At 38.2% G+C, this 490917-nt stretch overlaps 3 protein-coding genes, 1 long non-coding RNA gene and 1 pseudogene across 10 annotated transcripts; 3 read left to right on the forward strand and 2 right to left on the reverse strand.

Annotated features, from left to right (window-relative positions):
* Positions 1-32926: 32926 nt before the first annotated feature.
* On the forward strand, positions 32927-82944 carry TOM1L1 (target of myb1 like 1 membrane trafficking protein). 2 transcript variants are annotated; one of them, XM_072646743.1, is made up of 16 exons: positions 32927-33045; positions 36340-36424; positions 38420-38498; positions 49366-49515; positions 50520-50645; positions 52775-52882; positions 59233-59349; positions 67037-67170; positions 70040-70100; positions 70602-70725; positions 72706-72802; positions 78592-78643; positions 79311-79416; positions 79789-79864; positions 81315-81381; positions 82330-82944. In XM_072646743.1, the coding sequence occupies exons 1-15, from the start codon at positions 32988-32990 to the stop codon at positions 81376-81378; spliced, it is 1437 nt and encodes a 478-aa protein (XP_072502844.1). In that variant the 5' UTR covers positions 32927-32987; the 3' UTR covers positions 81379-81381; positions 82330-82944. The 2 variants fall into 2 exon arrangements, with proteins under 2 accessions (XP_072502844.1, XP_072502845.1); XM_072646744.1 differs by having other exon boundaries at positions 82614-82944.
* Positions 82945-83053: 109 nt separating this feature from the next.
* On the reverse strand, positions 83054-92826 carry COX11 (cytochrome c oxidase copper chaperone COX11). Its single transcript, XM_072646745.1, has 4 exons — positions 92475-92826; positions 89282-89437; positions 84857-84982; positions 83054-84445 (listed from the first exon to the last, which is right to left on the reverse strand). The coding sequence occupies exons 1-4, from the start codon at positions 92721-92723 to the stop codon at positions 84263-84265; spliced, it is 714 nt and encodes a 237-aa protein (XP_072502846.1). The 5' UTR covers positions 92724-92826; the 3' UTR covers positions 83054-84262.
* STXBP4 (syntaxin binding protein 4) lies at positions 92779-335048 on the forward strand. 4 transcript variants are annotated; one of them, XM_072646740.1, is made up of 18 exons: positions 92825-92958; positions 115972-116039; positions 128642-128771; positions 131643-131775; positions 145861-145967; positions 146352-146571; positions 147910-147988; positions 160258-160352; positions 173851-173947; positions 175364-175476; positions 184042-184131; positions 187664-187729; positions 228520-228696; positions 231820-231936; positions 232981-233030; positions 237110-237243; positions 309002-309059; positions 334479-335048. In XM_072646740.1, exons 3-18 carry the CDS (start codon positions 128713-128715, stop codon positions 334591-334593), a joined length of 1710 nt encoding a protein of 569 aa, XP_072502841.1. In that variant the 5' UTR covers positions 92825-92958; positions 115972-116039; positions 128642-128712; the 3' UTR covers positions 334594-335048. The 4 variants fall into 4 exon arrangements, with proteins under 4 accessions (XP_072502840.1, XP_072502842.1, XP_072502843.1 ...); XM_072646739.1 differs by lacking the exon at positions 115972-116039 and having other exon boundaries at positions 92779-92958; XM_072646741.1 differs by lacking the exons at positions 115972-116039; positions 173851-173947; positions 175364-175476 and having other exon boundaries at positions 92779-92958.
* On the forward strand, positions 327696-328757 carry LOC140528682 (splicing factor U2AF 65 kDa subunit pseudogene; annotated as a pseudogene).
* Positions 335049-429780: 94732 nt separating the features above from the next.
* LOC140528684 (uncharacterized) lies at positions 429781-451219 on the reverse strand. 3 transcript variants are annotated; one of them, XR_011975262.1, is made up of 3 exons: positions 450979-451219; positions 442818-442932; positions 429781-432270 (listed from the first exon to the last, which is right to left on the reverse strand). It is a non-coding gene; the product is annotated as an uncharacterized lncRNA (long non-coding RNA). The 3 variants fall into 3 exon arrangements; XR_011975261.1 differs by having other exon boundaries at positions 450970-451219; XR_011975263.1 differs by lacking the exon at positions 450979-451219 and adding an exon at positions 450615-450963.
* Between the last annotated feature and the right edge of the window lie 39698 nt (positions 451220-490917).

Below are 490917 nucleotides of genomic sequence, written 5' to 3' on the forward strand. Positions count from 1 at the left end.
TTCTCAACAGCTACTCCCAAGCCATACGCATGAGCACTAGAGCCTTCAGCTGATTGTGCCTCCTTCAGGCAATCTGAAGCATAATAAATGCTTCCAACAGAAGTTGAGGGAATCATGTGAATCAAATGAATTCCTTCTGGTTATTTTCTTTTTCTGGGATTTCAGAAGCTAGAGACCCAGTCTAGCCCAGAGCAGAAATAATTAACTCTTAGACTGTTTTCATCTCTTTATGTGGACTATTCCCCCAACAAGGGCTCCTGGGCTAGAAAAATGGGAGGCTGTTAAAAGTCTCACTGCATGGCCTGACCACCTAGTTCCCTTCAGAGAATTTAGGAAGAAGCTCATAAGCTAGAAAGGCCTGCAGTTCTCCAGCTCCGGGGCAGCTGACACAGCTCAGCACATGAATCTCCATCAGGCTACATAGATTAATCTATTAACAGAGATACAGAGAGAATGCCTAGCGGTTGGAGCAGAGTTTGCTTTGGTGATAAGAAAAAAAGGAGAAAAGTACTGAAAAAGGTAAATGATCTTCTGTCTTCTTTCATACTACCATCACCACCTTCCCCCAAACAATTCTCTGACCTTGGACATAGATGAATGCATTATACTGATCCTAGAAAAGCAAAATCTGCTGGCAGAAGAACTGGTTGAGTTTGGCAAAAGAAAAGAAGTATGAAAAAAACTGGAATAAGCCTGTCACAGTGAGGTATCCATCCCTCATTGCTACTCCTGTGGTCACCAACATCCCTTGGGTGTCCAGCAGCCCCAAGGAGTGATGGAGCATGGAAGTCTACAGGGAGTCACTGCCAAGGAAAGAAGGGGAAATCAGTCTGATGTTCTAGAGAAAAGAGGAGAGGGAAGGGAGAAGAAGGAAGTTACAGTCAATCAGCTGTGTTTCCAAAGAGCAGCACTGTTGAAGTAATGGAGTTTGATGGAAACAACAGAAGTGAAGTCACCCTGTGGATTTCAGGAACCCTCTTCATCCCACAAGAAAGAATCTTACTGCCTACTTCAAGGTGTGAATTTTACTAGTATGGACACTGCCCTGAACAATACAGACTGCAACTCTCAACAATATAGTCGATGATGTCTGAGAATTGCCATAGAAGAAAACCTTACACCATAGGCCAATGTGGTGATGAGCCTCTCCAAACTTAGCAAGGTTAAACTTTTCCTAACAGATATGTCATTTATAATGGGGTTCAGGACAGAAATAAATAACTCTTAGCTTGTTTTTATCTCCTTTCATGAACTATTCCCCCCACAAGGGCTCTCAAGTTAGAAAATTACTGAAAACTTTTCAATATGATCTCCAGGGGGCTACATTCCATTGGCATAGCCTTGGAGAATCAGCCTTGACCAGTCCTGAGTCATGATGAGGTAGCAGAGAAGAACTTTCGTGGAAGATGTCAGAAAACCTACATACGATTGCCTGAAATCCCTTTGACAGAATATGAAAAGTTGGACAAGACCTTACGCTATACATTCATTTTATAGATGAGAAACAAATGTTTTTGAGAGTAAAAAAACTTAAATACCAAATGCTGGTAGCCTCAATCCACAGAAATTCAGTCACATTAATGTATAAAAATAAAACAAATAAAATAATCAAGAATTAATTAGTTAATAAAAATAAAAAATGACCCTCTGTAAGGGAAGAGACCTGAAGAGGTTCTAGGCAGTGATGCTGGAGTGGAAAGATCATGGACTCTAAAGTCAGAGCATCTGGGTTGGACTGAATCCAAACTATGTTCCTCACTGCCTATTTGTCCCAAATCACTTAGGCTCTTTGAGTCTCAGCTTTTTTATCTATAAAAAGGGTGCTTGGACTGAAATTGTAGCCAGTTTATAATCTTCTGTTCCCAGGTAACTGAGAGAAGAATCATAGCATAATAAATAAATTTAGATTAATAAATTTTATAATATTTAATAAATATTTAATAAAATTAATATATAATATATTTAAAATCATAAAATATATAATAAAATGTAAAAATAAAGTAATAAATATTTATTAAATAAATTTAGAGTTATAGTATAATAAATAAATTTCGTATTGCAAGAGACTTTAAAAATCCTCCAGTCCAAATGAGGAAGCAAAGACAATAGAGACTTGCCTAAAATAACATAGCAGTAATATCAAAGTGAGTGTTGAATTCAGGTCTTCTCATTCTTTTATAGTGCCTGTCCATGCTTGGGATATAATCCCTCCTCACCTCTACTTCAAAGAATCCTTAACTTATGTAAAAGCACAGCTTGGATGGTTCTTCCTAAGGGAGACCTCTTTGATCTCTCGAACCATTAGTGTTCTACACATGCATGTGTGCGCGCACACACACACACACACACAGAAAGATTTTAGAACTACATGGGACTGAGCAGAAAGAAATAATAAGGGGGACACAGAAAATCAGGACAGTGTTGGTACCACCATGTTCAATTTAATAAATACTTTAAAACACAAACCTGAGCTATATATAATATTCATAGTTTAATATACAAGCCTCTTTCTCAGTTACTTATGTAGAGAAATGTTCATATTTGTTGATGTTTTTCAAATTCATTTAATATATGTGTATGTGTGTATATGTAACGTGTGTGTGTGTGTGCGTGTGTGTGTGTGAAAAGAAAGAAGCCAAGAGGTATGGTATATGAAGAGATGGCGTTGGAGTCAGGAAGAACATAGGACCTGGCCACCTCGCTCCTCAAACACCTGCTCCCCAAAGCCTTGGGACTGTTGATATCAATGCCATCTGTTCCTGTCCATGACTGGCCATCTTCCAGTGACCCAAATGCCATCTTGCCGTTGGACCCTGACCATTAGTTTGCCATTTGGAGAACATTTATTTTCTGAATTGGAGATTTTGCCAAGTGAATAAGACCTGGGTGGCAAGCGAAAATCTGCTTCTTCAGAGAATTTCTCTGAATTGGGTTGATTTTTATCCCCAAATGAATCAAGGTAATATTGGAAACATCCCAAATCCCCAAAAAGTCAACAAGTCTATCTTGCAACAGCTGGTTACTGGAGACAGGAAAGGTTAACTTCAATCATTTCAAATAGTAATCTATTCTTCATTAATTTTTTTTTTGGCTTCAAGGGGAATAAGGTACTCCAGACTCCTTGGTTGTTTTAATGTCTCGCAACCATGTTAATCTGAAAATTCTTCTATTCATTTGCTGTAAGTTGTTTTCTGATGTAATATAGATGCACTACTACCAGCATACTATAGGAATCCAACATTTCATCTTACAAAACAGAGTAAGTCAATGGATTAGGGAGACAGTGTGGTTCAGTGGAAAGAACTGATGGCCTTGAAGTCACAAAGCTTTAGTTCAAATTCCAGTTCTGCTCCTTACAATTTGTGTGGACTTTTGCAAGTCACCTAATCTTCTCTGGGCCTCAGTTTCCTGCTCTGTAAATTGAGGACCTTGGACTGGGTAATTTTAAAAATTACTTTTCTAATTCAAACTAAATGATTTATTTTCTACTGCACCATTACAGAGTTGTCACTGTTTTAATTCATTTAGATTCCAGCAATTTTAGAGACATGGCTATCCACAATCTGGGGTTCAATTTCAAAGAGTGACAGGTTCCTCTTGGTTCATTTTAAACACTCAAGTTAAATATCTCTATAGACTAGACTCTAGGTTGTCATGTTACTGGTTATGTGTCTTTCTTCCAAGGAAAATCTCTTCCATGATTCATTTGTTTAAATGTCTTTAGGGCTTGAGGCACAGCACCTGCCTATTAATTTACTACAATGAACATAAAAAACATCTGTCAACTTTTTTTCATGAATTAATAGCTCTGTAATTAAAATCCAGCAGAGAGCTCAGCTAAGACCTTCTTTCCCTCCCCCACTTTAATTAGGACAGGAAAAACAAGCCAGGCAAGTCTACCTTTCTTTGCAGGAAAAACAGGCTTTGAACAAATCAAGAATGACCCAAAGGTGCCTATCCATCACCACGTACAGGCAAGTACTCTCCCTTTCCAAACTCTTACCTCATTGTGATAGACATTGACTGACACTGTATAAATCCAATTCTAGGAGGTCCCTCCCCTTTCTCTCTCTGAGACAGAGAGACAAGGCATTCAAAGGGACTAAACATTCTGCCATTTAGGCCTGATTTTTCTGGTTTGAATCTTCCCCTCTGAGGATGGCAATGTCTCTAAAGCTTTGGCATCTCAACCAATAGAAAGAGTAAATACTTGGTCACTAATGGTATGGTATACTGATGGGCTTACACCAAACTTGGATTCAGGAGCCTTGGGTTCAAATTCTAGCATGGCCCCACAATTAGTGCTGGACTTACAGTCAAGATGACCTGAGTTCTGATCCTTCCTCAGACCACAGACAACAATTTCCTGAGCTTCAGTTTCCTCATCTATAAATGAGAACAATACTCCCTACGCTATCTATAACTCATAGGATCACAGTGAGAAAAGTATTTGATATATCATAAAACCCTATATAAACGTGAGATATTATGTAGAAGAAAAGGTCTACCTATGCCACAGTTGATGAGCCAAGGGCCCAGTGTTTCAAGAGAGTGTCACCTATAAATCTTCTAAAGGTGGATATGCCCACCAACGTCCATGCCTAAGAAAAGGAAGGATCAAAGGACACAGAAATTATATAAGGATTCCAACACAAAAATGTTGTGAGGGGAAGCAAAGGGAAGATGGGAGGTTACTGGCATGGAGTGCTTCTGACTATGCACCTGATTTTCTGTAATGAGACTATGCTAGATTCTTGTACCCCTGGGCAGAAACAGGCTCATGAAGCAAACAGAGGGTTATGAGAGGCTGAGAGTGTAGCCAGAGGTAAGTAGCTGCCATTGAGGAAATAGAAGAGAAATGACTAAAAATCCAGTGTGCTAGTAGCTGCCCTTAAGATGGAGTTGGAGAGCCACTAAGTCGCCCCAATCATGAGTTCACTCAGTTGACCAGATGTTGATCCTTCTGGAGGCAGTGAACAGAACAGCATTAGGGGATATTCATCTTCTAGGAGACTGACCGAATAGGAAGGCAGAGTCTAGTCCTGGACATGTGGCCTGTGTGAGATTTTTGTTGTTGTTCAGCCATGTCCAATTCTTTGTGACCCCACAGATCATAGCAAGCCAATACTGTCCATGGGGTTTACCATTTCCTTTTCCAGTGAATTAAGAAAAATAGAGGTTAAGTGACTTGTCCAGGGTCACCCAGTTAGTGTCTGAGGCCAGATCTGAACTTAGGTCTTCCTGACTCGAAGCTCAGTTCTCTATCCAGTGAGCCACCTAGATGCCTCCTTACATGAAATTGTTCTGGTGTATTTTGATTTTATCCATTTTGATTTATGAACCAGAAAGACTAGTACTCAAATCAAAGTCACCTGCAAGTCATGTCATCATCTCCTTGATGTCATGATCCTCTTCGAGAATGAAAGACAAACACATCAACAACATGGATTCAACTCCATTTTGCCAAATCAAGTCAACAAACATTTCATTAAGAATTTACTATGATCCAGAAATGGTGGTAAGTGCTGAAAGTACAAATATACAAAATATACAAAAAATACAGATAATATACAATAAAGCCAATATACAATAAAATGCGAAATACACAAAAAAGTACAAATATAGAAAAGAAAGACAGGCCTTTCCTATTAGAATGTACGGAGCTTACATTCTATTAGGGGAAAACAATATCTAAATAAAGCTAAAAAGATGGGACCAGGAGGAAGTTACCAGCTGAGGGACATGGTGGTGAAGTCTGAAGAATGAAAGATGGCTGGTCTGGGCCCTTCCTCAAAATAAAGGTTCCAGGAGGAATCTACCAATGGGTGAAGGGGGCTAGAGGAGTGGATCAGGATCATGAGATTGATGTTAATTAAACAGAAAGACTGCATGAAAGGAGGAGGGCATAGTTTTCCCAGGAGGCAGTGACTCAAACCTAGTGTTTAATCTGGTGAATCCACAAATGACAAATCCCTAGACTAAGATATAAGATATAACTAAGATCTAACTATACAGGGGTACAGTTTTCCGAGAAGCAAAGAAAGTTTAACATTTCCCTCAAGCCTCCCCAGTATTGAATGGAACTCACAATTGCCTTGGTAAGCATGGGACTTCTGCCATTTAACTGGTTTTTATTGTTGAACAGAATCAGGCTAGTGACCAACCACTCCTGGTGAACTGGGTATGTAATCCTCCACAGCTGCAAATATTTGTTCAGGGGAAACACCACAAAGAAATGTGTCCACAGAAGAGTGGGTGACCAAGAGATAAAAGGAGGCCCCAAACCCTGCCAAAGTCAATTCAGTTTAAATGAAGAACTCAGGATATTCAACCTAGATAATTGAATTGGAAAAACATAACTGTATTCAAATATTTGAAAGCTTAGGGCAGTACTCAATGGATGAAACTTGCAGATAAGCAGAATTTGGTTCAACAAAAGGAAAGAAAAGGGAAATTTGGGGAGGAGCCATACAATTAGAGGAAGATACTACAAGGAGCATAGGCAGAGCTGTGCAACAGCCAGCTCTAACCAGCTTGGTTTGGACAGTTAAATTTGCAATGTGAGCATTTACAACCTCAGAAACTGGCAAAGAGATTTATCATTGGGTTGATTGTCTAGACATAAGAAAGTAGAGAAAATGTTGATAATGCAAATTAAACCTTACAATGTGTCCTATAATACATTTTCAGAGAGCCAGTTACTAAACATTTACCAACAAAAGTACTTTCAGAATTGGAAGGTTGTTCTAGGATGAAGAAATTTCTGGGGCATGAGAGAGACAGTTCAGAGGGCAGCCCCCAATGTGAGACAGTACTTTGCCTGGGAACCTTCCATAAAAGGAGGTTCTGGGAGGAGTCATTTAATCCAGAGGAGATATGTCCAACATGTGAATTCCAGGACTGGAATTTCAGGATGAAGAAATTTCTGAGGTTTGGTGGAGAAAATCCAGAGTTCAGAATGTAAAGGACTGAAAATATGATATGCAAATAAATAAATAAAGAATGGCCCCTTTAAAGATGTCTTTCCCTCTTAGTTTTTCCAATAATGCTGAGCCTCTTTTTAGCAAACATGACAACAGAAAGAAATCCCTACCCAAATGCAAGGTATCTTAAGATTGGCAGCCAGAGAAGAGATCTGTGTAACACTCAGATATGACTGAAGCTGCATTAAATTCTGGTGGACATCAAGTTCTATCTGAAGAGCTCATCTCAGGCTAGGGATAAGGGGAAATAAAAAGAATATTGATTAATAATGCAACCTCTCTTTCAACCTGTTCTTAGGCAGCCCAGAGACTTGTGCTACACTTGGGTGAGAGATATGAAAGGTTTTCATCACAAGAAAGAACAAGGCAGGGCTAGCAATGAGTTTTGCCATATGGAATCCTAATGCATCACTGGACAGTTCTGCAGGGCTTCTGGAAGCTGCATATTCAAACTGTGTTCAACAGCAGCAAGGAAAAATACCTGTGTATTTTCAAGGAGGAAAGCAAAGAAATCTCTCAAAACATCTTGAAGATGCTATTTAAAAATAAAGACAATGGGGTCCATCTCCAGTCACTATGATCTATATCTGGCCACTGGACCCAGATGGCTCTGGAGGAAAAAGTGAGGCTGGTGACTTTGCACAGCCCTGCCTCACTTAAATCCAATCCCTTTGCAAGTCATGGCATCACCTTCCTCATGTCATGGTCCTCTTAGAGAACAAAGGACAAACATAAAGGCAATAAACAGGAAAGAAATGTCTAATTAAGCCTACTTTGGATGATCTATGCTAATACAAGGTATCCTGACCTAACCCTCTTGGGCTTGCCTTTGCTGACTCAGGAGAAGGATGAAATGTTTGGAATCAAAGTCAATCTGTGGTCTTGTAGCCTGTCTTCTGGATTCTAGTATTACTCCTCTCCAGACATCTATACTAGTGGTATCAAAACCAAACTGAAAAGGGTCTACTAAACTGGACATATTAATGGTCTCGGTGTTTTATTGTATCTTTCCTTATATTGTTAAATATTTCCAAACTACATTTTAATCTGGTTCAGTTTGACCCTCAGCAGTGTTGTGGATGGCATAGCAGTGCTGTGCATGTGTGTGCGTGTGTGTGTGCGAGTATTTCTGCTCTGCACAACTGCCAAAACAATCTTCCTAAGTCACAAGTCTGATCTTGTCACTCCTCAGCAAAAAAAAAAAAAAAACCACCAAAAACAATCTTCAGTGGCTCCCTCCTGCCTTCAGTATTTTTTTAGATACTCAGATTGCCGTTTAAATCCTTTTATAATCTGACTCCAACCTACCTTGCCAGATTTATTTCATATTATTCCTTTTTTCAGAACAACTGGCTTACTGGCTATTCCCCAAACGCAGCAATACATCTCATATATCTGTGTTTTCACATAACTTCCTCACCCCCACCCCCATGGCAAATCATATTCCCTCTTTGTCTTTCCCTTTCTATGCCTACATTTATCTATACCTTATAGAATATTTAGCATCCTTTGAGGCATATCATAATAAAATAATAACTAGCATTTATATAGAACTTTAAAGTTTGCAAAGCACATTAAATATGTTATTTGAGTGGATATGAAGAAAGTAAAAGTCAGTGGAGCTAGGTGGTACAGTGGATAGAGTATTGAGTCTGGAATCAGGAAGACTCATCTTCCTCAGTTCAAATCCAATCTCAGACACTTACTAGCTGTATGACCTTGTACAAGTCACTTGACCCTGTTTGCTTCAGTTTCTTCATCTGTAAAATGATCTGGAGAAGGAAATGGCAAACCACTCCAGTATCTTTACAAGAAAACTTCAAATGGGGTCACAAAGAATCAGAAGACGGAAACGACTCAAAAACAACAAATAAAACATAATATGAAACTTACAGAATCAACAACTGGGAATATTACAAAAAACTTTATGTAGGAGGTGATACCTAAGACAAGCATTGAAGAAAGCAAAAGAATTTTAAGAGGAAGAAGGGAGTGAGAAGTGAGAGAGGAGCACAATGGAGGCATGGAGGAGAGGTTGTGCAAAGACATCAGGGTTTGAGGGGATGGATGAATAGTGTGGATAGATAATTGGTATCCAACTGTGAGGTCCTGGACAAGTCTTTTAACCTCTCCGTACCTCCAGGCACTCTGTAAAACTATAAATTGTGGAGCAGGAATTCATATCATTGGTAGAAAGAGTTTCATTATCTGAAATTCCTTATACCAATGAATCACAGGTCTTTTTAAAAAATACATGGGGGCTAGAGATAGAATGTTGAGTTTGGGGAACAGCAAATAGGCCAGTTTTGCTGAAACTTCCAGTACATGGAAGGGAGAAATAGGAAATAAGTCTGAAAAGTAGGTTGAAGCCAGTTCATCCAGGACTTTAAATGCCAGATAAAGGAGTCTGTATTTTATCCTCATGTCAATAGGGAGCCAATTTCTCTCTTATTTATTGGTTTTTTATTTATATTTCAATAGCCCTGTCTTCAGGATTGTCCTGGGGGAGAGAGCTCAACTCAGACAGAAGGCTTGATAAAGAGATAGGTATCACCATTCCCTACTTAAGTTGCCTGGGCAGATCACTCAGACGCACATACACTCATCACATCCCAAGACATTTAGCACAGCTAGATGGAGACAAAGCCTTGCATCTGGGTCCCAAAGAACAATGGCCTTGTCCTTGGGGGAACTCCCCCAGTCTGTTTGGGTACTTACAGGCAACATCCCTCATTCCAGCTGATGAATGATACATGCAGCCTTTGATGATAGAATTCTTATTATAGAAAGTGACCTTGAAATGAATGCTTTTGGTTAAAAAGCTTTCAAAGGTGCTTGGTAAAATTGTCAGAAATGAGGGGTTTCAATACCATAGAATCTAGACACTGGGGGGATTTAGACACCAATGTGCTAAGACAGCTGTTAGCTGATATAAGCTGTTAGCTTGAAGTTCTGTATCTTGCAAGATTACAGCAGTTACTCTTACCCAGAGATCTTTGAGAGAGGAATCACTTAGAATTTATTGACCCAGTTAGGACCTACCACAAAGCTAATTTGGAAAATGTCCTTATATTTCTCCTCGAATATGCACAAAGTTTCACCTGGAAGTTTTACTAACATAGGCTTAAGCTGATGCTAAAATAAAAGATTCCTGCCTCCCCACAATCTAAGAACTGGGGGTGGGGGTTGAAGCTGGAGAGAGGTTGGCCAAATTATGCTGAATGACAGGGAAAGTCTATCTAAGATAAGCCACAAAGATTCCATTGGGAGTTAACAGTGAGGTCCCTATACTACCTTCTTATTCTCATTATATAATCCCTCTGTGCCTCAATTCCTAAAGTAAGCCTTTTCTTCCCCTTATGCACACAGCAAGAAAGGGTGGGGAAGATTGATTCAAAAGTGAACTGTATGTTAGCGGAAATCCATTTACAGTAGAATTATTTACAGTAGAATTACACATGAATTGTGAAACAAGGCTAATTTATCCATGGCTGATCAAGAATTAAAGATAAAACTGAGAAGGACCCCAAAGGAAAACAACTCTAAGTCTTTGGGACTCCTAAAGCATCATTAGCGTTCATGACTGGTCTTGGGCAGCCCGCTGCTTTCATGACTCCCAAGTGAATGAATTCAGAAACACAGGCATGATGAGCTATCCAGAATGGAGTGCTGGAACTCTCAAGGAACCCTCAATGAGAAGCCTGGGACAGGAAATCAAGGAAAGGGACACGTAGGGGCCATGAAAGCATCTTAATGGTCAGTGAAAGGATTTTGGATATTTACATCTGAAAGGGAACTGAGAGGTCATGTAGTCTCATTCCCTTATTTTACTGATGAGAAAGCTGAGGCCCAAAAAAGGAGGATGTGATTTACCCAAGGCTGTAGCAGGCAAGATTATATTAAACAATTCATAAACATAGATAGATTGAACAAAAAAGTTCTATTTTAGACATGTGAAGATCTCTAACTTAACTGAGGCTTCAGAATCCCCATATTTGTCATTTTCTATGACACCCAACTTCTAAAATGCTGGGAGATATCTATTGCACAAAATCCAAATGTTGAACTGGTACCCAGGTAAAGAACTCAATCTCATATAAAAAATTATTGGCTATCTTAGTTCAGTAGGGTCTATCCACAGAAAGCCCTGCAAGTTTCCCTTTGTTGTTGCTCAGTTATTTCACTCCTGTCCAAATCAGTCAGGGCCCCTTTTGGGTTTTCTTTAGCATTTCCTTCTCTAACTCATTTCACAGATGAGGAAACTGAGGCAAACAAGATTAAGTAACTTGTCCACGGTCACACAGTTAGGAGGTCTTATTTGAACTCAGGTCTTCCTGACTCCAGGTGCAGCATTCTAATCCATTGCATGACCTAGCTGTTCGCTTATTCAAACCATCTTTTCCAAAACCAATAACATCCAGCATTTTCTCCACAGAAACAGGAAGAGAAGAGGAATCAGGAGTGGAACTAGAAAGGATCTGTAAAATAAGAGACCATTACCAATAAGACTGTTAGTATAAGAATGGGCTCAGGAAACAAACCAGACAACCTGAACAAATCCTGAAAGACCAGGCCAAGAAACAGATTGTAAGAGATCTAAATCTCATTAGTTAATAACAGTACATTGAGTTCTGGACTTGAAATCAGGAAGGGTTGAGTTCAAATCCTGTCATGGCCACTTACAAGCTGCGTGACCCTGAACCATTTAACCCTGTATTCCTCAAGTTTCCTCACCTGTAAAATAATTTTAAAAATCTATAAAATAAAACAAAGATAAAAAATAACCTATAAGGGTTGTTGTGAAGATTAAAGGAGGTGATATTTATAAAGTGCTTTATAAATCCTGTTACATGAATGCTAGCTATTATTATTAGCTGTATTATATATATATTTATATTATTATTATTAAAGTTTGGAAAGTCCTTTTTAATATACAGAATCTCATCAACACCTCTCAACAACCCTTTAAAGTAGGTTTTCCTTAACAATATATCCCACTGGACTCTGATAACAACTCTTTAAGGTGGGTGGTAAAGGTATTTTAGTCTTGGAGAGGTTATGTGACCTGTCTTGCCTATCAATGATGATAAATACATCTAGGTAGTATCAGAAACAGGATTTGAACCCAGGTTTTCTGACCCCAAGTCCACTACTGCTATATCCATTATGCCACACTGCTTCCCATTAAATAAAAAACAGATCTTCTAGATTAGGGGTGTAAGAGCAAATATTTTAATCATGGCTAGGTTTTTTAGTGGAGAGAGGGTCTTAATTGATTTTCTTCCTCCATCCAAGGATTCCACTAACTAGGGGAGAACTAGGGGAGAATTATCCCGTAATCCCAGAGGATAATGACTCATATTTATATCCCATGATAAAGCACTTTACATACATTATCTCATTTGATCCCCACAAAAGCCCAGTGATGTCAGAGCTATTGTTTATTTTCATTTTACACATGAGGAAACTGAGGCTCACAGAGGATGATTTGCACTTGTCACTGTCAATTATTCTAGAGATTCCTAGTATAAAGGAAAGCCTGCAAGAAGCAGCCATGTATTTCCTTATATAGGCACCTGGATAGCAAGGGTAAAATATACTCTGTGAATAGAAGGGCTTGGGATGTTGGGGCTCTTTTTAGTAAATCACTCTACCAAAACATAGCTACTGTGCTCAGCCCGTGAATGATTCCATTAGTTAAACAAGGCTGCCCCCTCGTGGTAATATAATGCAATTCTACATCTATAGAGATGACATTCATAAGTACAGGAAGAGAGCTTCTTACTGCTCCCCACTAATAGAAAATCCTAAATTGAGGATTTGGCTATTTTTTACCTAAAGCAATTTTATTGCCTTAAAAAATAACGTGTTACATATAAAAAATATGAATGAATGCTAAGTAAAAAATTTAAAAATCAAAGACGAACTACTATACTATGTAGTAGGTGTGGACTAATGAATGTTTAACAACAAACTCTGAAGATGGGGAAGAGAACTTTTAAGTTTAATCTGAATTACTAACATGCTCTCTTTAAGTCTAGTCAATCAACAATAAGATCAATCAATCCCTGATTTTTATTTTGCTGATTTCCAAGGTGTAAATGCCCACACTTATAATTTGACAGTTGTTCTCCTAAGCTTGTTTGAGTAAGCTCCAGGACACTTTTGGTCTGCATAAAACCACATGTAGTGAGTTGGAATGTTTTTCCTTTCGCTTCTCCCACTGAGCAGTATAGGAGAATAGTTTCTGCCAAAATGCATGCACAGCTGAAGACTGAACCCCTACTTTAAAAAGGCTGCTAATGAACAAAGATCATTGACAATCTTAGATAATTTGAATAACCATGAAATCAGAGGACTTGGAGCTTGAATGGAGCTTAGTCCATTTTGCAAATGAGGAAACTGAGGTATAAAGAGAGGTGAGATAACTTGTCTGAAGTCACACAGCTAGAAAGGAGTGGAGTGGAGATTCCATCCAAGTACTTAAGAAAACTGATTGTGGAATAAATAGAGTACATTATTGGCTTCTGAAGGAGATGTGAGTTTTTCCTTGAACAGAAGATATTCCTGTGTCAGGTGGGGTGGTGGAAGGGGAAGGACATTAATATTTGTACTCATTATATTTGAACCTGGAATCTTTGATAAAAATTCTTCTGCATCTGGAGATTAACAGGAGACTGCCCTGGACCATCTGTTGAACAGTCAGAGCCTAATGAAGCAGTGATCTTAAGAAGAGGAAGGACTGCCATGTGGCACAGTATATCATCACCATCAATAATAATAGTGTTTATATATCAGTTTACTTATTTCGTCTCAACAACCCTGTGAGATAGGTGGTAGAGTGGACAGAGTTAGATAGATGTGAGTACAAATCCTGCCTAAGACACATACTAGCTGTGTGACCTTGAGCAAGTGACTTAACCTCTCTTTGCCTCAGTTTCCCTCTGTAAAATAGGGATAAAGATAACATCTATCTCCCAGAGTTGTTGTGAGGATCAAATGGAATAATAACTATAAAGTGCTTAGCCCAGTGCTCTGCACATGGTAGGCATTATATAAATCTTAGCTATCAAAATTATTACTATTTTATAGATGAGGAAATGAGACTGAAGAAGGTAAGTGACCTCTTCCCCACTTCATGCAACTTGTGTCTGAGTGTCTGAGGCAGGATTTGAACTCGTCTTACTAACTCCAAGTTTATCTCTCTATCCAAGATGCCAAGCTGCCTCAGTTCATTAGGAAGACTGTGCACTCCACAGAGAACCATATTTACTGCCAGACAAGGATCAATCACCTTTTAAACTTTTCCACAATGTGGTGAAAACTACACCAAATAATAGGAGAAACCATTGTCCAGAAGGAAAGTAGTCTGGGACTTACTAGTCAAAGTTAAAAAAGCAAGAGAGTTATAGGAATCCTTGCCTGGAGTTAGGACATAGCAACTGAAGGAGCTACCTTAGAGAACGATGACTGGTGACACCTGCTGGTAATCATGAAGAAGTGCAGAAAGAGCCTAAACTACAGAACTTTCTAAGTAGCTGCAGAGAGATGAAATTGTGTATTTGTTATGGTAAATTATTCTGGGGATGTACTTAGATCCTGGAAGAGAGTTACTCACTGAAGGATTTTTGCTCTTTTTCCAAAGGTTCTTATTTGTTATTTCAGCAAAACCCACCTCCATTAACACTGTGAACTCCATGCCAAGCATACTCTGTGATGTCAGAGATTTATCCATATTTTCACCCAGCGATATCAGAAAAGTTCACCCAGGCCCTCCAGTTACCTAAAATGTACCCAGGTCCTTTTTGGCATGGGAATATTTGGCAGCAAATATTTAAAGAGTAAATATTTAAAAGTATATTTTTGAGTCCTGAAATAAATAAAAGTTTAAGAATTTCTAAATCTTAAATTTCAAAAAAGCTACTGATTTCAGATGAGGTCCTCCCTTCATCATCAGCAACAGAAGTCTTGGATAGTAATAACATGGTAAATAAAGTTTGTCTCTTTCCATGCTGCTTCCCCTTCCCAGTCTTCACCCCATTGTGAAGCCTCTAACCTAAATTTATTCTCTGTTCCCCACTCTAGGGTAGCCTCTCAATCTGTCAGGCAGGAAATAAGCCCACAAACTCTCCATAAGCTTGGCATGAGATACAGCTAAGTCAGATAATTTTGAGGGCATTTATAGATGAAATCAACATTTCCATAGAGATCTATTTAGAGAAATTACACATTCAGTTTTAAAAGGGATCTCAGCAGCCATCTGATCCAAACTATACCCAAAAGGAATCCCCATCATATTGGAACTATTGCATTTGGATAAAGTGGAACTGTTGCTTGAACTTTCCCCATGTACTATGCTAGAAAGTGAAATGACATTTAAGAAGATAAAGATGGGAAAAAATATCTCGACCTCAGATGGAAGAAACAATCCATGCTAGAGGCAACACAATCTTAAAGGTACTCAGATTCATTTTCAGATTACAACAAAGAGAGAAAGATTCCAAAAGAATTCAATATATTGGGGAAGAGGGGACAGTGTTGGGGAGGGGAGCCAGGGAGAGTTGCTGAGAAGGTTGCAATTACTGACCCATGAATCTGCTTTCTCCTCTCTATAAAATCTTTTTCAGGATGCAATCAACAAAAATATAAGATGGGAATGGGTAGATTTTCAATACATTTTTATAGTCATACTACTGACTGAATGAGAAGGAAAATATTAGATCCTACTTTGTCTCTTGTTTGATTTTTTGTAAAGCATTTTACCTAATAGAATAAAATGTAACCTGAAGTCACTCTTCAATCTAAATGTCTTTCATGTATATTACAATTATACAAGATTCTATAAGATACAACTATGGCAAAACTATAAACATTACTCAGTGATCTGCTTGAGTATTGACCTCAAGCAAAGTATAAAACAGGGAGACATATGCTCCCCTACAAACAATAAACAAATGTTCACCTGTGGCACAGAAACTGTCCTATGCTGGTTCCAAATAGAAATGGAAGAAAATTCTTCCAAGAGACTGAAGGAGGAGAGGACATGGGCAGAAACAGCTATAGTGACTGGTCATGTGTATAGCCATTGAGCATGAAAGGAGTATTAACAAATCCTTCTTCCATGGTTTACTTCTGATTGGCATAATCCAAGATATCTGGGTTATTCTTGGGCTGGTGGATTTGTAAAGTATCTAAGCTTACGCTGTTTACTCCTAAATATAAAAGAGTATAAGCTACAATATGTAGAGATTCATCAAATCTGTCTGTACTCTTGGGAGATCTAAGAAGCTTCCTGTTAGAAACCATCTCTTCTACAATATGCCCTTAATCATAACAAAAGAGACACAAGTGGTTAAGTCATAGGGTAAGAATGAGATGTGTTTCTTTTAAATACAGAACAAAACTGTTACAAGGATTATCTATCAATCATGAGGTCTTTCAACTATCCCTATTTGAAGATATCATTGTACAACAGAGGCATGGTGAAGTGGGAAGAATATTGGATTAGGAGAGTTTGCAAAGGTACTCAATTATGCTAAGAAATCTATATATTCAGGAGATGACATTCTAAATTCTAAAACAGTTTTTTCTGTTCTTTGTTTACCTTTTCTGAATAGCTACTTGATTTGTATAACTCTGACAAGAGAACATTATAGTTTCCTGTAATTATTGTGTTACCATGTCTTTTTGCAATTCATTTCATTTTGCTTTATGAATTTAGATGCTGCGTGTAATGCTAATGAGATTAAAGATTTTCCCCACCCATCAATGGGCCTGCCCATTAAGGAAAGTTTGACTAGGGGAGGCTCACACCTTTTGTTAATTTCAAATGCACTGTTTCTCCGGGATTGTGATGCCCTCTGGCTCTGAAAAATGTATAAGTACTCTGAGGTAAGGTTTTACTTTGGGCCTCACTCATTGGAAGTATTTTTTTGGCCAGATGAGACTCTGGGCAGTCACTAAGGAGCCCCCCAGGGTTTGAAAACCCAGATGTGGGTGCTTCTCTCTCTGGTAACTATGAATGTATGTAATTATTGATCAGACTGTCTGTTGGTTGACCTTTGTTTCTCTATATTTTCTCTGAAGTTTAGGGTGCTGACTTTTCCCCCTGAACTAAGTGAATGATACATATGCTTGATTAAAGTAATTGTTGACCCCTTCAAAGGTTGCTTTCCTTTTAGAAAAGTAGATCAGAGAACTTGTACAGCAGACCCTCCTGTGTATGTCAGGGTCCTTGATGATACACTATGCCATTTATTTGTTGCACAATTAGAAAAAAAACAAGAAAAAAATGTATATGGCATGCAATTGAAACAACTTAATCATCAATTATTTAAACAAGAAATTGAAAAATCAAAAATTAAACATGGACAACAAATGGCATTAACACCAACTATAATAATTTTATCCAGAACCTAATTATTACAACAAGGAAACCAAAAAAAAGCCCAGAAAGTTAGTTAGCAAACATCTGATTTACTTGCGACTTGGAAAGAGATTGCTGCCAAAGGAAATATCAAGTTAGAAAATAAACTCATTTATAAATCTTGCAAAGAAAGATGATGGATGATTTCACCCATCAGCAATCTCTCAAAGTAAAGAAAAGCAGTGGAGGGTAAAAACCAGTTTAAAGAAAGTTTGGCAAGATATCCACTAAACAAAGCAAGGATGAAATAAGGATCAAAATTATATGAGTATTTTAAGTAGAAAAAACATGGAAAAGTTTCTTTAGATGCATTATAACAGACTTTTGTTCATAAAGGAGACTGGAAACATCCCACCTGGACCCTAAAACCATAGTCCTAGATGTGCTTTAAAAGGAAGTAAAAAATAGCCCTAAAACAAAGACAAGAAAAGCGACCCAATCAGACCAAACGTATGTTAAAAAGAGCCAAGCTGGAGGTAACATAATTGTGAGAGTATTCAAAGATCAAGGTATCTGAAGGAAGGAAAGACACCAAGATGTGGAATGAAATGTTGAATTCTGGTGGGGTTTTCTCACCCAACCTTTTACTGGATTATTTAATCTATTCACACTTAAAACTATGACTGGGTTATTCTTCATTGAGGCTAGTCTACTCTCACAGATTCGTCTTTTTTCTCTCCCATTTGTCAAGTTCTTTACATTTATTTAAATTGTTAATTCCGTCTCTTGTATTTAGTTCCAACATGTCATATTTAGTAAATTTCTTTTAACATGTCTTTTTCCAAGAACTTTTCCTTTACTTTGTCCTAGTTATTTCTTTTCCCTTCTAGCCTATTCTGAATGTTTTCTGATTCATGTTTATTTGTTACTTCTGTATGTGCTTATTGTGTCCCTCATGAGCTCAAAATTTTTGAAATATTATATTCAAGCTTCCTCTTATATCCAATTTCTATGTTATCTTTGTAGGTTTTTTCTCCATCCTTTTTTTCCTACTATGCCTCATTTTTAGAAATAATAATTTCTGAGGGGAATAATGTTGGATGAAAACACTGCCATCTGGTAAAAGTTATGCTATGTCCCAAATTGTGAGGTTTGCCCTAACCCCTGCCCTTACTACGATGGGTCTCCATTTCCCCTACCCCTCTCCCCCACCAAAAACAAAGTGTCTTCTCATCTCTGGCTCTATGTCCCTTAGCCTGTCATTCTGGTACTAGTTGTCCCCAAAAAGTCATACAGCCCTTCTCCAGAGTGAGATAATGCCCATGGAGGCACAACACTGTCAGATAAGGCAGCTTTCAAATACATAAACTCCCTCTCAGACTAAACTCTCCATGAGGTCTCTCTCTTCCACCAGACACATATATCTTCCCCAGAGGAATGATCTTCAATGGTACCCCTACTAAGACAACATCTCTCCAATCCCCCAGCATTATTCCTTCCCCTCTGCAACCTCCATTTCATTTTCCTACCACCCCTACCTCTCATCAAGAGAATATCCCTTTATTCTTAACCCATAGCCCATGATGTATTTTCCCCGCTCTGTAATCTCCTCATTTATGCAACTTCTCACTCAGCTATTCCTTCCCATGAAATACATTAATTAATTCACCTGTAGAGGGTGAATACTTAAATCCTCCTAAGTAATATTAGTTCAACTCATACCTTCAATTCCCTCATTTTTTTAAAGTTTTTCATATGTTTAGCCCCATGGCTATTTTTTAACCTTAATGGTTGCTTATTCTTTAACTCAATATCTTCAACCCCAATTTTTCTCTTCAAAAATGACACTCAGTAACCTAGAAACATGAAGACAAACAAAGGTGTCATATTTGTTTTGATTGCTTTTTAATTGTTATCTTTAGTCTTGTATCACTTTCATGTATACAAATATCCTTTCCTACCCAGCAAATCATCCCTTATAACAAAGAATAAAAAAAGGCGGAAGAAGTAATTCAGAAATTCTAAGAAATAATCAATTGAGCCTGACAATATATGAAATATTCCATAGCCATAATCTCCTGCTTCTGCAAAGAAGGTGCATTGACTCATCCATCTCTTCTCTGCATTTCCTGGGACCATAAATCCTCATCTTTACCCTCAACATTCTCCATCCTGCTTTAATGTATGCACCATCCTTTTCACCTCTTGCTCTGAGAAGTAAAATCAAACCAATACTAATAATGTCTCTACAAAAAGCAATTTTGTAGAACTGTCCTGTTTTTCTGGAGGAAAATTTCTTTTCCTAGTTCTGACTCCCTTATATGTGCTATCTCATCCATTACAGTATATGCTCTTTGTGACTAGAAACTGTTTTGATTTTGTGTTTATATCCTCATCATTTAGTTAGAATACTTGGGACATCAAAAACTCTTAACAAATGCTTTTTATTGATTTATTTTTCTCTTGGCCAAGCTCTATCACTATCATGCACAGTTTTCACTTTTTGCTGTTGTACTTCCATTCGCATTATAGTCATTGCACATATCGTTTTTCTGATTCTCCTTACTTCACTCTATGAATTCAATCAATCAGTTCATCGGTCAACAAGCATTTATTAAGTATATATACTAACCAGTATATACTATACTATGCTATGCTATACTATACTATACTATACTATACTATACTATACTATACTATACTATACTATACTATACTATACTATACTATGCTATACTATACTATACTACACTATACTACACTATACTACATACTACCCAGTACCAGACACTGGGTAGGTGCTGAGGATAAAATGACAGAAAGAAAACAGTCTGTTCCCTCAAGGAGCTTACCAGAGGAGACAAGTACTTGACTGCTCATCAGAAATTACAGATATTGTTATTATATCTTTAGGAGCCAAAAGGAATGTTGAGAAAAGCAGTTTGTGCCTACAGCTAGCAATCAGTTGAAAAGTCTAACTGTGAAATACTCTGACTGGAAAGCTGCAGATAAGAGCAACAAACTGCTCCCATAGCATCCCTTTATAGTGAGTTTTAAATGCCAGTATTCTTTTCATATGTCATCAGCTCCTGTGCTCAGTTTCCAACTCCACTATCATCACCACACCCCAGTCAGGATAAATACATCACCAGATGAAGACATCACCAGGAAATTCTTCATCATGGAGATTGCTTCTGTTTTGCTTCTCTATTCTATACCTCATCAGTACTCTCAGGTGCTTCCATCTTTGATTGAAGAGCTGGGAGAAAGAGCAAAAAGCTCCTCCTAACCTCCCTTGATGGAACATTTGGAACCCCTTTATAGTGGGTTCAAAATGCTAATCATTTCTTCATTTGCCACCAATTATTTTGCTTGGCTTCAGACTCCACTATTATCCACTGTACCACACTCCCTCAACCACCTTCTGATACTCCCTCACCCCAATCCTCCTGACTACCACTTATTTGCTTCCTTTTGTATATTAGATTGTAAACTCCTTGAGAGCAGAGACTCTCCTGCACAGTACTTAATAAATGTTTATCATTTTGTTCTTCTCGCTATGGGATATGGGAAAGTTTGGGTATTTTATCTTTATTCTATGAGAATCTATAAGGAATACATAGAGAAGACAAAGAGGAAGAAGGTGATGAGAAATTTCTTTCTTATTAGAACTAATAAGGAAACATTATAAAGAAAAATCTACAAAGGGGTTATAAGGAGCTGACAAGTACAGGGCATTCTGGAAAGACTGCTTCCAGTGAGGAAACAGAAAGAAAGGGAGGAGGATGAATCTAGGGAATTACTTGAAAAACCAAACTTAACTCTTATCTTGAAGGGAAATATAAGATTCTTAATCAAAATAAAGAGTGAACAAAATAGTATGATTTAGTTTTTTGTGCCATTTTTTTTTAAATTAAATAGCATTTTATTTTTTCCCCCAATTACATATCAGAAAATTTTTAGCATTCATTTTTACAAAACTTTGTTTCAAATTTTCCTCCCTCCCCTCTCCTCTTCTGAAAATAGTAGACAGTCTGATATAGTTTATTTATATGCTATCATGTAAAACGTATTTCCATCATTGTCACAGTTATGGAAGAAGAAACAGATTAAAAGGCAGTGAAACCATGAAAAAAATAAAGTAAGTGAAAAAATATACTTTGATATGCATTCTGCGTCCATCAGTTCTTTATCTGGCTACAAACAGCATTTTCCTTCATGAGTCCTTTGTATTTGTCTTGGATCTTTGTGTTTCTGAGGAGAGCTGAGTCATTTATAGTTGATCATCACACAATGTTACCAGTACTGTCTGCAGTGTTTTCCTGGTTCTGCTCATTTCACTTTACATCAGTTTGTACGTGTCTTTCCAGGTTCTTCTGAAATCTACGTGATTATCACTTCTTATTGCACATAATATTTCATTACATTTGTATGCCACAGTTTGTTCAGCCTTTCCCCAATTGATAGGCACAAAGGGATGTTATAGATATTTTTGCATATCTCGATCCTTTCCCTGTTTTTAATGATCTTTTCAGGATACAGACCTAGTTGTGGTATTGTTGGATCACAGTTTGCTTGTCCTTTGGGCATAGTTCCAAATTGCTCTCCAGAATGGTTGAATCAGTTCACACCTCCACCTACATTATTAGGGTCCACTACATGCATTAGTGTTCCAGTTTTCTCAAATCCTCTCCAACACTTATCATTTTCCCTTTTTGTCATATTAGTCAATCTGATTGGTGTGAGGTGGTGTTTCAGAGTTGTTTTAATTTGCATTTCTCTAATCAAAAGTAATTTAGAGCACTTCTTCATATGCCTATAGATATCTTTGATCTCTTCATCTGAAAAATGTCTGTTCATATCCTTTGACTATTTATCAGTTGGGGAATGGCTTGTTTTCTTATAAACTTGACTCAGTTCTCTCTATAATTGAGAAATGAGGCCTTTATTAGAGACACTTGCTATAAAGGTTGTTTCCCAGCTTTCAGCTTTCCTTCTAATCTTTTCTGCATTGGTTTTGTTTATACAAAAGCTTTTCAATTTCATATGATCAAAATTATTTATTCTACATTTTGTGATGTTCCATATCCCTTGTTTGGTCATGAATTCTTCCCCTCCCCATATATCTGACAGGTAGGCTATTCCTTGCCCTTCTAATTTGACTGCTTTATTGTCTATAGTACCTTTTGGCATATTGTTTCCTTCCTTATTTCTTTAATTAGGTCTATTTTTGCTTTTACTCTATCTAAGATCAAGATTGCTACCCCTGATTTTTTTTACTTGAGCTGAAGCATAACAGATTCTGCTCCAGTCTCCTACTTTGCTCCGTCTGTCTGCTTCAAGTGTGTTTCTTGCAAGCAACATATCGTAGGATTTGGGTTTTTTTATCTACTCTTATATCCACTTCTGTTTTCTGGGAGAGTTCATCCCATTCACATTCACAGTTAGGATTACTTGTGTATTTTCCTCCATTCTATTCTTCCTTCTGTTTGTGCTCTCTCTCCTTTCACCCCTTCGCACCTCATCAGTGTTTTGCTTCTGTCTACCACTTTCCCTGATCTGCCCTCCCTTTGTAATGCTAAGGGAATTTGAAGATCTTTCTTGCCTTTCAATAGGTCCATGTGAACTGCTTTGAGCTTTGGCCCAGTCCACAGCCTGACTCACATGGAGCTGATGGTAGGAGGAGATTGCCACATGGGTGGGGCAGGAAGAGAGAGTGAGGCAGAGCTGGGAGAGAGTGAGGTAGAGCTGAGGCACAGCAGCTAGCATGAGTGAGAGAGGGTGGAATTTTGCCTAAGGGAGCTTGTTTGTGGGGAGGCCTAATGGAGCAAAGGCTTGGGAATGGGAGTGCTCCCTTTATTGGTAATGTGTACAAACTTTGTTATTACCATGGTGGAAATGACTTTCCGGTATCTGAATAAATATTTTGGTTTTGTTTTTGAGGAAGAGAGTTTATGTTTTGTAAATTTACCCTGGAAATATACCTGTATATCCATTGTGGCTACTGTGGGTATCACATTGGCATTACATCTTTATATCAGACCCCCCTTTACTTAATCTCCTGCCCCCATTCTTCCCTGTGGGGTAAGATAGTTTTCTATATTCAACTGACTGTATGTGTTATTCCCTCTTTAAGCCAATATTGATGAGAGTAAGGTTCCCATCTTCCCCTTCATTGTAAAAGGTCTTTTTCATCTTATCTTGTAAGATAATTTGCCCCATTCTACCTCTCCCTTCCTTCTGCACCGTTTATACTCCTCTTTCTCATCTCTTAATTCATCCCTTCATACATTATGCTGAGTAAGTGATTCTTGGTTGTAGTTCTAACTCCTTGCCCTCTGGAATGCCTCTCATGTTCCAAGAACTCAGATCCTTTAATGCTGCAGCTGCCAGGTCCTGTGTGATCCTAGTTGTGACTCCCTGATATTTGAATTGTTTCTTTCTGGACATGTGAACTATTTTTTTCCTTGATATGATAGGTCTAAAATTTGGCTATAATGGTTTTTTGGGGATTTTTATTTGGGGATCCCTTCCCAAGATGATTGATGGATCCTTTCAATGCTTATTTTACCCTCTAACTCCAGGGCATAAGGGCAGTTTTCCTTGATAATTTTTTGTAAGATGCTGTCCAGGTCCTTCTTTGGATTATGGCTTTCAGGTAGTTCAATGATTCTGACATTGTCTTTTCTGGATCTGTTTTCCAGGTGAGTTGTTTTTCTCATGAGATATTTTATGTTTTCCTCCATTTTTTCATTCTTTTGAATTTGTTTGATTCATGAAGTCTTACAGAATCATTAGCTATCACTTGCCCAATTCTAATTTTTATGATATTGTTTACTTCAATTAGCTTTTGCACTTTCTTTTTCATTTGGACAGTTGTACTCTTTAAGGAGCTGTGGATTTTTTCATCTCCTTTTCCATTTGGTCAATTCTACTTTTTAAGTAGTTTTCCAGACTATTGACTCTTTTTTCATGACCACTCTCATTTCTTTTCCCAATTTTTATTTTGTCTCTCTTATATGATTTTTAAACTCCTTTTTGAGTTCTTCCATGAGATCTTTCTGGGCTTGAGACTACCTCCCATTTTTCTTTGGGGTTTTGCCCATAGGTGTTTTGACGTTGTTGTTCTCTTTTGAGTTTGTGTCTTGGTCTTCCCTGTCACCACAATAACTTTCTATGTTCAGATTCTTTTTTTGTGTTTTTCTGCTCATCCTTTTATTGTTGGTTTTTTTGGGGGGAGAGGGACTTTTTCCTTTCTTTTAAATTTGAACTCTGCTCCCAGTTTGACAGGGGCACTAAATTCAACTTCTTGTGCTAAGAGCTGCAGGGCCTGGCTGTTTTGCTGCACTGATGTTACCCTGAGGCCCATGGGGAACCCTTGTGTCTGATGCTGAGCTGAGGGCAAGGAGTGGGGATTGGTTGGGGTTACTGGAAGCTGTAGAGGTCTGACAGCTCACCTTGTGCTGAGCTTGGGTCCTAGTGGTGGTATCCGGTATATGCTGAGGTCCAGTGGGGTGTTTCTGCATTTCCCTGTGGTTACACTGAAGCATGCATTGGTCTGAACACTGGAAGCTACCTGTTTGCCTAGGCTACACTAAAGCACATGGTAGTTCTCAGAGCTGGAGTCTGCCAGTTTCTCTGGCTATTCTAAGGTACATGTGGAGATTGGGGGGTATCTTGGTAATGGCATTTGCCTTTTCCACCACACTAGGGCTCAGGATGTCCTACTGGTTTGCTAAGGTGGGGCTTGCTGCTGGCTTGCTGGGATGCTTCCAGTCCTGGACTTTGCTCCCATTCCCAAGTTTCTTGGGCAAACAAGATTGTTTCACCCCATCCTTTTGCTGGTTCTGCTGTTCCAGGATTTGTTTTGGGACTCTATTTTATTGTTGTTTGGAGGTGAGTATGGGAGAGTTGCAGCATGGATTATTCCACCATCTTGGCTCAGTGACTTAGTTTTGAGGGAAGTGAGTGAATGACAATGACTCCAACTTATGACTCAATTTTGGATCTAGCTTAGTTCCCTTTTTCTTCAATTGCGGGAACCATGAGAAAACTTTATTGCATTGTTTGAACCTAACTCTGTGTGACTGGGAAGGTGGGCCACCTCTATCTGTTGTTAAGAAACCCTTAACTCAGGATCTAGGTTATGCTGACCAAAACCCAGTCAAATCCAAAGATTGATGGAAGGAGTTTTTTTCACAATATTACATCTCAAATCCAAAGATTGATGGAAGGAGTTTTTTCACAATGTTACATCTCAAGCAATTTATATGTCTTATCTGAAAACTGGTCCCATACTGGTCAATCAGTTATTGTTTCCTTGTTTCTTTGTTTCCTCAGTCATTTCAATCAATCTACCCCTCACAATTCCACATACTGTGGAAAGGAGTTAAATGAATCCAAATGAAAAGAAGTTAACTACTTTTAATGAGAGTTTAAGATGGCTCTGTGAACTTTCGCATAGCCAAAATATTGTAAAGAGTTTTATCACTGATTTCACTTGCTAACAAAAATTACATACATACACATGCACATTTATCAATTTTAATATTGATTTACTATGTAGAAAAACAATTTCAATTATTATTGGGAAAAGAGATTTCTCAAGATCATTAAATACATATTTAATGAACTAAATGAGGGTTCAATTAACTAATTAATTTGGAACATTACAATTTTATTAATGTGGAAGAAACTATTCAATCATATCTTGGATTGCTTTAGCAATTGGAATGATAAAACTAAATGTAGCAACAAGTGAAGTAGAAAGCTGAGGAATGACCTGCCGGTGGGTATAGTCAGACCCCAATGATATTTATTAATAAGTATATACAGCTGTAATAGAAGTCAAAAATCTTCCCCACCCATTGATAGACCTCCAGTGGGGCTTTTGAGAGAGGCTTGATTAGAGGAAGCTTGTTTAGTATGAAACCCCACACCTTTTGCTGACTGCTAATAAGGCACTGGAGGTGAGACTTTGCTTTGGAGCTTAGTTTTTGGAAGAAGGTTCGAATGCTGGATTAGAGTCTGGGCACCCATTTTAAGAAGCCCCCTGGCTTTGAAAACCCAGATGTTGGTGCTTCTCTCTCTAGTAATGATGGATGTATTGCCTATGATCAGGCAGTTGGAAGCCCTTTCTGTTGGTCCTGCTTGTATTTTATCTGTAGTATATGTGTTTGATTAAAGTGATTGTTGACCCCTCAAAAGTTGCTTTCCTTTTAGAAAAATAGATCTAAGAACCTATGCAACAAGTCCTCCTGTGTATGCCAGGGTACTTAATGCTACAACAACATAGATACCAAAATAGTAAAGAGGGGGAATGATAATAGCAGCTAAGGGAAGAATCAGGAAAGACCACATGTGGAACGTGATGCTTGATCTGTTCTTGAAAAAAACCTAGAAATTCTAAAAATTAGTGGTGAGGTACAAATATTCCAGGCTTGGGGAATAACCAGTATAAAAGCACAGAGATGAGAAATAGAGGACTGTGTAAGAGGAACAGTAAGAAAGACTGACTATATGGTATAGCATGTGAAGTTAAGTAGTATGTAATAATGATGGAAAGGCAGGTTGGGTAGCTAGCAAACCTGAAGAATAGATAAATTAATATTAGAAGCATACTAAACTAGTAAATTAGAAGCGTACTAAACCAGGATTAGTGAAAGAATGCTAGTATCCTCAACATTAATAAGGAAGTTCAGAAGAAAATGTGCTTGAAGAGAAAAATAATGATTTCTGTTTTGGACACATTTAATTTCAGGTTCCTATGGACATGCAGTTGGTAGGCATTTGGCAAAGTGAAACAAGATCACAGGAGAAAGAAGTTATTGAGGAAGTTATTGGCATAGTGAAAATAACAAAACCCATGAAAACTCACAAACTCATCAAGTGAGAATGTGAAAGAAAGTGAGAGAAAGGGGTCCAAGACAGAACTTTGGGGTACACTCAGTTAGGTGGCATGATATGAATGATGATCAAGTAAAGGAGACTGAAAAGTCAGATACACAGTAAAAGAGCTAGAAAATAACAATGTCATAAAAAAAGGATAAGACAAGAGCTACAATGGGTGGTGAGAGGGGTAGTAAGGGAGAATTTAAGAAAAAAGAATGTTTGGAACAGTTGTGGGGAATGGAATAGAGAATCAGTTTGGGAGAAGGCCCATGTTGCTATAGGAAAGATGCAGTTGAGATCTGAAAACAAAAATTTATGGTGGACCCATGCTGCATAGTACCGTGACTTCCTCCAGTTTTGTTCAGTATCATGGGAGAAGGAGCAGGGAAGACAGATATTGGGAATATTATGAGGTTGGAGTTTGGCAAGGTATAAGGAGAAACAAGATGAGGAAGTGAAGGATTGGAGAGTAGAGGTATGGCACTCAGGAGGTAACCAAAAATTCATCTAATCAGTTCATATGCCTTCCCTTGAATCTTTGAATTCTACATATTTATTGATTTTTTAAAATGGTACAGCAATGCCATTACACCCATATCTAGCTACATTTTGTTTAGCTATTACCCAGTCAATGAATATACACTTTGGAAAACCCACCTTTTAAATACCAATATTCTCTCAGTAATAGCATGGGGAAGTGGAAAGTACTGGACTTGGAATCAGGAAGACCTGGGTTCAAAGCTTGCCAGATATTACTAGATATGTGACCCTGGGAAAGTCAGTTAACCTTTTAAACCTCAACTTCCTCACCTGTAAAATGAAGGTGATTGGACTCAATGACCTCTAATATTTCTTTTGGCTCTAAATCTATAAGCCCTGGGTTCAAATGACAGCTTTAACATTTACTAATTGTATAAGTGTGGAAAAGTCATTTTACCTTTACGTGCCTCAGGAGCTTGCCTCCCCTGATGAAATGCAGATGAAATGACCAAAATCAGAGCTTTTTTAATATTATCAAAGTGATGCTATATGACTGTAAACTCTGAAATACCACAGATTTGGATGAATAAAATATTCCATGGAACAGTGGAAAGATGAATGGACAGTGCATTTAGGTTTAGAATATTACTAATGATTATTTGCACTAAAGAATTCAACAAAATTCAATTATATTCATTAAAACTTTATTAAGGAATTTAATTAAGCAACTTTATTAAGCCAGGCACTGTGATATGTACTGGGGGAAAAGACAAAAAAGAAAATAGTCTCTATCCTCCAGTTTATATTCAGTTTAATTTAATTTAATGTTGTTCAAGAAACATTAAGTACCTCCAGTTTATCTCCACTGTGCTTAGTGGGGATATAAAGACGAAATATAAATCATTCCCTGCCCTCAAGGAGCTTACAGTGGGGGGGGGAACGGGAAAGGAAAGAGGAAGGGAAGGAATCAATAAGTAGAAGAAAATTAAATATAAAATAATTTCTATGGAGAGTTTATTAGCAATCAGAGGAAATCAGGACAGGTTTTGTATAGACAATGGTGCTTGAACTGAGCTTTGAAGGAAGCCAGGGAATCTACTGCCGCAGAGGGGAGACAAGAGTGCATTTCAGGCATGGGGGACAAAGAAGGGAACTGGGATGGAATGTGGTCTGCAAAAAACAGGAAACAGGCCATTTGATTGGAATGTAGAAGGTAGAGGTAATTTGCCAGAAGCCTCCAAAGGTAAACTAGAATCAGATAACAGCTAGCATTTAAACAGCACTTTAAGGCCTGCAAAGCATTTTATAAACATTATCTCATTTCTATCTTCACAACCACCCCTGGGAAGTGGATGCTGTAATTATGCCCAGCATACAGATGAGGAAACTGAAGCAGAGAGAGGTAAAGTGACTGGCCCAGAGTCACACAGCTAATGAGGCAAGATTTGACCTCAGGTCTCCCTGATTCCTTAGGAAGAGCTTAAAAAACAGACAAACAAGCAAACAAACCAAAAAGCTAAAACCAAGTTTTCACTTATTATGCTAAACGCAAGAGGGAATCCCTAGAACAGGCCTGTCCAACTTTCTGCCTATAGGCCCTGGCAGCCTTCAGGCCCTTATGGCCTTATGGATTTAGGGAAGTCCATGAAAAATGTAGAGGAAAACATCCATTGTAGGTAGAGGAAATCCTTTGGTGTGCTGCAAGTGGCCTGAGGGTCATAAGCAAGTTGTGCAGACCAGCCCTAGAACTTCTGGAGTCACAGAAGCAATGTGGTAAAACATGGCCTTTAGGAATATCAGTTTGGCAGTGGAGGCAAGAAGATTAGGAGGCTATTGCATTAGTTCAGATAAGAGGTTTGATGGTCTGTATTAGGGTGGTAGGGTATGTGAATAGTGAGAAGGGGTTACATATGAAATATATTGTGGAGGTAGAACTGACAAGACTTGGCAATTTATTGGAGATGAGGAGTGAGAGAGTGAAAGGTGGAAGATCATTCAGGTTGGAAACCTTGGTAACTATAAGGATGGTGGGACCCCCAACAGAAATAGGGAAGTTAGGAAGACGAGAGGGTTTTTAATTTACTAATTCATACCTGTTGTTGTTGGTCTCAGTCTTGTCTGATTCTTTAGGACCCTGTTTGAGATTTTCTTGGCAAAGGTACTGGAGTGGTTTGCCATATCCTTCTCCAGCTCATTTTACAAGTGAGGAAAGTGAGGCAAACAGGGTTAAGTGACTTGCCCAGGGTCATATAGCTGGTCAGTGTCTGAGGCAAGATTTGACCCCAGGAAGATAAGTCTTCCCGACTCAAGGCCCAGCACTCTATCCACTGAGCCAATCTAGCTGCCCTGAGAGGGGAGGGAAAGGGAGTGAAATATAATGAGTTCTTAGATATGTTGAGTTTGAGGTATCCTTAGGCCATTCAGTTGGAAATGTCCAGGAGAGCAGGAGAGAGGCTAGTGCTGGATATGGAGATCAGGGAGTTGAATCCATGGAAGCTGATGAAATCACCAGGAAAGTCGATGGTGAAGTAGCAGGAGTACTGATATCATGAAGGGGGAGTTCAGTTCCTCATCTGTCAAATGAGCTGGAGGAGGAAATGGCAAACCACTCAGTATCTTTGCCAAGAAAATCCCAAACAGGGTCATGAAAAGTCGGATATGACTGAAACAACTGAACAACAACACTGATTATCATTGAGAAATAGATGACCATAAGAGTAAGTGGACTGGCCGCAAAGCAAGAAAAAGACAGCAGTAGCTCATCGGTTCTCTGTTACACTGGTACTCTCAAGATGTTAAAAGATTAAAAGGAGGTCCTCCAGTCCATTAAGACAAGAACTACATAGAATGAGAAGACATGGAGGGGTTGTTATCCTAATGCAGTGAAGGGAGTACTACACTAATGACATCAAAGTGACTGAGTGGAAATATCATTGGATTTGGTGTCAGAGGTCCTGAGTTTGAATCTTGACACTGCCTTCTGCTGTATGACATTGACAAAAATCATTTAAGTCCCCTGGTTCACAGTTCCCTTATCTTTAGAAATTAGTGTATCAAAATAAATGACCTCTGAGGTACCTTCCAGTCCTGGATCCATGATCTTAAATCTACGACCTGTGACAGTTTCACTCAAGTAAATGCTCCCAATCTCTTTTTCTAAGTATGTTCGCATTATGGCAAAAAAAAAAAAAAAAATACAGGTAATGAAACCATCAAGTGAAGAAGACCTGCAAATAAGCAGTTGGGAAACTATTTGGTTGCTCTTCTCTCTCCAAATCAAATGGGATTTACTCTATGCTGAGAATCGACAGATGCATCACCATTCAGACTAATGGAAAGCACAAGTTGGACCAAACTTCACTTTATCTCCAATTTTATTTTCTTTCTGTAGGCAAAAAGGAAAATAAGTACATTAAGAGCTTTGGTTTATGGGAAAGTAGTTTCTCCTGTGTTACCACAGGCTACAGACTGAAATGGTGCCAGGAGAAGAGAGAAACAGTGACATCACAAAGCATAGGTCAACAATGGAGCTATGGAAGCAGGAGAAGCAAAGCTGCAAGGAATTTAAAAGTAAGAATGTATCTTGGGTCATTCAATTCAGGTTATATAGGTGGCAACAGAGATGGTATCACATGGGAAAGTGTTCCTTATCTTTTGAGTCTGTCTGTTTTGTTTTTTCATCATAGAATTTTAAGCTCTTGGAGGGCAATGCCTCTTTTGTTTCTATCATTGTGTCTTCCCAGTGCCTAACACATAGTAGGCACTTATAAATGCTTTTTGAATGAATAAATAAAAGATGAGAAGACTATAATAAATTGACAGGTCCATCCCATTTCATAGAGTGATTTCATATCATAATAATAAGTGCAATAAAATATTACAATCATAGTAAAAATATCTAATCCATTCAGTTCAAGAAAGATGTATAATAAAATCAAAATAGTAAGGTAGTATATTATTAAGAGGTTTGAAATATGTGTATATAGAAATAATCTGATTTAATCACTCAATCTATCAACACCCACTTATTAAACATTATCTGTTCTTATTTCTTTCATCATCACCTCCAGAACTGAAAAGGGGTTTGTGGTGCTGGGCCTAAATTCATAGAAAGAAAAATGGGAAAAAGGCAGGGAAATCTTGAAGACCAAAGAGCCAAACACAAAGAAGCTCAGTACTAATCCAAGCTACTCACTCTTACCAGTATTTCCCAATCTGTGGTTAACTGGGGCAGGAGGAAATGGAAATGAATTCTTAACTTCTTGGGGAAGGGAACAGTTGGAGGGTGTATAGAGATCGCCTACCTAGTCAGCAAGTTTAGGGTTCCCATAAATCCCATTCCCTCCCAGCCCCAGGGCCAAAAGCCGGGACAGGAACCCATCCAGAACATCCTTTTTCTTGGTTTTTTTAGGCAGGTGGTGGGAGGGAGGAGAGAAGGACTAACATTTTCCTTCTCAAGGACCATTTCTACCCACTCTCTACAGTTTCTGGTTCTCGCAGTTTCCTAATGGCTTAGGCTAATTGTTTCTTGCCCTGGCTATTATTTAAAAGGCAATTTCCGGTCACAGATCACAGCTACGCAGTAAGCAAGTTGTCCAGGTTAGGGGAGTGCCTCCCCAGGTACAGCTGCTAACCTCACACCCCTCCCTCCCTCCCGGGAAACGCTTTCCCCTGTTAACACAGATTACCCCCGTCAGGCAGGCGCTGCCCCTATGCCCAGGAGTTGGGCACAAGAGCCGGACTGGGAAAACAGAGCAGGCCCCTCATCCCGGGAACCTGACGGACCCCAAGACACCGGCCATGGTCACGTCACACCCGCTGGGCTCAAAGCTTCGCGGCGCCCCGCTACTTTCGCTTGTCCAGACCTGCGGGCTGGGCAGCGAGCCGCTCCGCCCCTTGGCCACCCGGGGCTAGGCGGCTCCAAGGTGGCTCCCGGCCGCTGGAGGCGGTGGGCTAGCCGAACCAGCCCAGGGCTAGGGAGCCTGAGTGCGCCACAGGTGGGCAGGGCGCCTCGGAACGCCCCGCCCCGCCCCGCTTGCAGAGGAGGAGGAGGAGGCGAAGCGAGGAGCCAGGGATCCCCGAGAGTGCCGGAGAACACTGTTGGATAGGAGGAGCCAGGGGAGCCGAGCAGGGGAGGAGCCGGCCACTGGAGGAGGACTAGGAGACGGAGGAGGAGGAGGAGGAGGAAGAGGAGGAGGAGGAGGAGGAGGAGGAGGAGGAGGAGGGGGCGTAGGCGGATTTCCTGGGCTCGGCTTGGAGGGCTCACCATGGCGTTTGGGAAGAGCCACAAAGATCCCTTCGGGACTTCACTGGGCCACCTGATAGGTAAGGCGGCAGAGGCGAGGTGAGCACCTCTGCGGAGTTACCTGAGCTGCGTCCCTGCGCACTTCCCCTGCCAGTTTAGGACGGAGTTCATGCCACCTGCACCCTTCAGACCCCTGCCCGGACTTCTGGACCTTAGACTCTAGTCGGGTTCTTCTCCCAGATCCCTCCACTCCCTCGTAGGCAAGGAGCCCTGCATCTGGGTTAGTGCGGTTTCCAAGACTGACTTCTCTTTTACCTGGTCCCCTGGGAGAGAAGTGAGCCAAGTGAACCTGGGATTGTGGGGGAAGAGCCCATCCGGCGGTGCCCTGCCTTTCAGTTTTGGAACCTGGGGTGCGGGGAGGAGACTGCTCTAGGACACCCCAGAAACCGACTCCTAACCATTGTCACAATAAGACCTTTCTCATTAAAAAAGGAAATTGGCACGGTAGAGACCCGACCTGTGGCTTTCCTGGATAAAAGAAGAATGACGATTAGACAAATTGTAGCGCTTGGGAGGGAGGGGTCTGAAAGCCACTGGAGGTTTAGGGATCCAGACTAAAGAGTTTATTCCTTTTCTTCCCCCGGGACAGTCTAACCTTGAAGTATAATAGAATAGAAACCAGGACTTAAGCACTTAAATGGAACTAGCTCAGCCCTGAAAGTGTTTTGTTCCAGAGACATTTCCTGATTTCCCCAGTTGTCAAGGGTACTTCCTCCATCGTGTCATTAATCTTGTTGATACCCAGTATTTAGATATCTGTGAACATTGTTTGATCTCCCAGTAGAGCGTAATAATAAGGCAGTGACTTTCTCACTTTTGTATCCCCAGTGCGTGGTAGGAATAGGAATTGGAACTGCAAATTCATTGATATGGGGAACTTCTGGATGAGAAAATTCCCTCTAACCTGGCAGTTCGGTTATCTTTTTCGAAATTTAAAGAATTAGTTGCCTAGGGCACTGAGAGTTTTAAGTGACTTGCCTAGGCAATATGACCGGTATTTATCAGTGTGAAGGCCAGCTGTCTATCCTATCCTCTACTTTGTAGTAGGTGTGTAATAAAAGCCTGTTGACTGATTCATTGGCTCTAGGGAACTGGGAAGACAGTATAATGTCTTAAGAACCCAATGTCTGTGGTCTGACTGTCTTGGTCTGAGAGGTGATCTTCAGTATTTGACTGTGGGCTGGGTGGAAACTGAGGCAAACAGGGCAAGTCACCTGACCAGGATCACCCAGCTAGTGTCTAAGGCTATATTTGAATTCAGGTCTTCAGTACTCAAGGCTGGTGCTCTCTCCATTGTGCTGCTTAGCTACCCTTGGCTGAATGACCTCTCTCTGAAATCAGACCTTTCCTACCACCCCTCACCAGTGCCACTGAGGGTGGCCCTAATTAAGGCTATGATGGAGACAAATTGACATCATGAATGCCTGGTACTCCTTTGTCATCACCCATTCTGCTCTCTTATGTCTCCCCCTACCCTCCAACTTCCTAGTCCTCTGTGTAGGAAGGCAGGATCTGACTAATTTATTCACACAGTTATGACTGACTTTTTAACTGATTTACACAAAGTTGAAAGGGGCTTTTTATACTCTTCTCTATATATATCTGCATTTTTTAAAGACTGTCTTTGAATATCAAAGCAAAAAAACTTCATTAATGGAATTATTGGACAATTTCAGTTTCTGCAGAACCTGAGTATGGGAGGATTTTATTTACAAGATGGCCCTGCTGAGGCCCCTCAAACTTTCTCCCTCTGACTCTACTTCCCCACTGTGTAGACTCTGGCATGCCTGTGCAAAAATGCTATCCCCTGCCTTGCTCTCCTCTTCTTTACCCCACCATGAATGTATGAAAAGTTCTTATCATCCACCTGACCAAATGCTCACCTGAACTTAGGGGAAAATTATAGCTCTGGATTGGCCTTTATTATTAAAGTTTTTCAACTGCTGCGGGGGAAAGTTATGCCTTGTCGATTTAGTTACCTAAAAAATCTTCTTGTCTGAAGTTTCCCATGAGATAATGTGAAAGAGACTCAGCCTTGCCATTCCAGTCACTCCGTTTCTAAGCACATTAGGATTTCTCAGCCAGCTACTCTGGCCCTTGATGCCAGTCACTGGGACCTGAACTGCTTTACTAATAGGCCAGCTGGTGAAGATTGCCAGAGCAAGGAACAGCAGCACTTGTACTTTGGTTCTAAGTGCTGATAGATTTTAAATCATGCTCTCCATCCTCAACTCTGCCTCTTGGAATCCCCAGCTCCCTTTATAGCCCTGCTGTGCTATCTCCCACTGACTTATGGAGTATTTCCAAATCATGACCTCCTCCCTCCATGTCCCTCCAAGTGTTCATCCCTGTCCCCCAAATCACTGCAAAAATAGAGGTGAATAGGTAGATTGTATGTACGTTTGTACTTGAGGGGAAACTCAATGTGTGGGATTGCAGGAATTGCTAGTATTCTCTCTGTAATCTCTGAGAACTAAATCACTTAAGCTCCCAAGGTCCTACACAGTTCTCTAAGACCCTAAGTTACAAATAATTTGCCTATTTGCATTGTTGAGGAGAGAATTTCCTACAATAATGAAAGCTCTGGTTCAGATAATTTTCTATTTATCCCTAACTACAAAGTTCTTTTAGGTTTGCAAAGCTCTTTTGACTCATTTGATCCTCATAACAACCCTGTGAGGTAGTTGCTGTTATTATATGCTTTTTATTGACTAAGAAATTGAGACTGAGAAAAGTGAAGGGATTTGCCCAAGGGCATGAAGCTCATTAGTTACTGAAGCTGAATTTGAATTCAGGTGTTTCTGACTCCCAAGTCTCCTATGGCCACCTAGTTATATTCCTCAGTAGAATGCAATCACTTTGAAGGCTAGGATGTTGTCAAATATATATAAAATTATCCATATTTGCATTTTTAAAAAGAATGCCATTAAACAGTAAAGCAATAAACCATTCAATGGCCAAATTACAGAACCAATCAAATTTAAGTAGAATGTCAGTTCCATGTATTAAACAAAAGCCCCTACCTTCAAGGCACTTACATTGTACTGGGAGATACAGCATATATAGGAAAAAATAAGTGCAAAATGATTCTCAACTATGATATGTATTTATATCCTTAGTGGTTAGTAAGCATTTAATAAATGTTTGTTGAATGAATGAGTACTATTGCTCAGTTTTGTTGGTTTCAATTTAATGTGACTTTCCTGTCAAAATTTCAGACTGTGCTTCAGAAAAATGAAAAATTATCTTCAAATTGTTCTTGCCAACAGTAAAACAAACAAACAAACAAAAAAACAGTTGCCTTTTCTTTGCAGAAAAGGCTACATTTGCAGGCGTTCAGACTGAGGATTGGGGCCAGTTCATGCACATCTGTGACATGATTATCACCAGCAAAGATGGGTGAGTATGTATAGGGGATCAATGTTGCTTGCTAGAAGAGGGGCATCTTTGAAGGACCCAGCTCATTCTTCTGGATACAGCCTGCCTGTTTCACTTGGTCAGAAGCTTCATGCGTAGCACCATCTCTGTGCTTTCTAGAATTAGTCCTAAAGAGATTATCATAGAGATGTATGACCTGAAAAAGAGATAGGCAGGCTGGTCACATATTGAGAGTGACGGTTAATGGACAGTATGCCTAGCTCATATATTGCACTGGTACCTGAATCATTAAGAGACCTAGAGGAAGCCCCTATCACATTGAGTGGACCAGTTATAGATGATTTTAGACTATGTGGACAAGCATTGCATGGGATAGGAAAATATGAATAGATTTATAATCTATGCCTGTTGTGTCAAACTTCAATAGCGACAAGATTCCCATGGGCTCATATTGACTTAGAAAACTATATATTAACATTATCTGTGTTTTCTTGTAGTTTTATTTATTTTATTAAGTATTTCCCCAAGTCCATTTTAATCTGATTCTGTAGAACTTGGGAGTGTTGTGGGCCTTGCTGCCCATGGGTCACATATGGTACTTCTGATCTCATCTGATACAGAGAGAGATCTCCGAGATCACCAATCCATTGAAGTTACCCTATGGAGTTTTGCTAATCAAAAACTAAGAGGGAAAAAACTGGTCTGGATTATACATTATATTGAGGAATAGAGTTTGATTACTTTCTGGTCCATGGTTCAGGTTAGTAGCTGTCAAGTGGAATTCCCGACATTGAATTACTTTCATCTAAAAAATTTTGTAGCTGACATCTACTTATTATACACAAACGGAGAGTGCTAAGGTACTTGAAAATGGTTTGCTCTTCAGTAGTTTAAATGTTTGCTCTGTAATTAATTAATTTCTTTACTTTAACCATTCTTCCATGGATGAAACAAACCTCAGAGAAATGTTAACAGGTAATATAAACTTCAGCCTCTGAATTCTAATTAGTTCTTTTTTTTTTTTTGCTACAAAATAGTGGTTCCCCACCTTTTCAAATGTGAGGAGTTCTTATCCACATCAAAAAATTTTGTCAACACTTACATGATAGTAATTGTTCTGTGAGAACCTTTTGATTGAGAAAATACCTGATGACAAAAATCCATTCGGGTTCTGTTATACTTTTTGCTTGGATTTTATTCATTCTAATAGCATCTATATTTGAAAACCAGTAGTAATTGATTATGTGGGGAATTAAGTATACAACTTACAGAGGGCATATTTATTATACTGTTATTACTGAATATTTTATTGATACTAAATATTAGAGGCAGCTATGGTATAGTGGATAGAGAGCTGATATTGGATCCAGGAAGACCTGGGTTCAAGTTTCACCTCTGACACATACTGCTGTGTCCCCCATAGGTAGCTCACTTAACTTCTCAGTGAACCCACGCAATTCTCTCATATAATAGTCATGGTTGCTGATCTGCATTGGTAGAGGAAGTTTCCTTAGAGGAAATTTTCTATATCCATGAAATTCCCAGGTAGGTTTAAAAAAAGAGTAAAATGTGAATGTTTGGTGCATATAAAATTTGCAGACCCCCTTGCAATAACTTCTTGGAAATTGGGAACCATTGCTTAAAACGGTAATCATGTCAGCTGATGAAAGTCATTCCTGTGGCATGTTGCTTGTTACAGTAATAAGTAGGCAGTCAAGAAATATTCATTAGTGAGGGAGGTGGTGAATGAGCCTCGGTATTTTTTGAAGGGCATTTCACTATAAATAACATAGCATGGTGAATAGAAAACTCTTTGGACTTTGTAGTCCAGAGATTTGGACTTTTGTCAGCTTTGAATTTAGTAATATGATTTCGCTTCTGGTATTCTCATAGTTCTGTAGTTTGGCATGGGAAATTGACCCATGATTCCACTTGGGGTTCTCTATCTCCGAACACTTTTAGAAATCAGGTAAATAAAACAATTGATTTGATCACTGTGCTTCTCGGTTGTCACAGGCCAAAAGAAGCAGTAAGAGCTTTGAAGAAAAGGATTTCTAAAAACTGTAATCACAAGGAGATCCAACTTACCTTATCGGTGAGTACTTTCACACAATCACAATTAAGATTTAAAATTCCTAGTTTTTTGCCCTCTGAAGGATTTTTAGAAATTCAGCAGGAATATATACATATGAAATACACATTTATGTATATATGTGTATTTGGTATATAGAGAGATCTGTCTCTTATCTACGTATCTATCTACCTATCCATCTATCTATCCATCTGTCTGTCTACCTGTCTGTCTGTCTGTCTGCCTGCCCGTTTGCCTGTGTCTGTTTGTTTGCCTGTCTATCTCTCCACTTGTCCAACTTTACCTATCTATCTACCTCTCTTAAATCTTATCTGTCTGTCTACCTACGTCTGCCTATCTCACTTACCTGTTTGTCTGTCTGCCTACCTATCTAATTTTATTTGTCTCTCTATCCATCCGTCCTGTAATTTCATGGTGTAGATAACTCCTGATGATAAGATTAGCATCTACTCTGCATTTTATAGTCATAAAGAATTGCCTGAGGCACAGAGAGGGTAAGTGACCTTCCCAGGATCACACAGCTGGTATGTGCCAGGGGCAGGATTGAGCCACCATGCTGCCTCTCTCCCACATGAGAGGCACACATTTATAATGATGCATGATATAGTGCCTAGGTAGCTGTTTTCAGAGACAGGAAGCACTTGGGCTCAAGTTTTGCCTTTGACACCTACTGGCAGTGTGGCTCTGGCAAGTCACTTAACCTTTCACTGCACCAGGTAATGTTCCTGTGACTATAGATTTCAGAGCAATTGTCAGTCTGCAGTGGTAGTTGCTGGGAGTTTTATATATAATGCATGCATGTGTAAACATGTGTTGGATACTTATGTATATACGTATGTACTTTTGTATGGTTTGTATGTGTACATGCAAACAGATATGTGTGCACATAGTACACATATATGTGTATGTGAGTATGTGTGTATACCTGGATACACACATATATTTATTGTATATACATATACATATATATGTGCATATATATGAATATATTATTACTTAGTAGGAGGTAATGCTTTAATCAGGAAAGAACTCTGTGTTTAAGGGGAGCTAAACAGTGGAGCAGATTAGCAGTTGAGGAAGTTGTACTTGCTTAATTTCATGAAACAGTAACTTACATTTGGTATGAATTTTGGTTGCAACAGGATTCTGGGAATGTCCTAATTTGTAATAAGGAGTAAGTGATTTCAGACCTGCATCATGAGCCTTAATCCACTCAAGCTATTTGTGTATATGTTGCTGAAAATAACCACACATACATGCACGCACACACACACACACCCTAGCCTTTAAAAGATACTTTCTATTATTTTTGTCCAGTGACATATTCATGAGCTTCAACTTTTATTTTCATTACATTTCAGAGTCCTGTAATATTAATACTTTGTTGTGTTTGCATCAAGATGGCTCTGCTGTTTGGGTTGTTTATAGGAACATTCGGCTTTGAATTAAGGGGTATTTTTTTTATATTAATTTCATTTTCTGTACTGTTTTGGATTATCCGTGATTTGGGTGTGAAAGCTTATTTGACTTGTCCCCTTTTTTCCCCTCCCATCTTTTTTTTCCATATGACCTTCAGTAACCTTGGTGAGTTGTCTTTTTACTTGACTGCTTGCAAATTTTGCCTTCCTTTCACCTGAACACAAACTGTATTGCTTTCCCTTTTCCCTGCACGCTTCCCTCTATTTATTCTAGCATCACATCAGTTATGCATGGTTACAGTACTAATCAGGCAGAATCATGGCTCACCTGTGAGCTTTGGGAGTGTTTATTAAGAGAGCTGTTCGGTAGATACTGGAATGTCTCAGGTTTCCAATTTCAGTCATTAAGAACCATTTACCGTAAGTCTGTTACATGGACAACAACCTGATAGCAATACAAGGACAGCACTAAATAGCCCTACTGAATCAATGAAATGACTCTCCAAGTTGAATTCCAGAGGTGTTTTATATCTATTCTACTCCATCATCCTCCTTTCCAGAGCTTTCTTTTTTTATATATATTGTCTTTCTGTTGGGGTTATAACTAGTGGTCGTCCCAAGAGATTTAGTCTCTCTTGTTCCTTCTTGTCTCTCCAAGCCTTGGTGACAGCTCAGTTGTTCCACCTTAGAAAGAACTACATATTCTTAGCCCCATGATGTCCAAATCAATACTTGGCAATGGTAAATTCTGGTAAAAGAGTGAAGCAGAAAATCACAAAATCATAGAGGTAGAGGAGAAAATTAGAGGTTATCTAGTTTGCCCCTCTCATCAAAGAAACTGCAGCCCAGAGTTGTAAATTAGCTTCCCCAAGTTCACCCAGCTAGTTAGTCTCATCCAGCCAAGACTAGGACTTTCAGCCCAGTGTTTCATCCAGTGCAGTATTTCCCTGTGTAGTCAATGGAGCAATAGCTGTAACTCCAGACTAATTATTGTCACAAAAGGGTATGCTCAGTTATTTTATAATCTCAGTATTTGCTTAAGCCAAACATAATTTTGAAGGAAATTGTACTCGTAAAAAGATCACATAAAATTTTTCAAGACAAGTTTAAAGACTCCTGTATTGTCTGTTAATTTGGATCACTGATTTTTCTGTTTGAATAGATGAGTGGGAGTTGGCTTACCTTGGAATCTCCCTGCTGTTAATTGCAGTACAGTAGTGTTCTGTTTAGATAGTGCTTTGCCAGGAAGCATCCTCACTAGGTTTTAAGAAGCTGAGCTGGGGATTTTAGTATTCCTTAAAGTAGTTAATAATGTTGGAAATATGTCAGGTCATTGAACATTGTTAAAACCAATTCCATGGAGAAAGAAGGGGAGGGGATTCTTGAAAAGTTGAAAAGACGAGTAATACAGAAGAAATACAGAAGAAAAGACAGAAGAAATACAGAAGAAAAGATGCAAAGTAGTGATCACAGTGATTCAGAAGTTCCCTCCCACCAACAGAAATCATAGCCCAGTGGTGCCTTCCCATCATGTGCAACTCTTGTTCAAGTTCTTCTCAAAGCAAAAAAGTATTTCAAGTGTTAAATTGTGAAATGTGCACTTAGTGCTTGTGGAATTCAGAAAAAAAATCAGTGAGACCTAGGGTAGAGGGGAGATGTTTTCCTATACATCATCACCAGTATCTAAATGTGTAAAAATGAACAGACGTATTTTTCATTTTCTTTTTGTGAAAATGGGTTAAATTGCAAGATACTTTGTTTTTGTCTTAAATCTGAGCCATCAGTTTGAAAAGCTCCAGGTATGGAAAGTCTCCCTACCATACCACTCAACACATAGACAACCTATCTACAATTTAAGAGTTTTTAGAATTAACTGTAATCTCACTTCCTGGAGCAATGAAAAGTGAAATGACATGCCTATAGTCATGTAGCTAATAGATGTTAGAGGCAGGGCTTGAAGACTGGTGTGACTTCAAGGCTATTCCCCTGGTCACTATACTGGGCTACCTCTCAAGCTGAAGTTAGAGAAATGGATGGGAGAGAAGAAAAGATACAGAAAGAAAAGAAAAGGAGAAACACCATTTGCTCCTGCTGTGATATCAGTGTCTGTCACTTTAGATGAGGTACTAGGTGCTACAAAGAATACATGGAAAGTACATCCGTTTTTCTCAGATATTAACTGATTGGAATTTCATATAAAGATTCTGTTGGCTATTTGACATCATACAAAGGTTATTACAAATTATTTCAGAATTTCAGTGCTCTAAGAAATAAATCAGGACCAATTTATGAGTTTCTTAATGTAAACAACCCTTTTCATTTTTGAAAGATCTAAGGAAAAGTGCTTATTTTTCAGAATATAATTTCATAGAAGCCACTTCTTAGAAGAAATGTGAAGAACCTAGCTAATCCCCTAAGCTGTTAGTGCTCTCTCTAGCCTTAAATTATCACCTATGTATTGTTTACATCTTATTTTTTCAAAGTAGATTTTTTATCTTTGTATTCCTCAACCCTCCTACGGTACTTTGCACATGGTAGATGACAAAGAAACACTTGTTGGACTGGATTCAATCTAGGTTGGAATCCCATCACATGCTCCCTAAGTAATTCTAATTTACTCTACCTTCAGTTGAGCATCTACCTGTTTGGACCTCTTAAGTTAGTCAGTCGAAAAACATTTAGTGAGTTTCTACTAAGGGCCAGCCAATGTGCTAATTGGAGATACAAAGAAAGGCAAAAGATAGTTCCTGTCCTTGAGAAACTAATGATTTAATGGGGGAAGTCAACATACAATATATATATATATATATATATATATATATATATATATATATATATATATATATATATATATATATATATATATATATATATATATATATATATATATATATATATATATATATATAGGATAAATATAAAATCATCAACAGAGGAAAAGTACTCAAATTCAGTACAGCATTTTCCTACAGCCGGCCCAATTTTTGGCATAAATTTCTGAAATTAAATTTTAGATTATGATGATGATACCAATAAAAGTAGAGCTGGCATTTATGTAGCACTTTTAGGTTTGCAAAATTGTTTTACAAATATTGTTTCAGTTTTCCCTCATATAGTATTATCTCCATTTTACGGATGAGGAAAATGAGGCAGACAGAGGTTAAGGACTTGCCCAGGGTCCCATGGCTGTTAAGTTTCTGAGGCTGGATTGGATCGCAGGTCCTTCAGATTCCAGGTGCGGCACTCTACCCACTTGTCTACCCAGCTGCCAGTAGAATTGTTGGCTCTTCTGGCTTAGTCTGGTGAGGAGAGAAATACTTGGACTAATGGGCCCTGTTGGGTCTTATGTTTTGTTTTTTAGTTTTGATCTTTGTTTTAGAAGAGGAGGCCTGGGTTTAAATTCAGTCTTTCTCTGCCTTTTCATGTTTCTCAGTTATGTAACCCCAATCAAGTCATTAAACCTCTGAGTACTACCAGTCAACTCCCTAGGACCTCAAGGAAGTTGTAAGTTCTCTGCTCTTACGTCAATGAATCGGTTCCTACCCACTATTCACAGTTCTCTATGTCCTAGGCACTGTATGTCTTTGAAACAGGCAGTAAAGCCAAAACCAGGAAGCAGCATTCTCATTTAGGATTATGACATCTGGGGAAACGTGAGCAGATAACAGACTGTCTGTTATCTTGATGCACAGACACAATTTCTGCTGGCTTGGTTACTAAGCATCTTCTCTTTTGGATGGAAGCAATTTGAGACTAAAAGGATTTTAAGCTAGTCACTCATGCCTTTTCATTGCCTCATGGCAATGTCCCTAGTGAGCTTTAGTTAATGGATAGCTACAGTTTAAACTGAACTAAGAAAAAGGAATCCTTAATTCCACTCATAACAATGATTATTAAATTACGTTCCATCAGCACTTTCCTAATTGTTTCAGGAAATGAAGTAACTAGGAACTAGAATTCGGGCAACTTATTCTATCCCAAATGGGTTATTCTGTCCCAAATGATAAGAAGAAATGATTTAAGCTCTTTCTAGTGGTATCTTACATTATATCTCTTTCATTAAAATACTACATTCAAGCCAAAAGTCACCTGTTTATCTAACCATGTTTTTGCTATCCATTCTAACATACAGTGGACTCATCCTATTTTTTTTTTTTTAATTCTAAATGGTTTCCCCTTTTTCCTTCTGGCTACATATTTTTAACTGTTATTGCATCCTTGACGTGTCTGACCAGAGTGGCCAAACCCAAATCAGTAATTAAATTACATCCTGACTACAAAACATCTGTTCTCATGGCCCTTCAGCACTACTGACTACCATCTCTTGCAGACTTCCTCCTCCCTTGTTTTACGTTTTCCTACTCTTATCTCCTCGACTGTTACTCCATCTCTTTTGGTGGCTTCTTCTCTTCTCCCGCCTTTTATATGTTGGAATGACCCTAGATTTCTTGATCCTTTCATGTTTCACTCTCTCCCAGAGAGATCTCTTTGGTTTCCATGATTCCAACTAAATCTTCTACATCTTTCTCAAGTCTATCTCAACCATCTTGTGTCTTCTCCTTTGAGATGAATTCCTGTTTCTCAGGTTGCCTGCTGAATTATAACATATCTAAGACAAAATTCCATTTTTTTCTCAAACTATTTCCCCTTTCTGTTTTTTTTTCAAGGGGTACCTACCATTGTTCTTCTAGTTACCAGATCTCAAGCTTTCCTCATCCTTCTATATCCAGTCATTCACCAAGTCCTTTAATTTTTTCTTCAAGGGTCTCACATTTGTCTCTTCTCTCTATTTCTGTTGTCGCTATCATAGTCTTCTTATCATATCACATCACCTTTAGTCTATTGAAAGAGCCTCCTAACTGGTAACATGCTTTTAGAATCTCAGTCCTCGTCAATCCTCCAATGTGTCCTATATTCTGCTGACATATATCTGATGGGGAGGGAGTGCTTTAACCTTTAGTAACTTAAAACTGCACTAAGATTTTTGGAACACCCTATAGATAAAAGGGAATTACATCTGTGAAAATTCCCTCAACTAATGGAAGTCAGCTACTTGAAACTTATCAGTAACCTATATTCCACTTCTTCTAAGATTTCCCATGCTGTCCTTCTTGCTGTAGCTGAAAAGATATCTAAAGGGGTATAATAGATAGAGTGCTGGACTTGAAGTCAGGAAGATCCAAGTTCAAATCCTGCCTCAGACACTAATATTACCTTTGTGATTGTAGGCTAATCATTTAACCTTTCTGGGCCTGAGCTTCCCCCTTGATTATAGTGAAGGGGTTGGACTCGAGGTTCTCTAAAGGCCTTTCTAGTTCGAAATCTCTGATCCTATAATCTCACAGCCTTCAAAACCTCTACCCTGTAGTAAACTAAACCATTTCAGTTTTATTCCTTCCTTTACCTTTTGAAGCTCTTGTCCCCTTGTCTCTTGCAACACCAATTATCCCTTTCTAACTGCCCAATTCTGGATAATTCTGCATATGACTCAACACTGATGGAGGAAACAATTCAGTTTTGCTGATTGGGTCTACTACAAATGTATATTTGCATGTCAATCCCTTTCCTCTTTTCTGATTGACTTTATCCCACTTTCCTTTAGCATCTGTTCCAAATCCGCTCTTTTTTCTTCAGGCCCCCTATACTCTTACCCTCTCATTTTAACAGAGAACCTCTCTGCAGTTATCCTTGAAGTTACCTCTATTTCATCTCTCCCCTCCCCCAACACTCATTCCTCTTTTGTTCCAGTCTTGGATAAAGGGATAATCCTTTTCATAAATACCACTCCCTCTCCTGTCCTTAAACTCATCCTTCCTGTCTCTGTGAGTTTGCCCCATCAGTCATCTTTCTACTGATAATTTTCAGTCTCCTTATCAATTGACACTTACTACTTTCAGAGGTGCCCAGAACTTGTCCATTCTGAAAAAAAAAAACCACTCAATTCCCCAAAGAAGTTGTCTTACATATCTCTTCCTTTTCAGAGCCACTCCTAGAAAAAGTTGTGAAGACTAATTGCCTCTACTTTCTTTCCTCCACTTACTTTTCAGCCCCTTATTATCTGACTTCTAACCTCATCATTTGGCTGAAATCGCTTGCTCCTAGGTTACCAATGATCTCTTAACTGCTTAATCTAATAGGGTTTTCTCAGTCCTCATCCTTCTTGATCTTTCTGTAGCACTTGACAATATTGACTGATCTCTCTTAGGAATTATAATGACTTCCCTGAGTTTTCATGACATTATTCTTTCTTGAGTCTTGTGTCGTCTGACCCTTCTTAGTCTCCTTTGCTAGATTATTACCCATATGCTGTCCCTTTGCATGTTTTTACATGTAATTGGAAAAAAATAAAATATATTAATTGAAAAGGAAACAAAAAACTCTGACTTTTAAAAATCTCTGTGATCTGGCTCTAGCCTCCTTTTCAAGGCTTATTGAACCTTACTCTCCAACTTTGCATTCCAGCCAAATTGGTCAAGTTACTCTTCTCTGTACACAGCATTCCATTTTCAGTGCCTGTGTCCAGGCTGCCCTTTGCCTGGAATGTACTCCCTCCTCAGCACTGTCTTTTACAATTCCTAGCTTCCTTCAAAATTGATCTCAAATGTCATAGGCAATAGGAAACCTGTCCTGGTCACCCCAGTTGTTTGCACCCTTCCCCTGAAAGTAATACTGTGATCCACTTTGAATTTTCTGTGTATATGTCCCTCCCCAACAAAGATAAGTTCCATGTGGGCAAGGGACTCTTTTTTTTTTTGTCTTAATATTCTCATCTTGTAGTATAATACTTAGTACATAATGAATGCTTAACAAAGGCAATGAAAGAATGAATGTGTACATTGCTGTCTGCTATTTTAATATATGAACAATGTGGTTGCTAAAAGAGGCAGGAAGAAAATTTGTATAAGGAGGACTGATAAAAAAATCAACTTGTGAAGAAACACAGTCTCTCAGATAAAATGTTGAACACAGATTAGTCAGAGAACCAAACAGAGTAGAGCCCTACCTCAAATGAATATAAGGAGAGGACCTGTTTGAAGACAGCAGTGACTGAGGTAATGACAGCTATAGGTCCATCAGCTCATTTGCTTGTGACTGTTTTTAGAGTTTGGGAGTTTATAATTGGTAAAGTTGTAATTCAAATAACTGTGTGGGAACTATGGAAAGGTTAGTATAGATTCAGACCTGATAGATCTCTTTCTTGAGTTTTACTCCAGAAAGTGAAGATGAGCCACTAACCACCAGGAGACTCCCATTTGAGGAGCTTATCAAGAAGGTATCAGGAAAAGATGCTCTAAGAAGAGATAGAAAGGGGGAGGACAAGGATGAGGAAAGTAAGAGAATAAGCTTAGCACAGGAGAAATCACAAGGACCTAGCTACAGAAAAGATGAAGGGCTCCCAGCTAGTACAAATGATCCTTCATCTGCTGTGCTGGGGACTTGCTGATTGGAAGAGAGGCATGGTTTTACTGAGAGATGAGAGCAGCTTTTGGATGTTCATCAGGGGAGAGCTGAATCCTGCTAATGTGTACAAAGCTATTGAGTGTATTGTTTTCTGGTGTCATCTAAAGCCTGAAAAAGAGGAAACCTTTTATTTCCATCTACTATGCTCTCTATTTGAAAAGAAAAGCAGAGGGCAAAGTCAGAATTTGCATCTGCCTTGCTGGAGAAAAGGGACTTGGAGCTGACTTGACAAAGCAGAATCCCCTAAAATTTGTGGATTTAAGGAGCTTGACCATTATCTGATTTAAGGTTACTGCTTGTCAGTATAGTAGTCTTATTTTTAGCAACCCATTAAGTTGTCATGAAGTAAAAAAGCATATCACTGTTTTATCAGGAGCAGAGTAGAAGGGCAACTTTTTTTTTTTCCAGGAGAATAATTGTAAGGAGCAGGAAGGAAGCAGCTAATAGAAAAGTGACTTTGTGCAATGTGAATTATTCCTCAGGGGACGGAGGACATTGGTGCCCTTTGTCCAGCATTGTGAGCTGCTCTGGGCGCATGGGTTTCCTCATTTATCTGCCCTTTCCTCTCTGCTAATTTCCTAAATGTATGCTCACTCCTCCCATTGGTAGGAGAGTGTGACCTGGGTTTATTTACAGAATATGAGACTTTAATTATTCTTACTTTCTGCCTTCCAGTGAGTAAATGTTATGATTTTGCATGCTTCTTCTGCTCTTATAGCTTAGTAAATATTTAAATGTAAGAAGTAATCGTGCCATAGTAATTGATTTTTTGGAAATGGGACACACACCAGTGGAGATTCAGAAACAATAGTAGCAGAATATCTTCCCTCCGCCAGTCCCGAGGATCTTAAAGAGTGGTGATTTGTAGACTTGTGACATGGAAACCCCTGACCTGACAACATGAGTACAAGTTATATGAGCAATCCAGCTCAAAAGGGGATCCAGTGCCATACCTGGGCTGTAAATGACTAATGTTAGAGAGTTGCCTTGGACGCTTAGAGGTTAATTGACTTGGCCATGTGCCAAGGGAAGGACTTGAGCACAGGTCTTTCTGACTCCAGTGTCATCACTCTATTATGCCATGCTACTTCATTTTGAGTCATATTAACCCTCTTCCCCAGTGCCATTTTGTACACATCATTCTCCTACTCAAAAATCTTAAGTTGTTTCCCTTTGTATATGGAATAAATTCATTGAACCATAAAACATTATGGCTGGAAGGGGCCTTAGAGACTATTTTGTTCAACATTTTCATTGTATAAATTGAGGAAGCAAGCCCAGAAAAGGTAAGGGGCTTGTCCAGAAGTCACACAGCAAGTCAGCATCATGTTCAGGATTAGAATACAGAACCCTGACTCCTCTTCTAGTGCTCTTTCTAATATACTATACTATCTCCCCTTAGCTTGACATTCAAATCCCTCCAGGATCTGTCAGATCCCTCTTCAGCCCTCTAACCTCATCTCTTAGTAGTATCCTATATAAACCTTCCATGACAGTCAGATGTTCCATATGAACCCTGAAAATTTCATACTTATTTTGATCTCCTTAACTTTGCTGATGCCAAAGAATGTGCTCATTGCTCTCTGCTTATTTAATTTTAACTTTCCATCAAGGGCTGCCTTAAGTGTACCCTCTTCTATGAAGCCTTCCTGGACTACCCACACCGGGTCACCACTCCCTCCTCTCAATTCCTATAGTTCATGTTGTTTGTGATGCTAACTTGGCACTGTGCATATACTACCCTGTATCATTGTTTATCTTTTTTATGTCTATGCCCCCTTTATTTAAGTAGATTATAAGGCATTTAAGGATAGGTGCTGTACTGTGGCTTAGATTTGTGGGCTTTCTCAGCACCTATCACAGTGCCTTTTTACATAATAAGACACCCAGACATCTATTGGCTGTGCTGATGATGTATGCTGTAACTCAAACTTGCATGAAGGGAGTGTTGGCAGATGGATGCAATTTTTCATGTTTTCTCTTTAATATAGCTTATTGACATGTGTATGCAGAACTGTGGCCCAAGTTTCCAGGCCCTGATTGTGAAGAGGGACTTCACTAAGGATCATCTAGTTAAGCTGCTGAGTCCCAGATACAACTTGCCTTTAGACATACAGAATAAGATTTTGAGTTTCATCATGGTAAGTCTGTCCTGTATCTCTGGGGATGGTAACCCATGAGCTGTTTACAAACCTTCAAAGAACTGGAAACTCCTGTACAGCTATAGGTTGGTTTAGAGATCCTTTTACAGAACTGAGGTTTGGGTTAAAACCTTGTTAAAACTTTTATTTCTTATGTTAAAAAACAAAAACAAAAAGCAGTGCATATATACAGTCAACAATTACCCAGAAATGTCATCGTAACTTCCTTAAGAGCTTGAAATAGTTTCCTTTTAAGTTTTATCTTACTTCACATAACATCCATGTGAGGTTAGGAGAGCTTGTATGTCTATACCCTTTTTTTTAATGGGGAAACTGAGACCCAGAGGTTTTAAGTGATTTCTTCAAGGGCACTGGCTCCAAGGTCATGATTGATTTCTCCTCCATGCTGCCTCTTTCTTTCTTTAATCTCCTGCAAACACCAGTTTGTACACATTGTTCTCCTACTAGGAAATCTTTAGTGGTTCCCCTTCACTTAGCAAGGAAGTGGCAAAAACAAGACTAGAATAAAATTGACAATAATAATAGCTAATGTTTAACTAGCACTTGCTTTAAGATTCACATTAGCTTCTTTGATCCTGATGACAAACTAGCAAGGTAGGTCTGATGTGTATGATCCCATTTAACAGAGGAGGAAACTAAAGTACAGAGAGATCTCACTCCAAGTCTACTGCCTTATCTAATTACGTTACTTCTCTTGCCTCTCATTGATTAATTGTATGTATCCTTCAGGCTATCTTATGCCAGGTTGTTTAGGATGGAGGATGTATGTTACCAGCTAACATCTATTAGAACAATATTTGGGCTTTCTTAAATGTACGGACTACTCATTATACATTGTGTGCCTTTTTGCATAGAAAGTTCAAACTAAGTGTTGGAGTGGAATTGGAGAGATCTCAAATAGCTGTTGTTATCTGATTAAACTCCATGTTTTCTTTCATTAAAGATTTTTCTTAAATTTTTGTGACTCTCTTTTTTTAACACAGATATGGTCACGGGGTTTCCCTGGAGGTGTAGATGTGAGTGAAGTCAAGGAAGTATACCTAGAACTGCTTAAGAAAGGAGTCCAGTTTCCCTCTTCAGAGATAGAGATTGGAACAGAGAGAGAAGTGGTAGGTAGTCTCGCTACCAGCCAGACATCCACCTTTACCACTTTGTACTAAGAGCTAGTACTAATGAATGACAAGAGGGCTCTTCTTTTTATGATAATCATAAATGTTGGGTAGAAACCAATGTGCTTTACTCTGCATGTGTGTTCCAGGTAAGAATGTTCTCAGATTTAAATTCTGATCTACTGTGGAGGAAATAATGGGCAAAGAATTCTTGTTTTATAGGAATTGTGGAATGATAAGAATTGCTGTTTGATGTAGGCACTACCTCAACACTCCCAGTGCTTGGGAGCAGAGGATTAAATTTTTGACTGAGGGTAAAAAGTAGAAGTAGAGAGATCTAAGAAAACTATTTATATACATTGGAGCAAGAAAGGGATACCACTCTAACTTAATAAAAAAAAAAAAAGCTGAATCAAAATATTTTAAAGGCAATGCCGTTTAATTAGTTTTAGAGGCTATTAAGAAATAACAGAAGTCAAAATGACCTCAGACAACATCTGATTCAGCCTTTTTCATTTTCTCAGTGAAGGAATGGATGAGAGGGTGAGTGTTTGTCCCAAAACACAAACAGCAAAAATTTCATAATAGAAATACAGAACATAAAATTTCTTTAATATATGAATTTATTGTTGGATCCATACATATTGAAGAAATTATTGATTTGGAATGAATAATAGCTCTTTTTTCAGCACTTTAAGGTATGCAAAATGCTTGATATGGATTATTTGATCCTCAGGGAGATAGTAAATACCACTATTTTCCACTTTACAAATGAAAACACTGAGGCTAAGAGTTAAGTGACTTGTCCAGGGTCAAATGGATCACGGTAAGTGTCTGGAATAGCATTTGAACTTGGCTCTTCCTGACTTCAAGTCTAATGCACTGTTATACCACCCCAGCTCCTGTTAATGATTATTTATTAGTGAGGTAGTTTTTGTTTGTTTTGCTAAATAATAATGATGATGATAACAATGACCATTTTATGGTATTTACTGTATACCAGTTTGAAACAGAGGTAAGGGGTAGGTACCCTCACCACCAGCCATCAATCCACCTTTGCCACTTTGTGGTAAGAGCTTACATTGATTAAAAACAGGAAGAGCTTTCTTTTTAAAATGTGCACCAATGTTGGGTTGGAAGCCAACATGAGCTCTATGTGCTGAGAAAGTGCTTTAGTTATTTCATTTGATCCACACAACAACCCGGTGAGCTAAGTGTCATTATTATCCCCATTTTACAGATGGGGAAATCGAAGCAAACAGAGGTTAAGTGACTTGCCCTGTGTTGTATGAGGCCAAATTTGAACTCAGATCTTCCTAATTCTAGGCTCAGTGTGCCACTACTGTGCCACCTGGCTGCTCTGGCATACAATTGAAAGGATGCTTTATTCTCTAAAATGACTAGTCTCGGGAGATTAGAGGACCCAGAATCCTTCAGGTCTGCTTGGTTTCTGTGTCTAAAAGCTAATAGAGTTAGGTTATGTCATTTTGCTTCCATGATAAAAATATGTGTGTGCGTGTATAGTATATTATAAAAGATGCTTCTTTTTTGCTGAATTTAATTTTAATAGCTAATATTTACATGGCAATGGGAGGTTTGCATAGATCTTTAAATATAAATAAATAATATTTGCATCGTGCTTTAAGGTTTGTTACACACTTTACCTAAGTTATCTCATTTGGAACTTATAACAACTCTGTGGGGTATATGCAATGCTGTTATTATCCCCATTTTATGGATGAGGAAACTGAGGGACAGAGAAGTTAAGGGACTCGTCCAGGATCACCCAGGTAAGTAAGTGTTTGAAGTAGGAACTGAACTCAGGCTTCCAGACCATCTAACACTCTGTCCACTATGCCAAGCTGCAGGACAGTTACATCTTACCTTCTGTCAGAGTTAGCCTTGATGTTCCTTTTACCTTAACTATTCCTAGAGGAAAATAGAGAATTGGGAATGGGGACATTAGAGGTCGGGAAAGAGATCAGAGGATGATTTCCTCTGGGGCAAGTCCTCTAAGAGTAACCTGAGTGAGGAAATCCAAGGGTTATAGCTGTAGTTGGGTGAGAAGCTGGGATGCAGTGGTTTGGCTTGCTCCAAATAAGCAAAATCTATTGGTTGTGTTTTCATAGGCTTTGTCTCCGAGCATAACTAAGCCACCTCCGTTTGTTCCATCCACATCAGTACATTCATCTGAAGCTGCTTCCAAGGCCCCAACTATTTTACTGGTTGCCGAACAGGTAAAATCTCTTTCCTCCTTTCTTTCTTTCTTTCTTTCTTTCTTTCTTTCTTTCTTTCTTTCTTTCTTTCTTTCTTTCTTCCTTCCTTTCTTTCTTTCTTTCTTTCTTTCTTTCTTTCTTTCTTTCTTTCTTTCTTTCTTTCTTTCTTTCTTTCTTTCTTTCTTTCTTTCTTTCTTTCTTTCTTTTCTCTCTTTCTCTCTTTCTCTCTTTCTCTCTCTCTCTCTCTCTCTCTCTCTCTTTTTGCTTACTTATACACACACACACACACACACATACACACATACATACACACATACATACTTTGAACTTAAATTTTAAATTAGGGCACAGGTATAGGGAAGGACTGAAACTGTGATTTCACTGGTATGGGGCATTCCCTAGTAAAGAATCTCTACCAGTGCAGGTCAGCACCTTCTCTCCAATTTATGATCTAAGAGAAATGCCTAGATCACTGAAAGGTTAAGGGCCTTACCCAAGATCACACATCTAGCTTGTGTTAGAGGTTAGATTAGAATCCAGGTCTTTCTGACTTCAAAGGCAGTTTACTGTGCCATGTTGCCTTTCATTTAAGAAAAATAAACGTTTTAAATTAATTTAAGTAAACATTTAAAATTTTTTGATGGCTTTTGTTTTTATTTCATAGTCTTTTCTGTTTTTTTAATTCAATAAATATGTATTAAATACCTACTATGTGACAAGCACTGCCAAGTACCAAACTGCCAAGCATTTTCTGCATGCGACTCTTGTACCCGCCAACATTGACCCTCTTCCCCACCCCCAACCCCCCCACACCCTTCCAAAAGAACTTTCCACTGTAACAATAACAACATCTAATTAAGTGACAGCCCAATGGCCACAACTTATAGTATATGAAACATTTTTGAACATTGTTCCCCACCTTTCCAGTAAAAGGAGACCAGGGTATTTCTTCATCTTATCTCTGAGACCAAGATCAGTCATTTTAATTGCAAAGCTTTTGACTTTATTTGGTTGTTCTTTGCATTTGTCTTATTGTAAAAGTCATACTATTCTAGAATTCTGGATCAAGAGGTGGATATTGAGTCATCTGGACCATCCCTTGCCTTCAAACAATTTTAGAGCATTCTCTTTCTTTCCTTAAAAAAATATTAAAGTACCAAGAAAAGAAAGCCAAAAAATTTTTCTCTTTCAGTCATTTTCAGTAGTGTCTGATTCTTTGTGACCCCATCTGGGATTTTCTTGATAAAAACACTGTAGTGGTTTGTCATTTCCTTCTCCAACTCATTTTGCAGATGAAGAAACTGAGGCAAATGGATAAAGTGACTTGCCCAGGGTCACACAGACAGGAACTATCTGAGGCCAGATTTGAATTCAGAAAGATGAGTCTTCCTGACTGCAGGCCCAGCACTGTACCCACTAGCCACCCTTTTATCTTTAATAATGGCCTCAAAAATCTGGAAAAGAAATGAAATCCTTGGAGAAAAAGTCTTGTTTTTGGGTTGTTTGTTTTTTTCTCTAGAAAGACCTGTAGATTGTTATGAGTAGGGAAAGACAAAGGGAGACAGCAAGTGAGTGTTGAAAAGATTCCTTTTATTGCAGTGAATAGTCTTTAAATGGGGCAGGTCCTAAAGCACCAGGTCTGTGAATAGCAAGGGAGCCTGGGATAACCACAGGCTGTGACTGGAATAACTTTCTGACTTATTCTAGGGCCACATTCCTTCTGGGCCCCTGGTGGGGAAATGGGCAAGCTATACACAAATCATGAATGCTGCTTGCTTAATTAACCCAATTAATTATTAACTAGTGTTAAGCCAAGGAAAATGACTGCCTTTTCTGTTGTAAAACTTGGCTTTTAGAAATCTCTGCTTTTCTTTTCTGTATGAATAGCTTTCTTCCTCTGACATCTGCACTTGTTTGTGTAATAAGTTCAGTACGTCCTAAACCTCCTCCTTCCTCCTCCCTTCTTTTTAGAAAAGTTCATTATGTTAGACTGGGAAGAAGGCAAGAGCTGCAACAATTGTTTCTAGAATTGTCATCCCAAAGGCCAAGTTTTACATTTTCTAAAGCTAAAATTTCAGAGCTCTTGTTAGATGAGCCTCTCTCATATTTTCATGGAATGTTAGAGCTACAGAGGACCTTAGAGAGTATTTTTGACTGGTATATTATTTCAGGTGAATCTCTGTGTTTTCTGCATTTCTAGAAATTACCTTTTAGGGAACATTTTTCCGCCATAGATCCAGAACAGGAATGGACCTTAGAGCTCATCTAATCCAGGGGTTGTTAACCTTTTTGATGTCATGGACCCCTTGAGCACTCCGGTGAAGCCTGTGAACCCCTTCTCAGAATAGTGTTTTTCAGCGCATAAAACAAAATACCTAGGTTGTGAAGGAAACCAATTATGTTGAAAAGCAGTTATAAAAATATTACCAAAAGAAATAAATTCACAGATCCCAGATTAAGAACCTTTTAGGGGATTCTAAATCAACAACCCCCACCTAGAATCCTTCCTAATTTCACAGAGGAAACAGTTATAGCTTAACTTAAATAGAAAGCTTAACTGACTTGAATATAGTCAAATTGGTATCAGCTGGGATTTGAATCCAGCTCCTCCGTTTATAAATCCAGTGGTCTTTCTATTTCTATACATGCTCTGTGGTGAATGAATGAATGAAAAAATCAACAAGCATTTATTAAGCATTTACTATGTGTCAGTTATTGTGCTAATCTCTGAGGATTCAAAGAATGGTAAAAACAGTCCTTGCCCTCAAAAAGTTCACAATCTAATAGGAAAGACAACATGCAGACACCTATATGCAAACCAGCTATGTATAGGAGAGCTTGGAAGCTCTGAGAGCTTCCTCAGAGGAAAAGCATTAGGATTAGGGAGTGAGTGGAAAAGTTTTCTTGGCAAAAGGTGGGATTTTAGCTGATACTCCAAAGAAGCCAGAAAGTAGAGATAAGCAAGGGAGAACATTCCAGACATGAGGGATAGCCAACAAAAAGATGTCGGTTTGGGAGATAGAAGGTCTTGTTCTAGGAATAGCCACAGTGTCACTGCCTTGGCAGAGTATGTGATTGGGAAGAAAGGATGTAATAAAGACTAGAAAGATAAGAAAGGGGCAGGTTATGAAAGGCATGACCAAACATAGAATTTTATATGCATTTCTGGAGGTAGTAAAGAGCTGCTGTAATTTATAAAATAGTATTAGACCTATGCTTTAATAAAATTGATTCGAATGGACAGGAGTGGGGAAAGACTTGAATCAGGGAGATCACCAGCAAATTATTGCAGTAATCTAGATATAAGGTAATGGGAGATTGCCTTAGGGTGGTGGCAATGTCAGGAGAGAAGGGGGCATATATGAGAGGTGTTGCAAATGTACAATGGACAGAACTTGGCAACACGTTGACTATTGGGGGTCAGAAAGTGAGAATGATGCACCTAGGTTGCCAGCCTGGGTGGGTGGGACAATGGTTGTACCCCTTGATAGTAATATTCAAGTTAGGAAGAGGGGAAAGTTTTGGAGGAAAGATAATAAATTCACTTTTAGACATTTTAGACATTAGGTAGTATGATTTTAAGATGTCTATGGGACATAGACATGGTTAAAGATTTCCAAGAGGTAGTTGGAAAATGTAAGACTAGATGTTAAAAGAAAGATTAGAGGAAGATAAATAGATTTGAAAATCATCTAGCTAGAGATAATATTTGAATCCATAGGAACTGATGACATCATCAGGTGAAACAGCATAGAAGGGAAAGAGAAGGTGATCTAGGACAGAGTCATGGGGGACACCCATCACTAGCAGGAAAGACCAGGATGAATATCTGGGAAAGTAGATTGAAAAGGTGTGGTCAGACAAATAGGAGAACCAGGAGAGAACAAAATCATGAAAACCAAGAGAGTATCAGGGTTATCAAGTGTCAGAGGCTGAAGAAAGATCAAGAAGGATGAGGATCAAGAAAAAACCATTAGATTTGGCAATTAAGACATCACCGGTGGCTGTAGAGAAGGTTACGTATGGTGAGATCAGAAGTCAGATTGCAGAGAATTAATAAGAGAGTGAGAGGAAGGGAAGCAAAGGTACCTGTTGAAAAGTTTTCCCAAGGAGTTTAGCTATAAAAAGAAAGTGAGATATGTGAGGATAATGAAGGGATGGAGAGATCAAGTGATAGGTTTTTGAGAATGGAGGAGACATAGGTTATTTGTAGATAGCAGGGAACCAGCCAGTAGAACAAAGAGAGATGGAAAATTAGTGAGAGCCTGGGAATGATAGAGAGAGGATTATGTTAGGAAAGATAAGTGAAATGGAATCACTTTCGCATGTAGACGGGTTTTGCCTTGGCAAGGAAAGGGGCCAAGTCAGCATGTGAGACAGGAATAAAGAAGATAATGAGGGAAAGCATCTGAGTGATGTGAGATGAGGAGCAGGGGAGAAGGAGCTCTCAGGTGAATGACATCATTTTTTTAAGCTAAATTTAAGGCTTGGTTCTCAGTTGAGAGGGTAAGGGAAGGAGAATTATGAAAGGTTTGAGGAAAGCTGAAGAAGTTTAGAAAAGCTGCAGTGGTTGTGTGATAGTGAATCAAGAAAATTCAAAAAGATTGCCTTGCTGCAGTGAGGGCCCAGTTGAGATTATGCAACAAATTTGTAGTGTCCCAGTTAGCATAGTTTTATGATTTTTTCCAGTTTGTTTAAGCTGCATAAGAACAGGAGTGATGGCAATATGTGGTAGACACAATCCAAGATGGTGCTTGGCAGGTCAAGATCAGCAGTGGGATAAATGTGCAGGGTAGAGAACTAGAGTTAAACTGGTTTACAAGGGGTCAGGATGGAGAGGGGACAAAAATATAGCCTGTACAGAGTGATAGCCTGGGAAAGAACTGAAGGGATAGAAAGATTAGCGATTACCATGAAGAACTGGGTTAGGGGTAGTAAGGCAGATAGAAGAATTTCAGAGTTTCTGAACGTGGAAGTGGAACATGGAAGTGGCTTATGGTAGGATCAAGGATAATATCACCCCTGTGTCTAGATGAGATGGAGTAGAAGAGTTATGGAAAATAAGTAAACTGAGGAACTGGGAGTTTGTGTTGTTTCAGGGCTAGAGTTGAGAAGGAGAGAAAGATAGTGAACCAGGGACTGATTCATGGAGGACAGAAGGAGAGTGTCCTGGATGTCAATAGATCCAAGCTACCAGAATCTTGATTGGGTGGCGAAATGGATTGAATGAATTTCAAAAGGAGAAGAGGTTACTAAATGATAGTGGCCAAGGGAACATCTGGCACTGGCTCTGGGTAGCAAAGGAAATAGCATTTGTTAAGCACTTGTCATTTTCCAGAAACTGTGCTAAGCATTGGAGAGGTCAAGATAAGTCTTCTAAATAGTCCTTGTCCTCAAGGGGCTTACATTCCAACAAGGGCAGGCAGATACACATAACTAAAGTTGGAAAAGGGGGTGGGAGAGAGTAGGGACAGATGAGGAGAGTATATGCATAGCAACATGATATGGTTACAAACAGAAAATGGAGTGATAGGCTCAAAACTAGAGAAAAATGAGGTGAAAGCTCACAGCTGAGTGTCACAGTGATAGGAAGTTAGGATCTGGGTTACATCAGAGAAGACGACTAGATGTGGCATGAATATGGCCAAAAATTAGATATGCATATTATATATATCTTGCATATGTATATATGCATATATGTGTGTGTGTTTATGTATGTACAAATGTAGGTATGTTCAAGAGTATCCCAAAAGTTTTGATGTGGTTTTAAGATTTAAAATCTTAAAATTGTACCAAGATTTTGGGAAGGTGGAAAGAAGGGGAGAGAAAGAAAGATAGGAACGAAGGAAGGAAGGAAGGGAGAGATACTTTATATGTGTGTGTAATGTGTTCTTTATGGAACATGTGACCTCTCTGGCCATCTTTTTGTCTTTTAAATTTTATTGATCTTTTGTTCTTACCTTTATTTCTACCTTTCCTCTCCCCTTCCCCAGTGAACTGTCCTTTGTAGCAAAGAATAGAAAAGGAATAGAAGGAAACAGTAGTTCTGAATTTTACAGTATAGGCAACATTCCATACCCAAAGCCCCCCACCTCTGCAAAGAAGGGAGCTGCATTTTCTCCCATTTCCTGGGGCCAGCTTGGCTTTTATAATCACCTAGAATTCAAGTTTCAGTTTTTTGCACTCTTCATTTACATTGTCATAATCACTGTGTTTATTGTTTTCCTAGTACTTCACTTTGCATCAATTCATCTAAGTCTATTTGAAGTTGTACTAAAGCAGTTCATATGAGAGCACAAATCTCTAAAAGGCAGAAAATGATGTGTCTGTTCTCTAGGCATTACCCTTACTAACTTTATTTTTCTCAACAGATTGGAAAATTGCACAGTGAAGTGGATATGGTAAAAATGAATGTGAAAGTGATGTCATCCATATTGATGGAGAATACACCTGGATCTGAAAATCAGGAAGATATGGAACTCTTAGAGGTATAATGTGGTGTTGGCAGTGATTTTCTGTTGAATTTGGGTACTAAAATTCTTCCCTAAAGTCAGTCTTGGACATGGGAGAGACACTGCAGGCATCTAATATGGTGCTTTCTCTTCATTTCAGTCATAGCCAGGAGTGGAGAATGGGTCAACAGTGTTAAAGGCTGCAGAGCAGTCAGAAATGATAAGGATTGAGAAAAGACCATAAGATTTGTGAAGTAGGAGCTCATCAGTTCCAATGCTGTTTGAGTTTGAGTGATGAGGTCTGAAGCCAGATTGTAAAGTGTTGAAAAGTGAGTTTGAAGTGAGAGGAAGTAGGGGAATTGAGAGTCAGCAACTTTTTTTCTAAGAGTTTGGCTGAGAAAAAGGGGTCTTAGCTATAGGATGGTAGTTGCGGGGAGGGGGACTGATGGTTGGTCAAATAAGGTTTTCTTTGAGTACAGGAGAGACCTAAGCATTCTTGTAATCAGCAGGGAAAGAATCACTAGATAGAAAATGAAGATTTCAGGGAGGGGGCAGTGATTTCCGAGGTGATTTGCTAGAAAGGATGTGATGATTAAGAGTACATGTGGAGATATTACAGACAATGTAAGAAGGAGAGAATTGGAGATGATGTCAAGTGATTTAGATAAGTAGTTGTTGTTCAGTTGTTTCAGTTATGTCTGACTCTTTGTTACCCCATTTGGGATTTTCTTGGCAACTGGTTTGCCATTTCCTTCTCCGGCTCATTTTACAGATGAGGAAACTGAAGCAAGCAGGTTTAAGTGACTTGCTCAGGGTCACACAGCTAGTAAGTGTCTGAGGCTGGATTGGAACTCAGGTCTTCCTGACTCTACGCCCAGTACTCTTATCTACTGCACCACCTAGCTACCCAAAATTTTAATAAGTAGAGAAGGTGAAATGGGGGATTCATGATGAATACACTATTTTCTTAGTAGAAATAGAGGCAGTATCTTCAGAGAAGAGTAGTAGAAGGATGATACAGAAGGCTTGAGAAAAGAGGTTTGAAACAGTTGCTATAGGGTGGGCAATAGAGAATCAGAGAGGAGTAAAAGCTTTCATTTGCTGCATTGAGGACTCAAAGTGAGATTAGATAAAAATATATGGCAGATCCAGGCAGCAAAATTGTGTGGGGTTCTTTTTTTCTCCAGTTCTGCATAGCAACACATAAATAGGAGCAAAGGAGGCTGATGGTGGCAGTAATCCAGGGTTGGGATTGGGTAAAACTTGTGTGGAGATTACACAAGGGAGCAAGGAGAGGTTGTTCCGTATTGTTTTGTTTTTTAATTGTGTCTGACTCTCTGTGACCCCATTTTGAGTTTTCTTGGTAAAGATACTGGAGTGGTTTGCCAATTGCTTCTCTAGCTCATTTTACAGATGAGGAAATTGAGGTAAACTGGGTTAAGTGACTTGCCCAGGGTCCTACAGCTAGTAAAGTGTCTGAGACCAGAGTTGAACTCAGGAAGATGGCTCATCCTGACTCCAGACCCAGTGCTCTATCCACTGCACCACCTAGCTGCCCCTCAAGTAGAGGACAACATGCTATACCATAATACTATAATGTCAAGATAGTGAAAGGAAGAAAGTAAGGGCAGAGCAGGAGTGATGAGCTGGAAGAGTGCAGAGAAACAGAGAATTGAGGTCATGCTGCAGATGAGGAGTAGGTTTAGGAAGAGAGGCATGGGGAGAGGTAGAATTGATAGGAGGTTATTATGATCAGTGAAAGAAATTTAATAATTCCTAATCATGAAGGTAGAGCATTTTTAGGTGATGCATGATCAAGGTTTCAGCCATCCCTGTTTGTCGTTGTATGAGGTTGAATAAAGGATGAGGTCATATATATTGAAATCCTCTGGTATAAGGGCAGGAGTTGGGAAGGAGAGGAATAATGTGAACCAGGTATTGAATTTGAGAAAGGACATAGAATGACTCAGAGGCTGGTGGATAATTCCTACCAGGAGCCAGATTTGATGATATATTTAGACTGAATGAACTTCAAAGAATAGACTCACAAGGATGGGAAATCTGTGACCTTGAAGCCACATGGCTGCTGGTTCTCCACCCCTGAAGAGGGTCATTGAGGGGATCAGATGAGATAAAATGCTCTGTAAACTTTGAGGTAATATATAAAGTTATTCTCACTATTATTACTGAGAGGCAGTGTCGCATAAGTCTTGGAGTTGAGAAGACCTGTGTTCAAATCCTCTTTCTAAGGTATGCTAGCTGTATGAGCATAAGCAATATAGACTATGCTGTATGCCACTGGTGTCAAACTGTTACAAAAACAGATCTATGCTAGCAACTTAGAAAACTTCAAATTAACATTATCTTTGTTGCATTGTATTTTTTATTTTATTAAACACTTTCCAATTACATTTTAATCTGGTTCAGGCCTTGAGTTTAAGAACTTTGCCCTAGGCAACTTTCTGATTTTCCTTATCCGGAAGTTCACTTCACCAGTTGAAGTACTGTTCCAGTCCCTATCTGCATTATTATTAGTAACATTATCATTTTTATTATTTTTATTGCCCTGATAACCCTTTTCTAAAAGTGCTCCAGCTTGTCAAATATAGTCAGAAGAAAGTCTAAATTATATTAGAAATTCTGGCCAATTCAGATCCATGACCAAAGAGGGTTGTGAAATGACGTTTCCTTCCTTTTACCTTCAGTACCATTTATTATTCTATACCACACATGCATGGGACAGCATGGTCTAGTGCACAAGATGCTTGAGTTGGCCTCAAGACCTAGATTGAAATCTTACCTTATATGCCTAGTGTCTTTGTAACCGAGGGCGGGTGAGTTACTCATTCCTTTTTGATCCCAGGAAACTCATTAAGACTTATTTGGTAAATTATTGACAGGTTGTGGCTATGCTTTATTGGAGGGAGTTCCTTCACTATGAGGAAAACAGGTTATTAAGATATTGAGGATTTATTGTCTAATGTTATTAGTTACCATTTCATGAAACTTTAGTGTCCAAGGTTGTGGTTGCAGATCCTAATACTGCTACTTATGAGGTGCTTAACCTTCCCTTCTTTTGCCCTGTTTCCTTCTGTGTAAAATGAGAAGGCTGAATTAGACACTTTAAAGTATCTTCCAGCCCTAAATCTGTGATCTTGTGATCTCAGCTCTCAAAATAGATTGTAAGCTTCTTAAGAGCAGCAACTGTTATATTTCTTTGTATGTATCACAGCACCTACCCTGGTCCTTAAATATAGTAGGTACTCAGTAGGTATAAATGAAGGTAAGAATGAAGAAAGAGAACAAGGGTTTGGGAGATATTGAGGATAAAAAGAGTTTGAAAGTAAGGTATCAATTATTCAAAAGAGGATTGTTAGGGAAACTGAAATGTAAAGAATGTTAATATAATGACTTATCTTCTGAGGGTTGAACAAAAATCCCAACATAAAAACAAGGTGGTTGGCAGCTACCTTTTGATTGTGGATATTGTCACAATTACATACAGGTCTTAATAGTAATAGTTCCCATTTCTGTAGTGGTTTTTGGTTTATAAAGGGCTTTCTTCACTACCCTGTGAAGTAGGGCAGAGTAAGAATTATCATCCCCATTTTTCAGATGAGGAAACTGAGGTGCTGAATATTTAGGTGATTTATTCACAGTCACACAGCTAGGAGCTAAGATTCAAAACCAAATCTTCTGAATCCAAGTCTAGTGTTCTTGGTGGAATGAATTAACTTTTGCAACCAGGCACAGAAGGGTTGGTTAGAGATTCACTCCAGGTCTCTCCCATCTCCAAGACTCTGTTCTTCCAAATTGTAGTGTAGGAATTCAGTAGTGGGGATGAGAGAGGAAAGACACATATATGTTTACCCAGGTTCTTTGTATGACCAAATTAGGTTGCAGTAAGATGTCAGACTGTCATTTTTTCTTCAGTTTTTTCAGCTTTTCTTCCTGTTTAAACTTTTCTAGGAAGCCAGGCTGGCACCTTTTTTTCTTATGCCTCTTAATTGTGCCCATGAGGTTGAATGTGAGGGAGTGATGATTAAAATTAGGCCTCTCTCCTAAGCTTTAGTGACCTTTGAAGAGGTAAGGGCCTTCTGATCATCAGAATATAATCCTCTTAATGAGCTACTTTTCTCTTTCTGTGCAAACTTTTGAGCTGGTTGTTAAATTCACTGTAACCTCAAAAGCTGTCTTTGTTTCAACACAGTACAAAGTGAGGGCCTTTCAGGGGCACACTGATTGACGTGTGCACAAGCAGCTGTTAGCCTGGGTCTTTGAGAGCTTGGATCAATCTCCCCTCATTCCCCTTGAACTACCAAGACTGATAGAGTGCCAAGCTGTGGGAAACTTTTGACCTGCCTTTTTCCGCCCACATTACTTGATCTAGTCTAGGTTCCTAGTGGCTTGCCCCTCCTTTGAAACAGACATCAATTGTGAAGATCAAAATGAGCTGCTTTTTGAAAGGGTTTTCAAAATTCTCCTTCCCAGTCTTGCTGAGTGTTATAGAGACCTTTCATATTCTACATTTGGGTTGTCTTTTGGAAGGACAGGGAAATTGAGCAACATATGGGCAGAAGTCATTGATAATGGTTCCAAATTCATTTCACCTTCATGTCTACTGTTTTGTCCTAGACTTCTTACAGTAATTGTATCTCCTTGATCTTGACACTACTGAACGGGGCTGTCATTTTGCACCAGTTAGGATTGATTTCTAGGGTTTTCTCTGAACAGGAACAAAGAGGAAAGTTCTTTTACACTGAAGAATTTCTTTTGGATTTCTTCTCTAGCTCAACCTTGGTATAAAAAACTTGATTCTGCAGAGAATCAGAAGCAGATTTAGTGCTGAGACCCAGAAGTTTCACTGAACCAATAGGAAAGTCTCTGTAGGCAAAGTGGTGGTTGAATCATGTGACCCTAAATTTCCCCTGGAAAGGACCTTCCAAGTCCTCTCATCCAGTCTCTTCATTTTTCAGACGAGCAGAGTGAGCTTCAGCAAAGTGACTTCCTTAAGATCACAGAAGTAGCAAGTAGCAGAATCAAAATTTGAACCCAGGTCCTCAGGATCTAGATCCAGTATTTTTCCTACCACCCCTTTGTATACAGGTTTTTCCAAAGTTCTCTGAATTCTGTAGTACATTAAAACATTTATATGCTCAATTTGTTAGCCATTTCCCAAGTGGTTGATTCTTGTCTTATTTCCAGCTCTTTGCAACTACAAAAACTTTTGCTGTAAATAGTTTTGTATATTTGGGAACTTCTTTCCCTTGCCTTTTACCTTGTTGGGGAGCATACCTAGTATTAGTATCCTGGGTTAACAGGTCAATACATTTTAGTGACTTTGGGAGGATATAATTGTTTTCCATAATGTTTGGACCAATTCACAGCTCCACCATCAATGCTCCAGTGTACCAATCAATCTTCTCCCAGATTCTGCAACATTTATCAATTTCATTTTTATCTTTGCAAATCTTATAGGTATGAGATGAAATCGGAGAGTTGCTTTAATTTATATTTCTCTTATTATTGATTTGGAGCATTCTTTCATTTGGTTGTTGATAGCATTCGTTTCTTATAACATTTGTTATAGATGTTATCTGCAAGTACTTTTTCTAGTTAATTGATCTCCTGATATTGGCTGCATTGGTTTTGTTCATGCAGAAGCTTTTCAGTTTTATTTAATTGAAATTTTGAAGTTGTCCATTTTATTTTCTATCCTCATCCCCTCTCCTTTGTTTAGTTAAGAGTTCTCCATCTGGCCATAGTTGTGCAATGTACCTCCTTTCAATTATAGATAGATAGATATGTGTACTCCTTCTCTACTTGACCTCTAGTGTTTCTAGCCATCCCTACTCTCCCATTTGATAACCCCTACTCTGCCTATGCTACCTTCCTTTTTACTTACCACCTTTTAGGAAACCAATTCTGGATTGTCCTTAACTAGCAAATTCCTTGCTACCTCTGCTGGACCCTAATTATAGTTTCTGTCATTTGCTTTCTCTGCTTGTTCACATGCTACCAAATGCATTGGAAAGAGTTAATATAACTAGCTGATCGGGTCCACTATGGATTTGTTAGCTAATCTCACCCGTTCCCTTAGTTCAGCAAGGCAGTCTTTATGTTGCTTTCTGAGTCTCCATTAATCTGTCCCTGCAGTGACTGTGCCACACCTCTTTTCTCCTCAAAACTCATACAACTTCCTTTCCTGCTACCCATTGATGTGAGGACCTCATTTCATGCTTTACCAGGAAAACAATCTATCCTTTGTGAGCATCCAGCCCATCTCATTTCCATATACAGCTTGCCTCTACAGTCATCCCCTTCTCTCATGTTCTATCTCTCCCTGTCTACCAATTCTTTCTCTGCTTCCTACAAACACTACCAAGGCTCCACCATCTTTAAAAAAATCCTCAGTAGAACCTGTCATCTACTCAAATTATCATCTTGTATATCCCATCTTTCAGCCAGACTCCTTGAAAAAGTTGTTTACACTGATATTTTAAAGTTTTTCCACATAATATCTCTTATACTACTCCTTATTCTTTATCATTAACTTAGGACAATTGGAAAAGTCATTGAACCCATTTTTTATTAGCTGAAGAGAAAGCAGGATAAAGTTTCTTGTAATTTAAACCATGTATATTAAAATACTATTCTTTATTTTCTGATTCTTCCTTATTTTCTTTCTTCTTCCTTAGCATCTGTCTATGAGGATATATTTCTATAGTGAGGATCTCATGTTTTATCTTAAATATGACAATCAGAGAGATGAAATTGAGCATTTAATCTAAAATTTTGTAATTAAAACATAAAGTGAGTGGACCAGGTTCCAGGGAGAAGGCTAAGTTATATTGCAATATAGATGATGCAACAGATATGCAACATCTATATTGCAATATATGTATTACATACATATTGATAAATTAAATGCCTACTCTAAGGGAAAAAAAGCTGTTCACACTTATTGCTTCCACTTTCCACCAGATTTGCAATCTGGCTTCTGAACTCATCATTCAACACAAACAGTTCTTTTCAATGTTATCACTGAGCTCTTCAATTAAAAAAAAAATCTATTGGCCTCCTGGACTTCTCTGTAGCAGCCAACTAATAAGCACTTACTAAGTCCTTATTATGTTCCAGGCACAGTGCTAAGCACCAGAGACAAAAGCAAAGACTGAAACCATCCTTGCTCACAAGTTTATATTCTCATGGAGAAACAAGTCTACCTAGAAATACATAGGAATAAATAGTAATTACTCAACACTGTTGACTACCATGTTGACTTCCCATATCCCCTCTCCTCTTTTTGGTAAGCAGGGGTTTTTTGATCATGGTTTCCCTGGGGTCCAGTGGCTCTTAAGCACAAATCTGACCAGTGTTTATGAAGCTACATACAGTGACTTTTATTGTCTCTGTGATAAAATTCAGGACTCATTTCAGGAAATTTTTCATTACTGCCTCAGCACTAGGACCCTTTCCCTTCTCAAATTACCTTGCCTTTATTTATTTGTATCTATGTTGTTTCCTCTCCTAGAATTCTCTGGGGATATGGAATGTTTTCCATTTTTGTCTTTTTTCAACCTTTGCCTAGCACAATTCCTTGCATAGAGTTCGCACTTAATATATCGTTTCCTTAGTTCTCATGAATTGTATCTAGTTATCCTTCATTAACTTACTATGTGTAGTGCTCTTCTGACTTTGATTTTTTTCATTTTCTGGATAGAAATTGTACAAGACTGGTCGAGACATGCAGGAAAGAATCATGGATCTATTGGCAGTGGTAGAGAATGAAGATGTAACAATGGAGCTCATTCAAGTGAATGAGGATTTGAATCAGGCCCTCCTTGGATATGAGAGGTGTGTATGAGTCGGATTGTCTTCCTCCATTCTATTTTACTTTAGTCACCCAGCCCCACTGGGCAAAGGATTCTGTGTGGGGCCTTCCAAGGAAGAAAAGAAGGAAATGGGTATCCCTAAGAAGCTTCCAACTTAATGGAGACAGGCATCCCCCTTGCCTTGTAGGACCTTTCCCAGCTGGCCAGAGATATACAACATACCCACTAAAAGTCAAGGATGTTAGGGAAGGCAGTTTTGCGTTTATATATCAGTCCATGACAAGAGGATCTGAGTTCAAATCTCACCTCTGACACTTGACACTCACTCACTGTGTGACCTTGGGCAAGTCACTTAACCCCAATTGCCTCATCCTGGGTCATCTCCAGTCATCCTGATGAATATCTGGTCACTGGATTCAGATGGCTCTGGAGGAGAAGTGAGGCTGGTGATCTACACAGCCCTCCCTCACTCAAAACAAAGTCAAGTGCAAGTCATGTCATCATTTCTCTGATGGCATGGTCTTCTTCGGCAACAAAAGATGAACATACATTGGTCCATGAATAGGCCATTCGTTAAGTGACTCCTGTTTGCCATATATTGTGCTAGACAATGGAGGTACAGAGACCCCTTCCAAACAACAAAATCCTATTCTCAAGGAAACTAGGTGCTATCAAGGGAGTATGTTTGGGAGAGGGGGGGAGACAGAGACACAGAGAGACACAGAGAGAGAGAGGCACACAGAGAAAGAAAGAGACAGAGAAAATTTTGGCAACTTTTCCACAGTTATATAGGTAGGAGCCAAGATTCAAAACCAGATCTTCTGACTCCAAGTCTAGTGTTCTTAACGAGTTGAATTCTGTTTTGCAGTCCGTCATGGTAGGCTAGGCTAGAGATTCTCTCCAAGTCTCTTCCAGTTCCAAGATTCCATTCTTCCAAATTACCATTTGCTACCAGAGAAACTAGGACCAAGTCAATTTCTCTGGTTCAGATCTAGGATTATAGTAGCACCTACATTCCAGGGTTGTTATGAGGATCAGATGAGGTAATGTGTGCCAGGGATCCCATGCACTTTATCAAAATACTTGGTACCTATCTTCCTTATCAACCAGAAATGCTCAGATTCACTCTGGCATGAACTTCATAGGTTGTTAAGGTGGGAAGGGAAGGGAATAAGCATTTTTTAAGTGCCTGCTATATGCCAGGTACTGTGCTGAGTGCTTTACAAATATTATCTACTTTGATCCTCACAACAGTCCTGGGAGGTAAATGATAGTATTATCCCCATTTTACAAATAAGGAAACCAAGGCAGACAGGATCAGTGACATGTCCAGGTTCACACAAATAGGAAGTGTCTGAGGCTGGATTTACACTGAAATCTTCCTGACTCCAGGCCTAGCACTCTTTCCACTATGCCAAGGTCACACAAATGGCAAATCTTGGATCAAGCTCACGTTGGTTGTGACAACTGGCATTTGAACCTAATTTGAACCTCTGACTCCAAATGCAGCATACTTCTCATTGCACCTCAATATGATGGGTAAAATAGTAGGAATCCCTTCACTACCTCTTGGTTTTGTCAAGATACTTAATCTGAATGGCATGCATTCTTGGCATAGAGCACATGTAGAATCATATCCCTTTGTGTCTCAAGATGCAAATTTTTGTTGATAGAGAGGTAATCAAGAAAAACTAGGTCTTTAACTGAGGGCTGCTTCTAAGTTTTGTCTTGGAGAATTCCAGTGTATTTTGTAATAACTAATTGGAACTTTCATTTTAGATTGTGTGTGTGTGTATGGTGACAGGGTGTTCGTTTTGACTTAGCTTTTAACTTTAGAGGTGGAAAGCTAGCCTGAGTTAAGAAGAAATGGCTTAAGGTCCTTCCTCTTACATATAAGTGGCTATAAGAGGGAAAGTTCTCTAGGCAACTCTAAAACTATAAATTGCCAACCTGCATTGATAGAGAGAGTTCCTTATCCTAATGAAGTCATAAGCCTAGTCCTTATCTTTGTCCCTTAAATCTGTGCCAAATGGAACTAGAAGAAACTAGACTGACACTGGCATTTTACATGACAGTCTGAGAAAAATTCTTATTTCCCAAGATAAAGGGCCTTAGGCTGGTGAATTCCATTGTGATTCTTATCAAAGGCACACAAGCAGAATTCTAAACATGTAGTAGGCACTTAATCAGTGTATGAAATGGATTACATTGGTAGAGGAGGTTTCCCTAGTAGGAGTTCTATGCACCCAAGAAATCAATGGTCTAGATCTAAATCTAAGATCATTTCAGATCTTTAATGAGAACTAAAGAGCCAGTGTGGAATAGGGCCAGCTGCTGAATCCAGAAGACTTGAGTTTAACTCTTAACCTACTAACTCTGGGCAAGTCCCAGTTGCTTCAGGCAACTCTCTAAGGAGATAAAATAAAGATGTCCAATTTCAATAGAGGAAAGTTCCATACTGGGAATTCCCTACAGAGATGAAATCACAGATTTAGGCCCTTGTGCCATACCCCTGCCCAAAAGAAAAACAATTTAAATTCCAACAGTTATTGTGACCTTATCTTATAGAGCAGTGATACTCTCAAATCAAAATGGGAGCCACTAATTTGTACGTAAGAATTTCTGTGGGGCCTATTTAAAATGCAATTTCTGTATTTTATTGTATTTTTACTTATTTTGTTTAATATTTCCCAATTACATTGTAATCTGGTTCATGCTACACTCGGGAATGTTGTGGGCCTCCTGTGGCCCATGGACCATGTGTTTTATACCTGTGCTGTAGAGGGCGTATAACAATAACACTTTGCCTTTTTATAGCTCCTTAGTTTTAGACTACAAGTACATAAATTCTCTTGTTTTCTTTTTAGAATAATTGTTATTTTTTTAATCAGATTTTCTCGAAATCAGAAACGATTCCAGGAACAAAAACAGAGCCAAGAGGAAGCCCAGAGGGTAAGTACTTAAAAATCTTATACACAAATGACTTTTTTTTTTTTAACATTTTCAGAATGCAGGAAATGCAGTAGATTTGGGGCTTCAGGGACTTGGGTTCAAATCCTAACTTTGCCTCATACTATCTGTGTGGTCTTTGGTAAGTCATTTAAGTTTTTTTCCTTAAGCCTCAAGATATAAAGAATTGGAGTAGACATTCTCCAAGATCCCTTCCATTACAAAATAAATCCTTTAATCCTATGACATCCAATATTCTCCCTCAGAAATTTATTAGTACCTTAGGGTTACCTTTCTGTGCTACAAGAAATCTTTTGCTATAACCATCTCGGCAGGTCAAGTAAGTATTCATCTTTGAAAGTAATAAAATGTGATTAACATCATAATCTGCAGGGAACTCCTCCAAAAGGATCCTTTCCCAACACCCCTAGGGTAACATTTGTTACCTGTTTTTGAAGTTGTTGGTTTGTAACTAAATTTAAATTTTTATTTGTTTGTTTACAGAATAATTGTGAGCCTTCTGCTCCATCCTGTGATTTGCTTGACTTAAGTCCAGGTCCAAGCTCTTTGACTTCTGGCTTGCCATTGGAAGGAGTCCATGCCATGAGTTCTCAATTTTCTGGCTTAAGTAAATGAATGTTCCATTTTGTTCAGACAAGTCAAAGAAAAGATTCTGGTTGAGTAGATAATTAAGTGCCACCTGAGAAGGAATAAAGCCAAGTGGGAATTCCAGTCCTTTCTCAGGAGACCTCTGTTTTTTCCATCTTCTACAAGGGTTCTTAACCTGGGGTCTGTGAACTTGGATTTTTTGTTTATTTATTTGTTTTTATGTTTTGATGACTGTCTTTCAATATAATTGATATCCTTTCTTCTATGTATCTAATGCATTTAAAAGCATTATTCTGAAAAGGGGCCTGTAACACAAGAGGTTAGAAACCCCTGATTTAATGGGTAAACCTCTGTTGGATGACAATGGGACATGCCTTTGGATGGAAAAGATAGCCAACAGTATTGGGAATGTTTTGGAAGTTGGGCTGGAATGCATTGGGGTTGGTGAGCTGTATAACTTGAATTTCTGCTCAATAGTATTGGCACCCCCCATAGTATCTGACAAAATTTGCCGGGTTTTTTTCAGACTGTCCAATGTCTTTTCAATTCCTATAGTTCTTCTAAACAATACCCTTTAGCTTTCATTCTTAAAGTTTATCTAGGGTTTCTAGTCAGGCATCAAAAAAATATTTGTCTGTCTTGGCCAGTATTTTATCACAGAAGTGAGTTGCTTCTTGTGATTTTTAACAGTGCCCGAGTCCTTAACATATACCTTGCATATAGTAGACATTCAGTAAATGCTGGTTGACAGATTTCAGCTGTACTATAGTGTAAGATTAGGGAATAATTGGTACAGTAAAAGGCAAGAAAAAATGCAAACAGTCCAAGTTGATTAAAGAACAAGGTAGGATGGACAGTCACAATTTAGGGAAAAGAAGTGAACATTAATAATAGTAATAACAGAGATTAAGTAACGTGGTCAGGGTCACAAAGCTAGGAAGTATCAGAGGCTAGTTTTCAACTCTGGTCTTCCTGACTCCAGGCTCAGCACTCTATCCACCTCACTACCAGCTGCCTCTAGATCATATGCATAGTTCCTACTCCACTTTTTTTGGTGTTGTTAAGGTATTTAAAGAAAACTGCCAAAATACAGGCCCAAAAATGGCTATCTGAAATCATTGTGTCTTTTTTTTGTTTTTGTTTTTGTTTTATGCCCCAAGATCTTTCCAGAGCCAAAATGCTCCATTTAATTGATTTGGAATTAGCATTTTTTTCCCAGGAGTTAACTTTTCTTCTAAGGATCTTTGTTCAAACTGGGTTGCACTTGTATTAAGCAAACACTATTTCTTTTCATTCATGATGTTGCCTTTTTGCTTCTATTGCAATGGGGCATTAAATGGATCATGAAGGAAAGAAGAAAAGTCTTTTTTTTGATGTGTGAAGTTTTTAGATGAAAAAAGAAATTTCTCCCATGAGGAGGTCAGCTCAGCCATGTCTCAAGAATGTTTAATAGCTTGTCAGTCAGACATGTTAGAACACCATGTGCTACCAGTAAGACTTTTGTAATATTTTGTTGATGCACAGAGCAAGGAATGTAAGCTCCTTATCCTTACCTGCACATACTTAGGAATTTTTTTTCCTATTTCTAATATCTTTTAGCATTGACATGACCCTAGTTTTGTTCAGAGCCAGTAAGAAAAATTGAAGTAGATTTGTCCAATGGAAAGAATACTGGTTCTGGAGTCAGAAGAACTGGGTTCAAATCTCACCTCTGATCTTTATTCTTTGTGACCTTGGGGAAGTCACTGAGCTTCTCTGTAAAATGAGGGGGTTGGGCTACATGACCTTTGAGGTGTCTTCTGTCTGTAGATATGTAAGCCTTTGATCCTATATATGATATTTCAGGGAGTTTTCCATGGTTTTACACCGGGGTTAATCTCCAGATATCCACCTTTAAAGTAGGTATTTTATATTGTGGAAAGGCCATCCAAATGATTGACTAAAGAAGGGCATTTTTAACCAAGCAGTAATTGTGAAATAAGTCCCTTTTACCTTTCAGAGGTCAGCTCTTCACGTTCCACTGATGCCATCCCCTCAAACCCCATGGTTCACTCACAGCTGGATTTACTGGCCTCAGAGAATCCAGAAATATCCCTGTAAGTATTATATGAGAATCTTGGAACTGTCAGAAAGTACCCAATGCCTTTGCTATGGTAGGCCAGAAATTGGGACCCTCATGTATATCCTGGATGATTTCTTTCAATTACTATTCTGGCAAGAGGGCAGTGTTGTGGCCCACTTATACCCCATCATGTATCTTTCCGTTGACTTTCGGCTCATTTAATGTTTTTGATTCAGGAGTGTAAAATTCCATGATTTGTATAGCCAAAGTGGGTGACAACCAATGAAAAGCATTACTGAAAAAGGCAGACTTTAGCAGGGAGCAATTTGGGACCATGGAGAGCACTGTGTAATTTTTTTGGACACTGAATCAACTGATCTGTCCTATGTTCTTTCTATTAAATTCAAAGAGGCCCAGCTCCATAGCATTCATTCTTTTCTAGGCCCAGAACAGCTTAGGGGCTACCCATCTACCACAAACTGGGCAATATTCATTCTTTGTTTATTTGCTTTTACCTGCTTGGTTTTGAATGCCCTTGGATCTCATTAACAAAGATCCTCTAGTGTGCAGTGAACATATATGTGTGTGGTGTGTGTGTGTGTGTGTGTGTGTGTGTGTGTGTGTGTGTGTGTGTGTGTGTAAATAAGTATGGGGAAGTTATCCATTGAGCCTTAGTACACTAGAGGGTTTGTTAATGAAATCTAAGGGCATTCAAATTAGACTGAGAAAATTGGCCTATGCATGTATATATTTATATGTATGTGTATATATGTATGTATATATGTATAGGTATATGTGGGCAGCCCAATGGCCCAGTGGACAAAGTGCTGGCCCTGGATTCAGGAGGATCTGGGTTTAAATCCAGCCTCAGGCACTTATTTGCTTTGTGACCCTGGGCAAGTCACTTAACCCAGTTTGCTTCAGTTCCTCATCTATAAAGTGAGCTGGAGAAGAAAATGGCAAACCACTCCAGTGACTTTGCCAAGAAAACCCCAAATGGAGTCATGAAGAGTCAGATGTGACTAATCGACAAAACAATAAACATGGTATATATACCCATACATAAATACCCACACATCCCTTCGCTTGGTATATTTGTCATGATGAAAGCAATTTGGCACACATACGTTTTTCCTATTTTATGCCTCATTTAACATTGTTCAGCAAGCCTCAGATTACCAGTACTCTCCTCTGGTTATGTTTATCAAGAAATCTTGTATGATATTAATATATTCATTGTAAATTAATAGGAAAAATCTTATTAGAGGAGTGATTTTATAAAGGATGTATTTTTGCACTGTCAAATCAAATGTTGGAGGTTTGGTCTGGGGTTTTTTTTGTAATTATCAAAAATATTTTTTATATTTTTTTATTGGTTATATGATTGTATATTACAGGAATTTAGATTTCAAGCTATAAGGGACTTTACAGGTCTGTTGATCCAATTCTTCCATTTTATATTTAAAAACTGAAGCCATGAGAGGTTAAATGGCTTGCCCAAAGTCACACACAAGTAGTAAGTGGCAGGATTGGGATTTGAACTCAAGTCCTCTCACTCCAAATCCAACATGCTTTCTACTCTCCCACACTTCCTCTAATAATCATCCGCAAAATCTTGCCTGTTTCTTTCAGAGACTTTCACCAAAGAAATGCTGCTGCATATTTGTACAGACCATTCTCACAAAGATTTGAGGAAAATGAGAAAGCCAGCATCTGGACTAGTAGTTAATCTATATTTTGATAGCCTTTTTTGGGGGGGAGGAGGGGGCAGTGATACAATTTGTGATCTTTTTCGTAGTTTTGGAAACTTCTTGTCCTTGAGAAATTATAAAAAATAAAATTCCTTAGTAGCTTCAGAACAGTACAGATTTCTTCTTGTATGTCTTTGGTCATATCAAGATATTCTTCTCAAGCTCCTTTTCCTAAGTTTGTTTCTACTTCCTGATATAGCACAGTAGGTAAGAAGGCATTAGGGTTCAAATGTAATGCTGGCTTTGCGGTCACAAACAATGATACGAGATTACTGTAGAAATACTGGAAGAACTGCTTTCTTTCACATCTATTTTTGTCCTTTCAGCTACATCTATAAGTTCTCTTGAAATGTTATGGTCTGGTTGGATTTTCTGTCAGACTTTCTAGAGACTTCTATTGCCTTCTTTTCACATTTTGTGAAGTGATCTTATTATTTTCCTTAAGTTTTTTATTGATACTGTTTTTTTTTATATCAGTCATTTCTGGATATACCTCTCCCCCTTCTTACTCAAGAAGCATTCCTTTTTAAAAAAAGAAAAAAAGTTAAGCGAAACCAACAAATATGTTTGACATCATATGAAATATTCCAAAACCCTAAGTCCTTTAAAGGAGGAGGTACATTTTTTTCCTTGCTCTTCTTTGGAGCCAAAATTGGTCATTATAATACAAGCATTCAGCTTTGTTTTATTGTTTTTGTTGCATTTTTTTACTTTTTATTGTTCTTTTTTATTTACCTTGTAGTCATTGTGTATGCAAGTTTTCAGATTCTGCATACTTCACTTTGCATCTGTAAGACAGATAAACACAGCACATATTAGGGCTGCTAGCACAGGTTCACTCTTGATCTGCCAAGGCAGGAAAGACACTAAAGAGGGGTTAATAATCTTTCTTACTTTATTCTAGTCTAGTTTTCTCAGAAGAGAATTGCTGATAATGGGAACACAACTCCTACAGCATTTCCTAATCACCGTTTTCATAGGAGCCGGCGAGAAGGGGAGGCAACTACCCCTACGTCTCAGTGGGGTCAATCGAGGCAGAACAGTTTGTGCATTCCCCTAAATCCTCTCAAGCCTCAATGGGGGCCGGTTGAGGCAAACACAGATTCCCCCCCCAAGCCTTAATGGGGGCTGATCAAGTCACACACAGCATTCCTGCTTGTGCATTCAACCATAAGGTTCCCCACCCACTGGCCAGTGCCCACCTACTTTACAAGGCAACAGACAAAGAAGGCTATTGCCAGCAATAGCCTCGCAAATTTACATCCCCTCATCCTTATATCTCACTGCACAGTCGCAGGGGATGTTTATATTATTCATCATTATATAATGCTGCACAAGCATGATGGACTTGTTTTGAACCATAACTGTGGGAACTCATTTCTAATATCTGGGAATAAGAGATTGTTATGGCTATGGATCCTGGGAAACTGAACTCTAAGAAATAATAACAAAAATCTACTTTACACACTAAAATCCACTTTACTTACACTAAAATTCACCTTACTTACAGAATCAGTTCATACAAGTTTTCCAATGTTTCTTTGTATTCCTCTTTTTCCTTGTTTCTTAACAATACAATAATAAATCAATCATGTACCATAATTTACTTAGCCATTCCTCAATGAATGGACATATATTTTATTTCTGGTTGTTTGCTAGTACAAATAGTACTTCTATAAATATTTTCTTATGTTCAGAACTTCCTTGCTTTGACTTCCATGGGGTACATATTCAGTAATAAGATTTTTGGATCAATTGCTCATAATCTTCTGTCACTTCGTATTTTTGCAAATAAGATTTTTTTTTAAACTATTGCTGTCTTTGGCTACTATATTTCTCCACTTCAAATATTCTCTGGTAAAAACATTTTCTGGACTTTTCTGGCATCCTTGTTGTAGGAACTTGTTTTATATCGGTTAAATTTTCCTAAGAATGAATGATAAACAATTAACGATTTTTACTTATATCCATTTCCCCTTTTTCAAAATCTACACAGCTTTTTAAGATAAGTCAGGTTGGAGCCATTTTATTTCAGTGTCTACTCATCTTGTGCTTGTGTGTGATGGAAAGAGCACTGGTCTTGGAGTTGGGAGAGACATAAGACTAAAATCTCATGGACATATCATTTAGCTTCTCCAAATCTCAGTTTTCTTATTTGGAAATTAATAACTTTCTAAACAGGGGCTCAAAGATGTTCATGTATATAAAATAGTTGGTATGTCTTAAATCACTCACTAATATTAACGATTTTTATCTTCTAACTTAATGTAAGTTTTGATCTTTGTCCTTACTAGTCACTGATTCTAGTACCCACAAACAGGTGATTACAGAATTGTTCCTCTGACCCCAATCATTTGTTTCCTCTCATTTTTGTAAATGGAGTTTAGCAGCTTCCTCTTCTTGAAAAATATATTCATGATATATAGGTTAGCGCAAGGCCTTTTGAGTAATTTACAAGCCTTTGGCTTCTTTTATTTTTTTTAATCCTGAAACAGCTTTTGCCATCCTTCCTCTGTGCCAGCGTCAGCATTAAGGCACCAGGAATTAAAGGGTATGTTCTATGTTGGTATATGAGTTCTAGTTTTTTGTGCTTGGTTCCTTAATGAACATTGAGAGGTGGTGAGATGACCAAGTGTCTGAGGAAATGATTTTTCCTGTTGCCCTTGAAATCAAATAGCTTAAAGAGCCAAGACTGAGAATGAAAGTCACCTGGTCCTGTTTCAACAAGATGTACTATTTGCTGACTTTAGTTATTGTTAAGGGCTGTTAAGGGTCCTCTGAACTTGTCTTTTTGAGTTAACATATTTTCCAGAAATGCTGGTGTGTCAAGGACAAAGCTCCCCCTGAGCTGACATAATTTGTTGTTTACACTCCAAGCTGGATCCTCTGTCCCTTGGGAGGCAAGACAGGCTTCAGCCAGTCTCTGCCAGGCTGGGAAAATGGTTGTGCAGCTGCGGTCCTTTGCAGATAAAGTGGACCCTCCTATTTTCATAGTCTAGCAGTTTCCAAGGGAAAAGAATGCAAATTCGGCTTTTACCATCACCTTGCTCTTCCCCTTCTGGAGGGCTTTTGTCCTTTTCCCAACTCTTACTGTATCTTTCTCCTCCCATGCTATGCCCCTTCTTGTTTTTTCCTCCTCCTTTTGTTATACTGTTACAAATATGCAAACTTCTATAAGGACTGTGAATTCTTTGGGTTCCACATGCATGTTCATTTCTCTTGTAATTAACCTAGTTGCAATTGCTTGTTGACATTATCCCTACTAGGGCCATCAAGCATTATAGGGGAAAGCTGAAATATATTTTAAGACATCATGGGTGCATTAGAAAGAATGTTAATCTTTTAGTCAAGAGTCCTGAATTGGAATCCCTTGCTCTAATACAAGGTGTATGATGTTCGGCAAATTGCTTCACCTTTCTTCATCTACATTTCCATTGCTCAGGTACCACCTACAGCTGAGAATGGTGGTTAGGAAAGTTCTTCATGAGCCTGACAAATCTATGCAAATGTAAGCTGTTTGGGCGTTCATAAACTACTCTGCTAAAAGTGATTCTGTCACTGGTGCCCCAAGGCAAGGCTTTGCCAGTGTTTTTCTCTTCTTGGAAGTTGGCAGCATTCTTATTCAGGCATTTATAATCAAATGGGTAGTGGAATTCAGAGGCAGCTCTGGTGCATATGGAAAACATGAATACATTCACTCTGTCAATATGGTAGACTGTCTTTTTGATAATTGGGAAGGTGGTCTTATTTTCTCCATCACTTCTTAAAGCATTACATTGATATATTCAGCACTTAATGCTTGATGAATTAAATAGCATCTTTAATAACTTGGCATTTCTCTTATGGACTAGTCAATATTCTCTTTTGTATTAGTTATTTATAGGTGTCAACCTTCTCAAGCAAGATTATAAACTACCTGAGGACCAAGACTATCATATTTTTAGCATATGGTTTTGTATACCATAGAAACTATAGGACAAAGGCTTTGCAGATTGCTTGATAAAGGGTTTTATTGGAGAAATAACTGTAGAGTTGACAGTGGAAGTCATACAATGTTATTCCACTATTTTAGGTCTTCTCAAAGAGCAGATCAAAGCATTTCCGTGGGTCATGTGTATGACAATGTAAGTATTTCATAGTCTTTGCACATATTAAATGCTTAATAAACATTTTTTCATTCAATCATTCATTCATTCATTCATAATCCTGGTCAAAGTGTTCAAATTCAGTGCCTCCTGGTTAAAAAGGGGAGGGGGGAAGACCACACACACACACGTGTCAACATGTGAACCTTCTTTGGCTCTGTCCATTTCATTCTCTTTTTTTGTTTTTTGCAACTATAATTTTTTTCTGAGAGGCAAGACTAGGAGGTTGGAAGAAATGACCTTTCACTATAGCCCATATTGTTATAGATTTATGTCTCAAATGAAGAGCAATTGTTTCTATCAGTACATCTCTATATGGGCTTAATAATTCTGAAAAAAAAATTTCCTCGTACCATACAATCTGTTTTCTCCTTCCTTTTTCCCCTCAGACAACTGGTCTGGTCCAACTTGAGTATACCATGATACCAGAGGATAGTCATAAGTACTGGAGGTGGTTATAATTTGCAAAGAAGAATTAATTATAAATTACTTAACTGGTTACAGTATGTTAGAATCCTATTAATAAAAATAATAAAAATACCTTACTTTTAATAACTTGAAAATTACATCAGAGAATCTTGATCCATTACACTCTGTTCTGTACTGATACTTTGGTTTCTTTGTCTTCTTGTTCTATCTCCTTTAGTTTTTAACCCATTTAAATCCAATCCTGATGCAGCCAGTGAACCTTCAGGCTGGCCATGCTGGACCATCAAGCCACAGGCCCCCAGCATCATCTAGCAATCAACCAGGTAACTGAGACTTTAAAATTTGAATCTAAAATGGATCATTCTGGACTGTTATCAACTGAGTTCTGATTACAGGAAACCTAAAATATTAGAAAAATACATGACTAATAACTATTTGCTTCAAGTGGTAATTTTAAAATTCCATTCTTCCTAATTTGAGCTATATGAGATTTACTTTGTAATACATGTCATATCCCATTGTGAAAAATTCCAAGGGACTACCCATGTTATTTTGTTGTATGGAATTTGGTTGACTGTTTTGATTGCATTACATAGGGTGATTGTAATTATCAGTGGTGGTTTTAAGTATAAATCAAATGCTCATCCAAAACACAGTTTGTGTTTCTTTCTCTCCTTGTTTCCTAACCTCTATAGCAGGGAATGATCTTCAGCCACCCCATTACTATGAGGTAATGGAGTTTGACCCTTTGGCTCCAGGTGCCACTACAGAGTAAGTTATTCTAAAAATCCTTCATTCGTTTTTTGTGTGTCTCTTTCCTTTAACAAGATAGTCAAAAGGAGTTAAATGATAGGTTTAATTTTGCATAGGTCTTGGTGAAAGTTGATGGCATAATTAAAAATGACTTATCATCTCATCTAGAGGCTATTTGAGATTTAATATTTTTGTGGTCCTCAAATTAATTGCAACCCCTATATTTTTTTAAAGTAATGAAATGAAGTATGCATTAATGGACTCACAGATATATGCCTTTAAAGAAAATTGAGGCCCTTTTTTTTTTTTTTTTGCCTGAAAAGGGCACTTCTAAGCGAGTTAACAGTGGCAGTATAATAGCCCTACATAAAGTTTAAGTACGATGTTTACAAAATGGAAAAAGCACTTTGGTTTTTTTTAAGGGTCTTTTTTTTTTTCTTATTCCTAAGAGGACATGAATACTTTAAAACTTGTTTTAGTCTACTGATATACAGCAATACTGTTAAACAAGTAATTCATTAGCCACAGTGCAAGAGCTTTAACTGATATGACTGGAGTATTTATTTAATTTTCTGATTAGATGAGAGTTAACTCAAAGATTCTAAACTAGAATGACTGAAACAATGTTTTAGGATTTAAACTTTGATTTAGTTACAAACCTTCATGAAATATATTTCCTGGTGACCCATTACCCCAAACATAGACCTTTCATTTGGAAGTATGCAGTTAATTTGATGTTTTACTATAATTTGACATAACCATGTAATGGGGTAAAAGACAAATACAAAATTAAAAGGATAGATGAAATCATTGCTAGCAGAATATGATTTGATTTTTAAATGTACATATATATATGTGTGTATACATTATATGATCAATGTCAGAAAAACTGCTGTCTAGAACAGGGGTTCTTAAAATGGGGTCTGTGAACTTTAAAAAAAATTTGATAATTTCAGAATAATTGGTTTTTTCTTTGTAATCCTCTATATTTTATTTTATTCATCTAAAAACATTATTCTTAAAAGGGATCCATAGATTTCATCAGTCTGACAAAGGGGGAAGTCCATGACAAAAAAAGTTAAGAACCCTTGATTAAAACATTAAAATATCAAATAATATGAATAAACAAGGGAAAATGACTAAATGGAAATTCCATGAGTTGAAGAACTCAAGTTGATAAAAAAAAGAAATGGTTTTAAAGATAGTTATAGTCTACTTAGCCTAAAACAGAAAACAAGTAGATAATTTAATTTTAATACCCTTCCTGCCCTATTTTAAAATCACAACAAATAATGTATAGTCAATTTAGCAACTAATTTTAGCCTCCGAATTTATAATTTCAAAGATTAACTCCTACACACATTTCATTGTGAAGATTAAAATAAATTTCTGTTGAATATACCAATAGTTTTCCTTTTTGAGTTAGTAAAAATGAAACTGAAAAAAATCTTGGCTTTTCTTATTGCAGACCTCTTTATGAAGACATTGATGCTAAATTTCATAAACCAATTCAGAATCATACAAATGGTTGAAAGGTAAATATTTCAATTTGGGATAATTTGTTACATTCCTTTGAAAGTGTCAGTAGCTTGGGCATCTAGGTGGAGCAGTGTAAAGTGTGCTGGGCCTGGAGTCAGGAAGACCCTAATTCAAATCCAGCCTGATTATATAACCCTGGGCAAGTCACTTAACTGCTACTTACCTCAGTTTCCTCATCTATAAAATGGGGATAATTTAAGAATAAATAAAAGTATCAGTAGCACACAAAATAGAAATGTTACTCTGCTTAATCTCTCAAATTTATTAGGAATTTAAGACACTATCATTTCAGTAACTGAGATGAGACCTTAGCTACATTTGCTACAAATCACTGATCAGAAATGCACTAATTTATATGTATTATGTTAATATATTTTAACAACAATATATGAATGTCAACATTCACATACTGATGTTAATATGTGTTAATACTGATGATTATTAATACTGATGTTAATGCATATTAACATCAATATTAACAAAAACTATATAGACCAATGACAGTGTCAGAATCGGGTTAGAGGCAATGTACGAGAGGCACAGGAATGCTTTCTGGGATGACAGAAAAAAGGATAGTTAAATTCTTAAACAGATGACTCTCTAGAAAGGGAGATACAGGAGCAAATTTAGGTGATAATAACAACAAAAGATAGCAATAAATCTTTTTTGAAAGGGAAGGTTATGTCTTAGAAGAGCATACCAATGTAAAAGACTTAGTAATCTTTTACTGACTGGCTTTTGTTGCTTAGTAACACCACAGGCTGGGCTCCATTCCTTCTTGTTCAGTCATATCCAACTCTCTGTGACCCCATTTGGGGTCTTCTTGACATCCATTCCTTCTGTCTCTTACTTAATATCACAGAGTAAAATTCTTAATTATACTTTGAGGATCAATTGTAAAAAAAACAAAAGAAAACTTGGGGTTTATTTTTTTCTCTTTCTAGAGACTTCTTGCCCAGACACCTTGGGACAGTGACCATTTACCTAGTAAAGAGCGCCACAAGTAGTAAACTTCCTTCACAAAGTAACAAGTTTTTCAAAAATAAGTCTAAAACGTTGCCTAAATTTACTCAAAGGGTAACATGCACAATTCCTGAAAGAGGTTTACTGTTCATCTAAAAGTTTTAAAGGTTTGGGGATATATTATATTCCCTAACCACCTTTACTATATAGGTAAAAAATAGTGATATAGTCATTCAGCATTGTAACTTTTTTTTTTTTATTACAGATCTTTTTAGATAAATCCATCATCATATCCCTGTGATACAGTAGCTGAAAACTATTTTATTACTTCTTGAATAAATCATAAAATATTTGATAAACTGGAATTATAATTCGGGAAAAATATTGTTTAAGTGCCTTCACTTAATTAAAATTGAATGTAAAAATAATTTTGCACTTCTGAAAATATTTTTGGCCTTTATATATTTTGAGCTGTGGCATAAAGCCTTTAATTATTGTAGTTTATATTTCATGTTTGCAACAGTCACTGGGAAATATATAAAACTGATTTTTAAATGATTTTTAACCTTAAAATAAAATATATTCTTTTCTTTTTACTGTAAAATGTATTCTTTTTAGAACAAAGATTTTGTTCATAGTAAACACAGTGAAATTATACATTTGTGTTATAAAGGTAAGTAGTATGAAAGGAATAGACAAAGGAAATAATATTAAAAATAATTTAATACATACATAGTCTCTTCACAAAAGAGTTTTTGATGCCAAGAAAAAGCACATAGTACCATACATAATACAGTGAGATATTAGTATCCAAGTGTTTGGAGCCCTCACTATAAATGTAATCTGGTAGAAATATTAAATACTTCATTTCTAATTTATAAGGCCATTCTTTCTACACCAATTACCTCAAATTAAGATATATAAGTATTGCAAATATAAAAAAGCAATTGAAGCTTAATGGGAAAAAACAATTTAAAGAGCTTAAAATTCAAATCCTACATTTGCTCTTTGCCCTAGATTAGACAGTAATCCTTCTTCTTCTGTATACTGACTGTGCAGTGACTATTTTTAACACACTTTATAAGTTTCCATAGGCCACTGGACCTGAAGCCTGAAGTAAGAATCCAAATAAAAGTAGAAAAGTATTTCTCAATTCTCAGATATAGCACTACTCTGGGGAAAAATATCATGTAACAACAGTTCTGGAACTGACAGCCTTCTTTTTTATTTCTTTCAATTTGAATAATAATGCACCTGCAATTTTAAAGGTCACTGACTTCAGAAACAGATAAAAAACAAAACAAAAAATCGCAGCAAAGTGCATCCCAAGATGGCCATGATGGCATAATGAAAAGACTTGGCTAGTGAGAGACCTTGGTTCTAGCCACAAACTAGCTGTATAGTATGTCAGGCAAATCATTTAATCTCTCAGAGCTTCAACATTTTCATTTTTAATGGAAGAGATGAGCAAGATACTCTATTAGCACAACATTTTAGAGCTTAAAAGCCACTTTGGTACCTATGTGATCTTAGCAGATCATCAGTTCCATACCTGCATGCTTATGAAATTAAGCAGATCTTTTTTTTCTAATACCCCATCCCCAAAAGAGATTAATTTGAATGCTGTTTTACAAATATGCAAATATGGTTTTAAGTTGAATTTTGCACATAGATTTTTCTTCCGGAGTATCTTCATTCTTATGATCTCATAATATAAAAGATTAAAAACAGTAATTTATGAGGAAAATATTACAAGTACATGTGATTCTGGTTTAAAATAAAAAATAAATTTAAAAAAAAATTGCCTCATTAATATTCCTCTTTCAAAAAGACCGCTGAGAACATGATTTCTCAAGAACTTATAAAACTGAGGCAAAAGAATTAAGAAAGGGCAAAGGAAAGCTATTTCTCATTTCAATTATAACCTGGGACTGGCAATTTATATCCTTCTTTTGCTTCAAAAAACGTGTAAGAGAGAGTGATCACATTAACTTTTGCCATTTTGGGATCTTCAGCAAATTCAGGATCAATGAAGAAAAATACTGGCATGTCTACTTCTTCTTGAGGATTAAGCCTTTGTTCTTCAAAACAGAAGCACTAGAAAAAAGAAAGAATTAACTTTTCTACCTTTACAGCTATATAATTCTATGATTCACACTGAAAATAGTATTCCAATTAATTTTTATAACTTTATCACTTTAGAATTCAATACAGAACTAGTAAATTTTAACGTTTGATAGAACTTGGGTTTAGACAACTGCAGCCTATTAAATGGTCTAGTCTTAAGTTGCTCTAGACTTCAGTCATTTCAAATCTTGAACAAGTAACTAGGGGAAAAAACCTTCAAAGCTTTGAATCAATTTATGCTTCTATTTTTGGAGTAGTATGACTTTCAAGATTATGTTAATTTTTTCTTAAATCATCCAAAAGCAAATAACAAATTTAGTGAGATAGTAGTTATGCTATCTATACCTTAAATTTTTTATGATGAGTTTTTACTTAGCATACCTGTATTTTATTAAAATACTGTCCAGCTTCAAATGGTACAACATTATACGTAGAAATTCCAATTACTGGTTTGTCAGTAGGATTCTTAGCTCTGTAAAATGCCAGTGCAGTCTCTCCTGGTACCACCTGTTTTGCAGAAAAAATATACGTACTTAGTCTACAATTTAACTTTTTGGCTGTCAACTGCCTATCAATTTAATCATTTATCAAACCAACAAATACCTAAATGAAATCACAGAATAAGATTTAGAACTGAGAAAGGCAAAAGAGATCAGCTAATCCAAGGCCTCATCTTATAGCTGTATAAATGCAGGCCAAGGGCAGCTAAATAACATGTTAAAGTCATTGTGAGAACAGAACAGGAAGAAATGTTTCAGTAACTAATACCTGATAAAACCTGTAAGACCTAAGCCTTGTATAAACAAACAGGAAGCACTATCCATAAAAATTCAAATTTAAAACAAATGAACCCCAAACCAAGAATGTCATTTTTATGTGACGTGCCTCATAGAAACCCTCTCCAATTGAAAAAAAAAAAAGCCTATTATTATTAAGATTTTACAGATGAGACACCTGAGATGCCACAACCATTATGGCAGGGGGAAGGATTTAAACCACAGGTTCCCAAAGTGGATGATACTGCCCCCTGGGGGCACTGGAACAATCCAGGGGGCAGTAGTAGTCTCGAGTGCAATTGGGGGACATTGAATAAAAATAAGGTGGTGGTGAAAGCAGAAGAAGAGAAAATTTCGAAAAAACGATTGTATATCCACGTTTCATCTGTTGCATAACAGTTAAAGTTGTAGTAATTACATTATTTTCCAAATAAACACACAAAATGCAAGCTATAACCAATCAGTGGATCAGTGGTCAAGTCCACCAACAGGTCTCAACAAGCAAATACTGCCAGGTGAGCATGCCTTGCATTGTCACGAAGTCCAGCATGCATGAGCAGGAATATGTGTGTGTAATGACTTGTTTACAATACAAAACTATATGGTTATATGATACAATATTGCAGCATCAAAATTTCAATTCAGGAACAATCCCACAAATTTACAATAAATTATGAAATTTAAGATGCATCATTCTTAAAAAAAATTTTTTTTCAACTGATGAAAATCTTAAAAAAAAACATTAAAATGTTAAAGAAAGTAGATTGGGGGGAGGGGGTGCTGAGTAATTTTTTTTTTTTTTAAGTGAGCAGTAGAACCAAATAAGTTTAGGAACCTCTGATTCTAAACCCTGGTCTCTACCATGCAGACATTCAGGCTGTATCCTCTAATACACTTAAATTCTTTGAATATGGATGCAAATTAGGCCATTTAATATGTATTCTTTGTTAGGTGATTAAGATCAGTGACTTTAAACAAAAGAGATTACAAGGGATAGGGACTGGTTCCCAGATGAGGACACTCCCTTTACCTGAGCAGGTCACCACTTTACCTGCAACTTGGAGAATTTGTCTAGGATCACACAGCCAGTATGGGTCACAGGCAGAATTTGAACCCAGATCTCTGAGGCCAGCTCTTATGTACACTGCCTCTTAAATAAACCATATAAGATTTGTTTTTAAAAGGAATTTCAAAGTATGTGCTGGAATGAACGCAGATTTCTTCTTATGTCTTCTCTATCTACCTTCTAATAAGAAGGATCAACAACAATCTGGAAAGGCCTTAAGTATCCAAGAACAATCTGATTACAAACTTACTAGAGCAGGGCAGGGAGAAAGAATATATTTTTAAGATTCCCTACAACAGTTCAATACTATTCATAAGACTCATTAAGTGTCTTAGGTGTAAAGCACTGTTGTGAAGTAGATATATGGTGCCTACTCTAATGAGACAGAAACATAACTAGTACAAAATGGTATAAAATAAGTATATTTGAGAGGTTTAAAAAAAAATGACTTCTCTGTGATGGATGTACATGTGGAAAGGAGATTATTACTACTTAGAGAGGATCCAGGAAAGTTTCCAAGCCTTGATGCTCAGAGCTAGAAGGGATACCAGCTTCATCTAGTTTAAATCATATCTGATTTGAGCAAGAACTTCCTCTACGATGATCCTGACAACTGGCCATTCAGCCTCTCCTGCATTGGTGAATTTTCTACCTTCTGAAGCAGACAATCTTAATTTTGGCCAGCTCTATCATCCAGAAGATTTTCCTCCTACTGGACCAAAATCTGCTTCTTGACAGCTTTTCCCCATTGATTCTAGTTCATTCATTCATTTGTATATTCATTCAACAAATATGATTAAGTGCCTATGTGTGCAGGGCACTGAGCTATGTACTAGGGAAGATAAAAGTTTGGATTAGACAAGGTTCACAAAGTTTACAGTAGAGTGGCCAGATAGGGAACAAATGCAAGTAACTATGATAGATAGGGCATAAATAAGGCTGAGTTGCAAAACAAAAAACACACTATGTAAGGTCAGGTTTTGTTCCCAACCAGGAGAACTTGGGGCAATACTCTTTGAGTTGGGTAAGAATTCAAAAAGTAAAGGGGAGAAAGGGCAAAGGTATTTAGGGTGACCAGGCACAGAAGACCAGGTAGGTCTACTTGAATGAGATTGCCAAAGGAGAGAGTGTAGAGAGATGAAAGTCAAAGACAGGTCCATAGGAAACACCAGCAATGAGAAATCTGGAAGGAGAAAGGGACTAGTGAAGGAGTGGTTAGATAGGCAAGAAGAGTCTCAAATCAAGGAAAGAGAAAAAATATCCAGTAAACAGGAATAATCAATTGTGTTAGAAGCAGCAGAGAGGTCAAGGAGGAAGAGGACTGAAAAACAAAAGGCCATTATAGCTTCAAGGATTCTGAGGACATTGGTGAAGGACAGAAGCTAGATTTCAAAGTGCTGAGAAGACTGGACAATGACAAAATGAAGGAATCTCCAGATAAAGATGAGTCAGTGCCTAGATGAGCTAGAAGGATTAGAAAAAAAAAAAGACTGAGGATATTAGGTATCTGGAAAACTGAAAGAAGGAATGATGAAAGATGCCCTGAGAAAGAGGAGCCAACTTCAGAATCAGGAAAAGGACAGATCAGGGACCTATGTATAAGGCTTAGTGAAGAAGAGTGATACCTGTATTTTTCTAGCCTAAAAAAAAAAATATTACAGTAGAAATTGAGAAATGGAGGAGGAGGGGAACTGAAGAAGCTAAGGCAGGATGCCCTCAATCTCCTTAGAGAAGGTTAAATTCTGTTCAACATAAGTAGGGTATGGGAGAGAAAAGAAAAGGTCTGAAGCACACAAAGGAAAGAATGAATGGAGAGTGTGAACAGAGTGACAGACTTTTTAGTCATGACACCAAGTTCACCGCCTTCCTTAAATCTTTTCTCCATACTAAATAATCCTAGTATGGCATGCTCTCTGGTCCACTCCCAAACCCAGTCACATGGCTCAGATATCAGGATGTTGGGGACAGAACTTTAAGAAGGGGTAGGGAAATGGACAAGGAGTCAGTGAATCAAATGAGTGGGGGAAGGAGTAAGAGGAGTACCAATTGACTGCACTGATTCTGAAGCCAAGGGTAATGAAAGTATCCCAAAGGAGGAGGTGGTCAATAGTGTCTAAAGCTGCAAAAAAAGGTCACTGGGAGGGAATTTTAAAAGGGTTGTTGGTGACCTTTTTGAGAGCAGTTTCATAAAGTGGTAAGGGAGAGGTATTGAGGAGAAAGTAGATGATGAGGAAGTAGAGGCATCATAAACTGTAAAAACTTTCAAGAAGTTTGGCAGTAATGAGAGAGAGAGAGAGAGAGAGAGAGAGGAGTAACTGGCTGGAATAGAAGTGTCAAAGAAAGGTTGTTTAAGGTCCTAGGATTGTAGACCATGTTTGCAGAGCAGGGAGGGAGAAACAAGAGGAATGAAAGACAGGTAATGGTTTTTGGAGGGAAGGTCAAGTGAGGAGGATTGAAAATAAAGGGGAAAAAATGTTCTGGCTCTCAAGTTAAAGAGATTACATAGTTTAGCAAGTATTTTAATCAGGGTTTTATAGCAGTGATGCTAACGCTCACCATGATCATTTCATGAGAATCCAGGAGTTCCTGAAACCTTGTGACACTCAGTTCTTGGAAGCAAGGGTGGAAAAAATGTATGGGAGTGGGAGAGGAGAGAAAGAGGAAGAGACTAGGCAGAGGGAAGGAGAGAAACACATTAACATGATTAATATTAGTCATAATTTATAAATTTTTAGATGTGATTTTCTAAAGATCTGAAATTACTTAAGAGTAACAAGAATTCATTTTTGAATTAAAGTTATTATCTAGTCCCATCCTACCTCTAAAGCTGACCCCTCCTGATGGCCTATGGAGGGTCATACCTCTCTGGGCTTTAGTTTACTCATTTGCAATATGAGGGGTTTGAATAAGATAAAGGTTCTTTCTACCATTCAGCATGGACTACTAAATGTGGCAATCACTTACATATATTTCGGTTTGTTGAGGCCTAAAATTCCAGTGAAGACTTGCATGCACATCTGCATTGAAGGTGACTTTAATGATTCGATCCTTAACAGGTACCATAGTCTCAATCTGGTCTGAAGCATGACCAGCTACAGGTGACCCACCAAGTCCTGTGGTCTGGGAAAAAATTATTACAAAGTATATTAAAAACAAGATTTATAGATTTTTAATGAAGGTGCATCATAATCATGAAACGTTCCTTTAAAACACTACCACAGGATTAAAGGACACCTGATCTACAGTGGGCAGCTAGGATAGTGTGCCAGGCCTGGGGTCAAGAAGATTCATTTTCCTGAGTTCAAGTCTGGCCTCAGACACTTACCAGATGTGTGACCCTGGGAAAGGCACTTAACCCTGTTTGCCTCAGTTTCCTCATCTGAAATGAGTTAGAGAAGGAAATGTCAAACCACTCCAGTATCTTTGCCAAGAAAACCCCAACTGAGGTTACAAAAAGTCAGACACAGCTGAAACAACTGAACAAAGACAAAGATCTACAACTAGAAGGCACCTTAGAGGCTAAAGATTTTTTGGGGGGGAGTTGGGGTTAAGTGACTTGCCCAGGGTCACAAAGTTAAGTATCTGGGTTGGATTTGAACCCAGGTTCTCCTGACTCCACCTAGCTGCTTCCCCCACTACTCCCCCAAAAAAGATTTCAACCAAGTCCTGAAGTCCCAAAAATATGCTTTCCCAATGGAGCAGAGAACTACTATTTTAAATATGTCTTCAAATAACTGTGACAGTGCTCCTAATTGCTTCAAAATATATAAACATGCTATGCTACCATTTAAATTTTGTTATTATTAGTGCACCTTTTAAGATAAGTATGGAATACCTACATTTGTACAATCATTTTACTTTTAAATGTTGAACATCTTAACTAATTTCCAAATCAGTTCACTAAACAAAGCAGAAGCTAGCACTAAATAACAAAAGGCATCTGAGGCTTTATTCTAGTGGCCACATCCCTAAGAACCTGATAGTCCAGTCATTTAGTCAGTTCTAGATCAATCTAATTATATTCAATTGAAAGCATTTATTATGTTCCAGACATTGTGCTAGGCATGTATAAAGAAAATATCAAAGCAAGAGTACTTGTTTCAAAGGGCATACATTTTAAAGAGGAAACAACAGGCATATACATACACATATGTATATACATGTGTATATACATATCTACAAAACACACAAAGCAGATATAAGATAAGCAGGGATTGGGGGATAGACGTACTACCAGGAAGGGCCTTATATTAAAAGTGGCACCTGAGTTGAATCTTGAAGGAAATTCCCAGGAATTTCCAAAGTTGGAGATGACAGAGAGTTCATTCTAGGAAAAGGCGAGTCAGTGCAAAGACATTGCCTGTCATTTGCAAAGAATAGAAAAACTGTAAAATGCATGGGAGGAGTAATGTGTGATCAGGTTGGAAAGGCAGGATGGAACCATGGTTTAAAGAATTTTAAATCATAAAGAGGAGTTTATATTTAATCTGAGAGAGGGAGACACAGCTTCATCAAGTAGAGTTCAGACCTGAACTTTAGGAAAATTACTTGGCAGCAGTGAGCAAGAAGGTAAAGATAGAAGGCAGCAGGCAGGTCTGTTTAGAGGCTATCTCAATTGTCCAGAGAAGTGAGGAGGGCCTGAGTGGAAAGTGATTGCCAGGGGAGAGATGTAAAGAGATGCTGCAGAGGTAGAACTGACAAGATCTGGCCATTAGCTGGGAATGTCAGGTCTCCAAGTCTAGCTGTGCCTCCTAATTGCCTAACAAGCAGGAGCCTGGTCTTCTCTAAATGTCATTTCCTCCAGGGCTCCATACAATGTTCTGTACCCAAACACCACATACTTTGTAACCTAACCCCTCCCCCCCCTGCCTTTCCAGTTTTCTCACACCTTACTCCTCAACTACTACTTTGTAACCTAACCCCTCCCCCCCCTGCCTTTCCAGTTTTCTCACACCTTACTCCTCAACTACTACTTTGTAACCTAACCCCCTCATGCCTTTCCAGTTTTCTTATACCTTACTCCTCAACTACTACTTTGTAACCTAACCCCTCCCCCCCCTGCCTTTCCAGTTTTCTCACACCTTACTCCTCAACTACTACTTTGTAACCTAACCCCCTCATGCCTTTCCAGTTTTCTTATACTTTACTCCTCAACTACTACTTTGTAACCTAACCCCCTCATGCCTTTGCAGTTTTCTCACACCTTACTCCTCAACTACTACTTTGTAACCTAACCCCCTCCTGGCTTTCCAGTTTTCTCACACCTTACTCCCCCCAAACTACCCTGATCCAGTGAAACTGGCTTCATGGCTGTTTCAAGAACAAGACACTGCATCTTTTGGCTCTGAGCATTTTCTCTGGCTGTACACCCTACGCATGGAATGCTCTCTCTCCTGTCTTTGCTCCAACTAAAGACCTCCCTGACTTCCTGTAAGTCTCAATTAAAATCCCACCGACAGGAAGCCTTCCGTACCCCTCTCAGTTTTAGTGCTTTCTCTCTTTCCATTATTTCCTATTATTTGGTTGCATTTTTATCTCCATGCCAGGTTGTAAGCTCCTGGAGAGCAGGGGCTGTCTTTGGTCTCTTTTTGTATCCCACCACTTGGCACCAAGTTTGGCACACAGTACGTGCTAATTAAGTGTTTCTGGAACTGAACTTAATAAATATTTGATGAATGAATGATTGAATGAATGATAATACGGGCAGTGTCACAAAGGACAAAGTGCGGGAATCTCCAGAGCAGGGAGCTGGTTAACAGCATTAAAAGATGCCCAGAGGTCAAAGAGAATAAACACTGAGAAGTCACTGCATGGAGCAAGCCTGCATTCACACAGCGCCTTTGTAAAAGCTTGCAAAGCACTTCACGTAAATTATCTCACTGGATCCAGATCACCAAAGACAAGGAGGGGTGGGCGCTATTTTTTACGCCCCTTTCACAGATGAGGAGGCTGAGGCCTGGAGAACCCAAAGTCACAAAGGGCTGTAGGGGGCCGGGCTGGGATTCAAACCTCAGTCCTCTACAACAGACCCAGACTCCTTCCCGGTAAGGTCCCGTCCAGTCGGCGCGACCTTGGGCCCGTCCCTCCCTGCTCCGGGCCTCGGTTTCCCGGCGGGTAGGAGGAGCCTCCGGGTCCGGGTTGCCGGCGGCTGCCCTACCTGGCAGTAGAGGCGGTAGAGGGGCACGGCGGCGTACGAGGCCCCGATCATGCCCACGGCGGCCGCGGCCACGTACGTGAGCACGGTGCGGTTCCGCCGCCGCCACTCCTGCTCCTGCTCCCGGGCGAACGGGTTCGTGCTCTTCGGCCTCCACGGCGGCTGCCGCTGTTGAGGGGCCGCGGCCCGGCCGCCCCACCAACCCCAGCAAGCCTGGAGAGGCTTCCAGTGGGGCCGCCCAAACACCGCCATGGCAACCCGGGCGAAGCGCCCGAGCCCCACTTCCGGCCCCGGAGAGCGCGAGATCGGGCCCTCGCGAGCGTGGCTGCTGGGGCCCCGTGACGTCAGAGCGCGCCGTCGGCTGGCGCGGCTTCTCCAGCCCGCTGCGGCGGCAGCGGCAGCGGCAGCGGCGGAGATAGCAACGGCCCCTCTTCCAGCAGCCTCGGCTTCGGGGACGCGCTACGGCGGCCGAGCGGCCGGATTGTGGGTGAGTTCGCGTTTCGCTCCCGGGCTCGAGCCCCTCCCTATCCGGCCCCCAAACTCCTAAGCTTCTGGTTCCGCGCGTGGAATCTTCCTCGGTGCCAACCCACTCCCGCTCGAGTCTGGGGCGAGAGTTCCGCTCAACCGGAGACCCCGCCGGCGGCCTGAGCCCCTCCACCCACCCCCAGTTACCTCTCCCGATACTGATAATGAAAGGAGGCAGGCTGAGAGGGAGAGCCCGAGTGTGACTCGCGCCTCTGCCCTTCTTGCTGTGTGACCTGGGCAGCGTCGCTCAGCCTCTCTGGTCCTCGGAGCCCAGCTGCACCAGGAACGACCTGGGCTAGACCAGAGGTTCCTTACATTTTGGGGAGGATTGTCACAGACCCCCTGTAGCATCCCATCGAGCGCGCTTTATTAAGTCCCTACCAGGTGCCGAGCACAGTGCTAAAAGGCTGGAGACAAAGAGAAAAACAAACCCCAGCCCCCGTTCTCCAAGAGCTCGTAGTCAAGTGGCAGCCTCGTAGACCCGATGAACTCCCCGACCCCACCTCACTCCCCAAGGTTTTAAAATTCATAAAATACATGGGATTTTAAGTCAAGTCGGCAAGCATTTTTTAAGAGCCTATTGTGTTCGGGGTGCTTTGCTAAAGGCTTAACAAGTATCCCACGGAGGTAGGGGATACCTTTATTCCCCTTTTGCACATAAGGAAGCTGAGGCTGAGAGAGATTGAGAGACATGTCCAGGGTCACAAAGCCAACACTTGTGTGAGGTGAGAATTTGAACTCAAGACTTTTCCAAGTCTCTGCCCTCAAGGAGCAGGGGACAACAGCGCATGAAAAGGAAACCAATTACCTTGAAATACAGTGATATCAAAATACTTAAAATGGATTCTCCCTGTTGATAATCCCTGGACCAGATAATTTTTTAAAAATTAAATTCTGTCAAATTTTTTTTCCCCATCCTACGGGCGTTTGTTTTTGTCCCTTTCTGTCATCTTCCCCACTCCCAAACAAACAAACAACAGCAAACCCCTTGTAACAAGTAAGACATAATCAAGTAAAACACATTTCCACATTGGCCAAAATAGATGTCTCATTCTTTATAATGCAGAATATTTAAAAACCTTTCTGCTTCCGTGGTCTGGATCTAGTGATTTAAGGACCTACATTTTCTTTCTTTTTTTTTTTTTAATTAATACATTTAATTTTAGTTTTCAACATTCATTTCCATAAGCTTTTGACTTCCAAATTTTCTCTACATCTCTCACCTTCCCCACTCCGAGACATTGTGCATTCTGATTACCCTTTCCCCCAATCTGCCCTCCCTTCTATCACACCCCTCCTTTCCCTTATCCACATCTTCTCTTCTTGTAGGGCAAGATAGTTTTCTATACCCCATTACCTATATTTATTTCCCAGTTGCATGCAAAAACAATTCTCAACATTTGTTTCTAAAACTTTGAGTTCCAACTTCTCTCCCTTCGTCCCTCCCCACGCATCCCCACTGAGAAGGCAGACAATTCAATATAGACTATACATGTGTACTTATGCAAAAGACTTCCATAATAGTCATGTTGTGAAAGACTAACTATATTTCCCTCCATCCTATCCTGCCCCCCATTAATTCTGTTCTCTCTTTTGACCTTGTCCCTCTCCAAGTGTTTACTTCTAATTACTCTCTCCTCCCATTTGCCCTCCCTTCTATCATCCCCCACCCCACTTATCCCCTTCTCCCCTACTTCCCTGTAGCGTAAGATAGATTTTCATACCAAATTGAGTATGCATATCATTCCTTCCTTAAGCCAAATGTGATTGAGGGTAAGCTTTTTCCCTCTCACCTCCCTCCTTTGCCCCTCTATTGAAAAAGCTTTTTCGTGCTTATTTTATGAGACATCATTTGTCCCATTCCATTTTTCCCTTTCTCCTCCTAGTATATTCCTCTCTCACTCCTTTATTTTTTTAGATATCATCCCTTCCTATTCAACTTACCCTGTGCTCTCTCTCTATATGCATATAATCCCTCCAACTACCCAAATACTGAGAAAAGTCTCAAGAGTTACAGATACTGTCTTTCCATGTAGGAATGTAAACAGTTCAATTTTAGTAAGTCCCTTATGATTTCTCTTTCCTGTTTACCTTTTCATACTTCTCTTGATTCTTGCATTTGAAAGTCACATTTTATATTCAGCTCTAGTCTTTCCATCAAAAATGCTTGAAAGTCCTCTGTTTCATTGAATGATCGTGTTTTCCCCTAAAGTATTATACTGTTTTGCAGGGTAGGTGATTCTTGGTTTTAATCCTAGTTCCTTTGACATCTGGAATATCATATTCCAAGCCCTTCAGTCCCTTAATGTAGAAGCTGCTTCATCTTGTGTTATTCTGATTGTATTTCCACAATACTAGAATTGTTTCTTTCTGTCTGCTTACAATATTTTTCTTTGACCTGGGAACTCTGTAATCTGGCTACAATATTCTTAGGAGTTTTTCTTTTTGGATCTCTTTCATTAGGTGATCAGTGGATTCTTTCAATATTTATTTTACACTCTGTTTCTAGAGTATCAGGGCAGTTTTCCTTGATAATTTCAAGAAAAATGATGTCTAGGCTCTTTTTTGATCGTGGTTTTCAGGTAGTTTCATAATTTTTAAATTGTCTCTCCTGAATTTATTTCCAGGTCAGTTGTTTTTCCAATGATATGTTTCACATTGTCTTCTTCTTTTTCATTCTTTTGCTTTTGTTTTGTAATTTCTTGATTTCTCATAAAGTCATTAGCTTCTATCTACTCCATTCTAATTTTTAAGGAACTATTTTTTTCAGTGAGCTTTTGAACCTCCTTTTCCATTTGACTAATTCTGCTTTTTAAAGCATCTTCTCATTGGCTTTTTGGAACTCTTTTGCCATTTGAGTTAGTCTATTTTTAAAGGTGTTATTTTCTTCAGCATATTTTGGGGTCTCCTTTAACAAGCTGTTTACTAGTTTTTCATGATTTTCTTGCATCTCATTTCTCTTCTTAATTTTTCTTCCACCTCTCTTACTTGATTTTCAAAATCCTTTTTGAGCTGTTCCATAGCCTGAGACCACTGCATATTTAATTTGGAGGTTTTGGTTGTAGAAGCCTTGACTTTTATGTCTTCCTCTGATGGTATGCTTTGTTCTTCCTCATCCGAAAGAATGGAGGAATATCTTTTTGCCAAGAAAGTAACCTTCTATAGTTTTATTTTTTTCCATTTTTTCGGCATTTTCCCAGCCAATTACTAGACTTTTGAGTCCTTTGTTAAGTGGAGGGTATACTCTAGGGATCTGTAAATTCTCAATTCCTCCAAGGTGATACAGTCAAGGGAGAGGAGTCCTGTGCTGTGGTCTGGGAGCAATCACAAGCTTTTCTGCCCAGAATCTGGGAGTAGGATTCCCTCTCCGGATCCTCCACCAGGTCCACAATGCCAGCACTCCTCCTCACTGTATGACTGCAGCTCATTTCCCCCAAGGTCTCTAGGCAGAGGGCTCCAAAAATGGATGCTGCTGCCTCAGTGGCTGCTGCCACCCTGGAGCCAGGGCTAGGGCCAGACCTTGCTCCCTTCTCACCCAGGTGAAAGAGCTTTCTCACTGACCTTTGAAGCTGTATTTGACATTTGTGGGTTGAGAAATCTGGGAACTACAGCTGCTGCCAGTAATTTTGTGCCCTGAAGATTGCTCTAGTCCTGTCCATGCAGAGCTGTGCAGCACTCAGCTCTGAGCCTAGTACCATAGACCTTTCTTGTCACCCTTCCAGACTGTCTTGGGCTGGAACTCTCTTTCACTGTGTCATTTTGTGGCTTCTGCTGCTCTAGAATTTGTTTAGAGTCATTTTTTACAGGTATTTTATGAGCTATGGGGTTAGAGCTAGAGCAGGTCCGTCTTTCTACTCTGCCATCTTGGCTTCACCCCCCCCCCCCCCTTTCCCCCAAGGACCTACTTTTTCAACAGAAAAGTGTGGTAAAATTTTTGGAACACCCTACACACACACACACACACACACACACACACACGCACGCACGCACGCACGCACATGCACAGGCACATATACATACATTATTCATAGGATCATAGATTTAGATCTGGAAGGGACTTTGGAGTCCATGAAATCCAACCTTATCATTTTACAGATGAAGAAACTGAGTCATAGGTGAAGAAGCTTGACCAGGACCATATACTAATCTAAGGGAGGTTTTGAACTGGTGTCTTTCAGACTCCTACTCTAGCACTCTATCTGTACCACCCTCAATTACATGTCATGAGTTCCTCCTTCAGGGAGCCCATTCTTTTTGTCATTCTTTGTTTCTTTAGCATTTAACAGTCTGTCTGATTTGTAAATATATAATAAGGGCTTAGTAAATGCTTTTTGACTGACTGGTTTGGCCTTCAAGCCAAGAAGACCCTTGTTCAAATTCTTTCTCTTACCAACTCTCTGAAACTTAGAATCTTGAAGAAATACCAGCCTACATTGGTAGAGGATGTTTCGTCTCTGGGACTTTCCTTGATCAAAAAAAATCACAAGTCCAGGCTCTGTCTCCTATTCCTGATTAACAGCAGAATTCAAGCTCTGGTGAGGGAAGAGAAGGTTTCATTTTTGTCTTTGCATCTCCAAGGCCTAGTGCTTATCTTGGCATGTAAATAGATACACAATAAATGCTGGTTAATTGCTTGATATTTACTGTACTGTCCTCCCTTTACACCTTCCACATAAGTAATCTACCAGTTAGAATTCCTTACTTTCTCTGCAGAGAATCTAGGATGTTGTGTCCAGTTCTAGGCAGCACATTTTAAGAGAGGGCTGGAGGCATTCTGGGAGGTCAACCAGTAGAGATCTGTTCCAATACTAATAGGACCAGAGATTTAGGGTATGAGAAACCCTACTGGAGATCATCTAGTCTACCCCTTCATTTCACAGATGAGAAAAGTCATCCCTAGTGTGATTTTGTGAGGAACCTTGGCAACAATTCAGTTCAGCAAACATGTTGAATACCTACTGTGAGCTGTGCTTTTGTTGTGTTTGTCCTTTGTTGCCAAAGAAGACCATGCCATCAGAGAAATGATGACATGACTTGCCCTTGACTTTGTTTTGAGTGAGGGAGGGCTGTACAAGGTCACCAGCCTCACTTCTCCTCCAGAGCCATCTGAATCTAGTGACCTGATATTCCTCACGATGACTGGAAATGACCCAGGACATACTGGGAGGAGGCCAAGGTCTATGCAGGTACTCACTTAGGGTGAGGTAATGCCCATTATTGAATAGGCTAGTTTAAAAAGTAGCCACGGCAGGGCCCCTTTAATAAGGCCAAGAAAAGAAAGACATCAGGCTGGGAGGGAAACAGCAACAAGTACTATGGATAATCACTGTGAAGCCAGGAGGGTCCAGAAGAGAGCCTTTAGGGAGGGGGCAGGAGCCCCATGGTGTCTGAGCTTCACAGTGCATCAGGCTCAAGGTTAAGGAAAGAGAAGGAAAGGGAGACTAGCCAGTAAAACTCAAGTCAACTGGATATCTTTTGGCCATTCAAATTTACCTTCCTTTGTAGAGGAGAAGGAAGGGGAGGGAGAGACAGACAGGAGAGGAGGAACTGAGTCTACTCACCTTGGCCTAAAGGGGCCAAGGTCTCCCAGTGCATCCTGGGCCATCTTCAGTCATCCTGATGAATATCTGGTCACTGGATTCCGATGGCTCTGGAGAAGAAGTGGCTCTTTCTCTATGCTAGGCACACAACTTTACAGATATCATCTTATTTAATCCTCACAACAATCTGCAATATGGATGCTGTTGTTATCCCTGAGTGAGATGAGGAGATTGTGAAGACTTTTCATAATAAAAATATGGGGAATATTGGATTTTCTAAATAAACTTTCTCTTCCATAAGGCCTCTCTCCCTGGATACCTGAGTTTCAGGTATCCAGGGCTTGTGGACAGTCAGTTGGTTTCCCCCCTTACCAGCTACCAGCTTTCTTTGTGAAAGTGCTGTGGGCTGTAACTGAAACTTGGAAGTTACTCAAATCTCCTCTTTGTTTGTTGTACTGTTGCCACATTAGCACTACCAGTTCCCACTTCTCCCCCTCCCCTCTTTTCTAAAGCCACATCAACAGTTAAGTTAGATATTAGATGAGGTAATTGTGTTGGGATAGGTGAAGATTTCCCAGGGTTTGTCTAGTATTTCGCGCTTAGATTGTGAGCCCGCCTCCCAGCCAATGGAGAGGTGGGATAGTGGGGAGGTGGGATTCTCTGCGTTAGGGTATAAAAATGGTACTTCAATTTCTGTAAGTTCTCTCCCTCCACCAGATTCCCCAACCTGGTGGAAGGACGTCCCTTTCTCGAGAATTGTAATAAATCTTTTTCTTTCTGTTCTTATTGAGAAGCCTCTTCATTTATTTAAGATTATGAGTAAGGGTCTTTTTATCCCACACATCCCCATTCTGCTGTTGTTGTTAAGTCGTGTCTGACTCTTCATGACCCTAGTTGAGGTTTTCTTGGGAAAGACAATGGAGTAGTTTGCCATTTCCTTCCCTAGCTCATTTTACAGATGAGGATACTGAGGCAAACAAGGTTCAGTGACTTGCCCAGGTTCCCACAGTTAGGAAATATCTGAGGCTGGACTCTTTCTGACTCCAGGCCTAGTGCTTAGTCCTCCTAGCTTCCATGCCTAGCTGACTATTATATAGATACTGACTCTTTACAGTGAGGTGTGCTGTTATAGGCTCTGGGGCTGCAGAGGAAAAAATGAACACAGCCTCTGCTGTCAAGGTGGTTTCATTCTCATATGAGGAACAATTGTGGAAACTAGTAATGTTTAAACTGGAGGAGCCAAGCATGTAGTGTGTTTATGATAGAGAATGAGAGAGAGATTGCTGGAACAGCTGGGGCAGAGAGCAGTAGCAGTTGTGTGTGACAGTCTTTAATAAAGCTCAAGATAAGATATTATTTGAAGAGTTGCTCTTTGTAAGGATTAGAGGTATTTTGCCAGACACAAAGATTAAGAGATCTAGGACTTTTGGATAGATGTTACAAGGACAAAGCTTTTAACTCCTGGTTAAGAAGAATGTTTTTTTCCAATTAGAGTTGGCCTGTCATTGGTCTTGATTTGTCCCACAGCCATATACCATGGTATAATGGGAAGACACCCAGGCTTTGGAGCTGACAAACCTGGGTTCAAGTCCTGCCTTCTTTGATCGCTCAGACTCAATTTTCTCATTCATCCAATGGAGCTGATAATATTTATATTATTTACCTTGCAGTTGCAAGGAAAGTGTTTTCTGAATTTTTAAAGCACCTTGTAAATGTGAGCTGTAATTGTTATTCATTTAGAGCAGGGGTGAGGAGCTTGGGGCCCTTTGACTAAATCCAAACCTCACAGAACAAATCCTTTTATTTAGAGGATTTAGTCAAAGGGCCTCACTTGAGGACCTAGAGGATCACATGTGGCCTCGAGGGAGGTTTCCCAGCCCTAATTTAAATTGATCGGGGATATTAGGAAAGAAATTCCAGTCTCAGGTACCTCCCACCCTGAACTAGACAGCTGAGGTCCCTTCAGATGCTATGAATTCTTTTATGTTTGCATGCCCACTTCATACATAGGTAATTCGTGCCCCCCTCCCCACCCCAAGCATCTTAGAGTCATTATCACAGATAGAACTGGAATGCATGGCAGTGATCATTTAATTGAACTCCTTAGTGAGGAAACTGATTCTCAGAGAGGTAAAGTAACTTGTTTAAGGCCACAAAGGTAGTAAGTTGAGAACAGTTTTTATTTCTTATCTCTCCATAGCACCTAGAAGATAGTTTCCTCCTCTGCCCTTCCCCCAACCTTTTTCTCTCTTCCTTTCTCCTTTCCTCCTCTTCTTCCTTCTCTCTCATTTCTTTCCTCCCTCCCCCTCTTCTCTTTCCCTCCTCTTTCTCTCCTATCTCCCTTCTTTCCTCCCTCTTCCCTTTCTCTATCCTTCCATTCTCTCTTATTCACCTTCCCTTCCCCCTTGTTTCCTCCCTCCTCCCCTTCTCTCTTCACTCTGTCTTTCTTCCTCTCACACATACACACATATACACATAAATGTGTGCACACCTATAGTCAATCTAAGTTATTATCTAATAACCCTGAAGCCATTAATACCTATATTTTCCTTTCCTCTACCTTTCTGCCAAGGGGACCTCACTATTGGCAAAGTAACAATCGTCTTCTCTTCCTTAGAGTTATGTGCTGCAGTCGATGAAGATGTGAGTAGTGATGCTTTGGCCTTTACTTACCTTTTTTGCTCTATCCTTTTCTGAGACACTGTTCTCTGGTTTTGCAGTGTAGTTAAAGAACTTTAACAGACTGAAAGGCCTGGGGCACCATCTCATCCTTAAAAGCTCACTGAAAGCCTTCTCAGGACAACTCCAAGAACAGATAGCCTACAGGGGTGCTGTGTAACCTTATCCTATTCCCACATGGTTTCAGCTTCTGCTAGGTGTCTATTCAGAAAGCTTTATGTTTTCTGGAAGTTTCTGGTATAGCAACAAATTGAATTTTTCATTTTTATTTTTAGTACTGAATTCTCTCCCTCTATTCCTCCCCTACCCATTGAGGGGTATAATAAATATGATACCCATTATACATACAAAGTCATGCAAAACATGTTTCCACATTAGCCATGTTGCAAAAAGAAGAAGAAGAAAAAGAAGCTGATTAGGTGCCTGCACTAAGTTCAGCATCAATGATAAGGGGAGGGAAGTCCTGGCCCAATTTGGAAATGAAACATCATGGAAGTACTTATGTCTTTACTCCATTCCCCATTCCATGTGTACTCCTGGTTTACCTCGTATGGTGTCAGCACCATCTGTACCAAAATATTTGCAACAGGTGAGACACTGATATTGCTGATTTGTTCCAGTATGTCATCTTCTTATAGCACTTATATCCCTTGTTTTTCTGTCCTTGGGGTAAGCTGCTCATCAGAGCATTTTTGAGTGAATCAGCCTGTAATTCTATGCCAATCTATTACTTGGATTTCTAGAGACTGTTTTATCACACAGGTTTAGGTGCTGACCCAAACAGTAGAGTCACCACATCTCCACTGGCCAGGATTTCAGGGTTCCAGGCCTTCCCAGTTAATAGTATGGCATCAGGATCTACATCAACTGGCTAATACTCTCCTATTTTGCCGCTTCCCATCCTTCTCATGACATGGACCATAGGTTGGGATTAAAGGGAATTGTTATTATTATTTCTGTTGTATCTGTATTATTAGTATAGGGCTTGGTAACATTTAAAAACAAAACACAAAGCTTTTTAAAAAATTATTTACATTCAAACTTTTATTTAAAAACAGAGAACCACAGTGGCAGTAATAAACATGAAAAATCCATTTGGAAATATTTATAATCTGGTTATGGAAAAAAGAGAGGAAGGGGGAGAAAAACTGTTATTCTTCCCTATGGTCCAGTCCCTACACCCTTGGGATCTGGGGTGAAACTATTGAACTAGAAAGCAGAAATAGTTTCTGCTCTCCAGCAATTTACCACCTCACCCGACCCGCAAGAAGAAAAGGTGAGAAGTGTGAATTAAGTAACATCTTTCCCAAGTTACAGTACAAGTTGCCATTAGCAGCCTGTGAGTTAACCCATCTAATTGTGACTGAATGATTGTGGTGTATCATTATTGCTACTAATAATAATAAATATAAAATGATGTGTTCATCTGTGATTAGAATGACAGTGCCTCAGGGAACTATGTGAGACATCCCCTGTGTAGGTGGAAAATGTTTGCTTACTCAACACATATTAGACTTGCTGTTTACTGAGAGATAAAAGATACCATTGTTTCAGTCTTATGGTCTTAAATTGTTAAGCCTTTAATTAAGCCTTTAAAGTTGACTGTGGATCCTCATCTGATATACAGATTACACCCATTTTACAGATTACATGAAGGAGCTGATTAGAGAGGTAGTTAGCCACACAATGTCTTCCCAACTAGTTCTTGGATTTCTAACTACAAAAGGTTCAAAAGTGTTATAGAACTGACCACATTTATGTTGTTTGTGCATGTGTGTGTGCGCGCGCATGCGATTTTCTGTTAAAAGTTTTGTGTTTAATCTTTAAAATTAGTTAAGATTTTGTAAATATTAAGCTATTTAAACACAGAATCCTGTTTCTTATTTGCCTATTTGCATTTTAGGTATGAAACTTTAATCCCCCATGAAAATACAATAGTTGGTTCATTCTTAAGAAGTGATGTTTCTAATACATTAATGTCATAGGATGCTGTTTCAGTTCATTCACTAGCTATATATGGGAGTTCTCTTTCTCCATCCCTTGCATCTTGGGAGGAGTGGTGATGCCCCTGAATCTAAGTAGGAAATCATAATTTGTTTTGAGAATAAGGTGGGATGAACTTTTTTACAACCAGTACTCTACTGTTAGGCCGCTAGGTGGAGCCATTGTGCACAGAGTGTTGGGCCTAAAGTCAACAAGACTCAGTTCAAATCTTGCCTCAGATACTTAACAGCTGTGTGACTCTGCACAAATCGACTCCTTTACCATGTTTGCCTCTGTTTCCTCATCTGTAAAATGATCTGGAGAAGGAAATGGCAAACCCCAAATGGGCTTGTGAAGAATTGGACAGTACCGAATCAACTGAAGAAAATAAATTCTACTGTTGGCTTATGTAGCTAGGACTTATGGAACACTACAGTTTCTGAAGGGTTAAGTTTTCATACCACTCAAGGGCAATAATGGATAGGCATGTGCTAGGTGTAAATAGATTACTATATATATATGTATGTATCAAATAAGGAAATAATAAGAAATACACCCAAGAAAGAGAGCATATTAAAGAAATACATGGTGAGAAAAGAAAAAATGGGCTGGCCATTTGACAAATGAAAAGGATAGCTGTTGGGCATCTTGTATGCTCCATTGGTATCCTTACAATGTGACATACTGATAGACAGGAGAGAATATGGACCAGAATCACACAAGATGGGCAGAAATAGATGAGTTCTAGAAGAACATCCACGTCCCTGAGTTTATGAATCCCTTTGAGTATAAAGTATAGCATGAGCCATTTATCTCAAATTGTGAATGGTAATACTATTAAGATTCTTCAGAAACCCAGCAGTATTTTGTAACTGGAACTGCAGAACCGTGGAAAAAACCCTGGAAATGATGTTCTTAGGGCTTGAATTCAAATCTCAATTCTGTCACATAATATATGCGTGAGATCTTGAATGAATCCCTTGAACTTAGCAAAAGAGAAGAGAAAGCAAATTCACATACAGGTCTTTAATAGCATTCAATGACAGTCTGTGTTTGTTAACTGCTTGAGATCCTGACAACTCTCTTCAAATGAATTGAAGCCATCAGCTCAAAGTATGATATATTATAACTTTTAGTTCATTAAATGTTATTTTGAGAAATGAATTGTAAAAAAGCTTTTGAAATCAGTGAACAAATGAATGCATTATGCCAAGATAAATGAATAATTTCAATTTCATTGTCATATCATCTGTCAAATTTATTCAGGATACTTATTTTACATGCTGATGGACTTATGCCACAAAAATTAGGCAGGTCAGCAGCTGCTTTGAGAGAGACAGATGAAAGGAAGAGAATATCAGGAATAGGTATCTCTAGCAGGAGAGCTAATAGTGCAGACCCTGACATACACAAGTATACTGTAGGTGGTCTGAAACTTACAAAAGGGTGGAAATTTAAAAGTTTGGAACTTGGAAAATATTTTCCCATAGAAATAGTGCTGTGATGATCTCATTTGATCCTCCCAACAACCCTTTCAGGAAGGAAGGACAAGAATCAATGTATGTTGATAAAATCTGTGCCAATTTGTGCCCACATGATGATATTCCTGTCTCTTGGGGAAGGATTTGTGCTATATACATGAGCTAGTTTCCTAGGATTCATGTGGAATCCATGCTGTGAAATACAGGCAGTCAGTGGCCTTTGAAATGCGGCTTAGAATGCTTCTCCAGCAACAAGGAATTCAGCTGCACACCTACTAACAGTGTTAGGCTGGACTGGGTTGGAGCCAGCCTTTAAGTGATTTATTCATGTTGGCAAACCGTTACATGACTATTATGTGAAGATGAGAGTAAGTGCAACATAGTTTCTAGAGAATCCCAGCATAGTTTCTAGAGAACTCCAGTCACAGAATCCAGAAGTCCTGCCTATGACACATAGGAGCTGTGTGACCACTACTTAGCCCATTAATTTTTCAGTGCTGCCAAGTTACAACTCTGGATGACCCTGAAAGACTAAGTGACAGGAGCTGCTGATCTGTGCCTATGGAGGGGGTTGGGGCTTGAGGTGAGGTTTGCATACTGGGGAAAATGATGAAATGGAAGATCTGGAATATCCTCCCACCCATCCCTGCAAAGACATTTCAAATTAAAAATACTTGTCTGCTTTATTATATTGGGGATTCATTTCAAGTATGGATCAGACTAGATGGTCTCTGCCATCCCTTTCTAACTCTAAAATTCTGTGATTCTGTTACCATGGGACTGCTTTGTTCTCCCTCTCAACAAGAAACCATCCTTCAGTGCAATCAAAAGAGGATTAAAATTCAGCCGCTGTTCCCTGTATGACCAGGGACAGGTCATTTAACCTTAGAGGGCCTCAGTTTCTTTACCTGCAAAATGAAACAACTTAACTAAATTATCTCTAAAGTTCCTTCTCATTTTAAATCTAATATTCTGTGACTATGGATCTCTGCTCTAGAACTTTGTAAACCTCTGCTCCAGAACTGTGAGACTGTGCTCCAGAAGACTGTGTCTCCCTCCTGTCAACATTGTTTGACCACTTAGGAAGTGATGGAAGAGTTAAATATTCTCTTCCCCAGCACACCAGGAGAGAAGTGTCTCACTCATCCCATTTTCCCCATGAACCTCTCTTTCCCTGAATGAGGGACAAAAGGGGACTGGCTGAGGTCTCCCCACCAAGTGATAGAACCAGGTCAAAGCAGAGAAGGAGGGATCCCATAACTATTTTCAACCAATAACATTCCTTGGTAATTGAGAAATGGGAGGGAGCCAAGGGCTAGGGTAGCTCTCCAACTAGTACTCATCTGGGAAGGGATTAAAGGATTAAGCATCTAGTGAGCCAACTCCCTCTTTCAAGGGAGGGAACTGGCTCCCTGAACTCTTCCTGTGGTCAGAGAGGCAGGAAGTAATTACACAGGATAATGAAGGAAGAAAACTGAAAGCCTGACATATCTTGAAACAGCATGTTTGAGAGCATCTAACCTTTGGGTTAAGGGAAGCTAGGTGGCACAGTGAATAGAGTGTGGGCCTGAAGTCAGGAAGATCTGAGTTCAAATCTTGCCTCAGACACTTACTAGCTGTTTGACCCTGGGCAAGTCATTTAACCCTGTTTGCCTCAGTTTCCTCATCTATAAAATGAGTTGGGGAAGGATATGGAAAACTGGTATTTTTACCAAGAAAATCTCAAATAGGGTCATGAAGAGTTGGACATGACTGAAAAACAACTGAACACGTAACTCAAGATGACCTTTAGATAGGATGGTACATGGCTTCAGAGGAGAAAGTGATGCTGGTGACTTTGCACAACCCCACCTCACTTAAATCCAATTCACTTGCAAGTCATGATGTCCCTTTGCTGAGGTCACGGTCCTCTTCAAGAACAAAGGACAAACAACATTCAACAATCTGTGAGTATTAGTAGATGCCCCAGTGGGACCCAACTGGCCAGTTCCACTTGGGCAGTGCAGCTCCTTCATTCCTTCCCTTCCTCCCTCTTTGCTTCCTGCCTTCCTTTCTCCCTCCCTTCCTTGCTCCATCCCTCCCTTCTTTCCTTCCCTTCTTCCTTTTTCTCTGCCTTCCTCCCTTCCTCTCCCTCTGTCCACATAGGGAATCATATGTTTACCTGCAGATGCTCTGCCCAAAGAAATATAAATTTTGATCGCTGAAATCTCACAAGATATCCTGGGGTTTGCAGGCTAGATTTCTTTTTTTAAGGGCCATTACTCAAACCCAAATCATTCTGGCTTTTTCTGATTGGCCAACATGTAGGTCCCAGCCTAAGCCTCATTTGGCCGGTTTGGGCTCTGATGTTTCAGAGTGAGTGTAAATAGCAATTGTTTCTGTTTTGTCCAGAAACTCTGAAGGTTTTCCCCTCCTGGAATGATTTTTTTTTTCAGCTAAGTAAAAGAAACCTCATTTCTTACCTAGACTTAATCCCTGAATAGGCAATGCTCAGACAAACTGAGATCTGGAAAAGACCTTAGCTTAAAAAGGACAGTTTCTCCCACTGCATCCAGAACCATCTTCAGTCATCCTGATCTATATCTTGCCATTGTACCCAGATGGCTTTGGAGGAGAAAGTCAGTCTGATGACTTTGCACAGCCCTGTCTCACTTAAATCCAATTTACTTGCAAGTCATGACATCACCTTCCTGATGTCATGGTCCTCTTCAAGAATGAAGGAGAAACAACATGGTTGTAGCAGAGAGGAAAGGGAATCTTCATAAAGGAAAGCAACCAGATACTGGAAAGGGAAAGTGGGCTACCACACAGCCTGCCTTCCATGTCCCCTTGCCCAGTATAAGGCAGGAGGACAACAGTGCTTGGGATTCTCTACCCAGGTGGATTCATAAGAAGATATGGCTAAAATTATAGATGTAGAGTTGCTTAGAGTCCATATTGTTTAACCCCCTTATTTAACAGATGAGGAGACTAAAGTCCAGAAAATTAAGCGACTTATTGAAGGTCATATAGATTAGGAAATGGTAGAGTTAGGATTTGAATCTAGGTCCTCTGACTCCAAAATCAATGTTCTTTTCATTGTGTTGTACTGTCTTGCCAGAGCCAGTGGGAGCTCAGAGGCTTGGTGTCCTTCCTTAAAGTCTTCCCAAGGTCGGGTCAACACCAAGTTAAACTTTTTGCAACTAATTTAAGTTATACTTTCACAAACTAACATGGGTGCCAGATAAGATGTAGTTTACACACATGTTGCCTGACAGTTTTCAAATACTTTTCTTGCAGCCACTCAGTGAATTAGGTATAGATGTGTGTGTACATACATACATACATATATATGTATATATCAGATGAAGAAAACAAGACAACTCTCAAAATATAAGTTGCAGAGCTCTTGCTGATATGTAGAGTTCCTCAAGGTGGACGTTGTTTGAATTTGATCTTTGTGTTACAGCACTTAGCTCGGTGCCTGTCACATAGTAGGTGCTTAGTAAATGTTAATTGACTGATTGAGTGACTGTGGCCAGCATCTGACACGTGGCAGCCTTCATAAATGCTTGTTGAATTGAGAAGAGAAAAAAGAATTGTTCTTTCTCGTCTCTGTCCCACTATGCCTTCCCTCAGAGATCCCCTTACATTCATTCACACTGTATATATCTTGTATGTGCCTAGTTATTTTTATGTCACTTTTTCTCATTAGAAGTAAGCTCTTTGAGGGCAGAAGCTAAGTTTTTGTCCCTAAGCTTCCTGGGAACTGTGCTGCCCCTCTACTGGGGGCCACCCTAATGGGGAGGAGCAGCATTTATCTATCAGATGCTGTTGGTCCTTGCTCATCTTGCCAGGAGCGCCACTGTAGGGGAGAAAGAATACGCTTCATTAGCTCGAACCCTAATAGCTCTTGGAAGTTGTGAGTCTATTTTGAACTCTGAATAATTTTAGAAGCCTAAATGATTCAGACTCCTTTTTATTAACAGTTGTTTCTGTTTCCCTACTAATTTTAAATTAGCTGAATCCAATTTCTGTAAAAGCATTTTCAAAATCTGGGATGGGGCACAAAGAGTGTTAATATGCCACTATCCAAATTGGGGAAAATAATTGATTTATATATACATTTATTTCCATATTCTAATGAGATTCATTTCTCTACACTGCTAATGTTCACAGGCAGCTCTCTTGTGGTCTTTGGCCTGTTTTTTAACGTTTTTCACCCTTCACAAAATCAAAAACTATCTTCAAATTTGGACTCATTCATCTTATTCCAAGCCCTGTGGAAGTACTGGGACTAAGGTTGCTGGGAAATTTTCTCTTGTTATTTCTGACAAATTTTACAAGACCCACTTTTGATTTTATTTTCCCATTAAGAATACATTAAATGAGTACCCTGTTAGATAAGAGAGCAAGCCATCCAAACCATCTATAGAGAAATACCCAACACACCAGTCATCCAACTAATGTCATCTTGCCACTTCTTTGTCTTTAACCCTTTATAACCCAAACCCAGTGCAGAACTATGAAACAGTATCATTTGCTGGACCTATCTTTACTCTTAATTCCTATGTTACTGATACCTACATAATATCATTTTGCTTAATGCCATGTTTTGTTTTTTTTTTTTTTTTTTGCAAAATAATGGTGTTAGGCAGATATAACTGTATTTTGTTCCTTTTACTTCTCTTTTGTTCTTAAACTGCAATAAAGCAGGAAGTCCACAAGTTTCTGAGTCTAAATAGATTAAGAGCAGTTTGGACCACTTTTTGTTTCATACCATCCCACGTCATACATATCAGTGTTGGGGGAGAATTTGAGCTGCCTGTTGTTAAATGTGGTTGCCTATCCCCCTGCCAATGATAAGGGACAAAGTGGTGCTATAGAAAGAATGTTTGGGTTTGGAATCTGAGGACCTGGATTGGAATTCCTGCCTTGCTGCTTACTGTCTGTACAAGCATAGGCGTCAGTTAAACTCTCTCAAGTTCAGTTTGACATCAGCAGACTGAGAAAATTGGACCAGATGACCCCTAGGGTCCTCCCAGCTCTAGATCTCTGATCCTCTGATTATTGAATACTGTGGAACGGTATTGTATTATGTAACTGTATAGTATGTGTTAGGATGAGGACTGAAAGATTTTTGTAGGTATTAATCAACAGTGAAATTTAAGGTTGACTCATAATTAGGTCCAAGGGAAAGCGATACGGAAAAATATTGAAAATGAAAATAGGATTAAGTGCTCTAAGTTTATGCATTGAATTTTTGATGTACCCAAGTTTACCTTTTACCTTTTGTTCCTTTACCCGAGGAAACCATCGCTCTGACAATACGTAGAAGAGGCTTTTATTGAAAGTTTGTATAGATTTTTCCAACAAAGTACGTGACCTTCATGATCCTACTAAGACCATATGTGTGTGTGTGTATAGACATACATATGTGTGTGTGTATATATAATATTAGATATATATGTAATACTACATTTTGTCTGGATTCCTCACACAAAGAATGGGGGACTGTCCCCTTGAAGTAATTATCTGCCTCTCAAAGGAATAGGCAGTTAACAGTTGGTAGAACTGTAAAATCAACAGTGCTTCAAACATTGATGATTTTTAAATGCACAGGATTATTTTCCTCATTCAAAGAAGGACACAGGCTGCTGTCTTCCTATGCAATTACCCTTCACGGGGGAAAGCATTCATTATGTTGTTTGCACTGTGATTCACTTTATTGTGAGAGATACCTTGTAAAATTATATCAGAGAGAAGATTTTCAAAGTGGGTTAACCTGCTTTCAATGAATAATCATCGGGGAAAATTAGAATAATGTGGGTAGCCAGTTTTCTTTTATGAGCATGGGTTTTGTTTTTGTTTTACCTGCCAAATTTTTGTTTATTATTTGTCAAGTGGAGATAAAAAGAGTAGGCAGATAGGAGTGGAAATAATCACTGCCATGCAAATTATTAGTTGGAACTGGTTTTAAGCACTGGATGCTAAGAATCTGAGCAAACCCGCAGAACTTCTAGCAAATAAGATTGTAATATTTGGGGGAATAGGTCCTTCTAGGATTTAGATATGTTGTTACATTGGACAAATCCCCTTGAAAATGGCCGCCATCCACATCCTTAAACTTTCGCTTTATCCTTTTGCTCATTTTCTAGTCTTTCTCTAGCTCTGTTGATCTTAATATATTTATTTGGCCAAATAACAGCTGTAAAATAAGTTTTCCCTTGGGAGGGTTTCTGCTCACCTCACTTTCTATTACTTTACGTGTTTTCTCATGCTAACCTGAGTCTTTCATATAATTTTTTAAAATAAAAGTTTTAATGGGGACTTTTTATATCGTAGTCATTTTTGGATTTGATTCCACTCCATGCAAGCCTTACTTTATAACAAAGAAAAAAGTTAAGCAAACTCAACCTGTACAGTGACCCTTCCAACAGTATATGCATGATCTAGCACCCATAATCTTACCACTCTAATTTAGAAAAGTTTATTTCTTCTTATTCCTCAACAATCAAGATAGGTAATTATAATTAAACATTTGGACTTTGTTTGCAAGTCTTTTCCTTTACGCTGTCATCATCATTGCTTATAATGTTTTTCTGCTTTTGAAATATTCTGCCTCATTTTCACAAAAGTTTCCATGTTTCTTTGAAGTCCTCATATATATCATTTCTTGCAGCACAATACTATTCCAAGTCTTATACTTTTTTGTGTGTGTGTGTGTATCATCACTTTATTTAACTTAACATGCAGAGTACATCAAGCAAAACACCAGAATGGACAAATCAAAATCCAGAATTAAGATCACAGGGAGATCAGTCATGTCAGATATGCAGACAATACTGCTGACAGCAGAAAGTTAAGAATTAAGAAGCCTCTTGATGAGGGTGAAAGAGGAGAGTGTAAAAGTTGTTTTGAATTTTAACATTAAAGGCAAAAGGAGATGGTGATGGCAGAAGATGAGATGGATAGTATCATGAAAGCAACAACCATGACCTTGGACAGACTTCAGGAGATGGTGGATAGAAGGGCCTAGCACATGATGGTCCATGGAGCCATGAAGAATTGGATGTGAATGAAGAACAAGAAAGGTGTAGATGATTGAAGATAATGAGGTGGCAAATCTATATCGTCATTCCAGTGGAAACTAGTTTCTTGGTCTATTTCCCACTGCATCACATCTTCATCAAAAGCTTAATAGGTTTAATAGTATTGAGCATTTTGGGTTCAAATCCTGGGCAAGACTTCTTAATTTCCTGAGTAGGGGTTTAATAGTAAAGCCAGCATTTTGGATTCAAATCCTGGGCAAGATCTCTTCACTTCCTGAACAGGTTTAATAGTATGCAGCATTTTGGGTTCAGAATCCGGGCAAGATTTCTTAATTTCTTTAGGACTGTGGTTTCCAAGGGGCATAGGTGGGCCCGGGGCCCCCAAGACTTCCCGGGAGCCTGCACTACACGCCGCAATCCGCAGAAATGCCCGCCCATGGCGCTTTAAGGAGCTCAGCAGCCAGAAAGCCAAGTCTTACGCTTTTAATGTATATTCACCCCACAGAAGTGAGAGGTAGTCTGAAAAGCACTTCAGGGCTTCAGCCTGCATGCAGGTGCTGGTCACAGCGTACAGTGCTTTCTGTCTCTTCAGTGTAAGAAGCATGGGTTCTATGATCTCATCAGTGTAGGTAATACCCCTCTGGGACATGTAGCAGAAGGCTATTTAGGTTGTTCTCTACCAAAAAGGCATCTTTCTTCTGCACCAGCCTGGCGATGAGCCTTTCTGACCTCAGGGAGGTTGTTCCTTGGAGATCTGATAGCCAGTCTATCCCCGGACCTGTGCACTAAAATTTACATCTCAGACAGCTTATGTTCTACATGCGTAGCCTTTGAGAGTCTAAAGTTACCACGGCTCCATAATGTAACATCATATTGGTGACGTTGAATAGAATTTACACTTTCCATGTTGTTCGTAGGATCATAGATTAGAGCTCAGAAAGTTGTTAGAAATCATTTAGTTTGATCCCCTCATTTTAGGTAAGGAAATAGAGGCCTGGAAAGATCAAATGACTTATCTCCAGATAATTCTTAATTATCTTAATTAAGATAATTAATCCTTAATTAAGGATTATTGAGAATCCTTAATTCTATCTTGTGCCTTCCCTCTGTTAATTATTTCTATTTTATCCTGTATATAATCTGTTTGTATATGGTTAGCTTGTTGTCTCCCCCATTACACTGAAATCCTTCAAACCAGAGACTGTTTTTTGCCTGTCTTTGTATCCTTGGTGTCTAGAATTGTGCTCTGCACATAGTAGGTGCTTTTAGAATGTTTATTAACTGATGTTGCCCAAGATCACATTTGTGGTAAGTTAGCAGAACCAGGATTCAAATCAAGATCTCTGACTCCAGATTCATCAGTCTTTCCATTTCATTACCTCTTGGTTCTTAATAAAGATTTGTTGAATTGAATTAGGTAGCTTTGTCTAGAGACCTGGGTTTTACTTTCACATCTAATACTAGCTGTGTAATCATGGGCCATTCACTTAGCCTCAGTTTCCTCATTTGCAAAATGAGAGTAATTGGTGAGTTTCTTATGACTTATCTTAATTTTTTTTCTACAACACACCCAAGAGATTTTTAATTAATATCTAAAACTAAAGGAGATGCAAGCATTGGCTTTCATAGCAACAGATATCCTGATCATGGCTCATCATATTGCCATCTTTCAGCATTTCTAACTGAAAAAGTGACATTATTTTTATACTTTGTAGTATTTTTATTTCCTTTTGTTCATTTATCCCTCCTGGAGAAGTGATCTTTCCATCTTATAAACTATCTTAGCACCATTTTTTGTACTTATTAGGGCTTGAGCTTGGCAGGTGGGACCAAGTCAATGGTAGGTGGCAGGCCTCAAGGTAGGGCACATAAACCTAAGGGATAAAAAGGCCTAAACTTTTGGAAAGCTTCTTGGGTTTCACAAGAGTTCCTGCAGTTCATATCCCTACATTTCAGGGACAAGATCAAGAGACAAGCATTTAAAGTACCTATTATGTACTCATTGTTAGGTGCTGGTTATACAAAAGCTTTTTTATTAAACATCCTTGACTATTAAGGAACTTTGTTGGAGGAGATAACATGTGCATATTTAACTATATGCAAAGTGTATGCAAAATAAATATAAGGTAATTTGGTGAAGAGGAGCACTAGCATCTGGGAGAATCAAGAGGGGCCTCATGTAGAAGGTAGCATTTAAGCTGAGCTTTGAAGGAAAGCAGAGAGTAATAAACAGAGATGAGGAGAGAGGGCATTTCAGGAATAGAATACAAAGGTGTGGCAGTGAGAGATGGAATACTGGGTTTGAGGAATAGCAAAGTCTAATTTGACCAGATTGGGTAGACCTTGAGTGCTGTAAAGATAGGGTGGTTATTTAAATAAGGCTAAAAGATAGGTTGGAACCAGATCATGGAGGGACCTAAATGTTGAAGTGAGTGATTTGTGTTTTGTCCTATAGAGAATATAAAGATTTTTGGGCACAGGGAACAAAGAATGTTTTGATAGCCATGTGAAGGGCAGATTACAGCTTGGTAAATAAGTGAAGAGGAATAATACATAGTGAAGCTGGAAAGGCATTTTGGAGCCAGGTTGTAAAGAACTTTAAATGCCAAACAGAAGAGTTTATATATGGTAATAGGGAACCACTAGAATTTATAGAGCAGAGGGTTGAAATTATTAAATGTTCTTGGTCACAACAGAGGACACTGGATAAGTATAAATTAGCATTCTAGAGAAATCAGCTCCAGATAACTAAAGCTTATGGATTATACAGCTCTTCTTTAAAAACAAAAAAATTTTATATGGCAATTTTTCTAAAATGTATCACTACATGGTTTATATGAACATTCTTCTTATAGTCTGCTAGATTCCTGCCTAGCCATCCACTAGATGGCATGCTTGATCATTTTTATAGAGCTGAATGTAGCGTTCATCTCTCCAATCCAATTCAGTAAACCCCTAACAAGCATGTGCTGCGTGTAAGGCATTGACATACAAAGATGGACAACAAACAATGCCTTCCCTTAAGGACTTTATATAGTCTAACAGAAGGGATTTGATCTATACAGAAATAAGTATGATACAAGATAGAATGTGATAGGAGCAAAGTTCTCCAGGAAAGTTGTCAAGGACATTTGCCTCACTGTCAATGGAGGAGATATCAGGGAAAGATAGCTTTTTGGAGGAGCTGGCAACTGAGTTAAAGCTTGGAGGAAAAGGATTTAAATAGGAGAAAGAGGAAAGATGGACCCTTTTTGGGGACCTTATGTGAAGGCATGGTCTAGAGTTACAGAGGATAGGTAAACACTGGACAGGTTGGCATCTGTGTCTTTTGGAGGGCACTTCCAAATAAATGAGATCACAGATCCCCTGGAGTGATCCCAATTTTATAGATAAGGACAATGAAGAGAATTGAAGTGACTTGCCTGTGGTAGCACAGCTCATTTGGTGTCAGAGTTGGGCTTGAACCTGGGTGTTCTGATGCCAGCTCCAGTGCTAAGTTGGACCTCTAAGCTGAGCTGAATCTCAGAGAACTTGACTTTATTCTCTGACTTCTCTCCTTTATTTGAGTAGGGGTATTTAAATATCTCAGGAGCCATTACCAAACCATGGGAATTTGCTTAGCCCTATAACTAGGAAACCAGCAGCTGTCAGTCATTTAGCTCATTACTTTTCCAAACCTGGATCCTATGCTTAAGACGGGACTAAAAAGCAGTGGGACTTGATTTTTAAAGAAACAGACCAGAAAGCATGTATCTAAGTCTGATGGGGAACTTGCAGCCTGAGGGCCACACATGGCCTTAAAGCTGCAGGTTCCCTATCCCTGATCTAAGTGAATATTTCCTTCCAAAGTAAATGTGGGCAACTTTATTTCTTCCAAGGAAGTTGTCTGCCTGTACAATGTGACAGTAGAAAGAACATTGGATTTGGAGTTAGACCTGAATTCAAATTCTGGTTCAGTTTCTGAATAACTGAATGACCTTGGGCTAGTCACTTAATTTCCCTTGACCTCAGTCTCCTCATCTATAAAATAAGCCTCTTAAAACTAGTTCTTTTTGTGTCCTCTAATTTCTAAATCTATGATCTCGTTTGTAGAATTCCTGTTTAGGAATTGCCTTTTAGGTCTTTTTATGAGCCACATAAAATCAGTCTCATTACTTTGTGATGATGGCTTGTATGTAATTTTGTTGTGCAGTAAAATGCCTCTACCCATATGCCTTGTAAAAGCTCTAGACTTCTCAAAGACTTTTTTTTTCATTTTCAGGCTCATTTTTCTGTTCTGGATGATTGAGGCTGCTAGAAATTTGACTTCTGGATACATGAAATGCTGCTGTAATTATTAAATATTTTTGTTAAAACTCATAAATATGAACTCAGTTGGATAAGTATTAACATTATCAGGTGTTGAGATCAGAACTTTCTGATGATGATAGCTATCTAAGTAGTCCTTTTTCCATTCTTAAAAAAAAATTGCAAGCATTTATTCCCTCTCCCCAGCTCCCACTCCCCCATTAAATACACAAATCAAAATATTTTAGTATATATACACACAGTCAGGTAGAGAAAATTCACTCCCTGGCCCTCTCCAAAAATGTATGTCTCATTCTGCTTTTTGAGTCTATTCCCTATCAGGAGGTAGGCAACATGCTCCATCTTTGGGCCTCTGGAATCATGCTTTGCCAGTGCATGGATCAGAGTTCTCAAGTCTTTCAAAGTTGTTTTCTTTGTAGTGTTGTTCTAATTGTAATAAAATGTCCTCTTGTTGCTGCTTACTTTACTCTTCAAGGCTTTCTCAAAGAGTTGTCATAAATACAGGGATAATATCCCTTTTTGTTACCATTATTTGATAGAATTCTAGAAATGTTCATGCTCATATGTCAAGAGGAAAACGTTAAAAGCAAACATTGGTAGTTATGAGATGATTTATGTCTTTTTGCAGATAACCTGATGATTTGGAAGGAAGGAGCACCTAGGTCTTATTATTATCACCATTTTTTAGCTGAGGAAAGAGAAGCAGACAGAGGTTAAATGACTTGCCCAGGGTCACAGAGCTTGTAAGTGTCTTAGGTTATGTTTAAGCATAGATCTTCCTGACTCTGGCCCTGTACCCTCTCCACTGTATCACCTAGCTGCCTCTAAAAACATCAGATAATCAGCAAAGAAACAGCTTGCTATAATAGCTTCAGTTAAGTAGCGGAATGCAAAATAATTCTCCCTAAACCATTAGCATTTTTGTCTGTTACATTATATACATTGCCTAATTATAAAAGGTCATGTCATTGAAATAAAAGTGGAGGAAAATGGAAAGAATAACTTTCACAACTATAACTGGGAGAGAATTTTTAACCAACCAAGGGATAAAGATGACATAAAAGATAGAAAGGACAATTTGGGTTGGATAAAATTGATAAACTTTTGCACAAACAAAATGGACATCTAGGATAAAAGGAGGTACTGTTGATTAGTAAGAAAATCTTTCATCAAATATCTGATAATGGTCTGATATCCAAGACAGAGAATTAACACACACATATAGGCCAAGAACTATTCTTCAATAGATAAGAGGTTACAGGAGATGAAGAGAATATTAAAAAAGAATTGTACTGTTAACAAACATATGAAAGATTACTCCAGATAATACGACAAATGCAAATTAACACAACTCCGAGCTTTTACTTCATTACCAGAAAATTGGCAAAGATGACCAAAAAAATGGAAATAATCAGTATCAGAGTAGCTTCAAGAATATGAGCATGTTCAGCATTTTAGCCAAACTGACCTTCTTGCTATACCACAATCAGGATACTTCATCTCTCATCTCAGTGCCATTGTACTGCTATGTCATGCTCACCTGTCAGAGCCCCTGATTTCCTTCAAAGCTAAACTCAGTGACCACCTTTTGCATGATGACCCTTCCAGGTTTTCCTAGGACTAGTATCTCTCCTCACTCCAATTCCCTTCTACATAAAGAAAATCAGACTGTCTTAATTTTGTATGTGTGTCATGTGTACATGTTGTTTCAAGCAATAAAATGTAAGCCACATGAGGGGAAGGCATGTGTCATTTTTGTTTTTGTATGCCAGCACCTCGCCCAATGCCTGATACACAATAGAGAGATTGGACCTGGACATAAGGGTCTGAAAGTAATCTCCTAGTATGAGCCCTGTTGAGAGCTGATGAAATCACTGAGAAGGTATAGGGCTAGAAGAGAAGAGTCCCAGGATGGAGCCTTAGAGTACAAGCACAGAGGCTGGGGTGTGGATGATGATGATCCAACAAAGGATCATGGGATCATAGATCTAGAGCTGAAAGAGACCTCAAAAGTCCTCTACTCCAACCCTCTTGTTTTACACATAAGGTAACTGAGATCCAGGAGTTTTTCAGTCACATGTTACAAGCATCATGGGTAAGTATGGTCCTGTGATTCTGGAATCAGTGTACTTTTCCATTACAGTGCCTCTGAGAAGTAGTCAGATAGTATAACAACTCACTTTGAGTGGAAGTATGGTGGAACTTCAGAGTTGTTTTCATTTGCATCTCACTTATGATTCATGACTTAGAACAATCTTTTCCTGTAATTGTTGGTGGTTTTCTACTTTAGCAGAGAGATTTCTAGGTCCCAGTACTAATTATCACCATTACATAGAGTAATACATACATATGTAATACACAGAGTAATACATACATGCCTTTTAGTGTTTGGCTCTCCTTACTTCACTGTCTATCAGTTAACATAGATGGCTTTTCTCAAGTTCTCCTATGTCATCTTTTATAACATAATACTATTCCAGTGCACGAACACAGCATAATCTGTTCAGCCATTTCCCTAATTAATGGAAAACCATTTTGTTTCTAGTCTCTTGCTACCATAAAGATTACTGCTGTGAATATATATGGGGGGAGAGGGAGCTTTACTTTCGGTCTTTAACTTTCTTGGAATATCCACCCGCTTGGGGTATTGGAGTGTAAGTGGCCGTAACAATTTTCTTATAATTATAATTTAATTAATATAATATATAATAAATTATATATAATCATATAATAAATATAATTTTCTTATAATTATAGATTGTGTTCCAGAATGGTTGGACCAATTCAGAGCCCTACCACCCATTATTTACTGTTCCTGTCTTTGGGCAGTTCCTTCAACATTGACTGTTTTCTTTTATCGTCTTTGCCACTCTGAGGAGAAAGTGTGTTGTGGAACCTTGGAGCTGTTTTAGTTTGCATTTCACTTATGATTAGTGACTTAGAATGATCACATGGTTGTTGGTGGTTTTCCGTTTTTCCTTAGAAAAATGTGCTCTCATTTCCTTTGACCACTTGTCCACTGGGGAAATCAATATATCTTTTTTTCCCCAACTTGAATCCAAATAAGATTCATAGGTAGACTGTAGGAGACCTTGTATTCTGATGATAGTCTTACTTTTTGTCAGTAACATAAAGGATCTGTAATTTTCACAATTTAAGTATTCCCTTCACTGATGTAGTTCACTACCCCCTGCCATGCAACAGCTTAGTAGATAATCTAAAGAATTTATCTGTCCAGAGTCTGATGAGAAGTCTATCCAGTTCCTCTAGGTGGTCCTCAGTTGATGTTAGGGAAGTCACTGGGCCCTTAATAAATAATCTTTCTACCTCTGAAGGACACACTTTTTACTCTGCTAGCATAGACTTTGAAAATTCAGAAAACTGGATACCATGATGAGGCTTTCTGCAAGGACCTTAAGAACAGTGCCAATCAGTGACTTATTTGAAATGAGTGTTATCAGATTCAGAAAGGGGGAAGTTGAGGTCCCCCACTAGTATAGTTTTGCTGTCTATTTTTTTCTATAACTCCCTTAACTTCTCTAAGAATTTGGATGCTATACCACTTGGAGCATATATGTTTAATAATGTTATTGCTTTGTTATCTGTGGTGCCTTTTAGCAGGATATAATTTCCTTCCTTATCTTTTTTGATTAGATCTATTTCTGTTTTTGCTTTATCTGAGATTAGGATTGCTACCCCTCCTTTTTTTACATCAGCTGAAGCACAATATATTCTGCTGCAGCCTTTTACCTTTACTCTGTATCTCTCTGTTTCAAATGTGTTTCTTGTAAATAACATATTGTTAGATTATAGTTTTCAATCCATTCTGCTATCTGCTTCCGTTTTATGAGAGAGTTCGTCCCATTCACATTTACAGTTACGATTACTCTCTGTGTCTTTCTCTCCATCCTATTTCCCCCCATTTATGCTTTTAGTTCTCCCTTTTCCCTTCCCCTCCACAATAGTTTTAATTTTTTTTTTTATTAATTTTTAACATTTATTTTCACACAATTTTGGGTTACAAATTTTCTCCCCTTTTCTCCCCTCCCCCCCCCCAAATCCGAGCTTTCTAATTGCCCCTGTGACCTATCTGCTCTCTCCTCTATCCTCCCTCCCTGCCCTTGTCTCCGTCTTCTCTTTTGTCCTGTAGGACCAGATAGCTTTCTTGACCCCTTAACCTGTATTTCTTGTTACCCAGTGGTAAGAACATTACATTTGGTCCTAACACTTTGAGTTCTAACCTCCTTAGCTCCTTCCCTCTCCACCCCTTCCCCTTGAAAGACAGGCAATTCAATATAGGCCATATCTGTTTAGTTTTGCAAATGATTTCCATACTAGTTGTGTTGTATAGGACTAATTATATTTCCCTCCATCCTATCCTGTCCCCCTTTACTTCTATTTTCTTATGATCCTTTCCCTCCCCATGAGTGTCGACCTCGTATTGCATTCTCCTCCCCATGCCCTCCCCTCCATCCTCCCCCCCACCCTGCTTGTGCCCCTGTCCCCCACTCTCCTGTATTATGAGATAGGTTTTCCTATCAAAATGAGTGTGCATTATATTCTTTCCTTTAGTGGAATGTGATGAGAGTAGACCTCATGTTTTTGTCTTGCCTCCCCTCTTTATCCCACCACTAATAAGTCTTTTGCTTGCCTCTTTTATGAGAGATAATTTGCCCCATATAACTTCTCCCTTTCTCCTCCCAATATTTCTCTCTCACTGCTTGATTTCATTTTTTTTAATATATGATCCCATCCTCTTCAATTCACTCTGTGCACTCTGTCTCTATGTATGTGTGCGTGTGTGCATGTGTGTGTGTGTGTACTCCCACCGACTGCCCAGATACTGAAATGTTTCAAGAGTTATAAATATTGTCTTTCCATGTAGGAATGTAAACAGTTCAACTTTAGTAAGTCCCTTATGATTTCTCTTTGCTGTTCGCCTTTTCATGGTTTTCTTCATTCTTGTGTTAGAAAGTCAAATTTTCTTTCCAGCTCTGGTCTTTTCATCAGGAAAATTTGAAAGTCTTCTATTTCATTGAAAGACCGTTTTTTCTCCTGAAGTATTATACTCAGTTTTGCTGGGTAGGTGATTCTTGGCTTCAGTCCTAGTTCCTTTGACTTCTGGAATATCCTATTCCATTCCCTTCTATCCCTCAATGTAGAGGGTGCCAGATCTTGTGTTATCCTGATTGTATTTCCACAATACTTGAATTGTTTCTTTCTAGCTGCTTGCAATATTTTCTCTTTCACCTGGGAATTCTGGAATTTGGCCACAATGCTCCTAGGAGTTTCTCTTTTTGGATCTCTTTCATGCGGTGTTCTGCGGATTCCTTGAATATTTATTTTGCCTTCTGGTTCTAGAATCTCAGGGCAGTTTTCCTTGATAATTTCATGGAAGATGATGTCTAGGCTCTTCTTTTGATCATGGTTTTCAGGTAGTCCCAGAATTTTTACATTGTCTCTCCTGATTCTATTTTCCAGGTCAGTTGTTTTTCCAATAAGATATTTCACATTATCTTCCATTTTTCGAATCTGCGCGGTATGTTCTGAGATATCTGTCTTTCTCGAAAAGTCCTTAGCGTCCATCCGTACCATTCCAGTTTTGAAAGATCTATTTTCTTCAGTGAGCTTTTGAATCTCCTTTTCCATTTGGTTAATTCTGCTTTTGAAAGCGTTCTTCTCCTCGTTGGCCCCTTGCACCTCCCTTGCCAGCTGAGTTAGGCTAGTTCTCAAGGTGCCAATTTCTTCAAGATTTTTTTGGTTCTCCTTTAGCAGGGAGCTGATCTGCTTTTCATGCTTCTCCCTCATCCCTCTCATTTCCCTTCCCAGTCTTTCCTCCACCTCTCTAACTTGATTTTCAAAATTCCTCTTGAGCTCTTCCATGGCCCGAGCCCATTGGGTGGGCTGGGACACAGAATCCTCGATTTCTGTGTCTGCCTGATGGCAAGCATTGTTCCTCCCCATCAGAAAGGAAGGGAGGAAGTGTCTTTTCTCCGATAAAGTACCCTTCAATAGTTTTATTTCTTTTCCCTTTTCTTGGCATTTTCTCCAACCAGTGGCCTGACCTCTGAATGTTCTCCTCACACCCACCTCGCCTCCTGGTCCTCCCAGCCAGCGTTTGGGGACTGAGATTCAAATGCTGCTTCCCACCTTAGGATTTTTGGTGGGGGCAGGGCTGCTATTCAGTGTGAGAATTAAGTTCAGGTGGTCAGGGGCAGGGCCGCCTCTCAGGCATAGTTCCCTCTGGGGGTTTATGCACAGACCTTCCACAATGGATCCAGGCTCCTGCCCGTTTGGGGAGCCCCTGTCCGCAGCCGCCTCTCAGCCGCCACCTCCCGGGGGGGCCCGAGCCTTGGGGGCACCCCACTCCCCTCTCAACCCGCCAAAGAGACTCTCTCACCCACCCCCGTCAGTCACCTGTTGGTGGGGGGGCCTGTGCTGCTGCTGAAGATCCCGCCTCCGGAGCCCTCTCAGATCTGTGCCTCTCGGTGCCGCCGCCGCAGGTCCAGGCTGGGCTCCGCGTCTGCAGCGCGACGGACCTTTTGCGAGAGGTTTGGAGGTCCCTCTGTGGGTGGGGGGACCCGCGTGGCCGCTGGAGATCCCATCCCCGTAGCCCTCTCGGATCTTCTCCCCTCAATGTCGCGGCTGCGGCAGGGCCGTACTCCGCTCCCCGTCCCGGTGCCCAGTCCGCGGCGCGTAGGACCCCCCGCGAGAGGTCCGCAGGTCTCTCCAAAGCAGGAATCTCCCTCGCTCCAGTACTCCATGGTCTCTGGGTGCAGAATTTGCCCTGGCTTGGTCCCCTCTAGCCGTTCTGTGGTTTGTGTGTTCGGAGCTATGTGTATGTGCGTCTTTCTACTTCGCCATCTTGGCTCCGCCCCCCAATAGTTTTAATTTTTGACCACCGCCTCCCTCAGTCTTCCCTCCCTTCTTTCAACCCTCCTCCCTTTTACTCCCCTTTTCCCTTACTACTTCTTCCCTCCCTTTTAGCATCCCCTTTTCTTTCCCCATTCCCCTCCTACTACCTATAGAGTTATTTAGATTTCTATACTTAACTGAGTTTTGTTGTTCCCTCCTTGAACCAAATCAAATGAGAGTAAATCTGAAACAATGCTCATCTCCCTCCCCTCTTTTACTCTACTGTGATACGTTTTTGTGCCTCTTCCTGTGATGTAATTTACCTTTTTCTGCCTCCTTCTTTTCACATCTCCCATTACGATCCATTCGCACCCTTAAATCACATTTTTACCATCACATCATTTACTTTATGCCCATTCCCTCTAGCTGTGTATATCTCTTTTGTATTTCATAGTAAATATACAATTCTCAAAATTAACAAGTATCATCTGCCTTTATAGGGATGTAAACAGTTTGCCCATATTGAATATCAAGGTTTTTTTTCCCCCATTTACCTTTTTATGCCTCTCTTGACACTTGTGTTTGAAGATTGAATTTTCTATTGAGCTCTGGTCTTTTCATCACAAAGGTCTGGAAATCCCTTATTTCACTGAATGTCCATCTTGTTGCCCGAAATATTATGCTCAGTTTTGCTGGGTGATTGATCCTTGGTTGTAGTCCCAGGTCCTTTGCCTTATGAAATATATCCCTATCCCTCCAATCTTCAAAAAGAGAAATGAGCATGATTTTAGACAGAATTCCCAAGTGACAACCTCATGTTTTATTGTGTTTTACTTGGGAGTCTCATTACAGAAGCTGCCAGAGAGGGCTCATCTATTTTTAGTAGTTATCACTGGTTTGTGAATGTTTGCATCCAAAGTGAAGATACTTGGAATTGATGTTATCTCTTCTTCCAGGTGTGTGATCGCATAGGGAAAGGACAGTAAGAATACAGTAGAAATTTATATGTATATTGGTAATATACAAATGCTCCCTTAATAAATCATACGTAGAGAATTTTTGTTTTTCCCTAGCCATCCCTCTCATTTTTACTGATAAGGCAACCGAGAGGCATAGTGATAAAGTACCTTGCATATGGCACACAGCTAGTAGGAACAGAACCTAGCCACTATGTGTTGGTTCATGTTAAATAACTACATAGGCTATAGATATTTTAAAATATATAAACATAATGTAAGCTAGCCAAATAATGCAACATATTTATTCCAAGTAAGTTTTTCAGGGTAAGATTTTATAATATAAGGGAAGTTTGACTTGGTTTGGCCCAAAAAGTAGACTTACAGATAGAGGTGATGGCCTATTTTTAAAATCTGGATGAAAATAAATATTGGCTTTTTGTTGTTATTGTAGTTATTGTTGTTTACATATCCCTAGATACTCTATTTAGAAATATCCAGATATTTATTTTGCATATTTCATCTGGATTCTCTCTCTCTCTGCCTCTCTTTCTCTCTCATAATCTGTTTTAGAGGTTTATTGTTATTCCACAATTCCAAATATGTGACCGTGGGAAACCAGCACATATTTTTCTACATTAGCTGACCTTTTAAAAAAAAAAAGCTTTTGATCTATAATTTTTTTCTCTGAATGTGTATGTTTTAATTAAAGCTAATATACAAACATTTTTCCTACGTTGCACATGATAGTTATTACTTTGAGAATCTTTCTTGCCTGCTGCTTCATTATACAGGTGGATATTCTGTTCTCAGAGCATTAAGAGGAAAGATTGAAATTGCTGTGGAACTGTAGCATTATGCCAGTCACTTGTCTATACATAGCCGAGCATTCTTATTTGCAAATCACATCGTTAAGACTTCATTTTACATGCTTTTCCTTCCTCCCCCTTAACATATCTTATTAGATATTTTTCAAGAGAAATCAAATTTCTGCCTGAAAATGGTTGTTGTTTTTTTTTGGAATGCAGAAAGTACTTGATAAAGCAAAATCTGGTATTTGCAGTATTAGACTTTTGTTTTGTCTCAAGACAAAAGTGAGGAGCAACACTTAATTAATCTTCCTTATTTTTTCAAGGAGCTTTGTTTTTCCTTTCAGATAGAACGTGTCCCATTTATCTTAAGATTTGGTCTGCATCCTAAAATGTTTACAAATGAATTCTACGAAAATGGCATCAAATTAAAGTTTCTGCCATATCTTTTAAGCCAATGAATTCATACTAACTTTCCCACTTCTTTGCTAGTCATAGTCACTGATGTAGTGTGATATAGTGATACTGAACCCAGTACCAAGAGATAGCCCTGAGCTCTAGTCCTGATTCTGTCACTAACCTATTTGATGACCTAGAGCAAATCATTTACTTCTCTTGACCTCAGTTTCTTCAATTAAAAAAAAGTAGACTTTTATTGATGCCTTTTATTTTTGTATGATCTATATTTCCCCTCAGTATACCCCCTAATACCCTTTTCCAGACATCCATTATTATAAAGAATTTTTTCAAGGGAAAAAAATTAAAAATCAACAAAACCAATTGGTGCATTGAAACAGTTTGACATTAGAGTAATGTTCCATGCTCACAGACCCCCACTATTGCCAAGAAGCCCAGGCTGACATCTTCTTATGGCTCTTCTTTGGTGCCAAGCTTGGTCTTTATCATTTGTGAAGATGTGGTTTCATTTGCTTTTTAATGCTTGTTCTTTCCATGTACATTGTGGTGGTCATTCTATCTATTGTTTTTCTGGCTCTATTTCACTTTGTGCTGGTTTGTAAAAGTCTTTCCATGTGATTCCCTGTGTTTGTTGGGTTCATTATTTCTTACTGAGTAGCAAGGTTCCATTACAGTCAGAATTATGCTTGTGTAGATCCTACCAGGAATCACTTTCCAAACAACGAAGCCAAGGCCTCCTGGGTCTTACCATCAGCCCTGCAGTTGGAATTCTTACTTATGTGTTGTGTCCCCCACTTATGACATGTCTCCCTTGAGGGATAGATTATCTTCCATTTCTATTTGTATTCCTATCATTTAAGAAAGTGGTTGGCACATAGTAAGCACTTCCATCCCATGCAAATGTAGAGACAACTAGGACTTAATCTTAGTTACCATTTCCCTTTCCTGACTAAAACTCCTTTATTCCCTCTTGCCCACCGTCCTATATCCAAGTCAGCACCCCAGGTGCTGGATCAAGCCCCAGCTCTTGTTGCTTGGTTTAGAAAAGGCTACTAGGTATGTATCACAGCCCTTTCTAGAACTTCATGGCCCAAACTTTGCTTCTGGAAACTCCAACGTTGTGAAAAGCAATTCTTTCTGTCTTCCCCTCAATGTCCTATCAGTCCTTCAAAGGCCTCAGGCCTGCTAGGCTCAAGTGCTCACCTTCTTTGCCTTCCATGTACAGGTTTGTCTGCTTTAATGGAAAGACTGTGTGATGAGAGGTCAGGAGAACTAGGTTCTCATCCTTACTCTGTCCCTGACTAACCAGATTGCCTTCATCTCTGGGTCTCAGTGCTTTCCCTAAAATGAGATGATTTTTAAAAATCTTTCTATGGTCTAGATTCAAAGGATTCTTTTCATTGCAGAATTTTTCATAGTTAATTAGGTTTTTCATAATGTTGTTGTGGTCATTCTGCTTATCACTTGGAGTTTATTTAGTACCTGGATCTTTGAATAGCATCAATGGCAGATCCATCAGTGGCTATATTGAGATGTTTCAGATATACAAATGGAAGGCATTGGGGTTATCTAATAAATCTCAGTTGGGTTCATGCACTTCAGGCAGATTTAGTTGAGACTCAAAAGAGGTGGCATCCTAGCAAACAGAAGGGTTGTTCTTGCAATAATACAACCACAGGCAACATATCTCTAAACTCTGATGCATCCCTTTACCTCCTTCCTCATCCTTTTCCATCAGCCATTTTCTCTACAAACCCCTTGTGGGAATAAGGGCTTTCAGATAATCTTTGGAGTATGAGCTGCTCCAGGGAAGAAAATCCCCATATTCTCCACAAAGAAAGGGTGTCCATGTTGGTGCCTGGAACAAAGCCAACCTTCTCTAATCTTAGGTCTGAAGATTATTGATTGCTTTTTTTACTTAAAAAAAAATGAAGGAAAAAAGGATGCACTGAAATAGCAGCTTGTACCTCAGCAGGTGTCCAAAGATATTGCCTAGATATCCAGCTAGATACACACACACACACACACACACACACACACACACACACACACAATATTACTGAGTAATGATGTGTTAAAGTCTTAGGGGTTCTGCTGAGCTGAAGTGGGTTGCGTCTCAACCTTATCTGGGAGAAAGTTGAAAATGGGGGTGTTGGAGATGACAGTTTTGAGCCGGCCTTGGATTTCTTAAGCCTGTCCTTTTGTAGAGCTATTCCTGACCTTAAACATCGCTATTTAACTTCCAGTGTGAAAATGAACATTTAAGTTTTAAACAGACCATGCTTTCTTAGTTGGAAAATTGCCAAGGATATCTGACAGCCTAGCAGATCCTGATGCATACTGAAGATGTGTTGGACATTCAAGTTCAACATCCCTGTACTTTGTAGTAGGACCAGTTTTTGCAAATAATAGAGAATTTTAGAGACATTAAATTACATTGGGAAGACAAAGAATGGGAATGATAAATTGAAACAGAGTAGGTCTGTGGATTTGTAGTAGTCATTCTTTTCTTTCTGTGGAAGGCAGTCCTACCTCATGGGACACTGGTTGTCAGTTAACTAACAAATGATCCACATACTTTAGGGAAACAACTAAAGGAATCCTTCTGTAAAAGAAAACATCATACTGTTTTTGATTAAAACTAGATGACACCCAAGGGCTACAACCAATTCTAAGAATCTCTCTAGAGAAACATTTCATAATATTAGAATAAAATTAACCTATGTGACATTTCATATTGTCTTATATTTAAGAAGAAAAGTTGATGTTTGTATGGGTAATTACTCATTCCTCACAGCATTGTGTTGTAATAAAATAAAAACATTAAATATATAAACAAATACAATTTTAATTCTTTCATTATCCAGGGGAAAAAATTACAAAGCAGGTGGAGATAAATGAGTGATCAGTACAGAGTATGAAAGAAGTTTTTCTACAGTCTTTACCAGTAATATCAAATTCAAATAAAGTGGGTCCTGTAGCCACATACTGATTTAGAGAACCCCAATTAACATCTTTATTGTATTGTATTTCCATTTATTTTGTCCAGTGTTTCTCAATTATATTTTAATCTGATTGGGCTGTACTTAGGATTGTGTGGCCAGTAGGCAACGAGTTTCATACCTCTGGTCTATACCATCTCTAGCCAATGAGTGAGGATTGAGCATTTATCTGTTTTCTAGCACTGAAATGTACAAAAGTTCTGTGAGTATCCTGACAGCTAACTTGTATGAGGACCAACTCTTTCCCTAAGATTGACTTTAAAGAATTGTACGTGTGATACCAGTGAAAACTGGAATAGCTAGCTCAGGGTGATTTGCATCCTTCCGTCCTAGGGATTTGTACAGAAAGAGATTTCGTTCACACTTCCCAAATGTTAAAGGCACTCACTGAAATGCCAGAGCCCAAAATATATCAAGCATATATGCCATCCAGCCGTCCACAAGCATATACACATGTACATATGTGTGTGTGTGTTTGTACCAAATGTACCCAGTGACTTTATGCAAAGGCAAAGTCTAATTTAGGGCAATGATTTGAATCATTTTGGTGGCTGATGATTTGTTTTCCAATTTTTCTCTTTTAGGAAAAACTGTTGAGATAATTTCTTCAGGATCATCAGCGAGGTCCTCATAGACATTAAATCCAAAGGATACCATGATGACAGGCATGAATGGAAATAGCTCCGAAACAACAGCATTCAGTCAAGTTGCAACGTAATTTTTGCATTAAAATTTGTTGTCTTTCTTAAACGAATATAGCCTGAAATAATGACATCTGAATTAAAGGGGTGTTTTCTTTTTTCCATCTAGTCACTCTAGTCATAATCTCATAAATTAGTGTGTGTGGGTCACTGCCAAATTTTGCATCATTTTCAAGTCATTTGTTTGAATACATTTGACATACTGGGTGTGTGACCCTGGGCAAGTCACTTAACATCTCAGTGTTGTAGGCATTTCTCTAATACTGTAAGTTGCTGAGAAGGTATTGACCTGCATTGATAGAGGAAATTTGTTCATCTGAGAGTTCCTTATACCACTGAAATCGCAGGTTCAAACCCTGTCCCTGTTCCTTTCAGTATTTTAATAAGAATTATAATTCAGTAAATATTGCAGTTTCCATTTTGACAAACAGGTATTTGGTAAAAGAGAGGTGGTATGTGGTAATATGAGAACAGCAAAGCCCTCTACCACTATTATTGATAATAATTATTATTAACAGTTAATTAGCACTTAAATGATTAAATTATTAGTTGCTATTATTAGCTACTATAATGTGTTAATAACAACAGTAAAATAGTGAAGTACTCTATCACTATTATTGATTACAATTATTCTTAAGTTACTGACAATTAAACAGCTTATTATTATTAATTATGTTAATTAATTATTAGCTACTATAATTTGTTAACAGTAAAATAGCAAAGCATTCTACTGCTATTATAACAATTTTTAAGTTGTTAATTAGCAATTGACTAACAGCTATCATTAGTTACTATTATTAGTTACTCTAATTTGTTAATAATAGTAATTAGTCAGTGATAGCACTAGCTACTTAAATTTTTATAGCACTTTACAGTTAACATTTTTCCATATATTATCTCATTGTCACTAGATCATTATCTATCATAAACAATGGGTTGTTTCATAATAATATCCCACTATACTATTATGTAGTAATAATGACCATAGTAAAAATAATAAAAATTCTTTACTAAAGCTATAATGTATATAAAGGGCATTCTAATGTACATCCTTCATTCCACCACTAGGATGTAGAGTCACATTTTAATAAGAAGCTCCCGTGTTTTTTATACTGAGTGTAGTATCATAGGATTTGGAATCAGGAAACCTGGATTTGAATACCATCTTTGCTGTTTACCACCTCTGTGACCTTATGCAAGTCACTAAAGCCCCCAAGGCCTCAGTTTCCTCTTCTGTAAAATTAGAGGATTCACACTTGTGGCCCCTAAGATCCCTTTCAGCATTATAAACTCTTGCTCTAACAAAGCAGAATCTGAGATACAACCCAATTCTGCACAAACTCCCTTCATCCTTCATTTCCTTATTCTCCACATTCCCTGCTGCCTGTTCCAACTGTTCATAGCCTATACCTTGGCATCCAAAGTGCCTGGTGACAGTACAGATTCCTGGCCCATCCTCTCCACTTCAAGAACCTTCTAGCAGCATAGATACATCCAGCACAATATCAGTGACTCACAGAATAAGAAATTCCTCTCCCCCCAAAAAAACCCCAAACATAGGCAGTAACTTTTTAAAAGACCATTCCCTTTCTTGCGATTTTAGTATGTAGTTTAAAAAGATACAGGCTTTATGTATTTATTTTGTTTTGTTTTCAAGTAGTGAAAATATGTCTACCCAGTGGTCTTAGAGTCAGAACTGTGGCCTTATGCATGTCACTTAACCTCCAAAGTCCCAACTTCCTCATCAATAAAATAAGAACCATACTTGTACTTCTGACAAGTTAGCTTCTGACTTTTAAGCTTTATATCAGTGACATTATCTGACATCAGAAATTAGGTTTAAAAAAAACAGAAAGAAAGAAAACTCTTTTTCATTGTACATAATGAGCTCTGTGATTCAGAGTAGATTTAATTTTCCAAAGCAAATCTTCTGATTTATTTGAAGATAATTATGGAAATCCAGTTGATAGGAGCTTTGCACTTTTATATCAACTGAAACATTTCTTATTAAATGTCCTTATTCCACCCAGTTCTACTCCATTTTTGCACTTCTGTGGGGGCAGGTAGCCTTGAGTCTTTCATCTGGCTTTATTCAAATTCTTTTTTGTAGCTTTGAGACTCTTGTGAAGTATTTTGGGAGTGAGCATATGTCCAGCTTCATAATTTTATAAAACATAGTTAGTTCTTTGAAGGCTCACTTTTTTCCTCCTTTTTGAGACTGAGTCTTCCCTATCTCATCCAGGCTAGAGATGCAGTAGCCACTTATGGGCCTCACCTCACTACTGCTCAGAATAGGAGTTTTTGACCTGCTCTGTTTCTGATGTGTGCCATTTTCCCTTCTTACTAGACACTACCTCAATCTTGGGGGCTTGCCATATTGGTACCTGAATTATTGTGGACACCCAATTTTCTTCAGCCTATTTAAAATGAATACTTAGTACCTTAACATCCCCTATGCATGGGCATATTTGCATTATGCCAACTTTAAGTGGAGACGATCATATTTATATTATGCTTTAACTAGCCATCAGTCTACTTTTTAATTACATTTGATGACATTGAAATATTTCTTTTTAATTCCTAAACTCAATTAAAATCAGTTCTTCTAATTAGTTCTTCAGTAAACCTATATAAATCATAACTTGTTAAAATTTGATTTAATCCTAAGGTTCTGACATTTTAATTATTTTAATGAGATATTTAAAATGTAGCCATGGAAATCTATGGATTCTGAAGTATGACCGCATTATGGAAACTAGTTGCAAGTGTGGCCTGATGATTTAAGTACTGACTGAATCTAAGAATGTGAATTAACAGTTAACTTAAAAGTATGTCTGTATTGGTCTCTAGGCTGATCTACAAGTGTTAATTTATTTTTTCCTAGGGACCCTGCATTTCAGATGATAACGGTTACCAAGGAAATCGGCTTAGGCCTGAATATTGTGGGAGGAATTAACCGGAATGAAGGGCCCTTGGTATATATTCAGGAAATAATTGCTGGAGGAGACTGCCATAAGGTAAAAATATAACAGAAAAAAATAATAATCTATGTTCATTTTCTTTTCATCAATTAGTAGTATTAACTGAGTATCTTCTGTGTTTAGAGGACTGTATTAGGTACTGTTAGAGGTACAAGGTAATTAGAAGTTACAGTCCTGCCCTGATGCTGTTTTTTGTCAAATGTATAGAGCAGGGTTGCTTCATAAAGTTCATAAATTCTATGTTCTTGTGGTGTTTTGATAAAGTGACTCCTTAACAATGCACCAGCATTTTCTCCATAATTATTTCTAGGTAATCACCGTATCATAAGTTAGGCCTGACACAGTCTGGTTTGGCATTCCAGGTTAAAGATTGCATTTGTAGAACATTTAGCAGTTGACAATAGAAATTTTATTTAGCCATGGCATGAAAAGATACTTAAAAGGGCCATAGCTCTTGGCTCAAATAATCTTTCCTCTCCCCCAACCTCATACCCTCACCCCCAAAACACATCTGGTCACCTGGGCAGGGTGTGTTAAGTTACTGGCCATGGGATAGCCATCAAGTCTGAAAGAATTAGCCTTGACTCTTTTCATGATGGGAGTTCCTGGTAGATATTTGTTCCTCCTATAACCAGGATTTTGGGGAAAAAAAAATAATGTTTGCATTGGTTGATTTTGACATGCTTTTGGGATATAACATTTGTTTAACTGTCAATTTTAATTGTTTTATCAACTCAGTCTTTTTCCATGGGAGAAAGGAAAATCTAGCAATGGTTGCTATCATTCTGTGGCTACTCAGTTTCTCAATCATGTTTGAAGTGATCCCACCCATCATGTCTAAAACAAAGAGTACCATCTGTAGTGATGAGCCCTACATTGGGAGTCGGGGAGGCTTAAATTCGCCACTGACTGGCTGTATAAATTTTATCAAATTGCACAACCTCCCTGTACTTTTGTTTCCTCCTCTATAAAAGTAGAGGATTACACTAGAGTGTTCCTAAAGCCTATTCCAGGTCTTAGATTCATGATGCAATTTTTGTCTTTTGGAGGTGGAAATTCATGCGTGTGTGCGTGCTTGTGTGTATGTGTGTGTGTTCTGTTGCTCCTTTAGATTGTTAGTCTAGTGATATTTTACTTTAGACACACATATACACACACACAGAGTTCATAGGTGAATAGAATACCAGAAATAAACTACTGTTATTAACAGATGGCATCCTCATAATGAATTCTGTCATTTGGGGACTAGAGTATGTATGCCCTATTTAATTTCAAGCTGGGATAATTTTTTTTAAGTTTGCACACTAGATAAAAATCAATCTTTGAATATATTTGATACAATTATAATTACCAAATCAAAAGAATGGGTAAGTGATGACATTTTACCACTAAAAAGCATGTCAGGTTGCATGTTCCTTTAGATATCACTAAAATAATCTTTCAGATGAAATAGTAAATTTGTGATTGTGACACGTGCCTTTTTTGCTTCTGCTGATTGCAAGATATCTTTAGTATGAATAACTTGGTGAGTTTTTAGTACATTTTCAAATCTGTCAGCAAAACAATTTTGACCCTAAACAATTAATGGAGACCAGACAACTCGTTAAAAAAAATGTACATCTGTAGCTGCTCTGTGTAGTATGTTTGACTATGGGGACAAATAACAAGTATGAAGCTAGGAGGAATGTATTTCCCAGCAAGTGAACTTGCATTCTTTTTCCATTGACCTTATTTTACAATGTCTCCCAACCTTTTTACTACCGGTTCATTATAGCAGAGAGTAGATTAAAATTAGTAGTTAGTTCAAAAACAGTATTGGGATAATTCATTGGCCTGTATAGTTGAAGCACTGCAAATTTTAAAAAAGGTTTTTTTTTTCTATTACTTCTTCATTTCTTCAGACTATCTGAAAGATACCTAAAAACGTCCTAAGAATTTATTCAAAGTAAACTATCAAATTTCCTTAAATCCTGCTGGGCTTTGTTTTTCTCTTTTAATTATTTTTTCATTAGAGTAATGATATCCCCCTGGGTGTAGGGGAGGCTACTATTACTATATAACATAGGCTATTATTATTACACATTTTCTATGGTTTCTTTCTTCAGACTTCACAATTTGGTGAGGGGGAGGGGAGGAATTACAGCATTTACCACTAGAGAGCAGCAAAAAGTTATTAATGTTGTTTGTTGTAGGCCTAGCCAGACAGAAGAAAATTGCCAGAACAAAACTAGATTGGGGAGAGATGGGAGATAAATGAAGGGTGAAGAAACCTAGAGTACATTGTTAAGGAGAGTAAATCATTGTTCCGTATCACTGATTTTCACCCTTGTCAAAAATGAGGATGCTTTCTTAACATCAAAAATTTCTCAAGTTCCACTAGGTAATAATTGTAGTTAGTACCCTTTGACTGAAAAAAAAAAACCAAACCAACAAAACATCGAAGAATTTCAGAGCTGGTAGGGACCTCAGAGGCCATCTAGTCCAATTCATACTTGAACAAGAATCATCTCTATGACATACATGACCAACGGTTATCCAGCCTTTGAATAAAGATGACAGAAAGCTATCAAGCATTTAGTAGCAACTCTCAATAAATTTTATGTATTTATAATTTAGAAACACGTATAATATATAAATACAATGGAAATAAGTATATAAATATCTAATATATAAAAACACATATAATATGTTTTATGCATTACTAATATTTTATTCACAAAAGTAGAAGGAAAGCTCATCTTTCATTCTCAGAGACTAAAAAAACAAATTATTCATCTTATACACAAATGAAGCATCAATAATATAAAGCCACAGGCACAAAATCCATTGTTGATTCATGCTATATTTTTGTTGAAGCTAAATAAAGAGCAAAAAGACAATGCTTGATTTCCATATGGGTTCTTGGATCCTTTGCAGTAGCTCTTCAAGGTACCCCAAGAGGATCTTTGGCCCACGGGTTGGGAACCACTATTCATTACATTGGCAGCAGTGCAAAGTGGTTTGCTGTCATTGAGTGAGCACCTTCTTTTCTTGTTTAGGTAGAATTTCAGAATTAATGTAGGCACTCAGTAAACACTTGATGAATCTAATTGAATGGTCTTGACATCAAAAATCTTCTCTTAGGGAGCTGCTGAAATCATTAAAAGAAAAGTGTATGGGAGAAGAGAACCCAGACAGAGCCTTGTATTATGATATGGATAATGAGTTAGCAAAGGAAAGTGAGCAATTTTTAGCCAAGTTGGAGGAGAACCAGGACAGTAGTGTCATGAAGATCCAGAAAAGAGAGTATCCAGGAGGAGAGAGTTGTCATCAGTGCCAGATACTGTGGAAATATCAAGATGGATGATGACTATGAAAAGATGATGAAATTTGACCAGAAAAAGTTTTGTTTTCTTTTTTTCAGTATGATCAGGGGAAAACAAGGATGTCCATTATCACCCCTGTTTCATATAGTGCTCTAAATGTATCACAGTAAGAAAAAAAAGAAATCTAGGAAATATGAATAGGCAAAGAGGAAATAAAATGCTTACTTTTTGCAAATGTTGTGGTTTACTGAGAGAACTCTAGAAAATCAACTAAAAACTTAATTAAAACAATAACTTCAGCATAGTTGCTAGTTATAAAGTAATTGCATTTAAGTTACCAGCATTTGTGTATATTGCCAACACAATGCACCGGGAAGAGGTAGAAAAAGTCATAAAATACTTGGGAGTCTGCCTGCCAAGACACACACATTATCTCTATGAATATAATTAAAAGGTATTCTATAGAAATAAAGACAAATCTAAAATAATTGGAAAGATATTAATTGCTTATGGGTAGGCTGGCCAACTTAATAAAAACTAATAACTCTACCTAGATTAATTTATTTATTCAGTGCCATATGAACCAAAAGGATTATTTTATAAAGCTAGAAAAAATAATAATGAAAAAAAGAAAAGAAAAAATAATAATGAAATTCATCTGGAGGAACAAATGGTCTCAAGGAAACCAGTGAAAAACCCTGAAAAGAAAGGAGACTCAGCAATACTAGATCTCAGTCTATAGTACAAAGCAGTAATCATCAAAAATATCTTTGCTGACTCAGAAATAGAGTTTGATTAGTGGAAAAGATGAGTTACAAAATATATAGAAGCAAAAAAGCATAGTATACTACGGTTAGTAAAAGACTCTAGCACCTGGGGTAAACTGGCATTAAAGCAACTCACTACTCAACAAAAACTACTGAGAAAATTAGAAAGTACTTTGGTAGAAACTAGGTACAGATCAATATTTCATACCTCATACCAAGATACAGTGTGCACTTGACTTAAATTTAAAGGGTGACATCATAAACCGATTAGAGAAGCAAGGAAGAAATTATCATTCAGATTTATAGATAGAACATTATGGACCAAGCAGGATTTAGAGATGCTCACAGAAGATAAAATGGACAATTTTGATTATGTAAAATTTTAAAAAGTTTCTTATATAAACAAAACCAATGTTGCTAAAATTAGACAAAACGGTGATTTGGGGGGAGCGGGAATCTTTGCAGCAAATTTCTGTAGTAAAGTTCTCATTACTAAGATGTAAGGAACTGGTTCAGATTCATAAGAATAAGTGCTATTTCTCAATTGATAAATGGTCAAAAGATATAATAGGCAGTTTTCAGAGGAAGAAATCCAAACTATCCACAGCCATATGAAACAGTTAACCATATGACAAATTAATTGACAGGTCACTTAATCTCCTTGGACCTTTTCTATTTCACTTTTTTCTTCACCTGTCACTTGAGAAGTTACCGCTAGTTTACCCCTAAAATCCTTTTCAATTCTAAGATTCTTTGAGGAAATTAATGTTTAACCTTTCTTAAACTGATTCAGGAGTCACTTTTAAGCTATTATGTACTTCAGGGGCATTACTTTGAAGTCAGTTGTCAAGGACAGTTGTTATGTAGGAGGGCTAGTTCACAGGGAACGTTGCTTGATGCAATTCCTTGCATTTAAAAAAAACTATCTTTGTGTGTCTTCATGCACAAATCACAGACATGCAGAGGTTCATGTGCAGGAATTCATTATGTAAATGGGTCCATGTAGTTGATCTGAACTGAGAAAATTCTAACTAGAACCAAGCCCATTCCAAAGTACAGGATTTAAAGAAGAACCTTAATTTGGGGCTTTATAACATTGTAATTGATGTTTTAATTATCTTAAAAATTAATTACATTTTAATTAAATTAATAAATTAAATACCACCATATTATTAAATTTGGCTAATTTAATAATTAGTTTTAAAATAGGTTCATTTAATTTAAAGTTCTAAAGCATTGTTATTGGGTTAAAAAATTTAGAAAGTATTAAGTTATTTTCATAAAGACACTTATTAAATTAGCACATAGTGAATTTTAAAAGTGCAAAAGATTTTTGAAAACTGGTTGAATGACTGTGTGGTGATTACATGTTATGCAATAATTTTGATCAGAAAGATCATTCCTTAATCCCTCCCTCATAAAGTGGTCTCTTTAACCTCTAATTTTGATTGAACGCTTTGTCCATATCCTCTGTTTTCAATTATATTTACTTGGGCATATATTATGCATGCTCTTCTGTATGTTGTAAGGCATGGATTGTTTGCTTTTTTGTCTTAATACCCTTATGCATCCAACTTAAAGACTTGTTCTTGGTAGGCATTTAATAAAGAAATGTTTGCTGAATGAATAGATGGATATTGAAATATGCTTCATTAGAGTACTTTGCCTCTTTTTAATGAATCATAACATAAAATGTATTTGTTTTTTTAAAAATTTATTTATTTTTAGTTTTCAGCATTCATTTCCACGAAATTTTGAGTTTCAAATTTCTTCCCCATCTCTCCTCACCCTGCACCCCAAGGCACCATGCATTCTGATTACCCCTTCCCCTAGTCTGCCCTCCCTTCTATCACATCCCTCCCTTCCCTTATCCCCATCTCCTCTGTTTTCTTATAGGGCAAGATAGATTTCTGTACCCTATTACCTGTATTTCTTATTTCCCAGCTGCATATAAAAACAATTTTTAACATTCGTTTTTTAAAACTTTGGGTTCCAACTTTTCTCCCTTCCTCACTCCCCACCCATCCCCGCTGAGAAGGCAAGCAATTCAATATAGGTTATACATGTGTAGCTATGCAAAAGATTTCCATACAAGTCATGTTGTGAAAGACTATATTTCTCTCTATCCTATCCTGCCCCCCATTTATTCTATTCTCTCTTTTGACCTTGTCCATCCCCAAAAGTGTTTACTTCTAATTACCCCCTCCTCGCTTTTGCCCTCCCTTCTATCATCCCCCAACACCCCATTTATCTCCTTCTCCCCTATTTTCCTATAGTGTAAGATAGATTTTCATATCAAATTGAGTGTGCATGTTATTCCTTCCTTAAGCCAAATGCGATGAAAGTAAGCTTCACTTTTTCCCTCTCACCTCCTCCCTTTTCTCCTCCACGGAAAAGGCTTTTTCTCACCTCTTTTATGAGAGCATTTGCCCCATTCCATTTCTCCCTTTCTCCTCCCAATATATTCCTCTCACTCCTTAATTTTATTTTGTAGATATCTTGCCTTCCTATTCAACTCACCCTGTGCCCTCTGTCTATATGTATATGTTCCCTCCAACTACCCAAATACTGAGAAAAGTCTCAAGAATTACAAATATTATCTTTCCATGTGGGAATGTAAACAGTTCAACTTTTGTAAGTCCCTTATGATTTCTCTTTCCTGTTTACCATTTCATGCTTCTCTTGATTCTTGTGCTTGAAAGTCAAATTTTCTATTCAACTCTGGTCTTTTTATCAAGAATGATTGAAAGTCCTCTATTTCATTGAATGATTATTTTTTCCCCTTAAGTATTATACTCACTTTTGCTGGATTGGTGATTCTTGGTTTTAATCCTAGTTCCCTTGACTTCTGGAATATCATATTCCAAACCCTTCAGTCCCTTAATGTAGAAGCTGCTTCATCTTGTGTTATCTGGATTGTATTTCCACAGTACTTGAATTGTTTCTTTCTGGCAGTTTGCAATATTTTCTCCTTGACCTGGGAACTCTGGAATTTGGCTATAGTATTCCTACGAGTTTCTCTTTTTGGATCTCTTTCAGGAGGTAATTGGTGGATTCTTTCAATATTTATTTTGCCTTTTGGTTGTAAAATATCATGGCAGTTTTCCTTGGAAATTTTTTGAAAGATAATATCTAGGCTCTTTTTTTCATCATGGTTTTCAGGTACTCCAATAATTTTTAAATTGTCTCTCCTGGATTTATTTTCCAGGTCAGTTGTTTTTCCAATGAGATATTTCACAGTCTTCTATTTTTTCATTCCTTTGATTTTGCTTTATAATTTCTTGATTGTTTGTAAAGTCATTAGCTGCTATCTACTCCATTCTAATCTTTAAGGAATTATTTTTTTCAGTGAGCTTTTGGGTCTCCCTTTTCATCTGACCAGTTCTGCTTTTTAGGGCATTCTTCTCCTCACTGACGTTTTGGATCTCTTTTGCCACTTGGGTTAGTCTGTTTTTTAAAGTGTTACTTTCTTCAGCATTTTTTTTGGGTCTCCTTTAGCAAGCAATTGACTTGATTTTCATGATTTTCTTGCATCACTATCATTTTTCTTTCCTGTTTTTGCTCTACTTCTGTCATTTGATTTTCAAAATCCTTTTTGAGCTCTTCCATGGCCTGAGACCAATTCATATTTAACTTGAAGTCTTTGGATAGAGGAGCTTTGATTTTGTTTTTTTCTATTTGCATGTTTCGTTTTTCCTTGTCACCAAAGTAAGATTCTATAGTCTGATTCTTTTTTTGGTTTTTGCTTATTTCCCCAGCCATTTACTTGACTTTTCAGCTCTTTGTCAAGATAGTTCTCTGCTTCCAGTGGGGATGGGATATACTGTCAGCTGCTGGATTCCCCCACATCTGTGGGCCTAGAGTTCCAGAAACAGTGGCTGTAGCTGCCCCTGCTGCCCCCTTGCCTCTCAGCCAGCCTGGGGCTGGTGCTGGACCATTCTGCTCTCCTGCACTGGTCTCACAGACTTTTCGCACTGACCTTCTAATTTATCCCTCAGTGTTTTGGGGTCATGAAGTCTGGAAACCACTACAGGTATGAGAGATTCAGTCTCCCCAAGGCCTGCTCAGGTCCCCTCTGTGCACTTGCCACCTGCACTGGATTGCTCTCTGCTCCCAGTGTGGCATGATAGACACTTCCCAGCGACTTTCCAGGTTGTCATAGGCTGGAAATTTGCTTCACTCTGTCATTCTTTGGGTTCTGCAGCTCTAGAATTTGTTTAGAGCTATTTTTTACAGGTATTTGGCTGGGCTTGGCGGGAACACTCTAGAAAGTCTGTGCTGTTATTCCATCATCTTGACTCTTCTGGATAAAATGTATTTGTTACATCCTGTATTAAGAAACCTTTCATTGTAGGTGCATACAAATCTAAATGGCCAGTGATTGCTGATGAACACCAGTCTCTCTTGGTTTTTTCCCTACTGTTCCTTCTCTGTCTCCTTTGCTGGATCCTCATCCAAATTGTCCCTAAATGTTCTTTCCTGGGTCCTTTCCTTTTCTCCTATACTACTTCAATTGGTAATCTTTGGAGTGTATGGGGTATTCAGGTAGGACTGCCACCACTTGTATGAGGGCTTGCTGAGAGCCAATTTCACGGCTACTTATCCACCTTTGGTGTCCACCAACTCACTGTGGCTCCAAGAAGTTGTAGCATGGGCAGCAGCCACACCCTAGCAAATCATTTTGGCAGATGAACCAACAACCAGGTTGAGATTTACAGAGAGGCCTTAAACCTTCAGTGAGTGAGGGGGATGTCTTCTCCAAGCATGTAAAGACTTCCCCCAGGAGAATGTGTGGATGGGAACTGTTTGTTCCAGAAGCCACAAAGGCACTTTTTTGAAGTACTAAGAGCTTGGTCAGACATGGAAGACACCCGGGTCATCCACTGTACCCCAGGCCATCCCTTTTTGACTTTTGTCTTGTCACTGACCTTCACTGACTCGGAAAGACAGTGAGTCTTTCCCCACTCTAGTCAATGAGGGCAGTTAGGTGGCATAGTGGAGAGAGCACTGAGCTTGGAGTTAGGATGAACCTGATTTCAAATCCAACCTCAGACGCTAGCTCTGTGACCCTGAGCATGTCACTTAACCTCCGTTTGCTTCAGTTTCTTCAACTGTAAAATGAGGATGGTAATAGCACCTCCCTCTCAGGGTTGTTGTAAGGCCCAAATGAGATAATATATTTGTACAGCACTTATCACAATACCTGGCACACAGTAGGTGCTACATGAATACTAGCTGTTGTTGTTGTTGTTATCCGTCCTCCATTCAGCCAACAAAGTAATTTTCCTAGAGCATATGTCTGACTGTGTCTGCCCCCTCTCAGTAAACTCTAGTGGCTCCCTATAACCTCCAGGAACAAATACAAAATACTTTATTTGACATTTAAAGCCCTTTATAGCTTAGCCCCCTCCTCCCTTCCCAATCTACTTACATCTTACTTGCTGATGCATGGTCTTTGATCCATGAACACCAGCCTCCTTGCTCTTCCCCAAACAAGACTCTCCACTTCTTGGCTCTAGGCATTTTCTTTGGCTATCCTCCATGCCTTGAAACTTTTTCCCTTTTCTACTTTTTCCTTTAAGTCCCAACTAAAATCCTATCTTCTCTAAGAAACTTTTCCTAACCTCTCTTGATTCCAGTGCCTTCTCTCTTAATTATTTGCTATTTATCCTGTATATTGCTTGCTTGATATGTACATATTTGCATGTTGCCTCCCCTATTAGACTAAGCTCCTTGAGGGCAGGGGCTTTTGCTTCTTTTTGTATTACTAATATTTAGCACAAGTTCCTCATACATAGTTGGAACTTAGTAAATGTTGATTGATAGATTGCTATCAAGACAAGCAAGTCATTTATAGGCATATTCTCAGATGAGTTCAATTTATGTTATTTCCCTTTTGTTGTTTGTCTCCTTTAATCTGGACCTGTGATTTCCTTGGTTTGAGGACCTCCTTGTGAAGATATACTCTCTCCTATTCTCTCCTAATGCAGATCAGTGGTTACTCTTCCTCCAGTGGTCTTAATGTGTTGCCTGGACCACCGAGGGATGAAGTGACTTGGCAAGGTTACATAGCCCAGATGTAAAAGGGAGGCAGGACACAGAGGTCTTCCTAACTCTGAGAATGGCTTTCTATCCACTATGCCCTATTGCTGATTTACTTATATATCCTTTAGGTACTCATGAATATACCAGTGTGTATACAATCACATAACCCCCTCTACCAGTATAGATACAGAAATTTTGCTGTAATTCATAGTTTTAGAGAGTACCTAGAACACAGCAGTTAAATGATTTCTCCAGGGTCACATAGCCATTATGTGTCATAATCAAGACTTGAGCCAGGGTCTTCCTTGGCTCTTCGGCCAAATATCTATCCACTGTAACACTCTAGAACAGCTAGATAGAGCACCATGGCCTGGGGTCAGAAAGACCTGACCTGCTCTCATACTTACTAGCTGTGTGCCACTAATAGTGGCAAATTATTAAGCCCTGTTCACCCCAGTTTCCTCATCTGTCAAATGAGCTAGACAAGGAAATGGCAAACTACTCCACTATCTCTGCCGAGAAAATCCCAAAGTGTCAAACATGCCTGAAACAACAACAAAAACATATCACTGCTCCTCTTGTGTGTCTAATTTTGTATTAATCATTTAAAAATGAATGTTTTAATAGAAACAATATAAAATATCACTACAAGCACTTCTGAATAATAGTTCTTTACATTGAAATTAATAATGCATAAAATGCTTTTTAGTCACTTCCTTTTAGGTCCCCATCAGGATTCTCTGTCTAGTCTTAACTTTGATATTTGTCTATTCTCCTCACTCATTTGATTGTTGTTAATATTTACTCTATCTTTCTAGTTTGCTTTTTTTTGCTTTTAATTAAACACAATGTGTATTTTATACTATTCTTGTGGAAAAGAGAGTTCTGTGGACTAAAACAACACAGTTAAATGGATGAGGAACTAGTTTAGACTTGACCGTAATTATGGTTCAGTGTCAGTGGGGCAGGAAGTATCTCATAGAATCCTCTAGGATCTGTGCTCAGCCTTATGCTTTTTAATGTGTTTTTTTTTCAATGGCTCAAATAAAGTAATGGATTGTGAGCTTATCTTATTTGTCAGTGACACTAAGCAGAGAGGAATAGTTGACATGCTGGTCAGCAGAGTCAAGAGCTAAAAAGATCTTGACAGGTTAGTACACTGGGTTGAATCTAATTGAATTCCAGGGAATAAATATAAAGTCTTAAATTTGGATCCCAAAAATCAATTTCACAAGCTCCATATGAGAAGTTAGAAAGCTATTTGTCCTAAAAAGAACTGGGGATTTTTTGTAGACTACAAACTCAGTATGAGTTAGCAGTGTGCTGCAATAGCCCACAAAAGCTAAGGTTATTTTGGACTAAGGAAGGCAACTAGGTGGCACAGTGGATAGAGTGCTAGGCCTGGAGTCAGGAAGACCTGAGTCCCAATCCAGCCTCAGACACTAGCTATGTGACCCTGGGCACATCACTGAAGCCTGTTTGCCTCAGTTTTCTCATCTGTAAAATGAGCCAGAAAAGAAAATGGCAAACCACTCCAGTATCTTTGCCAAGACAATCCCAAATGGGGTCATGAAGACTCAGACACAACTGAAATGACTGAACAACAACAAAAATAACCAAGGCATAGCCTTTAGGAATTAGAAAGTGGTAGTCCTTTGGCCCTGTGAGAACTCATTTGGTAAATTATGTTCAGTTCATCGTATCAAAGCTTAAGAAAGAAATTGGTATTTGAAGATTGACCACAGGATGACAGCCAAGTTGATGAAGAGCACTGAGTCCCACATATGGGAATGGGCTAAATTAGGAGGTTTTATTCTTATTTGTGTGTTATGGAGCCCTTTGGTTGTATGGTAAAGTGTGTGAACCCCTTCTCAGAATAATATTTTTAAATATATAAAATACATAGTATTACAAGGATAACTGATTATTTTGAATTATATTATATTGAAATACAATTCCCAAAATGATAAGAAAAACCAAGTTTATAGACTTCATATTAAAAGCCCCTGGGTGGCAGAAACTATGAAAGTTTAGCCTGGAGAAGAAAACATTCAGGAGAGAGATGATACCTGTGTTCAAGTATTTGGAGGACCAACGTGGATGAAGGTTTAGATTTATCCTTTTGGACCTCAGAGTATAGGAGGAGCATCTTCTAACAATTAGAGATATCCAAAATTAGAAAGAACCACCTCATGGGAGGTAGCTTCTCCCTTATTCATGATACTTATGCAGCATTTGGATTACTCCTTCATGGGCATGGTAGAACAGTGATTCGTTTCTGACTATTAGATTAAGCTACATGGCCAATGGGATTCCATGACCCCTTTATCAGCCTCCAGCCCTCTTCTGGCCCTCTTTTTTATGCAGTTCTGGAATGAATGATACTGCTTCTGAGTCTTTCCTGGCTTCTTTATTATTAATCTTTCTGGAGCCATTTTCTCAGTTTTTTCTGGAGTATCTTTTGGAGAGCTTGGCTTCTATATGATCTTTTATGTTTTCATCTTTCCTGGAATTCTCCAAAGCCTCTTAAAGATGCAATAACATTATCTTTAGTCTTTGTGGTAGAAGCTATTGGTGTTACAACTCAGCAATGAGATCACAAATCCAGCAAAGTACCTAGTGATTTGTGCTTTTTTGACAGTAGTTATGTAGTATTTGTTTTGATGAACAGCAAAATAGCCATGGATTTGCCAGCATGTGCTTAATACTTTAAAGGTCCATGAATTTATCAATGTGGTCACTCTTTCCATTAACCACATTGAAACCTATAAAGTGTCTTGCATGGGGGGAAAAATGTATCCTACTCTGGTCAGTCTAGAAATGCACCTTTAACTGGTCCTTCAACAACTGACATTATATCACCAAGCTCAAACTTAAAACCTTGTCCACTTTGTAGGAACTGCTAGGGCTTACTTTCCACTCCCACAACCTTTTAGAGCCCAGCATCAACTCCATACCATAATGAGATATCAAAAGTGAGCTTAGTCGATGTTACCAGCTTTTCTTCATACATAATTCCATTTTCACCATCTTTAAATGTACAGTGTTCCCAAAGTCTCAGTGCAGTTTTAAGCTATTAAAGTTAGCATCATCATCACTGTCATCATTATTTAATATCTACTAAACTCTTAAAGCTTAAAACAAGACTAAGACTTTTGGGTCACCCCATATTATACAACTCAATTTAATTGTCATTCATAGTTTTTAAAAAAGGGTAGGGGAGAAGGCAGTGTAACATAGGTGATAGAGTTCAAATTTCATTTCCTGCTCTAGCTATGACCATGGACAAATCACTGATCCTCTCTGAATCTCAGGCGATGCTCAGAGTATGAGGGGTACAATCTGCATGATTGGAGGGAACTTCTATACTGAAAATTTCCATATTTTAGAAATCATTAGGTCATTAATATACTGACTTTGTAAAATACTGTGGGATAATTTTGACCCTGCAGAAATGGCAGGGTTCTTTTTAGGTAGGGTTTGCTTTTGTTTTTTTTTAATTACATTTTAAAGACTCCAAAAGTTACAGTCACTGCCCTACAGAGAATCACTATCCCAAGTAGAAAAGTGAATTTTCCTTGCTTAGACACGTTGAAGTGCAATGGAAAATCTCAAAAGAATTGTTCCTGAGTGAGAACTGAACCTGAAACATTATTTTGGAGGGGAAAGAATTATAGAATGTGAATAAGAACTTAAGATGAATTTTTTTAATGGAAAAACCATTTGAAAAACATATGTAGAGACATATTCCTACAAAACATATTGCTGTTTGTCTAAGAAGAATAATTTAAAACTTAAAGTAAAAGTGAAACAATTTCACTTATATCTAAAACCAAACTCCAACTTGATAGAAATCATAAAGATCAAATCCTTTATCTAGACTTTATAAATTTGCTGTTTGTACACCATATTGTTATTACTACCACTACTATTGTTATTTGCATTTAGTTATGTTGGTTCTGTTAATTTTTTTTAAATGAACTTTTTTTTTAATTATTTGGTAGGATGGAAGATTAAAGCCAGGGGATCAGCTTGTGTCTATAAATAAGGAGTCATTGATTGGTGTTTCATTTGAAGAAGCTAAAAGTATAATTACTAGAGCAAAATTAAGGTAACTATCTTTAAGTCTAAAAGAAAATACAGATTACTTAGTACATCTGTTAAAAACAGTAATTGTAAATGTTTTAGTGAAATACTTTGCACTTTAAGAATCTCTAATATAGTAGAACAGTGGTTTTAAAATTAGAAATGATGTCATTAAACTGTACATTGGGGTCCCTGCAGGCCACATATTTACTTCAAAAACTACATATTAACATTTTCAATGTTTTGTTTTATTTTTATTTCTGTTGTTAAATATTTTCCAATCACATTTAAATCTGGTTCAGCCTATAGGCCACATGTTTGACATCTCTGCAGTAGAATGAATTGCTTTATTTTTCTAATAGCGAAAAAGTCTTCTTACATTCATAAAATATTTTCTCTCTAATTCTAGATCAGAATCTGCTTGGGAGATAGGGTTCATAAGACAAAAACTTAGCTCAAGTCAGCAAGAAATCACACAGTGCTCATCCCTCTTGCCATCTTCGGCAGGATGTGAGGCCCAGGTTTCAGTGTCTTTTAATATCCTTTCTCATCATGAGAACTCTGATCAAAAGATGTCATCCACTCCCAATGCTGTGAATACCACCTTAATGTCATTAAAAAAAAATCAGGTAAGAGTTTCCATTTATAAATTTACAAATACAGTTCACAAAATTCTTTGTGTTTTATCTATATTTCCCTCCCAAAAGTCAGCTTTCTCAAGTTAAGTCAACCAACATTTATGAGGAGCTTATCATGTAACCAGGTACTATGCTAAATGCTGGGAATACACACAAAAGCATGGAGCTTATATTCTAATGAGTGACAATATACAAACAGCTATATACGGAAGGTGTATACAGCATAAATAGGAGATAATCTCAAAGGGAAGGCATTGAGGACTTGGGGATGGAGGGAATGGTAGGAGTGGTATTCTAGGGAAGACCTCTTGTAAATTCTGCACTGGTATTCTCAAAATATAAAAAGACCTTGAGGAACCCCTTCAATATTTTGGATGAGTCATCTTTGGAAGATTAAAGGAAACACATGAATAAAAATGAATCAAAGGGTACAGAAGGATTGGCATTTGTATTGCTGCAGAATAACCATATTGGTGGGGTCATCAGTCCATTGCATTGTCAACATACCATGAGCCGAGCCCCTGTGATTCTTGAGGCAGCATTGATGTGACCCAATGGCAACACATATCAACACATAGCCAAGAGATCCAATTGAGTTTCTGGCAACCCCCATTGTGATTCCATTTATCATCATCTCTTTTGATTCCTTGGATGACTTCAGACAATTCTCCCTTTTAATTCTTTAGCTTCTTTGCTATGTACCAAGGCTACTCTTTAGTATCTGTCTGGTTGCTCTCTCTTGTATAGACCATATTTCCTTGAATATGGTTCTGCAAAATTAGGTTCAGGCAGAATGATAGAATTTCAGATCAAACCCACATATCAAGTGTTCCCTACCACAGAGCTCTGACAGCTGAAAGGAACAAAGAGAAGTATTTGTACTTGAAACCTATGTTCACTACAAAGATTAAAAAAAAAAAAAAAAAGAAATACAGGCAGGCTTTTAGATAACCGGATGAGAATTTTCAAAGATAAAGCCAGCCATAGGTCCATGCTGTTCAAACATCGCACATGAAATTTTCTAGCTTCTGTAGCTCCTGGCATTTTTTTATATTGGGTTCTGTTACCCTTTGAAAACTGCAGCATAAAGCCTTATATTTTGTTGGCCTTGGACACAGTAAGATTCAAAGTAACTGTTACCTTTAATTTCTTCGATTATATAGCTATTTATCTGAAGGTGAACATACCCAAATGTTAGGGGTTTGACTCATTTTTCAGCATTGCTTCAATCTCTTTAACCATATTTTTTTTATGTTCACATGTCCTCCTAGCTTGGTCTTTGACCTACTTTAGAAAATGCCATTTCATGTTTCTCATTTTCTTTCATAGATAAAAACCGGATTCAAGAAAAGAGAGCCGTCTCCAATTACTTCTCCAAACAACAGCCCCACGGATGTGTCTAATACAAGTAAATGCCCCCTTAATTCCTTTTTCCTGTTGTTGTTTTTCAATTCTGCTTCCATGGGGAGGGCTATATAATGCAGCTTAATAGACTTTCCAGAAAGGTGCAGCATACTTTTTTATTTACTTTCATTGAACAAATGACCACAATGAATGGACTCTTTGGTAGTCCCTGTCAAATTATGACTTGAATTGGTAATGTCCCTGGAGAGGTAGTTAAAATTTTTAAATATATATAACTATGATCTTCTCTGTATTACTGTAATAATTGATGAACTATATTGAAGCCAGATAATGAAAATTCTCCTATAAATAAAGATCTCGTTGCTGTGGAAACCATACTTGTCACTTTAGTGAGATGTGTTAGATTTACCTTTTAAAAACTATTTTTACAATTTCACTTGGCTTGGGAAAAGACATACCTTTATGAAATAGGCACATAGAATTTCTTATCTGCTAGAAAATTATTTACCTGTATCTGAATAATACCTATGTTTTGCATAATATTGGATTATTACAGTTTATAAAGTATTCATGGCTAAAAGGTCAAGAACAAAAATAATAGAGTATAATTATCATTGAAATGTCTACTACCGTGTCTTGAGAGAAAATTTTATTGATGCATTTTGATCAAGTTTTGGGGGTAGGTAGGTGTTTCTGTGCATAAAGCTCTTAGCCTGGAGTCAGGAAGACCTGCGTTCAAATCTAGTTTCAGGTACTAGCTGTGTGATCCTGGGCAAGTAATTTAATCATTGTTTGTCTCAGTTACCTTAACTCTAAAATAGGGATAATAACAATACTTATCTCCCAGCGTTGCTTGGAGGATCAGATGGGATAATAATCATGAAGTGTCTAGCACAGTGCCTGGCACATAGTAAGCACTATGTATATGTTTATCATTAGTATTATGTTGGTTTCTACAGGTCATCACTTTCACCAACGGCCACTTGCCTTTTCACACTTGTTAGGTGGGCTTGAATTCCAAAATGTTGAAAAATAAATTGAAATTTTAAAACCGTCCAGCTTATGAAGGAATTTTTTTATTTATGTTAAGGCTGTAGTGGTGTCCATTAATTGGGAGAAAAACTCACCATTTGGTTAGAAATCTTGCATTCTTTGTATTCATCTAAAAATTGCAGTGATAGACATTGCCATTTGGGAATCTCCTCATTCAGTGATTATTTCTGGTCTTAAGATATATCATTTTTATTTCATATTGAGAACCCAAGAAAGAAAAGAAACAGAAGTCAAAGTTCCATTCAGCAGTGGTGAAATGAAATGGAGGATGAATGAGGTACTTTTCTAAACATTCTAAGAACCAACCCACTGTTTTTGTACTTCAGTTTTATAATAAGATGATAGTGATAGCACTACCATGTATTTTGCATTTTAATTTTTTTCTTTTCAAAATCATTTAACACTTCCATGACTCTACATTATTCATCTCCTTATTCAACATGCCTTTATCCAGTGCTTGCTTTATGTACTATACTGGGGACTGAGAGAAAATAAGAGAAGGAGGGAGGAAAAAAGAGAGAGAAAGAGAAGGAAGAAAGAAAAATAGTTTTTCCTGAGGACACTTAAAAGTATAATGCAGAATTCTTTATGCATTTAAAAATTACTACTTTATTCATTCTGGTTAGACTTGGAGTTTTTTTTTTTTTTGGATAATGCAAGATAATATTTCAAGGGAGATATTTAAAAATAGGAGTATATACCTGGGAATTCTGACTTAATTTCATCTGCCCAACATGGCACATCCTTACATCACATACAGTAATTTAGAAAAAGAAGCATGGCTTTAAAGGTCTTTTGTGGTGAAATTCTCATTGTTCTCCAAGGCCAAAAGGATATGGATGACTACTCCAGAAAAATCTGCCTCTTTCTTTCTGGGCACAAAATGGATTGTCCACCTATGTGTGTGTTTCTCTCTCTCTCCTTCCCCCTACCCCCTTTCCACCAGTCTTTCCATTTTCACTGCCTGTGTGCTCTCTCATCTTCTCATGTTCTTGCTATTGCAACAGCCTCCTAACAGGTCTTCCTGACTCCACACGGATATCCCTATGCTTCTCTGTATTCTTCATATCTATTATTTCTCATGATATGATAGTGCATTACACTCTTGTACCATAATTTATTCATCCATTCCCCAGTTGGTAGAAACCTCATCTTTTTAACACTAATATTCTTCTGAAGGTACCATATCATGGAATATTGCAATATTCAAAGAACTAAAGTTTTGAATAATTCAGTATGCAGTGGACAGGCACATGGTAGACATAAGTACACTGCAGTATATAAACCATGAATGGTAGAGCCCAAGAAGACACAGAAAGTACAACATTTAAGACAAGGTGTCAAACGTAAATAGAAATGGGACCACTAAATCATATACAAGGGTCTTTCATATATTGACTTAGGAAACCATTTATTAACATTATCTATGTTCTGTTGTATTTTTATTTATTTTGTTAAATAATTCCTAGTTACATATTAATCTGGTTCATCTGCACTCTGGAGTGTTGCGTGTTTGATTTTGCATGTCTGATTTAAGAGATACATGAATAGAAAAGAAGGTGGACCAGTCATTTAAGGAGTGCAACTTAGGTGTTTTACTGGTATCCATGTACTTTGTTTTAATCCTGTTTTTATAGATATCTCTGGTTTTCTATCCCCTTCATTTTCAAATATGTCTTTCCAACTTCCCTACTCATTGAACTGTTCCTTAACTTTTTTTTAAAATTCTGAACTTAAACAGCAAGGAGCATTTCCATGCAAACACAAAAGGAGGTTCTATATGAGACTGAATCTCCATTTCACGTTCCTTCCTTTTTAAGAAAACTAGATAATAAATTCTACATGTCATTTTCAAAACTATCTTACTTGTCTATGTTTCCTTCTGAATTTCCCTCTCTTCTGTGCACTTTTAACAATGTTACAGTGGCTCTCCTCTTTTTTGGCATCACTAATGCCCACCTTCCAACTCAATTAAAAACCAAGAGCAAAAAAATGTAGCAAACAAATAAAGTCAAACAAAAGAAATCCAGACAGCAGACCTGTTCAGAAATGTGTCTTCTGCACCTTGTTTCCATCACCTCCCTGCAGGAGCTAAGTAACATGCTTCATTATAGGTCCTCTGAAGACACAATTGATAATTGTATTGATTAGCATTCAGTTATTGCTGTCCTTGTTTAAATTCCTTTCAACTCTCGACCTCAGTTTCCTTATCTGTGTGATAAAAGCCTGGACTTGATCAGTGCTGAGAGCTCTGTCATGTACTATACTGTAATTTAAATGAGATAATATATGTAAAACATCTTATAAACTTTATAAATGTCCATTATTGTTGTTATTATTCTGTTCCTACCTGCCCCTAAAATTGAATTCGTGCGTTCTCTGAGAATAAAAATATTTCAATATTAACCTAAGCAAAAACCAATTAGCAAGATTTCAGGAGGTCTATGAAATTGGATGGGTTAAATAATTATTTTCACTGACCTTTAACTGAAATGTATCATTTCCTCAATTTTAAATAAAAAACAAACATTCAAACAAAAAACATGATTCTGAGGAGTCTGCTTGCTTTTCCAGACTATGCCAGAGGGATTCATAAGACCAAAAATCAGGAACTCCTGCTCTATATATATCATGACCAGTTTACTCAAGAAAAGACTTGATAGATACTGGACATGGTGAACACCAAACTAATCCACAACAAATTAGTCAGTAAACATTTATTAAGCATCTACTATGTGCCAGACCTAGTGCTAAGCATTGAGAATGCAAAGAAAGGTAGAAAACAGGCCCTACTTCCAAGGAGCTCACAGTTCAGTGGAGGAGATGACATATAAACAATGAGGTACAAACAGGTGATAGACGGCATAAAATATAGGAAACAGTCAACATTTGGAAGGCACTAGAATTAAGGGGGAATTAGGAAAGACTTTCTTTATAATATCAGATTTTGTTAATAGATTGGAAAAAACTTGTTATTAACGTTAGTATTATCCCTGAGTCACTTTCTGTATACATTCAAATTATCATTCATCAGAATTAGGAAAAACAAGAGAGAGAGAAAATTACATAGCTTACAGTTGAAATATAATTCAATCCTGAACTATTTAAACAAGTAATTGAAAATCAAAAAATGGAAAATGGACAAGAGAAATGATACTGACACTGACTAATGATTTTATCCACAAGTGTAACTAATGCCAGTTATTTGCTACATCAAGATCAAAAGAGTCTAGATCAGGGGTGCAAAACCTGTGACCTTGAGGTCACATATGACCTTCTAGGTCCTTGTGTGCAGCCTTTTTGACTGAGTCCACATTTTACAGAACAAGTCCTTTTATTAAGGGGATTTGTTCTGTGAAGTTTGGATTCAGTCAAAGATAATTGTTGTTGTTTAGTCATTTCAGTTGTGTCTGACTCTTTGTGACCCCATTTTGGGTTTTTTTGTCAAAGATATGGGAATGGTTTGTCCTTTCCTTCTCCATCTCATTTTCCAAATTAGCAAACTGAGGCAAACAGAGTTAAGTGACTTACCTAGGGTCACATGGCTAGTAAGTATCAGAGGCTGGATTTGAACTCAGGTCCTCCTGACTCTAGGCCTGGTATTTTGTCCACTGTACCACCTAGCTGCCCAGAATGAAACTTGAGAGTGAGTAAAAGATTTTGACAATTTCTCGAAGACATCGTAGCTTTCTGTGTTTCTCCTTTTCAGCATACATACAGCCCACTGGCCATTTGCAGTATTTGTCTAAGATGTATGTTGATGAGTGAGCTCTTTGAGTTGTCTGTCAAAATGCACGTTGTATTTTGGACAATAGACGTTCTTCATCCACTTAGTTTTTCCTATGTGGACAGTTGGTTTAAACTTTTTAGTCATGGCAACCTCAAATTTCTATTATTATGTGAAAAAAAAATTCGCTTCATTGAATGGAGTTTGATTACACACAAATCTTTGACAATAACCATGTATTGTTGTGATCTCAAAACCTATATCTGACCTTCAGAATTCTACATAGATGTGTCAGAGGTTTCCAAGAAGACCAGTTGTTTTCATTACTGTTCTTTATGTACTTGAGAAATAAAGGGAATGCAAATCAGATTGTACTTGAAGACAGATGCTCTGTGAAAAAGAAACTCAAAGAAAAACTGCATAAAGATGTGACAGTTTCAGAAAAGGATTTCTGCTGTTCTCTTGTTTCTGTGAAGCAGTAGCAAAATTGCACTCAAAATTTTATTTAGCAGTGATAACTTAGAGAGTAACGATTGAACTGAGTTACAGAAACAGATTATTCTAATTTGGCAGTTTAAAAGAATTAATTCTCCGAGTCTTCAGTCCCTTTTTGCACCACATTTGTTCATTTAGGAGGGATGAGGTGTCCAAGTTAGTATTTGAGGAGTCAAGAATAGTTAGGATCTGTGGCTCTACTTTCTTTCTAGGGCACTTTTACCAAATGTATCCAGCAAGCATTCATTAATTGCCAACTATATTCAAGGCACTAAAAGTAAAAGTTAGGCAGTTCCAGTCTTCATGAAACTTCCATTCTACTTGGTTTGGGGAGAGGAGGAGGGGATTGGGAGCAAGATGAGGGTATATTAAGTCCACAAAGAAGGATATACATAGTCATTTCAAGGGTGGAGGGAGAAAAAAGTCTATCAACTGGCAGGATTAAGAAAGGCCTTGTGTATGAGATGACCCCTGAATGGAGCCTTAAAGGAAGGTGAAAAGTTTTGAGTCAGGAGAGCATTCTAGGGATGGAGGATAGCCTATACAAAGGTAAGGAGGTAGGAAATATAATATTTTGTATGGGGAATATCAAATAGACCAGGTTGTCTGGTATAAGGCACACAGAGTGGGAGAGTGAAATAAGTCTAGAAAGATAGCTTAACTGGAGCCAAACTGGAACTCAACATTTATTAAGTACCTACTATGTGCCAGGTACTATTCTAAGTAATATAAATACAAAGAAAGATGAAAGATAGTCCTTGTTCTCATGGAGTTTATAGTCTTATGGAAGAGACTACATGCAAGCAACTATGTAGAAACAAGATATTTACAGGGTAACTAGGAAATAATCATCAGAGGGAAGTCACTAGAATTAAGAGGGATTGGGAAAGCCTTCCTGTAGATGGTGGGATTTTAGCAGGGACTTAAAGGAAACCAGAGAAGGCAGGAAAGGTGGAGATGAGGAGGGAATGTGTGTCTCACACTCCTTCCTATTCAAAAGTGCATCACCTTCTTGGGAAAGAGGAAGAGCAAGGAGAAGTATTTTCACCGGCTACTTCTATGTTCCCCAGTTCTTCAAAGAACTAAGAATGATCCCTTCCATGGTCGTCCTTTTAAAAAAAAAAAATCATGGATGAACCATGTTAGTGAGCCAGAATGAGTTGTCTCTGTTGTCTCTGGAACGTTTCCTATGTGAATGATTCCAGGCTCTTGATTTTTAGTTTGACCAGGTAGCATGATTTTTCTGCTACTCCTTCTTCTTTTTTCTATTTTGTTTACCCAAATTCTCCAAATAGAATTCCATTTGAGATGGACCAAAGGGTCTTCTACCAGCTGGTAACAGTTTTTTTATTTCTACTGAGCCATAACATACAGTAATAGAACCCAAGTCACCCTAATTTTAAACTTAATACTCCAAGGGGCCTAGCTTTCACATCATCCGTTTTAAAAGCTATAAGTCTGACATTCTCTTTTTTTTTTCACTTTTGAAAATATTTATTTTTATTCTGAACTCAAATACCTGATAAAATGAGCATTTCCATACATAGCATAATAGAAAAGAATGATATTTTCTTTACATTAAATTTGCAGATGACACAAACTCATTTATCCAGATTGTTGAATGAATGAATGGAAGGAGCTAAGCAGAATCCAGTTATATGAAAATCCCTCCAGATAATCCAGAGACATTCCTTAGGACCTTTTCTACTCTTTGCAGGAGAGGATAGTAACATTTATATTCTATATAATGTGCCACATAGACATTTCTTCAGCATGCATACAATGTGGAATTAATAAGCACTCTCCCTGATAAAAGAATGGTGATGTCTTGTGCAGTCTATGCTGTGTGGTGAAATAATCTTGAACGAACCAAGATCAAGATAGGTAAAGATGAGAGAAACAAGGTCACATTCTGCCTAAATGACAAAAATCTCAGCCTCTGATTTCCTCTGGATGTGGACAAAGTTTTGTCTAACATCTGAGCACCCTGGATCTTGCATGTAGATGTATCTACAGCAGGTGAAGTGGGAGGGAACAAGCATTTATTAAGCACCTTCTGTGTTCAAGGCACTGTTCTAAGCATGTTACAAATATTTCATTTGATCCTTACAATAATCCTTTGAGGTAGACTATTACCCTTATTTTATAGTTTATAGGAAACTCAGAGACAAATAGAAGTTTAGATGCTTACCCAGATTTATACACCTCCTAAGTATCTGTAGCCAGATTTGAACTTGAATCTTCCTGACTCCATGCCCAGTCCTATATCCTTCTGTGAAAAACAGGTACACTTTATTAAGTCATAAATTTAAAGCAATAGTCACTGTGTATTCATCAGCTTTATGTTATTTTCTTTGGAGATATAACTGTATAACTAACATGGGCAAAGTTATTTGCCATAACACTAATAATGAAGAGATTGAAGATACATCTTGAGAAATCTTCTTATTTAAAGACTTAAGTGTTTCATGACTCATAACTTTGCCTTGCCTTCCTATCTAACACTTCATATGAAAATGGGGTAACAATTTTGCTTTTCTACAGAAAGCACTTAATATTATCTAACAATGATGCATTATTCTGTATATAGTTTCCTTTCTGGGTCTGTGGTGCAAGATGGTTTAAAGATTAGATCTATGCATTCCATGACTCTTCTGTTTTCTCTGAGTACCTAGATGATACTTCCTAAAGGAAATGGGGGTGACGTAATTTATTTGTTGTTTAGTCTTTTTCAGTTGTGTCCAACCCTTTGTGACCCTTTCTGGGGTTGTCTTGGCAGAGATACCGGAGTGGTTTGTAATTTCCTTCTCCAGCTCATTGTATAGATGAGGAAACTGAGGCAGATATGATTAAGTGACTTCCCCAGGGTTGCACAACTAGTAAGTGTCCTAGGCTGGATTTGAACACAGGAAGATGAGTCTTCTGGACTCCAGGCCCTGTACTCTGTGCACTATGGTGCCACCTAGCTGCCCATAGTTTACCTTTGAACATAAAGCATTATCACATAATGATGTGAGCTGTCATCACTTGACAAATGAGCCTTTATAGACTCACTACTCAAGATGGTATTCGTTTTCATTGGAGTAATTTGCCTGCCATTAATACCTGCAATCAAGGAAGCAATTGTATCCTGATCGTGACTTTATGTTCCAAGCAGCCAAGTTTTCAGTTGGGCATGATTAACTAAATTTGCTTTCTTTTTTCAATGTTATCCTTTAAAAAAAATGAAACTTTATTAGAACAATTGTACATAAACTTTAAAAAAAAATAGTCTGAAAAAGTAAATTTTGAAAGATAACAACCTCATAAGCATAATTAGATATCTTTCATTAATCTTTAACTTTTACGTTTTCCTCCAATCTTTAATCCTATTCACGGACTGTGATTGGACCATTTTCTTTCCAACTCATTCACCTTTTGGCAACACATGCTCAGACTGAGGGCTTCTTTCTGCAGCTTGATTGGGCTTCAAAGCCTCAATAGTATTTATTCTTCTGCTGCCAGTGGCTTCAATTCTAGGTCTTTAGTGAGAGACGATTCTTTCTATGTCTCTTCCCAACTAATCAGGGGAAAGGCCTTTCCAACTTCCCTACTCTCACCTTTTATTTCCTCGCATGTAGCTGTTAAAAAAAAGAATAATAAGTTAGATATGATGTTACTGGTCTACTTGAAATCCTGTGATCTGTTTCTTTCCAATCAAAACATTTCTCAGTAAATTTACTAATTCTACTAATTCACTCCCAGCTTCCCACCTTTCTTACAGATCTATATTGGTCACAGTCAAGTGTGAACTGAAATTGTAACATAATTGTGCTGTTAGCAATTAAACCTTTACAACTTAAAGAATCTTGAATTAGAAAAAAATCTCACTTTTTGTCACCAACTTTTCTAAAAGGTTTGGTTCATTTTCTAGGACATGCCATTTTTAAGTTACATATAAACAGAAATTTTAACAAGGTTTTTTAATTCAATGTAAACATTGATTGAAGGTTCATAATATGCAGGAACACAAAATAGGGAATGTATTGGCTGATTAATTTTATATCCTTTATATGGAGTCATGGGGAACATAGTAGAAGACACTGTGTTTTTGGTGGGTTTTTATTTAAAATGACCTTCTGACTAAAATTGTTTCCAAAATCCCTCTTTTTGATATAACTCATGTCAGCCTGTCCCCCTCCACTTTCCCTACCAAGGGCCCTTTCATTTTAGAGAGGCATCTGACTTGTTACTAAAATTGGAGTAATACTAACAACCTCTCTGTCCTTCCTATTGTCCCATCAAGCTTTCATATGTCTATCTATATCTATCTATCATCTTTCACAGACATTATTTATTAATTGCAGCATAACAAAAGTAAGTGCACTTAGTCCAATTTGTTGTTACTGTTGAGTCATTTTCAGTCATATCTGACTCTTTGTGACCCCATTTTGAGTTTTCTTGGAAGAGATACTTGAGCAATTTGCCATTTTATTCTCTAGCTCATTTTATAGATGAGGAAACTGAAGTAAACTGAAGTAAAGGGTTAAGTGACTTACCCAGGGTCACACAGCTAATAGGTGTCTGAAGCCAGACTGGAACTCAGGTCTTCCTGACTCCAGACCCAGTACTGTATCCACTGTACCACCTAACTGTCCCATATTAGGCCAATTATATAATACTTAAACAACTTGTTTTTTGTTTTGTTTTGTTTTACCTGTTCAGACAGTGGGAAACCGATATCAGAAGGAATTTTTAACAGATCCTCCCAACTAGTTTCAGATATTGGGCTTTCCTAAGTGGGATCAGTGTCTATAGTACAAAGAAAACTCTGGTCTACATGATATTAATTGACTTATTTCCTGGGAAATGTTGAGTTTTAATGTCTTTTCTGTACTCATAGAAGCCCAGGAAACAGGACCTTTGCCATATCTCACACATCAGTTTCTTCCTGATTTTAGGAGCCTGTCTTTTTTCTCTGTAAAATAAATTTGCATTATCACCTGTAAGTCCTTGGGGTTTTACTGTCAGGGCCCTTTCCTTGTGGGATGACTGGGGTTCAGTTGGCATGCAGGTTCTTATACATTGTAGAGTGTGTATCTAAAGACTAATGCTGTCGAATTTGACTGCCTTTTGAGTTGTGAGCTGTATCTGATATGGACCTTTATACTTCAACAGAAGGGTCAATTTTTTTTGGTGAACTGTTGCACATTCCAAATCCCCTGTATTCAACCGATGGCAAGAATTTTGTTTGGGTTCTGTTGGAAGGCTCTCTGGACCTGTGAAAGAAAAACCCTTATATTTTGTATTACTTTGGCGCAACATTTTGTCATGTTGCTGTGAGCAGCATTCAAATCATGAATTGCCAGCAGGGTGAACAAAAATCTCATTCGCTGGCCTATTTTGATTTTATAAGAGCTAAATCTGTTTTCTGATCAAAATTGGCCCTTGGTGATATAAAGCTTGTAGTTAAGGCAGTTCTCCAGAATCTGGCCTTGTATTTTCACATAGTTTAGCAAGTTTGTAAGTATCACTTTCCACTTTCCCTGACTTTTTGAGGATGATAAAGGCAATGGAGGTATTGTTTCTCATTATAAAATTTTAGGAAGTGGTTGTATTATCTTTCCTATGAGATATGTTTCTTGATCACTCGAGGGATTCTGAAATATCCCCATGGGGATCAGGTGATTGAAGATTCTTTGGTATCATCATGGAACCAACTTTTTTTACTTATGTGGAAAGATTTATAGCCATCTAGAAATCAAGATATATTTACCCTGCACATTTTGTCATCTGAATGAAATCTATTTGTAGGCTAAAGAATGGGCCTATTATCAGGGTCCTCTATCCTGCTTCTACCTTCACAACTTTGCCTATATTGTGAGATTAAAGTATAGAACAGACTATGCAATAGGACTCTGCAACTGATGTACATTTCAGAGCATACCATTCAACTTTCAAGTTTCCTGCATCTGCTCCTTGGAAATATCTGCAAGATCATGGAACATGAAGGCTAATTAATGATACAAACACTAAAAGTCAACCAAGGAGCCATCTGGATAGCAACACAGTGTATCTAAGTACAAGATGCTTCCTGCAAAATACTACTGGTTTTTGTTGTTGGTTGTTTGTTTAGGCTTCTGATTGAGTCTGGTATTATGACCAACTCTTTTGAGTGTTGGCCTTGGTGTCTGCATAAAGTGTATATAAGTGAGCAACTACATGAAGTGATGATGCATGTGCTGCCATATTTGATTAATCAGCCAAGTGCTTCTTTTGTCAGTTTCATAAATATGGGGACCACTGTTTTTATATTTAATAATAGCAACAGATACAGGAAGTTAAGTCAACATGCGTTTATTAAGTGTCTACTATATGCCAGTGTGTTTAGCAGTGGGGATAGATAGGTAACAATTATCCTTACTCTCAAGGAGCCAACATTCTAACAGGCAAGATAACATGTAAACAGCTATGTATAAGATAAGATATATTTCCATTTCTTCACTACCACAAAAAATGCTACTACTGATATTTTTGTGCACATAAGAACTTTCTTGTTATCAATGACCTTCTTGGAATATAGGCCTATTAGTGAAGACTCTGGGTCAAAGGGTATGGATGCGTTAGTTACTTTATTTGAATAATTCAGACTTGCTTTTCTAAGCTTTTGGCAGGATTTTATGTAAAATAGCTTTTCGCCCAAGATGACTTCCACAAAATAAAACCAGTTTTTTTTTTTCTCATCCACATTAGTAGGTTTTGTGTTGTTGGGTTTATTTTTCCTTTCTTAATAGTTCTTGAATGTGTTTTGAGACAATATAAACTCCAAATGCTGTTTGATTATTTTTTCAAACTCTGTCATTTAGGAATTAAAGTGAAGATGTTTTATGTTATTTTTTTTTTTTAGATTTCTAAGAAAATATTTACTATTTAAACAGAAGTTAATTCTGCCAACTGATTATCCTAAATTGTTTTTGAGCAGCTGGACCCCAGAGCATATTTTCTCAAAAGATGTTTGGTTAAATTTCCAATTAACATGCACCCTGTTGTCTCCTTAGATATTAACCCCAACTGGCCTGATGATTCTGGACCACAGGGAGAGAATATTTCCTTAGATCCTTCCGTTCGCCTTAAGGTTGAGAAGCTGGAGATGGTAAACACTTCTGACTTTTTTTTCCTTCAAAATGTTACTTTGTTAAAAGTTTGTAAAAACTGAGTGCTAGTTTATTTATTGTTATGATGATGATGATGTCATGCATTTCTCTAATGGTTTACAATTTACTAAGTACTTTCATATTCATTTTTTTATTTGATACTCAGCTCAGTGACAGAGGTAGGCACTTTATTAAACCCATGTTAATGTGTGGTTAGGAAGCTGAGACTCAGAGACTGTTGCCAGCAGACTTCAACCCTGAGGGCTTTGAAATCACTGCTACGTTCAAATTTGAATATACTAGTTTACAGGAGGTCATTGTGCAAAGCAATATTGTATCAATGACCAACTGTGATAGACTTAGCTGTTCTGATCAATACAATGATCCAAGACAGTACTCATAATGAAAAATGCTGGTCACTTCCAGAGGGAGCACTGATGAACTCTGAAGGCAGATTGACATATAATTTTAAAACTTCCTTTATTTTTCTCTCTCTATTATTTTTGGCAAAATGGCAAATATGGAAATATGTTTTGCATGATTTCATGTGTATAATTGATATTATATTGCTTACCTTTTCAGTGAGTGGGGAAGAGGAGAGAATTTGGAACTCATTTTTTAAAAGAAGAATATTAAAGACAGGTGCAAGTCTAAGGGCCCTGGGGATGGGGGAGAGTAGGATGGGGAGGTGGGGTACAACCAGAAACACAGGCCCCAAGGATTTTTTTTTAAGGAAAAAAGAAAAAAATGAATATTAAAAATGACAAAATTTTTAAAAAAGAAAATGTCATTTTGATGAGTCTGGGGAGAAATAGAAGAATATACCACTTCAATGAGAAAATGGGTTGTGTTGTGGAATAGAGAGCCAGTCTAGGAGTCAGGAAGACCTGGATTCACTAACACACACTTACTGACCCCAGGTCATTAAACCTCTCTTTTCCTTAAGTGACTATGACTAAATGCTGTTGTATAGTTTCTATACCATGAGATAGCAATAAAGTCAGGATTCTTGATTCCTCAACTTTTTTTCCCATTGTTATTTAGTCAAAATCAAATATTCTTTGAGAGTTAAGTCAGTCAGTGACATTAATAATGGGATGGGAAGGTGGGCAAGCTGTCTCTGTCTATTACAGAATAATAGCCCATTTCTGGGCATATAGATATTATCCAGTAAATCTTTTATAATTGATTGATGTGCAGGAGCTATAAATATTTTTGCATTTATTCAGTGGTTTGGTTGAATTCAGTCTCTTTAAACTGCAGACCAAAGTAAGCTGAAAATCAAGATGACAAAGAGAAACAAATCCTGGTGTGGAAAATTAATATACAGAGAGAAGTAATATTAAAAGAAACTTTTTTAAAAAGGGAAGCTAAATTTTAAAGAGGGAAAATAGTCATATGATCACAGAGTCTGAGGGAATTGTGAAGCATGGAATAAGATAAAAAGGCACAAAGTCATCCTGAGAAGGAGAAACCTACTGAGACAATTTATAAGAGTAGGAATCTGAGATCACAGAGAAAATGAAAGACAGAAAAAAAACCCTTAGAACTGTTAAGTAGGGAAGTAAGTTTGTGACAGAGAACAGGCAAGGAAAATGGCCCATTCATTGTTGTTTTTTGACAGAATGGACAGTGTCAAAAGCATTCACTTGCTAACTTCCTCAGCTCTTATGGGCAGGTGTTTTCCTTTGTATTTAGTCCAAGAGAGAAGACAAGTGCATAATTGGGATAGAGTATCCATAGTGCTAATTCCTGTCTCCATTCCCTTGCTCATTCCTAAAATGCCTTCCTTTCCTTCTATCCCCATCCATATCCTTCCTGTCTTGGACTTTGGGGTCTCTTTTTTCTGAACCCTTATTGTCCTTAACCCTACTCAACTTAGTACTGGACTATATACTGTTTTGTATTGTTTTCTATTGTATAATTAAGTTTGTCTTGCTCATTAGATTATAAACTCCTAAAGTTAGGCTTAACGATTAAGCCTGGACCTAAGATTTCAGGGATATATGAAAACTCCTTTTTTCCAATGCAGGTCAGCACATTCTCTGCAGTTTATAGTCTTCCATATTTGCCTTAAGCACTGAGAAATAGCTTGCCTAGGGTCACATAGTAAGTGTCAGAAGCAAGTCTTGAACCCGGACCTTCCTGGCTCTAAAATTTAGTTTCCTATTTGCTATGCCAAGCTGCTTCTGTCTACTGTAGATATACTAGCACAGTTCTGGGCACATAAGTAATTCTCCCCAAATCTTTGAAAAATGGCAGATATGAGTGAGCCTTAAATAAACATTTCTTGGGTTTGTTCAATGGATTGGTTGATTTGATCATTTAATACATCTGCTTTCCATTTTTGCAACCTACTACATCCTGTACCAACCATTCTCCCCTTTTTAATATGTCATTATGATATAAAATCCAAGTTCTGGCTAATTATGAATATTATTAATCAACAAAACCTAGCTGTGGGTTTAGAAAAGTATCGCTGATATTTCTAAAAACTAAGGATCCTAAAATTTAGTAGTGGTAATTTAATGCATTGTTTCTTTCAAGATGAAAAATTAACCCCAACTCTCTGGTTACTAGAAAGATTATCCAGCTAATATTATCACAGTACAAAATTTCTCTATTGGTTCTAACATCTTTCTCCCCTGGAAATTTCTGAGGGTATGATTCAGTTTTAAAATAAAGGCTCTTTCCCTTCTCTTTTATCTGATTAATTTTCATTAAAATATTACTTTTTAATCTAAATTAGGTTAAACTTTAAATAATACATATATCTACACACACATATATATATGATATGTATAATTTCAGGATAGGAATTCAATGTTTGTTCGACCATTTGTTTGACTTCTGGAATATTCTATTCCAAACCCTTTGATCCCTTAATGTTGAATCTGCCAGATCCTGTGTTATCCTGGTTGTAATTCCACAGTACTCAAATTGTTTCTTTCCAGCTACTTGCAGTATTTTCTCCTTGATCTGGGAACTCTGAAATTTGGCCACAAAATTCCTAGGAGTTTCTCTTTTCGAGTTCTTTCAGGAAGTGATCAGTGGATTCTTTCAGTATTTATTTTTCCCTCTAGTTCTAGTATATCAGGGCAGTTTTCCTTGATAATTTCATGGAAGATAATTTCTAGGCTCCTTTTTTGATCATGGCTTTCAGGTAGTCCCATAATTTTTAAATTGTCTCTTCTGGAATTATTTTCCAGGTCAGTTGTGTTTCCAGTGAGATATTTCACATTATCTTCTATTTTTTCAAACTTTGGGTTTTGTTTTTTAACTGCTTGGTTTATCTCATAGTCATTCATTTCCCTGAACTCAATTCTCTCTTTCAAAGAACTATTTTGTTCAGTGAGCTTTTGAACCTTCTCCTCCATTTGGCTAATTCTGCTTTTTAATGCCTCCTTCTCCTCATTGACTTTTTTGGATCTCTGTTCCCAATTGAATTAGCCTCTTTTTAAAGGTGTTATTTTCCTCAGTATTTTTCTGGTTCTCCTTTGGCAAGTTGCTAACTCACTTTTCAAGCTCTTCCATTGCCTGAGCCCTTGCAGGGTAAGTTCATTTTGGAGACCCTGGAGGTAGGGGTCTCAACTTCCTGTGACAGTAAGCCTTGTTCTTCCTCATCTGAAAGGATGGGAGGAGACACCTGTTCACCAAGTACCCTTCTATGGTCTTATTTTTTTTCTCTTTTTTAGGCATTTTCCCAGCCAGTTACATGACTTCTGAATCCTTTGTCAAGAGATTTGACTCAGCTGCTTGGTTCCCCTGGGCTTTGGGTGGGGGCAGGGCTGTCACTCAGGGCTGAGGATTAAATCAGCTGCTCCCTACTGCCAGAGGATTTAAGCTGAGCTGCCTGGACAATGGACCCAGGTTGCCTCCAGGCCACTGTAGCTGCCTACAGTCTGCTGCTGCCCCCTCTGCCATTGCCTGGGGCTATTGCTGGAGGAACCCCTTCCCCTCTTGCCCAGCTGGGAAAGCCCTCCCACACCAACCTTTGGAACTTTCTTTGTTACTTGTGGGTTGAGGTATCTGGGACCCTCCCTGCTGAGGATTCTGTCCTGGAGGCCTGTTCTGGTCCTGTTTCTCCCTGTGCCACATGGCCAGGGCTGGGCTCCACTGTGCTCAGCATCCTGTGAGATATACCTTTCATGTAGGCCTTCCAGGTTACCTTTGGCTGGAAACCCCTTGTTCTATGGCTTCTGCTGCTCTAGACTTTATTGAGAGTCATATTTTATAGGTATTTTGTGGGCTGTGGGGGAAGCACTAGAGTATATATGTCTTTCTATTCTGCTATCTTGGCTCTGCCCCCCTCGACCATTTGTTTTAAACAAAAATTTAAATCTTTTTTTTTTTAGTGAGGAGATAAAGTGGAGCATATTTCTTTTTAAAAACAAAAGTTTTTGGTGTAAAATAAAGTAGAATTTCTGCCACAATAGAAAGGAACCTGAGATACAGTGTTACCTGTTCTGTTTTTCTGTACCATGTATGTCATGATTTTTCTTCACTAGGATATCTTTGCTTTATGAATACTGAAAGGGTGTGTCATCCTACACAGTGCTTCCCTAAAATTTAGTCTTTCTTTCCCTCAGATATTCCTAGAGCAGCCAATATCAGTCAATAAACATTTATTAAGCACTTAATGCATTCCAGCTACTGTGTTGTATACTGCTTTCAATGCCTTTGACATTTGATGAGGGTTTTTCTACTTCAGTTGTTACCTGGTAGATAGATCAGATTTTATTATCCATTATACAGACACTGCAGTTAAGATCAGCTTCATAAATTATTTGCTCTTCATTTTTTTGTACAGGCAACATAAAAACTCTAAATTCTCAAGATGTGTAACAGAGATAAAAATATATCTTATTTGATTTCCTGTCAGATGTACAACTTATGTTTATTTTTAATTAAATAAATAAATTTTAATCTATATAAGCTGATGTGGCAACAAAGTCTTGCAAAGAAAAAAGCTATTGGCTAGCTATGTAGCTGTTAAATAATTAGGCCAGTCAGTAGAAGGGATTTTTAAGGAGAGTAGAGAGGTGAGAATCTGAGGAAAGTACATTAAATTACCTGTCAAGGCAACATTTTATATATTTCTATTAATGGTTGAGTGTATAAAGAGAATCCAGATGTACTGAAAAGTGATTTCTAACAGTTGTTCTGATATAAAGCAAGTCATTTGTTATTATTTCTTGATCTGTAAAATGATGGTACCACCACTGAATGAATGTCAAATGAACATTCTGAGAATTATTTCATACCTGTGGAAAAGTGACATCACTGTCACTATCTTTTTATGTACATACGTACTTTTCAGATGATTTAAAATATGACCTATAGCCCTATTTGATCCTTACAAAAAGCCTGTGATATAAATAGGTTAATGCATATCTAATAAAGGGTAGTTGGTGATTGGTTCCTGCAGAGAGGAAAGGAATGTCATACTCCTGATCCATCCCCATTATTGCACCTGAGAAGTATCCCATGGGACCCAGATGCCATTTCCCTGATATTTACTCTGCCTCTGCTGTTGCTTTCACATTTGAAAAAAAGCTACACTGAGAAATAGTTTACCCAATTTCTGATGGCAGCTGCTATTGCTGATAGCCTCCTTTATGTTTTAGGTTGGATTGTTTTCAGTAGTATTTTAAGAAAGGAATATTTTCTTAGTCATTCGTTTGTGATTATAAAAACATTAAAGGCCCTCATCCCATATAAAATTGCATTTTTACTCTTAAATATTGAATAATAATTCATCATTCCAGGCCTTATTTTAGTCTTTCAATTTTGTCAAAACTAAGATTGATTCATCTGATTTATTTTTTAGCTTTATTGAATTACTGTTTTCTACCTTGAATGTAATATAATCAATTCACCTATTACAAAATGTATTCCTTTACAGCACGTGACTTTCTGTATTATTACGTTAAGTTTAGGCCCAGTGTAATTTGTACTATAGTTGATTAAATCATGGAGTTTCATTCTCATTACACACACAAACATCAAGCAGATATGTCGTTACAATTACAACACTTGGCATAAAGTTTGTAAGCAAGAACACGTATTAGAAAATTAAATAATTCTGATTATTTTAAGATTTCTGTTGTCAGCTTAACACTTTTGTTTTTAAATAGCCAAAACCTGTGTATTTTAAGTATTCTTAATTTCATGAGCAGTGTGCTGGAATTATTTGTGTGTGGGTGAATTACAAGCATATTTCCCATTAAGGATTCAGTCCTAGTCAATATTTTCTTAGAATGATATGTCAGCAAAATTCATAGTTTTATATTTGAACAAATGACTCTGTGTGTGTATGTATGTGTGTATAACACACTTCACTAGCAGGATCTTTAATTAATGAATTTTCTAAGTTTCTTTTTTTCTTCCTAGTTCAGATAGTAGTCCAAGTTCAGTAAAACATACATTATGGATTATCACTAAAGTTCTACTTGAGGTTCAATCTCTTCCTTTTCTTTTTTTGAAATTTCTCTATTATTGATTTTAACCAATTATTCTGTCATAGCTTACACTATTCCATAAACTATAAGTGATCAAAATTAAAATAGTAATAGTAATAATAAAAGCTGACAACTATATAATACTTTAAGATTTACAGAGCACTTTACATACATTATCTCAGTCAATCCTCACAATTGCCCTGTGCATTAAAGGTTTCTATTCTCTCCATTTCAGAGATGAGGAAATTGAGGCTTGGAAAGGTTTGAGAATCTTGCTGTTAACAGGAAGGTTTTGGACTCAGGTCTCTCCTGATTCTTGGTCCAGCAGTCTTTCTATTTTATCATACTGCCTTTCATCACATGATCACTGAATATATTGGGGTATTAAATTAACTTACAGGTAAGGTTCATATGCTTTCATTATCAGGCACCCACTATGTGCCAGACATCATGTTAGTTGTTCCATAGGCAAAGACAAAAATAAAAGCCACTGCCTTTCTATTGGAGGGTAGATACAATCATGGGATCATATTATTGTTTTTATTTTTTAAAAGAGAAAAAAAGAAATTTGCATGATAACTTCATTATGTATTTAAATGAAATACCAAATTGTACATAATTTGTAGTTTAATGTATAATTATTTCTTTAATTATACTTTATTATGAAAATACTTGTTTTATCCCGTAAATTAAAAATTAAAATTAAAAGAAAAATTTAAATGCTTCGTTTTAGTAATTCTAATGTTTATTCTTTTTAATTGATATTAAAGGCCTGGTTAGAGAAATAGCCTTCTCCCTTAGGGTACAGCTACACATTATAGAGCTATGTAAATGAGTTTATCTGATTAACTAGCTGTTTATTCCTACTAATGATAAGGATTCAGGAAACATTTATTAAGAGCTTTGTGTGTAAGCACTAGGTACTGAGTATACAAAGACCAAAAAAAATACACAAATCTAGTATTGTACTGGGCAAGGTAGGAATGGGGGCTGGAGGGAGGATACAAAGTACGTATAGATAAGTAAATGTAAGTTAAGTTAAAGGAAAGGGAAAGGGAGAGCATTAATGTCAGAGGGAGGAAGGGGAAGGAAAGATCTGGGAAGTCTTTGTAGAAAGTGGTACCTGATTTGAGACTTGAAAGAAGACTAGGCTTCTGAGAGGGATCAGTTAGAGAATGGTGTGTATTTTTTTTTTTTTTTTTTTACAAATACACAAAGATAGCAAATGGAATGTTTAATTTAGGGACAGCTAATGATCTAGTTTGTCTGGAACATAAAATGTAAATGAAGGACTTCTGAGATACTTAACTAGAAGGGTAAGTTGGAGCCAAATTCAATTCCAGATTGAGTTTTTATTTTATTCTAAATGCAAAAGGTTGCCTGCCTTTCTTCCCCCCCCCCAAAAAATTTATTAATTTATTTGTTTTCACTTTTCAACAGTCACTTTCATAATTTCCAAATTTTCTCTCCCTTTTTCTCTGAGACAGCATGCCCTATATGGACTCTGCACATACCCTCCTATTAAACAGATTTTTACATTTGTCATGTGACATAGAAGAATTAAAATGAATGGGAGAAATGATGAGAAAAACAAACCAAAAAATAACAAAAAAGAAAATAGTCTGCTTCTTTCTTCATTCTTACACCATAGTTCATTCTCTGGATGTGGATGGCATTTTGCATCATGAGTGGTTGTTACTGTGTATAATGTTTTCCTGGTTCTGTGCACTTCACTCAGCATCAGGTCATATAAGTCTTTCCAGGTTTTTCTGAAGTCTGCCTATCATTTCTTTTTAAATTTAATTAATTTATTTGTTTTCAGTTTCCAACAATCACTTCCATAAGTCTTAAATTTTCTCTCCCTCCCCAAGATGGCTTGCAGTCTTATATGGGTTCTACACACATGTGTTTAAAAATATTTTCACATTTGTCATGTTTCATAGAAGTAAAACAAATGGGAGAAACTTGTAGAAAAACGAAAACACAGCACAAGAGAAAATAGTCTACTTCATTCTACATTGCAATTCCATAGTTCTTTCTCTGGATGTGGATGGCATTTTGTCTCAAGAATCCTTTGGGAGTGTTTTAGGTCCTTGTATTGCTCTGAAAGGGCTAAGTCTATCAGAAACAATCCTCGTACACTATGGCTGTTACTGTGTGTAATGTTCTCCTCATTCTGCTCATTTCATTAAGTTCATCAGTTCATATAAATCTTTCCAGGCTTTTCAGAAGTTGTTCTGTTCATCATTTCTTATAGCATAATAATATTCCATTGCATTCATATACCACAACTTGTTCAGCCATTCACCAATTAATGGGCATCCCTCAATTTCCAGTTCTTGGCCACCACCAAAAGAGTTTCTATAAATATTTTTGTACATGTGGGTCCTTTTCTCCATTTTTATGATGTCTTTAGGATACAGCCCTAGAAGCAGTATTGCTGGGTCAGAGGGCATGCACATTTTTATAGCCCTTTGGGCATAGTTCAAAACTGCTCTCCAGAATAGTTGGATCAGCTCATAACTCCTTCAGCAATGAATTGGTGTTCCAACTGTCCCATGAATTCTCCAACATTTCTCATTTTCCTGTTTTGTCATGTTAGCCAATCTGATAGGTATGATGTGGTGCAAAAACTTTTCAGTTTAACGTAATCAAAATTATCCATTTTGCATTTCATAATGTTATCTCTTATTTGATCATAAATTCCTCCATGCTGGGGGTAGAGCTAAGATGGCAGAGTAGAAGCATAGACTTGAAGAGCTCTATCCCTAAGTCTACCCAAATATCCATAATAAATGACTCTCAACAAATTCTGGAGCTGCAGAATCCATGGAATGACAGAGTGAAGCAAATTCCAGACCAAGACAGTCTGGAAGGTTGACAGTAAGCATATATCATGTAGTGCTGGGAGCAGAGTGCAGTACATTGTGGGCCGTGTGGGAGGAGCCCAAGGCAGCCACAGTAGCAGAAGGGTTAGTGGCAACAGCTGCTTCTGGAGCTCTAGTCCCATGGATTGTGGGAGGATCTAGCAGCTGACAGTGCACCCTCCTAATCCCACTGTAAGCAGAGAGCTAACTGATAAAGAGCTCAAAAGTCAAGTAAATGACTGGGGAAATGAGCAAAAACTGAAAAAAGAATCTGACTATAAAATCTTACTTTGGTGACAAGGAAAACCAGAACATACAAACAGAAAAAGACAACAAAGTCAAACCTTTCGCATCCAAAGCACCAAGAAAAATATGAATTGGTCTCAGGCCATGGAAGAGTTCAAAAAGAATTTGGAAAAATCAAGTGAGAGAAGTAGAGCAAAAACTGAGAAGAGAAATGAGAGTGATGCAAGAAAATCATGAAAACTGAGTCCGCTGCTTGCTGAAGGGGACCCAAAAAATACTGAGGAAATAACACCTAAAAAAATAGACTAACCTAAATAGTAAAAGAGATTCAAAAAGCCAATGAGGAGAAGAATTCCTTAAAAAGCAGAACTGGCCAGATTAAAAAGGAGGTCCAAAAGCTCACTGAAAAAAATAATTCCTTAAAGATTAGAATGGAGCAGATGGAAGCTAATAACTTGAAAAATCAAGAAATTATAAAACAAAATCAAAAGAAGTAAAAAATAGCAGACTATGTGAAATATCTCATTGGAAAAATAATTGACCTGGAAAATAGATCCAGGAGAGACTGTTTTAAAATTATTGAACTGCCTGAAAGCCCGGATCAAAAAAAGAGCCTAGACATCATCTTTAAAGAAATTATCAAGGAAAACTGCCCTGATATTCTAGAACCAGAGGGTAAAATAGAGATTGAAAGAATCCACCAATCACCTCCTGAAAGAGATCCCAAAAGGAAAACTCCTAAGAATATTGTAGCCAAATTCTATCGCTTCCAGGTCAAGGAGAAAAATTGTAAGCAGCCAGAAGGAAACAATACAAGTATTGTGGAGACACCATCAGGATAACACCAAATCTAGTAGCTTCTATATTAAGGGATCAGAGGGCCTGGAATATGAGAGGTCAAATGAGCTAGAATTAAAACCAAGAATCACCTACCCAGAAAAACTAAATATAACATTCATGAGCATTCAATGAAATGGAGGACATTCAAACATTCTTGATGAAAAGACCAGAGCTAAAAAGAGAATTTGACTTTCAAACACAAGAGAAGCATAAAAAGGTAAACAGGAAAGAAAAATCATAAGGGATTTACCTAAAGTTGAACTGTTTACTTTTCTACATGGAAAGATAATATTTATAACTCTTGAGACTTTTGTCAGTATTAGGGTAGTTGGAGGGATTATGTACATTTAGACAGAGGGCACAAGGTGAGTTGAATAGCAAGGGATGATATCTAAAAAATAAAATTAAGGGAGAAATAGAATGGCATAAATTATTTTTCACATAAAAGAGGCAAGAAAAAGCTTTTTCAATGGAAGGGAGGATGGGGGAGGTGAGAGAAAGAGTGAACCTTACTTTCATCAGATTTGGCTTAAGTAGGAAATAATGTGCATGCTCATTTTGGTATGAATATCTGTCTATCTTCCACTACAGGAAAGAGAGGAAGGGGATAAGCACAGGGTTCGGGGGTATGATAGAAGGCAAATGGGAGGAGGGAGCAATTAGAAGTAAACATTTTTGAGTAGAAACAGGGTGAAAAGAGAGAATAAATGGGGGGCAGGATAGGATGGAGGGAAATACACTTAGTTTTTGATATCATGACTGTTATGGAAGTGTTTTGCGTAACTACACATGTATAACCTATATTGAATTACTTGCCTTCACAGTGGGGATGGGTGAGGAGGAAGGAAGGGAGAGAAGCTGGAACTTAAAGTTTTAAAAATGAATGTTAAAAATTGTTTTTACATGCAACTGGGAAATAAGATATAAGGCAATGGGGTATCTTGCCCTACAAGAAAACAGAGGGGAAGGGGATGAGAGCAGGGAGAAGTGTGATAGAAGGGAGGGCAGATTGGGGGAAGGGGTAATCAGAATGTATGATATCTTGGGTGGGTGGAGGTGAGAAACAGGGAGAAAATTTGGAACTCAAAATCTTCTGAAAGTGAATGTTGAAAACTAAAAATTAATTCATTTTTAGAAAAAGAAAAAAGTTCCTCCATTCTTCATAAGTTTGACAAATAAACAATTCCTTGCTCCCCTAATTTGTTCGTAGTATCAGCCTTTATACCTATATTGTGTACCCATTTGGATTTTATTCTGGTATATGGTGTCAGGTGTTATTCTATGCCAAGTTTCCACCATACTGTTTTCCAGTTTTTCCAGTAGTTTTTGTCAAACAATGGGTTCTTATTCCAGAAGCTGGGGTCCTTGGGTTTATCAAACATATAATATAGTCATTGACTACAGTGTCTTGTGTACCTAACCTAATCCACTGATCTACCCCCTCTATTTCTTAGCTAGTACCAAGTAGTTTTGATGATTGCTGCTTTATAATACAAGTTAAGATCTTTTGACTTAGGTAGATTATTTCTACCTCTGTATGGAAGTTAGAGAGACTAGAAGTTGTAATATAAATAAAGAGGCTATCACAGTCATACAGATGAAGGAGAGGAGTTGGTCAATGACAATTCCAAGATTATTAGAAAATATAATGGATAGTACTAGGGAAATTTGGAGGAAGGCAGATTTAGGGAATAAAATGCTGAACTTTGTTTTGAACATATTGAGTATAAGCTGATATACCATCTAGTGTTCTTTAGGGATTAATATGGTATTGAGAAGTACAACTAGGCTATATATTGTCACCTTATTTTTTAAAGATATATTCAGAGTACATCATGCAAAATGCCAGGCTGGATAAATAAAAAGCCAAAATTAAGGTTGCCAGGAGAAACTTCAACAATCTCAGATGTGCAGATGATACCACTCTGATGGCAGAAAGTGAGGAGAAATAAAGAAACCTCTTGAGAGGGTGACAGAGGAGAGTGTAAAAGCTGGTTTGAAGTTTAATCTCCCCCCGCCAAAAAAATAACATCTGAGATCATGGCAAATGGTCCCATCACTTCCTGGCAAATAGAGGGAGAAGAAATGGAGGCAGTGTCAAATTTTATGTTTTTGGGTTCAAAGATCACTGCAGACAGTGACTGTAGCCATGAAATTAAATGACACTTGGTCCTTGGAAGGAAGGCTGTGGCAAATCTGACCAGAAAACTAAAAAGCAAAGATATTACCTTGCTGACAGCTCCATATTGTCAAAGCTATGGTTTTTCTAATGGCATTGTGAACTGTGAAAGTTGGGTTATAAGGAAAGCTGAGTGCCATAGAAGCTATACTTTTGAATTGTGGTGCTAGAAAAGGCTTTTGAGAGTCCCTTGAACAGCAGGGAGATCATATCAGTCAATACTTACAGAAATTAACTCAGCAATTCACTGGAAAGTCAAATACTGAAGCTTAAATACTTTGGCCACATGATGAGAAGACTGACTTATTGGAGAAGACCTTGATGTTGGGAAAGAATGGAGGCAAAAGGGAAAGGGGACGTCTGAGGATCAGATGAATAGGTAGTGTCACAGAAGGAATAAATATGAGCTTGGACAGACTTCTGGAAATAAGGGACGATAGAAAGGACTGATATGCTTTGGGTCCATGAGGTCATGAAGAGTTGGAGATGACTCTACAACTGAATAACAACAACAGCCACCTTGTATTTCGTACAATACAATGAACCTTGTGTTGAGTAATGTAGTAGTTTTATTCACCTTTTCTCGCTCCCCTTCTGTTACCTGCATATATAATTTTGTAAAATGACAGAGTCACTGTCCTTGGGGCAGTTACTGTGCCTATGAATTTTGCTTTGGCCAGAAAGTACCCATTTAGAAAAAAGAAATTGTTAGGAAACTCAGAAAGCAAATATTTGATGGACAATTAATCCACGCGGGGCAAGCTGAGTTGACTGATCCATCTGTCTTATCACTCTGGTCACTGCTCCTTATATTGATTTCTGTATTGGCTGATAAAATGAAACTATAATGGATAGGGTTTTATTCCATGGTGGTCAAGATGTGAAAATTCTCATTTTCTTCCAGGCCCTAAATTATCTTGGTATTCAGCCCACTGAGGAAGAGCACAAAGCCCTGAGGCAACAAGTGCAAATAGACTCCAGGGGAACTGTGTCTTTTGGAGGTAATGTCTGACCTGTAGCTCTAGATTACAGTATGGAAACTGGTTAAGAGTTTACAAACAGCATCTCATGCTCTTCAATCAATAACATAACAACACACACAGCCTTAACTCATTTGTAAGACAGGCATCATTTTAGAACCAAGAAGCAGATGTAATTGGTTATGCTTTTCTCGTGCAGCCCACAAAATGAAATGTTTTCATATGTTACTAGAGTCACCATGGCATATTGGTTGGAGCACTAAAGTTGGAGTTGAAAAGTTCTGGGTTCAGTTCTCACCTCAAGCACTTACTTACTGTGTATTCCAGTGAAAATTGCTTAATCTTTATGTGCCTTAAGCATCCTGAATCTAGTAAAAAACAGATGGGTTATGAACTGTGAAAGAAGTTGCCACATCAGGAGCTACTTTCCCCTTTCCCTCTCATGCTGATGAAATGATTCTGATACACACACACACACACACACACACACACACACACACACACACACACACACACCTATTTGCTATAAACTTATAAGGGGATGGGGAAAACGTGTGTGCATGCATGTATGTGTGTATGTATGTATACACACATGCATATGTATATTATGTATTTCTCCCCACCCCTTGTATACATGTATAGACACATGTATGTATGTGAAGATATATACACACATGTACATGTGTATGCAGATATATATGTATAGACACCCACACATTTGTAAGGAAAAAAGTACCCAAGAGACCTTCATTTTTGCTCAGAAATCTGATACTCATTAATTCATTAACAAATATTTTATTAAGCACCTACAATGTGCAAGACGCAGTACTAAGTGATGATAAGGAAGTAGAAATTAAAAAGACACAATCCCTATTTTTAGGGAGCTCAGCAATTGAAAGCCCCATCTAGCAGCCCCATAAATTGTATCATCTCACTAGATTTTAGAAAGAGCTCTCTGTATAATAGAGTTTAGAGAGTTAAGTATGTTGATTTAGGTTTTATTTCTTTGTTTGAATTCATATGAAAGCAGTGTTACATATCAGATTGTTCATTGTTTCTGATTTCTTTATAATTTTTTAACACATTCAAAATACATTTTATTTCACACTTGTGTTGGGAGCTCTGTTGTTTGCAGGTTGTGTGTCAAAGAAATAGTGGAATTTGAGACCATTTATACTAAATAACCTTTGAGTTTGACCAAAACAAATAGAGAGAGGCTAAATCCACATTTTGAGGTTGTTGATTTGGTTTGATCTGTTTGCCAATTTTTAAATCAAGATTATATTTTTAGTTCATCTTTTCCGTCCCATTCTCAAGTTCTAATTTTGTTGAACCTATTACAAGATTTAATTAAAACATAATACTATGTAGTTCTAAAACATTAGGGAAAAGTATATTAAATTTGGCTTTGTTAACCGTAGCTCTGTACCATTCTAGATTTTGTCCAGGTTTCCAGAGAACTATTCCGCTTGCAGCTGAATGAAGTAGGCGTTGGGCAGAAATCCACAATGCTTGGTGCCCATGAAATTTCCCATTTATTAGACACACAGGTAGAGTACATACTCTATATAATTTTCTAATTTGTGGTTAATTAATAGTAGATCTTTACCATTATGAGTTTTATAATTCTACATTTTTATATTCATATTTTTAATTCAAGTAAATGCAAAATTTTGTCTAGTTTCCTTCTAGTTCTTTAAATTTACACATTTAAAATATCATTTTATTCCATGGTTGTGTTGAAAGCTCTGTTTTCAGGGAGGGTGTCAAAGAAGTGGAAGAACTTGAGAACATTAGCATTATACTATTGAAATTATGGATATTAATAATATCATCATCATAGCTAGTAATTGTATAGAGTTTAATTATCAGAGTACTTTACAAATACTTCATTTGATCTTCAGAATAACCCTGGATAGTAGGAGGTACTACTTTCATTATTATCATTATTTTACAGATGAGGAAACTGAGGCAGGCAGAGGTTAAGTGACTTGCCCAGGGTTGCACAGTGTCTAGTAAGTGTCTGAGGCCAGATTTGAATTCAGGTTTTCCTAACTTAAAGGCTCAGCGCTCTATGCACTGTGCCACCAAGGTGCCTCCTTTATAGCTGTCTCTTTATGTGAGGGGAGAGTGGGGCAGAAGGTGCTAATTTGAAGCTAAGAAAATCCTTGATGGCCAGCCACTGTGAACCAAAATGGTCTTTGTCTTGTGAGAAAAAGAACATCAATGACCTACTTTCAAAATGCATTAACTCTTTCAAATCAGGTTGTAATCCTTGACAAATTGCCTATTTCAATGCAGTGAATTATACCAAGTGCAACTACGACCAGAGAATTGCTTTAATGCATACAGTAGGTGGCTCTTAAAAGGATGTCCAGTTCTTCCTACATTAGGACACTCCATCAGCACTTAAACTCTCCTTCCATTAAATGGAGAGGAGTCAAGCTGCAGGAGCCCAGTTTTTCTCCTGCTAGGAATCTTTTCATGCTTTCAATTCAGATATTCAGCAACAATAACTAAAAAAATTACGTGTTGAAGTGCTCTTTTTCACATTCCTGATACTTATGGCTGCCATGGTACCCAGTGTCTGTGAGGAAAGGCAAAGGTGCTTGAGGGACTGGCCAAATGCCAAGTGAGCAGGACACTTGCTGTAGTTTGGTCTGTAAACACAGCGCTTTCTTGGTGGTTTCAGAGTACCACTGATGTTCCAAAGAGTGAGCATAGCACTTCCTTCCTACCCCTAGGATTTTAGATCATTCAAGGGTGTGTTCAGTCTCCTACACTTTGATAGCAAAAATGAAGTGCGAATGATAATTATTCAGGATTTTTCTGTATGCCAATGATTTTGTGCTTTTGATAAAGTTGATACACTAGAGTTATTAGATTGTTTTATCGAGACCTTGCTTCATCTTAGTCTCACAACCATCACCAAAAAATGAATGACATTCTCCAGTTGTTCTTTCAGAATAATATTTGTAGCACCTCTTTCTGTTAATGAATCACCCCATGAAAGGGCAAATATCCTTCCTAGCCTTTTTATTCTCAGGTGCTATTCTGTTTCTTACCTGCAGACTAACAGTCCAGGAAGGTTGACAGTCTTTTGGAAAGAACACTGGAAAAGAAAGATGCTAAATCACTGCCTGTTGTCCGCCTTACTAATAGTTCAATAAGCAATAAAGGAATATAATTCAAGGGTTTATTAATTCATAAACCAAATATTGACTGAATATACAATATATGTCGATCACTGTGCTGAGAGGGATGTAAAGATGGATTAGCTCTGGTCCTGCCCTCATGTAGCTGACAGCTGGGATAGGCCTTAAGGGATGTAAGATGGGCCTTAAGGGATTTAAGATAGGCCAGTTGGACTTAAACAGAGAGAATTAGGAAGGAAAGGTAGTAGAGGAGAACTAGCAAGAAGGAAGAAGTAGAATAATCTGAAGACTGTACAAGAGATGATGAGAGTTCCAAATTTTCTCCCCGTCTTTCCCCTCCCCCCACCCCAAGATGGCATGCGTTTGGATTATCCCTTCCCCCAGTCTGCCCTACATTTTATTACCCCCCTCTCTTATTTCCTTCCCCTTTGCTTTCTTGAAGGGCAAGATAGATTTCTATACCCCATTGCCTTCATATCTTATTTCCCAGTTGCATGTAAAAATAAATTTTTAACATTTGCTTTTAAAGCTTTGAGTTCCAAATTCTCTCCTTACGCACTCCCATTGAGAAGGCAAGCAGTTCAATATAGGTTATACGTGTATAGTTATGCAAAGCACCTCTGCTCTCTGCCCTGTGTGATAGACCTTTTCCTGTGGACTTCACTCTGTCTTTTTGTGGTTTCTATGACTGGAATGTGTTTAGAGTCATTTTTTTACAGGAAGGTTTTGGGGAGGGCTCAGGAAGTTCATGCTTTTACTCCACCATCTTGGCTCTGCAACCCCCAAAATAATTTAAGCACTTACTATATATCCTAGTAGTAAACAGTAGGGATAAAAGAAAGGCAAAAAAAAAAAAAACCAACTGCCCCTGAATTCAGAAAGCTTACAGTCTGATTTGGGAGACAACTTGTAAACAACTGTACAAGTGATTGCAGGCTGCACTGAGACAGATCCACTAATAGGACTCCTCCTGTATTCTGCTCTCCTCAGTCCACAGCTGGAGTATTCTGTTCAGTTCCAGGTGCCATCTTCTAGGAAGGACATTGATGAAATGAAGAGCATACAGGGAAGAGTACCCAGAAGAGTAAAGGGCCACATCAATTTTTCCATTTGGTTGAAGGAATTGGGGCTGTTTTGACTGAAAAAGAGAAGGCTTAGAGTGATAGCAATCTCCACGAATTTGAAAGCTAGGCATGTGGAAGAAAGATTCAATCTATTCTACTTGGTCCCTTAAAATCAGGATTCAGAACAATGGTTTGGGAATGGAAAGAACACAGATTTATTCTGGAAAAGAGGAAAAACTTTCTGAGAATTAGAAGTAGATTAGACATCCCAAGGTAGAGTGGGCATCCTTAGAAGTTGGTGATTTTCCCTTCAGTATATATCTTCCAAACAAAGTCTGGATGATCAGTTACTAAGTCAGTAAACACTTATTAAGCACCTACTTTGACCAGGAACTGGTTCATTTTTCAGGTTTGTTTTAGAATAGGTTCTTATTCAACTTTAGGTTGGGCCAAGTGGCCACTGATGTTCCTTGAAATGTTGACATCCTGTCAAATGAAGTGATTTATTTGCTCATGGTTACACAACATGTAAAGATTAGAACTGAGATTTGAACCAGGTCTCCAGCAGCTCTGAATTGAAAGCCTTATAGTTGTATTTAAGAAGGTAATCTGGGACAGAGCCAAGATGGCAAAATAGGAGTAGAGGAGAGGAGAGCTCTCACCCCAAAGCCCTCAAAAATCTAGAAAAAATGATTAAACAAATTCTAGAGCAGCAGAAGCCACAAAAGGACTGACTAAAGCAAATTTCCAGCCCATGACAATCTGGAAGATCAACAGGAAGGGTTTATCTCACTGGACTGGGAGCAGAGCCCAGTTCAGTGTGGGCTGCACCAGCGTAGGCTATGCCAGCATAGACAGAGCTACAGCAAGACTTAGGGGACTGAATCACTGGCAGCTGATGTTGTTTCAATACTTCTCAAACCACAAATGCCAAAGACAGCTCCGAAAGTCATTGAGAAAGGTTTCTCACTTGGCTGAGAAGGGAGCATGGTCTGGCCCCAGCCTTAACCCCAGCTCCAGGGCAGCAGCAGTCACTGCTGAAGCAGAGCCTTCTTCTGGAGGCCTACACTTAACAAAGAGTTCAAAAGTTAAGTAATTGGCTGGGAAAATGAACAAACAGTGGGAAAATAAATAGAGTATAGATTCTTGCTTTCTTGGTGAAGAGGTATTTTCTTACATCATTGGTGACGAGGAAGATCAAAACATACAACCAAAGGAAGACAACAAAGCCAAAGCTCCTGCATCCAAAGCCTCCAAGAAAAATATGAATTGATCTCAGGCCATGGAAGAGCTCAAAAAGGATTTTGAAAATCAAGTAGGAGAAGTAAAGGGAAAAATTGGGAATAGAAATGAGAGTGATGCAAGCAAGTCATGAAAAATGGGTCAACAGCTTGCTAAAGGAGACTTCAAACAATGCTGAAGAAATTAACACCTTTAAAATTAGACTAAACCAAATGTCAAAAAAGGTCCAAAAAGCCAGTGAGGAGAAGAATGCCTTAAAAAGCAGAATGGGCCAAATGGAAAAAAAGATCCAAAAGTTCTCTGAAGAAAATAATTCCTTAAAAATTAAAATGGAGCAAAAGGATGCTAATGACTTTATAAGAATTCAAGAAATTATAAAACAATAACCAAAAAATAAAAAAAAAGAAGGCAATATGAAATATCTCATTGGAAAAACCACTGACCTAGAAAATAGATCCAGGAGAGATAGTTTAAAAAATGAAAGCCATGATCAAAAAAAAAAAAAAAAAGAACCTAGACATCATCTTTCAAGAAATTATCAAGGAAAACTTCCCAGACATTCTAGAGCCAGAGGGTAAAATAGAAATGGGAAAAACCCACCAATCACCTCCTGCAAGAGATCCCCAAAGCAAAACTCGTAGAAATATTGTAGCCAAATTCCAGAGTTCCTAGGTCAAGGAGAAAATATTACAAGCAGCCAGAAAGAAACAATTCAAATATTGTGAAAACACAATCAGAATAACACAAGATTTAGCAGCTTCTACACTAATGGATCAGAGGGCTTGGAATATGATATTCCAGAGGTCAAAGGAGAGAGGATTAAAACCAAGAATCATCTACTCAGCAAAGCTGAGTATAATACTTCAGGGGAAAAAGAACAGAACTTCAATGAAATAGAGGACTTCCAAGCATTCTTTGTTGAAAAGACCAGAACTGAATAGAAATTTGACTTTCAAATACAAGAATCAAGAGAAGCATGGAAAGGTAAATAGGAAGGAGAAACCATAATGGACTTATGAAATTTGAACTGCTTATATTCCTACATGGAAAGATGATATTTGTAACTCTTGAGACCTTTCTCAGTACTAGGATGGTTGGAGGGAATGTGTGTGTGTGTGTGTGTGTGTGTGTGTGTGTGTGTGTGTGTGTGTGTGTGTGTGTGTGTGAAAGAGAGAGAGAGAGATAGAGTGAGAGAGCACAGGGTAAGTTGAATATGAAGGGATGATATCTATAAAAGAAAAATGTTGAGAGAAATGTATTAGGAGAAAGAGAAAGGGAGAGATAGAATGTAGAAAATCATCACATAAAAGAGGCAAGAAAGAGCTTTTACAATGGAAGGGAAGAAGGGGAAGATGAGAAAGAATAAGTGAGCCTTCCTTTCATGGGATTTTAAAACCAAAAAACAAAATTTAAAAAATAAAAAGGAAGATAATCTGATAATATTACAGATTTTATAGTACAAGGGACTTTAGAGGCCATCTAGTCCAGTCTTTTAATTTTAAAGAAGAGAAATCTAAGGTTAAAGGAGATTAGTGTTTATTATATTGAATTGCCCAGGGTCAAACCTAACTTTGGTCTTAGGATCATAAATTTAGAACTAAAAGGAAACTTTAACATTTTTTAATCCAACTCCCTCATTTTACAGATTAGAAAAGCAAGGCCTCAGCAGGGCAAGTGACTTACCCAAGATAACATGTAATGGCAGAGTCAATATTTGGGAGTTGGTAGCAAAAATGCATTTTGCATGGCATATGACAGCATGATATAATGAATAGAGTACTGGGTTTGTGCTCTGGAAAATCTGGGTTGAAATCTGGTTCCAGACACTTACTAGTTTTGTGATCCAGTGCAAGTCCTCCCCCCTCCTCTGCTTCTTGGAATCCTCAGGGTGTACCTATCTCATGTGCTACCCTCCTGGAATGCCTTCATGGATCATGTTTATCCTTCGTTGCCAAAGAAGACCATGCCACCAGAGAAACGATGACATGACTTGTACTTGACTTTGTTTTGAGTGAAGGAGAGCTGTGCAGATCACCAGCCTCACTCCACCTCCAGAGCCATCTGAATCCAGTGACCTGATATTCCTCAGGATGACTGGAGATGGCCCAGGATGCACTGGGAGACCTTGGGGCCTTTAGGCCAAGGTCTTTGCAGGTACTCACTTAGGGTGAGGCAAAGCCCATTCATTGAATAGCCCTGTTTAAGAAGTGGCCAGGGCAGGGCCCCTTTAATGAGGCCAAGAAAATAAAGACATCAGGCTAGGTGGGAAACAGCAACAATCACTATTGATAATCACTCTAAAGCTGGAGGAGTCCAGGAGGCCTTGGCAGGGGCCCCTTGTGCTCTCATGAAGACATAATAGAATTGAAAAAATCCAGAGAAGTTTAGAAACATACTAGCTGTGTGACTCTGAGACTAAGATGAGTCATATTCAATATCGTATTCATTCATTTATTTGTCTTCCCCACTAGAATGTAATCTCCTTGATAACAAGGACTAGTTTTCTTTTGTCTTTGTATCCCTTACTGCCTTAGCACTTAGTAGATGGTCAGTAGATGCTCATTGGATTGAATTGGGTTGGAATTTAATTAAACTCTGGGTGCCTCAGGCAACCTCCAATATTTTTGTATACTAACTCATAGAAAGCTTATTCTTTAAACAGATGGATGGAGTTTCCACACTGGATATTCTCTATAATTGAAAGATCACAAATGTTTTTATATTTACATGGGCCATACAGCAACATAGTTCAACTTCTTTGATAACATTACTTAAGAGAATTAGCAGCCAAAAGAATCTCACAAAATGGGCCTTTTGGTAGAATTTCCATGCAATATCTGAGGCTTGCTTTTAGGGTACAGAATTGGAATATATTGTACACAAAAACTAATGTGAGGTGAGAACATAAGAAACATGATAATGGGTCAAACAAATAGACCTTGCAGCCCAGTATTATCCATCTTACAGTGACCCAAAGAGGTTTGTGTGAGGATATGATTACCTTCCAGATTTCAATGTCAAGAAATTAGTGGCATGGCCCCCATATATTCCAAGGTTCCTTAATAACCCAACATGAATGTTTTACGCACTTATTTATTTAAGCTGTTCTTGAACTGGGGAAGAAGAAGGGGAGGAAATTTGGACCTGTGGGAATCCCCAGTGTAGAAACCCCCTCTCCCCAAGCAGATTGCCAGTTCCTTTCCAATCTGGAACAATGAGAGATTAAGTGATTTGTTCATCATTACAGCCCTGGTATGTGTCAAAATTAATTTGCTCCTTTTCCCATCTCTATTATCTCTTCAAAATACATTCCATTTATGTATATATTCTATTCTTCATATACATGACAAGAATAGCCCTCACCCATGTATGGTAGGGTTGTATTATTTTAGCTATAAATGGATAACTTTCAATATCCTTAAGGAAAGGTAAGAGGCATCAGTGTTCTAGTGAAGAAACTACTGTACAAAGAAGTCAGGATACTCAAATTTGAGTCCTAGCCCTGTCACCAGCTAGCCATGTGACCTTGACAAATGAATTTGTGTCTCAGAGTCCAAGTTTCCTTAACTAATTTATGAGATTTCAACTAGATAATTTCTAATAATAGATTTATAGATGTATATATTATTTAATAATATATATTTTATTTTTTTAGATATCTATTATTTATTGATAGATGTCTTATATTATAGATTGTCCCAGTTCTGAAGTTCTGTGATCCTATAATTTATAGACAAAGGCACCCTCCTTCTTAGGGCAATAAATTCCCCAATTTCACCACCATTGGGCAGAATGGTACTTTACACTTTCCATACCCTAAAACTATCTTCTTTCAATATTCAAGTGGTTTCCCCTTTCCCCTGCTTGCTCCTAACAGATCTGGAAATGAACAAGTCTGTGTTTACCATTTTTTTGTGTGTGTGGAGAGGATCCAGACCTGCTTTAATTTGGTATCAGGGATCCCATTGTAGAAATTCCTTCCACTTATGTAGATTGGCCACAAATCTATAATTCCAAGAGTTAGGAAATTGCCCAGAGCATTGAAAGGTTAAGTAACTTGCCTGTTATCAGAGCACCCTTGGTTCATCTCCAAATCTGTTAAGGGCTAAACTACATGTAGCACGCCAAGGTGTGCAGTAATCAGGTCATGTTCTGGTTTTGTTTTCAGTATCTTTCCTTATGATGGCCAACATTTTACCAGTCTTGGGAACAGCAGTAGGTCATGCTCAAGTTTTCAGGGGACAGTTTGGACCGCAAGCTGTATAGTCTTCATTCCGTTGCTGGGTTGTGAGCCCTGTCTTGGAATATGGTTGAACCTTTCAGGAAAATTGTGCTACTACTTGCCAAATTAAAATGTTAGCATTAACTTAATGCAGTGTAGTGTGGGTGTTTCATAGTGAAATAAAAGCAGTTGGGAGCACTAAAAAATTGAAATTAAATTTAAGTTAATGATATTGCCCTATATTACTTTTGCATCCTGTTTTAATTAACCAAGTGAATAGTTTAAAAATAAACGTGTGGATTTTTATATGAAATATAATACTAATATGCAAAAGCAAAACCACTATGACAACAGGCAGGCAAATATTTCACATTAACCTGTAATCATGAACACCCAACGTGTTGTTTTCCCTTTCCAATTCAATGTGGATAGCTTCTTGCCTGTGATTCTTCAGAAGTGGATGAAGTAGAAAGGCTTAAACGTGAAAGAAATGATGCTTTGCAAGAAGTCAGCAAACTCAAGGTAATCTTCAATTTAGGTATTTTTTTCTTAATTAAAATCTTTTTTTCTAACATATTTGACTTCTAATGGTGGGATTCTTTTTTTATCCTTACTAAAACAATATGAATTAACTAAAACATTACCAGTGTTATAGTTAGTATTTTATCCTATGGGGTTACATTCTATTTTGTCTATTATTTAAGCTTCACAACACCCATGCAAGTTAGGGTGGTATTGTTTTAGTTGTATGTGGATGGAGAATATCTAACAGCCTTAGGAAGAGGAGAGGTAGTGATGCTATGGTAGAGAAGCCACTATACCGAGAATCTGCCTGGGGATCTCCGTTCTTACTTCAGCTCTTCCACTGACTGGCTTACTCAAATAACACTGGCAAGTTATTTTGACTTTCTGGGTTCCAGGTTCCTTATCTATAAGATGAGAGAACTGGGCTCAAGGAATTCTCCCAGATCTGCAATTCCATGTTTCCGTTATTTGAACTGAGACTCTTGTTTACTCCCTCTTCTCTAGTTGATTCCCCTTCACTTGTTTTATTCCTTCCTTCTGACTCCAAGTGATTAGGAGTGGGCAGCATAAGCCTCCCTCCTTCTTACAGGATGATAGCTAACATTCATATAGCACTTTAAAGTTGGCAAAGCACTTTACTTGTCCTGTCTTGACCATCTTCACAATAATCATATGAGGTAGGTGCTATCATTAGCCCCATTTTAGAGATGAGGAACCTCAGTTTGAGAGAATTTAAGTGACTTGCCCAGAGTCACTCAGCTAAGTAAGTATCTGAGGTGGGATTTGAACTCAGGTCTGCCTGACTACAAGGGCAGCACTCTACCCGCTATACTACCAAGCTGCCTCCTTATTGCTTTATATGAGGCATTTTGGTGTAATAAAAAGTAGTCAGTTATATAGTCAACTAGTATTTATTAAACACCTAACTGTGTGCTGAGCACTTTGTTAAGTTCTGGGGATACAGAGAAAGACCAAAACAAAACAGAACAAAAAAACAAAGAACCATCCCTTCTTCTCAAATCTAATGGATACCTTGTTGGACTTAGAGTCAGGAAGACCTAAGTTCAGTTTCCACCCAAGAAACTTACTAGCTGTATTACCTTGGGCAAATCACTTGACCTCTCAACTACATTTCCTTATCAGTAAAATGAGGATAAGTTCACCTACCTACTTCATAGGGTTACTGTGAGGATCAAATGAGATAATATGTGTAAAGTATTTTGTAAATCTTATATAAATGGTTTATAATATATATTATTATATATTATATCACAGTATTACATGTTGTATGTAATATACAGTAATATATACACAATAAATATATATTATTGCACAGAGGAATCTTACATCCTTGGGGAAAGGACCTGTGTCTTATAGCAGGACCATCACTCTTTTCTAGAGAAGCATCGGAAATTAAGGTAATTTGTTTTTTAAAATCCCCATAAACATGGAAAAGGTGCTATTCTATTTTATAACACCTTTCTTATCTTCATTCTGCACCAACCATACTTGGAGCAATACCCAAATTCGTCTAAAAGCCCACCTTAATTACATGTAACACCATTACAGTATTTTGTGAATCTATTTTTAATAGAAGTCAGCGTGGCTACTATTTCTGCCATTCCTTTCTCACCTAACGATGTTCTTGGTGTGATATATCTTTCAACACTGTAATGCCTTTGTTTCCTTATCTTTTGGAATAACAATTAAAAGCCCAGGAAAGAGGGCAAAGGGAGAGTATGAAAAGGTTTTAGAAATAAATTACTAATACTTGATTTCTAATCTCCCTTAAAAAATTTCTTGCAAAATTGGTCACCTTAGTTACACAGCACTTCTTTTTCTAAATTACTATCCAAGGTATTTTCCCCCATAAATAATTTAATTCTTATGATTACTAGGAATCCTGGGGTAGCTCTCTAATCCCTCTCATTCATTTGTTCCATGAATAGTACATCTGTGCTAATCCAGTTATTTGGTTGAGGTTTTTGACTTAGTACTCCTCAACTTCTAGTTTAAAAGCTGTTCATGTTGTATCCATGTAAGACTGGCATGTAACACACTTATAAAATTAAAGCCCAGCTGAGAACCCATTAAGTAAATTCTGAAGGGCTGTACTCGCTTGTAAAATGTAGCTCGGCTTTCAGTTATTATGATAAAAGCTGGTGGGACGTGTTCTAATGTCTAGTTAATCATCTTTTTTTATTTTTTAGAAAAATGTATGTTGATTAAAACAATGAAGAATCCTTTATCATTATAGTACTCTAAGCACTGTAACTTTTCCTATTGATTTTTCCCAGTAATTTGCAGTTCACATAATATAAAGGCTTACAATTAATTGAGTTCTATGGCATATATCCATTTACAGGCCCACCAATAGTCTTTAATCCTTTCCCACTCTCTTCCCTTCCTTGTCTCCATGTTCTTCATCCATGAAACTCCCATTGCTTTATGGTAGGGATGAAAATTAAGCCAGTGAGATTCAGAAAAACATATTAAATGTTCTTTCACTACTGAGTAGTTATTAATTAAGAGGATGATTCTTTTTTAAAGCACTGGTGTATCCCAGTAATTTTTTTTTCAAAGGGCTTAGCTGAGCCTAATGCCTGCTTGGCAAAGGTGAGTGAAAATAGACAAATTTCCCTGGTACTGATGTGAGAACTTGGACACAAAGAGTAACTTGCTTGAGAATAGATGGTAACAGTGACCCGTCATGATTTTTGTTCTGGATGGCTTTCTGACAATCATTTCATGCTCCCTTATTTTATCTGTTATACTGGGAAAAATTAAAATCTGAAATCAAATCAATTATTCTTGGCATTTCAATATTGATATAAATTGTTTCCCACTCTGCTTAACATCCTAGTCATCTCTGTCCAGGCTACTGGCAGAATTTGGTCTTCTGTGAGTGGTAGTAATTCTGTTTAATTTGCTGAATAAAAAGGGACATATTGATAATGGTTTTCTTAAAACCATGCTTCCAGGACTCTGGGAGTAAATACTTGATTTTATTTTAAGTGCTGGAGTAATATTTCATTTGCATGTGTAATTTGCTTGAACATTAATGACTTTTGAAGCTCCAGCAGCTGTTCCTTTGTGTTGAATAATGATGACTTGTTCTCCTTGGTTATTCTTCCAAGAACATGCTTAGATGATGTTAAGAAACATATAGCCAGCCTTGCCCTGTGACCTGCTCCCTTCATCAAACATTTAGAATTCCTGATTCTGTTTCTAAAAATAATGCTTTTAAACTTTGTATCTCTTGTCTTAGGTAATATTTAAGTGTATCCTCTCCTTCCTCTGAGTCTTCTAGTAACCTTGAGAAAATAATGCAATTTGAGATTTTTTTTTCAAGCTACCTGATTGTGGTTAATAGACTTGTTATATAGGAAAGGGGAAAATCTATTCTCATTTGGTATTAGATCTTAGAATTTAGCATTGGATGGTCTAGAAACTTAATTTAGAAAGAGAGAACTAAATTTAACCTTTACAAAAACTATCAAAAACTTCTAATTGTGTGTTCTCATTATAGGGTGAGCTGCTAGAATCAGAAAATCAAAGGAAACAGTTAACTGATGAGCTCCAGAATGTGAAACAAGTAAGTCGAACTTTGTGTACCCAAGATATAGACACGTCCAACAAATTTAATACAGCGAGAATTAGAGAGGAAATAGTCTTTTGGGAAAATCTCTTTGTGGCAAATTTCTCTGATTAAAGTCTGAAACCCAAGGTATATGGTGAATGGATGCTAAATATACAAGAACAAGAGTAATTCCATAATAGATAAATGGCCAAAGGATAAGGACAGACAGTTCACAAAGATAAAAGGTAAGCTATCAATAGCCATATGTGAAAAAAGAAAGGTCTTATCACCAATAATAGGAGAAGTGTAAATTAAATAACTCTGAGGTGCCATCTCACACTCATCAGATTGACAAAGACAAGATGCAGTTAAAGAGGCTACGGAAAGGCAGGCACACTGGTACTGTTGATGGAGCTGTGAAGGAATCTGACCATTCTGGAAAGCATTTCGGAACTCAGATGCTAAGGATATGCAGTACTACTGTGCATATACACAGGCTTGAAACAGCTACCAAGAGCCACTTATTAAATTTTCAGTGTGAGCATTGACAGCTTTAAAATTGGCAAAAACTATAAATCAGGGTTGGATTTATTATTTCACTGATTGTTTGGATTTAAGAAAGTGGTGGAGAAAATGTTAATAATGCTGATTAAACTTGTAAGTTTGTTGTTTTGTTCTTTTTTGGAGAGCCAGTTGTTAAACATTTACCAGGACAAGACTACATATATTCTTAAAGAAGGAGGGCAGACACTAGTATGCATAAAATATTTATAGTACCTTTTTTTGTTATAGCAAAGAAATGGAAATAAATAGGTGTCCATCAACTGGGGAATAGCTGAACAAAGTCCTGGATATGAATAAATGGAATATCATTGTACCATAAGATGATGAAAGGGTCTAATTTAGAGAAATCTGGGAGGACATATATGAATGAATGCAGAGCAACATGAGCAGGACCAGGAGAACAATTTATATGACAATTATAAAGTGTTGTGAAAGATCAGTGAACACGTAAGGACTTTGGTCAGTGCTGTGACTGATGTTACTCCAGAAAACTTATGATAATTCATGCTTTCCCCGTGGCAGAACGATGAAGATGAGATGCAGAATGAGAGAGAAATTTTCAGACTTAACCAAAATGTGGATTTTTTTTTTTGTTTGACTGTATTTGTTACGTGGGAGGGGGATTTGAGCTGGGGACATGAGGAATGTAGTGATATTTATAGCAAAAAAGAAAAAGAAAAAAGAAGAAAGAAAAAGTCAATGAAACTAAATATAGACTGAAGAGAGTAAGAAGAAATCCAGAAAAGAGTACAGACAAGCAGAGTAGTATTGGAAATGCCATGTTAATTTTAATATGTATTTTTAAAACTGTATGTAATATTCACAGTTCCATGTACAGTTACCTTTTTCTCTTTAAAGGTGGTTAGTTTTGTTTGTTGATATTTGTCAAGTTTATAATAATAAAGATTTTTTTTTTGAAAGATGCAAGGCAGGATCATAAAATAACAAGGCTGATTGGTTACCAGTATTTTAAGACTTAAGCACTGTTGTATAGTGAGAAGCATGCTGGGTTTGGACTCAAAGGACCTGGATTCATATCCTAATTCTGCCACTCTGTATGACCTTGGGTATTTACCAAATTTGTCTGGATCTTGATTTCTTCATTTGTAAAAAGTGGGAGTTGCCCTGACATTCCTTGCAGCTCCAAATCAATGGGCACCTAAGTAAGAGCTTCCTTTTAAGTATATTTTAGGAATGTGTATAGAAGTCTTCTTTGAAACTTAGTGTGCTCTCTCTCTCTCTCTCTCTCTCTCTCTCTCTCTCTCTCTCTCTCTCTCTCTCTCTCTCTCTCTCTCTCTCTCTCTCTCCTCTCCCTCTCCCTCTCCCTCTCCCTCTCCCTCTCCCTCTCTGTCTGTCTCTCTGTCTCTCTCCCCTCAATTTCTAGCAGCTCTATCTCTACTCAGCTAGAAAGCTGGGCCTGGAGTCAGGAAGTTGTTGCTATTCACTTGTGTCCAACCCTTTGTGACTCCATTTGGGGCTTTCTTGGCAAAGATACTGGAGTGGTTTTTTTGCCATTTGCTTCTCTACCTAATTTTACAGGTGAGGAAACTGAGGAAAGTAGTGTCAAGTGACTGCACCAGGGTCACATTACTAATATGTGTCTGAGGCTGGATTTGAACTCAGGAAGATAGAAATTCAAATACCACTTTAAATGCTTATTAGCTATGTGGTCCTGGGAAAGTCACTTAACCTCTGTTTACTTCAGTTTACTTAACTGTAAAATGGAGGTAAGAATAGCACCTACCTCTGAGGGTTGTTATGAAGTTCAAAAGAGATAACATGTAAAGCATTTAGCATAGTGACACATAAAAGGTATTTAATAAATCAGTCCTTCCTTCCTTCCTTCCACTTAGTATGTGTACCCTTCTGTATTTTCTGCTCCCTACTATTACTCTTCCCTAAAACATTAGCTCCTTGTTGGTTTCTCTAGCACCTCATACTACCATGAACATTGTTGGTGCTTAATAATGATTAGTTGAATTGAATTGCTTTCAGGACCTATCTATTTGCAAGCTGCACAGTCTTGTTATTTTATAGCCACACCTCATTTTCTAATTTTTTTTTTAACTAAAACTTGTACTACCCTATTTGGTCATGCATTTTATTTACCACAACACTAGGCTCTGAATAGCTCTGGGGCTTTTTCCAAAAGTTAGATCCATCTGTTCAGAATGAAACTTTGCCACAACCAAAGATATTCAAGCGTTGGTTTTTCCAGTAACACTGACCCAGCACCCACAGTATAGTGGAAAGAGAATTGTTCTTAAAACACCTGAGTTTTAGTCCTGTATCTGATACTTGCTGTATGACCCTGGGCAAGTCCATTTAACTGATCTGTGGTTATTGGGTCTGTTTCCTTATGTGTAAAATAGGCATGATAGTTACCAGTTGCCTCATGGATTTGGTTATAAGGAAACTATAAAAACTGCAAAACATTGCATCAAAGTGGTGCTATCCTCTTCCAGAGAGTGTGCCAGGGGGCTTTGAAGGCATTTGCATTAGAGGAGTTTCCAACATGCTTATTTTTTTAACAATGGGATGGTCCACTACCATGTAGTCTCAGCTGTTTCTAATACAGGAAGCACTAGGAAGGGGCTGACAACAGCTAAAGTCACTTACCTTTGAGTGCAGTTTCTCCTCTGTAAAATCAGAAAGTTGGATTGCAGGAGCTATGAAGGCCTTCCATGATCTTCTTTAGAGTCATACCATGCATATGGTGATCAGTATTATGGTTGTTGGGTTTTAACAGCTCAGCTTTATGTCTCCCTTCAAACAGTTGTAAAGTAGAAAGCTATCAACACCTGCTGCATCTGTAGCACTACCAAAAAATTATATTCTCTGTTCCTTGTTATAGCTTAAAGCTACATTGTAGTCTTCAGGGAACATACATAGTTGATTGTGTTGTATGGTACAGACACATAGAATTCTAGCCAGGAAATCAGCACTGATGGAGAAAGTAAGAAGAGGTAGTAGTACGATTAGATTTCTTGTACATGTGAAGTGGTATATGTGAAGTATTTAAAGTGAAAAAAAAAAACAAAAACAACCCTTTATTTAAAGGAGAAAAACCTGGGAAAACGTATATGAACTGATGTAAAGTGAAGCGAATGGAACAAAGAGAACAATGTATACGGTAACAGCAATATTGTAACAATAATCAATTGTGAAAGACTTGGCAGCTCTGGTCATTGATCAGAGAACCGTAACAATTCCAGAAGACTAAGATGAAAAATGTTATCCACTCTAAATAGAGAACTAACTGATGGATTCTCAGTGCAAATTGAAGCATATTTTTTCTCTTTATTTTTCTTGCTTCCTTTTCTCTGCAAAATATCACTGTGGAAATATGTTCTGCATGACTTCATATATATATACATATATATATATAATGGGTATTGTATTTCTTGCCTTCTCAGTGGGTAGAGGAAAGGGCAAAGGGAGGAAGAGAATTTGGAACTGAAAATTAAGATGTGAAAAAAAAAGTTTAACAACCTGGATTCTTGTTTGGTCTCCCTATAGCCTCAGTTTCCTCATCTGTAAACTTGGAGTAATAATCTATTACATGCCTATCAGGGTGGTTTTAAGGAAATTACTTTTTAAACAATTAAGACATATAAGTCTGAAATAGCATTTCTTCTTCTAGAATGATATCTACTATTTATGTGTTATACATACTTATAGTAGTGATATATAAATGTGTATGTTTATAAGCTTATTTGCTTTATCTTTGTATATATATATATATATATATACATTGCATGTATGTATATATAGGTATGCATATGTACATACATATGTGTTTGCATATAAATATATCTATTTTGAGCATTTAAAAAAATCATCCAAGAGGCAGCATATTAGTGGAAACAGCACTGTATTTGGACTCAGGAGACTTATGTTGTTATCTTAAGTCTACTTACTGCCTTTATGACCTTGGGTAAGTCACTTAACCTTCAGTGTTTTCATTTTCCCTTGTGTAAAGTGAAAGAGTTGTACTATATCTCAAGGTCTCAACCTGTGGCCATATACCCTCTCATAAAGTCAGTAGATAGATTTCAGATTTGTGGAGTTGGAAGGGAAAAAAAATACATCTTTATTGACTTCTTTTGACATAATTGATTTCTTTTGCAATCCTATATATTTTATTTTTTGCTTTAAAAACTGTATTGTGAAAAGGGGTCATTGGGAAGCAAAGTGACTCAGTAGTTTGAGCACTGGTTCAACTAAGTTCAAATCCAGCCTTAGACACTAACTGTGCAACTCTGGGCAAATCATTTAATCTCTGCCTCAGTTTACTCAACTTTAACATGAGAATAATACTGGCACTTACTTTCCAGAGTTGTGCAGATCAAATGAAATTATATTTGTAAAGCACTTACTATAGTGTTTGGAATATAATAGGCACTTAATTCCTTCTCTTCTTCTTTCCTTCCTTCCCTTTCTTTTCTTCCTTCTTTCCTCCCTTCCTTTTCTTCTTTCCTCCCTTTTCTTCTTTCCTTTCTTCTCTTCTCTCATTTCTTCTTTCCTTCTTCTCCTTTCCTTTCTTCTTTCCTTCCTTCCTATCTCTCTCCCCTCCCTTTCAACCACCCAAAGAATCCATGTAACAAGAAGGCAAAGAATCCACTCTGGATAATCTCTGGTTTCTTCTAACTTTGAGTCCTGCAACTTCAAGCTCACAATCATTTACCCTTCTCTCATTTCTCTTTGCTTATCCTTTCCCTCACCCCCTTTTTTTGTGAGCACCACCTACTCATGTGCTGATGTGCTTTGTTTTTCTTTTGGTTTGTTTTGATTTTCGGTCTCTTTCAGCTCTCTATCTTCTGAAACTAGAGCTACCAATGTACTTATTCAAGCCTTGTCTATTTGAGTGACTTTTTTTTTTATTGAAAAAGAAGAATGAGAATCTATAACAGAACCTTTGTAAATTTGTATTTAGGTTCCAATTAAAATGAGGATTCTTGCTGGTTTCTTTTAACTTATTTCACAGGCTGGAGATTAAAATGTTGTCCTTCTCTCTGGAATAACGACAGCCTAACATTTCAGAATGTAAATAGTGTCTTAGATTTGACAAAATGATTAAATTATTATTGATATAGAAAAATCAAGCAAAGCAATGTTCAATATTTTTTTCTTAGCAATATCCCTTTCTACCATGGGAGGGCCTCCTGTGTTTGTTTCTCTCCCTGGGTCAGCACTGTTGCTATGGAAGCTCAGCTCTGCACTGAAGAGTTAAGTCTAGGACCTCAAAAAGTGACATATTATTGATTCCCAGAAGAACATTAGCAATGGCTCCTAGAAAACCATAAAGCAAAATGTTAACCACCAAATCCTGGACCATTTTCCATAACTTTCTCCTTGAAAATTTGATTTCTAAAATTTGTATCAGAGTTTGATTCATAGGACAGAATCATTTATCCTTTTCATCATTAGCCAGAATAATCCAAAATATAGGGTTCTGGAATATATGTCAGCACACATCACTGACACCTACATTTCACAAACACAGTCATACTTGAAAATCAGCAGCCTACCCAAAGTCTGCACATGGACCAGCATAATGTAGTGGAAGTGACCTGGGGATTCTAGAGACGTGTTTAAAACTTGGCTTTGTAGCTGGCAAGGTATGTGACTTTGAGTAAGTCTTTTAATCTATTTTCTCTTCTGTAAAATGAAAAGTTTCTTCCATTCCTGACATATTCATGTTCTTTGACTAATTCTGTCAACATTTTTTGTATAGGATGTGCATCCCCTGTCTCAAGGCAAAAATCATTTATGAAATTTGAGCAATTCATAGGCTTTCTGATCTTTTTACATGTTATAGTAAAAGTACTCTACATTTTTCTTCTATAGCTTTCCTTTCCTTTATCCATAAGTTCAGCTTTTAAAACTACTAATGACCTAACCAGAAGTTGAAAGTGATGCCATACAGCTAGGTGAACATATAAGTATGAATTATGTTGGCAAAATTTTCTTTACCTACTTTTTCTAATAAATTTCTTAAGTTCAGATCTCCCTAAACTGTACCCCCCCAAAAAAAGTCCAAGACCTTTAAATTAATACCAGGAACAATAATTAAACCACATTTTCCCACAAAATACATAAACTAGGTTATTGAATCCTTGATAGGTTGATTTTCATGTCTTCTAGTAAAGATACATTGACTCATTCACTGGTCATTTGACCAGGATCTCAAAATTAGATTACCAACAGTTAAAAGTATGCTTATAGGAAGTCTAAAAACTGAATTTCATCGATCTGTCACCATTACTATAGAATCAGCAAAGACATTCTATAAGTAGAATGGCCAAAAAATATATCATGGAACGATCAATGTATGGATAATGAACCTTTATATTTAGCTAGGCTGGTCCTCAGACAGTGAAAACAACTTGTTGCCCGTGCTGTACTCAAGTTTTCCATCTTGTTAAATCTTTCAAGCATGTATACTCTGTTGATATAAACTTTTGAGAATCAGTCACTTTTATGTGATTTTGAAAAATATTTTATTGATTCATTATTTTACATTATTATCATGACAGATAGATAGATAGATAAATAGATAGAGTGACCTTTTATCAAGTATTTATGTGCCAGATGCTGTGCTAAACACTATGGATAGAAATACAAGCAAGCAAGGTAATCCCTGCCCTGCAGGAACTTATATTCTGTTTTGTCAAAAGCTTTTTCTGCATCTATTGAGATAATCACGTGGTTTCTGTTAGTTTTGTTGTTGATGTGATCAATAATGGTAATAGTTTTCCTAATATTGAATCAGCCTTGCATTCCTGGTATAAATCCTATCTGATCATAATGTATTATTCTTGTGATAAGTTGCTGTATTCTTTTTACTAATATCTTACTTAAAATTTTTGCATCTATATTCATTAGAGAATTTGGTCTATAATTTTCCTTCTCTATTTTGGCTCCTCTTGGTTTAGGTATCAGAACCATATGTGTATCATAAAAAGAATTTAGTAGGACCCCTTCTTCCCCGATTTTCCCAAATAGTCTATATAGTATTGAAATTAACTATTCTTTAAATGTTTGATAGAATTCACTTGTAAATCCATCTGGCCCTGGAGATTTTTTCCTAGAAATTTCACTGATGGATTGTTCAATTTCTTTTTCTGAGATGGGGTTATTTAAGTATTCAAATTCCTCTTCTGTTAATCTGGGAAGTTTATATTTTTTAAAATTATCATCCATCTCATTTAGATTATTGAATTTATGGGCATACAGTTGGGCAAAGTAATTTCTAATTATTGTTTTAATTTCCTCCTCATTGGAGGTTAGTTCACCCTTTTATTGGTAATTTGGTTTTCTTTCTTTTTTTTTAATCAAATTGACCAAATGTTTATCAATTTTATTGGTTTTTTCATAAAACCGACTCTTAGTTTTATTTATTAGTTCAATAGTTTTCTTAATTTCAATTTTACTAATTTCTTCTTTGGTTTTCAGTATTTCTAATTTGGTATTTACTTGGGGATTTTCAATTTGTTCCTTTTCTACTTTTTCAACTGCATGCCCAATTCATTGATCTCCTCTTTCTCTATTTTATTCATGTAGACATTCAAAGATATAAAACTTCCCCTAAGAACTGCTTTTGCAGTATCCCATAAAATTTGATAGGTTGCCTCATTATTGTCATTCTCTTGAATGAAGTTATTGTTTCTATGATTTGTTGTTTAACCCACTCATTCTTTAGGATTAGACTATTTAGTTTCCAATTAATTTTTGGTTTATTCATGGCCTTTGATTACATATAATTTTTTATTGCATTATGATCTGGGAAGGATTCATTTGCTATCTCTGCCATTCTGCACTGTATTGTGAGGTTTTTATGCCCATAGTAGAATCATCTACTGTGTCTATAACTTTCTACTACCACAAAAAAAAAAAAGTATCGACTTGCATATTTCATATGTAAAGGATCTTTTCCTTTGCTTATGACCTCCATGGGTTCCATGTTGTACAGTGATATTTCTCTGGGTCAAAGGGTATGGACAGTTTAGCTATTTCTCTAGCATAGTTCCAGAATGAGATCTAGAATAGCTGGATCAGTATATAACTCTGCAATTACTGTTGTTATTATTATATTAATTTTGTGCTTACACTTTACTTTTATGTGATGAAAATTATCTCTTTTAGCTTCTGTGATCTCCTAGATCTCTTCTTTTGTTATTCATTTTTTCTCAATCCCAAATCTAAAAGCTACTTTTCTCCATAGTTTTTTTCTTCTTAATTTGACTTTTAACAGGTAGATTATCCATTTAGAGTTCCTTTTAATAGAAAGTATAATATAAGTCTTAATCAATTTTTTTTTACCAATCTGTCCTCCAGTTTTCCACATGAAATCCTGTCCCAGTAATTGGTGGTTTTGCATTTGTCCTATGCTGGAGTACTGCATTTGATTACTTCTGGACCTTGCTTATATAATTTTTTACAGGACCAAAAACTTTTGATGATTGTTGGTTTATAATATTTGACATCTGGTAATTCTGGGCCCCTTTCATTTGTACTTTTTTTCCCTGTTTATTTCCCTTGAGATTTTCCAAATGAATTTTATTATTATTTCTAGTCTATTTTATAATAAAAAATTTATAAACTATTATATTATAGAAAATCTATCATGATGTTATGAATTATATAAAATAATGAAACCTCATTTTATTGCTTTTTAGTATCTAGTTCTATTAAAATTCCTTTATAATTTGATATGTCTCTAAATTAGTAATTTAACTTAGGAAGTATTATGAGCATAACAGTGGTCATTGCATCAGTGAACAGTATTCCTCTCTCTCTTTCTTGCAGGTGTATTTCTAAGTCTTAAAGGGCACTGATAAAGTAAATGACCTCTTTGCTCTATGTACTCTTTTTCAGTCTATTTAACAGTAGTAAAATGGGAAAAACAAAAACTCAGAATCCCTCTAAAAGGACATTTGCTAATTTTTTCTTGCATTTAGGTTCAGGCTCATGGCATATTTCATCAGGAACGATTACCAAAATACCTATCTATTGGATAGCAAATAATTGTTTGTACTCACCTACTTCTAAAAGCTAAATAATTTTGTTATGATGTGTGTTGAGGCCCTACCTGCCCTATTCAATTTTTGGAGAACGGTTTCCCATGGCACTCGTTTTGTTGTATTTTTTTTCCTTCAAGTTACAACAGTTCTTAACAGGTATGGGCTGCTGTTGCAGCCACTGCCTTTTGTTCATCAGTATTCAGGCCCTCCTCTTGTACTTTATTGTTTGTAAACCTTCTTTCAGCACAGGGTGATGACCCAAGACTGTGGTGAAGTAGTGAACAGTCCCAAACCAAAATATGTTAACTTGTCTGAACCAGTCTTTGTCCTGAAAAAGCTAGGGGGAATTGTTCATCTGGCAAATTTGAGGCTCAGATAATCCCCAGTGGAGTTGGCCTCACCCACACAGAGGTTGGGCAGAAAGCAAAGAAAAGGGTGTGAAGGCCTGAGGCAAAGCTATGTAAAATCAACTGAGCATGGAGTCTTTGAGTGGACAGAGGCTGAGTATAGATTTAATTGTAGCAGCTGGCGTCAGTGCTATCTTAGCCTTTGGGAGAGGGTAAGGAGAAAAAACTTAAAAGAAGCAATTACAATTATATCTCTAAAAGAGAACAGTGGTCATGAAATATTGCATGGCACATACATCCTTGTCAAAGTTCTTTGGAGCATTTTTTAAACCAAAATTTATCTAATTTTAAAAGTAATGAGTATTAAGTTTCTCTTGCTCCCACCAACCCCCACTTTCCTTGAAAAACAAGAAAAAAGAAAGAAAACGAAACCCTTCTAATGTAAGCATCATCAACCCATTACCACATTGGCCATGTACAAAAATGTGTGTCTCGTTCTGCATATTAGTCGGACTACCTCACCTTGTATGAAGAGATGGGTAGCATTCTTCACTATCATTCCTCCAGAATTGTGGTTCATCATTGTATAGAACAGAGTTCTTAAGTCATTCAGAATTGTACATTCTTATAATATTGATGTTATAGTATACATTATTCTCCTGGTTCTTCTTACTTCACTCTGCATTAGTTCAAATAAATCCTCCCAATTTCCTCTGAAACTATATCTTTCTTCATCTCTTATAGAACAGTAGTATTCCACCATATTTATAAGCTATAATTTGTTCCAGTCATTTTTAAGAAAATGAAGCATTTCACCTTAAGAATGAAATGGCTGATGACTTTTTGTCCTTTGCTAATAAGATAATTTTAAAATTCTATAGCTGGATGCAGGAGGATGCCTCAGAATATCACTGAGGGGGAAGAGAAGAGAGAGATGTTTCACTTTGCTGGAATTTCCGTCTCATAAAGTGCCATAAAAGAATAACAATAACAATAATCCAAGAGTAGAATCAGAAGGTCCTCTGTGGGTATCATCTGCATTAACTCAGCCAACAAGTGTCAAGCACATGACTGTCATGTTTTTGGACTATGGAAGGGATGACTTTTGAAGACAAGGTCATTTCCAACAGAAATGGCTAAAGGATTGTTATCCTTAAGTAGTTTTGATTTCATAATCAATGTGGATTATGCAAGGAAACAGAAATCATGCATCATGTCACAACTGGTTACAAAATTTTAGCACCCTGAAAGATAGGACTTGGTGGCTAGAATTATACTTCATAAACTTTCATGGATTGACAGATGACAAATCCCATAACATAGATAAAGACCTCAAAATATCATGGAGGGTTCAACTAATAAACCTTACTAGAACCAAGTTATTATTACAGATCATTACCCACATTTGCCTGGACATAACAATGATTCATAAAAACTTAAGAACATTCTTAATATGTGTTACCATTCCAAGTCCTCAAATTCTTCAAGATATATAGAACAAAAAGATTTCAAGATACAGATCAAAATTATGTAGGAAGAGAATGAGGTACCTATCATTACTGCTGTCGTGTCTGCAAGCAGGGAGGTACCAAGGATGTGTTCAGTGAGCCTACATCCTACTATTCTGTTCAACTATAAAAAGCAGCTACTTTTTTCTTCCTGCTCAATAATAGCCTATAGAACTTTACATATAAAAGAATCATCATAGAATGACAACTTTTCCTTTGACGGTTTCGATCTGGTCTATCAAAAACTGAAATCTAGATAATAATAACTGATATCTCTGTAAAACTTTTAAGCTTTGCAAGGTGCTTTATATCATTGTCCCAATTAATCCAAACAACAACTCTTTAAGCTGAGTGCTATACTTATCCTTATTTTACATGTGAGGAAACTGAGGCTGAGATAGGTTAATAGATTTGTATATTACCATATGGCTATTTGTCTCCTGCAGAATTTGAACTCAGGTGATCCTGACTCCAGGTTCAGCAATGCATTGACCATAATTCTTAGAATGAGGATTAGAAAAACGTGGATTCTAGAAAAATCAACGAGGAAGCCTTAACAGGACTTGGGGGATTGACTGAATATGGATCGTAGCAATGAGGAAGCACCTCTGACTCAATGCTTCATTTTCCTTTCTTTTGGAAAATGATTCCTTGAGAGAGAAGGGATTTTAAAAGGCTCAAGACATTCACCATGCTAAAATATTTCCAGGGAGCTCTCCTGGAATTGTTTTTCTCTTTGGGTTTCTTTTATTTATTTATCTTTGTTATATTTTAAGTTCTGAGCTGTCTCCCTCCCTTCCTCCCCACCATTTGATACTGATAAGTATAGATATATATTTATATAATATGTATTTATAATATATATTTGTATATATACATAATGTACATGTATGCATATGTATATACATACATACACATATGTAAAACCATACTCTACATCAGTTCTTTCTCTGGAGGTGGATAGCATCTTCTTTCATAGGTCCTTTGCAGTTGATTTGAATATTTATAATACTCAAAATAGCTTAGTTGTTCAGTTATATTTTGAAGAGTATTGCTGTTGCCATATACAGCATTCTGTTGGTTCTTCTCCTTTCACTCTTCATTATTTCATGCAAGTCTTTCCATGTTTTTCTAAAATCAACCTGCTCATCATTTCTTACAGTACAGTAGTATTCCATTACAATCATATACCACCACTTGTTTAGCCATTCCTCGATTGATGGAAATCCCCTCAATTTCTAATTCTTTGCCACCACAAAGAGACCTTCTACAAATATTTTAGAACATATAGATTCTTTTCCTTTTTCCCTGATCACCTTGGGAAACAGACTGAATAGTGGTATTTCTGGGTCAAAGGGAATTGGCAGTTTTATAACTCTTTGTATGCATTTCCAGATTGCTCTCCAAAGTGGTTGAATCAGTTCACAGTTCTACCAATAGTATGTTAGTGTCCCAGTTATTCCATATCCCCTCCAACATTTGTCATTTCCCCCTTCATCTCTCTTTACTGTTCTAAAATTAATTTATTGAGTATATTCCATCCTCATACTATACATAAGAAACAGCCTAAGGTAAAGATTGATAGTTCAACAAAGCATGCAAGGGGTGACTTGGAACAGCACATACTATTAGCCTACCTGTCTGCATAGACACTAGCCATACTTTGAAGTGCTAAAGTCTAACAGAGCGCACTGCATTAGCCTTGGAAACCTGTTTTCCTTTTAGAATTTCCATTTTTTTTTCACTGCAAAAAGAGATCCCTTTAAAAGAGGAGTTGTTTAACATTTTTGTATGTGTATCATGGACCTCTTTGGAAGTCAGATGAAGCCTATGGACACCTTCTCAGAAGAATATATATTACCTTAAGGTCATAATTGAAGGAAAAACCAAATTTCAGTTAGAGGTTAGTGAAAATAAAGATGTATTTCCCCCACTAGAAATGACAGACTCCCTGAAATCTAATCATATACCCCTTGGGGGGGTTTGTGAACCCCAAGTTAAAAACTCCTGCTTTATAAGTTATTTCAGAATTTGCCATTTAGTCAATAGGAGGATACTGGTCTTTGGTATACATGATCCCTTTTTCAAAGGTTATATTCCTATTAAATTAATTAGACTATAGGATTTTAAACTAGAATGATCTTTATTTTCTTTAGAAAACATCCATTATATCTTAAAAAATCAAAACTATATACATGTGTGTGTTGTGTATGTATGTTTGTGTGTGTATGTGGTGGTAGATTGGTTGGTTCTTATGATTAGTGTCCATTGCTAATCATGGTAGGGTCATGGTTCAATCCTCTGTGGGCCGTTTAACTTCATACTGTTGCAAGGATAGACAAAGTGCCTTTTTCCCTAAACTAGTTACTTCATAAATACCTTGAGTTACATGAGAGAGCTGGAAGAATCGATAACTACTAGAATAACAAATCCAAGTACATATTCTACTGATGATGAATCAGTATATATATCCTTAGAGGTAATAGATGGCTTTAATAGTACTTTTTCCTTTCCTTCCTATTTAAAAAATCCCTTTAAAAATTATAGAGTTGTAGGATTTAGAGCAGGAAGGGACCCTTGAGATCATTTAATCCAACCCCTCATTTTGTAGATGAGAAAAGAGTCCAAGAGAAAAGAAACCTGCCTAAGGGTTATATTAGTAACAAATTAGCAGGGCCACAATTTGAAGCCAAGCCATCTAACCGTTTATCCAAGTCTCCTTCCATTACATCATACAGCTCCTTGTGTGTCCCATTTTAATCAATGTCTGTGTCATATGCAACAGACTTTTGTTTCCCAGTTCACCCAATAAGATCAAATATCAAGCTACATTTTAGTGAAGATCTTTGTTTTTATGAAACCCAAGTATTGAATCAGTTTTTCGCCCAGCAAGTTAGAATGGTGTATAAGTTAATTTTGTTGTCAGACTGGGTGATTTTCACTGAAAGAAGAATTGGAGATAACATAGGGCACTCTGATATAAAACTCCTTCATCTTGGCAACCCACCGCACTAGAAATTCCATATTTTCCCTTATTTCAATATGGAACTCATTCCCTTGTGTTAAATGGCTTACACACAAGCTCATTAGTTTCAGAGCTAAAAACAAGACTTCTATGGCAATGCTTTCTCTTCTCAAATGAATCACTGACTTTGGAAAATATTGCACTTTGTTCTACTGGCATCCATGTGGCCAGTTTGTAAACTGTCATTTGGCCCCAATTTTTATTTTAAAGCATGAATTCCACCATGATTATATTTATTGAGTACAGCTGACTTCCTAGGCTCCTTCATAGGCCCTTAGGGATTAGATCTAAGAAGGACATGAGGTGTCATGCATTCCAGTCCTTTTATATTATAAAAGAAGAAACTGAGGCCCTGAGAGGTATGGTGACTTTCCTAAAGTAACACCAGTAGTAACCAGCAAAGATAAAACTTGCCTTAGTTCCTCTGACTCCAGATCCAGTGCATTTTCTACTACTCTACACTACAACATACAGTTACTACTCCCCACCTTTTTGTATGTTGTTGTTACTCAATTGTTTCAGTCATTTCTGACTCCTAGTGACTCCATGTCTTGATAATGCGTTGCTATATTTTAGTATAATCAAGTGCCTCTGATTGAATAATATGATTAAAGATCTTCCCCACCCCTTAAAGGACCTGGGAAGATTTGTAGGAAGGTACACATATTTTGTTAATGAGACACTGGTTCTCAAGGGTTGTGATGCCCTCTGGCTCTAAAAAAGTGTATCTGAGGTGAGGTTTTACTTTGAGGCTTAGTTTTTGGAAGAAGCTTTGTGTGCCAGCAGTCCCCCAGCTTTGCAAACCCAGATGTTAGTGCTTCCCTCCCTGGTAACTATGTATGTATATAATGGTTAGAATTTGTCTGTGGATCTTTGATGTATGTATTGCTTATGTCAGACAATTGGAAGCCTGTCTGTTGATTTGATTTCTCTGTATTTTCTCTGAACTTAAGGGTGCTTTTTCTTCTGAACTAAGTGAATGGTATATGTGCATGATTAAAGATTGTTGACCCCTCAAAAGTTGTCTTTCCTTTTAGAAAAGCAGATCTAAGAATAGCAGGCCCCTCTATGTATGGCAGGGTGCTTGCTTTTACACTCCATTTGGGGTTTTCTTGGCAAAGATACTGAAGTGATTTACCATTTCTTTATCCAGCTCATTTTCCTGATGAGGAAAATAGATAGGGTCACGTAACTTGCCCAGGGTCATGCAGCTAGTAAGTGTCTGAGTGTGAATTTGAACTCAAGTCTTCCTGACTCCTGGCCTAGTGCTCTATTCATTGTGCCACTATTTGTATAATTCTAATTTTTCTATTTCAAGTCAAGTCAACACGCATTTATTAAGCACTTGTTACATAACAGGCACTGTGCTAATTTCTTGGAAATACAAATGGAAACCGAAAGAAAAAACAGGCTCTGCCCTACCAAGGAGCTTCCATTCTAATGGGAAAAGTCACCACATTAAAGGAAGCTGAAAAGGAGGTGGGGAAATGAAGTGGGCATGTGGGGAAAGGCTGGAGTCGGGAGTGTATCCTGGAAAGAGAACGCATGGCTAACTTGGGTATTCTCTTTAAAATGGAGGATCTAAGGGGAACCAGATGGAGCAGACACAGAAAGTACTTCCAATATAAGACATGTCCAGGGGTGGAGTGAACTTTTAGGCTGAAGAGAATTCTATAACACATTAGATGAAGACCGGAAATCAAGAAGTGTAGCTTTTCTCTTTTCCTCTGTTCTGTTTCTTCCTGTCCTTGCCTCCTACTCTCCTAATTATCATCTTGTCATCCCTTTCCCTTTGCTTTAAGAGTATATCGCTGTGTTGTATGCATTTCTTCAATCTCCTTACTGTGTACACCCATTTTAGTTGACTGCCTTACAGAATCACTGGCCTTCCTGCCACATTTTTTTTTCTGGGCAGATACCCACATAACCCAGACATGGCTATGCCAAGACAGCAGCATCATTGCCTAAATCAACATTTCCCACTCTGTGCTCTGCCAAAGCCTAATGTTCCCTCTGATGAGAATCAGAATTCCATGAAAAAAATGACAGTAACATTCATGTTTTCTACATGAACATATTAAATATATGTATTTATATCAGGCATTACATGTGGAAATTGCTTGTTTGTTTGTTTGTTTTTTTAATGATTTATTTTACTGCTAAATTCATCCAATCTACTCTGGGGACATCCTATGCCCATAGATTCTCCAGACCAGAATTTGGGAGTTCCTTTAATTCGTTGACAAGCCAAAAAGCATTCCATGTTTGAAGTGGCTTAGGAATTGAAGGCCTGGATAGACACAGATCTGAACTTGTCACTTCCCCATTCAAACATTTGAATTCTAGATGAAATATAAAATACTCATCTTGATAATGGTCTTCACAATACAGCTCTCATCTCAAACCTTTAACAGAATGCTCCAACTTAACAAACACCAAATAAAATGGGCATTTCCTTTTGTATAAAGAAAAGAAAAAGAAGATTGTAATAAAAATTGTGACTCCAAATTATACTGTGTTGCTTGCTTTTTTTTTAAAGTATGTCATCAATTCAACATATATCTTTCAAATCTGTTCTGCATGTTTGGAATTCTTTCTGGTCTTCCTTATATTTTCTTCTCTGTGGGTTATGTGTGTTTGTGTGTCCATGCATGTTTATGTGTATGTGTATGTGAGAAAGAACTAGAGAGATGTGTGTCAGAAACACCCTTTCCTTTTTGTTTTCTTCCTTTCTTTCTCCTCTCCTTTCCCTTCTTCCTTCCTTCCTTTTCTCCCTCCTTCCTTTCTTTCTCTTTCTTTTTCTTCCTTTCTTTTTCCTTCCTTCCTCTCTTTTTCTTTCTTTCTTTCTCTCTTTCCTTCTTTCTTACAACTGACCAACCAACCTACCTATCCAGAGTCTTCTTTTACCTCCTAATCCTCTTACCCCAAATTGGAAAAAGAAAGCCCTCCATTTCATTTTATTCCCTTTTCTGCATGCTATGTTCCACTCAAAATAACCTGGTCACTTTTCCCTTTATGTAGCATACTGTTACCTACCTGTGTGCCTTTGCATATATATCTAGAGTACACTCCCTCCTCATTGCTGCTTCCTAGAATTCGAACTTACTTCACAATTCAGCTTATTTGCTATCCCCTGCTTGAGGTATGTGTTCTCTCCCTCTTGAAATGCCTGTGTATATGCCATGTAAAGATGTAGTCCCATCATTTTTGTTACAGTAGCAGGAGTCAGCCATGGAAACCAAATATCCTTGCAGTTCTTTACATCATTTCTTCATTTCCTTTAGGTACATTTTATAATCATGTCTGTACAGGTCTTGATTTTGCTTGATAGACTCACTTCCAAATACTTTATGCATTCTTTATTTATTTTACACAGGACTTCCCTTTCTATTTTTTCCTCCTAAATTTTGTTTTTGCTCTTTAGAAATGATGTTGATTTTTATGTTTATTTTGTATTCTGTTACTTTACTGAAGCTGTTAGAAATTTCTTTGCTAAGTCTTTAGGATTTTCTAATCATCATAATATCAGCATATGATGTTTTTTTTTTTCCTGAAGTAACACCATTAATAAGTAACAAATATAAGACTTGACCCAGCTCCTCTGACTTCAGATCCAGTGCTTTTTCTACTGCTCTACACTACAACATACAGTTACTACTCCCCATCATTTGTATGTTGTTGTTATTCAGTTGTTACAGTCAGGTCTGACTCTTTGTGACACTATTTGGGCATTTCTTGGTAAATATACTGGAACAATCTACCATTTCTTTCTCCAGCTCATTTTACAGTTCATGGTAATATCAGCAAATTGGGATAGTTTTGCCACCTTTTTGCCCATCTCTAAGTCCAAGTCTTCAACTTCATCTAATTATTGATATGGCTAGCTTGTCTAGAACTATGTCATAGTGACAGAGGAATGGGACACCTTTGCTTTCCTTCTTTATTTTTTGAAAAAGTTTCTAGTATTTTCCCCATTACATTGCTAGCTTTTGATTTAGATATATACTTTTTATTATACTAAAAAAGGCCCTTCTCTGCATGTTTTGCATGGTTTTTAAGTGAGTGTGTAGAACTTTTTCTGTATCTGTCGATATAATTATATATTTTCTTTTCTATGTACAATGTATCCCAATTCCTTAAGGGAAATGACTATTTTCATTTTTGTCTTTGTATGCCCAGAACCTAGCACAGAGTATGGCGTACATTAGGCTCTAACTATGTATTTATTGAATTGAATGTTACATCAGAGATATGGAAATAGCTTAAAACTCCACCCCCTTGAGTTCTGGCTAAGCCCTAGCCCACCTTGTTTCCTGACACCGCAGTCATTAGAAACTGGGGAAATGATCACAGGAACAACCATAAATTCATCCCAGTCTAGAAGGTTGTTAGCAGTTTGGTTCTTCTTCATCTTTTCCAGAGCCTTGTATAGGGAGGGTTTTTCCCTACTTCTCACTTCATCCTCCTTTTAACCAGAGAAAAGCAGGATAGAAGAGGAATGCTACATTATGCTGGTACCAGTGGAACAATAGCTAAAAACAGATTGCTGGTCTTTCTTCTAAGTTCTCAGCCAAATTGAACTGATTTTGTTTTCCGTTCTTTCCCAGGCCTCTGTGGTAATAGGAAGTTGTGATATTATGGAGACTGAAGATAAGAGGCAGCTAGGTGGTACAGTGGATAGAGCACGGGCTATAGAGTTAGGAGGACTTGAATTCAAATTTGGCCTCAGATACTTACTAGCTGTGTGACCCTGGGCAAGTCACTTAATCCTGAATGCTCCCCTTCCTCCCCCCAAAAACCCCCCACAAATTAAAGATAGCTTCTTGGCATTTTAATGCATTTGATCTCTAGAGACTTCCATCTGCTACAAGATATGTCATTTATAAACATATTTGGGGGCTAGCTTTCTAACTAAATGGGGAATTTTAGGACCTGAGTTTAAATCCTGGCTCTGCCCTTGTGTGACCTTGAGTAAGTCCTTTAACTTCTTTGAGCCAAAATACCTTATCTGTAAAATGAAAGGTACCAGAATAATCAGACCTAGAGCTTACATCCAACAGACATTTGTTAAACCTCTCCTGTGGGTAAAGCACTACACTAAACTGTCTGCACACCAAGACATAGACCAAGCAGGCAGTGCCCTAGAGAACCTTACATACTAGTGGACTGATATGTACTACTAATGAAAAATAAAACATATGCAAAGTAATTTAAATAGGGAAAGGGTACTAACAATTGAGGGCATCTGGAACAACTTTTGGGCCTTCCCTCCACCCGTCACTATACTAATTATACTGATGGCTGATGTTTATGAAACATTTCAAGGCTTGTAGAGAGGCAGCCTAGAGAGCTGTTCTCAAAGTCAGAGAGACCTGGGTTCAAGTCTTGCCACTGATACATACTACCTTAGTGACCTTGGGTAAGGTACTTAGCCTCTCAGTGGCAATTTTCTAAGATGATAAAGTGTTGGTTTGCATTAATGGAGGGAATTTCCTTATCTTGCAGTTCCTTATACCAGTGAAATCACAGATCCAGGTTCTGTCCTTCTCACTTTCAGGCATACAGTACACATACATTGTATCATTTGAGACTCACAAAAGCCCCATAAAATAAGTACTGTTATTATCCCCATCTTACAGATGAAGAAGCTGAGGCAAGTACAGGTTAAATGACTTGCTCCAGGTTACATTTATGTCTTTGGTTTTCTGCTATTGCCCAATGTCATGCCTTAGCCCCTAGCTCATAGTACTATCGTGAACCTATAATAAAGGATAAGTATTAAATGTCTGTGTGTATGTGTACACATGCGCACACACATACCTCTACTGGGCAGGCAGATGGTGTTATGGATAGAATACTAGGTGTACAGTCAGGAAAATCTGAGTTCAAATCCAAGCTTTGGAAACTTAATAGCTTTGTAACTACATAAAGTCACTCAGCCTCTGTTTGCCTCAGTTTCCTTATTTGTAAAAAAATATTTGTAAAAAATAATAGCACCTGCCTCCAGGGGTATTGCAAGGATCAAATAAGATAATATTTGTAAATCACTTACAACAGTGCCTGATACATAGTAGGCAATATATAAATGTTAGCTATCATTATTATTTGCATATATATTATATGTAATGTATACATATATACACACATAGATGTACATAGAGATCATTCATATACACATACATACAGATAGATAGTTGTGTGTGTATCTGTTCGTGTTTGTAGTTTCTGAGAAAACAATGAATTGGGCATAAAGAGCATAAAGTATGCATGCCTATCCATTGCAGTGCTTAGCATCATTTATATGCCCAAACCCAAGAAATGTGAATTATTCCAAGTGACTGTTTCATTTCACTTCTGAAATACTTGTGATCAATTCCACTTCATGATATGCATCTCATTTTATTCAGCTACATGGACTATTTTCAATCCTAATTGAAAAATAAAAAGGTTGTCCTGCAGGAAATATATTTAAAAGTTCTGCAAATCTCCCATGAAGCTAAGTGATAGTCACCTTATTCTCATGTCCAAATTTTGAGTGTTTATATTTTGATGAGAGGTTTTTTGTTTTTTATTTTTTACCTTGGTTATCTTTTTATGTTACTAAAATTCCTGGTATATGTCCTTTGAGAAAATAACTGAAAATATTTGGGTGTTTTTTCCTTCTTTTCTTCCTCCTCAGAAACAATAGTGCCAATGATACACTTTTACTTATTTTACTTTAAGAAGTCTAGCTTGGTAGATAGACTGGAGTCAGGGGGAGTAGGTAGATTCAAATCCTGCCTCTGACATTTCCTAGATCGAGATTTCCTAGAAGTTCATCCTGGACAAGTCACTCTCTTCTTTTCTATCAAGTCCCTGCAACTTATTTGCTGTAATATACGATTTAAGTTTACCCCTAATATTTGTATTGTCTCCTAATCTTGAAGCACTTTTCAAATATGATCTAGGCTCTGTAAGTTTCTATGAGCTATGCAAGTATGATCCCCTGTAGGGAAAATGAAATGCAATATGACATTAAAATAGAATATAGTGTAAATAATTGACCAGGCCTATCTAGTCTGGTTCCTGCTACACATGTCTTCCTCTGAGTATTTTTCAGTCTAAGTATTAAGCAAATAATTCACAGTTGCAGACTGGTTAAAAAAAATAGAAATATAGTTATACTCTTTTTTCAAAAATGTTTTACATCTGATAGAGTGTTGAACTTAGATTTACATAAATTTGGGTTTGAATCCCCCTTCTGACACTTAATAGCTGTGTGACTATAGGCAAAGTCACATACCCTATCTGAGCCTGTTTTTTTCATCTGTAAAATGGAGATTATAATACCCAAAATAACATCCTCTTAGTGTTGTTATTAGGCTCAGATGAGGTAATCTACGTTAAGTCATTTTCAGACTTTGAAGCACAAATATCAACTGTTACTGTTGTTATTTTGAAGTCAGAATTTTTACATATTAATCCCAAATTGAAAGCTGAATTAATTTGGATGGGTCCTACCTAACTAATGTCCGAGACTACACCAGTATTCACTGAAAGGTGTTTAGTTAAGCCAAAGGAAGGAAAGGAAATGGGTAATGCTTAATGACATCAAAATTCTAATCCCTGAGGGACACTTCTTAAAATAATCAACTTTTACCAAACTCATGAGCATATTTTCAGGGATGGGCATGTACCAGAATTTGGCCTCATTGATCAGTATTTATGGCAGAAACCCCCATTTGCCCTGGAAAAGGCTCATGTTTATAAAAATCCATGAGATGGATGCACTTCATGTTATGATTGTCCTTGATTGATGTCTTCTGGTTGTCACAGTGTGATCAAGAATGGTTTTTCTGATTTTCTTTGATGTTCAAAGGCAAAAATACATTTTGCACCTTTTGGAGCTTCATGCAGCTGCGGGTGAAGAAGCTGACAGCTCGTGGGAGAGCTAATTAGAGCCAATTATAATTTGATTGACCTGCTTTGGCTCTAGAATACCTATCCAAGACTTCTTCTGCAAGATGGGGATTTCATATCTCCATAGAAATCAAAGTAAAACTTTTGCTTCCTTGAATTTACGTATGCTTATTGCTGTATAATATGATAAAGAAAATTTGCCTCCGAGGAAATCCTACACAATGCATTTAAGTCTGTGATGTGTTTTCAAGCAAATATTAATAGTTCACATCACATTACTTTGCAGCTTATAGAATTCTTTTCTCCCTGTAACTCTGTGAGATAGGTTTAAAAAAAATCAGAGTGTGGGTTTGTTGGTCTAAGTCTATAACTTCATTGTTATAGGTTATTTTCAGTAAGCAAATTTTTATCACTATAGATGGGCAATTGTTCTGCAGGTTAGCCCTCAAGAGTGACCTTGAGTAGAGAGAGTTAGAGGTTAAGTGACTTGCCCAAAGTCACACAACTATTACATTCAAATCGTAGAACATAAATCATAGATCATAGATGCAGAGTTGAAAGGGGCCACAGTTCTCATATTGTCTGACTCTTCATTTTACAAATGGTGAAACTGAGGCTGTCAGCTGTGATGGGAGTAATCCTAGCTACCAGGGAGGCTGAGGCTGGTGGATCTCTTGAGTTGTAAATTTACAATTAACATAGTAAGCCCCTGGAGGTTTTGGGGTGGGGGGAATGGTTACCTGATTGCCAAGAGAGGAAGAAAGGTAGGTAGGAAGAGAAGGAGAAAGAAAGACAAAGAAAGAAAAAGAAACTGAGGCCCAGGGATGTCAATTAATTGGCCCAAAGGTTACACTGAGGCAAGGGGCAATAGCAGATTTGGGACTCAAACTCAGATCTTACTTATTGGGAAACTGGCTCTATATCCTTTATACCACACTATCGTACTGTTGTGGAGGTAAACACTCCCATTTAGAAAGAAAGAGTCTCTGAAAATTCATATCCACCAGTATCCACCCAGCTGATACGCGTTAGAGGCTGGAGTAAAAGTCAGGTCTTTTCTGACATCAACTTCAGTGCTCTTTCCACTCAATCATGCTTTCTCTCAATCTAGCGTGCAGATTTTGAAAACATACACATTCATGCATACACTTGTTACTTTTTTTTTCCTGTAAATAAACAAGAGAATTTATGAAGATCTCAGTCAACATTTATGTAGCTCTTCAAAGTTTGCAACATATTTGATGTTGACTCTTATCATTTTAGTCTCTTACAACAACCTTGTGAGGCTAGGTACTCTATTATGTCCATTTTACAGTTGAGGAAACTGAGTGCCAGAGGCTTTTGCATCAAAAAACAGCACTTCTTATTTGAATTGTCTCTTTTAATTTTTTTCATGACTAAATATCGGCTAAATTCTATTAATTATCCTAGGGTGATAGCTCATATTTATATGGTCAAGTCAAGAAGTTGACAAGCATTTATTAAGCACTTACTATATGTTACACAGTATGCTGAGATGGTCCTTTATAGTTACAGCAAATGCCATGGATAGGACTTTTTACGTCTGAAGTACTGACTCTTTGTCAAGATGAGACTTTTAATTATGTGATTTTTCCCTTCTGGCCATGTATAAAAACTTAAGGTTCTTGAGGACAAAAGCTGATTCACTTCTGTCTTTGAATCGCCAGTGTTTTGCAAATATAGTAAGTGTTTAATAAATGTTTGACTATTGGTTTTTTTTAACAGTTTCTGATACATAGTAAATGCTTAAGAAATGTTGTCAATTGATTATTTTCTAATATTACTTAACACAGTAAATACTTAAGAAATATTTGTTGATCAGTTATTTTATAAGCTTTATGACATCATTTGGGATGGTCTGAAAAGGAATATTCATTTGCCAATCATGTAGATAAAATAAAGGTCTACTTCAATTCAGATAATGTTAGATCCTACTAAAGGTATTTTTCCCAAATTTATTGCTGAATGAATAACTTCCAGTCAGATCACATATTTGAAATATATATGTGTGTAATAATTAGCCACTTCCATTTAATTTTCAAAAAAAGGTTATCCACTCATTTAAAAGAATCAATAATAGTAACATTTCTTATTGAAGTTTGACAGAGACCTTTCCTCTCAACAATTTGTGAAGTAGGTAGTTTGTGTTATTGTCCTATGCTCCTTTTTCATATAAAAGTCATAGAAACCCCAAAATCATAATTCTAGAATTACAGAATATTAGAGCTTGAAGAGATGTTGGAGATGATCACTTCTAACCTCCTTTTTTAACAAAAGTAGAAACTGAGGGCCAACAGGGTGGAGTAGATGTGCTGCCTAAGGTCACTTAATAGGATGTTAGTGATGCAACTGTACAGATAATAGATATAAAAATACAAATAATAATTCAAGGTAGCATATTCTGGCTGTTACATCCCCCCTAGAGATAGCCTGCCATCTCAAACTCAGTATATGGTATAGTGAATACAAATGTAGTTTTGAAAGGGCTATCCTCTTGCTTGTTTGTTTGTTTTTTTAAACCTTATTGTCAGCCAGTACATCGCTGGCCAGCCTCCTGCTCAGGTAGCAGAGGATAGTGGCAGCTTTTCAGAAAAGAGTGTTGATACAAGTTCAGCAGTCTCAGCTATTGAAGACCCAGAAGAGAAAGGTCTTGTCATCAAAGTTAATGTCAGAAACAAATAGTTTTATCAGCAGAAATGACACAGAACACAACATGACTAACATGGAAATGTTATACATGATTGCACATATATAACCTATATCAGATTGTAGGGAGAGAAGGAGGAATAAAATTTGGAATTCAAAATTCTTTCTAAGTGATTGTTAAAAATTATCTTTACACATAATTGGAAAAAAAAATGCTATTTAAAAGAAAGAAATGACACCAAAAAATGACATCTGCATTGCCACTTCCCCGTAATGAACACTGAGCCTTCCCTCTGACTTAGAACTAGAACCTCCTATTTGGAAGGTCTCCCCTATTAGCTTGTGAGCCCCTAAAGCACAGGGACTATCTTGTTTTTATATCAGTTTTCACAGCACTTAGCAGTGTTTTTGTACATAGTTAAGTTTTATCCATAGTTAAGTGCTAAGTAAATGCTTTTTCATTCATTCATTAATAGAAAGACACTGTAGTCATGACACCTAGGTTCAAGGCCTAATTCTGCTACTGAGTGACCTAGAAAAATCACTCCCTTCCATGAGAAGTTTGATCATCTCTAAAATAAAGGGCTTATTCCTGAGATTTTATCCAGTTCTGACATTCAGAAAGGCTACAAAGTGGCTCAAGGCCAAATTTCACCTTGAGAGCAGGCAAATGAGTACTTAACACAGAATTTTAGTACACCTAATTTGATGGTTTGTTGCAAGATGCCTTTTAAAATGTGGGAGGAAAATGCTGGAAGCATGAAGAACAGCTGAGAGATTATTTTTTTGTCTAATCATAAAGGGGGTTATCATAGAAATGGAAAGGGAGGAATTAATTTGTAAAGGATGAATGCTCTGGCCTTGGTGCTTGATTGGATATCAGAGGGAAGGGAGAGGGAACATATTTTGAAATTTATGATGGTGGGTTTTCCCCCCAAATCCTACCAGATTCATGAGACTTGTTTTGAGGGTTTGTGAGTTAATACCAACAAAATCCTTTGAGATCCTCCCTTGAATAGTACGTTATGCTTAGAGGCAACATCAATAAATCAAACCCCCGAGTTAAGGAAATTGGTTAGAACTTGCTTTCAAACCTCTTCCCGTACACTTCATTCCCCACTGGTTTTTACTCCTAATCCCACTGCATATACCCTGATGTGGCCAAGACTTTTAAGAGTTGTTCATTGAATGGATGTAGGAAACTGATAAGAAAACTGTTTTGGAGGTTGGTAGCATATGCTGCTCTGTACTGAGACATGGGTATCTTCTTTTTAATCAGCCTCCTTCTCTGGTCTAAAATTAATATTTTGAAGGATTTACTGATGAGTGTCTGAACTAGAAAACCACTAAGATTTGTGGTGCAAATGTGCAGGACTAATTACAAGTGTATAACTGCAGAATTCACGCCTTTTCCTTCTCCCTCAGGCAACTGTTATGCCTCAAAAGTTGAGAACAATGGTCACTGTACACATTTGGTTCCTACTGTAGATGAGGCTGGCATGTCCATTAGGCTGACAAGCAGCTTCCCTCGAGTTGTTTTGTTTTTTGTTTGTTTTAATATTTACAGAATTTACTGCATTTTGGTAGCAAAAGAGAACTTTAAAGATATTCTTGTCTAATGCTGTCATTTTACCAATAAGGATTCCTTTTTACTTGTGTGTGAAGTACCCTTTTCTCTGACCTCAGGCATTTCTCTGAGCCCCATTTATTCATTTGTAAAATGACGAGATCTCTGTTCCTTTCCAGCTCTAAATCTATGACCCTACAATAAGTCTCACATTTCATAATGCTATGTTACTTAGATTAAACTAAGGTAGGTGCATCAGTTCTCTCAGTTCTGTTTATCCATCCATAGCCTCCCTCTTTGGCTTTGGTCTCAAATAACCAACTACCTGTTGGCCATCACAGATTGGATGTCCTTAGACATTTTGAACTGTACATGTTCAAGACTGAACTCTTTATCTTTTCCCCTAAACCCTCCCCTCTCCTGAATCTCCCTATCTCTGTCAAGGGCACCATCATCATCCTCCCAGTGACACAGGCTTGCAATCTAGATATCATTCTCATCTCTTCACTCATTCTCACTCCTACATATCCATTCTCTAACTAAGTCCTGTCATTTCTACCTTTGCAATGTCTTTTGCATATATCCCTTTCTCTGTCCTCACACAGCTGCCACCCTGATGCAGGCCCTATCTTATCATGCTTAAACTGTTGCAATAGTCTGGAGGTTTGCCCCAACTATCTCTCTACTCCAGCCCATCTATCACTCAGTTGCTTGAAGTTATCTTCCTAATGACCATGTCAGTAAATGACCTAATGCTACTCATTTAAACTCTATTCACTCCCTGATATCTCCAGGATTATGTAAAAAAATAAATAAATAAAGATTTCTCCTTTTGGCTTTTAAAGCTCTTTACAGCCTGGCCCCATTCCACTTCTCCAGACCCCTGACTCTAAATCTCCCCTTAACCAATGATCCAGAGACATTGATATTCTTTCCACACAACGCTCCATCTCCCATACCTAAAATGTTCTCCTTTTTTTCTGCCTTCCTGACTTCCCTATTATGATTCAAGACTCAATTTATATCCCACCATCTACGGGAAGCCTCTCCAGCCTTTCTCTCTGTGCTAATGCCTTCCCTCTGAGATTACTCCCTTCCTCCTCCCAGCCCCTCCACCATGACCAGGTTTATGCCTTGTTTGTACGTAGTTAACTACACATTGTCCCTCCATTAGAATGTGAGGTCTGTGAGGGCAGGGACCATATTTTTGCCTTTTTCTGTATCCCTAGTACTTTGCACAATGTCTTGCATATAGTAAGAACCTCATAAATGCTTATGGACTGACTGACATATTTTTTCTTTTAAATAGTGTTTTATTTTTTCTAATTACATGTAAAGGCAACTTTTAACATTCTTTTTTTCCATAAAATTTTGAGTTCCACATTCTCTCCCTCCCTTCCTCCCTCCCCTGCTCCTCTGTAAGACAGTAAGCAATTCAGTATAGATGATATGTGTGCATTCATGTACAACATATTTCCATGTTTGACTGAGTGAATTATGAAGAAGTTGCTAAATTGCATTGGTAGAGGAAGTTGCTCACCAGAAGCTCCTTACACTAAAGAAATACCAGATTCAGTTTTTTTAAAAAAGAAGCATTATCACCTCTCTGGAACAATTCTTTGTTTTATCCTAAGGGAAATGGGGAGCCTCTGATAGTTTCTGAGCAACGTAATATACTGAGAACTGTACCTTAGGAAGATTGTTTTGGCTGCTTTATGCAAGGCTGCTATTTTAGAGAAAATAAGACAGAAAGAGGTTTAAATGATTTGCCTAAAAGCATGGAACTAGTAAGTGGTGGTATTGTTCAGCTGTTTCAGTTGTATCTGACCCTGTGACCCCATTTGGAGTTTTCTTGGCAAAGATGCTGGAGCAGTTGGCCATTGCCTTCTCCAGCTCATTTCATTTGTGTCTGACTCATGAGTCCATTTGAGGTTTTTTGGCAGATGCCAGAGTGGTTTGCCATTTCCTTCTCCAGCTCATTGTACGTATGAGGAAACTAAGGTATATGAGGTTAAATGACTTGCCCAGGGTCATAACAGCTAGTAAGTGTCTGAGGCTGGATTTGAATTCAGATCTTCCTGACTCCTGGCCCAACACCTTGTCCACTGGGGCCACCTACCTGCCCAGTAAGTTTAGGAAGAAGAATTTAAATCTAGTTCTTCTTGCTCCCAGGTCACAGCCACTTTTAACTATACCATTTTAGCATATAAAAAATGTATAGCCAGTGTACACTGCTTTACATACTAACACCATATTACAGAGACATCAGTCTGAAAGCATTTTTGTTGGGCTGAATCATTTTTTTCTCAAACAGCATTTGACACAGCTTTCCCATAATCTTGTCTCTGAAATGGGCAAGTAGCAATCTTCCGTTTTACAAAAAGAGAAAACTGAGTCACAGAATGATTGACTTATTGTGATTTCATGGAAAATGAGTGAAATCATAATAAATTCAAGGATGGTAGTATTAACTACTTTTTAATTAGTAGACTTTTCTACTTAGTGCTTTTTTAAAGTAGTATTGTATATAGATTTTTTTCTTGCTTTATATTAGCTCTTTTTGTATAGAATAGATTGGTGGTGCAGTAGGTTAAATATTGGCCCAGGAGTCAGAAAGACGTGAGTTCAAATTTGGCCTCAGACACTCACTAGCTATGTGATCCTGGACTAGTCATTTAACTCCTGCTTGCCTCATTTTCCTCAATTTTAAACTGAGGACCATAATAGCCCCTACCTTGCAGGGGTATTGTGAGAGTCAACTGAGACAGTTTGTAAAGCACTTTGCAAAACCTTAAATGCCATATAAATGATAGTTATTATTATTAATTATTTTTACTCTCTTTCAAATGAATTAAATTCTACCTTAATTGGAGCGGAGGTAGAATTAGTGAACTGACAATATGTGTTCCTGGGTGGGAATTCAGGACCATAGTAAATACTGGTAAGCTTCTGAATAAGTCATTATATATTTAGGAGATTTTGCAATTATTTATTAGGAGCAAGCTAGGTAACATAGTGAATAGAGTGCTGGTCCTGAGATCAGGAAGATTATTCTTCCCGATTTCAAATCTGGCCTCAGATACTTCCTAGCTATGTGACCCTGGGCAAGTCACTTAGCCCTCTTTGCCTCAGTTTCCTCATCTGTAAAATGAGCTGGAGAAGGAAATGGCAAACCATACCAGTATATCTGCCAAGAAAACCTCAAATAGGGTCATAAAAAGTCGGACATGACTGAACAACAAAACCTGAAGAAAAGGGGAGAGGGGGTGCACAGTGAATTTATGTTATACTGCTTTTCTAAATCAAACACATACTGTCATCTTTTATTCATGGTCTCGTCCCAGAGTCATTGTTTTCATGTAGCAATCTTTTAATTAGGCATTTGGTGGGAATTGGACTAGAACTTTGCTAAGGGGTTACATTTGCCAAGTTGACATTTATGCATCTACCAAATAGTATCAATTTATTCTGCTTGGAAAACTCTGGGTTTTTTTTCTCTCCAACTACATTTTACAGGGTATTAAACTTCTAGCTACATTTAGTCTATAACCAATATCCTTTGAGCAAGCATAAACATTTCTTTTTAAAAGAAAATGAGAGTTGTATGGCATTATTTTGTTTTTGTTGTTTTGAATTTTGTCATTGCCTCTTTTTTATACTTCAGTCATTTGCAACCCATCCTTATAATAGAGAAACACAGTTAAACAAAAGTGGCTAACACAATTGTGTCATGTGAACATTATGCTCATGTACACCCAACTATATGCTAAAAGAAGACGATATTTTTCATCACCTGTTATCTTCCCAAACAACATTGGCCATGCTCAGCTGCACTGTGGTGTCATTCATGTTTACATTATTTTAATTATTGTAGTCATTGGGTATTTTTTTCTTCTGCTTGTACTTCAGTGTGTATCAGTTCACCAAATCTTGCCATTTCTTTCTTTCCTTTTATTTTTCAAAAAAAACTTTGTTTATTTATTTATTTTTAGTTTTCAACATTCATTTCCACAAAATTTTGAATTCCAAATTTTCTCTCCATCTCTCCCCTCCCCCACCCCCAAAATACCATGCATTCTTATTACTCTTTCCCTCAATCTGCCCTCCCTTCTGTCACACCTCTCCCTTCCCTTATCCCCATCTTCTCTCTTTTCTTGTAGGGCAAGATAGATTTCCATACCCCATTACCTGTATTTTCTTATTACCTAGTTGCATGCAAAAACAATACTCAACATTTGTTCCTAAAACTTTGAGTTCCAACTTCTCTCCCTTCCTCCCTCCCCACCCATCCCCATTGAGAAGGCAGGCAGTTCAATATAGGCTATACATGTGTGGTTTTGCAAAAGACTTCCATAATAGTCATATTGTGTAAGACTATATTTCCCTCCATCCTACCCTGCCTTCCATTTATTCTATTCTCTTTTGACCTTGTTCCTCCCCAAAAGTGTTTACTTCAAATTAGTCCCTCCTCCTGTTTGTCCTCCTTTCCATTATCCCCCCACCCCACTTATCCCCTTCTCCCCTACTTTCCTGTAGTGTAAGATCGATTTTCACACCAAATTGAGTGTGCATGTTATTCCCTCCTCAAGCCAAATGTGATGAGAGTAAGCTTCACTTTTTCCCTTTCACCTCCCCCTCTTTTCCCCTCCATTGAAAAAGCTTTTTCTTGGCTCTTATATAAGAGATAATTTGTTCCATTTCATTTCTCCCTTTCTCCTCCCAATATATTCCTCTCTCACCCCTTAATTTTATTGTTTTTAGATATCCCTTCCTAGTCAACTCACCCTGTGCCCTCTGTCTATATGTATATAATCCCTCCAACTATCCAAATACTGAGAAAAGTCTCAAGAGTTACAAATATTCTCTTTCCATGTGGGAATGTAAAACAGTTTAACTTTGGTAAGTCCCTTATGATTTCTCTTTCCTGTTTACCTTTTCATGCTTCTCTCGATTCTTGTGTTTGAAAGTCAAATTTTCTATTCAGCTTTTCATCAAGAATGCTTGAAAGTCCTCTATTTCATTGAATGACCATTTTTTCCCCTGAAGTATTATATTCAGTTTTGCTGGGTAGGTGATTCTTGGTTTTAATCCTGGTTCCTTTGACTTTTGGAATATCACATTACAAGCCCTGCCATCCCTTAATGTAGAAGCTGCTACATCTTGTGTTATCCTGATTGTATTTACACAATACTTGAATTGTTTCTTTCTAGCTGCTTGCAATATTTTCTCCTTGACCTGGGAAATCTGGAATTTGACCACAATATTCCTAGGAATTTTTCTTTTTGGCTCTCTTTTAGGAGGTGATCTGTGGATTCTTTCAATATTTATTTTACCCTCTGGTTCTACAATATCAGGGCAGTTTTCCTTGATAATTTCATGAAAGATGATGTCTAGGCCCTTTTTTTTGATCATGGCTTTCAGGTAGTCCCATAATTTTTAAATTGTCTCTCCTGGATCTATTTTCCAGGTCAGTTGTTTTTCCAATGAGATATTTCACATTGTCTTCTATTTTTTCATTCTTTTGGTTTTGTTTTGTGATTTCTTGGTTTCTCATAAAGTCATCAGCCTCCATCTGCTCCATTCTAATTTTTGAAGAACGATTTCCATCAGCGAGCTTTTGAACCTCCTTTTCCATATGCCCAATTCTGCTTTTTAACGCATTCTTCTCCTCATTGGCTTTTTGGACCTCTTTTGCCATTTTGAGTTAGTCTAATTTTAAAGGTGTTATTTTCTTCAGCATTTTTCTGAGTCTCCTTTAGCAAACTGTTGACTTGCTTTTCATGATTGTTTTGCATTGTTCTCATTTCTCTTCCTAATTTTTCCTCCATCTCTCTTACTTGATTTTCAAAATCCTTTTTGAACTCTTCCATGGCCAGAGACCATTGCATATTTTTTTGGAGGTTTTGGTTGCAGAAACCTTGACTTTTAGGTCTTCCTCTGATGGTATGCATTGTTCTTCCTCATTTGAAAGGTTGGAAGAAAATGCCCGTTCCTAAGAAAGTAACCATCTATAGTTAGTCTTATTTTTTTTCCCATTTTTTGGTCATTTTCCCAGCCAGTTACTTGACTTTTGAGTCCTCTGTCGAGAGGAGGGTATACTCTGGGGACGTGTAAGTTCTCAGTTCCTCCACAGCAGCACAATCAAGGGAGAGGAGTTTACTTCTCTCCTGGTCTGCACTCTTGTCTGTGAGCAACCACAAGCACTCTGATCTGCCCAGGATCTGCCAGTAGGGTTCCCTCTCCAGAGCCTCCACCAGCTCAACCAGGTCAACCAGCGCTACTCCTGACCCCAGGACTGCCACTCAGGGCTGAGACCCCAATTAGGGCTCAATTCTGCCAGGGTCTTTAGGCTGAGGGCTCCAGAAATGGACACTGCTGCTGCTGCAGTTGCTGCTGCTGGTGGGGCCAGACTTGGTTCCCTTTTCACCCAGGTGAAAGAGATTTCTTACTGACCTTTGAAGCTGTCTTTAGTGTTTGTGGGTTGAGCAATCTTGGAACTGCAGCTGCTGCTGGGGATTCTGCCCACCCTGAGGCAGTCCTCCAGTCCTCTTTCTGCTAGTGCTGTGGCCAAGGCTCAGCTGCGCTCCACCCTGAGCCCAGTGCTTTCCTGTTGGCCTTCTAGTCTGTCTTGGGCTGGAAATTTCTTTCACTCTGTCATTTTGTGGCTTCTGCTGCTCTAGAATTTTTTTAGAGTCATTTTTTTTACAGGTATTTTATGGGCTATTGGGGAGAGCTTCCACAGATCTGTCCTTCTACTTCACCATCTTGGCTCTGCCCCCCTTCCCATGTCTTTCTTAGTGTCTCCTGTTTACCATCTTATATTTATATACCTACTTAATGGATACTCACTTTGTTTCTCATGTTTTGGAATACAAAAAGTGTTACCAGTAATATATAAGACTTTTATATCTGCCTTTGATGATATTTTGCAATATCATCAAATGGGATAGTATTTGTAAAGCAGTTAGCATGGTGCCTGGCACATGGGAGACTCTAAATAAATGGATGTTCCTTGCCCCTTTGAAATCTGTTGTGTGTGTATATCCAAGTGAAATTGCTGGATATGAAAAGTTTAGTGACTTTTCTTACATAATTCCAAATTATTTTCTACAATGGTTGGATTAGTTTACACCTTTTCCAACAGTGTAACACTGTGCACAGATCTTCCAACATTAGCTTACTATGTGTTATCATATATCATCAACTTTGTGACTGTGTTATTAGTCTGAGGTAAAACTTCTTAATTATTTTCATTTGCATTTCTCTTACTATTAGTGATTGATAACTTATTTTTCATGTAGTTATTGACAATTTACCTTTCTTCTTTTGAAAACTTCATTTTTTACATGAAATTAGTTTGAAGGAAACAGATTATCAAATTGGTGACCATTTTAATCATAGAATATTCCATAGTGTTCTTTCCTCCCCTCTTGGAATTCCATAAATATTTGCAGTCCATTTGCATAGAAACTAGAAGGCAGCATTCCATAAGATTAGAACACCATGAAAAAATGTCGAATATATTCCATTATCTAGTCAAAAACCCTAATAAACATAAATGTAGCATAAAAAGACATGATATAGAAACATTTGTTGAATATTTAGTGCATTAAGAGTTAATACACTATTGCTTCTTGCCATCACCGCTCATCCTCCTGCTGACCACTGGCAGATGAACCTTCTCCAAACACCATTTTGCTGTAGTCATTACTCCCCTGCCTGAAATCCTGCAATGTCTATACAATAAAGTTAACACTCCTCCCTCTGGCATTCAAAGTTCTTCACAGTCTGACCTCTCTCACCTCTCCGGCCTTATTTCCCAACATGCATATACATGAACTGCCTGATCTGGTCACATTGTTGTATTCAACATTTCCATATAAATCGTGTAGACTTCTGCCTCCCTAACTTTATCATACCATTTCTCCTGCCTGGAGTGCCCTCTTCTTCCTTTGTCTAAACCGTCTCTTTCTTTTAAGATCTTTTTAAGTTTTTCCTCTTTTATGAAACCTTTCATAATTCCCTAGTCTTCAGTGAGCCCTTTCTATCGTTGATCCTAGAGCACTTATTGTATATATTACGTGCTTTGGCACTTAACATTTGCTGCCTTGTTTTATGATTTATATTTTTATCTGTCTTATTTCCTCAACTAAATTATAACCCCCTTAAAAACAGAGAAAATGTCATACCTCCTAGTATCTAGCATAGTTCCCTAGCTATAGTCAGAACTCAATAAATATTCGTGGATAATAATACAATACTATTAGAAACTGACTCTGGAGAATTTGTTTACCAGTACTTCTTAAGTTCCTTGTTGCTTTTGGCTTACACTGGAGAAAGTGTGGTATCCTGTTATAAACACCAGGTTTGGAGTTACAAGTTGTAGTTATTTGGTCATTTCAGTTGTATATAACTTTTTGATTCTTTTTGTGATTTTCTTGTCAAAGATACTGGAGCTATTTGCCATTTCCTTCTCCAACTCATTTTACAAATGAGGAAACTGAGGCAATTAGGGTTAAGTGACTTACCCAGAGTCACACAGCTGGTAAGTGAGGCTGAATTTGAACTCAAGAAGATGAGTCTTCCTGGCTCCAGGCCAGCTATGCCACCTAGCTGCCCTTTGGGGTTACAAGACTTGGGTTCAGACTCTAGCTCCTCTATGTAATACCTGTGTGAGCGAAGGCAAATAACTTTATTTCTCTTGACTTCACTATCCTCATGTATAAAATGAAGGTTTGAAAGAAACGAACCCAAAGGTCCCATCTAGCACTGGATCTTATGATATGATGATAACTCTCAAGAAAAGGAAAGTAGGTGGGAAAGACTTCTACTTAAAATACAAATCCAGATATACAGCCTTCACATGTACCTAACCCCATCTTCTCCAGCTGAATTCCCAGTTGCCACTCCTCTTTCTAATCTTTACTCTTTCCGTGTGATTTTTCCCCTGTTGCCTTCAGATATGACCAAATATCTTCCATCCTTTAAAAAAAAGATTTCATTAAACTCTACCATTCCTTTAAGCTATTTTCCTAGCCTTCTCCTTCCTTTCTCAGCCAAATTGTTAGGGGAAAAATATTGTCTACAGCCAATAAGTCTATAAAAATTTATTAAGCACCTACTGTGTACTAGGCACTGTGCTATGCACTAGGGATACTTTTTCTTTTTCTTTTTTTCTTTTTTTTTTTTTTTGGAGGGGTAGGTGAGACAATCAGGGTTAAGTGTGTTGCCCAGGGTAACGCAGCAAGTAAGTGTCAAGTATTTGAGGCCTGACTTCGGGGCTGGTGCTCTATTTACTGCACCACCTAGCTGTCTTGGGATATTTTTTTTTTAAAGCAAAAAAAACGACCTCTACTCTGTAGGAACTCATAGTCTGATGGAAGAGATAACATGCAAACATCTATGTACAAACAAGATTTAAACAGAAGAAGTTGAAAATAATAAACAGAACTATCAACTTTAAGGGGGATCTGAAAAGTCCTCTTGTAGAAGGTAGAATTTTAGCTAGGACCTGAAGGAAGTCAGGAAAGCCTCGAGGTGGAGAAAATTCTAGGTTTGGAGAATAGCCCATGAGGATTCCCAGAGTCAGATGGTGGAATGTCTTGTGTGAGGAAGAGCATTCATTGCCTCTGCTTCAGATCAACCATTTATAATCTGACTTCTGAACTCATTACTCTATTGTAATTACTTTCTCCAAAGGTATTAGTAGTCTCTTACTCTCCAAATTTGATGAGTTTTTCTCAAACCTCATCCTTCACCTTTCTACTATCTTTGACACTGGGGGCAGCTAGGTGGTACAGTGGATAGAGCACCAGTTCTGACCTGAGTTCAAATCTCATCTCAGACACTTGACACTCACTAGCTGTGTGACCTTGGGCAAATCACTTAACCCCAGTTACCTCATCCTGGGTCATCTCCAGTCACCCTTTTTTTTTTAAAATTAATTTTATTTATTTTAAGTGTTCTACAATCACTACCATATAATTTAGATTTTTTCCCCTCCTTGCTCCCTCCCTCTCTTCTCGCTCCCCAAGATGGCATATAATTTTATATAGATTCTACACATACATTCCTATTAAATACATTTTCACTATAGTCATGCTGTGTAGAAAAATTAAAATGAATGGGAGAAATCATATAACAAACCAAAACATAATACACACCAAAAAAAGATCTACTACATTCTGCAATTGAATTTCATAGTTCTTTCTCTGGATGTGAAAGGCATTTGCCTTAAAAGACCATTGGGAATTTTTTTAAGTCCTTGCATTGCAATGAAGTTCCAAGTCTACCAGAAAAAACTCTCACACATTGTGATCATTGCTGTGCACAAAAGTCTCCTGGTTCTGTTCCTTTCACTCAGCATCAGATGATATAAATCTTTTCAGGCCTCTCTGAAGTCTTTCTGTTCATCATCTCTTATAACACAATAGTATTCCATTACATTCATGTACCGTAATTTATTCAGCCATTTCCCAAATGATGGGCATCCCCTTGATTTCCAGTTTTTGGCTACCACAAAGAGTGCTGCTATAAATATTTTTGTACATGTGGGACACTTTCCCATTTTTATGATCTCTTGGGGATACAGTCCTAGAAGCAATATTGCTGGGCAAAGGGTATGCATATTTTTGTAGCCCTTTGGGCATAGTTCTAAATTGCTCTCCAGAATGGTTGGATCAGCTCACAGATCTACCAACAGTGAATTAGTGTTCGAACTCTCCCACATCTGGGCTGCCACTCCACAGTCCTGCCATGCTGCTTGCTGGCTCAGGCCATTGCTTGGCCATGCTGCTGTAGCAGGACGTGCTGCACTGTGTGCTGTGGGCTCACCCCTGTGGAACAGATCCTTTCCATCGACCTTCCAGTCTGTCCTGGTCTGTGAATCTGCCACAGTCTGTTCCCTATTGGATTCTGCACCTCCAAAATTTGCTTAGATTCTCTTTTTTGGTTAGAGGTATCTGAAGGAGTTTGTCTAAGAGCTTAAGTGAGTAGTTGCTCTCACTCTACCATCTTGGCTCCACCACCATCTCCAGTCATCCTGATGAATATCTGGGCACTGGATTCAGGTGGCTCTGGAGGAGAAGTGAGGCTGGTGACCTGCACAGCCCTCCCTCACTCAAAGCAAAGTCAAGTGCAAGTCATGTCATCATTTCTCTGATGGCATGATCTTCTTTGGCAATCAAGGACGAACACGTACACACATCTTTGACGCTATTGGCTACCATCTCCTCTATACTCTCTTCTCTGTGTTCTATATGACCTCTTCTGTATGACCATTCCTTCTTAGTTTTTTTTCTGCATTATCATGATCATCATGCATATCATATCTAACCAAGGATATGTTCTCTTAGGCTCTGTTTAAGGCCTCCTTCTGTCTCTATATTTTATCTTGATGACTTCATCAGGTTTTATGGGCTTAATTATCATGTCTATGCAAATGACTTCCAGATCTATATCTTCAGTCAGAATGTCTTTCTTGAGCTTTAGTCCTACATCATTTCAAACTGCATGTCCCAGAGACTTTTCATATTCAAGTTGTTACAGAACTTGTAACCCTTTCTCCAAAACCCTCCCCTCAACTCAATTTCCCTATTTCTGTTGAGGGTCCCACCTTTCTTACAGTCTCCAAGTTTGTAACCTTGGCATTGTCCTCTACTTCTCAGTCTTCGTCATCCCCGACAACTCATTATTTGCCAAATTTTACTATATGTTAGTTAATAACATCTCTCATATGTGTCTTCTTCTCACTAGTCACATAGTCATGGTCTCAGTTCAGGTCTTTATCACCTCTCTCCTCAGCTCCTGCTTGTAGCCTCCTAATTGGTCTCCCTTCTTCAAGTCTTCAACCCATCCTCCAGACAACTACCAAAATGTATAAGTGCAAATCTGATCCTTTTACCACCCTATTCGATAAATTCCAATGGTTCTCTTATTGCCTCCAGAATGAAATATAAATTCTTTTGTTTGGCTTATAAACTCACCATAGCTTGGGCCCATACTATCCTTCAAGCCACCTTATGCATCATTCCACATCCCGCAATCTGCATGGCTCACATATAGCACTCCAGTCACCAGTCTATCCCTCATATCTAGGCTGTACTCTTTCCTAATCTCTGCTTCATAGAATGCCTATCTTCCTGTAAGCCACAGCTCAAGCACTACCTTCTACATGAAGTCTTTCCTGATTCTCCCTTGCCCCCATCCTATCATGCTTTCCTCTAATTACCTTTCATTTAAATACCTTGTATTTATTTTGTATTTATTCTGCATGTGTTTATTCTGTAAATGTCATTGTTGTCTCCTCCAATAGAATGTAAGCTGTTCTAGAGCAGGGATTATTTTGATTTATTGTAGTTGTAGTTACATATCTAACACAGTGCCTGATATGCAGCGGGAGCTTAATAAATATTTTTGATTGATTAGTTGATTGATTTTATCTTTATAACTCCAGTACCTATGATAATACCTTAATTGGTGTTTGATAAATGTTTGTGGATGGAGTTAGAGGCAGATAATCCAGTTTCATAGAGAAGAGTATGTTTTTGCATCAGATAGGAAGAATTTGAAATTAGCTCTGAAAAGTGATCCATTCAGCCCAGGATACTCTTTTGGAGAGAGGTACTAAGAGGTGATTTGTGGAAGAGTATAATTTGTCTTCCCTAACATTTCCCAAAAAGGGTTAAACATTCTTGAATCCCCTAAATTATCTTTGGTATACTCTATGCTTTAATACAGTTTTAAATGTTGAAATCTTTTATGCTCATGGCTTTGCATTATGTAGAAGATCTAGATTTTACTGTTTGAGTCCACTCTTTTATTATAACCCCCTCCCCTCCAAAAAACAGAAGACAGTCAGGTCTTTGGGAAAGCACTGACCCAAAATAGTGAATCAACAAGCATTTATTAAGCCCTTGCTATATGCCAGATACTGTGCTAAATATTGGAGATACAAAGAAAAGAAAACAACAATCCCAGCTCCCAAGGTACTCATATTCTAATGGAGAAGACAATGTACAAACTGTGTACAAAGCAGACATAGACAAGATAAATTGGAGATGATCTCAGAAGGAATGCACCAAAGTTAAGGAAGAATGGAAAAGGTTCTTGGCAAAGTTGGGATTTTAGCTGGGCTTGAGAGAAGCCAGGGAGACCTGTAGAAAATAAGAAGGGAAAGAATTTTGGGTGTGGAGGTCAGCCATTGAAAATGCCCAGAGTTGGGAGATGGTTTAACAGGTATGAGGAATAGCAATGAAGTCAGTCTCACTAGATTGTGGAGAATGTTGGGGTGAATAAGTTGTAAGAAGCCTGGAAAAGTAGGAGGGGGCCAGATTAGAAAGGTCTTTGAATGCCAAAGTTGGTTGTTGTTTTTTTTTTTTCTTGGAAGTGATAGGGTACTATTAGAAGTTACTGTGTTGGGGTAGGATATGGTCAGATTTGTGTTTTAGGAAGATTGGTTTGATGGACTACAGTTGGAAAAAAAAAAAACAGCTTGATAGGGGGAGACCATCAAGAAGATTATTGCTCCATGAAATGATAAGGCCTCGGGATCCACTAGGGGCTAAGATCTAACCCCTCTACCTTAAATTTCTTTTTACTCTTACCTGTTTTTATCCCTGTCAAATCATGTCACCCATATGTTTTCTTTTTCTGTTCTCTCCTTTTCTTTGTATTTTCAAAATATTAATATAAGGCTGCATAAGGCAGCATGCTGCAGATCTATATTGTGATTTGAAGAGTAGGGGATTCCTGGTATGGGAACTCCCTCTACCATTACAGATTAGCACCTTATCTATAATTAATAATCTTAGAAGATTCTTGAGGGCACTGACAAGTAAGTTCAGTAACTTGCCCAAGGTCCTTCTGTGTCAAAGGCTGGACTTGACTCTAGTTTTTCCTGATTCCACACCCAGTTCTCCAGCCATTAAAATATGCTTCATCTCATAAGACTATATGTGATCCAAGTTTATAATATTCTCCCTAAGGAAGAAAAATGTCATGTGTCATCCAGCATCATTCATCAAGGTGACTATCGATATGCTAGTGAGTTGTCTTGTGTTATAATCATCCTGTTTGTTCACATTGGAAGCTAAAGAGTAAAATTTTGGTTAACCTCATTTTCCCCCCAATAACAGGGAGGAAAATATTTTGTTTGAGCCACTGAACCATTATTCTGAGTGGAATCTATTTTGTCATCTGCAGGAAGCTAAAGCCATCGTAGAAGAGACGAGAGCCCTGCGAAGCAGACTTCATCTTGCCGAAGCAGCTCAGAGGCAGGCCCATGGAATGGAAATGGACTATGAGGAAGTAATTCGCCTGTTAGAGGTTGAAATGATGGAGCTGAAGGCTCAGCTTGCTGATCACTCTGGCCAGAGCCAAGTAAGCAAAACTGTGCTCTTTCTTGTTCTCTCTCCTTCCTCCCTTCCTTGCTCTCTTCCTCTCTCTTTCTCTTTCCTTCTCTTCCTCTCCATCTTCCTCTTGCTTTCTCTCTTTCTCTCCCTCCCTCTCTCATCACCTCTCTCTCTTCCTCTTTTTGCTTCTCTCTCTCTCCTTCTCTGTCTCTTTCTACCTCCTCCTCTCTCCCCCCCACTCTCTTTCTGTCCCTTTCTCTCTCCCTCTCCATCTCTCTCTCTGTCTCTTGCTCTTCCCCTCCCTTCCTCCCTCCATTCATCTCATAGTTACCGTGGTTTCCTTTCTGTTATCATATATCCTGTTTTCGTTTTATTTTCATCTTCTCTTCTAAAGTAGGTCAGTGTTTGTCTTTTTTTTTTCAATAACTGTAATGATCTGTCATGAAAGGAGTAATAAGAAGGTCATGATTCTTCCTTTCTCCAGAGATCTTTGGGTTGAGAAGAGCAGGAACCCCAAATTTATTTGGGTCATCAGTCAGTGTGGCAAAGGTCATACCCTCACTTCTAGAAGGGACTGCATTAACACTGAATTGCAGGCAGGGATGGCTTTTTCTGTTTCTAAGAATACTAGTTTGTTTTTCTTGAATTTAAAAAGAAAGAATGTGATATTTGAAAGTAATAGATTCAAGCAATGAAAGACCAAGGTCCTCTCAAATTAATCCTCCCCATCACCTCACTCCAAATTTAAAGGGTACCATATGTTTTTACCAAGTTTTTTTTTTTAATAACAACAAAATAATATGATATATGTATCTCAGGGAACAGAATTTAAACCAATTAAATTTATGTAATAGGTAGGCAGTGTGGTGCAGTAGAAAGTATGATGAATTTGGAGACAGAAGACCTGAGTTCAAATCCAAGCCCTGCTACTTACTAGATGTGTGACCTTGGACAAATCACTTTACGCTCTCTGTGCCTCAGTTTCTTCATCTATAAAATGAGGGTTTATGACTAATAGTTTTTTAAGATCCCTGTCAGATATGAATCTGTGATCCTGTCATTTTATGAACCAGGTCCAAGTCACAGATCTACTACTTACTCCCTGCATGACCTTGAGCAAGACACAGCCTCTCTGGGGTTCTGTTTTCTCATCTATAAAAATAAGGGCATTGGACTAAATGACCTCCAATGTTCCTTCCAGCTCTGTATCTGTGATCAAGATTGACTCCATTCATTATAATTTGAAGATGGGATGCTCATACATGTTTTGTTATAGAGAGTTGCAAGGCTATTTTGCCAAAATAGATTTTTTTAAACTTTATTAAGGCACTACTTACTTACAGAATGGGTGCTTTTTACTCCAGGTTTACTACCACATCAATTCTGATCATTTATTAAATACTTGCTTTAAATTTTATAAATTTAAAATATACCTGAAGTGTGAACCTGAATTCTCCAAAACTCAAACCAATATTTACATAACTAATTTTCTTAACAGATACTAAAGAGTTGTCCATTTAATACCCTGTAAAGATAACCCTATATGGGATCACAAAGGGTCAGACATGACTGAAATGACTAAACAACAACAAAAGTGACTGATAAATAGTTAAATATCCATAGCATTGTTGTTCAGTCGTTTCAGTCTTATCTGACCCTTTGTGAACTTTTGTGGGGTATTCTTGGCGAAGATCCTGGAGTGGTTTGACATTTCCTTCTGTAGCTCATTTTACAGATGAGGAAACTGAGGCAAAAAGGGTTAAGTGACTTGCCCAGAGTCACACAGCTAGTAAGTGCCTGGAAGATGAGTCTTCCTGATTCCAGACCTGGTATTCTATCTATTGAGTGACCTAACGGCTCCCGCCGGTATGTAATAGGCACTTAATGAATGTTTATTGCCTGACTGACTTGTAACTGGAAACTGAAATACATGTGAGGGAGAGCAAAGACTGTCTTTTCCATTTGTATCATCAGCACTTGGCACAGTGCTTTGCACACAGGAAGCACTCCGTAAATGCTTCATTCATTCACTCCCCATGGTGTAGTAGTTTGAAAGCCAGCTCAAAGTCAGAAAGTCCAAGTGCTGCCTCTGATGTGTGCTGGCTCTGTGACCCTGGGTAAATCACTTAAACCTCTTGGTGCTCGAGGCAGCTAAGACTCTCTAAGTGGCAGGGAAAAAATGGTAACCTTCTTTGGTAGAGGGAATTTTCCTCCTCTGGGACTCCATATACCTGTTAAATCACAAGTCCTGCCCTTTCTCCACTCCCTTTGTATTTATTTTGGATACACTTCTATATTTCCTTCTTTTCTTTCACAATGAAATGTAAGCTTCTTGAGAGTATGGGTTTTTTTTCCCAATATTTGTGTGCCCAGAGCTGAGAACAATGTTTGGCACAGAGTAGATGCTTAATAAAAATGCCTGTTGATTAACTGAAAAGGCCTTAGATTTAGGGCTAGAAGGGACCTTAAAATTCATTTAGTTCAAACCCCATTCTTGTAGGTGAGAAAACTGAGGCCCATAGAAGAATAATGACTAGCCCATGGTCACATATGCAGTAAGCACAGAAGGTAGAATTTTAAGCCAGGTCTTCTTTATAAGATAGAGGCAGCTATATATATATATATATATATATATATATATATATATATATATATAGAGAGAGAGAGAGAGAGAGAGAGAGAGAGAGAGAGAGAGAGAGAGAAAGAGAGAGAGGTGTAGTGGATAGAGTGCTGGATCTGAAGTCAGGAAGGACCCATCTTCATGAGTTCAAATCTAGTCTCAGGTACTTACTAGCAGTGTGACCCTGGGTAAGTCACTTAACCTTGTTTACCTCAGTTTCCTCATCTGGTTCTCTGAGAAGGAGATGACAAACCATGCCAGCATCTTTGCCAAGAAAACCCCAACTGGATTCAGAGAGAGTCATACATGACTTAAAAATGACTGAATATCAACAACTTCCTCCCAGTCCAATGTTCATTCTTCTATACAGCCCCACCCCTCATTGGGTGAGTGCCCCTACTAAGAGAAAAGGAAATTCTATGGAGATTTTTTGCTGTTAGTTCATAACTGAAAATATGAGAAATGAGGAGCTGCTGATAGTACAACCTTGAAGAAATGCTTAAGCCCCTTCTTTCTGTGTCTCTTCACCAGGAAAGTTTTCAAGACTTAAGAAAGAGAATCACGGTGTTGGATTGCCAATTGCGGAAGTCAGAAACTGCTCGGAAAACCTTTGAACTTACAACTGAGAAGCTGTTGAACTTTGTTGAGGTGAATTTGACTATGTATCATAGGTGTGGCTAGAGCGTAGGCTATCCATCAATCCATACTCAATGAATGATTGCAATTTATTATGTATACATATGCATTCCATAGAGAAGAGAATGCTCTTTCATCAAGTGAGGGGGAAAGAAGGAATGTGAGCTTAAACATTATTATATCAGAAAAAGACCAATGTACATAATATGCACAAGTGCACACACATCTGTGCATGTATTGTGTATGATACATGTATGCATGTATGTATGTGCGCACATGTTGGCACTTTGTAGATTTACATTCACATATGTAAATTTATTATTAATGATGCCAGGTCTTTTGAAGGAAAGTTTCACATTTGATGGCTAAGTGAAATGTTATCACTGCTCTTAACTATAGTGCTGACTTTAGGAAGAAGGACTGAAAACTTTAAAAATGCCCCGGTGAGGAACAGACAAGCTATTATGACCCAGACACTTAAAGAGAAATAACTGGAAAAGCGTGACCAGAAAACATATTAGTTTTTAGGGTATATTTTTGTCAGACCTTCAGAGACAGTGATATCCAAGTACCCTATGCTTGGGGAAGAGACAGAGAGAAAGAAAAGAGGGGTGCTGTTAGCATTTCTGAGAAATACATGCAGGTAGAAGTGATTTTTCCTCCTACAAAGGAGAAACTTGTCTTCAACCCAGAGTTTCTAGCTCAGATGGCTAATAAGTCATGGAGAAGACATGAGTCTTTATCTTCCTTCAAAGCTTGTCTGAGGTGTTCTCGTCTTTTTAAAGCCTTACTCAATTCCCCCGGCCTCCTCTCTACTACCCCATCCCATCCCCAGTTAGGGGTGCTCACTTTTTCACCAAATGACCTTCAAGTGCCTTGTTCAGATTCATATGACATCTCCAGGAAAAGGGAATCTCCTTTAGAGCAGGGATGGATCTGGTTTCTTCTGTGGATTCCCCATACCCACTGTAGGCAATTAATGTTGTTTGAATTGAAAACATTTTAAAACAAGGCATCAGACTCATGTGTGTCCTTCTTTATTTTGTTTATCTGTAGACAATCCAAGAAGTGCTTTCTGATCATTCTTCTTCCATGTCAAATTTAAGGTAATGTTAAATCTAGATAATATGAAATTACATGTTGTCTTCCCCATTAGACTGGGAGCTCCTTGAGAGCAGGGACTGTCGTTTTCCTTTCTTTGTATCCCCAGCACTTAGGACAGTGCCTGGCACATAGTCGGTGCTTAATAAATGCTTATTGACTACATTACCAATTTTATTTTTCTTTGTATCCCCATCACTTAGCACAGTTCCTGGCACATAGTTGCCATTTAATAAATGTTTGTTGACTGACTATTTTTAAATACCTTCTTTTCTAATTCCGTAGCCAGTTCCCTTTGTTTTTACAGGTAGGGCTGGATCTGTTTTTTTCATTATGTGAAAAACTTCTGGTTTGGAAAAATCCCTTCACGTGGGCAGATCAGCATTTCATCCACAGTGCGTCTTAGAAAGTTGGTTAGGCCACTTTGAGATAGTAACTTACCCAAGGTCACGTACCCAGTATAGCACCAGCAGCAACAATAACAAGAAGATATATGTAGCTCTTTCTTACATATATTATGGCATTGATCCTCACAACAGGCCTGTGAGGTAGGTGCTGTTATTCACCCCTTTTACAGAGGAGTAAACTGAGGCTGAGAGCTTTGCTCAGGATCACATGTTAGTAACTGTCTGAGACAGTATTTGAACTCACTTCTCCCAGATCGCAAGTCCAGCATTCTATCTGCCATACCAACGGTTCCCATTGAGTAGCTTACAGACCCTTTGCAATAATATTCCTAGGAATTCATGCTAAAATATCTTTAATGGCACCTTAAATATTAGATTATTATCAGTAATGTGTTAAATTACCCTGGAGGTTCACAACACATTTTTATTGTTATTGTAAAGGATTCACAGAGCAGATCCCACTAGGAACCACTACCCTACAACGATTTCATTATCTGTCAGAAGTGGGAATGGAAGTTCAACCTATGTCTTCCTGATTCCTAGACTATCTCTCTCTATCCACCATGCCATATTTCTTCTTGTTGAGTTGTTTCACTTGTGACCCCATTTTGGGATTTTCTTCACACAATACTGGAGTGGTTTGCCATTTCCTTCTCCTGCTCATTTTACAGATGAGGAAACAGAGGTTAAGTGACTTAGCCCAGGTCACACAGCTGGTAAGCGTCTGAGGCTGAATTTGAACTCTGTGCTCTAATCCACTGCACCACCTAGTTGCCCTACCTGTAATGCTAATGAAATTAAAGATCTTCCCTACCCATTAATGGGCTTGTGCATTAAGGGGAGTTTGATTAGGGAAGATTTGTAGAAGGCTCACAACTTTTGTTAATGAGGCACTGGTTCTCAAGGGTTGTGATGCCCTCTGGTTCTGAAAAAGGCATGAATACTCTGAGGTGAGGTTTTACTTTGGGACTTACTCACTGGAAGCGTTTGTTTGGCCAGACAAGACTCTGGGCAGCCACTAAGGAGTCCCCTGGCTTTGAAAACCCAGATGTTGGTACTTCCCTCTCTGGTAACTATGTTTGTATTATCAGACAGTTGTCTGTCCGTTGATCTGTCAGACAGTTGGAAGCCATGACTGTTGGTTGATCTTTGTTTCTCTATTGTATTTTCTCTGAAATTCAGGGTGCTGACTTTTTCCCCTGAACTAAGTGGATGATAACATGTGCTTGATTAAAGTGATTGTTGACCCCTCAAAGTTGCTTTCCTTTTAGAAAAGCAAATCTAAAAACCTGTGATAGCAGTCCCTCCTGTGTATGCCAGGGTGCTTGCTTTTATACTACCCTGCCATGTTAGCTCCTTTTAAATTGTTATTTTGTTCTCTGTTTGTTTTTTGGTGAGGCAGTCCTGGTTAAGTGTCTTGCCCAGGGTCACATAGCTCATACGTGTCAAGTGTCTGAGGCTATATTTGAATTCAGGTCTTCCTGACTCAAGGGCCAGTGCTCTATCTACTAGGCCACCTAGCTATCCCTAAATTGTTTAAATAAATAAAAAGCACTAATCAAAATCTTGGTCCCATTAGCCAATTTCAATTTAGTTACTCAGTTTTTATAACCAGCCAGATTTTTTAAAGCTATGCATTGTTTTTGTCATTTTCATCAACTAATAGATAGAAGAAGAAAAATCTTGGTGGTCCTCCTTGGCCATCCTTTGTCCACAGGATGTTTCAGACTTGATACAAAAGTGGCCTCCTTTAAATTCCCTGATAAGAGCAACGAGAGCACCAACAATATTTGTTTATTCTTCATCCATTGTCTGAGGTCACTTTGATACGCCTGTCAGATCTCTTTTTCTTTTGCCTTGTGCAGAGAAGGGATTCCTCTTCATGCATTTTCCAGGTGATGTGACATGGGTTTACAGCATTTATCACTCTTCACAGGGACATCATCTCCTTCCAGCTGGGCCCCTTTTGCTAAATGCACAAAATAATCCCTGGTGCCCTTTGTCATCCAGCAGTAGCCATTCAGTGAATGAGGATGACTCATTCTGATTCAAGGTGCTTTGTGTGTGTCCTCATCCCACTCTCACACTGAATGTCAAAAAATACCTGCAATCGTCAACTTTTGTCCATGTTCTAACATAATGCCCTGTCCTTTGGGATGAATGAATCTGGCACACTGCCAGGGCCATTCATGGAAGCTTTTATGTGATTCTTAGAGTCAGTGAGGGATTATAGCTTATTGCCCTTGGAGAGTCCCATTTCACCAGCAAATGAAGCCCTATTTCTCTGGCTCATTCAAACCAATCAGTAAAGGCCTGCTTAGGAGTCAGCAAAACCTAGTTTCAAATCCTATGTCTGATGTATTAGCTGTGTCCCTATTTGAAAATCAATTAGCCTTTCAATTTCTCATTCAACTTTCAAAGATAATATTAAAGTCAATTGCTTATCTGTAGCAGTGAATGAAGCCTGCATATTGGAAGCTTCAAATACAGAAGAAACCACTAGTCTGAACCAAAAATATGTATTTATATAATGGAATTATTTTAGTCAGATTCTTGTCTTGCCCTACCTCAAGCCACAATGTGAATTAGTTTGAAATACTCATTGTTTTAGGGTCATAAATAATCATAGATTTAGAGATGGAAGGGAAGTTAAAGGTCATTCTGTCCAGCTCCCTCCTTTTGTATCTAAGAAAACCAAGGCTGAGAGAGGCTGTTTCACTTACCCAAAGCCACAGTTAGTAAGTGTCCAAGGTAAAATCTGAACTCAGGTCCTCCTGACTCCAAGCCTGGTGTTCTATCTACTGCAGATAGCCTTTGAAATTTTGTAAAGGAAACTAAGATGAAGACCTCCATTTGTACTTGAATTAGCAGACTAGCACTTAATTTTTTGTGGCTCACTGTTATTAATCATAATTTGTTTTTATGTAATATATTATAGTTACAAAGCACCCATCATTCTGTTTGATCCAGTATCATGCGGGGGGAAAACAGGATTTTTATTATGAATCCTACGGTAAAATATGTGATATAAATAGAATCTGTATCTTTTCACTTGAGAAAACCAAGGCACTGAGCATTTGCAACTTACACATGGTCACACGGTTATTGGTGGCAGGAGTGGGACTCTGGATCCCCTGAACTTCTGATAACTGGTTCCATATTTGTTCTACTGCATCTTCCTGTCTGTTCTGATAACCACTCAGTGCATGTCTAGATAACGCATACATGAACAACCACTGTTTTGTCCAGAGTTCAACATTGTGTCCCTTTCTAGGTACTTTGCTTAACATTTTTCCCCACTAAGACTTTGTTCCTTCTTAAATATATCAGGTTGTATTCAAGTTCACGCAAAACTTACCCTTTAAAAAGAAAAGTAAATGTTTTAAAGTGTTTAACATTTGGCTGACAATTTGGACCTTTTGCAGAAGCTATTTTATGATTGACATACAATCACAGATCTGGTTTAGAATTACAAATGATGGTATTCCAGCATTCTCAGAATCTTTCATTATAATACCAGGAATAGATATTTTTTTCTTTTGCACAAACTTCTCACCAACCAAGAGTCCTCTTTTTTAAAACTTCTTAATTACTGTCCTTTTTAATAAAAGGAATATCAGTTCCATGATTTAAAAAAATAATTCTACTTTATTTTCTATCCCTCTCCTTCCCTTTAGTGACCGAAGATCAGTGTTAGGTTCTCAAGCACTGTTCCCTCAGCTCACAAGAAATGGACGCAACGTGACAGCAAACCTGGTTCAGGAATCCAGGGAACTTGCTCGATCTGTCCGTGCCCTTCTGGATGTGGACCGTGAGTTATTTGTATTTATTTTTTACTTATTTGGTTTATTTGATGTATAAGGCGATAAATCAGTTTAAGAGATAGCCTCCTTATTCACATAACTATTTAATTTTGTCAGGTAGGTTTTTCCAGCATAAGATACCTATACAAGAAAGGCCAATGAGTGTAAGTTCAGAGAGGCAATTTCAAGCTTGATATGAATAAAAATACCTTCCCACTGATTAGAGGCTGTCAGAAAATAAAAGGAAGATGCTGTTTTCACCATCACATCATTCATCAGACAGAGAGATTGGATGGTTGAGGGATAATAGATTTACAGTTAGGTGGGACCTTGGAGGACATTAAGTCCAAACCCCTTTTATTATAGATAAGCAAACTCAGGCCCTGAAAAGTTATATGCCTGAGGTGGCATTTGAGCTCCTGTACTCCTGATTCAAGACTGCCAGGCTGCTTCTCATGACTTCATGAGAACATAACCTTTGTTGGGTCATGTGCTCCTTGAACAGTCTGATGAAACCTATGGACCCTTTCTCATATTATTTCTGAGTGCCTAAAATTAAATCTGTAAGATTACAAAGGAAATCAGTTAGATTGAAAAACAGTTGCCAAAACATATGAAAATTTTTAAAATTCAAAGACCCCAGGTTATAAAACCCTCATCCTAGGATTACAGGGGTGATTTTTTCAAAGATGTTTTGGTGGGTGATATGTAATAATTTTGTCATGCGGTTGTTTCATGTGTTATTTTATTAGTGCTAGATTCTACTTAAATAATTAAATCCGTAATCTAATTAATTAAAAGGCTGAATAATAATTAAATGCTACTATTGTTGTCAATCCTCATATAAAGACCTTTCCTGTGCCATTGTAGTTTCAAGGTGACCCTGGCTTCTCAAACATTATGTCAGTAGAGCACAAGTTTTTGCAAAGTCTAGTAAGTTGGAAAACCTTTGATTATGACCCAGGGGGTCTTGTCAAAGTTCTAACCTAGCTAAATTCAGAGAAGATCATCACCATAACATTGACCACCAAAGAACACATTTTTTTTCCTTTTTAAATTCTTGCCACTGTAATCCATGATGCCATCTGTTAAGGCTTTAGAGAAGGGGTGAGGGGCAGAGCTTACAGTTTGCCCCATGCTGCCAAAATTAAGGGATGATATTGAAAAGAGCATCATTGACTTACATGAACATTCTGAGGTTTTGATTATAAAAAAATTCAGACTTCTCCCCAGGCAGAGTAAAATGTTAAGGGTTGACCTGTTAAAGACATGCCCGATTTATCTAGAATCAGAAGTTTTGATTAGTTTTGCTCACAAGTCTTCAGTTACCAGCACTGTGTAACCAGAGTGATCATGTGACCTTTTGACCCCAAGGACCTGTGGCCACTCTCTCGGTCCAGGGCCATCTTGAAGTAAGCAGTAAAGAGATCACTCGGTTTTAGCCTCACGATGGTTCTGTTCCTTTACGTTCCTTTTAACAAAAGACTGTTTTCATTCTGCAGATGAATGACAAGAATTCAGATATGGTAACCCCTTTCCTCATTTTTCTAACATTAGAGAATGAGAAATATTTTTCATTCTCCTTTGCTGCTTTTAATCTTTTATCCCCTGGGAAGCAGGATAACTAAATGTGTTAGAACAGTGTGTTAAAGAAGAGTCAATACAATTTTTTTTAGAGCCCCAGAAATAACATGTATGACTTTGGTACTGGAATTTTGTGATAGCTATTTTACATGGCCAGGTACTTTATTTACTGACTTTCCGCAGTGCAGCTGTTGGTTGCCAGACATTTGATCCCTAGTATTAATGTATTTGAATTTATAAAGTAAAATAAATGTTTTTGAATATTTGTATGTAAATTCCATTAAAAAAAAGCAAATCCTATTTTAAACATATTAGAGGAACTCGTGAAGGAATCTGGAGATTTTTATTTAATTTTTTCGAGAGAATAATCAACATGATTTGTCTGGTTTCTAAGTTCAGATTTTTAAAAATCAAGGAGTTTTTTAGGGAATAGGCCACAGCTGCACTCACATTTCCCAAAGGACTTAACCATTAGTTAATTAACTTAGCAGTGTTATTAACTAACAGTTATTATCATTAACCTGTAGGACTGCTAAAGATGATTACTTAAGGGAAATATTTGAATACTTAAAATTTAGCAAAAGATATTATCCTTTTGAAGAAAAGTAGAATTTAATTTTGCCTGTCTTTATTATAGTTTCTGATTGTTGTAAAATTATATCTGCATTTTTGTTTTAAACTAGAAGTGTTGTGCAGTATCTGTATCCCTCTTGTCGTTAGGAATGAATATGATGGTGTTTTGCATGTGACTTTAACTCAATTTATTGTAGAGATCTCTCTGATTCTGGGTAATTCAGGCAAATCACATTTGTCTTCTTTTGACTTCACGCAAATTATAATTTTTCCATTTCATAGCTATGTTCTAGAGTAGTGGTTTCCAGGATTCTGATTGTACAGCTTTATCAGAAAAATATTTTTGTGCAAATATCTCCAATATATGTATATTTATTTATACAAAATAATGCTAACCCATACATAACTTTTAACTCTAACAACCCTAATTCTAATAATTTTTTAAATGTCTTTCTATCTTATCTATACATACAGACATATACTCTAAAAAGATGGACAGATAGCATAAAATAGTGCACAGAGAGACAGACAGCCTAGGAGATAGGATAGCCTATGTTCAGATCTTGAATCTACTATGTATTGTCTGTGTGACCCTGGGCTGAATCCCTCATTACTATTCAGGGTTTCTTAAACTGTGGTGACTCTATGTGAGTTTACAAAACTTTGGCAGCAGTAGAAGGTTTCTGAACACGCAACGATCAAAAATTAATTAAAAATCAAACGCGTAGTGAATCTGAAGTATTTCTGGCAGTGCTTGCCTGTGTTGCATTGGCAACTTTACTGCAGCCTTGGTTCTGAACATACAGCATGCACACTTTGCACTGTTCATGCCCTCAGGCTATGCAATGCCAACTAACTCTACTAAAATGTGAAAAGGGGTCACGAGTGGAAAAAGTTTAAGAATCCCTGCAAAGAGAAGTCTCTGAGGGTATACACTGCAAAAGAGGCACCAGCCTATATTTGTAGAGATAGTTTCCATACTGGGGAGTTACATATACCAATGAAATCACAAGTCTATTTCCTATCCCATCTATAAGTTTTATATTTATATGCGTGTGTGTGTATACTGCTACACTATTAATTATGCATGTCATAAAATAAAAAATAAAAATAGAATGAGATAAGGATGAAAAAATATTTGAGTATAAGAATCAAATTGGGAGTTCATTGAAGATTCATTAAATAGAGGAGTGACATTGACAGACTTATATTTGTGTTTTTCTTGCAGTAGTTAAGGTGAAAAGTGGTACGGCCTGAATTGAAGTGGTAGCTATGTGAGTAGAAAAGGAGACAGATGTAGTAGATTAGAACCATTAGAATTTGGCCAAGGATTAAATATATAGATATGCGGTGAGGAGAGACAAGGAGTCACAGATGACCCTTAGGTTGCAGAAACTCAGGTAACTAGAAGGATGTTGGAGACCTTAACAATAATTGTAAATTTGGAAGATGAACAGATTTGGGAAGACAGATAACAGCTCATCCTGTGTGACTCACCCTGTCCCAACCAAAATCAAAAGACAAGGAAGGAGAGGGAGGTTGTCTTATTTGCTGAGCATTCCCACCAAACAGCAGTTGTGAGTTGGAGGCTCACACTTGTCTCAGAAGGAAAGTACTTGTGAGCTTTTACAGCAAAGGAAAGTGGGGCAAAGATACTTATTATTGTTGTGGTTGTGTTAGAGGAATGCTCCACAAATGTCTATCAGAGAAAGAATGGGATGCAGCCTGACTTCCTACCTTCAGATATTTGATCACATACCCCTTGGGGTCAGGTGATGGCCCCTCCATAGGACAGCACCTTGGCCTCCATTTTGGAGATGGCTGGTCAAGAGGATGAGGACTGACAGAAATCTGAATGAAGTATCACTGTAGCAGTTTAGCTCAACTTAGACAGTAGAGGTTTCTTATCTATATAAGTTTATTTTTTAATCCTGTTTTAAATATGTTATCCCAATTGGCATTGATGTAGCATTTTATGGTTATAGATTGCTTTACATTCATTCTCTCTTCATCTTCCCAGTAACCCTGTGTTCAGACTCCTTAGCTTGGCATTCAACTTTTCACAATCCAGTGCTTCAGCCTAACTGAGCTACTTGCTCTCCATGGTACTTGTCCTGTGCTTTCCTGCCTCTGGGCCTTTGTTTACACCATTCCCTGGGTTCAGAATAGCCTCCCACCCCACACTACCATCTCCATCTTTTGCTATTGACATCCTACTCCTCTTTTAATGTTCTAATTTAGTGCTACCACCTCTTCTATGCAGCTTTTCCTGAATCCTGTGGTTCATAATGATTTTGCCTTCTTAGAGCACACATAGCACTTTGTACTTCTCTTACATGCTCATCATATATATTTTTGTATTGAAATTACTTAGGTATCTCAGTATCCCCTATTAGATTTGAACTAGAAATCCAAACCCTTGGGGCAAATTTGGTTTGTGTAAGGTATGTGGACTAGTAGTGTTGCTGCACATAGTCCAACCACCACTGTAGGTATATACTAGGGGAAAGGAGGTAGCCTATTCCCCAAAGAATATAACCCTTACTCCTCAAGAGTTTGGGAGGAAAGGCCAGTACCAGGAGAGAAGGATACCATAGTAAATTCTTGATGGTGTAAAGTCAGGCATCTATACTGAGCAGAGGCATGAGTCAGTGGAAGACCATGAGACACCCTGAAAGTGGTCAACATAGAAAAGTACTTCCCTCATCCCTTATTCTGGTAACCTGAGCTAAAGCTCCAATCACCTAACCCTAATATTATGTCTCCATTTACAAGATTGCTGCTACCACTACTGCCAAGGGATTGTGTCTTAGTTAATCCTTGCATTTCCTTTAGTGCCAAGCATATTGTTCTGCACACAGTAGACACTTAATAAATGTTGATTAAAGTTAAAGTTGTGAAAGTAGAAAGTTCTAAGTATTATTATCTTCCTTATTTACAACAGAAGAAACTGAGGCTGAAATATTAAGTGATTTGCTCAGGTTACTCACCTGGTGAAACTGAAAGTTAAATGCAGGTCGTCTGATTCTAAATCCAGGGATGTTTCTACTTTACTATCTTTCCAGCATCTTTGTCTACATACAGCATGAATAACTGAGACAGTTATTCAAGTTCTGGTTCAGCCTCCCCCCTCTCCTCATCACTTTGGCCATGCTTGTTGAGTTCTTTCAAAGGATTTTTGTGAAACTGAAATTATCTGGATAATTGCCTCCATTATCCACTTGATTATATACATATTATTCAGTGATTCCAGTTGCACAATAGAGAAATAAAGGATAGGTGTACTAGGTCTGGAAGAAAAAAAAGGTATTTATATTCTTCCTGCTTAAAACTAGACTATGCATAGAATGTAGAATCAAAAAAGGATATACAATTAGAAATTGTCTAGGTCAGTAGCCTGTAGAGTACAAAAATCCCTTCTTTAGCATTCCTGTCTGGTGGGCCTTCTGACTCTGTTTTTCCACCCCTAGTAATGGAGTTCCTGACCGTACACAATAATGGAGAAGTATGTCTAAAATCCTTGGTTATTTTTCATTCATTGAAAATTCATTGCTTTCCTTTTTGGTTTCAGATTATTACATAATTATTTTCCAAAGTTTTTCTTTAAAGCAAAAAATAAAAAAATATGGTGGATCAGATATTTTCTTAATGTAGAATTGTTAACCTCCATGTTGGTTTTGAATTAGAACATGCTTATCACAGAACATACTTGCCCACACATTGGTAAACAAGAAGCCAGGATAGCACTTTCTTTAGTAATGTTTATTTGTACACACACACACACACACACACACACGTGCACATACATGCATACATATTATAAATATACACATGCATGCATACATATACATATATGTGTATATGTAGCTAATGAGGAATTTGATTTCACATTGAATTGGTTGGAAACAAAATAAGACATTTTTATCTTTATTTTTCACCCTGGTCTGTAACATATTGGTGGTTTGCTCATACCCACCATGTTCCTCTCCATTTTGGGCAACCCTCAACTTAAATTCTTCACAGAATTTGGTATTCCATTCTTTTAGCCATTCCATATCACTGGAAGAACATTGATGTTTTAAAAAATGAGGCTTTTGTTTTAAGGAGAAGTGTAGATTCGTTAAAAACAATCAATCAATCCATAAGCATTTATTAGGTACTTATCCTATACTAGACCAAAAAAAAAGTTTCCCAAGGACAATCTAGCCCCCTTTCTTCTCCTTTTGTTTAACTTGGAAGCTGGCTTATTGTTCATTCTTAAGTGTCTTTTATAATAATCATTTATACTGATACTTATATTAGTTACTTATCCAGCTGTGTCATAGTGTGGATACTAGGCATGAATTACACAAGAAAATCGATTACCAGGAGGTAAAAAAAAAATGTCTTGGCTACATGGCAAGAGTAAGAAATAAACACTAGATAGTTCTCAGGTACATTGGCAGCCATATAATACTGATGTTTTCATGTGGTTTCCTTTTGGGAATAAGTTGGACTAAATGTTAACTAGTTGGAGGTCCCATCCAACTCTAGAATTCTGTAGTGCTATCAATAAAGGAAGGCACTCAGCACTTTGTGCACCTCTCATAATGCAACCAAACTGGCTTTCTGTTTTTCTCGCTCGTGACATTATCTTTTGTCTCCATGCCTTTGCACTGTCTGACCCCATGCCTTGGAATGCACTCCCTCCTTACTTCTACTTCACAGTTCATAGAATTCATAGGAAAAGAACCTTAGAATACTGCCTCAAGCATCATCTTCTACATGAAACCTTTCTACATAATCTTTCCTGCTCATTCTCATAACTGCTAATGCCCTCCCAAACTATTTTGCATATTTGTATATCTGTGTGTGTTAATTTTATATTATAGGTATATATATATACATATATATTTTTTTATATAGGTGTATATCTTTATATGTACTTATTTCCTTCATTCAAATACAAAATCATTGCAAGTTGGAATTGTTTCATTCTTTGTACTTGTATCTCCAAAAGCCAGGACAGTGTCTAGCACTTAGTAGCTGCTTCAGTAAATACTTCTTGGTTGACTGATGGATCAAGAGATGATTTATAGGAAGACATGGTCAGATGTCACACAGATTGAACAAGCCTAGATGGGTTGTAATCTATCTCCTTGGAAGGACTTGAAAGGACACATCAATAAGATCACAAAAGTATTGGAATTAAGAAACAGATTTTTCCTAGAGATGCTAGTGTGGGTCTTTCTATGTATGTTCAATGATTAACATATGCCGTGTATTCATTGTATATAGAGCTTGCCTCAAGATTAAGAACTGGATTTTGGAGCCTATCTCTAACATGTACTGGTTATGTGAGCCTGGGCAAGTTACTTACGTTCCCAGTGCCACAGATGTCTTTCCCTAAGATTAAGTTGCAGAGGTGGTGTTGGCCTACAATCGTAAAGGGAATTCTTCCTTGGAACTCTCTAAACCAATGAAATCACAGTTCTCCAGGGAAATCACTAAAATGCCATTATGTTAACTTATTAGGATATTGGCTTAGTTTTGAACTTTAATTTTTATTTTTAGCTGACATATGCTCCAATACACAATACTGAAATTGATCTGTGATTCTATCAGTGGAAATTTTTCCCCCAGCAATATAGTCTATAACCCTCTTACCTGATCACTCCCATGAGTTCCCTGCAGAAGTTCTTCCAAAGAGATTTGACCTAACGTGGTAAGAGCCTTCCATATCTTGTCCCAACATCATGAAAGTACCAATGGGAAACCAGGCCAGAGATAAAATTTTGCACACTGATTTTTTTACCAAAGCCTGAGGGAATCAGTTCTCCCAAAACAAATTATTAATAAGGATACTTTTATCTATATTTCTGAAAAAGATGAAACAGACAAAGGAAAGGAAGAAAAATACTACTTGGTTAGATGTCCCTTTTAGCAACTTCAAAAGAAATAATTTTAACAAAAGGGATGATATATATATATATATATATATATATATATATATATATATTCTTTATGCCTTCTTCAATAGACAGTTCACCTTCCCTGTCTTACCCTAAGTCATAATACAAAACATTTAACAGGTTACATTTTGCATAACGATCACTTTCTCTGTTTACTTCACAGAAGGATGCCAAAAATCTATTAAGACAGGTTGTATTTATATGATAACAAAACGGCTGATTTATTCAGTCAAAAAAACCCCAACAAAACCAAACAAACAAAAAGCTATTCAGAATGAGTGTTTGTCATCTGTTTTGTGTAGCTCTTTTCTACCAAGTCTTATATAGGTTCAGAATCTTAGTTAGCATGCCTAGGATTGTACAGGTCCTGGGAACCTAACTCTCAAGACAAGTCACACAAAATAGAGCTGTAAATTCCAAATAAAAGTGAACGCAATTCAACCCAGTAAACATTTATTGAGGGCTCCTGAGGTATTTATAGAGTGCCATGCCCACAGTAACATCCATTTGTAAAAATCTTCAGAGAAAATCTGAATTATTTTGTTGTAATGGAATTTCATTAACATGTTGCTCAACATCATGTTTTTCATCTGAAAGACCTAGAGAATGAAACTTAGCTTGACATCCTGCCTGCCTGAAGTAATTTTAATTAGCAAAAGAAACCAATCAGTTATATACCATTCCCATCCTTCCTCCCCCACCTCACCCCTCATATCCTAGATCTTTCTGTGTTTCATTTTAGTAGATGATTTAAGAATTTAGGATCTTGATTAGCTCGCTGGAGTGTTGTATAGAATTGATAGTACTTTTATCAGTGATAATGATAAAATTGTCACAGAGGTTTGAGGTTTGAAAAGGAGCTTTACATCCATTATCTCATTTAAGATATACAACTATTTGTGAAATAGGAATATTATTATCCCTATTTCACCAATGAGAAAACAGAAGGGACATGATTTGCCTGTGGTCATCCGGCTGGAAAATATTTGAGCCCAAAGCTCCAAGTTCTCTAAGTCCACTGCTTTTCACTTTTCTGAAATAGGAGTAATTGATTAATAGGTTAGGCCCAGCCCACCGTACCACCTGATAATCTTGGTCATCTTTCTCTGAGCCTGTTTGCTTATGTATAAAATTAGGGGATGGTAATAAATTCCTTCTGAGGTCCCATCTGGATCTGAATCTGTGGTTTTACTATCTGCTGGTAGGTCTCAAAACCATTTGCTGTCCATTTGTCTCCATTGCTGAGAGTCCCATCAGGGAAAAGAATGACGCACTCCTTCCCTCCTGTGCTCTCATTCATCATCCAAGAAATATTTGTTGCTCATAATTAGCTTTTAAGTGGCTCTACTCAGAAAACAAAAATAATAATCAGGAAATTACTTTGTTGATCAGTTATCTCAAGGATAATCTGGCTTTCCCCATCTGAGTCAATGATAGGTTTTTAGAAACTAAAGTAATTTTTTTCCAAAACCCCTTTTAATTAGCTTTGATTCTGCCTCTTCAACTCTTCAATGAGTTGCCAACTCTTATAATTTTACTTCTACAACAGTTCTGGCATCCATCCCCTTCTCTCTACTTATAGTGCCACTACGCTTCTTCAAGGCCTCATCACTTGTACCTGGAACTCTCCCTGTAGTAGACTCCTAATTCATCTCCCTATTTACAGAATCTCCTTCTTCATTCCGTCTTCAATATAGCTATAAATTTTTTCCCAAGGCACAAGTTAGACAATGTCACTCCCTTACTTAAAAATCTTTAGGGGCTCCCTGAATAAGCATTTATTAAGTGCTTACTATGTGCCAAGCACTACGCTAAGTGCTGGTAATCCAAAGAAAGGCAAAAATAATCCCTGCCTTCATAGAACTCACATTCTAATGGGAAACAACCTGTAAATAATACTTAAGAGATAAGCTCAGTTAGCTTCCTAGAAAAGGTTCGATTCGAACTAAATCTTGAAATACAAACTCTTAAGCCATTTCAGGCTCCTCACAATCTGACTGTGACCTGCCTTTTTAGCTTATCATCACCCTACTCCCCTTCACATACTCTAGCCAAAACTTACCTATTAGCCATTCCTAAACTCAGTACACTATCTCCTATTACCATACATTTGTACAGGCAATGCGCCACATTTGGTATGTACTCCCTCCTTGTCTCTATCCCTTCAGAATCTTTGTCCTCCTTCAAAGATTCAGTTCAGATGGCATATGGAGTGTCCAGGAGGACTGAAAACCTCCAGCGTGAGGGTTTGCTGATCCCTTTTCAGGGCTGCTTATCCATCTTTGCTGTCTACCTTTCACCCAACTCCCACCTGTGACTCCAAAAAGCTGTAGTGTATGCAGCAGCTACACCCCAGGTCTTGGCAGACAGGCTAAACCAGGTTTAGGGTGACCAGCAGGCCTCAGACCCATCAGTGAGTTAGATCTACACCAAGCATTTGTATGGATGAGAATACTTGACTCCAATAGCCATCAAAGTGGCTGAAGCAGACACTGCAAACCTCTCAGAGCTTGGGCAGACATGCCAAGGTCATCTACTGCATCCCATGTCTTCACCAGCTTTCTGGACTTCTGTCCTGCCACTGGTCTTCAGAGACTTCTGAAAAAGACAGAGGCCAACAATTTGGCACACCGCTGCATGCCTTAAATCCAGTTCACACACAAAAGTCCAGACATCACCTGTGATGTCATCCATCTTCACAAAAGATGAACATCAATAATCAGATACTACCTCTTTTAAGAATTGCTTCTTGGACCTTAATAATCTGTTGCTCTTATTATACTTTTAACTTATTATATTGTTAACCTTGTCTTTCCACCTAGGTATAAGCTTCTTGAAGGCTAGTGCTTGACTTGTATTCCCTTATAATCCTCTATGGCTCCCACCACAGCACTAAGCTAGAATTTCTTTTCCCAGTCGCAGTCTTTCCAACTCCTTCCTGTCCCAGGTAATATGTGCCTTTGAAAGCTATGCCTCCTTATATAATGGGAACCTGCATCCAGGAAAAACCCAGAACAGAGCCATAGAAGGCAAATTAAGTAAAGAAAATGAGATATTTGGGTGGAGTCGACAGTAACGTTTCTCACATCTCCTCATGTAAGCACCTACTGTGCCTATGCATTAGAGTTTAAGTAGCACCAAAATTAAAAAATAAAAGTAATCCTGAATTTCAAGTACTTACATATGTAAAGAGCTCAGAAAGACCCTAGTTCAATTCCGACCTTTGACATTTACTAGCTTTGTGCTCTTGGAAGTTTTTAACCTCCTCCTGGCTCAAGAAACTCCCTAAGACTTATCTACTAAATAACCAACAGCAGCACTATCTTGGTGGAGTATGTTCCCAAATCCAGAATTCCTGATGCTGACAAAATCACAAATCATATCCTTTGTGTATTTGTAACAAGTTCTTTGTTTTTACCTTCAGATATCATTCATTCTTTTTATTTGTGCAAAGTTGTGCTTACAGAATCAATCCTGTAAATTTAGGTTTAGAGCCAGGAGGGGCCTTAGAAGTAATCTAGTTGAGCCTTTTATTTTACAAAGGAGGAAACTGAGGCTCAGAGAGGGCATATGACTTGTTCTGATACACACTTTAGTTTAGTAAATGGTAGAGCCAGGACTCAAACCACGTTCTCTAATTTCCAGTCCAGTACTCTTCACACTAAACCATACTCCCTCTTGGAAATCCATTATGAACAAAACCAGTTTTAAACCTGATTAGTAATAACCATCTGATGACTTACCTCTTACCATAATGTCCAAGAAGTAACCATTCAAATGGACTTAGTTGGAATTACCAGCATGATTTAATCACAAAATGATACACTTTATATTTATTGATTATGTCCTTGTGTTCTGGAGCTAATCACAAGTCATTCAGATGCTTGGGTAGGAGGAAAATGGGAACATTCCATGCTGTAACATTTCAGGTTCTTCATTGGGATGATTCTTTTTTTACCTTGATTTCTAAAATCTTTTTAACATAAGGGACCTCAGGCCTAAAACTTTTGTTCTTTCTCCACTCCTTGAGGACATGGACATTTTCTGCTTCTACCAGCTGTCTGCTGGTCTACACTTATCTTTTTTCATAACTTACCAACAAGAAAATCCCTGTTCAGGAAAAAGAAGTGAGCCACAGTATTAAGACTAGATAGTGTGGCCTCCATTCCCCATCACAAACATATCAATGACCTACCTAGTATGAGGGCAGGTATATAAAGTGTCAGGAAGTAGCTTATCCTGTACCTCTTCCCAGGCCACTTATGAGAAATAATTACCCTCATTTATGTAAGGCCAACATGTTCTCTAGTGACATTTATTTGAGGTCATGTCATAACCATTGTAAAAGTGTTTCTAGGATTTATCATTCAAAGAAAAGGAAAAGCTAGTGGAAATACCATCTCATCCTACTGTAAATAATTGTGAATTGAAACTAGTTCTGTGCCAGGTGTATCAGTAGTATTTCATTAAGAAAATGCATCATGTTTATCCTTGGATTATTTCTAGAAAAAAAAAGTCTTGCATTTGTATCCCCAGAGCCTATTACTATGACAGGTGATTTGTATGTGTTTGTTGAATCAATAAGCATTTATCAAGTACCTACTATGTGAAAGGCATTGTTCTTGGCACTGAAGATACAAATATAAAAAAATGAAGCAACTTCTATTCCAAAGAATCTGGAATATATTCCAGTGGGAGAGACAACAAATATATATCTATGTACCTATATGTATATACGTATACATATATCAGCATACATATACAAACATATTTGGACATAAATAGCATTATTTGTAATGTACACTTTCATATATACCATATATATAATGCACTGTGTATTTACACATGTGTATATTACATGCATGTAATAACACAATTTGTACACATATGTAATAACATGTATAGCACAAATATAACATGAATTAATGCAGTTATATACAAAGTGGTTAAATACAAAGTAGTTTGGGATGGAGGGAAATAATAATTGAGATGGGGGGATCAGGAAAAGGTTTCATGCAGCAGATGGTACTTGAGAAGCATCTTAAAGGAAAAGAGGGACTCCAAGATAGGAGTAAGGAGGAAATACCTCCTAGGCAGGTGGGATGAGCATTGCAAAGACATGAAGAGGAGAGGTGGGATATCATGTGTGTGTGTGTGTGTGTGTGTGTGTGTGCGTGTGTGTGTGTGTGTGTGTGTGACAGAGAAAAGGCCAGTTGCCTGGATAGAAAAGTACAGAAAGGAAAGTAATAATATTCAGTGACACGGAAAAGTAGGTTGAGGACAAATTATATAGCTCTTTAAAAGGTAAACTGGGGTGGGGGGGGCAAAGCAAAGATGGTAGAGTAAAAGCAGGGACTTGATTGAGCTGTACCTCAAACCCCTTCATATAACTGTAAAAAATGACTCTAAACAAATTCTAGAGCTACGGAACTGACAAAATGACAGAGTGAAATAAATTTTCAGCCCAAGACAACCTGGAATGTCAACAGAATGGGTCTATTGTGCCCAGTGGGGAGTGCAGCGCAGGTCAAGCCAGCACGGACAGCACTGGAACAGGTCTCAGGGGACTGAATCACTGGCAGCCATGGCAGTTTCCAGATTTCTCAGCTCACAAACACCAAAGACAGCATAGAAAGTCAGTGGGAAAATTCTGTGGGTGAAGAGGAACATGGCCCCACTCTGAGGAGGGGGAATTAGTGGTGGTGGTGGTGGTGGTGGTGGCAATAGCAGCAGCTGCTTCCAGAGCTCTGGACCCACAGAGTGGGGAATCGAGCAACTGATATAAAAACCCTGGAGCCTGGCACAGCATACCTACCCTCTCCCCACCCCACTCCCAGCAAAGTCTTACCTTGACAAAGACAAATAAAAAGACAAGTATTTGGATGGGAAGATGAGCAAACAGCATAAAAAAAACCCCCTCAGACTATAGAATCTTACTTTGGTGACAAAAGAGGATCAAAACATACAACCAGAAGAAGACAACAAAGTCAAAGCTGCTATATCAAAAGCCTCCAAGAAAAATGAATTTGTTGTAGGCAATGGAAAAGCTCAAGAAAGGATTTTGAAAATCAAGCCAGAGAAGTAGAAGATACACAGGCAATGGGGTATAGAAATCTATCTTACCCTACAAGAGAGTAAGGGAGTAGGGGATAAGAGGGGGAAGGTGATAGAAGGGAGGGAAGACTGAAGGAAAGGATAATGAGATTACATGCCATATCAGGGTGGGTGGCAGGGAAGAGATGGGGAGAAAATTTGGAACTCAAAATCTTAGGGAAATGAATATTGAAAACTAAAAATCAATTCATGAAAAGGTAAACTGAGGAATTTACATTTTGTCACAAAGAGTTGGGAAGTCACGTTGTCATATCTACATTTTTAAAAATTACTTTGTCAGCAGTGAGTAGGATGGACTGATATGGTGAGACCCTTGAGGCAGAATGACCAATGAAATGGCTATTGCAATATTCCAGGTGAAAAGTGATGAGTTGGCTATGTGAGTGGAGAGAACGGGTCAGGCACAGTAGATATTATAATATCAGAAACAGTAAGATTTGGCAACTGATTGGATCGATGTAAGGAAGAATGAAGAAGTCATTGAAATTATGAACCTGAGAGACTGGATGGATGTTAGTACCTTTGACACAAACAGAGGAGTTTGGAAGAAGAGATGGTTTGGGCAGAAAGATAATGAGTTCAGTTTTAGATATGTTGAATATAAGATGTCTTTGGGACATTTAGTATGAAATGTCTAATAGACAGTTGATAATGGTCAGAAAGGACTTGGTTCTTTAGATCTGAGAGTTACCTACATAGAGATGACAGTTAAACCACCGGAAGCTGATGAGGTTGCCAAGAGAGAATGCGGAGAAGAGAGGAGAGGAAAGGAGAAGACCTACATCCAAAGCTTTTCCATAGTGGTAGAACCTACCAAATATGATAATCTTATGAAGGTACAACCTTCAAGAAGCCAGGTTTCCCACCGCACCATAATGAGACATCATCAGCCTGGTTTTACTTCAGATATAAAATATACTGCAAAGCTAGAATCAGCAAATTGGCAAATGATTAGATGGGGGGGGGGGATGTTAAGGATGACTCAAGGTCATGAACCTGGGTGACTGAAAGGATGAGCATTCCCTCAATAGAAGTAGAAAAGTTGGGAGTTAGGAAAACACGTTCAAGATATTACTAGACATTTAGTAAGGAGTAGCTAGTAATTAATGCAAGGTAGAGTTCAAGGAAAACAACCAAGGCTGAATATATAGATAGTAATTAATGCAAGATTGAGTTCAAGGAAAACAATCAGGGCTGAATATATAGATCTGGAAGCTTTTTGCATAAAGGTACTCATTGAACCCATGAGAGCTTGTAAGATTGCCCAGAGAGACTGTGTATGTAGAGAAAAAAGAGATGAGGGGGCCTAGAATAGAGCCCTATTAAATACACACATATGGGTCTTGGGGCTTGGATGATAATCCTGCAAAGGAGTTGGAGAAGCTGCCAAAAAAGATAGAAGGAAAAGCAGGCAAGAGCAGTGTCATGAAAATCCAGAGGGGAGAGGATGTCTACAAGGAGGGGAGAGTCAACTATAAAATGCTGCACATTCCAATATTCAACAGATACTCACCTAAATATCTGGTGTGAATAACTCCCTAAGCCTCCACATGGTCTCTGTTTCCAAAATGTCAACATTCCCAGAAAAGTGTTACAGCTAGAATATAGTTTATTCACATTCCCTTCCAGCAGCCATAAGGTATAGAGGCATGACCAACCAAGCAAAACTTAATCTCTTTTTTCAAGACAAGAATATAGTTGTCAGAGAGACCGTGAGAGACACAATATCTAGGTTTTTAATCAAGTGAGACCTTCATGTACCCTATTACTAAAATGGTGAGCAGATGATCAGGAGAACCGTCTTGAATGTAAAAAACAAAAAATGCAAGAAATGCTTTGCAAAGCATGAAAGGAATAGGAGAATGCTGCTGCTTTCAAACTCCAATGTCTTTCACAGATGGATGCTATTTGTAATAATAGCAGAGCTAAAGGGTATCTTTTTTTTCTCCTCCGGAGTATAGAAGCATTATGTAAATGATGCCAGGAAAAAGTATTTCCCCTCAAGGGTTTGAAATTCTTTTATCCAAATTTAATTACTGCACCCACTGAATCTATTCTACTAGAATCAAGGGAATAGTTGCCCTCTGAATGTGGTGAAGTATTGAAAATTCATTTCATTAAAAGCAACAGCATTAAAATATATATTCTGCCATCTTAGCCATATTTATTTCGTATTTATAAATAGGTCTCAAGACAGACCTGTAAGCCATTCCATGTATTATCAAAATGTTAATGACAGCACATTGTATATGTCTCTTGAGAACTTCCATTGAAAAAATCATTGTACCAGAAAAAGGGATAATTAACAATTTATGTAACTCCCAGATAACACAATTTAGAGCTTGTTTCTCTAGCAAGTCTGATTGCAATTTATGTAAACTGGCCAGTATCAATGACCATAGGTTTGGGGGTTTTTTCCAGTCACTAAAATCATAATATATTGACCAAAATGTTGAAAGTGCCATGGTTTCAGTATACCATGTCAACAGGAAATATCTATCCCAACAACAGACTATTGTAAAGTGTTTAGTGCCTTGAGGTTCTTTCCTAGTATAATGAGTTTCATTCCATCAATAAATATTTATTGAGTGTGTTCTACATATAAGGCACTCTGTTCAGTGCTATGGGGATACATAGAATAAATAAACTATTTGTCTTTGTGGAGTTATAGTGTGGTGTAGGAGATTAGACACATGAACTAGTAATAAGAATCAAGGTCAGTAAAATGTCTATAAAATTAGTGCTAAGTAATATGTTCAATGCAATATGGAAGGCATACGATAATAAAATATTGATCTTCATGGAGTTACATTTTAGTGTGATAGATTTGGCATATAAATAAGTAATAAAAGAGTCAAAGTCAGTTCAATATTTATTAAGTATGTCTACTATGTGCCATGTACTGGGGATACAAAGAAAGGCAGAAGATAGTTCTTGCCCTCTAGAAACTCCCAATCTAATGGGAGAAGGTAACACATAAGAAGTTGAAAGAGGAGGAGAGAAGGGGACATGTTGAAGGCCTATAGCCAAGATGGGAAATAATCTGAAAAAGTGAGAGCTTCAGGGTTGGTTTTATCTTATGGGATGATGAGTTTCTAGAGATCATGAAGCAAATTATCCAGGTGGAAAATGATGGGGTGAATTATGATCTAAGGTATAGTGCAAAAGCACAGTAAAAGAGGAACTAAATGTTATGTTGGTATGTAAGCATTTATTAAGCTCCTCCTATGTGCCAGATTCTGTACTTGAGATACAAAGAAAGACATAAACAGTCCCTGCCCTGGAAGAGTTGATGTTCTAATCGGTGAGGCAGCCTGTAAATAAAATAGGTACCTATTTATACACTGACATATACAGAGTGAATGGAAAGCATCCTTGGAAGGGAATGAACTAGCAGGTGGGGGCTGGGGTCTGGGAAAGGCCTTCAGCAGAAAGAGAGTAAGAGTTGCAGTCAGCGGATTAGAGGTGAGGAAGGACAGCATGCCAAGAGTGGGGGCCAGCCAGTACAAAAATCCAGAGACAAGAAATGCAGTATAGTGTGCCAAAGATCAACAATGGGTCTGAATTCTAAAGTCCATGCAAGGAAGGAGAATTAAGAGATGTCCAGTCATGTCTTACTCTTTGTGACCCCATCTGGAATTTTCTGTGCAAAGATATGGGAGTGGTTGGCCATTTCCTTCTCCAGTTCTTTTTTGGGGGAGGGTGGCAATCAGGGTTAAGTCACTTGCCTGGGGTCACACAGCTAGTAAGTGTCTGAGGTCAGATTTGAACTCAGGTCCTCCTGACTCCAGAGCTGGTACTCTCTCCATTGTGCCACCTAGCTACCCACCCCCTCAGCTCATTTTACAAATAAAGATACTGAGGCAAACAGGCTTAAGTGACTTACCCAAGGTCATACAATAGTAAGTGTCCAAGGCTGAATTTGAACTTGGGTCTTCCTAATTGCAGGTCTGGTGACTCTGTCCACTGTGCTGGAATTAGGAGAAGGAAGAGATTATTTCTAGTTGGGAGGAGTTAAGAGAAAACTTCGTAGTTACCTGAACTAGCCTTTAAAGGATAGTAGAAATTAAACTACAGAGCTGGAGAAAAGAGCCTTCTGCATTGAGAGATTACCCTGAGCAAAATATATGTATGAACACAGGATGTGAAATACCAAGTGATGAAGTCTAGATTGATTTGTTAGATAAAGGGGAGTCATAAAATATTTTTAAGCAAGAGTCTGATATAAAAACTATAGTTTGAGGGAGATTAAAACTAGAAATGCTGTGTTGCACAGTTATACCTTAGTAAGAATGAAAGCAGAACTGCTGAGTTAAGGAGTACTGAACCCAGTCTTGGAGAAAGAAGGAGGTGTTTCTTAAAAATAACCAAAATCCCTGGACCTTATAAGTATCCTGGAGAAAAGAAGATGAAATTTTTGGACACTGGCAAGTGGAGCATTTCCAAGACCAAGCAGAAGCCATAATCAGGCAGGAGCAAGGGGCAAAGCCACAGTATAAAGGTACAAACTATAACTTTACCCTCTATTAGTACTGTGATTTAGGAGGAGTCTAAAATTTCCTCAGAACTCCAGTTCTTTTGTGGGGAGCCTCAACCTTAGGGTAACACTATAAGTCTGGAGGATTGAATGGGATAGAAGGGAAAGAGGACTTATCAGAAAAGAAAGGAAAGTTTTTTGACTGTAACCTCCAGTGTGAGTTCTTTATGTTTTGTGATTTCTCTTACATAAATTAAAGCCTGTCCTGTATTTAATATGTAGGGTTAGCCAGAGTATTTAAATAAGAGCGAAGGTCCCTTTAATTTTCCATTGAGATCTAGGCACAAATGGTATTCTGACCTTCTTAGAGAAGATCCTAGATAGGTTTAAAACAAACCAGACAAACCAAATTCTTGTGTTTCCAGGGGAAACCCTCAGCCATCGCACAAGCCAACGAGTGATCTTTGGGAAGCCATCCAAGACTGAACTTTGTTTTTGTAAACAGCCTGAGGTTCTGGGCCACAATTCTCATTTCCATCAAGTCTCAGCTCAGGCCTCATCTCCTCCAAGAATCTTTTCCTTATCCTTGTAGTTGGTGCTCTCTCCCTCCAAATTACTTTGTATTTATCTGTTTATATCCTATATGCCTGGTAAAATGTAAGCTCATTAAAGATAAGTACTGTGTTTAACGGTCTTTCTATTCCTCAATCTCCTGGCTTCCTTCTAGTCCCAGCTAAAACCCACCTTCTTTTAGAATCCTTTCCTGATCTCCCTGCATGCCAGTGCCTTCCCTCTATGAATTATTTCCAATTTATCCTATCTGGATCTTGCTTGTACTTAGCTGTTTGCATGTTGTCTCTCCAATTAGACTTTGAGATAGGGAACTGTCTTTTGCCTTTCTTTGTATTCCCACTACTTAGCACAGAGCCTGGCACATGGTAGCTATTTAATAAATACAAATTGACTGACATAGCACGGTGTCTTGGACACGGCAAAGACTTCATAAATGTTTGCTGAACTGAATCAAATTTGCAGGCAGAAAGACCAATTAAGAGTCTCTCTATTAAGATGAGGTAAGGTTCTGTTTCAAATCTGGAGAGTCGTGGAGTTAGAAAGTTGAAAGAGACCTTTGAAATCATTTCATCCAACTTTATTTTACCATTGATGAAGGAGGTGCCCAGAAAAGTTCAATATCTTCCCCAAGGACACACAGCTAGTTATTGGCAGAACTTGGACAAGAAACAAAGCTACCACAACAAAAACTGCGATCATATGATACTTTACATTCATATGGAATTATTTTTTCCTTCTACTTTTAGAACACTCTCCCCATGTATCTTATTTTATTCTCATGACAACCAGTTTGGGAAGCTGAATTTTGATTAGATGGTTTGACTTTGTCCTCTGCTATTACTTCCCTGAGCAAAGGAAAGCTCATTTTTGGTAAATAACAAAAATCCAGTAACATTCTGAGAAAATGCCTGATCAGATCCAGCAAAAATCACACCTTAATTAGGAATCGATGTTTTAAAGACAGGAATTCACAGCAAAAGATGACAAAGTATACATTTTAGCCATTCGTGAATATTTGTGCTCATTAATTAGTTGTAATATGTCTAAGATACTGCCAGGTATTAGCATATGCCATAGACAACATGGCCATAGTCAAAATGAATTAATTATGGCCATTTCCTGCGGTCTAGAGAGCAAAGACACCTTGGTTTTCATCCAGTTCTCTCTTGAATTAGCTGAGTGACATGAAGCAAAAGATTTTATGCCATGATTTGTATCCCATAATTGGAGCCAATAATCACAACCACCTCTCTTCCTCCAAAGAACATATGGAAGAATTAACATAGCATAGATGAACTCTTCTGAGGTAATGCAAAGAGTGCTTCTAGGCAAATGCAAAGCAGGATTATTGCTTGCTCCATGATGTGCTGCCCAAGCATCATGACCCTAGGCCCATTGTGAAGAGATGCATTTCAGCCCTGTTGCCCTGGCCAAACTCCATTTCGTGGAGCCATACCACAGGAGTTCATAATTTAAAAGACTATAAAGAACAGTAGTAGCCACAGTTCTAGTTTTAGCTCTGGCCTGAATAAATATGGACTTCATTATTTAATAAATATTGTTATTTAATAACGCCTTAGGAACCTCATTACATTCTCAAGGTACTTTAAAAGTGAAACACACTATGTAAATGGTAGTTATAATTGCTTGTTGATTGCCATTTGATCAGTTGCATAGTTTTAAGTGGGCCCAGTTATCCTTTATTGACCTTGCAGTCTGCCTTACGTTTAACTAATAATCTTATTTAGGTTCTTCATATTGAACCAACCTCACTTCATCATTAATCTATGATTTGTATATTTTTATTCCCTATGCTTTGTATAGAAATATGCACTTATCTATCTCTCTCCATATATATGTGTGTGTGTGTGTATCCCTTGTAGACTGTATTCTTTGTTCTCTAGCATGTTGTGAACCATTGGTAGATGCAGATGACAAGCTTGTATGATTTTTTCTCATTGAATACCCACAAATATTTTTCTTCTTGAAAGAGAGGAAGCTTTCATAAGGAAGGGGCAATAGTTGGGGAGTGCTGGAAGATAAGGATAGATGTGGTTGTGTTGAAAACAGATACCATGATTGATTATCTCAGAGAGAGTAGAATAGGACAGGTCCTTGAACCCTCTAGTTATTTGATTCCAAACTCCTTGGGGTCATGCCATAGTCTCCATTGTGGAGGCAACTGTTCTAGAGGATGGCTTAATACAACAAAGTGATGTATAAGGGGGTATTTCCTAGGGACTGGGAAGACTCTTTCTGTCCAGAGATTTGCTGGTCTGATTAAGTAACCTTTAAATTGACCACAAAGAGGGATTTGGGAAAGTAGCCAAATACAATTATAAAACCTGATACAAGAAAAAGCAACCAAATGTGACATAGAAGGAAGGATTAATAGTGGAGAAGTGAGAAAAAAACTGGAAAGATGACTGGGAATATCACTTGTGGCTTCATATGTCTTTATGTCAGGGCTCAAGATTAATGAATAAGAAACAAAATGGAGTTGGCATTTCAATACATGGTGGCAAATATGATCATGTAGGTACCACCAAAACTTGGTGGCATGGCCGATGGAAGGAGATGCTATGTGAAATATCTAGTAGAAGGGGCAGAAAAATAGCACTGCATTCTACTTGAGAGGATATCCACCAACTTGAGGGTGATCACACAGAGGAAAGCATTTGAATGAAGATCAATGGAGCGAGAAATAAAAGTAATAAAAATGTAGAAGTATCCCACAAACTTCCAAAGGGAGGATGATGCTCTCCTGATGAACATGCATCATACAACTAACACAAAAGAAAGGTACAACAGCAGTGAAAAAAACAACAACAAAAAAAAAACCCCAACTTTCTGGACTCCTGCTATAGGCCTTGTTCTGCCAAAAGCAGACCATCTGGCAAATTCTTGACTTGTTGTTTTGAACTTGAAGAAGATTGGAGGGGCGGAGCCAAGATGGCGAAGTAGAAAGACGCGCATACACATAGCTCCGAGCCCACAAACCACAGAGCGGCTAGAGGGGACCAAGCCAGGGTGAATTCTGCACCCAGAGACCACGGAGTATTGGAGCGAGGGAGATTTCTGCTCCGGAGAGACCTGCAAACCTCTCGCAGGGGGTCCTTCACGCCGTGGACTGGGCGCCGGGACGGGGAGCAGAGTGCAGCCCTGCCGCGGCCACGACACCGAGGGGAAGAGATCCGAGAGGGCTACGGGGACGGGATCTCCAGCGGCCACGCGGGTCCCCCCACCCACAGAGGGACCTGCAAACCTCTCGCAAAAGGTCCGTCGCGCTGCAGACGCGGAGCCCAGCCCGGACCTCCGGCGGTGGCTGCGGCCGCGGCTCCGAGAGGCACGGATCTGGGAGGGCTCCAGAGACGGGATCTTCAGCGGCGGCACAAGCCCCCCTACCAACAGGTGACTGACGGGGGTAGGTGAGAGAGTCTCTTTGGCGGGTTGAGAGGGGAGTGGGGTGCTCCCATGGCTCGGGCCCCCCCAGGAGATGGAAGCTGAGAGGCGGCTGCAGACAGGGGCTCCCCAAACGGGCGGGAGCCTGGATCCATTGTGGAAGGTCTATGCATAAACCCCCTGAGAGAATTGAGCCAGAGAGGCGGCCCTGCCCCTGACCTCAGCACCTGAACTTAATTTAACACTGAATAGCAGCCCTGCCAAAAACTCTAAGGCGGGAAGCAGCATTTGAATCTCAGTCCCCAAACACTGTCTGGGAGGACCAGGAGGCGAGGTGGGTGTGAGGAGAACATTCAGAGGTCAGGCCACTGGTTGGAGAAAATGCCAAGAAAAGGGAAAAGAAATAAAACTATTGAAGGGTACTTTATTGGAGAAAAGACACTTCCTCCCTTCCTTTCTGATGGGGAGGAACAATGCTTGCCATCAGGCAAAGACACAGAAATCGAAGATTCTGTGTCCCAGCCCACCCAAGGGGCTCGGGCCATGGAAGAGCTCAAGAGGAATTTTGAAAATCAAGTTAGAGAGGTGGAGGAAAGACTGGGAAGGGAAATGAGAGGGATGAGGGAGAAGCATGAAAAGCAGATCAGCTCCCTGCTAAAGGAGAGCCAAAAAAATCTTGAAGAAATTGGCACCTTGAGAACTAGCCTAACTCAGCTGGCAAGGGAGGTGCAAGGGGCCAATGAGGAGAAGAATGCTTTCAAAAGCAGAATTAACCAAATGGAAAAGGAGATTCAAAAGCTCACTGAAGAAAATAGATCTTTCAAATCTGGAATGGTACGGATGGACGCTAAGGACTTTATGAGAAAGACAGATATCTCAGAACATACCGCGCAGATTCGAAAAATGGAAGATAATGTGAAATATCTTATTGGAAAAACAACTGACCTGGAAAAAAGAATCAGGAGAGACAATGTAAAAATTCTGGGACTACCTGAAAACCATGATCAAAAGAAGAGCCTAGACATCATCTTCCATGAAATTATCAAGGAAAACTGCCCTGAGATTCTAGAACCAGAAGGCAAAATAAATATTCAAGGAGTCCGCAGAACACCACACGAAAGAGATCCAAAAAGAGAAACTCCTAGGAGCATTGTGGCCAAAATCCAGAATTCCCAGGTGAAAGAGAAAATATTGCAAGCAGCTAGAAAGAAACAATTCAAGTATTGTGGAAATACAATCAGGATAGCACAAGATCTGGCACCCTCTACATTGAGGGATAGAAGGGAATGGAATAGGATATTCCAGAAGTCAAAGGAACTAGGACTGAAGCCAAGAATCACCTACCCAGCAAAACTGAGTATAATACTTCAGGAGAAAAAATGGTCTTTCAATGAAATAGAGGACTTTCAAATTTTCCTGATGAAAAGACCAGAGCTGGAAAGAAAATTTGACTTTCTAACACAAGAATGAAGAAGAACCATGAAAAGGTGAACAGCAAAGAGAAGTCATAAGGGACTTACTAAAGTTGAACTGTTTACATTCCTACATGGAAAGACAATATTTGTAACTCTTGAAACATTTCAGTATCTGGGTGCTGGGTGGGAGTACACACACACACACATGCACACACGCACACATACATAGAGACAGAGTGCACAGAGTGAATTGAAGAGGATGGGATCATATCTTAAAAAAAAAAATGAAATCAAGCAGTGAGAGAGAAATATTGGGAGCAGAAAGGGAGAAGTTATATGGGGCAAATTATCTCTCATAAAAGAGGCAAGCAAAGGACTTATTAGTGGTGAGATAAAGAGGGGAGGCAAGAGAAAAACATGAGGTCTACTCTCATCACATTCCACTAAAGGAAAGAATATAATGCACACTCATTTTGATAGGAAAACCTATCTCATAATACAGGAGAGTGGGGGACAGGGGCACAAGCAGGGTGGGGGGGAGGATGGAGGGGAGGGAATGGGGAGGAAAATGCAATACGAGGTCGACACTCATGGGGAGGGAAAGGACCATAAGAAAATAGAAGTAAAGGGGGACAGGATAGGATGGAGGGAAATATAGTTAGTCCTATACAACACATCTAGTATGGAAATCATTTGCAAAACTAAACAGATATGGCCTATATTGAATCGCCTGTCTTCCAAGGGGAAGGCATGGAGAGGGAGGGAGATAAAGAAGTTGGAACTCAAAGTGTTAGGACCACATGTAATGTTCTTACCACTGGGTAACAAGAAATACAGGTTAAGGGGTCAAGAAAGCTATCTGGCCCTACAGGACAAAAGAGAAGACAGAGACAAGGGCAGGGAGGGAGGATAGAGGAGAGAGCAGATAGGTCACAGGGGCAACCAGAAAGCTCGGGTTTGGGGGGGGGAGGGGATAAAAGTGGAGAAAATTTGTAACTCAAAATTGTGTGAAAATAAATGTTAAAAGTTAAATAAAAAGAAAAAAGAAAAATAAACTATAAGTTTTTCCAGTAAAAAAAAAAAGAAAAAAGAAAAATAAACTATAAGTTTTTCCAGTAAAAAAAAAAAAAAAGAAGATTGGAGTGACACTGAACGTAATTCTGACCCAAAAAGACAAACTAGTTGGTAAAGTAGAAGGCACAAGAAATTTAAGTGACTGTGCCATTTTAGAGTTCGTGATGCCCAAGGATAAGTGACCATGTATATCATTTTGAATTTCATGACATCCAAGAAGATGACTGTTGGCGAGTCAGATGTGTACCCTACATATTAAGAAAAAAGATTTCATAACATTCAGAAATATCCATAGGCATAAAGAGAGGGCTCAAGAGGAAGGAAAGAAACAAGCTTTTGTTAAACTCCTATTATGTGCCAGTCACTGTGCAAAACTTTATAAATATTATCACATTTGAGCCTCAGAACAACCCTGACACATAGGTGTTATTATCATCCCCATTTTATAGTTGAGGAAACTGAGGCAGGCAGAGGTTAAGAGACATCTTCAGGGTCATGTAGCTAGAAAGTATCTGAGGCCAGATTTGAATTTTGGTCTTCCTGACTTGAGGCCCAACTCTATCCACACTGTGTCATCTATCTGCCTCAAAAAGCAAAATTCTGAAAATATCATTTCAGTCATTCTTGCTGAAAGAGAAAGGGGTAGCTTATAAAGAAACCAATGTAACTAAATATGGAACACTTTCTAAGCACAAATTTATTTTATTTTTTATTCTTTATTTTTAAGTTAATTAGGTACTTTTAAAAATAATAAGTCAAATTTATAAGTATTGATACTTTTCAGGTAATTTCTGTATATATCTCTAATATCTTGTTAATTCCTCAGTGTACTTCTTCATTTGGTTTATTCATTCATCTCTGTGTACATTTCTTTTCATAAAATTATCTGTGAGACTTCACTGCTGTGAATAAAAGGAGCTTTGGAGAAAAATTAGGTGATAGTGTGAAACAGAGTAGGCCCTTTTATTTATTGTGTACATGAGAAGGCCCAAAAGGAAAAGCTATTGAGGCTTGTCCAAAGAAGCCAGAGAGAGTGGGGGACAAAACAACAAAAGAAGGTTAGTAGAACAGCCCAGTAAGTACATCATGGTAAGCAGGGTCAGGTCCCATACTTCAAAACTAGGCTAGCCTAAGGCCAGAATACCTCCAAAGCAAACCTAGAAGAGTCATAGAGGAGTACTGCTAGGGATGTCACCAGGAAACCTTGGATACTCTGGTCTCCAGGCCGTGGGAGGAAGAGGGAGTCTATGGCAATCTATGATTCACAGAATCATATATTTACAGAGAGAAGGGAAGTCATTGAACACATTTCCCTTATTTTATAGATGGGGGAATTGAGACACAGTACAGTTAAGGAACTTGCCAAGGATTACACGATTTGTCCAGGATATTTTGAACTCAGGTTTTTTTGACTCACATTCAAGGCTCTATCCACTATTCACCATACTGCTACAAATCCTCAGTCCACATATCAGGGCAGACTGCTTAGCTCATATTTCGTGGCAGCTGCCTAAATTTGATGACAATGGTCACTCAGGCAATTTGCAGTCATGGCAGCTGTAGGATCAGAGCTATTCAGGGGTTACATAAGTATGGGAAGGATTCTTCTCAGGAGGGTTTCATGTTGGTTTTTCTACCCCTGAGGTCACATGCTGGGAGCTAGAAAGCTAGAAGTTTCTAACCTGGAATGTTCCAATATAGATGCTTCCAAATGGGAACTTTTGGATGGGACAGAAAGGAGAGGCTACCAGGAAGAAAAAAGAGCATAGCTAGGACAGAGAGTTTTTTAAGCAGAAAAAGATCAAGCCAGAAAAATCAAAGGGAAGACAGGAAAGGAGGAATAAAGGGGCAAATAGAAAATTCAGGAGAATCAGAAAGGGAGCCTGATGAGAAGGAAGCATGGATGGCTTGAATACTTCATGAAATGCTGGGTCTGGGCTTACCAATCAGTGGAGGGGTACTGAAAAAGAAGCAGCATCTCCAGGGTGAGGAAGACTGCTAGTGAGGGGGTAGAAAAGACCAGATTCACAAGTAGAGTTGGGAGAAGAAGATTATTAGATTCCTAGAAAGTTTTTGAGTCTCACAGAAGTTGTGACATGCCTAAGTTCCTACAGCTAGTGAATTTCTACATTGATACACCATACCTTATTCTGCCATTCACCAACTGTTAAACATTTGGGTTGTTTTTAGTCATTTGTAATGATAAATAACTCTGTTTATATATACTTAAAAGATTTTCTGTATTGCGACATGTTTTAGTTCATATTTTCAATTTACCAGTAATGTATTTTTAACATCATACCAGCACTTACATTCTCACTTTTAGTTATTTTTGCCAATTTTATATATGTGAAATATCTCAAAAGTTTTTTCAATTTATATTTCTCTGATTATTAGTGAAATTAACAACTTTCTCAAGTGATTATTTACTTTTATAAGTAAACATTACCTTGACTGTTACTTAGTGGTGACTGGATGTTCCCTTTAGATATTTGTATCAGTCCTTTATCAATTTTATATGCTTTATTTTTATCTGTTACATTTGCTACAGAAACTTTCCCCAAACTGATATTGTTTCATGATTGTATCATTTTTGTTTTTCAGATTTTTTTTTGCTCTTATGTAATCACATCCATTGACCTTATCCCCTGCAATTGCTTTTATTTGTTGAAAGTTTAAAAACATATTCACAAGCTCAGATTTTAGAAGGACATTTACAAAAGGGAGGACAGAACTATAATTAATGACACTTACAAAAGAGTAGCAGATGACCATAAAAATACAGTCAAGAAGGCTACAACCTAGAGTGAACTGAGGCTTACAAAATCCTAAGACAACAAAAACAGATTTTTAAGGAATGTTAAAGCAAAAAAGGGAGGGGGGGAGGTTGTGATATTTAGATCTACTGCTTAGGGGAAATAGTCTATATGCCTCCTATTCTGAGTTCCACACTTCCAGAATGACATTATGTCCTTGAGAGTTGGACCTGTCTCCCATTTGTGTTTATCCCTAATGCCTAGTACATAGTAAGTTCTTAATAAATTTTGTGGGTTGATAATAGATCACAGAGAAAACACAACTGCTTATCCCACTTACTAAATGCTTGCCTTTTTTTAATGAATGAATAAATCTCTCTTCTTCAGTTAAAAGGATGATTTCAAACCTGAAAGTTAAAATAAAGTATGTGACAAGGAAATCAGAGCCCAAGGTAGGTAATAAGATAGGAAGAAAACACCTAATATCATTTCAAGCCTTCAGGCCTAGATCAATTGGTTCCCAGTCTGTACCAAAAAAATTTTCAAATGTCATCTCACAGCCACTAGTGGTCACCATTAAGAAATCATGGATATTGAGAAAGATGCCAGAAGAATGAAATAAAAAGCAATGATAGTGAAATTTCACCTTCATTTTAAGATCTATACAACATAACATATATTAACCCCATGAAAACAGAAGTGCAAATATTGTCTCCATTTTACAGATGAAGAAACTGATTCTCAGAGAGAGTGGTTCACCGATGGTTATTCACTTAGTAAATATCAGACCTGGAATTCAAACACAAAGCTCCTAACTTGCAGTTCTGGGCTTCAACAAAACCATGCTGTTTCTGGAAATTGGCAGATGTCCTAATTTTTAGTGAAGGAGAAAAGAACATTAGGCAGAAAAGGCACTGGGTTGGCACTCACTACAGGTCCTCACAGTGCTTTGTTTCTTTATTATTTTTTGCATTCGTTATTTTTGTTACATTACCTTTTAATTTTGAGTTCCAAATTCTCTCCCTTTAGTCACATCCTTAGCCATTGAAAAGACAAGCAATGTGATATCCATTAAACATGTGAAATCATGCAAAGCACATTCCTATTTTAGGCATGTTGCAAGAAAAAATATAAGGCAAAAAATTTCCTCATTTTGAACTTAGAGTTCATCAGTTCTCTCTCTGGAGATAAATAACATTGTTCAGCAGAAGTCCTTTGGAATATTAGATCAGGGTAGCTGAGGTCTCTCACAGTTGATCATCATTATACTTTTGCTTTAAATACAGTGCTTTCCTAGTTCTACTGACTTCGCTTTGCATCAGTTCATATAAGTCTCCCCAGGTTTTTCTGAAGTCATCTTCTTTATCATTTCTTGTAGCACAATAGTATTACATCACAGTCATGTATCACAACTTATTTGGCCATTCTCCAACTCATGAGCATCCCTTCGATTTCTACCACAAAAAGAGCTGCTATAAATATTTTTGCACAGATAGGTCCTTTCCCTTTTTCTTTGATCTTTTTGAATAAAGACCTATATACAAAGCTTTGTTTCAATTAGACAATCAGATTCCTCTGACCATTCCCGGTCTTAAAGTTTGGGAATTCAACAATTTAACAACAAACTAATGTGTTCTAGACCAGTTTACTAAAGAATGCTAGAGTCATAGAATATTTGACTTTTAACAAATATTTAACAAAGTTGCCCATATTCATACATATTAGATATTGAGATGTGGTCTAAATATTAATACTATTAAAGGAATTCATAGCTGGTTTCAACAGTTATACTCAGAGAATGCTATATTTTGTGACTGCCTGGAGGGAGATTTCCAGTGAAGTACTTTAGGGCCCTTTCTTGTTCATCTTTTTATCAATGCTTTGAATAAAGATGCCAAAAACATGCTTAGCAAATTTTCAGATTACAAATGAGATCATCTGTTAAATGGTTTGCAAATCTTAAAGCTCTGTATAAATGTCATTGGGAAAAGGGGGAGAGACACCATGACATTGGCTGGAGAGAAAACCTCAAAGCCAAAAGTTCAAATCATTCCTGTGACACAAACTTTGGTTGTTTGCGTCTAGGCCAATCACCTTATATATTTGTTGCAGAGGAGGCGCCAACATGCATTTGGAAAAGATGGAGTTTTCTCACCTAGGAATTCCTTATACCCGTGAAATCATCAGTCCAAGCCCTAATCTCACATTTTTATTATTACATGAAAGGGTAGCTAATATCATCATTGAGTCATCATTCAAAGTTATTCTGGCTAACTAAAATTGTAAGCTGAAATAAACAAGGTGATGTTCAGCAAGAATTCAAGTCAAGTTGTACTTTTAGGTCCAGAAAATCAACTAAATAAATAAAGTAAGCGTGAACTGCCTTTGGAGCTATTCATATGAATAAAACCTTAGTTGACCAGAGCTTAATATGTCACCAGTGTGCTGTAGCTAGTTTTTTTTTTTTTAGCTTAACACAGTTCTTAGGTAGATTTCTTTATCTTCTTGTCTCAACTGCTACAGGAATCCTTTCCCTGAAACCCTCTTAATTCTGTTGCTTTCCCTTTTAATTATTTCCTATTTGTCCCCTATATACCTTATTTGTATATATTTTGCATTTTTGTTTATTGTCTTTCCCATTAAATTATGAGTTCCTCAAGGGTAGCAACAATCTTTTGCCTTTCTTTGTGTACCCATGCTTCACACAGTTCCTGGCACATAATAGGTGCTTAATAAATACTTATTGACTGACTGATTCATAGAAATGTAGTATCCACATCTGAAGACCATCATGTCTTGCACATAGCAATCATTTAACAAATGTTAATTGAATTTTATAATGTGTTCAGTTCTGAAGGCCACAATTTAAGAGGGATGTTACACATCTGGAAGTAATTGCCCAGGATTGGGAAGGGTCTGGAAACTATGTCATGCAGGGATTGAGTAATAAATGATGTTTAATCTTGAAATAGCTGTCTTCAAATTCTGGAAGACATGTTTTATAATAAAGCCAGTAAAATTATGTGCTCCATAGCCAAAGAATAGGACACCTGGTTCAATGTTATAAGGAGACAGGTGTTGACTTGTATAAGAACTGTCCAACAACTAGAACTTTTCAAAAATGACAATGTTTTATGGGATTTATGGGATTTTGAGGGACCTTTATGATGATCTACCCTCATTTTTCAGATGAGGGAACTGAGGCCCAGAGAGAGAAAGAAAGATTAATTTGCCTGTGGATTCACACTCAAGTCTTTTGAGTTTAATTTTCATATTCATAAACCTGGTAAATCAAAGCAGAAGCTAGATAAGCATCTATCAGAGACATAATAACCCCCACACACATGTGCGGTACTTTCTGGCCATCAGCATTTACCTCTCCAGGAACTCTATGCCCTGCACTTCCAGGCCTGCCTTTATAACTCGCCTGCATCACTGCCTCCTTCATTCCTCCAAGTTCTCAGCCACTCTTCCCCCTGTTGAATTTGCCTCAGGAAATTACAGCTAGTTTTGGCTCTGCCTTTACAACCAGGAGGGAAACTTTAAAGTCAGTACAAATTTTACAAATTTGTCCAGCTTCCTTCTTTTCTTGTCCTTCTAGTTAGGAGTCAATATTTGCTTTGTAGAGGGGAAACTCATCTTTCCATCCGCACAGAATTCTGGCAAGGTTCCTTGAATTCAAAACCTTAACTTGACTCTATTTATCCTTCCTTTCAGCTCTTCTGTGAATTCATTGATTCTGTTGCTGTCTTTCTTCTGTTCTAACTGTGCAAGAAGACAAACTCTTGTTAAAACACAAGGTCACTACAATCTAAATAACTGAGAGGGAAAGCTTACCCCACATTGCCTTGTTGACTAGCCCCGCCTTTAGTCTACCAAGAAGGAAGGTTGTCCTCCGGATCCCATTCATATTTTGGCCTTTGGTCAGGACTGGCATTCAAGAAGCAGTAATGATATCTCTTAAGAATGATTAGTCTATGGTAGATGGAGTCAAATGAATGGACTTGGAGTAGTAGACTGAGGGACAGTTCAGAAATGGATTAACTGCCTCTTTTAAACTTAAAAACACAGTCAATATACTTTGAATTTTGGCCACTTCACTCCCCTCTCCTTTTTTTTTTTCTTCTAGGTTGTACAATTCTGTTCACTTTCTTATAGGAGATACTCAGATTTGATAAATGCTGAAAGCTTAATTGACTGACATAGACTTATACTGACATAAAGGACTTATTTGCTATTGTCTCCATCTATCTTCAAGTTGCGGAAACAGACAAATCTCATAACCCAGCCATCATTGAAATACTTTTATGTTTTATTCATTTGAACTTCAGGCTTTTTCTTTGTGGGCCCCTGGTGGAAGCATAATTTGGGCATTATTCATTCCCATTTGGTATACTCAATGCCAGAGACAATATACTATATTACTAGCAATTTGTGAATTCTTGATAAATAATTTCTGTAATTCATTCCCAATTGCTCTGTTGGACATCACAGATGATACAATGCTCGAATGCCTCAGTTTCATTTGTGTAATTCATAACTAGAAAATTAGCCTAATCATCTGCCTGTCTCCCTTTTTTGGCGGCCTCAGAAATCTAGCATAATGATATATCCTAAACTAATGCAAAAAGAAAAATATTTCAACACATAACTGTATTTTGTTGAGTAGGAAACTAAGAACTTGTTGGCTTGCAGCCTTCATTTTAAAATAAGAATATTTTAGTTTGTTTTTCAGTTGTGTTCAACTCTATGACCCCATTTGAGGTTTTCTTGGAGTGGTTTGTCATTTCCTTCTCCAACTCATTTTACAGAAGAAACTAAGGCAAAGAGGGTTAACTGAATTGCCCAGGGTCACACAGCTGCAAAGTGTCTGAGAATGGATTTGAACTCAGGAAGATGAGTCCTCCGGATTCTAGGCCCAGGTGCGCTATTTACTATACTATCTAGCTGCATATTAGCAGACTTTTTTGCGGGCATTATCATTTATAAATGTTTCAAGCCTGAAATATTTATTTTAAAAATAAAGTCCCATTTCCTCAACATGAGCAGACAATGAAATGTACAAATTAATAGAATTCTGGTGACTTAAGAGTTACTGCTCATACCATACATAGATTACCAAATGTCAAAGAATTAGGATTTATTCAAATACACTTTGCAGCTAAACTGTTATAGAATGAAAATTTAATCATTCTTGAATATTCAGAAGATACTTCAGGGTCTTCCATGCCTTGGTCATCGTAATTAGTAGTTTTTATTGATAATACTGGAGGATGAAGGGTACAGAATACTGAGTTGAGGCTATAACTAATACAGTCATCTTGAAAGCTGCTTTTAAAAAATGTTATCATTGACTGGTATGGCAGGAGCACCCCCTCCTCTAAGAAGGGACTGAGAAAACCATGTCACATAACCTAAGGTAGTTTTCCTGTTAAAAATCAATGAAACCATTCTTAAAACTTCATTAGGCTGGAGAGCTAAGTCTTCACTAATGTTGTGTCCTAATTGACTAAGGCACAAAAAACTTAGGTAGGTGGTACAGTGAATAGAGACTGGGGTCAGGAAGAACCAAGTTCAAAACCAACCTCAGATACTTACTAGATGGCAAGTCATTTAACCTCTGTTTGCCTTAGCTTCCTCATCCATAAAACGGCATAATAATAGTATGTACCTCCCAAGGTTCTTGTAAGGATCAAATTGATCATTGTAAAGTCCTTGGCACAGTCTCTGGAGCATAGTAACAGATGTTAGCAGTGATGATGATGATCATGATGGTGATATAGATGTAGCCAGCTCTCCTGAGACTCAGTAGGCTCTCTGCTGCTATTCAAGTCTCCATGTCTTTTCTGACTAAGACGATGTGGAGGCAAGGGTAGCTCCATCAGCCTGACCGAGTGCCGTAGCTTTCCCATGCCACTGTTAAGTAAATTTCCTTTGGTAAAGTGTTCTGTGTTCTACAAGTGCTTTATCTTTTGTTTTAATCCCGAGCTGACCTACCAAATTTGAATTAGGCCTAGTGCTGGGCATTTGACAGAACAGCCAAGACTGGATCAGAATGACCTCTTGGCTGACCTTGTGGTTGCAGTGGAGGAAGGACAGTGAAGAAGAAGGAGGAGAACCTTAGATAATTCACTGTCTGACTAGGTAGAATTCCCTGGTATAATCTATGTGCACAATATGTTTATGCCCATTTTGTGGGGTGTGGGACACACTTTCATTATCTTTATACTTTTCTTTTTTTTTTCTTTTTTAACTTTGTAGTATCCATGATTTATCTGATGCTGAATCCTTGGTGAGGAACATAATATTCTTCCGATACAGAAATAGCCTCTGCTTTAGAGTAATCTACTTTATAATACAGTTTGCTCCCTTCTTCCTTGTAGAATTCTTAACTCATATGCCGTTCACTATGAGAAGCCTTACATTCTGATTAGTTGCTAGTGTTCTCTGCCTCCTTTGTCTAGATTATCTTGTATTTAGCATAACTTTTTTAACCATGCTGTAAGGTCCAGGAGAACCCTTGAAGGCAGGAGATTTGTCTTTATACCCCAAATACCTAGCACTCCACCTTGCACAAAGTAAGGATTTAATAAATGCTTATTGAGTTAAATTGAATTGAATTTATAGGAACACATTGCGGCAAAAAATAGATTGTTTTTATCAACCTCATTAGTCATCTTTGTCCATTTCTCATTAATGCAAAGTAGATAAAATTACTTCAGTTTCATAGTGAGTTATATTAGAGGCAGATAGGTGGTATAGTGGATAGAGGGCTAGTCAGGAAGTCAGGAAGACCTGGGTTCAAATCCAGTCTCAGACCCTTACAAGCTGTGTGACCCTGACAAAATCAGTTAACCTCTCTGTTTGCCTCAGTTTCCTCATCTACAAAATAAGGATAACAATAACACCTATCTCCCACTATTGATAAGGATCAGATGAGGTAATAATTGTAAAGCACTTAGCACATTGCCAGGCACATAGTAAATGCTACATAAATGTTAGGTATCATCATCATCATTATTATGTCCTGATTAATTGGGAGTTTATTATATTACAGGGCAATGTATAATGTGTTATTCATTCTCATACTGAATTCTTCATGTGAAACGTACCCATTTACTGTTAATTATTTTAGAATTGTTATTTAAAATAGTTTCAAAAAACATACTACTTACAAAACTGAAATTTTTATTTTAATGAAGTGCCATGAAAAACTATTTTGATTTTCAATTACTTTCTGGGGCAGGAAAGGAAATCCACCAAAGTTATTTTAGATTCAAGTCAAAATAATGATGAAACAATCCAAATTTAGAAGAGTTGCCCTTTTTTGGGCTAATAATGTTGAAATATAATAATAGAAGACAATAACTTGCAAGTTCTTCTATCCTTACACTTCAAAAAAGTAACATTATTCCATATCTTGAATTCCCAAGGATAGTGTTCCTTAACTTATTAGTTAAAACATCTTTTCAGTAGGTAATACTTCGACTGATCCAACATACATACTTCAGTACTAACTTATACAACCTAATCAGTAGTTTAAAATGTGACACGAGTGAAAAGTACAAAAGTTTTAACTGGGAATTTTTAGCCCTTATTGAAGCTACTTAAATGCTCCTTTCAGACCCATCTTCTTTAACAGCAAGCTAAGAATGTGACTCAGCATGCAAAAGGCAGGAATTTCTTCTGCTCAAAGAACATAATGAATGGTGCTGGTACCTAGATATTTGATGTTTCCTAAATAAAAAGATTAGATTTAAGCCTCTTACTTTGCAAGACTTTATTATATGCAATACATTAAATATATTCAAAGGTGATTAAAAAGAGCTTAGATATAGGACTCATCAGTGAAAGTCACCAGGGAAATTCACTTTATATCTTAAAGTGACATTCACAAAATATCTCATTCTGCCTATGCCCAGAGAGTTACCACTTTGTTAATGAACTGTAACAAGAATTGGGAAATTAGATCAGTGAAAGCATCTTCCTAAATGAGGAGGAGCAGAATCCACAATTAAATTTAGGCATCAGGATTATAGGTGAAACTACATTATAAGAAATTCAACATGGTGTCATTTTAATACTCTCAACCAAGCAGATGGTTTCAAGGACATTGTTACCATGGACACATCCCTTAGTTTCTATAGTCCTCTTTCCTCATTTGTAAAATGGAGGGACTTGGACCAAGGGATATCTAAAGTTTCTCACTGTTCTAGAGCTATGATATTATGATCTTAATATACCTTTGTGAGTGCCTTTGGGTATCTGCACCATTTTTGCCTAAATCCAAATTAGACTGTGTTATACGATATTCCAAGCTTTACTGAATAATATTGTAATGAGATGCCGTTATTTATTTTCCATAAGTTAAGATCATAACATAAGTCATGTGTTATAGTCCAGAATAACTGTATTCAGGCTTCGTCTTTCTTAATCTAAAAAGTAATCCATAACCTGGTGCCCTCTACTTTCTTTCTAGTCCCTTTCCTGTCACTCTCTAGATTTAGAATCTTCTTTTCTAGACTAGAAACTTCTATTTCCTAAATGAGTGATGTTATCTCGCCTTTGACCTCAGAGATAGAAAACCAGTCAGATCCACTTGAGCAGGACTTCACTACTTTCTATAGAATACATGAGTTGCTCTGATTCTGGAGATGCCCTGACCCCTGAGTTTCCTGCATTGCCCTAAACATAGACCCAGGATTCCCAGGCGAAGCTTGATATAACCATATACCAAATCCTGAAAGTAGCCACTTGTGAGTTTTTATGAGGCCTTTGTGAACTTTCACATGACCTAGTTTCCCATAGTACCTAAGTCTCTTTGGCAAGACTTTTATTTATATCCTTTTCCTACCTTTTCCCAGACCCTTTTGGAGGGAACATTCCAAGCCCCAATGTAAGGGGCTATCATTGGGCTACCCTACCATGCCTCTTTATACCTCCTGCTCTCCTGGGTGTCTCCAATTAAACCATGAGGCTTTCTTTTTTGGGGGTGTCTTCCCTTTAAAAAAAACTTTTAACCTTCTTCTTGTTGTGTACCCTTTTGCCAGGCTGGTGAAACCTATGGGTCCCTTCTCAGAATAATGTTTTTCAGTGTATAAAATAAATTGCATAGAATTATAAAAGGAACTAACTACATTGAAATAGTTATCAAAAAAAAAAAAACATTTTTTTTTAAGGTCTACAGACTCCAGGTTAACCCACTGCTTAGATGCCCCCAAATAAAAGGGCTCATTGCTTTTAACATTGACTGACATGTCTGATTCTTCTAGGAAATTCTTTTAGTCCCCACCATAGACCTCAGCAACAGGCTCTACTTGATCAAACCACTGTTTCATGTCTGTTAGGTTAGTGGCATCAAGGGATATAACATCCAATCTCAAAAAGTTGGAGACCTATCCTCAACCTCCCTAGATTCTCTTAGCTTTTGAGAAGCACTAAAGTACAGTGGAGAGAACCCTGGACTTGGGACTAGGCTTTGAATGCTTTCTGGTTCTGCCACTGACTGACTCTATGATTTTGACATTAATATGTCTTAGCCTCTGTTTCCTCATTGCTGTAAAATGAATCTAACAATATTGGCACTGTGGACCTCACAGAGTGGTTGTGAGAAAATTGCTTTTTAAATTATAAAGTATTAAATGTGTTATTACTAATAGATCATTAAGAATCGATTCATTTATTTAAATCCTGGATTTTGGAGGTGAAGCCAAGATGGTGGAGTAGAGAAAGCTCTCAGCTGGGCTATTCTAACCTTCCTCTCCAAACGACTTTAAAGTAATGTCTCAGATTGAATTTTGGAATGACAAAGCCAACAAAAGTTCGGAGTAGGACATTCTTCCAGCTGAAAACAACATAGGAGGTTAGAAAGTGAGACCTGTGACATGAGGAAGAAGATTGACGCAGGGTCTACATGGATGAAACACTAATGGCAAGACTGGGTGATGGAGACAGAAGCAACAACAACTTCAGGATCTCTTGAACCAAAGATGGTAAGGGGACTTGGCAACTAGTCAGAAAGAGATTACAGGGGAATCCTCTGCTTGCACTAAACAAAGGACAAGACACTATTTGGCAACTCCATTGTGTATATCCACTTCTGGGTCATAGTTCAAGGGCAGAGCAGAACATTTTCAGTTGAGAGAGCTGGAGCCCTGAGAGGCAACTGTTTGACAACTCCATTTCCTATACCCATTTCTGGGTCATAGTTCAAATGCAGAGAGGAGCACTTTTGGTCAAGAAGGAGTGAAAGCTCTGAGATGCAGTATCACTTTTGGCCCCAAAGGATTAGAGAGTTTGAGGAACAGTGTAATTTCTGGTCTCAAGGGAAGAAGGGCCCTGAGGAGTAGTATGAATTTCATTCCCAAGAACTGAGGAGCAGGATGCCTTCCTGGGTAAAGACTGGAGTGCAGAGGAAGAAAACTGTGAAATGATAATTAACTGCTTGTAAAAAAGACAAAAAAAATACTGAAGAAAATAATACCTTAAAAAGAAAAATAACTGACCAAATTATTTTTTAAAAGGTAAAAATACCCACTGAAGAAAATTATTCCTTAAAATTTAGAATTGGACAAGTGGAAGCTAATGACGTCATGAAACTTCAAGGAACAAAACATAGTTAAAAAATGAAAAATAGAAAACAATGAGAACTATCTCTTTGGAAAAACAACTGACCTAGAAAATAAATCAAGGAGAGGTCATCTAAGACTTATTGGATTACCTGAAAGTCATGATCATAGAAAGAGCCTAAACTTCATATTTCAAGAAAACATCAAGGAAAACTGCCTTAAAATCCTTGAATCAGAGGGTAAATTAGAAATTGAAAGAATCCACTGATCACCACATAAAAGAAATCCCAAAACAAAAATACCTAGGAATATTATAACCAAATTCCAGAGCTCCCAAGCAAGAAGAAAGAAACCATTCAAATATTATGGAGCCACAGTCTGGATTATACAAGACATAGCAGCTACCACATTAAAGTATATGATATTCCAGAAGGCAAAAGAGCTAATATTATAACCAAGAATCACCTATCCAGCAAAACTGTGTATAATTTTTTAGGGTGGAAATGGACATTTAATGAAATGGAAGACTTTACATAATTCCTGAGGAAAATATCAGAGCTAAATAGAAAATTTGACTTTGAAATACAAGACTCAAGAGAAGCATTAAAAGGCAGAATGAAAGAAAAATCATAAGGGACTCAGTAAAGTTAAATTATTCATCTTTCTACGTAGGAAGATAATACATCTGTCTTCTAAGAACTTTGTCATTATTAGGGCAGTTATAAGGATTCTACATAGGAAGACAATATGGGAATGAATTGATTATGTTGGAATGGTGTAAAAAAAAATGTGTAGGTGAGAAAGAGGGATACCCAGGGAGAAGGGAGAAGGAAAAGAAAGAATGGAGGAAATTATCTCACATAAAAGAGGTATACAAGGAAGAACTTTTAGAGTGGAAGGCAAAATGGCAGGGCGGGGTAAGCAATGCTTGAATCTCATTCACATCTAAATAGGTTTAAAGAGGGGAAAAAATTATCTAATTAATTAATTAATACTTAATTGGTAGTAGAAATCTATCTTACCTTACAGGGAAGTAAGTGGGGAAGGGAATGAGAAGGGGGAGAGCAGTGATACAAGGGAGGACAGACCAAAGAAGACAGTGGTCAGAAGCAATATGGATTGTAGAGGAGAGACAATAGAAGAAGAGAGAGAGAAGGATAAACAGAAGAAAATTGGATAGAGGGAAATGCACAGGTGGTAATCATAACTCTGAATGTGAATGTGATGAACTCACCCATAAAATGGAAGCATATGTCAGAATGGAGTAGAAACCAAAATTGAAAAATATATTTTTACAAGACATATACTTTACAAGAAATACACTTGAAGCAGAGAGACACATATAGAGTTAAAATAAACTGCTACAATAGAATCTGTTGTGCTTCAGCTGAAGTAAAAAAAAAAAAAAAAAAGACAGGGATAGCAATCATGATCCTGGACAGAGGAAAAATAAAAATAGACATGATTAAAAGACATAAGCAAGGAAATTACATCTTGCTAAAAGGCATCATAGACCATGAAGTAATAGCAATACTAAATACATATACATCAATAGGTATAGCATTCAAACTCTTAAAGGAAAAGTGAAATGAATTAAGAGTAAGAAAGACAGTAAAACTATACTAGTGGGAGACCTCAACTTACCTCTCTCAAAGCTAAATAAAACTAATCTTAAGTAGATCAGAAAGAATTCAAGATGATGAATGGAATCTTAGAAATGTTAAACATGATAAACCTCTGCAGAAATTTGAATGGGAACAGAAAGGGTTATGCCTTTTTCTTAGATGTACATAGTACCTTCACAAAAATTAGGTGATAAAAACCTCACAACCAAATGCAGAAAAGCAGAAATATCAGATGCATCCTTTTCAGACCATAATGCAATAAAAATTACATTTCATAAAGAATCATGTAAGCATAGATTTAAAGCTAAATAATCTAATCCTAAAGAATGAGTGGGTCAAAGAACAAACCGTAGAAATCAATAATTTTATTAAAGAGAATGGCAACAATGAGACAACATTCTAGAATTTGTGGGGTGCAACCAAAACAGTACATGGAGGAAATTTTATATTTCTAAATGTGCACATCATTAAAAGAAAGCAGATTTAATAAACGGACATGCAATTAAAAAAAAACAGAAAAAGAACATAAAAATCATCAAACACCAAAATGAAAATCCTAAAAATCAAAGAAGAGACTATAATAAAATTATAAGTTTTTTATTAAACTAATAAATAAAAGTAGGAGCCAGCTTTCTGAAAAAAATAATAAAATAGATAAACCATTGGTGAATTTGATTTTTAAAGAGAAAACCAAATTACCAGTATCAAAAATGAAAAGGATGAATGGACCATTAATGTAGATGAAATTTAAACAATCATTAGGAGTTATTTAGCCCAATCATATGACTGTAAAGTTAATAATCTAAGTGAAATGGAGGAATACTTACAAAAATACAAACTGCCCAGATTAACAGAAGAGGAAAGAGAATACTTAAATAATCTTATCATAGAAAAAGATATTGAACAAGCCATCAATGAGCTTGCTAAGAAAAAATCCTCAGGATTCACAAGTGAATTCTACCAAACATTTAAGGAATAATTAATCCCAATACTATATAAACTATTTGGAAAAAATAGGAAGTTCTACCAAATTCCTTTTATGACACAAATATGGTTTTAATATGTAATTCAGGGAGAGCAAGAACAAAGAAAGAAAATCATAGACCAATTTCCTTAATGAATATAATAAGCCAATATAATATAAATGACAATTCTGCAAATTGATTTACTTATTCAGTGCCATACCACTCAAACTACCAAAGAATTATTTTACAGAGCTAGAAAAATAGTAATAAAATTCATTTGGATGAACAAAAGGTCAAGAATATCAAGAAAATCAATGAAAATAAAAATGTTAAGGAAGACAACCTAGGAGTTCCAGATTTCAATAGTACACAGCATTGATCATCAAAACAACCTGGTACTCACTAAGAAATACAGGAGTGAATTAGTGGAATAGATTAGGTACACAATTCACAGTAGTAAATGACCAAAGTAATTTAGTATTTAATAAACCTGAAGTTTCAAACTTTTAGGGTGAGAACTTACTGTTTGACAAAAATTGCTGGGAAAACTAAAAAGTAGTTTGCAGAACAACATCTCACACGCACATACCAAGATAAGGTCAAAAAGAATAAATAATTTAGACATAAAGGCTGATGTCATAAGTAAATTAGGAGAGCACAGGAAAATATACCCATCAGATCTATGGATAAGGGAAGAGTTTATAACTAAATAAGAGACAGAACAGATTATGGGAAGTAAAATAGATAATTTTGATTATATAACGTTAAAAAACTTTTGCCCAAATAAAATGCAGCCAAAACGAGGAGGCAAACAGGAAACTGGAGGGAAGATTTTTAAAGCAAGTTTTTCTGATAGAAGCCTCATTTCTCAAATATATAGAAAATTATAGAGCCAAACTTGTAAAAGTCGTAGTAATAACAATAATAGCCATTCTCCAACTGATAAATGGTCAAAGGATATGAGCAATTTTCAGAAGAAGAAATCAAAGCTATCAGTAGTCAGATTTTTAAAATACTCTAAATCACCACTGATTGGAGAAATGCAAATTAAAACAACTCTGAGATGCCACCGCACACCTATCAGATTGACTAATATAACAGAAAAAGATTGCTAGAGGGGAAGTTGAAAAATTGGGACACTAATTGGTAAAATTGTGAACAGTTGGTAAAGTTGTAAACTAGTCCAGTAATACTGGAGAACAATTTAGAACTATATTCAAAAGGCATACCCTTTGACCTAGTAATACCACTGCAAGGTCTATATCCCAAAGAAATCAAAGAATAGGGGAAAAGACCTATATGTATAAAATATTTATAGCAGTTCTTTTTGTGGTAGCAAAAAATTGGAAATTGAAAGGATTCCTATCAGTTCCTAGCTAGTTGTCCTATATGATTGTGATGGAATATTGTTGTGCTATAAGAAATGATGAAGGGAATGACCTCATCCAAACCAGGGAAGACTTATGTGAATTGATGCAAAAGTTAAGTGAGCAGAAGCAGGAGAACACTGGATTCATTAACAACAATATTCTTAAAATGAACAATTGTGAAAGACTTAGCTGCTCTGCTCAAACAGTGATCCAAGACATTACCAAAGGATACATGATATATGAAAAAATGCTGTCCACCTCCACAGAAAGAGATCTCTAAATGCAAATTGAAGTATACTGTTTTTTACTATTTTTATTGTTTTATTTTGTTTGTGTTTTCTTTTGCAACATAACTAATATGGAAATATGTTTTGCATCACCTTACATGTATATTCAAAATCAGATTTGGAACTTAACATTTTTTAAATGATTGCTAAAAATTGTTTTTACTTGTAATTGGGAAATATCTAACAAAATAAAAAATAATTTTAAAAACATAAACTCTTCTTTAACTACTTTCTGCTGAATGCAGGCCTTCTTGACTCCCGTTCCAGCATTGTGCTACTGAGCTGCCATGTAACAAAGACTTTTTAAGAGAGAAAAAAAGGAATTGAGCAAGACCAACTTACACATCAGCCATGTCTGACAGCAAATACAATATTCCATACTCATAGTACATTTTTTTCAACTCTTCCCTGCCTCCAAACTAGTCATTATAATGATGTAGCATTTGGTTTTATTTGTTTTGTTCTTTCCATTTTCATTGCAGTTCTCATTATGTATACTGGGTTTTTTTTTTTCTGGTTCTTCTTATTTCATCATTCATCAGCTTATTTAAGTCTTCTTCTGATTCTTTGAATTCTTTACATACATCATTTCTGACAGCTCAGTAATATTCTGTTGCATTCATGTGCCACAATTTATTTAGTCATCCTTTGTCTTTCTTTGGATGAATGCAACAACTAAGTCTATAGCCTGTCAGCAGTACTGTCAGATTTTATAAATATAAAGATAGTGGAAAGAATACTTGGCCCTAGGAGTCAGAAGACTTGGGTTGTTCTGGTAACTAGTCATATATATCTTCTTTGTACATAGCTGTTTGCATGCTATCTCCACCTTTAAACTGTAAACTTCTTGAGAGTAAGGAATTTTTTTTTTACCTTTCTTTGTAAAATTTCCAGCACTCAACACAGTGCCTAACACAGAGGAGATGCTTCATAATTGTCAGTTAATTTGACTCTGAGGTTGGGCAAATCACTTTTGTGCCTATTTCTTTATCTGCAAATGGGAACTATACCAACCTTATAATCTTGTGAAGATCAAATTAATGTGTGTGGATTACTGTATCAATGTAAGCAATTAATATTATTGTTACTTTACAATGTAAAATAAATCAAATCATTTGTAACATGAGCAGTAACTCAGGTTACTCAGTGAATGATGTGATGGAACTAGGAGTTCAGCATGTGCCCACCGTTCAACATCTTAAATGTTGCATTTTAATATTCACCTCAAATCAGAAGTCAAATACGGCCATGGTCTGTTCTGAAATGAGTGATGGTAAACTAATTAAAGCATTTGATCGTTTCAATCAGAATTACTATCCTAAAAAACCATTAACCATACTATGGTAATCAAGTAACTGGATGGGCTGTTAACATTCATGCGCCCCTCAGGGTAACACATCACAACTGTTCAGACTGAGGGAATGCAGATGTGACAAAAACTAAAGACTAAAAACTAATTTTAAAAAATCTCTCTTGAAGTAACAGAGTATCCACAAGAAACCATCCAGATCAGAATCTCCTTAACCTACTACAAAGGGATTAAAGTTAATTTTTAAATGCTTTTTAAAATAGCATCTATGAAGCTTAAAGAAGAGGGGGAAAATTAAAACAAAAATTTTAATTAACAAATCTTCTGAGCAGGATCTATGTATGTCAGAGACATCATAATTCTAAAATCAAAAGAAAAATTAAGATTTGGAATAGAATATTCAGAATCTGCTAACATTGTGCCTCTTAACATATGTTTAAATTAAGTCCATCTTTATATTGTCTCATAGACTCACAGGTTTAAGAGTGGAAGGAACCCTCAAGGTCATCTAGTCCAACCTCCTGTATTTTACAGTAGAGGAAACTGAGGCCTAGAAAGGGAAAGTGAAGGATGGATTCAAACCCTGGTTCTTTGCCTCCAAATCTAGCACTCTTTTCAGCCAAAGGACTCAACTTTATTTAACCTTGTGGTCAGGTACTATGACACAGCAAGATAACTCTATTGTATTTTGGTTTCTATAGCTATTTTACTTCAAGACAGCTTGAACATCCCCATAAGAAAATAAAGCAACCAACTATTGTGTTAAAGGTCTTTGTTTTTTTAATTAAGGATTGATTTCTCACATTAAAAAACAAACCATACAGAATATCCTTTTTGAGACTGAGGGGTTTTTTTTTGTTTGTTTGTTGTAAAGACTGTGTCTCCCCATTTTGCCTAAGCTAGAAGTACGGTGGCATAGGGGCCAATCCTACTACCAATCCACATGATAGCCTTTGACTTGCTCCATTTTTGGCCTGGGCTACTTCACCCCTTCTTAGGCAAACTGATCAACTCCCATCTTTTTCCTTCCCTCTAACTTCCCTTCACCTGAGGACTTACCCTATTAATACCAAATGAGCTGACCTATTTAACTGTAGTTCAGAACTCCTGTGCTCAAGAGATCCACCAGGGTCAGCCTCCCAGTTAGCCTTCCAAAAATCTATGAGAATGAAGTATATTAAACCCCATGCCTATATTTAAAACCTTTTTATTCTCCTGTCACAACAGTGTTTATTGATTAGCCAGAAGTTGAGTCTGTTTTTCTAGTCACATTCCTGTGAATTTCATCAAAATCTTGTGCCAGTCCAATCCAGCAAGTATTCATTAAGCATTTCCTATATGCAGGTGTTGACCTATAAACTTAGTTAAAGAAAAGGCAACAGGCTAAATGCATACACTTTATTAATTAATTAATTAATTCCCTTTAAAGAAAACAGTAACATAATGCAGTATGGAGTCAGAAAATTATCTGACTACCCCGGTACAGAAATCTTCTGACTTATATGCATTTTACCATGAGAAAGGAACTCTCTTAGTTGAACAAATCATAAATTTAGTAAGACAAGACAATTAACAAAGTAATGTCAGTTGGGATTTATGGTTCCAAGCTGTGTGCATTTCCTTTCTGTAACATATGTCTCTGTGACATAAGATAAGGAGAAAATCCCACCACTGATGACAGGTATCCTGCTGACATAGGAAAGGATACCTTTAACAGAGTTTCAATTGAAATTACAGCCCAGGACATCTGTTTTTTCCTTATCACTAAGATGCCAAGAAAAGGGTCTCGTAAGGAAGTTACTAAGTCAAACCATTTGCTTCACTGACACCAAATGGCATTCTCTGAGTTTACTTAAGATAACAAAGGAGAGGGGGCAGAGCCAAAATGGCGGAGTAGAAACACACAAATACTCTAGCTCTGAACCCACAGCCCATGAAATATCTGTAGTAAAGAGCTACCAATAAATTCAGGAGCAGGAGAAGCCATATAACAGCGGAGCGGATAAGATTTCTGTCCCAGAGGGACCTGCAAACCTCTCGCAAAAGGTCCATCGCGCTGCGGACGCGGAGCCCAGCCCAGCCCTGCCGCGGCCATGACACCAAGAGGAGAAGATCCGAGCAGACTTCAGGGACGGGATCTCCAGCGGCTTCGCGGGTCCCTCCACCCACAGGTGATGGGGGTCGGTGAGAAGGTCTCTTTGGTGGGTCGAGAGGGGAGTGGGGTGCCCCCATACTCAGGCCCCCTCGGGAGGCAACAGTGGAGGCGGGAGCAGACCGAGGCTCCCCAAGCAGGCAGGAGCCCGGATCCATTGTTGAAGGTCTCTGTATAAACCCCCTGAGGGAACTGAGCCCGTGAGGCAGCCCTGCCCCTACCCGGGCAGCTGAACTTGATCTCACACTGAATAGCAGCCCTGCCCCCGCCCAAAGCCCTGAGGCTGGGAAGCAGCATTTGAGTCTCAGACCCCAAGCGCTGGCTGGGAGGATCCAGAGGTGAGGTGGGTGTGAGGAGAATATTCAGAGGTCAAGTCACTGGCTGGGAAAATGCCCAGAAAAGGGAAAAAAACCAAGACTATAGAGGGTTACTTTCTTGGTGAGCAGGTTTCTCCTCCCCTCCTTTCTGATGAGGAAGAGCGGTGCTTACCATCAGGGGAAGACATGGAAGTCAGTGCTCCTACATCCCAGCCCACTCAATGGAATCAGTTCTGGGAAAAGGTCTTAAAGTGCCCAAACAATTTTCAAAATCATGATAGAGAGGTGGAGGAAAAACTGGGAAGAGCAATAAAAGACTTGCAAGCAAAGTATGAACAACAGATCAGCACCCTGCTAAAGGAGACCCAAAAAAATGCTGAAGAAAATAACACCTTGAAAAATAGGCTAACTCAATTGGCAAAGGAGGTTCAAGAAGCCAATGAGGAGAAGAATGCTTTCAAAAGCAGAATTAGCCAAATGGAAAAGGAGATTCAAAAGCTCACTGAAGAAAATAGTTCTTTCAAAATTAGAATGGAACAGATGGAGGCTAATGACTTTATGAGAAACCAAGAAATCACAAAACAAAACCAAAAGAATGAAAAAATGGAAGATAATGTGAAATATCTCATCGGAAAAACAACTGACCTGGAAAATAGATCCAGGAGAGACAATTTAAAAATTATGGGCCTCCCTGAAAGCCATGATCAAAAAAAGAGCCTAGACATCATCTTTCATGAAATTATCAAGGAAAACTGCCCTGATATTCTAGAACCAGAGGGCAAAATAAATATTGGAAGAATCCACCGATCACCACCTGAAAAAGATCCAAAAAGAGAAACTCCTAGGAATATTGTGGCCAAATTCCAGAATTCCCAGGTCAAGGAGAAAATATTGCAAGCAGCTAGAAAGAAACAATTCAAGTACTGTGGAAATGCAATCAGGATAACACAAGATCTAGCAGCTTCTACATTAAGGGATCGAAGGGCATGGAATAGGATATTCCAGAAGTCAAAGGAACTAGGTCTAAAACCAAGAATCACCTACCCAGCAAAACTGAGTATAATACTTCAGGGGAAAAATTGGTCTTTCAATGAAATAGAGGACTTTCAAGCATTCTTGATGAAAAGACCAGAGCTAAAAAGAAAATTTGACTTTCAAACACAAGAATGAAGCAAAGCATGAAAAGGTAAACAGCAAAGAGAAGTCATAAGGGACTTATAAAAGGTGAACTGTTTACATCCCTACATGGAAAGACAATATTAGTAACTCTTGAAACTATTCCGTATCTGGGTACTTGGTGGGATTACACACACATACATGCACACGCACATACTCATAGAGACAGAGTGCGCAGAGTGAATTGTATAGGATGGGATCATATCTTAAAAAAAAAAAATGAAATCAAGCAGTGAGAGAGAAATATATGGGAGGAGAAAGGGAGAAATGGAATGGGGCAAATTATCTCTCATAAAAGAGGCAAGCAAAAGACTTTTTTAGTTTGGGGAAAAAGAGGGGAGGTGAGAGAAAAACATGAAGTTTACTCTCATCACATTCCACTAAAGGAAGGAATAAAATGCACACTCATTTTGGTATGAAAACCTATCTTACAATACAGGAAGGTGGGGGACAAGGGGATAAACAGGGTGGGGGGGACGATGGAAGGGAGGGCATGGGGAGGAGGGTACAATTTGAGGTTGACACTCACAGGGAGGGACAGGATCAAAAGAGAGAATAGAAATAATTGGAAGCAGGATAGGATGGAGGGAAATATAGTTAGTCTTATACAACACGACTATTATGGAAGTCATTTGCAAAACTACACAGATTTGGCCTATACTGAATTGCTTGCCTTCCAAAGGGAGGGGGTGGGGAGGGAGGGAGGAAAAGAAGATGGAACTCAAAGTTTTAGGAATAACTGTCAAGTACTGTTCTTGCCGCTAGGAAATAAGAAATACAGGTAAAGGGGTATAGAAAGTTATTTGGCCCAACAGGACAGAGGAGAGGATGGAGACAAGGGCAGAGAGGAATGATGGAAGAGAGAGCGGAGTGGTGATGGGGGCAATTGGAATGCTCGGTGTTTTGGGGTGGGGGGAGGGGGCAAGGGGGAAGAAAATTTGGAGCCCAAAAATTCTGTGAAAATGAATGTTAAAAGTGAAATAAATAAATAAATTTATAATTTAAAAAAAAAAAAAGATAACAAAGGAGACAATTAGGTCCAGACTCTTCTTAATTCAAGCCTTTGGCCCTTATTAAAGTCCAAAATTTATATTAAATATTATCACAGGGCATTGTGCATTGCCTACAAAGTCAGAAAACACACATGACAATATAAAAACACTGGCCCTGCCCTCATTCAGTTTACATTCTGTTGGGGGAATGTAAAGGGGAATACAGTGCACTGAATAAAAATTCATTCTTTGAATGAGAGCCTAAACTTGAGAAACAAGATTGGTAAACTTCCCTGAGTATTCTACAATAAATCCACTTGCAAATAATCTTTTAGGAAAGTCATTGTTTTTTCTCTCTTTTTTTTTTATAAGCCTGAAGTACAAGGATATTTGAAAGCATTTCTTAAATCAAGCGGCTGTTCTTTATCATTCAGAGTATACAAAAATATACACTTCTATAGGATGATTCCCTATTGATTTTAAGAACAAAAAAGTCTGCTTCTTCCCATTCTCTCTGAGTCTTCTGTTTTACATCTGTTCATGTGTTTTCATTTGTTAAGAAGTGTCAGTTAGTGATTGCAAGGTACAGTGTCATCATGCATCTCAGCCTGTCGAAGTTCTTTTATTTAAAAAAATGATTAATGAGGTGCTGCCACCAAAAAATAAGTACAGGTTTCACTAAACTATCCCTGAAACTTTCTTTACATCTTCCCTTCATTTTGTTCCTTAGAGTCAAAATCATGGTCTTTTGTTTGAAAAACTATGCTGGCACCGTCATTGAAGACTTAGCTGCCGAGTAGCGTCACTGAGTCTTCCTTAGCACCACCACCATTCGTACTGAGAGACAATCTTGGGGATATCTCTGGGATTCTGGAAAAAGGCATTTAGAAAGAACCAAATACCCAAAGTACACTGGGTCTGACAACATGGAATTCTTTTCATCCTTCAACACCATATACTTCTCCACTCGTTAGCAGTCATAAAACTGAATCTGAACCGGATTGGTGTGAGTGCTTCAAAAAGGATCAGAATGCTTGAATTTGATTTAACATAGTAAGAGAATGAGACTATATTTTTTGATTCATTGCCAAGGTGTCAAATAAGGTTTTTGCTTATATTAGTTTGCCTATCTGAGTGAGCCTGGGCAACTCAGAAGTGGTAAAGAGGGACATATTTCCTGGTTTTGTTATTGAAGTTTTAATTAAAATATTTTGCTGCTCTTTATATTACTCTTACATGTGAACAATCAAAGAAAGCCCTTGGGAAAGCATACGTGTTTACAAGTGGGCTGTTCCCAAAGTGCTCAGTGTAAGGAGTTATCTGAATCCTGGGTCGTAGATATGAAGCTGGAAGGGACCTCAGAGGAAAACAACCCACTTATTTTGCAGGTGAGGAAATTGAGGCTTAGGGAAATGAAGTGACTTGCCTGACATCACACAGGTATTAAATGTTCTGAGGAAGTGGACCAGCTGACTACCATGTCTTAAATATCTCATGTCTACACTTCAGTAGTGAAATAGTTCCAGATAAGTACTCATTGTTATATTCTAGGTTAATTGTTTTCATGTTTTAATTTAACATCAAAATATATTGTTGTGATATTTGTGTATTTTTTCTAGAACCTTCTGTTGCCTAAATCAAAACTCACCAATATCAACATATATTTGTTTGCCCCCAGTAATATGTTGTACTTGAGAACAAGACCTTTTCATTCTTGTCCTTATATCTGATACGTAGTAATTGCCAAATAAACATGTGTTGCATTGCATTAGTGTATTTAAAACATACTATTTAAGGAGCCATAGAGGAAGCAGAGTCCATTGGTAAACTGAGACCCATTAATGGGTTTTCTTTCTCATTTAACCACTGACTCACTCTATGCGACTATGAAACATATGAAAATCAAGTGACTCGCCAAGTCCTCCATCTATAAGATTATCTTTACTTCCTCACTACTATCTATAAGATTAACACTACTTCTACAAAACTTAATTTGTATTGTAAAGAAACTTGAGATTCTTATAATAAAGGTATCTTCTTAAAGGTAAGGAATCTCACAGAAACATTTTTTTTATTTGCTAGCATCTGGTGGTTCTTTTCAGTACACACTGGATGTAAGTATCATTAGGTACAAGAATTGCTTGATAAAAAGAGATGTCAGCAAAGGATACAAAGAATAAATTATATTATGATTATTATCATCTTAGTAAATCTATTATAATTGTGAGCCATTGTGAGCAACCATGTTTAAAAATGCCATTATTGTTTTATCGGAATTTTTAAGGGAGTCTTTTAAGATCTTATATTGTGGGAGTATTCTATGACCTAGATTTTAAATCTCTGTAGTATTTCCTGTAGAAAACCAATTTATTCCCTCACTGTTCACCTACCATTAATGATGAAAGATGAGTCAGTAGCAGAGGCACTGCCTGTACTAACTTTAATCACAACCTTTTATTAATGAAAAAACATGTATATTGCACTCTGATGATACTAATGAGCTAATAAGTTAAATATAATTAAGCATCTTTCTATGGTTTCTAGAAGCATATTTTTCAGGAAATTAGGCAGCTGGATGGCACAGTGAAGACAATCCTGGACCTGGAGTCAGGAAGACCTGAGCTCAAATCCAGCCTCAGACACTCACTAGCTGTGTGACTGACCAAATCACTTGTTTTCCTTCGTTTTCTCATCTGTAAAATGGGGATAATAATAGCACCTACCTCCCAGAGTTGTTGTGAGGGTCAACTGAGTTAATATTTGTAAAGCTTTTTGCAAACCTTAAAGCATTAAATTTTATCTGTCATCATCATCATCATCAATTAAAGAAATATACTTTTTTTGTTTGTTTTTTAATGGACATTTAGTTTTGCGACTCTCTATTGCAATTAGTTCTCAGATTTAGTAAGCATCTATTACGGTGTTGTGGTTGTGGTGGATAGAAAACCCACTTCAGCATGAGACACGCTGGATTTCAGGTCCCGCCTTTGTTTCAAACTAGCTGTGTAATTACTTGTGTGTGTGTGTGTGTGTGTGTGTGTGTGTGTGTGTGTGACGAATTATACAGAGAATTAATTATGTGTGATAATTAACTTAACCTTCCTGCCCCAGATAATTCCATAAAACTACAACTTGTAACGTGTAAGAACCCAATATGTACAGTTTCCCAAAGTCAACGGGAGTTTCCTACAGCCAATGAAATCTCAGGTCCAGATTCCCCTCAAAAATCATTCAAAGCAGTTTCCAACTGCTGAAAATTATGAGTTCTTGTTTTCAGGGCGATTTTTAAGCTTATGTTCGATATAGTACTTTCCCACAAAGCATCATAAGCCTAAATAAATATTTTCTGTCCATTGTCTCTTAAAAGAATCTCCCTGACTTTTAGAGTCTCATGCTTAGAGTTCTCATTTCTTTGTCCATTTATTTATTTGAATGACTGTACATGTGCTGTCAATAGCAGGCCAGCTCTATTGCATGTCAAATAAGGAAGGCAGCTGTCTTCCATGGAGCATCTGACCCTCACAGTTCTGCAGTGTGTTTCAGCTTTGGTGATGAGGACGCATTGTTAGGGAGCCTTCTCAGTCATGCCAAAATGACAAGGTAGTATTAGCAAGTGGGCCAAATTCAAATTCATTTCACTAATTACCTATCACATCGTAAAGGGCTGCAATCATTCTGACCTTGACTGAATTGAAATAATTGGCCTTCCAGTAAAAGCCCAGAATCTAAGTGACAGATCACCCAATTAGCAGTTATGTGTCTTAAAGAAACACCAGCATGATGTTTGTTCTGAATGGCAAGAAAATAAAAAGACTAATCACAGATATAACTATATAATCTCAAACATCTGGATGAAAAATGAAATATTTGATCAGTCATCCTTGCCTAGTATTGAGTAGACCACACCTATCCAGAATTATTTCATCTATCTAAATAAATGCTATATTTCTACACTTCTGCTCTAAAAATGTACTCTCCCATAAGTCCCCTCTCCCCATCTCCTCAAATCACCTTTAAAATTAGCACCTAATATTTTCCCTAGGAAGAAGAGAAAATGTTTTTAAAATGTGATGAAAATTATTCTTTCTTGTTCAGCTGTTTACTGTTCAGACAAGGAAAATGTTTAGTATAAAAAGCTCACCATTTGAGACCACGTTGGGGATTGAAGTCCAAATTAATGAAATCTATGAGTTACAGGTTTTTTATATATAATTTCTTATTGCTTTTAAATACATACTTTCTAATAGTTAATTTAGTTAGAAACCCTTGAACATATTATATAAATTTAGAATTAGCTCCTGTTTGAATAAAAACAATATACTAGGTGATTAGTTTCTTCTCCTGGAAAGCATTTGAGAACTATGCCCTCAAAGTTTCTAAACTGTGCATACCCTTTGACCCAGCAATACCACTACTTCACTTTTAAGTCAGAGACCTAAGAAGAAGAAAAAGACCCCTTTGAAAAAAAAAAAAAACTTATAGCCACTCTTAGTGGTAGCATTGGACTTGAAACTAAGTCTATCAGCTTCATAATAACCAAACAAATTATGGTTTATGAATGTAATGAAATACTGTTGTGCTACAGGAAATGGTAAAAAAGGACAGTTTCAGAGAAACCTGAAAAGACTTATATGAACCAATGCAGAGTAAAGTGAGCAAAACCAGAACAAACTACTCAATAATAAAAACTTTGAAAAGACAAACAACTTTGAAAGATATAAGAATTCCACCATAATTTCACACTTAAGAATCAAACACAATTATAAAGGACTTGTTATCCACCTCCTGACATAGAAGTGATGGGCTCAGGATAAAAAAGGAAACAGAATTTTTAGACATGACCAACACAGGAATTTGTTTTGCCCGACCTTGCCTATTTGACATAAAAATTTAGTCTTTTCTTTTCCTTTTTCTTTCTTTTCTTTTCTTTTCCAGTAAAGTAGAAGGGGGAAAAACAAGTTTGTTTGTTTTTTTAACTTAAAAAATAAAAATAAAATAGTTTTTTCTGAAATGTAAAGAAGAATTCTCATCACCCTATCCTTACACTATTTGTTTGGAAACTATGTTTAGGTAAATTATACAAAATGGTATAAATTTACCCCAGACATAGACAGAGACTCAAAGTACAATGTCAGAGTCTGAATTAATAAGGTTTTACTATAGAGGATGCCCCAAAGGTCTTGATGCAGTTTTAATGGCTTAGTTTTCATTTTCTTTCACAATTGTAATTAAGTATCTCAGTACGCCACATAAGAAGCACTTTGTCACCCAGACTTTTACACAGCCAGACAAGTTGTCGTGTTTATATATCTAACTATTGTTTTGTTACAATTTAATTGGATTGACAACCTCCTAAAACACTGTTGACATTGTTTATGAGATCCAAAGCAAATTCTCGGTGTAATAGATTTTTCTCTTTTTCTTTTCTAAATATCCCACTTAACTTGGTTTCCAAAGGATGATGTTCAGTTTTCAGATGAGAAGAATTCTATTGAGCAGAAATGTTCTAGACTTTTTTGACTTGTGTTCTGAAATCCCCCAAGCAATTAATTAATCTGAGACTTTTCTCAAACACTTAGAGGGCATATGAAAATAGGATTATTTTAAGGAGGGGAAGGTATCTTTTTAAAATGTCAGTTAGTTTCTGCCATACACTCTTTTATTATTGTTGTTCAGTGATTTTCAGTTGTTTCTCACTCTTTGTGACCCAATTTGGGATTTTTCTTGGCAGAGATACCAGAGTGGTTTGTCATTTCCTTCTCTAGCTCATTTTACAAACGAGGAAGGTGAGGAAACAGGGTTAAATGACTTGCCCAGGTTCACATAGCCCGGAAATGTCTGAGGCCAGAATTGAACTTGGGAAGATGAATCTTCTTGATTCCAGGATAGTTCCTCCATCCACTGTGCCACCTAGCTGCCCCATAATAATTTTAGGCACAGTCATTTGATTTTTTTTCTTTTACCAATAATGTTTTCCAATTGTAAGTATAGATTTAAGTCACCTGTGTCACACAGCAATATGGGATGATCAGATAGAAGTGAGTGGAGAGTATAATGGAGCTTAACAGGGAAAGCTGATCCACTAATAAAACATAGAGATGAATTAAAGGCTCAAAAATTATAAATAAAGCATTAATATGATTTGTAAACATATATGTGCAAACTATTTGAGGGATGTAGTTTTTGTTTTTGTTGTTGTTGTTTTGGTTTATATCTGTGATTTTATCAATAGGGAGAACTCTCAGTGAAGAACAGGGAGAACTCCCTCTAGTGAAGCTTATGGACAATTCCAGATAACTTTTAGTTTGAGAGAGCTGCCAGGGCACCAAGAAGTTAAGTGACTTGCATGATCACACAATCTAGTGTAAATCAGGCCAGACTTGAACACAATTCTTTGCATTCAAAATTTAGCCCTCTGTCCATTATACTATACCGCCCTGCCCCACCCCTCCCCATTCTGTGTGTGTGTGTGTGTGTGTGTGTGTGTGTGTGTGTATCACTCTTGGTCTGTGTCTTTCTCTGTCTCTCTCTCTCTTTATCTTTCAGTTTTTCTCTCTTTCTGTCTCTCTCTCACACACGAACACACACATGCACATGCACATGCATACAGACATGCACACACAAAATATTAAACTTGCAAGATTTCTGACTTGATGCACACCATCATTCTTCCTTAGTATCTTCCCGTAGTCTGGTATGTCATAATACATAGATGTCCATTGCTTTCAACACAGAGGATAAAGTATTAGACTAGGAGTCAAGAAGAACTCAGTTCAAATCCTGCATAAAACACTTTCATCGTGTGACCTTTGTCACACAGCTAGTTTGAATCAAAGGCAGGACCTGAAATCCAGCATGCCTAATTCCAAAGTGGGTCCTCTATCCACCACAACCACACTACTAAATCTGAGTTGAACTGACTCACAGCAATCTAGAAACAACAGATATTTGTGATAAAAGACTCATAAGTAAGTGTCCATTAAAAAAAAATAAGCAAAAATATATGTCTTTAACTGATGATGATAACTAGAATTTCATTTTATATATATATATGTGTGTGTGTGTGTGTATATATATACATATGTGTGTGTGTGTGTGTGTATATATATATACACAGAGAGAGAGAGAGAGAGAGAGAACATTTATTTCATTTGACCCTCACCTCAGTCCTGTAAGGCATCTGTAAAATGGAGGTAATAATAACATCTGCCTCACAGGATTGATGTGAAGGTCAAATGAAATAAATGTTCTATATATAAAGCTCTTTATTATTATATTGATGATGATGATGATGCTATGAGGCTGATCATGAGGAGATGATATAAGCCTCCATATTTGAAATGGCCTGAGGAGAAAGAAATTTTTAAAATATTCATTCCTGAAAACGTTATCAAGGAAAAATGTAACTGACGGTAGAAATAATATGATAAAGGATTAAAATAAATCTCCCACCATGCTTGATAAGAAGAGCAATAACAGAATTATAGAACATTAGATCTGGAAGGGATCTTCAGTATCATCTAACCCAACCCCCTCTTTTTACAGAAGAGAAAACTGAGGCCCAGAGAAGAGGGAGCGTCTGGCCCAAGGTCACATAGCTAGTAAATAGCAGAACCAAGATTTGAACTCAGGTTCCTTGACCCTAAATCCCACTCTCTTCACTATGCTTTTGGGTTCTTTGGCTAAAATTATTGAAATGTATAGCCAGTGCTAATGTCAGGTAATACTTTAATCCCAGATGTCACAACTATCTAGAGTCACTGATAAGCCTGGTAGTAAGCTAGTTGTTGTGTTTCAGGCTATCTGTACATGGAAGAATAAATGTACATGGAAGAATGAATGCATCTGTGATTGTCTTTTAATCCTGAATCATGTGAACTGGCTGTTAGAAGGTGCTTTTAGTACACATCATCTCTTTTGATCAAATGACACAGACAACTGCCTGATCTCTTGACTTTGTGATGTGTTGTTACATCTTGTCTGAGACCTTGATGGACAAATGGATAGATGGGATGCCTAGAGGACAGTTAGAATCTATGAAGGAGAGATGGGATAGAAGAGACCAAGGACAGGTTTGATTAGAGCAAAGGGAATAGATTGTAAAAATAGAGGGGAGAAAAGAAGCAAAGATGTTGAAATCCTAGTGGAAAGCATGTGCTAAGGGATTTTTTTTCCTCTAATTTAATAACAACTAAAAATATTTCAGTACCTGATACAGCTTAATATTTATATTCCTGCCTGATAGAGACAAAATTGTTTCAGAACAATAATTACCATATTGCCTTAAAGTGTATGTTCTCAAAATAAATACAACTTTTTTATGTAATAGTTACCAAATTTGTAACAATGATTTGTAATGTGATAAATTTACTGTATGGCATTTGATGTGAATTATTTGTCATGTAAGGTTCTTGGTCAGTGGATGAAACTCTACTTCCTCTTGGATACTGTTGACCACCTTCTCCTGGATGCTATTTCCCTGAATTTCTATATTCTCTCTTGGTTCTCCTACCTCTCTGAGGACTCCTCAGTCTCCTTTGCTAGATCTTAAAGAATGAATGGCACATCCATAACTGTAAGTGTACCCCAAGGCTTTACCCTTGGTCTTTTTCTCTTTATTTTCCCTCATTTGTTGATCTCATTAGGTCCCATAGATTCAGTTTATCATCCCTAAGCAAATTATTCCCATATCCATGTTCAAAAACCATTTCTCATTCTGTATTTTAAGGTTATCACCTATTTGGCAAGAGGTAGATGGTTTGATGGGGAGCCAAGATGGCGGAGTAGAAAGATGCACATACACATAGCTCCGAACCCACAACCCACAGAACGGCTAGAGGGGACCAACTCACGGTGAATTCTGCACCCAGAGGCCACGGAATATTGGAGCGAGGGAGATTTCTGTTCCGGAGAGACCTGCAAACCTCTCGTGGGGGGTCCTTCGCGCAGCGGACTGGGTGCCGGGACTGGGAGCAGAGGGCAGCCCTGCTGCGGCCGCGACACCGTGAGGAAAAGATCTGAGCGGGCTACGGGGACAGGATCTCCAGCCGCCATGCGGGTCCCTCCACCCACAGAGGGACCTGCAAACCTCTCGCAAAAGGTCCGTCGCGCTGCAGACGCGGATCCCAGCCCAGACCTGCGGCGGCCGCGGCTCCGAGAGGTACAGATCCAAGCAGGCTTCAGGGACGGGGTCTCCAGCGGCGGCACAAGCCCCTCCACCCACAGGTGATGGGGGTCGGTGAGAGAGTCTCTTTGGCGGGTTGAGAGGGGAGTGGGGTGCCCCCATGGCTCGGGCCACCCCCCGGGAGATAGAAGCTGAGAGGCGGCTGCAGACAGGGGCTCCCCAAGCAGGCGGGAGCCTGGATCCATTGTGGAAGGTCTGTACATAAACCCCCTGAGGGAACTGAGCCTGAGAGGCGGCCCTGCCCCAACCTGACCACCTGAACTTAATTCTCACACTGAATAGCAGCCCTGCCCCCGCCAAAAGCCCTAAGGCGGGAAGCAGTATTTGAATCTCAGTCCCCAAAAGCTGGCTGGGAGGACCAGGAGGCGAGGTGGTTGTGAGGAGAATATTCAGAGGTCAAGTCACTGGCTGGGGAGAATGCCCAGAAAAGGAAAAAGAAATAAAACTATTGAAGGCTGCTTTCTTGGAGAACAGACATTTCCTCCCTTCCTTTCTGATGAGGAAGAACAATGCTTACCATCAGGCAAAGACACAGAAATCAAGGACTCTGTGTCCCAGCCCACCCAATGGGCTCAGGCCATGGAAGAGCTCAAAATGAATTTTGAAAATCAAGTTAGAGAGGTGGAGGAAAAACTGGGAAGAGAAATGAGAGGGATGAAAGAGAAGCATGAAAAGCAGATCAGCTCCCTGCTAAAGGAGAACCAAAAAAATGTTGAAGAAATTAACACCTTGAAAACTAGCCTAACTCAATTGGCAAAAGAGGTTCAAAAAGCCAATGAGGAGAAGAATGCTTTCAAAAGCAGAATTAGCCAAATGGAAAAGGAGATTCAAAAGCTCACTGAAGAAAATAGTTCTTTCAAAACTAGAATGGCACAGATGGACGCTAAGGACTTTATGAGAAAGACAGATATCACAGAACATAGCGAGAAGATTAGAAAAATGGAAGATAATGTGAAATATCTTATTGGAAAAACAACTGACCTGGAAAATAGATTCAGGAGAGACAATGTAAAAATTCTGGGACTACCTGAAAACCATGATCAAAAGAAGAGCCTAGACATCATCTTCCATGAAATTATCAAGGAAAACTGCCCTGAGATTCTGGAACCAGAGGGCAAAATAAATATTCAAGGAATCCACAGAACACCGCATGAAAGAGATCCAAAAAGAGAAGCTCCTAGGAACATTGTGGCCAAATTCCAGAATTCCCAGGTGAAAGAGAAAATATTGCAAGCAGCTAGAAAGAAACAATTCAAGTATTGTGGAAATACAATCAGGATAACACAAGATCTAGCAGCCTCTACATTAAGGGATCAAAGGGAATGGAATAGGATATTCCAGAAGTCAAAGGAACTAGGACTAAAACCAAGAATCACCTACCCAGCAAAACTGAGTATAATACTTCAGGAGAAAAAATGGTCTTTCAATGAAATGGAGGATTTTCAGGTTTTCTTGATGAAAAGACTAGAGCTGAAAAGAAAATTTGACTTTCAAACACAAGAATGAAGAGAACCATGAAAAGGTGAACAGCAAAGAGAAGTCATAAGGGACTTACTAAAGTTGAACTGTTTACATTCCTACATGGAAAGACAATATTTGTAACTCTTGAAACATTTCAGTATCTGGGTACTGGGTGGGAGTACACACACACACACATGCACACACGCGCACATACATAGAGACAGAGTGCACAGAGTGAATTGAAGAGGATGGATCATATCTTAAAAAAAAAAATGAAATCAAGCAGTGAGAGAGAAATATTGGGAGGAGAAAGGGAGAAATTGAATGGGGCAAATTATCTCTCATAAAAGAGGCAAGCAAAAGACTTATTAGTGGAGGGATAAAGAGGGGAGGCAAGAGAAAAACATGAGGTCTACTCTCATCACATTCCACTAAAGGAAAGAATAAAATGCACACTCATTTTGATAGGAAAACCTATCTCACAATACAGGAGAGTGGGGGACAAGGGCACAAGCAGGGTGGGGGGGAGGATAGAGGGGAGGACATGGGGAGGAGAATGCAATCCGAGGTTGACACTCATGGGGAGGGAAAGGATCATAAGAGAATAGAAGTAATGGGGGACAAGATAGGATGGAGGGAAATATAGTTAGTCCTATACAACACAACTAGTATGGAAATCATTTGCAAAACTACACAGATTTGGCCTATATTGAATTGCTTGTCCTCCAAAGGGAAGGGGTGGAGAGGGAGGGAGCTAAAGAAGTTGGAACTCAAAGTGTTAGGATCAACTGTAATGTTCTTACCACTAGGAAATAAGAAATACAGGTTAAGGGGTAAAGAAAGCTATCTGGCCCTAGAGGACAAAAGAGAAGATGGAGACAAGGGCAGAGAGGGAGGATAGAAGAGAGAGCAGATTGGTCACAGGGGCAATTAGAATGCTTGGGTTTGGGGGGGAGAGGGGATAAAAGGGGAGAAAATTTGTAACCCAAAATTTTGTGAAAATAAATGTTAAAAGTTAAATAAAAAAAAAAGAGGTAGATGGTTTGCTTCATCTCTGGTCTTCTGAACTTGTGGTTTATCACTTCATTAACCAGAGTTCTAAAATCTTTGAAAATTTTCCTCTATAACGTTATCATTGTATAAATTGTTCCTCTCACTTCACTCTGTATCAGTTCACAGAGGCCTTTCCAGCTTCCTCTGAAATTATACCTTTCATCATTTCTTATAATGCAATAATATTGTATTATATTCATATGCTCCAATTTTATTTTGCCATTTTACTATTGGTGGATACCCTCTATTTTCCATTTTTGATTAACATGCTATTAATGTTTTTGTACATATGGATCATTTTCTTCTTTCTTTGATTTCTTTGGGGGTTTATGCCTAGTATTAGTATAGCTGAGTCAAGGGTATGAGTAATTCTGTAACTTTCTGAGCATAGTTCCAAATTACTTTCCAGAATAACTGGACTAATTCATAACTCCACCATCAGTATTCTAGGGTGTGCCTGTTTTCTCACAGCCTCTCCAATATTTGTCATTCTTGTCTTTTGTCATCTTTGCAAATCTAAGCGATTTAAGATGGAACCTTAAAGTTGCTTTAATTTGTATTTCCCTATTGGTGATTTAGACTATTTTTTAAATATGACTATTGATAGATTAAATATTGCCGCTTCATATCCTTTGACTATACACCTACTGGGCAATTACTTGACATTATCCTTTCTTTGTAATATCTTGAAAATTGATTCTTTGGTATTTTCAGCATTGTGCCACTCTCTAGCACTAACTTCTTCTTTCTCTGCTATTGTCCAGATGGTCTCCCCATCCTCATCTTCTTTAGTACTGTTTGTACTATGTGCCTCTGGAACATCAAGAACTGAGTTGTTAAAATCCAGATGTGATAGTTCTACTATCATATGTGAATAAAAAAGTAACTTTCTATAAAAATGCTAACAAATCTGTACCATTTCTCATCTTTTTGTTGTCCTTCCTCTGATTGAATTCACAAATGAATTCATATGATCTGGCTTAGTTGGACCGTACCAAGGTTCCTTCAGAACCTTGTCCTCTCTAGAGTTCTTCACTGTTTTGTGAGATGGTATTGCCTATAGTCCTCCACCATCCTTCTCTTTAACATTTTACAACTGAGTTATCTTCAAAGTCAATGCTTTCTTCGACCAGTCTGTCTCTCTTCTTGACAAAGAGATTTCAAGTGCTTTGTGGCTAAAGCTGTTTTGGAAGCCTTGTTGTGGCAGTTACTCTCAACTGGTTAAATTTCTGTTAGACATATGATAGTCTTTGCTCATGTCTTTTCCATTATCCATTTTGCATTTTTTAAACTTTTGTAGTTTGTTTGAACAGGTCAAGTTAGAGCTATTATAATTGTTTCCAGTGTCATCTCCTAACGTTCATCCTTTCTTCTCACTTATTGTTTGCCTTAAATTTTATCATTGCTAATCAGTTTTCTAACTATGCACATCCAATTATTGGTTGATATTATTTCTGATATGATATTATAGTAATAACATAATCTACATATAATACTTCTACTATAGAATATATAAATACCTTATATATACTTTTCTCATGCAAGTTTATATGAGAATAATGCACAAAATCATAAAAGTTAGAGTTGAAGGGACCTTCAAGACCATCCAAGCCTATTATTTACAAGTAAAGGAAACTGAGGCTCATTAAAGTGAATCAATCAATAAGTGTTTATTAAGTGTTTACTGTGTACCAGGTGCTCTAGTGAATAATGAAGATACAAAACCAAAAATGGAATAGTTCCTGCCTTCAAGGAACTTAAATTTAACTAACTTAAATTTAATTCAGAAAAATGTTTTCCTATGTTAGTAACCTGTGTACAGTGAATACAAAGTAATTGAGGGGATGTACTAGCAGCTAGACAGAGGCAGTTAATTATAAGATGCAGAAGTGAGGAAGAAAGACAGTGTCTCCAGTCATGAGAGACAGTCTATACAAAGGCACTGAGATCAGAGATGAGAGTGTCATATAGAAGAAACAGCAAGTCAGACAGTTTGTCTGGACTATATAGTATGTAAAGAGGCCTAGAATAAATGTGTAATAAGCCTGGAAAATTAGATTGAAGCCAGATTGTGAGAGACTTTAAATACCTAGCAGGAGTTTGTATTTTATGCTAGAGGTAAAGGGGACCCCAACAGAGCTTTTTGAGCAGGGGAATGTTATACAAAAACCTGGACTTTAGGAATATCATTCCAGCAGCTATGTAGAAGATGGATCAGAGAAGGAAAGACATTTGAAGCAAGAATACTAATTAAGAGAAATTGCAGAAACTTCTGGCCTCAGCAGGGTCTGTGCCTCCTCAGCTCCAAAGCTAGTCAGGTTCAGCAGGCTTGTTCCGTCTTGGCACCCTTTTGGCAGCAATCTAAACAAGATGTCAAAGGTTACATCCCTATCTTGAGAAAATATGAAAAAAAATTACAATAAAGGGAGGAAAAATGCATTCTAATTTTTTGAATACTGAACTGTCTAGTTTTCCATACTCTTTCACCGACATAAAAGTACAACTCCAACAGTTGACATTCAGTTACACAGAGAAAAAAATACTTCTACCAATTATTGAAGCCTGTCACTTACTGATATTTTTCCTAGAATATATATTTCTAGGTGCCATAGAACAAATTAATGCTGCCTCTAGCAGCATGGCATAGTTGGATAGATATCTGAACCTGGAGACATAGGACAAGAGATGTAGGTTCAAATCCCACTGATAGAAGTTATGCAACTATAAGCAAGTCACCTAATCTCTGAGTCTCACCTTCTTCTTCTGTAAAAAAAAGTTAAAAATAATATATGCACTACCTGCCTCAAAGGGCTGTTGTGAGGAATACATGTTACATATCCTAAAGTGCCACACAAATTATTAGCAGTTTTTATTTTATATATGTGTATATAATGTTAAAGAGAGCTGCTTTGTTTCTTGATACTGATGTTAGCTACACTCTAGTTATCTATCCTCAAACATTTATTAAACACTTACTCTGTACCAAGCACTGGGGAAACAAAGCCAAAAAGCCAGACAGTTCTTTGCCTTAAGCAGTTTACATTCTGTTGGGGCTAGGAGTGGAGGAGGAAATGCACTACCTTCACAGATAAGAAAATGCAATGTATGTACAAAATTAATACAGTGTCTTTTCTGAAGGGGCAGAAGGCTAACAATTGGGAAAAATAGGGAAGGCCTCTTGAAAGAGGCGATAGGGTCCATTATTAAATACAACCAATCAGTAAAAACTTGGCTTTAAAAAAGAAAGAAAAAGAAAGAGATGATACTTTAGTTAAGCCTTGAAGGGAATTAGCTAAGGGTTCCAAGGTTCAGAGTGAGAAGGGAGAGGCTTCCATGCATGGAGAACAACCAATAGAGAGGTACCAATGAATGTATGAGGTGAATTGTTGTTCATAGAGAACAGCAAGCTGATCAATTTGGCTGGAATGTAAAGTTCATGAAGGGAAATAATGGGAATAGGGCCTAGAAAGATGGGTTCAAACCAGATTGTAAAGGCTTCCAAATATGAAATACTGGTTTGTATTTTATCCTGGAGGCAACAGGGAGTCAGCGAATCCATCAGTCAACAGATATTCATATGGCATTTCTGATCTTAATGGTCACTTCTGTGGGAGGTGGTCACAGTGCTGAAAAGGGTATAGTAAATTTATTCTGATGTTGACCACCATATGCATATGAAATGCTTTGAAGTACTAGGTCCCCAAAGAATGAGCTGAGTGAGTTTGAGGGAGAGGGGATGACAGTCTTGACTGAAACAGGGAAATATAACAAGAAATAAGGTTAGATACCAGTACCAGTAGACATGGTCATTAGCCCCCTGCTATTAATCAAATGAAGTCCTGCTTATTAGTAGCCACCCCTCAGCACCTCTTAACATTAAATAGGAAAAGAATCCTGGCGTGAGAGGGGGACAGGGTGAAGAATGCAGTTCTTCCATTTCTGAATTGTTCATTTTCACAGAAGTGACTTCAGGTGCATAAACAAACTCCCTCAGCAGTTACTTGCTAGTATAATAAAGTCATCAGAGTTTTTAAGAAATATTGTGTTCTCATGATAAAAAATGAATGGAATGCTCCTTCATCTTGCTAATGCACTCTGAAAGGACATACCCACTCATGGGAAAATAATTCAGATATCTAAGTGCATGCTTGTGCTGCTCAGCTTCTCAACAAGACCCTTATCTGCTTCTGAAGGACTCTCCTCCCAGGGTACACAATGGAGAACAATTACTACTTACAGTGCCACAAATCCATGCACACAGAAGGCACTAATTTTTTAAAGATAAAATGCAACTTTTTTTTGAGGGGGGATGGTCTGGACTTACGATTTCATTAGTCTTAAGGAACTTATAGTATGAATAATCCAGCTACCTATGCAGAAATTGGAACTATTCCTGCTATGTAACACTCATTTTGGAACTATTTTGTTGAATTTTTTTTAACCCAACATTTCTGAATATAATATATATATATAAGGAAATTAGGTCTTCAGTTATCTGTAATGGTGAAAGTTTACCTCGATTTTCTACTCTTACTTGGTATAACTGGGCCCACCAACTGACATTAGCCCCTTTGGAAGATCGCAGCCAATATTCAGGGTCACCACATAAAGGAAGCATGAGCCAGTCCAATGTTAAGTAAAACCATCTGCCCTTAGTAGCAGCATGGCCTTGGTTCCAGGACTCTTGGCTTGCCTTGATGCTCAGAATTAAAGGCCGCATAGTGGCAGAAGACCTGGTGTCTGGAGACCTGAGTCCCATATTTTGCTCTGTCACTAGTTACATGGCCTTAGGCAAGTTACTTATCTATAAAATGAATGGATTGGGTTAGATGATCTCTAAATCCCTCTCAACTCTGACATTCTATTGAACCTGTAATCCAGTTTCCCCTCCTCCAGTCTTACCATTCCCCAAATGATTACTTTTCCCCCTGAAGTGATGACTTTTTCCTTTCTTACTCTATCTCCCTGGCTTAATTAAACCCTAGGTTTTCTGCTTTGACCAAGGCTTTTGGTATCCTATGAGTATGGTATTCCCATATAGCCATAGATCTATAGGTTTGTTTTTAATTCCTTTAATTACCCAGGTTTCAGAAGTGACAGGTAGCAGTAATGAAAGATTTTCCATTTTTATTCAGTTCCCTCCAGAAAAGCATTCAGTATTTCTTAAAGTGTGATCCAAGGACCTCTGGGTGGCCCCAAGACCCTTTCAGGAGATCTGCAAGGTCAAAATTATTTTCATAAGAGTGCTAAGATATTATAATTTGTAATATGGTGAATATCGATAAATATAACCCACATAAACAAAAGCGCTTTGGGGGTTCCTGAATAATTTTTAAGAGTGTAATATGGTCCTGAGACCAAAACATTTGAGAATTGCTGATATAGATAATTAAAGTCCTATTATAAATCCTAGTTCCTCCTCCTAGCTCCTACTAATTTGCCAAAAGGTTTCAGCCTGACAGTGAAGTGAAACACCCAGGCTGATAAAAATCGTGGATCCTTGAAATATTGAAGTGTTTATGCAGCCTTTATGAAAGTTGGCTTGCAAAGAGAATATGTGACCATTTAGAAATCAAGTGCTTTTTTTTTTTTTCAGAAATCTCCTTCCTCAGAAATGATTTTTTTTCTTTTTTTTTTGTAATGCCGCATTATTTGGTTATCTGTTGGTTCACTGTCATCACACAGCATAATAGACTTCTCTTTCATAAGGAAATTAGGCATTAGTTCCTTTTAAATTGGCGCTGCAGTTCAGACCCACAAATTAACATGTACAATTCTAAATCTAACTTTATATATCTCTACTTTATGTGCAAGCCTTAAAATGATCTTGGCTCCTTTTGTAAGAAAATTATTCTGGTTACTGGTGCTGAAACTGAGAAGTTGGGCCATTTTATTTCTTTTTTTTTTTCCTTCAAAAGGCAAGTAGTATTAGGAAACAGATAATTTGTAAAACTATCATTTGGAGGTTTAAAATGTTGCCAAAAGAAGATAGGAAAATATAGAGTTAAGCAGATTGGGAAAGAGGCAAAAATATCAGACCGAGAGTCTAGGTTCTAGACCCTGGATCTTCCTGTATTCATTTTATCCTATTTTTTTTTAGGCTAAAGTTTCTTTACCTTTAAAACGAGAGTTGTCAGAATATTCATAACAGAGAATGTGACAATAAAAAAATAGTAAATGAGCTGGATACTCATTAATTGGAGAGTGGTTGAAAAAATTGTAATGAATATAATAGAATCAGATGAGACAAGAAATCATAGCTACAAGAATTCAAAGAAATATGGGAAGGTTTAAATAAACTGATAGCTGGCAAAGTAAGCAGAACCAGCAAGAAAATACGCATCACTCCAGTCATACAAATGAACGCAATTCAGACTGAACAATGTGAGAACCAGATATCAGATGATGGAACAAATGTCCCTTTTCTTGGTAGAGAAAAATTGTGGCTACAGAATATTGTAGGTGCTGTCAAGACATTACTGTTTTGTTGGTGGGTTTTCCTTAAATGTTTTTCTTTGTTAAAAGGAAGAGCTCAGTGAGAAAGTAGAGGAAGGTATATTGGAAAATGACTATGGTGCAAGAAACAAGTATCAATACAATTTTTAAAAATAAAATAAAATGAGGGGCTTAGACCAGATTATCCCTAAGGTTCCTTCCAAAACATTAGTCTATGATCTGTGTTCATCACCAGAACAAAGATCGTAGCATAATACTTTTATGAGCCCAGGACCCATGACTTATCTACATTTTTTATCTACTACTACTCTCTGCAGTGATCTCCACTCCAAAAGCACTTAATAAATGGTTGCTAAATGGAATGGGTGAATTAATGAATAAATGAAAAAATATTTATTAAAGCTTACTGTGTTCCAGGAACTAATATTTAAAAAGAAACCAGTACCTACCTTCAAAGAGCTTACATTCTAATTAAAGACAACACATATAAAATTGAAGAGCCTTTATTCCAGCCAAACTCAACTTCTAACTCTCCATAATTTGTGACCCATGTTTTCCTGTTTTCTTGGCATTTCTTTTCTTGTATCTTTGCTTGAATTGCACAAACATACTCCTTGGAATGTTTGGAAGGGAGAAGTAGAGAAAGAGAAGTCAAAGAATGACAACGATTGCTACCAAATAAGACAGTCCTTTCTTTCCATGGGAGGAATGAAACATACGGAAGTTTTCAACTACAAGTCAGATGGAAAGATCCCTTGTTCCTTAGTGTACAGTGGCAAAACAGATGTCCATGCCTCTTCTTTAATGTCCTTTCCACTAAAAAGCCTTATCAGGTTGAAGAATAGTGATTAAACTAGGTTGAATAGATTCAGTGGGGCCAGATTATAAAGGACATTGAAAGACAAATATGGAAGTTGTTGAAAGCCATTGAAGGAGAGGGGGAGTTACTGAGCTAGGAAGACAAGATAACTAAATGATTGTTTTAAGATCAGTCTGGAGGCAGTGTGCCAAATAGATTGGAATGGGGGAATGGATGAATCCTGGAGTCAGGAAAAGTCGACTAAAAGATTGTTGCAGTAATCCAGACATAAAGTGATGACTGGATTGAGATGGGATAGGAGCTTGGAGAGGAAGAAAAACCAATGACATTTTAAAGAAAAAATATCATAGAGCTACATGCCAAGTAGAGAAACCATCATCCTTGCAGTGAAGACTGGCAGTTGATTATTGACATCTGGCAAGCCAGAATAGGGTAGGTAAGTAATACATCCTCAAGGTACTGAGATTGGTCCATGAATGAATGATGAATAAATACGAAAAGCACTTATTAAACATTTATTTTGTGCTGGGCATTCAGGAATTTACATTCCAGTGGAGGAAAAGGACACGTTAGGGTTAGAAAACAAGAGGAGGCATGGATGTAGCAGCCTGAAATAGAGGGCTGGTTCTGGACAAGATCAAGATGATAGCTCTTCTTTCAGAATCTAAGCTCTAAGTGGCAGAATCCAAGCCTCTCGTGAGAATGGAGTGAAGATAATGGCCCCAATAAAGACAGCTTGTGTTTTGTATTCCTGAACTACCATTAAGAGATTAATTGATGTCAGTTTAACACACACCCCCCATTTATAGAGAGAAACAGTTTGTACTTGAAAAATTAAATGATAGGAATAGAGTTGTACAAAAAGAATGAGTTTTCTAACCTTTTATGTAAAAAAAAAAATTCAAGACAGGAGGTTTATCTTTCTGCAGCTGTATGTTTGTTTAAACCTAAATCTGTGATTTCCATCAATGTATAAAAACTCCACCATGTTAGTTCATCTGAAACTTGTCGTTTAGAGAGTTGCCTGGGGCACTAAAACATTTGGCAACTTGACTATGGTCACAAAACCAATCTATGCCAGAGGCAGGTCATGAACTCCAGTCTCTCTGATTTCAAGGCCTACTGTCTATCCATTATTGCTATTGCTGTCCTCAGCTAAAAATATGACCAAATAAATATAAAGGTATTTATTTATCACTATAATCATGACTAATAGGACTCTTTACTTAAATAAGAACAAATATTCATAAAGTTATGTCTTTATAATGAGTCCATCAAGAACATTTAATACTTTCACCATCTTGTATAAAATAATCAGATTAGAATTTTGACTCACTTCTGTCTTGATCAAATGCACTTTTCCTGTTCTTTTCATTAAGATAACCATTTATATAAGTTAGGAATACAAATGAGAATGTGATTAGCTGAGCACAGAAGAGTTCCTTATAAAACTGTTTCACAAAGGCTGAGAAGTCCTTCAGACCTTTATTTTTTATGCCTTATTGACCTATAGCCTCAGTATTGTAGAACATTTCTCCGGTGAAGGCAGGTTTCTGTGTGGAATTATCAGATTCTTCCCTGCTGGTGAAGTACTTACCAGTAGTGACTAAAGTGGTCTGTGACAAAGACTTATCAACGTGTGAAAAGGCAGTAACAAATCTGCTTGATCTGTAGGGAGGTAGCAATATGGCTTGTGATGTCTGTCTGAGTCTTTAATGGAAAAAAGAAAAACTAAAAGGAAATATGCATAATGTCATTTAGGAGGCCTTTGAAAAAACATGAGTTTATTCATGCTGACTTCAAATGGAATTTTCTCAAAAACTCATTTTCTACTTTGGAGACATTAATTAGGTAAAAAAACAAAAATCATCATCCAGTATTTTATGTAGTCTTAAATTCAGAATTTCTGTTCTGGGGTGCATTCTGGTCTGTATTGTTATTGAAAAAGAAATTGGAGATTCATTTTAAAAGACCACCTTTCATTAATCATGAATTAAACACCAGTTGCTGCTAGCAACTTCTGAAAAATGGTTAGTACTGAGAGGAAGTGGATAGTGTCAAGTTTTATTCATTAACCTAGTTGCTTACCTATGCTCTGGCAGGTTAGGTGGAGGAGTTCTTCACTAACATGGGACTCCACCTGCTGTTCCATTGCACTGAGGCGTGCTTTAGAGCCCCAAAAGGAATTTTCAGTTGTCAAAAAATTGTGTGTGATCTCCTGCCAGCTTGGTGTGTATGCATGTCAGTTTGCCTTGAGAGGTTACATGAAAGAATAGGAAAAGAATGATCATAGAAACAGAAAGTTTCTTTAGCAGCTTCCCATAGCCTCTAGGTTTAAAATACAAAATAATCAGTCAGGCATTCAAACCCCTCTTCAATCTGACTCCTACCTATGCTTCATGCACCTTTCAAACCATTCAAATTGACCCACAAGCGATTCTCCATACTCAAATCAACTAGCATTTATTAAATCCCTTTTGTGTGGCAAGGAGAACTCATCTATGTGCTGCTGAGAGCAAGAAAACAAGTGAAAAACTAGTGAAACAGTCCTTGCTTTTCTTCTCTCTGGGGAAGTGATGTCCCTTATCTCACCTCTGTTCCTTTTACAAACCATACTCTTTCCACACCTCTGACTCTTGACATCTATAGCTCTCTTCAGAGCTTAGCTTGTGTATCACATGCTACCTGAGGCCTTTCCTGATCCCTTTAGTTGCTACCACTGTCTCATTCTCTCAAAAAATAATAATAAATTTTTATTGATAATTTTTTCATCACCCAATTTTTCCCAGTATTCCTTCCCTTCTCCCCTCTAAGATAGCAATCCCATAAAACAAAACAAATTTTTTTAAAAAGTCTTTAAAGAAAGAAAAAAAGAAACAAGAAAAGATATCAGCAAAATAGATCAATACATCAAAAAAAGGTTTAAAATATATGCTGTGTTACACATCCTCTCTCTGCAAAGGAATAGGGGCAGGTATCTTCTCCTGTTTCTTCTTTGGAGTCATGCTTGTTCTTTGTGATGCTACAGCATTCATTTTCAATTAGTTTTGTTGGAAGTTCTTCCCATTCACATTATCGTATCATTGTGTATGTTTTCTTGGCTCTGTTTGCTTCAGTCTGAATCAATTCATGTAAGTTTTCTCTATATTCATCATGTTCGACATTTTTTTTTAGCACAATAATATTCTATTACAGATGTGCCAGCATTTGTTTAAATGTTCCCCAAGTGATGGGCATCTTTGTTTCTAGCTCTTTGCTACTCCAAAAAGTAGTACTATAAATATTTTGGTGTACGAGGGAACTTCTATGTCAATGACCTCCTTGGAGTATAGACCTAATATTCGAATCTCTGGACCAAAGCCATTGTTCTCTTTTAAAATTATTGTTTGTATGTTTTGTATTTCTTCTCCATGCACCCACAGTATCTTTGCAGTAGAACACAAGGTACTTGAGGTGAAGGTCAGTTTTTGCTTTTGTATCCTCCACACTGAGTGGTGTGCCTTACAGATAGTGTGCATTATACATTTGTTGAATCAGATTCAGTTGAGCTAGAAAAGACAGTGAGGAGTCATCTCACCCATACCACAGCGCTGTCTTGAAACATACATTTTTGCTTGAATCTCAGTGCCAGAAATGTTTTTTCAAATATAAATGGCAAACCACAACCTAAGTGATTGTGTCCTAATGGAAAGACGATTAATTGTTTTGTATTTATTGTGGTACTGAAAGGCTGAGTAGTCAAAGCAAATCTCAAATTTCTTAATTCTGCTTTCTAGGGAGATTGATTTATTCAGTAAATAAAGACCCAAGTTAGGATTCTGTCTCAGGATTTTATGTGATCCTGAGCAAGTCACTTAACCTCTGTCTGCCCCAGTTTCCTCATCTTTAAAACAGGAATAATAATAGTACCAAGATTATTGTGAGAAAGAAATGAGATAACATCTATAAAGTGGTTTACAAACCTTGAAGTGTTATGTAACTACTAATTATTGTTATTGTTATATATGCCAATTTAAGAATGATGCTCATCTGTGAAGTCAAGTTGCTTTACTAAATGTATGGTGTAAAGTTATTTTAAATTAAAAATATTTTCTGATCTCTTTTTACTTTAGGTCTACCTTATGGATGGGAGGAAGCTTACACAGCAGATGGAATCAAATACTTTATCAAGTAAGTCCGAGCATCCCAACCAAGTCAGCACTTTTTTTTCCACATCTGGAGCAAACCTGGCAGTCGCAATCAGCAAAACTAAAACTCCCTCCCAGACCCCTTCAGAGGTTACAAAAATTAGTAACAAGAAGTGAAGTCTCACCAGTTTTATATTCTGCATGATTTATGTGCTGATACTGAAGGACTCATGCAGGGAAAGATCTAGGAAGAGTTCCAGGGGAAGCCATGCACACACAAAATGGAAGTGGAATTATCATCCCTACCTAGTGTTGACCACCTGAACTCACGTACTAACTAAGGTGATCAGTATCTTTTTTGAATATATTTTTGTTGCTGTATTTGTTTTTTACATCACCAGAATTTCTCCCAGTATTCCTCCTCTTTTCTCCTCCCAGAGAGCTGTCCTATATTACAAGAAATACTTTAAAAAAAAAGGAAAAGAGGAAGAAAAAAATAATTTTTTTTAAATCAGCAAAACCAATACATCAAAAAAGTCTGAAAATACATGCTGTGTCCCACACACATGAACCTGGCTCTTCAAAGGAGTGAGGCAGGGGTGTCAGTCACCCTCTTGTTTTTGATATTCTCTTCTTTCTAAATTTCTATAATACTGTTATATCCCAGTTCTCTTCCTGTGTATTAGACTTCTCAGTTTTCTTTCCTGGATTTTTACCTAGGTCATACCCACTAATGGTGACTGTCCCCCAGGACTCTGTCCTGGGCCCTTTTCTCCTTTACTGTTTTCATTAGTAATCTCATCAGCTGCCATAGATTCAATTATCACCTCTATGCAGATGAATCTGAAGTCTACTTATCCATCACTAACCTTTCCGCTGACTCCAGACTCAGGTCTCCAACTACCTGTTGCATATTGAGAACTGTATGTCCCGTAGACGTCTTAAACTCAACATGTCCAAAATTGAATTCATTATCTTTCCCCTCTAAAACCTCCCTTCTTCTTAATTCCCCAATTACCGTGAAGGATACAGCCATCATTCCAGTCACCCAGACTTGAAATCTAGGTATCATCCTTGATTCTGCTCATTCACCCCCTCCATATCCAATCTGTTATCAAGACATCTCAACTTTATCTTCATAACATCTCTCCTCTGTGTCCCCTTCTTTCCTCTGATACTGCCACCACCCATGTACCATCCCTTAACACCTCGCCTCTGAACTATTGCAGTAGCCTCTTGGTTAGTCTCACTCCTTCTTCTACTCTGCTTTCACATTTATCTTCCTAAAACACAGGTCAGACCATGCCACCCCCATCTACTCGGTAACCTACAGGGGCTCCCTGTCACCTCCAAGATTAAATATAAAATGCTCTATTTGACAATCAATGCCCTTTATAAGCTGGCTCCCTTTCTAGTCTTCTTACTCATTACTTGCCTCCATATACACTGCATTTCATTGACACTGGCCTCCTTGCTGCTCCATCTCCCATACATTTTCACTGGCTGTCCCAAATGCCTCGAATGCCCTCCTTCCTGATCTCTACCCCCTGGCTTCCCTACCTCCTTCAAGGCTTACCTAAAATTCAACTTTCTATGAAAGGCTTTTCATAACCTCTCTTAATGCTAGAACCTTCCCTGTCTCAGTTATCTCCAATTTAGCATATTTACATATGAATATGATAAATTACATTGAGAGAGGAAAACTACTATGTACAACAGTTGCACATGTGTAGAAACAAAGCCTTCCCTGATATCTCCAGCAAACCTAACACATAATAAGTGCTTAATAAATGCACTCTCTTCTCATATCTCTTCTTTGGAGTCATGCTTGTTTTTTATAATTTTGCAAAATTCACTTTTAAAAATTGTTTTGTGATCCTTTCCATTGTTGTCGTTATTGGTTTTCTTGGCTTCGCTTACTCATTCTGCATCAGTTCTTGTAAGTCTTTTCACGCGTCTCAGTATTCCTTATGTTCTTCATTTCTTACCACACAGTAATTCTAATCCCATTCTATTCATGTACCACAGCTTCCCCAAATTATGGGCATCTACTTTGCCTCCAGTCTTTTACTTCTACAAAAAGTGCTCCTATCAATATATTGATATATGTGACAACTTTCTTCTTAGAGAATTAATATCTAAAGGAAAAGTCATGTCATTTCATGTGCCTCCAATGCCTTAATATAGAAGCCATGCGCTATGAGGATACCCACAAAAGTAAGATCTAACTAGTACTTGTTGACTCCCATAGTTAGGCTTTTCCTAGCCCTTTCAGCAAGCTTCTACTAAGCACCTCCTACATTCCAGGCACTCTGCTAAGCACTTTGCAAACATTATCTCATCAGATCATGGATTTAGGGTCGGTCTAATGGGAATCTCTTGATCTTTTGAAGCATAAATATTTCTTTAGACTCCTCTTTGGAAAAGCCTCCTTGCTTTTCATTCCCTTTATAATATTGTCCTCATTAGAATTTTTAATTTTTTTGCTAGCGAAAGCAAAATCTGAAGTAGTTCTGTTGTTTTTTGTTAAAAGAGTTTGAATGTGAGCATCTACAAAATTACCTGGGGTATTATATAGATATCCCATATCTCCTTTTGGGAAATTTCTGTTTGCCAGACTTTCTTAGGATAATATGAAAATATCTATTTGAGGGGGCATAGTAGGAAAAGGGCTAGCCTATGAGTCAAGAGAACCTTGGTCCAAGTCTTGCCTCAGACCTAGGCTGGCTCTGTGACCATGGGCTGGCCACTTAAATTTTCAGTGCTCAAATTACTTGCTAAGACTTTATAGAACAGAAAATGTAGTGGGTTTCCACACTGGGAGTTCCTTATGGTCCAAACCAAAATTTTACATGCAAATCCTCATGATTAGTGGGGTAGCTACTCAGTAAATTAATTTTTTTTAGACATAGCAGCTTCTAAAGGCCATATTCCTAAAGCATGGGATTAAATCGACATTAAATCAGGAGAGAGGGAGTATCCACAACGGAGACCACAAATCTTTAAAAGACGCCTAGATGATTGTATCCCACTAATGTCCCAGCTCTGATGCTTCATTGCGGTTTAGAAGTAACCCTGATTTCTCAAAGGCTATGCTAGTGGATAATGAACTCTAGAAGGTTCCAATAAGTACAAAAAGTTTGGAGTGTAAGCTCAGGGTTACACTATGTCTTGTGTTTGACTGGTTTTTGCCTGGCTGAGTAAGAGAAACACATCACTGATTTGGCCACAGGCTGATGAAGTTTTCGGCTATGGCATCCTTCTTTTCCTTCTTCCTCCTTTCCTACTTCTCTTCCTTCCTTCCTTTTTCTCTTCCCTTCTTCCTTTTCTTGAATTTTGATTAATTTTTTCCACATAATAAGCATTTATTTTCTCTGTCTCCTGAGTCCTTTCCGTGCACCGAAAAAAAGAAAAACAAAACCTTTGTAACAGATATGCTCAGACCAAAAGGAAAATGAATTTCCTCATTACTCATGTGCAGAAATGTGTATTTCTGAATATTTATTTCATCTCTTCACTTCCAGGAGACAGAGACATGTTTTATCATCAGTCAGCTGGAATCATGATTCGTTGTTATATCAGTCAGAGTTCTTTAGTCTTTCAAGCTTGTTGGTTCTTACCATGTTATCGCTATTGTATACATTTCCTCCCTAGTTCTACTTGCTTCCTTCTGCATGCAAGTCTTCCTAAGTTTTTTTTTTCCACTTTTCCCAAGTCTTCCATCTTGTGGAGGGCTTGCAGACTACATCAGTATAAGGCATTCTCAAGTGGATAAAATCCCAACTCCGTGAAGTATTAATAACATAGGAAAAAAAGTCATTGTACAACATTGTGAGGCAGCACCATGCAAGGAGTGTGGGCCTGGAGTCAGGAAGACCTGAGTTCAAATTTGGCCTCAGGCCATCTTTGTGATCCTGGGCAAATCACTTACCCTCTGTTTGCCTCAGTTTCCTTACCTGTAAATGGGGCTATAGCAGAACATGACTCACAGGGCTGTTATGAGGATCAAATGAGATAATATTTGTAAAAAGTGTTTAGTGCAATGCCTGACATTTAATAGGCCCTATATAAATGCTTATTCCCTTTCCTTCTCTTCCTTTAACACAGAAACTGCAGACACACATTCAGATGGCTCTGTGACCTGCCCTGTTTGCATATTCCCTTCAGCCATCTCTGCCTAACGACATGCAATACAAATCCTGCCTGTGTCCTATAGGCAGTCCATCCAACATGTCAAGAAACTCCCTTGCTCTCATGAGGATATCTGTGGCATACTCAGGCTGTCTACCTGTTATCCCTCTCCCTCCCCATGTGCCCCCCCCACCTTATTTTTAGCTCATACATTTTCCTGATGACATCCCTCACTCTATTTTCTCATTGCACTTCCTCTTTTGTTACGGTCTGTAATCAGCCAGTCACTACATATTTATTTAGTGCCCGCTAAGAGCCACATGCTGTGCTGAGCACTGAAGGTACAAAGAAGGGCAGAAACATGGCCCCTGCTGTCAGAGAGGTCAAAGTCTAACCAGGGAGACGGCATACAAGCTGTATTTGTCATCGACTGCATGCACTTCTCTATTATCCCTTCTGGACCCCCATCTCTCTGATGCTCATTTGCGGTTTTTCAAATACTGTTGTGTTCATGGCTTGTGACCATGGGGAAAAAAAAAAAACACTTTGCAAACAGCATGGTGACAGATATCAGAATTACAAGCATAGTAGAGAGCCTGACAATAAGATGCCTTTAGTTGACAATTATTTAAGGAAGGACTGAGAGCAAAGCATCACAGGGGGAGGACTGCCAAAATGTTTTGCTTTTTCTTTCTCCCACCTACAAAACCTTCCAAGAGGTTTAGCAAAGGGTTACTAAGTAGGGACACACCATATGCATCATGTAGGGAGGAAGGAAACTTTTTGAGCTTAAGGACCAGTAGTATAATTAGTACCATATGCAATTCTCACCAGCCTCTTATCCATCCTTACATCATCATGCCTCTTCAAAGAGTGATAGCATTGGTAAACCACTTTTGGATTTGGGAGGCTCTTTATTTATTCATCTTTTCTCATTTTAGCCTCACAATAACCCTGTGAAGAAGGTGCCATTCAGTAGCCCCATTTCACGGATAAAGAGACTAAGGCAAGCAGAGGTTGAATGACTTGTGCAGGGTCATACAGCTACTAAGTACCCGAGGCAGTATTTGAAGTCAGGTCATCCCGACTCCACCAAGTCTAGTACTCTATCCCCTGTAGTGGCTTCACATTCTTAAACACTAGTCAGGCCTTAGCCTGATGACTATATGTTTACTGTGGAAGTGACAGAAAGAAAATGCGTTGAAATGTTTTTATTTGCCTTAAGTCTTGTGTTTTATAGGAATATTGGGAGTATGTTAGCACTGTCTTTTCATAACCAAGATAGAGTAAGCTCTTTCTGGACCAGGCAAGCATTGGTTTGTCTTTGTATTCTTTTCAGTGCTTTGGATATGGCAGGCCCTTGATAAATGTCTGTGATAATGAATTGAATTGAAAAATGTATTCATGCATCCATGTGCATGTATGCATCCTAGCACACAAGAGGTACTTAATAAATGCTTATTGAGTGAAATTATTTCAATCAATAAGCATTTACTAAGTAGCTCTTGTGTGCCAGGTGATTTGCATATAAAGACATAGGCAACTTGCCCTACATTTAACAGCAGTATGAAAACTTTGTTCTGAGAATAGGCAGTCTTCTAGAGACCTGCAAGGTAAAATAGTCAGTAGTGGGAAAATCTTAATGTATAGTGACATCTCAGTGGTCCAGCATCATTGGGAAATGAAGCTTTCCATATATGTGAGTTTTCTAGATAATTGAAACTTACTTCTACACTCTGTTAAGCACCAAAGATTTCTTAATTTAACCATTTTGGTGGAACTCTTTCTCACATGTATCATAATAATGTATGCTTTCTTAACAATGTAATTAACATAATTTAATTTGTTCTTGATGAAATTATGCCATCCTTATGAACATCAACTATATTACACTACACTCTTATATAATGATGCCTTTAAAGGCTACTGACATATTAAAAGACTGTTTTCTCCTGTGCTAAATTTGTAGGGAAGGAAAACATTAGTGCGTCTATCTCTAAAAGTCATTTCAACCATTCAACAAATATTTTTTGAATTACCAGCTGTGTATAGTAAATACACTTTGCAAGTCACTGGGGGAAATACAAAGTTAAGCTGAGACATGATTTTAAAAAAATATAACTAAATTTACTAATATTGTTTGTAAAATAAGAGTAGATAGGTCTAGAATGAGAGCTTGAGAGGTTTTTCTGTGAGTATGGTACTTGAGCTTTAGTTTGTAGAATTTCTGGCATCTATGTTTACTGAAACAGGACCTTTGCTTTCTTCTTGGCACTTAACTATAATCTTCAGTAATTTTTAATGGTGCAAAGAGATCCTGAAACTAAAAAGTATAAGGACCACTAAACTAGATTAAATAATCCCAGGTGAGGTCCCTTCCAACTCTGAGTTTCTGTGATTCTAAGTGAAGTGTTAATATACGAAAATGCCCCTGTCTTAAACTTTCAGAAAAAAAAAATCAATTAGTATGAAATATCAAGGAAATAGGAGAAGAAGCTTAGATTAGCAGGGAATGTGAATAATTGGCTCTTTCATTATTGGTGTGGACTTTTGGCAAGAAATAGTAAATAATAAGCTCCTTAGGTTAGTATCTCTCCAACCTCTAATTAAAAAGGAAAGGTACCTGAAATTACACTACCCGAATACTGAGCAAGATAATGGGCTCCATCCATGTAGTCCCTGCCTTGAAAGTGGCATCTGTCACTGTCTTTGCAGAAACTGAGTTGTTATTTCTGATGGAAAGCAGGCCTCAGGCAACGGGATGAGCCTCGCTGTCATTGCTGTCCTCAGAATGTCCAGAGTCATGCGTTCCTCATTAAATGTCCTCATCAAGCCACATTTCCATTGCACATCTATTAATACTGTGTAGAAGAATCAGCTTGCTTTGACTTCCAAGGCAAGCAGGGAAACACTTTATGGACTTGATGATAATGTTTATAATGTAGAAGCTCCTATTATATATCGTTAATGAAGGTACATGGCTATTTTTGCCCATACTCCCTGGAATTTTTTTTAACTTTGTCTGCAGAGAAAGAGTTGCTGTTCTCGTAAATTTAATGAAAAATGGAAGCTAGTCTGAAGATACTGTAATGAAATTATCTGATTAATCTGACTTTCCCACACCCAACTTCTTATCTTCTCTGTGAAAAACCTTAAATCTGCAGACTGTTGCACATTTAAGATAACCTACTAGTATCATTCATTTCATCTTAGTTAAAATTTTATATGCTCTGTCCCTGAGTTATATAATGTGACAAAATTGTTTTCAAAATAATATTCATATATGAAAAAATAATTAAGATCTGCCAAGTATGGATAGTGATACACTTAGGTTGCCAGTCTGGTAAAAGATTTTGATATATGTGAATTTGGGCCATTGCCACAGTAGATTCCTAATCATTCCATGGTGCCAAAGTACTCAATATCTCTGATAATTACTTCTAAAATTAAATTAAGTACACAACTGATTTTTCAATAAACTGTGAGCAGCAGCTATGCGTAGAGCACTGTGCTGCATATGGAGAGGGAGGAATAGTTTATTTAAAATAGACTGTGCCCTCATGGAATGTCCATTCAAGCAGGAGGTTTTAACACATACACAAACCATTCTTATACCAGATAATACATGATTCACTCTTTTGGGAAACACAAGGCCTAGTAACATTTGAGGGGAAGATCATTACTAACACAGGGACAAGAAGGGCTTTGTGGAAGACATGTCATTTTATGGGCTTATAAAGAATGGGTAACACTAATTCATTGTTGGTGGAGCTGCGAGCGCATCCAACCATTCTGGAGAGCAATTTGGAACTATGCCCAAAGGGCTACAAAAATGTGCATACCCTTTGACCCAGCAATATCGCTACTAGGACTATATCCCCAAGAGATCATAAAAATGGGAAAGGGTCCCACATGTACAAAAATATTTATAGCAGCACTCTATGTAGTTGCCAAAAACTGGAAGTCAAGGGGATGTCCATCAATTGGGGAATGGCTGAATAAATTATGGTATATGAATGTAATGGAGTACTATTGTGCCATAAGAAATGATGAACAAGAAAACTTCAGAGAGGCCTGGAAGGACTTATATGACCTGATGCTGAGTGAAAGGAGCAGAACCAGGAGAACTTTATGCACAGCAACAACCACAGTGTGTGAGAGTTTTTTCTGGTAGACCTAGATTTTTGTAATAACACAAGAACTTCTTACCAAAAAAAAAATCCCAATGGAGGATCTCAAGGCAAAATGCCTGCCACACTCAGAGAGAGAAATATGGAAGTCACTCACATATTGTAGCAGATCATGTTTGTGTATGTGTATGTGTTTGTGTATCATGTTCTGATTTGTTATACGATTTCTTTCATTTATCTTAGTCTGACTACATAGCATGACTATAGTGGAAATATACTCAATAGGAAAGTATATGTAGAATCTATACAGAATTGTATGCAGTCGTGGGGAGGGAGGGGGGTAGTGGGGAGTAGGTGGGGAGGGATAAAATCGCAATTGTATGGCAGTGATTATTAAACATTACAAAATAAAAAAAAAAAAGAATGGGTAAGTTTAAAGGGAAAGGGCAGATATACTAGCTCTAGACATAGGGAATATGATGAGCAAACAGAGAGAAGGCAGCACAAGATGTGTTTGAGGGACAGAGAATTGCTCAGTTATCTGGAAAGTAGACTGTGTGGAGATCAAAAACATGAAATAAGCCTGGGAGGATGGAGGGCAGTGTCAGATTATGAAGGGCTTTAAATGCCAAACAAAGGAATTTGAATTTTTCTTAGTGGGTAAGAAGGAGCCACTGGAGATTTTTTATCAAAGGAGTAGCTTGACCAGGTGTTTGCTTAAAGATTAACCTGGCAAAAGAATAGAAGATGAATTGGAATAAGGAAAGAGACTCCTTCTTTGGAGGCTATTGCCATAAGATGTTCATTAGGGCCTGTACCAGCATGGTGGCAGTGGAAATAAAGGGGAAGGGAAACATGAAAGAGATGTTAAGAGGGTGGAATGGGCAAGAATTGACAAGAGAGGAATCAAACCCAACTTCAAAGTTAAGAATATTAGAGAGAGGGTAAGTGGGAATATGGCAGCCAGAAATGGTGATGTTGGAGAGAAAAGGTAGAAATACAATTCTATTTGTGGAATTCTATTGACTTTGAAATGCTGGTGAACAACCACACAGAAATGGTCTATGGGCAATTTGGTGTGCAACCCTGCAACTCAGAGGAGAGATCAGGGCTGGAGATAGAGATTTGGAAGTCTTTTCCAACTATATAGAAATGATCATTGGAATTGGGAGAGATTGTATAGGGGACAAAACATAGAGAACCAAAGACAAGACTTTGGGGAACATCCATGGTATGAGATCAGGAATAGAAGCAAAGGACCAACAAAGGAAACAGAGGAGAAAGAATTAAAGAGGTAGGAGGAGAAACAGATTTCTGAATTCAGTAATCATAGGATTTTAGGTCTAGAGCTAGAAGGTACCTCAGAGGTCATCTAATCCAATCCCCTTATTTTCCAGATGAGGAAACTGAGGCCCAGAGGAGTTAGATGCCTTAGCTCAGATTACATATGTGGTAAACATCAGAAACAGAATTTAAGCCTAGGTCTTCTGGAGAATAAAGAATCCAGTGGGAAGGGTAGCCATTAGTATGGAATGCTACAGAGAAGAAAGCCATGGGATTTGGTGATTAGACAGTTCTATCATTGGTGATAAAACATTGGTGGGGACAAGAAGGCAGATGGCAAGAAGTTGATAGAGTGGGTAGTGAAAAAATAAAGGCTCAAAGTGTAGGCAATTCTTTGAGGAAGTTTAGCTGTGAGAGGAGAAAGATGGATTAGGAGGGTCATTAGGGTTTTTTAGGCTTAAAGAGACCTGAACATACCTATAGCCCTATTGAAAAAAAAAAGTTATCGATAAGGGAGCATTAGAACACTCCTAAAAGAGAGGGGAAAATTGCTCAAGCTGGGTCCTGGAGGAGGAGGGAGGGAATCACATCAACAGGGCAAGTAAATGGATCAGTCTTCATAAAGAATAGAAATACCTCTTCTGTAATAGAGAGAAAAAAGACCAGGTGACGACTGAGAGAAGCAAGAAAGCATAATTAAAAGACTACAATGGGGGAAAGCATGCAATTTTGGAACTCATTTATTACCCTGATTTAGGGATGATAAATAGGTCTATTTAATCTCTCTAGTCCTCAGTTTCCCCCTCTGTAAAATGAGGGTTTTGGACTAAATAATACCAAAGATGCAGTCCAGTTCTTAAAGCCTATGATCTTGAAATGAAATAAAATTATAGTTTTATTCTGGCTGGCTGGTACTTTGTAAAAGAGGAATTTAAGTTAAATGCTAATATGTCTTCTGTTCTAACTTTGTCTTGCAATTGTTGCCTCTCCTGCCTACTATCTAAACTAAGCAGAAAGCAGGGAAAATGTTGTTTGTGGATAGGAAGTAACTAATCTACCTTTTCCTTTTCTTGAAGTCTCAGCAATTTTGTTGCACCTAATAGAGCCTGTCAAGAGCTCTACTTTGAAGATCTTATTTATTCTGCAGTTTTGATCCATTTTTGATTAGCTGGAAAGAGTCCACTGTCACACTAATAAAGTTTAAGGGAACCCTCATGGGATATCAGGGAAGCCAGTCATCCTCACTAAACAATCACACAGATGTTTGCAGAGTCTGGGTCAACTGTTGCATTTCTAAATTTCTAAAAATTCCAGAGAGGTAAACTTAATAATTAAAAAGGAGATGGGAGCTCCATCTCCATTTAGTAATTTAAAAGGAGGGGACTAAAATAAGAAAACAAAGACTTGGGGGAGAGGATAATGAGTGTGTTTAATACCTTTCCTTAAAGCCAGTAGCTGTAAAGTATCCTGAATATGATCAGAGCTTAAATCTCCATCCGTAATCCAGGTGTTAAAACCTGTAGGTTGGATTTCAGAGATGAAATCTTCTATTTTGTGATTGAAATTCATCTAAAACACAGATATTGGTCCTTTTTTTTTTTTGAGGGGGGAGAGGGTCTTCCAATCTCTCCCAACCTGGAAATGCTACTATTAGATCCCAATACAGGAGCTTTGAGCTGCTCTATTTACAACCTGGGCGAGTTCTCCCTCCATAGGCAGCCTAGGGCATCATCCTCTTCCCCCATCTCAGACACACCCTACTGGTGCTGTATTTGTTATTGGTTGCATGTACTTCTCCATTATCCCTTCTGGACCCCCATCTCTGTGATGCTCACTCATTCGGGTGTCTACAATAGTGATCCACCAGCCTCTGCTATCTGGGATTTCAGACATGTACCACCACTCCCTCCCATCAATATTAGTCCTTTTAAAACTGTATTATAGTATTGCTGTGTGCTGATCTGACGTTGATGGGAATACTTCTATGTGCAGATATTCTCAGAGCCAGAAGTTAAAATTAATGGCCAGAATCAGCAGCCAACCCTAAGCTCCCAGACCAATAAAGGGCCCAGTAATACCAGCACATGAGCAGAGAGTCTGTGCATAGCCTCTTGAGCCTGAGACAGCTTGCTCTGAATTTTCTATAAATATCTATGAAGGGGTGGAAGAATATGAAGTACTGCCTGAGAAATCATCATTTAAAAGAAGCAAGCCAGCTGGCTTGGGTTCCATGTGATATAGCGAAGCCCACTTAAATGAATAAAACATCCATATCCAAATATCTCTCCTCTGACAGGTAGAACTTAAGCATGGCACATATTTCTTTGCACTTTGCACAGAAGGAAAGGCAGTATTGGGTGAAATATTTTGGAACCTCATTGCCTTCTTGGAGTTATATTTTTATTTCACTAGACATTTAGGACTCATTTGCCTCCCTGGCACCTTACCTGCTCACTGCATTTATCAAGATGTATTGTCTAGTACTAATGCCATCACCCTCACATCTCCCTAACCTGTTTCAGGAATCCAGCCTGCTACTTCACAGGGACACTGACCTTTTTTTCCTCTTCTTAAATAAGCCCTCACCCACCTCTCTTCATCACCAGTCTTTTCTGATATCAGTGGAAATGAGAAAAGCAGCATCAGAGCCTGGCTCTGCGTCCCTCAAGGGGAATTTATTGCTCCCCATGTATATCGCTTAGATTGGATTGGGTGATTTCATGTTTCTTAAATAATGGCTTAAAATTGTTCACAGTTCAAAAAAAATCATCTTGTCCTTGGGGATTGTATGCCTTCTTCTAAATTCCAATTCCATGATATTATAAAAATGACTTTGCCCTCACCTATATTTTTCTGTAGCAGTTATTTAAAACAGCCATATATGTATTTTGTGAGACAGCTGTGGTATCAGGTATTGAGACCCAGTCTTGGAGCCAAGAAGACTTGGGTTCAAGACCTTCCTCTGATACATTGCTGGTTCTATGATCCCAGGTGAGTCACAGCCTCCCAGTGCCTTAAGCAACAATTGGAGGCTACAAGTTGTACAAAAGGTGCCAACCTACATTGGTAGAGGTAGTTTGCTCACTGTAGTTCCTTATTATGATGAAGTCACAGTCTATATCTGTCAGTCTATTTTTATCTATAATATATAGATATACATAATATCTATATATTCTGTGCAAATAAAATAAATTGTGTGCACATTGTCTACATGTACACAATTACATATTGTATACATATACACAACCTGTATATTGTTCACTTCATATTCTTTTTTTAATGTTTATTTATTTATTGTTAGTTTTCAACATTCATTTCCACAAAATTTTGAGTTTCAAATTTTCTCCCCATCCTATAACGCCTTGCATTCTGATTACCCCTTCCCTCAATATGCCCTCCCTTCTACCACACCTCTCCCTTCCCTTATCCCAATCTTCTCTCTTTTCTTGTAGGGCAAGATAGATTTCTATGCCCCATTACCTGTATTTCTTATTTTCCAGTTGTATGCAAAAACAACTCTCAACATTCATTCCTAATACTTTGAATTCCCACTTCTCTCCCTTCCTCCCTCCCCATCCATCCCCACTGAGAAGGCAAGCAATTCAATATAGGCTGTATATGTGTAGTTTTGCAAAAGACTTCCATAATAGTCATGTTGTGTAAGACTAACTATATTTCTCTCCATCCTGTCCTGCCCCCCATTTATTCTGTTCTCTCTTTTGACCTTGTCCTTCCCCAAAAGTGTTTACTTCTGATTACTCCCTTCTCCTGTTTGCCCTCTCCTCTATCATCCTCCTCACCCCACTTGTCCCCTTCTCCCCTACCCTTCTGTAGTGCAAGATGTACTTTCGTACCAAACTGAGTAAGCATGTCATTCCCTCCTTAAGCCAAATGTGAAGTGAGTAAGCTTCCCTTTTTCCCTCTCACCTCCTCATTTTTCTTCTCCACTGAAAAAGCTTTTTCTTGCCTCCTTTATGAGTGATAATTTGCCCCATTTCATTTTTCCCTTTCTCCTCCCAATATATTCCAGTCTCACCCCTCAATTTTATTTTATTTTATTTTTTTAGGTATCATCCCTTCTTATTCAACTTGCCCTGTGCTCTTTATCTCTGTGTGCATGTATGTGTGTGTGTGTGTGTGTGTGTGTGTGTGTGTGTGTGAATAATCCCTCCAACCACCCAAATACTGAGAAAAGTCTCAAGAGATACAAATATTATCTTTCCATGTAGGAATGTAAACAGTTGAACTTTAAAAAGTCCTTTATGATTTCTCTTTCCTGTTTACCTTTTCATGCTTCTCTTGATTCTTGTGTTTGAAAGTCAAATTTTCTCTTCAGTTCTCATCTTTTCATTAAGAATGCTTGAAAGTCCTCTGTTTCATTGAATGACCATTTTTTCCCCCTGAAGTATTATACTCAGTTTTGCTGGGTAGGTGATGCTTGGTTTTAATCCTAGTTCCTTTAACTTCTGGAATATCATATTCCAAGCCCTTCGATCCCTTCATGTAGAAGCTGCCAGATCCTGTGTTATCCTGATTGTATTTCCACAGTACTCGAATTGTTTCTTTCTAGCTGCTTGCAATATTTTCTCCTTGACCTGAGAACTCTGGAATTTGGCTACAATGTTCCTACGAGTTTCTCTTTTTGGATCTCTTTCAGGAGGTGATTGGTGGATCCTTTCCATATTTATTTTGCCCTCTGGTTCTAGAATCTCAGGGCAGTTTTCCTTGATAATTTCGTGAAATATGAAGTCTAGACTCATTTTTTGATCATGGTTTTCAGGTAGTCCCATAGTTTTTAAATTGTCTCTCCTGGATTTATTTTCCAGGCCAGTTGTTTTTCCAATGAAATATTTAACATTCTTTTCTAGTTTTTTCATTCTTTTGGTTTTGTATTGTAATTTCTTGGTTTCTCATAAAGTCATTAACTTCCATCTGCTCCATTCTAATTTTTAAAGAACTATTTTCTTCACTGAGCTTTTGAACCTCCTTTCCCATTTGGCTAATTCTTCTTTTTAAAGCATTCTTCTCCTCATTGACTTTTTGGACCTCTTTTGCCAATTGAGTTAGCCTATTTTTTAAGGTGTTATTTTCGTCAGCATTTTTTGGGGGTCTCCTTTAGCAAGTTATTGACTTGCTTTCCATGATTTTCTTGCATCCCTCTCATTTCTCTTCCCAATTTTTCCTTCACCCATCTTGCTTGATTTTAAAAGTCCTTTTTGAGTTCTTCCATGGCCTGAGATCATTGCATATTTATTTTGGAGGTTTTGGACATGGAAGCCTTGACTTCCTGTGATGTTATGCTTTGTCCTTCCTCATCCAAAAGGATGGGAGAAAATACTTGTTCACCAAGAAAGTAACCTTCAACAGTCTTATTTGTTTTCCCTTTTTTGGGCATTTTCCCAGCCAATTACTTGACTTTTGAGTCCTTTGTCAAGAGGAAGGTATACTCTAGGGACCTGTAAGTTCTCTGTTCTTCCAAGGTAGCACAATCAAGGGAAAGGAGTTTACTCCCCTCCTAGCCTGCACACTGGTCTGGGAGTAACCAAAAACTTTTCTACACAAAATCTGCAATTGGAATTCCCTCACCACAACCACCTCCAGCTCCACTGCCAGTACTCCTCCTCACCCCTGGGTGGAGCTCAGGGCTGAGAATCAGATCAGTGGCTCAATTCCCTCAGGGGCTTTAGACAGAGGTCTCCCAGGGCTGCCACTCAGGGCTGAGATTCAGATCAGCTGTTCAATTCCCCCAGGGGCTATAGTTGGAGGACTCCAAAAATGGCAGGTGCTGCTTCAGTGCCTGCTGCTGAAAGTCCAGAACATGCTCCCCTGTCCTGGATGAAGGAGCCCTCCCACTGATCTTTGAAGCTGTCTGTGACATTTGTGGGTTGAGCAATCTGGAAACTGCTGCCAGTGGTGCCCTGAAGTGCCTCGCTGGTCTGCATGCCACACGCTGGCTGGTCCTTCGTATTCTTTAATAACTGGAATTTACATAGTGCTTTAAGCTTTGCAGAGCACTCCAAAAATAGTATCTCAGTTGATCCTAACAGCAACCCTTAGAGGTAGGTGATATTTTTATCCCTGTTTTATAGATGTACAACTGGGGCAGGCAGAGGTTAAATAACTTGTGCAAGGTCATAGAGCTAGTTACTGAGGGTTATAGTTGAACTTAGGTCTTCTTGACAGCAGGTTCAACATTCTACTATAGCAATTTTCTCTTACCGGCAAGACAATCACATCCCCATTCCATCTTTGTTACTTAACTACCCATGTGACCTTGGACAAGGACTCCTCACCCTAAGCCTCAGTGACCTCCCCTGCAAAATAGGAGTGTTGGTCTAAGTGAAGAGGTCTTAACTTGGGGACTGTGAACTTGTTTGTGTATATGTTTATTTTTTATATAATTGGTTCACTTTGTATTCTTACACATTTTATTTTATGCATTTAAAAACATTCTGAGAAGGGATCCTTACACCTCACCAGACTTCCAAAGGGATCTATGATACAAAAAAGCGAAGAACCTCTCTGCTCTAAATGTTCTTTAAATATCTCTAAATCTCTGAATCTCTAAATCTCCCAGTCCTGTGACCCTGTACCTCAGTGGATTAAATTTCTGAAACTTGTAAAAGAAATTTTACTGTAAGAAAGAAAAAGCTAAGTCAAAAAGTGTTTTGTTTTGTTTCTTTAGTAAGTCAGGGATCACAGTCCATATGTTCACTTGTTCTGGTAAGACACATGTTACATGATACATGTTAAAGATAAAATTTGACCAGAATTTTGATGGTGCCATACAAATTAGAATTTTGCAGAATTTTTAGCTACTCAAACTCTCCAATATGAACTATTCATTCTGTCATGTTGATAATTGCTGATATTTGTGGATAAGTTTAAGGCTTTTAAGACACTTTCTGAATATTATTCCATTGGATCTTCATGGCTATCCCCAGGGGGAGAGGTGCTTCAGGTATTATTATATCCACTTTCCAAATGAGGAAACTAAGGCTCAGATTAAATAACTTGCTCATGGTCATATGAGTACCATTCTAAGCAAAATGGGGATCAGTGTTTGTCCTCCAGATTCCAAGCCCAGGACTGTTTCCAGTATGTGGTTTTTATCAGCTCCAACATTTGAGTCCAACATTGGTTAAGTTTCTTCCAGTATTATTATCCAGAACATAAGATAATGTGTTCAGCAGTGGGGATAAAAAGACCAAAAACTGGAATAGTGACTACCATCAAGATTACATTCTACTGAGGGTGAAAGAAAGGAATACAGCATGCTTAAAGATAAGTAAATTGTCTTGTCGTTCAGTCATTTTAGGCTTGTCTGGCTCTTCATGATCCCATTTGAGGTTTTCTTGACTGAGATATGGGAATAGTTTGTCATTTCCTTCTCTCCAGCTCAATGTACATATGAGGAAACTGAAGCAGACAGGGTTAAGTGACTTAACAGGATCCCACAGCTAGTAGTATCTGAGGTAAGATTTGAATTCAGGAAGATGAGTCTGCCTGACTTCAGATTTGGCATTCTAACCACAGTGCCACTTAGTCACCAGGGCAGCTAGGTGGCACAATGGTGGCACCATTTATTGAGGACCTACTATATAACACGCTGTGTTGTATGCAGTAGAAGATTACTAGATATGAATGCTGAAGACTTGGGTTCAGATCCTGGCTTCTCCCTGTGAGCTGTGAGACTGGGAGCTCCTAGAGACCATAGACTGTTGTTTATCTTTCTTTATATCCCCAACTCATACCTAGCTCATAGTAGGTAAATGCTTGTTAATGTGTTAATTTATTACTAGCTGGCAGTGTGACCATGGGCAAGTCATTTAATCTATCTTGAGAACTTCAGTTTCTTCACTTGTAAAATGAGATCAATCAGTAAACTAGATCACTCAATCGGTAAACATTTATTAAGCATCTATCATAAGACTAGCACGGTGCTAAGTGCTAGGAATACAAAAAAAGGCAAAAAACCACCCCTGCTTTCAAGAAGTTCACAGTCTACTGGAGGAGACAACACACAAACATCTGTGTACAAGCAAGATATATATAGGATTAGATAACTTCTGAAGTCTCAGCTTTAAATCTAAGATCTTGTAAGATGGAAAGATCATTAAAATGCAATTTTTCAGTTCTCCATTAAAGATGACAAAATAATATACATATGCAAATAAATATATGTGTATGTATATATGTATACATATGCATAATGTCATATACATAATGGCATCCCCAATGGAAAATATGATAAAACAGCCTCATTTATAGTTGAAAGAGACTGAGAATAAGCTTCTGCAGAAACAGAACATTATTTGTCTTTATAACCCCTTTTTTTATCTCTTTAACAGAGGTTGTCCTAAATTTTGATTTTGAAAGAAAGCGTTTTGCATGCTGGGAAGTACAAACCATAAGGAGAGTAATTATAATGGCATTTAAATAATTCACTTGCATTTCTTTGCCAATAAAATAAAATGCGCTCTCCTCCTGTGTTTGGGTAAGCTATAAAATTTGCCTTACAATTTGCTAATATTATAAAGGAAAAAGAAAACCCTGACATTTTTGCAGATAAAGTGTCACTGACAGCTGACTTGGCAATCAGTCAAACAAAGGAAGTTTAAAGCTTTGTAGGTTTTCAGATACATCTCTGAACCACAGTTGATTACTCTCGAAATGAGGTCAGATGGATCTCCACACAGGAACAATGGAGAGGAGGGGCGAGTGGGGAAGGGTAGTATATGTTCAACTCAGAGACTTTCATATTTTATAGGATGCCTCGTTTCTTTTTAGGGCTTTAAATTTTTTACACTAAGTGGTAACATCTTGCTTTATGAGCCATGGAGGTTTTATTAATTAAGCAGGGTCAAAGGGACTGACTTGAACTCTCTCTTCTCAGCTGACCTACCAAACATACAAATCAAAGAGGATATATTTCTAACACTGGAATGTTCTCTAGACCAGTAAATCTGGGATTATCTTATCACATTGATTATATCAAAGCTCTTTAGCCACAATACTTTCGTAGAACTGAAATGTGATGGCAGAATCCTATACAATAGGGACTTATCTGCCCGCCCATCCACCCACCCAAAAAGTCAGTGCTTCCAGTGCATATAGCCATTTAGTAGGTAAAAAACTTTCATGTATAAATTTCAAATTTGAGGGGAGGCAGGCCAGGCTGGGCCAGGTAGGGTGGGACGACGGGATGAGGGAGAAGGCATGAGCACCCCGGCTAGCTGCCCCTCAGCATGTCGGATTTCGATGAGTTCCAGCTGCAGCAACATGCAGATTAACCAGGATAAGAACTTTGCCTTTCTAGAGTTCCGATTAGTGAATGAGGCAACTCAGCCCATGGCTTTTGATGGCATCGCTTCCAGGACCAATCGCTCAAAATCCGAAGGCCCCATGACTACCAGCCACTGCATGGCATGTCCGAAAACCCCTGTCTACATGCCCAGTGTCGTGTCCACTGAGGTCCCAGATTTTGCTCACAAGCTGTTCATTGTCAGACTCCTCAACTACCTGAGGGATGATCAGGTAAAGGAACTGCTGACTTCATTCGGATTGCTCAAAACCTTTAACCTGGTAAAAGATAGTGCCACAGGCCTCTCTAAGGGCTATGCCTTTGTGAATATGTGGACATCAAAGTCATTGAGCAGACCATTGCGGGCCTGAATGGGATGCAACTAGGGAATAGGGAGCTACTGGTACAGAGGGCTTAGTGTGGGAGCCAAGAATAATACAACGTTAAATCAGATGCCGGTGGCACTCCAGGCCCTGGGTCTGATGAGCTGGCAGGTGCACATGGGTGGCCACTCCACAGAGGTGCTGTGCTTCATGAACATTGGTGTGCCCTGAGGAGCTGCTGGACGAGGAGATTGTGGAGGATGTTCGGGATGAGTGCAGCAAGTATGGGGTGGCCCAAGTTCATCGAGATCCCCTGGCCCATGGATGGCGAGGAGGTCCCTGGCTTCGTGGAGTTCACATAGGTGTTTGGCTGTCAGGAGGCCATGCAGGGCCTGACTGGCCACAAGTTCACCAACAGAATGCTTGTCACAAAGTACTGTGAGCCCAACTCCTACCATCGGGACTTCTGATGGAAGCAGCCAGGGAGCAGGGCTGGAGCTGCCTGGGAGACCCCTCCATCCCATCCCCCTCACTCAACCCTGGCCAGGAGAGGAGGAAGAGGCACCTCAGAGGCCAAAGGCTGGGGGCTGCAGCTCAGGGCAGAGGAGGGGCTGAGGTGCGGGGACACACACACACACACACACACACACACACACACACACACACACACACGGGGATGGGGGATGAGAAGGGTGAGCCCCCCTCCTCCCCTGGCAGTAGCAACATAGCATGTTTATATTTAGGGCCAAAACTTCTTCAGTTTTGCCCTCCTGACTCTTGTCCTCCGCCCTCTCAGGATCATAAAGTGCCTCTTCCCACCCTTACCTGGGACTCCTCCCTCTCCCCTCCTACCACCTCCTCCCTTGGCAGTTTCATATTTGATAAAGACGAATTTACTCATTAAACATTTTGTTGTATTTTAAAAAATAAATAAATAGTTAATTTCAGGCTCTTCCTTGGATTTCTCTTTATACTTTCCCTGGACTGCTGTTTTCTGTTTATTTCCATCTTTTGTATCACAGTGATCTGTGTACAGGTCTCTCCAATTAGATTGTAAGTTCATTAAGAATAGTGTATGCAGCCTACTCATGTGGCTCCAGGACTCACCACAATAAAGTCCTAAAACTCCCTACAAAAGGCCGTCTGATACGGTGGGAAAAACCCTGGGTTTGAAATTAGAAAATGGGTTTGAATCCTGGCTCTGCCTGTTCCCTAGCCCTTAGACAAGTGACTTCCCTGAACAGATGTAAAGTGTAGGGTTGGGCTTGAAGATGTCTATATTTCCTTCTACCTCTGTGATCCTCAGGCTTTCAAAGCAAATAGTCCCATCCCCTCCACTGATTAGTCCAGGCTATCTTTACAAATGATATATTGCCAGGCTTGAAAAGTGTGTCCATGACATACATCTCCATCTCTACATGGCTTAAGCTTTATTTTCACCAGCAAGTTCCTACCATAATCCATGCTATAAAAAGACACAATTAACTTGCCAAAACAAGTTGGAGTTTGAGAGTGGGTTATGTGTTTGGTTTTAATTTTGGTTTTGTCTTTGTTGTTGTTTTTTTTTTTAATTAGTGCAAGGGATTGTATTAGAACAAGCAGATAAAACTATTGTTTTGGACATTTCATTTGAATATTTGAAAGTACTAAGGGGGATTATCACTTGGATAAAAAGATTCTGTAAGTCTAATTTCCGAGTGGAATTCTCCACTAATCTTTGTTCAGATTCTTCAGAATCCTTCAACCATGCAGTTTTTCTTCTTAGCAGAAGCTTTGTGTTTGAGGTTTTGAAAAATAATCAATTTGAGTGAACAGAAAATTGAAGATTATTACATTTCAGACATTAAAATTTTCTTCAAGAGTCTACTTTTGCAAACAGGCAACGTCACTCACCCCTCGGTTAAAGAAGTTCTTTCTTCTTCATCTTCTGTGTTGCCCAGGATTTTATTTTATTTTGTTAATCTCCTGTAAACTAACCAAGGAACATTGTAGGGAGGAAGGTGAGGAGGAAGGGAATGAAGCTAATCCAAGCTAAAAGTGTCCTTTTGGAATACTTGTTAAAATATGCTAATAAAAATTAAAATGTATAAAATAAAAATTTTAAATAAGAAAGCCATGTCATCCAACTTATGTACTTTTTAGCTTTAAATGTTTACCATGAGCAAGACGTATCTCATCTTTTCACTGCGATGGTATCTGAGATCTCTTGTGTTGCACATGGATGGCTCAGTGTCTAAGAGCTCTGGGTTTGGAGTCAGGATGACCTGAGTTCAAATCCCACCTCAGATACCACCTCTGTGACTTTTAGAAAGTCACCTTCTCCCAGCCTCAGTTTCCTACCCTCTAAAATAGGGATAATAATAGCACTACTTCACAGAGTTGTGAAACTCAGAGATAACATCTATGTCTAATGCTTTGTAAAACTTAAAAGCACTATATAAGTGCTAGCTACAATCAAATGAATTGGTATTTGTGGAGAGCTTTAAAAACCTATATAAGTGTTAACTATTGTACTTGTCAACATTTTTTTTAAAAGACAGCTTTCCTGTTTCTATTAGGGCTTGATAAGAAAAATAACCTGTTCAGATCTCAAGTGCTAATGTACCATTAGTTTCTATAAAAAGTTCATTTCTCATTAAAGCAGTTTGAGGACATATTAGCAATATAGATAGCAATCGATAGAATTATAATTCACTGTGTCACAATAAGAAAGATGGTAGAATTCCTCACCATAAAGCATTCTGCCTGTTCAAGTTATCCCTTAACACTTGGGCAGCTTTGATTAGATCACTCACTGTGAAAGTGTTGATGGCATTCCTCCACACCTTCTTTCCTTAAAAACAGAGAAATAGAGCATAAATTCAGAAAAGAACATACTCTTAGCTCTCTTATTGAAGACCAGCACATAGATTCAGGCAACCATAAGCAAATAATTTGGAATATGGCCTCAAGGGCTAAACTACTTTTCTACATCCAGTTTTAGAACTGGTTAAAAGAACTTGATCTTATTCAGTCCCGGGTTCTTAGCCTCAATAACTTCACTGAATGACGACTTTTAGAAATCAGATCTTTGAGTAGGATTGTATTTTTAGAGCCCTAGATGACAGATTGCAGGAGGCACCTCCAAATGGTTTGCTGGCTCTCTTCACTACTGGTCACATATGTTATCATCTCCCAAAGATTTATAAAGCAGGAACCAGGTCCTTTAGACTTGTAACCTTGGGAATCCATTCCCACACCATTATTTCCCTCTGGCTTTCCTCTTCTTCAGTGAATTGTGTTCTGAAATACACCCAGTCAATCATTTACAATGGGGGGGGGGGGGGGGAAGGGAATTCTATAGTATGGGGAATCTCAGTGGGATGTAGAAAAAAGAGGGTAGCATCATCATCCTCCTCATCATAGATAGCATTTAAATGAGCTCCTGTCCAGTCACTCTTCCTGACCTCCATCTTCATAACTGTTGTTTCCACTTTCTTATATATAGCACATCACATTCTGAGCTAGGTATTTTTACTATCCTAGTTCAAAGATAGACCACTGGACCTGAAGTCAGAAAGACCTGGGTTCAAATTCAGCATCATACACTTACTAGCTGTGTGACTGGATAGGTCTTTGAATTTCTGTCTGCCTCAGTTTCCTCATCTGAAAAAATGAGATAATATCACCTAAGTCCCAGGATTGCTGTGAGGATCAAAAAGGATAACATTTGTAAACTGCTTTGCAAATCTTAGCACTGCTGGCAGTGCTCCAGTCACCATTATTGTTCTTCTTTTTCTTCTCCTCCTTCTGTTCTATCCTACATCGGGGTTTATCACAGGCTTTCTCTATACTCATTTTCCCTTCCTATCATTTTTTTATTTTGTAAGGTAGTAACTACACATAATTTTCTACCACCATCCTCTGAAATGTTTTCTAACTGTTGCTTGTATTTACTTGGCATTGCCCTTGGCTGCCCTGTCTTACCCTTGGCAAGATCAGGTGTTTGCTGGCCAAGTTGGTTTCTGTGCCCTTTGGTTCACCTTGTTATAGCAACTGTTTTACACTGATTAAACTTCTTTAGAAAATCGTGACAGTCAATGTCTTTACTTTTGTCTGTTTCCCATTTTTACAAGGATCCATGGCCTTTTTAATAAATCAGGTTGGAGATGTTATTACATACAAAGTCATTTCATCTTCATGTTTTCTCTAATTTGTTATTTTTTCCCTAATTGTTACATATAGACACCTAATTTGGAAATAACTTTCTTGTTAATAACAAGTCATTTCCTGTTTGTTAGGATATAGTTAGTTTTTTTAAAAAAAGTTTCATTGTTCACTGTGTACATCGAGCACCTTCCAACTCACTTTTTGAAGAGCATTTCTGATATGTATGCTTAAAGCTTCCTAAAATCATCGGACCCTTTAATTTTTACAAAATCACATACCATGTTTTCCAACATGTTTCTTTCCTTTCAACCTCTCTTTCTACCTTTATGATGATGTACTATCAGGGCATATGCTGACTTTGGAAGATCCCATCAAGTTCTTCTTAGAATTTCTCTATTTCAGCAAATGCTAGGTCCTAATTGGCAGTTTATGCTAACTGTGAGCACCCTACAATGTGACATTCAATTACAAATCTAAAGTTAGAAGGAGCCTGAGAGGTCATCTTGTTCAACCTCTTCATTTAATAGATGAGGAAACTGATGCCAGGGAACTTAAGTCACTTGACTAAGATCACCCAGTTGGTAGCCATCAGAGGCAGGATTGAAACCCAGATCCTCCAAGTCCAATCAATGTTCTTCTCTTTCCTCACCCCTACCCTTTTCATGCTATATCCCAATTCCATTAAATGCAAGTCCCACAAATATTTTTAAATACAAGGTAATAAAATCACATCTCCAAATTCCATTTACCCTCAAAAATCTCACTGAGCGCCTTGGTTTTCTTGTCTGTAAAATGGGGATAACTATTGCTACCTGCCTTAAGGGGATGTTTTGAGGAAAGCCTTTTATTAACCTTAAAGCAACATAGAAATGTCATTACTTCAGGGGGAATGGCATGAAGTATCTCACTATATATCCTTGCTCTCTGAGATGGCACAAAGAGCAAGAAAAAAATGTAACTTTTTCTACAGAACTTAAAAGTGTCAGATTTACTGGAAAAACAAAATCTCCGTACTAAAAAGATATGGCCTTAGTAAATTTAAGAAGCACTAGATTGACTGATGTCTAGCAAAGAGAAGGTGTTAAGGCAGAGATTTTTCTACGCTATTTGATAACTTTTTTTCTTTTCAAATGCCGTATTGACTTTTGTTTTACATCACAACCACTTCCCAAAGACTCCCTCCTACCCTCCCCACATAATTTGTCTTTGTTATTAAAGATATGGAGCATTCTTTCATGTGGTTGTTGCACCTTCCATTTCTTCATCTGAGAATTACTTGTTCATGTCCACTGACCATTTATCTATTAAGGAATACCTTAGTTCTTATTGCTGCAAAGATTTTTTCCCCCACTTATCTACTTTTCTTCTAATTTCAACTGCATGGATTATGTTTGGACAAAAACTTTTCCATTTTATGTAGTCAAAGTAATACAGCTTATCTTCTAAGATCATCTCTATAGCACATTTAGTTTAGAATTTTCCCCCTACTCATAGTTGTGCAAGGAACTACCTTCCATTCTCCTCTAATTTGTTTTTATATGTGTGTATTTATTATAATATGTACCTGTGATGTGTTTATTATTTATTGCTATATAGTCATGTATTATTATGTGACTTTTTATATTTAGATCATATATCCATTTGGAGCTTATTATGGTTTCTGTATACGATGTACTAATGTCTGCCCAAGAGCTTCCCCCTTTGCCCAGAAGCTTTTGTCATCCTTACTCCTAACAGCTGGTATCTTTGGTTTTAAAAAACCCAAGATAATTAACAATATTAAATTGCTCTTTGTTCTTTCTTACCTAGTCTGTTTCATTGATAACTTTTTTATTTGCTAACCAGTATCAAAGAGTCTTAATAGTTACTACTTCCTAGCATAATTTGAGAATCTGGAAATGTTGAGTCGCCATCATTCTGACTTAAAAAATTATTCTGTCTGACATTCTCAGCCTTTAATTCCATCGGGTGAATTTTATCATTTTGTTTTCTCTGATACATTTCCAAGTGAGGAATGTCACTTGAGAATCCTCTCAAAGGGAGACCACCGTGGAGAATCAACTTCGCTTTTAACAGCATCTCTATATATAAATGAGACGATTATCTGGAAAATTCTTACTGTTTTCTCTGTTTCTCTTCAGTCATGTAACACAGACCACGTCATGGACCCACCCTGTTACAAGTGCACTGAACTTGTCCTGCTTGGAGGAGAGTGAAGAAGATTGCCCTAGAGACCCTCCCAACCAAAAGAACTGAAAGTTTCTTGTAGAGAATCAAGCCACAGGATAGAGTGACATCATTTTCAAAATAGCTTCAGCTAGTGAAGCTAACATGCAACATGCAATGGGGATAAACTACACCATTTGCAGAAGTTGTGAAATAGGGGACAATGAATTTATCCTGTTTGTTTAAACCAAACATCCCATGTAAGTGTTTCCCATGCACATTTCCTATTCAGTTCATTTCAACACTAACCTATAGGATAGTCCACTGTTGATATGCTAATCATTTTTAATAAATAATAATCTATTCAGATTTTTCGAAATGGCAAGGAATTCAATCTTTGCAAAAATTATACAAGCAATTATTTCTTCCTTTGGAAATAAGCTATATGACTGAAAATTATTTGTATTTAAATCATCTATTGAAAAAGTATGTGAATGTTTTCACATTTTCATTGAAACACTTTGATAATACATTAATTCTTTAAATTTATGTCTCACTGCAATTTGTATACCAAGTTGCTTTGGTTGCCTTCCATATGTGAGGAAGCCTCTGAAATGTCCATCTGAAAACACTAAGGAGTTCACAAAACAACGTTCCATAAAAGCATCTAGTTTCATTTCTATACCACCAGTCGTCTCAGATAGTAGATGGTATAGATGAGTCACCCATGCTCTCTGCGTAATTCCTCTCCTTTCTTCAGGCATCTTTTTCATTCATTCATTCATTCAACATAAGATGCCTACTGTGTTCACATCTGTTCCTTCTGCTTACCGTTTCTTCCATTTACCTACCAGGCAGAGGAAAATTTCATGAAATTTCTTCTAGCACCAGAGGGTGAGGCTTCCCATTAAAACTGAATATTCAGTCAGGAAAGTCCCTAATGTGGAAGTGGTCTTTCTTGGGTTTGAGAGTAGGAGACCAAGTAGAAGGAGAACTTGCCAGCCAAATGCGCTGCATACCCTTATAACAATGGCTCCTCGTATAACCCTAAAAGTAATGGTCAGCTGACTTTCCAATTCATTCCTTCCTAACACACCAAGATAAAAGGGAAAATCATACACAGTCACACAAGACCAGATGAAAAAAAAGTAGGGGTAGCAATCCTGATCTCAAAGCAAAAACAAAAATAGATCTAATTGAAAGGTACAGGGAAGGAAACTACATGTTGCTAAAAGATATCAGACAATGAAGTAATATCAGTACTAAACATATGCACCATGTGGTATAATACCCAAATTCTTAGAGGAGAAGTTGTGATTTACAGGAAGAAATAGAGAGCAAAGTATACTAGTGGGGGACCTCAACCACAAAATAAACAAGAATAAAGAGGTGAATAGAATTTTTAAATGTTAGGTATGATAGATCTCTGGATAAAACTGAATAGGAATAGAAAGAAATACACCTTTAACTCAGTGATACATGGCACCCACATAAAACTTGTCTGTATGTTAGGGCACAAAAATTTCACATTCCAATGCAGAAAGGCAGAAATATTACCTGCGTCTTTTCAAATCATGTTGCAATAAAAATTACAAATAATAAAGAGTCATGGAAAGATAGATAAAAAATTAATTGGAAACTAAATAATCTAATCCTAAAGAATGAGTGGATTAATCAACGAATCATAGAAACAATCATAATTTCATCAAAGAGAATGACAATAATGAGATGACAAAATTTGTGGGATGCAGCCAAAGCAGTACTTAGGGGAAATTTTACATCTCTCAGTACTTACATGAATAAAAAAGAGAAAGAGTAGATCAATGAATTGGGCATGCAATTAAAAAAGCTAGAAAAAGAACCAATTAAAAATTTCCAAATTTGCTAAATTAGAAACCCTGAAAATCAAAGTAGAGATTAATAAAATTGAAATTAAGAAAACTATTGAACTAATAAACAAAACTAAGATCTGGTTTTATGAAAAAAGACCCAATAGATAAACCTTTGGTTAATTTGATTTATAAAAAGAAAGAAGACCAAATTACTAGTATCAAAAATGAAAAGGGTAAATTCACCACCAATGAAGAAAAAATTAAAGCAATAATTAGGAACTATTTTGTCCAACCTTATGCCAATAAATCTGACAATTTATGTGAGATGGATGAATTTTTACAAAAATATGAATTACCCAGATTAACAGAAGAGGAAATGAAATAACCCAATTTTAGAAAAAGAAATTGAACAAACCATCAATAAACTCTCTAAGAAAACATCTCCAGAGCTGGAAGGATTTACAAGTGAATTCTAAAGAACAATTAATTCCAATGCTAAATAAACTTTTGGGGGAAAAAAGTGAAGAAGGATTTTTACCAAGTTCCTTTTATGACACAAATATGGTGCTGATACCTAAATCAGGAAGAGTCAAAACAGAAAGAAAATTATAGACCGATCTCTCTAACAAATATAGATGCAAAAATTTTAAGTGAAATATTAGCAAAGAGATTACAGCAATTTATCATGAGGATAATAGATAATGACCGGGTGGGATTTATACCAGGAATGCAGGACTGGTTCAATATTAGGGAAACTATTAGGATAATTGACCATATCGCTATCAAAACTAACAGAAATCATATGAGTATCTCAATAGAAGCAGAAAAAGCTTTTGACAAAATACAGCATCCATTCCTATTAAAAACACTAGGAGGATAGGAATAAATAGAGTTTTCCTTAAAATGCTAAGTAGTATCTAAAACGATCAGTAAGTATTATCTGTAATGGGCATAAGCTAGAAGCCTTTCCAATAACATCAGGGGTGAAACAAGGATGCCCATTATTACCACTATTATTCAATAGTGTATTAGAAATGTTAGCTTTAACAATAAAGGAAGAAAGATAAATGGAAGGAATTAGAATAGGCAACTAGAAAACAAAACTATCACTCTTTGCAGATGGTATGATAGTTCACTTAGAGAATCCTAGAGAATCAACTAAGAAACTACTTGAAATAATTAACAACTTTAGCAGAGTTGCAGGATATATAATAAACCCACATAAATCATCAGCATTTCTGTATATTAACAGCAAAGCTCAGTAGCAAGAGATAGAGAAATTCCATTTAAAATAACAGTAGACAACATAAAGTATTTGAGAGTCTGCTTGCCAAGACAAATTCAGGAATTACATGAAAACAAAACACTTTTCACACAAATAAATAGATCTAAACAACTGGGAAAAATAGCAATTGCTCATGGGTAGGCTGAGTTAATATAATAAAAATGACAATTCTACCTAACTTAATTTACTTATTCAGTGCCATACCAATCAAACTACCAAAAATGATTTTATAGAGCTACAAAAAATAATAACAAATTCATTTGGAAAAAAAGATCAAGAATATCAAGGGAATTAGTGAAAAAAAATTGCAAAGGAAGGGGGCCTAGTCATATCACATCTAAAACTATATTATAAAGCAGCAAAAATCAAAACTATTTGGTACTGCCTAAGAAATAGAGTACTGCATCAGTGGAATAGATTAGGTACACAAGACACAGTAGTAAATGATTATAATAATCTACTATTTGATAAAACTAAGAACTACAGCTTCTGGGATAAGAACTCACTATCTGACAAAAACTGCTGGGCAAACTAGAAAATAGTGTGGCAGAAACTAGGCATAGACCCCCATCTCACAACATATACCAAGATAAGATCAAAATGGGTTCATGATTTAGACATAAAGGGTGATACAGTACGCAAATTAGTAGAGCTATACCTGTCAGATCTATGGAGAACAGAAGAATTTATGATCAAATGAGACAGAAGATATTATGAAATGCAAAATGGATAATTTTTATTACATTAAAAGATTTTTGCACAAAGCCATTGTAACCAATATTAGAAGGAGAGCAGATAGCTGGGAAACAATCTTTATAGCAAATATCTCTGATAAAGGCCTTAATTCTCAAATATAGAGAGAGCTGAGTCACATTTATAAGAATACAAGTCATTCCACAAATGTTATGTAGCCAAAGGATATGAATAGGCAGTTTTCAGAAGAAGAAATTAAAGCTATCTATAGTCATAGGAAAAAATGCTCTAAATCACTATTAATTAGAGAAATGCCAATTAAAACAGTTCTGAGGAACCACCTCACACCTATCAGATTGGCTAATATGACAGAAAAGGAAAATGATAAATGTTGGAGAAGATGTGGGGAAATTGGGATACTAATTCACTATTGGTAGAGTTGTGAATTGATCCAACCATTCTGGAGAGCAATTTGGACCTATGCCCAAAGGGCAATCATTACATGCATACCCCTTTGATCCAACCACTAAGGGGCTTGTATCCCACAGAGATCACAGAAAAGGGGAAAGGATTCACATGTACAAAAATATTTATAGAAGCTCTTTATGTGGTGGCAAAGAGTTAGAAATTGAGGGGATGTCCATCAGTTAGGGAATGGCTGAACAACTGTGATACATGAATGTAATGGAATACTATTGTGTTATAAGAAATAATAAGCAGGAGGATTTCAGAAAAACCTGGAAAGACTTACATGAACTGATCCTGAGTGAAATGAGAAGAACCAAGAGAACATTGTACGTAATAACAGCAACATTGTGTGATGATAAACCATGACTGACTTAGCTCATCTCAGTAATACAATGATCCAACACAATTCCAAAGGAGTCATGATGGCAAATGCTATCTACATACAGAGAAAGAACCATGGAGTCTGAGTGCAAATCAAAACATGCAATTACCCCCTTTTTTAGGCTTTTCCCTTTTGTTTACAACATAAAAAAGGGGGAAATGTTTACATTATTGCACACGTATCACCTATATCAGATTGCTTGCCTTCTTGGGGAGGGTGGAGGGAAGAGAGGGAGAAAGAATTTGGAACTCAAAGGCTTGTTTGAAAAAGTGAATGTTGAAAACTATCTTTACATGTAATTAGAAAATTTACAGAAGAAGAACTCACTATTCACTCCAAAACATGATGAGGCATCATATATTAAGACTGTGCAAGTCTTAAATGATAGAGATGGAAAGTATCTTTAAGATAGAGGCAGTTAAACAGCATAATGAATAGAGCTGTGGGCCTGGAGTCAGAATAGACCTGAATTCAAATCTAGTCTCAGAAACTTACTAGCTAGATGACCCTGGGCAAGTCACCTGACTTCTGCCTGCCTCCATTTTCTCAACAGTAAAATGTGGATTATAATAGTACCTCCCTCCCAGGGTTGTTGTGAGGATCAAATGAGGTATCAAATGCTTGTTTGCTGAGTTGTCCAAGGTCACACATTTAGTTAGCAATAAAGGCAGGAACAGAATCCAGACCTACTGACTTGCAGTCCAATTTCTTTTTTCTGCTATACCATATTGCCTTCCAGTTGTGTAAAAATCCTGTGTGTGGGTGTGTGTGGATATAATCACAAGTACAGCAAATACTGTAGCTCTCCTCTGTTTTGGTCATCACACATTTTAGAGTGGAGAAATCTGAGTTTTCTTATCAAATTTGTTTAACAAGCATCTTCAGCTTTGCATATGAGCAAGGATAGCCACTGACATTGGGAAGGACTGTTCCAAGTACTCCTCATTTCCCTTTGGTAGGAAAAAGTGACTTGCACTTTCAAATTCACTGACAAGTATAATAATGCTTTTTCATTTCAATGATTGTCCATAATTGACCTGATTTAGGATTGTCACTCAGAGAATATATTTTGTGTGGGTTTTCTCTATCAAAGTTAAGCATAATAAATTTTTAATAAAGCTATCACCTAGATTCTATTTGATCTAAGCAATAGTGACAGTTTGGAATTAATAAAGAGGAGTATCTGAATCACTGTAAATTATAAGAGTGACTCAAAACCTTTGTGCCTCCATTTCCCCATTATGTAATGAGGCTAAAAATAGATCTAGTTCTTAATGTAATTTTTTAAAATAGATTTTTATTGGTATGTTTTATTTCTTCAGCACTTATATTTCCTCTTGTACTCTTCCCCCTCTCAGAGAGCCATCCTTTATAAAAAACAAAAACTTTTTTTGAAAAAAGGAATAAGAAAAAATGTTCAGCAAAAGCAATCAATACATAGAAAAAAACATACATAACATTCAGTGGACCTGCATCTCTGCAAAGAAGCATGAAAAGGTCGTGCTTCCACATACCTCTTCTTTGGGACCAATGCTATTCATTATAATTTCTCTTTATTCAGATTCTATTATTTTGTTTACCTTTTTTGATGGCAGTAGTCAATATTTGAATTGCTTTCTTCTTACCAACATTTATGATGTAATGGGCCAGTTTGCAAAACAAACTCTTAATGGAATCAGAGAGAGTCACTTAGGAAGAACTCTGAGTAGAAGGCCTTTTGTCATTAACCTGTGTTCTGTTAGTTCCAGAACAGCCTTGTATCATCCCATCCTTAGGGAGGAAACAAAAAGAAACACTCCCTAACAAAAAGTCCCTCCAATAATGTTTACAGTTTTGGAATAACAGCTGTCAAAACCAAAAAATGGTTTTATCAAGTTTTTAGAAAGCTTTAATGCTTTTAGTAAAGTTTTTATAATCTCCCCTTGAGGAAACATTATCTCGTTTCTCACATTTTTTATTTCCTCTACAAAATGAAATGCCAGTGTTTTAAAAGCAAACATACAAATCATTATGAAATCCTCTGCTGAAGGTATGGGATGCAGGGAGCCAAACGCAAATTTAACAATGGGAAGATGACATTGTCTAATGTCTTTTGCAAAGTTGGACAGGATTTGAGAGAACAAATTCTATGGAGCTTAAGTTCAGGCTAAATAAGTCTGCACCATTTCAACCTGAAAAGCCACATGTAATGGCAAGTGATGATTTCATAAGTATTAGATTCATACTGTACAGCTTTTACCATTTGTAGTTCCATAAATGTAAACTGCCAACAATTCTTACTTATATTACATAAAAATAAAATAAAGTTGCACGTTATCCCTGTGTTACTGAGTCGCTGAAGGGGGAAAATCCTACTTAATCTCAGTTTTGTTGTGGATTTGCACAATATAAGTTGGAACAGAACATGTCGTTGGAAATATTTTCCTTTAGCTCACCATGAACTGGTTTTCTCCATCTCCAAAACTGTGCTCTACCTGTAAGAGCTAAATTGGAATATTGGAAACAAACTCTTCATTTTTATCTGAATAAAGAGATGATCTGTTGCTGAGGACAGTGACATTGTCAAGAAGGACCCAGGACACCTACCTATCATCCTGGGGACTCCAAGTCCCTAGGAAAGTAGAGCCTACTAGAGGAGTGTTTTCTTAACTCTGTCAAATTGGTTCCAAGTTCCTTCTATGCTTCTTTACAGTATAAACAAAATTATTGTTTAGTTTTGAAAAGAAAAAAGATAATTTGGTATGTTCATGCAAAAAGAAATTCAGAAAAACTTTTAGTATGCATCTAATAAAAAGACAGAAAAAGGAATAGTCCTTATTCTCAAGGAGCTTGAAGCAGGAGGGGGAAAGGGAGAGTGTACAACTTGTGACAAAGTTATTTCAAAAGGAGATGGTGCTACTAGCTGGGCCAATCAGGAATGGCAGAGCTGAGGTCATCTGTCTTTATCTGCAAAGAGAGAAAAATTATTCAAGGGTCATCTAAATGGAGATGGATGTATCTTAAATGCACTTATCCTATCCAGGCCTGGCACTGAATAAGTGCTTAATAAATGTTTGTTGACCGAGTTGTCTACATTAGCCCTTTCCAGTGATTCCTTAACAATAGAGTGGTTTTCACTCTAAAATGGTGGATGCACAACATAGGTTTGTCCAAGAACATTACAAGATTTCTGTAATGGCGTGGCATAGGCTGAAATGTTTCAGGTTGCCTAAAATTTGAGTGAAAGTGCAGTGAGAATGAATTCATAGGGTCATAGGTCTAGAGCTGGAATGGACCTCCAAGACTCCCCAACTTTCATTTTACAGACGGGAAACTGAGACCCAGAGAGGTCAATAACTTGTTCTGGGTCAAACAGCCAGTAAACATCAGAAGTGGGGTTTGAAATTGGGTTGTAGATCCAGTGTTCTTCAAATTCAGCACAATAATTATTTATTAAGCTCCTTTGATGTGCAAGGTAAAATGGGAGGCCCTGGGGAAGCAATTGCTCTCAAGGAGCTCACCTTCTACTAGAGGGGGAAACTGTACACAGATTAAATAAACACAAAACAGAGATAAGAACTGGACTGATTTCATTAGTGTAGGGAATTCCAACGAAGGAGTTTCCTCTATCAAGGCTGGAAGAAAAGAAAGAAACCTTTATTAAGTGCCTACTATGTGTCGGCCACTCTCCTAAGCCCTTTGCAAATATCTTATTTCACCCTCACCATTGCCCTGTGAGGGAGGTGCTATTATTATCCCCATTTTATAGTTGAGAAGACTGAGCCAGACAGCTGTTGAGTGACTTGCCCAAAGTCACACAGCTGGTCACTGTCTGAGGCAGGATTTGAACTCAGATATTTCTGACTCTGGGACCAGCATGGGCCACCCAGTTGCCTCAACACTGATGCTTCTCTGCAGCTCATAATTGTAAAAAAAAAAAAAAAAAAAAAAAAGGTTAAATGACTGCCCAGGGTCACAGTCATTAAGTGAAAAATGCAAGACTGAAAGTCAGGTCTTCCTGCCTGCAAGACTGGCTCTCTATCCTCTGATTATAAAATATATACAGAATAGGTACAGACCCCTTTCCAGAGGAGGGGAGGGATGATAACGAACAGGTAGAGGGGATCAGGAAGTGCTCTTGCTGACAAAGATATGGATTCCAAGGGGTGGAGGTAAAAAGGCATGAAGGACACAAAAGAGGGAGATTGGATGGCCTGTGTAGGGAACGGCAAATAGGCTCTCATGCCGGAAAGTAGAACAGCACTCGAGGAAGCAAGGTGGAAGCCGAGTACAGAGGTGGATTGGAATTGGATTGCAGAGGGCTTTAAACGTCAAACCAAGGAGTCTGCCTTTCATCCTGGTAGCTGGAGACAGCCACTGAATCTTCTTGAGCGGTGGAATGACATAGCCAAACCTGCGCTTCAGGAATGTACATTTGGCAGCTTCATGGAGGGAGCCCAATTAGGAACCTATTGCTATCATCCAGGGCAGATAAGAGTAGATAATAAAGCCCAAAAGATGAATTGCCACCAAGTTCAGAGCATGTGCTTCAAGGCAGGAGAAAGCATCGAAGCTAAGGCTAATTAATCATGTGCCACTGTAGAATTGATTTGGTGCAAGGGAATGGTGCCTTGCCGCAGTGTTCTAAAGGTGCAAAAACTTTTGCTGCTCTAACAAAACCCACTGGAATTATCTGGCTGTTCTTTTTCATTGGGAAGAAATTAATCTTTCATCATCAAAATAGCAGGTTGGGAGAAGGAATGGGGAAAAAGTGATGGAGAAGGAAGTGAACTGCAGATAAATACATCACAGTTCAGGCATTCTTCTGATAGAATCTTGGAAGAAATAGACTGAATACATATTTTTGCAGGCTGGCACTGTTTCCATGGAGGGAAGGGAGAAGGGAAAAAGCATTTATTTTGTAATTGTTCAATTTTTTTTCAGTCGTGTCTGGTTCTCCGTGACCCCATTTTGGCTTTTCTTGGCCAAGACACTGGAATGGTTTGCCATTTCTCTCTAACTCAGTTTACAGATGAAAAAACTGAGGCAAACAAGGTTAAGTGACTTTCCCAGGGCCACACAGTTAGTGTCTCTAAGTAAGCATTTATTAAGTGCCTACTATGTGCCAGCCACCATGCTAAGCCTTTTTTAAATATTTCACAACAACCCTGTGAAGTAGGTGCTATTATTATCCCTATTTTACAGTCAAGGAAACTAAGGCTCAAAGAGGTGACATGACTGTTCCCAGGGTCACACAGCTGAGGCTGGATCTGAACTCAGGTCTTCCTGATTCTGGGTCCAGCACTCAGGGCACCACCAGCACTTAGATGTCACCTCTACTTAGGCAGTTTCCATTTCTACGCATTTAGTCTGATGACAGCTTTTTCTGTGCAGTCTCTAGATTAGCTACTTTGAATAAAGTCAACAAGCATTTATTTATTAAACATTTACTATGTGCCAGGAACTGTGCTAAGCACTGGGGATACAAAGAAAGGCAAAAATAGTTCCTGGTCTCAGGTAGCTCACAATCTAATGGTATATTTTCTAAGCAAGATTTTAAGAGGTGGCACAATATATGGTTTGATAATGTGTTGGACCTGGAATTGAGGACAGGTCAGTACACATCCTGCCTTTGTCACTTACTGGCTGAGCCTCTGCTTCCTCATCTATAAAATGGGGATAATACTATCCATAGTACCTTTCTTTCTCCTAGGGCTGATGTGAGGGTCAAATGAGGAAACGTGTGATACTAAGTGCTCTGCAAACTTCAAAATGTGCCCATTAGGGCAGCTAGGTGGTGCCATAGTGCGCCAAGCACACTTGAAGTCAAGAAGACTCCTCTTCCTGAGTTTGAATCTGTCTTCAGACACTTACTAACTGTGTGATCCTGAGCAAGTCCCTTAACCCTATTTGCCTCAGTTTCCTCATCTGTAAAAATGAGCTGGAGAAGGAAATGGCAAACCACTCCAACATCTTTGCCAAGAAAATTCCAAATGGGATCACAAAGAATTAAACACAACTGAACAACAAATGTGCCAATTATTATTGTATGTGGACCAGACCAGTGATTTCATTGGTGTGGAAAACTTCCAGTGAGGAAATTCCTTCTATCAGTACAGATTGGCATCTACTCTAAAAGTTATATAGCCTTGAAGAGTTTAGATTAAGTATCTGGCCTAAAGAGCATTGCCATTAAGTGTTAGAAGCAGGATTTGAACCTAGACTTCCCTTACTCTAAGCCTAACTTTATACCACTACATTGACTTTCTGTTAAGGAATAAAAATGTGGGTACAAATCTAACGTGGCAAATTCTAAAGGATTTTAAGAGAATGAACATGCTCTAGTGAATTCATCACACCCTAGAAAATATGTCTTTTGGGACTCATTAAGAATGATAGCGAGGACCTGGAGAGATCATGTGGTCTAGTCCCCTGCCTTCTGGCAGATCAATTTCTGAACCATCCAAGTGGGGTAGGTATATATTTGCTTCTTGACGGTCTCCAAGGATGTAGTAATAATAGCTCACACGCCTTTAATCATTATAAACCAAAAATAACTAGCATTTATAAGGCACTCTGGGTTTACAAAACAGTTTCCTCCCCCAAACCCAAGAGATTATAACTCTACAGATCAAGAACTAAGAGGGTCCTCAGATCATCTAGTATAATCTTTCATTTAACAGCTGAGGAAACTGAGGTCCACAGAGATTCAATGACCTGCTCAAAGTCATTCCCCAATAAATGGCAGAGCCAGAATTCGAAGCCAGGTTCATTGACTCTAAATCTATCCCTCTCTCCACTATATCACATTGTCTCCCATGTGTCATCTTCATTTTTCAGATAAGGCATCTGAGACAAAAGGAGGTTAAGTATTACCCAGTGTCATTCAACTAGCTAGCAATGGTATCTGAACCCAGGGTTCCCGATTCTGGGTCCAGCATCTGTACTTTTCTACTACATCATGCTGTCTGTGCCTCTTTGACTTTCATATATAATGGAATCATAAAAGCAACCTTAAAGGTCATTCCTCCCTGAAGTAGTAATCCCTTCTCTACCATAATCACTCTCAGTGATCTATTCCAGAGTTTTGTTCCTCTGATGAAGAAAGAAAGGGAGAAAGAAAGAAAGAGAAAGGAAAGAAGAGGAAGAGAGAGGAAGAAAGGAAGGAAGGAAAGGAGGAAGGAAGGAAGGAAGGAAGGAAGGAAGGAAGGAAGGAAGGAAGGAAGGAAGGAAGGAAGGAAAGAAGGATGGAAGAAAGGAAGGAAGGAAGGAAGGAAGGAAGGAAGGAAGGAAGGAAGGAAGGAAGGAAGGAAGGAAGGGAGGGAGGGAGGGAGGGAGGGAGGGAGGGAGGAAGGAAGGAAGGAAGGAAGGAAGGAAGGAAGGAAGGAAGGAAGGAAGAACGGAAGAGGAAGAGAGGGAGAGGAAAATAGGAGAAAGAAAAAAAGGAAAGAAAAGAGGAAGGAACAAAGGAAGGAAGGAATGAAGGAAGGAAGAAAGATGAAGAGAGGAAGAGAGAAGAAAAGAAGAGAAGGAAAAAGGAAAGAAGACAGGAAGGAAAGGAGGAAGAACCCAAGCATAAATTTTCCCCACTTTTAAGTTCAGTCAATAAGTATATATCAGAGGCCTCCTATTGACCGATCCTTTGTTAGGAACAGGGGATACAAAGACAAACATGAAACAGTCCCTGGACTCAAAGAACTTACATTCCATTAGGGAAAATAGCTTATACAATTATAAATAAATACAAAATATATTCAGAGTAATTAGATGGTAACAATGGTGGGAGAAAGGAGAGACACAATTCCAGGGGGAGAAGGTGAGGACAAGAAAGGCCTCATGTAGTAGATGGCCCTTAAGCTGATCTGTATAGGACACCAGAGATCAAAGGAGACAGAGGTGAGAAGGGAGAGCATTTAGGCAGGGCACAGCCTGGGCAAAGGTCCAGAAGAGGGATGTCATGGGTAAGGGGTGACAAGACTTCAGACCTCTCCTGGGAATATTAACGAAGCCCTTAAGAAATCCTGAAGACAAAGATATCTCAAATTCAAATGCGTTCAACCTTTTTGTCCTTCAGTTTCCCAGTAGAGGTTTCCTTTGGCTGCGTACCCACTTGGGAAATTCTAGATAGAGACTCAGCTTTCCCCCTCCACCATCTCTGGAGTGGAGACACACAATATTGTTGGATCAATGTATAGCAGTGAATGAAGCCTGACCTACATTCTCAGTAATTAAATCTCTCCTTCTGTAAGAAACAGGTTTACATTTAATATCTGTCTCTGTGTCTCACCAGAGTCAGATTCGCCTCCCTTTGGGGGCAGGTTTATTAGTTGCTGCTTATTCAGGATTTTTCTTGCCAGAAATGTGAAAGTTGTCACAGTCATAAATGCTTCCCTTTTGGTCTCAGACTGGCCAGATTTCATTACAGAGTAAAAACACTGAAGCTGCCAGTGGGATTGGGGAAGTCATTAACAGATAGGTGAGCGGTTCAGTATGGTCATTGCTCTTCCCAAAGATAGTGAGTGTGAAAGATCCTGGTCCCTGACAAATGTGAAAAATAGCAAAATATAAAATAAAATACATAAACAATTCCTAGTCAAAGGCTTCCTCTACAAATTCAGATGAATACCTTCCCTGCATTTCATATTCTTAGTTTCTTAGAGCACTAACCGTATGAGTGACTTGGTTAAGGTCACACAACCAGTAGGTGCCAGAGGCCAGACTTAAATCTCATAAGGTCATAGATGCAAAGTCGGAAGGGACTTCAGAGGCCTCTCATTTTATAGATGGGGAAATTGAGATCCCAAGGGGCTTATCCAGGGTCTCTGGGTGGAGAGAGAAAAAAATCAGAGGTAGGATTTGTACCTAGGTCCTCTCCTGAAAGAGCCAGTGGTCTCTCTGTTATACCACTGATACCTTCTAGCTTCAAGGCCAGCACTCTTATCTCTGAGATCTTGCTGCCTCTCAACAGGATAGAGACTGAACCCAAGATCCCCATGGTACAGAGAATTTCTGAGTGACAAAACCCACTCTGCTTAAATTTCTCAGCAATTTATAGTCTTGGAGAGTTGTTTTGAGGCCTGCAAAACCCGAGGACAGCCCAAACCAGATTAAAATATAATTAGGAAATACTTAACAAAATAAATAAAAATACGATACAACATAATGTTAATAAATGATTTTCTAAGTCGAAATAAATAAAAATAGAATACAACTTGGATAATGTTAATAGATGGTTTTCTAAGTCAATATGCATGCAGCAGGTATCTATGTTTGATTGAGTGACCAGGGTGCTTGTTGAGTTTGACACGACTGGCCCAGAACACTGATAAGTGAAGGAATTAACATGGGATCACACATAGCCAGCATGTGTCAGGACTTGAACAAAGATCCTTCCAGCTCCAAGGTCAGATCTCCAGCCACTCTGCTATGCCTGCCTCCCAACCATGGAGATTCTACATGAGGCCTTTCTTGTCCTCGCTCCCTCCCCCTGGAATTGTGTCTCTCCTTTCTCCCACCGTGGTTACCATCTAATTATTCTGAATATAGTTTGTATTTATTTATAATTGTATGGTTGTGATGAGAATTGATATTGCAACTGTGGCATGTGAATGAAGAATTTTCAGATACAAGCAAAAGAGTATATAAATGCTCTATAATAATATAGGGAATTTAGGCCACCTCACAATTCAATTCCATTTATTCTAAAAAATATTTTAAGGACCTACTATGTGCTAGCCACAAGGGATACAGAAACAAAAAATGAAACAATCCTCCTTCTGAAGGAACTTTCATTTCAATGGGGACCGAAATAACGTACACAAATAAAGAAATGCAAAATTTATACAAAGTACTTTTCTCTGTCCCTCCCTGGAGATCTACAGAATATTATAATGATTATAATGATCTGTGTGCAGAAAGTTGTGTAAAAGGCATCAGTGATGGGCAGCTGAGGCAGCTAAATGGTTCAGTGAATGGAGCCAGGTTTGGATTCGGGAAGACAGAAGTTCAAATTCAGCCTCAGATATTTACTAGCTGTGTGACCCTGGGCAAGTCACTTGGCGCCATTTGTCTCAGTTTTCTCATCTGTAAAATGAGCTAGAGAAGGAAATGGGAAACCACTCCAGTATCTTTACCAAGAAAACTCCAAATGGCATCACGAAGAGTAGGATGTGACTAAAATGACTGAACAACAACATAGCCAGAAAAGGAATGTCATACATTGGCTCTGGAGTCAGAGGACTTGGGTTCTAATCTGATGCTTACTACCTGTATGATCAGGGTAAAAAAAAAAAAAAAAAAAGGCTTCCCTGAGTCTCAATTTCTTCATCTGTCCTGTTGTTGTTCTTTGTCCTTTGTTCAAGAATCCCAAAGACAGAGGAAGGTTATGTCTTCATTTGTAAGTGAATAGGAAAAGTCGTTAGCTTATTTTCTCCTCCAGAGTCACTGGAGTCCAGTATCGAGACATAGGTCAAGATGACTGGTGATAGCCCCCTCTTCAGCTGTAACGTAAAGAATGGTGGTAGGATTAGATGGCTTTGGAGGTGGCTTCCGGGTCATAGATATGGATGCCCTATAACTCCCTGATGTCAAATGATAGCTGCAGACTGGATGACCTGTAGGGTTATCTTCCTTCCCAATAGTCAAGCTCTGGAGATGAGGGCCCCAGGACAGACAAATCATTTCTCTTCTCTGGGCCTCAGTTTCTTCATCTGTAGAATGAAAGGGTTGGACTGAATGGCCTTTGAGTTCTCTTCAAGCTTTAGATCCTAGAATGGCAAGAAGGAAGATTAACAGATGGACAGCCTGAGTGTTTCACTAGTATCCATTAAATATTTTTAAAGGTCCAGTAGGAAGTCCTGCAGCAGGGTGATATGATGATCCTTTGTGGAGGATTTATGGAAAAATTACAGAGGAAGAAAAGGCATGGCTGAGCGCAATCAGCAGTAGGGAAAGGAGACTCACACTGATGATGGAATGAGAAAGCATGTTCAACAATGACAGTCTGAGAGGTCACTCTTTGATTTGACAGGTTCAAGCTATAACAAGCTCTCATCACTCCTCACTGAGAGGTCAGATGCCTGGGGTCTTCATGTTCTCCATGTCTGGGCAACATAATGATCCAGGCAGGGATTATGAATTGGATATATAGGCTGGGATACTTAGGCACATCTGAGTGGATTTGCATCTCCAGTATCATAGGCAGGGCATTGTCATGGATTGGCCTAGAATATCCCTTGACTTCTATGAGGCTTGGAAGTTTCCAATATGGAAGATTTCAGAGGTTTTCAGAAAAAAAAGGCAGAAAAATTTGGAAACTATATCTAGATTAGAGACAGTGGATAGAGTTCTGGGCCTGGTGTCAGGAAGATTCCTTTTCCTGAATTCAACTCAGGCTTCAGACACTTACCAGCTGTGTGACCCTGGGCAAGTCACTAAAGCCTGTTTGCCTCAGTTTCCTCATCTGTAAAATGAGCTGGAGAAGGAAATGGCAAACCACTCCAGTATCTCTGCCAAGAAAACCTCAAATGAGGTCATGAAAAATCAGACATGACTAAAACAACTGAACAATAACAACAAAATGAAAACATATTACAACATGTGAATGGAAGAACGTATACTATGAGGGACAGTGTGGTCAAAGAGCTGGACCCAAAGACGAGAAGACCTGAGTCAAGATCTACCTCTGGCTAAGTGACTCTGAGCAAATCACTTACCCTCTGAGTTCTTAAGGCATTTAGACTTATAGTTGCAAAGAAGATGCTGGTCTGTGTTGGTAAAGAGAGTTTCCTCACCCAAGAATTCTTTCCATTAATGAAATCAGGTCCAGCCCCTCCCAATCCCTTCCCTATAATGTGAGTGTGAGTAAAGGGACAGATTGCAATAGGTAATAGAGGTTAAAACAATTAAATTTGGTAATAATTGAATGAGGGAAGGGGAAATTAGAGAGTCAGTGAACGAGAGAATAGTCAAGAATGATACCAACCTGGGTGACTGGGAGAATGGTGGTATTCTGGAAAGAAAATAAGTAAGTTCGGCGTGAGGGTGAATTTAGATGAATTCCGTTTTAGACATGTGGAGCTTGAAATGCTGATGGATCATCCAGGTGGGCCAGCATATGTCAGTAGTGTGGCACTAGAGTTCAGAAGAGATATTTATTAGGGCTGAATTAATAGATCTGGGAATGACCTGTGTAAAGGTGATAAATGAAATCCAAAAGAGTTTATGAGATGACCAAGGGAAATAGTGTAGCATGAAAGGAAGATCTGAAATAGTGTTGAATAATAACATCTCACGCTCAGGGGTACTTTGCGCTCTTTTAGGGATTAGGGGGCTGGGATGATTAATCAGTGAAGGAGACTGGGAGGGAAAGTATTCAGGTCCATAAAAGAAAAGAGTAAGTGTCATAGAAGTTAAAGGAGGAGAACATCCAGAGAAGGAATGGTTAACTGTGTTAAAAGCTGCACAGCGGTCAAGAATGATAAGCATCCAAAAAAGCCACTGGATTGAGCATCCTTGTTGAAGAAGAAGAGAAGGGAGGAAAAGAAGGAAGAGGTGGAGGAGAGGAGGAGAAGGAGAAGAAGAAGAAGTAGAGGATGGGAAGGAAGGGGGGAAAAAGGAGGAGGAAGAGGAAGGAGAAAAGAGAAAGAGGAAGAAGAAGAGGAGGAAGGAGTAGTGGCTGTGGTGGTTGTACTGGTGATGGTAGAAGAAGAAGAAAGAGTAGTAGCAGCTTGCGTTCAGATAGTACTTTAAGGTTTGCAAAGAATTTTACGTTCCCCTTATGTTCCCCTTACGACTATTTCATTTGATCCTGACAACTCAGTGACAGATGTTATTTTAACCTCATTTACAGATAAGGAAACTGAGGTAAAGAAGAGGTTAATGACTTGTCCAGACTCAAAGGCTAGTTAGCAGGATTTAAACTCAGGCTTTCCTAAGTCCAGGGCTCTATTCACTTTGCCATCTAGCTGTCTCTAAATCCTCAGTTTCTAACTGTCTAAGCAGGTAAAAGATCATTTGATAATCCTAGAAAGAGCAGATTCAAAAGAGCCTTGCCATCAGAAGCCTAATTTTAAGAGACCTGAGAACTGCATGGGTAATAACTAAGCAAAGATATTTAGAGAAGAAAGCCCTTTCCAAGAGATTGGCTGTGAAAGAGAGGACAGCTATAGGATGATAGCTTGAGGGGATGGAAGGGTCAGGTGAAGGTTTTTCAAGGATGATGGATGTTTCTAGGCAGTAGCTAAGGAGCCATAAGAAAGCAAGAGATGAAAGATGAGAGGTAAAGAACAGGAATGATTGTCGATGTGGTACATTCATAAGAATGGGAACTGAAGTTCTCTTGCCTGTCAAAAGGCACATGAACTGAATCTGCTTGGAAGCAGATGATGCCTTTGATTTGAAAATACCATCTGATGTTTCTGGGAGAAAGGCATAAACTGAAGCAGGCGGTGGAACTCAAATTGTAAATGCTACTGAATGTCTTGTCCACATGTTTGTTGAGGTTCTTAGGTTTAGTATTTGGTGGCAATGGGCAGTTGTTAGCATTCCCAAGTCCCAATTACAATTACACTACCAACCTCTTGTGAGAAATATGCTTTATAAATCTCAACGTATTATTTTAATGTGAGCTGTTCTTATTATATAAAGTAGGAAGCCAACATTTAATCACCTACTATGTGTCAGGTACTGGACTACACATTGCGGATACAAAGAAAAGCCAAAAACAGTCCCCTCCCTCAAGAAACTCATATTCTAATGGCCCAAGTTAACAACTAGGTACATGCAAGATATAGACATCGTAAATGGGAGGGAATCTCACAGGGAAGGCATAATTAGAGGAGGGATTGTTGGGGAAATGACAAGAGGAGAGGCCTTTTTATAGAAGACAATATTTTAACTCAGCCTTAAATGTACCTAGGGGGTACAGTGGATAGAGCTCCTGACCTCAAGTCAGGTTGTTCAAATCTGGTCTCAGACATTTAGTAGCTATGGGACTGCAACCAACCTATTTAACCTTGGTTTCCTTGCCTGTAAAATGGGAATAATAATAGCACCTATGTCCCCAGGATTATAATGAGAATACAAATGAGATAATAACTGTAAAACGCATAGCACAATACCTGGAACATCATAAGTACAATATAAATGTTGTTCTTGTTGAGTTGTTTTCAGTTATGTCCAACTCTTTGTGATCCCATTTGGGACTTTCTTGACAAAGATACTGGAGTGGTTTGCCATTTCCTTCTCCAGTTTATTTTACAGAGGAAGAAACTAGGCAAACAGAATTAAGTGACTTGCCCAGGGTCACACAGCTAGTAAGTGTCTAAGGCCAGATTTGAACTCAGGAAGAAGAGTCTTCCTTCCAAGCCCAACACTCTATCCTCTATGGCATCTAGCTGCCCTAATATACATGCTAGCTATTTTATTAAAGAATTCCAGGAGGCAAAAGGGAGGAGAGAGAACATTCTAGGCAAGGGGTACAGCCAATAAAAAGGTGTCATGTTCAAGGAACTACAAATATATCATTGTATTGTAGCATACATAGAAAGAACTTTAATGTAAGAGGACTGGAAAGGGGTAGGGTTCAAAGGGCTTCAAATATCAAACATAGCATTTCATGTCATCCTGGGGAATTTAAATATCACATTTGCATCTTAGCCAATTAGGATAACCCAGAACAGGGATAAGGAACCAGGACTGGAAGCAGGCAAGCAGGCATATACAAGGACACAACACAAAAAAGGAGATATAACAAGGCACACTTTTTAATATTACTTTCAATAAATCTATACATTTTAATGGCAGAAAATTAAGACACAGATAATAGTGAAGACTCAAGTCTTCCTATAGTCAGTTACACAGAGTAGGTACAAATATCCTATCCTTCCTCAGAGTACAAAAGCCCTGATTTGGGTTTCTAGCACTTAAAAGTTTGCAAAACACTTTATATGCATTCTCTTGAGTGTCACAATAGATATGTGAAGTAGATACTATAGGCCTTATCATCTCCATTTTACAGATGAGGAAACTGAGGCTGAGAGAGTTTAGGCAACTTGCCAACCAGAACACAACCAATAAGTGTCAGGTATGAGACTGCAACCGGGGTCTTCCTGAGTGCTGACCCAGCATGCTATCTGTACCTCTATCTGTGCACTGGTTTATCAATAAAAAAATGTTCTGAGTAAACTTGACTAAGAACAAGAGCATAAAACAATTCACGAGAAAGACAATTCACAGGAAATCAGAGCTATTCCCTTGCTTCTGTCTTCATTGGCATCTCTAGAGTCTTGAGAGAACCTGGGGAACTTTTAATCACTTATAGGTAGTTTATCTTTGCAAAGCACTTTACAAATACTGTCTCAGTTGAGCCTCACACTAAGCCTGGGAAATTGATGCAATTAATATTTCCATTTTACAGATTAGGAAACTGAGGCAGATAGAGGTTAGATTAAGCTACCACTCACTGCATCTCTGCCTCCCAGAAACATCTTGGAAACAAGAGTTGGAGAAAGCCCCCTTTTCAGTCTTCCAGAGATGGAAGTGCTAGAGAGAGGGAGGCAAAGACTTTTCACTCTCCCAAGAAAGTCCACACAACCCATGGAATATGAGGAAGGCTTTGAAGCTGGAAGACCTGGGTTTGAATACTGGTTCTGCCAATTACCTGTATGACCATGACCAGGTTGATCCCTATGTTTCAATGTCTTCACCTACAGAATGACAAGGTTGGAGTGGATGACACTATGGTCCTTTCCAGATCCAAGTCTATCATCCCTCTAATCTACCTTTTTAAAGGATAATAGGAAAATCAAATTTAAATTTAATTAAAATAAAAAACTTAAAAATAGGAAAATAAAAGGAAAATTGGGCTTCAAATTTAGCCTCAAATACTTACCAGCTGTGTTTCCATAGGTAAGTCACTTGACCTCTGCTTGACTCAGTTTCCTCATCTGTATAGCAGAGATAATAGTTGTATCTACCTCCCAGAGGTAGCATAAGGCTCCAAGGAGAGAATATTTGTAAATATACAAATGCTGGATATCCTTACCTTTTGAGGGTGGGTTTACATTTTGTTTTATTTTGTAGGTTTTGAAATTTCCCCCCTTCTAAGGTTTCACTTTCTCTGTTTCATTTGCATCATCAAATTCATGAAAGGTCCCATATTTTTTTGTATGTTTTCTCTCTCCAAAGCTACCATCTCTGCAAAATACCTCAGTGGGAATGTTCCCCTTATGGCTATAGAAGAATCAATGTCACACATTTATAAAAATGCTTTTCAGGGAAGGAAAAAAATGCTGGAATGAAGGTAAATATCAAATACCTTTTGGGAATCAAAGTACTTTCTGATGACCTTTACAATTTGATCCCCTGGTGTAAAGCATCTAATGAGAACTTTCTGCTGTTTCCAGTGTTTGGACCACTCTCCTCCCCATTGGTTACACCAAGTTTGAAATGTCACCACAATCATGTTTTTTCCAAAGAGGGTGGGAGCTTAGTGACAGCTCTCTTGGAAACAAATGGATGACCACATTCAGGTTTCTTAGAGTTATAATATATTTGGAGGAGAGGGAACCATACATTTCACAAAACTCAGAAGTTTCTTCATCATATAACACATCAGGGAGAAAGAAGCAAGAGTTGGTATCAGTAAAACAGCAATTAAACTAAAAGGTAAATTACTTATCCCCTCCTCCTTACCCCTCTACTGTCCACATTTTTTGAACGTGCTAGAAATTTAATTTATGGAAAGAGTTCTAAGGAGAAGAATCTTTGCTACCCCCCTTAAACTGTAGAGAGGGAAAACATAAATAATTCAGACAGTGAGTGCAGAGCTCTACGCTGATCCCTAAAGAACTAGGAAAAGCCTCATTAGAAGCATCTTGTCAGTATTCTGGTAGAGATGGCTGTAAGCAAGGAAAAAAACAGCATCTTGTGCTATTGGTGTTGTTAATAAGTTGAGGGACTATGATGTCTGTCACTGGTGTGGAAGGGCCCCCCACAGATGGTGGGTCATAGCTTTTCTCTCACTTCTGGTCTTAGAAAGTGGACAAAGGCTCAGAGAGATTAAGAAGTTTGCTCATAGTTACACAACTTGTAAGTTTCAATAGCGGGATTTGAACCAAGATTTTCCTAATTCCAAGTCTAAGACTCTAGTCACTGTATTTCTCATCTAACTCAATAAAATCACATCATACTATATAATAAAAGGCATCATGGAGCAATGGAAAGAACCCTGGATTTGAAATCAGGAAACCTGGGTTCGAAATTCAAGTTTTCCTCTTGCAGGGCAGGGACCATCTCTTTTTATTAAATTTTATCCCCCAGCTAGATGGTGCAGTGGATAGAGCACTGGGCCAGGGTCAAGAACACCTGAATTCAAATCTGGCCTCAGACACTAACTGTGTAACCCTGGGCAAATCACTTAACCCTGATTGCCCCAGTTTCCTCATTGTAAAAAGAACAGCAGAAGGAAATGGCAAACTACTCCAGTATCTCTGCCAAGAAAACCCCAAATGAGGTCAAGAAGAGTTGTTCATGGCTGAAACGATTCAACATCTAGTGTTTAGCATAGTCCTTGGTGGTCATAGATGTTCAATATGTATTTATTAGATTGTCTTTGTCTCTCTGTCTGTCTGTGTGTCTCCTCTCTCTCTCTCTTTTGGGCACATGCTCTTTCTTATGCACCTTCTGTAGGAAGTCAAGTTTACTCACAGTTTGGATGGCATTAACTGAACTGGTAAAGAGAGATGGGTTTCCTTCTCCTGCTCCTTTTAGGCTCTGTGGCCTCAAGAAACAGATTCAAAGTCCTTTTCTTTTGTTTCTTTTGTATTTCTCAGTTTCTAGATACAAATTGTAATCCCAACTGGACCTGGAATTGAGCTGTGATGACCATGGAGCCAGGATTCTAATTGTATTGTTTCAACCAGCCAACCTAACAGGGAAGCCCTGAGAGGCCAGGATTCCTGGAACTCAAGCCCAAGGTGAACTCTGGACTTGGAAACTGGGACCGTGTTATATAGGAACTGAGCTAAACTGTAAACCTCTTCCTCTTCCCTTCCCCAGAGTATGAGGTGGTGGTGGTGGAATTATTCCCCATATGTTAAAGAATATGTTTGTACCTTTGTTAGACCTTTGAGAAAATTAGTCCTTTGCAAAAGTCAATCCATTAGTAGCTAAATGGAACTGGGATATAGAGGACCCTGATTCCATTTGTAAAGAAGGGACCCTCCTTATACATTTAGGAAGTACCATCAATACAGGTTAGAGCCAATGGAAGAGAGTCTAGACATTCTGCCAAACTCCCTTAAGGACATTAGAGAATCTTGAGGAGGAGAAAAAAAGCAGCAAACCTAGTTTCCAGGTGGGGAGGGCCAAGGTAGGCTGTGTTACATAAGAATATTCAAATCATTACAAGATACTAACAGCTGGGGGGGGGGTAGGGAATGGGAAGGAGGGGTTAGGAAAGGCTTCATAGAGTATGTGGTGTGTGAGCTGAGCTTTGAAGGAAACCTGGGATTCTAAGGGGCAAAGGTAAGGAGGGAGTAAGTACATTGTAGGCATGAGGGAACAGCTCATGCAAAGACTCAGAAATGAGAGAAGTGTCATTTATGAGGAGCAGCAAACAGGTGAATAGGGCTGGACCACAAAGGATGTGCTAAAGAGTCACAGGTGATTGGACAGGTAGAAAGAAGCCAAGCTGCAGACAGCTCAATGTACATAGGAGTTTCTACTAGGGGTAATAGGGAAGTAACAGGGAACCACTGGAGCTTATTGGGGAGGGGGTCCAGGATGAGGAGTATCATGGTCAGACCTATGCTTTAGGAAAATCACCTTTTCCTACATGGAGGAAAGATTGTAGTTGGGAATGACTCCAGGAAGGAAGGCATTTGCAACAGTTCAGGTGAGAGTTGTCAGAAGAGAGAGGTTTAGGAGACAGAAATGACAAGATTTGGCAATTTATCGGATTGATGGCATGAGTGAAAATGAGGAGTCAAAAATAACACTGAAGTTGTGAATCTGGTGGACTGTAAGGATGGTTTTAGTCTCAGCAGAAATAGAGAGGTTTACTAAAACATCTCTGAAATTTGGTAGCAATAATAGTTGCTGCTGCTGCTGCTGCTGCTAACTGACATTTAGGGAATATTTAAACTCCATAACAACCCTGGGAGATAGCATAAGTATTGTTAAGACCATTTTACAGGTGAGGAAACTGAGGCTCAGAGACCCAGGACTATGTAGCTACTACATGGAAAAGCCAGAACCCAGATCCACTGATTCTAAAACCTATGCCCTTTTCAGCATATCACACTGTCCCTAACTAATCCTTACAAATCCATTGTGCCTCCCCCCCCCCAATTAAGAAGTATGAAGATCCTGTTTATTCACCTGTAGTCTCCAAATACTTGAAAAATTAGTTGACCTGTAGTGCCAGTGGTTTGGGAGAAAAGCTCTCAAGAGAGCTTGATGTTATGTTGCTGCAGCCTTGATGTGTATGGGTGGAGGAGGGGACAGAGGATGTCACTCCCTCTCATTGGTCCCTGCTCTCAGGTACTCTCAAATCAGGGGCCATCTCCAGTTGTCCCAATCTTTACCTGGCCACTGGACCCGGATGGCTCTGGAGCAGAAAGTGAGGCTGGTGACTTTGCAAGCCTCCTTCACTTAAATCCAATTCATTTGCAATCATGACATCATCTCCCTGATGTCATGGTCCTCTTTGAGAATGACAGACAGCAACAGCAAAAGTCCAGTACAAAAGAAAGCAGTCATTCTTCCTTGGACTTTAGACTCCCCACTGGAAAGCCGACAGTCCTTTCTGATCCAGCAGACTCTCACGGGGAATTGGGGTGGATGAGAAGGTGAGGGGAGCTGTGTCTAACTGTGTTGGGGGTATAAGCTCAGTTTTCACGTGAACAGTCTCAGGCAGGTAAAAGTGAGGACTTCTAAACCTCAGAGTTCTCACAAGGCCCCTCAGGGAACAGCTGGGGATTGAGGCGTGAAACACAAGCTATCTTGTATCTTTCCACCTCTTCTCAGTGGGAAACTTGCTGGGGAGAGCATCCCACCCTTGAGATTGGTCTGTGGTCTAAGCACACCTGTTGTTAATTAGCTAGGGGCTGAGAGCACACACGGTATTCACGTGCAAACTATGCGGCTGGGAGAGCTGAAGTAGGGACAGGAAAGTCTGAAGGCCCTCTTCTTGCTGTGGGGCCCTTGGAGGGAAGAGGGTCCCTCCCCTCTTCCACTCCCATCCTCTTGCTGTATGATCCTTGCCCCTTGGGAGGAGGAGGATTCCTTTCTCCTGGGAAAGAACTCACCCTACATATGGATACGTAACTAAGACCCTGAATAAAGCCTAACCCTTGTTTGACTCTGGAAAGTCTCTTCTCTCAATATGTTTATCTGGATGGCCACCGAAGACCTGCGAAAGGTCAGAAGGCTCAGGTAGCTCATCGGCCTCTAGGCTGAACATAACTGAACCACCACCATCGTCCTACTGAGCATCCATTCCATGATTTTGTTGACTAAACTATTATAGAGTTTATGAATCTCTCATTTCATTTCAATCCCAAGCCTGAACTCCTCAATCAACTTGTGTTAGGCCTGGTCCTAAAAATGGAGGCTTCTTATCATCCTAGACACACATTCACTCTTGCTAGAGAAATCCAAAGAGAATCTGCCCCCTTCCCCCACCAGTTCCTATGTCTTTCCTTATTTCCTTCCCAGAAGCAATTGTTCCCTCCTCTCTTTCTTTTTCCCTGCTTCCCAGGGGCTGGACCCTTAACTAAGTTACTCACATTATCCCCGCTGGGCATAAATAGGCACAAATTCAGAGACCCCAAAACCTCAGACAGTTCACTTAATTCACTTCCCAAGTCATCCTGCTAAATTGTATTTCAACATTACGGAGATACTTATCTACTCAGCAGTTATAACCAAGGAGGATTGTCACAGAAATAGAAATCAGACTTAAAATTCTTTTCCCTGCCCTACCATAGACACAGAATCTTGGGCATGGCCTCCAGTCTTTTATTGTCTCAGATCCACATTCTGTCTAGCCCTGAAGGGCAAACCTTTTGCTTGAGCAGTGTTCTAAGTAATTCTTTGTCTCCTTGCCCAATTTGACCCCTTAAAGCACAAAGGAGATCCATTTTTACCTCTAGCATTTCTTTAAAAATGGAACAGAGAATGGTGAAATATTAAAGAGAAAATAAGCATACACGAGTTCAGAGGGAAAGCCTAGAATCTAACCGTCCTGATTGAGGCTGAGGGCAAGGCCAGGACTTAAAATGTTTAAAAGTAGAAGAAGAAAAATCAAAGAATTCACAAATAGCATCAGAATTTGGAGTAATTAGTTAAGATGATAGTTAATTAAACTCACAGGCAAATAAAAATACTCTACTTATTTGAGGCCAGAAATATCACCACACTAATTATGTCTCTTCTCCTTGGTGATTTTTGAATATTGGTAATTAATTTTTATAGTTGAATCACAATGGTTTTTTACATCATGGTTATGGTGAAAAACTTGTGAAAATAAATATTAGTCATTTCTTTACATTCTATTTTTTTCATTTGTTTATTTTGCTTTGGTTTCAGAACCTTCTCCAGTCTTTAGGGGGTTTAGCCTAGTAAGTAGCCCACAAAAAGCAAAAATCCCAAATTCCACAATCACTTTTATGAGAATCTTATATACAACAAAAAAACTTCAGTTAAGCAAAATCTAAGTAAGTAGAAGAGAGAGGGAGAAGAAATGCTGTGTGTGTGTCTGTGTGTGTCTGTCTGTCTGTCTGTGTCTGTGTAGTGTATTTTAGGACTGGTTGTTGTTTGTCCTTCATTCTTGAAGAGGACCATGACACAAGAAGGTTATACCATGACACACGAGTGAACTGGATTTAAGTGAGAGAGGACTATGCAAAGTCACCAGCCTCAAATTTCTCATTTGGAGCCATTGGGCTGGTACAAAATCAAATGAAAATCATTCACTTCTACATTTTAACAAAAATCCATTGATTAACAAGCATTTACTTATTAAACACCAGCTATGTGCCAGGCAAGAAGCAGGGTGACATAGTAAATAAAGGGTTGGCCTCACAATCACAATGACCTGAGTTCAAGTTCCATTTGGACGTTCATTGGCTGTTTGAAGTTCAAAATAAATAAATAAAGGTCCATACCTTTAAGGAGCTTATTAGGAGGAAGAACCTTTAAGGCAACTAGGTGGCACAGTGGATAGACCTAGACATCTGACCTAGAATCAGGGAGACCTGAGTTTGAATTCTACCTCAGATACTTACTAACTATAACCCTTAACAAGTTTCTTAACATCTGCCTGGCTCAGTTTCTTCATCTGTAGAAATCTCTTTTGTCAACTAGGTGGTACAATGGAAGGAGTGCCAGGCCTGAAGTCAGGAAGACCTGAGTTCAAATGTGACCTCAAACACTTACTAGCTGTGTGACCCTAGTTAAGTTTATTTGCCTCAGTTTCCTCATTGGTAAAATGAGCTGGAGAAGGAAAAAGGAAACCACTCCGGTATCTTTGCCAAGAAAACCCCAGATGGGGTCACAATCAGAAACGACTGAACAAGAACCTCTTTATTACTCTGACCAGTGTAGTTGTGAGGATTAAATAAAATATTTCATACTATATAAAGGCTAGCTATTATTATTTATAAGTAAGTAATTGAGAGGAAAGGGAGAGGGAAGCAAGAAAGGCTTCATAGAAGAGGTGGCACTTTACCTGAGCTTTGAAGGGAAGTAGGGATTCTAAGAACTGGAGGTAACCAAGGGAGGGCTTTGAAGATGTGAAAAAATGTCTGTGAAAAGTCACTGGGATGTTGTATAAGGAATAGCTAAGTCGGTCACTTTGGCTGGGCCATGGGAGTAATGTGTTAATGAGGTAAAGCTAAAGGTAGCCTAGAGCTAAATGCCACTAAGAGGAGTTTGCATTTCATCCTAGAGGCAACAAGAACCCACTGGAATTTTTAGTTTTTTAAAAGCAAGTGAGGGATGTATTCAGGAGTGTGCTAAAACCAGCTTATACTAACTCTCAAGAGCTAATTAAATTTTCATTGTGAGTATGAAATCAGCAAATACTACAAATCACAGTTTGATTTGTTGTTTTGTTGATTATCTAGACTCAATAACATGATAGAGAAAATGTTAGTAATGGAGATTAAGTTTAGAAGTGTGTCATGGGAACATTTTTTGTCTGTGGAAAGCTGATTGTTAAACGTTTACTAGCATATACCGGGAAATAACCATACCCGTGCCTTAGTAATATCATTTTGGCAGCTGTGTGGAGGATGGATTGGAGATGGGTGGAAATGGAGGGAGGAAGATCAGTTACAAAGTTATTGCAATAGTCCAAATAACAGCTGAAAGAATCGGAACTATGGTGGTAGCTGTTGATTAGAGCACAGAGAAGGGAATGGATCCATGAGATATGATAGAAATTGGATGGACAAGATTTGGAAACTGAATAGAAGTGTGCGTGTGTGTGTGTGTGTGTGTGTGTGTGTGTGTTGAGAAAGAGAGAGAGAAAGTAAAAGACAGAGAAATCACAAAGATGCTTAATGAATCTCTCTTGGCCTTGGTTTCATCACTGCTCAAAAATAAATTTTGGCGGGGAAGGGTTGGACTATGTGACTTTTAAGGTTTCTTATAGCTCTAAATCTGTGATTCCATGTCCTATCTCCTACTGACTCACAGAATCACAGACTTTGAGTCGGACAGAACCATCTACTCCAAACCATATGTGGAAGAAATACCCATTATACTATACATTCATTAATTAAACAAATATTTATTAAATATTTACTTATACTTGTAGCACTGGAAAAGATAATAAGTCTAATACATAGACGTCTCTTCCCTCAATATATCCACAAACTAGCTAGAGAATATCCAACAGCCTAATAATTGGAACATTCAGCAAAGGTAGATTGAGCCATAATAATGGTGCTAAGTGACAGTAAGAGTACTGAAATCAGTTCAGAAGTCCTACAGTCCAGATGTATGTACAGATAAAGTGAAAAATTGGAAAAGTTGTCTAAGATCGTAGCAGGACTTTTCTGAAAACCATATTGTTTTCTTCCCTTTTAAAGGGCTAATTTCTGCCTGATTGATCATAGACCAAAGTTTTACACTTCTTAAACAGCATGAAGATATGTGAATGAACTGACAATTCCCCAAACCAAACTTGAAATTCCTAGGTGAAAATTTAATAGAACATAATCCATAGGAGGCACCCCTCCCCAAAAATGTTCCTCTTTCCCCCTCTAGTTTCTGGAGTAAATTAGGCCTGTCTTTTAAGAAGATAGCCAGGTACTCCATAATGACCTTTTAGAGTGTTAGTTTGTCCACTTAAGAGACATTAGTAAGCCCAAATAAAGTAAGAAGAGATGACAGAATACCTTGGGAAGGTAGGGGGTGTCAATGACACCTGTGTACTCTGCCGTTGGAAAATTTAGACTGAAGACTAAAGGATTGGAGGGGAGTTTTTTGATTGTTAGGTTTTTTTAAGGATTAGTTTTTTCTTTTGTGTTCTTTCTTTTTATGTCCCTTGTTGGAGGAAGGATAATTTTATGTTGTTATTGTTTTTGCTTCAGTTTGGACAGGACCTCAGAGGGCAGTTTCCCACTCTCCTTTTTTCCATTCTTCTCCTCCATCCTCTGTCTCTCTCTCTTTTTGCTTAACGGAAAGCTCCAACCTATGTCAGCAAGAGCAGTGCAATGAGACCCAGGGAAAAGTCTCTTTATTCTCTGGCTTCGGGAGTCCCTTCAACTTCTAAATCCCTGATCCTATTATCTTCCCTGGAGGTACTTTCCTTGCAAGTTTGCAGCCCCTGCTTCTGTCTGTACATCTCCTTTAGCCCTATTGTTCCTCCTTCCATGTAGGCGTCTTCTGTAACTGACAGTGGTATATGCCATTTACTCTTAGAAATTGTTAGTCAAGTTCCTAACACAAGGTGGCTGTTGGATCAAGCTCATTCTTATGTGGGTGGACAATGATTTGTGTATTTGTCTGTGAGCCAAAATTTCCCCCAATAAGATCGACATATGTTTTCATTCTGTAGAATAACTGCATTTAAACTTATGTTCTTAAAGAGGGGTCAGTAGGAATGCCAACTGTTGATTTAAACCTGCCAAGATGAGCTAAGGCCACAGAGGAGGGATTCTACCTAAGGGACAGGTAGGTGGCCCAGTTGATAGAGCGCAGGGGCTGGAGTCAGGAAGACTCCTCTTCCTGAGTTCAAATCTGGCCTCAGACACTAGTGACCCTGGGCAGGTCACTCAAGCCTGTTTGGTTCAATTTTCTCATCTATAAAATGAACTGGGGAGGAGATGTGTTGACTACCCACGTGGAGCGAGCACAAGCCTCTCACTAGGCGGGGGAGGCCCTGAGGGAGCGCATGCCATCTCGCTGCTGTCAACTTGTTCCCCTGCTTTCCAGCCCGAGAGAAAGTGCACGCACCGCCCCTCTCCCCCCAGAGACACCCAGACTGCTGTTGCCCACATGGCCTCCTGTCACCTCGCCTTGCTGAGTATCTCTGACAAGACAGGATCTTTGGACTTTGCCAAAAATCTGCATTTGGTTGGTTTGCTGGAGGGACAGCAAAAGCTCTAAGAAATACTGGTCTCCTTGTCAGGTACAGAAACTCCCTGAAGATTCTAAAGCCAGTTTCTTTTCTTTTTTTTTTTTTTTTAATTTTTTTTAAAATTTATTTATTTTTTTAATGTTCTACAATCACTACCATAAAACTTAGATTTTTATCCCCTACACACCTACCCCCCACCAACCTCCTCCCTCCCCAAGACGGCATGCAATTCTATATAGGATCTACATATACTTTCCTATTGAATACGTTTTCACTATAGTCATGCTATGTAGATGAACTAAAATAAATGGAAGAAATCATAGAACAAATCAAAACATAATACACACACACACACACATACACAAACATGATCTGCTACATGCATTTTGCCTTAGAAAACCATTGGGAATTTTTTTTTTAAGTTCTTGTGTTATTACGAAGTTCCAAGTCTACCAGAAAAAACTCTCGCACACTGTGGTCGTTGCTGCGCACAAAGTTCTCCTGGTTCTGCTCCTTTCGCTCAGCATCAGATCATATAAGTCCTTCCAGGCCTCCCTGAAGTCTTCTTGTTCATCATTTCTTATGGCACAATAGTACTCCATTACATTCATATACCATAATTTATTCAGCCATTCCCCAATTGATGGGTATCCCCTTGATTTCCAGTTTTTAGCAACTACAAAGAGTGCTGCTATAAATATTTTTGTACATGTGGGACCCTTTCCCATTTTTATGATCTCTTGGGGATACAGTCCTAGTAACGATATTGCTGGGTCAAAGGGTATGCACATTTTTGTAGCCCTTTGGGCACAGTTCTAAACTGCTCTCCAAAATGGTTGGACGTGCTAACAGCTCCACCAGCAATGAATTAGTGTTCCAACTCTCCCACATCCTCTCCCACATTTATCATTTTCCTGTTCTTTCATTTTTGCCAATCTTATAGCTGTGATGTGGTACCTCAGAGTTGTTTTGATTTGCATCTCTCTAATCAAAAGTGATTTAGAGTATTTTTTCATATGATTGTAGGTATCTTTAATTTCTTCCTTGAAAATTTCCTGTTCATATCCTTTGACCATTTATCAATTGGGGAATAACTTGTATAGTTGTACATTTGAGTCAGTTCTCTATATATTCTAGAAATGAGACCTTTCTCCCTGAGATTAGCTGTAAAAATTCTTTCCCAATTTACTACATCCCTCCAAATTTTGGTTGCATTGGGTTTGGTTGTGCAAAAACTTTTCAGTTTAATGTATTAAAAATTATCCATCTTGCAGTTCATAATGCTTTCTATCTCTTCTTTAGTAAAAAATTCTTCCCTTCTCCATAAATCTGATAAATACACTACTCTTTGCTCCTCCACTTTGTCCATGGTATCAATCTTTATACCTAGATCATGTACCCATTTGGACTTTATTCTTGTGTACGGTGTCAGGCATGAGTCTATGCCTAGTTTCTGCCACACTGTTATCCAGTTTTCCCAGCAATTTTTGTCAAACAGTGAGTTCTTATCCCAGAAGCTGGAGTCCTTGGGTTTATCAAACAGGATGTTGCCATATTCCTTGCCTACTATGTCTTGAGCGCCAAGTCTATTCCATTTGTCTACCCTTCCGTTTCTTAGCCAATACCAACTGGTTTTGATAATTGCTGCTTTATAGTACAATTTGAGATCTGGTAGCACTAGGCCACCTTCCCTAGCATTTCTTTTCATTAGTCCCTTTGATATTCTGAATCTTTTGTTCTTCTAGATGAGCTTTGATATTATTTATCCAGCTCTAGAAAATAGTTATCTGATAGTTTAATTGGTATGGCACTATAAAGCCAGTTTCTTAAGCAACAGTTCCATACGTGTCAGGGCCCTTATTAGATTTCCTTATCAAATGGTTTAGATCAAATCTGATTAAAAGTATAAAAGAATAAAAAACTGTCAATTTATGTTCCTGTGCCTCAGATCTAAGTACATATGTTGAAATATTGGCGATGAGAATTGTTAATGCATTGTGTTTTGTAAAATTATATGCTTCTTAGAAGTCAAAAATTTCAAAGAAACTTTCTAATATGTTGCTGAAAATAGAACATCTTCAGGTGTTTGGGAATGGAATCTGGCTTTTGGATCCATACTTAGGTGCTGGCCTGGCATTACTCAGCTCTACCTCTCCTTGTTACTTCATTGTTTTAGATGTATGCCTCCATATTCTTCTATTTGGAAACACAATCAGTTCTAAGAATGAGCTATTAAATGGGATGGATGAACTTATTTCTGTCCACATAGACATTCAGTGTTCAGAAGTCTGTGATCACCTGTTGTGGGAAGCTATTTGGAATTAGGCTAAGAAAGTGGCTATAGTGTCTATACCCATTGATCCAGGGACCCCAATGCTAGACATCTACCTCATAAAGGTTAAGGGGGGAAAAGGGGGCTTAAAGAAGACCCATATACACCAACCATTTTAACAGTACTTTCTGTGGTAGCAAAATTGTGGGATAAAGTAGATACCCACTAGTTAGGGAATGGGTGAATATTATAGTACATAAATGTAAGAGAATATTATTGTACCACAAGAAATGATGATTGAAAAATATAGAAAAGAATAGGGAGATCTTCAAGATGCAAATGAAGTAAGCAAAACCAGGAAAACAATATACACAATGACTGTCAGTCATGTAAATGGAAAAGAACACGAACAATCAAAATTGCTAATAAATTATAATGAGCAAGCTTTGTGCCAAAGAGATGAGAACATACCACTCTCTGCTCCCTTCATTGTACTGGGTAGGTACTATGCATATGGAACACTATTTATGATGTCATACTTGATAGATGTATTGAGAATTTTTTGCTAGACCACTACTAGACTACTTTTCTTTTCTTTTTGTTATTCTTTGTTACATGAGAAGGGGCAGGGGCCTTAAAGGTTGAAGCTTAAAACTACACTGTAACTTTTGGGATACCCTGTATTGGGAAATAGAAACAGTGTAAAAACAAAAGAACAATAACAAATTTTTTAAGAAGAGAATAGTTTCAGCTATTGACAGTCTATTAATACTGTTGAAAATAAACATGATTCAATAGGAATCCAATTATTATGTGTTATACTTTCTAAATTTAGCAGTATCTTGAGATCTTTGAAGAGTGTCAAATAAACCATTGCTTATTTATTTATATGTGAAACAAAAAAAAATGAGCTGGAGAAGTAAATTGAACTACTCTAATATTTTTTCCAAGAAAACCCCAAATGGGATCATGAAGAGTCAGACATGAGTAAAAATGGCTTCAAAAACTTGTAATAGGTATAAAAGAAATAGATGGTCATAAGAAGAATATCATAAACACAAGTTAAACATGCCTACATGGTAGCCTATGAAAGGCTGTCATATGAATATTAGAATCAGAGAGCTTTGAAACTGATGTAACCATAGAGATCATCCAATCCAAGCCCTTCGTATTCAACATGGAGGAGAACAGTATGAAAGCTCGTTAGGCTAAAAACAGGGGACCTGAGTCCAGGCTCTACCAATTACTAGCTTTGAACAAGTCACTTCACTTATCTGAGCCTCACCTTCCTCATTTGTAACCACAGAATTTCAGAGGAACCTCAATGAACATCTAACCTGACCCAGAGTAGAAAAAGCACTACCCGTACAATAACTTCAGAGTGGTTATTCAGACTGTTTGAAGACTTCCAATGAGAAGAAATCAATTACATGAGAGGCAAGTCATCCAGCAGGGCTCTGGTAAATGTTTTACAACCAGCTCTCTGAAAACACAGAGCAATGACAATAGCATTTGTAGAACACCTACTATGTGCCAAGCACTATCCTAAACCTAATCCTGAGAAGCAAGTATTATTACTATCCCCACTTTACAGTTGAAGGAACTGAGGTAAGCAAATTAAATGAATTACCCAGGATCACACAGCTAGCAAGCGTTTCAGGTGGAATTTGAACTCAGGTTGACTGCAGACCCAGAGCTCTATCTGTCATACCAGGACACATTTTTAAGTTTGTTCTACATTATCGACATGTTCTCCATCACTTTCTTAAGTCTAGATAATCAACAAAACAATAAAACAAGCCATAATTGTAGCATTTTCTCATTTCCAAGGTGAAAATGCCTTTACCGAAAATTTAACAATTTGCTTCTAAAATACCCTTGAAACCTTTCCACAAGAGATAGCTCTAATTTATAGTTTTTAATTTCTTCAAAATATTGACCCTTTAAGATGCTGGCCTTTTGTGTGGAGTTTAATGCTGAAAAGAATAGAAAAAAAGGTTTCTGTGTAAAAAAAAAAAATTAGACTAGCTGGTAAAGCATGTTAGATATTGCCTCATTTATAGATGACTATTTAAATGACTGAAAGGAATAGGTGAAAAGTTTTTAGTTTAATTAAAAACTGCTCAAATATGTGAGTAAAGAAACACAGTTTCCAGATGAGATTTAAGCAGTTTGATACAGAAAATGATCTCTATTGTAAATTTTTAAAATACTTAAATTTACTTTGTAAAGAAGGTAAAAAGATGATTTGAACGTGATCAGTTTGATGATCTAACAGAGCAGAGAAAGAACTTTCATTTATTAAAAACTGATAACATAGGAATATGAAGAAATTCAGTTTCAAGGACATAGACTGTGTTGAAGACTCTTTTGAGAATGTAGAGCTGCAGGGCATTATGGTCCCTGAGTTCATTTGCATTTAACTGTTTTAAGATTAAGGGCAAGCCAAGACAGTGAAGAAAAGGCAGGGACTTACCTGAGCTTTCCCAAATTGCCATTCAAATAACTTTAAATAATGCCTCAAAACAAATTCTGGAAGGAGAATCCACAAAAGGACAGGGTGAAACAATTTTCCAACTCCAGACAACTTAGAAAGTTGGCAGGAAAGGTCTATCACAGCAAAGTAATAGTAGAGCACCAGCTGTGCCAATACAGGCAGTGCCCCAGCAAACCAGAAGCAGGCCCCAGGGGCGACTGAATCAGCAGCAGCAGCAGCAGTGCTGCTCCCAGAGTTCTCAGCCTATTCTATTTTTTGTTTTTTAAAAAGAAGCTGACCATAGAAAGTTACTATGGTAACAGGGAAGGTCAAAACAAAAATTCAGAAGAAGACAACAAAGTCAAAACTGCTATATCCAAAGAAAAATGTGAATTAGTCTCAAGACATGGAAGAACTCAAAAAGGATTTTAAAAATCAAATTAGAGAGGTAGAGGAAAAATTGAGAAAAGGAATGAGAGTGAAAATCATGAAAAAAAAAAGAGTCAACAGCCTGGTAAAGTAGGCATAAAAAATACTGAAAAAATTAACACCTTAAAAAACTGAACAGGCCAAATAGTAAGAGAGGCAAAAAAAAATCCACTAAAGAAGAGATCTCCTTAAAAAACAGAATTGACCAAATGGAGTAGGGGGCACAAAAGCTCAATTTTTAAAGATCCTTAAAAATTAGAATTGGGCTAGTAGAAGTTAATGATTCCATGAGACATCAAGAGGAAATAAAAAAAATCAAAATAATGAAAAAAGAATATGTAAGATATTTCACTGAAAAAACAACTGACCTGAAAAAAGATCCAGGAGACATAATTTAAGAATTATTAGATGACCTGAAAGCCATAATCCAAAAAAAAAAGAGCCTAGATATCATCTTTCAAGAAATTATCAAGGAAAACTGACCTGTTATTCTCTAAAATCAGAGGGAAAAATAGAAATTGAAAAAATCCACTGATCACCTCCTGAAAGAGATCCCAAAATGAAAACTTCCAGGAATATTACAGACAAATTCCAGAGCTCCCAGATTAAAAGGAAGATATTGCAAGCAGCCAGAAAGAAACAATTCAAATACTGTGGAATCACTGTCAAGATCACACAAGATTTAACAGCTTTTTCATTAAAGGATTGGAGGGTTTGGATTATGATATTCCCTAACGCAAAGGAGCTAGGATTATGACCAAGAATAGAGGATTTATAAGCATTTCCTGATTAAAATACAAGAGCTGAAGAGAAAATTTGACTTTCAAATACAAGATTCAAGAGAAGTATAAAAAGGTAATGTTATTCAATAAGATTAAACTGTTTACATTCTTACATGAGAAGATGATACTTGTAGCTTCTAAGAACTTTCTCATTATTAGGGCAGTTAGAAGGGATGTACATAGACAGAGGGCATTGGTATGAATTGAATATGATGGGATGATATCTTAAAAAATAAAAGGAGTGAAAGAGAAGAATACCCTGGGAGAAGGGGCAAATTGTCTCACATAAAAGTGGTGTAAAAGAGCTTTTACAGTGGAGGGGAAGAGGAAAGGAGGGAGGGGAAGGCTTGAACTTTACTCGCATCAGAATTGGGTCAAAGAGGGAATACTATACACAGTCAGTTGGGTATAGAAATATAAGAAAGTAGGAAGGGGGCAAAGCTGATAGAAAAGGGAGCAGATTGGGGGAGGTGATAGAAGCAAAACACTTGAGAATGGACAGGGGAAAAGAAAAGAAAGTAGAATAAATGGGGGGCAGTAGGATAGAGAGAAATAGTAATCGGAAGTTGTACAGCAAATTGTACAGCAAATTTCTCTGATAAAGGCCTTATTTCTCAAATTCATAGAGAACTGAATCAAATTTATAAAAATAATCACCATGCCCCAATTGATAAATGGTCAAAAATATGAAAAGGCTATTTTCAGACAAAGTAATCAAAGCTATCGATAGCCATATGAAAAATGCTCTAAATCACTATAGATTGGAGAAATGCAAATTAAAACAGTTCCAAGGTACCACCTCACACTTATAAGATTGGCTAATATTACACAAAAGGAAAATGACAAACTTTGGAGGGAATGGGGGGAAATTGAGACACTAATGTTGTGAACTGATTCAACTATTCTGGAGAGCAATTTGGAACTATGCCCAAAGAACTATAAAACCATGCCTACCTTTTGACCCAGTAACACCTCTACTAGGTCTTTATCCCAAAGAGATTAAAAAACAAAAAGGAAAAGAACCTATATGTATAACAATATTTATAGCAGCTCTTTTCTGGTGGCAAAGAACTGGAAATTGAGGAGATACCCATCAGTTGGGAAGTGGCTCAACAGATGTGGTATATGATTGTGATGGAATATTATTTGCTACAAGAAATGACAAGCAGGATGCTCTCAGAAAAACATGGAAAGATTTACATGAATTGATACAAAGCGAAGTGAGCAGAACCAGGAGAATATTGTGCATGGTAACAGCAATATTGTACACTGATGAACTGTGAATGACAGCTGTTCTCAGCAATACAATAATCCAAGACAATTCTGAAGGACTTATGATGAATAATATTGTCCATCCCCAAAGAAAGAACTGATGGAGTCTGAATATAGATTGAAGCATACTTTTTTTACATTATTTTTCTTGGGGTTTTATTTTTTTTTGGCCTGAGTTTTCTTTCACAGCAACTAATATGGAAATATGTTTTGCATGGCTGCATATGTATCACGTATATTAAACTGCTTGCCTTCTCATTGAGGGGGGAGAAGATGGAATAAGGGAGAGAATTTGGAACTCAAAATTGTTTTAAAAATGTTAAAAATTGTTGTTATATGTAATTGGGGAAAAATAAAATACTAAATAAACATAGTGGGGAAAGAAGACTCAAGGAGGTAGGTGAATCTCTGTAACTTCTGATAGGGTGCAAGTTGTAAGAAATACCCTTTAAAGAGACAGGAGACAATATTACAGTTGTTTTTGTAAAAAAAAAAATGACAACTATATGAAATAAAAACTATGTTGCTTTCAAAAAGAGAGAGAGAGAGAGAGATCAAATAACTATTTGGAGAGCAAAGGAGTAATTAAATAAAAGCCTGCAATTCCCAACTGTGAGATATCCTGAGCAAGTGGGTTTTTCTACTCCTGTGTTTTCCTGCCAGGTTTCTGTAAATGGGTGCCTTCTCTTTCCTCGACAGGTACTAAGCTGACTGATAGAAGAGTGTGACCTGGGTTTATGTGTGGATTGTGATGTATTTATCATTATTCCATTTGCCTTAATACGTGACAGCAGCCTATGTCCTTAAAGCTTCTACTGAAAGGGAAATCTTTTATATATTAGATTATAATATTATTGATACTGGCTGTTTTCATCCTTCTTTTTAGAGGTTTTGAGGTTTTAAAGGCACTATACAAATGTTAATTATTATCATTATGAGTATGTCAGTAGTGTGGCACAATAACTTTGAAGTGTTCATCTTACTTGTCTCTGCTGCAAAAGACTTCCATTTGAGTCAAGATAAGCATTATCTATGAAGTTATCAATTTTGGGGAATTGAGAAAGACCTTAATAGATTAGAGATGTGAAGCAAAAATAGCTGAGAGAAATAAATCTTATAGGTAAACAGAAAAATAGATAGTTGGTATGAATTCAAGTATCCTAAAGGATTTCTTTGTATCCCTAAATTACTCCATCAGTGGTTCTATAGCACTCCCTGGACGCATTTTCTATAAGTAATGTCAGTACATATCCATTTGCCAAGGTAGCATTTGCAGTTACAATTTTAATCTCAGGGTTTGTAGTTCAAAGAGAAAAACCTTTTCCCTCCAAATGATCTGACTCTTGTGATGTTTAAGCCAGAAGACAGACTTGAGTCATACATGGAAGTTCTTAAAGGGGTATAGACAGGAGGAGAAACAGTGAAGACCTAAACAGCTGAACTGCAGCAGCAACAATTGGGTCATCCTCCCCAGCCCTACCAAGCACCTAATGAGCTGAATCAGAAAGAATTCACTGTTTGGGGCAATAGGAGAAAGCAGAAACCCAAAGGAGTGCTGAACCACAGCAGAGGAGGGAAGACATCAAGGAGAGAGGGCCATCAGCTCCTACAAGCATCTTAGAGAACATTGAGATGGAAAAGTCAAGTTGTGCCTACCTCTTTATAAGGATGGAGGGAAGTTCCAAGAAAAGGTATACTCTTTCTTTTGCCAATTGGTCTTCCCCATCCATTAACAGAAACAGCAGCATGCTCTAAATGTTTTTTTATCCCAGTGCTTTAGGCAACCTGAATTTTTCCTTGGCCATAAGGAAGCCAAGGTTTAAATAGAGAAAAACCTAAATGTAAATTTGGCCATAAAAGCAAGCTTTTGCTTAAATATTGGGAATTTTCTTAACTGAGAGTTCTGTGCCATTATGATTGTACTAGTTTTGCTCTTCAAACTTTTTACCTGTAAAATTAATATTTTTAAGTTTTTTGATTTTTAATATAAACTTCATATCTCATATAAACTTTTACTTTAAGCATAATATAGAAACTAAATGTGTAGTATGTAAATAGATGTATAAGTTATAAACATATTGTACTGAAACAGTTATGCATTATAGTTATATAAATTATATAATTGTATAAATTGAATGAGTTTATGAATATAATTATATAGAATATTATATAAATTATTTAATATGTAAAGTATGTAATATGTAAAATTAAATATAAACTTTTACTATAATATATACTTAAAGGAGTTGGGGAAGTGATTACAGAATCCTGAAGGGTCATTATATTGTCCCTAATTGTTTAAATAGGGTGTGGCTGATTAACACTCTAAGAAGGAGAAGATGGTGACCATGATCTTCTAGTTAACTGCACCTCCTATAGTAGTAATGATGCAGTCTAGGGGTGCTAGAAAATCCAAAATGCAAGATACAAGGCAGGTCTGCTTTGAAAGAATTCAACCACTCAAGCCTTCTTTCAGTTCAGGTAGCGCATTTATTATGATACTGGTTGGATGGGTGAGATTCCTAGTGAATCTGTGGTATTTGTGATGTTAATACAAGTGGGCAGATTTTAAAAATCTGCACAATTTATAAAGGGTCAGATTGATATTTTTATACAGAAGGACACTGAAAAGATCTGGATGGGATAAAGGTGTGGCAAGTAGCTTAGAGCCTGCCAGGTGTAGACAGTGAGGGTCACAATGAAAGAGCGGTTAAAAGGTTTACACTGGGATGTGTAGGATGTCTCATGGACTTGATTGCTGAAATTTGTGGGGAAATTCAAGGGCTTTTCAGGAGTCGTTATCCTATCTCCATCAGTAAGACTCACAACCACTAATTTTACACTCAGTTACTCTGGAAATTCAGTGAAGTGCTTGCCCTTTTCCCACCAACACTTCACATGGAATCTAATTAATTGAGGCTTGCAATTAACAATTTCACAATAGCTTGAAACCCTCCCAGATAATTTCCAGCACTGAGCAACTGTATTCATCTGTGATGCCCAAGGTCAATTCCATAAGCATCATTGGACAAAAAAAAAAAAATTCAAGTTTGAATTTCATTAAGGGTGATTTCAGGCTGAAAATCATGTATAGGAAGACAAACTGCCGACCTTATTTTAAAGTTAATATAGAGAAGAGAAAAGGAATTGAGTTTCATTATATGTGAATTCTTTGGGAACTAATCAAATTAGCAGAAACTAGATTAGTTTTGTTTAGCAAATTAAATCATGAAACATTAAAAAAGTGTAAGGCACCTAAGGAAATGTGCACCTACTGAAATCGAAATAGGTAAAATATCAGGTACACTGCAAATTCAGCAAGATATACTATTTATATGAAAAGAAAGCAAAAAAAAAGAGTTTCTACTGGATTAGTTAAGAATAAATGTCTTGAAAGGTCAAATGAAGTTATGAGAAAAAGTAGGTCAATTCCAGGAATAAATCTATCAAGTGGCAGAAGTTCACTATTTTCATTACTCCCAAAAAGTCCCCTTCAAGTTTTCACAGATAATTCACCCGAGGAGTAAGAGGAGAACCTCCAAAGTTCAAGCTGACAAGTAAAAAGTGATCATTTGAAAAAAGGCAAAACAAAAACACAACCCCAAACCTGCAGGCTCAAGAAGCAAGACACTGGAAAAGAATGTTGGCAGGAAGGATTCATATTTGGTTGATAACTGGGGCTTTTTTCACACTTGAGCTATGGCCAAGACTTTGGGTGGAGACTTTTCTTTGCCCCTAAAGTTTTTGTCATGCAAAAGAAATATATTAACATCTTGAATGAAAACTGATAGAGTTTCATTCTGAGCAGTCTGGTACCAGTAGCAGTTCTTCCACCAATTCCTTGGGAAATCTACATGTGTAAGGCAGGACAGAGGCAGGATTTCCATGAATTCACATAAATGCTGTTCAGAAGATGATTGGTTTCATTAGCTATGATGATACCTCACAAAGAACAGAGAACAGTCGTTATGCCATTGGGACTAAGTACTTCTAGGTATGTCTGAATTAAACTCCCTTCCCTCTTGGTCATTACCCAAAAGGCTCATTTTTTTTCTTTTTTTCCAGTACTCTGAGGAACCCATTCTTATACTGCCAAAAAGCCTGACAAGGCCCAGCTTTTATGGGCCAACCCGTATCTAGTCATGCTTAGAAAGGTAGATGATATACTGCCTCTGAGCCTGGCCTTGGCCCCAGACTCTTCTCCTCTTAATCGATTCAAAAAGTCAGTTGGCTTACCAAATTGTCTGAAGAATCTGTCTCCCAAGGTTGTCAGAATATAATTAGCATAACCCATATTTCCTCTAGGGAAGTTAGTCTGCCAGAAGCCAAGGGGGGTGTGGATGGAATGTCTAGAGAATGGGATCACTAAGAAAAAGAAAAGCTCAGGCAATGCCAATCAGGAAAATTATGGGAAAAGTACATTGCATGAAAAAACCTTCCTTGTGCCATCTTTCCAGTGAGCTTCTTTCAGAACGAGAAGAATAAGCATTGTTGGGCCTTAACCACTCAGCCTAAGTCAACTAGTTTAATGTTTACCGTGTGTTCTATCAGGGTAATTAGGTAGTACAGTGGATAGAGGGCTAACCCCAGAGTCAGGAAGACTCATCTTCCTAAGTTCAAATCTGGCCTCAGATAGTTCTTAGCTGTGTGACCTTGGGCAGGTTACTTAACCCTGTTTGACTCAGTTTCTTCATCTATAAAATGAACTGGAGAAGGAAACTACAAATAGGGTAATGAAGAGTCAGACACAACTGAATACTCACCAATGGAGGTACTGTGTGAAGTGGAGGAGGGGCAGTATAGTAAGCCTTATGCCTAACAGAAGGAAACAAAGACCTACTATGTGTCAAGCACTATGCTCAGCACTTTTTGACAAATGTCATCTCATTTGATCCTCACCAAAAAAATGCAAATTATTATCCCCCATTTTACAGCTGAGTAAACTGAAGTGGAGTTAAGTGACTTGACCAGGTTCACACAATTAATAAGTGTCTGAGACTGGATTTGAATTCAGATCTTTGTGACTTCAGGCTCAGGATTCTCCACCATACCACCTCAGTGCTTCCAAGGTACTTTGTGTGAAGTGGATGGTAGTAAAGTGAAAATATTATTGGAATTGAAACCAGGGAATGCATGGTCTGTTGGCTAGCTGGCTAGGGCAGATAGAAAAGTGAACCTAGTGCCAGGAAGACCTGAGCGTAAATCTAGCCTCTGACATTTACTATCTGGGTGACCCTGGGCAAGTCACTTACACTTATTTGCCTCCATTTCCTCATCTGTAAAATGAGCTGGAGAAGGAAATGGCAAAGCACTCCAGTATCTTTGCCAAGAAAACCCCAAATGGGTCACAAAGAGTCAGACACAACTGAAAAACAATTGAACAACCTTATAAGATTGGATAACTTCTCTAGATCTCAGTTTCCTCCTCTGTAAATGAAAGGGATTGAGCTAGATATTCTGTAACCTCCTTTTCCATGCTCTGATTCTACGAATGGGTTTTTGCCACCAGACAGCCCCCATGGAAATGGGTTTGTTTTGAAAAATTAGCTTCCTTGTCCCAAACCACAGACATCCCTGGAAAATGTCAAAAGAACTCATAGCTCTCACTCTGACTTGATCCACTTAAGCTATCTGAGAACCCATTTCATTCCGGAGAAGTGGCAAGATGAGTAACAGTTGCAGAGATGTATACATCTTTCTATCCAGACCACACAGCCTCTGTGCTGAAGAGGAGAGTGATCTTACCAAGAAGGTATAGCTTTTTCTTTTTTTAATATCAGTTTAAAATCCCAGAGATATCAATGAACTGAAGATGATTCTACTTTATTTAAATCAAGGTCACTGCCTCTGTTCAGAACTTTTAGCTCCCCAAAGAATTATTTCTCCCTTTTTCTTCACAGTAATGATGCTTGTCTAGCAATCAAAATGCAGTGGTCATCGTTATATATCCACATGCACACGCATGTACACAAATACACACACATACACAAGTGAATTAAATGTAGGAGATAAAATGCCTGTTCCATGTTCCTTGGGAAAGAGTTATGACCCAAGATTCTCTCAAGAGCGCCTTACCCCCCAAATTTATTAATTTATTTGTTTTCAGTTTTCAACAATCACTTCCAAATTTTCTCTCCTTCCCTCCCCGAGATGACAGGCAGTCTTATGTTGATTCTACACATACATTCATAATAAACACATTTTTACATTAGTCATGTTGCATAGAAGAATTAAAATGAATGGGAGAAACAATGAAAAAAACAAAACAACAAAGGGGAAAAGAGTCTCTTCATTCTGCATTTCAACTCTGTTGTTCTTTCTCTGGATATTGATGGCATTTTGCATCATGAGTCCTTTGGAGATGTTTTAGGTCCCTACATTTCTGGGAAGGGCTAAGTCTATCAAAAACAGTCCTCGCACAGTATGGCTGTTACTGTATATAATGTTTTCCTGGTTCTGCTCACTTCACTCAGGATCAGTTCATATAAGTCTTTCCAGATTTTTCTGAAGTCCACCTGTTCGTCATTTGTTATAGCACAATAGTATTCCATTACATTCATATACCACAACTTGTTCAACCTTTCCCCAATTGATGGGAGTCCCCTCAATTTCTAGTTTTTGGCCACCACAAAAAGAGCTTCTATAAATATTTTTGTACACGTGGGTCTGTTTCCCATTTTTGTGATCTCTTTGGGATATAGCCCCAGAAGCAGTATTTCTGGGTCAAATAGTATGCACGTTTTTATAGCCCTTTGGACATAGTTCCAAATTGCTCTCCAGAATGGTTGTATCATCCCACGGCTCCACCAACAATGAACTAGTGTTCCAACTCTTCTACATCTTCTCCAACATTTATCATTTCCTGTTTTGTCATGTTAGCCAATCCTGATAGGTGTGATGTGGTACCTCAGAGTTGTTTTGATTTGCATCATTCTAATCAATAGTAATTTAGAGCATTTTTTATATGACTGTTGATACCTTTAAATTTCTTCCTCTGGAAACTGCCTGTTCATATCCTTTGACCATTGATCAATTGGTGAATGGTTTGTATTCTTGTAAATTTGGCTCACTTCTTTATGTATTTTAGAAATTGGAAAAAAAAAAAAAAGAAAAAAAAAAAAGAAATTGGGCCTTTATCACAGACACTAGTTGTAAATATTCTTTCCCATTTTTCTGCTTCCCTCCTAATTTTGGTTGCATTGGCTTTGTGCAAAATTTTTTCAATTTAATGTAATCAAAGTTATCCATTTTGCATTTCATGATATTCTCTATCTCTTGTTTGGTCATAAATTTCTCCATTCTCCATAAATCTGACCAATGAACTATTCCTTGCTCCCCTAGTTTGTTCATAGTATCAGCCTTTGTATCTAGATCATGTACCCATTTGGCCATTATTCTGGCATACGGTATCAGGCATTGGTCTACGCCCAGTTTCCACCACACTATTTTCCAGTTTTCCCAGCAGTTATTGTCAAACAGTGAATTCTTATTCCAGAACTGGAATCCTTGAGTTTATCAAACAGTAGACTGCTATAGTCATTGACTACTGTATCTTGTGTGCCTTACCTATTCCACTGATTCCTCTCTTTCTTAGCCAGTATCAAGTGGTTTTGATGATTGCTGCTTTATAATACAATTTAAGATCTGGTATGGGTAAGCCACCTTCCCTAGCGTTTCTTTTCATTAATTCTCTTGATATTCTAGACCTTTTGTTCTTCCAGATGAATTTTGATATTTTTTCTAGCTCTATAAAATAACTTTTTTGGTAGTTTGATTGGTATGATTGGTATGATAAGTAAATTAATTTAGTTAGCATCATCATTTTTATTATATTAACTCAGCCTACCAATGGGCAACTGATGTTTTCCCACTTACTTAGATCTGACTTTATTTATGCAAAAAGTGTTTTGTAATTGTGTTCATATAGTCCCTGGGCTTGTTTTGGCAGGTAGACTCCCAAATATTTTATAGTGTCCAAAGTAACTTTAAATGGGATTTCTCTTTCTACCTCTTTTTTTAATGTTTAATATATAGTTTATTTATTTTTCAGTTCTTAACATTCACTTCCATAAGAATTTGAATTCAAAATTTTCTCCCCATCTCTCTCCACCCCCACCCCAGGACAGCATGCATCCTGTTTACCCCTTCCTCCAGTCTGTCCTCCCATCTGTTTCCACCCTTCTGCCATCCCTTTTCCCCTCTATTTTCCTGTAGGGCAAAATAGATTTCTGTACTCCATAGCCTGCATAGCCTAATTTCCAGTTGTATGTTAAAACAATTTTTAACATTCATTCTTAAAGCTTTGAGTTCCATATTCTCTCCCTTCCTCCTTCCCCACCCACCCTCATTGAGAAAACAAGCAATTCAATACAGGTCATACATGTGTAACCATGCAGAACATTTACATAATAGTTATGTTGCTAAAGACTAACTACATTTCCCTCTATCCTATCCTGCCCTCCATTTATTCCATTCTGTCCCTTGACCTGTCCTCCCACAATAGTGTTTGCTTCTGATTATCCCTTTCCCCAAGCTTCTATCCCTTCTGTTATCTTCCCTCTCCTATTCCCTTTCCCTTTCCCTTACAAGGTAAAATAGATTTCCATATCCAATTGAGTGTTGTTATTCCCTCCTTAAGTCAAATCCCATGAGAGTAAGGCTCACTTATTTCCTTTCATTTCCCTCTTCTTCCCCTCCATTGTAGAAACTGTTTCTTTCCTCTTGTATGTGAGATGACATGCTACATTCTACATCTCCCTTTCTCTTATTCCTAGTATATTCCATTCAACAGTAAATTTTATTTTTTTAAAATATTCTCCCTTCATATTCAGCTCACTCTGTGCCCTCTGTCTTTGTCTGTGTATATACATATATAGACATACACACACACATGTACATATACATACCTACACATATATAATATACACATACATACATACCCATACATTCCTCTTCATGTGGTATAATTTACCCTTTTCTGTCCTTCCTTTCCTCCTCTCCCTTCACACCACTTAATTAGGTTTTTTATCATTACATCAGTTAATTTATACTGACACCCTCTATCTATGTATATCCCTTTTAAATATTATAATAAACACACAATTCTCAAGATTAACAAGATTAATCCTCCCATATAAGGATGTAAACAGTTTGCCCATATTAAATAACAAGTTTTTTTTTCTTTTTCTTTTTCTTTTTTCCTTGTTTACCTTTTCATGCCTCTATTGAGTCTTGTATTTGAAGATCAAATTTTCTATTGAGCTCTGGCCTTTTCATCAGGAAGATCTGGAAATCCCTTATATCCATATCCTTGCCTAAAAGATTATGCTCAATTTTGCAGGGTAATTGATCCTTGATTGTAATCCAAGCTTCTTTGTCTTATGGTATATCATATTCTAATGCCTCTGATCTTTTAATGTAGAAGCTGCAAGGTCCTATGTGGTCCTTACTGTAGTACCTCGATATTTGAATTGTTTCTTTCTGGCTGCTTGCAGTATTTTCTCCTTGATCTGATAATTCTGCAGTCTGGCAACAATATTCCTTGGTGTTTTCAATTTGTGATCTCTTTCAGGAGGTGATTGGTGGATTCTTTCAAGGACTATTTTACCTTCTGGATCTAGGACCTCACGGCAGTTTTCCTTGATGATTTCTTGGAAGATACTGTCCAGATTCTTTTTTTCACCGTGGCTTTCCAATAGCCCAATAATTCTTAGATTTTCTTTTCTGGATCTATTTTCCAGGTCAGTTGTTTTTCCAATACTTTATGGTTTCTTCTATTTTTTCATTCTTTAGATTTTGTTTGACTGATTATTGATGCCTCATAGAATCATTAGCTTCTCTTGCCCAATTCTAATTTTTAACAAATTGTTTTCTTTTGTACCTCCTTTTCCATTTATCCAATTTTTCCTTTTAAGGAGTTACTTCCTCCAGTTAGGTTTTGTACCTCCTTATCGATTTGGCCAATTTTACTTTTCAAAGAGCTGTTCTCTTCAGTGAATACTTTTTTCATTTTGTCAATTGTATTTTTAAAATAATTGGCCAATTGTTCTTTTACCTCTCTAATTTGGCTTTTAAAATCCTTCTTGAGCTCTTCCAAGAATGCTCTTTGGGCTTGAGACCAGTTCATATACCCTTTTGAGGTTTCAGATGTGGGTATAATGTCAATGCTGTCCTCTTCTGAATTTGTGTTTTGTTCTTCCCTGTCCTTATAATAAGATTTGTGGTCTTTGTTTTTCTAATTTGCTTCTTGCTCATGGTGACTGCTTTTTTTCTGTCTCTTAAAGTGGATCTCTGCTTCTGGGGCACAGTGGGCTCTGTCCCACATTTCTTGTGCTGGGAGCTAGGGGCCTAGTAAGTGGCTTTCCTTGCTGTGTCCTCTGGTTCTGTCAGCTAGAATCTATATAATGCTGCCACTTACCTGGTGCTCAGCTGGCTGGTGTGTGCTGAGGCCAAGGCCAGATGAAGTTTTTCTGAGTTTCCCCGAGGTTACACTGAAGCTTGCAATAGAAGGTGGGGGGAGGGGTGGTCCAGTTGCTAGAGGTCTCCTCCTCCCTTAGGGCTAGGCTAGAGCATGGGCAGGTTCAGTGGCTGGTGGAGTCCCATCTGCACTGGTGTCTGCTCAATTGCCCTGGCTGTGCTAAGGTACACTTGGAGTTCTGCTGTTGGCACTTACTGGCTCCACTCCCCTGGGGCTCATGATCTCCTGCTGGTCTACTGAGGTGGGACTTGCTTGGATGCCTCCAGTCCTGCACTGCTCCCTTTCAGCCACAGCAAGAGCAACTCTTCCCGGCGATCTCCCTAGCCTCCCAAGCTAAAAGAGTGCTGTACCCCTTCTGCTGCCTCACTATTCCCAGATTTTTCCTGGGGCAGTATTCTCTGGGTTTTGGTCAACAAGGGGAGGATGAGAGCACTTACAGTTTACTCCTCTGTTATCTTGGCTCCTGGAAGTTCAAGTAGGTGACTTTCAAACATTTAGTCTGTGGGCTACTAGCTCCAGGAGCAGCCATTGTTACTCCCAGGCCTCTCTCTCATCCAGCTCTGCCTGACTCCTGACAGATGAAATATTTTTGATGAGGGGTTTCTTTGAATGAGGCTAGACTTCAGACAAGAGACACACTATACAGAGTTGGACCTAATCAACCTATTTGATTTGACAGAATTAAGAAATAGAGGAAGGAAAGAAGCTGCAAGAAGAGGGAAAATTTTCAGAGGAATTTGTCCAGGAACACCTTTTTGCTTCTAAAATACCAAATAATTCAATCTTTGTGAAATTAAAAGGTATTTTAGAATTCAAGATCATCACATCCCTTCTTACCTTGCCTTGCCATTTTTTCAGCCACAATTCACATCCTCAAATCAATTCAGCATTTATTAAGTGCTTACTGGATACCAGGCACTGAGGTACTATGCTATGTTCTAGGAATACAAAGACAAAAATCCTTAAGGAGTTGAGATTCAGGGGGTCAGGGAACCAGGGGTTAATATGTGCACAAAGAGGCCAATACAAAATATAAAGTACTTTCTGGGAGACTAGTGGGGACATAGGGAGTACTAACAACTAGGGGAATAAGGAAAGGTTTATTGTAGGAGGTATTACCTGAAACAAGCCTTGAAGGGGAGCTTGAGATAAAGTCGAGGAGAGAGAATATTTCTGGCATAGAGATAATCTGTGGGGAAAAAACAAAACAAAACATGGAGGTAGTAGATGGAATGTTGTGAATGGAGAAAAGCAAGTTACAGATTGCCTAGAATAAAGAACAAAATTATGGTAATCTGAAATCCATCTTGAAAGCTAAGTAAGGATGAAATTTTATAAAAAGTTTTAAAAGTCAAACAGGCAAGTTTAAATTTTATCCTAGAAGCAACAGAGAGCCACAGAAGCTTCTTAAAGAGAGAAATGGCCTGGTAAGTCCCACCCTTTAGCTAGGTGCAGGCATATGGGAGAGAGCAGAGGCAGGGATGGCAGCTATGTAAGTGGAAAGGATGGGACAGATGCCAAAGATGTTTTGGAGATAGAATTGGGAACACTTGGCAACTGAATGGATATACTAGGGTGAGAGATAAGGAAGAGACAGGCAAGGGCAATGAGTCCATTGAAAAAACACAAATCCACACAAATGAAATACTTATTTAAAATAAAATATTAAAATACTTTAAAAATAGGGTATTAGCTAGTGTTCTAGAAAGATTAGAAAGGGGTAACTGACAGAATTCTGTTGATGGCCACATTTGCTTTTTGGTCTTACAAAATGCATAACTTGGAAAGAGCCAATACAATAGAATCCAAAAGCAGCTCAGTTTCTCCTTCTGGAAGACTGAATTCTTGGAGATCTAAATGTTACTGAAAGGCTTATGGTTTAGTGTGAGAAAACCCCAAGACTAGACTCTACAAGAGAATCAATGAATCACACAACCAACTAATATTTAACGGGCATTTCTATAACACACCTAGTCCTCCTGGTCACTGAAGGAAACAAAAGGAAAGCATAAGACATGGTCAAATGATATCCCCCAATGGGTAAAGGAATGTCTTCTAGGGAAATGTGGGGAGTTTGGGGAGAGATAGCCAACCTAGCAGAAAAATTTCAACCCAGAAATAAAAAATCGGAAAATCATTTGTTTCTAACAATAGCAGCCAGGTTTGATGATTATATTCAGGATCTAGGAGGAGAGCCCTACACAGACACATCAGGGAGAAGAGAAAAGCAGGCAGTCCCAAAGGTCGAATGAACCTCTCCCAGAGTGAGGGGAAAAGGACAGATTTCCAGCTAAGAGGAGGTGACATGGCATAAGGAAATGCACTGGTAAAAGAAGCAATAGAGGCAGGGATCCTCCTAAATGTTAACCACTGTGATACAAAGTAAGCAGCATTCTGGGTTTTAGGGGGCTGTTTTTATTTTTATTTTTTGCCTGTCCCTTTAGACAAGAGTGCCAAGTGAGTAGGTCCAACTCTGCTGTTGAATGGCAGTACTGGGGGGGAGCAATGAGTTGGTACTTTTGCTCTAGAGAGATGTGAGTGCTTGCCATACCAGCTGGCAAGTTAGCAACTTGAGGCATTAATGTAATACAGTGATGCCCTCTGAAAATAGAGTTGATAAAGAATTAACGTGTTCAAAAATAAATTTAATCATCTTCTGACTTTTTTGCATCTCCTTTGTGCATAGTGTGTTTTCTCTAAGCTAGAAGGGAAGAATAAAGGAATTAAGGCAAATAGATATGTACATGTGTTTATATATGTATATGTGGATACCTGTATACATATATGTATGCATATATGCACAATGCACATAATGTGTATGCGTGTGTATATGCACACATACACATATACACACATATGTGTGTGTATGAGATTGAGACCTTTATAAAGAGATGATGACTCTTCCTAACCTAAGGTAATAAGAGCCAAGTATACTAGAATACTTTAACAGATCCATCATTTCATTGTATGACTGGTTAGTTTCTCCATTGATGTCGATTGCAACTCTTTATATAACAGGTGGTCCTCCTGAGTTGCTGTGGTCACAATAATTCATTGCCTGGTGATCAGCTTTCTGATGATAAGCCTTTCTAGATTTAACTAGATTGGTCCTCTAACACAGGTCCATTTAACCTGGCATCTGTGAACTTGTTTTAAAAAATGTTTTAATAACTCTTTTTCAATGTAATTAGTGTCCTTTGTAATTCTACAAATTTTATTTTGTGCTTTTTCTGATAAGGGATCCGTAGACTTTGCCAGATTGCCAAAGAGATCTATGAGACCCTCCCCCAAAAAGTTTAAGAACCCCCCAACCTAAAAAAAGATATATCAGCCATATGCAAAGCCTTTCTTGGGAGAAGGGAAGTGATACAGTGAATCTGAAGTCAGGAAGATTAAAGTTCAAATACCACCTCAAACATCTACTAGCTGTGTGACCACTTTCCTCATCTGTAAAATGGGGATAATAGTAGCACCTACCTCCCAGAATTATTACAAGGATCCAATGAGATCATAATTATAAACCACTTAGCAGAGTACCAGGTATAAAGTAAGTGCTATGTAAAATGTTGTTTATTATTATTAATTATTATTATTCCAACTGGAGGAGGCCTAGCAGAGTTTATAATGTGCCAGGGTAGCCCTTAAGATCCCAAGGGTCATTGCCATGCCAACAACTAGGCTTGAGTGGAGGGATTAAAACATACCACAAATGAACCTCAAAGATAAAAGAGATTTTACCCTGAAAGAAACCTAATTCATTTTTTTCTCTGTTGTTTTTTTTTTTCAACCAACCCTGTGGTTCCTTAAGATTCTTTCCTAGGCAATATAGGTTTCCTTCTCTAATGAATGAGACCATACAAAGCAGGACACAAGGAAGAGACAGACTCTATCTTAAACCTCAGCAATACCATTGTTGTCACAAGTAGGCAGGCAAAGCAGATCAGCTTGGAGGCAGGAAGGTGGCAGCTGCTGCCAACATGTCTGACAAAAGGCAGTCGTCTCTCTCCCACTCAGAGGCTGCTAGTAGGCAGCTCAGAGAACCAAGATTCTTAACCTGAAATCTGTGCACTCAAAAACAGTTTTTTCAGTAGCTGTATTTCAATAGAATTAGTTTCTCTTGCAATCCTACATATTTTATTTTATCTGTTTAAAAACATGATTCTAAGAAAGGGTCCATGGGTTTCACCAGAATACCACAGGAGTCCCTGACACAGTCAAAGTTATGAGTGTCAATTGTAGAAGCTGAGAAAGCCCAGGCTTCTGGATTAGTGTTCCCTAACCTGGCCCTACTACTATGACTGAGGCAGCATGGTACAAAGGAAAGAACACTGAACTTGGAGTCAAAGGATCTGAATTCAAGTCTAACTTTTGTCATTTAGATCAGTGTGAATCTGGGCAAGTCATTTCCCTTCCTTGAGTTCCTCAAATATAAAATTAGGTGGTTCAGCCAGATGACCTCTAAGGTCCCTTCCAACACTAAGAGGGAAGTTAGTTAAAATTTTATCGGGAAAGCAGCATAGTTCTGAAAAGTCTGGCTACACAGATGACTTTCCTTACATATCTATGTTTGCATTTCCTTATGTCACATATATCTCTAGGGAAAGTACCATTAATAAAACTGTGCAGTAAACTACTTGATGTCTTATATACATAATTCACCAAAGGACAAAACCGTAATGGCTATAACACAAGGTCAGCAACAACTGCACCCCTTTTTAAAAAAATATTTATTTTTCCAAATTTATTAATTCATTTGCATTCAGTTTTCAATATTCACTTCCATAAGTTTTAAATTTTCTCCCCCTCCCACTCTCCTCCCTCTCCAAGATGGCATGCAATCTTATTTGGGCTCTACACATACATTACTATTAAACATATTTTTACATTAGTCATATTATACAGAAGAATTATAGCAAATGGGAAAAGCCATGAGAAAAACAAACCATAACGTAACAAAATAGAAAATAGTATGTTTCATTTTGCATTCCGACTCCATAGTTCTTTCTCTGGATGTGATGGCATTTTGCATCATGAGTCCTTTGGAAATGTTTTAGATCCTTGCATTGCTGAGAAGGGTCAAGTCCATCAAAATCAGTCCTTTCACACTGTAACTATTATTTTGAATAATGGTCTCCTGGTTCTGCTTGCTTCACTTAGCATCAGTTCATATAAGTTCTTTCCAGGTTTTTCTGAAGTCCACATGTTCATTATTTCTTATAGCACAACAGGATTCCATTGCGTTCATATACCACAACTTGTTCAACCATTCCCCAATTGATGGGTATCCTCTTGATTTTCAGTTTTTGGCCACCACAAAGAGAGCTGCTATAGATATTTTTGCACATGTGGGTTCTTTTCCCATTTTTTATGATCTCTTTGGGATACAGCCCTAGAAGCAGTATTGCTGAGTCAAAGGGTATGCATATTTTTATAGCCTTTGGGCATGACAACTGCATCCTAGACAATGAATTTTGAGTCCCTTCCCCTTTTCTTTGTCTCTGTCTTTCTCTGTGTCTCTGTCTCTTTCTTTGTGTGGTTCCCTCCCTCCCTCCTTCCTCGCCTCCCTCCCTCCCCCCCCCCCGCCTCTGTTTTTCTCATAGCATTGGCTTGTATTTTGCTATTTCCACATTCTCTATTGCATTTTGTCTATAGAGCTAACATCAACAGCCTGTTGGTGGATTTGCCTGCCTTAAGAATCTCCTTACTCCGATCCATTCTTCATTCAGCCACCAAAGCGATTTTCCTTACACCTAGGTCTAACCATGTTACTGCTCCCCCCAATCCTACTCAAAAAACTCTAGTGACCCCCCTCATTGCCACCAGGATCAAATACAAAAATCCTATGCTTGGAATTCAACGTCCTTTGTAATTGAGCTACTTACTACTTTTGCACTCTTCTTACACCTTACTCCCCCTACCATGTACACTGGCCTCCTTGCTGTTCTACCACCAAGACACTCTATATATTTTCAGTAACTGTGTCTCAATAAAATTGGTTTTTCTTGCAATCCTATTTATTTTCTTTCATGCATTTAAAAATATGACTCAAAGAAAGGGTTCATAGGTTTCACCAGAATGCCAAAGGAGTCCCTGATATGACAAAAGTTACGAGCATCAGTTGGAGAAGCAAAGAAAGTCCCCATGTCTGCAATGCTCTCCTTCCTCATCTCTACATACTATCTTTCCTGTCTTCCTTTAACTCTCAACTAAAACCACATATTCTACAGAAAGAATCAAATCCTTAATTCTGCTGCCTTCCCTCTCTTAATTATTTCCTATTTACCTGTATATAACTTATTTATACGTGTTAACTTGCTTATTGTCTCCCCCACTCGCTGTGAATTCCTTGATGGCAGACTGTCTTTTGTCTCTTTGTGTCTCTTTAGCACTTAGAACAGTGCCTGGCACATAACAAATGCTCAATAAACGTTTATTAACTCACCTTAGTCCTATCTGCAGTGACATTTTCCCAAATGAATAAAATGCATAGCCATTCTTTACTTCCATGATTAATAAATAATTATAATAAACACTTATTAAGCATCAATTTTATGCCCATAATCTTCTGGTGTAATACAAAAGAATTAGAAGGCCTAAGTCATTCTTTAAGAAGTAAAATTAAATATATGAAATAATTGTTTAGTCCAAAGGACTTATTGATATGAAAATTCCCTCTACCAATGCAGGTCACAATCCACCCATGCATGGCCTCTTCTGCTATGTGATTTTTGTCCATGTACCCCTAAGTCATAAAGGATTCCCACCCAATATGCTGGTCGATTTCTTTAAATATTTTATGGATACAATTGCAACACTCAAAACTATCTATCTATTGTTATGCCTCATTCTCACTACATGAGTTCTTACCTCCTTTTCTGGTCACATATGTCCTGGGTAATGCTTTTGTGACTCTTTCTTTCCCTCACAAGTGATCATTGCCGCTACTAACATCCATGACCGGTCTCTCTGTTGCCCTTGCCTTATCTGCAATACCTAATCATTTGGGTTCATGATGTTTTGTAACTTGTCACAAAAGTCATCATCTAGGAGAATACAGAAGATTTTTGCAGCTGAAAATTTCCCAAACCCAATCCTACCTTATTTTCTTTTCCCATACAATTCTGGTCTGACTGCCCATTTAGAGATTTGTGTACTAATGGACTAAGACAACAGCTTACCCAATACTACTGCATAGAATAATCTGGGTGATACCCATTCTTCATCCACTTGATTTTTCCTGTATGGATGATTAAGTCACTCACTTGGAATGATGGTGAATCTCACTGAGAAGACCCCAGTAGTGTTTTAGGGATCAGTGCAATCACCAAAATATATTCTATGTACATCAGCATCTGGAATGCCTCCGTTATAGAAAATCCCTCTTCTGCTTATATCTTCTGTAGCTCTTCCTCTATAACACTGAGCTGACATCTCTTTGTTTGGCATTTCACTTGAAGATGATAATCAGAGGAGCCCTGGATAAACTTAATCTCTGTGGCAACGTGATCATAACATGAATGGCAAACTCCTTGATGGAGGAGACACTTTAGGAATGCAGATTGCTCTGCCAAATCAAATATTTTGGAAGCTTCAACAAAAATTAGACCTAATGGGATTATGTATTCTCTGTAGCTCTCCATCAATGAGATGGCTGTGTAGATGTGGCATTCTATAGGAAATCACCTACAAAAGGCCTGCTTGCTCCCTTCTAATATTTTCCACAAGGGCAGCTAAATTTAAAAAGAAGGTGAGAGAGGAGATACAAATAAAAAATAGGTAGGCAGGTTAATAATTGTTAATATCTTCTGGTTACCTTTTTTTTTCAGTTGAGGCAAAGAAGGGGGAAGGAATAAACATTTATATAATGCCTATTAGGAGCTATCTATACATTGTGCTAAGCACTTTGGAAATATCTCATTTGAAAGGAAAGAAATAAATATAGAGAGCTCACCATGTGCTGAGTACTGCACTAAACACTTTACAAATATTATCTCATTTGATTTTCACAACCCTGGAAGGTAGGTATTGTTATTATCCCCTTTTTCAGTTGAGGTAATTGAGGCAAATAGGTTAAGTGAATTGCCCAGGGTCACACAGCTAGCAATTGTCTGAGGCCAGATCTGAACTCAGGTCCTCCTCACTTCAGGTCTGGGCCTGTATCCACTGCAGTCTCCAGCGGCCTCATAATTAGCAATAAGTATACCCATACTCATTTGTAAAATATTATCAGGAAGATAAAAAGTTATTAGCTTAACTGCTTCATAAATATGCAAAATTAAATCAAGGAAAAAATGAACCTGAAGCTTATATGTGGGATCATATTTAGTTAATAAGTCAGTTTGTTTTGTTTAAATGTTTTTCTTTCATTTAGTTGGTAAGTCAGTTTGTTTTGCTTAATTTTTTTTCCTTTTTTTGACAAGGGAAAGTTCTACTGAAAGGACCGGCTATTGGAAGCAGTAGTGTTGTTTTAAAAGAAAAAAGCATCAATAAAACATTTTAAAAGAAAATTAAATGAATTTCAGTGTGTAAGCTTTTGGTCAACTAAATCCATGAACAGTTACAGATGTATATATGAGGATAACAAATAGACGTGAAATAGAACAGATCGGTCATTTCTGTGGTTCCTTGTTTTGATCAGCAGTGATAATGGAAGGTCCACATTGCACTCTACCACGGGAAGACTCAGTGTACAAAGAAGAAATGGCATTCAAGAAGAGGAAATCAAGAGAAAAAAACCCAGCTGTATCCAGCCAGATATAAACAGAAAATAACCTGCACTAGAAGTTTCATAATTTTAAAGTCAATTGGAGAAGGATTTTTGAAATATCTTAAAGAGGGTAAGATTCCAAAGAAAGAGAAGTCTCCAAAAGAAAATTATAAATGAATGGATGAGTTCACATGAAATAGAGAAGTGAATGCTAGTGTATACATATTTACTATTAATATAACAGTTTAAAGAAACTAGAGGCCTGGATGGACCAAACTAGTAAGGAAAAGACACTCAGTCATAAAGAAAACAGAACCTAAAGTGGGCTTTGACTAAAAGAGAATTTGTCTGGTTGGGGAGAAGGGAGAAAGGCCTTCTAGTCAGAAAGAAAGAGCATGAATCATAGAATTTCAGAGTTATAAGTTACCTCAGAGATCATTTTAAGGCCCTATCTTTTACAAATGAAGGAAACTGACGCACAGAGGGCTTTTTTTAAAAAAAAAAGGTACCAAGGTTGGAATTAATATTATTCTCATTGCTAATGAGAACAGCTCACCATAGAAATGATGACAGATCTGTTCGATTTTGTGTCTAGTTCTCATCCTCCTATTTTCATCTATTAACTACTTATGAGATGCATGCATTATTTGGTATGTATTGGGTACCCTTCACTAAAGTCCTTCTGCAAGTGACCTTTTGGAAGACCTTGCAGAGAAGTGCAATATCTGGGAGGATCTACCAAGTCAGAAGGACTTATAGCACATACTTGGCAATTGTTGTTCGTCCTTTGTTTTTGACAAGTCAATGACATCACAGAATGATGTCTTGACTTGTGTGTGAATTGGATTTAAGAGAGGAAGAGTTACACAAAGTTGTCAGTCTCACTCTCTCTTCCAGAGTCATAGAAATCCAGTGCAAGACGAAAGTCGAGATAACTTGACAATAAGGTACATCTGTCATCTGAGAATTAGCCCAGCAAAACTCAGAATCTCAGTCAAGAGCTTGTCTTGGTGGTGAAACTTTTTTGATTTTATTTTTGTTTTTTTTTTGTCCATAGCAATTCCTGAAAAATAATATAGATGGGTATCTGCATTGGCAGAGGTAGTACCCGTCAGTAAAATCACAGATCTTGTGAGATATTAATGAAGTTAGGAGTACAGTGAGAGGTGAGCTTCATTAGAGTAAAAGATCATATGACCCAACAGATAGAATGGAGAAAGACCAAGGTTAGCTCTAAAAGCCTGACAGAGGAGTTTGTGGCAGGCAGTAGAGAGCCATTACAGATTCTTGAGTAGGGCAATGTGATGATGAAAGGGATATTTTAAAAAGCCTAATTTGGTGAGACTGTGCAAGATCAACTGAAGGGACAACAGCCTAGAGCCAGGGAGAACAGGTAGGTGACTTTAAGTAACCAGGGCAGGTAGAACAGGGAGCAAATGAAGAATCTGAGATACTTTAAGGGGAGAAGCAAAAATTGGTGACAAATTAGATTAAAGGGAGAAAGGAGAGGTAAGAGTTAAAATGGAGTCTAATTTGAACCTGAGAGAATAGAATAACAGAACCACAGAAATGAACCTAAGCAAAAATGTGAAAAAGAAATGTGTCTTTAATTTTCCATCCCTTTCTTCTTCCCCTCTCTCTTTTCTCTCCCTATCCTCATTCACCAACCACTCGTCCTCCCAGGTAGCTGTATGGTGTCTACCCTCTTTCCTAAAACAAACAAACACCTAAGAAAGGCATCTGACTACTCTTAGTCACCTTGAGATGGAAATTACATATTAAAAAATTAAATTGTTTTTCTTCCCATGCTTTTTGCATTTTAACAAGGCACAATAATAACAATGATAATAAAAACTAACATTTATGTAGTACTTGGTCCTCACTATAATCTTGTGAAGTAGATACAAGTATTATTAACCCCATTTTACAGAAGAAGACCCTAAACAAAGATGGAAAGAATCATGAAACTATGCTCACTGGGTTAATCATTAATTTATATTATCCCTCAACTGGGCCCTCACTACAGCAAGGCAATTTTTTTACACATCCCTAAAGGATCAGCACTCCCATTCATCATAATAATACCAACATTTTTGGAATAATACCAAATGTTTTCATTCCTCCTCAAGCCTTCCATGGCACACGAACCCTGTCCCCACTTACCTAATCTTCACATTTCTCTGAGAAATTTAGGCCAGTCAACAAAATTTCCCCCTTCTCTCCTCATTTCATATTACTCATATGCCATTTATCACTATGTCTTTCATCCCTGTTTCTCATGAAGAGATCGTAACTTATTGTCAAGGTAAACCCCCTCAGCAAGCATCCTTCATCCCATTCCCTCTTTTATCTTTACCCACAGATTGTCCCTACTTCCATCTTCACTCTTTCCAAAAACATCCATATCGTCCCCACCTCAACAGGACAATAATTGATCCTACCATCCATCTATCATCCTATATCTCTTCCCCTCTTCTCTGCTAAATTCTTTGCGAAAGCCTTCAACACTTGCTGCCTCTGCTTCCTCTCCTCTCAGTTCTAAATTCTCCCTCTGTAGCCTGGCTTCCAACTTCATTGTTCAAGTGACACTGACATCTACAAAGTGACCAGTGATCTCTGAATTGCCAAATAGAATGCCCACTTCTTATTCCTCATGCTTTTTCACTTCTCTACAACCTTTGACACCGTTGATCACCCTTGTCTCTGAGATTCTCCTTACTAGGTTTTGATAACACTACTCTGTCCTGGTTCTCCTCTAGCTATCTGACTGTGCCTTCTCAATCTCCTTTGCTAGAGCTTCATTCAGGCCATCATACTAACTTGGACCTTCTTCTCGTCTCCCTCTACCAGCTCTCCTGGGTTGATATCAGTCCTGTGCAGATGATGCTCAGATCAATATATCCAATTTTTGTTTATGAGGAAGTCTTGCAGCAGAAAAAGTTACATAGGTAAGTTCATCCTTCTATGACTTCATTACACAGCTCTAGTATTGGCAGAAGTGTTCTATTTCAAAAGGGAAGCCACGAGGGGAAGGAGGGTAGGAAGAGAGAAGGAAGAGTAAGGAAAGTATTGCATAAATTTATTTTAAAACAGTTCTGCTGTATTTCAATGTTTGAATGTTTGGGGGGAATGGAAAAGCTACTTAAAGAAACAAATCTCTGTCAGGTAAATGTTATAAAGTATAGCCCTCTAGAGATTAGGGTTTTTAAAATAAATTTTTATTGATATCTTCTGGGTTTCTTTTTTTACAACACCAAAATTTCCTTTATCTCTTCCCCTTCCCTCTCTCAGAGCTATCCCACATGACAAATAAGATTTCTAAAGAAAAAAAAAAGAACAATCGACAAAACTGATCAATACATCAAAAAATTCTGAAAATGTATGCAATGAACCACACTCACAGACAGCCCACCTCTGCAAGAGGGTGGGATGGGGATTTTTTTTTCATATGGAGATTAGCTTTTCTAAAACTCTTTCCAAGATTAGACAGGCATTAGTAAAGTAGAAAGGGTAGATAAGGGAGGCCGTATCTTGGTTACTAAGGGAACTGACTTCAAATTGGAAAAAGAGAGTCATGGGATTCTCTCTCTCTCTCTCTCTCTCTCTCTCTCTCTCTCTCTCTCTCTCTCTCTCTCTCTCTCTCTCTTTCTCTGTCCTTCCCTTCTTCCTTTCTCTCTCTTTCTCCCTTACCCTCTCTGTTTCTCTTTCTCTCCCTCCCTCCTCCCTTCTCTTCTCTTTCTTCCTCTCCCTATAGCTCCCCACCCCTCTTCTCTCTTCCTTTCACTCCTTTGTCAGGAAAGGAAGAGCAGGCCACATCCTGAAGCTGAGGAAGCAGCATGCAGCAGGAGGGAGTAGATTAACAAGATGCAGGCACTGATACATTCCCAGCTAAAGTAATTAGAAAAAGCCAGAATTCAAAGCTTGTGGGGTCTGATGTAAGGCAACAAATCAGGCCAGCAAGCTTGAACACTGCCACTCAAAACCCCAAAGCAGAACTGCTAAAGCAGGTGGAATCAGAAAGTTTCTGATTCCAGGAAGCAAATCAGCATGAGTTCTGCTTCATGACTGGTTTGTCAACCCAGGATTACATTATTCAGTGGTTGATCTAATTAAATTTAATTCAAAATGTATCAAGAACCTATTGTGTTCAGAGCTGTGCTCGGCACTGGGGGAAATACGAAATTTAGCTGCATTCAAGGGGCCTATTGCCCAGTAGGGGAATAATGCAAAAATACATATGTCTATAATATTCACTATTGCACAATCAGTATGTTAGAGAGCTGAAACAAAATTCCAAGTGAAACAGGGAGGGAGGGGACTCATTACTGACTAGAGAGCAGGGACAGCTTCCTGGAGCAGATGGCACTGGAGTTGGGTCTTAAAGATGATTAGAAATTCAATCGGCAAAAAAGAAGAGGGAGATCGCTGCAGACTCAAGCAACAGCATGAGCAAAGGCATATGTAAGTGAGTATTCAGGAACTAAAGGATAGCCTAGTTTGGCAGAATGTAGAATGCTTGGGAGAGAAAAATACGAGACACAGCTCAAAAGACAGGGTGGTGAAAAGAATGTGGAAACCTTGAAAAGGAAGCAACAAATTGAACTTTGCTTAGTAGATTACAGGGAGCCAATGAAGATTTTTAAACAGAGGGACGACATGACCAAATCTTTACCTAACTTAGATCACCATCTAACACTGAAGACTTGTCTAGCATTGATCAGTTTGTGCCACAGGAGTTAGCTGGCCCATATGTAGTCGATTAATGCCTTGTACTTGTGTTACATTTGGATCAAACTTTGTAGGAAGGGTCAATGATTAAGTTCTAGCAGACTCTGTTGTCATTGGTTGTACTAGACCACAAGGACCCTAAGCAACCTGTGTTGTGGGTATTTGTTTGGATATTAACCTCTCGAATCTGGCCCCCATCTCCAGGAGGACTGAGGTTTTCACCTTTGTGGGAAGCAGAACGAAGGTTGTCCCTGGATTTTCACTTCTTCACTCTGAGAAGAGTATTGGTCTGTCTGTCTGTCTATCTATCTATCTATCTATCTGTCTGTCTGTCTGGCTGACTGGCTATCATTTTGTGTGTCTATCTATCTCTAGCACACCTTAGATATTTGAGGACTAGGGGAATGTTGCTCTTTTTGGAGGTTTAACATAAAAACCACTTTCCCTTATTGTTTCAAAGAGAAGGGGGTAGTTACCTTAATCTCTGCTAGCTTAGCTCCCTCCCATGAGTGCATTATTACACAAAGATAATCGTGGATAACAAGAAAATATATTAATCAAAACAAGTAGTAAAAGAGTCATTGGGAGCAGTATATAGGTTATATGATGAAACGTACAAGAGCGAACAACATATGTGAATGAGATTGCCAAGGCACAGAGGAAAAGAAGGGTCAATTACTATACTTTGTGAACACTAATATTAAGGGCTTGGGAAGAGTTTGATGAATTAATGGAGAGAAGGAGAGGTTAAATAGGTAGAACAATCAGGAATGTATGTTGTCTTTGAAGTCAATGGAGAAGATAATATTCAGTAGAAGAGGGTGGTCCACATAGTATAAAACTTAAGACAAGTTAAGGAGGATGGGGATTGAGAAAAGAACTTTGGATTGGGTGATTAGGATTCATTTATCACCTTTAAGAGAACAGTTTCTGTAGAGTGATAAGGGCAAAAGTCGGATTGCAAAAGTTTGAGAGGAGGGGCTGTGAGGAAAGAGAGATGTCAGGCGTAGACACCTTTTAAAGAAATTATTATTTTATTTTTTTCTCAATTACATGTAAAAACAATTTTTAAAATTCATTTTTTAAAAAATGTTGAGTTCCAAATTCCTTCTCTGTGCTCTTCCCCTTCCTGCTTGGGAAGGCAAGCAATTTGATATAGATTATATGTGTGCAGTCATGCAAGACATATTTCCATATTATAGGTACCTTTTGAAAAAAAAAGAATAAAGCTATGAAGGGAGGGGGAGGGAACAGGAGATGCATGGAGTGGCAGAGTCAAGGGAATAATGTTTATGATTAAGGAAACCTGAGAATATCTGTGGCAGATAGGAAAGAAGCAGGAGAGAGGGAGAAATTGAAGATGCATAAGAGAAGAGAACTGCTGAAGCAAGGTCTTAGACTTTGGTGAGAGGGAATTGGATCAAGCGTATAAGAAAAGAGGTTAGCATTCACTAGGTAAGGGAAGGTGGAGGAATATATTCAAAAGTAAAGGTAACATGAAAACAGAAACCATCAGAAAAATTTTTTACATAAAACTTTAAAAGAGATTAATCAGTGAAGAGTAAGAATTCCTTGACATCTCTGACCAGAGAGAAGAAAGAGAAAGTGGATCATAGGATTGCAGATTTAGAGTTGGAGGTGACTTCACAGTCCATTGGGTCCAACCTCATTATTTTATGAATGAGGAAATTTCAGGTCCAAGAGGTTAAGTGATTTGCTCTGGGTCACATAGCTATCAAGTATCTGGGGGAGGTATTCAAATTCAAATCCTCCTGACTCTAAGTCTAGTAATCTAGTTTCCTAGGCAATGAATGATACTGAGAATGATTTTTGACAATACTGAAATTTTGATGAATGACTTCAACCTTCTGTCATGAAAGTGGCTGAAGCAGGCACTGTGGAGCACTTAGAGCTTGGTTAGACATACAAGATGTCAAGGTCCTCCACTACATCTCAAGTCATCATCAGTCATCCTGACTTTTGTCTTGCCACTGGACTTTGAAGAAGACTCTAGAATAGAGAGGGAGGCTGATGACTGCACAACTCTGCCTCACTTAATTACAATTTACACATGAATCAAGATATTACTTGTTTGTGAGGTCATTGATCCTTTTAAAAAAGGATGAACAATAATGACAGCCTTCTCAGTGGTGTAGGATACTTGTCATGTGTATTGTGTGGGAAGTAGGAGTGTGATTATCTAGTGGAAGAAATTACCCGATACACACTTAAGCATTCATATGTTTAATTTTATTCCATATATTGCTTTCTGATACCTACTACTTATTGAATAATCAACTTAATCTATTATTTTAATGAGTAGTTGTCTTACTATCCCAAAGTGAATATATAACTGGATCACAAATTCTGGTTTTTCCTCATTTATCCATGCTAGGGGTAAGTAAGTCTTGTATAGCTCATACCAGGTACCACAGCTAACATTATGACAGTAACTACAAAGTAAGCATTGTGCCTAGGAGGGATTAACCAGATTCTTAAGAAGGGTCCTTGTATTTAAGCTGACTTACTTGATGGTGAACATCAGAGGAGGGAAGATAAGTTTCAGTTTTGGATGTATGATTTTTAACAAGGAGCATATGCTAGGCATTCTAATTGTGGAAAATTCCTCTGGTAGATCAAATAGTAGTTGATTCAAATAACTGGACCAGTATGAACTAGATGAACCATAGAGGTGAATTATAGAATATAAACTTCTTGAGGGCAAGAATTGTTTCATCTTCTCAGTAGCCCTAGCACAGAATGTTGAACATAGAAGGTACATATTATAGTTGTCCCTTCCACATCACGGATGTTAAGAGCCCAAGGGTTAGAGGCACAGTGCCCCCATGATCTGGAAAAGCCATGTAAAATTTTAGTTCCCCCTTCATACCAGAGAACAAGCCTGAATTATTACAGTATTATAAGATAAAATATGTTGATATTATACAATACTGTACACATATTTTATGCGTTTCTGAGTTTCTAAACATTTTCTGTGTTGTCTGTTGGCTTTCATATGACATCTGCAGCTTCTGCAAAACTCCCCCAAAATTCCCATTTAATTTCAAATTACGCTGACCCATAATACAGCAAAACCATGATGGGGAAAGTCACAATGTGGAAGGAATAATTGTATGTGTTTGGTGAATGGAATGGAATTCACTGTATTAAGGGCAGCTCCATCACCAGGGCATTTTCTTCTCATGTAGACAATTATCTGTTAGGCAAAGTTTAAAAACAACTCTACCTGAAAATGGCAATTCCTTGAGGTTCTTTCAATTTTTATTCTTAACTTACAGATGAGAGATGAATACTTTGAATTTGAAAATGTTCATATAAAGGAGAATTTACAGACTTAAGTCTGTAGCCTGCGAACTTAAAAAAAGATTTTAATAACTTTCAATTTAATTTATTTCCTTTATAACCCTATGTATTTTATGCATTTTAAAGCATTTTGAGGAGTCTATAGCCTTCCACAGGGGTCCGTAGAACACACAACAATGTAAGGAACCCCGGCTATAAATATCTGTGTCATGCTTATGATGAATGACATATATGCTTCCCAGCACATATACATATATGTATGGTTGGTTGTTGTCCTTCGTCTTCAAAGAGGACCAAAATGACATCACCATGATAAAGTGAAGTTTCAGTGTGTCCGACTGTGGTTGATCAGACCAATACGAGCTCGGAATGCTCTACCACAGGTTGGGCACAGATAGTCCATAAGAATATTTGAAGTGGATATTCCCAAATTTGCACATCCTGCGTTTACTTTGTGCTGTCTCAATGCTGTCTCAAAGAACACAGCACCTTTTCTGATGTGGGCACACCATGCTCAGTCGTCCTGTGTCAGTGTCTCCCATGTTACACAGTCAAATTCAAAGTTCTTGAGAGGGACCTTGACAGTATCCCTGTGTGTGTGTGTGTGTGTGTGTGTGTGTGTGTACACACACACATATACATACATATATACATATATATGTATGCTATACATACATATATACATATATATGTATGTATGTATACATCCATTAAGCCAATATATTCATATCCATTAAGTCAATCCATTTTTTTAAAAAATGAAAGGTTAAAAAAAGGCTAAATTCGTTAAGTTGATGATTCTTTGCAATAATGCACCAGATTCTCCAATGTTCAGATGGCAGGCAGGGCACGGTGAAGTTTCTGAAGGAATTCTCCATTTGCTGACATGAGTGGCTGTGGAAGAATGGGGCTCTCTTTCCAAGTAAAGTGGTTAAAGGAGGGTTTTGTTGGTGGCGTTCTTCCACAGTATGACTCTGTATGGGGCATTGTTCTCAATGAATACCAGTCCCAGGGCCTCTCTTGTGAGACCTTTAGAAATACTGCCTTCAAAGTGGGAATGACAATCAGTGAGAAACAACATTGGGTTTTGAAATGCCAAGTTCTCTGGTTTTACACAAACTAATGACTCCCAACTCACATTCTGCTGCATTGTGAAGATGCCCTAAGATGTTTTCTCTTTTGAGGTGGAATAACTTGAGATTCTTCATACACATGAAGATTTTTTTCAAAGTTGTCAGGAAGAAAGAAGAATCACCTATGATGGCTCATTCATAAACACAAATAATAAATAAAATTAAAAAGCAAATGCTAAAGAAAGACAGCTAGCCTCAGATCATCATCATCGTTTGTACTGATGACATTTTTGCTATGGGATTGTTCATTTTCAAAAAACACTCATTCCCAGATAAAACTAGAGTATATTATTTAGAGAAAAATGGAAAGTAAAATTCCATCTAGGACATGAGCTACTTGTAGGCCACGCTCTGTCATTTATGCCAACATCTGTTAAGCGTTTTCAATAGGGAAACAAATATTTCCCATCTTGCTCCAACAACTTACTCTGAGCACTATTAGACACATGATAGATTCTGCTTTGACCTGCACTTTGGTTAGATAATGCTTCGATCCAGCCTGTGGTTTGGGGAGCGCTTTTTCAGTGACCAAAATTAATTAACATAAATATTTAACTAAAATATGTCAAGAAACAGCACCCTTTTGGATGAGTATGGGTTTGAAAATGGGTGCCAAACTCCTAACATTATATCCAAGCCAATGGGCATCTGCCATGCTATTTTATTCTACATCTGCTTCTGGTTAGCAAAAATTCCATTCACAGCTATCCAGATGAACCAAGTATCCAATTACCATTTTTTTCTCAGTGACAGGACTCAGCTTAGGACAAAATTTTTAAATGATAATAACACAAGCATGAGGGAAGTTTTAATTCTTGTTCTAGCTTAAATCATTACCCTAGGAATACTTTAATGTTTTTATCCAAATTAGAAGCATGTACATACTTCACAATATACTTCTCCTGAAACACTTTAGTTCAAAGAATTCCAGTTAATTACATACATTCATTTTCTTGATGAAAGCTCTGGTCTTTTCTATTCTACTTGTCTTTAGTTCTTTTAGACCATGACTGCCACAAACTTACTTACCATTGATAGAAATTGGAGAGATTCATATCCCTTCAACAAAAAAAGCTTCCATTTTAAATTTGAAGTCCTGAGATTTCAGGAGGAAGAAGGCAGCACAAAATCTCAGAATCAAAAGAGCCCATAGAAGCTATTTACGCCAGCCTTTAATGGGATAAAAATTCTATTGACACCATTCCCAGTAAATGGTCAAATCCTTGCTGCCTCACCCTGCCTTTCTACTTAGATCTCTGCCATCCACCTGAACCTCCCTGTCTGTGAGGTGGGAACTGAAGGCACTTACACGATTTTTCCAGTACAAACTAACCTTCCTAGGTATGGTTCGTTGCTTTCTCTTCTTTAAGTCTCTTTCGCCTAACCAAACACTCACCCTTCAGCTCACCTCTACTATCCAGCTTTATATGCCTATGGGGGTAACATAGCTCAGTCTAGAAACTCAAATGGATAACTCTAAACTCCAACCATATCATCAAATGAATTACCTTAAATATACCAGTCAATTAGCATGATCTCTGCTCCATTTATGTATCTATAAAATAGAAAAAATATAGCCAACATATCTCACAAGACTAATGGAAAGAAATAATTGAGTTGAATAGCTGTTATTTCTATAAATTTTATTTTTTTTTATAAAGAGAAGCATCACCTTAAAGTTTTTCTTTGTGAGATATGATTAGTCTTCTTCTTAAAGGGGTAGATTTGTAAAAATGATGATCAGAGAATTACAAACCTAAATGAACCATTAGGATATTATGTTTGCTTTCTTCAGTATATTATATACTCAAACTTTTCTAATTGACTTCTAACTTTTGACTGGTACCAAATAATTTTGATGATTACTGTTTTGTATAGTTTAAGATCTTTTACTGTTTGGCACCCTTCCTTCTCACCTTTTGGTTTTACTTTCATTATTTCCCTTGAAATTCTCAGTCTTTGGTTCTTTCATGTGAATTTTGATATTTCTTTCTAGCTCTATAAAGTTATTTGTTGATGGGTATGGCATGAATTTAGAGTTAGTATTGTCAAATAGTATTGTCCTTTTTATTATATTGGCACAACCCATTTCCATCATCAATTCTGTAAAAACTATTTTGTAGTTTCATTCTTATCATTTTTGTGTGCAATTTGGTAGGTAGACTCCCAAATATTTTATAAATTCCGTAGTTATTTTGAATGGAATTCTCTGTCTCTTAATATTGATTTTTGTTAGTAATATGCAGAAAGGTTGAGTATTTGTGTGCATTTATTTTTTTGCTAAAGTTCTTATTTTATTAGTTTTTTAGTTGACTTTCTAAGAAGACCATCATATCATATGCAGAAAATAATACTTTTGCTTCTTCTTCTTATTGTTATTCCATATTGTATTTTTCTTACGTTAGTACTATATTTAGCATTTCTATAACCACCAACTAGGAATGGTGATAGTACATGTCCTAGCTTTACCCTTGATCTTATTAGAAAGGTCCATAGCAGAAGTTCCCGAACTTATTTGACCTACTGCTCCCTTTTCAAAAAAAATTCCTCAGTGCCCCCCAAAATCTTTCTTTAACCCTTTAATATTTTTGAAATTTGCATCATTTCATATATATATGTATATATATATCTATCTATATTCTTTTAAGTGATATGTCTTAAATTTAATAATTTCTTGTAAATTTGTGGGGTTTTCCTGCATTTAAATTTTAATGATTCAATATTGTGTCATTGTATCATATTGTAAACAAGTCATTACACACACATATTCCTGCTGATACATGCTGGACTTGCCAACAATGCGTAACAAGCTCACTTGCCAGCACTTGCTTGTTATAAGCTGTTATAACCTTGACCACTGATCAATTAACTTGTATTTTGTATGTTTATTTGGAAAACAATGTAATCACTATGACTTATAACTCTGTTACGCAACAAATGAAACATGTATAAATGGTTTTTCAAAATTTTCTTATCTTCTCTTCTTTTCTTATACTGCCATCACCCTCTTATTTTTATTCAACACTCCCCAATTCCACCCAAGGCTATTACCTCCCCCCCAATTATTCTACTGCCCCCAGGGGGTGGTATCACCCACTTTGAGAACCACCTCCATTACATACAAGGCTGGATCTTGGATTTAGGTAGATACTGTTGACCATAAGTCCATTTATTCCTATACTTTTTAATGTTTTTAACAGGAGAAGTTATGATATTTTCTCAAAAGCTATTTCCAAGCCTATTGATACAATATGTGATTGTTATTATCTGTTATATTTATAGTTTTCCAAACATTATGCCAACCTTGTATTTCTTACATAAATCCAATCTGATCATAGTGCAAAATCTTTTTGAAATGCTACTGTAGCCTCTTTGCTAATGTTTTACTTAAAATTTTTGTGATTGGTAGTCATTAAGGATGTTAGTTGCCAGTTTTCTTTCTCTGTTTTGTCACTCCATCAAGACTAGAATTGTATCTTCAAAGGAATCTGGTAAGATTTCTTCTTTTCCTTGTTTTGCAAACAGCTTGTGTAATATCAAAATTCACTTTTCTTTCAATGTTTTTTTAAATTTACTTGCAAATTTTTCTGGTCTTAAATTGTTTTTTTTAGTAGTTTGTTTATGACTTTAACTTCTTTTTCTGAGACTGGTTTATCTAAATTATTTATTTCTTTAGAGTATTTTTAAAATATTAAATAAATATTTTAGTAAATTTAATTTATTAATTTAATAAATAAATTTAAAAATTTTAATTTAATTAAACATTTAATAAATATTAAAAAAATATTCATCCACTTCATTTAAGTTGTCCATTTTAATGGCATAAAATTAGGCAAAATAGTTTCTAATAATGTTTTAATTTCTTGATTTGTTGTGAATTATTTTTTTTCATTTTTATATTGGATATTTGATTTTCAGTTCTCTTAAAAAAATAACTAGCTAGTGATTTATTTTATTAATCGTACTCTTCCAAAATGCCACCTCTTAGTTTTATTTATTGATTCAATAGTATTTGTTATTGTTGTTGCTTTTTCTTTCAATTTAATTATCTTTCCTCTGCTTTAAGATGTTGTAGTTTGGCATTTGATGGGGTGGGGTTGATTTGTTGCTTTTTTAGTTGCATGCCTAATTCATTGATCTGTCCTTTTCTCCCCTATCTTTTGTTGTTAAAAGTATTTAGAGAAATTCTCCCTAGGACTGCTTTGATTGCATCCCAAAAGTCTGAAGATTATTGTCATTTTCTTGATTATCTATTCTTTGTTCTTTTTTAAACCATCAGTTCTTTTGGATTATTATTACCCAGCAAAGTTATTGACTATACTTCATGTTGCATAGAGATTATTAAAGGTTAAGTTTGACATTGTTTTTCTTCATTTGTTTATGAACTCTATGCTTGGTCAGTTTTTATAAAAGTGTCATAACAGTTGAGAAATATTCCTTTCCATTTAAAATCCTTCATTTATTCTTGTTCATCTGTTTGTTGGTGACCTGCACAGCCCTCCTTCATTCAAAACAAAGCCAAGTGCAAGTCATGTCATCATTTCTCTGATGGCATGGTCTTTGGCAATGAAGAATGAACATGATCCTGTAAGCAGATGCAGCTGGCTGAATGCTAGCTGGATACCTCACCTCCTCCTCTCCTGTCTGCCTCTCCCTCCCCTTCCTTCTCCTCTCCAAGGGAAGATTTGGATGGCCAAAAGTTGCCCAGCTGACCTGGGTTTTACTGCCTCCTTTCCCCTTCCCTTCCCTTCCCTTCCCTTCCCTTTCCTTCCCTTCCCTTTCCCACCCAGCCTGATATCTTTGTTTTTCTTGACCTCATTAATGAGACCATGCCCTGGCTACTTCTTAAACAGGCTTATTCAATGAATGTGCATTGCCTTACCCTAAGTGAGTACCTGCATAGACCTTGGCCTAAAGGGGCCAAGGTCTTCCAGTGCATCCTGTGCCATCTCCAGTCATCCTGAGGAATATCAGGTCACTGGATTCAGATGGCTCTGGAGCAGAAGTGAGGCTGGTGATCTGCACAGCCCTCCCTCACTTGAAACAAAGCCAAGTGTCTGATGGCATGGTCTTCTTCAGCAACAAAGGATGAACACGGTGATGTATAGGCCTGAACTGGATATATTGAAGTCCCTAATAGTCTGTCTCTCCTTATATATTGATTAACTTTTTAAGTATTTAGATGCTATATCATCTGACATTCATATGTGTGTGTGTGTGTATACATATATAACCTATTTAGTTTATGTATATGTATATATATGTATCAATCATATATTCAATGAAACCTTTAAACAAAATGTAGTTTTCCAATTTATCTCTTTTTTAAAATTTATTTTTTTTAACAGACATTTCCACAAGATTTTGAGTTCCAGATTTTCTCCCCATCTCTTCCCTCCACCCACCCCAAGACATCATGCATTCTGATTACCACTTCTCCTACTTCTGCCCTCCCTTCTATCACACCCCTCCCTTCTCTTATCCCTATCCCCTCTTTTTTCAGGTAGGGCAAGATAGATTTCTATACCCTATTGCCTGTATATCTTATTTCCCAGTTGCATGTAAAAACAATTTTTAACATTTGTTTTTAAAACTTTGAGTTCCAACTGCTCTCCCTTCCTCCCTCCCCACCCATCCCCACTGAGAGGGCAAGCAATTCAATATAGGTTATACAGGTGTAGTTATGCAAAACGCTTCCATAACAGTCATGATGTGAAAGACTAACTATATTTCCCTCCATCCCATCCTGCCCCCCTCATTTGTTCTGTCTTTTGATCCTATCCCTCCTCAAAAGTGTTTACTTCTAATTACCTCCTCCTCCCATTTGCTCTCCCTTCTATCATCTCCCCCACCTCACTGCTTATCCCTTTCCCCCCTACTTCCCTGTAGTATAAAATAGATTTTCATACCAAATTGAATGTGCATGTTATTCCCTCCTTAAGCCAAATCTGATGAGAATAGAGTTCACTCTTTCCTCTCACCTTCCCCCTCTTCCCCTCAATTGAAAAAGCTTTTTCTTGCTCCACTCTATTTCTCCCTTTCTCCTTCCAATATATTCCTCTCTCACTCCTTAATTTTATTTTTTTAGATATCATCACTACCTATTCAACTCACTCTGTGCCTTTATGTATATAATCTTTATGTATATAATTCCTCCAACTACCCTAATCCTGAGAAAAGTCTCAAGAGTTGCAAATATGAGCTTTCCATGTAGGAATGTAAACAGTTCAACTTTAGTAAGTCCCTTATGATTTTTCTTTCCTGTTTACTTTTTCATGCTTCTCTTCATTCTTGTGCTTGAAAGTCAAATTTTCTATTCAGCTCTGGTCTTTTCATCAAAAATGCTTCAAAGTCCTCTATTTTATAGAATGACCATTTCCCCCCCTCAGTTTTGCAGGGTAGGTGATTCTTGGTTTTAATCCTATCTCCTTTGACCTCTGGAATATCATTTTCCAAGCCCTGCAATCCCTTAATACAGAAGCTGCTAGATCTTGTGTTATCCTGATTGTATTTGCACAATACCCAAATTGTTTCTTTCTGGCTGCTTGCAATATTTTATCCTTGACTTGAGAGCTCTGGAATTCGGCTACAATATTCCTAGGAGTTTTCTTTTTGGGATCTCTTTCAGGAGGCAATTGGTGGAGTCCTTCAATATCTATTTTACCCTCTGGTTCTGGAATATCAGGGCAGTTTTCCTTGATAATTTCTTGAAATATGATGTCTAGGCTTTTTTTTGGATCATGGCTTTCAGGTAGTCCCACAATTTTTAAATTGCCTCTTCTGGTCAGTTGTTATTCCAAAGAGGTATTTCACATTGTCAGCTATATTTTCATTCCTTTGCTTTGTTTTATAATTTCTTGATTTTTCATAAAGTCATTAGCTTCCATCTGCTCCATTCTAATGTTTAAGGAATTATTTTCTTCATTGAGCTTTCAGATCTCCTTTTCCATCTGTCCAATTCTGCTTTTTTAGGGCATTCTTCTCTTCATTGGCTTTTTGGGCCACTTTTGTCATTTGGGTTAGTTTATTTTCTAAAGTGTCATTTTCTTCAGCATTTTTTGGGTCTCCTTTAGCAAGCAGTTGATTCATTTTCCATTATTTTCTTGCATCACTTATTTCTCTTCCCAATTTTTCCTCTACTTCTCTTACTTGATTTTCATAATCCTCTTTGAGCTCTTCCGTGGCTGGAGACCAAGTCATAGTTTTCTTGGAGGCTTTGGATGGAGGAGTTTTGGCTTTGCTGTCTTCTGTTTGTATACTTTGTTCTTCCTTGTCATCAAAGGAAAATTCTATAGTCTGATTCTTTTTGCAGTTTTTGCTCATTTTCCCAACTATTTACTTGACTTTTGAGCTCTTTGTCAAGGTAGTTTTCTCCTTCCAGGTGTGGGGTATACAGTCTGCTGCTTGATTCCCCTCACAATCTGTGGGCCTAGAGCTCCAGAAACAGTTGCTGCTGCTGCAACCACGGCTCCTCTTCTCCAGGCTCCTCCAACTTCTCTACCACCCTGGGCCTGGGTCCTGACCACTCTACTGTCTCACACAGGTCCCACAGGTTTTTTCCACTGACCTTCCAATTTGTCCTTGGAGTTTTTGGGGTTTTGAAGTCTGGAAACTGCTACAGGTGCTTGAGATTCAGTCCTCCCAAGGCTTGCTCAGGTGCCGTCTGTGTTGAGTGGCCTGCACTAGACTAGACTGCACTCTGCTCCCAGTGTGGCATGATAGACACTTCACAGTGACCTTGCAGGCTGTCTTGAGCTGGACATTTGCTTCATTCTGTCATTCTGTGGGTTCTGCAGCTCCAGAATTCATTTAGAGTCAATTTTTACAAGTATTTGACTGGGTTTGGGGGAGAGCACTAGCAAGTCCATGCTGTTACTCTACAATCTTGACTCCGCCCCACCCCCCCCCAGTTTATCTTTTAAAAATCACACTTATTTTTTCTGTTTGTTTGAGACGAGGATGGCTACTCCTGTTTTTTTTGAATATGCTTAAAACAGGAGTTCATAACCTGATGTTCACAGTACCCTCTGATACTGTAGATAGATTTTAATAGGTTGTTGAATTTGGATAGGGAAAAAAATTACACCTTTATTTTCGTTGACCTCTAATTGAAATTTTTCATTCCCTTCTATAATTTGATGACATTATTCTGAAAGGGTCCTATAGGCTTCTCCAAACTGTAGAGGGGTTCATGATACAAAGTTAAGAAGCCCTAGCTTATAGTATAATGAAAACATTCTAGCTCTTTATTTTAATTTTGTGTGAATTCTTGTGTATCAGGTGCATTTCCTATTAACCATATGTTGATTATGTTTTCTAACCCATTCTTGTCCCCTCCTACATTTTTGAATGAGTTCCTTCCTCTTAATAATTATTGTGATTAATTCTGTACCTCCCTTCATCCTATAATCTTACCACCCTCTTTTTTTCTTCTCCTCATTTTTATAAAGAGGAGAGTCACAGAGCAGTGTGCTCAACATTTCTGATCTATAATTAATCCCACTGCTCCTCTTTGTCATCATAACTTCTAATCTTTCCTTTCCTTCTAAGCCACTTCCCCTTTATAATCTACCTTTAGAAGTTGAAATTAATTTTGCTTACAATATATTTTTTTACTTTACCTACCCTCCTAAGCCCCTCTTACTGTGCTCCTCATTATCATTAGTTTTTCTGTTGAGTTTATTACATTTCTACACTAAACTAGGGGCAGCTAGGTGGCACAGGGGATAGAGTGCCAGGCCTGCATTCAGGAACACTCATCTTCCTGAATTCAAATCCAGCCTCAGACATTTACTAGTTGTATGACCCTGGGCAAGTTACTTAACCTGGTTTGCCTCAGTTTCCTTAACCATAAAATGAGATGTAGATGGAAATGGCAAACCATTCCAGTATCTTTGCCAAGAAAAACACAAATGATGTCACAAAGAGCTGGACAAGACTGCACAAGAAAAATACCAAGCTCTGTATATAGTCAACCCTCCCTTGGTGAGTTCAACTGAATATAAGGTTCATGTGACACCCCCCTCCCCTACTCACTCTACCTCTTCCTCCAGGTTTGTATTGTTTTATCCTTTCTTCTTCCTTTATTTCTTAGTGTGTTCCCTTTTCTTTTCTCCTCTCAAAGTGATCCAAGCATATCAAAGCCAATCCTAGGCCTTCTGTCTTATTTAGGTTTTTTTATGAACCTTGAAGACATGGTTTTGAGGAGACACATTTCTTCTCCCTCTATTAGGATATAAGAAATTCATTATATAATCCCTTCTAATTATATTATTGTATTTACTTTTCTATATTTCTTCTGATTCAGGCTTTTATTTCAAAGATTCTACTCAGTTCTAGTCATTTCATTAGGAATGCTTAGAAGTCTTCTATTTTATTTAAAATCCATTTTCCCCCTATAGGAAATAATAAATGGTTATACTAGATAAGTTATTCTTGGTTGTAAGCCCTTGTTTCATGACCTTTGGAATATCACATTCCAAGCTTTCTTCTCTTAATGGTAATAGTCAAGTCTTGTGTGATACCAATTATGGTTCCTTGGTATTGGAACTCTTTCTTTGTTGCTAATTGCAGCATTATTTTACCTGAAAACTCTGGATTTTTGTTATAATATTCCTGGTATTTTCAATTTGGGGCTTCCTTTAGGAGAAAATTGATGAATGTTTTCTAGTTTTACTTGATCTTATGAATCTAATTGGTCTTGGCAGATTTTAGTCATGAATTCTTGAAATATGACATCCAAGTATTTATAACTCTGGTTTTCAGGTAGTCCAATGATTTTTTATACTGTCTCTCTTTAAAGTGTTCCCCAAGTAGGCTGTATTTTTTATAGGAGATAGTTTATATTTTCTCCTATTTTTTCAGATTTTTAATTTTTTTCTATTCATTTTCCATTATTTTATGGAGTCATTGATTTCTATTTCATCCATTACAATTTTCAAAGAACCTGTGTTTTGGGTAAGGATTTGTACTTCCTCTACTAAACTATACATTCTCCTTTCAATTCTTTCCTTTGAGGCTCTATTTTCATTTATAATATAAATTTTTAACTCTTGTTTTATTTTTCTCCTAGAAATTCTAGTAGTCCTTGTGACTGAGCTATATTTTTGTTGGAGAATTGCCTTTAGAAAGTAGCAGTATTTTCTTCTTATGGATTTGTGTCTTGGATGCCCTTGGATCCACAATAGTTCTTTATCATGTTTCTTCTTTTATTTATTGATTTTCTCAACCCTACTCCCTGAATTAGGACTTGTAACAGGGCTAGTCTTTGCATACTTCTGGAAGAAATGGTGAGCCCTTGTTTAGTCAGAAGAGATATATCCCTGATCTTTCCATTGTTTGCTCTAGGTACTGAGTACTGTGTTCTTTAGAGGATGTCAAGGGCAGCTCAGACCATGAGAGTCCTATTGTGTGGTACGATCTAGGGCTCTGTCTGATCTAGAGCATGGACTGATTGTTGCCCTTCTCTGAGCTTTCTAGGCTCTCTCTACCTTGGTCTGGAGTCAAAGTAACACAGATGCAGAATCCTAGTATCCTGGCTTCTCCCTACCCTTCAGTCCATAGCTGTAGGTGCCAGATTTCCCTGGCTTATCCCTGGTCTACATGCTAAGAGATTTCCATGGGCTACACTCCCAGGCCTGGATTCTTTCCCAAGAGCCCTCTGGCTTCTGACTGTCTTTTTGTTGGATTTCGGCTGGGAAAATGCACTTTGTGTCTTTTCCACTTGGATTTCTTGATCATTCCTTGGTCTGGTGGTCTTTTTTTACCCTTGCTGGGGTAGTTGTGTGAGAGCTCAGATTTTCTGCTGCCACTTATTTCCCATCCAGAATTCTTTAAATTAAATATATGGGAAAATTCACATCCCTCCAACTAGAGTCATGAAATTCAGGAGCCAAATTCATGTTTCTGTTTTTAAGGAAAGAAAAACAAAAACGGGGGAGAAAACCAATGTGTTCACTTAAAGCACTGGTTCCTAACCTCAGGTTTAAAACTCAGCATTACCTTGGATTGCCCTTTGTGGCAATGTTTCTAACATATTTTAGGCCTCTATAACCAAGAACACAAATGTAGCAGGCACCAAATAAATAGAATTTCACATTTCGTGGTAGAATATGCAATAAAATATAAGATTGTTGAGAACAGGAACCATTTTATTTTTGTTCTTGTAACCCCAGTAACTATGAGAAAATCTATCATGCAATAAAGACTTAACAAATGCTTGTTGGTTGATGAAAATATCCCCAGAAATACACAATCCTCTTTTCTGTGGCAGCACTCCTAGTATTTGAAAGTAACAATCATGTCCCATTCCCTAATAAGTCTTTTCTTCTCAACTATCTATGGGAACAGGTATTCGTTAAGCACCTGTGATGTATACTGGCTACCCAAAGACAAAAAGTAGTCTTTGCAGTCACAAAGCTCACCTTTTCTGAAAGTGGGAGGACAACATATATATATATATATATATATATATATATATATATATATATATATATATATATATATATATATATATATATATATATATATATATATATATATATATATATATCATAGGAACATAGATCAGGATTCCGCTGTGGAGACGGTATTTGAGCTGAGCTTTGAAGGAAACTTGCCATTAGAAGAGGTAGAACTGAAGAGGGAGTACATTCCAGGTATGGGGGACAGATTGGGTAAACGCTTGGAAGTATCAACACACACATGGATCCTGCCCCAATACACACACATACACACACACACACACGCTCACACACACACATTCAAATGTTGATGAAATAAACAAAAGCATCTCTTATGAGGATAGTTTCAGTTTTCAATTTATGCTGAAATTTAAAGAGTAAAGGATGTATATGTTACTCTCTCATCCATCTGTCTCCCTTGTCTCTAGTTCTAAAGGCATTTTTCTCCTCCCACCCCACACTTCTCTCACTGAAAATGCCTTAATAGTTGAAACAATACCCTATACTCACTGGCATTTCTCCTTGTCAAGGTTGACTTTTCTGACAATCTCCATTTCAGGCACAACTCAGATTATCATATCATCATGTTAGTTGTATCTCCAGCAACTAGTTTAAGCTTTGCATCAGTAAGTCCCATTGGCTTTGTGGGGGGAAAAGTCTGTACTCTGTGTTTTAGGCACAAAAGCCTGCCAGGAATAATTTTTGTTCATTTATCCAAAATTTGAGCATTTTTCTGTTTACAGAGAGAAGCATCCAAACTGGAAGCATTTCCTCATGCCCCCAGTAAACTCTCTAACACAGGTCAGCGTAGGGTAACAATTTGTAGCATTCTTGGATAACAGACACAATTCCACAGTAAGAGAGACCATAATTGCAGAGCCCAGGTGAAAGCTCACTTTACATTTTGCTTGATCAAACATAACAGTCACTTAAATTAATTAAAGATTCATTTTTCTAAAACTGTTCAGTCCCTCTTCAACCATTCTTTCCAAGGATTTGCTTTTCCAGCTGGTCAAAAGTGAACTCAAGAGATACTTCTATTCTTTTAATTAATCAAAGACTTCTTCTTTTATCATATAATAGATAGAATGCCAGGATTGAAGTCAGGACACTTGAGTTCAAATCTGGCCTCAGACATTTACTAGTTATGTGACCTTGGGCAAATCACTTAGCCCTGCTTGCCTCAGTTCCCTCATCTGTAAAATGAGCTAGAGATGGCAAATCACTCCAAAATATTTGCCAAGGAAACCCCAAATGAGGCCATGAAGAGTTGGACATGACTAATGATCTAAACAACAAATTCTCCATTCTCTTGGTCTGTTCATTACCTTAATTTGACTTCAGGGAGGAGTTCTTCTAGACTGATGGAAAAGAAAAGGGCTTAAGGTTTAAGAATCTGTTTATTAAACCTACTTTGTGTCAGGCACTTTGCTAAAAAACTGGGGATCAAAAAGAGACAAAAGATAGTCCTTGCCCTCAAAAGAGCTTACAATCAAAGGAGGAGACAATACGCAAACAAACATGTACAAAGAAAGCTACATACACGGGATAAATAGGAAATAATTAATGAAGAGAAGGCATTAGAATTAAGAAGGACTAGGGAAGACTTCTAGTAAAAGGTTAGATTTCTAGTTGGGCCTTAAAGGAAGTGGGGGAGGGAGAGTGTCAGTAAGTAGAGTACAGAAGAGAGAGCACCCCAGCTATAGGAGACAGAGAAAATGCCAGAATTTGAGAGATAAGTGATTTGTTCATGGAATAACCAGGAAGCCAGTATCACTGGATCAAAAATTATGGAAATATAGGATCTGGCTAGGTTATAAAGGGTTTTCAATTTCAAACAGAACAGTTTACGTTTGATTCTGGAGGCAAAAGGAAGTCATCTGAGTTTCCTGAGTGAGAGGTAGATACACATGATGGTACCTGTGCTTTAGGAAAACTGTTGTGGTAGCTAAATGGAGGATAGATTGAAGTAGGGAGAGACTTGAGGTAGGCAAATTTGCCAGTAAACTCTTACAATAATCCAGATGTGAGGAGATGAAGGCTTTTACTAGAGTAGTCAGAGGAGAGAAGGAGGTATATTGGAGAGATCTTTCAGAGGTAAAACCACCAGACCTTGGCAACAGTTTGGATATGGGGGGCAAGAGATAGTAAGGAAAACAGGATGACCCCTAGGTCTTAAGCCTGAAGGATGGGGAGGATGGTGTTGCCCTGTACAATGATAGGAAAGCCATCAGGGAGAGGTTTTAGGGGGAAAAAATAATGAGTTCTGTTTTGTACATGTTGCATTTAAGATGTCTACTGGACATCCAGTGTAAGATGTCTGAAAATCAGTTGGAGATATGAGATTGGAGGCTAGCAGAAAGTTTGAGGCAGGACAGGTAGATTTGAGAATCTTTAGCAGAGATGGCAATTAAATCTATAGGAGCTGATGAGATCCCAAATGAAGCAATAGTGAGGGAGAATAGAATAAGACTCAGGATAGAATTCTGAGAGACATCTAGGGTTAGAGTATCTGGATGAGGATCCAGTAAGGGAGACAGAGAAAGAGCAGTCACATAGGTAGGAGGAGAACAAGGAGAGAGGATGTTCCAAAAACCTAGAAAGAAAGTGTCAGGACGGAGAGAGTGAGCAACAGTGCCAAAAGCTGCAGAGAGGTTGAAGATGAGAGATCATCAGGAACTTTGGAGAGAGCAGTTTTCGTAGAATGATAAGGTCAAAAGCCTGATTATAAGGAGTTAAGAAGAGAAGCGGAAGAGAGAAAGTGGAAGCATGTATTGTAGACCAAGCTAGTTAGAAACTAGTTAGAACCTTATGGGGAGAATGTAAGAATGATCTATTGTTTTTTTATCTTCTCAGCATCTTTCATCTATATTCCCTTCTCTCCTCTGTCACAAGTGCCATGATAGTGTAAGCCTTCATCACCTCATTACTAGACTATTGAAGTGGCTTTCTGGTTGGTATTCCTAACTCAAGTCTCTCTCCTCTCCATTCTGTCCTCTGCTCATCTGCCAATTTCTTCATCAGTCAATAAATAAGCATCCTTTAAGTGCTCTACACTGTGCTAAACAATGGGGATACAAAAAAAGGCAGAACCACAGTACCTATTCTCATGTAGCTCATATTCTAGTGAGGAAGACAACATGCAAACAGCTATGTACAGACGAGAAATACATAGAGTACATTGGGGGCAGTCTCAGAGATCTTCCTAAAACATATATCTGATCATGTCATTTCTCCTACTCAATAAACTCCAGTGGCTCCCTACTGCTTCCAGGATCAAATATAAAACCTTTTGTTCAACTTTTAAATTCCTTCCTAACCTGCCTCCTTTCTACTTTTCCAGTCTTCTTACACTTGACTTTTCTCCATGCACTCTGTGATCCAGTGACACGTGATACAACATTTCCTTACTCCAAGCATTTGCATTGGCTGTTCCCTATCCCTGAAATGCTCTTCCTCCTCATCTCCACCTTCTGGCTTCCCTGGTTTCTTTCAAATCTCAGCTCAAATTCCATCTTCTATGAGACCTTTTCCCATTTCCCTTTAATGCAAATACCTTTCTCCCAAATTACCTCCAATTCATCCTGTATACCTTTTATTTGCACATAATTGTTAATATTCTGTCCCTCCCAATACAATATCAGCTCCTTGAGGTCATGTTTTTTACTTCCTCTGTGTCCCCGATGTTTAGTAAAGTGTCTGTCACATAGCAGGCACTTAATAAGTAATTGATGACTAATTGATATAAAAAGATTTTAGTGCAGGACATTGTTTTGGGACTGTTAAAGAGAGACTGATAAGGTTTTTCATTTAGATTAGTCCAAAGGCTTTCTTAATATTTCTAAAAGAGAGAGAAAGGGAGTAGGGGGCACCTTAGTGTACTTCCATATCTCTTAACAAGGACAGCTAAAAGAACAAATAAAATTTTAAACTACCCTTCTGTCTCCAAGGGTCTAAGAATATTAACTAAAGTAAATTTTAAGATCCAATTTCCTTTTGGATAATAGAGATGTTTTGTGATTATAGTAATCCTCATAGCTGTAGCCCTGTAAGCTTCCATTCTTCTTAGCCATCCTTAGGGAGTTGGGAAGTATTCTAGAGAAGAGTAAGCTTAATCAATAAATAGCCCCCTAAAGACATAGGGAAGACTAATTTTCAGAGAAAGAATGGGGAAAAAGGGGGTGCCAGCAGGCCTCTCTGTTCTCATTTTGATTCATTAACAGTGTTTCTTCTCATTGTTTTATTTTGTGAGAAGGTGCAACTATGTTATATAAACTAAGGATTCTGAGCCTGAGATTATGAACAGAATCTAGTGTTATAGCTGAATAAAACAACAAATTTCATTTGAAGTGAAAATATATATTATTTTTTGTTATGCTGTACGGTCACATAAATAACTGTAATTAATTTAGTTTTACTTTTACATTGTTAACACAAAGTTTTAGATTTTCTCTACAGTTCAGCATCTAAGACTATTCCTCCAACTCACAGTCTCATGTTGGATCTCCCAGATTTAAAGTACACTCCCCAAAATGTAGTTCTTAGGCCCCTACCAGTGTATTTACCTTTAATTATCAGAGAGAGGCCATCATTAATTTAAAGCAAAGACATTCACCAAGATGTCAGAATAAAGACTAATAGTAACAACTACACGCAATATCAGTGAGGAGAATGGGCACATACATACAGTATATTCAAAGAAAAGCAAACATATGGTGAATACACATGACCAGGCAACTTACACATTCAACACTGTGGGATTCCCGTGTCTTTTGCCTTCTCAAGGAGAGCACCACCTCAACTGAACTCTGTGGACCTGTTTCCTTCTGCTCACAGTGTCTCCCACTGAGCAAGAAATTCCACTTCAAGACGCTATAGCTATGGGAATGAGGAATGATAAGAAAGAAGGATATCCTGTCTTCCTCCTCTTGTCAGGAGATAAGCAATTCTTAAGGGTCGGTTTCTTCTTCCATGGCTAGTTCTCCTCTTCACTGTCAGAACTTTCATTTCTAAGAATTTCTTCTTGCTTCTCGACTCACTACCTAGAGCGAAGCAGTTGTGCAGGCAGTGAATAGAATACTGGACCTGGAGTCAGAAAGACCTGACTTCAAATCCTAAGGTTTATGAGGAGAAATATTTTGTGATTTGTCTTTGCTTTGCCAAGTTAGCAAATACCTTGCTTAGACGTTTAATAGCTGGGCAGCTAAGTCACTTAACTTCTGTCTGCCTTTGTTTCCTCATTTGTAAAATGGGGATAATAACAGCACTTGCTGCCTTTTCATAATATACATACATATTTGTACATGCAATAAAAGATAAAGATGCTAAATTCAGGCACTCAACAACTAGGGTTCTGTTGGGCCTGAGGTTAGGAGCAGGAAATCATTGCCAGCACTCCATTTTTATGACCCCACCTTACCTTTCCACCTGGCTTGACCATACCATTTAATGCCATTGTTTGGGTTATCACCATCACCTCTCCCCCTACCTTTCTGGATTTCTTTAAACCCTAATACCCCTTCTGAAGAACAACCAGAGAAGTGTCCTTTTCTAGCTACCCAAACCTTTTATTTATTCTCTAATATATCTCCAGTAATATATCACCAGGCCTGCCTGGCTTGGCCTTCCTTGGAGGTCATAAAGGCATCTGACAGTGAGGCTACAGATCATCGCTTTTTGACCTCACTGTCCCTCTCTGCTTCCTTGCTTCTCAAGCAGGCCTAGGATGCTTTGTCCATGGTAGGTGCTTAACAAGTGTTTGTTGGAATGACATTTAGGGGAGATCAGAAGACTTGGTGCCTATAATGTAAAAGGAATTTGAAGATTTTCCCTGCCCCTTAATAGGCCCATGTGACCTACTTTGAGCTTTGGCCCAGCCCACAGTTTGAATCACATGGAACCTGAGTCACATGGCATGGTGGGAGGAACTTGCCAATGGGTGGAACAGGAGGTGAGAGTAAGGCAGAGCTGGGAGAGAGTGAGATAGACAGAGCCGAGGCAGAGCAGCAAGTGTGAGTGAGAGAGGGAGGAATTTTGCCAAGGCACCTTGTTTGTGAGGAGACCTAACAGTGGAAAGGCTTGGGGATGTCAGTGGTCTCTGGATTAGTGATGTGTATGAACTTCTTTGTTATCATGGTGGAATTGACTTTCTGGTATCTGAATCAGTATTTTGGTTTTGCCTTTGAGGAAGAGAGCTATTTATATTTTGCAAATTTACCCTGGAAATACACATGTATATTCATAGCACTGTAACATTGGAGTTACAGTGCCTCAAGTTTCTTTTGTCTGTTTTACCTAAGTGGAGGTTTTCCAGCATTCCATGCAGGGTGGACCACAACTGGAGTAAACTTCAGTTCCAGGGATCACCTTTTAAAAGGGACTTAGACAAACGAGAGTGTGTCCACTGGAGTTAGAGTGCCTGGAAGTCTTGTATGAAGAATGGATGAAGGGATTCAGACTATTAACCTTGGAGAAGAGAAGACTTAGGGCAACTCTTATAAACATATTCAAATATTTGAAGGGCTATCATGCAGAAGAAGGCTAAGATTTAACCTATATAGTTTCAGAAGCTAGAACTAGAAGTACTGGAAGGAGTTGCAAAGAAGATTTCTAATCAGTTCAAGGGAAAACTTTTGACCTTAGATCTTATCTCTGATTGAAACACTTGAATGTTAGAATGAATTCTCTCTTAAAAACTATGTAAGCTTGAAACTACACCAAGACTTTTGGGATAACCTGTATTGCTCCTCCTATCACTGCCACGCTCAGTGCCACTTTATCAGGGAGGGTATTCAAACAGTCAGTGAGTCAGTAAACATATATTAAATGCTTACTACATGTAGGCACTGTCCTGATAGCAGCTGGATGGTTGTCAAGAATGTTGTAAAGAGGATTCCTGTACAGGGCAAAAGATTGGACAAGAGGCGCTCTTAGATTCCTTACACTATTTAGATTGTATGATTGATATTTTCTGAGCACAAAATGAAAGGAGATCAAGTATTACATTCCACAAGTAGGGCACTTGAAGACAAAAGGCCTTACAGGGCCAGAAACCCTGGGACCCTGCCCCGTGGTAAAAAGGCCGAGATTCTGAGCCTTCATGAGGGTGGGCTATGGAGGCTACAGTCTGAGGATGGGCAAGGTGGCATTAGGCCAGAGAGGGGCTCATCTGGTATACTCTATCTAGGTGAGGAAAACTCAACATCTGGTAGTTTATCAGCAAAAGAAATATCATTCAGGTGCAGTTTGGTCCCCTAGTTTTCATTGTCCTTGGCCATTACCTAGGCAGAAGCTCTGTGAAGTGGTTTCATGGTAAAGTGGGGATGGGGTGGGGAGGTAGTATTGGGAAAGGAGCAAAAGTTCCCCGCCATGGTTCAGGCAGACTGGGGAATCACAGCCTGCCTTGTCTGGGTCCTAGAGAGATGGTCTACCATAGCATGATGAACGTATTTCTACATCTCCTCTGTTATTTCTATTTCTGTTGCAAAATTTCTCAAAACAAAGTGTCATCTGGACAAATTGGCCTTGTAAGTAGAAATCTCATTATATTACATGTTCTGAGAATTTTATTCTCCTTTCGATTTCTCAGGCTGTCCTTGCCTTTTGAACTGTGTGACTCTGTGTTTCATAAAAAGGCAAGGAATCATCAGAGAAGTTTTGTATCCTCAGTTAGATGTTTTCTTTTTTTTTAAGTCTTACAAAAAGCTCCTTTTGTACATCCACATCATCTTTCCCAGTGTTCCTCCTGTTCCCCGTCCCAGAGAGTCATACCACATAACAGACAACATGTTTTTAAAAGCATAAAAAAAGAAAAAGAAAAAATTCTGCATGGCCAACTAGTACTTTGAAACAGTTTGAAAATATTTATTATATGGAGCATTTATGGACTTCCCACCTCTACAAAGAGGTCAGGGCTGAAGTATCTTCTCATATCTCTTCTTCTAAGTCATGTTTGTTCTTTGTAATATTGCCATAATAGCTTTTGATTTTTATGGATAGTTTTCCATTTACATTGCTGACATCATTGTTCATATTATTTTCTTCTGATTTAATTTTTCATCAGTCCATCTGAGTCTTTCCATGCTTCTTTGTATTCATTGTTGCAATCATTTCCTTACAGCACAGTCATATTCCTTTGCATTCAGGTACCGAAGTTTGTTTAACCATTCCTCCATCCAGGAGTACCTACTTTGTTTCCAATTCTTCGCTATCACAAAAAGTGCTGCTATAAATATTTTGGCATATGTGGGTACTTTCTTCTTATCCTAAAGGTAAAGCCTCCTAAAGGTCTAAGCCTAATAATGGAATCTCTGGATCAAAGGGTATAGGCATTTTAGTAATTTTATTTGCATAATTCCAAATTGCTTTCCAAAATGTTTGCACCAATTTACAACTCCACCAACAGGGCACTAGTATGCTTATCTTCCCACAATCCCTCCAACATTGAATTTTCTCATCTTTTTTTCATCTTTGCCAATTTTCTGGGTATGAAGTGAAACTTCAGTATTGTTTCAATTTGCATTTGTCTTATTAGCAGTGATCTGGAACATTTTTTTCTTACGGCTGTTAATAGTTTAGAATTTTTTTGAGAACTGCTTGTTTGTATCCTTTGCCCACTTCCCTGTTGTGCAGTGACTTTTGGTGTCAGTTTCTTGTTTATATATCTTGGATACCAAAACCTTATCAGAGAAATCTGATGCAATTTTTCCTCTCTTTGACCTCATGCTTTCTTATCCTAGGTGCATTAATTGTGTTTGTGCAGAAGCCTTTCAGTATCACATAAGCAAAGCTTTCTATTTTATCTTCTATAATTGCCTTCATCCCTTCTTTAATTAAAAAGACATCTAGTCTTCACTGTGAGAAGTATATGATCTGCTTGTCTTCTAATATTTTTATAGTATGACCTTTAATATTAAGGTCTCATATCCAGTTAGAGTATACAATGGAATATGGTATAAGGTGTTATCCTAAGCCTAATTTCTTCCAGACTGCCTTCCAAATTTCCCAGCAATTTTTATTAAATAGTATTCTTTATTTTTTAGTGGCCAGACAAAAGTTTTGTTGAAAAAGACATGGGCATTTGGTGGACCAAAAGTTCACTATCAGTGAACAAAACATGTTAGCCAAGGAAGCAAAGCATTAAATACAGTGAGGGAAATGGTAATTCTAGTATAGTCTCTCTTTGATCAGACCACTTCTCCAGCATTGTGTTCTGTTGTGGGTACCACGTTTTCGGAAGGATATTGATAAACTGGAGACTGTCCAGAAAAGTGTAACCAGGATGGTAAGAAGTTTTGAGTCTATGCTATATAATGATTACCTGAAGAAACTGGAAATGTCTAGGCTGAAGAAGAGAAGATGGATGGTGGGGATGAACAAGCACATAGTATCTGTCTTTACATATTTGAAAGGACTTTAATGTTATGAAGGAGATCAGACTTGTTCTGCTTCACTCTAAAAGGTAGAAATAAGAGTTGTAGATGGAAGCTGGAGAGAGGCAAATTTTGGCTTGATGTTAAAAGAAAAAATTCTTAACAGATTTGACCAAAAGTGGAATTAGCTGCCTTGAGGGGTGGTAAATTTTCCTCTCCTTAGGCATTTTTAGGTGAAGGCTGGATGATCACTTTTTAGGCATGTTGGAGGTGGATTATTATGACAGGCATGGTTTGGATGAATGACTCTTAAGTTTCTTTCCAGATCTATGACTATCCATCACTAAGATTAGTGGATTAAATAGTATTCTTTCCTAAGTAATTTATATTTTCCACTTTACTGAATACTGACTTATTAAATTTCATTTATTCTGATTCACCATTGTCTAGTTTATTCCATTGATCTACCTCTCTATTTTTTAACCAATACCAGATGACTTTAATGACTATTACTTTATAATATAACTTTGTGTCTGAAAGTGCTGTTCCCATTTTGTTACTACCTCTTTTCATTATTTCCCTTCATTTTCTAGATCTTTTATTTTTTCAAATGAATTTTATTAATTTATTGTGATCTGTAAATGGTCACTTTGATAATTTGATGGGTAAAGCATTCAAATTATAAATTAATTTTGATACCATTGTCATTTTTGTTATATTGGCATGACCCAGAAATGAGTACGGAATATTTCTATAGCTTTTTAAGTTACTCCTTATTTCATTAAGAAGCAATTTGTAATTAAATCTACGTAATTATTTTATGAGCTTTGGTAGATTGAGTTCTAGATATTTTATACATTTTGAGGTTACTTGGAATAGGGTTTTCCTTTCTATTAATGCCTCTTAGATTTTGTTATCATATAGAAATACCACTAGTTTTTGAGGGCTTACTTAGTGGCCTGAAATTTTTCTGAAGACATTGTCTCAGTTAGGATCTGTACTAATTTTCTAAGAATATTTAAGTAAACATTATATCATCAACAAATGGGAATAGTTTTATCTCTTTATGTATCATTGCACCTTTGTATCTTTTAATCTTCTCTTATTACTATTGTTATCATTTCCAGAACTATATCAAAACAACAGTGGAGACAATAGACATCCTTGCTTTACTCCAGAATTTACCAGGAAAGATTCCAGTGTGTCCCCATTGAATATGATGCTTTCTTTTAGACTTAGATACATACTTTATTATGATTATTATAGAAAAGGTCCTTTTATGTCACTTTTTAAATTCATTTTAAATATATTGTACTTTGTCAAAGACTGTTTAACTCATCTATTGAGACAGTCATGAGATTTGAGATGTTTTTATTTTTAATATGACTAAATATGTTGATTACTTTCCTAATATTGAACCACCTTTACATGCCTGGTATAAATCCAATCCGGTTATGATGAATGATTTCTTGGAGGAACATATGTTGTCTGACAGAATTTACTTAATTTTTTTAAACTGATATTCATTAATATCAGTATATAATTCTCCTGTGCTTGCTCCTTCCCTGATTTAGGCGTTGGGACCATATTTGCCTCATAAAGAAAATCCAGTGATGTGTTTTCCTTCTCAATTACTGAAAATAATTTTGTGTTATTGATACTAATTATTCTTTACAAGTTTGATAGAATTGTCCTGTGGATCTATCAGGACAAGAATTTTTTTCTTTGTTATTTCCTCAACAGCCAGTTCTATTTTTCCCCCCGAGTTTGGGTTAAGATTTCTATCTAGTCTTCTGGCATTTTGGGTATTTTATATTTTTGAAGTTATCCCTTCTCTATTTCTTTTGTGTTCACAATTTTACTAGCATTTTACTATCCATAGTAGGTTCTGATCATTTTATTTATTTCTTCTGGTTTCATTGTGATTTTATCTTGTTTGTTTGCTACTTTGCTGATTCGGTTTTTGTTCTATCCTTTTTAACAAATTGACCAAAGTCTTAAAAACCAACTTCTAATTTTATTGAATATTTCTAGAGTTTTTCTTTGTTTTCCAGTTTTTCTATTTCTCTTTTAATTTTTAATATCTCTTTTAGGATTATATATATGTGTATATATATATACACACACATATATATATGTGTGGGTGTTGGCTAACTTTTAAAAATGCATGTTCAGTTCAGAAATCATCTCTTTTTCCATTTGTTATCATATTTGGTTAAGGATATGTTTCTTCCTGATAACTGTTTTAGCTGCACCCTAGAAATTTTGGTATGTTGTCTCATCATTTTCATTTTCTTTCACATAGTCATTGTTTCTATGATTTGTTCTTTGACCCATCCATTATTTAAGATTTAATTTAAGTATGCATTTGTGCCTTTTGATTGTGGTCCAGGAATTAATTTAGTACTCTTTTTATTTTGTTATGATCTGTAAAGGAAGTGTTTACTATTTCAGCCTTTTAACATTTGTTTGCAATGTCATTGTGCTCTAGCGCATGGTCAGTTTCAGTAATGGTTTCACTGGTGCTGAGAAATACATATTTTAGTAGACCCATTTAGAAGATGCCATGAGTTTTTAAGCTCTAGTTTCTACAGCAATTTTTCCAATTCTATATATTCCCTTTGTTTATCTTTCTGTTTGATTTGTATAAAACTGAAAAAATAACCCTGAAATCTCATAGCACTATTGTCTCACTATATCTTCTTGTGATTCAGTTAATCTTTATTTTATGAATTTAAATGCTAAGGCATTTATAAGATGTGTGATATTGATATTAGTTTGTTATCTATGATTCTTTTTAGTATTATATAGTTTATCTATTTTTATGTTGTCACTGTTTGGTTTTGCTTTTTCTATATTCACCTAATACATAGTGAATTTTGTTCCAGACCCGCAGTTTATTCTGCATATGACTTTGTTTTTTAGGTATATTTCTCCTAAGCAACAGATTGTGGAGTTTTGTTTCCTGATTCAATTTGTTGTTCTTTTTCATTTTATTAGTTTAATCTAGTCATATAAAATTATGAGAGGTTTATATATTCCTCCATTTTTCTCCAACATATTTTTCCAAATCAGAATTTTTCCCCTTTCACTCTGCAGCCTTAACACCTTGTTCTCTTCAGTTATTTTTGCTTAATCTACTTTAAGACAACTCTATTCCCACCAGTTCTCTTCCTTTTATCCATAATACCCCACTCCAACCTCCTGTTTGTTACTCTTTCTCTAGTTTTTCAGTTTTGCTTACTAGTTACCTTTTTAAAATCTAGTCATTTAAATCTACTACATTTTTTCCTTTCAGATAGTCAAATCTTTTTTGACTCTTTTTCTACTTTATATCAACTTGTTTTGTTAGTTTTTAAAATTTCATCTTACCTTTTTTCCTAGAAAAGATTTCTTTCCATTGTACTTTTAATTACTTATCCTCTCTTTCTGTCTACTCTAGACTTAAATTCTTTGGTTCATGGCCCTTATACTTAGCCCTTCTTTAGTCTGTTTTTTCCCATGGAATTAAAACTTGTGTGGTACCTATTTTGGGTTCTCTCTTCTAAACTATTTCTATACTATTTGCCTGATAGATATTGATCTCTCTCCCCCTTTTACTACCATGCCTCACTCTTAGAACACCAATTCCTACAAGTGATAAGAGAAAACATTTCCCCCACGGCAGGCTGAAATTTTCCCACATCCCTGACTATTCAGTTCATTATTAACTTTATTATTTATTATTAACTTTGCCCTCCCCATAGCCATTTTCTCCCATTTGGCATAAATTCTCCTGAGTGTCTGTTACCCCAGGAAGACCGATTCCCCTTTTCCTGCAGTGGAATGAGGGAACTCTCTAAGCACCAAATCCCTGCAGATTATACCCGTTCTAAGGTCTTCGTTTCCCTTTATAACTCTCTTCCTCAATGGGAGTGTTCATCAGTGGTCCAACCTCCTACTACCGGAAAACAGCAGCAACAGATCATTTCTCTTTCCACCTTGACTCCTCACTCATTCTCCTGAATACTCTCCTCTTGAGAGACTGCAGGAGTTATTTTCCCTTCATTATTAAACTTTGAGTACAACACATATTCCTCTCTATCTTTCTCCTTTTCTCTCTCCTTTTATGTGCCCTCCCATTCTGTAATTCAGTCCTACAACAACATTGACTCATTTGTCGGCAGAGTGTTACAAGGGTTTAGTCCATGATGTTTCAGGCTGGTTTCGCCATTGTTTCTATTTGACTTCTACTTTCACCCCTCATCTCCATTTGTACTTTTAGAAAGAAATCTAAATCCCTGTTGTTATTGTTTCTGTCTGTGATATTCATTTATCTTTCCTTTATTTCTATCATCTGGGGTTGACGGGGGTCGGTCCTAGGCGCCTGGGCGGATAGGGGCCTCCCCGGGAGTGGCAACCCACCAATCCGAGGGAGACACGGCTCCCATAGAGGAGTTGTGAGCCCACGGGATTGGTCGGGTGGGCTGGATCCAATCGGGTGGTAGGCCTCGCCCTCGGGGCGGGTTAGGATGGCAGCCCAGAAGAACCTCCCTATATAAGACAACGCCCTGAACTGCTCGTGGGACTCCTCCATGCAATAAAGCTATGAACCTCCTGCGCATTGCCTGATTATTGCCTGCCGCCGTGTCCCCCGGGGTAGGTCCGGAGACGTCCGAAGCGGTGCCCACCGAAGGGAGATTCTCACTCGAAGGTCCCGGGGACAGACCCGGGACAGCTGGCGCCTGAACAGGGACTGCAGCCCCCGCCGAGTGAGGTGAGTATAACCCTACCCAGTTAAGGGTAGAAGAGTCAGGCAACCTAGATAGTCGGGGCTATCTAGAGGAAACATGGGCTCTCAGATTTCCAAGGGAATGGAACCGGAGGATGCAGGAGTTCTCGCCTGCCAAGTGTACAAGATATGTAAGCAGGTGGGAATAAAAATACACATAAAGGATTGTAGACAGTGGGTGCAGAAAATTCTAACAGTCTCCCCGTGGTTGGCTCACACAGGCTTGGATCATGACTGGAACAGACAAGCGAAGATTTATGCAGAAGCCAATCACCCCAATGATGTAGAGAACACCATTAATCAGCTCACAGGGTTTGGAGACTATGCCGAGTTCCAACAGCAGTTAGCCCTCCCTGAACCTATAATTCGAGCTGTCCAGGAAGTAGCCATGAAGGCTCTAGATGCCCTTGCAGCGAGCACTCAAACCCTTATAAGTCACCTAAGGCAGAGACAGAGTGAATCAGCATTGGAATTTATGACTAGGGTGCAGGAAGCGATATGGAAAAGGTTTGGGAAGGGAGGTCCCTCATCGCAACTCATAGTTCAGCTGTTCAAGGAGGGACTCACTAAGTCGAGGGGAATACTCTCCACCCTGCCCGCAGACCCCTCTGTAGATAAAATAGTTGATAAGTGTCTGGATGAGGGCGGTGGAGCAGACCCAAACTGGTGGCAACACTAACTTCCGCCTTCCAAGCCTTCCAATTGTCCACAAGCTCCAAAAAGGGACATTATGAGCCGCCTCGGGATGAAGCTATCAAATTTTTAGTAAGGGCCATTGCTGTTGTACTGGAGTCCCCACCCTTGAATTGGAAGTCAGACACCCCGATTTGGGTGGAGCAATGGTCTCTGACTTCAGAAAAACTCCAGACATTACAACTATTGGTTAAGGAGCAATTAGCACCCTGGAATGCTCCTGTGTTTGTTATAAAGAAAAAATCTGGAAAAGTCAGGTTCCTTACAGATGTTAATGAAGCATTTGTAAGCACCTGGCAGCAGCTATACCTAAGTAAAGAGCCAGTATGCATTCTTATCAATCTTACCTTGAAGGCGATCCTCGCTAAACAAAGAAGGGGAAAAGGTCGCCTAATACAATCAGAGCTAAGATCAAGAGGCCTAATACAATCAGAGCTAAGATCAAGAGGCCTAATACAATCAGAGCTAAGATCAAGAGGCCTAATACAATCAGAGCTAAGATCAAGAGGCCTAATACAATCAGAGCTTGATACAGCTGTCTCAAAAAGCGCACATACTACTCCAGCTATGAGACATTTTGTGACTTTTCCAAGACAACCCCGCAAGGAAAGTAATACCCAGGCTGGATATAAAGACACATGGGCCATGGTAAAGGATATGGCCTCAGGGAAATGGAAAGGTCCGTATAAGATACTAATATGGGGTCCAGGGTATGTTTGTGTCTCCATAGGAAAAAGTCATGCGTGGATTCCCATTAGAAGGATCCGTAAGTGGGAACCAATGTCGGAGAGCCCGGAGACCCCGGAGAAGGATCATACACCACCTGCTGACAGCTTTAACCTTGCTGCCCAGAGAGGAAGCAGCCCTCATCACAACCGCAGACACTGCTGCTGACAGCTTCAATCTAGCTTTCTACCCAGTGGAAAGATCCCCTACTCCCCTCTACCCCCCTGCGTGCCTACACCCAATATGTTCATTGGTATGCAAGTTTGTTCCACAGGGCATGCAGTAATGGGACAGCAGTGGAACGACACCCAGCAGATCTACTTCATGGATGGAGCGCCAGGACCGTATTATGCAGCTCCAGTGCCCCACGTCCTGGCGAGAAATGGGAGCGTAGTCATCCAAAGCCATCTCTGGAAAATGGCAGCGGCCTTTGGAAACATCACCCACATGACAGACAATAGTGGGCCGCTGACGGACAATGACACCATCCGCTCCCAATGGTGGGACCTCATCATGAAGAAAGGATTTACCTGCCACGAGGGTCAGGTCTCTGGACACTGCAATCGTTTCTCCCTTGCAGTCCAGACCCTGAAAAGGACTGATATGTTTCTAATCTGTAGGGAAGGGAACGTTACTCAGACAGGGGGCAAATACAATGTATCCTGCTCCAATGGGACCCTCTCTAACACCTTGACGCCCAATGATGTACATTCCAATACCACCTTTGTCATACTTCTATCCATTCCCCCAGTTACCTTTCTCCCTGTTGGGTCCGATGAGGCATTTGCCGACTCTGATTTCCTTAGGGCTGTGATGGTCAGGGAGAAGAGGGGCTTGGAAATATCCGCCATAGATATGGTAGGGTTAGTGGCTAGCCTTTTAGAGCAGGTGGAAATCTCTGCCATGCAGCGGCAGGTCCACATGATGGCTGCCGACCTGTCAGATTTCATGGCAACGTCCGCTCGGGCATGGGCACTGCAACAGCAAATTAACAGGCGGGTAGCCCTAGAGCTCAGTGCGCTGACTGATGCTATACAGGCGATCTCGACACTCCTTCGAGTAAACGCCATATTGGAGGGACTCCCATGTCACGTCGGGCTGGCACGGCCCCTGTGCATGACGGCGCTCAGACTGAACGCCAGCCAGGAGCTGGACGATGCGATCCGGCGATTGCAGGACCACAGAAATCTAGAGGTCTATATAGAGCACCTAGATGACATTGTAAGACAGATTAGGAATGTAACTGAGATATATAAGAGGGACTTGGAGAAACAACATGGGACATTTCCTGACTGGATTTCCAGATTATATTTTACCACATTTCTGCATACCATTGGGGTTGCTGCTGGAATGGTTGTGATAGTAATACTCTTGTGTGTGCTGCTTCCCTGCCTTATTTCTTGCACGATAAAACTTTGGAAGAGGGTCCTAGAGCAGGTAAAGGCGGATGTCCTTATAATAAAACAAAAAGGGGGAGTTGACGGGGGTCGGTCCTAGGCGCCTGGGTGGATAGGGGCCTCCCCGGGAGTGGCAACCCACCAATCCGAGGGAGACACGGCTCCCATAGAGGAGTTGTGAGCCCACGGGATTGGTCGGGTGGGCTGGATCCAATCGGGTGGTAGGCCTCGCCCTCGGGGCGGGTTAGGATGGCAGCCCGGAAGAACCTCCCTATATAAGACAACGCCCTGAACTGCTCGTGGGACTCCTCCATGCAATAAAGCTATGAACCTCCTGCGCATTGCCTGATTATTGCCTGCCGCCGTGTCCCCCGGGGTAGGTCCGGAGACGTCCAAAGCGGTGCCCACCGAAGGGAGATTCTCACTCGAAGGTCCCGGGGACAGACCCGGGACATGGGGTCTGTCTGTCTGTCTGTGTTTGTCCATTTTCGAAGACGACCATGACATCAGAGAAATGATGACATGACTTGCACTTGACTTTGTTTTGAGTGAGGGAGAGCTGTGCAAGGTCACCAACCTCACTTTCCCCTCCTGAGCAATCTGAATCCAGTAACCACATATTCATCAGGATGACTGGAGAGGGCCCAGAATGCAATGGGAGACCTTGGCCTATTCAGGTGCTCACTTAGAATGAGGTAAGGCCATTCAGTGAATAAGCATCTCTAAGAAGTAATTAGGGAATGGCCCCTTTAATGAGGAAGAGAAAAATAAATAAATAAAGCTAGGAGGGAAAGAGCAATAGTTAGTACTGATAATCACTGTGAAGCCAGGAAGATCCAGAAAACAGCTATTAAGTGGAGTTTGGGCAGGGACCTATTGGTGTGCAATCTGTGAACTTCAGAGTCCACTGCGTTTAAGGTTTTGGGAAAGACAAGAAAGAAGGAAGGAAGGAAGGAAGGAAGGAAGGAAGGAAGGAAGGAAGGAAGGAAGGAAGGAAGGAAGGAAGGAAGGGAGGGAGGGAGGGAGGGAGGAAGGAAGGAAGGAAGGAAGGAAGGAAGGAAGGAAGGAAGGAAGGAAGGAAGGAAGGGAAGGAAGAGTGACAGACAGGGAGGGAGGGAGAGAAAGAAAGAGAGAGGGAGAGAAAGAGAGAGAGAGAGAGAGAGAGAGAGAAACAAAGAAATCTAGCCCCAAGTTACCTGGGCATTCTCTGGCCATCCAAATTTACCTTCCTTTGGAGAGGAGAAGGAAAGGGGGGGACAGAAGGGAGTGGATGAGCTGAGTTATCCAGCTGGCTGAGTCCCCATCAACAAAGCAAATAATTTGCTTAAGTCCAGTTTTCTTTCTGGTAATACTCAGAATGCCTCTTTTTATTGAGCATCCATTTTTTATTTCTTTGTGGTTAACCTCCAGTTTACAAGGCATGTCACTCTGAGTTATGTCTCAAGCTCCTTTGCTCTTCAAATACAATATTCCACTGGCTTGGAGGTATTTTAAGGGAGGCTATGGAATAGTTGCCTGTTATTTAAATTTCCTTTCCTTTATATTTGAAGGCCTTTCCCCGGCTGCTTGTAGGACTTGTTATCAGTAGAATTGTTAAATTTTATCACCATAGGTTTTTAGTTTGCTTTTTGGAAGTCATCTATGTAGTCTTTCAATTAACATACTTTTGTTTTCTGCGTTCAAAACTTCTGGATTATTTTCTTGCATCATTTCTTGCATTATCATGTTGGGGTTTTTTGACGGGTTTTGCTCTTCTAGAATCCTTAAGTTGGATTTATGCATACTGCCTTCTAGATCATTGTGTTTTGCTTGTAAGAAGATTACATTTTCTTTTATTTATGTATTGCTTTTCCCTTCTCTTCTGCCCAACTGTCCTTCATTTCTGTGTATTTGCATTCTCAATCAATTTATTCTCTTTTGTTTCTTTGGCAAGATTTGCCACAATGGATTCAAGTTTATTCTGCAAATTATTTCTGCTATGCAGTTTATAAATACTTTAATAATTCTTATTTCTCTTTTAAATAGTCATTAATTACATAATAATAAATTTATTATGAATTAATATAAAATTAATAATAATAATTAAATAAGTGCTTAAACATTAAATAATTAAACATTCATTAATATCCTGCTGTAGTTCCACGTTCTCTTGGGAATCCACAGTGCACTCTGCCTCACCAGGCATTAATCAATATTCCTTTGTCTTGCAATATTTGTTCATATTCTGGCAGATCCGGAGGCCATATTTCTTTCTGTCATTGTGATCTTTTCTGTTGACTTATCTGTTTGTGCTCAAAATATTTAACTGAATTTTCTTTCTCCTACGATCTTTTGGAGATCTTTCCTTATTAGTCTCATGATGCTCACTTTCTGATTCCTTCCTCTTTGACTGCATTTTCACCAGGGGGATGGACATCAACGATGCTCAAGTTTTTTTCAGTTGTATCTTACTCTTCATGACTCCATTTGGGGTGTTCTTGGCAGAGATACTGAAGTGATTTGCCATTTTCTTCTCCAGCTCATTTTGAAGATGAGGAAAGTAAGGACAACAGGGTTAAGTGACTTGCCTAGGGTCACTCAGCTCGGAAGTGTCTGAGGCCAGATTTGAACTCAGGAAAATGAGTCTTCCTGATTTCAAACCTGGCAGTCTATCCTTTGTGCCACCTAGCTGCCCCCAGCCTCTCATAACCCTCAGCAATCCACATTTCACCAGCTTTTGTCTCTGGACCAAGTCACTTCAAGGACAGAACTTGCCCTGGCTGGTTGCTGGACTTCTTGCTTCAGACAGGCCTAGTAGGTTCTTGTATATTCTGGCATCCCACCCCAGGTCTTCTATCTCTTAGTTCTCTAGCAAAGCAGTGCTTCCACACAGAATGCTGCATTCCCAGACAGAACAAGTGTTTGCTTCTGGTTCTCCCTGGCACTTGGGGCAGGGTAGGGCAGAAAGGTAGAACTGAGCTGTGTTATAAGCTGGTGTATTGGCTTGCACATCCCTGCCAGAGCAGAGTGGTGTTAGGGGTTGAGTATTAACATACTCAGGTCGAGAATTAGCCTTCTCTGCTCTGACTTCACTGAGTATTTCTATCTGCTTATGTCTCTTGGTGACCTAGACTACAGAGACAGCTGAAATTGCAAGCTGAATTGTAAGAGATAACTTGCACATAATTCCAATTTTGGAGATGTTTGAGAAGTCATGATTGTTGGATACAACGTCTAGTGTTCCATCTTATTGATTACATAATCCCAAAGACAAATTGTCAAAGTAAAGTATGGGGCAAATGTGGGCATGTGTGTCAAGAGGAGGGATAATGTTGGAATGAACAAAGTAAAACTGACTGATGTTCATTAACTGAGGTCCAATGTACTTGTCTTCTACAATAAAATATTCAGTATGCTGTAGTGGATGGAAGGCTGGACCTGGAATCAAGATGTTCATTTTAATATTGCCACAGACACGGAGAGCCTTCTGATCCACACAAAGTCACTCAGCCTCTTGAAGCCTCAGCTTCCTCATCTATAAAATGAGAGATAATAAAAATAACAATGCCAAAGGTTTATTTTGAGGTTCAAATAAGATGATGTATTTAAAGTGCTTTGCAAAAACATTAAAAGACAATACAAATGAAAATTATTATTATTCCTAAACATGTCAAGAGAAACTTAAATGATGGAATACTATTTTTTAAAAAATCTAAATTTTCTAATGAGTTTCTATACTACTAAATTTCTATAGCAAAAAACTTGATTCTATGAGAAGAGTTGCTTATTAAGTCTGCGTTTAGCTCTGTTTTTCCTCTTATAAAGAGATTCAAATACAGCTCCTGCACAGTAAGAGAGAAACAGTGTTTTTATCCATTATGACACATTTTTGCTTTGTTTATTGTTAATTAGACTCAAATTAGGCCTCAAAAGGAAAAATCTTGTTAACATTCTGATTAGTGATATTGGCAAGTTGCCAGCTCTAAAGCTCCTATTTCTTCCTTTGATAAAGACTGAAAGAGTAATAACAAATGGAAAAAATAAAATTATGGCCTCGTTCCCTGTGCCAATCAAAATCATGTATTTTCCAGATTGCAAAATTACAACATTTGAAAGCTAGGGAAGAAAAGCACTGATTCTTGTTGGGTTCAGGGAGATATTTTGGTTATCACTTTAATAAGCTTTCCATCCAAAATATCAAAAATGTACTTAAAAGCTTTATGAACACTAAATGCAGAAATAACTTCAAACTGCCAAAAAAACCCATTTTTAAGTGCTTGATCATTTAAGAAAAAGTACATTTAATATTCTAAACTACTTTTCTACATAAGAAGAGACTCTTCAGGGGCTAAGTGAATTTGAGAACTAGAGAGAGATGTTAGAGCATTTATTAAGCATTTATTCTGCATTAGGAACTGGGCTAAGTGCTGGGAATACATATAAAAGTAAAAATGATAATCCTCACCCTCAAGGAACTTACATTCTAATGGAGGAAGACAACACATAAAAGGAAGCTGGAAAGGGAGGGGAGAAGGTAAGGATACCTGCAAGATAGACAAGTGTGGAAAGTCAGGAAAGGATTTCAGAGATAAAAAATGTACATGGATGGTCTGGACACTACATGAAATTGCGATCCTGGGCAGGCCCCAATCAGTGGAGGATTGCAGGGTGGAAGCATCTCCAAGGTAAGAAAGCTGCTGGTAAAGAGGGGGAGAAAGTCCAGGAAAGCTAAGAGAGAAGAAACTCAATTTTATTGACTATTCCTACAGACCTGTCATCTTTGAGTTGGAACGAATATCAATGGTTTTTTCCAGATGATATAAGAATATGTTAATTCAATCAGTCATTAAACATTTTAAAGCACCTACTATGTGCCAGACTCTGTACTAAGCTCTGGGGGATACAAAAAGAGGCAAAAGACAGTCCTCGCCCTTCAGGAGCTTACAATCTGGTGGAGCCCTTCAAGTTCTGGACTAATGTAGAAAAGGTTCTATCTTGGGGAGCATCACCCAAAAGGCCATATCAGTCAGTATGGAGCAACCCCCTGACATTCAGGTGAATCCTTTGCTTTACCATTGAGTTCTACACAGTCTCACCCAAAACCATAGTGCTGCCCTGTGGTTTGAACTTCCTCCCTCTGGAAGGCAAACATTTTAATGCTGCTAGACAACTCCTTCCCATTTAACCTGCACTTTAAAAAAATGTAGAGTAATAGGCAGGGGCAAAGAACAGATATTCTGCTCCCCTATATTATGACTTTCAGACCTTTATCACTCTTTTAAATGTGGAGAATTACAGAGGGGATTCTCCTCTCTCTCTAAGAGCAACCCACCCAGGGATCTCCTTTTCTCTCTCTAAAAGAGCAGATCCATCAATTTCCAAGCTTAACAAAGTCCAAGCACTTTTATTCTCCCACCAAAACAAAGAGACAACCAAATCTAGAAAGAAATGGGTCTGGAACATCCTGGAGTTCGGAGGGACAATTTCAGGTGATTTAGAAATTGTGTGATAGGTACTCCAGGGGTATCCTACCTCAGTTCCAATCCCTGTCTAAATTTTCATGAAAGGGACAATTGATTTGACAATTCCTTCAGCTTATTTGTCAATTTTCCATCTGTTCTCTCCCCTACTATAGAGCTATTATTAAAACTGAAGAGATGATCCATTGTATGCCTTACCAAAGTGTGTTATTGTCATGATCAGGGCTAGTTTTAGACATCTGGTGACATTTTTGGTTTCAGAGTATTCCGTACACAAGCTTTGCACAAGGAGAGACGGATGGTAAGGAAATGCTTACTGAATTTATCCCTCAGGCTTCTGCCTGTTGAACAGTGAATTTAAAGTCGCAACAAAACAACACCCAAAAACTTCAAAACTGAATTTATTTAAGAACTGTCAGAAAAAAAGTCAAGGAATTCAAGGCTCCATACTAACTCATTAATCAATTGAATATAGAAATCTCTGTTAAAATTCTGCAGTCTTCAAGAAAGGGGAAGGTGGAGCATCAATACCTTTTAAAAAAATCTAAAAATGGAATGGTTTGTCCTCCAACAACCACCAGCATTGCAGCAATGTTGAGGGAAATAATTGTGTGTGCTTTCATATATATATATATATATATATATATATATATATATATATATATATATATACACACACACACATATATATGTAGGTAGGTATACACATGCATACACATATTTATATACACATGTGTGTATGTGCATGTATGCATGTATATGCAAATATGTATGTGTGTATAGGTGTATTATATGTGTATATATACAGATGTATACATATAAGTATATATACATTTGTATATGTATTTCCATCCTATAGTATTTGAAAGAATATTCTTAAATATAATGGAATACTACTGTGCTATAAAAAATGAAGACACAATTTCAGAGAAATAATATAACACAAACAAGTATTATGAAAGACTTAGGAGTTCTGATCATCACAATAACCAATTAAGATTCCAAAAGATCTATGGTGAAAAATGCTACCCAACCTCCATTTCAGAGTAATATAAAGAATAAGACACACATCTCTGAATATGGTCAACATGGGAATTAGTTTTGCCTAACTATGCAATTGTTACTTGACTATTTTTTTCCCTGTTGATAGGGGAGAGTAAATGCTTATTAATAGAGAAAAATTTACATATAAAAAGAATATTAACACATTTATTGTTGATGTTCAAGAGGTGGTCACCATGAAAATTCATATTAACAAGCATCAGCTAAGTTAGGTCCACTTAATTCAGTCCTCCAAAAGGGCTGTGATTTCTTAAGTGTGGACTCTCTTTCCCCTGACATGGATCATCACTACCCTTAGGTTAAATGTTGGTCATGGATTGCTATGGCCAAAAAACATTCATCATCTGGTAGTCAATCTTCTGTTCACTTAGTGAGGCTGATTCTTAGATGACAGGAATGCTGGTCATCGCTGATCATGTGCTCAGCTATGTAGGACCTGTCAATAGCCTGTGCTGTACTGGTAACATCTTAAAGAATCCCTGGTCACCTTGAATCCATAAAAAGTCAATGGAATACAGCCTGAGTAGAGGAAGTTAGATATTCTGCAGACAATAATTAAAGAGCTCAGCAGAGCATGATTTTCATCTTAATGTTTTTCTCAGAGTAGAAAGGAGGGGGGAAATACTACTTTTTCAGTTTAGAGGCATCTTTTAAAAATTCACTTCCACTGTGTATTTGTGATGTCTTAGATGATGGAAAAAAAAACACCTCTAGGATTTCAACTTATGTGCTAGGCCTCCTTCTGTAAAGCTCTTTTAAGTGTGATAAAAAATCACTAGCATGCTGAAGGGAATGCTAGGCCATCCAAACAGCACAGACCAAGGCATATTTAAAGGGTAAGTTAATTTACATTTTTTTTAAATACCACCTCAAACTGTAGGCAGATCTTTTCAACTTTGACTACTTTTGAAATATTTTGCATTTATAATTCAGAGTAACCAACCACCGCTTCTCATGCCATGTTATAGAATCATAAGTTTAGAATTGGAAAGGATATTAGAGGTTTTCCAATCTAATCTCTTGGGTAGCAGTTGACTGAGTGGATAGAGCACTGGATATGAATTCAGGAATACTCATCTTCATCAGTTCTGGCCTCAGACACTTACTAGATGACCCTGGGCAAGTCACTTAACCCTGTTTGCCTCAGTTACTCATGTGTAAAATGAGCAGGAGAAGGAAATGTCAAAGTACTCCATTTTTTTGCCAAGAAAATCCCAAATGGGGTCACTAAGAGTTAGACATGACTGAAACGACTCAATAACACCAACAACAAAGCCTAATTTCTTTTTCTCCCAGATGAGGAGATCTGAAGGCCAGTGACATGAAGTAACATGCCCAAGGTCACATAGGTTGTCTAGAAAAGCCAGAATTCAAGCTCAGGTTCTCTGACTGCAAAACCAGTACTCTTTCCACTGCATCCCAATAATAAGATAACGGCCTGGGAGTCAAAAGGCCTGAATCTTGTCCCTCAACTATTAACTGGATCTTGGGGGGGTCATTTCTTGTTCTGCTCAGTCTCATATTTAGAAGGAATGAAATAATGACAGATCCTCTCAAGACCCAAGCAACTCAAAGATTTGATAGTTCTCTCAGTTTTTATCTAAAGGAATGTAACACAGGGAGTCAGAGATGCCTCTGTGTGGGTAAACTGTGCCACTTAATACCCATGTGACCTACTCAAGTCACTTAATTTCTTTGGGCCTCAGTTTCTTTTCTGTTTTGTAATAACAGCCATTATGTAGTTATATATGTGATATATGTATGTGCACGCATACATCACAAAATGAGCATATAATGTGTGTCTGTATGTGTATCATGCAACATACATGTGTACACATATTGTACACACATACATACATATGAAACTGGTCTCCCTATTTCATCCTGGCTAGAAATATATGAGTTACCCAGGGTTCAGGTACCATTATGTTTGGTATGGGAGCTTTGACCTGTCCCATTTATGACCTAGGCCAGTCCATCCCCAGTACACTAGTTTCAGGGGTTCGCCATTATTATGTCATATTTAATGCAGACAATCAGGTTAGCCCACTACTCAAAAAAGTCAAGCTCAAGAGGTCCACGAAGCTCAGTCAGATTGTAGCTGGGATTACAGGTATGTGCCAACATACTCAAGATCAAATTTACACAGATACACACACGCACGCACGCACTGCTTAAAGGCTCGCAAAGCATTTCATATACATTATATCACTGGATCCTCACAATAATCTATGGGGTAGTTATTATAAAGCTATTGTTATACTTATTTTACAAAAGAGAAAGCAGAGGATATGAGAAGCTATGCTTCTTGCCCAGCATCTTAAAGGTAGTGGTCATCCAAGGTCAGTGGCTGTGCTTCTTGGCTATGAAATAGAGAGGAGGAGTTAGACCAGATGACTTTGAAGGACCCTTACAGCTCAAAAATCTCTATTTCTCTTCCTCAAATATTCTGCTACTTTGAAATATACCCCTTTGATTTTAGTGATCAGGAGAAGTACTATGAAAGTGAAAAGAATGGGATAGAAGTCATTTAGAAATCTGGACCTTTGTAAACCAGTAATTCAGTATAGACATACCTTAACTTGTGCCAATATTGTATATCAATTCATTATTTTGGTACCAGAAAAGATTAAAGCTTTCAAAATGCCTTAGCCTTGGGAAACAAATGCTTACTTGTGATAAAACATCCTTCAAGCCCATGAAGAGTTATTAGAAGGCCTCCAAATAGTTGTTTGTCACTGCCAAGGAAAGCCAGAATAGAAGACCTAGGTTTCAATTATATCAAGAAATGTTCAAGGCAGACGTTGGAGAGAATCTTTTTGACAATCATAGGAGAATTTGCATTCCTGAACAGTTTAAATTAAGTAATGGCAGTGTATATCTTAGATCAGGGGTGGGGAACCTGCAGCCTCAAGACTACATGTGGCCCTCTAGGTCCTTGGGTACAGGCTTTTAGCTGAGTCCAAGTTTTACCGAACAAATCCTTTTATTAAAGGGATTTGTTCTGTGAAGTTTGGACTCAAAGGGTCACACTTGAGGACCTAGAGGGCCACACGTGGCTTCAAGGCTGCAGGTTCCCCACCTCCGTCTTAGATGCTCTTTTCCTTTTTGGAGATGTAGCCCCAATTCAATGACTTCTCAAGGATATTTCCAGATTTAAGACTCTGGGACTGTATGGCAAAAAACCCACCCTCCGAAGTGGTCAAAATTAGGAATATTTTCACGTGAGGCAAATCATACTTTTGTGTAGCATTACGCAGCACAGTCTCTCAAGGCATGTAAGGAGGCAGTCCAACTCTTGCCTTGGTAGGGGTGGAGGAAAGCTGGGCACCTTTGAAAGGGGCACTGTGGAGACAGGATCTGGCAGGGCATGGCCCAGAAGAAGCAATTGGGACACATGGAAATATGTATATGAGAGAACTGAAGGAAAGGCAGAAGAAACTGTAGTGACTGTGAAGATGTCAGCATCTTGGGACAAAACCCTGCTCACCCAGTCCTAGTAAGAACTGTGGTCTGAACTGCCCTTCAAGCACACAGGCAATCCCCAATGCCTGGAATGGCCTTCTTAGTCCTCTCCATCTTTCGCAACTCTTCTCTTCTTTCAAGGTGTGTCTGAGGCAGGATCTGAACTCCGGTCCTCCTGACCCTGGGACAGGCACTACATCCACTGTGCCATCTAGCTGCCCATGAAGCTCTTCTTGATCTAATCCCTCTCAATGCTTCCCCCTCCACACAAGTTGAAAGTGTTTTCAAATATTTCTAAGAGTATTTTGTCTAAACCCTCTTTTTGCCTCCTGTTACACCCTATCCTAAAATATGTATATTCTAAGCTTTTTAAGGTCAAAGACCACACCATTTTCATCCTTGTGTCCTCAGGACCTTGCAAGTACCTTTCACATAGTAAGTATTTAATAAATTGAATCAAATGTTCTCTGCCCTCCCCACCACCACCCCTGCCTTTTTTACTTGTCACAACTTCTGCATGCCTCAGTTTCCTCATCTGTAAAATGAGATAGCTTCTCAGATCCTTTCTAACTCTCCTTCTATGATCCTATGTGCCTGTGACAGGATGTCCCCTTAAAAAAAAAAAAAAAAAGATTGCCTTCAATATATCAGTTGGTTCCCCAGACTTGAGCTCTAAATAGTGACTTTCTTTGAACTCTTGTCCACAGGACATGTACTTGTGATGTTGCTGTGTCAAGGGCAACTAGACACCTTGAAAAAACAAACACATTCATTTCTCTAACCCCGAGGCAACTGTGCTAATGAAAATTTTCAAAGAAGTCCCCACCCTAGATTACTCAAATCTTGTTCAGCTGCCATTCCCCACCTCTAAAGCCATTCCATTCCAACGTGCCTCCTGCCCTCAGGAAATAGAGGCTGACAGGGATAGGGAGGCAGCCTTCCTTGAACACTCTTTTCCTCTTGGTAAACTTTTTAAGATAGCTCAGTTAAACTCCCTATTAAAAAACAAAACAAACAAAAGCATCCATTTTCAAAGGGTTGTCACCTGTTTGGACTCTCAGGCTGGTTTTATAGAAAGGTATTAGGACTTCAAGTCATTGGCCCAGAAGCTGTTTTATTGTTCAGTTATTCAGTCATGTCCAACGCTTGATGACCTTATGGATCATAGCATGCCAGGCCCTTCCATCCTCTGCTATCTCCTCAAGTCTATCCAAGCATGTATTCATGCTTCCATGATACTATCATCCTCTGCTGTGCCCATCTCCTTTTGCCTTCAATCTTTCCCAACAGCAGGATCTTTTCCATTGAGTCACATCTTCTTATTATGTGGCCAAAGTATTTAAGGTCAGCTTCAGTATTTGTCCTTCCAAAGAATAGTCTTAATTAATTTCTTTAAGTATTGACTGATTTGATCTCCTCACTGTCCAAGGAACCCTCAAAAGTCTTCTCCAGCCCGTAATTCAAAAGCATCGATACTATGACACTCAACTTTCCTTATAGTCCAACTCTCACAAACATACATTGATATTGGAAAAACCATAGCTTTGACTATTTGAATCTTTGTTGGCAAGGTGATGTCTCTGCTTCTTAGCATGTTCTCCAGATTTGTCATAGCTTTCCTTTCAAGGAGCATCTTTTAATTTCATTGCTGTAATCCTCATCTGCAGTCATCTTTGAGCCCAAGAATATAAAATCTGACACTGCTTCCATTTCTGAAGTGATGGGACCATTTGCCAAGATATTCAGCTTTTTGATGTTAAGCTTCAAGTCAGCTTTTACACTCTCTTCTTTTGCCCTCATCAAGAGGCTTCTTAATTCTTCACTTTCTGCCATCAGAGTGGCATCATCTAAATACCTGAGATTGTTAATAATTCTCCCAGCAACTTTATTTCTGACTTTTGGATTTGTCCAGCCTGTCATGTCACAGGAAGAACTCTGCATATAAGTTTTTTATTTATAAAGTGACAACATACAGCCTTGTCATATTCCTTTCCTAATCTTAAACCAATCAGTTGTTCCATGTTCAATTTTAACTTTCGCTTCTTTACCTGCTCTTTGCATCTCATCAATCTTCCGCATTCCTTCCTTTAGTAAATTATAATGAATTCAAGGGGAAGCTGGGATGGAGAACTGGAAGGGACTTTAAGGACCCTGTAGGAAAACTAGAGTAGCAAGAAGAGAACTGGAGCTCAAACTTAGGTTCTTTGACTCCAAATCCAATGATCTTTCCACTCTACTATAAAGCCTGCATAATTTCCAAGCTCAAGAGAAGTAATCTCCCCAGTGTTTTACACTCTAACTTGGTGGTGTCACACTCAACTAGAATCAGGGACCACTAATCCACACATAAGAACATTTCTAGACCACATATTGACTTAATTTTAGAATGTTATCTATCCTTTATTGTATTTTAATTTATTTTGTTAAATATTTCCCAATAACTTTTTAATCTGGTTCAGCTCACTTAGGGCTGTAGGAAGGCTAAATGTTTGACAGCTCTATTCTGAATAGCTTATCAGAGCGAATGATGTGAATTAAACCTTGTCACACCTATTTCTTACTCCTGTGTCTCACTACTATTATGATCCAAGTTTAAGGCTACTGCTCCATTGGATGATGTGTTTAATTGTGGGAAAGAGTGAACCAGGTCCTTAGAAGAAGGTTTTGTCTTAACTGTCTTTGATGTGATGGAATCCTCCTCCTCTCTTCTTCCTTCTTCCTCCTCATCCTCCCCATCCTCCCCCTCCCCTTTCCCTCCTCTCTTCCTTCTGGCTGACCACTTTGCCCAGCTCTGCCTCATTCAAATACAACTCAGGAGCAAGTCAAAAAACATGCTTGTGATGTCACCAATCCTCTTCAAGAACAAAGGACAAACAAAAACAAATCACATCTCATCAGAGAACTGCAGATTAAAACAACTCTTTCTGAGGTTTCAATTCACATTGATCAGATTGAGAAAGATGACAAAAGAGGAAAATGACATATGTTGGAGGGGCTGTGGGAAAACAGGTACCCTAGTGTCCTGAGGGTGGAGCTGTGACTGATTCAGGCATTATGGAAAGTAGTCTGGAGCTATGCCAAGGAAGTTCCCAAACTAAACATACCTTCTTACCTAGCTTTACCACTACTAGGTCTATGCCCCAAGTAAAAGGAAGGAAAAGAATCTATATGTGCAAATATATTTATAGCAGCTCTTTCCATGGCAGGTCAAAATTGAAAATTAGGGAGCTATCCTCCTCTGGGGGCATGGCTAAACAGATTGTATAATGTGAATATAATGGAATATAAGAAATGAAGAAATGCTTAATTTCAAGGAAACTGGAAAGATCTTTATCAACTAATGCAAGGTGAAGTGAGCAAGACTAGGAGAAAAATTTTTACACTGATAACATTATGGAGAAAAACAACTTTGAAAGGCTTTAGAATCAAGGTAACTATCAACTATGCATACTAGAGAAAGTGAAATTCACCACTCAAGTCCTAATAAACAGGTAACCAACTTAAAATACAGAAAGAAACACATTTTTGGACATGACTAATGTGGAAGAGTTTGATTTGCTGAAGTGTATAGCTATGTACTGAGGGATTTGATTTTTGTTTTGTTTTAAATTTATTTAATGAGGGGAGGTAGGAGGAACAGATTAATTTTTTAAAATTGCTACTTGAAAAATAATTTTAATAAAAGAATGAATGATGAAGAGATCTTATTATGTACTACATCATTTGAAAGCCTTCATCTCCATTCAACCCTGGCTATCTTTCCAGTTATCAATAGAATTTTTACCAATATTGTCTTCTAACACACTTGCTTCTCTATAGAAGTCATCTCCCCAGGGGATGTATATTTAATAATATAAGGATGGGAAGATGGGTCACATCCCATCCTCTTCCTTATGACTAATCATGGGGCATATCTTCAATACTCTTCACCCATTATCTCCCAACTCTCCCTATCTATAAAGGGCATTAGTTACTCCCACAGGACAGTTATATTGTAACCCAACTTAGACACCCACAGTAGTAGCTGCACCCATTCCAGTGAGAAAATCTCCACCCTGCTCCCATCTCAGCTTACCTTATGGCCACGGGAAGAACTCCCTTGGAGGGTGTGGTTTTAAATTCAGGAAAGTGACCAAGAAGCAAGACTTCCCACCTTCTTTTTCATTTTGGGTAGAACAGACTGAGGTCATCTAGGATGAACAAGCATGAGTGGGTTATGAGATCTCATTGCTCTATCTATTCTTAAAAATCCACCCTTTTCCCAAATTTATCTATTTCTATCTAGGGAACTTGCATCCTTCCAGTAACCTAGGTCCACAACCTCACTGGCATCCTTGATGACTCACTTTGACTCAAACACTTGTCAAATCTTGTCATTTCCATCTCTCACATCTGTCTCTTCTCTGTACTCACACAACCACCATCCCAATTCAGGTCATAATCACCCCTGATATGTATGATTAAAATTACCTTCTAATTGGTCCCCCATTCCTCAGATTTCAATAATCTGCTTCAATCCACCCTCTACATATACCTTCCAAAGTATTTTCCTAAGACATAGGAATGACCATATCATCCCCTCTCCCAATTAAATAAGCACCAGCAATTCCCTATTACCTCTATCAGATATAAACTCCTCTATTTGGCATTTAAAGCCCTTAATACCCTGTTGTTTTGTTTTGTTATTGTTGTTATTGTGTCCAATTCAAATGACCCCATGGACCATAGCATACTGGACCCCTCTATCCTCTGCTATCTCCCCCTGAAGTCTGTCCAAGCTCATGTTTACTGCTTCCATGACACTATACACCTCATTCTTCTGCTGTCCCCTTCTCCTTTTGTCTTCAGTCTTTCCCAACAGTAGCAATGTTCCAGTGAGTCCTATCTTCTCATGATGTGGCCCAAGTATTTAAGCTTCAGCTTCATTATTTGACCTGTGAACAGCCTGAATTGTTTTCTTTTAAGTACTGACTAATTTGACCTCCTTGATGTCCAAGGGACTCTCAAAAGTCTCCTCTAACATCAAAACTTGAAAACATCTGTTCTGTGGCACTCAGCTTTCCTTATAATTCAACTCTCACAGTCATATATTACTACTGGAAAAAGCATAACTTTGACTTTATGGACCTTTGTGGGCAAGGTGATATCTTTGCTTTTTAGTATGTTGTCCAGATTTGCCATAGCTTTCCTTCCAAGGAGCATCTTTTAATTTCATGGCTGCAGTCACTGTCTGCAGCTGTCTTTGAACACAATAATAAAAACTGACATTGCTTCCATTTCAGCTTCATCTGCTTGCCAGGAAGGGATGGGACCAGTTGTCAAGTTCTTAGTGCTTTTTTTTAATGTTAAGCTCCAAGCCAGCTTTTACACTCTCCTCTTTTACCCTCATCAAGAGGTTTCCTAATTCCTCCTCACTTTCTACCAGTAGAGTGATATCTACATATTTGAGATTGTTGATATTTCTCCCAGCAACCTTAATTCCAGCTTTTGATTCATCCAGCCTGGCATTTTTGCATGATGTACTCTGAATATACATCAAATAAATCAGGTGACAATATACAGCCTCATCATACTTCCTTTCCAATCTTAAATCAATCAGTTGCTCTGTATTTGGTTCTAACTATTGCTCCTTAGCTGACATATAGGTTCCTCAGGAGACAAGATGGTCTGGTACTCCCATCCCTTTGAGGACTTGCCACATTTTATTGTGATTCACACAGTCAAAGACTTTTCTGTAGTAAATTAAGCAGAAGTAGATGTTTTTCTGGAACTCCCTTGTTTTCTCCATAATCCAGTGAATGTTGGCAATTTGGTCTCTAGTTCCTCTGTCCCTTTGAAAACCAGCCTGTTTTTCTGGTAGTTCTTGGTTCACATATTGCTGAAGCCAGGCTTATAGAATCATAAGCATAACCTTGCTGGCATGTGAAATGAGCACAACTGTTTGGTAATTTGAACATTTCTTGGCGTTGCCATTCTTTAGAAACTTTTCCAGTCCAGGGGCCATTGTATTTTTCAAGTTTGCTGGCATATTGAATGCAGCACTTTAACAGCATCATCTTTTAGAATTTTAAATGACTCAGCTGGAATTCCATCACCTCCACCAGCCTTATTGTTAACAATGCTTCCTGAGGCCCGCTTGACTTCATTCTCCGGGATGTCTGGCTTTGGATCAATAATTATACTATTGTTGATATCAATGATATTAAAGTCTTTCTTGCATACTTCTTTTGTCTGTTCTTGCCACTGCTTCTCAATCTCTCCTGCTTCTGTTAAATCCCTAACATTTTTGTCTTTTATCCTGTCCATTTTTGCATGAAATTTTCCATTGATTTCTCTAATTTTCTTGAAGAGATCTCATCTTTCCCATTCTGTTGTTTGATTCTATTTCTTCATATCCTGGTCCCAATCTACTGTGCCTCTTTAGATTTATTATATATTACTTCCTTTTCTACACTCTACAAGAAGGAAGGAAACAAGCATTTTAAAGTGCCTATTATCAGGCACTGTGCTAAGCACTTTACAAATATTATCACATTTGATCCTCACAATCACCTTGTTCTCATCCTCATTTTGCATTTGAAGAAATTGAATCAGAATGGAGTTTAGTGACTTACCCAGTGTTACATACTGGTGTCTGAGGTAGGATTTGAACTCAGGTGTTCCTGACTGCAGATCTAATATGCTATTTACTGTACCATTCAGCTGTCCTGTCAAGCCAAACTGGCCTTCTTACTATTCTTCACACCCACACAAAAACACAACTAAAACATCCAAATGTGAATATGAAATTATAGTACCAATGATTAAACACAGCTATATAAAAAACAAATAAATTTATGTTGGAGATTTTCTGCTCAATTAAAATCTACATGCTGAGAAACATGAGTCCTGCTGAGAAGCTGTTATGTTATGACCTAATGTCTGGTTATTGTATTGTTCAACTTTTAATAAAAATGTATGTAAAACAACACCTGGAATGGCGGGACTGGCCTGTGAAGGTTACTCCTTGAAGCATGCTCAGATATTCTCCCTTCTGGTTTCAGTCCAAGAGACCCATGTGGAGACTGTAGGGAGCCATTTCAGTCATGATGATTCAGCATTTGGTACTGTGGTGATGAAAAGTCTTATAACTGGCAGTGGAACCAGAAAAACTGATGACTCAAGAGGTGCTGATTAAGAACTGAATGAGCATACAAAAGGTGTAATGTCCATCTTTTTGTTGGCAAGTGAGTCAAAGACTACTCTGAGCATCTGGGTGAGATAGAGGTAGTTAGATGAGTCTACCCCTCCCCATGTGACCATCATGGGTCCATCAGTACATGGTTTTAAAAATATTTATTCCTTTTCTGATTTGGGGTGAGTATGTATTCCAAGGGAGGACGACCTAGGTGACCTTCTAAGTATGGTAAATCCAGAGGTCCTAATGCTGTCTATGCAGACGTGTATTGAAGGACTTGTTTTATTTTTTAATAAGAGTCCACCAAAGGTAGTAGCAGTGACTGCTAAACGGGGACAATAACACAGGAAGTGTCTGAAAGTACATATGGAAAGATAGTTTCTCAAGAATAGCTGCAGCTTCAGGGAATATGATCCTTGAAGAAAGAAAACTAGCTATGGACTCTTGAAAAGCATCAGTACTCGGAGGTCAGGGGAAATCTACACAAAGCAAAAAACAAAAAATTAACGATGTCTAAGTTTCAGTCCATTCTTCCCCAATGAACTTGTGTTTGTAAGGAAAGTTTGTTTCCAGTTTGGTGGGACTGCTTTGTAATAAGTATTCTTGCTATACTTTCTCAGTAAATCCTATTTCTAAAAGATAACAGTCATGTGGCTGATTGATAATGAAGAACACATCAGTGAGGGCTCAGAAATTAAAGTACTAGAAATCCCAACTTCTCAGGGTTATCCTCAGAATGCTAAGGGAAGTAGTAGTCCACTGGCCTTTCGGCACTGGAACTATCAATGAGGTTAGGACTAGGGGAAGTGAGAGGGTGCTAGGCAACAAAAAAGAAATGTATCTGCTTGGTTAGCTACATTGATCAAAGCAACTGAATATTTATTAAAAATTATTCTTTCAAATCTTTTAAATCCCAGGATTGTAAATCTTCTAAAATAAAAAACATATTCAATTCCATTTCTCTCAAGAGCAAAAAAAAAAAAAGTATGTGTGTACTATGGGGTGCATGACAAAATAAATATTTCTCATCAGGAGACTTTTGCTTTAGAAAATGAATAGCACTTGAATCCATCCCTGGGTTCCAGAAAGTTAACAATCCATCCTGAATTAGTGGTGTGACTCTTTCACCAAAGGTAGCAAAATTCCTAGCCAAAGTAAAAGCTACTAATTCTTATGTCACCTTCGATGTTAATTATATGCTAAGGCAGCATGGTATAGTGGGGAAAGCACTAGATTTGGCATCAAAAGTCTTGAGTTGAAGTCCCAGCTCTTTAACTAATCTCAGGCAAGTCACAATATATGCAAAATACTTTGCAACCATCAAGTGCTATATAAATGCCAGTTGTGATTTTTATCATTTCACAAGTGTTAAAATGCATCCTCATTTCACCATTTCCTTTACTTTCGGTAACTTCTAGCTGGATGCTTCTCCAAAAGATGCTCTACTGTTGGAAATATTTCTAAAGTATTCCCCAGAACATACCAACGGCCTTTGAATCTCAAACCAATTTCTCTTGGTGCAAGGTAGAGGTACTGAACAAACATTTAAAAAAAAAACACTAGCCCTTCTAAACCCTTCCTACACTCCTTCAGTCCCCAAATTCCTCTTATTCCCTCCTTAACAATTGGTTGGTTGGTTGGTTCTTGTCCTTTGTTCTGGAAGAGTACCTAAAGGACATCACCATGCTAGAGTCAAGTTACAGTATGTATGACTGTGGTTGATCAGACCAATATGAGCTTGGAATGTTCTACCACAGGTTAAGTACATATAGTCCATGTGAACATTTGGGGTGGATTCTCTAAATCTGCACATTTTGGGTTTCTCTTGATCTGCTTTGTTCAGCATCTTCTCTGATGAGGGCATTCCATGCTGAGTGGTCCTGTGCCAGTGTCTCCCATCTCACACAATCAATTCCAAAGTTCTTGAGAGACTTTGGGAGTGTCTTTGTATCATTTCTTCTGACCACCATGTGAGCACTTGTCTTGTATGAGTTCTCAATAAAACAGTCTCTTTGGCAAGTGTACGTTTTGCATTTGAACATGGCCAGCTCATTGGAGTCATGCTGTCTGTAGTAAAGTTTGAATGCTTAGCAGTTCAGTTCAAGAAAAACTTCAGTGTCTGGTTTCCTATCCTGCCAGGTGATCTTCAGAATCTTCCTGAGACAATTCAAATGGAAGTGATTCAGTTTCCTGACATGGCACTGGTAGACTGTCCAGTTTCACAGGCATACAACAATGAGACCTGCACAATAGCTCTGTAGACCTTCAGTTTGGTAGTCAGTCTAATACCTCTTCTCTCCCACACTTCCTTTGGAGTCTCCCAAACACTGAACTAGCTCTGGCAATGAGTGAGTCAACCTCATTATAAATGCGTACATCCCTGGAAAGTATACTACCAAGGTATGTGAACTTATCCACAACATTCAAAATTTCTCCATTTGTTATAAGCAACAGTTCCATATATGAATGGTGTGGTGGTGACTGATGGATCACCTGTGTTTTCTTGGTGTTGTTAGACCAAAATTAGCACAAGCAGCAGAGAATCAATCCATACTTTGTTGCACCACAGTTTCCGAGGCTGTATTGAGTGCATAATTATCTGCAAACAGAAAATCATGCATTAACCTTCCTTCCACTTTAGTCTTGGCTTGTAACCTTTTTAAGTTGAAAATTTTACCATCAGTGCAGTGTGAGCTGACCTTGGTGCCATGTTCATCTTCAATGAAGTCCTTAATAATACATATTGAATAGATGATCTAGCCAGGCATGACCATGTTAGATCCCCAACCTTCTCCTGTCCACCAAATAAACTCCAATGGCTATCACCCCCAGGATTAAATCACCTCTGTTAGGCTTTTTAAGTCCTTTATAACCTGTCCCCTTCCTATATTTCTAGTCTTCTTACATTTCACTCCCCTCTATGTACCCCCACAATCCAAAGTCAATGACACTGTTATTCGTTGCACAAACATATACATGCATAGTATGGCGAAACAAATTCCCACATTAGACATGCTTGAAAATGTCTCTGCATTTTTAATTCATCATCTCTCTAACAGGAGGTGAGTAGCACTTCATTCTTTTGGCACTGTGGCTTATCACAGTATTGATCAGCATTCTAAAGTTGTTCAGAATTGTTTTTCTCTATAATGTTATCACTGTATAGCTTTTCTCACTTCACTGTATCAATTCATGAAGGTTTTCCCAGTTTCCTCTTGAAACTATCCATTTCATCTTCTTATGGCACAGTAATATTTCATTACCTTCGTGTATCACAACTTGTTTATCCATTGTCTAGTGGGAGAACATTCCTTCATTTCCAGTTTTGGGCTACTAGGAAAAGACCTGCTACAAATATTTTTGTACTTATGGGTCCTTTTCTTCTTTGATTTCTTTGGGATATAAGCCTACTAACGTGATATAACTGGGTCAAAGGGTATACAGAGTATGGTAACTTTCTTTGCATAAGTTCAAATTGTTTTCAAGAATGATTGAATCAGCTCACAGGTCCACCAAGAACACACTAATGTACCTGTTTTCCCATAGCCCTGCCAACATCTATTATTTTACTCAATTGTTTTTGAGTTTGTTCTCATATTCCTTGTTGTCTGATAGAATTGTTGAGTTCTGTTTGCTCTATTTCATTATTCAGGGAGTCTTCAACATGAATATAGTTTTCTAACTTTTGTTCTAAACCATTTTTCTCCTTCAATTTTTTTCTCAAAAGCTCAACTTTCAATTCTAATTTTCATTTTTTATCCCTTGCTTCTTTTCTTCCAGTTACTCTTGTTATCCTTATGATCAGGGATATTCTACTTGTATGTGTTATAGAATTATTCCTGGATTAACTTTTTGGGCTTCTCTTAACATAATATTTCCTCATTGTGTTAGGTATTTTGTTTCCCAACTTCTGTTTCTAGATTGGGACTTTGTGCTAAGGCTTCCCACAATCCTAGATGAGATAGTCAGGTCCTGCTCAGTCCTGTAGTGACGTATCACTGTTGTTGCAATTCCTAATGGAGCAGCTGGGACCAACCAGGCTCCATCCTCTGCTACAATTCCTGATTTCTTTTTCTGGGCTGGTGGCCCAATGTGGGTGTTGACCTCAGTCCATCTCTCAACTCTTTCTTCTTGCACAATTCCCAACTGGGAGTTGGTTCCATGCCCTACTGTGGTTCTGATAAGCCCCATTTGTATATTGAAGATGATTTTGAACTCAGTTCTACAGGTCCCTCCCAAAACTTGTACCTAGCTGTTGAGCTGTCCTTGACTCCTGATGTGGCCATTGTTGTCCTCAAGTGTTATCTGCTCTTTCTACCTGAAGTAGTGACCTTTGGAAGATGATCATCCTTCACTGCCACTTATAGATCAGAGCTGAGATCTTTCTGGCTTCAATGCCTAAGAAGTTCACTCTAGTTTCTGCATCTCCTAAAACATTCCTGCTCTGAGCACTTACTTAACATGTTTCAAATCCTAAGAAATCAGTTTAGGGAAAGGTCTCAGGCTGTTTACTAAAGCTTGCTCTCCTGGCCCAACCCCTCTCCCAGGGCCTGTAGGCTTTTGGCCATCTCCTTGTACAGTTCTGCACTGGATGAAGGAGCTTACTGCAGTTTCTTTTTGTATTTCTTGATCATCTGATGTCTTTTTAGATCTTTGCTATGGCATAAGTAAATTAAATGAGATCTTCTATCTTACCGTCTTAACTGGAAATCATGATTAATCCTTCTTTGGATTAAATTGAATTAAAATTCTGTGATGATAGGACACCAGGCTGAATTTCTTGGAATTCTGATTCTCTACTTCCTGTCCTTACAGAAAAGTGATTTAAAAAAAAAAAATGCTAGCTACTCAACAGCCTGCGTGGAAAATGACAGATTTACCTCTGGGGGAATCACATCTTGGGCATGAATGAGTATGAAGGTAAATAAAAAAATCCCTTTGACCTCCCTCTGAGCATTCTGAAGTCAAATTGTCCCATTTTATTTTCCACTTGTCTCAGGATCATATTTCTTCTATAACTGTCTTAAAAAAAGACACAAAAAATACCAACCAAACCTACCAATCCTGCCATCCCATACTTCCAAGCCCAGTGGGTTTCTTTCCTTTCTCCAGTGTGGTTGCCTAGCAACAAGGATTCCATGCTGGGTGGCAGTTGGTCTTCTGAGGTTCTACCTCCTCAGAAGTCCTTGTGGCAGTTGGCCAATGAACCGGTCTCTTGTGGTGTTTCAGGATGAAGGAGAGTCCAAATAACCCCCAAGTGACTCAGGGCCTATACAACAACTCAAAGACTTCAGAATACTTTTAAGAGATTATCTGAGATACCCTATGAGGTCTTCACAATTTTTTTTCGATTATTTATCATGACCCTGTAGGATTAGTAGGGGTCAGATTAAATAAAAGTTACTATTTGTATGAATAATGTGTTACATATATTATCACATAGGAGCCTAACTCTGTGAAGTAAGCACTAGTATTGTCAGTATTATTTGAGGATTAGAGATGTTTTTAGTAACTTCCTTATGGTCATACAGCTAATATATCAGTCAGAGTTTGAATGCCAGTCTTCCTGACAATTCCAGCAACAACAATGACAATTACAGTAAGCATTTATTAAGTACCTACTATGTGCTGGCCATCATACTAATAGGAATACAAATAAAGACAAAAAGGGTCCTTGACCTCAAAGTGTTCACATTCTGATAGAGGAGACAACACACAGACAACTATGTACATCTAAGATAGAGAAAACTATCATGAGGGTATGTAAGAAGGAGGAAGGGAAGGAATGAGCATTTATATAATTCCTACTGTGTGCTGGTCACTGTGGGAAGCCTCTTGTAGAAGGTAAGATTTGAGCAGAGACCTGAAGGAAGAAAGGGAAGCAAGGAGATAAGAGAAGAAGGGAGAGCATTCCAGGCCTGGGCAATAGCCATTTGAAAGGCCCAGTGAGGGAGTCCAGGAGATGGAGTGGAGTGCGCAAGGAAAAGAAAGATCAGCATCATTGTATCATAGAGTCCATGGAGGGGAATAAAATATAAGAAGATCGGAAAGGTAAGAAGAAGCCAGGTTAGGAATGACTTTAAAAGACAGAAGATTATTTATTTTATCCTAGTAACAGGGAGTCGTTGGAGTTTATTGAGTAGGAGAGTAATATGGTCACACCTGTAGTTTAGAAAAATCACTTTATCTACCACGTCAAAACTGCCTCCAAACCAGAAGTTTTACCAAGAGTTCTAAACTTCTCTGTATGTGTCATGAACCCCATTGGAAGTCTGATGAAGCCTGTGGAACCCGTCTCAGAATAATGTTTTTATTGTAATTGAAGGAAAAGCTACATTTTAGTTGAAGGTCAGTGAATTTTTTCCCATTTTTTTCCCATTTAGGTTCTTAGACACCCTGAAGTCTACCCTCAATCTGTAGACTTCTGGCTAAGAACTCCTGGTCTAGACTGGGAGGAATATTTCACCTAGTTCAACATTCTGTGCCTGAAGTCAGGAAGATCTAAGATCAAATTCAGCTTCCAACACAAGTTGTTTGACACTGGGCAAGTCACTTAACTTCTGTTTGCCTCAGTTTCCTCATCTGTAAAATGGGGATCATAATGGCACCCACCTCCCAGAGCTGTTTGATCCTCACAAAAAGGATTAAATGAAATACTAATTAGGTGCTTAGCCTAGTGCTTGGTATATAGAAAGTGATATATAAACATTAGCTATTTTTAATAGAGGAGGAAACTTAGGTGTAATAAGAAAATGTCACCCCAAGTTGCTCACCTTGTTAGTGACAGAGTTGGGGCTAGAATGCAGAACGTAGATTTCTCAATTTCTAGTCCTGTCCTTTTTTGATCACACTGTGAATCCTGATAATTTTACAGATGGGAAAATAGAGGCAAAAGAGGTTTAAAGACAATTGCCAACAGCATCCTGCTCTGCATGTCATCTTCAGTTGACAATAAAAGGCTTGTTCTCTGTGTGTATAGCGTGGAAAGTATTGTGTGTCACACACCATCAGCCCTGTCAGCCACATCTGTTCTCACAAATAGTGATCACTCTCTTTGGTATCACTTTCAAATCTGAAGCAAAACGAGATACGATGTAAATTTTTTGTATGAGGCTAGATTTTTTTCATTACAGACTTGTTTTTCTTCTGCCATTCAGCTATTGGCCAATGTATACTAATGGAATAAAGCTACTTTTAACATTATTTGAAGCAAAATCCAAGTAGAAAGGTACAGCAAATCCATTGGGGGCAGGAGTAAAGGAATAGAATGGATTCCAAAATCAAATACACTGTGACTTGAGAATTGTCTCTCTCCCAGTAGCATAGATAGTCAGTAATTATCTGTATTCATTGTAACTCCCTTTTAACACTGGGTTTGAGGGATGGGAATAATATTCTGGTTATGTTACATTAGGTTACTGCAATATAAAATCACAAATGGCAGAGTTAGAAAGGACTTCAAAGGTCATCTAGTTCAAACCTTACCCAAAGCCTATCTTTGGTAAACTTTCTCAGCAGATGGGCTAACCCAGGTTGAGGGTAACTGATGAGGGTAACTGATGGCCTCAGACCCAACAGTGAATTAGGGGGATGTCTACCCCAAGTATGTGAAGACTTTTCCTGGGGGAATGGGCATATGAGAACAATTTGTTCCAATAACCATGAAGGCGGTTGAAGCAAGTGCTGTGGAATGCTTAGAACTTGGTTAGGCATCAGAGATGCCTTGGTCAAGGGTGGGGAACCCATGGCCTTGAGGCTAAATGTGGCCCTCCAGGTCCTCAAGTGTGGCCCTTTGACTGAACCCAAGCTTCACAGCACAAATCCTCTTAATAAAAGGATTTTATCTAAGCCACTGCATCCCTGGCCATCACTGAGTTTTATCTTGCCCCTGGACTGTGATGACTCTGGAAGAAAGAGTGAGGCTGGAGACTTTGTACAACTCTGCCTCACTTAAATCCAATTCACTCAGGAGTCAAGATATCACTCCATGATGTCACTGGTCCTCTTTGAAAATGACAGACAAACTATAACAAAGTACTTACTACATGCCAGGTACTGTGCTGGAGGTCACTGAGTCTATCTACTCAGTTTACAAATGACGATACCAAGACCCCAGAAGGGTCAAGTGACCTGCCCAAAGTCATATATGGGTAATAAGAAACGGAGATGAGATTTGAACTTTGTTATCTCCAAGCTAACAACCTTAAACTGATCCTCATTGACTTGCCTCCCCATCCTGGATGTTTTTAACATGAGGGCAAGCAGTGAAAAGAGAAAACAAGCTGCAGATTCCCATCTTTCCCTTAGGGATCGACAGCTTGATTCTCCTGATAATTAACTTTTAATGTAATTCAATTCAATTCAAATCTTAGGTCTGGCTGATCAGCAATGAACCTCTACCTCCTAATCACTTTTTCAGAACCAAGGCTGTGCAGCAATCATATTGATTCCTCCACTCTCTCTCCACCCCCATCCACATCACAATATGTCAAAGGTAATGAGCTGTCACCTAATGATGAAAGAAGTAAAGAACAGGCAAAGGGAACTCTTAATTTATTGCAGTTTTCAGGAATGAACATCTTACTTGGTTAAGGAGGTAGAGGATGAAATATCATTGAATATCAGTTGGAGGGAACACCAGAGTTCATCTAGTTCAGGCCTTTTTCCACTCACGATGCCTTTAGGGCTTCTTAAACTGTGGGTCTCGACTCCATAGGGGGCATTGTCCACCCCCCATCTGAACAGGAACCCTCCCTGCAGTGCTGACCATCCAGTCTCCATTTGAATGCTCACTGATTTACCTCCACTAGTTTCCTGATATCGAGAGGCCAAAGCAGTCCTCCAGATCCACAAGTATCATGAGTCACAGGGCTCATGTTTTGGTTCACAATTCAACGTACCTACATCAATCAATAAATATTGATTATACATTGATTACAGTATGGGTCAGGTATTGTGCTAGGAGCTAATGATACAAAGACAAAACCAAAACATTGAAAAACAGACAAAAGCCTTCCATTAACTTACATTCAAATATGTCTGTTAAAGGTACATATAGTTGTTGAGTTTGGGGAGATATGATTTTAAATACGGAGCAGAATAGTAATGAGCTGTGTTTTAATGAGATTTTCATCTATATTTCTCTCAATAGAAAGAAAAAGGAGCGATAAACCTCTTGCATTTTTCTTTTCCCCAGACCTGTTAAATTTCTTATGTTGCTAATGAACTTAGTAATGGAAATGATTGACAGGGATTGCCTGTGAAGATCAGCATTTCCCTAAGCTTCTTGAAAGCAGAAGGCTAGTCCCCAGCAATACTCTAAGGGGAGAACCCAACAGACACCTAGTGAATAATGGCAAAAATAATATATAGCCTTTTTCTCTCTTTGCAGAGGTGAAAAATGAATGGTGTAGAATATTATATATACTGTCATACAGAGTTAATTGGTTTTGTCAAACTGCTTTTTTTCCTCTTTCTTCTTCAAACTTTTGTTATAAGGGATGACTTGCTGGGTAGAGGAGGGGGAGGGATATATTTGAAAATAAAAATGATACTAAAAACATAAGTTATCTACAAAAATAAGATATTTTCAAGTGAAATGACCTCTTTGTGAAACTGCATCATAGACATCCTACCTTAAATACTTACTACCTATATGACTCTAGGCAAGTCACTTAAGGTTTTTGCCTCAGTTTCCCCATTTGTAAAATAGGAATAATAATAATTCTTACCTTACAGAATTGTTGTGAGGATCAAATGAGATAATGTATAGAAAGTGCTTTATATGCCTTAAAGTGCTATGTAAGTGTTAGATATGATTTTGATGATGCCAATTATAACATGATGACAGATGAGTGACTATATATAGAATACAGTACATGGTCTTGACCCCACATTGCTATTAGGTTGAATGAATGAATGAAAAAAAAGGAATGAGTGGGTGAATGGATGAATGAATGAGTGTATGAATCAATGAAAAAGCATTTTTTGAGGTAGGGAGGTATAGGATGAAAGAATTAAGAGCGTTTATTAAATGCTCACTATGTGTCAAGCACTTTGTTCAAACACAAACTCCCCAAAGTGGCATTCAGTCTGGCCCAAATTACCTACTCAGATTTATCTTCATCTGATCCCCAGTGTCAACCCTCATTAAAACAGGTAGTCTTAGAGCCTCCAGAATGCACTTGGATTATTCCTGGTTTCATACCTTTGCTCATTCAGTTGCCTCCTCCTATCAGCCTTGCCTTTCTTCCTGACATAAATTTCGCATGACCTTTACTATCCTGGATGTCCTTTTTGAGTGGTCTCCAGTTTATCAGCATCCTTGCTATATTGTATTGACCAGAACTTAGGACTATATTTCAGATGTGCTCTGACTAGGGCAGCTTACAGGGGAACCATCACCTTCTTATTCCTGGAGCTTCTGCTTGCTGTTTTGTGGTCCAAGATCAAATTAGCCTTGGGCTGCCACATCATACTGCTAGCTCATAACGAACTTGTATCAAGTCACCAATACCTTACAGTCTTTTTCAGACAAACTGCTGTCTAACCATTCTGTTCTTGTGAAGTTGAAACCAAACATAAGACTTTATATCCCAATTACCTTTCGTCTTACTTGATTCAGCCCAACACAATGGCCTATCAAGGTCTTTTGGGATCTTGACTGTCTTCTAGTGTGTTAGCTACTCCTCCCAAGTCAAGCAAATAAGCATTTATTAAGCTCCAGTTATGTGCTGGTCACTGTTCTAAGAGATGAAGATTCAAAATAAGTTGAAAGGCAATTCCTGTTCTCAAGGTGCCTAGTCTAAAAGGGGAAATAACATGTAAAGAGTATGTACAAACAAGATGAATGCAGGATAAATTGGAAGTAATCAACAGAAGCCATTACAGTGGAGGTGGACTGAGAAAGGCTTTTTGTACAAGTCAAGACTTGAGGGAAGCTAGGGATACCAGGAAGCAGATACTTTATGTTAATAGTGTTAAAAACATAGTGAATAACACATACATAGCACTAGTAATTACTAGTCTATCAGTATTATAGCCTATCAAGTTTTTTTCAGTGGCAGCTAGGTGGTGCCATAGTGCACAGAGCCTGCACCTGGAGTTAGGAAGACTCATTAATTCCTGAGTTCAAATATGACCTCAGATGCTTACTAGCTGTGTGACCCTGGGCAAGTCACATAAGTGTTTGCCTCAGTTTCTTCATCTGCAAAATGAGCTAGAGAAGAAAATGGCAAACCATTTGGCATTTGGCAAATGCCAAGAAAACCCCAAATGGCATCATGAAGAGTTCCATGACTGAAATGACTGCACAACAAAGTTTTTCCAATAGTGGAAATGGATTTGTTGTTATATTCATACTTTTATTGACCTAGGGCATGGGGAGAGACCACTCCTTGTTTTCAATATCTTTGTGTAAGAAGCAGAACCTAGACAAGTCAATCCTCATGGAGGAGGTAGGGGTCAAAAGCCCCCTCTAGTGGTGAAGATCACAACCTGTTCAAGTCTCCTCATGCTGTGGGAGTTTTGTCCTAACTATCGCTCCAACTTCCATGGCTACAGGTCTCTCTCTAGATCTTTTGACACTGCATAAGACATTAGACATGGAAGTTAGATGGCCCAGTGGATAGGGCCAAGGACTTGAGATCTGGAAGATATAATTTTAGATCACTAGCTGTGTAACTTCTCTGTATCTCAGTTTCCTTATCTGTAAAATGAGATTGGACAGTAACCTCTAAGGTCCCTTCAAACACTAAGTCTATGATTATTTCTTCCTCCTTGCATCCATCTTCTTTTCCTCTGGTACATCTCTTTTCTGGAGTCAGGAGAGGATCAGAGATTCAGACGGAGGTCCGTCTGTTTTTTTTTTCCTTGGACAAGCTCTGCATAGAGACCTCGGGGGAGGAATTTCTCCACCCAGGCGGAACAGCATCCTCCCAACAATTCAGTCATAAAGAGTTGCTTCAAACATTGTGAGATGAAGTGATTTGGTCCCATGGCCAATATGTGTCAGAGGCAGAGTCAAGCCAAGAATTCCTGACTTTGAAACAGGCTCTCCATTGGAGTCCCCAGTTGACTAAGCCCATGTAAGTATGGGCAAGTCCCAACCTCTCAGTGAGCTGGAGAATTTTCTAAGATCATGAATTGCAAAGAAGCTTGTAACCTGTATTGGTAGAGGGAGTTTCCTCACCATAGTGATCACAGGTTCTAATATTTATTATACACACGTATGTATACATACATCTATCTATGCATGTACATATATATATACACACACCTAAATATACATACACATGTACAATGAGACCATATTGTGTACTTCGTTCACAGAGGACCACAATGACATCCAAGGAGGGTCTTTGTAACCTCAGCCCACGGCGCAGCACACGGACACGGGGGGATGGTTTGCTGACTAGCTGAACTTTCCCATTGGACAGTTAATGAAGCTAAGGCTCAGGTCGGGTAAGAGACTGGGCTGGAGTCCCACAGGTCATAACAAGCAGACGCTGTCAGCTACGAGTCTAACGCGGAGGTTGGCAACTGTGCTGAAGAGCGAAGGGAGGATGTCTTTTACTCCTTGGGGTAAAAATACATCACTGGAGAGAATTTATCAGGAAGCGGGAGAAGCAAGAGCAGAACCCGGGAACGTGGCAGAAATTGTAACAGCTCCCGCACCCCCCGAGCGAGAGAGGATCTGCAAAGCCCTGAGGGGTGCAAAGAAAGGCTGGCAAGTTAGGAAGGGGGAACGTCGCACCGGCTGCTGCTGCCGTCGGATCTGACTTAGAAGGCGGCGCACAGGCGGACCCCTCCAGCTGCGCCCGGTGCCTCCCAGCGCTAGCCCAGCCGGGCCGAGGAAAGAAGGGGGTGGGGAGGAGGGCACATGGATTTCCATGTGAATCTCCCGGGCAAGGGGCGGAGAGAACAAGAGCGATGGCCCGCTGCGCATGCGCCAGCTGCTGGGGAGGGGGAGTAAAGTAGGTCAGACTCCTACTCTCACGTGACCCCTCTCCCCTCAGCTACCCCCGTCTCCTCCCTCTGGAAGGCCCCCGCAGCCTGGATGCGCTCTGCAGCCAACGTGACCGGGGAAGGGAGGAGGCGGGGCCGGCTCGGGGAGCGCGCCTCTGCTGCTGGAGTGGATTCTCTGGTTCTCGGCCCCTCGGAGCAGAGCGGGAAGAGGCTCGGGCGGGCGAAAGGGAGCGCGAGGGAGCCTAACCCCCAGACGGGAGCGTGGCTGAGGATGGGGGGCGGGAGGAAGGAAGAGAGGCCTAAAGTGCCCGCAGCCGTGCCTGGAGGAGGGCGTGGGGTTGCGGGCAGCCCAGCCTGGGTTTGTGCCCGGGGAGCTGCTGACCTCTGCCAGCGCGCACGTGCCGAGGCTTGCGGAGAGCGCGCGGGCCGTGGGGTCCCCCAGAGGGTGACCCTCGTGCCCAGGGTTCACCAGGGGCTGCACTTCAAGCTACATTTATTTCTCCCTTAGGCCCCTGTCGGAGGGGAGTCAGAACCGCCCCCGACCCCGCCCTTCATTTGATGACCACTCACATTCCTGTAGCGCTTTGGGATGTACTGGACACGTGGTGGGAGGTTGGGGGTATCTGACAGATCGGGAAACCGAGGTACAAAACTTCACTTAACCTCTGCCCGCCTCCGCTTCCCCTCTGTAAATTGGGGACAATCGTAGCACCGAAGGGGATCGTGAAGGTAAAATCAGGTATTTGTAAAGTGCTTTGAGTTTGCCAACAGAAAAGGTAGATGGCGAGCCTCTGGCCACACATCCAACAAGTGTCAGAACCGGGAGTCCCAAGGAATTTCTTCTTGCATCCAATGCCCACCATCCCGCAGTCCGTGCGGCCTCTCGGGGTCGCAGCCTGGCACTTGGTAACATTATAAAGCCCTCCACTGGTATCTAGCGTTTCTCCTCTTGTATCTACGGAACGTTTGAAAACACACACATTTCTTGGGCTGTGGGAGTAGCCCTCGACGTTGCCACTGCCATGTTCTGTACAAAGAGAAGAATTCAAATGTGGGATCTTCAGACCTGGGCCGCTGTCCCATATTCCAGTATTTGAATGAAAGGACAGTCAAGTTGGGCACTATGAGCTTGTCTTTTTTCATCCTGGTGACAGTAATATTTCAATGAAATTGACTTCCTTTGTAATTGAATATATTTTATGGTTTAAGATGCCCTGAGAAGGGGTCCATTAAGCTCCATCAGATTGCCAGAGGGATCCCTGGAAATGTTAAGAACCCCTACTCTAAAGAATCCGGGATCTCATTGATGAGGTACTTCCTCTAATGGTAGGGATCACAGCTCATTCACACCTGCTTATCCTGCACAACTTTTGTCTATGTTTTCCTACATATCAGCTATAGAGGAGTCTTCAGAGTTTTAGGAAACATTCTTATATTCTGCTGGTGAATGCCAATGGAGAACATGGGATTTCCACTGCTTAGACCTCACTCTTGGTATGTGACCATCCCATTTTTTTTTTTCTGGTCATGCATTATTCTTTACACCACCTCCACCTAATCCCTTGTTTGTAACATGTTGCAGCCTTACTGAGCTCAGCTCAAGCATCTGCATTGCTTCTGGGTCATCAATTCTTCAGTAAGTAGAATTCCATGACTCCCAGCCAACATCACCTGGAAGAGTCATGGGCTTTTGTTTCAAAAAGAAGCTTTAGGTTATTGAATGGGAAGTTTAATGGGTAAATCCATGAAGCTTAAACACGAGTTTCAAATCATACAAAGGGCTTTTGAAGATTGAGATACTAATTCTTGGCATTCCTAATCAGAAAATGTTGTGTCCTAAAAGAGGTGGTTTCATAGTATAGTATCGTAAATCATAAACACACTTTTCCTGGTTTTTTTCCTGTATGTTAAAGTTCTATTTGCATCTGATTTTGCCAGATAAAGGACATTAGGTCTGTTATGTTCAACCCTAACAAGGAATCACCCGGAATATATAGAGATGTAGAGATATGGCTGAGGGAAGAGGGAGGAAAGGGAGGATAGGAACAGCATGTGCAGCTGTTCCTGTATATTATCAGATTCCAACAGCTCAGCTCTTACAATGACAGAGAAAGAGGTAAGAGGCAAGTTCTACATAAACTAGGAAAAATCACAGTGGTTTTTTACACCTCACAGAGGATAAATGAGAAGAAAAACAGCCACAACCTCATTTCCCAAAGGTCCATTGGACTTAGAATTCTTAAGACTTGTCACTGTTTGGAAACAAATTTAAGGCAATATTCCTTCCAATTTAGCTTTAACCTGGTTAGCATTAGCAACTGTAGTTAAAAGAAAATCAGGACCAGTTTCCAAAGGATCATGTTAGGTCCATGAATACTTGAATCTTAAGTATTAAGTCGTAGATGTGTCCCATAAGTCTTAGTACAATTTTAAGCTTTAATTTTAACTTACTCAAGGCCACATTAGTAGTAAGTAGCAGGCAGGATTCGAAACCAAGTCCCCTAACTCCAAATCTGATGTTCCCTTTACTCAAGGGGAAAAACAAAGAAACCTTGCTTTTTTTGCTTGTTACATTAGGAAAAGTCTATGGAAAGCACACTGGATTTGAAGTCAGAGGACTTGGATTTGAATCAGTCCTGCTACTTACTCCTCTTGTGGCTGTAGACAAGTCCCTTCACATCTCTAGGCCTCACTTTTCTATTATATGAGGTTATACTCCTAGGACTATAACAGCTGTTCCAACTCTAAATCTTGTATCATCTGCAGGTAAAGTTTTGAGTAGAATTATAGTTATCTAGCTGCTACTTATAGTTGTCTACCAGAGGTGGGGGAGCTTCAGGTCTCAAGGCCACATGTGGCCCTCTAGGTCCTCAAGTTCGACCCTTTGACTGAATCCAAAGTTAAAGAGCTGCACTTCAGGACCCAGAGGATCATATTTGGCCTCAAGGTTGCAGGTTCCCCACCCTTGGGACACTTGCTGAATTCTCTATTTCTTTCAAAATGATCATAGATAATCATAGATTTGGAGATAAAAAGATATTTAATGGTATCTAGGTAACTAGATGGCACAGTGAAAGACTCATTTTCCTGAGTTCAAATCTGGCCTCAGACACTAGCTGTGAGACCCAGGACAAGCCACTTAACCTCCTTTACCTTAGTTTCCTCAAATGTAAAATGAGCTGGAGAAGGAAGTGACAAACCAGTATCTGCCAAGAAAACCCCAAAATGGGGTCTTGAAGAATTAGACAAGACTGAAACTTAATAACAACAGTCCAACCCCTCCCCCCATTTTACCTATGAGGAATCTGAGGCCCAGAAAGTGACATGGGTTCCCCTTGGTTGCCTAGGTAGTAAGAAGTGGTAGATCCAGAATTTGGACCTAAATCCTTTGACTCTAGCAACTGTTTGTGCCACACTGTGTTCATTGGTAGAAGGGGACCATGCTTGGTTAAAACCTTAAAGAATCGTTGTTATGATGAACTCTAAGATAAGGCAGGAGATCAGTTCCCTTGTTCTCCTCATCCCCTTCTCCCCCAAGGTTTTGGTTTGGAGATGTGTGTTGGTATGTGTGGATGTGCGTGTGTTTGCGTGGGAGAGGTGGCACACATCTCAGAGTCGAGATCCCACCTTACTGAAGTGCTAGCTAAGTGTGCCTTAAAAATAACCACTCATCCAGGACAAGCAGTGTTTTTGCCAAGCAAGTAGAAAAAAAAAGTCTGTTTCATCTATTTTTTGTGAGCTTCGAAGAAAGAAAGCAAATGGGTTGGAAAAAAAATTCTAGGTTGCTCAGATTTTTGAACAAAGATGTCTCAGTCAGGTTATCTTACGGTTTCATTTGGTGTGGGTACTCTTCCTTGTGGTACAGATTGCAATCCCTCTAAGCAGGTCTTCATTCATGTTCTTCCATAAAGGACCCCCTTTATTTTGAAGGTTTTCTTCTGTTTTCTTCCTCTTTTTTTTTTTTTAATGTCTCAAATAGTCTTTAGTATGTCCCAAGTAGCGCTTGGATTTGTGTCTAATCCAGAAAACAATAGGACTAATATGTTTGGATGATGAGGCTAAAGTATGGGAGAAAGGCCCATTCCATTTGAGTTAGAGGAGTGTGTCTGACTTAGGAGGGGTGTGGTAGAAAGAATATTGAATTTGGAAATAGAAGACTTGGGATCCAATCCAGACTGTGTTGCTGTGCAACCTTGGGCAAGTTGCTATCCCTCTCTGGCCTATAGTTTCACCATGTATAAAATTGTGGTAGGATTGGACTAGATACTTTTAAAATCTCTTCCATTTCTAGGTCTGGGCTCCTATGAGTGCAGGTATAAATTGAGAAGTCAATCTAGATTGGTATCAGTCTTTAGGGCACTTGAAATAGAGGGGATTGTGATGATTACCTGTAAATTATCACACCCATTGGAAAAGGAGACATTCCAGAATTTAAAGTAAGCATGCATTTCCAGCTCAATCCCCCTTTATCAGGAGGAAGACTTCTCCAGCTTTGGAGGATTTTGGACTTCCCATCTTCCCATCTGTGTCCTGGAAGTGCCCTCAGAACAGTTGATGGCAGCATTTGCATTGGGAGTCAAGGACAAGGTGCCCAGCACTGAAACTACCCCATGCTGAAGGGTAGCATCTTGAGCATTCCATGAGTGGACAGAAGGGAGTCTAGCATTTGGGAGCCCATTTGCCAGATGTGCACTCCAAGCTTGAGGCTACTTTTTCCCCCAAACTCTGTCGGTGGTCGTGGAAAGAGTGTCAAAGATGTTCAAGGGACTCTTTTAGAGCATCTTCTCTAATTGTACCACCTTAGCAAATACACCATTCTAGAAAATACTCTAGGCTAGCTAATGAAATTGGCTTTCAACTATTAATCTTGGTATAAAGAATGCCAGTGAAGGCTTGAGCTAATGACAATAGAAAAAATCATGCTCCACCTCTCTCCGTGGTACCCATTGAACCATGAAGGGAGGTAGCCTGGTTCTGGGACCTGGGATTCTTCTAGAAGGATGGGAGTTGGGATGAGGATCCCTAGAGCATATGCCAGGTGCACTGGGACAACTGTGTGATAGGGCAGAGATTCAGACCAGCAGGAAGTAAAACTACAGGGAGTATACTATTTGTCTAATTCAATCTGGCTTCCAGAAGTCTTGGTCCTTTTATGTAAACTTCTGATATTTTCCTAGACAAGCTAGCAGGTGTAGTGGATGAAGTGTTTCCTGACTTGGACTGAGGAAGACCTGAGTTCAAATAGTGTTTAAATACTCACTAGCTGTGTCACCTTTGGTGACACCTTTAGCTCCTTTGGATCTTGGTTTCCTCATCCATAAAACAAGGGAGCTTACTTCAGTGGCAGGGGGCAAGGGCAGGTGGGGGAGGGGGTGTCTAGAGATTGTGTTGGGGTCCGAAATTACAGGATTATAGATCTAGAGGGGAACTCAGAGGCCATCTAATCCAGGGAGAAAAAGCAAGTTTTTTTTTTTAATTTTTAATTTATATTTTTTAATATTTATTTTATTTTTGCTACATTTAAATTTCAAACTATTTCCCTCCCTCCCAACTTCAAATTAGAGGAAGCTACTATTTGACACAGATATGTATATAGATAGGTAGATAGGTAGATAGATAGATAGATAGATAGATAGATAGATAGATAGATAGATAGATAGATAGATGGACAGATAGATATAAACATATACACATGCACATATTATATGTAAAACTATATTTTGCATACTTTTATCAGCTCTTTCTGTGGAAGTGGATAGCATCTTCCTTTATAGGTCCTTTGTAGCTGATTTGAATATTCATATAACTCAGAATAACTTAGTCATTCACATTTACTCTTCAAAGAATATTGCTGCTACTGTATAGGTTGTTGCTTTGGTTTTACTCATTTTAGTTTTCATTATTTCATGCAAGTCTTTCCCTAAAAAATCAACCTGTTCATTTCTCACAGCACAGTAGTATTCTGTCACAATCATATACCACAACTTGTTCAGCCATTCCCTAACTGATGGACATTCCCTCAATCTCCAATTCTTTGCCACCACAAAGAGAGATGCTATAAACATTCTAGAATATATAGGTTCTTTCTTTATTTCTCTAATCATCTTGGGAAACGGACCTAATAGTGGTATTGCTGGTTGAAGTCTTATAACCCCTTTGGCATAGGTTTAAACAAGTTTCCTCAAATCATGCAGATAATGTGAAGATTTGATCCTAAGGGTGCAAGAACATAAACAGCTTTCCCTTGTTAATGAATTAATTTACTCTAAATCTGATAATGCAGATCTTTTGCTCCTCAGTCTTGGGTTTGGTTCACTCTTCATGCTCAACACCTACCCAAGAGATGCCCACAAATCATGGCTTCTTAATCCAGGGGCTGTGAACTTGTTTTTAAAAATATTTTGTCAATTGTAGTTTTCTATTGTTGGCTTCTTTTGTAATCCTATGTATTGTTATCTTATTCATTGAAAAACATAATTCCGAGAAGGAGCCCGCAGGTTTCACCAGATTCTTAAAGGATGTAAAAATGATTTAGCATTTTTTTAGAATGTCCAGCGCTTTCCATCTGCATGTCAGTATCTATTCTGTCTTTGTTTTTTATCCCCCTTTTTTATTCCACTATGAAAATTAGACTAATAACATTTACGTTGTCGAGGAGCAGCACTGGAAAGCAAAAGTTATAGACTCTTGACTTAATAATTTATCTGTCCAATCATGCTTTTATTCTCAGTAAGGAGATAAGATGGTTCTGTGCTCAGTAAATGTTCTAATCTAAATAGAGGAAACTCAGTTTACATTCATATGAGAATTAGAAATCTGTTTTCCCCATATTGAGGGTGCATGTCAGACCATGCCCAGTTTTTCTCTCCTTTATCACAAAACCAATGTTCTTATCATTTTCACCCATTTCCTTCCTTAAATCAGATCCAGCATAGAATTTCCTCTTGAATCATTACCTTTGGAAGGATTAAGTTATCATTAAGGCAAGTCAAGAATTTGGATTACTGAAGTCTCCCATTGCTATTGCCTATGCCAGGCGTGTGGACCTCAGACAATGATCAACTAAGTCATAATTGACTTTCAGTCTCCAATTTTCTCCCACTAGGAGTTCCCCCCATCACAAATCTGCATTTATTCCAAACTCCTTTCACTGTTTCTATTGTTTTTTGATGGTATGCACTGTGTGCATTGGTCCCAAATACTATTTTTCCCAGGAGCTAATTGGAGACAGACCCAAAACTTCACCTGGAATTCACTCCAGACAACTATTCACTCATTTACCTGAAATGCAGACAATCCCAGTAGCCTGAATTTGAAAATGTTTGATACGTATGCCTGTGGTTTCTTCAATGTGTCATTAATTTCTCATTTAGGGATGAAATGATTAGGGGAAACTTTTTCTAAGTATTGGGAATTAGAATTAAGTAAACACCACAGTATCAGAAGTTGCTTAATAGGAGCCTGTAAGGAGCCCTAAGCATCTGGGTGGCGCAGTACATAGAGTGCTGAGCCTGGAGTTAGAAAGAATTGAGTTCAAATTTGACCTCAGACATTTTCCTCCTAGCTTTGTAACCCTATTAGGTGAGTCACTTCATGTTTGTCTGAATTAAGATTCCTCAGCTGTAAAATGGGGATAATAATAGCACCTTCTTCTCAGGGTTGTTGTGAGGATCAAATGAGATGATATTCAGAAAGCACTTTGTATAGTAAATGCTTCCTTCTTTTTTTTTCCCTTCCTTTTTTTTCCTTCCTCCTTTCTTCCCTCCTTCCCTTCTTCTTCCCTTCCGTCCTTCCTCCTTCCCTCCCTCACTTCCTCTCTCCCTTCCTTCTTTCCTTCTCTCTTTCCTTTTCAAAGCAATTTAGGGATGAAAAGGAACTCATTAATTATTTAATCTGATCCCCTCAATTTACAGATGAGAAAACTGAGGTCCAGAGATTATGTGGCTTGTCATTGTTGGCTGTCGTAGAACTCAGGCCTCCTATTTTGTCCCCAACTCTTTGCAATCCATTTCGTTGTTAGTGATGTCTTCAGCAGGATGATGCACTTTGGCAAGTTGTCTCAGAGACACCTGCTATTATGAAACATTTATGTCCTCCCCCTAGGTACATGTTGCAGATTTTAAATGGTTACGGAATTAGTAACAGTAGGTCTAAACGACAAGAAAAACCTTACCCGGTTTTACCACAATGTGTGTTGTTAGTCTTCCCAAGATTTGGTTTGGTCTTGCTCAAGAGGGCCAGGGAGTCTTCAAATGGCACGTACTCTGTAACAATTGATGCCACTTTTTTTTCCCTGTTCAACCACTGAAGCACGTTCTGGAATGATAGGACAAAAATCACAAAGGGCTTAATTCTCTCCATCCTTGGGGATGGTTTATATAACAAAATTGAATTTGTTTGTTGGACTGGAAGTTAAGCAGCGTCTGTCCTCAGTCTTTTCAGACCGGCCCTCCATTGTTGTACATGGGATTGATTTTCCCTCTTACAATGGACTGAAGATAGCAGGAACATCCAGAGAAAGGCTGGAGAAATGAGACGATGACATACAAGCAGGGAAACCAATCATTAATAAGCTCTTCTCTTCTTTTCCCCTTTCAAAAAATTGTGTTTCCTCAAACAACAATAGTCAATGGTTTACAAACATACTTAGCCCCAAATTCATTGTGTGACCAGGAGAGACCTGCTAGAAATCAGTGAATTTAAAAGATGAGGCCTTTGTTTGTGGTATTTGTCACTAGATGTTAACGCTCACCAACTTTTCTACCCTTTTCCCATTTTACATTAATAGGAACATGGTAAAAGACACATACAGATGCATATACATGCATATGCCAGGTGAGACTGAAGTAGGAATTAGACTGGATTTGGGCAAGGCTAATTGTCCTGTTTGCAAATAGGCGCACTGGTTCACAAATACTTAAATCCTGGTTAACAGACTAGAAAACACGTATCTTTTTTTAAAAAAATTTTTTTTATTTATTTTTTAACATTCATTTTCATAAAATTTTGGGTTCCAAATTTTCTCCCTATTTCTCCCCTCCCCCACCCCAAAACACTGAGCATTCTAATTGCCCCTATCACCAATCTGTTCTCTCTTCTAACATCCCTCCCTTCCCTTATCCCCATCTTCTCTTTTGTCCTGTAGGGTAAGATAACTTTCTCTACCCCATTACCTGTATTTCTTATTTCCTAGTAGCAAGAATAGTACTCGACAGTTGTTCCTAAAACTTTGAGTTCCAACTTCTCTTCATCCCCCCTTCCCCACCCATTCCCTTTGGGAAGGCAAGCAATTCAATATAGGTCATATCTGTGTAGTTTTGCAAATGACTTCCATGATAGTCATGTTATGTAAGACTAACTATATGTCCCTCCATCCTATCCTGCCCCCCATTGCTTCTATTCTCTCTTTTGATCCTGTCCCTCCCCAAGAGTGTTGACTTCAAATTGCTCCCTCCTCCCATTGCCCTCCCTTTCATCATCCCCCCCACCCTGCTTATCCCCTTCTCCCCCACTTTCCTGTATTGTAAGATAGGTTTTCATACCAAAATGAGTGTGCATTTTATTCCTTCCTTTAGTGGATTGTGATGAGTAAACTTCATGTTTTTCTCTCACTTCTGCTCTTTTCCCTCCACTAAAAAATCTTTTACTTGCCTCTTTTATGAGAGATAATTTGCCCCATTCCATTTCTCCCTTTCTCCTCCCAATATATCTCTCTCACCCCTTAATTTCATTTTTTTAAGATATGATCCCATCCTGTTCCATTCACTCTGTGCTCTCTGTCTGTGTGTGCCTGTGTGTGTGTGTGTGTGTGTGTGTGTGTAATCCCACCCGTTACCCAGATACTGAAAAGTTTCAAGAGTTACAAATATTGTCTTTCCATGTAGGAATGTAAACAGTTCAGCTTTAGTAAAGTCCCTTATGACTTCTCTTTGCTGTTTACCTTTTCATGCTTCTCTTCATTTTTGTTTTTGAAAGTCAAATTTTCTTTTCAGCTCTGGTCTTTTCATCAAGAATGCTTGAAAGTCCTCTATTTCATTGAAAGACCTTTTTTTCCCCTGAAGTATTATACTCAGTTTTGCTGGGTAGGTGATTCTTAGTTTTAGTCCTAGTTCCTTTGACTTCTGGAATATCATATTCCATACCCTTTGATCCATTAATGTAGAAACTGCTAGATCTTATGTTATCCTGATTGTATTTCCACAATACTTGAATTGTTTCTTTCTAGCTGCTTGCAATATTTTCTCCTTGACCAGGGAACTCTGGAATTTGGCCACAATGTTCCTAGGAGTTTCTCTTTTTGGATCTCTTTCAGGCAGTGATCTGTGGATTCCTTGAATATTTATTTTGCCCTCTGGTTCTAGAATATCAGGGCAGGTTTCCTTGATAATTTCATGAAAGATGATGTCTAGACTCTTTTTTTGATCACAGCTTTCAGGTAGTCCCATAATTTTTAAATTGCCTCTCCTGGATCTATTTTCCAGGTCAGTTGTTTTTCCAATGAGATATTTCACATTATCTTCCATTATTTCATTCTTTTGGTTTTGTTTTGTGATTTCTTGGTTTCCCATAAAGTCATTAGCCTCCATCTGTTCCATTCTAATTTTGAAAGAACTATTTTCTTCAGTGAGCTTTTGAACCTCCTTTTCCATTTGGCAAATTCTGCTTTTGAAAGCATTCTTCTCCTCATTGGCTTTTTGAACCTCTTTTGCCAATTGAGTTAGCCTATTTTTCAAGGTGTTATTTTCTTCAGCATTTTTTTGGGTCTCCTTTAGCAAGGTGTTGACCTGATTTTCTTGCATCTCTCTCATTTCTCTTCCCAGTTTTTCCTCCACCTCTCTAACTTGATTTTCAAAATCCTTTTTGAGCTCTTCTATGGCCTGAGCCCATTGAATATTTATTTTGGATGTTTGGGATACAGAAGCCTTGCATTCTATGTCTTTCCCTGATGGTAAGCATTGTTCTTCCTCATCCCAAAGGATGGGAGGAGATATCTGTTCACCAAGAAAGTAACCTTCTATGGTCTTATTTTTTTTCCCTTTTCTGGGCATTTTCTCAGCCAGTTACTTGACTTCTGAGTTTCCTTTCCACACCCTCCTCGCCACCAGATCAGCCCAGCTAGTGCTTGGGGGCTGAGATTCAAATGCTGCTTCCCAGCCTCAGGGCTTTTGGCGGGGGCGGGGCTGTTATTCAGTGTGAGATTAAGTTCAGCTGCTCAGGTGGGGGCAGGGCTGCCACACCTCAGGGGGTTTATGCGAAGACCTTGGACAATGGATCTGAGCTCCTGCTTGCTTTGGGAGCCCTTGTCTGCTGCCACCTCCGCTGCTGCCTCCCGAGGGGGCCTGAGCTATGGAGACACCATGCTCTCCTCTCGGCAAGCTGAAAAGTCCCTCTCCCCCACCCTTGGCACCTGTGGGTAGAGGGACCTGTGTGGCTGCTGGAGATTCCATCCCTGAAGCCCACTCGGATCTGCTCCCCTTGGTGCTGTGGCCAAGGCAAGGCTGGGCTGTGCTCCGGGTCTGGTGCACGACGGACCCTTGGCGTCGGTTTTTCAGGCCTCTCTGGAACAGAAATCTCCTCCACTCCATTGTTCTGTGGCTTCTGCTGCTCCAGAATTTGTTGGGAGTTCTTCTTTACAGGTATTTTATGGGCTGTGGGTTCGGAGCTAGCATATATGTATCTTTCTACTCCGCCATCTTGGCTCCTCCCCCCAAAACACGTATCTTCTAAGAGAATTGTGAAAGCACTTAATAAATGAAAATAATCCCTCAATATGACATTAGATTTCACATTTATTATCAATTGATACTGTTATTGTGAGGTTCAAGTGACATAATATATGGGTTACATCCTATATGAGTTCTTAAAGTTACAGTAAGTTACTGTTCTCTCTACAAAGCAGCAAGACACCTGAGGGAATGTCAGACCACCACCAGGACCACTGTCTCCCCTCAGACTCTAATGGAGGTAGCCCAGGAAACTGAGACTGAGAGCCTTGGGAATAGAAATGCCTCCCAATTCCCAGATCTGCTTGCAGCCCCCATCCCTGTAGCCATCATTGAATGGAGAAATCTTAGTGGAGATAGGGCTCACCTTCCTCATCATCATCAGCAATAACAGCTAACTAAATGCTACCAATAGCCAGATAGCACAGGAGCCCTGGGGGTGATCACACCCATCAGACCACCTAGAGCACAGCCCTCACAAGTATAATCCAGGAAAGCAGCTCCTGTGAAGGGGTAGGGGGGAAGGGTAGCCATCTCTACTAACCACCACAAACAGGGGAGACAAGCCAGCTTATCTGAAGCAGCAGGGTAGCTCGAGTGAAAAACAGGAAGCAGTATGTGCCAGGCAAGTCAGATGACCAGCACCTCCTTGACCATCAGCTCCCCCTGAAGGAGACAGACTAGGACACTGAGCCCAGAGACCTTGGGAGGAGTGTTGTTTCTAGCCCAGTGCCCTCAGCCACCATCCATGGAAGTGACTCCTGTGGTGATGCAGCCTGGCAAGAGTCAGAAAGAAAATTCTGGCCACCATAGTCCTTGGCACTGTCAGATAACTCAATATCAGAAACTTAGTATGATTTTATCAGTAGAAATAACATTAAAGAAGAGGCATTATGGGACTTTTTCATCTGACTTTAAGCCTAAAACTTTTTATATATATTGTCTCCCCATTAAAATGTGAGCAGCTGAGATCAGGGACTGTCTTACTTTTCAGTTTGTGTCTCCAGAGCTTAGCACAGTGTTTTGCATATTGTAAGCACTTAATAAATGCTTTGTTCATTCATTCATTCTATGAGATAAACAACAGAAATAGGTTACATATGGAAAGTAATTTGCAGACTTTAAAAATCCTACATAAATGGCAGCTATTATTACTATTTGTAAGGTCCTTATTTAGTAAGATGCCAAATTCCCTTGGATTTGGAAGCAATTTTCTGAAAATATGAGAGGATAGGATCCAGGTGGACTCTTTCTGGATATAATAGGACTCAGGTTCAGTATCCATCCTTGGTAAGTACAGAGAAAAGGGACCCCATGCTGGTTATTGGGAGAGACAGGTATTTTTTTTTAAATATTTGTTAATTTCTTTTGTTTTACTGTTTCTCATAGGACACCTGTCTCCCAGTTCTGTGCATTCTCACTGTCTGTCCCTCATTCTTGGAATTCCCTTCCCCCTCTTCTGTATCCTCTGGCTTCCTCCAAGCCACAGCTAAAATATTACTTTTTATAATATGCTTTTCCCAATCTCCCTTAATTCTAATATCTTCCCCCTATTAATTATATTCAATTTATCCTGTATCTATCTTGTTTATGTATCATTGTTTGCATACTGTTTTCCTCATTAGTCTGTGAGCTCTGTGAGAGCAGAGACTGTCTCTTGGCTTTTCTTTTTATCTCTAGCACTTAGCATAGTGAACCACACAGTAGATTCTTAAGAAATGTTTATTGACTGACTGACATGTTTCCCCCATTCCTTTTCCTATTCATTATAGCATTTTTTTTAAAAAAATGAGAAATAAGGAGATGGAGCCAAGATGGTGGAGCATAAGGACAGACCTGCTCTAACTCTCCCCCCATAGCCCATAAAATACCTGCAAAAATGACTCTAAACAAATTCTAGAGCAGCAGAAGTCACAAAATGACAGAGTGAAGCAGATTTCCAGCCCAAGACAGCCTGGAAGTCCTACAGGAAAGGTCTATTGCACCAGGCTCAGAGCAGAGGCCACGCAGCACAGACAGGACTGCAGCAGGGTTCAAGATGCGGAGTCATGGGTAGCAGCTGCAGTTCCCAAATTTCTCAACACATAAACACCAAAGATAGCTTCAAAGGTCAGTAAGAAAGCTCTTTCACTTGAGTGAGAGAGGAGCATGGTCTGGCCCTAGCCTCAACCCCAGGGTAGCAGCAGCTATTGTGAGTGCAGCAGCAGCATCTACTTTTGGAGCCCTCGGCCTTATGACCCTGAGGCAATCGAGCAGCCGATCTGGGTCTCAGTCTGGAGTGGCAGTCCTGGGGTGTGGAGAAGTGCTGGAATGGCAGAGCTGGTGGCAGCTGTGGAGAGGGAACCCTACTCGCAGTCCCAGGGCAGAAAAGAGTGCTTGTGGTTGCTCATAGACCAAAGTGCAGGCCAGGAGAGGAGTAAACTCCTCTCACTTGATTGTGCCACCTTGAAGGAACTGAGAATTTATAGGTCCCTAGAAATAACTCAGAGAACACAAAACCTCTGAAGTCTATGGTAGTATACCCTCTACTTGACAAAGGACTCAAAAGTCAAGTAACTGGTTGGTAAAATGCCCAAAAAAGGAAAGAAATAAGACTATAGAAAGTTACTTTCTTGGTGAAAAGGTGTTTTCTTCCATCCTTTCAGATGAGGAAGAACAAAGCATACCATATCAAAGAAAGACATCAAAGTCAAGGCTTATGCATCCAAAACCTCCAAAAAAAATATGCAGTGATTTCAGGCCATGGAAGACCTCAAAAAAGATTTTGAAAACCAGGTAAGAGAGGTAGAGGAAAAATTGGGAAGAGAAACAAGAGGAATGCAAGAAATTCATGAAAAGCAAGTCAACAGCTTGCTAAAGGAGACCCAAAGAAATGCTGAAGAAAATAACATCTTTAAAAATAGACTAACCCAAATGGCAAAAGAGGTCCAAAAAGCTAGTAAGGAGAAGAATGCTTTAAAAAGCAGAATTGGCCAAAGGGAAAAGGAGGCTCAAAAGCTCACTGAAGGAAAATAGTTCTTTAAAAATTATAATGGAGCAGATGGAAATTAATGACTTTATGAGAAAACAAGAAATTATAAAACAAAATCAAAAGGATAAAAAAATAGAAGACAATGTGAAATATCTCATTGGAAAAACAACTGACCTGGAAAATAGATCCAGGAGAGATAATTTAAAAATTATTGGACTACCTGAAAACCATAATCAAAAAAAGAACCTAGACATCATCTTCCAAGAAATTATCAAGGAAAACTGCCCTGATATTCTAGAACCAGCGGGTGAAATAGAAGTGGAAAGAATTCACCAATCACCTCCTGAAATAAATCCCAAAAGGAAAACTCTTAGGAATATTGTAGCCAAATTCCAAAGTTCCCAGGTCAAGGAGAAAATATTACAAGGAGCCAGTTTCAGCTGGATTGTATTCTGCTGGATTGCATTCTGCTGAATACAATTCAAGTATTGTAGAAATACAATTAGTACAACACAAGATTTAGCAGCTTCTACTCTAAGGGAATCAAAGGACTTGGAATAGGATATTCCAGATGTCAAAGGAGATAGGATTAAAACCAAGAATCACATACCCAGCAAAACTGAGTATAATACTTCAGGGAGAAAAAATAGAATTTCAATGAAATAGAGAACTTCCAAGCATTCTTGTTGAAAAGGCCAAGGCTGAATAAAAATTTTTACTTTCAAATGCAAGAATCAAGAAACATGAAAGGTAAACAGGAAAGAAAAAAAGAAATAAGCAAATATGACAGGACTAATCACAGTATTGAAAAAATGTTACATTCAATGTCCTCTTTTATATAGAAGAAGGTATTTAGAAAACAATCACAACTTTAAAGCCATAAGAAATAAGAATATCACAAGATAGCAACTTGAGGGTTGAGATCTCCTGACTGTCCTTAGGAAAAACAATGCCTTTTCTTTGGATCCATGTTGCCTGTAGAGAAACTTTTTAATCTGCCCCTCAATTACTGAAGAGGGAACAAGCAGACCTAGTAGTGGCAAGAGTATAGACAGTTTCTAGAGGGAATATTAGCTCTTTTTTATCTTCCTTCTGTGACCCTCAACAATCTCCTCAGATGGGATGGATCCATAGAACAACTGAGCCTCTTTATCATCCAACACATAATCATCTTGATAGTTCTACTCCTGTTGCTGCCTAGAACACCTCCAACCACCACTAGTACTCAATTAGGGTTTTGGCTCCTTCTTTTTCCCTAATCTTAACTTCCCACACCATAGTTTCTGAAGTCAGTTCTTGCATGAGTTAGAGGTGGTGTTTAAACTCAAGCTGGAAGCCACCAAAGTCACCAGAAGCAAATGAGTTAATATCTGTAAAGTGCTTAGCATAGTGCTTACACTTAGTAGGTGCTTAATAAATGTCTGTTCCTTCCCTTCTCCTGATAGACCTAAATATTGACTTCTGGATATGTTTAAGAAGAGTTCTTGGTAAATGACCTTATTACCATCTGGTTAACATCTTAGTGAACTGATTAGGCTTCAAGGACTGAAACTCTGTTAGGACGGACTGTTAAAGGGGACACAGCTCTAAATTCTAACTATAGAAGATTTCTACACTCGAATTAGCCCATCCTATCTAGACTGAGGCAGCTAAGTGGCATAATGAACCTTTGGGACAGGGCAAGTCACTTAAACTGTTTGCCTCCATTTCCTCAACCATAAAATGGAAGTAATAATAGCAGGCCTAAATGAGATAATATTTCTAAAGATCTTAGCACAGTGCCTGGTTCCTAGTAGGTATTTAATAAATGCTTATTTCAAGAACAGGCAATGAGAAAACAAAACTGTCACTGTCACTCTGTAGGTGATATAATGGATTACTTAGAGAGCCCTAAGGAATCAACTAAAAAACTAGTTGAAAAAAATGAACAATTTTAGCAAAAGTTGCAGGATATGAAATAAACCCACATAAATCATCAGCATTTCCACATACCAACAACAAAATCCACCAGGAAGAGAAAGAAAGAGGAATTCCATTTAATTCCATTTACTGTAGACAATATAAAATACTTGGCTGTCTACCTGCCAAGACAAACCCAGGGACTATATGAACACAATTATAAAACACTTTTTATACAAAGAAAGACATATCTAAACAACTGGAGAAATAGTAATTGCTCGTGGGTAGGCTAAGGCAATATAATAAAAATTACAATTCTACCTAAATTAATTTACTTATTCAGTGCCATGACAAATTACTCAAGCATCATTTTGTAGATCTAGAAAAAAAACAAAATTCATCTGGAAAAATAAAAAAATCAAGGGAATTTGTGAAAAGAAATGTGAAGGTAGCCTAGCAGTACCAGATTTCAAACTATATTACCAAGTGATAATCATCAAAACAACTCCATACCAACTAAGAAATAAAATGGTGAATCAGTAGAATACTTTTGGTATACAATACACAGTAGAAAATGACCATAGTAATCTAGTATTTGATAAATCCAGAGATCTAAGCTTTGGTGGCAAGAACTCACTATATGACACAAATTTCCGGGAAAACTGGAAAGCAGTTTGATAGAAATTAGATATACACCAACATGTCACATTGTACGCTAAGATAAGGTCAAAATGGGTACACATTTATACATAAAGGGTGATATGGACAAATTAGGGGAGCATGGGAAATTTTACCTGTCATATCTATGGAAAAGGGAAGAGTTTATGACCAACTGAGAAATAGAGATCATGAGGAAGAATGGGTAATTTTATCTGAAATTAAAAAGTTTTTGCAGAAACAAAACCAATGTTGCTACTGTTAGAGGGAAAGCAGAAAAGCAAATTTCTATGATGGAGGTTTCATTTCTCAAATATATAGGGAATGGAGTCAAATTTATAAATGTAAGAGCCATTCCCCAATTAATAAATGCTCAAAGGGTATGAACAGATAGTTTTTAGAAATAATCAAAGTTCTTTATAGTTATATGAAAAAAAATGCTCTAAATCACTTGATTAGAGAAATGCAGATTAAAACAACTCTGAGGTACTACCTCACTCATCAGATTAGCTAACATGACAGAGAAGGAAAATGATGAATGATGAAGGAGATGTGGAAGAAATATGTACTCTACTATCCTATTGGTGGAGCTGTGAACTAGTCCAATCATTCTGGAGAACAATTTGGAATTACGACCAAAGGGCTATAAAACTATGTATACCCTTTGACCCAGAAATACAACCATTAGGTCTGTATGCTAAAGAGATCAAAGAAGAAGGAAAAGGATCTATTTGTTCAAAAATATTTATTGCAGCTCTTTTTTTGGTGATAGCAAAGAACTGGAATTTGAGGGGATACCTATCAATTGTGGAATGACTGAATAAGTTGGGGTATATGCTTTTGTTGGAATACTATTGTGCTAGCAGAAATGACCATCAAGATGGTTTCAGAAAAAACTGGGAAGACCTATATCAATTGATGCACAGTGAAGTGAGCAGAACCAGGTCATTGTTCACAGTAACAGCAATATTGTAACAATTTCAGCTGTGAAAGACTTAGCTATTCTGATGAAGACGCTGATCCTAGACAATTCTTAAAGACTGATGATGAAAAAATTTGTCTACCTCTAGCGTGAAAATTGAAGTATAGTTTTTTTTTGTTTTATTTTTCTTGCTTTTTTGCAATCTGGATAATATGGAAATATGTTTTGCATGATTTCACATATATTATTGATATCATATTCCTTGTCTTCTCAATAAGTAGGGGAGGGATTAGAAGGAGGGAGAGAATTTGGAACTCAAAATTTTTTAAAAAATTAAATGTTTTAGTAAAAAAAAAAATGCTCTTCCTTCCATCCTTCCTTCCTCACCTCAACGTGTATACCCAATTTCCTTCACTATTTTAGCCTTTTAAAATCCCACCTCATTTTCAAAGCCCACTGTGGGTACCATCTTCTCTGTGAAGTTTTCTTTTTTTGTGATGGCTCCACATAGAAATAATCTCTTCTTTCTATCACAGGACTGGGCTTGCAGTGTTCCTGTATATTTAACATGTTAACTAATTTATACAATAGTTATTAGCACACATGTCTTATCTCCTGAATGGGCACCCATTCCTGGGAGCATGCACAAGTGGTCCACATGGATGTTGAGTGAGCCTGCTTCTGAAAGTGAGTGATGATGAATGAATGGAGAAACCATGATTTTTATCTGTCTACTTACTGTGTGGTGAAGAAAAACATTTTAAACGGCTGCTGAGCTGGGACTTAATGTGCATACTCATATGGCAGTAACTAACCATATCAAGCTTGCTCTTTCCTTCTGAGATCAGTTTTCCACATGTACCCAGTGTGATCGGAAGCTACTCCATCAATCAGGAATCCTTGCTCTTTCTGTAGATGTAGCATTTGGCCTCAAGGGGTGTCTTTCAGTGAACTACCCAAGTCCTCCTAGAGAGGAGGGATGTTACATAAGGAGAGGTATTCTGGCTTCTTGTCTGTTGTATCTCCTAACCTATGGTAGGTATGTAATAAATGCTGGTTGATTCAGTCTTAAAGATTTTCAGGGAAAAAATCTGCAGATTCCCTCTATGAACCACTTACCTGCCTGGTGACCCTAATATGATTATTACATTAATATAAATCTTGAACAGGAAACTGAATACCTGTAATTTTAAGAGGTTGATCTTATGAGAACAATATTATCTGTTTCAAAGCTATGTTTTTCACGTTGAAAGTGTCATCATTCTCTCGGGAAATTGAAGGCTTTGTACTAAGGAATATTATTGATTTAAAGAAAATCCTGCTTCTTTCCACAGTCATAAGAAAACTAATACTTGCCCCCATTTGCTCACTCTTGCTAGAGATGTACCTTTTAATGTGTGTAGAAGGTGGCCAATGGCTGGAGTTATCATAGTGCGACATTGTGAAACTTTTTATCAGTTTTTATCAATAAATGAAAATGTCCTGGCTAGCTAAGCATTCAACAAATAGTACCAGTGATGGAATATAAGGTGATTCCTTCCCTTTTCCAACAGCTGGAATGACTCAGGCAGAAGGGTGGGGAGAAGCAGTTGAATTCTGTTAGCTGGTGCTAAAAATCAGAGTAACCACTACTAATTCTGGTACCTAGGGCAGTTACCTCCAAATACACCTAGGGTGAATAGCATGAAAATCACACTTAAATCAGTTTATTAAAACAAATTCATTTCAGGGTGGGGGTGTAACTAGGGTCACCCAAACCTATAGCTTGAAAGTCTGAGTCAAGGTGTGAGGGAATGGAAAACATGCCATCTGGTAGCTTTCTATTCTAAGTAATCATTCTTGCAAATAGGTACTAAGCTTACCTTTTTTCCTACCTGCTGGAGGATTATAAGCAGTATTGGTGTCTCTAAGTTGTTGTGTTCTGGAACATATCCCATATTTCTCTGCAATAGTTACACCTTTGTTAGAAATGACCTAACCACATGGCATTCATTCACAATCAGCAAGCTGAGGTTTGCTTCCCTCTACATCTCTCAGACTACGCTGATATCATTTTGGGACAGCTGCCATTGTCTTCTCACAGGCTGCTCTGGAAATTAATTTTATCCCAATTTCACCTTGCATAAAAATCTTAGAAGCTAGTATAATTTATCCTGGGTCCCCAATTGCTTAAAGGGATGGTCCTTTCCATTAGATTCCACAGTTTTATCTTGGTCATATTAAGGTTCTGAGGGAGGTACATAGGACTAAAAGATGTGGCCAAGTAGAAGGCAATGAGATTCAAAATGCAAGAGGGAGAAAAAGGAAGTATTTCAAAGGGAGCCCTCCCCTTTCCGAGGGTGCTAGCAGTAGTTGTAATTGATAGCTAAAGGATTAAGGGTCCAGGAAATGGATTTACAGTATAGTACTATAAGGCTCTTGGGGACAAGGTAGATTAGCTCTATGAAATTAAGAAGACTGTATTTTTGAAGAAAGAACAGCTATTAGTATAGAAATGAGGTTTGAAACAGGATGGGGAATGTAGCTAACCCACAGGAACAAAAAGAAAACTTATCTCAGCAATGAAATTGTATTGATGAGATATTATAGTCAAGAAGGGAAGGGGACAGGGATTAAGGGGGGAATGAATGGGGCCACTTTTCAAAGTTTTATGTAGAAAAAAGTGGATGGATTCAAACCAGAAGAAAAAATGTAAAAATCAAGTCACTAGCACTTGATTTTTCAGAGAGTACTACCTATTTTGGGTGGTCCCAAGGTGAAGGAGCAATACATCATTGAGTCTGTAGATAAATACAAGGTAAATTAGGGGGAAATAATCCGGATGAAACTAGTATTGTTCTTTTTATCCACTAGACACTGCCAGGGAAACACATCCACACCACAGACCAATAATTCAACCCACAAGCATTAATTAAGTGCTTACTCTGCATCAGTCACTGTACTAAGTGCTGTGATTTATAAAGAAGAGGCAGAAATAGGCCCTCTGTTCAAGGCTCTTACATTATGATGAGGGAGGCAACATATACACACATATGTGTATATACAAATACATACATGCATGTATAATATACATATATATACATATATTGTATATATACACAGTGTATATGTGTATAGCCCAGTTGCCCCTACAGCTGCTCCAACAATGATCCTCAAAGAAAACGATAATAAACAGTGGTTGTGAAACTAAAGAGGAAACTATAGTGGGTCATCTTTATCACAATCACAAATTCAACCTATGGGCAGGTGACCAGAGCAGGAATTATGTACCAAGTTGGATTAGGATCATGAACTCAATGCTCAGAGCTCTGAGGTAGGCCAGCAGTACCAGGGTGCTGAGAAATGATTGAAGACTTAGCCCCCAGCCAACAGTAAGGTGGCTCTCAGAGGGACTGAGAATGTGTACTTAAGGACCAGAGTCCCAAGCTAGAGTAAGAGCATGAAGATGTCTAGATCTGATCTTGGACTCACCTTCCAGGACAGACCAACAGAAAGGGGGTCTCTCAGAAGGGTTGGGAGTGTGTAATTGGCACTGAGAACTCTTAGCACTCAAAACTCCAAGGCTAAAGTCACTCAGAGCATATTGTAGTCATAGTCCCCCCTACAGAACAGGAGCTTGGAGGTCTCCCAGAAGAATTGGGATTGCAGACTACCCCTAGAGCTCTCAGCTGGACCAGTGGTGCTAGTTTGCCTAGAACAAATCTCTAGGAAAATTACTAAACAACAACAATAATAAGCTATTATGAATCCAGAGATGCCCAAGACATAAACCTAGAAGAAGAAAAAGACTCCCAAACATCTACAAGCAAAGACAAACACAACTTAGGCACAAATCCAACCAGAATTCCTGAAAGAAATGATGTAATAGTTTAAAAATTTTTAAGTTTAATTAAGCTATATTTAATAAATTTAATATTTATAGGTAACTGCCCTAGGTGCCAGAATTAGTAGTGGTTACTCTGATTTTTAGTGCCAGCTAACAGGATTCACCTCCTTCTCCTCAACCTTCTGCCTGAGTCATTCCAGCTGTTGGAAAAGGGAAGGAATCACCTTATATTCCATCACTGGTACTATTTGTTGAATGCTCAGCTAAATGCTTAGATCAAAATTTTAAAATATATTTTTAATGAGTGATAAAAAAAGAATTGGAAAATAAATGAGAGCTATGGAGAAGAGACTTGGAAAGAGAACTAGCAATTCAACACAATACCCCCAAAACTGGAACTCTAATGCATTGTTGGTGGGGTAGTGAACTGATCCAGCTACTCTGGAGAGCAATTTGGTACTATGCCCAAAGAGCTATAAAACTGCATACCCTCTGATCCAGCAGTACCTCTACTAGGTCTGTATACCAAAGAGATCATAAAAAGGGGAAAAGGACCCACATGTACCAAAATATTTATAGCAGTTCTTTTTGTGGTAGCAAAGAATTAGAAATTGTGGGGATGCCTATTCATTGGGGAATGGCTGAACAAGTTGTGGCATATGAATTTAATGGAATACTATTGTGCTACAAGAAATGATGAGCAGGCAGATTTCAGAAAAATCTAGAAAGACTGCACGAACTGATGCTGAGTGAGGGGAGCAGAACCAGGAGAACATTGTACACAGCAACAGCAACGTTGTGTGATGACCAACTCTGACTGACTTAGCTTTTCTCAGCAATACAATGATCCAAGACAACTCCAAAAGACTCATGATAGAAAATGCTATCCAAGTCCAGAGAAAGAACAATGGAGTCTGAATGCAGATCAAAGCATACTATTTTCACTTCCTTTTTTTTTTCTTTGTTGTGGTTTTTCCCTTTTCTGATTCTTCTTTCAAACATGACTAATGTGGAAATATATTTAATATAATTGTACATGTATAACCTATATCAGGTTGCTTGCTGTCTTAGGGAGGGGAGGGAGGAAGAAAAATTTGGAATTCAAAATTTTACAAAAATGAATGTTGAAAACACTTTACAGGTAATTGGAAAAAATACTATTAAGGAAAAGAAAATCTTATCGAAGTAACAGACCTCCTAAAAATTAGAATAGATTTTATAGAACTTGATAATCCATTAGACAACAAGAAATTTGAAGAAAAGCTAAAAGATTGAGAAAAATATAGGAAAAAGATAAAAAAATACAGATAAAAAATAAAGAACAACTGATCTGGAGAACATATCAAAGAGATATAATTTAAAAATCACTGGACTACTGAAAAACCAAAGGCCAAAGGGAAAAAAAAAAGAGCCTAGAAGTCATATTTCAAGAAATCATGAAAGAGACCTATTAGAAGTAGAGGACAAAGTGAAAACAGAAGAATACACAAGTCACATTCTGAAAGAAGCCCCCAAATTAAAACTTCCAGAAACATCACAGCCAAAATCCAGAGCTTCTATATTAAAGAAAAAAAGTACTGCAAGGAGCTAGAAAGAGTTCAGGTACCAGGGAGCCACAGTCAAGATCACACCACATTTAAAAGCCACCGTTGTAAAGGAGCAGGGAGTATGGAATATAATGTTTCCAAAGGCAAAAGGTAAAGTCTTAGAACCAAAAATAACCTACCCAGAAAATCTGAATATAATACTCTAGGGGAAAAAATGGAATTTTAGTGAAACAGAAGATTTCCAAGCTTTCTTGATAAAATAGACTAGGATTGGACAGAAAATTTGAAATATAAACACATGACTCAAGACAAACATAAAAAGGTAAACATACATAAATAATCAGAATTTTTAAGGGTGTAGTGTTTGCATTGGATGGGGTAGGGGGTGATAATTAGAATGCCATAAGAACTATAATGTCAGCAGGGGTCAAGATAACATGAAAGTTTCAAGAGTATATTTTGTTATATTGTGATGATATTAAAAGAAGAGAGGAAAGTATCAGTAGGGAAGAAAAGTGGAGGAATGAGGGGGATTTATTAATTCACATAATTATAAGGCACAAGTAGAAATCTGTAAAAACAAAGAAGGTGTTGGGGGAGTGGACATCATTTGAACTCTGAAGTGAGCAGAAGCAGGAGATCAGTTCATACTGTAACAACAATATTATAAAAGACATACAATTTTGGAAGACTTAAGGACTCTGATCAATACAGTGGTCAGTCACTATTTCAGAGGACCAGTGGAAAAGAATTGTGTCTGCCTCCTGACAGAGGTGGTGGGCTAGAAATCAGGGGTGGGGAACCTGGGGCCTCGAGGCCATATGTGGCCCTCTAGGTCTTTGGAGTTGGCCTTTTAACTGGGTCCAGGTTTTACAGAACAAATCCTTTTATTAAGGGGATTTGTTCTGTGCAGTTTGGATTCAGTCAAAGGACTGCAGTTGAGGACCTAGAGAGCCACATATGGCCTCGAGGTCACAGGTTCCCCACCTCAGAGTGTGAAACACAGATTTTGGTCATTGACAATGTGAGGATTTGCTTTTCTTAAGTATGCATATTTATTGCCAGACTTTTGTTTCCCTTTCCTTTTTTTCCAGGGGGAGAGAAAAGATGGCAGGGAGAGAGAAGTGAAACTTGTTAATTGAAAATAATTTAATTTCAAAAGAAAAGGTAAATGCAGAGTAAATGAAAAGTCGCACTAGAGAAGGCACTAGACCTTAGGAGGAAAAGGGCTCCCTCAATCCTTTAGTGAGTCTACTCAAGTCCTACTTTAGTACTTTCTTGGGTATGTCGCTGGGAGGTTCAGGAGGAGGGGAGGTCAGATCAACTTGTGTGAAACGTTTCAGAGTGCCATCAGAAACCCAACACCTTAACAGAACTGGAACTTCTGAAAAAGCACATCCAAGAGAAGGTAAGAACACTGCAGTCTTTAAAGACTGAGGTGGCCAATATTTCAAGTTTTTTAAAACAATGGAAATACTGTATGTTCTCTGCTATCTATCCTGAAAAGAGTATTGGGCTATTAAGCAATTATACACATACCTTAGTGTATAAGATAACCAAATTGCTAGTTACCGGAGATTTTCAGTTACGGAAGTACAGACTGGACGGCCATACCTGAAGGGATAAGGTTGGCAACATGGTGGTAGAACATGTGGGAATTCTTTCCAATTCAGTAGGTGCAGGAGCTAATACGGAAAAGAATGGCCCTAGCGAGGGTTTTAAGTCACAGCAGGTAAACAGAAATCTAAGATGGGGAGGTAATGGAGAATCTGGGAAGCATTGATAACAAACACTGCTAACATTCAAATTGGTATAAAAACTGACAGGCAAAGGAGGAAGGACAAAGCCACTGGACTCTGTAACTGATATTTTTCATTCACCAAAGGACTGTCATATCTAAACAAATGAAACATGATAAGCAGGGGGAAAATAATGGGCATCTAGGTTTGCTAAAATATCTTTAGGTGACCTTGATGAGTATATGCAGAGGAGGAGAAACCTGGATTATAAAGAGGAGTTAGATTCTCCAGTGTTTCAGAGCAGTCTAGTACATCTGCATTCAAGTTTATCTGGTTGGATTAGTGAAAGAGGCCAAGGCAGACTTTGGGCTCAGTTCCCAAATGGGTCAATTAGCTTTGCTCTGTTCCGTGGCCACAGATAGCACTCCTGACCTTGACCACCCATCTCACAAGGTCACAAAAAAAACAATGCATCCCAGCTATTGGAAAATGATCTCACAGTGGTGACAGGACAACACTTTTAATCCAATTTAATATAGCTTCCAGAAGTCTGCTGAAGGCCAATATCTGTGCTTCCTATAAAGTGCTCAAATGGTGAACGCAAAATTTTGTTGGGTTCACTTGTGTCTAGGGTACTGATATTTATGGCAGACACAGGGACCAGACCCATGACTCTAGTGGCACTTTCTCTGCTACTTGTAGTCTTAGAGTTGTCTAGAGTATTGACTAGACAATTTAAATGACTTGACCAGGGTCACACAGCCAGTAAGGATCAGAGGCAAGATTTGAACACAGCTCCAATATCTATACTCTGTGCCACGCTACTTCTCTATTTATTATAGACTTGCAGATAATTACAGAACTTTAATCAGCTTACAAATTTCTCTTGACCAATGTCTCATTTCAGGAAATTATAGGGAGTAAAAAAAAATGAAATTGGTATGTCTTATCATATATGTTAAGTGTAACTTATTATCACTACATCCTAGTGAATGATGATTTTTAAAGCCATTTTAAAAATCTCCCATAAGGCTTTAAATTTTTCCTCTCTTCAAGTTGGGAAACAGTGGTAAATGTCCATTCTGAAATGTGAGAAGGAGTAGAGAAGGAACACCTACCCAAATAGAAACTGATCTCTCAATTCTTTGAGTTAAATAAATAGTTGTGCTTTTGCATACAGGAACATTTTTCTGCAAAAGAGTCAGGCATACATACATACCCATTCTCATGTACATGGATTTACTTGTAACTATTTCAGGATACGCACATATATACATGTTTATATATGTGTATGTACATATACATTTGTATGTGTGTATATGTATATATATGTATATATGTGTGTGTGTATTTCTATTCACACACATACACACACCCAGGAGTTATCTTTGTCAGTGAAATCACAGATATCCCTGTGGCAGATATCTGTAGCCAGGTGGCACAGTAGGTAGAGCTCTGGGTCTGCGGTCAGGAAGATCTGAGTTCAGATTTGACTTTAGACACTAGCTGTATGACCCTGGGCAAGTCATTTAACCCTGTTTGTCTCACTTTTTCATCTATAAAATGAGCTGGAGAAGGAAATGGCAAATCACTCTAGTATCTTTGCCAAGAGAACTCCAAATGGAGTCATGAAGAATTGGACATGACTGAATAATAACAAATATCTACAAACTAAATCTCTCCTTTCTCTCTCTCTCTCTGTCTCTGTCTCTGTCTCTCTCTCCATATGTATAAATACATATATTATACACACACATACATTTGTATATATGTATGAGTGAATAAAGCATTTTTAAGTTCTTACTATGTGCTAAGCATTGTGTTGAGTGCTAGGGATACATTCTAGTTGGGGTTAAATACATAGAAGGTATTAGCTTTGAATCAGATGGATAAGTCCTCTGGTCTTTAGGGTGTAGCGATGAAGATGACAATGGCTTCTTCTTTAGTGTTATTACACCAGCAAAATAATATCCTTTTCTCATGTTGTATCCTTCGACAGGACCAAGGATGTGGTAGCAGGAACTTTTCTGTCTGGCTCTTCAGAAGCAATGGCTGTAGTCCCTGTAGGATCTGTTGCCAGGTTGAATCTCGGTAGGAGTCGCTTCCCAGGATGATAGCTGAAGGCAATGGGCCAGAAACATTGTTGCTCCTAAGGCTCTTGAGTTCAGGGTCTTAGGCTGTCTCCAGGGTAGAAATGGTGATGGTGGTTTGGCTTTCCTGACACTTGCTGCCTCCTGCCTCTCCCTCAGGGTACCATGATTCTTCAGCTAGGCTGACTAGCATGCCTTTCTTTGGGGCATTAGGTAGGAATGGATAATCCCTTCTTCACAGGAATTGCTTTCCTAAATGATGATTGTGAGAGCTGGGCTAAAAGCAGGGTTGGTGGTCCAGAAGTCACTGCCTTTCCTGGGGGCTCTAGTGTCCATCCACACAATGTGCACATGTATGTGTAGATATACACGTACGTATATGTCGGTGGATCAAAATAGTATCCTTTTCTCTTGCCTGATGAGTGACCTATGAACTTTTTTTGCTACAAGATCATCAATGAAGGGCTAGAGTGACCTTAGCTATGATCTAGTATTCTCTCATTGTACAGATGGGAAAACTGAGGCCCCCAAGAGACTAAGTGATTTGCTGAAGTTCATACAGGTAGGAAGTGACAGAGCCAGAATTAGAACCCAGGTCCTTTTATTCATCTTTTCATGAACAATTCATCATAGTTCACAGGCTTCATTCTCCTTATAACCACAATGCATGCTTCTGTTGTCCTTTGTAAGATGGGTCACTTACCATTGTTATTCTTTGGAGATCATCACAGTATTCTGCAGTGGGTAGCATGTATCATTATTGAGACAGTAAGAGCTAAGGAGATGGACAAGCTTTTGTGCGAGCAACCTGCTAATGAGGGAAAGCAGTCTTCTAGAATGCTCCAGGTCCTGCCTACACCCTTCGAGATTCAAAATTTCCTAAATCTGGGCAATCTGTCCCCTGGTACAGGTTGAAATTACTCCACACCATCATGTCTCATTCCACTTTTTGTCTTTTTTCCCCCCTGTAAATCTTTCTCTGAAGACCCATGTAATACAATTGATATAACCTAGCATAGTGACCTGAGGGCTGAATTTGGAATCAGGAAGCCCCTATCCAATCCCTAGCTGTATGAACCTGGGCACATCACTTAGGTTTAGTTAGTCTCAGCCCCAGTTCCTTCATCTGTTAACTGGTGAGTAATAACAATGGCCTTTACCTCAGTGATTTGTGATGACCAATTAGTCAGCAAGCAAATGGGATGATACATGTCTAAAGCCTTTTGCAAACTTTACAATGCTGTAGAAATCTAAGCTATTATTATTTAGAGGCTTGGTTCTGTTTCTTGTGTGCCTCTTGGGTTCATTCTTTGGTATATGCTGAAGCCTGCTTGATCCCTCCATGGATCATTACATTGATTTTTGGGTCACCTGTAAATATTTTTTTTTTCCAAGATCTGCATCTGTAGGGACTCAGCAGGAAAAATACTGGGTTTAAAAGATGGACTTTTATGGAAGAGATCCTTGAAAATATTACTAAATACTACCAAGTCCTAATCTCCTAGTAGATTCTGTGCCCATCTGCAACAAGTAGAAGGCGAAAGAGGTTGGCAGAGAGAAAGTAGGGGTAGAAAAAAGAAAATTATTGAGGGTATGTGTTGTGCTCTCATTTTGCACCAGAGATGGAATCAAAGGTTGAAGGTTAAAGAGATGCAGGTCTCCACCTGAAAAATTGGTGGATTGTGCATGATTGAGCTATGAATATTGGCATGAAGTAAAAGACAGAAGAAAACACTACTACCACTCCCCCACCCCCTTGTAGCGTCAGGAAGCCACAGGCCCTAACAAGAGCTCTGGGGCAGGACTTTCATGAGAACAGCCCTCATGCTCATGGGCGGAAACCACCGTAGGGATTTATATACTGATTTGGAGCTAATGACTACTCAACCAAGAATATATGTTTTGTTTTAATAATACTTTATTCTGTGACGCTGTGAATTGTTATTGTTATTCAGTTATTTTAGTCATAACTGACTCTTTGTGACCCCATTTGGGGTTTTCTTGGCAAAGATGATGGAGTGGTTGACAATTTCCTTCTCTGTGTCATTTTATAGATGAGGAGACTAAGGCGAACAGGATTAAGTGACTTGCCCAGGGTCACGTAGCTAGCAAGTTTCTGAGGTCAGATTTGAACTCAGGAAGGAGTCTTCCTGACTCCAGGCCCAGTGCTCTATCCATTATGGCACCACCTCGCTGTCCCAATATTGTGAATCATGTATCTTCAAATTGCGAACAAGTCTGAGGGATGGGGAAGTAGAGAGGTTAGGGGGTTGAGATGGCATCACACCTGTATAGGTACTCTAAGAGGATAAGGAAATTCTCTAGAGTGGGCCCTTCCCATCATGAGAGTCTGACACATAAGAAAAAAATTTCAAGTCACCATGATGGATTTGTGTGTTCATCCTTCGTTGCCAAAGAAGACCATGCCATCAGAGAAATAATGATATGACCTGCACTTTATTTTTTGAGTGAGGGAGGGCTGTGCAGGTCACCAGCCTCACTTCTCCTTCAGAGTCATCTGAGTTCATCAGGATGACTTGAGATGACCCAGGATGAGGCAGTTGGGGTTAAGTGACTTGCCCAAGGTCACACAGCTAGTGAGTGTCAAGTATCTGAGGTGAGATTTGAACTCAGGTCCTCCTGACTCTTGCACTGGTGCTCTATCCACTGTACTACCTCACTGTCCCATTATGAATTTATGTAGTGTTTAAAAGATGTACAAAACTCTGTGAAGTCACCAGACATCTATTAGGTACCTACTATATGTATTTCATAAGCACAGGGGATCCATGATCACAGTGATCATGGATCACCCTGGTATTTACATGTAGGAAGTTGTCATTATTGGTTTAGATAAGATTCTAGCACTGGGGTTCATGACCATTTTTTGCATGTCATGGGCTTCTTTGACAGTGCCTTAAAGCTAATCAACCCATTCACCAAATAATATTTTAAATACATAATACCAAATACATAAGATTACAAAAGTAATCAATGACATTGACAGAGTTATCAAAAGAAATTTTTAAGTGCCTGCCTTACCTTTTTTATATGATGCCATGAATACACGGGCCAATAAAGATGCTTGAATGCCAATAATTGTAACCAACATCACCCCAGTCCTTCTGCTCTGCTCTACCCATGCCCCCCCAGAACCCAGCCCCAACCACCTCAGTAGCAAAAATCCAAACCAGAAATTTCTACAAAAGGAATCCTTATCAAAGAGTTAAAAAGTCTTTTGTTCACTCTCTGAGCTGAGAGTCCAACTCAAATAGAAATAGATCCCGGTGGGCCACAAGTTGACTGAGAAAAGTCACAAATTAACATGATTTGTTGTATTTTTTTATTTATACTGTTAAAAATTTCCCACTCATTTTGTGGGGCCCCTGGCAGCCAGTTGGCAGTAGTTAGACACTTCTGCCCTAAGAGGCTATTGATAGATTTGGGGGTCCTGTGAATTCAGAAGGGGGAAAAAAAAATCACATCTTCATTTCAATATAATTATCTGATCCAGACTCTTGCTTTAGGCAATTGAATATTTGTCTTCCTGATCAGAGAGCAAAAAGTCTCCAGAAATAGAGACACCAGTCTTCTTAGCTAAGAAAAAGGACAGAAAGAGAGACAGAGGGGTAGACAAGGACACTGACAAGGTCAGGTCTTGTGCTAAATGCTGGAAACACAAAAACAAAAAAGAAAATTTATAGTTGAATGACAATATATATAAAGGGATCCTGGAAGGAGGGTGGGAAGGAGGAAGGGGAGGAAGAGAATAAGCACTTATATATTGCCTATGTACCAGGTACTGTACTAAGTTCTTTAAAAAGACAAAACAAAACACATATTCTCTCATTTGATCCTCCCCCAAACCCTGGGAGCTAGTGCTATTATTCTTCTCATGTTACAATGGAGGAAACTGAGGCAGAAGTTAAATGACTTGCTCAGGGAAGTCACAAAGCTAGTAAGTGTCTGAGGACAGATTTGTACCCCCAGGAGAGTACCCAACCTGAGGCCTGGTGAGGTACCCAGGACGATAAGGCAAAAATCTCACCTGTGAGGAGAAGAAACCAGGGATGGAGTCTAAAGAATCCAGTGGGGTGTGCTGTTGGAGACCATATGATTTCACAGGAATTTAGAAATTGAAGGGAATTTGGAAATCACCTAGTACCATAGAAACTCCTCATTTTGTAGAGGAGGAAATACGGGCCCAGTGAACTTTCCAAAGTTTAACTATATTAAGACTATCTCAATCAAGGCTTTAGCAAGATGAGAGAAAATCTGCTTATATTATCCTGGTCTCTCATGTCCTCTCACGATCCCAAGTATTGAAGCATTGTCTCCCGTACCTCCTGGACCTGTCCTGGTTGCAACAGAATGACATGCATCTGGTGAACAGATTGACAATCTCATTGACAGACGTTAAGATTATCATGATTCTTGGAGGGGGATGCTTAAAAAGCCCATTCCTTCAGATGAGGCTTTTTACAGCCTTTCAAACACTCTAGGCTCTTAGGGGCAGTAAGTTGCAGAGAAAGTGGCTACCTACATTGGTGGAGGGAGTTTCCCATACTAATAAAATCAGAGGACTAGTTAGTTCTTATTTCTATCCCCAAATCTCCTTGGGTTCTTTGACATGCTAATATCACCCAGACACTGTTATC

The sequence above is a fragment of the Notamacropus eugenii genome, chromosome 2 (assembly GCF_028372415.1).
Source record: "Notamacropus eugenii isolate mMacEug1 chromosome 2, mMacEug1.pri_v2, whole genome shotgun sequence".
Classification (NCBI taxonomy): Eukaryota; Metazoa; Chordata; class Mammalia; order Diprotodontia; family Macropodidae; genus Notamacropus; species Notamacropus eugenii.

Coding starts and splice junctions, on each gene's coding strand:
- TOM1L1 (XM_072646743.1), top strand. CDS start 32,988: ATGGCGTTTGGGAAGAGCCACAAAGATCCCTTCGGGACTTCACTGGGC. Junction 59,350..67,036: donor AAGATATGGAACTCTTAGAG/GTATAATGTGGT, acceptor TTTTCTGGATAG/AAATTGTACAAGACTGGTCG. Junction 78,644..79,310: donor TGGGTCATGTGTATGACAAT/GTAAGTATTTCA, acceptor TATCTCCTTTAG/TTTTTAACCCATTTAAATCC.
- COX11 (XM_072646745.1), bottom strand. CDS start 92,723: ATGGCGGTGTTTGGGCGGCCCCACTGGAAGCCTCTCCAGGCTTGCTGG. Junction 89,438..92,474: donor TCTACCGCCTCTACTGCCAG/GTAGGGCAGCCG, acceptor ATTTTTTCCCAG/ACCACAGGACTTGGTGGGTC. Junction 84,446..84,856: donor AGTATTTTAATAAAATACAG/GTATGCTAAGTA, acceptor TCTTTTTTCTAG/TGCTTCTGTTTTGAAGAACA.
- STXBP4 (XM_072646739.1), top strand. CDS start 128,713: ATGATGACAGGCATGAATGGAAATAGCTCCGAAACAACAGCATTCAGT. Junction 187,730..228,519: donor AGCTCCAGAATGTGAAACAA/GTAAGTCGAACT, acceptor TGTCATCTGCAG/GAAGCTAAAGCCATCGTAGA. Junction 233,031..237,109: donor TCTTCCATGTCAAATTTAAG/GTAATGTTAAAT, acceptor CCTTCCCTTTAG/TGACCGAAGATCAGTGTTAG.